This window comes from Lagopus leucura, unplaced genomic scaffold (genome assembly GCF_019238085.1).
Source record: "Lagopus leucura isolate 7727_CA_CO unplaced genomic scaffold, USGS_WTPT01 Super-Scaffold_100030, whole genome shotgun sequence".
Classification (NCBI taxonomy): Eukaryota; Metazoa; Chordata; class Aves; order Galliformes; family Phasianidae; genus Lagopus; species Lagopus leucura.
Genome location: NW_024962281.1, coordinates 6,519,930 through 7,096,645, shown reverse-complemented (window position 1 = coordinate 7,096,645; position 576,716 = coordinate 6,519,930). Strand labels below are relative to the sequence as shown.

The window sequence follows — 576,716 nt, the reverse complement described above, 5'->3', positions numbered from 1 at the left end:
CAGCTGCACAGACTGAGATGCTGAAAGAGTGACAAGTATTTCTAAAAGCTGCTTTGACAACTCATGCTGGAGTTTTCCTTTAAGTTACAATCATTTTTCTGAAGTAGTAAAATTGGTGCCTGAAGGATCTGAAAATGAAGAAATAAAGTTGTGTAAAGTTTGTAGGATCTTACAATGCTCATCGAGCATCAGTTATGTATATAATGCCCTGTCTTACACCTGCCAAGCTTGCCTCAAGACCCAACTGCTGTGCCATGGCACAGTGACTTATTAGTAAAGCTACTGATCTACTTCTGGTGACTGCAAGGCAGCAAACAGGAGTCAGCCCTGACATTATCAGGACCTTCCCAGGAACTGCATTGGGATTGCCTGTTACCATGTCTGCTCGAAACACTACTTGTTATTAAGAGGGATTGCTGTCACTGTCATCAGTATTTTGAAGTTTGATTATTGAGCCATGGCCATGTTGATGGATGCAGGGAAGGACAGGACAGTCCCGTCCATTCCCCACAGCCCAGCACTTAGCACGCATCGTATGAGTGAGAAAAAGGACCGGCTCTGCTCAGGACGTCACTGTCCCACCGTTGTATGTGTGCATTGTGATCAGCTTTGATAGATGAGATGTTCAAGCCTAGTAACATCTCAGACTCAGTAAAGGTGTAGGAGATATTGGGACATATGCTAAAAAAGCCTGGAGCACCTTCACTCTCCTGCCTTGCTGCAAGAAGCAGCACTTTTCTGAGGCTGCACTGTTACCTCCCCAAAGCAGGAAGCACTCACCTGCTGCACTCCATCCTGGCATTAGCCTGAAGGCTCAGCCAAACCCTTGAAATTTGTTTTCACTTGTCTAGAGAAGTGATTTCTTGCCTGAATAATTCAGTTGCTCTCAGCTTTATCAACTGGACATCAGACTATTATTGTTTCATTTGGAGGGCAGCAAATCATTCCATTCAGAAGTGGAAATCATTTGTGAATTGTCAACTGGATGAGCACTGGGACGCCACGGCAGATCTTCAACCCTGCCCAGCTGCTGGCAGTTGTGCACTGGCACTTTGGCATCACCCAGCTCACTGCCTCTCACCAGTGGGCCAAGGTCCTTTAATTTTGGCTCTTCCCAAGCCTGCGAAAATTCCTTCTTTTCCTGGCCAATCAACAAAGGCTCACTGAGATTTATGGCTTTGATGAGTGAAATTTTCAGCCTTGAATCTTCAGACTGACGCTTTAAATACATTATAGAGATTATCAGCAATGTATCAAGGTGTCTTTGTAGGATGGTATAAACTTCTACTGCACTACTTATTGCCATAAACCATACTTCCAGGTTTTTATTTATATGCGCATTAGCTCAATATGATTGGATCTGTAGCCAGCCCTGGGGATTGGAGTAATTTATATATATCAATAAAGGTCTCCAGCCAGCCACTGGGTGCTCTAAGGGGAACAGTAGTTCCATTTAAAACATTAGGAACTGGAGAAATTGAAAATAACTCTCTATTTAGAGGCCAAGAAGTAAGACAGCAGGCAACAGAGGTCCCAGCACAGCAAGGCTATACTAAAGAGATTGTTAAAATGTCATTTCACTTACATATAAGCCACTGGAAAAAAAAAAAAAAAAAAAAAATTAACCCATTCTCTTCCATACTCGCTACAAATAAAGGCTTGAAAAGAAAACATATTCTTCAAACCTCGGGTGTTTTAAATAACCCCAGAGGATATGACCATAAAACTTTGAGCAACACATTCAAAGAATTCAGGGAACTTTACTTGCAAAATTAGTTTAAAAAAGGCAGAAAATCTCATTACCTTTGCATTTGTTAATGTTAAAGCTGTAATGTAAAAGCAGCAAAAAATCCTTCAGAGGTTGGCTTTTACTAGGCACAAAAAGCCTACAGGAAGAAGTGTCATCTTGTCTACGTAAAATAACCAAACTCAACGTTATTCAATTTTAATGTTAAAGTGTCTTTGACTGCTCTTTTCATTTAACAAGCAAGGAAAGCCTCGCAGGAGCATCCAGCACAGATCTGCTGAGGTTTACCTTCCTCCACAGCTCCTAAGTTTCCTATGCTTCATGGATCAACTTGGCTGGTAGTCCAGGTGAGTGTTTATACAGTAAAAATTTCATCTTACAGTGAGCTTTAATGACCTGTGACTGAAAATCAGCTTGATCAATTTCCCATTTTATTTCATTTTATTTCAATTTTGTTTAGCTTTCCGCAAAAGATAACTAGCAGGTCAGAAGGAGGAAAGGGCAGAAACTGGCATAAAAAGAGAAAAGGAGTATGCGAAGCTACACAAGAAAAATAAGCTTTCTGTAGTCTGAACTATGGAACCACTTCATTTGTATATCAGAATGTAAAAGCATGTGGGATTGGTAGAAGCATTTTCTAAGACAGGGCCTTCCCCGGTTGCACTGCTCTCTATTTAATTCACTTTCAACCAGGAACGCAATAGGAAATGGTGAGCTCCTTCTAGCTGTCCCAGCTCCTCTGTCCCTTCTGCTTTGCAGGAGTGAAGTGCCTGTGTTTCTTTTTGCTTCCTCAAAGTTTTTCTAAGTGCCTGAAACACCAACATGCTGGGCTGAACTCCTAACTCCTGCAAAGAGAGCCAGCTGGGTTTTCTTTTTCTGTTATTTGCTTAACCTGAAGAACAAAAAAAAAAGAAAAGAAAAGAAAAAAACCAGCACAGTGCTAAACTGGGGAGTAGTCATTTCTAAGCAAACATTGCATGACCGATGTAACCACATCGAAGAGCAAGCGAGCCTTCCCAAATCCCATCACGCCCCCACACCCCAAGAGGGAAAAAAAAAATTGCTTAATGCGTAACAATGCCATTGTGTGTGTGAGAATTGCTGCCTGGAAGGAAGTGTCCCCACAAGAGTCCTCTCGTGCAGCTCGCTGGGCTTTGAACGCTCCTGCTGTCCTTGTGCCACAGCCAAGCTAAATCCATTTCTATTCAAAACTCAGATACTGCCCCGCTGTTCCAGGTTTTGTTTTGTTTTTTAAAGGTTTGTTTCTTACATAGGGTGTTTATTTGCATTGGATTAATTTGCAGTCCATGAGGCTTGGCTTTTCCGAGGATATTGCTTTCTCCTCTGGGGAGGTGGTGTGGGCTGTTGGAAAGAGCCATTGGGAGAGACAGTGGAGACCTGAATGGTGGTTTGGAGCAGGTCGTGCCCTGCAGCCTCTCTTCCTGTCCTTCTATGAAACCGCCCACTCTCCTGCTTTCATGCATGACTTCATTGCTCCCACTGAAGGAGTGGTTGCTAATTAATGCCGTGACAGTGCCCTATTTAATTTCTCTGAGAACTGAGCCTGACCTGATACTTAGATCTTATGGTAGGCCTTGTGCCCTGGAGAAAAGTCATCCTAGGACACATAGGTGGGAGAAAAACATGAGGTGTTGTAGCAGAATTAAAGACATCAGGACCAGATGTTAGAGTGAGAGGACAAAGGTGAAGGAAGAATGCACAGTTAGCTGATGGACAATACTTGCACCCACCGCTGATAGGAATTAGCTTTCTCAGATAGGGAAAATGGAGCTAATGCTTGTAGAGAAGGTGTTATTGCACTGGCCTTGATAATCGCTGCTTTTCATGGTCCCAGTACAGCTGGGGCTGCACCCTGATCCTGGCCAAACGAGTGGGTCAGATACAAGGTTCAGACTGGGAATCTTGAAAATGATTCTCTGCATTCTGCATGGCATCAATTGTCCTTTCCGCTGATAATTATGCTGTTGATGCTTCTTTTTTCTGAATAAGTGCATTAGTGTCTTCATATTCTCACTTTGCTTGGAACTGCAGGCACACCATGCTGCGATGGCCGTGTTATTCTAACATTATTAAATGTGCACTCTTCTTTTATTGGGCTTTTTAATAACATTTAAGTTGTACCCCTGGGAATTTTTGCAGAAAGGGAATGTTGGCCAGCCTAATTTGTACATGAGAATACCCTATAGGCCACAGAAACAAGATTCAGATGAATTTCACATGTGACTGTGTATATAAGTGCTTTTGGGTATAAACCCACTCAGATAAGAATGTTTGAATCCTACAAGGCTGTATCTTGTTCGTGCACATTACTGTTTAGACTTACTGCATATTTTTTTCTTTTTTAGCAAATGTGCCCCCAAGTCTTCTAACTCCGTATCTAATAGGTACTTTTCTACGCCTCTTAATGGGGCAGTGGTAGACTTGTTGCACTTACAGGGAACCCTAGTCTGCACGTCAGTCTTAAATCACTTCATTTCCAGGCTGCCAGAAACAAGCCCGTAGGGATGTCCTGGGTGTGATGTCCAAGTGTGTTTCTGGGCAGGAAATTCGTGGGTATATCATGATGTGGAAGAGAAGGCAGATGCTTGTGCTGGGCATCATGGGGACTGGCTGTTGGGGAAATCATTGCTCAGGTGTGAATGGGATCAAAGCTCTGGAGAGGAGCAGGCTGCCAGTGCCAACTGGTGTCTTTGAACACCATTCTTCCCGTGCTCTAGCTCTTGCTGTTAAAAAGCTTTTATCTATAATCAGCTGCTTGTCATCTTTCGTACTACTTCATTATCCATTTTTAAAAACCGTTTGTAATCACTTTAGAATGATAAACAAAGTCACTTTACAAGGGAGAAAACTATGCATAACCCTTTTCCTTTCCCTGGGAAAATCCTTGCTTTGACTTAAATGTTTTAATTCATCTCTGTCTTGTATAGCTAGCACATGGAGCTCCTGATAGAATGGGCTGCAGGAATTCACAGGAACATCATTTCCTTGCTGATGGCTGCTGCACTGCTGCAGGGTTATTGTTCTCATATAATACTGCATGTCTTGAAAAGTTGAGCTGTTAGAAGTGTAAGAACTGAAAATGCACAATGACAGATTCAGAATGGATGTGGATGGAAAAATATTTCTATGACAAGGCAGTGGGCAGGGACTAGGAATAGTTTGGCTTTAGGTGAGTCATTAAATATCTGCAGATGATTCTTTTCTGCTTGGTTTCTTTAGAACCAGATAAATAACTTCCTGTCCTCACCAGTATTTAGCTATTTTTACAAGAAAAGCCTATGTCTTTATCAGGAAAATTATTCATGTCTACTGATGGAAAAAAACGCATTTGAATTACAAAATCTTTGATGTTCGTGGAGCACTTTGCTCTATATCCAGCCACTAACCCAAGGGAACCAGAGCTCGCAGAGTTCCTAGAATGCAAAGAGTAGATGGTGAATGCACAAAGCAAAACGGGAGAGATTTGATCACCGTTGGAACAGCCCATGTTCAGCATGGAGGCTCTGACTCAGCAGTGGGAGGCGAGTTGCATGCTCACGTCCCTCTAAAGCCTGCAGGTTCTTCTGCAGTTCCTTTCACATAAAAGTTCATGGGAACATTCTGTTCAGTTTAATTGCACAAGTTATGGTTTTTCTCTTCTCGTGTTTCGTTTTGGCCATGAAGTGATGAACAGATCCAGAATCTCAAAGTGAAATTCATTGGAAGCCTCCACATTTCTTTGGTCTTCCTTTTAAATTCAGGAAAATCCGCAAAATGTTCCCACTTTCTCTGGAAAAAAAAAAAAACCCAACAGCTGGCTTAAGAAAAGATCTTTATCAATCCTTCCCCTGATTTCAGTGGGGAATTCCTGATGTATGCCATAGTAAACAAAGAATATTTGTGCTGACCAGGCTCAAGAACTTTGCAGTGAATCTGACCTGGGTATCTCCTTGATCACAAATGCAGAAGTGCAAGTAAGTCATGTCAATATAGACCTAAAATGGTGTTACTTCCTGGTTTCATAATGGACATTTCACACAATTTCAGTTACAGTCTCTTAAGAATTTATTTGCATCTGCACTAACCATACTGGTTGCATAAATATCTACCAGGATAAAGGAGATGCAGACTTAGGGGAGATGTGCACAGAAGAACCAACTATCAGACTGTGTTCTCTCAGTCTTTCACCTTCTAGAGTCACACCCTAGCAGTGGAGAACAAAACCACAGGTCTGAAGAGTGTATTTGTTGTGCTATATGGCATACTTGCAGTGAAAAAATGTGGTCATCCAGCACACCTCCATGATGTCTGAGAAGAGGTAAGACAGCGGTTTGCTCAGAGAGCAGTGCAGGAGCCAGTTTTATCATGGCTTGGGAAGTAGTTGCAGTGTGTCTGAGAACAGTGCTGATAAGTGAAACATATGTGAGGACAGCGGAGTACACATGTGGCCTGGTTTGCACATCGCCCTGTCATTTCCCACTTTGGGAAGATGAATGTAAGGAAGATGACAGACTTTTCAGAGACTGGAAAATTATTTTGGTGTTTTGCTATTCTGTTTTAACTCATGGTGGGGCTGGAATAGCACGGCTCAGAGAGAGTGTTTGTATCAAATGTAGCATAGTCCTAAATAAACCTGATCTCAGACACTGACGTTAGTAGCATAAGTTCTAATCTTTCTATATATAGTGACATATTGAAGAGAAAAGGTCTTGCTTGAAAACTGCTGCTGCTGCAAAATCACTGTTGCTGAGTAATATGACCCATGATATTTTATATTTACTAGAGCAGATCTATCTCATCCCTGCACCATTTGATACTGCAACAAGAGATATGTGTAATGAGTTAGTCACTGTGACTCACATAACCTCAGTCCCTATAAAGCAGCTGTGTTTCGTGCTTTCTGTCCTTTTCTTTTTCATAAAAAGAAAAAAACCAAGAACATTTCTAAGTGATTCAAGAGTAAAAGGAGGAGATGGTAGTAATCAGTTCCACCTAATGATTGATCAGTTTGTGAGGAATGCTGATCAACTCCAGATGTTGCATTCCAGCCTCAAAATGGGATCATCAATTCAGAACTCCCATCTGGCTTGTCTGACAGCAATGGCACAAGTTTTCCAAGAAACTCTAAAAAAACTGTGGCTGTTGGTAGAATATCTCTGCTCAGACCAATACATTTGCCAATAGGATGTGGTAGAGTTCCCTCTTGTGAGTTTAACTCATCTTGGTGTTGCCAAGTGACTGGTCTATTGATGCTCTATGATAGAAAACTACTATAACTTTTGGAGATATCCTTTCCTAATGCCCTAGTTTTCAATGCCAGGATTTTTTGGATGTTGCTCTCTGGATGTTCTGGAGAACTATGGGTTATACTTTGTGGTTAATATTTTAACTCACTCCCAAAATCAGATGATTTGACGCAGTCCTCTTGCCCACTTGCCAGATTTCACAGGAAGCAATAACTGCCAGCAACTCATCAGAGTTTTGCATTTGAAAACATTCTTTTTTTGCTTCCCTGTTTTTCAGAACTTTGCCACCCTTACTATCTACCCCATTCACTGCTTAAACCAACCACACTTCTGATAGTAAGGTGCCAAATTCCACCCTCATTTACCATTTCACCATTCCCAATAACTTCACCAGGACCTTCTCATGTCTTACCATTGGATCAGTCTAGCTCTGACCCAAGCACCTGTACAACAGTGGCCATTCCCATGCAGCAGTGAGTTCCCCAGGGAGGACACTTGTCTGCAGGTTTGTTATATCCTGAAACCACATGTGCTCAAGACTGAGATGAAATTCCCCTGTAAGTGAAGAGGCAGAAGAAGGCCAACCCCCTTCCCACAGCCATATGGAACTAAGGAGGGAGGCAGCCAGTGGGAACTTTGTGAAAATGCAGCGATTACATCTTCAGTGGGTCTGTCTGTGCCCCTGCAAACCAGATCTTCTACTTGCACTCTGTAACCACTAAATGACAGCTGGTCCTACCTATTAGAGTACAGAGCAGACACCATCAGGCAGCCAAGCGTTCAGGCTCAGCACTAAACCCTGAAAGAGCGAGCACCCATATCAAAACATGCTTATATATAACATGAATGGAGAAATAGGAGAAGGCAGGAGCAAAATGCAAACCTTACAGGATGTTTAGCTGCTGCCCTTGAAGGAAGGTGATTCCTTGCAGTGCAAATCCAACCGTTTGCTGGAAAACAGGGCTCGGAGGGTCTGGGGGATCACGAAAACCTACAGTAATTGGCTTGGTCGAACAAGCCCAGCTACTGCACAACCAAGGTAATTATCTAGGGGGAATTTAGCTGCCCACTGGAAAAACAGAAGCAGAGTTGGAAACCAGTTGCATCATGAATGATAATGGTGCTGACAGCTTTAAAAGCACTTGGGGACTTTTTAAAGTGCAGCAAACCCGCCTGAGAGGGGCAGGAGCTGCAGTCGTGCAGGCGGGGAGAGCTGGCATGCTGCAGGGAAATAAAGAGCTGTTGCCACGTTGGCTCCTCTGCACTTCCAGATTCTCTTTCCGCTGTGAAAACATTGTTAAGACATTGCCCAAAGGAACAGGCTGATCACAAGGCAAGGGAAGCTTGAAAACCACAGTGCTCCTCACCAAGGTATGACTGTCTGGTGGGAATTCCCAACTTCTTAAGCATCTTGTCTGCATCTAAGGACGTCTGTACGGCAAGGCAGGGGGAACAGCATTTAGACTGCAAGCGTTCACCCGTATTGGATGGGTGGTTAAGGTGCCCCTACACACTTAAACACGTTTCCTTGCTAAATTCCCTGCGGTACATTAATTTTTACTGATTGCTAATGGCTGCCTGGCTGTCTCTAAGGCAACTGGTCCAGTTATTATTAATTTCCAGGTTGGAAGAACAATAGACATCCATTTATCAAGGAGGTACAAACCAACAGCCAGTTTTTGTTGTTGTTGCAAATTGGTTTTTAACTATAAAAGTCCCACATGGATGGTGTTTTGAGTCATTTTTTTTGTCATAAAGCTTCCTAATGGAGGAAAGTTAGGACAAGAGTAACAAACTGAAATTGAAGCAGTGCTCAGGAGAAATTTCAGACTCCTTCAGTGAATGAATATGAAGTGAATGCAATTTTTCAGCTGTCACTGACCTATTTTAGACACTCTCCTTGCCAAAAAAATTCCCTAGGAAACTTCATTTGCCATAACATGGTTTTTCTGGGAGGATCAGTGAAAAAAATTAGAAGAAAAAGGTTAAATACAGGGCTTATAGAGCTGCTTTTTGCTTCATGCAGGAACAGGAAGAAGCAGAACAAACGGCTCCATCTCAGTGCTATAACCACCTCTTTTCAGCCTGATGGCCAGTGGGAAAAAAGTGACCCAAGCAAAAGTTAGCATAACTGAATTCTTATCTGACATGCACTGTCTGGTAGGGAATCCTAAAACACAGAAGCTTGGCTGGTTTTAAATGCATTCTCTTGCTTGTGTCATAATGGAAATCTGCTGTTTTTTGCAAGCTCTTGATTTCATATATTTTGGGTGACAGTGTTCACTGTCATATCTGTTTTGTGGCACCACTTATTCTCAAAGACAAGACAGCCTGGTGTGTTACAGGTGTTGTAAGAAGAACAAAGCCACGTGATGAAGTCACTCTGCAATGCTATTTTTTGACTTGGAACTGAGATCGAAAGGAACCTCTTGCAATAGAAAGAACTGTTCGGATTGAAGAGCTTCTGGTATCACAAAGTTGATGGATACGAGACAGAATACATTTGGTTATGAGTATTTAGCTATCCATAATTTACACATTTGTTTTATTGATTCTCCTCATGGTCTCATATTAACTCACATATGCGGATTAGTTTGTAGTGTGCAGATTGCATGGAGCAGCAAGATGTTTGGATAGCTGGTCTTCGTCAGGATACACCATTTAGTCGTCTCTGAGCAGTGTCTCAGTTTCATGTTTACACAGAACTTTGCAAACTTGTGGAGGCGTCATTGCTGCCGTGTGGGTGCAGGAAGCTCTGGGTGAGGCAGAGCAAAGCGACTGGGAGCAGAACGCACCTCTCTTACTTTCTGAGATTGTAACGTGTGGGGTGGTTTCCTTATCTCCTTACTTTGGAGCTGTGACGACACAGAAGACAAATGGGAGTTGGCTGGTTGTCACCTGTGGATGCCCACATGAAAGCCATAATTATCAATCTGCCTGCTTGTACTCTCACATTTTTATTATGGTTTCAAATTCAGGTAGAAATTAATAACGAATTGCTGGCTTTTTTTAATCCCTATTTTCTTTTAACATGAGACAGTCACACTAATTAAAATCTCACAATTTTTCATCTGAGAAAATTATTTCTAGACCTCTTTTTCCTTTTTATTTCAGACTACTAATTTACTTTCCCATCTGCGTTTCCTGTTCTCTGCTGTATTGTGTACATGCACTTTTGTTTATTTACTGTGAAATGGAGTTTCTTAGTAAAATGCTTTGAGGAGGAAGAATTAAGCATGTTCTGTGGGAAATTACTGTCATTAACACAGATTTACTGGAGCATTTTGAGAGCACTGAGGTTGAATTTACATATTTAACTGCGATCTCAGCCTTATTCACAAAGTTCTTCAATGCACATAACTTTGAACTGAGAGTTAACAATTTGCTTAAGTTCTGCACCAGGAGGAGACCCAGGTGAAAGTTACAGATATCAAAAAGTTTAAAATTATGGGGTATTTTAGGGTTCTTCTGAACAAAGCTGTAATGGCACAGTGAATATATTAAAGACTATTTGAAATCAATGGTGCCATTTGCATGATGTCAGTGCAAGGGTCAGTCCGGGCCCTTCCATAGCTGAGAACGTGTTTTATTACAACTAAAATAATCAGAGGATTCCAGTAGATTGAAAGTGTTAATAGATGAAAAGTGATAACGCTCAGTACACATGTTATGAATCAGCTGGTGGTGGGTGAACCCAGTATGGAAATCCAACACAGCAATGTGTTTTCCTGCATTCATTCAGCAGGGTGAATACTCCAAAGTCACTGAAAGCCAATTGCAAATTATCTGTTTGATTCTATCACTCAATTTCTGCACTATGTCAACTGAATAAGTAGTCAGCCAGGCAGGAAAAAGAAATGATACCATACAATTTATTAAACAAACAGAACACAGCACAATTCTGAGGTTTCACTATTTGATACAAATTATTCCTGAGCTGTTCATAAAGGTAAAACACTACACCACATAATTTAAACAATCTCCACTGTTCTATAAAGAATATACCTTAATAAACCAGCACACACATTGCAAATAATCTAGGAGGATGACAGAATATCCAGCAGTGCTGCTTAGGTTATTAGCACAACATCCTTATCCCCCAGTGGGTTAATTTCTTCTGTACTGGGGTTCATCCTTTTAATATCTGGGGCCAGGGGGATGAAAATTACTCCTTCCAACTAATTACCATGAGATTTTGGTTAAATTAAGCATGTCTGTCCAGGTGACATGGGCAGTTCTGTGGATATTGGGTGTTTTCCAGGATTTCTGACACATAAGCTCTTTCTTGTCCCACGATTTGTCTCCTGATTACAGTGGTAAAGGCATCCCCTCGCCTCTCTTAGCCACCATCTCCTGATGAAGCAGCCCCCCTGCAGCTTCCTAAATTCTCTGGCGTTAATCTCTCTCCTTGCCTAAAAATAAACGTCTAAGTCTAAATTCTCATGGGAAATACTGTGTTGGGAAAGGCAGGGAGTGAAATGAGCTAAATCATTCACACTATTAGCTCAAGAGGCTACTGCAGCTGGCCCAGTAAACACCAACCCAGCCAAACCTCAGCCATTTTCTTCCTCACACATGCTGTGTATAGTGAAACAAGAGTGTCTGCAGATTTATTAGCTTGTATATAACACTAAATTGATGAAAACATCCTCTAGGCAACTTCATCTACTTTTCACTTGCCATGTTCCCATGACAGTGACAACTTGTTGTGTTACAGCTGACCTGTCAGCTGCAGCTACTCCCTGTTCATCGGGGGCTGCCTGTCACTGGATGGATATGAAACGGGAAGTGAGCAGAATACAACAGGCAGTTATGCACACATTCCTTCCAAACAGCCTGCTTCAAAACCGAAAGCTGACAGTGGAGAGATTATTGTTGAACCCTCATGTACATTCATCCAATATTTAACTCGGCTCTAATGGATTAATGCTATTGCTGCAAACATTTTCACCTGGCTCTAAATAAGATTTCTTAAGCCGGCAGTCTAAATATAGCAGCTCTGGGCGTTTTCTGCTTTTGCAAATCAGTCGTGAAAGGGACATTCATTATATCCTCTTTTCCAGACAGAAAGGTGACCAGCAGAAATCCCGCGCCGTGCACCGGGTGCGTGCTCCATTGTTACTGCAGATGTGTCAATCCCCGGAAACAAAAGAATCGACACCCGTCTCGGAACGAGCTCCGTTAGTTAGCAATTCAGAATGACTTCCAAAAGCAATCCCTTAGTCTCCAATGATATCTGTCTGACAACTACTTAATCTCGGCAAGAGCTGCGTTAAACCAGCCTGTCATCATTGCTACCTCTCAGGTGTAGCTTGAAAAGCGGAGAGAAAGAGAGATCTATGAGTTTCAATCACTTAGAAGAAATTATAACTTTTTAGAAGCCTGTATGCAGATAGCATTTACCATATTGAATGGAAGATGACAGTTCCCATATAGACAGAGTGGTACAATGCAAAATGCCAGCTTCCAGGTGATTCTATCCCATCTCTGAGGCTGTCGGGAGCTATCAAATTAATGTTGAAATAATTGTCACTTGTGAATACCTGCCAGTGTAACCAAGTCAGGTATTTAAAAAAAAAAAATCCCAATTGATCAACCTCAAAAACTGTTCTGAATACTTAAAGAAAAAAGTTTTGCTGAGGTGTGACTGTTACATATTCATTTCAGCAGAAAGATACTTCCTTTTTTTTAAGAATAGAAGCAAGAATGAAAGTACTTAAGTGTCCTCATTGAAAAATGTTAATATCATCACTTGATTACTTGATGATTCCTTGGTTATTTGAATTGCAACTACTTTTATGATAAGAGAAGCAAATAAAGATTAGCTAATGCTTGAACCTCTTGCTACTGGAGACATTTGCAATAAATCTCGATGCCCTGCTCTCTCTCTGTCTCACTGCTATAAAAACTCCTACTTTGTTGAAGTTCCCTTTTATCTCTGCATATCCTTACAGGGGTTTTATTGGGGTTAATAGTTTTTGTCGGTCCTATTGCAGCAAACAGTTAAATGTTCTTGGTGTTTAACTTAATGAAGGCTGTGTCACTCCAGTCCCATTCCTGTTAACATTTTCTAATAAATGACAAAATGGAAAATTGAATTTTCTCTTCAAGGAACAGACGCAACACCATCAACACCCTGCACATTTTCTCTATGTTGCCTACCAGTGTACCTACAGGGAGGAAGAAAGGAAAGTGTCCCTGTGCTATGTGACAGCACTCCCTGCTCACACAGACATGGCAGGTTTGAATCTTTGACATTTCTTTGAACCCTCTTTTAGGGCACCAGCTTTCAGTATTCAACGAGCGCATCTTATTACACAATACATGGCAAATGATTGCACCCTCTTCCTTCAGACATGTCTCTCACCACTACGCTCTTTTCTTTCATCATTTTGCAGAGGTCTAAATGTGATGCACCCTGAGCGAGCTGCACTGGAAAGCAGCAGCCAGTGCTGAGTTCAGCAAGCAGTCTCTTCAGAGGCAGTCCGTGATGCAGGATGCTGTACCAGCACTTCGTGACTTGTGCTGGCCACCACAGGAATGCCAGGAACAGCCTAATGTTCCAGTGCACAAATACCAAACTTTGTCTGCATTTCTGCCTGCCCAAGGAAGCATGGCACTCTCAGTGATAAGCTAGCCAGATGTTCAGTCTGATTTTCATTGAGGGCAGTCAAGTTTGCTTTCCTCCTGGAAGAACCACATGGTCCTGTGCTCATTGCTCCCCAGCCCACTGATCTTTTCAGTCCTGTGTTTGGCCTCAAGATTGCCACACACATCACATCCTATGAGCCCTCGGCTGCAGGACTTGCACTGCTTTGTGACCTGGCAAGTCAGCAGGCACAGCCACATCCAGCCCACTAAAACACAATCCAGGCTGAGACTGTCAAAGGGTTCATAAGATCTTGGAGCCTCCCAGTCCCTCTGATAAAGGTTCTTCTTTCTCTCTGTACTTCATACAAGCCAGACATCTAAATTCCATTTTCTGAGCTGCTATACTGAATTCTCTATGTAAGAGTTCCCATGCTTCAAATGATATGAGCTCTACTGAAGTTAATTCTCAACCACTGAATATTTACAGTAAATTAACTCTGTCTTCCCTATCTTGTTATACCACATTAATGAGTACCTAAAATTATTTTCTCTTTTCTGATGTGCCTAAGCAATTCTTATAACCTAGGCAACTTTCTGATCTCTCATATTCTGGAGCCATTCCATATTTATACTAGCATAAATGAAATAACATTTTGATGCTTGTGCGTATATGAGCACAGACAGGGAAAGGAATATCTGCCAGCAGGGATACACAGTTAGGAAATGTATATAAAGTATATCTGCATATAATTCCCACACACTGATTCATTCACATGGCTAATACACATTGTTGGTATTTGTCAATACATGTATGTGCCCTTCTGTGCCTGTTAATGTGTAGTCTATATCCTGACAGTGAGCTACAGAGAAGAACATAAAAGGTATATTCTACATTTTCAGTTTCAGGCGATACGTCTCCATATTTTAAAGAGGATGGGCCGAGTCTTAGGAGCTCTTCCCTTGGATGCCCTACCCTACAAATTCCCTAACACTGTCACAGCAAAGGCAGCAGCTGTTTCCCCAAGCATTCGCTGAATTATTCCGGAAGATTAAAATATACATGTATATATTTATGCCGACAAGAAGGAGGGAAAGTGCAACTTCTAGTCAGTGCCTAAATTTCCTGCCTCCGAAGCCCAGCTGGAGAGCAGGAGTTATAACAGAAAACAGAGGCACAATTAGCTGGAGTTCTGTAGCTGTCTGCAGCAGTCTGCTTGCTCCTATCTCTCTATAGGTGGTCTCCCAGTTCATCAGTTCATAAATAAGTAATTTGAAATGTGTTCCTGGGGGAAATTTTCCTCCTTCTCTCCTGAACAGACTGTACTCATCAGTTTTCCTGTTCTCCAGGTACCTGGCGTTCTCATTTATAATGGCCAGAGGAACTATGCTGTTCTAATTCTTGCTTCATTACATTTCCTAATGCTTGTTTTCAGCAGCTTCACAACTCCACATTTCTTTATATATTGATAAAAAAAACTCTTTGCATATATTATTTATTGGCACTTTCATGTTAGCTTTACTGCTGATTTAAATGGAATATTTTTACATACAAAGTAAGACTGTGAAGTCGGTTTCAGGTCTGAGGTTTAGATATTTTGATTTAAATTAGGTGGGGGAAGAAAAACAATCAGCAAGAGAAATCATTGTCACTGGCCATTTCCCTCCCCTCTTCATCACACAATATCCAGACAGATAGTTAGCACATACCGGTGCTTTAGTAGAAAGGAACATTTTGTACTTCAGGGGAAAACATAGAGGCCAGATCAAAAGCTTATGGAGCCAGGTTACAAAGGTCTTTAGGTAGTCAAGGATTGAGCAGGATGTACAAAAACAACTTGGCAATAAGTGCTTAACCTTAAATGATCAGCCAAGGAAATTAGGCATCTAATTTACTTATTCCTTTTTAAAAATACCTGTAAGTAAGTGCATACTGGTAGGGGTACATGCTCCTTACACAGAACCATTGGCACATCAGAAAAAATGCACAACCGAACTGCTGTCTGACAGGATAACGATGTTAATGTAAGTGTTCATGTAAAAACAAGCAGTTTGAACCCAGGACACGTAGTTGCTTAAGGCCAGGTTAAATATTTTTGAAGTTCTGTTGAGTAAACAAAGGATATAACAACACTGACCCTCAGCACTGCTGGCTGTGGACAAGCACAAGCACTCGCATCCCATCCGGCACCTGGGTGTGCTGAGAGCTGCTGTGGCCACACACGGTACTCAGGAGGGCTCAGGGAGGAGCAGGTCACAGCATCGGTGGTGCAAAATGTCAACACCAGCACAGAAGGCACAGTGCCTCCTGCAGATACACTTTGGGGGTTTCTGAGCTCCAACTCATCTTCAGATAGTGAAGACCAAGACTTCAAGACTCAGTTGCTCACAATTGGTGAAGTCTAGATTTGCTGACCCAGTAGGGCCCTCCTCCTCCATGTTCCCATGAAAGAAACCCCTGAACTTAGTTGCATGTGTGTTACTTTAAGGAGTCTGTTTTTCATTCCTCTGAGGAACAAAAGGAAAATGTTGCAACCTTGAAAGCCACCATCAGATGGAAATGCTGCTCCCCAGGAAGTCCAGATTAGGTACTGACAGACCCTGAAGTGAAATTAGGGATACGAGCCAAGAGTGCGTCTCTATATTGCCTGGAATTACAGCAATTTTATATTGCTCTTTTTGGACTTAATCAAAGGCACCCATTGACTGCAATGGATGATCGATCAGGCTTTGCTTTTTGCCATATTACACTAATCAATGGCTCTAATATATTACATGGAACAGTTCACCAAATGACAGATTTAGAAGCATCTATCTTTTCCCTTAAGAAATTACCCTGAAAATACCTAATGAAGAAGCACTTATTATTGCTTCTAGCTAGGGCCAAATGTTGCTCTTAATTAAATCAGTGGAAATTCAGAATCGTGCCGTTGAGTTCAATAATTGGCTTGTGAATGCCAGTGATAATTTTGATTTTCCTATATTTTAGAAGCAGCTGGAAACTTACATTGAAAAGATTTATTTTATATAAGGGAACACTTACACTCAGCTCACTATTTTCTTGCAGTTCCTTGAAACGTCCATATAAACTCGATGTATTTGCTGATTGGTTGGCGGGTTGCTGGTCAGTTTATTTTTAAAGTAATATGAAAAATATTTTAACTTTTAAAAATAGAAAAGCTGTTCTGTAAACTGAAATGAGCAGCCCTAAATAGCAGGTCAGTGCTTTTCTCTAATAAAAGGCATCACCATGTAGTTAGGCAAGCAGAATTTGAGTCGAGACCTTTTTCTGCTCTATTAGACAAAAGCTGTATCACAATCAATGTAGCATTGTTAAGCCCAAGTCTTCAAGCACCTTGAATCAGGTCTTCAAATCTGATGAGCTCTGCTTAAAAAATAAAAATATTTAGAGCCCTTTTGTGCTTTTATGTACCGTTGCATAAGGATTAACTGTAGTTCTTCACCCTGCCAGCACTCGTTCTGCTCTTCCACAAAAGCAGGTGTTTACATGCCTAGAGCTCTAAGAAACATATTAACTACTTTGACAACTGTGGTCATGAATTATACAAAAATAATACTAATTAAAAACAAAAACAGGAATTGACTGTAATGTTTATTTTCCAACAATTACTAAGATTATTCAGGGAGAGGTGAAGAAGGAATACTTTGCAAACCTTCTGAAGAAATATTGTAATTAAAATAATCTTTTCATCTGGGATTTTCTTTGGGGAAAGGGAATTTTGTCACCCAACTGATAGTGGATTTCAACAGAGCCCTTAATTACTGGCTGGTTACCTGCATAGCTTAGCAGTCACAACTGGGGGTAGATGTTTCAAAAGAGCTCCCTCCCTACCCATTTAAGCACTTTCAGGGAAGTACGTGTTATTGGATTCTGTCTAAACTTCTGAAAAAATATTATTCTTAATGCTTACCGAAAAGAAAAAAGGGAAAAAAGAAAAAGGAAGTTGTTGTTTCTTCTTAAGGCTGAACTAGCAAAGAAAACAAACTTAGAGAAAAGGCTGGAAAGAAATGTTTTTTAGTGGGCTGCTTGCAAAATGAAATGAAAACACATTTCAGAGCATTTCCTTGAAAGGGATGGGGTGGGAAGAGGAGGGGGAGCAGGAGGCACAGAGGCTCCAGCAAAGCACGGATGCTTTATTCAGCAGCAGGCAGAAAGCCCTGGGAATAAAGGTCCCTTCTGCACATCTCGCTTGGGCAACTTATTTTCAAGTTTCAGGAGATCCCAAATGCCAGCAACTAAATGTGTGCAGGGAGGGAATTCAGGAGAGAGAAACAGGGAGGGGTGGAGAGAGCAGTGCGCCCCTGGCAGCTGACAAACCCTGGTGATGTCAACAGGGGCATTTGGCTGAAGCACCCTCGTGGTGCTGGCCCTGTCCTCATGGCTGTGTCCCTGTGCTCCATTTCCCAGGCAGGGAGACATGGCACAGCTTCCTTTGCTCCAGGAGCGCCTCATCTCAAGTCTTCCTCAAGAAAGGAAATGAGTCAATTTGCATTTTCCTACTGAAGCAGGGAGGAATGTTCCTCCTTACATTGTACTGTGCACTCAGGTTTGCCCCAGGCCTGCTTGTGGGCTAGAACAGCTCTGAAAACACCTGTATCCTTCCCATTTAAATGCACTCTTCAGACAAACCTTTTTGGTGGCTTTCAAAAGAGACAGACTAATATTTTTCCATGTATTTCTCTAAGTGATTGCTGAAGACAGAAATTAACCACTTGATTCCCACCTGATTCACACATATTGCCTTTCCATGGATTGCTCTTTCATCTGTAAATGCTTCCCTTTAGGTGAGGCTTTGGCTCAGTGGATTTCTCCATAGGGAAAAAAAAAGGGAAAAAAAGGCAACAACAACAAAACACATCTGGAAATACACTGTAAGTCAGGCATCTCTCACATAACTGAATGAAAGATTCTAGGGGACATTTCTATTGAGAAAGATTGGCACGTTCCTTATTAGAAAATTCAAGATCCATTAAGCCATCCTCCCCAATGGATTTATTTTCTCTGTTGAAAACATCCTGAATATTTATTACAGTGAGGAAAGCGACCCTTCAAAAATGGTTCAAGGCAGTTTGTATTCATGCAGGTCTTTTCCCTGATGAAAAGGTTGAAGCCATCAGTGGACATGGATCCAAATTTTATCCCACATGAGTCTGAGTGCCTCCGTCCCACGCTGCGTGGAAAAGCAGCCTTTCTGGCTATAACTAATTGCTCACACAAAAAAATAATACCTGGATGAGAGTAAAACCAGCAGACACTTTTTAAAGGACCTGAGCTTAAACATCAGCAACTGCATTAATAAAGGTTGCCCACAGAAGCTGAGTTCCCTGCTGGGACAGATCACTGCCTTTACCTGAGCCTGGGAGACTCCTTCACTCCTCTGGGATCCAGTTTCCCCGTCTTGTAAAAATGTGAGGCTTAACCCTCCAGAACAAGCAGCAGGGGCTCCTGAAGCAGCATCACTCAACTATGGACAGTATGGTGAATAATATTATTTATAAGCTTGGACTTCATTGCACGATGTGTGTACACAATTGTGCATATGCACATGTGGTTACCTTGGTGACAGCTTTATTCTGATATGAAGTTGCCATAAGAAAACGCCATTGGGGATTGACAGGAATAAGGCCAAAAGACAAATGAGTTCCCATCAGTATCAGCAAGTGATAGCCTGATGCCAAGTTATATAACAGGGGTGAAAAGTCAGTGTTCCTTTCCCTTGTCTGTTTGGTAAAACACAAATGTCCCAAAGCCTTCCCTCTCCCACCCTATTTTAAAGCAGTTTCGTTAAGGATGTAGTGAGGACTTTTCCAATGTCTTCACTGATTTCCCACTCTTTCTCCTAAGCGATGATTTCATGTGTAACTGGCAGGAGATGAAATTTCAACAGATTGAATCCCTCTCTCTCCCCTCTCCATGCGCATACACACACATTCCTTCAGTCCCCAGATAGAAACCGTAATTCCCCTATATAAAAATGGGGGAAAAACATCTTTTTTTTTTCCTCCTTTTCAAATGTATAACATAGTTGTGAAGGCTAATTATAAAATAATGTTTATACCTTGGAGACCAAGACGGGAGGTTACGAAAATGCTTTAAAAGTCCCAGTGCAGCAATAGAAGAATTTCATTAACTGAAACAAAGCAGAGCTGGTGAAAGTTTGAAAAACAAAGTATGCAAAACATTAAAAAAACAAAGCCAAATCTATTTACTGGTCTGGTATATATCAAACTTTCAAGGTTCCCAATGATTCCTTCACATTCCTAAGTGAAAAATGCAATTAAAAGGTTGATTTCTTGTTCCAGAAATCTTGGCTTTGAAATGCACAATGGGTTTTTCCTTTCAAGCCGCGAGGAAGCGCGGTGCTGACTGCTTTCCAAAGGGCTTCAGATGATCGCATCCCACCCAGCACCCTGCAGGATAAGGCTCTGTGTAAGCAGATGCAGCAGCAGCTCCTCCAGGAGATAATGCACTAACGCAGGCTCAGGGTGCGCGCGCTGCGGAGCCAATCCCATCCCCTGCGTATAACAAGTTTGCCCTGTGTGATTGTCTGACAGACCCGGCGACAAGGAGATGAACCCTGACAGATGTAGTCTTTATCACGGAGTAAAATAGGCTCACAGCAGTGTCCCGCCAACATGAATGTCACATTTTATGAATTGCCATATTGCATGCTGCAGTGAGCACTGCCTGCCTGCGCTTTGGGCAGGCACTAACAGCACGGTTCTCCCCCCTCACAGCCTCAGCTCGCTGCCTCCAAATGTAGCAAAGAGCAGAACCGGCAGCAGCTGCTTTGCCATGAACTCGCTGCCCTCAAGGTTCAGAAATAATGGGAATATAATTTAAAAAAAAAGAGAGGAGTTAGATCATTGTGGTTTACCGTGCTGGGATTCCTAGCGGGGTGAAGCAGTGACCCTGGCCTTGTGCTGGGAACATAGAACAGGAGTTGTGTGACCACGCAGAGCAGCACCTAGGGTCAGCATGGCCCCTCGGATGGGCAGGATCCCACCTCAGTCCTCCAAAGGATGGCTCTGGCAGTGCCACCGCCAACAGCCGCCAGCACTGGGATGCCACTCTGCTGACAGAAAATGAAGCCTGACTGCAGGCAATCAGTTGTGCTGACTCAACCCAGACAGGCACTGCTCCATCATGTACATAAGATCTGTACGTGGGATCAAACTGCCAGGGAGGACACCGGCAACGTTATGAGTGCTAACCCACCTTCCTCATCCCTTTTGGAGTCTTCTTCAGTTGTGTCTAACTCAGTCAGGCCAAAACTGCAAATGCAGTATGAGCAGAGGCTAAATCAAGCAGGAAAGAAGGGGGGTTGTTAAGGTTCATTCAAACTAGGTGAGCATTATTGTGCTGTCAAATGAGGCAAAAATCTCAGCAGGGTGGAAGCCTGGATTTGTGTACATTTCCACACAAACAATTCGGATGTGTTATGTTTGAAGTGGAAATAATAGTCTAGGAAAGATCTGAAAAATTAACAACGGTTATATACCTAAAAGGCAGAAAGAAGGAACTCAGCCTATGGTCTCCTGGGGCTGGAGACACCAGTTTCTCCTGCAACTCCTACAGTGTTCCCCCCCCCATCATGAGCAGGCACTGAGCACCAGCCTGGCTCATGGTACTGCACTATGGATGGTGGTCCTTCTGCGCAGCTCTTTGCAGACACCCTGCTGGCTGCTCACATCCTCAGCACTAGCTGCCATGGAGACATCCATGCTTACATTGTGGGCAATATTATTGCCCTTTGCTTGGGAAATGGCCAGGATGTAGACAAGGGGATGGTCCTTAGAAGCACCTGCTTGTAAGCCCGGCAGACTAAATAGAGGCATATAAAACACTACCAAACCTTCAGAAGTTATTCATTTTTATTTCTTTTCTTCTTTATATTCTTCTTTAAATTTCTGGAAATGTGCTTTTCAACTTAAGCATTTATTGAGGCAAATGAAACTACTGCCAGGTTATGAACTAAGGTAAGATCCTGACCTCTGGACCACTGGAGAGCTCTTCCTTTCCTCCTGTATCCCCACCTCTCCCTGCAGCTCTTGGCTGGATCCATTCATAGTAAGGCAGTGCTGGGTTTGGTGAGGCCTGACACTATTCATTTTGAGGGGTCTACCCTTTGCAGATAAACAGAGCTTTCGTGAGACTACTTTTCTGCCTGTTAAATTACCCTTTCTGCCTCAAAGGGAGGAAATCTAGTTTTTGAGATCCCTAGACTCAGACTCCAGCAGCTTGCAGGAGGGTTGTGCTTAGTGCCCTGCACTCTCAGTCCTCCTACTTGCCCACAAACCTCTCAGTTCCCCATCTGTAAAATAGGGAAAACAGCACTTTCTTAAGTCCCAGAGGAGCTATGAAGGTGAAAAGCACTGAAGACTGCCTGGCATTCAGATGCTTTGCAGCTGGAGTATCGCAGATAGTTACGGCGTGGTAATACAAATGCAATTATATATGTGTGTATACACATACACACACTCTAAAAGTGTTTGAGAGCATAAATTTGGTTTGAAATCTTGCCCTTGCCTTTAGGGTCTCTAACTACTGATTCCACCTAAAAATAAGCATTAGAAAAAGATGTCAGATCCCAAGCCAAGCCAGCGCAAAAGTATTTAACTTCTTGCATATCAGAGAATGCATTTCATTTTGGCTCTCAAAGGACAGTCTTTCTGACAAACGTATCAAACTGCTTCCGCCTGCTGATCACAAGGGGCAGGTCGGCCCGTTAACGCGGCGCGCTGCGCATCCAAGCAACTGGCACAGCCCTTTAATGAAAGCCAACCAGCAATGGTTCAAAAACTCAGCCATAAAAGTGGCTCTGATTTTTTTGGCTGAGACTTGAGTGGGACACAATCGCGTTGTTAGTTCTTAGTATCACCTGCAGAAGAAGTTTTGCACTGAGAAAGCAGGTTGGGTGTTCACAGAAGCACATTATTTTTTGTACTTTTTTTCTGATGATGGAATAGGATTTCACAGAACTTGATAAATATTTATTTGAAAAATTCTTTTTTTTAATGAGGAAATTCAAAGTTTGCTAGGGAGGGACTTTCCTGGGATTTCAATTAATCCCACTTACAAAGTTAAAAACAGGCCCTTTGCAAAGAGCAGCCCAACAGCTCAAGACAGCCACAAAGCTCCCAGCACCTTCTGCTGTCAGCATCTGATAAAAAAAAACTCTGGGGATAATAAAATGCAAAGCAAATTGAAAAAAATGTTGTTTCTAACACCAAAAGGACTGTTTCGTTCCTCATGCTCTTAATACTTTTGTCTGGGATTGTTTGAACAACCATTTGGGGCTATTTGTATTTTATTGAAGCCACTCGACCTTTCCCAAGTCTTAAAAGAGTTCTGCTCTCTATTTCCAAAGAGAGTGCATAGATGGTGGCAATGGCAGTGCCACGGAGCCTCACAGTGAGGCACTTCATTGAAAATGTGAATAAAATTGCTTACATGATCATCTTTTTGTGGGATCCGTGTCACACAGATGAGGAGAATTCCCTTCTTGAGCAAACTTGCTTTTCCTTCTTTTTAAGCAGTTTACAGCAGATGTACATACAGGTAACATCATTAAAAACATTACTCTGTGTAATTTGCCCCTGCCTTCCCGAGAGCAGCATTGGCCCTCATTTGCCTTTTTTGATTATATTTGTTAGCTCACTCTGTAGTTTTCCCCTCTGGTAGAAAATGGAAAAGCAGAGAGATGTAAGAGAATTGTCCTTTGGAGAACATGGCTCTGCAGTTATGGCTCCTCTGAGGGCTTGCATGGAGTCCTATAAAACTTGCCATAGTTGCACAGGCTACTGGAAATGTTACTTACAGGCACAAATAACGTGAACTGAATCCACTGAGAGCAAGTTATTCCTTCTTTCCCCTCTTTTCACTTCAAGAAAATAAGGTGAAGAAGAAACAAAAATAACAATGAAGAGAATAAAAATTAGGATGAAATAGAAGATCCTCTAAAAGAAACTTCTTTCTGCTCCAGTTTGACAGAGCCATTCGTTTGGACCAGACTGGGAGCCTGGGCCTGCTGACTCTGGAGGAGCGGGAAGCTCCTCTCTGAGGAAGTATTTTCCAGGGAAACACTTAGGGCTTCTGCACATAGTTTATATCATGCTGAGACAGGGGATCCCTGTTATAGCCACCTGCTCTGTAACTAACTTGCAGTCCCCCTGCTAATTAAAAGCTTTTGCTTCAGATCCGCCCAATGAGCTGTTCCCAGGCTGGCACGAGTGTGAGAGAGCGTTTGATTTCTCTGCAGAGGGAGCACATTTATGTGGTGTGGGGCTTTGTCTGCTAGAAGAGAAGTCACCAGAGAAATAAAGGATGGATGACTGAGAGCCGCCATCAACAGGTTTGGCATCGGCTCGCTCTGCCTCTGCTCCTGCTCCCACTGCCCAAGGACATTTCACTGTCCCCACATCCCAGCCTTGAATTCTGCACCACATCCAACCCAGACGACAGCACAACCAGGGCTTGAAGCCTGCCCCATGCCTGATCATTTGCTGATAATTCCTATTTAGTTTAAATCAACATACTGATTGTATCAGCCATAAAGCTTTATGGAGGTTAGTTTATTCCCCCCTTCAAATGGACTGTTCTTCTCTGTCATAAAGTTAATTTTATAGTCTTTGTTCATTTTCCTAATCTGCAAATTACATCCTCCTGTACTCTGATTACTTACTATTGGAAAAACAGACCTTCTATATTTCCCCTCTGCTTCTAGTTTAAATATTCTTTACATTATCTTGATGACCTTAATCTCTTTTTTCCCCCCATTGGCCTTTCAAGGAAGCAGCAAGCGTACCAGCAACACGAAGTGTGTCAGCCAGAAAAAACAAACTCAGCTTCTGCTCTCTGCTCAGTCCGTCAGAATCCCCTCTTTTTTTTTTTCCTTTTTTTTTTTTTTTTTTTTTTTTTTTTTTTTTTTTTTTTTTTTTTTTTCTTTTTCCCCTTTCCTCTCCTTCTTCCTCTGACAGCAAAGATTTGGGGAAAGAAATGGAACTGTAGCAGGAAGGATGTTGTGTCCCTGTAGAAATCCTTCATTTCCTATTACGAAGGAAGGCAGTTTAATATACTGGGAAACAAGGTATTAACATGCCAGAAACTGGCCACTGAATATTGCAATGAGCAGGTCATTTCCCATTTCAAGTTACCTTCATTTTGCAAGGTGTGTTGATGCACGTGCTCATGTTACTACTTCAAATGGCCACAACCCAGCAGCAGCACATGCAGCACTAGGAATGAGGAACATCTGATGGGAATTCACATAGAGTCATGGGTTTGAAGGGACCTCTGGAGATCATGTAGTCCAACCCTCTGCTAAAGCTGGGCACTGCTGAAAAGAGCTTGGCACCATCTTCTTGACATCCACCCTTCAGATACTTATAAGCACTGATAAGATCTCACTGTCTTCTCTTCTCCAAGTTGAACAGTCCCAAGTCCCTTAGCCTTTCCTTGTACAGGAGATACTCCATGCCCCTCATCATCTTTGTGGTCCTCCAGCAGTTCCCCGTCTTTCTTTCTTGAACTGGGGAGCCCAGAATTTAACACGGTATTCCAGATGTGGCCTCATCAGGGTAGAGTAGAGAGGGAGGATCACCTCTCTCAGCCTTCTGCCTTTGCTCTTCTTGATGCACACAGCCAATCTGTTGTCCACCAGGACACCCACGTCCTTCTCTGCAGAGCTCCTTTCCAGCAGGTCAGCCTTTAGCCTGCATTCACCCCTGGGCACCACCTAAGACCTGCCCAAACTTCAAAAATTGGGCACAAGTATGTTTCAGATTGCTCCATGTCCTAATGCTACATCTGTTCACCGCCTGAGCATTCCTAAAACAGATTCTGAGCTCTGAAACCATACCAGCAAGCCTGGAGAAGGAATCCCCAAGGAAAGAAAACTAATAGATGGCATGCTGCTGTATGCAAGGCAAAAAGGTTATGTAAGAGGGAATGAGAGATCTGCCAGCCCACCTGAGCATATAAGAGTGGTTCCTTCCTCAAGCCCTGGTTTTCCCTCACTGTGTGATATTCTCCACTTGTGGTTTTCAACCTTGTTCTCATTACAAATCCCTAAAAATAAAGTAGGACAGGGCTGCATGTAAGCTGACTTGTTGTAGACTTTTTTTTCTTCAATTTCCTTTGCAAATCCCTTGGAAAGATGCTGTGAATTCCATGGGATTCAACAGACCAGGCTTTGAACATCACAATACAACTCCCACCCTCTGTATTAAACATGGATACTCTTTATAGGCTACAAATTGTGGAAAAGGAGCTGCTGCATCTCTTACTGTCAAAGCAGAGCACCCTGGATGGAGCATGTCCTGTGAAGCTCCAAATACTCTAACAAATGTTTTCCTTTGATGGAGACTCACACCTTTGCAGATGGAACTTACTGGAACCTGACCTTTCTAACCACAGCTCCCAGCCAGAGGGATTGCCCTGGATGAGGCCAGTCCAGTCCATAGTAACACACAGCAGCCCTCTCCAGTCTGGTGAGAAGCCCCTGGAGAATGTGAGGGCCAGAAACAACACACCTGCTAGGTGAGAATTTACCTGTGCTTCACTGCTGTCTTCTTTCACTCTCACCCAACTCCTACTGCAGCTCTGCCCATCTCCCTCCAGCTGCATTGCCCAAGGCCATCTCTGCTCTTCTGTCCTCCATGCTCCTACAGCCTCTCCCCCTTGGGCTCATTTCTCTCCCTCTTCTATAATCCCCTCCATTCTCTCCTCTATCCTATTCTTCTCCCATCTTCTCTTCTTTTTCCAGTTCCATTCAGTTTCTTTTCACTTTGGATCCCTCTCTTTCTTCCTACTCTCTTGTGCACCACTCCCCCCCTCCTTTGCTGCCTTCTCTTTGCCAGCGTAATACATTGAGAGCTGCCATTCACCATCCTCATTTGCCATGCAGACGGCAGGACTGCTCATGTGGCCCTCACTTGCAAACAGCAGCTCCAGCCGGAAAAATGAGACACCAATCAATTCTAGCAGCCAACTTTCTGTTTAAAAACCTTACATTATTTCATATTAAAGACTGGCAGTTTATGTCTGCCTGCAAACCGCCCGGTGCCAGGAACGTATTTATAGAAGGACTTATGGAAGGAAGGGTTTGTAGTTTTTTTTCCCCCTAGTAAACACAGAGATAGGGGGATTGTTTCATTTCAAATGCATGTGCAAATTCTCCAGGGCGCAGCTCGAGGCCAGAGCAGGAACGGGTCTTTATTTGTAAGCTGTTACTCTTGGCAAGTCTGCAAAATGTTTTCCCCCAAATGCATTTTACTCTCATAATTACCGCACGGTGGGTTTATATCAAATCCCTATAACTTCAGCTGTGTGACACAACCTATTGAAACCCAGCCGGAGCCCGTGGGCACGTTCGGGGTGCCGGGGTGCCGCTGCGGGCTGCGCGCCGGCTCCGGGGCCGTTCCTGGGCTGCCAGCGCCATCTAGCCGGCCCGCGGAGCCGCCGGCTGCCCGAAAGCCTCCCTCGCACCTCACAGGCCGAGGTTTGACCTTCCTGCCCGCTAAAATCGCCAAGCAGGGCGTCTCCAAAAGGCTGAATCCGGAGCTAGAGCGCATCGCCCCACTCCATCCCCCCGGCACTTCCATCGTGCCACGCAGGAAGGGCCGCTCGTTGCCCCTCCGCCCCTCTTCCAGCGGCTCTGCTCCAGTGGCCGTGGCCTTGGCAGAGCTGCTTGGATGCAGAGACAGGTTTCACGCTGTGTCTCTTTTCCCCCCAGCCCCTCCCCCCTTCCCGAGTGGCTACAGGCACACAGGAGCCACCAGATTGGTCGGTGCTACGGGGCCATCTGGTTCGGTAGTTTGTTGTGACAAATGCCCGGTGCACGCTGCAGAAAAGGGAAGGGCAAGAAATGTCACAGGAGGCATTTATTCAAAGAATAAAACCAGCTTGCATTTGCACATTTTGCTTGACCACCACCATCCAGCAGATGAGCTGTGTCCTCTGTAAGGGCAAGGCAATGAAGCGACCTGCAAATGGCTCTGTAGCAGGGTTTGTTGTGACAGGACAAGGGGAAATGGTTTCAAACTAAAAGAGGGAAGATTTAGATCAAATATAAGGAAAGGGGTTTTTACAATAAAAGTAGTGAGGCAGTGGCACAGGTTGCCCAGAGAACTGGTGGTGCCTCATCCCTGCAGACAGCCAAGGTCAGGCTGGCGGTGCTCTGAGCACCTGATGGAGCTGTGGGTGTCCCTGTTCAGTGCAGGGAAGTTGCATCAGATGGCCTTTAAGAGTCTCTTCCAACTCAAATGATTCTATGATTCTATGAAATAGTTTCAAACATGAGCAGAGCCATTCCTCACTGCAGACAGCTAAGTTGTCATTTAGTAGGGTGAGTGTTGGATTGGGCCCAGAGTGCACTCAACTGAGTATTTCATCATCCTTCTGCAGACAAATGCGGTAGGGAATAACGCAGGGGAGACGGAAGGTTTCACTGAAAGAAATTTCAGGTCTCCCCAGGTTGCGGAGACTTGTCAGCTTTCAGGAGAGCCACAAAAATTCAGTTCATTATTTCAATTACTGAATTGCCATTTTCTAAAGGCTCACCTCTAAAATTAGTTACATTTAAAAACAAAACAAAACAAAACAAAACACCTACGAAGCAATTCATCAAGTAATGCTATCCCTTTCATGCCCCAGCCCTCCCTGGCACTCATACCAAGATGGGAGGCGGTACCTCAGAGATCCAGTTTGTCCCAGGATTCTGTGTGGTTTCAGGAGAAAAGCCGACATGGTGGCTGCTCCTCTCACTGGGTACTTGGCAGAAGAACGCCCCAGAACCACAGAGAGCAGGGCTCCCATCCACAGATGAGAACACTGCTCTCCTCGTGCACCAGTGCCCTGGGGACTGCTTAAGCGCTGCAGTGAAAGGGCTGCGGAAGTGCCTTTGACAGATGTCCATGTTTCCCCACTGCCTTTCTTGTCTCATGACTACAACAAGGTCTTAACAGAGTAGTAGAGCAAGTTAACTGTTCTGACCTCTCCTGCTTCAGGCAGCATTTAGCAGCTGGGCCATTTCCAAGCTGGATTTTGCTGCTAAAGGAAAGTGAATCTAACACACTTTCTTGAGCCATCCCTCACCTGAAATGAAAGCAATCTGGGCTCAGCTGATGTGGCTGATACCATTCCCAGGGTCACTAACAGAACACTGAGGTGGAACGTATAGAATATCTACTCTGCTTGATTCCAATATAAACCAGGTCACTAACCAGTGCAGATCATAGCCTGGAGAATGGAACAGGACATTTCACCACTGCTTGTCATACTGGAGATACGACGTCTCTTACACCTCACAGCTGCAATTTATGCTGACTTGTGTGCACATAGCTAATAACCAACATGAAAAGTCCTTTCCAAAGTTGATCTTGACCCTTGGAAACTAAAGTTCTTGCAGCAATGAAATCTGTGTTTGTGCTCTCCCACCTCCTTGAAGAGCCTCCTTGTCTGCAGGACAAAGTCCTCTGAAGTCCATCATCAGCCTTGGAAACAAAGCACGCTCACTGTTTCTTTCCTGAGATGCACGCTGACCTCTTCTCTCATGTAAGAGAAAACTTTCACACTTTAACTTCTCTGTGTTTCTTAACACTTGGAAAACCAAACCAGTCAACACCTCTGGAGTCAGGATGCTTGGCTGAGGCCACGCTGCATCCACTGCTGTATATTTCTACTTCCCAGCATTTCCCAGGATACTCCACAAGCCACGTGGTTAGAATGTAATAAAGCTAAGTGGGAAGGGATTCCCTTGCACATCGCAGAGGACTGCTTTGTTGGAGGGGCAGATGGAGATGCTCCGACTCTCCTGTGTTGCGGTGGGGCTTTGTGGCAGGATCAGGGAGCTGCCATCTGCACGCACACCCACACACACACACGGTGTGCACACAAGGAGCTGAATATTGATTCCTGAAAAGCATTGCATCACTTCTGCTTTTCCCATTGCCCCATGAAGCCTGAACCCTAGATCCTAGAACAGCAGCCATTACCAGCATTTCTTCTCAAAGTGAAAGCAGAAAAGAAACTCTAGAGAAGGTATTTCTGGGTTCCACATTTACAGTATCTAGGTGACTTAGTTTGCACATAAAATACCACCTTTTTCATTACAAATTAAACCTGAGATCCGAAAGTGACGCTGTGTTCTTTTCATTGCCACCAGGAATAAAGACTGCAACTGCAGCTCTGCTAGTTGTTCTGTTAATTGTAGCAAATTAATTTGCTTGTATTTATTTATCACTTTACTATCAAAAGTGCACTCAGACCAATGCAGTGCACCAATAAAGGCAGCCTTCGCTCTGCGAACTTGGCAGCTTTGTTTTCGTGTGCACAAGTGCTTCTTCTACTGAACCTACAGGGAAAGCAAAGGAGGGCAGAGCTGATCCAGCACGAACCAAGGCAAGAGCTGCCCTGTGCCAGGAGAGGATCTGATTGTGAAAGACAGCAATGTCTGGGAAGGTGTTGGTTTTTATAAAGTATTTTATATGCTGTAGTGCCATGATTTTACGTGGGCAGAAGATAGAATTATAAGTAACCTTTAGTCAAGTGAGCTTCTTCCTCTTACTGTAATTGTGCAAGCCCTGCTAGATGAAGTCAGATGAAGAGTATACAAAGCCAGTTAATAAAATAATGACACGTGGTTGTGTGCAATGTGACTGGCAATTGTACACTACACAGGAGCATTAGTGGTCACTGCACTTGATAACTCACTGTGACACCTCTTATTTTCCCCCATGTAGGAAGAAAGAAAACAGAATAATATACTTCTCCATGGCTCCCCATATTTTACAGAAAGCTTGTCATTAAAGAAATGTAATTTTCTACTCCATTCTTGACAGACGGTTCTTTTGCATAAAATATTCTCTTGTGCTCTGCCCCTTCCTCCCTACAGCTCAGCTCCCAGAAGACACTGATCCCCTTTAGAACAACCTCTGCAGGAACAAGGCTCTCCAGTTCACCTAAAATTCAGGGATACCAAGTCTGACAGCTCCACGCACTGAACTCCTGCTCTAAAATGCCCTCTGCTTTTCAGCTTCCCAGTGGCTAAACTCTTCATTGAGAAGTTCTGATTGTTTGCATAGTAGGAAACAGTCAGGATCTGGCAGGTAGAACATTTATGTAGATCTCTTTCCACTATAACGTAGGTGTATATGTATACAGGCATAAAGGCTCATGGATCAACATTTCATCATGTATAATACCAAAGAAATCATTCATCTACTTACAGTAAGAACTATTCTCAAAAAAAAGCTGGTCTTTTTATACTGGTTGGAATATTTTGCATACAATGCCCTTAATAAAAAAGTCACTATTTTCACCAAAACCAAAATTTGTCCTTAATAACTGTTACCCTGATAAACATATTCCATTTTCCTTGGCATTCCCTCAATCTGTCTCTCCTGGTAATGCCACTAAGTATTTGATCAGAGAATTTCAAAGTATTTTAAAATCAGTTTTCTAAACACACTCTTTTCCTATAAATTCTACTAAAAGGAAAGAAAAAAGAGAGAGAGAGAGAGAGAGAGAAACTGTAAAAAGAATTCTGGAAAAGGACTGATGATTTTTTCCTTTTAATGTGTTGCAGATAAATATTTTTAAAGAGGTAGAGTACGAAATAGGTATAAATCCAGCACCTTAAAACAGACAAAATACATCTCTCTATATTGTTTTCTTAAAATGGCTTCTTTAGTTTTGACGAGCTCTCTGTGTGCTTGTGTCTGGAGAAAGCATGATTTGTTAGGACTTTTCAGATCACCTCTCATTTCAGATGCTATTGCATCTTACAATGCCAAGGCTTAGTTCAATTATGGAAGCTGAGAAAACACAATCACATTCGTACAATATTTGTGTTTATTTTAGTGCACATTATAGGTGTGCACGTAGAAGAACGTTCCCTGGAAAATGTATTCCTATAATACACAACTGTGTAATCTACTATATATAAAGTAACGCTTACTCATGGATAATTGCATATAGGAATGATAGAGGCAAAAACCTTCATCTCTGTGCAATACTGTTAGTGAAGGCTTTGCAAATGAAAGTTCAATATAGCCACCCTGCTGGAGCACAGCACACGTCTTATTGCACTGGTGGCTCTTGCAAGGAAGGAATGAAAGTCTCATTCTTTCATAAGAAGGCCGCATGGAATTGAGGATTGTATGGTTCTGGGGAGACTTACTGTATAATATCAGAAATTGCTAGACATTTGAAGACAGAAATGTCTTTCTCCTTTGAGCATTGCATCCTAAGTGCCAGCCAGAAATGATTTATACGTGCTCATCCTTATTATGGGCTACACGTAATGAGGGTATGATAGAAATCGTATCTGCATAGATTCAGGCAGTTCCAAGAGATCTGCTGCCAGTTTTGTTTGACAAGACACTCAATCAAGTGGAGAGGTTCAAAATATTTCAGAAGGAACCTTCTGCATTTTTAAGGCCCAATATTTGTATTCACTTAACAGAAATCCTAAATGAGAGCAACATGAGCGTATATTCATCCTAAGTTGCATTCTCCAAAGAGGAAAATATTTTGAGCTTGTCTACCAGCATTTTAAAATAAACACTTTATTCATTTCATCATTTCAATATGGTCCAACACATTCCTGTTTCTTTTTCTCTCCCTTGAAAGAATGTGAAACAGTATAATAAATACTGTCCTGGAAAATGGATCTTGGGACATATTTTATACATTATTCTATTAAATGGGCAAAGGGTGTTCCGTTATACTACTTAATGCCTCTACATCTCTCTACAAATCCTACCTGATCTTTGAAGTGCAGGTCATTTTCCGAAGAAGCAGATGCATGAAGAAGAAAAGAGCACTTGAGAGAGTTTTATACAGAGAAAAATTCTGGTGATGGGAATTGACATTCCTCAGAGTGCCTCACAATTTCCATGGAATGTTCCACTGCTCCCACTGAGGCCCAGTTTCTCCCAAATTGAGCAATCCCATCCCAGTCAATAAAACTACTCATGTGAGTGAAGCTTCACAGGCTTCTGGAGGACAAAACGAGAGGGCAGTTCTTGTCCTAAAAAGACAAAAGCAACTCAGCCTGAGGGCTCGGTTTTACTGTCTCTCATAGTGTTAAACCTCCCCCCACCCACCGCCCCATGTCTTGAAAATCTGCGGACACAAATCACTACGCTGCACATAGAAAAGCTCATGCTCCAAAACAAGTTCATGCAGCACAAAGTGCCTCGAGTGCAGGCCATGAGGCTGCGCCATTGCAAAGTGCTGGGAAGCAAAACATTTGCTCTTCCAGCACTTACTGCACCGACAGCTTGATAAAATGGTTCAAGGCGTAATGTTCAAACAGAGAGAGAAAAAAAATTAAACATGTAATAATAAAGTTAAATGTAACTGTTTTAAAGTATAATTCTTTGGAGAGCTCAGTTTTATGTTGGGCCGACATTTGAAGTAGCACTAGTCGTTATTAACGGGAAGCACAGATAGAGGAGATTTAAATCACTGAAGTAATAAAATCTGAACGAGGTCTAGCACCTTGAAAGGCTCTTGGAGAGAAGATTGCATACAAATGCAATTAAAACGATGCTTATAAAATACTAAGATGTTAATTGGGTTTAGTCCCAGAAGCCCCAGCAGTACAGTATGTCAGAAGTTAGCTGGTTTGAAGTTTAAAAAGAGTGGTTTAATTTGTACACCTTGTCCTAATTACGAAGCTTTCTGCAGCCTGTGTATCGGCATGGTTTATTGTAGCTTAGAGCTTTGTAAAACAAACACACACCAGTTAATTGGGTTATTGCAATGGAAAATTGGGCTGCAGAACTGAAACCTTCCTCGCTCGTGTTTTTTTACAGCTTGTAATGAACGCTCCAGCAATGTCAGGATAGACTGATTTGTAAGGTGTGCAGTTTACAACTTGGTTATACCGCTGCTCTGAAAAATAGGTGATACAGTGAAAACAAAGACTAGCACGATATAATGTTGCTGAGCTGGTGGGTTGAAGCCCCAGCTGGCTTATTTATATCTTTCAATCCCCCCAAATACTCCAACAGGTCTGAACTCTGCATTCCCACATTTGGGAAAGGACTGTAATATGCAAGGAGAGAATACCCTAGTTGTTCAAGGAGCCCGTGGAGGCTGGGAGCACCTGCTGGGGGTCCTGTGAGGTCGTGTGTTTTTTCTCATAATCGGTAAATAAATACTTAGAATAAGAACAGAGTAGAACCAAAAAAAAAAAAAAAAAAAGGCAGGATGGGAGATGTTACTGTACACAGTATTGGAACAGGTTGCCCAGGGAAGTGGTGGAGTCGCAGTCTGTGGAGCTGTTCAAGAAAAGTGTTGATGTGGCACTGAGGGACACGGACAGTGGGCATGGGGGGGGTGGGCTGATGGTTGGAATGGGTGATCTTAGCAGTCTTTTCCATCCTAAATGATTCTGTGATTCTAAGTCCTGTTCAGGACCACTCTAAGAGTTCATTTGTGCCTTTCAGGTGATTCTCATTTCTTTGTGTGAAGGAACACTTTGCGAAAGCAAATCTCGCCTCTTCCCTCTTGTCTGGCTTCAGACTTCATGGAGTTGCGGTCTCGGAGCACACTCTGGCAAAGTCCCTGTCTAGGTTGTGAAAGCTCCTGCGTGTGGCTTGTTTTTTTGTGAAACAGGCACTGAGCCTGATAGCATGACCCTCACATCTTCCTCCCTGCTATGGCTCTGTCAAATCCCAAGGACTGTGAGCCCACAAATGCTGCAGAGTATGATGTGACAAGTTGGCATGACTGAGAAGTTCCTCAATGGGGAAACTTACTCCAGAAAAAGTATTTTCTCCCTCACCTTCCTGGGACAGTGCACATTTCAGTCATTTTATGAGAGGCTTCTATTGAGAAGCAGTGAGTTGCCCAGTGTGTGTGGGTTTGGAGCTGTGCATTGTGGTGCAAGCCAGGATGTAAGAGAGGTAATACAGTGTGTGACCAGTCCTACGTTCAGCAGCCTACAGAACATAGGAAGGAGCATTCCTTTGCACACCAATCATTTGTATGATTTGTATGATTATGGGAACAGTCGGTCAGTTAAGTACTAACAGACCACTTCAGTTAGTCTTCAGATAAAAAATAAGTTGCTGAGAATGAGGAATGATCATGCAATCAGAAACGCTAACTTGTTTGCATTTAAGGTGCATGATTAGCATCAACAGATCACATACCTATACCTATCTGTATCAATAAATCACAATCTATCTTCTGCAGCCTTAACATACATCAGATACTTAGAAATGTGTAATAGGATGCACCTATGTAGATTAACTTCTAGTACATATGGGGAATTGATATTTTTTCTCCATCGTTCCCACTGATAATATGTGATAAAAATCAGTGTGATCCCTGCTTGCCCCTGTCCACCTGCCCCAGTGAACAACAGATCCACACAGCTAAATATCACTTCCCTTAAAGGTTTAGAAAGTCCTGCATTTTCCAGTCATGAGCAGTTGCCACCCCAATTGCCGCATTTACTGGCTTCTTAAGAGACGTCAGGGCATAATCTCACCTCATTGAGGAGAGGATTTACATACATACTTGCCATTAGCATTTATAGGCAATACACATATAACTCAGCCCAACACAGAGTGAAAATATAATTATCATAACCATTGCCACATTGCACCAGGCTTGGGCCATTCTGAGGCAAAGGTCTAATTAGCTCTAAGCTGCAGAAGATTTGCATGTAGTAGTTTCTTTTTGACTTACTGCTCAATGCCTGGTCTGAATATTCAAAGTATTGTTTCTTATTAAAGTAATTTCTTCATGGCCCACTGTGTCATGTCAAAACTCCCCTATCTTAGTGAGTTTTTATAAAGGTACTTTAAGAGCATTAAGGTATGTTTTTAGCCTGTTCTGTTGATCCTTCTGTTCTTGCTTCACAGTTTTTAAATGCAAAAGACCAATTCTGCAGTAGTAGGTTTTATTTTTTATTTACCAGAATTTGCCAGTAGTGAAGTTATATAACACTAAAAGGAGAGTTACATGCACTGTTTTCAAATAAATGCTTTTTGTGTGTGCTCAATTCACTTTAAAAGTTTCTGATCTTTTCAAAAGTGGTAACTCAGGTCCGTACCACATGCATCTGCCATCTTTCATTGGGTGCAATTGGCAATCAACATATTTCGTTCCCAGACTCCTCTTGTACTTCAGAAGCTCACCTACATTGAGAACAATCACACTTGGCTTCCTATGCAAAGATGAGACAGATGTACCACTAGGACACAATTAAGATTTTAGAAAGAGTGAATGAAGCTCAAGAGGGTCTTATTTCTCTTTACTGAGATGAGAAACGTATCCCACCTTATCTTAGGGACCTAGCAGATGCACCTAGAATCCCCTTTATGGAGTATTGATTTTAGGATGATAGATCCATAACGGTCCAGAGGTGAAAGGCCCTGTCTGTAGGAGCACATTTCACAGAATCATTTCTTTTAAAGGATTGCTGAGAGACAAGTGACTGTAAACTTGTTTGGTTTTTTTTTTTTTACAGCAGGCCAATTCCCAAGGTCCTTCTTTAGTTTCATTCTCCTCCATAGAATAGAGGGTTTTTAGAGGGTTTTTGGATATAGGATGAATAAGAAATAATGAGTCAGATCCTCAAGGCTTGGACCTTCCTCTGCTTAGAGTCAGAATGCAACAGCCTGTATTCAGCAGCTCAGCTCAAGTGGGCTGCATATTATGCTGAGTGCTCCCAGGCCACTTGAACTCTGAAGTGCTCCTCCAATCTCAAATACATTCATTGGCTCAAGAGCCTGCAAACAAGGTAAACTCCTGGGTTTGATGTTGGGTTGTTTGGCACTCCTGAGGGTTTCTCTTTGCATGGGAGATGAGTTGGTAATAAGGAAAGCACCTGCCAAAAGGAGGATCCCACTCCATCCCACTTCAGTCTACATCTACAGCCATAAACCTCTGCCATCCCCTGCCTGGTGGATCTGTTCGTCACATCATCACTGGGCAGCCAGGCAGCTGCTGGACATACAAAATAATTTTTTGGCTGGAGCAGCCACTTTAATCAACTCACTCTGTGGAGAAATAATTTGTAGTTCTGATCCAAAGGGGAATTTTTACATATGGTAGGAGTCAGTCTGCTTGTTGGGTGCAGCTCAGAGCTCAGAGCTGTACAGTGCAGCATAAAAACTCACACTTAGGTTGTCAAGTCTGGGGTAGGAAAAAGGAGGGAGGTGCTAAATATGATGTGATCTGTGTGTGCATGCACTAACTGTCGCATTATTTAAGGATTTCAGGTAAGATACAAATGGATGAAGAAAAATTTATATAAAGGTACCAGGAATCAACCAGGTATTCATACAGTGGATCTTTAACTCTGTTTCATTCTACTTTTTTAAGTGTTCTCAAAGTACATTTTTGTGGTACTGTTCCAAGGAAAACCCTGATCAAAATATGGCTTCTTTATCATTCTGTACCACTCTGACATCCAAATACAAACATCACTGAATTTCATCTCTACATTTATATGAAATCCTTGACCAACAGTTCTTCTCTTCTGGAACTGCAACAGCTTGACAGGGATGATGTGCTATATTCCCTTTCTCTATAGTCACCCCGGGGGTGTGCAAGACCTGTGGAAATGGGATCCACTTGAGAGAGTGGGAGATGATGAAAACCACTATTCTAAATATATTGCTGGCTACATGTGGAACATGCTTATTTTACTAAAAACAAGGAACTCCAAAGAACAGTTCTCACTGTAGAACCCAAGAAAACTGAGACATGCCTAGTGCACGCTCCCTGGGCATGGACCCATCTCTGGAGAGGAAGGAAGGAAATCACCATCTCCCTTTCCTTCTGGGAGTGCTGGCGGACTCCATGGCACGAGCGATATAACTAGCTAATCGGAGCTCACAGAAGAATCCCCCTGCACTGGCCCCAGTGCCATTTCCATTGACATCTGACTCCTTCAGAAAGGCATCGCAAGCCTGCTTTGTTCCTCTCGCTGCTCTGGTAGAAGGAGATAAGTGACACACTCCAACTTGCCGAGGGCTTTGGGAAAGTCATCTTGCTGGGGGAACTGTAGGAGAAATCTCCCTGGGAATAGCGGCTTATATTTAACCTCCCCTAGATCATGTCAATGTGAATCTGGAGAGAACAGGTCTTTCATTTTTCTTCCTCAGTAAGCTACCATATGTACCTCATCCCCCACTTAGACTATGAGATTGATGGCTAAATTGCTTAACCCTGGTGTTTTTAATTAATTAGGTCTACTTCATAGAAGGTTTAATACAGTAGTTTAATTTAGACTTTGCTCGGTGCATGATATAAAATCCAGATTTATTACTATTTTTTATCAATTTTTATTTTCATATGACTCAGTCACTCATATAAAAAGACTACTATATGTTATAGACTTTAAAAAGTGATTCCCTGTAGATATTGTAAAGTATAAGGTCTATTATATGACAGGAGTGTGTTTATTGCTAAGATTTGGTGCATTGTTCAGGAACCCATTGAAAGATGGTATACTAAAAGGATATTTTATACTGTGAAAATGTAAGGTAAAGTACCGATTCTTTTTAAATATCATGTTACAGTGCTTTTACATAATACCAAAGGGTATGAGATAACTGCTGCTTTAGGAAACTCAACACAAAAAGAAAAATACTTAGAAGCTTTAAAGAATAAAAAAGACACAACAATTTGTTGATATCTGTTTCATAAAAGACCTGCAGAGCTGTAATCTGGTGAAATCCACTGCTACTCTTGGTTAACGAGCAATTTGTTAGTTAACAGATGTTGTTATTAACGTGAGAGGTACCTGGTTTATAACAGCAATACTTAATCATGGTGCAGGGTGGCATAAGAGCCAGCGCAGTGGCACAGTGGCAATAGTAAGTACTGCCATGTGGTAGCACAAGGTGAAAGAGTCACATCTGTATGCTGGTGCAAGCATTTGTGCTCAGATGTGAGCAATTCTGGTTGCAGTCTGCAAAATTCCAGCAAAAGTGACTTTAAAAGAATCTGTTCTACTCAGTTGTGTAAATCTGGTCACAAGCACATAAAAAGTAAAAAATATCTTGAGGTACTGATGTGAACCCAGAATCGAGGTCGTATAAATTCCTTACCTAGACAACAGACAAACTGATATGACCACTTCTGTGATGTGACACGACTCTGCCAGGGACGTTCAGAAAGTCTGAGGATGTTTTTCTTTTACAGGGCACTCACTTCCCAGAGCCTGGTTTTCAGGTAACTGCTTTTGCTATTGAGCTTCTCCAGTTACATCCATGGTGCAAAGAGAAGAACTTGTTCACAGGCAGCAGCTTGTCATCCTTAAAGCCCTCATAATACACACTGCCTGGTCCAGAGCTTGAGCTCTCATCCAGGTTTAACTCACAGTCTTTTAGCTATTAAAGTTACTTCAAGGTAAGGAACCAACATCTTTATTCTCTTCCTTGAATTTTGGTCCAAACATCCTAGGCAGTTTGTTTCTTTTCTGAGGAAAATACACCAGGATATTGCTTTAACTTTTCTCCCCCCCCCCCGCCCACCTCCCCCGAATGCTAAAGAAATACAAGGGCACTGAGGTCTCTTACTAGGAAAAAACAAAACAGAGGGGAGTGAAGACACTGGGGAGCTCATACAAAGCCCTTCCTGTCCAGCTGTAATCATGCCTGCTGAAAGCATGATAACATGAAGTCTCTCAGGGCATGCCACAAGCAAAACCAAATAAATTCAAACAGCAAAGCAAACAAGAACCTTATAAATGTAGTTGTGACTTTCCAGGTGAAGATTAAGGAACAGAAAATCTGAGGTTTTTTACACTAATTTTAATTCCTTTGGGGTGCATTCCCACTCTAAAACACAAGCAGTGACCATACTATATAGGAAAACAATGTCTTGACATTGTGCCCGTAAGCCCAGATATAAAATACTACCTAGGAAAACCCTAGGAAAGGAAATCAGGGCATTTCATGTCACTGCATTTGACATCATGAAGGGAGAAAATAGGAAGAGAGGATCTAGCCCCCCTTGCTGCCCTTTATTTCCAGTTCACCAGACAGTTGTCCTTCCTGTGAGTATTATCTGTCTGACCTGAGCAGACCTTCAGCCAGATAACCTTCATCCTTGAGTCAGTCACTGCACAGGCTGTGCTAAAAGCAATGGCAGTTTAATGCAAGTTATTGATAAGCTGAAGATATCAGAGCCAGTGTTACACCCCGCAGCACTTCCGTAGCAGCTGCACAAAAGGCAAGAAGGACTTGGAGAAGAGCAGTAGCTCAGTACAGCATCCTGGATTCCTCAAGGGAAAACAGCATAGGTGCCCAATGGTCAGTCCCTTCTCTAAAGGCAGTGGGTGTTAAGGATGTGAAAAAGCTCCAGATCTTCAGGTGAGCAGCCCCCTCTGTAAAGCAAGAAGAGTGGGGACAGAAGTGGGGGATCTGTTTCCAACTCTTCCCTAGTAGTGTCAGCTCAAAGCAGGACTCATAGATTTCTCATGTTAACACATGCATGGCAGCTGACAATAAAGGCCCAATCAATAATTTGTAGTTTGAATAAAAGCTCCTTTAGAAGAAACAAGCACAGGTTAAAGGTAAGTTTGCAGCACAGATTCAAATCAACATATTGACTCAGCTTTACAGATCCCCAGCCCAAAATGAATTCCACACAATAACTAAGCAGTTGCCTTCCAGAGGTGTTAAGCCTATTTGTGTTTTGTTTGTTTTGGAACGGCCAATAAAACAGCTTCAGATGATGTCAAACAGTGCTTAGGTCCATACAGAGACAGCTGCTCAGATAAATACTCAAATCCCAAACCATGTTCTGTTTTATAAGACATCACAAGCTCTTTGCAAATCCACTTGATACATAGCTGTGAGCTAATGCAACTTCCTCACATCTGCCAGACCACTTTGGGCAGGTCAGAAGGCAGTAAGCTTGCTCACCAGTTCGAGCTTCTGCTGTTGCTTCTTTTCTCCTAGAAAAATTACAGAACCTTATCATATCTTTCTGAATAGTAGCTTCAGTGTGACATCAGAGTCCCTGCGATCAGAAGCTGCCACTACTTCTTGCAGCATGAAGTGGTAGCTAATCGTAAGCATGTAGAAAGGCTAAGAGGACAACCTAACCTGCCTGAAGGCACTTCCCATCATTTGACTTAAGAAAATTGCCAGGAAATTCTCTCACACAGTTATTTCTCTACAGTTTGTCTTTTTCTCTATTGTTTCCTTTGACCTGTAATTAAAATCTCTGAGACTTGAATTTTGCCTTCAGCCTTTTGTTTTCAGACAAACATGTACTGCACTATGGGTATAATACAAGAAAAACACCGTAGAGACTCTGCAGAGAGAATCATTCCAGTGCCTGAGGGATGAGAGAATGGCTCCAGTCCTTACCACTGTTACACTGGTATTAGTTAGGAGTAATTCCATAAAAGCCAAGGAAATCTCTAGAGCTAAATGCTGAAGGTAGTCTGTAGTCCTACATTCAGATCCAGTGACCACATGCAAAACTGAGAAATTAAGAAACTCTTACCAACCCTGTATGCCAAGCAAAACAAAGCAAGTGCTTTGGAGTCTGGACACTTTACTTTTTAAATCCTGAGTTCCCAGTTAAACCAATCACTGGCAGACACAGTGAGGGGGACATATCCTGGTCTTCCATCTATCTCCGCTGTGGATAAGAAGAAGAGAGGGAGGGCAAGGAGCAGATGCTGAATGGGTGCTGTGTTTCAGACAGCTAGACAGGGCTGAGCAAAGCTGATGTTCCAACTACAGCAATATTCTGCCGGGCACAGAAGAAAAGCTTCCAGCAGAGTTGGAGGAAAAATATCTGTGGGTTCACAATATGTGCTCACTGCAAATGCTTGATTGTAACACAGCAACCTTAGACCTTCCTGAGAAGTCAAAGCTACAGTTCTGGGCATGACTTTCACTGTTTTCTTCTGGAGTGATCTATGTTGCAGGTTAGGGAAGATGGTTGGTTAATGGAGTTTTATACAGGTTCATGTCTCTGCCTTCTCTTCGGGTGGCTTGAACAAATGCTTTAAAAAGTAAAGAAGCAGCAGAGAGGAAAAAGTAAAAGACCAGGGTATCCTTTGTCCAAAGTAGTCTCTGTTCTATGACTTATCCAAAGTATGGATCAGAACTGGTAGGATTCCTCAGAGTTTCTGAAAACCAACACAGCTACTTCCTTCTGAAATGTTGAAACTTTCAGAGAAGGTGAAAATTAAGGCTGATTTTTTGATGGCAATAATAGTTTCTTCAATGCAATATTATCATTTTCTTTTAATAAAGAGGACAGAAGGGATAACATGGCCAACACCAATCAAACCATTTACAATGGCCAAAAGAGATGGAGCTGAGGCCTTCAGGTACTACAAAGAAACCAAGTAGGGTAAGGAGAAAGATGACAAGATGTTGGATACAAGTGCAAAATTATTTCCTTTCCATTCGACATAACAATAGACCTACAGCTGACCTTGAAACTTCCAAAAGGTGCCCTTGTATTGAGGCCTGGAAACAGTAGAAACAGCAGAGGGCTTCTGATCTCTAGGAACTTCACTCACTCACTGAACTTTTGAGCTGTCATTTCCAATAAACTTGGCTGCAGATGAACCAGAACTTTTTTTTTTTTTTTTAAAGGAAAACTATTCATAGTTTGAAAAAAGAATTGTGGGGATTTTTTCCTTTGTCATTCCATTTGACGTCCAAAAAAACTACAATATCCTTGTAGAGTAGAAAGAGAAATAGATGGAAGAGGAAAAGAGTAAGAATAATGCTACAATGAAACCACAAGCAATAGAAGAGGAAATGTTAAAGACCCCAAACCCAAAGAGAAAAATCAAGCTATGAGCATGTCTTTAAAGCAAGTGAGACCCAAATGTGCTTAGGGAAATTAAGTGATTCCCTATAGGAGCTACTTTCTCATTTTAAAATGGGATGATAATGATTAGCAACCAACATATTAAACGAATATCTTTCTACAATCTAAAGTTTTAACTCATCTGTACCAGACTTGACTCCTAAACCTGAACAGTTCAGGAAGGTGACCTGAGATGACAGCAGAGGATGACATACTATTGACTACAGTGAGGAAGCAGGAGGAACAATTGTGCCTATCAATTATTGAACAGAGAGAATGGAAGGACCCAGTGAATAACTAATACATGGAAGCTTCCACCTCTGTGCTCCAAGCAGGCTTTAGTAGCCTAGATTTATAATATAATGAAGCTTTAATATAGATAAATTTAGGGATAACATGATCAAATGGTTTCTCTTTAATTAAATAGTCATTAAAAACTTGTTTGCTGTCAATCTGCTGTAAAGCAATGTAATGTTTGGAGTACTAGGCAAATGTTCCCCACATCATTCTGAACAAGGAACATAGAATTAGGCAGTAATTACACTGAGGACTAAATCCCTGAGTCATTGAAAAGCTCCACAAAATACCTGGTGGCACTGCTAATGCAGCCAGTTAAGAAAATCTCAGCTGATGAATGGGAAGAGAAACAGTACAGCAATAAATTCTTCTGTCTACACTGCAGTCAATAGATTTGTCTTGTACCACATTCCAGCTGGGTGTTTTTCACCTTGTACAGAGAATCAATGTAAAATTTAGGCTACATTAAAGTTTGCATATGCCAAAGCTTTCCAATGCCTCCTGAATATTTCCTAACCATTCCCACACGTTCTGAACATCCTTTTTCATTTTCTAGCTGAGAAGGATTGCAATTTTTAACTTGTTCCGATCCTGCTCCCACTTCCCATCATTTTGTGCCTGCTTTGCATCTTGTCTATTGACCTTTCTGATGTAGCAGAGATTTACAAGCAGAACTACCTTGCTGAGGCCCTTTAGGTCCCAGAAATAGAAAGAACCTTGCCAGAGGTAGATGCGTGCATGAAATGAGATAGCATATTGTACATCTGATAAAGCTTGACTTAGCTGTCTGAAAATCATTACCTGTGTCTATTTCTGAAACAGATATTGATCAAAAAAGTGCATGCTTCTTACTGGCTCTCAAAAAACAAAGTTTTAGCCAGATATGATCTGAACTGACGTGTCTACCAAAGTGGTGCTTTGCTACAAGAAAGAGAAGGAAAAAAAGCTCCCTGAAATGATCTATCATAAAATAGAATAAACAGCAAATGGCAACAAATCTATTTTCTTTCACTCCTAGAACTACTTTTAGGGTTAGAGGTAGAATTTGCCTAATGATCTTTCTAATGAGCAAAGACATTCAGGCCTACAGCTGAAACATGCTTCATTATGACGGGATTAAGCCAGGGCAAAGCCACTGACTGCAGTGGTGTCACCTCAGCTTTCAGCCGCTGCACCCAGCAGTCCCTGGGCAGCAGCAGAGCTGCAGCAGTTGCCCTGGCTGCCACAGAGCCAAACATGAATCTCAGGTCCCATTTGGTTGGGAAGGGGAAGTTTTATTTTACAAGTCTGCCATGGTTGGCAGTGGTTGTTTTTAGAAAGGCTGCTGATGTTTGTATCCATCTTAGATTTGCCAAAAATAATGGCTTTAGCATGGGAAGGACCAGACCTGGTGCTAATTTGTTTTACGGAAGGCTTTTTAGCACATAATTTTGAACCAGAACTCAATAAGAATTGGAAAACGAAGAACAAGTCACGCCAGAAGATTGGAGATCAGAGGTTTTGCCTCTGGAACATCCCTGGTTACTAACAACACAGAGAGTTCCCTTCAGCATTATTAGATCAAATGCCAAAGCTGCCACCACTAACCTGCAAGGTGCTCAGCACTTCCCACTGCCTTTACAGTCGCTGGGGAGATGGCAGCTACAGGATCATGCCCTGCCATGGCCCCTTCAGCTCCTGCACAAGGAGCAGAGGTCCTCAGTCACACCACAAACACTGCCAAAGCTTGAGCACAGGCAGACTGGTGTGAGGCTGTTGCCATACGGCTGCCTCACCGAACAGTTGGGATTTTAATAGGCTAGATATTGTCCCGGCGTTTGGTATTCATTGATAATAATAGAGATTATGTTTACTTAATGTATTTGCTATTTAGGCAGATGATTCATGTTAAGCCATAGGCATTCAGTGGCAAACATCATTAGTTCAAATTGTATGAGAGAAAGGCCCGGGAAGAGGAGGCACAATCTGGCCTCTATCACAAACAGCTGTGCTTCTAAATCACCATTCTCGGGTTGTTTCCTGTAGTTGTTGGTATATACTGTACACTGAAAATTAGGCCTCAAAAACACTTATTAAAAATTTATACAGCTTATGACAGGCTCTTTCAGAAACATAACCCTTAACTAATTCATGTTCACTTACCCTGCAGTTTTCTATTTATAATACTTTACAATTTCTGTGTATTTGTACTATAAATTATTCAATGACATGAAGGTTTTTATTTTGATGAGAGAATTTTTGATGAATTTGACAGAGTAATTACTTCAAATCCTGTTCTGGATCGCTATGAAAATATTTAATTTTATTTACTCCAATAAATAATTAAAATGTGAGAGTAGCAAGCGTAGTCACAGTGCCTCATAGCCTGTGACTTCTGTTTGCTTCTCCCTAATTAAAATAGCAATGTTTATGTGTGTACTGATTTAAAATAATAATAAATTACCAGCTGGGGAGGGACATCTAAAGGAGGAGGGAGATTCTTGTAGCTACAAGCGCAGTCTTAAGGATAGGAAGAAACTGTTCCTGAGTTCCTTTCTCTAACTGAGAAAGTGCTGTTAGATGAAGGCACTCAGGATGGAATCTCGACAAGGTGAATGTTACCCAAGTGAAGATTATTCTTTTTGCAGATTCGAAGTTTAAAAAAGGGCCATTTTTCAACATGCTCCCAGGTGGATTCAGCAAATATTTTAAGCATATGTTTATCTTGAACCTGTGAGCAGCAGTTTCACATATTTCAAGAACATTCATGCTCACATTTCAATTAAAGTATGTATTGAAGTGTTGTTCTGGCAGCAGCCTAAGTCAATGATTAAATCAATGATTAAATTACATGTTGTGATTTGTGCTACATTGTCTCCTAATTCCCTGTGATTTAATCCAAAAACAAATACTCTTTGTCCCACTGAAGAAAGCACAAGTTGCAATGGTTGCTGGTTTGTAGGCCGTGGTCCTCTATTTCCTCCACAGTATTTCCATAGGGTCAAACCTATTTCTAAGTCTTATATGCAGTTTTACTGCTTACACATCACAGAGCTCAAAGACAGCAGAACTGTATGTATAAAAAGCAAAAGAAAAGCTCAAATCCTCAGACCCTCTTGATTGTTTTATAGGTCACAAACAGGCACATATTAAAAGTTTCTAATTACATTGAAGCCATCAAGCATGCAACTGCAGAGTCATTATCATATACTAACAGGTTAATTACCTCATTAGCTGGCTTTTTTGACATTAAAACTTGCTCATTATTGCCAGTAGTGATCTGGTTACCTATAGGTTGGCAATTGAAAAAAATTGTCATTTCTTGACAAAATGACTATCTGTATTTCACAGGAACAGAGTGAAGAGGGGAGGAGACATTGGTTAAATAGCTGCAAGCAAAAGCAGAAATATTTTGCTTAGAAATAGTTTAGGAAATAGACTATTTTCATGACTAAAAGAGGTAAATTGCAGCTGATCCTGGCTGGCAGTGCAGGACAGAGCTCATTGGTGCCTCCGTCACTGGTAAAAATTCAGTCCTGGTCAGCAGACTATGGCTGAAATCAGTGCCATCCATTGGCTTTTTACCAGAGTACATGCAAGCTGAGCAGGTGAGATCTCAGTCCAGTTCCCCCAGGACAGGTGCTCCTATCCCCCAAATACACTGACAGATCTGAAAAGAACGGCACACTGGGTGGTGTACTTACAGTACACTGTGGGAGGGGATGGGATCTGGATATTACCGTGCTTGTGAACTCAGCAGCCAAGACTTCGGGACCTGCCACCACCCCCAGTTACTTCATTACCTCAGTGGGCTCTATCCATGTAACCCAGGCACAAAGTGCCCCCTCCTGCACCCCAAGCACCTTTCACTGACACGGTTTGCAGGCTGAGCATCACATGAGGACATTTTAATGTCCAGCACAGGACATGAGAAGCTACACAGAGCTCCGGTCACAGTGCTGCACCACGGGGACTCACATCCAGCTCCCATATATAGATCAGCTGCTCTTTCTGTCTCTCGCAGCAATGACACACACACAAACACTGTGATTCCATCGTGAGCTCTGATGTGACTAGAAGTCATGGCTGGTAATAAATCCTTGCTGCTAGTACCTGGTTGGATTGCATGTCGGTGGGTTAATCCAATAGCAAACCCTAATAACATGACTTCCAGCTTGCTGCAAAAGCAATTTCTGTGCAATGTGCCATATTCCAATGGCAGTGCCTCAAGTCGCAGTGAGTAACACATTCTGTCACTGGCTGTTGTAAACACTCGGGCTGCTCGGCGTGCACTGTGCACAATTCGTCTGAGCAGAGACCTAAAATCTTACACCTGCCTGTTCCACTCAGTATCAAGCCTAAATAAAGCCTCAATGGCAGAAGCAAGCAGGGAACACAAACCAGTTGTGACTGGTGCTCACAGCCAAATGCTTAGGAGAAGGAGACATGGGTTTGGGGTTTGGCTTTTGCTTTTTGTGGAGATAGTGGGAGAAGCAGAGAGGGGAAGGTCTGGCCCTGGAGAGGCACTAACTACTGGCTAAGAACTCCCTGGGAATGGGAGAGGGGAAATCAAAGCCCGTTCTCCCAGTGCTGGGGAAATCCCAGTACTGCCTTGGCTACGGGTTTAGGTACAAGAAGACTTGGAGCTGAAGGAGGTCTGGGAGCTAAAAGGGGCACAGCGAGCCTCTCCACCCTTCTATTCCTGGCTACTATTGGTTTGTTTGTAATCTCAGGAGACTCTTGTCGGCCCAAATGGTCTCACAATAGAAGCCAGAAGTTAATTTAAGGTAATGCAGCTGGTAAATAAGCATCTTCATTCTGAGGGTGATAGTATCAAAGGAGAATGCAACACAATGCACCTTTTATGTTAACATTTTTCTTGCATTCATTCAAAGACCTGAGTTTATAGGATGCCAACCTTCATGACCTGTGAAACAGTGCTTGGCATCTGGTTTTCTCTTCATCTTTCCCCTTTCTTTCAGGGGGGTTGGACTCGATGATCTCTGAAGGTCCCTTCCAGCCCCTACAGTTCTGTGATTCTGTGATTCTTTTTCCTATTTTTATCTAACACTGAAGATTTCATTTTTCGTTTTTAATGGAGCAATTGTTATTGACTTCCTGGTGCCTATGTTCACAGGGTAGGAAAATAACAAAATAAAATCTACTGAACCTAAAAATAAAGAACCCTAAAAGCCCATGTAAAGGAGGGCTTTAATTTGGGCAGCCTACTGCATGTTAGGACACTTGATACAGTTTGGGGCCTGTCTATATCCCACAGAGCAAGTGACCTGGGGCAAAGTGCCTACTCGTCCCACCACTGTTCTGGAGCAAGGGATGCAATGCACACATTGTAGAGCTCATCCACAGATGTCTAAGTTCTCCAAGACCAAATTCCAGTAAGAATTAGCCAGAGCTTAAAGACTTGCTTTGAAACTTAAAAAAATAATGATGCTTGAAAATCACTGATTTTAATAAACGCTCCTCAGCTTCAAGCCCTGTGTAGGATGTTCCAAAACCCATATCAATAAAACCCTGCCTGCAACAATCCCAAAAACTAATTTATATTTGTAATCGCTCAGAGCTGCATTTAAGCATATTCTCCCCTTTTCTGGTATATTATTACTATTTACAAATCATTAAATGTTGGCTGCAAAGTATCCAGACGTCACCCTACTTCAACCCAAGGCCCTCAGTGTTCCTCTCTGAGAATAAGGGCATTAACTACACCAGCACACAAACGCTGCTGGAGGTTTACCACTAAAACAGTAAAGCAAATTTTAAATTGTGTTAAAACGGGGAAGAAAAATCCTTTCTCCACAATCTTCTTGGGTGGGAAGCTACATCAGTCATGCCATAAGGACAGGAGGAGCAAGCAGATTTTATTGGAAAATAAAGATGTGAGTAAATCTACTATGATGAATATAAAATGCCTCTTTTGGTTTTAATTAGGAGTCACCTTTCTAGGTGACCAGGAATGAAACTTTTCTTTTAAGGGAACCACTTTGTACTTGACTTTTCACACAGAAAAGCATATGGCAGAAAATCAGGAAGTGGGGATTAAGGTACATTTTAACGGGCGGCATGTTCAGCCAGATGGCCTCCTCCCTGTTCCTCAAGTTCTGTACACTTTTTCACCTTCCAGAGTTATTTTGCTTGAATTCTTTCTCTCAAATAAAAAAAAAAAAAAATCACTCCGTATTTTATGGTATTTTAACGCATACTTTTTAGTCCATCTCACACACTTCCCAAAGCACAGGATTTTTAAACACCAGTCATGGCATAAAGGTAAGGAGATCCTTTCTGGCTTTGAGGGCAGCAGCACCTTGGGACTTGGAGCTCTTCCCAGTGCTTTCCCAGTGCCTATCTCTCCCAGCCAGAGCTACAGCAGCACCAGCACCACGCTGCCCCGTGCTACAGCAGCAAAGGAGGTCAGTCCACCATTAATGGCCTCCAGTGCAGCAGAACACAGAAGGTTCTCCTGCCCACTTGAAAAACGCAGGTATTCCCGTGCTCCAGTCACCGCAGGTGGCACTAGCAAATGATCAGGAAAACAAAGACAAGAAAAAAAGCCATTGTATGTTGATGGGGGGGAAGACAATGACAATTAGATCTGTTTGGATGCCCTTAAGAAAGCACAGTTCATAAGAATGCCATGTCAGAACACTTAAAGATTATTCCATTTTAAAGCCAAGAACTGAGCAGGGAATTAAATGTCCTACAAAACTGAATTAACAGAGGTGAAATTAATTGTCAACAGAGAGGATTTCTGAGTAAAACTTGGGAAATGGACGAAAAAAAAGAGCACAGGTTTGGTGGTCCAGTTTGGAAAGTTCTCTAATGAGTCACCTGGCTGGAGTATGAACTGTGCTATTGGTGCCAATAGACAGAACACCTCTGTAGCCTGCAGCAGTCCTCCAGGCACAGCAAGGAATGAAAGAGAAGCACCCACATCCAGTAATGTACATACAACAGCTATAGTTACATTTAGCTACGTCTGTGTACACACACGCAGGTATATATAGACATGAAAAAAATATAAAGCAAGCAAGCAATCCTATTTTAAAAGAAATACACTATTTTTATGGCATACAGAGAATGGTAATGATGATTACACTTCCTCGGTGGAAGCCTTCATGAATACAATGTAAATTGCATGACACAAATGCAGAAATAAGGCTTCAAAATTCTGACAAATAACTGCTGGAGAGATTTGGATGAAACACTGAGGAGAGAACAGTGGGGAGCTTCCCGAGGCTGGAGCTGGACAGTGTGTAATGAGCAAAATTCATTATCTTAAACTTTTGGCTATGATGTGTAATTGTTAACCTCTGCAGTTGGTTCAAGGCTCCTTTCAGTAAAATATATGGGTTGCCATCAAAGCTGATTTGGATTAGGAGGCAAGCATGTGCCCTCACTTTTAGGTTATATTAATACACCAAAATCAATAACATGCCATAGCTTTCAGAACTAGTAATAAAACACCCTAAAATATTCCCAGAATACTTCTATAAATTATTTGCTCAATGTACTTATGTTAAAAAGGTTGTCAGTTACAGTGCTCTGAAAGACTCTAAAATTACAAGTCATCGTACTTGTATTTGATAAACCCCCTGCTGTTTTGGGTCAGAGAGGGCTCCAGAATGGGGAGAAAAAAATCATTATTTTCCCTAATAAATAAATTACTTGCCTATATTTCATGTATCACTAAAGCCTGCCAGTATTGAGGGCTTAAATAATAAATAGCAAATAGCTCCATTCATTTATTAATAATAATGCATCTTTTCTTCCTCTTACCATATTTGCAGGCAATGGATTGAACAGTAGCCAGGTGGAAGGACAAATAGTTGGGCCACTGGGAACATTTAAAATTTTCCAGTTTAAGGTGAACATGTCAGCAGTGACAGCCCTTTTAGCTTTGTCAGTGGCGTGGTGCCTGGGCTCTGAACTGTCTGTGCGGGAGCCTTTGGGCTTCCAAACTGTAAAACACCTTGGAAACCTCATTAGCTAATGGAGTTCGCACATGTGAGTATTTCTCAAATAGAAACCCATTTTCAATTAGTCATCATGATACCTGTTCAATCCTGTTCAACAAAGCCTGGAGGTACCTCACTGCCCTTGGCAGGTTAAATGTTCACAGGACACTAGTGGAACAGCCGCATCCTTCTGTACAGGTGGGAAACAAAGATGCTGGACAGGAAAGGTGGCATGAAACAGGGGGGCTGATTCAGATACACAGCTCTCTTACAGTCAGCTAATCAAAGATATATGTTTTATTTGTTGACTTCCTTTCTGATCTAATTCACAACTATTTTTATCTGATGATTTTTAACAGCCATTCCCCTTATGGCGCTTTGATTTAAAGAAAAACAGAACACGAACAGTTTGCCAGAGAGGTTCAGGTTTCTCAAGCTCTGCAACCTCCAGAAAAATATCTCCCTCCCATAAGCAGGGTATTGCAGCTGAGTGCCTATGCAGGCAGTGGCACCAATGTGAATAGAAGTCTGAAGGAACCAAAGATCTTAACATCACCAGCAGCCTTGGGGTAGAAGGAGAGGTGGATGAGTATGGATTTCAGTGCCATGCCCTAATCCAGCATCTCCCAGGGAGAGCTGTGAGAACACGGACACATGCAAAGAGATGACCACGTCCACCACATCCTTTCCTCCAGGGAAAGAAAGAGAGTCGGAACCTCAGTGTTCATGCAGGTCATGGCATCATCACGTCTAGTAAATGAACTTCTTTCTTCATCTAAACACCCAGTGGGAGCAGATGGGATCTAAGGAGCCTCATATTAGCTAGAAGTCACCTCTGCCCCTCACCCGGAGGGCTAACCTCTTTCAGTGGTCAGAAGGAAAGCACTCTGCATTCTCTCAAGCAACCCAAATTCCTTTTTGACAAAATAAAAAGCCAAGAAAAGAGAAAAATTGCATTGCCTCCTACCACACATATCAGACATGCATATGAGAGACAGCGTAGAAAGCTGGAAAGCGTACCGAAAGCGTTTCAGCCTGTCCCCATTAAGCAGAACAAGTATGGTGGCACTCAGTCAGGGTGCAGAGCCTTCAAGAGCATGCCCTGCTCCCCTCCAAAGGAATTTAATCACGCAGTCAGCTACACGAACTTCACTTCCAACTACCTACAGAGTGCAGGTTCATTTTTAAAGCAGACTGTTTCTTACAGCCTTACCCACTGTGAAGTGCAGCTATGTTTTTCTACGAGATTTAGCTACAGGGCAAAAGACTTCAAGCATCTAAAAATACAAATGAAAGGTCTGGCATGATACTGCTGACCCAGTCTAATAAGATCCTTGCTAGCCGCATGAGTTGGGTCACATCCTACCTCTTCTTTCCTTATGCCCACAGCACCACTGGCTCTTTTCTTGACCAGGGTAAATTGTTTCTTTTCTTCTGGCTATTCCTTAAGCTACCCTAGGCACCAAGCAAGGAAAGTAAACACATGGCAAAGGCACAATAGGCAGAATGGACTTGATCTTTGTTTAAAGCACGAGGTCAGCTCCTTGCTGTGAGCAGATTTTCCTCTTTGGAAACAGGTTCATGTTTATGTTTCAAGTTCCAGCACCATGCTCTGGATTTTCAACATGTGCAGCACATCTGCTCCAGCCCAGATTTATGAACAAATCTGCATATAATTGTGCTGGGCAAGGGTGTTGTTGTTGTTGTGTTCCCCCCTGCACCCACCCTTTAAATAAAATGGCTTTGTCCAGGGCTGTATAAACCCCTGATTCCAAGCCATATAATTTTATGGACAGGAAAAAAAAGTTCTTTTGTATTGCACCTGAGCTCATTAAAACCCCCAAATTCCATAATTTTACACTACCATGTGCTGCATATTGTATTTAGTACCTAGCAGAGTAATTGCTTACAGTCCTCAGAGTGCGTGCACATAAGGTGGAGAAATGATGGAACAGGTGGGACAGCCACCCTGTGCTTGGTAAGCACAGGTTTACACCCCTGCACAGCTGATGTAGAGCTGTGTGGATGAACAGTTCAAAAGCCTGGATTACAGCGTTTTGTTAGCCCTGAAATGGATGCCAAGTCCCGGACGTCAGCTTCCAGTGAACACAATGGCTTCTGTAACGGACCAGAGAAAACAAATAAGCATGTGGGGTGCAGAATGGAAAAAGGGAGAAGCCGAGGATAAGCGGGTCAAGGTGAAAGATCCAAGATGCCAGAGGAATGGTTGACTTAAACAAGCTCACCAGACATCCCAAGGGAAAATAAAACCGGAAAGTTTAAGAGAAAGTGAACAGCCCGAGAACTCTTCTGTGGCAACATTCAAGGTTTCCTAACTTGGCCTGGAACAAAACCAAAACCTTTTATGCATCCTCACAAAGGGAATGATGTCAAAACAGCTGTTTCTAAATCAAAAAGGGTTTTCACACTCCTCGTCTCTGGGAGCAAAGACAGTGAAGCTGCATTTGTCACTGTGCGCTGAATGAAAGAGGATATTCTGGGGTGGGAAGAGGAGAGGAAGGTTCAAGTAGATTTATGGTGTGGTCACAACATACTTTATTTTGGGTGACTCTACTTTTTACAGGCTAAATTATCCTCAACTGACATTAAACGCTTGTTTGAGTGCTGAATTAGGATCCCACTGCAAACGTCTTTGTTCAGTGCTCCTAAGGGGCACATGCCAGAGACATTTATCTCTGTCCATGAACTACCCAGCCCAATGTTTCAGGGTGGATTTAGGAAGAATGAAAGAGAAGTTTTTTCAAGTTATCCATGCAGGACTTGCTCAAGGGCACATAGAGACACTGTAGCACAACGGTTGAGCTTAACCAAGGCTCACAAGTCCCATCCAAGTGCTCCAATCCCTAGACTTGTATCAGAGTTACTGATAAATTCTCAGTGGTTTCCTTGTGCCTGGAACCACCATAAGCACGCCCTGCTAGAGCTTCTCCTAAGTCTTACCTGCAGACATTCAGTTAGTTAAGGTTAGGAAGCCAGGACAGAGAACTTGTGTCTGCACAAAGAATCTGTGAACAAGGGCCGACTGAAAGGGCACGTGCAGGTGTATTCCTACACAGGCAGTGGGTCCAGATAAATTTTTCTCACTAGCCTGGTTTCCTATGGAAACAAACAAACAACAACAACAACAAAAAAAAAAAAAAACAAAGCAAAAATCTCCCAAAAATCACTGAAAGGAACAAGGAGGTTTTGCAATAGGCAGAGAAGACTAATATTTTGGTAACAGCAAAACAGAAACATAAAAGTTGCACATCTCTGTGCTCAGCCCTAAATGGTGGGAAAGGTGGAAGGCTCTAACCTCGGCATTAGGAAACTTTTGACATTTAGAGTTACAGAAATCTCCTAGCAAGGAACAACTCGTTTCCCTGTTTGGTTGGTGGCTTTTTTTTTAAAGTATTTTTTTTAAGGCTTTTTATTATTATTATTTTTTTTTTTAACTGCAGTCCCTCTTCATTTAAAACATATAATGAATGCAAACAGTCATGAGTCTGTAAATACTGGCTTCGAGTTCACTAGAGCTTTGTTGAGATATTCCTTCTAGGTAACAAGTCTGTGGCTCATTAGTCTCTCATTAGCAAGATAGAAATAAAGATGCAAAAGAAAAAAAAAAACCTCTCTCCAAAGATATTGTTGCAGTCTAATTGCCTGCAAGGAATTCTTAATAATGTTTACTAATGCCTTTTCAGCATTGCCAATTTTATAATGTTCCAGATGTGACGTTGTTGTTCCCTGCTGTGATATTACTAAGTCTGCTAAGGCACCTACAGCACTAAGTTTGGAAAGATTTTAGCCCCATCTTATGTCACTGACATGAAACAACATCCATTGGGGCTCTCCAGAATCACATTTGTATTTCTGAAAAAACTAATCAGAAGAACTGTCTGATCTGCTGCTTATACAGACCTAAGGAAATTCAACCACAACACTCAGTCTGGAACCAAGAGCTTTGCCATGGACATCAGCAATGCTGTCTGTTACAGAAAGTTCAGCAATGTTTGCTTTCCTTTTTTTTGATTTTTAATAATTGTTTTAGATTCTGTGGCATTGATTGTGCAGCGAAATCTTTTTGTTTGGGATATGACCTCATGTTGTAAGCAGTATTTGGAAAATAAGACAAGCAGATGTTAGCAAGGATCTGTAAGGAAGACTCACGGTATCAACACTGTGTCCATACATGGAGTCCTCAGCTCAGGAGAAACATGGATCTGCTGGAGAGCAACCAGAGGAGGGCCCCAAAAATGATCCAAAGGATGGAACATCTGCCCTAGAGGAAAGGCTGAGAGAGATGCACAGCCTGGAGAACAGAAGGTTCTGGGGAGACCTGAGAGTGGCCCTTCAGTATCTAGGGGGAAGCTGTAAGAAAGAAGGGGACAGACTCTTTAGCAAGGTCTGTTGTGATGGGACAAGAGGAAATGGTTTCAAACTAAAAGAGGGGAGATTTAGGGGGGATGTAAGAAAGAAGTTTTTTACTGTAAGGGTGAGGAGGCACTGGAAATAATCACCCAGAGAGGTGGTGTGTGCCCCATTCCTGGAGACGTTCGAGGACCAGGCTCCGAGCACCTGGAATTGGACTAGAAGGCCTTTAAAAGTCACTTCCAACTCAAACAATCCTATGATTTTGTGATTGTGTTATATGAATGCTTTATGGCCAAGTTAAGAGAACAAAGCAGGCAGCAAGCTTATGAAACAACAGAGCTTTTACTCTCATTGCTCTGAAGCTTTTTGATATTCTGGAAACAAGTCAGCTCTCTCTGAATCAGATTTGCCTCTCATTACAGAATATGTAAATAAACAGGTCTTTTTAGCCAATTTTACTGAGGAAAAATAGCTTGTGAGATCATCATGATTCTATCTGTCATTTTTCCCATTGAACAACTTGTTTATCTGCTAACGTTCAAGGAACGTCTGGATGTTGTGTTGAGGGATGATATGGTTTAGTGAGAACTATCGGTGATAGGTGGGTGGTTGGACTGGATGATCTTGTAGGTCTTTTCCAACCTTGGTGTTTCTGTGATTCTGTGTGATTCTGTAATCCTCCTCTAGCCAAACTGTAAAAGAGGTGGAATCTCCACTGGGAAAGTTTCTGTTGGACAGAGAACCCAGCCGTGACATCCATGAGATAGCAAGCTTTCTTTTTGCTGCACACCGTGTATCAGGTTGTTGTTTTGTTTGTTGGTTTTCCACATGGTCCAGTTTGCTTATCTTCTCAGGATGGAGAGTGCCTGAGTTCTTCATGTCATATTAGGCATAATCTGCGCGGCCACAACTGCAGCCGTCTCCCTTTAACATGGACATGTCTGCATCTTCCACACAGGCAAGTGGTCTGACTGCTGCCACAGCCCTCCCCCACACAGGTCCCATCCTTCACGTCTACCTGCACACACTGGAACTGTAATTCAGCTGTCAGAATGAACCAGATGAGCCACGCTTTTCAGAATCCTGCAGGGAATGGGTAGACAGGATCATTTCACAGAACAGGATTAGCAAGGAAATATGCAGTTATTGCAGCAGATCGAAGGGAGATGGAAACATGCTGCTTTGGGGCAGTGACCAGCACCTGTGTACCAGACTCAGCTTTAGCTGAAACAGCGATTATGACCTCAGGGTCAATTAAAGGGCTGCGTTTGTAGAGTGAGGGAGAGAGGAGGAGTCATATCACAGATCTATGGTACAAAAACCTAAATGGTCAGCAAGAAAAATTTGCTCTCTGAGTTCCTGTCCAATTTTTTTTTTTTTTTTAATATAGGGGTATTGTGACTCTGCTTAATGCAGTTAATGATTGCAAAACTAATTTATTTTCCTAAAATTTACCACCCTGCTCCTGAAATGATGGATTTGTCAATTAATGGAGTTCCTTATAGCTGTCAGGAATGGGGCAATGCCGTCCCCAGAGGCACCCTGCACTCTGCTCACTTCCCAGATCTGGAGAGGAGGATGCACTGCAGTCTGGCCACCTTGGGTCATGATGTTAAAGAGCTCTTGCTTCCAACTCTAAAGGTCCCCAGTTCATTTTCCCAGTGTGTCAGCCAAGACGGTGGTCCTCACATTTGCACTCTTCTAATAGTTCCAAGCTTACATCACATTTCCCTTTATTTACTCTTTTTCCATGTTATATATATATATCCTTAGCCTTAATCACTGTTCAGCCAAGGGTTCTTCTAGCAGACCCAAATCTAGCAATCACTGGAGCCAATAGCAGTCTTTCTACTGACTCCAGCGGACTCAGGATCATAAAGTCCTGAACCCACAAACATCTGCAAGACCTGGAGGCATTCCAGCATGGATTCAAATTGGACATCAGCCACTCGGGCCCATCTTAATTCATAAATCAACATACCCAACTGACTTTCTCTTCTCTGGATCCCCTCCAATTTGTTAATACGTTTCTGTTAACGAGGTGCTTAGAACTAAGCACAATATCCCCAGTGCAGTCACATGAGAGCTGTTACATTCCTACTTCATAATGTTATGTCTCCACATATCCCGGCCAAAATTGCACTGACTTCACTAGCTACCATGTTTTGTTGCAGCCTTAAAACCCTCATCCTGTCACTCTCATTCACCAATTGCTGTGTTTTGCTCCGCAGGTAACCGTGGCAAAGTCAGCAGGACTCCTTGCACTGTACTGGCAGTGCAAGCAAGGAGAGCAGAAACTGGTCCCAGAGAAAGAATTCCAATCTAAATTTCTTAACTGATAAACTCAGACAGCAGAATAATTGTAACAATGCCATCCTGCTGCTTTCCTGAGCAATAATCTATTTTCCTCATTGGGATAAATGACTTGACCATCAGTCTCTCGGTTTATCCATTTGGGAACAGGATTATTGCTTCATAAACTGTACAACGCGCTCCTATTACTGTTTAATTGCACTGGGCAGAAAAAGGGGGGAAAAAGATTTTGCAATTTCTAACAGAAATCTCCCAGAAGCACTCCCTTTCGTGTTACTTTCCTCAATAGTTAAGGCAGCAAACTGCATTCCAATCCAAAATTTTCCTCTGAACAAAGAGCATAATTTTTCTTTCTAAACTTCTTCCAGTGCAGATCCTCCTTCCAGGACACCACTCCTTCCCTGCAGCTGGAGCTCAGTGCTCCTTGCCACCTCCGCAGTGAGATTACCCTGAGATTACTCTGGCTTCTAGAAAAACATTTTCTCTGAACTCTCAGCTCTATATTCTGGCCTGAGTCTACATCCCGATTCCCTATCGCTGACAGCAGAAGCTGACCTTGAACTTCTTTATTCTTTCCAACCATTTTGTTTGGTTTGCTGCCTGCAAGCTCTTCCACGCAGTGTCTGCCTGCCGCACACATGCAGCACCTGAGGCCTCTGGGGTGCTCAAGGAACTGAGGCTCTGCCATCTCCCGAAGAGTTGGATCTGAGGGGGGGGAAGAGCTTTCAGTCTCTCATTCTCAAACAGTGCAGCACCCACTTCTGTCTCCAGCGCTGATCTCCACACTTTCACAATGCTGCAAAGTCAAGTTCAAGGAAGCTCAGTTTTGTTATTTGAGAAACGACTGCTAGCAGGAGAGAGTCCTGGTTCTCAATTATCTAACATTGATACTTGTTTCACTTCAGGAAAATTTAGCAAATTTCTCTCTGATTTCAGATGTCAGTTAAAGTGTTTTCATCAGACTGCTTCTAAGGAAAATCACCTTTTCAGCAAACATGAGAACATTCACTAGCCAAAACCTTCAGCAGGGTTTGTGCCTTTTGCAGATTTTTCCTAGTGAAAACCTAACAAAGAAAGAAAATGATCAAGGAGTTTTTGATGACCGTTTTCTCTTAGAAACACCACATTCAGGTTTCAAAAAGTGACCCTGAAAAAGTCTGAAAACTTCTACCAGAAGACACTTCTTCAGATTTTGATGACCATCAATTTTATATGAAATACAAAACAAATAAAAACAAAATTAAGGAACTTTTCTGAGTGTTATAAAAAGAAACTGGTAGAAAGTAGTGTTTCAAAAGAGCTTTATTTTGTTCTCTGCAGGAGAAAGCCTAGGAACTCCCTGGCTTTACTGTATCCCAGACACAAATCTGAAAAAGCTGCAAGCCAACTTCTCCCTTAAGCACCGCCATGTGTTCTCCCACACTGCTCCACCCTTTTGTGCCAAAAACCTGTCCAATTACCTATCCTCTGGTAAACCTTATCATTTACTTGTGCTTAGAGCTTACAGATTGTTCCCACTGCTTCCTATTTATTGAGCAGCCGGCTGACCTTTCTGCTAAACTCTGTGTATCCCAATGCAGTAAGTTATTTCCAAACCACACCTGCCTCGTTCGGCCAATTCATCTATCACTGCACCGTGGCACATGGACTGTGAGCTCTCTGGAGCTGGACCGGACTCCTACAGCACCTGCCCAGGGAGCTGCTGTCTCCATAGGCTGCAGCTTTAGCTGGGATTCCAGGTGCACTTGTAATACTGATAAAAAGAAATAAGTTGCCAAGTAAACGGGGAGAATTTGTGGCAACACAAAACTTTAGTAGAGCAACTCATGTTCTCATTTTCAAAGCTGGCAGTGTATTTCCAAAGAATATTAAGCTGTTATCACAATGGAAGGGGAAATATTTGGAACCGGCAATTAATTCTTGGCAAGCATTGATTTTAACACACTACTACACCTGGCTGTTTGGGGGAGAAGACCTCTCTGAAAGGAGGTGCTGTATGGGGACAGGGATGGCTGCATTGCTGCTTCTGGGTGACAGCCCCCCGTGCGTGCTGTAGCTGCAGGGATCGCCACGTGTTTCAGCTCCCTGTGACATCAAAGCTCACAGGTAGGATGTCCAGCCCATACCAGTGTTTTTACAGGGGATTAGGGAAGAGGGAGATAGAGACGGCAGCAGGTCAGATTAAAGGCCAAGGCATCAGCCATGCTTTCTTCTACAGACGAGCGAGAGTCTGGCTGGAGATCTCAGATCCGATGCTGTTCTCCTCTCTGCAGTTTCTGGGACATGCACTCCAGCCTCCTGCACAACTTTGCAGTTTCCAAGGAGACCGCATGCTGCTCACCCCACACCTCGCCGCGATGACCGTGTGACTTCACTCGGTCAGGGAGACCATAAAACACGGCAGCCAAAACGATAGCGCCGCAGCTTGACTCACTGCGATATTAGTGAATCCTAGAGGACATATGAACCTAATGATGGGTTGTTCGGTTTGCTTTTTCATTAGGGCTGTTATGATGAGACCTAGACATGGTGTCACTGCTTGGAGACAGCCTAAAGAAAAAAAAGGGCACAGAACTGCAAGCTTCAAAGAACCGATTCCAATAATCATGTTACTCGGTTTCCTGAAGGAAGATAAATATAAGAAGTCAATTTCATAATTGTAACAGTATAAAAATACACTCAAAATTCAACATTTATAACTTCAACTAAGTTCATGTTGGGATCAAAGATCAGAAATTGGATACATTCCGAAAAGTATGAACTGCATCAATGAGGTTGTTCGGCTCAGTGTCAGGAGATGTGAATCTGGTGCCTTGCTTAGTTGCAGACTTCCTGGAGGATGTTGGAAAACTCATATTGTACATAAATTGTGTAAGGTTTTTTGTAAGGCAATACTCATCTTCACCCGAAAATTAGGCTCAGTAAATGATTTTTCAGACCCCAGTCCATCAGGGAACATCAACGTGTTAAATTCTGTTTAGGGACCAATTAGGAATCAGATATACCAGGATGACACTGTGTCAGAACATCTCACTGTTTCTGTGACTGTAGACTGTCTCTTACATAGGCATACCAGAGAAAATCTCACTGTAATTGAATGAAAATAAGAACTTTAAAGTAATTACGAAGCACACATAGTAATGTGGCAAAGAGCTAGATAGTAGAACTTAGTGTTGAAGGAAGTCCTAATTTAAGACCATAAGAGAAGAAAGCAGAAATAAGACACAAACAGCCAGATTGCTCAAATGTAACAGCTAGCCAGCTGATAAGGAGTGCTGTGCAATTGGCAGCCTTCCTGTTTTTTCATTCCATTGAATCGATCGTAGCTATAGCAAGTAAAGGAACAAATGATGCTGCGCACTGCAAGTGAAATCTAAAGCTGGTTAGAAATTAAAATTTCAAAATTTCTTGTCAAAATATTTATCTAAAAAGGAAAGCAGTCTTTCCCATATGCCAACCCTCCCAAAGATTGTCCAAAATACGCTTGAAAAAAAATCTGAACACCAAATAAGTGTTTGTATACATATTTTAGTGGAATTGACATCTTGTCTCTCAGACTCCATTACTCAATTAGGAAGGCAATGCCAATGGATTTATGCAGCAGAAACCACAACTGAACAAAGGGACAAGGAATAGCTTTTGCTTGTTCAGACAGTCTCCATCCAATAAGGGCCAACTGAACATTTACATTCATTCATCACATGTCTGCTGCTCTCCTGCCATTCAGGTTTTGTCTACACACATTATAATATAATGAATTTTCAGGTCATCTCGCTCCTGCCTTGTGCAGTTTGATTGTGTTCCTCTTCTCACTAAGATCTCCCAGTCTTTGTCAAAATCATTTTTATGATGCCTACAAAGCAGGGCTGCCTTATAGACAGGTTGATAAGCTACTTTTAGCTTATATGGACATGTGGCTATTGCCCAGCACACTTTGACATGTCCTAGCCCAAGAGACAAAATGGGAGGAGCAAGGGGCAGAAGTTTGGCAGAATTCCTATATATCTGCCTGACAAAAGTAGCCAGTAAGTGTATCTAATCCTCTGAGTGATTTTCCAGTTGGCCTGAATTGCTAATGTAGAACTACTGGTGTATTGATTGACTAAATAAGCAAAAATCTCAATTTTGGAATGAATGTGATTGCAAGAGGCAGATCCCAAGTGCCTCCACTGGGCGAGAGTCATTTGCTCCTTCACAGCTGTTCTGAGGACTTGTGCAAGCACTAACCCTAAATGAACACTTCTCCCACAAGTTCAGTCCTGCCTGGCTTTTAGTCTAAATCATTTCAAAATGTTGATTATTGGACAACCACAACAACTCACAATGGAGAGACAGCTGAGCAAAGCAAGTCTGCAACGATCCCTGCAATATCCCTTAGCTGTCCTTGTAAAGGAGGTGGTTACAATGAGATCTTGAGGGAAAACTGTACTTCCAGCGTAAATAAATACAGAGCTGTAGAGAAAACATGGCAAAGTGAGTCATCTGCAATAATGCAAAAACTAGCCTGGAAAAATGCCTCCAAAATATTAATTTATTCCTTCTGTCTGAAAGGATCCACTCTGAAAACCTGCATCCTCCTCTGAAAGTAATGAAGAGGAAAATCCACTTCACTCTTCTGCCATTAAGGAAATGGTTAATGGGTTCAGCAAAAGGTGGCAGTCTGAATCCTGAGGAGCTCTGTTTATTTGTTAGTGACGGACACAAACCTCTCGATTTGTTGGATGAATTGTTTTTTGAAGATAAAATACTTTTCTTTCCACTCTTTTAAATGTTGCTCCAGGAGTACAGATTACCCAAAAAATGTGCTGGATGCATCAGAAATTGCAGCCCCAGGAAAACAGCCCTTGATAGAGCAGATTTTCTCTCTTACTGCTAAGTTTCCCACGCTTCTCAGCCAGATTCTGCTGGCCACAGCTCAGAGCCTGACTCTCGCTGTGAAAGTGCCGGAAGCTGGTTCATCTTTACAGCTTACAGACCCTGGATGTTTGAGCTGCAAGGCTTGGAGTGGGTGTCAGAGGACAGAGACGTGATGCAGAACAGCCCCCTCTATAAGGGCAGGTACTTTAAGGCCTCCAACCTCCTGGCACATTGGTTACATCACATCCAGTAATATGTTAATCCCTGTCATGCCTATGTGAAGAGAGAGGTCCCAGAAACCTCATGGCCCAGGTGGGAAATGAGCACAAGGTTGCAATGAAGAAAACAGAATAGTGAGGTTTTCAGGTCCCAGACTGTATCTAGTTCCCTCTTTTGTAAATCCTCCTGCTGCTCCTCTTCCACCCACAAAAAGGACAATGCTACATGAAGGCTTATGTTCAACAGGCTTTATTCATAGGCGTCTCTCTGCTTATGGCAACCAGAGGTAGAACCCAATATACTGTGTTAGATGTTAGCTCACACTGGATCTGGAATAAGTTGCAGACTTGCGGAAGACACAATGTGTCTTTTACAGCTCTTGCAGACACACCTGAAGCAGGCAAAGGAGCATGCTTGAGTGCCCACCAGCCAGGCGGTCAGCCCTTGCGATCCTTGCCCCAGGCTCTCTCTTTCTGAGCCAGTAATAAATGCACAGTTTTAAATCTTGACTTCTCTACTTGTGAACTGCATCTCTGCCTACTCAGTAGAGCCATGTGAAAGGTATTGCTTTACTAATAACTTGCAAATTAGTCCGGGCTTTCTTAATGCTATCTGCATAAGGCAACAATGTCTAGAGGCCTTATCATGGAGTCAGAAGCCCACTGTGTACAGAAGACATAAAACCCTATAAACAGCAGTACAACGGAACAAACACTGGCACATCTACAGATGCAGTAGTGGATACCATATTAACCTCAAGTTTTTCTTAAGCCTCTCACATTGCATTCAAAATATTCTGCAAAATCCCACTTCCCATCCTGACCCTATAGCAAGAGAGAACACGGAAATAAGAGACAGCAGGAAATTCCACTCAAATTCCAGCTGCAATCATTTCTGTGAACAAATGGGACAAAACGCAGCAGAGATCACAGTGGATAAATAGCATGCACCCAAAGAGGCAGCTGGTAAAGAATAATCTCTGGAATAGAGTGTGGGTTATACATGGAGGTAGAAATAGACAGCTCTGATCCTTGCCTTATAGATTGCACATCAATATTAGTTCAGAATTGACTTTATATAAATAAGCTAATGCTGGTAAAGGTGTCTGGATGAATTTTTTGTTCTCAGTGACAGTTGGGTATAACTTCACTACCCACTTCTAGTGGGAGGAGAGACTGGAATTCATTCAAAGGCTTTTTTCATCATTACTGTAGATCTTACTGTTATAGTTACCGGTAAGAATGCAACCCACATACGTTTCTTGAACAAAGAAGAGGAAGTATCACTGTTTTGCTTAACATCTTCACTGGGACTCTCTTGGGTCATGAAGCTGTCCTGAAAAAACTTAGCCTTCTCCAAAAGTGGAAAAAGTAAGTCCAGAAGCTTGAAATCAGTGCCAGCAGAAGATGTGTATCTTCTAATCTCATTAGAAGCCTGGTTTAACTCAGTGGATTGCTTTCTGATATTTTAAAATCGGGCTTACAAATATTTAACTTTTGTTGGTGAGCAAGGCAGGCAAGGGTTGCACAACCTTTGGAAGAATGTCAGCATAGTGGTGTTATGTATTTTAAGAAGACCCCATATTTAAGTCAACACATGGGGAATGGTACAAATTGTGCAAATGGTGCAAAAATGGTGCAAAAACACACAGGCAGGTCTGAAAGGGAAGAACCATCCTGACTGCACTGGAGACAACAGAGACCCTCTTTCCAACTTGTCCAAGGCTGTTCCTACTGAAGGTAATGGAATCACCACTACCCCATGGTCTAACTCTGCAGAAAAGCATACTTTTCCATTTGGCTGGGGATGTTGCCAGGTCTTCTTCTGCCCTTTCCATTTGCAAGGTCCCTTCCCAAGGGACCTTCCAAACAATACAAAAAAAAAGGAGTCAACATCACTCTGACAAGTTGTCTCCTGCTACTATGCCAATAAAAATGATCTTCCTTACAACACACCTCTCTGAATCTGACATCTGTCCTAAATCTCAAGTCATACATACCATTCTTCCATTAACATGAGTCATCCTACAGACGTCCTTTTGCTACTCTTAGAGTCATGTCAGAAAGAATCATTGACTTACTGTCAGCAGATTCAGCCTACCATGTTAATGGTGTCTGTAGAGCCCTTTTCTCTGATCATCTTGTTCTTACATCCCCAAAATGGCTAGAAAATACTCGCTGAGCTGTAGAATGTCAGGAACAAGGAGGGAATTGCCTGTCCCACACTGCTACTCCGCCTGGAACATAAAGGGTATTTTGCCAAATTTTGGACTTCTGTACCACGAGGCAGAGCAAATAAATAGCTTCTTCTCAGGAATCCAGAAAACCTGAAGCTGGTATAGATTAGCTGGTACTGGTAATGTTCTTGAAATTTTCATGAAATATAATTCTTTCTCTACAGAGGCTATGGGCATCTTACATACAGGATTGTAGGACTGTTCCTACCATGTCTTGACTCCAGCCATGTCTTGACATGCCCAACACAAGAAGTAGCTGTCTAGAACCTTAGGAAGAATTCAGACATGGCAAAAGAGGAGCCCTGGCTCAAGAATAGCTGACAGTGAGTTGCAGGAGGGAGGTCAGCTCTGTGCCAACTGGGAAGGATGAAGAATAACTACTCTCTTGCTCACCACAGCTCCTCTTTGCTCAAGACACAATGACCCCTTGCAGCCCCATCCAAAATGCAAAGGCATACAGCTTGGGCAATCCCCGAGGCTGACTGCATGCATGCAAACACAGCTCAGTGCTTCGGGATATGCCCTCATCTGACATCAGCCAGGTGAAGGAATAACATGTCAGGGAGGTTCAGGTGAACCAGTTCATTTCATTCCATCACAACGTGGACAGCAGGCTGCCTCAAACAGTCCCATCTCTGAGACAGACAACCACCTTGGCTATAATTAAAGCTAATTATTCAGAGGCACCCTGTTCATGTAGCATTGCTCAGAAGCTCCCTGCATGAGCATGTAGGCAGCAGGGCTGTTTTTCTTCATAAAAACTTATGAAGAACGCTGTGCAGATTAACAGCTTTAATGACAAAAATTACCGCTTACAACACTGACTTCAAATCAAAGAACAATATCTGCAGACAGATATTTTCATGGTTTTCATAACAATTCATTATAGGTGGCACCAAGGGATTACATTTTTATTTCCCTTGTGTCATTTCTCTCAGACTCAGGTTCATTTCTCTTAATGAGGCAGTGGAAGATAAAGGGCAGTGAAGGCTCCTCCAATGCCTCTGCAGAGTGTGAGGAGTTTAGGGGCAAAGTGATAACTGATCCTCTAAAGGAAGAGGGAGGGCTTCGAAGGGGAGGGGGAGAAGGAGAGTGATGGGGTGGGATGCTCTCTGCCATAATGAACTAAAATTAAGACATAAATTCTCCTACCTTTGTTCCAACCAGATCTAAGGAAAGGAATTCAGCTTTTTAATGAAGAATGGATCAGTGGCAAAATTATTAGCTAATTAATTGTAAAGGAAAAGGAAAGAAATATGAAAAAAATCTTTGCCTGACAGTACAGGACCAAAAGTTCTTCTCTTATGCTCTCACAATTGGAAGGAAGACCATGGAAGCTTTTACTCAGAAAGCAAGTCCCTTCTTCATATGTGGTTTGGGACAGCAAGGCACATGTCAAAGCTAGAAAGAAAAAGGATTAAATAGAGCTCAAAGTGGGATCCAGGTTCCTCTGGTATAACCAGGCTTATTATGGCTGAGAAGATGATCTCTGTAGAACTAGATGGAAACTCTCCTGTGAAATAGCTTTCTGTTGGAAAATAATGTGGAGACAGCACAAAAGGGTTCCTGGGAGTGGGGTCTGTTGGCACAGCCTCAAGAGACCAGGCAGCTGGCTTTTTTCTAAAACCAAAAACATCAGCCCAAGTGCTTCAAAGCCTTCTGAGAACAAAACAAACCGAGGACTGGCATTTCCAATCTATGGAAAGCCTTCTCATGCCTGGGTTCTCTTCCAGCATTTGTTCCAGCAATTTCAGTTTGTGTGAGTCGGGCATTCTGCGTTTCAGCAAGGTCTGCCCTCCAGTTAGGTCCTCAGGACTTCCAGCATTTGTGGCTTGAAGAGGCAAAAAAAAAAGGGAACCCAAAGTTTCCTCTATGGTGGATGACACTGGCATCTGACACAGACAAATTCCTATTTGGAGTTTCCCAATGTAGAACATGAATTTGGGCCTATCAAGAAAACCTCTACTGAAGGGAATTGCTTTCTTTGGGTTAATTCTAATTTGGATCCTTCTTTTGTCTGCCAATGCTTTCCTGAAAACCAACATTCTAAGCACTGTTGGAGTTGGGCAAAAGCCTGGAAGCCTGGATGGGTAAATATATCTGATGAGAGACAGGAGACAAAGGGGCTAGACAGGGGAAAAGAGAAACCAAGAATAAATTAGATACTGTTAGTGGCATTCATATGTCTTTGGCTGTGGTGAAGTCAATCTTGCAAAAGAAATAAGTATTTTTATGATAGTCCTTTTCCCTTTACTTACTCTTGGCTCCCGATTTTTTACCCACTCTAAATGATGAAGGAGTGGCCTTACTTTTGAGATGGGTGGACTGGACTGAAATGGACCCTTACTTTATGGAATAAATATCTATGTAGTATTTAACCCACATCCTTTCTGCTTCTTTCAGATGATGAGGACTTCTTCATGCCTTGGCAAGGGACCCATGTCACACAAAGAAGAGTTTCACACTTGTCTTGGAGCTCTGTGCCAGCACCATGGAGCACAAGCTTGTAGGTTGGGAGACATGGGGCTAAGTGGCTTTGAAGGCTTCTTCCTGTCCTGTCTCCAATGAGTCAGACTCCAAGAAAGTAGAAAATCAACCTTCAAAAAAAATTAAAAAATTAATGCATATGGTTATATATATCTATATCTCAAAGGGGTAATTCTTTGCCTTCTGCTTCCCATATTTTTCAGTCTTTTCACTTGAAATCAACAGGGCTTGAATCAACTCTCTCATTTAATGAAGGCTGAGCTTCTTGTGGACTCGCATGACAGCAGGAGGTGCTGCTTGCTGAAAAGCCTAGAATAGTGAGACTTTGATAATATCACGAGAGTTGGTAACATGGGCAGAAGACTTTGAATAAAGCTGTCTGACCTCCTTGGCCCAAATGCTTTTACAGCCAAGCAAAACAATTTCTCTGGACTCTAATGAATAGACTTCTGTCATTGTTCATCATAATAATGCCCAGATCCTGGCAAGATTACCTAGATGCTACCACAATCCTGCTAATAAGTGAAGATTAAAAAACACACACTTGAGGAAAAGGAAAGGTAGAATTTGGATCTTTTGCCCCAGTCTCTTCCCAAAGGAAAGCAAGATAATAAATGACTTCTGACTGTGATATATGACAAAGAGCCTTACCACATCAGTTTGCTACAGCAAAATTCAGCCAGCTCACTCAGTTTTGTCCATAAAAATAATGTTCTATTCAGTGTCAGAGGCCTGATAAATGGAGGGGACCATATTGAAGACATCTAGTGATACACTTTTTTTTTTTTTTTTCCTTTCAGGGGGAAACAGCTGGAGACAGAAAAAAGATTAATTATTTTTTATGAAACAAGCATTTTCTCAAGCAGCAAAACTTCCTCATAGTACTACAGAAAAATATGACTCCCCTAGTATGTGTTACTTCCTCTCCATTTTCATCTAGAGATTTCTGTTTTTTTGGCAGAGTCCAATACAAGATATTTTACCCACAGGCAAAACCAAGTTGCTTAAGAGAGCAAAGTGTGACTGAGCAGACAAGAAAGAATGAAAAAATAATAATAAAATCAGGTGGGCTGACTGACAACTTTTTCCTGGAAGAGAGCACGCATGATTATCTCTGCTGTCCCTCTCCAACCAAACTGCTGCCTCTTGGCTGTGGAAGATTCTGAAGGCTAATTATCACAGGGTACGTGGTCAGAGCTTGTGTTTAAAACATGGATGGAGTTTTTGCTTCAGAATTTGGTCCTTCGCTGATGGAAGCAGTCAGATCTAAGGATGGCAGCCCAGCCTAAGGCAGGGGCTTTGGAACTAGATGATCTTTAAGGTCCGTTCCAAACTAAGCCATTGTATGATTCTGTGATCTGGTTTATGCCTAACTACTGCTTGCACTGATAACATAAAGGGACTGCTGCATTTAGAAGTATGAACAACATGTATTAGGTGGGTAAAATTCTTCACCAGTCTCTTCTTGTAGTCTGTAGCCTTAAAAACAGGGGAAGAGACCTTGGTATATGCAATGAACAAAGCAGAGGTAAGACCATCTGATTAGCAGAGCTTTTCAGGTAGAGCATAACGAGATCTGGGCAAATTCCAGCACAGGATGTATTTAGGTACTCATGCAAGAAATGTGTTTGTACTGCACCCATTGTTATTAATTCCTGCTTACCTCATTCACACACCAGAAGTAGCTGGTGTGCAAGCTGCACGCATTCAGAAAGCCCAATATATGTTTTATTTAAAAAAATGAAAATAAAATCTTACTTCTGCGATCAAGTTGCCATCAGCTCAGCTACCACCTGAGCTAAAAAAGCCTTGGTTTTAAGATGAGAGGCTCTCTCTTCCCACTGGATTAGATTTCAGTGGGAGCTAGGCCAGGAAATTGCTTTTATTTATATTCTCCACCCCTGGCAAAGTCAATGGCCTCATTAATTCACTGATGGGCCAGCACCAGGATGGAAACTAGAGATGCAGCAGGGAAGATTGCCAGAGGAATTGCCGTTTTTCTCCTCTCCCCAGCCTTCACCTTGCTCCCACTCTCAGCTCACCTCCAGCTCCCTCCTGCCAGCCCTCAGAGCTCATGCCATCACCTTCTCCCTTCACCTGGATGCCCACCCTTCTTGGAGACAGAAGAAAGAATACTGCCCCTAAATTCCAACGTGCACATCTGCTAGCAGGAAAGGGAAAGAGCTGAAGCTAGCTCACTGCTTCTGAAATCAGTTCCAAGTAAACCTTCACCTTGTTAAATATGCAATAAAATTGTAATACAGCCTATATAAAAGCATGACAGTGACTATGATGAATCCAGGGCCCAGTGCCCCCCTCTCAGACCACAGCCTAGATTCCTGCTGATCCCCTATTGGAGCAGCTGTTAACTTCTCACATCTTTTCAACATATCTTTTTATTTAAAAGGCATTTCTGATCATGGGCTTTACTACTGTGGCTGGCTTTGCTTTGACTTTTATTTTCCATATAATCAGTCTTGCAGTAGAGGCACCATTAACCAGTAAAACAATTTTTACTGTCAATAACATTATTGCTTAAAGTGAGCACGACAAGAATTTGTTAACTAGTGGGCAGTAAATTTAGTCTTCTAATAGGTTCATCCTTTATTAGGTATTTATTTCAGAAGGTTAAACCATAATTAGATTGCATTAGGAAGCTGAAGAAGAAAGCAAGGGAGATTCCAGCCTGTGAGTTTGTTTTATTTGCTCCTCAGATGTCCAAAGAAATTCTCGCTACAATCTGTATTCCTCCAGATAGGGGGTTGCACAACTAAACAGCTCCAATGTTTCTGCCAGGAGTTTGCATTTGTCTTTCCTGTACAAAAGTTATTGCCAAGCTGTAATCTTTCCCTGAAATACAGCGTGTGGAGCCAACGCTGAACCCAATTTACTGTGGCAGATGAATATAGCCAAGGTGGTGGTCTGAATGTTTGGCCTAAAGGCACAATCCAATTTTCAACTGTTTCAAAGCTATTATGTCAAAGGCTGTTTGCATAAACATAACAATAGCAGGGATCGCAGGCAGAGACAGGAGAGGGAAAGCCTGCCCTCTCGTGTCCTCTGCCTGCATGTGCCTGGGAGGAGATGCTCAGCCTCCCGAGTTAGACGGGTGCTTAGGACGGAAAGAAAGAATGAGTCAGAATTACCAGAGAAGAGAGGGTGTGTGTGCGTGGGTTTGGGTACCCAGAGCCTATCTATGCTCGTGTCTGCAGGTGGTGAAGTTGTTTGTGCACGGAGAGAGGCACCATTTGGCTGCATGGAGCACACACGTATACGCGCACGTCCTTCTAGCTGCAGGCACAGAGGTTTTTCACACGCACACGTATCCATGCTGCCGAGATGCTTATTTAAAAAAAAAGAAAAAAAAAGAGCCAATGATGGAAACAGGAGAATGTTAATGACTTTTTAAACTTTTCTCAAGCTTGAAAAACAGATGTGATTATTCAATTCATTACAAGAAAAATGTCTTGCAGCAGCGTGCATGTGATGAGCTGACTGATGATGTGGGAACCTATGAGAAAGCTGTTTCCCTTATTAGAACTGGAGGGTTTTCAAGTCGATGTTCTATTTCTCTTTCCAGTTATGCACATGCATACATGCTCTTTCAAATACTAAGACTCTGGACTAAACCTTCAAATCCATAATGAACAAAAGCACAGCACCAGACCCACAGGCTCTGTTACCTGCACAGCTTTGCACACAGACTGCACCTTTCCCGACATTTACTTCGTTCAGCCAATATTTGGACTCAGGCCAAATATTATAGACTGGGCCCAAACTGAGGCTCATCTCTAACTTAAAAGATGGGAAGAGGATACTCTTATCAGCTTTCTGGAGGGTAACCGGAGCAGGAAAATCATTAAATGACAGAAGCTGCCAAAAATAAACATCCTCTGCTTTTAAAATCTTCCTTATATAGAACCATCAAGCACGGGGCTTATTAAGACATCTGGCAAATTATTTTTTCTGATGGAGAGAATTCTCAAGGCCTCAACCGCAGAACAATTGAGGATTTCAGAGCACAACAGATTTGCAGCATTAACATCACATCCCACGGCCATTTCTAAGCATCTGAGTTGACTGGAGCCCAGTAGCTAAGCTGGGGTTGAAGCCAACATGGAAAGAAACGAGCCACGGAGCCACTCCAACAGAGCAACGTCCTCCTCACCCCATGGCTGAACCCTTCTCAAAGCCAGCAGTGGGAAGAGATGGTTGTGTGAGGACAGCTGTGTGTGACAGATACTGAATAACCTGGCTTTGAAATTCAATTTCTTCCTGATCTCAAGTGTTCGGAGATTTAAGACTGAGAAAAGAAATTTCACAATGCTCCAAAGTTTAACTTTGGCACTGACTACTGTTGGAAACATATCGAATCATAGGATCCTTAGAGTTGGAAAAGACCTTCAAAGGTCATCTGGTCCAACACCCGTGCAATGCACAGGGACAGGCACAGCTTCATCAGGATGCTCAGAGCCCATTCCAGCCTGGACCACATGTGTGACCTGGACATATCTATACATGTTTGTAAGGCACGGCCTAGAAACCCATTTCAATTTTAGCAGGATAGCAAGGTGTCTCATGGAAACAGATCCTTTGCTATCAAAATATCAGCAATCTTAATAAAGGTATGAAAGTTATTATAACTCTTTCAAACAGGGGGGAAAAAAAACAATTTATCCAGTCTAAGCCAATAGCTAATGACTGTTGGAGCAAGCACGCAGTCAGCCTTGCCCTAGGAAGCAACTTGCCTTGTATGCATTATGTCAGAAATAAGAAAACAGTTGTTTTTCTTTGTAAGTAAAAGCACATCATACATTTCATCATATAATTCTTTACAGAATTAAGGTGGGATTTACTCTGTAAGTCTTGCCTTGTGATTAGCAGGCAGACAGGCTTACTGAGATCAACAAAATACTGGTTCAATACAGCAAGGTGTCCCCAGGGTTTTCCTTGCCTGTGAAATGGGATGACAGCTGAGATAATTACGTTTTTCACAGGACATTGTGATGATTAATTAGTTACAGAAGGAGCACAGCACACAGAAATTAAGTAGATATTTTTATGTGATGAAAAGTATGTTTATATTTATGTAAACACTGCCTGGCACTCATAGGGGAGAGCAGCAACTTTCTGAGCTATGCTCTGAGTTGTCTCCCTGGAGAGGCTCCTGACTGGAGCCAGCCCACACACCTCTCCTTCCACCTAAACCACTGATGACTGCTGTTCACACACACAGAGCTAAGCCCCAACCCAGGCTCTCAGCAACGAGGGGTGCTGAGAGTCACAGGGCGGGTGCTAAAAAGGAAGACGTGACGCTGTGTTTGCCCAGCTCAGTAGCAAAACCCAGTCTCCCAAATCCCAGTCTGGTGCTTCTCCCACAAAAGCATCTGCCTTCCAGGGAAGGGCTGCTGGAGCAGAAGGAACTGAGATGCACTGAAGTGGCAGTGGGAACAGCTGAAAAAGACAGCTGAGAAGTGGTTTAATGAAGACCAGCTTTGTTAGATATTTTTCTGCATCGTGTTGCTTTAAAGCTGTATTCCTGTTTACATGTTTCAGTCGCTGCTTTGTCCTTGGCTTTCCTGGGCCTGCTGTTAGATCCTCTTGTGGGGACCAGGATGTTTGGAATTGCTGTTCTGTTGCTGTGATTCGGATGTTAGAAGCTGCTTAGGCATAAACAAACCCCACAGCCTTCAGAGGCACTGCCTGAAAAGGGCTGTGACCAAAAAAGACATCGTGAAGGGCCATCCTCAGCATCACCATGGCACATTGGCTGCACCAACTTCAAACAGGGCATGTGCATATCTTCAGAGTCATTCTCTGAAAAGATACGAGCTAATCTGCAGACAAATTTCTTTGCCTTGCTGAATAAGGAAATGTCATGCATTGGCGTTTTGCTGAATTGCAGAGTGATTGAACACAAGGAAACAAGAAGCAACTGACTGCAACAGAGACAATATTAGGAGTTGTACGTTGTAAGGATGACATGTTGTATCAGAGCTCCACATGACTGAGAACCTAAGGTCAGGCTCTTGCTCTCACCCAAACCCTTTGGACAGTAGTTCAACTCAGGGGACACTAGAGAAAGCAGAACCAAAAGGATGTGGGTAAAGCCACAGAACCAGGACATCTGTGTAGTCAGCAGCTCTTCTGCAGTTTGCTTCACAGCTGCTGCAGTTGCTTCACGCTACATCTTTAACAGGCCTGTTCTTAAGGACCTAACATGTAGTTTTCCGAAGCAAGACTATGTCTAGACAGGAGGAACCAGGAATATCATTGCTCCCTTATCTGTGGCCCCACTCCAGGCTCACTCCCATGCCCTGACTTTCAAGTGCTCGGGCCAAGCAGGAGTGAAGGCAAAGCAAGAGGATCCTGACCCAGACAGTGGAAGAAGCAGGCCCCCAAAAGCACCGTGGCCAGCACCAGATCAGGTTAACAATCATAGAAACTCTGGAACAGAGAACGGGAAAATTAGTAGCAACCCAAGGATCCAGCAATTCATTATTTAAACCACTATAAAATAGAGTAACACCTGCCAATGAAGTGCAGACACTGCAGCATCCTGTGTGAAACCAGCAAGCCTTAGCTTTGTATCACACCAATATTGCAAAGCTTCCTTAATGTTTGGGAAATGTTTTGAGATCCTGTGATGAAAGATGATATTGCACAGCAAAGTAACATTGTTCATTACTGCTAGAATTAAGCCTGCATGCTGACAGCAAAGTAGATGCCATGAAAAATGTCAAAGGCTGGAAAAAAACCTGCAAACTTCAAGATGCATAAAGGGAACAGCCTGCTTCTTCCCATCCCCCCACTCAGATATAATAACTTTCCCTAGCTCTGTGGCTCTCACAAAGCTAATGCTGTGTTCGGTTGCTGGAGCCTTTACAGATGCAATGCATTAGCAAAGCCTGCCAGCCAGCATCCTGTTTTTCCAATCACTCTTCTGAAACTCCTCCACTTTTCTCAGAGGTTTTATCAGAAAGATGTTCCTCTGAAACATTTCAGCGAGGGGATCTGACAGCTCTTCAAACACCAGCTGAAGTTCATTTGTTTTCCACTGCTTCCTGTTTTTACAAGTTCATTAGTGTTTCACCAAGATAGAGGAAAGATTAGAAACTTTCACCAGCCACACTGAATTCCTGACTTACAAATTCATGGGATACTGGCTGAACCTCTACAGTATGTATATGAATACACACAGAAACCCATGTGTCCATGTGCACACACATACACTTGATACATACGCATGCATGCACCAAAATCATTGGCAGATGGATGTTTAGAAATCCCTAAGACTCTCTGCACACATCAAAGTATGCATGTAGCTGTGATGCACATAAGCACACACATCAACACACGTACATAGGAAAAGCAAAGGCCCCATTGTGGGCAGCCTGACACTGAGCCTTTTTTTAGTGGAATTTCTGAGGCCAACAAAGTAAATAAGCACCTAAAGCATCTCAGCTGTGCTCCATGGGTCAGGGCTGCTCACAGGACAAGCAGGAGGGAGAGTATGCACAGATGCATTCCTGAGCACTCACAGGGGCTGAGTGTTAGAGAGCAATGAAGAAGGCACTGTGTGTGCTCAAGCATCCAGGCTTTCAGCATTATCTGTCTGGTGCATTAATATGCTAATTGTAAGAGAAGAAACACGGAACTAATTCCATGTATCATTCATGTAAGAGCATCTAGGCAGCAGTGAGATAGGGTTGTATCAAAACAGACATAATCACATTACTTTTGATGTATTCTAGAGCAGTAGTACACAGTATGTTCTCCTATTTAAATAGGTTAACGGGCTGTTTAGTTACAACAGCAGCAAGAAAATTGAAATCCATTTCTAATTTTCACGCAGACGCTGCTTTCTCTTATGTCCCTGAAATGTAGTTGTAAACTTCCTATAAATCACAGTCCTGAGGAAAACAGCAAGCAGCAAGGTAAACGTATGTACTAATCTGAAAATTGTCCATTTCCAAAATGATAAAAGAGCATTCTGCTATTAACAAGGATTTAACAGTTGGGAATTAACCTGTCCATTTTCTGTTCCTTTTTAAAATAATTTTTCTTCAAATCTGTAATTGATTGATTCAGAAATTACAATAAAAAATGACAAAGGAAAGCATGTCTGCTTCGGTCTAGTGATTTTAAACAAGCCTGATGTGTCAGCCAACAGAAAGTGCTGTTGATATAGTCATTAAAGGCACTGGGTACCTTACTGTACTTTTGTATTAAACAGAACTTGTACGATCTGGAAGCTGGAGTTTTCTAGCTGACTGCTAAGAAAAACTCAAATAACATTTTTTAAGTGGGTTGGCAGTGATTTACAGCCAAATGTTTACGATAGAGTCAAAAAGCTTTCTGTTTTGTTTGCTTTTGTTGCAGGTCAACTTCGATGATTTCAGGACTCTGTCACACAAATCAGACTGGCCTCACTTTAGAATGGTTCCCTGGATGACCAAAATATCAAATTCCTTTAAAATTGTCCTGAGCCCTTCACACCACAGAGCCATTATTAACTTATTGCCAGAGACTATAAAATAGAGTATTGCTTGGTTTACACATTGTGTTTGCTGTTTTGTCTTTTAAGTGAAATAAAGCAACTGCTCCACATCTGACCCCTTGGAACCATTTGCCATTCGATGCTGTTATTGAAAGTATTAATTACTTTTAAGACTAAGAGCACTGTATTATTTAAAATCAATTTTAACAAACTTTACTACAGCGTTTGGTATCTTTGTATTTTCTCCAAAGTCCTTTGGCCTGCCAAACAGAGCTGGAAACATAATCAGGTGTTTTCATGCTATTTTCATTACTGCTCTTGCCCTAGTTGAACAAGCCCTGCTGCACGAATACTTTATTTGATGTGTTTCACCTTCACCTCCATGGTTTTTCTGAGATTACCACAAAAAGACACGAGAGAAGAAGTTTTAAGTAAATTAGTGAAGGTTTCTTTGGCTTTGGGAACGAGAAGTTCAAGCAATCTGCAAATGTTCAGATCACCGATTTCATAATGAAAAGTAACCACTTACATCGGTGAGAGGCTTTTTCTTCCTGACATCACTGAAAATGTTATCCTGACAGCATGGCCATTCACATAGCAAGCAGACTAACAGCTTTGGCACAACACAAGCCATGTGAGGCTGCTGATGTTTTGGTTGGTCACTTGTTCTGGAGAAAAAAGGAGAAGGCCTATCCTGCAAAGAAAATAAATTCTTCTACCTGCTGTCTTTGTTCAGCTCCAGCCAGAGTGTTTTATTATTCATGACCTATATAACACAAATAACACATTAGATGCTACACAGACAGGTGGAAAAGAAACTAAGTCTGCAGCTCAGGCTCAGCATTTACCTCTTCCTGGCTTTATAGTAAGTCCCTTACAGAAACAGTGGGTTCCCCATCAACACAAAAAATAGGACATGCTGCCTTTTGCAGAGTGTACCGGTGTGCTCACTAAGAAGGGGAGGGGGGGAAAAAAAAAGCCGTCAGCATTGAAGTAGGAGATCAAAATCCATTCTAAAGTCAGGGTAAGACAAAACTCATCTTGGTAGTCTCATGTGTTCATTAACTGTTGTAAATACATCATATTCACCATCATATTCACCTTCCCTCTTCAGTCTCACAGCCCTTAAGAATTAAATGTCACCTCAGGGCTTGTGTCCATGAATTCAAGTAAAACAAGTGTAAGCATGGGGAAAAGGGAGGGAGAATTGTAGGACTATCAGTGGTAGCACAAAAGTTAGCATATTTGGACTTGATTTCTATTGTTTCCCTTTGAAAATCCACAGATATTTGATCTTGAGTATTATGAGGGTGTAAATTACCTTTCGGAAGGAACGAGATCTAACGATGTGCTTGTCTGAGGGGAAGCACAGGGACACAGGAGAAGCCACCTGGGAACAGTGCACAGCATGACTTCAAAGAAATAAGCCAAGAGCTCAGAGTAGGAAAATTCATCAGGCAACTTGGCCAAGTCAGTGGAAGGCAGTGGAAAGAGATGAGAGAATGGAGACAAGCTTCGGCAGATCTTCCTTCTTCATTGTTTTTCTGTTGCTCCTGACCCCTCCACCTCCTTTCTCCCCAAGCTGCCAAGGCAAGGTGAAACCGTCTGGTGTCTGCAGCCCAATTTTTCCCCTCCTCTCAACACCATCTGGGAAACGACACTCCTAATGGAATTTCCAGATGTTTGTGTCATTCTGGCTTTTGTGTCAGTCTTCATTTTCTTTTTCAGTTCAGATCTCTGCCATGACATTTCATGCACATCAAAACTTCACGCTGCACAGCAAAGCACAGGAATCTTATGTAGATAAAAGCATGCAGCAGGTATGGATGGGTGAGCTTTTGCCATCGGTGTTCACACAAATAGAACTATTTCACAGCTATCCACAGATGTGAGAAGCTATCTCTGGGGTGTATCACCCCATTTTCCAACAGGCTTGAGTACTGTTCAGCTTTCAGTGCACACTTCACTTATCAATACTTGCATGGTCAGCCATTGCTTGATCAGTCTTGCAATACAGACAAACATTTCAGGCACCAGAAAGAAGTTTTCTCCAAGTTGATCAACTTGTTCTCCTATTAGGTCACCCCACCTATGACTTCCATGCTGTTGTCAAAGTTACTCCATGAAGTTGCAGCAGCACAGAGATCCTCCTTGAGCCTCCACCCGCTGAGCTTGAGCTGTTTCATCAGAGCCCCTACATGACTGTAATTAAATATACTGTGTTTAAAATTAATGACTGCAAATCTACGTCCTCAAACTGATGAAAGTTTACTGGAAGTGTCACTCAAGAGCACTGAGCCCTGAACAGGCTTGCTTTGCACGGCAGCTATTTGATGCCCTCATCGTTCTTGTTTTCAAGGTATTGCCAAAATAGCTTGGCAATTAGTTTGATGTAGAGAATGCCTTTGAAAAGCTTACTTGGAGACTGTCCTAGGACGCCTAAATATCTTGGGCATGAATTTTACTAAAAGAGAGCAACATTGTAACTTTATTCTGACCTTTTAAGAAAGCAAATGAGAAATAGGAGAAATAAGAAAGCAAACGGCTATTCTAAGCAAGTATCAGCACTGCTCTAGCAAAGATTGGACTATATAGCAAAGGAGTGCAAAATAAAGGAGGACAAGTACTTAAGTATTTAAAACACAGTAGCTGTTTCAAACTCCTGAACCACAAGCACCTTATCTGTAGTTCAGAGCAATCCACTTTGCATCCAGGTTGCACAAAGGCACTTTAATATAAAGGAACACCCTCTCTGGAAGCTAACATGGAACAGTTACAGTGCTTTAAACACACTCCCAAAATTACTCCATACTAACTTCCTGCTCCATTAAGCCCTGAGAGCTGAACTTTCTGCTCCTGATTTTCCCTGTGAAGCTGTGCATAACTCAGGATGGTGGGAGCGTGTGTCTTAGAGAACAGGGGTCAGGGCTGGAGAATCTATTCAATTGTTTTCCCACTTAAATAACAAAAAAAGAAGTGTTCCCTTAGAATCCTAGCCAAGGAAGAAAGTAACTTGGCAATCTCAGACTTCTGAGTTCTTTTACTAGAAAGATTTATATTTTGCTCACCACAGATATACAGAGCAGACACAGCATACTGCATATTTGAGAGGCTGCCTGTGCTCCTTGTAGCAGAAGTTTTTGGCAGCTTTTCTAATGTAAGGTTGAGAAAATACACAATTCTGGGGGCAACCTGGCCACTGTAAAAGCTAAAACTAGCTTTTAATTAGGTAAGCTATAGATTCAGACATTCATGATTTTAGGCCAGAAGGTACAACTGATCACCCCATCCACAGGCTACAGGGCTTCTCAACTAAATTAAATTCCATATCAAGTCTAACAGCTGCAGTTGAATTCAAATATCTTTTTAGAAAGACATCCAACTGCAATAGAAAAGTTTCCAGTAATGGAGATCACACCACATCATATATCTGTTCAGGATTTCTTGGACAACCTCACTGCACGTGTGATGGTCAACCTCCATAGAGCCAGTCAGAAACATTCAGAAGGCCTAAAATGTGCTGTTCCCATGCAGGAGTTGCTGCAGCCCGTGCTTCCTAAGACGTGAACGTGCTGTTGGATGGGAGGTCTCACCTACCTAAAAGCTCTGGACAACTGCAGGCAGTTTTCAGATTTAAAAAAAAAAAAAAAATTGGGGTACATTGGTTTTTCCTACCTTGCAGCAGACACTAGGAAGACAGGGAGAGAAGCAAACCATATCCTAATCATAGCTCCTAGCACTTTTAAAAGGACATTAACTTACTTGTAAATGGCATCTTGGAGGCAACCTGAGTGAAGTCAGGTAAAAGCATAAAGACAAAGAAAACCTTTGCCACAGTGACAGAGTTCTGACAAAGCCCACAGACCACTTTTTTTTTCAGCTGTTTTGCTGACAAAGCATCTCATCGGCAGTGGGCAGAGAATACCCTACAGTTTCCTCCTTCCTGCCCCAGCACACAGGGCCCTCAGCTGTGGGCAGACCTTTACTCAAAGGAGACAAAGTTAACCCTTTCTCTGCTGACCTTTTGGGCTAATTTACCCTTGGTTTTTGGGCACATAGAAAGTGTCGTACAGACTTGCAAGGAGTCAATTGAAAGCAGGTTGAAAAATGCTGTTCCTGGAGGCTACAGTGCTTGTAGCAATAAATTTTACAAGTTAAGGTGCACTTGTGTGTGCTGTAGATTACTGAAAGGAGGGAACTTCAGTTGCATGACCAGAATTTAATTTGTTTTGCACTTCGTCATGCCAAATGTTAGTGCCTCTCCTGAGACTTCATGTTCTGCCTTGAGAGGAAGAACCTAATTAGAACTGAGTTTTACCTGCTGCATGTAGTTACTCAGAAGTTTGACTGGGTAACAACCACAAGGTCTTCCAAGATGCACAAAACTTCTGATTTTAGGATGGAAGTTTTCTGGCAGAGTCTAGCATCCACTTCCCAAAATGCAGGTATTTTTCAGGTATCTCCATCTGGTCAGGGAGGTCACTGAGGATGTCTGTCCTCAAGATGTTTTGTTCAGAGAGGGGGGTTTCCTCTTCACCCTGTATTGGCATAAATCTGCTTTCCATAGGAATTGTTCTCAGCTTCCAGTGATAGCAGAATACAACTCAGTTGGATTTTAAAAAGATGAGTGCACTGAATATGTACCTTGGCTCTTGCAACACAATTGCACATCCCCTGTCCCTTCATGTTTTGGCTGCATGCAGCCCAACAAAGCTTTGTGGATCATTTGTACTGGATTTTTAGAGCACCACTGATAATTACCAGGCTGCACGAGCTTTAGCTTGCATTAAACAGTAGCATACATAACTTAACTATGGAAAATGGGTAATTACATTGCCCTACCCTGTGGAATGACTATGCTTTGACCTAATGCAATGAGAACCCTCTCTGGGTTGCTGTATACTTCAGAATAAAGCAGTACTAGGAATACAGACAGAAGAACATGCATTTTTTTTTTCTCTCTTTTTATCCTGTGTTTAGAAACAGAATTTTACAGGCCAACCAGCCAGCTGGTGCGACATCCATTATTTACTCCTGTTGGACTGGGAATCTCATCAAGACCTAGCACTGGTGACCTGACACTGGCAGAACAGAGTGGAGGCAAGAAAGATGCTCCCCAATGTCCCCAGCAGCCGTTCCTGCTGTCTCAGCCAGATGAAGAGCACCGCATGTTGCTCTTGTTGGAAAGTAAGAAAAAAGAAAATCTATTTATTTATTTATCAAGCAACATCTTAGAAGATTCATTCGCTGCTCAGTGGGCCTGATTTTCTATTGCTAACTTGTATTTTCTTAAACTCATGTTGCACCTTTTTTTGTGAAAACATTTTTATTTCAGAAAATGAAGCAGTGTATTGTTCTCACAGAACAGAGATGTCCAAATCCTGCACTGGGATAAGAGCCTTTCTACTTTTAGCTTAAAAGTCATCTCCATCCCAGAAACACCTCTCCCCAAATACCTGACATACACATCCCAGCCTGCTAGGACTTACTGGGATGTTTGCCATTGATGTGACTGAGCTTCCGCTGCTAGAGCACAAATTGCACAGCCTTCAAGGAGAAGTTATATGAAGGAAAAGTAAAGGTGGTATTGAAAAGTTACTACTCCATAGAACACTGTTGTTTACTTCCTGTAGTTTTCTTGTTTTACTCCAAGGTACTGCTGTCTCTGCAGGCCAGAGACTTTTGGGGAGGGAGAAGCAAAGCCAATGACAGAACCATAGGATCACAGAACTGTGAAATCATAGAATCGTGGAGTCATGGGTTGGGCTGGAAGGGATATTAAAGATCATCTGGTTCCAACTAGTCAAAAAACCAGCAGCCAGATGCAAAACTGATGAACCAAAAACCAGATCAGATTTCCTAAAAAGCAGAATTTTAATTTAGCTGTAGGATTACCCTGAGAAGGGAGGGAAATTCAGCCTCTACTCAAAACCTTTTCATTCACCCTGTGGTCCTCAAACCTGGCTGGGTCCTGTGGGATCCTTGAAGTTAACAGCCAAATTTCCACTATCCAGATATTAAATTCAAAATATAGCTGCTTGCAACTCTGCTAAAAAAAAAATAAAAATGGAGAGGTTTGTGTTTCCAAAAATATTTAAAACTTTCTGATTTAAGGAGAAAATTGTAAGAAGCAGAAAACACAAACTGCAGCAGGTAACAAACATATGAAACCAATGAAGTCCAGAGTAAATATTCTCTTTTTTTACCCTAAATATTCCACTTACCAGCCCCTGCTCTGTAAAGGTTTTCTTGCAGAATGTGTCATTTGTGACCAGCTTTGGGTGTTTAAAACATTTATAGGGAGAGAAAGACAGATTGATGCCTTTAGTGCAGCCTGCACTCATCAGGTCTAAAGACAGGTCAGGGAGATGACAGGACTACTAAGCTTAAGGTGACGGACTTGGCGCCATGCTACATTTAAGCCGAGACTGAGAGTCCAGAATTCCTGGACATCATAAAGAATCTATTATCATTGTGGTCACTTTCAGCAACGCTGGTTTCATTACCATCTGTCTTCATCCACCGATGCTTAGGGAATAAATATTAAATATGGAACTTTTCCTGGATTCAAGTCACAGAAGGCAGAAGGTGATGCAGTTCCCTAGTAATGCGATCTCAGAACACCTTTGAGTAGGTGGAGGAAGATAAAGAAATCAGATAAGATCATTAGCTCTGTCGAGTTGAAAATAAGGGTTCAGTTTTCAGTTGAGCAATAATTCTCTTTTCAAGGTGGGCAATATTCAAGCAATCATCCCTAGAAAATTGGTCATTACCACTGGCTAATAACCGATTTGTTAGTTAATAGCCCAAGGTGAAACCAAGGGCACTAAATGCTCTGACAAACCACCACTGACTGCAGTATTAACAGATTTCAAGGGCATCATTGCTATTATAAACCATGTTCATTGATTTATAACAACACTAATATGTTTTATAAAAGAGCAGTGCAGTGTTCTGGAAAAATTAATCATTCCTTGCTAACCCACAGCTGACTGTCCACCGCTCTCAGTCCTGTAGTAAACTGGATACCTTCAAATTTTGTTCTGCTTACATTCAGGAGCACAAGATACAGACTGGAGGAAGGGAGGGAGAGGAAGGAGTCTTCTCCAGAGAAGGGAGTAGTATATCCTTGTCATCCTGGCAATGAGATACAGATGGCTGCCCAGTCTCCACCATCCACAACTGTGTATTTTTCTGTGTTCTACCTGCTACTCACACCCCCACAGCCCATTTCTTCCATGCTACCCCAGGAGCCATTCAGAGACAGAGTCTCCTTCTGAAAATCTTTCACACTTATCCCCTAAATGCAAGACAGACCAGAGGTGCAAATCCACATTCGTGCAACAGATTATTCTGTTCTGTGAATGATAAGCCCAGTACTCACAAGCTCACAGTCAACATCATTTCTAATGTAATTCCATCCCACCTGACCTTCCAGAAAGGCACTGAAACTAAACTGCATTATTTTGCTGCTGGAGCATGCTAGAAGTGCATGAGTGGATGTAACTGGAGCTCACCCGATGGGTTCTACCTTGTTTAGTCACTGTAACTCTGGTACATCACCTAATCCACAGATTCTGCAACTGGTGGCAGTAGATATCAAAAGCTAATGAGATCAGAGCAAAGCCCAAGCACACCCAGCAACACACGGCTAACTGGCTGGAAAAACATGTAGCTTCTGCTTGATCTGTGTTGCAGTTCCCCTCGGCAATACCCTTCTCCATTTCACCCCAGGGGACCAACATACATATATGACCCTGGTCATCACGTGGAAGGAATCTACAGAACTGGGCAAATGTCCTGAGGATAGTCCATTAAGGCTGTGTGCACCTGACTTTTGTCACCAAGGTGAGACACTCAAAAAACCCTCACAATTTGCAGAAGTTTTAAGCTCTGGATTTGCATTACCACCTGGCACAGCAATAATGCTACATTTTGGGCCATGCTCAGCTGAATCCTGACAAAACTCAGTCCTAAAGAAAACAAAACAAATTTATTAACCCTCCTGCCAAGAAGCAGAGTTTTCCTCACTGTGGTCATGCTTGATATGAAGCAGTCAGCTCACACAAAAAAACTTCAAGCAGCGCTATCCCTGATTAAGAAGGACACCAAAAGTTCACTCACCCCTTCTGTCAGTAAATCTGTTATTTCTGCCACTAGTGTCCACCAAGCCTGAAGGAGCCTCCATGTCTTCAAGGGCACAAGGCTGCTCATGCAAGCTTTCCCGAGCTGTAGCATGAAAGCCTCAAGGAGAAAAACTTGCAGGAGAATTCTCTCAACTTCCAGATGGTCAGGAAAACTCCTGTGATCTCCAGTCAAGTAGCATTCTTCTAAGTAGCTAAACTGCTTGAAGCCCCATTAGAACTGGAGCTGAAATGCCCAGCTCCTCAGAGATGCTTAAATATTCTTGATCTAATATTTCAGTTGGAATTTGGTGCCTACATACCTCTGAGTTCTGGAGCAAAATCTCCAAGCAAAGAAAGACTTTATAATCTCAGACTGCTGTTTCCCAAAGCAAATTTGAATCCAAACCAAGCTGTGCCAAAAGAGACAGATAGATGAGTTAGAGCTACTATATGTACATACCTGCCTGTATATAGATTAATCATAATAAGGATCCAGTGTGGACATTTCAACCCAGTAATTTTAATGGAAATGAGGCTCTAAATCTGTATTATCGCACCAAGAAAAATGGAGCTATTTTCACATCTCAGTTGCCTAATGGACTAGACACACATTTTCCTCTGTCTTGGGGAATGAGCTGTAAGTGACAGGCTCTCCCCAGGTTGTTAATGATGCTTTCTTCTATTGGCTGCCCCATGACAGCCTGCTGGGTACGGCTGCTATAAGAAGCGTCACTTTATCCCCTGAAGCACTTGTGTGCCGTGTTTGTGTGTGCAGCTGCACTACTGCGTGCCACATGCACACCTTGGTGACCAGCTCCTGCTTCTTCTGACATGAAAACGTACAGTGGGCTGGAATGTCTGCTAAGCACAGAAATGAACGTTTACTTCAAGCCATAGATTAGGCTCCTGACTTTAGTGGAGGTGAAGTCTTTCACACAGGAAGCCTTTTGATCTCATAGCAAGGACTGAGCAGAACCTGAGTCAGACTTTGGGGATCTGCCATAATTTTTCCAGGCAAGGAAATGTGTTTCCATGTCTTGCATGGTCTCGCTCTGCGATTCGTTATAAGGCTGGTCCTGCCCAACAGATCCAATGAAGACTTGTCAACTACAATAAAATTTCTTCAACAAGTTAGGAAGAACAATTGGAAACATAAATTCGTGCTGTTGATCCAGCACCTCAGCAAACATTTGCTGCTTTCTTTATTTTTTTTTCTGTCTTTCCCACAGAATGTTAAAAAAAAAGAAAGAAAGAAAAATGACAAAGAATTAGCTGTACATTTGTGGTTTATTGGTTTTCCTAGAATTTATTGCAATGCCAGAAATTAATTTATGAATAATAGCAAGCATGGGATCACAATGAACTTCATGCGAAGAAAAAAAACACCTAAAGAATGTTCTAGTTGGCAAGAAAAAGCCCGTGTGTCAAATTGAATGCCAAAAAAGGAGGGTAAATCTCACATACCAGCTTTGGAATTCATTAGGGGTTTGTAAATTATGAGACAATGTTACATTGTCTTCCCAAACATTTTTTCCCATTTACTGCTCTGTGTGCCTAAGCTCACAGTGTCCTGGAATTTTATTGCTTTATGGACACTGATACGCAGAGATTTAAGAAAATGTCACCTTCTTTTTTTTTTTTTTTTCCCAAGAGTTGTTCTTCCCTTTTCTTTGAATGGAGATTGCTGTGTGTTACTCATTCCCGTGTCTCTTTGACAAGGATCACTGCTTATGTTTATCATAAAAAGATGCTCTCTATTACTGTCATATGGTTCCAGGATTTGTTATTATAATGCTGCAGAGTCCGGAAATGGCACAAAACAAAGGCCAGTTTTATTTGGCATATTTGTGAGAGTCTTTCATTGCCAAGCTCCTTATTTGCTTCAATACAAGCATCTCTAAAGTCTAAAATAGAAGAACTCATTTTGCACAGGGAAATAATAAAGGGGCAATTCTCATGTAGGAAAAAGCAGGGGAAACATCATAGAAGACACATACAAGAAGTTAAAATTGTGTCTAGCAGTTCACCTTAGCATTATATGACCAGATACATCAGGTTGTGTAGGTTTCACAGCTGATTAAATCCCACAGGCACCAGTAGGCAGGTTTCTCCATCATCAAGGATGCTTTATGACTGGCATCCTCAGCAGAGCTCAACACCAGCAGGCAGGGACTGCCCTAACCAGCCCAGAACAGCTTAGAGATAAACCAGCAAAACCCCAGGGAGCTGAACTTGAAGTCATGTGCAGAAGTCATGAGAGGACTTTGCAGCTGTATGGGCTTTCCACCATCCCACAGCCAGAACTATACCACGTGCCAAGAGATCCTAAGCGAATAGGGGATGCAGCCTCCTTCACTTTTCCTTCAACCTAGTACATTTCTCCCCAGGGAAAATTCTCCCATTGATGTGTGGTTACAGAAGGACTGGAAGCTGTCAGTGTGTTGCACAATACTGTACTCGAGAAAAACTTGGGAAAGATGCAAGAATTTGCAGAGTGGTGGTGTCTGAATTCTAAAGCAATGATGAAGGAACAGCTGGCTGGTTTGATAGATTCAACTGCTGGGTCCTTCACTGACAAATATCAACTCTAATTTCATCTCATCAGGACACTTAATACGGCACAGGTGCAGGATTGACATAAGACCTTTTTGTACCATAGATTATCTATCCATGAAATGAATATAATAATGCTTACCTGCCCCACTTGCATGTTATGACAGTTAGTCAGCCACTGTTTATAAGGATCTTTACTATCCCAACTTGGAATTACAATCTATTTGTTACAACTGAGCTTCCTCAAGTATTTCCAGGTTGGTTACAGGCCAGTAGATGCAATATAAATATTAATTTAAAGGTCACACTGGACCCAATCAGCAAGAAAAATCAGATAGCAGTATCTTGGCCACATGGATGTCAATATAAAAAAGCATTTGCAGCTCTTGGATAAAGTCAGAATTGCTCAAAACAAAAGAATGTGATGCAGAAAATCAACATTTTTAAGCTGTTTTTAGTTACTAATTTGGATGAAACTAAAAGCCTCCAAAGTTTCTGTTGCAATATTCCTCATTTAAACGGTGTAAAAATGTTTTTCATCACAAAGGTTAAAATGTTTTTAAACTGTAGTTACATTTCATTCATTTACTGTAAGAAATTACACTGAAATTGAAATGAGGTATTTTGGCCTCTTGAAATTAAAGGCTCTTTTCATATTAAATTGAAGCACTTCAGTCTTACTAACATGAATTTTGAAATATATTCCCATGAAACACTGATGAAATTGGTTCAATTGTAAGTATTTTTCAGTTTTGTTACATGGATATTTTCCACTGTATTAATTCTACTGCATTTTCCACACAGGAATATCTTGCATAGTGAAATTGATGGAAATTCTGGAAATGGAAATTTTTCTGCTTTTAGAAGAGGAAGAAATGCCCAGCAATGGTGATAATCCTTAACTTGAGAGATCATTACATTCAGTGGAACAGCAAAATTTGCACTAGAGAGCAAACCAGAAAAGTCATGAATTTTTGCAGAAATCTAACAGCAACTTCCAACAACAGTTGCACAGAAGGCAGAAACTCCCTTACTGCAAAGCCACCTCAAGGAGGGTGCCCATCAAATACAGATTTCTCGACCGCCTCTGCAAAGTCTTCCAAGCACAGCAAAGCACTGACTACCAGGTGAAAGACAGCTAGACTCCAAGCTCCACAAGGGCTGTGCTAGAGATTTCAGCTCATGAATCAAAATTAGGTTTCACAGCCTTGCAGTCGGTGAATCCTGCAGCAGCTCTGCGGATGGCTGCTCTGAAAACCAGGGGTGCTAATGAACAGAGAGCACAGTTAAGACTTCCTACATTAGAAGTAAATGACAGAGGTGGTTTATCTTATTGTTTCCAATGGGTGCACTTGACAGGAGTTCAACTGGAGCGAAGAAGTAAAAGAAAAAAAGAAAAATGTTAGGTCTAGACCAAAATAATGATGACTGAGAATCACAGCACTTCCCTTTCAAGTATCTCCAAAGAATCTGTCATCTTAAACAGGGATACGTCTCCTCTGAAATTGAATGGCAGCTATATAGGTGGCTGTAGATATAAATGCTAGCTGTAAGGTCACTGGAGTATAAAAAACACATTGAGAGGGTGTTTTCATTATACATTTGCTTTTGTCTTCCTGTGTCAGGTTAGTATTGCAGTTGCTCTGTTGTGTATTAGCCATGACTTTTATTGATTTGTGTTTTTTCTACTGTAAACGCTCCTGGTCAGGGGCTGTCATCATTTCTCAGCACAACTATGTTCTATAGAGTACTTAGCATTAAATACATCAATAAAAATGGTGAAGCCCCCAGAGGATACAGGTGTGCAGTGCTGAGCACGTCCCTGACACATCTCACCTCGGGATCCGCAAAATAAGTATTCAGAAAGGAATTCAGAAAGAATCTTTGCTGCATGTTCCCTTCTGAACGTGTCTGGTCCTCTGTACAACATGGACAGGCACTGGAATTCAGGAAAAATGAGTCAGGCACTACATGATTTTATCAGCTTCCTTTTAATCTGCAGGTCTAAGAATCAGAAGTTGTTGGGTTTTTTGTGGTGGGGGTGGATGGGTTTTCTGTTTTGTTTTGTCTTCTAGATATAGAGACAGAGACAGAGAAGCAGAGACAGAGAGAAAGAAAAAGAAGTAGAGATAGAGGTAGAGGTAGGGGTAGAGGTAGAGGTAGAGGTAGACATAGACGTAGATGCAGATGTAGACGTAGTTGTAGATGCAGATGCAGATGTAGATGTAGATGTAGATGTAGATGTAGATGTAGATGTAGAGGTAGAGGTAGAGGTAGAGGTAGAGGTAGATGTAGACATAGAGGTAGATGTAGAGGTTGATGTAGAGGTTGATGTAGAGGTTGATGTAGATAGAGGCAAAGGCAGAGGCAGAAACAGAGAAGTTTCTAAAATCTCAGGACTCCTGAGAACAATTTTTAAGAAAATGCATCCATTAGAACAAGACTGTTGCTAGCATAATGGAAGACAGCAACGATCTGTTCAGGGCTTCCCTCGTGAAATCCTTGGAGAAACTTTTCATCTTTACTGCTTCCTCATGACCCAGTTCAGGATTTTCACTGTTACTCTCCTGGGGCCTTTACGCCATTGCTTCTTGTCTAATTCAGGTCCTGAGTCAGCAAGATACTTCAATCTCTGCCTGGTAGCCCCGCTAGCTGCACTGGGATTACTCCCATGTTTAAAAGTAATATCTTGCCAAATTGAAATAACATGCCCTACTTAAAATCACATAAGCTGGAATCTGCTGGGCCCAGACCCCAAAACCATCAGGTGTCTCTACATCACGATTATCTAAGATCACTCATACAATCAACCAGAACCCGAGAGTCTTATATCACTGGCTGGATGCAAGAAATATACATATTTAATTCTATCACTTTTCAATTTCGGGTCCTTGGGGTACAGGAGATGACAACATTTCTCTGCCAGAAAGAAAAGGTCTTAACTGCTTTTAATTTAAGCGATGTCAATCCAGTTATTTGTTAGAGTGATGGAAGGGTAATGGAGCAATCCTGTTTTACCCAGATGAATTTCCCATGACAAATGATACTGGCTCATCATCTGTGGTCATGATGGAATTCCAGTATTTTCCTTGCTCTGAAGCATGGATAGGGCTGTAAAGAGCTCTTGTTTTCCTTGGGACATTTGTTTCCAATTTTGCAAACACTGAGAATAGGGTTATTTTTGTAATGCTGTTATGAAAGCCTGGCATTTTCTTCTTCATGTTGGAGTTAATTATAAATCATCGGAGCTGCACTGCCCACAACAAAGTTCTCAGACCCAGAAACTGAATCATTGCTGATCACCGCTCTCCCACCCCTGCTCTCTCTCTCCCTGTCAGTTACCCTTTGAGGAAGGGAGGGGGCGTTATTTTAAGATGTTTTTATTGGCTTCGAAATACGAAGTGTCGGTTCCAAGGTCTTTTTTTCCCAGAGCAAGATAAACTCCTTTGGGCCATACATCATGGGGCTTTCGCGTAACTTGACAGGACCTCACATTTAAATGCCTTTGCAATACCATATCTGATGACTTATGGGATGACTGTAGTTTTTCAGGAGATGTATCATCAAAAGCCCCTTTCAGTAGCATTGGGCTTAGTCCCAGGTTTGCTTAACACTTTCAATAGCAACTTTTCATCCTCTTTTTTTTTTCATACATACAAACGCACTCATGCACATATAATATCATACCAGGCTGTTCTGTTTGCTTGAGGTGGGGGCTCATTGTTGTGTTGTTGTTGTTGTAAATTAGCTTAAATCTTAAGTGAATTTTACTGTCGTTTTAGGCTCAAGCATGTTCTTTAAAGCAGATTAAGTCTGAAAATTCAGGTCAGAGGATCACATCAAGTTCTGTTACAGGAAATTTGTTAAAGCTCCCCTCCCACTAACCTACTTAGTGTCAGGTCTGATTTGAAAGTAGAGCACTTATAAGTGTAAAGAGTTTAATCAGGTTTCCTATTTTTATTAGAAAATATGAAAATCCAGCTTCTCTTTAAAATAAACTGCTCAGTTTTTATTTGGGTCTTGGTAAAGGCATTTGTGTTTGTTCCTAAGGATGAGTGCTTTGGCAGAAGCTGCTTGCTGCAGACCTGTGAAAGGAGATTGTCTCTGGAAACAAAATAATCATATTTAACTTAATTGGGCCCTCGTTCAGCAAAGCACTTAAGCACAAGTATAAATCTAATCTTACTCAAGACAAGACTTATACAAGCACTTCAACCTGAAGTGCTTAATTTCCAGTGGAGTCAATGGAGCATTCCAAAATCATGACTCAGGTCCTAGAATCGTCAGACTGGCATGACATTTAAGGGAAAAAAATAACAGTAAAAAAAAAGCACAACTGGATGTTGTTTTTCCCTGTTGCTGTCACTACAGTAGCTAGCAATTTTCTTAAAAATAAAGCTCTTTTGCTCAATCTTAAGAGCATGCTTAAATTCAAGGTCTTTTTTTTTTTTTTCTGAATTAGAGACACAAAGCGTTATGTCAATTGACTGCAGTGTAATCTCCCCTCAAAGGAAGATCTTCCCAAGGCCTGAGCAATACACATCATCAGAAGATGAATGCTGTGGTATAAAGAGATGTTTGTAGAAGACTTCCCTGGAGGTGGGGTCAGAGACCAGGACCATTACATGGAGGTTACTGTTTAGCAATCCCCAGTGGTGACAGGGAAAAAAAACACAACCTCTCATGTTTAGGCTGATGTGGATAGTGGCTGGGAATAATTTACAAATCCTGTCAGTACCTCCTTTGAAATTAAAAGGAATCAATGTTGAATGCAAATACCAGTGTAAAATGCACTGCTGTAAATGGTGCATTAAGTTCCCTTCCATTTAAATGAAGAGCTTTGTGTTCACAGGGAGCAAAGGCTGAAAAGGCACAGTTGCAGGTATACTGGTGCTAGAAAATACCTTCTGGGAAATGAGCCTGTTGGCTTACATACATTTTTATTAAGTAAATAATATATTCAGTGTTAAATTGGTTTTTGGCATAATATTCAGAATTCTATTGCTGGCCATACAGTGACATGTTCATTTACCAGCAGGCATATTAGCCTTAATTCTACTATTCAGCTGGCTTAGTTATTCCTATTTAAAGACTCAAACTCATAACAATAAGCCTGCAGTTGTACTAATGTCTTTTCCTCACTTTTCCACGAGCCTAAGACATTGAATATTTCAGGCGACACCAATTTTCTGTTTGCATCTGGGGTAAATCAGCTTGATTCCAGAGAAAACAAAAAGCAATGGCAAGTCCTTCTAGCTGAGAATCCGGCCCACAGTGCTGCTAACTTCTCTATAGAGGCTAATGGGGAAAATGCCTGTCATTTTGCGGCTTCTTTCTCTCCACAAACACATTTAAGACAAGTTTGGTCAATTATCCCCATGTCTCCTATATCCATTTAGTGTAATTCCGATTAAGTGCAGTTCCACCTACAGCACTAATGGGAGAAATACTGATCAACCACAGGTCCCTCTTTGCTATATTTAGCTAACGTAAACGCTTGTGATTCCAGTGCATTGCCAGGGGAATGAGATCGTTATAGACGATAGCATTTCCATTTGACTTCCCAGGAGGATAGACCAGCATGGGTGAAATCCAGAAACCTACTTTAACAGAAGTACAAATAATAATAGACGTAAGTGACTGTAGGCTCTGCAGTCACAACATCCCAGAAGTCAGGCAGCTGAGCTGAAATAACACTAAACCAGGCATAAGAAAGCTTGGTTCTACTTTTCTCACTATCCTGTTGTGTGACCCAGAGCAAGCCACTTCATCACTTTGAAGATCTCTTCCTTATTTCTTCCCTTCTTTGTTGTTTGTAGCAAGAACTACCTGATGTTTCAACCATGTAAAAACCTTGGTCATAGTACTTGACTTGGCTTCACTTTGAGTTTTGCTGGGGATTATATGTGTTTTGACCTCTGCGTGTATGAGCACAAGTCACAGGCAAGAACTTGCTCTGCTGTGCAGAGAAGTGTGAGCTGATGTGCCCTGCACTCACACCACAAGCAGAAGCAAACCATTATTTGTGATATCCAAGTTCATTAGGTCTGCCAAGTAGCAGGGTTCTGCCATAAGTGCAAATAAACATGAGCTCTAGCAACAGTCAGCTAAATGCTTACAGCTAGGGATATTTAGAAAGCTTTGTGGAGGCCAGCAGTCAGGCACATATGCACATCCGGCTCCAAAAACGTTTTTTTTATTGGGCAGGAAAAGGATGTAACAGATAAGCATGCAAAATCAAGCCAGTAGGCAGGAGGGAAAGAGATAAGGAATCAGGACACTAGAAGGAATGCAATGAAACTGTTTTCAAAATTTGTCCCCATATCTGTGCACCAGTTGGAGGTCTGGGCAGTCTGTTCACAAATCCCAGGAACCTCCATATTCATTCTACTGCTGAGCCTGGAGAGGAGAAATGGGGAAGTGTGGCAATAAAGATACCAACCTAAGTAAATTTGCTGCTTTCTTATCACATTGAACACAAACAATATGATTCTCAAGAATCATGCACGTGCACAGTCACGCATCCTTAGGCACATGCTCTCTCTCCTTCACTCCTACCCTCCCTCTCACATAGCAATTATCCCCACTACATGCTCATTCACTCCGATGCCATCACAACGTTTCCTAATTCAGAGTGAGCACAGCGCTAGACCAGAAATCACCATATGGAGGAAGTCAAACAACTTTGGACAATATGTTGCTGCTGCTTAATCTCTCTTAAGTTAGATCTTCTGCCAAGCAACTAAAGAACAGGATCATTAACAGACAGCATAGAGGGTGGGCAAGACAACCATGAAGTCATAAACAACTTGTTAGAGGAGCAGAGCAACTAACAAAGCTTTATTTTCCACATCTCCTCAGCCCCCACCATGACCTCTCATCTCCCCTCTTGCCTCCCGCCCTATGCAGTAATGTTAGCAGTTGCCTCCTCCATTCCAACTAGCCAAGTGAGAGGCACCCTGAGCCATGGGTGTCACACAGCTCTTCTTATGGCCAGAGGTTGGCCATTACATGTGAAGATCATCCAGCTGACTGCTGCTTTTCTGAGTGAATAAGATGAGCTGTAACTGCAGTTCTCAGTGGGGGCACAAATTTGAGTCTTTTTTCTCTACCCAGCTGCTGATTTTCCGGAAGATTTAGGAATTTAGTATCTCCCGGCTTAAATACACTTGAAATTGGCCAACTGTCTCAAAAACTGCTGGAAACAAAAGGACAGACAAACAGAATGGCTGTACAAGGAGCATTTCCTCAGGACATCAGTCTCAGAGGAGGGCTGGAAGGGACATCAGAGATCACCTGAGCTGTCTTCCTGCCCCAAGGCAAGAGTAGCTCTACCTACAAACCATCTTGACAGATGTTTGTGTGCCTTGTATCAGGCACTGCACACTTGCTTGGGAGCGTGCCCAGGAGATGAGAAAACTGGCTATCTTCAAACAACCTGGCAAGCCCTTCTATGATCTTGACACAGCATTTCTCAGTACCTGAAAACCTGAGAACGTCTGCTTTCCACACAGGAAGAGCAGAGCTAAGTTGTTTCAAATTCTGGCATCCATATTTTAACCTTATGTGGATGTCTACTCTGTGGTCAGGATGGCTCATAAGTAGAATAGAAATAACTTTACATCCTCTAATCCCTTTTGGCAAGGTGGTTCATTGCAGAGCAATGTCCCTTGCCCCAAATGTACAGCAAGAGCAGCTGTGGTTTGAACTACTTCTTCCATTTCATCTACACATGTTGGCCTCAAATCAGTTGAACACACAGCAAGGCCAATTCCTGTAATGGCCAACAAAGAGCCTCTTAAGAGCTTTCTCCTGCCAGGACAGTAGGAGACAGAAGTTACAGCCAGAGGAAAGGAGGTTTGACTGGGCTGTCCCTAGGCTGGTACGTGGTTTTAAGCACACGCAAGGCAGACCACACATGAAATGGCTCTGACCCACCAGACAGAAGTGACACTGGGATTGGAGAAATGGGAGGAAGAGCTTCAAATCCTCCTTTTCCAGTTTACTGATTTGCCTTTTATATTTTCTGTTCTTTTGCTCCCTGCATTACATCTCAGTCCCTTTCAGTTTCTGACAATTACAGAGAGGAGTTCAGCCAGGACAAAGTGGTGACCTCTCTTTTTTTCACAGGCTGCTGTGCGACTACAGGTCCAAATCCAGTCACATGCTGGGTTAGTTAGGAATCCATTTCAGTCCTGAAATCCTCATTATACACATAGGTCAGTCTGTCGTCAAAAAGTGACCTGCATAACATGAGTAACTCAGTACGTGTCAGAAATATTCCTGACCTTATTAAAGAATCTCCGTGCTCAGAAAAGAGGCTTTCACTCATCAATCACCATTTTATTCACGCACGATAACAGCCTCATTAAATCATACGAGAGTTGCAGGAGATTTTATATGCTAATTTAATACCAACGTAACCAATTACACAAACTTCACATAATATTTTTAAATAATCAAGTGGGTATTCAATTAGCATGCAGTGTCCATTTATTAAAATCTCAATTAATTGCTTGTTTAAGACTTGTGCGGTGATCAAACTGTGCCAAACCTAAATAAACCCACCAGGAGAAGCCACGGCCCTGAGACAGCGGCACTGCCCAACACATTAGCAGGAGAGATGCCACCATTCTGCGGGAGCCCTGTGACACTGCCTCCTCCCCTACACGATGGCATGTCCCCTGGCACCGAATGTCACTGCCTCATTTGATGGAGAATCAAGTAGCAAAGGCTCAAAGACTACAAAAGCTTTGGCTCGGATTTCACTTCAGCTGTCTCAGATCAGACTCGCTGGGTAGATACATTGCCAAAAGCAGTTTTCCAAGTTGCCAGCCATCAGCAGAAACACAGTAATCGACTCTGTTGGCATCACTGATGAAGATGTGCCTCACAAGCAGAGGCACACAGTAGGCAGCTTGACCATGTGCTGTGAAACAGATCTCTGAGGAATCCTCCAGCTCTGGACTGGAAACTCCTGGGGCAATTTAAGGGATTCCCTTGTTTTGTGCCCCATTGGAAACTTCTGCCCCCAAGCAGAGAATGTGTTTCTCATCCAAAGAATGGCAACAAGGCTTGTGAGTGGCTTGGAGAATATGCCCTAGAGGAGCGACAGAAGGAACTGGGGCTGTTTTGTCTGGGGAAAAGGAGGCTGAGGGGAAACGTTATTGCTCTGTTGCAATATCTGAAAGGTGCCTACATCGAGAGCAGGATTGGTCTCTTCTCACTGGTGACAGGTGACAGGATGAGGGGAAATGACCTCAAGTTGCACTAAGGGAAGTTTAGGTTGGATATCAGGAAAAACTTCTCTACAGAAAGGGTTGTTAAGCAGTGGAATAGGCTCCCCAGGGAGGTGGTTGAGTCACCATCCCTGGATATGCTTAAAAACCATCTGGATGTGGTGCTCAGGAACATGATTTAGCAGGGGGTTAGTTAGGGCAGTATGGTCAGGTTGTGGTTGGACTCAATGATTTTAAGGTCTTTTCCATGAGTACTTCTATGATTCTATGATTCTATGATCTGCAGACCTATGTAAAGCAGGAGCTAAAGGGATGGCTTTGGGCTTTATGAAGAACCCTCATATGGCCACCTGGCCATGGGGAAGCTCTGTTTGCCTGTGTTGATCACGTACCACAAATGCACAGTCTCTGAGTTTTACAAATAAGGGTTCCTGCTGTACTTCAGCAGTACAGATCCTCTGTACTGTCACTGTCCTAACACTTTCAGCTCCCACACAAAGGGATTGCAAATGCTCAACAAACAACCTTCCAAGAACGTTAAAACTACTTTTGTCCTCTCAGCTGAGAAGAGGTATTTATGCATTTCCTTATGAAAAATAATTATGTGCATTACTTCCAGCAGAGCAATTGAAAAATCCACTTTATATACACAAAATTTCCCCACACTGAGAGCTCCTTTCTCACCTGTGAAAACAGAGCAGGGATCGCATGTGCAAGCGGTTGTACTTACAAGTGGCACAGCTGTGTTCTGAGAAGCCGGGTGGAAAATTTAGCCTGTAGCAATTTTGCATTTTTCACAGGATTTATTATGAGCTCTCCAACAGTTTTACCCTATGGTCTCCTGGGATTGTGTCACAGTTGGTTTTCATTTAATGGTGTTAATCAAGAAGTAACTGTGAAACTGATGTTTGTCACCGCTGCAGCTAGACCATTCACCTGACAGCAAAAGGAATTCATATTCAGAGGAAGAGGGAAAAAAATGACTACCCATTAGGTGGGTTATGTTGGGACCTCCTCCTTTCTTCCACAGCAAATTCCTTGGCAGCATTAACTACAATAAAATAAACCAGCGTTCAGAGGAAACGATTGCTCCGCTGAGCCTTGCAGCGATGCAAGCCCCGATCTCATCTGCTCCGCTTCTTCCGTGCTGTAGTGCAATCGTCCCACTAGATGTCAGGGCCGAGCACGCAGCGATCAAACGAGCCCCCGCTCTCCGACCAGCCCGTGCTGCGCAACTCCGGCTGCTCTTCATCGCCTCGGCGCCGAGAGGCTGCCCGGAGTATGAAGCGTTCTGCATGCTGCTGGGGAAAGGCAAGCAAGCAGGGAGCCTTCCTGGGAGCTGCCCTGCCTTCCTTAATCTGTAGAGATTTGTGTGCTTAATTGGCTTAGTGGAAGAAAGCAGAGTTAAAAGTGAGCTTGGAAGGTGACCGTGTGTTACCTGCGAGGTTATTGAGAGTGCAGCTCTGCAGCAGCTTAAAGCAGATCTAAAAGGGGAGGGAGAAAATGCTCCTGGAAAAAGCATACACTTGTCATGATGAGATAAGGCCTCGTGTTTGGCCTCTGTACTCTGCCACACAGAGCAGCATGTGACCTGGGACACGCTGGAACTGCTGTGTTGTGTATCAGACCCCCAGACAGGAAAAGGAGCCCACTCATCACTGCATCCCAGATACATGCATACAGTTTGGGGTCAGGGATAGGTGTGTCTGTCTGAGGACATGAGCTTCTCTTTAAAACAGAGGCAGAGCCACCCTGACCGGTTAGGCTCGCTTTTCTCTGGATTTCTGACAAATGCTTTGAATTCAAAAGGTCAGATGAGCAGTGGCACCTCACACCGCAGAGCCAAGGGTCAGCCCTCAGCTGCTTCTCTCACTCACGCCTGGCTGCCCAGGCTCGCTCCATCTCCCACAGCTGACATCTACACTCCTTGCAGTGCAGAGACGTGGAATCGGCTCAAATAGAGAGGAACAGCACAGGGACATCAGAAATGTGCTGATGGATATCAGCCCTTTACTTAAGTCGTGGCTGTAACTCCTATGTGAGAGAGTGAGTTTTTCAGCAAGGGCAACAGCTTTGAAGGCCCAGCTTCAGAGGAAGAACAGAGAGGCTGTATTACTTTCCTCTACAGATACCGTAGTAAACAGCTGAATTCTTGCAAAAGGTACTTGTTGTCTTTTGTATACTCTTGTAAGACAGAAGCAAGAAGAGATGCAGTGCTTAAAAGGCAGATATACTTCTAAAAAGGGACACCCCCTTCCCTGCAGCAGCCACTTCTGATGGGCTGCATTTAGCACCAGCAAGAACCCACCATGTTTTAACTTTCCACTTCCAAGAAAGAATCATGTCCCTCTGATCATTTTGATGCTTCTTCCATTAGTAAGTGTGAAAGAGCCTCTAGCAACCCTCTTTGTGTACTGGCAACCCTAGGGAGTCTGTGATGACTCTCAGCAGAAGGAAATGGATTGTCAGCTGCCAGAGCAGGGAGCAGAAGCATCCCAGACAAGAGAAAGATAGGTTTTTAACAAGAAAACAAATACAAGCATGTTTGCAAATGTAGGGGGTAATCAAAATAGGAAAGTCATAAGGTGAACAACTGAGTCAAACATATTTCTCATGCTGAAGATCTTTGTCATGATTCCTATTTCTATCTTGGCACAAGAAAAGTTGCCCACTGGCCTCCCTCCTGCACAAGCCTATTCAGCTCACTAAAACAGCAGAAAGTTAACACTGCCTAAAGAGAAGAGCCATTAGCTTCTGCTAAGTTGATCTCTGAGCCACCAGCAAGTGTGGGGGAGCGAACAAGCAGAGGCTGTGCAAGTCTCAGCACAGACCAGCTTAGGCTATTGTGAAACCTTGCCTCAAGAGATCCTTACTTTTCCAACAAACCTGTCTCCAGTGCTAGGAAGGCAAGACCAGCCCTCTTGCATCACACAGGTTTAGATCAGTTCAAGATGACTGTGGAACCACTCCCTGTGTGTAACTAACTGCTTTTCTGTGGTTGCCAGAGTCAATCATGAAGCTCAGTGTAATTTGGTTCAAGAGCTGTACAAACACACAACCCAACCGCACCGGGAGCGCGGCAGCACCTTGCATCCAAGCAGAGCTTCTAGCACAGCAAAGGCTTTATCTGCGAACCAAACTGGGTATAAACAAAGAAATGAAGGCGGTTAACCCACATGTCAAGGAAGAGGAACAAAGGAATCCAACTTAGGCAGTTTGTTTTTCAAAACAGTTGGCATTTGTGTCGTTACACAACAGGGTTTGAGGCACAGAATTGTTGAAAGAGGGAACCTTGCACCAAACTGCTCAGATGAGCCTTCAGCATCGGCAACATCTACTGCAAAAAACCATATTCCTTTAAACATATTTTTACTGTTAATTTGTGAAAAAAAGGTTTTCTTCCTTCTCTGTATCCCTCTCTCAGTATTTCTTATCTGGACACTGAGGAAACAAAAATAATGATAATGTCTCCATCATCATTTTAGTTAAAAATTTTAAAAAGAATAATTGTGAGGATTTATAAGAAACAAAAACAATCCTTTCAAATTGTCCGAAGCGAAGGTCTGAAGGGGTTTTGTTGTTTTTTTTTCTTTTCCACAGAAATATTTGTATGAGATGATGCAATATAATGTACAATAAGCCTTTCAGAAATCAGAATTAGGCTTGAATCTCACCTATACTGGCATAAATAAGGAATAATAACCAGCATGCACTGGCCATAATAATAACTAATGCACCTGGCATTCACCCTGTCATGAAGTATAGAGATTTTGTCTAATACTGAAACAAAACAGCATCGTTGTTAATTAATCTTATTTGATGTTATAATAAAACTGATCTTTTTTCAGATGATTTTTTTATGTATCAGTGAAGGATTATAGTCAGAGCAGGATCTTATTTATAGTTTCCAATAACTTACACTAAAATGTAAAACAGTACTTACAGATATCAGCTGCAATATCTGTCTGAATACCAAAGACAGTTATAAGGACCAACACTATTACAGTGCATAGGAAATGAATCTGGAATGATGAGACCCTTCAGATAAATTATCACATGGCATTTTAAAATTACCTTCATATCTCTTTTTTGGATCATCTTAATCATTTTGTCATCTCCACTGGGTAACAAGGACTACTGAAAAGGTGGTTTGTGGGATCACATGGCCTTTCCTCAGAAAACCTCTACAAACCCTGAGTTTCTTTATCCTTTAACCTTCTCTTATTGCAATAATTCCTGCACTGCAAACACCCGCACTGTTTTCATACTCATTACTGATAGCTGTGTAAAACAAGAGATGCCAATGACACACCCCCATAATCACTATTTGAAGAGCTAAGCCATTTTTTCTCCCTAACAAATCACATTTCTAAAAAAAAAAAAAATTTAAGTAGAGGGATAGATAGATAAGATTGTGGAAGAAGAGCAAACAAAACAGTGTTGTATTGCTAGTGATTTGCAAATAGAGGATTGCTTTGATCTGCCTCTTAGAAACTGAAATTTAGGCATTGGCAAAAGTAGCAGACAGGTTTTTCAATAGGCAAAGTTACTACTCCTGTCTAAAGTCAAGGCTATGGTGTTACACCTAGATTTCACCCTGCTGGAAAAGATGAGAAGGTTGACATAGAATCATAGAATCTTTGAGTTGGAAGGGACCTTTAAAGGGCGTTTGGTCCAACTACCCTGCAATGAACAGGGACACCCACAGCTCCATCAGGTGCTCAGAGGCCCTCAAGCCTGACCTTGGGTGACAGGGCACCCATCACTTCTCTGTGCAACCTGTGTCAGTGCCTCACCACCCTTATTGTAAAAAATTTCTTCCTTACATCTAATCTAAATCTCCCTTCTTTTAGTTTGAGACCATTTCCCCTAGTCCCATCACAACAGACTTTGCTAAAGAGTCTGTCCTCTTTTCTTACAGCCCCCCTTTAGATACTGAAGGTTACTCTCAGGTGTCCTCAGAGCCTTCTCTTCTCCAGGCTGCCCAGCCCCAGCTCTCAGCCTGTCCTTGTAGGGAAGATGTTCCATCCTTTGGATCATTTTTGTGGCCCTCCTCTGGATGCACACTATCAGGTCCACTTCTCTCCTGCGCTGCCAACTTCACATCTGATTGTAGAACTACAGGTGAGGTCTTACCAGTGCAGAGCAGAGGGACAGGATCAACTCCCTTGCCCTGCTGGCCCTCTTTGTTTGATGCAGCCTAGGATACAGCTGGATTTCTGGGCACATTGCTGGCTCATGTCCAGCTGCCACCCACCAGTACCCTGGAAATCCTTTTCAGCAGGGCTGTGCCTTACATCCCCCAGCTTGTACTCATAGCAGGGGTTGTCATGATCCCTTTTTTTGTTATCCGCAAAGTATTCAAGTTACAGCCATAGTGGACGGCCATATGGATGAATGAAATCAATATTTTTCTGTTATTCACAAGCAAAGCTTTAAGTTATACTACAAAGATGTACTACACCACGTGCCTGGCCCAGGGAAGAGTAAGCAATACTTTTCCTTCTATTCATCTCAGACTGTGACGTACATGTGGGATCTGACCACCCCATTGCTTTGATTGGCTCAGGCTTGCAGAGCCAGCTGAAGCTGAACTTGAAATAGCTGGAGCACATGCACATTATACATTGTTCTTTCAAAAGATGCACTCTGAGCCTCATCTTTGCTCCATAATAGTAGCCTCACTGGGTTTTGGTTAAGCCAACCTCCAAAACTTTTACAAATGTAAATATCATAGGATTGAAAATCGTAATTATTGACATTCTTCATCAGTTACAGTAATTGAACAACAAGCTCAGCAGGCCTCCCATAAATGCTTTAATGGCTTATTATGACTCCAGGCTACCAATCTATCTCTTTCTCCCCATACTTCAGTCATTTTTATGTTTGCAGCTCACATATAATCACTTTTTTTTTTCTTGTTACAGTGTCTTTCTTTAAACAAGCCAACAGGAGCATGCTGTAAATGAGATATAACATCACAGCATGGCCATCCTAAGAACACATATTCAATAAATATGTAAATCAGTTCAAGTGCATTTCTCCTTATGTGGGAGAAGGTATGGGAGTATGGTCAGGTATCACTGTAATTACCTTCTCAATGGAAAACAGTAACACTCTAAGGAACCAAAGAAAAAGAGAAAGAAAGTAACTAAAATTAACCTTTTTTTTTTTACCTTAAAAATTAGGAATTTCTTACGCCTTTGGTCACACTCAGTGCACAAGAACCTCACCCTCAAAGTGCAACAGACTGGAGTGGATATAGTGTGAATTACACACACATCGAGTACAGTGAACATGAAGTATCTTCATGTTTCAGAAAACCCTGTAAGTCCTGAACAGCCCCACTGACCTCAAGACTGCCCTCTGTGGAGGAGCAAATACTTGGAGATCTTTGCTAATGTCCGTTTCTCCATTAACAGGTCAGATTCTACTATCTACCAGTTGGCTGCAGTTATAAGGACAGAGTTCGTGCCCCAGAGTTTAATGGAGGCCTCAAATGAATGCAGAACACCAGCAGCATGATGTGAGCAGCAGAATACTTGCTAGTACTGCTACGGAGAAACAAATTGGGCCTGATCCTACTTTCAGATACACCGCTGTAAATCCAGAGAGCTCCACACAGTTACATGGAATTAATCCCCATTTTATTAGAGTAAATGAGCTAACTGCTGACAAATCATCTACCAAGCTGCCACTCAGAAGATTAATTCTCCTTGATATTTAAATAAATGCCTAATAAGTATTACCATCAGCACATGAGGAACTGAGGGCAGTGTAGCAGACAGTTGACAGTCTTCTATTGGCTGTATGGAGACAAGGAAGCTGCTGGTGGAGACCAAGCTGCAAGGAGACACCTCCAGCTCATGTGGCTCTGCTCAATAGGTGCTGTATAATTGTAGAACCAGGTTTTCCCTGCCCACTGCCTCCATCTCCCCCTTTATATCGCCTAGAAAAACTATCATTTATTTGGTGTAACAGGACTGGGAACTCAGGTTTGTCTCTGACCCTCCAAACTGTAATCTACTAAAAAACCAAACAGTAAGATCCCATGTTGAAGGTGACAGAGGCCTTTATTCCTGAAAATCTCTCAGCAGAGACACATGGATTTGAGCACATCATTTTCAGCAATTAATACCAGAGATACACCAAGTCTATAAGCCAGCATAAACCAGCCTACTAAAGGAAACAGCCCTTCCTTCCCCTCACTGCTATCCCACACTTCTCTTTACTCTCTCTACTAATCTCTGCCTTGTGCCAACACGAGTGGCCCCGCAGTGAACCAGATCAGGGAACTCATCCAGGTTAAAACTAACCTGGGGAAAAGGAAATTGTTTAGTTTAAACCTGGCAGAGTTCCCTGGCCTGGTTCACTGCACAGCCATGTGTGTGCTGGTGCCAGCATAGGGAAAGGAGTGGCTCTGGGCCAGGAAGGAGGAGGCAGAGGAATGGGAATGGTTGGTCTCCCTCTGGAAGAAGTCGTTGCAGAGCTGCCTTATGCCAGCTTGAAGTGTTTTCAGAAATGCGGCACATTTTTAAAATCTCTCTCTCTTCAAGGAATTTTTGCCTTCAGAGGACAAATTCTTCCCAGGATATCCCAGCCTGAGCCATCTGTGGAGCACTGCTTCTCTCTCTCCCCCACCAGCCCAATATACTGGCACGGAATTAAAGCTCTGAGAAACATGAAAGCGACAGGCCTGGGGATTTTGTGACAAATGCAGAAATGCTTTTATTTGTCAAGCCATTAGCAAAGGGGCACAGCTGGTTTGAGAGCCTTGACCTCATGCCAAGTATGCTCAGGCCTGCTGAAGGTTGCACGCCTGAATCATTCTCACTCTGGCAACTTCCACCAAGAGCCATTCTGAGTCTCTGCTGCATGGACTCAGAGCAACACAGCTGACTCCAAGAAGTCGTGAGGAAGATCACTGTGTATAACCTGAACCATAGGTGTTTGCTAAAACGTGGCTTCAGCACTTCTCTGAACAGCTGGGCTCCAGCATTCAGCTGCATTTGCCTGACACAAAGAAGGCCTGCCAGGCATGAGCCAGCTCCTGCGGGTCCAGGCAGGGCTGCTCTGTGCTGTGTGACGGCTGCCTGCGGTGCTGGGAAGCCTAGCGCAGGAGCTGGGGAGTGGCTCTGGACAGCAACAGCCTGGACCATGCCCAGGCTCAGTGGTGGCCATGAAGCTGGAAGCAAAAGCTGCAGTCCTGAATTTGGAAGAAGAAAACATGAAGCTTCAGCTTTCTCATCTCAGGACTGGAAATGGGGGAAGAGAGGAACAAGGAGCAATACTGAGGCTGGGAGAAGGAAGAAAAGAGAAGGAAGAAGTTGGTAAATCCAGAGGTGAGCAGTAAGTGACAACCAGTAGCATTGTAGCACTGTTTCAGGATGCCATATATATGGTGGCTTGTTTTGCTAAACAGCCTAGGAGAGCTAGATAAAATCCAAAACAAACACTCACATCTGATAGCATAGGCTGAGTGTACCAGAGACAAAGGCAAGATTGATATGAATCATTCAGGGTTACTGGCTTTGCACTCTGCTGATTGGTGTTCAAATCTCACAGTACAGAGCTCCAGACACTGTTAACAGCTAAGCCCAAAGCATTTCATTTTAACTAATCGTCCAAAGTTCAGAACTGATCTCAAAAGCCTTGGTCAGCAAATCTGTCTAGAAATGTCATGTGATTTGGCCTCCACTGGATTCCCAGAAATCTGTGGGCTGGAAATGCCATGAAGATTAGGCAAAAGAGAAATCTTTCTTTTCGTTTATCTAGACGTATTTGTCTCTGCTCAGCAGAGCAAATACATTTGCTTTCCTTTTTTGCCCATCAGTTTTTGGTTACTGCTGCCAATTTTCAGCTGCTTCAAAGCCTGGACAATTCTTTCCTCTCTTCTGCATCATGGTATGTTTGCTGCGAGTACTGGCAAATCTCTCACCACCCTGATTCCTTGAAAAGAAACCATCACTTTATGTGTTTTGGAGGTTGGCTCCAGTGCCATAGCAATCCAAATAGAACAACTGTCAAGAATGGAGCTGCCTGCTAAAAACAATCACTTCTAATTCTACATAGTTTCCACTCTCTGACCTTTGGTTCGATTCTGCCACTTTCACTCATGATATGAGCTTTTCTTACCTCCAGGATTTGTACTTCCATAGTACTTCATGGTTGGGATGAGGGCTAAGCACTTTGCAGAGCATGCATACACAGTGAGAGACAACTTCCACCACTTCTGCTTTAACCAGCCCTAGACACACAGGTTGTTTCATGACTTAAGAAAGCAAGAAATGTCCTCTTCTCACTTAGTTTTGCGAGTATGAGAACCCAGCTGTATTACACTAACCTGCCTACCCAGCGTATATCAGTGTTCCCTCTTTAGACCAGCTGATGGAGCAGACTTACGTGAATCTGCTTTAATTTGCCTCCTGTAATATCATCTGTATCAGTTTATCCCTTCTTGTATTCATCCATCAAGCCACCCACCCACCAGATGTTGCTTGAATTCAGGACCACCTGTGGGACTTTTCTTTGGCAGAATGGCTGGGCAGTAACCTCTGGTATGGTAGATGATGATAGGAACAGCAGTAACTTCCACCAGCACGGCTGGGTCTGTCCAAAGCTGTGTAAACTTTGACTATCTAAATCCAGCTAGTCAAAAATAGGCTTTTAGGTTTTTCAGGGTTTTAGGCCTTGTCAAGCTTCATGTCCCAGCATTTCCTTTTCCAAAACAGAGCTAACACTTTTCAAAGGGCAATTCGAATAAAGAGCATTAACACTGTTAGCAACACGTTAGCAGTGAGCTAACACAGAAAAGGCAGGCAAAGGTGAAACATGCAGATGCCCGCACAAAGATCAAAGACCAAGCAGAACTCTCAAGCAGCCTAAACAAGTAACATTACCAAACTCTCCCTCAGCTTCTCTACAGCTCCTTTAAGATCTCTGGATAAGCGAAATACTCTTTACAGCTACAGGTGAGCGATGTTGTAAAATAATGACCATGTCAATTGAACACTAGGTTTTTCCCCCACACGCAGTAACTCATGTATTTGCAACTGTCAGTCAATGCACTGCGATTGTGCAGCTCAAGCAGGAATGCCAAGGAAGAGATATCTGCAAGAGATGTGACTGCATTCTTATACATTGACACAGATTCTACTCTGGGACTGGAAGGGGAAATGAGCATATTTTCAAGGACATCTTCCAAACAAAATAATGAACTAAAACTCAATACAGAGAAAACACAGGAAAATAGAACTACCTGGGAAGGTTTTCCAAGCTGTCAGCTAACTTTGCCTAACTAATCAAGGAGAGAGTAGATGAAAATAAATGAAACAAATTTATGAAATGTCCCAAGCTTGATATTTATGAGGCATATTCAGATGGAAGGTTATAAACCCCTTGTGAGGAAGGGGATTTGGTTCTATAGCAGGACAATCAAGACAGGCAAAATCCATGTAAAGTGAGAATTACAGTGTTCACTACCAGGAAGAGATGCAGAGACCCTGGTACCTGTGCCTATCTGGAGTTGTGGGTATTGTTCAAGCCCTCTTGATGGAGACCAGAAAAGACCAGACCAGAAAGACGTCCCTTGTTTCCAAGGGATGCTCAATCAGACCAACAGTAGAAAAGAACAGAGACTGGAAGGAATATCAACCACCCCAAGAAAAACACATCTGGAGCACACTCAAGGACTCAAGGGCAACTGAAATTCCAGAGCCTTTGTTAGAGTTTGTTTGAAAGTGCCTACTAAAAGAGCAGGAGACATTTAGTGGGAACTGGCTTTTTCACGGCAGTATTCACTCATTATTTTGTCAAGGATTATTTCCTTTTATTCAGAAAATGAGAAGAGATCTAAGAAAAATGTTGTTGAAAAGAAAAAAAATGTTATTGAAATATTTTCCACTGGGAAAAAAAAGAAAAAGGAACTGTGCCATTTGCCTGCTAGCAGTCAGGCTGCTCACCCAGCCCACCCTGACTAACCCTTGATATCTCACCTGATGCCTCTTCCTCCCTGCTGCAGCCTGACCTCCCAGAACACTGCAACTCGACCCCCTGCCTGAGAGCATAGGATGAACAACCTGGTCTTTCCAGTTTGCCCAGCTCCCCAGGTATCTTGGCACAATTTCACTGACACAGGCCTCACTGGTAGAGGAACTCAACTGGAAAAACTTGAGATGGTTGAGGTCAGAAGCAAGCATGTCAGCAAAGCTGAGCTGAAAGAAATCTTGCACAATGTCTGTGAGCTCCATGCCAGGAAGCAGCTAGTCTTAGTCTTAATACTCATCCAGTTTATTAGCATCAAATTGATATAGAAATACAAAAAAAAAAAAAAAAAAAAAAAAAAAAAAAGCAGCTTGCTGTCATTCCTACACAACAATTGGCTTCTGTATATCCATATCCCCTCTTGTCCTTGTAATGGTGGATCCCCCATCTCACTTGCACCTAAACGCCATTGCCTCCAGCAAGGGTGTTTCTTCCACACAAGGGACAATATTGCTGGATTGCCTTTAGCTATGAAAACCCAGCACTCAGCTGGGTCTGCAAAGCCCCTGTAACTGAAATTCATCCCATCACCCTCTCAAGTGCAGCTGGTGTGTTTCACAAGAGCCAGACTGAGTTGATCCCATTCTCTGGAAAGGACGCACAAGTATTGTTGCTCAGCAATGGGTGTGCTGGTAAGAAATTCCAGCTATGCCATGATTTCAGCAGGCATGTTTTACTCTGCAGTAAAACTGAATTCAGTTGGCTACAGCCAAGCCCTCTGTGGGCTCCCAGTGACAGGAGACAATCCACAGTGCTGGCTGCACCGGGCACTTGCCTGCTGTCATGGCACATTCACCTCCTTTGCTTCGAGGAGTGTAAGTGGGCACTGCAGTCATGTTCAGCATGTACCTTTTCTTTCTGATTCCAAAAAACAGCTGTACTGAACTTCAAGTAAAACCAGCCTGTACAGTAGTCTGGCTCTGAGTATATGTAGATACTGAAATGATAAATAAGGGTTCTGATCAGGAGGTGCTGAAATCCTGCAGTGGGACACATTCTCTGGCTTGGAAACAGAAAAACTCATACTTTCTAGTTACCAGGCTGGCATACAGTCATATACTTTGTTGTAAGGAATATAAACAGTGACATAGTAAAAAGCAGCATTTGCAAAGTTACTGCTACCCTGAAGCTCCAGCTCACGTTCCCACACAAGAACACACCATTTCTCCTCACAGCCCGGGGATTTCTTCTCTGTGCACTCCACACACTCAGTGAGACATAACAAAAAGTTCTTCATCACATGCTTAAAGACTTGGGCCAGATTTTTGGTCCTTTCTGTGTGTGTATGTGGGATGTTATCCCTCTGATTAAGGACTTTGCTGACTCAGACCAAGATTTTCACCTGGAAATACACACAGCATTTTAATTTTTTTTTAATTATTGTCCACATTTTAAAAAATAAACATAATGTTTATGTCAGCAAACTACCTTTAAACTCTGCTAAGATCAAAAAGGACTGTAACTGCCTTCTTATGCTCATAGCAGCTATGGAAACCCTACAAATAATTAGTATCTTGCAGCTTCAGACAATGTAGCAACCTTCCCCAGCTACCTCCTACCAGAATCATTCATTCAGACCCTTTTGTATGCTGACAAGACTTTCGCCATACAACTCTATGCATGTTAAAGCTAAGTGGACAAACAATTAGCAGGGGTTCAAGTTTGATTTAATGAAAACTACTTCTAGGGGGAAAAGCCTTTTCATAGCTTCTGAACAGTTGTATGCACAGATGAATTTTGGTTATTGTTTGAGCCTATTCCCAACAAGAAAAAGAGAAAGGAACAGACAGACAGAGTTAAGTAAACTCTGCACTGTAGCCCATGCCTCAGCTGCTTCAGCTAAAGAAGGGAACCAAAGAGCCCCTGTACTGCCCAAAGCTGTGGATTCTCTCCAGCACCATATGGCTTAATTCAGTTCATGGAGCGCTGAAAAGATTCCAACACTGTTCTTTGCAACACAACTGCAGCCCTTTCAACTGGCTAGTCACAGCCTCCGGGCTCTTATGATTTTGTTTTCTTTATTACTTTGCTGTGAGTGAGACAAATTGTTCTTCGTCAAGTCACTTGTGTTCTCTACATGACACACAGTGAAGCCAAACTGACCCATTCACAACCCCCCTGGCAGCTCTCCAGCCTAACTGCAGGTACAGCAGCAGAGATGAAGACCATCGCAGCAGCTCCGTTACTCCTACCTGACACTTCATATCCACAGCACCCATCTGGGCTTGGAGTCAAGCAGTTTTTCCCACTGAAATTGCCTCCAAGTCTTCACACCAAGATCAGAATTTTAGGAAATGAAACCAAGTATAATAATAATTCTATTCATTAGAGCTAAGGCTTGTAATGGTACTTAGCCATGAAAAGATGCAGCCAGTGGGATTTTCAAATTGCCTAAGTAGATTACACATCTAATTCCCATTGACAGCCAATGGGAATTAGGTCCCAAACTCCCTTAGGTACTTTTATAAATCCTATTAGGTGTCTGTCTGCATCCTTGTATGCTTAAATACCTTTGTAAACCAAAGCAATAATGTGCTCTTGTGCTCCTTAGGCCATGTTTCAGGGTTCTGATATGGCAGCTCAGGTAACAGAATGAAGTCAGTTATTCTCTCTTGTTTTGTGGATCTCAAGACTTGAGGTAGGAAACTACTAATTCAGAGATTCTTAGCTACCTGTGGACATTCTGAAGTTAGAACAGTTGGTATGTCTTCAGAGGTTGCTCAGTAGTGCTGACTCGTTCCTGCTGGAGCAACTCTTAGAATCAGCTGCCCACCCCCTCATGCTGCAGGAGCACATCAGAGAGCCAGAAAGCTCAACTCTTGTGGCACTGAATCAAAACACTCAAAAGTTCTTCCTCTTTATTTTATGCTGCCATAAACATAGACAGATGGGATTATAACGAAGCCGCAGCTGATGTGAGTTTTGCTGTGGCCATGTGTGCTTCTGGGTGAGGTGTACATGAAATCTGTGCAGAGTTCTAATCAGACTAAGCTGATTCCCTAGAATAACCTTGCTGCAGTTTTTAGAAGACCACAGCCATGGCTATTCTAAGTCTCTGAGAATGCATCCTTTACTGAAATGGCTTCATCACAATGTGAAAGTAAGCAGACCAAAGTGAAACAAACCTCCACCTTCACTGGAAGACAGCAGTGTAATAACAGCACCAGTCAAACCCCCCCAAAAAAGCTAGAGCAGTGGTGCTGACTATTTAGAACATAATTAACTAAACTTTACATGACATTCAGATGTTTCTTGGCTCAAATAGCAGTCTGTTCTCCTGTTGAATTCTAGGGATTTTGCAAACAATGAAAAATATTTGCTTCATGGCAGCCTTGCACACTGTGTTCTTGCCATGCTGAATCATTCTACCCATGAAGACAAATGCTCCAAAGTGTTAGAGAAACAATGTTTCTAGACAGATTTAAGAGTGCTGAAGATTCACCATCAATACAAAGCAAATATTGAGGGCTCTTATGAATAAGTTTTACAGTTCAAAGATGGGATTCTCAACTCCCCAGAGGGATTCTTCAAAGAATGTGGACTTTTTATTTTGTTGAGATAGTATTGCTGATACAATTGCTGTAAATGCTAATGTTCTTTGGCTCTAATTACATCAAGAAGTGAAGAACAGTCTTGAGAATGGACTTCATCTTGCCAGGCCCAGTGGATCACCACATTTTCCATTTGCACTCCCAGCTGTAGACTGAGATCAAAGCACACATGTGATGTTTCCGAACAGTCACGTTTTGGACACAGGAGTTAAATCCAGCACCCTGCTCATACCCACTCACAAAATATAAACAAAACGGTGCTGAAAGCACTTCTCTCCAGCTCCCTGTTCTGAGGGGATGGTACAGACTTGGTTGTTGATGCCTGATCCTTGATGGCTGTTGCTTGACTGATACTTCCTGATAACTCTCATCTTGAGATTAGGCTCAGACTCGTCAGAGTGACAGTATAAATGGCTGCACTACATTTTCCCCTGAACATTTGAATAAGAAGTTGGTTGCTTGGCAGCCCAGAGAATCCTCCAAGCCCAAATCGCCAGCTTGCAAAGTGAAAGACAGACAGATAATGAAAAAACCTTGGTTGAAACAATGGAAGTGAAAAGGAAAGGAAAAAAAAAAAAAAAAGGAGCAGCTTAGTCCCCGTGATATTTTTCCTTTTAGTGATGTGGAAGAGCAGATGTCTGTGTGTACACTTCCACCTAGTGCGTGTGCAATGAGTACACAGTGGTGGAACTGGATTTCCATGTACCTGAGGGAAAATGCATTCTGAATTTTCAGGAAAAGTAGATATTTAGGTATTCAATTTATTCTATAAAAGCTATGTAAAAGGCACCTCGGCAGATCTATGAAAACAGACAGACACAATAGAGAACTTGCTGGCTGGTAAAAGCAACAAAGGTTTCAAATTTGTCCATAGAAACAAAATGGATTTATGAAACACTAACACATAATATCCCTGTTCTTAAAAACATCCACCAGTTACTGTTGCCCATGTTTAGCAAACAACAGTTGCAGCGTTTCAGTTTCAGAAAGATGTTTTTTGTTGCAATAACAAGTATGCGCGCAGGTACATTCTAAAACCAGCTGCTTAAATGCCATTAGTGAAGCTGACCTTCATTTTTTAAACAGAAAAATAAAAATGACCCCAAGTGGATCTTTCTCTAAGAAGGCTTTACTTATTGTTGTAACTGTGGCAGTGTTGAACTCAAAAGGATGGAAACCAAAAAGTACACAGATTGTGCAAAGGATAATATAGTCTCAAAAGGAGAGAGAAGGCACCTAGAAAATACTGGCAAGGAAGGATACTCCCTAAGCAGCAGCTGCGCTCCAGACACCTCCTCTCTCAAAATGGAAGACTGCCTTAGAGTTCACAAGCTTCTGCTTCTTACTTAATGGAGTTTTGACTGGGACGCCGAGAACTGTACCATTTTACACAACCTTTTTAGCATTAAATAGCTCCTATTGCAAGTATCATAAAAATATCACCAAATACAACAACATTCTTCATTTTTACCAAATACAAACTGCCATTGAAAAAGTCAGGTCAGATTTTCCTCAGAAGGGTTTGAGAAATTCTCTTGAATGGCATTTGCCTGTGCTCCAGAACAGCTGAGTGGCTCAGCATTTCTAACCATCCAGTTGAGGAGCCAAGCAGGTTTGCAGGGAAGTACACGTCACTTATAGAAGGTACTCAATGGCAAAAAGCTAAATAGTTTTTGAAAGATCTGATTACTGAACGCTTCCTTTTTATTGGCCGTGTGCTTTCTCCATGGTTGGATTCATTGGATGTGCAACAATAATTGAGTTCCATCCCATGAGTGAAGTCCATTTGGTGGCTTAAGTGCAGTCACTTGTCAGGATGGATTTTTCCACAAATGTACATTTTTCAAGTTTGCATGTCTTTTGTCAATACCTCAGCTCTCCAAGGGACAGCATGTCAACTTTCTGCACTCCTACATTTGACTGGTACTGAAAATCCGTCTGCTATGGTTCTCTGAAGTCCGTTTGATGGGGAAAGCTTTTTGACAACCCTGCCTCACTGGAGCTCTTACCTCTGTTTTTGTTTTGTGGGTTTTTTTGGTGTTTTTTTTCCCTCTTCCCAATAGCTGAGTCTCTTTTACTCCAGCTAGCAGCATTCATACTCTTTTTTGCTGTTTCTGTCTTCCATACTGGCAAACAGTTCCCAAATTGATGAAACCTAGCGAACAAGAATCTCAGAGCTGAAGGACTTCTAATATTTTCTCTCTGAACTCAGCTTTCAGCCCTCATCCAAAAAAAAGGAATTAAGTTCATAACACAGGGGGAGCCCATAAATAAAGCCACACCAATGGGAACAAGAAGGGAATTGAAACTGTTGCAAATGAAGAAAGCAGTAGAACGGTGCGGAGTTAGCCAGGACACTGCACTATGGTCTTGTGCAACACACTTTTTTTACTGGGTGGTACAGCATGCAAGGCAAGATTTTCAATCCATCTGGCAGTGATTCCAAGAGGAGACAGGCAGTTGGAAATGAGTCTCCCTTCATTCCCAGAGCTATCTTCAAGATTAGAGAATAAGTAGATGATAGTTCATTTTCTTTTTCAGGATCTAAGAACTGAAGGACCGAGTCACAGTAAAATCAATATTGAATGAACTGTCAAGAATCTCACTAAAGAACTTTGGAACTGGAAATGATTGATGCGTTTAATTCACGGTATTTTACCTGACGGCAGCCAGGACCAAACAGTCATGAGAAAGAAGAGGCTGTAGTAAATGTCTGTGGGATAAGGTTACCCAAAGTTGCAAGAGAACATCCACTCCAATCCTGGTGGATCAAGTCTGGTTCTTGTAAACATTGCTTGAAAAATTTGCTGTTAATTTACAGCAATTTTTTCCATCTGACAACCCCCTCAACCTAGACAACAAAACTCATCAGTTCCACATTTTAAACTGATTTTGTTCTTTCAACTTACCTTTTAATTCATTAAAATCTCTGTAGATTTTTTTGCTGCTGATTGTGCTTGTGGTTTGCTTTTAAAAAATGCTAATAGTCAACAGCAGCTTTTAAAGCCTTATTTCTGTAAAACAACATGAAACAAAACAACCACATTTCAAGCAGCAAACTGAAATTGAAAAGATGAAGGAAGCCTTGGAGAAAAAGTTGCAAATACACCATTTTCTTCCTCTGAGAGAAGTTACTCAGTTAGGAACCCTTCATTACAGGGCTTATTTTCCTGTGATATATATAAAAGCATGAAATATAAATGATGTATACAAATGAAAGAAGCTCATTAAACTGCCTTTTTCAAAAATATTTTTTTACATAGAAAACATTTTTTTTAGCATAGAAAAATCAGCAGTTCTTTGTTTCATTCTCTCATTTGAAGACAAACTCATGAAGCATTGCCACGGCACTTTTAATTTCCAGCAAAATAAAAAATTGACTAATTTTTGGCTCTTAGAACATCATTTTATTTTCACATCTTTCTTTTTTTCTTTTTTCTTTTTCTTTTTTCTTTCTTTCTTTTTTTTTTTTTTTTTTTTTTTGGTAGTTTGCATCCATGACAGCGTGTACAATGTGTATGCATGACCTCTGAGACAACAGGCTGCAATCGGCCATCTTCTACTGGCCTATCAAACGCCAGCTGCCCTGGACCATGGCTTGGAGGCCATTTTGATTTGCCGTCTCCTTTACTTGTTCAGGGCTATTTGGCAGCGTCAAGGGGGAAAAATGACAGCTCTGCCCCCTGATGTTTCATATCTGATGGAAAACTATAGTAGGGCTTTGAAAAGACACGTAAGACTTTTATGATATTGTGACTATATGTGAGTAGACAGACCAGAAAGAAATAAGGCTTTTGGTGAGCAATGAAGGAAGTTTGTTTTGTGCCTTTTGTTGGATTTCTGTGAGTTTAAGAATGAATGAATTCACTCAGAAGCAGGAAAATCAGTCACAGTGCTTTCCAAGGGGATTCCTAGATATCTAATTGAATTCCTGCTGCAGCCTTACCAAAAACAGGAGCATTAATATGGTATATCTCTACAGAGCTATGCATTTTTACAAAACATATAATTTCATATCCTTAAGTCTGCCATCCCTCTATCTAATTCCTTTGAGATTGGCTGTTGAGCCCCACAGTAACACAGAGGGACTGGGGGATACAAATACAGACAGCAAGATCTCATAAACTTTGTATTCTTAGGAAATCAGGCAAACAAGACTTCTCCAGCTTGGGATCTGGCATAAAGCTGTGTGCCTTGGACTATGGTCAAGCTGACAACATAACAAATGGGAACATTTACTGGTTGCAGGATACCAAGAATTCTGACCTCACTAGTCTGGCATGTGCTTCTGGTTCAGCCCTGTTCTGCTACCAGTTTTCTAACTCTGGCCACTGTCACAGGAATTTTGGAACTTGAAATGCAGAATGCTGCTAACCAAGACAAACCTGTCAAGGGCTGACTGTTACAAAAAGCAGACAGCCTGTCCTTTTCTCCTCCGTCTGTACAGTTTAAATGCTAGAGTGAGCTGGATTTTTGTCAGTGGACAAAAAGAACTTGCTGGAACAGCTGTATAACAGCAAACACCAGCAGCAATCCAGGGTAAGATTCGTAGCGTGTACTAAAACTAAAACCATAGACTGAGGAACCTGGTGAAAAGTTTCTGTAAGAAAATAAAAGTGACTCCCATGATGGAAGAGAACCATCATAGGACCAGTTCTCAAAAACAAACTCCTAAATTGCAAAGTACCATGGCCAATTAAAGCAGGATTTAGGGGCACAACAGAAATATCTGTAACATCATGACATCGGTCAGAGCATTATTTCCCCACAATTCATACTTCCAACAGGGAGAACACATTTTCAAAAATATGGCTCCAAAACCTCCCCAAGAAAAATAACAGATAATGGCACATCATCATCAGGAAGGAAAGCTCAGAACATCCAATATCAGCCATAAGTTCTCAATCCCCAAGCCCCACATTTTCTTCCTAGTTTGGAACCACACCAATTGCTAATCTGAGAGAAAATGAGAAATCAAAAAACCCCAAGTCACTCCATTCAGAAGTAGAACAAGAAAAGGCTGCTTCCTCGGAGACATTTGTATCTCAATTTCTTGGTTTAATAATTAAACTGTAGTATTTTGGCATCAGGAATTCACCTCTTTCTGGACATCACAGAATCCACAAGAAAGACTCAGAAGAATTTACTGCTTATCAGACAAAGGAGAACACTGGAGAAGAGAACCTTGACCTTAAATGCTTGCTATTAAGGGTTAGCTCAGCTTGCATTCCTTCCTCAGGAGCAGCAGTGATAAGGCCTTCCCTACTCTGTCATCTGTTTTCAAGAAACTTGTAAGAATTTTGCATAAAAATGTAATTCTCCTTGAGAACTAACCATCTCTGCCTCATCCAAGTGAAAGGCTCAACTGTTTCAAAAGACTATGAGGAAACAGAGTGAAATCCATGTACCCATGGCATGAAATCAACATTATTTTTTTTTTCTTCAGGCTAGAAAATAAGGCAATTCTAGGGCTGAACTCAGACTGACACTAACATTCCATACAGCCTCCTGCAGGGACTTTCTGCAGAGAAATGCCAGTGTTATCCTGGCAGAAGAAGCTGCCAGCGTGGCACTTTTCCTTCCTTTCTTCTGAGACAAGTCCTACATTCACCTTGCGCTCCCACGTCCACAAGCATAAAAAGAGCAGCTGTACTCATGGTTTTCAAAGCTTAAAACAGGATCATTTTCACTACTCAGAAAACTCTGAAGAAGTTTGCTACCTACCATGCTATATTCCATTATAGTGAATCAGGTCCTGGACATGGAAGTGCAGTTAGTAAATGTGTGTACCACATCAGAGTAAGCAGAAGGAGGACAATTTTAGAAGGAATGCAGTTGGAATAGCATATATAAGTACCATATTCTCCTTTTTACTCTTGCCACACTTTTCACAGGGGGAAATTACTGCCAAAATCCCATTTCTACCTGCACAGTGAGACTCTTCATTTCAATTGAGTGTGATAAACGCTCAGGCACTGAGTGGGAGAAGCTTCACAGGCATGAAAGTGACTGGAGGATTTTGCCATTTTTTACCAGAGGCAGAAACACTGTAACAGCTTACCTAGTGACCTTCTGTTTGTAACACAGTGCATTTGTGCATATGGGACGTGTTACACAAAGGCAAAACTGGATTTGGAGAAGCTGCAGTTGTTCAGAGAAGCCTGGTACACAAAGCAGCCTACAAACACAGAATGTTATTTCAACATTCCTTCTGCCCTACTGACTAATTCTTAAAACAAACATACTTCACGGAATTCAGAATTCAGATGTGTAAGTGGGCAAAAAGTGGATCTTTATGAAATCATGAAAATAAATACTGCTTTAAACGAGAAGTTTGTCTCTGCCACTGCCTCCCTTACCCCAACATTTTATTTTTTTTTTTTACATTCCTTTTTTTCCCTCACTTTAATAGTAAATTAATCACTGACTTGGGCATTTCTCTGCAAAGCATTAATATGGTTGAAATTAACAGCAGTATTGCTCTCCGGGCATTTGGAACATGCGAGACTTCTTGTGCACCAAATGGCCCATATTAACTTTTGGAATAGCCAGGTGCAAACCTCTACTGCAGTGTTCAAATTATTTCAATTTCTCTAACTGCTTCTCCTGTAATTGATGGCTCAAATTATAATAAAGTACATTTCCTCCACATGATATATGTTACAAGTACTACCTGCTATACTGAATATTGCATTGATTTGAAACTGCATTACCCTCTATGTATACCGATCAGATCTTTCTTTTAAAGGAACTACTTATGCACCAGAAAGTGTCTTCACATCATTCAGAAATTATACATATGCTCATGCACTTTGTCAGTAGCTGACAGAATGGGGATGGCAGAATTACTGTCAGTCATGTTGCATTCAATCTTACATAAAGACCTGCTTTTTACTATACCCTAAAATTGACAATAAATGCCAGTCTTCTCTCCTTGCCCCATTACTGCATCCAGACATAGCTTGTAATGCTTAAAAGATCTGCACCTTCATCTTAACTGCCTTTAAATTCTAGCTTCATTCTCTTTTTCTTCTGCATGTACTGTTATTCTCCTATCTGCAACTAAAATACCTTTTTTCCCCTTTTCCCTGAAGTGTATTAGAGCAGGTTGTAATTTTTCTCGTGGAAACAAAGATTTGTAAAACACAAACACACAAATATACCATATCCTGATGGTTTACTGACTCATAACTGTTTCAGTCCAATTGTCATTTCTGATGGGAAGGGAAGAAGGGGCAGTATGATTTGGGGACACGTGCGCCTTCAGGCATGGCTGGAGTCTGGACCTGATGGCTGCCTCCTGCAGCCCATAATAAGTCAGCAGGTCTATTCACTTAGAACTCTGTGAACTCCTTATGTCTGCTCAAGTAAAACACTGCACTGAAAATAACATCAATTTCATTGCACCACTGCAGAACCTGAGAACTTGCAGTTTACCAGAAATAGATTTAGAAATTTGCTTTTGATCCAACATGGAATGAAGCCAAATTTAAAAATAACAAAATTTCTAGAAAATCAGAAACATCGTGCTTTTGAAAGCTCCAGTTGTAACACTTTATTTCTTCTTTAAACTGAGATTATAAATGTATTTTCATAATCCTGGAGATCGACATCCTTACTTTATTTATAGAAACAATGAAGGGCAGACAAGTCCTCACCCAGCTTGCTTTTCCTGGTGTTACAATATGAAATCAAGGATATGTGTCCTCCCACTCAATGATGGAAGAGAGCACAGCAGCGGGGACAGCAAAACTGATGCTGTGTTCAGATAGACAACAACCACAGACAAATGATGGGTGTGCTGCAGATTACAGTACCAGCTCAGTGTTCAGCAGTGCTCAAAAAAGCAGACTGTGTTTAGAACTGTTATAAAGTGAACCAAGAAAAAAAAACATAAAACAAAACTTGTCTGTTTGCATCTACAATACTATATACAGTGCTGATTCCTCTTCTTCCATTTCAGAAAAGATTAAGCAGAATCATGAAGCTACGGCACAATTCCTGAACAAGGAGAAAATATGTATACTGCAAAGTCTTCGGCGCAGTGAAAAAAACTGTGTAGTAAGAAATCCAAAGATCTCAAAATTCAGAGCTGACAAGGAAAGGAGTAGCAGGAAATTATTATACACTATTTCCCACGACATTTGTACTAGTAATACTTTAAAGCAGACAATTTAAAACACCCAAAAAGAAGTGTTTTCCAGCACTACACACAATAGTTCAATGTAGAATACATCACCATGAGGCATGTTGTGTAAGCCAATCTAAAGGGATTCAAAAAGCAACCAGGTAAATTTATAAAAGCAAGTCCTAAACAAAAGCTGTAAGATCAGTACTCCAGAACCAAGACACCAAACCACAGAAAACTGAAAGTAAGAAAGATATATCTTGGGAGTAATCCATCCACATTCACCAGTTCCTGCATTATTCATATAAACATATAGTACTTACTGTTAGTGACTTGATAATCCATTCAAGATGTTCTTATATTCAATTAGATTTCCCAGAGCTTTCACTGAGGTGTTCAGAAGACAGAAGGTGTGAAAGCACCTATGTAAAAAGAGATAGAAGAATGTCAGAAAACAGGCAGGTGATCAGCTGCTTAGCTTTCCTGATCAGTTCAAAGAGCTACCAACTATCTAAAGAGGTGACTGTTACTTGACCTGTAAGCTGCAATCCATCTTTTTCATGTGGTCACCTTAACCAGTTAAACTAAAAGGCAAATGCTTATAGGGTTGCTTAGATAAAGTTTACATATAAATATTGTAGTTAGGAAAAAAAAAAAACCACAAAAGGAAGAAATAGATATCAAGAATATAAAAAATAAATTATGGACTAACCATGATACCCAGGCACTCTGCTTTGTCCTATGACTTGCCAACAGAATTAGCCAACAAATTTCCACTTCTCTTGAGAAGAAAATGCTTCCTCATGTGTGTTCATTCAAAATTCACATTGAAAACAAGTTGATGGAGAAAGAAAGTGAATGTATGAAAAGAAATCATCTCGGAACCCTCATCATAATGTCACTTATCTGACTTCACTCCTTTATTTCCATGCAAGGAGCTGCAATGCCTGTTCACTGCCCCACATAGGCAGTATTTAAAGATGGTCTTCAGTGCTTGGTGAAAACTCTCTACCAGGTGGAACCAGGGCACTATGTTAAATCAACAAATATTCCTGAGGAAGCTTTAATGTACATGATTCTCCCTTGGGTTTCTGTCAGTTCCTGGTCTTTCTGGATCAGAGCATCCCAGGTTACTGTGCACGCTGTGCTCAGATGGCCTGTGCTGCTTCAGCCAGTGCACATGCCTCACCCTCCTGTCTGCTTTCCTGTCTTGTTCCTCTTCTGGAAATCCTCTCGCAGGCCTTCAGGTGAACCTGGCAAGTTCACCTCAAACTCAGGAAAGGCGGAGACCAGTAAAGAAACACTTGTGAAGACAGAATGCTACTTAGTAATGAGCTCCTTACGTCCATCAGGCGTGACTTTTACGCCTGTGTATTGCGGTTTAACCGCACTTCGTACAGACCTTTCACACCCTCGGACCCCACGTGGCAGCGAGGCGACCGCTGCCCACAGCTTCGGTGCTGCGGCGGTGTGAGGGCGGGGCGGGGCTGCGCTGCGGCTGCTCCGCCAGCCAAACAGGGCACAAAAGCTCGGTTCCACCGCGCTGTATGAAGTGTTTCCTGGGGTCTCGGGGACCGGCAAGGCGAAGGGAGGTGACGCGAGGTGAAGGGACAGCGCCACGCTCCTGTGGGAAGAGCCGTGCACTACGACTCCCGGCAGACCCCGCGCGCACAGGCGCAGCTCCGCGCCCAGACGGCGCGCGGCTCCCGGCAGGCTTTGCGGGGCCGCTCGGCTTCCCCAACCCGCCCCGCCGACCGACAGACTACATTTCCCAGCAGGCGGTGCAGGACCCTCCATTTCCGGGAGCGGTGCCGCGTCCCTCGGTTGGCAGAGGCGGCGGCTGCCCGGAGCGGGCCCGGCTCGGCGGCGCGGCGGCTGCCCGGAGCGCGGCGTGCGGAGCCTCCTGGGGTCGGCGGCAGAGTGTGGCGAGACCGCGGAGGTCTCCGGACGATCGGCGCCATGCTTAACATGTGGAAAGTGCGGGAGCTGGTGGACAAGGCGTGAGTACGGCGGGGGCCGGGCGTGCTGGGCGGGGGGCCGGGGCGGCTCGGTCTCATCCCCTCAGCCGGGCCCGCTCTCCCCCCCTGCTTCCCCTCGCAACATGGCCGCTGCCCCTCCCCCTGCTGAGGCGGCCGCCTCGCACCCGTTCCGTGCCCGGCCGACTCCTGCCCTCGGGCCCGGTGCCGTCTGCCCGCCTCTTGGCGAGGCCTGGCTGCTCTGCTGGGCAGAGGCGGCTTCCAGCCAGCCTCTGGCCTTCCCGTTATGGCAGGCTGCCTTCCCGGCCCTGCCGGGCTCCTCGGGGCCTTCGCGCTCCCGGCGAGCTACGTTTCCCCTTTAGGTGCTCCCCTTTATCTGTCGAGGTCTGTGGGCTGCGTGCCTCTTTGAGCTGTGAGCCCTCAGTGTCAGCGTGGCACGGGGAAGGATGGGACAGGTCGAGGGAGGTGTGAGAGGAACCACCTGTATGGCATGGAGTACTTCCAAAGCTGCCACGTTCACAAATCCTTTTCCTCCTTCCTGATGCCTGGGCCCTGCTGCAGTTGCCGTTGATTCATGAGCACCCCTGGGTCTCTTAGGAGGTGAAGTGTGATAGAGGAGCAAAATGCACCATCCCAGACATTACGTTTTTTAGTAATTCAGATATTTGCAATGTTTACTCCCTGGAGGTTACTGTGCTCACGGTGTTGCTGTGAGGTTATTGCTGTGTTTTGCTGTCACTCCTCAAATTCTTCCATGAGGGAGAAAAAATTGCTGTAGTGGGGAGAACATAATGAAGATCACATTTTGCCTCCTGAAATAATATTTCTTTAGGGGGAGACTAGGAGTGCTTTTCCATTCTATGTCCATCCAATTGTTAACTTCTTGTAGGATTTATTTGCTGAAGTTCTGTAGATGATTACGTGCTGGATGAGTCTGTGTGTTTTAATTGTGTCTGGGCCTACAGGTCTAACAGCAAATCTTTCAAAATCAATTCTTTCTAACTTCAGAAAACATCTAAACAGTTCTTAACTGTCTTGCGTTATATGGGGTAACCCGTAGAGGCTCATCTTGAGTTCTAGGACTGAAAATAATGCTTCCAGGGAACGTTGAGATTTGCGTATGTACCTCAGTTTGTCTAATAGTAGCATTGTGACACTGTCACTGTGTTAAAACTGTTTACTTTCAAGAGTATTTTGTAAGTTATTGAGCCCAACAGTGCATCACAATCTTTGCTGGAAAATACGCTGGATTTCTAAACTAAGCATAAGAAATGAATATTTCAAATAATCAAAATGTTTGTTGAGTAAACCTCAATTTCAGGGAATAACGTGGTCCAAATAAAGAAGATTGTGTGTTTAGAAAGAGAGGGGGTGAAGCGTAGTGCCTGGAGAGTGAATGGTGTTTAGAGATGTCAAAATCAATAGTCTCATTGTGTGTGGTGTGGATTTGTCATAATGTCTTCTGTCTTAAGGCAAAATTACAATCATGAACTTACAAAGTTCTCTACAAAGGCGGCTAAGGGATGTTAGCACATCAGTAACTGCAGATTTTGAGTCAGGATTGTACTGGACTTGAACTAGAATGTTTTTCTTTAAAAACAGTATGATTTATTGGGTTTTTGTAAACATGCAAGAAGACTGGAATGTTGCTACTTCAAACTTTAACTTCTTTGTGATTCCTGTTACCTTTACATATCGGTTCTACATTCTGCTGATGCTTATCATCTTAGTATTTCAATTTGCTTATCCGTCTCTTAGCTTTATTTGGGCCTTAGGTGGCTGAGGGCTCTCCTGGATCACAGACATGTCATGGTGAAGGACCTGTATGAAATGTTTTTCAGGGTTTGAAAGTTCAGTAAGCTGCAATACATAGTTAACCTGCTATTAATTTTGTCAGCCTACTTCAACAAAAATGTTTAAAATGTAACGTAAGCTATTAGATTTAAAATGGCCTATGATGTGACAAAGAGCTTTGTGTTTTGCTCCCATTTGCTAACGTTGCTGTTCTTAGTTTTTAATTTAAATCTACACCTTCAGTATTGTGTACCTCATTCAGTTGTGATCAAATGGTAATAACTCATTTCTATTTGGGATTTTTGAAGACCTTTGGGTCTTAAACCGCATCACTAATAACGCTTCTCTGTGTCTAGTAAAATTTTCTTGTCCTAAGTTTTATTTTGCAGTTTCTGATTTAATGCCAAACGCTTTCTGCTCTCCAGTTTTTGCCAGGTACTGCGTGCAGCAGTGAGTGCAGGAACTCTTCAGATGTGTGGAATAAGACTGAGTTTCTGACTGGTTAGCTTGCAGTTTAGATGGTGTAGATCTAAACTTTATTTTTTCTGATGGAATAAGTTCTGTTTCACATTTATTATGTGAATAATTTAACTCTAGAAGGCAGCTTTTCACTTTTTTGAAATGTTCACTTGTATGGTTTCTTTCCTCTGAGTAGGTCAAAGCTGAATTGGAAAGTAATCTGTACAAATGCAGCCCTCCATGATCAGCTTGTTCCTTCTGCAACTGTAAACTTGGTTCAAATGACACGTTTCTGGTGGCTCGGTAAAAGTCCAGGGTGGTGCTTGAAGTAAAATTAGTGAGTGAGCTGGCATTTCTGAGTCACTGCTGAAGTAATGTGATAGGCTTTTTGTTGAATTCTGTGTTGCCACAGACTTAGGTTATGTTTGCGGAAGAAACATGCAGCCATCACAGGCCAGGCACTGTGTGCAAAAAGGCAGCCAGTTCTTCTGACCTGGAGAGCTGCATACCAACATCTTAATATGACAGAGTGCAGAAGCACACATACTTCACATAGCTGGTAGGAGTGTGAGCTCTAAGAACATTCTGCAGCTGAGAAGTGTGCTGGTCATCTGCTGTGCCTCTGCTCTGTTGCATTATGGGTTTTGCAGCTTTGTCTTTGAATGGCTGATAACAGCAGTCCTGGATGTTCTGCAGCTCTTATAGCAGTGAGTTCGCGTTACTCCGTTCCTGCTCTGAAGTAACTCTGCAGTTGTGATGCAGCTTGGATGTAAGCATTACATAGAAACTGTGTGTGAGCTGCATGAAGCGTAGCATCTGCAAGCTGACCAGTACTGCGTAGAAGCAGATTACACTTGAATCGTCCAATTTCTACTGGTATGAATGCATCAGTGTTTTGAAAATCCAACCAGCAAAGGCCCAACCAGGTGTCTCCGTACTGTCAGTAAACAGCTGCACGGGCAAAAGGAGTTGCAATTCTACTTCTGGAGTCCTGGTTGTTGAAATCTAGAGTATTATGCAACTTGGCAACTTCCTTTTTTAATCTTGTTAGACAAGTATGTTTTGTGCTTTGTGTTCCTTGTAAAATTTCTGGGGGAATTTTACAAAGAAAACTCCATGGCGTTTTCAAAAGAAAGCAAGGAATATTCAGAAACCTTTTCAAAGTGGTTTTTAAGTGGGCTGGAGCAGGAACATTGGCTTGGTTTTGTAGCCAGGTGAAAAATAGACCATCATTTCTTTGGCTTTTTAAATTCCCTTTTCCTAAAGCAAGATCTTCTGATTCTTATTCTCCTGAAAGGCTGCTGTACACTGCTAAAGTAGCACAAAATTCTTTTACTTAAGGCAGAGGACAGCATTAAAGCATATACAATTAGCTAAGATAGTTGGTCCTTTCATAAAAGTAATTCCTCTATGAGGTGTGATTGTAACTTAATGTTTTTGCCAGCTGGTTTCTGTCACAAACATGTAGGTCACGGTGAGTTTAGGTTGTTGTTTGTGTTAAGATGTGATGATTTTGTAGCAACTTTGTTGGAAACTATTACCTTTCTTAGCTTTTGTGATCTGTTAAACACTTGACCTTAGAATGTGGGAGCTCACTTTAAGCACATACCACACATGGGAAGGTGAGAAACCATCTAAATAGTAACAGGATTAAGAGGATAGGTCTGCATAATCCAAATGCTCGCTTGAATTTAAGATGGGTGAGAATGTTGTCACTGAGTTTTTGAGCTCCTAGGATGCATATGGAAGAGGAGAGCCTGTGCATTTCTTGTCAGCATTAGGAACGGGACAGCTGCCATCCCCCTAACTTTTATTTTTTTTTCTTTCTGTCTCCCTCTTCTAGTTCAGTTGTTTGTCCCCATAGCCAAGTCCAAGCTGCTTTGCTGGTACTTCTCTTGGCCACACCTTGTTATGACTGAGCAGGAATGTACTGGCACTCCCTCACCTTGTGGAGTGAAGTGTTACAAAGCTGTGCTTTCATACATTTTGCAAGCTTGACAAATTGCCCAAGTATAGTAATATTTTTAAATGGAGAACAAACTGTCTTGCTTAGAACTTTTAGAACTGATTATAGTGCTTGTACAAATGCTGAGTGCTCGAAGCATTTATACCCATGAGAATTTATTTGTGGAGTTAGGCGTTAAGGTCCTCTGTAATTTGTTCTGATTTTGCATTAGAAACCCTTCCTCCTTGAATGGGTGTAAGTGGAAAGGGAAGAGCTGGAGGAGCTGCTGTTATCAGCTCCAGTACAGCTGTCTAGGAGAGAACTTCTAGTTAATGAACAGCATGTTTTCCTTACAGCTTCTAATTGTACAAGCTGTAAAGAGAATGGTAAAATCTTGGTAAAATAGGGTGAATGATTGCTTTGATATTCATTGCAGTTTCTAGCTCTTGTAGCCTGAAGCGGTGCATGCAAATGAGACATTGTGCTTCAGCTGAGAAGTAGAGGTTTTTGGATTAATCCTGCTTCACAAATAAGAAAACTGCAAGAATAGTTGTGGCAGACTAACTTGCAATGGGTTGATAGTGGTTACAGCTCTAGATTTGCTGACTCCCAGTCTTTTATTGTTTCCTGCTAGCTCACGTAATGTCTGCATTATACTTACTAATATGGTAAATACATACCAGTAACTTGCATTGCAATTACAGTCTTACAGTTAGCTGTCAGTTGCTTATTGCTTATAGTGTGCTCAAGTTTGACTGAGCTACAGGATCCTTCTTGTTACTAAGCTGGAGAGGGTTTAAATCTTCTCACCTAACTACTTTATTTTTCAACGTGCCTGTAATTGTTCTTGTTTACTGGTCATTTTCTTGTGGTACATGGATTCATCCTTTTAGACTATTGAGCTCTTCTGTAATGAAGTGGTTCTTTGCTGGTTTAGTAGTAGCCAGTATGATGGTAAATGATCTGTCATCTGATATATCCAGTGAAAGGGTAAATAACTGTCTAATGCTAGTCCATTGGTATCTGACCTTCCCATAAACTCCCTTGCTCTAGTTCCAGGATCATTTAATTTTCTCTATATTTAAGATTTATTTTGGTTTGCATAAGCAAGATCTTCAGAGCAATGAGCATTTTCATTGTTTCATGTAAGGGACAGTTAACCCTCGCTGCATGAGTTGTCCTCCTATTGCTGCTTAAGAGATCTCCTGCTGGTAACTGCTTTAAGAACAGCATTTTGTGTCATTATTACAAGAAGGTGATTATTATCTCCAGTCCTACAAGGACTTGTCCTCTGCCCAGTTAGCAGAAGATGAGTGTGAGAGAATAGTCTTAAGAACACAAAGCAAAGCTGTATTTTCACGTTATCTGGCTCTGCAGCAGTGTGGCCGTGTCTGTCAACCTGTTGTCATAGCACTTGGTTCCTAGGGCTTTCCTCCTTCTTTTAAAAACTTAGAAAAAGCATTACAGTGAATTTTTTTTTTTTCTTTTCCTTTTTAATTCAGCAATAAAAATAGTTGTAGTCTTTGGGGCATGTACTTTAGTATTGGTGATAAGCATCTCTGAAAGTATCATGCTCTGTTATCTCATGTGCATAGATATATCATTCTCCTGTTTGAATATTCAGTTAGTGGAATAATCAAAAGTAAGCAAATAGTACAAGCTGTAGTTTATGTTAAGAGTCAGTGTAAAATAATTACAACCAATTTCATCTTAAAGTGATGCTTTTGTTACTGCTCATTCAAATGTATTGTTACCCTTCTATGCCCCGTGGAAGGTAACAGCAGTGTGTTCTGTACTAGCAAAGGTGATGGCCTTCTGTATTTTCAGGGAATCTAAATGGGGTGTGTGTTCAAGAACTTGTATCTATTTGAAGTAGTTTTAAAACATAGTTTTGCATTGCCTTGCCAGAGCTAAAACTAGGTCTCTGCTTTCTTGGTAAGTAAATGAAACTGGTCAAAGCAAGTCTGACCTACATCACTGCCACTGAGTCAAATGGATCAAGGTGCTCGGCTCAGTTCTGTGCTAATATTTTGATTATCTGTATATTTCTTAATCAGGGTATAATTACTTTCAAAGCACATTGAAAATGTGGATGAGTTGTTGAAGCATGAGTGAGGCATCACGTTGTAGGTTGGCAGTTTAGAACACAAAAATGTGGAAATGCGACTGAGTCTCCTCTTGTCTTTGCCCTGAAGTCTCACACTATCACACTATATCACACTATAGCAAATTATGGAAACAGAGTTGAAGCCACAAAATCTTAGGTTGTAGTTTCACAGAGTAAATGTGGGCTGAGGTTTCACAGCCTTCTGTCTGCCACAGGCTGCTGGCACTTGCATACTTTCTGCTTGATCAGAGAGTACCTCTCAGGCTAACCAGTTGTTTCTGCCAATTTAATTCCCCACTGGATCAGTTCCCTGGTATAGTTAATTCTGTGGTTGCACAAATGTACTGGCATAAAGGAAGGAATTTTGATAAGAATGGCTGGGGATAAAGGGGAGAGGGGGGAGAGTATGAGTTTAAGTACTTGAGCTGCACTGAGAGGATGCAATTTCACAGACAGTTTGAGGAGCTCTTGGTGATAGTTCCTACTGAAGGAGAACGCCCCACTCTTATACCTGGCCATTTGTAGTCTGTGCATTCCTTAATGCTGCCTCTGCTAGTTCAGTATTTGCTTGTGCTAGCTTGCTGATATGGCTTAAAAACAAACAGAAACCAGCCACCGCCTTTTGTGGTTAACATTCAATTTGGCAGTGTGCTGCATAAGCAGCTGCTTATGGCACTGCAAGCCCTTGTGTTGATAGGGGAAAGGACAGGAAGATAGGGTGGGACTTTTTTTCTGGTAATGCACATAACTCAGTTTGGAAAGTGCACTGTTAGTGGTTTGTTGCTTGCAAAGCTTCTGTAAAAGATGACAAATTTAAGTTCTCAGTTGACATTTGTTAAGGTTGCTCCTCTTTTTTGGATATCAGGCTCCTGAACTAACATTCCCATGTTCATATCACTGTTATGCAAGGGGATGTGAATTACCAGGCAGGGTTTTGCTCTCAGGTCCCAAATCAGTAACAGAGGATATAAATTGAAATAGACAGCTGTCTTGTGTGGTCTGATTTTGAATGATTCCAGCTGGAAATGCTCTTGGGATGTGACAGCTATGCAGATCTTCATGTGAGAAAGATGCCTTCTTTTCAAGTTAAAAGTGTAGCTAATGATATGTGAAGTACTGGTGGCATGTATTTCAGTTATTACAGAGTGGTAAGAGCGGTTATTTGAAATAAATTGCACCTTTTGGATGTGCTTGATTTGCCATTTAAAATCAGACAAGCATCTTTAGGGTGTATTTGTGCATTTTAACATAACTACCACACAGTGTTTTATACTCTTCCCTCCCTCCAGATAGTGTCCTATCCTAAATGTTTAAACACTGCACGCCTAATAGATATTACCTGAGTCGTTTGGGATACAATTAGAAATATTAGTTGTATTCAGCTTGCGTAATGAGACGGACCTGCATTTTCTGAATCTCTTGTAATAGTAATGAGACCCATTGGGAGTTAGGGAGCATGGTTTTTGTTTGCTTGGTCCTGACTCATAACAATAACTGTTTTTCTTGTTGGTTGGTCACCAATCCCTCATGTGATATAGAAGTAGTCTCTATACATACAACCTATTCGGTATTCCCTCAAGATGAAACTTTATAGTGTAGAACTGCATCCCTTTGTGATCCTTGGGATGGATTTTGGGCTCAATGACATTCACTTGAAGATTTCTGTAGATCCATTTTGAATGTAAAGAGAACAGACTTCTGATAACATTTCATTGGAGTTGCTCTAGATAGATGCTTGCTTCTGAAAAATAAATTCTTGTTAACACACCTATCTGTGAATAGAGGTGGTACCTTGGTGATTGCTGTCTCTTTTAATTATTCCTCATTTGGTGATTAGTGAGTTATTTTAGCTGTTCCTTCACTTAAAGAGAGGTGGGGAGAAGCCCTCTCTTCGGAGGTGATTACTGTAAAAGTGAATTATCACAGCAGTCTCTTTTTGCCAAATAGATGTTTGTGTTCCTTGGGACAGCTTGGAAACTTAGTGCTAATAGACTGCTAATTAGAAAGTAGATTCTCTTAGCCTTTAAACTGCCAGTGTCAGGTTTTTTGTTAATTACAAACTGTAATCTACTTTTGTAACTGCCTACACAAGATCATAAAATTCTGGTAATCTTACTGTTAGTGAGTTGAATGAATTGCTCCTCAATTGAACTACAGTGAAATTGGTTTGTTCTAAGTACTTTGTTTTATTTGAGATTATCACTTATATGTGGACAGGAAGTAAAAACTGGGGCTCCAAGGCAAGTGAAACAGCTCTTCTTACCTTTTTAGGACGTAAGAGTTACTTGATCTCCTGGAGGAACCAGTTTAATAAATGATACCTATGAAAGGAGAGGAAGCATCGTTATCATCCCAAATAAACGTGGCTTGGCATTTTGAAAGTTAATTTGTATGCAATCTGCCAGACTCATTCCAGAAAAAGAACACTTGGTTTGTCTAAAAATGCCTGCTGGTGAACTTGTGGGATCTCAGTTTGCCAAGATACCTTTTTTATGTAATGGGAGATAGCAGTTTGAAAAATACAATGGATGTTAATGCTGTAATTCTGATACCTTAACACTTCACTTACTCTGAATGGTGCATTCTTGTTGCTTGTGCCATTTCATTTTGGGTATTCTGCTGTGAATAGCTGTAGAAGGGCACTCAGCTGTTAATTATTAACCACTGATTCCTTATAGGTTAAGTTACTTTGTCCAGATGCTTAAAGCAATAGCATAAGGATTTCTGGGTTGTTACCTGCCTTCATGGGAAACTGACAAAAGAAAATAGGTGCTAAGCTAATTTAATCTATTTAGGATTGTGTTGACTTTTCTTATTCTTGATAGATTTACTGCAGGAAAGGAATATGGTCATTCAAATGCATTAAAGGAGGGACAATCTGAAGCAGGAAAAGATGAGATTTTTAACAAGTGGCTGCTGTATAGTAAACAAAGCTAAGTTGTTCTGCCGTTCGTAGGGACATCATTTAAATTTAAGCTTTTTGCAAATGTATTTATTTTTTACCAGTGTGTGTTTGAAACATTGATGCTTGCTTTCCTGGTGCATTTTTTTTTTTCCTTGCAGTAATAATTCTGGTGCAGTTGAGAGTAAAACCTGACAGAATAAGAGATAATGTGCACAGACTAACACACGTATTCAATTCCTATACAGAGAAAACACTTTTTTAGCGTGAGGGTGGCTGAATACTGGATGGAGCAGAAATACTGGGGTGGCTGCTGATTGCCTGAACCAGATGTCACCAAAACTTTCTTATGATTACACTAAAAAACAACAGGAGATGCCAACAGACTTTAGAGAACCTCAAGCTGATGAAGAGAAAAATATTTTTTTATGGGTCTGTGGTAAGAGGAGTGCGTGTGATATGAATGGTTTCAGTCTTCTGAACTCATTACAAGACGGATGCATATGGTGGTGAACCTTGACTCTTTTGCTTCCGGAAATTTTTGGGTAAGTCTCCTTGCCAGTGTCCCCTTTTAAATCTGTGTGGGTAACAAGGCTGTGCTGTAGGTTGAGCACCAAATAACACACGAAGGGCTGAATGAATGAGCACTGTGCTGAGGGAAACTTTTTCAGACCATGTTAACAAACTGTGTCAACTAGTCCAAATACCTGTGAAACTGGAACTCGGGGCTGAAGGATTGAGGTCAGAGCAAGAGTAGGAGGGGTAAGAGAGCTGTATTGCTTTATGTTCTCCCACCAAATGTGGGTGTTGGAGAGGCAACGTGGACAGGAAAAGTGATAACAGTGGGTGATGTGTGGGTTGGATACGTGTTACAGCCTGTGTTACACTGAGAACGATGCTTATTTAGATGATTGGTGATTTAGTTTTATCAACCAACTAACCAGGAAGACAAAAGTAGTGAAATGTGACTTGATCCTGAGGTGTGCATTGGTTGTGGCTCAAGATATTCCTTTGAGAACTGCTTTGTAATAATAAAAATAATTTAAAGCTAAAAGTCTTTGTGAGCAACAGAAGCATAAGAAACTTTTTTCAAAATGAAATCCTTGCAGGTGATAGGGAGATGATAAAATAGTTTATTGGGGTTTAAAGCAAAAAGATTATTGCTTCTCAGAAACACTGAAAAAGAAACAATATTGTTAAAGGGAAGGATTAAGGAAATAAAGAAAATCAGAAATGTTTCAGGAAGCTGAAGTGTTGTCTGCTCAAGGGGAGAAGCAAAGTGCAGAGCTGCTGATCATTACCACATAAAACACAGAGCAGTGTGAACAAGAGTGAATAACCGTTTGCAGAAGGTGTATATCCTGCATCAGAGGAAGCAAGAAGTCTTTAGGACTATTGGATGCTGAAAGAGGACTTGGAGGAAGGTGAAAGCATAGCAGGAGAGCTCCATGATTTTTGTGCCTCTAGCTTTAAACTGTTGGAGCACAACAGTGTATTCTGTGGAGTTAGCACTGCATGTTTGCTCTACTGTTTTACACTCTCAGGAATTAGAATGCTGGACAGGCCTGTCCTTGTATGGCTCTGTTAAAGTAGGAAGTACTCCCTGGGAGACTGAAGGCTTTATTTCCACTTTAATTTTTAAGATGTTGAATTTCTTATTTTTAAGTGTTAGCAAGGTGACCTGGAGGGAAAGGCTTTGGTTTGTAACTCCCTTTCCTAGCCAAAGGGTAGGAAAACATCACTAGGTAGATAGTGATGGAGAGGCCGAAACACAAGTTTTAGTGGCTTTGATTACATTCCTGTTTATGGTTCTGTGTAATGCAGTGCAGAAAAAAGTTCTGAGACTGAATGGAATATGTCTGGATTGTACTTAAGGATGACATCATTCTTAAATAGTCTGATAAATGTAATGGTTTGTTGTGGACTGGATTTCAGTATCAGATAGGAAAGGAAACACTGCGAATGCCTTAGAGCTGTTGAGTATAGCAGTTACTGCAGGGCTCCATGGAAAAATTCTTGCTTTCAGCATGAAGCAGTAAATAAACAGTAGGCTGTAAGGACCCAATTTTGAGAAGAGAAGCTGATCAACTTTCCTATAGTGATATCTACATTCGGTTTCTGGTTTTATTTCATTTTCATTTAAAAAAAATAAGGCTGAAAAGAGATATTGAGAGGCTTTTTTTATGAACATCAGCAACTGTGAAATTAATTCTGGACTATTTAGAAATAAGATGAATCACATTACAATTTACTCATCTTAGAAAAACAAAGATGTTGGTTTCATTTGTTTCTAAACTGTTACTGAATATCTCCTGCATAGCAAGTTCCTCTGAAAGACATGTGAGCAATGAGCCTGTAGTTGGATAACTTTGCGTAAACTGTTGCCACCTCCTTTTCTTCTCCCACTCCAAAAAGTGCAGTGCAGCTTCTATCTCTGTCTTAAGACATTTTCTAGGACATGAGGCTGTACTAAAGCAGCAGTTGCAGGTGTTTTGTTTAGTTGCTTCACATGCTGCTTAGATGTATCATCTAGATACATACAGATTCTGAGATGCATTTCTCAGGCTTCCATAGGTAATATGATTGATAGCTGACTACGTTGCGGATGAAGTGTGAAGCTGTACTCAATCAGCTTTGTAGCTGAAGGCAGTGGGAGCTGCAAACTTAATCTGGCCTGCTTTGAGAAAAGCTTTTAACAGGTGCTCACTGTTGGTTTGGAGGAGTTATTGGGGGTCACCTTTATCCCACTCAGAATGCTTGCAGATGAAGTTTCGTGTTGTGACGTCCAGGAGTACGCGTGTTGCTGCATTTCCAAAGTGATTATGTAGTAGCAGCAAACGATCTGTTTGTGATAAAAGCTTCAATGTCATTGTTTAAAATTTAATCATCCCTCTCCTAGTGGAACAGCTAGCTTGTGTTTAGAGTAATGCTTGGAATTAGAGCAAGGTTTTGATGGTGCATAGCCTGCAATGAAGGGGATAGCTGAAACTGCAAGGATCATTAAGCATGGTCCGGTTGAGGAGAGTTGGTTTTGACACTACTGAAACGTGTATTATTGTGTATGTATTGTTCTGTCCACACCAAGTATTCTGCCAACTGACATATTCAAATCATAATTAATTCTTTGAACTAAGAAATCTTGCATTGTTTGTAAGTTGGTGTGAATGGCAATAGCAAATAGTTGTGCACCATTCGTAGGTGCATAACTTCAGGCACTATTCACTGCTTTTCAGAGTAAAAATGGTTTTAATTGTAACGATTCAGCTATTGTACTTCGTGTGCATAGCTGCAAGTTTTCCTTGGCCAGTTTGGTAACTGTAAGCTAACAACTGTTGTGTGCTCCTTATGGTGTCAGAAAACTGTGCAAGTAGTGAATCAGCAGTTACAGAGACCTCAGGGTTGCACAAGCTGTAGTGTTAAGGAGGGCTTGTCAAAGAAGATGTAACTTTGGGGGGATTGTGTTAAAGCAGTACTGGCACAACTCTCTGGATACACTGAAAGCTAGAAGTTTTTGGAAGTAGGAGACAAACTTGTTGTGCAATGACCTCTACTTATGACATTCACTGGCAAAATGTCTTAAGAAGTTACTGATAAAGTTTTTACTTATTTTATTCCCCATCCTCCTCTTCCATCCAAAGACCACTGAATTTTGCTGGTGCCAGGAAGTCTGAGATACAAAGAAGTCAAGGTTGCATAGTTTCTGAGTTGACTGTCTCCTCTTGAGTGCAACTACAACTGGCTTATTGTCGGAGAACTTCTGCCACCTTTTATTTGTGAGTAAGGTTAAGACCTGGCTGCTCTTGTAGATGCTGCTCTCACAGCAGTAACATTTTATGCAACAATCATTAAAGCTCACAGGCTGCAGTAATTTGGAGGCTCTGTGGCTGCCAAGGATTTCTATGCGCACTAAAATAGTTGAGCTGTGAGCTTGGAAATGTTATCTTAATGCTTTGTGCTTACATGGAGGGCAGTAGCATTAGGTATTGTGCTCAGGAGTCTTATGCAATGTGTTGGAGACACCTAAAAGGATCTCTTAATTTTCAGGGAAAGTTTCTCTTGAAGCTATATGAATGTAAATACAAGAAAATGCCATGGATTGGAAGGTGTAAATTAGGTTGAAGTCTGATTGTTTTATTCTTTCTCAGAGAAAAACAGCTTTTTAGTTTTGTGTTGTAATTAAATCTAGCCATGTTCACTGGGGTTTACTTTTTGTACTGCTCTTTTCCTCGTGTAAGAAGCACTGACTCTACAGAAAATCAATCATAAACACTTCTCTTGCTCTTTGTGCTACTCAGTGAAACATTTTTTCACAACTCCTGTTAGCTGGTTGGATCACCTCTATGAAAACATTAAAGATGCAGCACCTGACTGAAAATGAGTTGTGATTTCTGCTGTGTCTTGAAGGAGGAAGGCTGATCTGACTGGATTCTGTAAAGCAATGCAGTTGACTTTAAAATATTCTTATAACTGTTGCAGATTGCTTGTTGCAGAGGAAAAATCTGAAGTGTGGGAAGAAGACTGGATGTGTAAGTGAGCAAAAATAACTGTAGCTGTGCAGTAATGAATCGCATGTGGAAATATGTTTAGTTCTGCAGTTACACAAAGTTATCCAAGTTCTGTCATTCCACTTTTTTTTTTTTTTTTTTTTTTTCTCTATGGCTGCTATTTTTTAAGTATAGTATACTGAACTTTGGAAATCCATGGTAATAGAGCCTATGAAGCAGGCTTAAATCTGATATGCCAGGTGTGTGCTCAGAGGAGTGCAAGGACACAGGAACTTGTAATCCTTGCAAAGGATGTGTTGCCTGTCTCAATGAAAAAATGTTTGTGTTAGCAAGTAACTCTCCTACCAAAGTGTCAAATGTTGCCTCAGAGGCAGCTCTTTTCACTTGTTTGTGGAATTGGTTTTCATGCTGAAGATGAATCTCATTTGTCATAAGAATGATGTAGATGTAATTTTACTCTAATATCAACGAAGATTTAAACTGAATACTAATACTGAAACACCGTGGTATTATTTCCACTGTAAGGTTAAAGGAAGTGTTTTGATTAATTTTAACTTTTTAATGAAGGTGTTTGAATGGAGTAGTACATAAAATGAAAGCACTGAGAGTTTTAAAATGTAACTGCAGAAATGTGCACTTGAAGATGTGTCATTGATGAAGACTAGAGAATGGAGAATGTGATGGATTGGGTGTTTGGAACTAAAATCCTGTGAAGAATGGAGAAATGCAGGAATAGAGCTGGTCTGTAGATGAAAAAATACTGTATGTAGAGGTGGTACAAGACCAAGGTTGGTGGTATTGTCATGTCAGAATCCTCACCAATTGGAGGAGTAACACACACTGCTGCTCTGTAGTTGTTGACAAATTACAGTATCTAAAGCAGCTGTGTATCTGATGGTGTAAACCACAAAGGGGTGATTTCAGAGAAAAATGCAGAAGTATTAACACACCACTGCAGGGAATCTGTAGTGGAGAGATGAAGTCAGCCTTAAATTAAAGAGCGGTAGTGTTCATTCCTTGCACAAGTGTGCTTGAAAACTACCATGTAATTGGTTGCTTCTTCTTTCCTAACATCTGTAAAAGCTACTCCAGCAATAGCATAGCAATTACAGAAAACATGAAGAATATAGCAAGCTGCAATTGGTAACTTCTACAGAAGGCTTCAGCTATGTTGTGGTGGTTTCTGTAAATGATAAAGCTTCCAAGTGCTCTAGCAGCATTCAGTTTGATTCTTATGTCACTGTCTTTTTTGAAGGGGTATTTGTGAGGTGGATTTGGGTATCTTGTTTACTCGGTAGTCTTTTGTGATTAGCAGTTGTAAGGCACAGGAAATAGCTTTATAGTTCCTTCCTCCCTCAAGTCGTTATTCATTTGTGGCCATCAGGATGTTTTTCTTGGCTTATCTCTTTCTGTGCAGTTTGCCTTGCACATCTGCCACATAAATTATGAAACTCAACTTGAAAAGCTGGAAATGTATTTCAGATCCTACTGCAATGAAGATGGTGGTGTTGGTCGAAAACAGCATAATTGCTGCTTGCATGGAAGGTCTGTAATAATATCCAGTATTCATGTAACAAATTGTCTGGTGCCGTATTTGTAACGCTTCTAAGGAGTGGTTTAAAAATAAGAAACTTAAATGGTCAAGTATCATCTTGTGTTGAGCTGTTACCTTTGTGCAACCTGAGGCATTTCAGCAGATGGGTACCCATCTGTTTCTGCACTGAATGTGGACTTCTGGCTTCGTCTTTGAGATCCATATGTTTCATCTGTAAGGCTCTAAATCTAAGCTGCATGTTTTATAACAAAAGTGACATTACTGACAGGAGCAAAATGAAAATGCATTAAGTTCATTGCATGTTTTTTTGTTTGTCTTAGCCAAGCAAAGACAGAGGTGCTGGCTCAGATTGAATATCCAAGTTCACACTATTTTTATTCAGAGGGCACATCTCTCATCTCCCCTCCTCATCTGGGGAGGAATAATTCCATGCACCAGTACAGGTTGGGGGATGAGCTGCTGGAGGGGAGCTCTGCGGAGAGGGACCTGGGTGTCCTGGTGGACGACAGGTTGGCCATGAGCCAGCAGTGTGCCCTTGTGGACAAAAAGGCCAATGGCTTACTGGGGTGCATTAAAAAGAGCGTGGCCAGCAGGTCGAGGGAGGTGATCCTCCCCCTCTGCTCTGCCCTGGTAAGACCTCATCTGGAGCACTGTGTCCAGTTCTGGGCTCCCCAGTACAAAAAAGACAGGGATCTCTTGGAAAGAGTCCAGTGGAGGGCCACGAAGATGGTGAAGGGCCTGGAGCATCTCCCCTATGAGGAAAGGCTGAGTGAACTGGGTCTGTTCAGCCTTGAGAAAAGAAGGCTGAGAGGGGACCTGATCCAGGTCTATAAATATCTAAGGTGTGGGGGGCAGAATGGCGAGGCCGGACTGTTTTCAGTGGTGAGTGGAGACAGGACAAGGGGAAACGGCTGGAAACTGCAGCATAGGAAGTTCTGCACAAATGTGAGCAAGAACTTCTTTACAGTGAGGTGACGGAGCACTGGAACAGGCTGCCCAGGGAGGTGGTGGAGTCTCCTTCTCTGGAGATGTTCAAGACCTGCCTGGATGCCGACCTGTGCGACCTGCTGTAGGGAACCTGCTTTGGCAGGAGGTTGGACTCGATGATCTCTGGAGGTCCCTTCCAACCCCTACAATTCTGTGATTCTGTGATAGTGTCTTTTTCCTGAATAACCTGTTACTAACACTAGGTGCATGAATCCCTGAATGACTGTTATATTTGGGAAAAGAAACTTGAAAGTTGTGTTTGGATCAGCAGTCCAGTGTAATCCCTCAGAGACTGAAGGAAGAGGTGCCAGCAGAACTGCATGAGCAGAGCTGCCCTTTCCTGGGCTGTTCCCTGCTGGAGCCCTGAGCGGGTTGGGAGGCATTACTGTGAGGATCACAATCCTTTCTTAATATTATCAATTCAGATGTCCCTCTGAAAGTATTTCATGCTCAGATGGATAAATGTTCAATGATTTTTTTTTTTTTTTAACTAATAAATAAAAATGCTTCTGGAAACCAGTGAACATTTTAATAGCAAGATTCTAGCATTTGGGCATGGGGATGGCAACCTTCCTCTGAGGAGCTGCATAGCTATTCATGTTACTGTGAGCTCTCGGTAGCTGAGATTAACTTCCTGACATACATTAAGACAGGAGCATTGAATAGGAAGGTAACATTTCAACGTTCTCAAGGCTTTTCATCTCTTTCTACTCCTGCTGCATTGGAACCTTTTAATGTAGATACTAAAAATAGGTCAGATGGATGACGCAGAGGATGAGTGATGGGAATAAGAAAGTTCCCTTGCCTCCAGAGGCTGCCTCATAATGCCTTGCCTCTGTGGATGGGGGTCTTCTCGATAACAAAGTATTGGGAAACATCACTGGTACCTGCCTTACCACTTCACCAAATGTTCAGTGTTCATTCATGTATTTTATGGTGCATCAATTCATTCTTTTATAATAATAATAATAAAAAAATGTGTATGCTACCATCCCAAACATGTTTTCAGCCTCTGTATTGCTCTTTTCTGAAAACATTTGAAAATCTCTTTGGATAGTATCCCCGAAACAAGCACCATAGGATAGATGAATAGCTCAGGGGCCCTTTTCTAGTCTTGTGGAAGACTGCTAGTTTTGCAGCTGCAAATAGAACAGACAAGCTGGCAGTTTAGGTGTTGCAGAACGCAAAACTGGCACTTGAGCTGTAGGAGCAGTGTTTCAGCTCAGCCTCAGATCTAAGTTACTGCTGCCTTTGTCCAGAGGTTTTCCTGTTGAGATTGCCACTGTGCTGGTAGCAAGCTATCCATGTGAGAAAGCACTCGTTTTTGTGTACTACACCAGAAAATCCATTGCAGTGCTGAGACAGAGAAGCACAATGACTACATGGCCAGCTGTGTATGTTCTTTCGTAACTGCACTCAAAGCAAACTTTCCATATTGTAATTCAAGGATTTCTCAACTAGTTATTTTTCAGATGCCATCCTTTTTTGGTTGGACCATGCAGTCTAGTTATTTTTAAAATCAATAGAGCTGATAAAACATGATGGTACTGAATTTTGGGATGCAGACTTCCAAAATGGTTACTGTAAAAATTCCTCCTTTTCTATGTCACCAAGTGAGGTGGTGAGATTTTTTTTCTGAGTCAGTGACGGCTGTGCTGTCATGGAGCAATGTGAAGTGTGCTGTGCTTTTACTTACTGTATAAGTTACTGGAGATATGCAGAAGACTTCCTAAAAATAAAGAAGCTGCTAACAAAATTACAGAAATAATGAGATTTAAGTGTTTTTGTACAAGGCTGCCTATTATAAGGATAATGCTGCTAAACACCTAGTTACCTAGAAGATAAAATTGTGATGTTTATTTTGCTATTGGAATAACACAAGGTTAAAGCATTCTTTCTTGCAGGATTTATTTACTGTACGAGGTATTACAGTACTGCACGGCTTCTGCTGCCCTGCATTCATGCAGATCCTTGCCTATAAGAGACATTTTCTTTAGAAGATACACTTCCTTTGGTATTGCTGTTTGTTTGAACGGCAGTAAAATACAGTTTCAACTGTATGTATGATAGTCATGTGTGCAATACATTATTCCCCCCCCCGCATCTTGTCTTTAAACAGATATTTTCAGAATAGTCTCATTGGAAACTGTTAATGGTGGTAAAATGTAGAAAGTTTCTCATCTCAGCTTTTAGTATTTTAGTGTTCCCAGCTGCAAAATTAAAAAAAGGAAAACAGAAGGTGCATAATCCAGTGATGTCCTTGGAGTAATAGTTAAAGGCATAATATTATGCACATAGGAGTTCCATGTATACGTGATATTGTAATTGGTTTGAAATATACATTGGAAAAAAAAAATTTAACTATGTAACCAGGTTTTTCATTCCTTCTGCTGGCTCACTCAGCACAGTGGGCAGCTTCCCAGAGGTTTGAGAAGTGTTTCTAATTAGGCTTACCCTGTCCAATGCAATACCTTTATCATCACTATAAAGAAACTGTTGTAATATATCCTCTCTGTGACTTCTGTTTATTTTAGTTTTCGCTAAATTAGACATGGCATTTCACAAATCTTCTGTGAATCCTATGTCCAGAATGGTGCTTGTGTCCTCAGTGACACCACCCACATCAATAGCAGCTCTAATCCTAACGGCGCTTTTATGGAGCGGTCTGAGTCGTGCCCCAGGGCACAGTCAGAGCTTTTAAGTTTGAGGCAGAAACACTGCCTAAGATCTGTTAGTCTTTGTGATTCCTTAATATGTGCTAACGCAAGTTTCATTCTAAACGGTGGTGTATAATTCCTTGCTACACTTACTATGTGAGTACCTTCTTTTCTCATAGCACTTGTTGTTTTCTCTATTGCAAGTTTCCTGTGCAAATGCTGTTTAAAGGTTGCAGTGTATTAAGGACTACCTGAGCATTGAGTATAATGTATTATATATAACGTGGCACTTGAAGCTCTGAAATGCTGAGAGATGCAGCTATCTGCTCCTATCCTGATGAACGTGCTTGTCTTAGAAGTGTGTTTTCTCCAGAAGAACATTGCTCCCAAAATCTAACAGTAAGCTGTCTTAATGAGCTGTCATTTCATGCAGGGCAATGAGGGATCAATGCCCCTGACCATGGAAAAAATCCAGAAGGTATGGGCAATGCTGTATGGAGTTCTTTAGGGAAGGTTGTGGGCACTGAACTTGGTACCCTCACTAACGCTGCTACATCTGAGCTCCCAACCAAATTGAATGGAGTGAGCAAAGACAAAAATGGTTGCACCTTTCTTTAGCAGGTTTGCTGGAAGTGTGTATATATCACTGTTAAAGTCTTTATTGTTAGTTCAAGGGTTAACATTAGGGCTTGGTGGCTCATTTTAGAGTGGAGGTTAACTGAGGAAATAAATTTTTCTCTGTGCATAACCTTTCATGATTGAACTCTTCCCCACTCCTGGAACTTCTTCCACTTCTTTGGTTCAGAGCCTCATATTTCCCCAGCAGTGTTTCCAGAGTGTTCCTTGTTCAAGGGGTATGATATAGAAAGGTTTTGTTTTTTCCAGTGCAGAAGCAGCAATGGTTGTAGGATAACTGTTTCAGGCACAACAAAACTGTATGTGATGTTTCCAGTTGTAAGCTGTGACTAGGAATGCCACATTTGTATGGTACTTCATAAGCAATGGTTATCTATCAGATAGCTGAGCTGAGCAGTTGCAGCAGATGAATCTGCAGAGAAAGCCACGTGGTCCAAAACCTTGCTGGAGCAAACTTTTAATTCATACCATAGTGCTGTTGTGTTACTGAGAGCAGAATACACCTCTTGCTCACTAATGTTGTCTTACTGAGCATTTGTACTTTGGTTCTTGCATTCCTATGTAAGGCGTGGACCCAGCAGAGTTGCCAGGCCACATCGTGGGTTACTTTTTCCTGTCATTGATATGGGAAGACAGCCTTCTTTACAGACTGCCTTTTGTATGTCATCCTGTGGGATGCTCCTGCAGTCTGTGAGGCTGTATGTACAGGTAGGCCATCCACAAGCTGTATTTCCTTTACAGAGTATTGCTCAGAGGGAAATCTCAGACCTGTAGGATTTTTCTTTCCTTAGGGCTGAAATCTGAAGTGCTTTTCAGATCCTTGAAAGTAGCAGGGCTGAAGTGACAGATAGTTAATATGTCCTTTTTTTTTTTTTTTTTTTTTTTAATGGACCTTATTCATTTTTCTTTTTTCTTTGATTTTACTTTATTTTTTAATGGAACTTGGTAGGGAGGATAAACAGGCAAATGAGAAGAACATCAACTAGATATTATCCTGCCTCAAATTGTGCATTTAAAGCAGAAAAATGGCTCACTGCTCACATCCCTCTACTCTCTCTTTTTTTTATTTTTTTTACTTTGTTTTTTAGACCACTGCAGCATCCAGATGACATCCTTATCTTAATTTACAAATATCACTACATAGCTTAGAAAAGAACTTGGAGTTACTTAATAAGCTCCTGGATCCTTTGAGAAATTTTTCTTTGGAAGGCGCAGGCAAAAACTTGGGCAAAGTATTTTTGGGATGTTTTATCAATGGTACATCTGTTCAGTCTCAGAGTGTGTTAACATACAGCCTATAAAATGCATGGAAAACTTCTAACTGTATTTGCTTTTTTTTTTTTTTTTTTTTTTAAATAAGTGATGTCTCATTGTCTGCAGTCAGAGATAATAAAAAATTTATAGCTATTACCCACTTGCTTTTCACTGTCGATGTGCATTTATTCATGTGGAGAACCTGACTCTCAGATATGGGTACCTACTCAGTGTTGCTGTAACTGGTAGCTGTAAGCACTTCAAGTTGAGTGTTCTCATGTGAGAAATGTAGGAGCGAATCTTTTGCTTGCCATTCCTGTGCTCGTTGTGTCACAGAGGTGTGGTGGTGCTCTTCTGGCTTTACTGAGCTGCTTTTTAAAGAAGAGGCAGTGGTGAAATAATTTGTAGTGGGTACAGGAAAGAAAATAATAATCTGACATCAGTCTGTGATTTTAATAGACTTAAAATTGTAGCATGCAAGCAGAAAGGAATGCAACAGCTTGTGGTGTTGATGTCAACCCATCTATTTATTTTATATCTATACATTTTTAAGGTAACTTTCAAAATACACTTCATGTGTTCACAGTGTGTGTGCCTTAAAAGTTCCTGGAAAGGTGCTTGTTGCAGGGTTCCAATTGTGCAGGGCTTCAATGAACAGCTGTGTGTAAATCGGGCTGTACTCCTGTAGGGTGTGTTGAACACTGCCTCTAGGATGCTGTCAGTCCCGACCCATGGACCTCCGTTTGTTTGCAGGGCAGGCTGTGTCCATGGGATCCGGCTCGACTCCCTGGAAGCCACCCAGTATAAACTAATCAGAGAGCCCCCCCTGGTGTCGTAGAGTGTCCTCGGATATTAAATTTATATCAATCGCAGGAAGTCTTGGCAATCAAGCTAGTCACTTTTTCCCTTCACATCTGGATGTAAATTTTTTGTTGTTGTTGCAGAGGTCACAGGAATCATGGGTAGGGCATGGAACGAGGGCCATAGAAAACATGGGAAAGGAAGAATAAAACTGTATTTCCACCTTTTTAGAAGTGGTTATTTTTAAGTGACCTGGAACGATGCCAAACTACACAACTTTTATTTTTGAAGTTTACATTTGTTGCTGAATTAAGTGTGGCTTAACGATGCTTTGTTTTGGAACGCTTTGTGCCATTACATCTCATCCTGACATTTATCAAAGAGATTTCTCCTAGTTGCTCTGAACAATAACTTCACTGCAGGATTGATTTAGAAATAAGTGGTTTTTTTTTTCCCAGTTTAGTCAGCTTTAAGTGCACTTTTTTAATTGTTACCTAAGTTTCCCCTGGTTCCCTTCCCCCCCCCCCCCCCCCCTCCCCCCCTTCCATACCTTATGCTGCCGTTCCTTTACAGTTTGCATCTCTTCATGCATTTTCCAATCTTAAATATTGTACTCTAACAAATGAAGGAAATGCTTAACTTTATGCTCTCCCACCCACCCCCAGCTCCTCATCACATCTCAAACAAGTGCTTAAGGAGGGTTATAAAAACAAACACAACCTTTCCATTCAACTGCCTGGCTTGCCTTGCTCAGGACAAGGGAGCCAGTGTGCTGAAAGCAGCACAGCTCTGGAGCCTCTAGCTTTGCCTTGTGGCTTTCTTGTTTGTTTTGGGTTGTTTTTTCAAGTTCCATGCATCTGGGAAATAAAAGTTGTATTAGTTTGCATTTGTATATATGGCAAAGAAAAATGTCAAAAAAGGAGCTTGAGATGCATTTAGTGTAAATGAATTTGTAAAACCTTAATTGCTGTTGTTCATACCTACTGCTGTGTTCCTGTAGGCTTTTTTTTAATATAGATGGGTTTTGTGAGCTTGCTGATTATTTATTCAGTCATGTAACTTATTTCTCTTTAGACACAAAGTTGAATAAAATCATCCATCAGAATCTGACAGCAGGAATTCTCATGCTGAGAATCCAAGCTTAAGTCCAGGAATCTTATTCTGTTTTAACAATTACCTTCTGTGTGCCCTTTGGGACTTAAGGGGATCTCATTCTTGTTTCTGCTCCCTGTCCCAAGATTTTTGCTATCTTTATGCCAAGTAAAACTAAACGTGCTAACTCCTACATGGACGGAGGAATAACTACTGAGCATCTTGATTTATTTTTTTCCTGGTCCTTTCAAGCTTGGGGTGGGAGGGCTGGGAGGGAGGTGTTAAGCAATGGTCACCACCTCATTCTATTGTATTACATTGTATGACAGTATCAATTTGTCCTTTTTACAGTTCAGCTAATTTGACTTGATTGGACGATGTGTATATTGAAGTCATCTTGCAGGACTGGCTTCTGACACCAACTGCACAATGAGCTTTAACTAAATTTTCCAACTTGTCTTCAATTTGTGTGCATATGTAACTTGTAAGTTATTTTGGATACGCTGCAAAGAATGCAAGGACAACACGGTGCTAGGTTTCCTTTTGGAAACCACCTATCAACAATTGTAGTACAGCTTTTATGGGAAAAATACTTTTTTCCAAGTTCCGTTTTTCTGTGCACTCTCATAGATGTTGCTTGAATTCCTTGTAATCTTTGCATTGCTGTAATTGTAAAACAGCTTTTCTTCTTCTTGTTTTCTCTTGAATAAATTTTAGATGGAAAACAGACCCTCTAGTGACTCTCATCTCTATTGTGGTCTTCCATTGGAGTGTTGTTTTGGGGCTTGGTTCCTGGCTTTTTGTTTACCATCACCTGTTTGGTGTTGATACTTGGAGTTTCTCGTAGCACTCATCATTCGTAAAACCTGCTGCTGATTGAGTTGTAAAGCTTCTTGTGTATCAACACATGGTACAGAGCTCTAAGCAAACCATATCTAGTCAGGGAAGTTATCACCTTTGACTGTAGTGGTTCAGTTTGGATTTTAATTTGACCAAAAGCCATTTTTATTGGACTGAATCCAGCTCTAACGCAATCCATAGTTTCTCATCTATATTCTTGAAGACTAATGGAATAGTAAAATCTTAAAGGTAACATAAATGTGTTGTATAGTGTCCTCAGGATAACTTCTGCACTGAAGATGTTTTTTCCCACCCTGTAGAGGTATCTCATTAAGGTACCCACTAGTGTCATTATTAAGTTTTCATGTGTTTCTCAGTTTCGATGGTAATCTTTGTGTGTGTTAATTTTTTTTCCTTTGCAGCACCAATGTGGTTATGAATTATTCAGAAATAGAGTCTAAGGTTCGAGAAGCAACCAATGATGATCCATGGGGACCTTCAGGGCAACTCATGGGAGAGATTGCCAAGTAAGTGATAATTTGAGGCAGTGATGAAGAAAGGCGCATTTTATAGCGGAATGTGAAATTTGCTGTTAAATCAACTCTGGTAATGCTGACTGATAATACTGAAGGGATGCTGTAAATAAATTCCTCTTTTAAACACAATCATTTTTTTTTAAATGTGTTATCTTACAATGTACTGGAAACTGTCAAGCAGAAAACATAGTCAAATTATTTTTGAAACACTTGATTTTATGTACGGAACCTCAGTTTGTTCAGTGGGTCTGACTTTGCTGGAGTGTTTATTTTCAAACTGATTTTCTGTGACTTTTGAAATAGAACGGAACTGGTCAAATTCTTTTTGAACTGTTTTCTGCCAAATTTAGTTTGGAAGTTACGTGTTTGACTAGTTGCTGTAGTTATCAGGGTATTTTCCTTTATGAAAAGCATTATTCTACTGCCTTAGATTTGTAGATTAATTTCTTTCTTTTGTAGTCCTACAATGTAAATTACTTCTGTATGACTAAGAAGCAGTGATAGCTTTTTCCCTTGCAACGCTGTCAAACTCGGATGGCTTTAGATCAAGCCTGCCATCTACTGTCAGTGCTGAGACTTAACAAGCTATTTCTGCAAGCCACTGAGAATAACATTTCTTTACTCCTTTTGTTTAATTTTTTAGGGCAACATTTATGTATGAACAGTTTCCAGAACTTATGAACATGCTTTGGACTCGCATGCTGAAAGACAATAAAAAGAACTGGAGGAGAGTTTATAAGGTGTGTATTAACATGAACTAGAATTATTCAGGATTTTGTTTGGCTTACAAAGGATGTAAGTGTAACATTGTGATTTAGTGTGATTAAGCAGATATCACTCTGCTAGAAACCTGTAATTTCTTTACTAACTCTCTGCTTAATAAATCTATTATTGCAGTCAAAGATGTCTTTCAAAGGAAAAGTAAATATCTGCTTTTAGAAAAGCTACTTCATGAGTGTAATGTTGTAATTGCATTTTGCTGATGTTCAAGCATTGGAGTAATATTCGCATTTTTAATCTAACCAATGGAATTGTTACTGTGGTACAAGAGAAGCAGATGATAAATTATTATGCTATCAAGACAATGTTCTTAAAGGAATTCAAAAATATCTGAAATAAGATTAAATTGCAATTTAATTTTATGACAGTTCACAATTCAGTAAATTGTGGTTTTGCTTTGAGTGGAGGCAGTTTTGTTACAGATCTTGTTGTATGAGGGTATGCCCTACTTGCATTTTGGAAACAGAACTGAAAATCATTTGCATTTTTCTTGTCTTTGGCTAATTAGCGTGATACGGAAACTTTTTGCTTAAGAATATCATGCTGCACTTAAAGTGGTGTTCAGTGTTCACTGAATTATGCAAATATAACCTCATTTTTATAGAACTGATGTATTAAACTAGCTTATATTTTGTTGATGCCTGGTTGGAACAAGACAATTAATTCTAAGGCATAGTTTGTGCTTTTCACAGGTGCTTGATGTTTTGTATTCATAGTAATTGTTTTCCCTGAAGTACAATATAAATTAATATTTAATGCTATCACACATAACTACTTAATGTTATAAAGGCTGCTTGGAATTGCTTATCAGGTTTGGATAAGTTGAAATATAATGATAGTTTTTAGCTGTTAAAGGTACTACTTCAGAGTGTTTTTTCTTCCCCAGATAGAAATCCTAAACTTAAAAAAAAAAAACCTGCAATTAAAGTAATTCTTCATTCATTTCATAACTTGCTCAAGTTTGTCCTGAAATGCAGTTTTGAATATCCATTGCATCCAGTGTAAGGCTTCTTACATTTCTGTAGGAGTTACTTTTGGAAGCTGTGACTGAGAAGCAGAAGAAAATGTTTCATTTTGCAGAGTTACTTTTTTCTTTTAAATTTCTTTGTGTATTTTAAAACAAGCAGTCGCTGATGAAGGCAATTACTTGTGATTTGGTAACATTAAATTATAGTTTAACAAATGCAGTTTTGATATCTTGAAGAGCAAAAAGTATGTGTTTGGGGGAGGGAGAGGGAGAAGAGGGAGAAGATGGATGTTGGCTTTTTGCTTTTGTTTTTTCTCTGTAGGTGAACCCATATGTTAAGCAGTTATATAGAAGGGGAAGATCTTATTATTAAGTAGTTTTGATGGGGGCAGTTTTGGATTTCATTTTTTTTGTTTTGGGGTTTTTTTTAATTGAGCTTTTGTTCATGCAATCATAAGGTGCTTTGTATTTTTATAGTCTTTGCTGCTCCTAGCTTACCTCATAAGGAACGGATCAGAGCGTGTTGTTACAAGTGCCAGAGAACACATTTATGATTTGCGATCCCTGGAAAATTACCACTTTGTAGGTGAGCAATAGAAAAATCTTATAAGCAAATTAAAACAGTAGTTGGAGTTGTCAGTCACCTGAACCAGCTTAGAAGCTTCCCCAGTCTAATTAGAATGTGACTGTTGCCAGTTGTGTGAAGAGTGCAGAATCCAAGACGTGGGACCCTAGAGTATTAATTAGTGAAGACAAGAACTTGCAGAAAAGACTGGCTAATAACAACAGAACCAACACAACATGAGTGTTCGGGTTTTTATTAAAATATGCACTAGAGACTGGTCCCCTGTGGTGTCCGTAAAGGAATAGCTTTAATCATATGGGAAGAAAAGGTTAGAGCTCCAAAACACACACATCTGTTTGAAGCTAGGGCTTTTTCCTCCCACCAAATAATATTTACAGTGCAAAGGCAGCAAGGCCAGTGTGTGTTTTGAATGTGAAAAAGGCTGGGAAAGGAGCATGTTTAGCTTGTAGTACATCCTAACTGAAAGCACTTCTTCAAAAATTGAGTTTTGCAAATAAGAGTGAGTTTCTGCAATTAAAGTTGCAAAAACTGGACCAAAAAGACCGAGCAAAAAGGCTTATGTTCTGGAGGGTTAAAATATTTCGTGGAAAATACAATTTCTATTTATAACACTGGTCTTTTCAATGTTTTGGCAGCAGTTAAACATTTTCTAAACACACCATTCAGTGAACTGTCAGTTATGTAAGGCTGAGCATTTGTGTTGAAGCAATATTTGGTCCCCTTAAAGCAGAAGCAGCAGACCTTGGTATCCTTAAGATCTTTCACTTCAGTTACTTTAATTGTAACTTAAATTTTCTTGATAGTTTGTGAAGTTCACTATCACTGCCTCTAGTTTATTTTCTTTTCTCATTTCTTCCCCCTCTCTTTCACACTCCCTTTCCTGCATTACCTACATAGATGAAAATGGCAAGGACCAGGGTATAAATATACGCCAGAAGGTGAAAGAAATGGTTGAATTTGCACAAGATGATGATCGACTTCGGGAAGAAAGGAAGAAAGCAAAGAAGAACAAAGACAAATACATTGGTGTTTCTTCGGACAGTGTAGGAGGGTTTCGATATAGTAAGTATTAACCAGTTTTTGCTGGTCAAGAGTTGACAATCTAGACTTTTAACTTGCCTAAGATAAGCAGGGAAAAAGCCCAGATAATTACTGAGGAATTTCTAAGATGCTCTTTTAGATGACAAAGAAAAAACATTCTTTAACTGTCAGTGTTTTTACTATTATTAAATAAACCTTGCACTTCTTTCCCCCACATTTAATTTCTTCAAAACCTATTTTCCTTTGGCAGATTCTTCAGTTTTTTTAGTGAGTTTTCATGTAAATAAGTTAACTAAAAACCTACAAGCAGCATTGATGCACTGGCTTAGCCAAAACTTAGCTATTTTCTTTTCACCTTTAGATGGAGTCTCACTGAGAAATGAATGCTGCTGTAGCAATAGGGAAGTCAGAATTTCTTACTGTAATAAAAAAAAAAAAGTGATACTTTCTGTCTCTCATAGGACAAGAATACTGTTCAACTACTTTCTGCCAACCTACTTTAGAACCATTGTTTAACTGGAATTAGGGCTTTCAGGACGGTACCACTGTTTTGGTGAAACAATGGAGGTACTACATACCATTAGACTTGTTAATTCCCCAAGTAATTCTGTTTAGACGTTTGAGAGCTATCTGGGTTATCTATGTGGATTCTGATGTCTGTCAGATCTGACTTCACATATGTGCACCACGTATATTGGAGAGCTTATATATCAGGAGTTTATCAAGTCACTGTCTCAGTGTTTATAAAACTTTGCTTGATTAGTAGTGTTGGGCCCATGTGCTTTTCAGGGGAAGACTCCCAGAGGTAAGACACAATTTGCTTTATGCAGACCTATTAAGCTTATATAAGATTTTGGCTGTAGAAGATGAAATACCATCAACTTGTTTGTTTTTTTTGTTTTTTTTAGAGAGTACATTCTTCTTTCTGACAAGCTTGATCAGATAAAGGCACACAACTGGCACACTGTTTTTTGTACCTAGTCCAAGTGTGCAGCTTCCTTCTTACTCCCCAGTCCCTGCCATAAAGCATAGCAGGGATCTGAGCTTGAACCTGCTTTTTATGTATGACGTGTCCCAGCATGTCATCCATTATTTAGCTGTCAGTCTTAAAATGTTTATCGTATTTTCTTTGGCATGGGTAGATTCTTGGGTTCTTTTATTAAGGGACGAGTCCCCATGTCACAACGATACAAGCCTTTGGTCTATTAAAATCAGTGACTTCTTTGAGAGAAGTGTTAGGTATATGATATGTATGAGTAGGAACTGTACATGACCTATACTTCAACTGCTACTCTTTAGTGCTCTGCATTTCTCTACTATTTTTGACAGATTACTTCCCTGTGTTGCTCTGTTCTTCCTTTTCCTTGTATGCAGAGCAGATGGAAATCTCTATCTCCATGGCAGGATGTCTTTATTATATTCTTACAGGCTGTTGCTACTAGCCTGGAACTCTGCTGGTTCTCTCTTTAAGAAATACTTATGAGTCACTGCATCTGTACTTTGAGTACATGCTCCTCTATCTATTCTCTCTGTGCTTTTCTTTTGACTTGCTCTGAACAGAGTCGTGATTCCGTCTATGTATGCTGGGTAGAAGACTTTTTTTTCCCATATATTCTGAAGATTTAATTCAAGTTTTTGAGTTTAAAGGACTGTCTCCTTTTGTCGTTTATTCCATTGTTATGGTAGAGGATTTTTAATTTTCCTCTCATCTGTTGAGTAAAGTCCTTAATCTTCCTAGCTGCACAAAACAAGTTTTCTTTCCCAGGTCAGACTTTAACCTAAAAAAAAAAAAAAAAAAAAAAATCAAGTTACTTAAATAGAAAATGCTTGTATTTTCATAATTCTGCTTAGTTCTTTTTGTCCTGAAAATGCTGAGTTCTAAGTTCTTTTATCTTTATTTTAAAATTCCTATTTCACAAGGAAGTCTTTTAATGGAACCCACTTTAAAATGCTTGGGAGCCTGACACAAGCTGAAATAAGGCCATTTCACTCTCCTGCAAAATTTAAGTTGTACTGCTGTTTCTTACAATTTCTCCTTCTCCAGTGATAGAGATCCCACTGAGTATCTGGCTGATTTCTGTCAGGCACTCAACTTTGAACAAACTTGTCTGTCCTTTATGGATCTAAACAAAATATGATTGGAGACGTGCATTTATTTCCTTGATAAGAAAAATGTATTCTCTGGTGTATCGTGTTATTGGACAGATAGATCTCAAATTCTACACCTTGTAGAGCTGAAATCCATCATTTTCTTTTTATTAAAAATGGCTTAATTGAATACATCTTGAACATGACCCAAGCTACAATTTAATTTGTATGTTAACCTGAAGTAATGAATTTTTCACCGTTCTTCCTTTCTTCTCTTCAGTCTTACTCAGCATTAGCAGTCAAAGTCACATTTTTCAGTAGTATTAAAAAAAAAAAAACCAACTCTTTTCTGTGTGTGATGGTTCCAAATAAAAACTGTCAGCTATCTTTAAGATCTCACTATGGAGGTCTCGATTACTTGAATAGAAAGGGACAAATTTTCTAAGTGTTCAGTAAAGACCAGGGTACTCCATGGCTGAGGAAAAAGCGAGTTGCTTTACAGTCTCTTTTTCATCTTTCTGAAAGGAGGTTTTATTTAAATGATGAGCATAGAAAGAACAAAGTTACTGTGCATTTCTCACTTGTCTTTAAATAGTTTGGTACAATGCTTTTATCTGTTCTTGAATTTCAGCGTATAAAAACCTTTGATTTACCTCTGTGAACACACAGGTTGGCTCAGGATGAAATATCATGCATTAAGTGTCTGTTATAGAACTAGCATGTCCCATTTCTGATAAGCTGCTTATCCAGCCAGGGTTGGTTGTACCACTTGGGGTTCTCCAGCAGAATCTAATAGTATCCTGATGTGCTGCATAGTATGTTAAGATTGTGTGGTTGGCATAAACAAAAGTCTTTGATTCTGCATTTCTGCCACTTAATGATGTGTATTACATATTGTGCACTGCTGTAGAAGTGTTAATTCAGCATTACAGGAGCTTTCAGTTTGCTTTGAAATTGTGTAAGCTTTATGTCTGTAGAGGGGAGAAACTTGAGAACAATTTGAAAGAGACCACAGGCATTCATTTGCTGTTACCTTTAGTGTTTTTGTCTTAATGCCTTACACAGGTGAAAGATATGATCCTGAGCCCAAGTCAAAATGGGATGAAGACTGGGATAAAAAATCTTCTTTTCCGTTCAGTGATAAGTTGGGTGAGCTAAGCGACAAAATCGGAAGCACAATCGATGACACCATCAGCAAATTTCGAAGGAAAGACAGAGAGGACTCTCCAGAAAGATGCAGGTACTAGAGCTGTTTTAACATTAATTTATTCTGTGAAATTGCTGTTACAAAGCACTTTGACACTACTGATTATTAGCTACAGTCTGCTGCCATTCTTTGTGTGGATATGTGTTTACGGTCAGTACCTGCCTCTCTTACGCAGCTTAGCCTCAGGGAATAATGTAGCTCTGTTCATAGTTAACTGCTCTTGGCTGCCTTCCACTATAGCCCCCAGCTTAGATGGCTGCTGGCAGTGCAGGGAATTTGGCTGAAGTTCCTAAGCTTTTGCTTGTCTCAGCGTTTCAGTGGTCTTCCTTGTGCCAGTGTACCTGAAGTTGCTGTTTAATGCTACAGTTATGCCAAATGCTGAAGTGTTAAAGAAGAGGGAGATCCAAGATTGCTTTAGTCTATCTTGACACCATGCTGCTTCACTTCTTCATCTGAGGAAGAAGGTGGTACAGGTGACTGACTTCTGCACATCAAAAAAAAAAATTGAGCTTCCTCAAGAAACTTGTATTTTTTATGTATGGCAATTAATTATTTTGAAGTAAGGAAGAAATCCTACTCTGCTTTGCCCCGTAGAACTTTAAAAACATCACTTTTCAACATGTGCATCAACTTTTATTATTCAGAGATCACGTTCACACTTAAGAGTTTGAAATTGCTCAAGAGGAGGTATTGAAGTATACTGAAATTGTACTTTTTGGGAAACAGCTTAAAATTCAAATTTGCACTGAGATCTGATGAGCATTTCTTAGAGGAACATGTTCAAAAACATCCATGCATTTGGTATGTTTATATATGTGTTCATGTATGTTTGTGAATGGACATGTATATGTTACAACATCCACGATACTGGAGCAATTCCATAGGAAAATGAAAATAATGGTAGCATTTCCAAGAAAAAGGCAGCGTGGCCTTGTTGCTAGGACATGAATAAATCATGAACTGGTATTCGTTGCACACATCTGAGTTTTCTCTTAGAACTTGCTGTCGAAAGACTACAAAGAAGACGGGATCAGAAGAAAAGTAAACAATTCCAAACTTAACAATGATACATTGCTGTGTGCTTTTCTGTACTTTCAAAATGTCTGTGCAGCTCACTGTCCACAGTTCATGTAGAAAATGTGCAATAAGTAGTTTTATCTTCTGCTTCATTTCTGATGGCTCCTGAACTCATAGTTGTGCTGAGATAAAGCCTTGCACCTTACAGTATTTCACAGTCCTTCATACAGCCTGATCTTTCTAAAAAGGCAGTTATTTTGGTAATACTTGATATATATCTGTATCACGCATTATAGTCATCTTTTGTTTTGGTTAATAGTGTTTCTTTTCATTTCTCTTTTGATCTTGTAGCCCTTGTCCCTTCTTATTTGCTGTTCTTCCATTTTGTAATAAATGTTAGGTTAGTATTTGTTCTCTTCTGCAATAGTAAATGCAAGATTTGAAATAAAAGGGGAATTGGGGGGGGCCTAAACAAACAAGGAAGATTTTGGTAGGTAGTTACAGTTTTTCTTATCGTAAATGGGAGGTTAGGCTGCAGCAATATGGCTTCTGAAACAATGCCTAAAATGTTCATCTTCTCTTGACACAGTGATTAGAGAATATGAAAATCATGACATTTTATCAGTGTGCCAAAATGAAGAAATTTCTTCCTACAGAAAGCATCGAAAGATCTAAGGAGATAGAACTTACAGGTTATAAATTGTCTGTACTTGGAGATATTATAAATACAAACTTCAGAATACGTTTTATACTAACTGAATGCTGTATTTGTATGAATTTAAATAATTAAGCTTAATAAAAACATGAAATTTTAATAATCATGTGACTTAACTCTCAACAACGCAGTATTGTACTGTAAAGGCTTCATGAAATCCATATGCTTGTTTCTCTCCTTTTAGCAAATTATTAAAAACAAAAAGCTTCCAGAAAAACTTCCTAGTTGATGTAGTAGCAGGCTACAATTACTAACATGGCATTAAGGTGCCATTTCACTAGGAAGAGTGGCTAAATGGTGATAGTTGTTCATCTGGCAAATCTGCTGTTATGTGTTCTCTTGTTTCGAGTTTAATAGCTTTATAAATCATTTTCTGTAGCATTGTAAAGCCAATAAAGGTCTTGAAGCACAGAAAATAAATCTGACTTGTGCATCTTCAGAACGTTTGATGGAAGCCAGATGATACAATCTTTACCTCCTGTATGCATAGCAGAAGTACTTGGCCTAACTTCTGGATTTCTGACTGCTAGCAAAGCTGGTATTTTCCAGGGAAGAAAAAGAAAAAATGCTCAAAGTAACCAAGAAGTTAACTTGTGATATATCTGCCTAGAGTTTGTAGTAGCTTACAGTGAAATAGCAGTTCACACAACTAAGTACAGAGAAACCTACTCTGCATTTTTATGTATTGCTGTGGAAGAATCTTTTTTCTCCAGAAATATATCCCTTTGGAATTAGAGAAGACCATAAACAATATCCCACAGGAATAGGAAAAACTTCACTTCTCTCTTAGTTTTGATTTATTCACTTAAGACCAAAGAACTAATAAATTGCTGCCCTGATTCTAGCCTTGTATGCGTTTTATTTTACTAAATTACCTGCAGATAGGCATTGTTTCAGAAGATCCATTAGGTTTTTTTGTAGGAATTTTTGTGCTTTATCAATCCTTGCTTCTCTGGTGTTCAGAAAGGTTGCTGCAGGCAGCAGGACGGGAAGGAAGGGAAACATCAGTGCTGCTTTGACAGGAGGCAGCAGCGATGTTTAAAGGCGACTTTTGTTACTGTTTGTAGTAGGTTCTATTCGCGTGGTCTCGGGCAGTTGGTAACTATTTCTATTGCCTTAAGGACTGTTCAAAGAAAGCAAAAACGTATACTAATCTCAAGGCAAAGAGAACACGTATCCATAGTTTAGTTTCTGGAAGTTACAGCCACATATTTCCTTTCTAGATCTCTTAATTATTTAGTACAGCGCAAGCTGTAACTTCTATTTTTTTTAAGTTAATTCTGCAGTTCTCAGATGAAGCACTGTTATTTTACTATTCTGAGCACGGTAAATACACTTTAAGGGAACATTAATCTGTAATGTCTGATTGCTGTTAATGTGATGGTTAAGGAAAGACTTAAACCAGATCTCCTGAGACAGTTCTGAAAAGGTACAGGTTGTCATAGAAAATTGGGTATTGTAATGTTTGTCCTGCATTCTGGCATGCATGTTTAATTTCTTTTTTCAAAAGCTTTTAGGCATTTATTTTGCTGTAGATCGTTAAGACTCACTCTTCTCGTTCTTATATTGATTGGACTTTGATTATCAGTTACTTCCTCAACCCACAGTGTATGCATAGACTAGGCAGGCTCCATAGTGAAGACAAGAATTGCATTGCAGCAGGCTTTGAGACTTAATTGTGATTGTCCTGACCTTAGTATTTCAACACGTTTAAAAGGAACTTTTGTCTTAAAGGCCTCAGAGGAGTGTGTATGATGTAGGGTGCTAACATGAGCATCAGTCTTCTCTGTGCTTGTATTAAATCCTGATGCCATAAATAAGAGTGTGGTTAGGAGTCCCATTGTATTCATTTTGTACATAGTTAATGTACGTGCAGGAATCCCAAACTGGAACAGTAGTCTGTTGTTTCAAGTCAGTGTTAAAATTGGAAGTGTAAGTTTAGGTGACAACATTAGAGCTCAGTTGTTTGTTAAGGTTGGCTCAAGCAAATGTCAGCAGTCACTGGGCCTGGAGCTGTGAGTTCAAGAACTTTTCTTTAAAAAAAAATAGTACACTGAGCATTTGCACTCACTAACGGTAATGAATTGAGCCATCATCCCTAGTGGTGTGTAGGTAGTTTGTGTAGAAGAAATGAAACACATGCAGTGTGTTCCAAAAAGCCTGCTATTGTTAACAGAGAACAAAGGCTACCCTCCAGAGTATATTTCAGTTACTGTCATATTCGTACTGACAAAGGGACATCATTTCTTAAATTTTAGTTTTAATATTCTAATGCATTATTAAAATATAAAACCTTTCCACTTTCAAATACCTTGCTAAGGGAATTACTATTTCAAAATACTCTTCAATATATTTAAGCTTTTTCTACAGTAATTTTCAGTGTTATGTACAAATCTTGCTTTGATGATAACAGGCAACATGACTATTAGCGGAGGTGAAATTAGGTTGCTTGTGAAATGCTTAAAGTGTAAGAGTAGAAAATTTAAGAATAAAAAATATTGCACAGTGACATCTAAAAAGTGTTCACTTAAAATGCTGATGCTTTTATTCTTTTACATTTTGAGAACAAATGTGTTTTCCTGTGGAAAATGAATAGCATCACTGCATTGCATACTTATGTAAAAAGTTTTTCCACAAACATCCTGAAGAAAATATTTATCTAGAAAGGGAACTGAGTTGAAATAGGAATGGTGCTCTTCAAATCTGAAAGTTAGTACCTGTATCTTGTTCACTGCTTGCTGGCTCTTGGTCTAAGTGAAGAGCAGATTTGCCAGCTAAACTTCTTGTTGCTGACTCGTTATACAGTGTGTGGAGGAGTTCCCATCAGAAGGTGATTAAGCACACTGGATTTAAACACTGATTTCCTGTTAACCTCTGTGTTGGACTTGCAGCTAACATTTAACAAGATAACTTGCTTCTCTTCATCTTTTGTGTACTATAGGTGTGGTGCTATACTTATGATGTGTTATTTAAGGCTGAAACTAGCTTTCTCAAATGTAGGAAGTAGCAGTATTTCATTATGAACCATCACTACAAGGATCTGCAGTAATCAAAACTGTTGTGACCTACGCCAAATTGTCTGCTTAACTAACTGGGTAGTCCATCATGAATGATATTTACCAATTTCATTCTTCCAGTGACAGCGATGAGGAAAAATCAAGAAGAAGTAAATCTCCCAAAGCTGAATTTAAGAATGAAGAGGAGACTGTGACAACCAAACATATTCATATTACACAGGCTACAGAAATTATCACCAGCAGACACAAACGTTCAGCAAATCCTTCAAAAACCATTGACTTAGGAGCAGCAGCGCATTATACGGGTGATAAAGCAAGCCCAGAACAGAATGCTGCATCTCATGCTGGGCAACCTACAGCAAAGGTGAGACAAGGAAAGAGCACAGTAGAATATCAATTTAGAAAACTTTCTCTAAACTCTGGGGCAATTTCTACTTTAAGAAAAGAGTTTTTATTATGGTATTCAGGGGAACTGTTCTATTAAAAGTGAGTATGAGTGATTTTGAAAGGCAGTGAAGCTAGCTGTTCAGTATTGGTCTGAAATTTAGCTAAATTTTAGCAATTGAATTTAAAGACAAACCTGCTATCTCTAGAAAGCACTCATCCTAAATGACTTCAAGTAGTTTTCCTTTTTGTGATGTTGGTTGGTTTTGGAATAGACAAACAGCTGCACTTCAAACTGTATTTCACACACAAAAACTTATAACTACACAGCTTTTAGGCTTTTCTGTAAGTTACTGTAGGCAATATAACTCTTTAAACAAGGTCATTTTGAATTGCTTGTGTGAGCACAGTTGTTGTCTTTTCTAAACTGGCCTGATCTTAAGCTTGTCTTAATTTCAGATCCATCGCAGTAACTTCCACAGAAGTTCTCCTTACGTTCATCAGGCAGACCTTAGTTTTCCATATGTATATATAAAGATAACTGTAGGAATTTTTAAAGGAACTTGTGGTGAGGTGTAATTTTTTGTCCTACTTAAATTTCCTTCTTTATGAAGACTTTTAATTATTATGGAACCGTTAAAATGTAACTTTCTCTCTTAATGCAGGTCAATGTGAAAGGAGTTCTGCAAATTTCACTCTTCCTGTTTTCATAAAGGAAGACGTCTTTTCCTTGAACGAATGATGCATCTGTCCAGTTCTGTTTTAAAAGTGGTAGTGACACAAAAGATTAATTGCATTTCTTTTTCAGGCTTTTGTATCCTCTGGCAGCAAATCATCAAATGACCTGGTTGATCTGTTGTTTGATGGAGCGAGCCAGCCAGTCGCAACAGGTTAGTGTGCTTTTATGGTTTAATCATCTTAATGCATATTCTGATGAACCAATTCTGAGGATAAATTTGTTTGATGTTCCAAAGATAGAGAAGAGTAGATAAACTAAAACTCAGAAAACTTCGAGCTGCTTAGAATCTTCTACAGAAAGGTATTGTGTGTGTTATTGTATGGGGTTAATAAAAGAAGCACAAAGATTAATCACCACATCAGTCAACCTTTGATTTAGAGGGTTGTTGTTGTTTTTTTAAATATTAACTATTTTGATTATAGCTAGCTTAGAATAGAGAAGGGAATTTCATGCATTTGTAGTCTCACAGCACAGCTGTGTTAACTGCGTGCAAATTTCTTGTTTAAAGATCAATTTGAATAGAGAATTAAGTGTGAGTGTGTACTTTTTCACAGATAAAAATGTTTTTTGCAACTTTCTTCCATCACAAATAAGGAACTAGTATTATTAGATATGAGATCAGTCATATTATTTGTAGAAGAGTGTGTGTATTGGCACCATAGATACTCAGCTCCTGCCTTCACTTTAAAGAAAACCTAAAAATCATAGAATCGCTAAGGTTGAAAAAGACCTTCAAGATCATCGAGTCCAACTGTCTACTTAAGTAGCCACCAATATTTCCCCACCATGTCCCTTAGTGCCACTTCTAAATGTTTCTTGAACACCTCTGGGGATGGTGACTCAAACACTTCCCCGGGCAGCCGCTTCCAGCACCTCTTTCAGACAAGAGTCTTCATTCCAAACATGGCAGTCCAGTGGCTGGAGTCCCATATGTGGCAATTTGACTGCATTCACACACACGTAAAGACTACTTCAGTTCTGTCTTGAATTATGTCACTTCTGGGTACACTGTAGTGGGAACCCATGTGATACATCACACTAGGTATTATAATGTCTGAGAAAAGGCTGTGTTATGAGCACCCTATGCAACAGAATTCCTTTCATCACTAGGATACCAAAATGACACCTCTGTAGGAATTTAATAGAATATGTATCAAAATTCTATAGGAGAGGAGGGAAACTGTCACAGTAATCTACATCTCAGCATTGGGAATGATTTATTTTGCATTATTCTCTTTATTTAGTTAACTTCATATGCAGAGGTGTTCATGTATGTAGGATATAGCACAGCTCTGGAATTTTAATATCCTGGACTCCAACCACTACCCCTAATCAGTACTTGAGAAGCTTCAATACTTGGCTATTATGGCCTGTGTCCTCTTGACTGGAAAAAGGCTGAAGCATTTTTTGTTTTACTTTTTGTTTAAATACATATATATATATATCTGTGTTAAGAATAAAAATGTTCAGTTCAATTTGAGCTTTCCTATATTTCAAATAGACATAAAGTGCTTCTGTTTCACAGAATATTCAAATCCTTCATCAGTTTGGCTCTTCACTGTAGCAAATCCTTTTTTTTTTTTTTTTTTTCCAGCCCTCCCCTCTCCTCTGTTTTTTCCTTTTCTCCACAGCAGCATTTAGAAATAGTATTGAGAAGAGGCGTATTGCCAGTTGGTTCTGCTAAACAACCTCTTTCCTGACCTGGAAAGGGTTCATTTCTAGTGACAGATCTCACATGGGAATCTTTAAGCTCACGTTGGGAAGATTAGCACTGTCCTTCACGTGCAGGTCACTTGTTATGACCACTGCTCCTTGCAGCACAGGGTGTGGGAACATTCCCAGTGTTGAGCAAGAGATGGAGAAAGGACCGCATGTAGCCTTTGATCTGTCCTGTGAAGAAGTTGGCAGGAAAGTTGTATGAATTCAGTGAACTCAGAATTTGTTTATCTATGTGTGGAGATGTGGAAGAAAGTTGGTGAGGCTTAAGGTCTTACACATTACTAAAGCAGCACAACTTGTACGTAAGGGCAGGTGGGTGGTTGCTGTAAAGGAGTAGGCTGTTTGGGATGTAGAATACACAGACTTGCTGGAAGTAATTCTTCAGGTGTTACTGGAGACTAGGTTCTTTAATCTTAGCCAGTGTTATCTTTAGAGAGCTAATGCATTCAGCTTAAGCTTTTCAACCTTTCTCCAGAACTCTTTCATTTTCAAATAGGCAACAGAGGTGGAAAAAAAGCTGACTGAGAACATTATCAAGTTATTTGGGGTTAGAATATGTTTTTTAAAAATCAAATAACTGCATTTTTGACAGACAACCCAAGGATAATAGGCATAGCATGTGAGCTTGTTTTTCTGTTTTAGGATGCAATCTAGAAGAATTCGGGAGTACAGTATTGCTACTCATTCTGCTTATAAGCCTTCCAACCATTCCCTGTGTCTGTCTTACAGAGTTCAGAATGTGGTGGGGAAGAAAGAATTGAGGATGTACATTGCAGTAGACAGAGTAAACATCAAAACATTTCTGTGTATAAAATGCTTATTGCATCACTTCAGGGTTTGTGGTGAAGAATTGTTTTTTTAGCTTAGTGGAATCTTTTCCCTTTTGAAGCGGCGGTAAAATGATTTTAGTAGTCTATATTTCTGAAAATTCAGAGAGACCATCCTTGCAATACCTTCTGTGGTTCTCATGTTTTATACCATATGTTACACACCCTGCAAGAAAAGATATTTCCCCCTGGAAGAACAGTTGCCTTCTTAGCAATGTCTACAATAAAATAACATTAAAAAGAAATACAAGTGTGCATGTATTAGAAAGTGAATGGTTCCTTTTATTACTGCTAGCCATTTATTAAAAAGGAGATGGTTCTAGTTTAATTAACCCAGTTGAGAGTAGCAGATGGGGCAGAATGTCTTGCAGCGATAAGACAATTCAGAAATGGCACCAGATGTTGGAAGCTGTCCCTGGTGGTGTTAGAGTGCAGCACAGATGTTCCAGTCCCACCTGGCTAGTTTCTAAGCACTGCAGGCTAAGCAGCTGTGATGTAACCTATATAATGTACGCATAACACTAAAAGCAAAATAATGGAACTGCTGCAGCTCCTTCTAAGGGCAGGTCTGTTTAGAGGTGAAATCTTTGAGGACAAACAAAAAAGGTCAGTCTCAGCTTTCTCAGGTCAGTGGAATAGCTAGCTAAAAGTAATAGCAAGGATAAGTGACAGATTCATTTAAAACTATTTCTGGTTTATTTAAAAAAAAAAAAAGCTTTCTCTTATATAAAAAATGGAAGATTTAAGAATAATAATAATATCTTTTCTATACCTTGCCTGTATATTTTTTTTAGTGACGAAATGTCCCTGTTGTACATTCAGAAGTTAATAATTTAGATGTCTACTTGGAAATCTTAATGTTCATGCTGCAGAAGGAAAGCAAACAAAGAAAAGCAAGAAAAAACATAAATGCAGGCCATGTCCTTGAAATTTCAATTCAAGTTCACTGCAAAATCATTCATGCTTTAAGTAACACAAAAACTAAGCACAAGTTATTTAATTTTTCATAGTAGGCATAATAAACTTCTTTACAGTGAGAATATCTGGCTTCTATATAAAAAAATTCTAAAGTTTTAATTTCATAAACTGCAAGCTGGCCATATCCCTCACTATCTGAATACTTTCTAACATTTTTATTCTCTCTCAATTTATTTTTAGTAGTAGTAAAAACTTGGATCCTAAGAAAACAGAACTGCAAAATCTGCAGTGCAGTTAGAAATAATCCAGTTTGCTGTTGCTCAGGCTTGTGTAAATATGGTATGGTGATGAAAAAGAAAACCACTGTGGACTTACTTAGCACAATCAATAAATTCATCTTGCCAAATGCAGAATGGCTTTTCATAAATTCTGCATGCAATTATTGCAATGGATCTTTGCACAATCCTGTAACAGCACTTGTCTCCCTTCTGTTTCTAGATGCATCAACTGACCCATTTGGAGGATTTGCTGATTTTAGTTCAGCTGCTGCTTCAGCAAGTTTCCCGTCATCGCAAGGTAGGATTAATTTACAGATTGAAATGCTGTTAAAGTGGAGAAAGGGTGGAAGAGGTGCCACGTGGCATCTCTCATTGAAAGTCATTTCCTTTTTCAAGGCAAATTTTGTTTATTGAGCTGGACCACAAGCATTGGTATTGTGTAAGGAAGAGACTCATTGTCTAACACAGTTTTTGTCTCGTGGGCCTGAAACTTTAATAAACTTTATTTCGAGAAAATGTTGGTTCCAAATATATCACTTTTTATTTTAAAACATATGCTTAAAACTTAGATTCTAACTCCAAATCTAATTTTGAAATTGACTGAAACAAAAAGTGATTTAGTAAATCCTGAAACAAACAAGTGTGGGTCTAAATGCTGGCTGAAGAGCATTCATTAAGCAACTTAGAAGTGGGTTTAATAGTGGGCAAAAAGCTGTTTTAACTGGTATTCTACAATGATGAATGCTTTGGTATGACAGCATCTGTGTTTCCAAAACGGTTGGGAAATAGGCTGTAGTGATAAGACTATTCAGATTATTAATCACTGGGATCTTCCCAGTGCCTTGTGTAAGGTTACTCAACTATTTGCATTAAGTTGGTTTTCTTAATACTTTGACTAACAGCTTGCAAGCAATATGTACACACTGGTTCTCATATGTTTAGATTGGTTCTCAGAACTTTAAAGATGGGAGCAGGGCAGTAAATTAAATGGGTAAGTTGGAAAAAAAAAAAAGATAAAATTGTGTTAATTGGAAAATAGGAACCCACCTGTGCTAGAAAATGACAGCCTCAGCCCCCACTTATCTTCTGTGATTAAAAATAAAAATTGTAGTTGTTTAAACAGAGAATCATGCTGACATTGTTGGATGGCATAATGTAGGAATTCTAAGGCACAAGCTGTTTACAATCTGCAGTGCATTATGGGTTACTAGTGGAAAGATTAGCACGTTGAAGGGGAATTCAGCCAAGGTATGTCCCTCATATACAGTATGTCACTGACTGTTGCCTATATGCATTTCAGGAATGAAGCTGACTGGCACTTTTCTTCTAGCTTGACTAAATAATATTGTAATTTCACTTCCCTTTTAAGAAAAATCTACTTAAAAAAAATCTAGATTTGAAGTCAGACATAAACAAGTCCTTGCCAACCAGGAGAACAACATGTTAATAATGCTCATTAGCACACCACTCAGATTTGCCCTTGTCTGGCAGCATGGGCCACAGTTTAGAGCTTTCATATGCCCAGGCAGTTGGCTCAGTGCATGTGCGTTCTGCATGCAAGCGTACAGGTTACTATGTACACACAGCCACTGTCTGAAAAACAACGTGGACAGAATTTCACTTAAAATTTGGACTGGAAAAATAATGCTAAGAAGCCACCTCAAAGAATCAACTTTGTTTTGGCAACCTACAGTATTATCCAGACGGAACAATGATGCACGTGAATACAGAGGAAAAGGACTTGCTGCTGTTTGTGAAGTTAACTTGGGCAGCAGTGGTGCTTGTACCTGGGTGTTCTCAGTGAGGATGTAACAGTCCAGAATGTGGAGAGATCAGCAGATCTACCTGTGACACACTTTTAGGCACTGTGATTGTCTTTTTTTTTTCTGTTGCTGTGTCAGGAAGACTGTATTGGACATAAGCATTAGTTGGTACACCTTTAGTTTACTTAGTAGGAAAGAACTGCTGTAATTTTTAACAAGCTTTCTCAGTCAAAACCAAGTTGTTTGGCAAACACAAAGCTGCCTACTATGCAAATAATCTGTGTGTTAATACAACCTAAATTGATACAATCCTTTATCTGCGTTAATGTGATTAATCTATTCCAATCACCGTTATGCAAGGGACAAGGAGGCCTGTAAAATGATTAATCATTCCTGAACAGCGTAAGCCCCTCTAGAAATCCTTTCCTTCTTGATTAATCATCTTTGAAGCCCTACTGAAGGGGCAAACCCTCATACGTTTTACCCCTGTTTCCATTATTGGTGCTCAGTGCACAGATCTGAACATAGATAAGTAAATGCTGAGTGTGCTTCTTCTATCAGGAATATTTAAAGTAGGTTTTAATTTTTAATATGTAATACTAATTGAAATATTCTAATATAGTCCCTGTTTGTGAGGGAGATCAAAGCAAATGTTCTAAGAAGGCCCTAAGCTAATGAACATCAGTGCATTAAATGCACTAATATTGTTGGCAGTACTTAGATTTTGTGAACCGATTTAGACTCCTACTATTCTTTATTTGCTGGTAAATATAAAAATAATTGAAGGCTGAACGTGCATGCATGTTGATAATCTTTTATATTGTATGTAAATGTTCATGCTGTTAAATTTTTAGTAATAGAATGCAGTTAAAATTGCTGTGGGTGTCTGTTACTGAACTGGACATCATGTAGTTTGGAAGCAGAAACTGCCGCTAGATTCATCAACCCCAGCTTTTATGTGTCTGAATCTTTATTAGCTTGTCTAAAGAAATTCAAAGGATGATTTAACTGTTCATTAGAACTTGGTTCACTTCACATGGCAATGACATTGTGTGTCTCTTAGCTCAAGTACCACAAGTGTACCAGTGATATAATCAAAAAGCTGACCTGTACAATGGCCCAAACATGGAACAAGATTCACGATGTAGTAATGAAAGCAGCTTAAATGACATTGTGTTTTTAGCATCTCCTGTATGTATTTATTTTAATCTCTTCTTTTGCTATTACTGTTGTGAAGTAACCCTTTTCTGGTTAATAGAAAAACATGTTTTTAAGGAAGAGAACATCTACTTTATTTGACTCAAGGGTTATATGCTCTCAGATTGCAGGTTTCTGCCTGTGGACCTCTGTGATTCTGAAATAGGTATCCTTGCAGTTGTGTATAAACAGCTTGTAAGGCATTCTACAGCTCTCTTTGTCTCACTGCTAATTGCTGTGTTTTGTTTTAAACACTTGTCTGCAAAAACCCTCTTATATTGAAATGAAACAAACTTCAGTCGTGACCTGTGAGTTCAGCAAAACTTCTTCTGAAGGGTATATTAGATCCAAGATTGAATTTCTGCTTCGTGCCAAGGAAAATATGAAAAACTTGATATGTTTTACATGAGCACCTCATAGGATGGAAAGAAATAATTCCTGATCACCTCAAATAAGTCTCTAATAACCTGTTTACAAAGGGTTTTTTATTTATTTCTCTCAGCATTTTTTTATGCAAAGGGTTACTGATTGTATATATACAGATCTTGAAGTAGCTGGTTTTGCATTCTATCATGACAGAATTTCTTTCAAGTGGCTGACTTCTGGTAATGGTTCTCTCACCAAATAATACAACTCTGAGCTAAAAAATCAAGTTTTAGGTGTTGTTTTTACTAGAGACTCCAATCTACCCTTAAGTTATCTTTGTATTTCAGCTAAAGGTAATCTGTCCCTGTTTGTCTTGTATCCACAGGTGACATGTTATCAAACATCCTTCTTTCTGTGTATGGATGTTTCATATTTCCTTTGCTACCTTGTTAAAATTGTTGGAATATTCATGAGAGAGAATGATGTCCAGATGGAGGTTCTACCTGCAGATGTTAATCTGGACGGACACAGATCAGCTCTCATTTGTTTCAGTTCATGGAGTATGGCATTTGTTTAGTGCCATCTTTTAAGTCTTCTACCTTTCTTCTTTCCATCTTTCACTTGCACTTTTCCCTTCCCCTCAGGTACAACAAGTGGAAATGGAGACTTTGGTGACTGGAGTGCCTTCAACCAAGCTTCTCCTTGTCCCAGTGCTTCATCTGGTGAGCTCTTCAGCAGTGCAGCACAGCAGCCAGCTATGGAGCTCTTCAGTGTCTCACAGCCAGCTTCTGGCCAGCCTCCAGCTGCTTCAAATTCTACAGATCTTTTTGATTTGATGGGACCCTCTCAGACAACCATGACCTCTTCACAAAGTATGAATTTCTCTATGATGAGCTCCAATGCTGTGGGCGTCAGTTTACCCATGTCGAGGTCACAGGTATGCTGCCTTTTGTACAGTTGCTAAATGAGGTTTCTCAGTCTTTTGCCTCTCCTTAATCACAATGTTGAAACTGGATCCATTCCACTCTTGAAATCCATACCTAGTCGCTCAGATGTTGTGACCAGCATTACATCAGAATATTTTGTCTGAAAATGACAAAATGTCCTGTAAAGAAAAGGTGCTGGAAGTTCTTGAAAGGCCTCTTTTTATAAGCTGGTCTTCCCTTAGATGATCTCCATTGTTCTATGAAGTGTTGCTGCTTTGTTGGGGAAGAAGAGGTTGATGACATTTTAAACCTTAAAGCCATCATCCACTGGATGTTACAGGTTTCCAGCCTCAGGTATGTGGAGGTGACGACTAGTCTGTTTTCCCAAAACCCAGAGCTGCCTGCTTATGTGGAAGTCACTGATTTTTTTTTTTGGAAACCGTAACAGGTCAACTTGATATTGGGAATTAAAAATCAGTACGTCTGAGTTCAAAACTTGACTATAGATGTTCAATACTGCATAGTTATGTGATCTTGATACTATTTTAACCTATTCCAATGATGTAAAAGCAAACGGCAGTGATGCTTTGGAAGAGCTGAAGTTCATAGAATAATCTCATTGGCTTTTTGTTGTGTTCTGTGGAAATGTAAACACTTGCTGTTTAGTCCTGAAGCCTATTAGTAGTATTGTTTCCAGTGTATGCCAACAAACTTTTTTTTTTCATAGCCCCTGCAGAGTGTGAACACTATGATGCCGAAGCCTAATTCTCTTTATAATGCAAGCACAGAGGTGGTACCGAAGAGTGCAAGCAAAACTCTACCTTCAACTTGGTCAGATCCCAGTGTAAATATCAGTTTGGACAATTTAGTACCTGGGATGCAGCCTTCCAAACCCCAGCAGCCATCACTTAATACCATGATGCAGCAACAAAGTGAGTTTTTGTTGATGCTCTGTCTTGCTTTCATGCTTTCTCTGGGTGTTTAGTAAACTGTCCTTGAGATGAAGTATTTTGCTAATTACTGTTTTCCTGTGTTCAGCCACATATGTTTTCTTAAACTATTGTAATGCTGCTGACACGAGTGGTATTATCTGAACAGAGGTTGACAAGATTGACAAGACTGGTAACTGCATATCTTTACAGTAAATTTTGCACTGTTGCCATATCTTCATTTCAGGCTTCCTGAACTGCTAGAAGTTCTCTAAAATTCACATAGTAGTATTTTATAGCAATGCATGCTATTTAAAAGTTACTTGTAAATGTTTTCTGAGTCATCATATAGAGAATGTGGAAATGAGTGCAGTAGCTATATTTTGGCTATCGTATCTTTCTTTGTTCACAGTGCATCACATCTTTATTCTCACACAAGTTACTTAAAATAAACAAACACTTTCAAACAGACTCTGATTATTTTTGCATCCTTTTCTCTTTTTGCAGATATGCAACAGCCTATGAATGTCATGACTCAAAACTTTGCAGCTGTGAACCTCAATCCTCAACCTAACATGATGCCTGTTCGACCCCAGACAAGCCCAGTGATGGGAGGCTCCATTCCTGTGGGCATGGGAATGTCCAGTGTGATGCCAGGTACGATGGGGATGACTTCCATGGGACCCATGCCTATGTTGAACCAGGGAACGATGGGAATGAACATGAACATGGGAGTGCCAGCTACAGGAATGGGTTTGATGGGCACAATAGGAATGGGAATAACCAATATCTCTATGACCTCTATGACTCCTGGGACTGTACAACCCAAGCAAGATGCCTTTGCAAATTTTGCCAATTTTAGCAAATAAAGATTGTAAAAATAAATAAAAATAAATGAGCAGTCTGAATGAAGGATTTTTAGCTGTACAAATATAGCTGGGAAGGGATGGAAAACACAGATCAATACATCTTTTTTTTTTTTTTTCTTTATCAGTTCAAGTATCTACATAAAGAACCAAAAGCTATTTTCTAAATGTTGAAATAACTAGTATTCAAATTCTGGAGAGATGAAAGGTTCTTCTAAGGAATGTATTAAATGATTTTGCAAAATAATTTGTATTGAGAACCATCAAAGCCTTTCCTAGGTAGAAGAACCAGTTTTAACTGTGGGACTTGATGGAAGACTGGAATGGGGGTTGAGTAAAAATGATTGAATCTAATTTTATACTTTTCTTTTTCTTGAAGAGCTTGACTTTCTTTTTCCCCTCTCCCTGATCACTTTGTCATGATTGGATTCATTCCTTTTACTACCACTCTTAAGTCCACAGTTGAAGTCACTGAAGTACAATAATCAGTTTTTTATAAGAATATATATTTTTGTCCAAAAATGGCCTACATATGTGATTATGGCTAATTCAAAGGGACCTGGAATGTACATACACTTTTGTTAATGTTCCAGCCACGCTGCTGTATTACTCAAATTTTTATTGTAAAAGTCGTCTCTCAGCAATTTGGTGATCACCAGATTTTTGGGGCATTACGTGCCACCATTGTTATAACTGATATCCATTGCAAGCCTGGGAGAGGATTTGACTGAGACTGCTGGAAGGTTTCCTTTTACAAAACTCCAGAAAATGCACTTTCTTGCAGTTCTTTTACAGTGGAAGTTAGCATCATTTATTCTACCAGTATCCCTATGGAACCCCTGGTTTACAGTGTCAGCAGCAGTCAAAAGGCAAAAATGTTAATTTTTTGCATCATTACAAAAAATAACAAGATGAATTACACTGTTGAGTAAATCTATAACCCCATCTAATCCAACAGCATTTGATCTTAGCTTTCATATAAATCACATTTAGTGATTCTTTTGTGTAAATATGGCATTAGCAACTGTGGAAGCCAATAGAAGAATAAAATATATATATTAATAAAGGAAACCTGTAGCAGTCAAAGATTTTACTGATTTACTGAAAACAAAAGAATGAATTATGGTTTGTTTTTTTTTTCCTTGTCTAAATCTGCATCTGAGTTCACATGAATCATGATTCTAGAATGTGGAATACAAAGATATTGTTATATTCACAAGCTGGGAATATTGGTAAGAATAAGCACTATACTGTAGGTATGAAATTTATTTCCTCCCTTTTCTTACGTTGAATTTCTTTTTTATTATTAAGTTGATAAAACTTTGTTTCCATTGTATTCATAATGTTCTGTTATACATAACATTAAAATGTTCATTAAAATCAATGTTGGGCTGCTTTTCTTTTCATTCCATTTGACATTTATGAGAGCATTTGGGAAAAAAAAATAATTTTAATTTGGGCAAAGTAATTTTTATAAATAATTTAAAATTGTTTAATGACTTCTTATCTGAAGCCTTTCCTATCTGGCTCTACTGTTAGGAATTAAAAATGAAGCAGGCAAGATATCCTGACCCGCTCCAGCCTTGCTAATGCTCCATCTACAACATTTCTAATTAGGCAGAAATTCATGTACTTCAGCTAAGTGGTAATGAAAAGTGATTCATTTGCTGAATAAGAGATGAGAGTGAGTGTAATTAGCTGACTGCGGTTTTTAATCTTTCAACAATTCAATGTGTTTAAATTAGTTTCAAAGAATAGGAGCTTTCAAGTGTTGTTACATCAAAGTAATCAAGGCAGGCTTTAACGGCTGAGTGGGAGAGAGTGCTCTGGTTCCTCTTCTGAAACCTTCAGACTTCTTTGGAATAACTGCCCTCAAAACCTCGTGCTGACAGATGGGAAGGTTCAGACTGGTTCAATATATGCAAAATAGTGGTGGGAAGAAAGGCAGCTCTGGAGGGTAAATGGGTGACAAGGAGAATTAAGCCTATAGTTGGTGTTGCTGCCTTTAGAAGGCTTTCTGGTGACTTGGGCAAACCTGTTCATTATGCTGTCCTCTTAAGGTAAGCTTAGCTGGTTAAATAGTAGCCATTGAGTTTAAAGATCATGTTGTTGTTTACATTGCTCAGATCTCTTTGAGGAACTGATGATTTAGCATCTAATTGAGTGGTGAATTGTAACTAAACATTTATCAGAGTAACGCTGTTGGAAAAGGCTTGGTCAGTCCAGAGTGGATCTTTGGGTTTGTCAAAGATCCCTTAGTGGTACGTGGGCTTACAGACCAGTTGTAGCACTGAACTGATTCACTGCCCAAACCATGCATCATTCTTTCTGTGGGTTGATGTTTTAATTGTGAACAGGGCTGTATGGAGTGTGAGAAGTTCCTTCATTGACTGCTGATTTCTGCAGGTAGATGGGAGGGAATTCCTATAAACCAAAATATACATCAGAGAGGATGGTGTGATAAGATCTCTTTGGAACATAAGTCATGTGCACACTGATGCAACTGCTACCTGCAGTGATGAGAGCCTTTTTCACGGAGTTTCCTCCTGTTCTCTCCTTTACTTAAAGTGAAGGACATAAAGTGTAGGTTATTGTGCTTAGCAGAATATGGCTTACATTTTAGAGACAGAATATTAAATGGATTGTGAGTGTTAAGCAAAATGTATTGACCACGTTTAAGATGGATATCATAAAATATCAATATTTCAGGTGTGAGGAAAAATAGCATATTAAGAATTGAAAACAAATTACCTTTCCAGGTGTAAAATACAAATGAGCTGCTGTGTGCATGGTGATAGTTTGACAATTCATCAGCTCCTCCCCAGAATAACTAGAGTATAATCTAAGCCATGCTCCTATGTTCTTGTTAAAGCTAGGTCCAGCTATAACTGCAAACTGTCCAAAAGCCTAGTGTGTATGCAGCATGTGGCTGCATGGTGTGCTGCCATATCAGCATGGATTTAGCTTTGCCACGCTGGCCATTGGCCAGATCTGACATCCTTGCTTTTCCCCCCAGACCAGCCACAAGTCATGGCAGTGTGCAGAGTGCTCCAGGTTGAAGGACAAACTGTAGGCAGTCTTGAAAGTGCTGTGACTGCTGGCAGTGTAGCAGCATGGCCTTTGCACACCAAACTGAAAAGCAGCAATCTATAACTGGAGTTTAGAGCCTACAGGGGAAAAAAGAGAGGGGATAGACTGTATTCTGTAGTAAGAGGTGAACTTTAGAAGCTACAGAGTGCAGAGGTGGTAGACTTAGGAAAATTGTAGTCAAAATAAGTGAAATCCTTTCTAAAAGTTGTCTGTACATCAGGAAATTTGGAGCCATTCCCTGTGTAGTTTTTTCAATCCTTTCTTAAAAAATAAAATCTTAATATGTACAAAGGAGTAATAAACTGCAGCACAGGTGCAGGTTCAGGGATAACTAGAGCATCCACTGTGTTCTACAAAAGGAATTATATTCAAAACAGCTAAACAAGGGTATTTATAGCAGCATCTGTTTCAGCTATATCTGTCAGCTAAGAACAGTCTGACACTGCTTAAGGGAGGTGGGGGAGGGATTTATCAATGAAGTGTTTACATAATGCAGGCAGGCATTGTATACTCAAGGTGATGCCAACTCTAACAGGATAACAAATATCTAAAGACACTTTTATTCTCTGAGGCCTTTGCTCCAGGAGTCACTCTACAAAATTGCCTCTGTGTTCCTCTGTGCGTGGCTGTAAACACTTTTATGGCGTATGACATTTTATAGTATCTTCACTTGGTTCCGATTAAAGCTTTTCATGGAGATGTAATTTTTCTCCCCCACCCTTCAGGTATTCAAAGCCACCACTCACTAAAAGTCACAACTGTTTCAGGCAAACCCACAGGGTTTGACTGCACATTGAAAATCTTTGTTTTAAGCAAAATATTTGCCTGCTAAGGAAACTTTCAGTCAGAAATGTCAGCACGCTGAAAAATCACTTGATGTACTGTTCTGGGCACTGGCTGACAGATTTGACTGGCAAAAAGAATGAGAGAACTGGAAACCAGATACTGAATACCTGCCTCCAGTTATTCCAGCCAGGGAGCTCTGCCTGCAGCAGGAGAGTTGTCCTCTTCTTCCTGTACTGGTAATTGAAGCACAGCTCTTTCTTGAGGACAAAGCAGCACTGTGTGCTGCTCCTAGGAGGCTGGGGCTGTGTGGTGATGGAACATGTGGCTCTGCAGCTTGTTCACATCAGCCAGAAGCACACAATCACTGTGAATGTTTTCCAAAGCACTCAGATTTGGAGCTGATGTTCCCTAACATTTTAGATGGCTCTGTGGGAGAGCTCCTGGGCTGGTGGGAGAGAGGATGACTATTGTAGCTGCACTTCTAAGATGTGCCTTATGGGAGCTGCTTGTAGAGCTCCAGGGAAAGAAAGGCAGAAACAAGTTGTAAAGACAACGTGGTGAGCCCTGCAAATATTGTGATACAAAACGGGGGCCTGTGGAATTTGAAATTCAGTCTGCATGGCTTGGGCTGGTTACAACTTTACCTAGCTGGGATCTACAGAAGTTTGGTCCTCGTCAGGTACAGCAGCCTTTAAAATACGTAAGGATAAGCAGTAAAAGGAAATCTGCTGAGTGTAGCAAATGAAGCAGGGAGCAAACCTCAGTGTATCCCTGTATGTCTGCAGCTGGGATTTCTTTACATGGCATAAGCCAACTCTCTCTGTCTTCAGTGCTCCATGTGTACGGTGCAGCTCAGCCCTGAGTTTCAAAACTGTCTTCACTGTTCACAAATTTACAGATTTTTCTTCTTTTTAAATCATGTGCCATACGGTACTAGTTCACTAATTAACTGGCTCTTTAACAGAGCTACAATTACTTTGTTTCATGGGAAGGAAAAGAATGCATTCCAAGACAGAGCTACTTTCGACATCTGGGAACCTCCTAACAGCTGGCTATCTAATGAATATGCATCTGCTTAAGAGGCTGTAGTCCATTAATAAACCAATAGATATAAAACAGAAACAATCTTTGTCAGCTTCAAATGAGATTGGATGCAATGTGCTGTGAAGTGTCACTGTCACGCTGAATCGAGCTGGGGAGGTTAACAGTGGCTGTTTGGTATGGGTGGCTCTGTGGCACTGCGTCCTGCTGCGAGGGGGGAGGGCTGGAACCTCAGTGCTTTGTGGCTGCTTTCTGCTGCCTTCTGCATCCTTCTTTCTCCTGGTACCAGTTGAGTGTGAGGCAATGTTGCCTGTGATATGCAAGTCCAGCTAGCGTTTGGTTTCACAAGGAGGATGTAGGTGTTGTTTTTTCCTACCCAAATGATTCGCTATGTGAGGAAATCCATGCATGTGAAGAAATGACTGAGGAGAAGGCACAGGGATGTGATAGAAATGCACTTATTTGTGAACCGGGGCTTTGTAAGGGGACTGAGGACAGCCTGAGAGCTGTGTTGTACAACAGGATTGTGGTAGGTGAAATAGTCACTCCTAAAAACCATGACAGTGACCCTATTTGACTGCATAAACATCTGAGCTCTTAAGGGTTTTATCTGTGCTTGTTCCAAAATATGTAGCATCGTGTGTTATCCCAACCTGTAGCAGCATTTCTTATTTTTGTACAAGTCCTATCCTGTGACATTTCCTCCTTTAAAATGTGGATTTAGCATTATTTTAAGCATCCAAATCCTTCATGCATCAGTGTCTAATCCAGCCCAGACTGGTCAGATACCTTCTCTTGCCAATGGATGATTATGCAGAACAGCAGCCACCTGAAGCATCAGTAATTATTTTTTACGGGAAAACATTAAGGAGGTAGAATTGTTCTTAGAAAAGTTACAATTTCACTTTAAGTCAGAGTGGTGGTAAAACTTAAAGCCAACTGTTAAATAACCTGTTTGCAGATGCCCTGGGATGGAGGCGTGTGCATCTTTTGTTTTGGGAACTGCGATAGTTTCCTTGCTTAGAAAAATGTGAAGGTACAATTCCACTGCCTGTAGAAGTGGAAAAGCCAAGAAGTTTGGGCTGGTTTTGCCCAGGTTGTGTTGCAGGTTATGAAGGTAATTATTCTTCAAGCATCCATGTCCCATCTTCCACTTCCCTTTCCTCCTTGCCTGTACCACCCATCCTGCTGCATGTGGGCAGGGAGTTTGGCAGCTGATGGCTGCTCCTCTGGAGGTCACTGAGAACTCGTGCTAGATTGATAGCATCTTTAGGCAGGCTAGTCTAGTCCAGGGTTTGGTTCTGTTGTTTTTTCTTATTTCCTATAGATGAAAGACTTCTCCTTCCCTAACACCTTGTCAAAATGTACTCCTTGCCCTGCTCTAGCAAAGATGTGAATCCAACCAGCAAAGCTCTGGTTCTCCTGAGGATTGGCTCCACGTCCATTTGGAGCACAGCAGGTGGGTCACTGATTAGCAGCACACCTTCCCCCTCCCAGGAGCTCTGCCTTTCACCCCAGAATTAGCAGCAATGAGATGTAATGGCTTTATCTTTCCGAGATGGACAAAAGAGCAAACCGTGATGGAGGGCTGTCCTTTTAAATACTTCTCAAGGTCATTTAGAAGCTTTTATCAATCAGAAAGCTAAATTCATACAAAAAAAGCATCCGTAATGAACCAAGCATATCTTGAACCTTATCCCTTCAGCTGAATACAAATTATCTAGGAAGGTACGTTCCCTGAGTTCAGCATCCCCGTGAACATTTTGAAAGTAAGTACAGAAGCTGCTGTTGTGGGTTGCCATCTATCAATTTCTTGTCTTTTCTTCCTTCTCTTCTGTAATTGATTTATTAATTGTAGCATCTTAATGATCTATTTAAAATAAATAAACCATTTACACCATTTCAAAGGTATTTTGTGATATTCAGCTGATATTAAAATAGCACTAGCCTTATGTGCTTTTTCAGCAAGTGACCTAATTAGTTAATAAAGTAATTGAATATTAAAAAGGATGTTGCAACTGATTAAAATTTAAGAGCCTTCAGAACATTATTAAAGCTATAAATCATACATCACTGTTTTAATTTGCATAGCTACAGAATTACTAATGGTCCCACATGCATAAGCTACTTGGCAATTAGTCTTTTAACAAACTGTTGGTAATACTGAAATTACCAAAATCTTTCCCCATTTCTGACTTGCAAACAAACCCAGGATGAGGGAATGCTAAGGGTTAAGCTCCTAAAGGACAGGAAATTGGGTTCCTTCACAGGTCTCTCCACAGCAGCCTCTGTTCACCCGTTGTCTCTCACCCTTCTGGGCAGAAGACTGCATCCCCCCCAAGTCCCACCGAGGTGTGAAGAGGTGAGGAAGAAGCGTCTGTCTCTCAGCCTACACCACCCTGGGTGATTTTTTTTTCCAGCCCAGTTCGATGTGTGTGAATTTCTTGACCCGGTGATGGAAGTTCTGTATTCCTGTCTCAATACATGGAAGTGTCACAGTGATGTCACCCTTTTTCATCACCTGGATTCCAAGCACTGATGGGAGCAAGCAAAGAGCTCTGGCCCATGGATACTGTCTTTGGGCAGCAGGAAGAGCCAAACCACTGGCTTGCCACCTTCCAGTCTCTGTGCTGGGGCTTGCAGCCTCAGGGAAACCTCAAGCACCTGCAAACAACACAGGGTTCGGAGAAACATCGCTGATGGGGAGCTGTGTGCCTGGCCCACTGAACATGGGGCAGGAGGTAAGGAGGAGGATGAGGGGGAAGCAGGAAGTGCCATCTGGACTAAAAGATGCTCGGTGAATCCATCTCTGATTTCCCACCTTTTCCTTTGATACAGGCTGTGCCATCCTCCCTGGGAGCTGAGGCTTTGTCTCGCCCCCTCACAGCAAGATAAGGACAGTGCTCTGTGGCTCCTGCTCTGCTCCCCTGTTCCTTCCCATGCACACTCCCTGCAGGCACACTGCTGGTGCGAGCTGATATCATCACGTAAGGCGCAGCTCCTTTTCCTCGGGTGAAAAGCAGACCTCACAGAACAGCATTTCCCTGCAAAACAATGTCATTTCCACCAAGTCAGCAGAAGCCTTGATGTAGTTTTAGCTACTGAAGTGCACTGACTGCTCCATTCCTTCTAAGAAAATTCCTTCTGGGTGCTGCAGAACTTTTCAGGAGCTCCTTTGAAGCTATTACTTGAGGTCAGGGTCTGCAGCCTCTTGCAGTATCTCCCTGTCAGCCCGTAGCACTCCCTGAAAGCCCTTACACTGGATATCGTGACAAATAGCAGCTCTTTGTTCATTAGTTTACACTGCAAAATAGAAACGAGGCCAGGGATGGCTCTCAGCAAGTGCTGCACGCTAACACTGATGTTTGCTGTGTCTCATGAGGTTGGAGACAGTACAACCCGCTTTTTCAAGGGTCTGTGTTTTTAATTAAAACAGCAAGCTGAGGAGTGGGCAGCTTCAAAGCATCCTGGTTGGAGGAGGAATGACAAGAATGCAGGTGTTTCTAAAATAAATTAATAACTACCTGCTATCTTACAGGTATAAAGCTGTCATTGCCTGATGGAGGTGGTTTAGCAAACGTGCATCATAAACACCAAGCTGGGGGGCAAAGGGGTGCTGGAGAAGACTGAGGTTTGTGCCCATTTGCACTATTTGGCTGAATTTAGAGCTGTTTAAGTCCTAGTTTGCCACCCTGGTTCCACCCAGTTCACTTCAGTGCTGTGACCTGGTAGCACCCCACCCCAACCACAGCTTCTAAACCAGCAGCACAGGCATTACAGCAGCTAATAGCAGAGGCATGAAGCGTATCCCTCCAGCATTGTTTGAGCTCATTTACCCCAGGTTTGAGCTGGAGTGAAGACAAACAAGGTGTGTGGTGCAGGGAGGTCTTGCTGAGAGTCCCCATCTTCCCTCTACTTCCCACTGTTCTCATTTTGGAGCCTCTAAGCAACTAAAATTCTTTCAGTTCTTTCAGTTGTTTCTTCCACCTTTTTGAGAACTTGGTGATACTGCCCAACATTCACCCATGCTTCCCAAAGAACCACCACAGCGCCCTTCTTCCAGCAGAGAAGTGTAAAATCACTCACTTCCTCCTTTCTGGCTCACTCTGGTTCACTCAGATAACAGGCACAGCTCTCTACTCTGCTCTTTCTGCCCCTTGCTGTGCAATGTCCTGTTTGCCATCCTTCCTGCTGCTACATCAGTCCAATAGCATCAGATTTTCCACTCCAACCCCCACATCCTTTTCCTGATCGCTGTGCTGCGCGCTTGTTCCACTGACCACACTGATGTGATGGACCCTTGTGCTTGAGCTGGTCCCCAGCAGGGCAGAGCAGAAGAGGGGCTGGTTCCCTTCAAGCCTCTGCTGCAGCTGTGTGTGACCACACCACGACAGCGCCCACAGGCTCAAAGAATACTATTTCAGTATTTTCCACACCACGTCACTTCCACGTGAACTGCACAGATGTGGTGGGCTCTCCTTATCCAGAGATATTCAAAACCCAGGAGGATGCTTAACTGAGTACTATATTGCAGGATCCTGCTCTCAGTGGGGGGGGCTGGACTGGGGGAGCCTCAGAGATCCCTTCCAACCACTGTATTCTGCAATATAGGATTCCAGCCTGTAAATCAGCACAGCATCGTTTGAGTTGGAAAGGACATTAAAGGAGATGTGTTCCAACTCCTCTGCAATGAACAGGGCCACCCACAGCTCCATCAGTGCTCAGAGTTTCTCCAGACTGACCGTGGCTGTCTGCAGGTATGGGGCACCACCGCCTCCCTGGGCAACTTGTGCCACTGCCTCACCACCCTCCTTGTAAATCCAACCTAAATCTCAGCTCGCAGTGGGATCTCCTCCCCCCCATCCTCCCAACCCCTCGGGATCTCGGCGGCCGCGGGATTCCCCTTCCCTTGCTGCCACCTCGCGGCTGCAGCGGGCGGGGAGCGGCGGGGTGAGCGCATGAGATGCGGTCCCAACCTCCAACAGCTTCAGTATCGCCAGAGAAGCTCCAGCAGTTCACAGGTTTCAAAAACAAACTGACATCAGAACTGTGGTGAGATGAATGTGCTACACAGAATACCTGGACAGCAGCTAAACTCAGAACTGGAATTTCTAACAACAACTGCTGCACTTAAACCAACTGATGTGACTCCGGTTAGGGAGGTATTAGAGCACGTGCTTCACAACCTGCAGGAACATCAAACAACTCATGTCCTTTGCACTTGTCAATTAAACAGACAGAGCTGTAATCTAAAAGAGCAAGCAAGAATCCACTGCCACTCTGACTGCAGTGACATCGGAGAGATACCAGACACATGGCAGAAAGGGCATGCTCCTGGTGCAGAACTACACTTTAAAATGCAAATGAAAGTCAATGGGTACAGACCTCTGTGAATTTGCTGCTGTCTGATCCTTCTCATTACATGCATCCTCCTACTGCTGCTGGTAGCTTTAAACTGCAGATTTTGTATTCTTTAAGCAGTTGGCAGGTTGATTCCTTTAGTAAACACCTGAATTCCACAACAGATTTCTTATCACCTCTAGCAACCTGCACCCATATATTTAGCACCTGTGATCCAAACACACCAGCACCGTTTACTATGGGACCAATCAGCTTCCTGGCAGTCAGAAGCTGTCTCTACTCACACTGCATGGCAGCTCAGGAACTCTCCAGTTCCTGGAAAACCCTCTCCTGGTGGCACAGTGGAAGATACATCCTATGTAGCAGCACTTGGAGTGATCAGGATGGTACTTACATTCTTCAGTGTGAAGTTCGCTTCCTTTCTGCATCTCTAAAAGACAGGTATGGTGATGTTAATTTGTGGCCAAATATGCTTTTGAACACAAAGACAACTGCTTCCCTCAGATCATACACTGGATAAAAGCACTAGCAGTTGGAACTTGTGGCCCCTACATCCACGTGCCTGTCCTAAGCACTGTCATAAGCATATTAGAGAGAGCACAAAAAGCAAGCTTTGAAGCCAACTGTTAAATGGATATTGTTTATTGCAGTGTAGTCTTAGCACTTTTAAATATAAACATTTATATCTGAAAGCAGAATATTGCAAATTTGGTATTATTCAATATGTTCATAGCAGCATCAGCTTCCTAAGAAACAAAATAGGAAGACGGAGAAGGAATTACAAACAAGTTACACCCTTATTTATCAGTTTGACCCAAACATGGTACTGCAGTGTGAAACAGATATTGAAGTCACCTTAAAAACACAAGTAGTTCCAGGACTGAAGTGCGTCATTACACCTGATGTCTGGCACACCTCCCATGTACCGAGACACAAGGCTAACAGTCGAGTGCCTGAAGAGGGCAGATGATTTGTGTGTATCTGCATTACCTGACATATTATAGTTTTAATAACAATACTTAGCACTTGTGTAGCGCTCACTGCTCCCCCAGATACTGGTGAGACAGGCAAGGATGCTCTCAGATGGATTACAGCTGTGGAGCATATAGGAAAGTGACATGCCAAGGCCATTCAGTGAGTGAGTGGCAGTAGTGAGGTTGGAATTTGTCAGCACCTGACTTCCAACCCCGTATGGGTCTGGTAGGTCGTGCTGCCCCTTTGTGTTTCACTGGGGAAGCTTTGTAACTGACTAATTGCTTGCAAGTCCCAGTCCATGCAGCGATATTGGATGCATGCACCATTTGGAAAGAGGTCAATACAACTGCTCCTCTCATAATGCCCATTTTAGTGTTAAAGAAATGGAGCACTGCTCTCATTTTCTCATCTCAGGATGATCTGTCAGGCAGAAGGTACAATGACACAGCTGCACTTTGCTCTGAAGCAGTGCAAATCAGAAGCAATCACTAAAGGAGCAGGAGCAGCTTTCATTTCTTGCCTGAGAGAGAGCACTGATCTTTTGAGAGGAAAAAAAAAGATGGATATGTTTTTACACAAACTGATCAAACTACTTTTCATTCTAAACGAATACAAGACTGACTGAAAGTCTCAGGTGTACTAATTTTCTTCAGCTAAGTCATCCAAGTGTACACTGTGAAGGTAGCAGCTAATAAAACAGTTATCCAGGAACATCAGAAGCCATTTTCCTTCCCTGACAGGCCTCCACTTCTCCCAGCTAAGAGCAGGAGCACTTACAGTGACATCTGAAAGGACGTGTAAACATCATGAGACAAGCCAGCTCTGATATTCCCCTGAATACTGAAGCAGTCCTTCCTCCCGCGCCCCCAGAAAGCTAACGAGGAAAACCAAGCCTCCTGCCAGCCCTGCCTCAGAAGAGGAAATCTCCTTAGTTGTTTGTTCTCCCACTGGGTTTTCTCTGCACATTTTTAGAGGCAGGATCAGTTATAAGGGATGGAGCCTTGCAGAGACCCTTGGGGCATGGTTCAACGAATGGAGGCTGCACTACAGAATCACCTCTGCACACTCACTGCTTTGTGTGTAAAACACAAGGTAACACAGGACAGCACACCTCTAGGAGAACCGCTGTACAGACGTCTTGTGGGAGACAGTAACACCAAGAAAGCTGCACCCTGCCAGCATTGTGGACACCTGATTGCTACAAACTGGAACTGCTCTTCTAGAAACTTTCACTGTAAAGTTAAGATTGTTTATATTCAAGTTGGCAAGCAGACTCGTGTCCCTTTGAGCTCTGTTTGTGATTGTGCCTAAGTCACTTTGGATTTTGGACTGTTTATGCCCATCTCCCATCAGGCATGGAAATGCTGGGAGAACCAGCTTGGAAATAACTACCTCACTCTACGAAGATCATCTTCCTGCACTAGAAGGGAAGGATTATTTATCTTCTCTTGTTCCTACAGTGGCTTCATACATTTCCATTTGCGCATCTTCATAGTATACTTCAGAAAAGAGGTTTCTGGTCTGTAATGCCTTAATCACAATAATATAACCTTTAGTCACTGTTATCAGTCAGTATCACGTAATTCCATAAATCCTGTAATCTCTTAATTTTCAAATATCATTTCTAGTAAGCACTAACAAGGCAGTCTTATAATTGCTATAGTACAAGCTTCCAATTTTTAAGCCAATGCCAAGAGGTGAAAGCATGAACTGAAATAGTTCTGGGCTGCAGAAGACACAATCTAGCATTTCTTCTTTACACTTGGCGATGCAGGCAGAAAACAGCTCTATATCAACTCACAGTATTTTGCAGTTATGATTTGAGGCAGCCACAAACACATAACTCAACAGCTTCCCAGGAAAGCGTGTGCCTGGTTGAAGCAATCACTGCACCACTGCTACTGCTGCTGCTTCGCCTCTGAGGGCTGCGCCTTGCAATTGCATCCAGCCACACAGCCTTCAGTTTAAACTGCTGCTTATAGTTCTGCTCTGTCTAATCAAAGACTGAAAGTTTACCTGCAATTATACATCTTCAGATACTTAAGTTTGCTGGCCCATCTGTTTTCCCATTTTCTTTCAAGATCAGATGAAATAATTCTTTGTACCGATTTCATTTCAGTCAGTGCCACTGGGCAACAGAAAGGGTACTGTGGGCAGCATGTTGGACACAACACTAAATTCAGCAAAAATCAGACATCTTTTATATCTGCTGCCTTTTTTTTTTCTTGAGAATTTCTTCATCCACTGCAATTGATGGGCAATCCCAGCTGCATCCTGCTGAGACCTGCTTCCAAACAGTGCCCAGGGCAAAGCTGCATCAGAAACAAACAATCCAGTAGCTGAAGGAGAAAAGCAATCAAAAACCACCATGTGCTGCCTATTTCAGTAACATCATGCTAGCGCCTGACTCTAGATCAGAAAAACTTTCAGGCAATGAGCAAGCCAGACTAGTCAGGTGAGGGACTAAAAGCTGTGCTTTCTACAAGTTCCTTTCTAACGCTGCCCTTATCCATTCTGTTTCCACCCCGTACTTCCCAAGTGTTTGATAAAAATGAAGCACCTGAGTAAAAGGTTCCCAAGAAAGAACAATTCACAACTACAGGCTGACACTGCGGTGCTCAGCCTGGTTCTCACTGTTTTCCTCACTTCCCAACAGCGCATAAAGGATTTGTCCTGTGGTGCCATGAAAATCTCACTCAGACTGTGTGAAAAGGACTTCAGAATTATACCACCATTCAAAAAACAACCAACAAAACAGCCCTTCTTAAAGGTCTCATGTGACTTCATTCCCTACGGAACTATGCTGGCAATAGAAAGGCACATGGTGGCACTGAGAAATATCTGTGACACCCAGTTTAATTCTAAGACTATTGCTTTAAGTCACATGTTCTGCAACATATACCTGCAGCTGGCACTGCAACGTTGCACAAGTTTCACATCTGCTATTTCAGGAATTATCCTAAAATCATCTCCAGTGATCACAGCACTTCTTCAAAGGCAGGTCAATAAACATTGCTCCTTGCAATCATTTGGTACCTCACAATAAATAGGCTTTAAGAATCAGTGCTTACCAACAGGCTGAAAAACATCCCAGAAACACCAGGCAGAATGCAGCCAGGAGGTGACCCCCCCCAGGGATCTTTACATTTGTCTCAAAACCTGTTGACCTTTACTTTGCGTCTCAGGGCTGCCTGCTGCTCCTGCTCTCATTCTCTAGTGCAGTAACTTCAGATATCTATGCTCACACCTTCTTTGTGACACTACAGCAAAAGAGGAATGCAGGAGGTGCCAGCTGCTGAATGAAGAACCCAGATCTGCGCTGTGTCTGGAAAAGGTAAAAACACAGAAAGAAACAACCAGAAACAGCAACCAAAATAACAAAGTGGTTTTGGTTTGTTCAATTTACATGAATACTTCAGTGAGGTAGAAAACTTCACTTCGGAATCGCATTCAATTTTATTTAAAGACAAACTTTATCTGAAGTATTAAACATGCAAGTGACAACACGTACAGCATCACTTGCTAAGTCATAATCAAATACTGTGTTTGAGTGAGACAAAGTTCATCAAACAGCACTTAGATCATGGGCCTTAAAATGATACGCTGTCAGAAAAAGCAGGGAACAGGAAGACTAGGAGAAAGGCAGAGCCTGCATTTAAGAAGCAGCTTGGAAATAATAAGGAGTGGGTAAGAATTAGGAAATAAAGGAAGAACACCACACAAACCATTACAGCTAAAGTGTAAGAGAAACTTGATTAATCAAGTTCAGAGATAAGAAAGCAATGAGAAAAGAGGAAGAACAGTTTAATGATGAGGTAGAGGAAAAAGAAATAAAACGGCATCGATCTTAACCAGGTTTGTGGACTGAGATGATGACTGTGGAAGAACAGGTCAGCAATATAAAAATCAAGGCACCAATGCAAGTGTGAGCACCAGCATTTCTCATAGAATCTACAAACAGAAACACACAGATGTGAAGCAACAAACACCTGTAAGATTCCAGAAAAAAACCTTTTATGAAAGGAAACACTGAGACTTGTTGTAGTAAGTGAAGTAAGTAAAGTGTCAGTGGCATGGAAAGAGAGCACTGAAGTTGAAAGAACACTCAAGGCAGCTGTATCTTATTTAATGTGTAAGAAAGGATATAGAGAAGGATTTAAAGAAAGAAACAGGCAGACAAAGAGAAATACAGATATGAGGTTAGAAAAATAAACCACAAGAATTGAATGGAAGATCTGACACACAGGCCTGAGAGTGGAGATACAACACCCCTTGGTCAAGTATGAGAGAAAAGGGAGTGTCACACCAGCAGCCTCTGGCACATGTGAATGGAAGAGGCACATACAGTCAGCCCACAAAGCTGAAACAGAAACAAACCAGTCGGAAATTGGAGGAGAAAAAAGAAACACCACTGAAAACAAAATAAAGAAAAATAGTAATTTGCAATGGAAGTTGCTGAGGACTCAGGAGCAGAAAGAAGTTCCTTGTTTCAAGCTTCATATGCTTGCAGTCATTTGTGAGAATTCTGTTCAGCTGGCAAGTGCAAGGAAAGGCAACCAGGAAAGGTTTAGAAAGAGCCACCAAGGGTAAAGAGATGAACAATGTTCTGAAAGCAAAGTTAGAAAGGAGCATCCTGAGGAGAAAAACTACTGAAAGAAGGAAACTGTACGAGGGAACTGTACTGTACGAGGGAACAGCGGCCCACATCAACACAAACAACAGCACAAGGGGAGGCAAGAACCTCCAAGGGACGAATCTGCTCAGTGCTGAGCTCATAGTAGGGAGGAATTACAGCACTGAAGTTATGTGTAATAAAAAATAGTAAATATTCTTTTTTTCTTAACTCCGTGAAATTGGTTTTTGCCTCCACAGTACTTCTCAATCTGAGGTACTTTTGTCCCAGTCTGAAGTCAGATTTGCTTCTCAGTGGCTGTGCTGATCAGTCATCCAACCCCACCTCAATCTGAAACGCTGACATAAAAGTTTCAGGCTCCCCCAGAGGCTCAAAGCTGCTCTGTGTGCCCAGGAGCTCCTGCTAAATGAGTTCTGTAATTCACCCAAGCACCAGATGTACTCCTAATGACAAGCAAGCAATATGCTGCATTTGTTGCAATAGAAACATGTCATTCAAGAGGACACTTGCTCAGTCTGAGGACTTAAGACCTCAGTATGCAACACAAGACCTGCTATAAAGCACTAGAAAGCTGTTTCACCTGTTGTCCTGGCAATTTCACATCCTCACACCAGAGCTGCTACGAAGCATAAGGTAGTTGCTATGAAAATGGGATCAGCAGCATGAAATCTAGCGTCCTCTGCCATCCAAGAGAACAGACTAAGTAATTTAACAGCATTACTTACCCTCAAACTTTTATACATAGCTCTCAGAAAGCAGTTTATATATGCAGAAGCCTGGCCTGATCTGTCACAGCTTAAGAACACTAAAATAAAATGACCAATGAACTGAGTTTGACTTTTATACAGATAGAAAAGAATTGTGACAATTTGTGCTCCACGAGAACAGCTGGAGACAGAGCACCTCTAGTTTCAACAGAGGGAACTTAAAGTCACTTACATACAGCACGACGTGCTCAGCATGAACACTTGTATCTGAGAAGGAAAACTGCATCTTTGCAGATACTGCTATTGCTACAAGAACCAAATGGGTGAAAGAGAAAAGCACAGTTTTCCATATGCATCCACAGCATTCAGAGATATTCCCCAAATGTGGAGGTCCCTACATCAGCTCCATTAGCTGCTTGCTGGTGACACATGGTGAAAGCATGGCACTGCAAATAAGAGCATAAGCTCTGACATTGAAAAAAGATTAAATCCTGGCAATCGTTAACAGAAAAAGAACAGTCTTCAACTGAGACAAGAGGTTTTCTATCGCACGTAGCATTGCAGAGCTAACGATGGAGCCATCAATAGCATGTCACCCCCCCTTTTCACACATTATTTAATCTGACTGTCAGAATTACATCTGGAAGAGAAAACATCCGTGTAACAATGGCAGATAAACGGTTGGTTTTGGAACATGTGAAATCAGGGATTCCTCAGAACATGCAAAATATCACTTGTGATTTGTTTTGGGTGGAGATCTCACCTTCAGCTCTGTAATCATAAGTCACAGTTCGCTCCTATATCTGACTGCACAAACATTCTCAGCCAACCTTCCTGACGTAGCTGTTTACATTTTAAGAAGCAGAGGGCTCTGTGCTCGTCTCCCTCATCTCACAAAGCAAAACCGTGCTGCTGACCTCACCCTGAGACCCCCAGCAGAGACTGAAGGAGGCTGCTTTGGCAGTAAGCTCAGGATACTCCAGTTAGAACTACTTCCCCTACCTGGTTACGGCAGTGGGAAACCTGTCACAGTACCACATTCACAAGAATGCTAAATAGGAATGAGAGCTACCACAGCAATTCATGCTATCAAATAAATACAGTGACGAAGGCTCATCCAAGTCAATGAGCTAAATGGACAAGCAAGACGTTCTCTCCTCGAATAAAAATCTGGTTTATGTGACGTGTGAACACCTGTTGATAATCCACTTTGGGCCTCCTTTTCCTCCGTGCCTGGCTTCTTGTGTGGGTACCAGCAGCAGCAGCACCCCCTGTGTGAGCAGTCCCGCTGCCCACATCAGCTTCACCTCTGACAGCCAGATGCAAACTGTCTTCTGGCACCTTCTTTTCTCCACCTCTGCCCAAGCGTTTCTGCTTCTCATGCTCATCTTCTTCTCTCCCTCGTCCCGATCCAACTTTCCATCCAGGCGTCTGAGAGTCATTTGTCAGGGCTAGCTCCCCTGATACAGCCTTTGAGTCAGCTCCCTTCTTCACAGAGGCATCCTGCAGCTTGAGTCTGTCAAACAGCTGTAAAGGAACATTTCTGTATGTGACCATTCAGAAAACAAGGAAAGCCTCTTGTTCTGCATTTCTGTATGGTATTTGAGTACACGGTCCCAAACCAGTTCTCATAATACTCAATGAATGAAGAATCTTTACCAGAAATAAATACCAGGCTTTGTTGCCAAAGTCAAGCTGTGACATAAGGTAAATAGATCTCCTGTAGGTACATAAGCATATTTACACAATAATTAAGGAATGTGGGAGCAATACTGATGTGCAGTAGCATTTAACCATGGTCAGGTACAACAGAAAGCTACTAAGTCACTCTGTTAGCTCACTTTCCCCAAATCTCTTGCAATGCTGTTAACTAGAGAGATTTCCATCCTTGTGTCCCCAGTTGGGACACATACCCTCATGATAAGGAGCCTCAAACAGCAAGGAATGCATGCTGAAACATTCTTTGTGCTCCCGAAAACAAACTGAAGAAGGCCACTTCTGGGAGGTGAGCAGACCAAGAACAACAGGAAAATAATTAAAGCTACAGCAGCAGATCCAAAGCACTGCATGAGCTCATTAATCCAAGAATACATGATACAGAATCTGGAAAAGGGACTGCTTTTACTCTGGCAGCACCAAGCTTTTATGAAATACTGACAAATGAAAAGGATTCTTGTCTATTAGAGGTGGTCACTTCCTAGCAACAGGACGGGTAGTGAGAGCTGGCTAAAATTAACAATGACAACTTGATTATCTTAAACTAATTTTTTTTTAAAGAAGGGCGGGATCTATAAGAAAAGAGACTTAAATGGTAGGAATTTAAAAGCAAATTCTGTGCAATGGAACCATTTAAAATTTTTGTGATGCTCCTGTGATGTTCAGAAGGCCCCAAGCTATGCCACTGAATAGACACAGCCCTGTCACACTTTTTTTCCTTCACTGTTCAGAAGTTCACGTATCATTTTTTCAGTTTTCAACTTCACAAACGTGTTTGCAGCTGGATCCTAGGGTTTTGCTTTGCAGCAGCATGAAGAATTTTGGGCTTCACAGTAGCTAGGCTAGAAGTCCAGGAGACAAGACAGACACACTGCTGGCTGGAAAAACTGTCACTCCACAAACATTAGTACCAGTTAGGCAATCACTTGGTGGAACAAATGAGGACTGCATCAATCATGGGTGCAGAAAGAGCTTTTGTACCAAACTAGCTAGGGCATAAAATGCCAGATTTATGCTGGATTTACACTAGCTATCAGAGGGCAGAAAATGTGGTAGTGTAAAGCAGACAGTATAGAACAAACCAGTCAAGAACCAGGGACTGAGCTTATTGGAGATCAGCATATTGTACTAAGCAGTGACAGCAATTACGATCTGACACTGGAAATTCTACAAGAGAACATCAGTAACTCTGAACTACAGCCAAACTACTTTCAGAAGTTCAGAAAACTTAACTTTTCAGTTCAAGTCATTTTAGAGTCACCTGTAATAAAAGGAGGTAAAACATTTCAACTGTAAGTTGTAAGTTTTCCAGTCAACGCTCCTCTTCCACTACACTGAACAGTGAGATACTCAGAACATTAGAATGGCAGAGGGTTACCTACCCGGGTTAGTGAGAGCTGAGGTTCTGCATAGAAAGCTTTGCCCAGAACTGGCTTCCTGTATGTCTCATCCACATCTGTCAGGGCCTAGAAGAACATTAAAGAGATGGAAAGCACAAAATTAAAAAAACCCACAGAGACTCCAGGCCAGCTTTGTCTCATAGCATTATGAAATGGTATTCTAACTGAGAGAAAATCCACCCTAGGAACAAGATGTGCTTTGGACATGGCTTTGTGTCATCTGAGTTCTACCGAGGTATAAAAGTAACAGCAAAGCCCAACACTCATCCCATATTACTTACAAAATCTTTCTGAGCCATGCTTGCAAATTCCTTGGTTTTTTTTTCCACCTATTTCCAAGCTTTTCACAGCCCTAGGCTCACAAATAGTTCTTTCACAGCCACTGTCTCTAAGATGTACACATGGTAGAAGAATGGAAAGCTTTTTCACCAATGTGCAAAAGCAACTTATCAGTGAAAAACATCAGAGAAATCTTCAGAAGCTCCTGATATTCCTCATATTCCACCTTCCTGGGTTCTTACATAAAACCTTTGAGGCACTTGGGTACTCTTCAACATCTCTCCATCCCTACCTGAGACCTATTGAGCAGCTGGGGGTCAGCCAGACACCAACCCGACACCAAGCACCACTGAAGCTGAAACCCAGCACTCAATGCCAAGGCATACAAGATTTAGGGACCACAATACCACATCTATAAACACAATTTGCTTACAACTGTTGCAAATTTCAAGTTTTCAGCGTTGCAGCTATAAATGAAGGGCTTGGAATGGTAATTACCATATTCCAGAACTTGTCAAATGCAACCAAGAAGCCTGTGCAGACTCCACGGAGCCCCTTGAAAGTGCGGATATGAACATTGATTTTTACACCATCTCGGACACAGCGGTGGAGCTCCCCCAGTGGGCTGCCTTCATGCACTAAAACACAAAGAGAACATGGTTGGTGTTCAACAAAATGCATTCCTAATAAATGTACAGAGAAATTATTTGCTTTACAGTGGAAGCGCAGCAGGTCTTGGTACAAAACAATTCCTCTAGAATGAAGAGTATTTAAGTCCTCCTGCAGCTTTTCATATGAACAAAAATATCTCAACCAGAGATGATCCTTCTCCTTGCATTTTAGGGGCTGCAAACTCAAGGCTTGACTGCACATCAGGAAAGGTATACACTGCAAACCTCAAATGTTACCGTATGGCAGCTGATGAGCAGAGGCTGGCTGCATGGAACAGCTCCCCATGAATTAACCTGAATCATTTCTTTTTTTTTATTTTGAGATCCAGTGCCTTCTTTCCATATCCACTGCCAGGACAGCTGGAGAAAACTGCCTTCACACCAATACAAGCTGCCTCCTCTACTCCTAGCTTTGATTTGAGGGCAAGCAGAGACTTTCTCCAACCTAACTGACAACAAACCATGCTCTGAAGCACAGGTGACACAGTCACTACACCAGACTGATGTTTTTAACCACACAGCACATTTTCAAACCAACCCTGAGAACTCACAGGATCCTTTCAGTTCTTTCAGACTGCCAGTTCAGATCCCTGTTTCTTTTTCAGAAGAACCTTAAAAATATTCAGGTATTGTGTCTTAGCAAGTGCTGTCTCATCTGATAAGCATGAATATAAAATATACATTCTTAATGCAGACGTGAGCTGCTTGCTGGGCCACCCTACAGTTAATTTTTACGCTGTTTTTCTTTTTTCCTTCTGTTTCAGTCACAGTATTCCAACCTCAGCCATCATATAAAGCCACTGAAACAATATTTAAAGCCGATCCTTCTGGGAATCCTAAACACAACGAGATTTGGGCTCATAAAGCACCTGCAGCAAGGCATTCGTTATGCTTTGGCACCCACACAAGAAAAAACTTCTGCTTCAGGCATTCACAACCGAACGTTTTGAGCTTTGCATAAAGAACGGCGTGGAGGTCACAGCGCTGAGATGCTCTGACCGCGATAATCCCGCAGTATTTATAATAAAACACCAAAAACCGCTCGGACTCCCACACACAGCCCCAAGCCCCAGGCCCCGCACGCCTTACGCGGCATCCTGGTCAGGACGTTACGCGGCGCCCTCCTGCGCCGTGCCGTGCCGCCGCCCGCCGCGTCCTGCTCGGGGCCCGCGTTCACCATCAGGCTGCGGAGGCGCTGGATGCGCTCGGGGTCCGAGGCCGGAGGACCGCGGCGGGCGGAGCGCCCGGCGGAAGGGCCGCGGCGGGCGGAGGGACCCCGGCGGCCGCGCGGGCGGAGCAGGCCGCGCTGGAAGCTCTCGTACTCGGCGAGGTTGTTGAAGCAGGGCGCGGAGGGGAAGGGGAGCGGCGTGTCGGCGGAGTACAGCGCCAGCAGAGGGTCGAAGCGGCTGGAGCTCACGTCCAGGCGGCTGGGGCTGGGGGAGCGCTCGGCCCCGGGCCGCCGGCGGGGGTGCCGCTGCTCCGCGCCGCCCGCAGCCCCCTCGTCCTCCTCCATGCCGGGCTGCGGGCGGCAGCGCCGCCCGCCGATAGGGGGCGCAGCCGCACCGTCCGCAGAGCCCCGCGGGGCGCGGGAACCGAGCGGGGAGGGGCGGCGCATGGAGCCGCCCATGGGCGGGCGTCGCGCAGCCGGGCGGTGCGAGGCCGACGGCCGCCAGCCACGCTGCGGCAATCGGTGACCCCGCCGTACAGCCGCAGCGTCGGGCGGTGCTGCTCGGAGCCCGTGCAGCAGGCGAGCGGCACAACCTTCCTTTCAGTCCATTAAATCCTATGCAGCTCAGAAACAGTTCTGAAAGGAAAGGCGGTGCTGTGGTACCGTCGTTGTGTGTTTTTACTGTAACAGACTCCATTGCCTTTTAATTAATATTTTGTAACTGGCTCACGGAAGTGTAATGCTTCCTGCTACAGCAGTAGAGCTGACACAGTTACCACCGACACAAAGGTCCACTTCTTCAGTGCAGTCACGTCCTGTACGAAACTGCACATGAGAACACCATGTACTTGAAGTCCATTAAGCACACAAGTTTTTTTTTCTCCTCCCAGCGTTTAAATTAACAAAAGTGGAAGGCTGTGGCTGTGAAGCCGATTCATAGCTTGTTTCCAGTGTCTCCCACCCATACGATGTTTACTTACTGCATGTTGTAAGGATGAGTTAAATGGAATAAACCTGATACCTCTGCTCAGACACACAGTGTGCATGCGTAAGGAGACAAAGCACAGCATGTGTCAGACTATGAGATTAAAAACCTACATAATACTGTATTGATACTGGCATAATGCTGGCAGCACAGAGGCAAACCCAGCTGGGCACAGCCTTGAGTGTGTCTATGTGTGCATATCACATCCCCTGTCATGCAGCAGCCCCTGGAAAAACTGAACAATACAATACCTACATGAGACGTGACCATGGCTGCAATATCTTCTCATCTCTACTCAGCCTGCAAAACCCAAATATTGCCACTTCTGGAGCGGTTGCTCTACAGGCAGTGTCTGAAATGAGGTACCAGGCAGGAACATGGTGTGTAAGACTGAAGAAAATTACATTTCTGATTTTAAAAATACACATGAAAAAACCCCAAGCCACCACTGAAACCGCTCTGATACTGCAGCAAAATGATTCATACAGAATCGTCTCTCACACTCCCTCATATCCTCTTCCCAGAAATTGTATGTGCTATTCTACCAATTAAGAATATATATATTATTCTTATTGTTCAGCATTAATTTCTCAGAATTAGGGTACATCATGGAGCTTCCTGTCCCAGTACTGTAACTGCACAGACTAACCATTCATTCGCAGAAAAAGGAAGAAAGTGCAAGTAGTATTTCAAAACACAGCAAAATCCCTGTTTATGGGCTTGTTTTTCATTTACTAAGATCTGCACATTGCCTTAAATGTAGAAGTTCTTGTAAGAAGAAAAGCAGGAAAGCAGATAAACCAACTCAGCTCAGCACTTACCTGATTTTGTCAGTGCTATTTGATCCTTTTTCCATTTCTATGGGTGGTCCCAACTGTGGGTTCTCCCTTAACAGCTTGCTAACCAGATTATGGTTCTAGCACCATGTTTCTGAAACCAGTATGGTTAAAAGCAGTAATATCATTCTTATAGAAATACAGGTATAATGATATAACAAGCATTTGTACTGAAATAGGTTATTTTCCTCAAATTCCATTTCTCCTGGGGCAAGTCCCTTTACGTTAGCAGGAATGTTTCTGCTCTGAGACGCTGCGTGATTTGTTTCAATAGATTAATTAATAGTTAAACAGTGATGAACTTCAGCAACAACTCACTCCCCCCTTCCCAGTGTACACAGCAGTCATGACTGCTGCATTTGTATCTACCCAGGAAAACCAGAGAACAGCAACACAAGTTCTTGTCAGCGTAATCTTTACAGGAACATTCACACTTTGCTGCATTTGCCCCTCCATTTCAGGTAGTGGAAAGATGACTTCCCAGGCTACAGAAGATGAGAGCACGATGTCTATTTATGCCCTAACAGAATTAAAGTCTGCACAGTTTCAGTACTCTCAGACTATCTGAAAACTTCACTAATTATTACTAATGAGAAAGTCCAAATAATAAATACAGAAGGAAGAGATAACTGGTTTTTATTAGTTTAAAAAGTATAAAAATCCTGTACATTTGACAAAAGCATTTGAAATCAGTCATAGGAAACTGCTGGGGTACTTCATTGCTACTCTGTAAGGATCCATCATTAGGAAGTTGAAGAGTTTTGTCACTAATGTCGCAGGGGCCTTGAAATTTAATACTAGATGTCACCTGAAGCATTCTGATCTGTGTCTGAACTGAAAGTAAAAAAATAATGACTTTTCCCTCTGCCCTTTACTACTCAATATGCAAGTTTTTTTGTCAGCTGTCAGTTCAGTAAAACATCCCATGATTTATGCACTACAGAAATACATAACATTTCTACACACTTTTTCTGCATGTATGTACAAGTAGCAGTCAATCAAGACGAGTTCTTAACATTTTAAATACAGCATGGCTTAAGGCTTCCCCCATGGGTCTATCTTTATATCAGACAACAAAACAGCATCTCATTTCCAGGCAACTTTACAGTGCTAAAAGCAGTGTAAATGTTAGAGACATTTCACAGGTTAAAATCTGCCAGTGAAAACCCATACTTTCCCAGTTGCCAACAACTCAAGCAGAGCAGAACGAGCTGCCAGTTCCATCATCAGAGATATCAGCTATCCTCAGCCAGAATCTCAGGATAGTCCTCCCAGAACTGTTCTCCAATAATGTCACAGTGCAGGGGAACAACTTTAGTCCTGGTCCGGGTCACTTCCACTTCCTTTTCCTCTGATTCCTTTGGCAGTTTAATTTTCTTAGTCATTACCTCGTTCACCTGGAAATACAGCCGACACATTAGCAGACATATAAGACTTCAGAGGGGATACATGAATGGACAAAGAATAAGAGCTACAGTAAAAGTAGCCATCAAGCCTATAGCATACTATAGGATTTGAACACAGAAACTTCGAGTCTGTTCTGTTTGACAGCTGACACACGAATAGTTGAAACTGTGCATCATCATCACGTAGCTTGAGGAAGTTACCTCAAACTCCACACAACTGACTGCAAGTATCCTTGAATAAAGCACAGCATTTAACTCAGAACCACTTGAAGTAAATGGGAAACCTCAGAAATGTCCAAAATCAGTAACAAAAAATAAAGTATAAGGATCAAGTGAAATGTATTCGCAGGTGAGAGCTTCTACTTGTTCTAATTATTTCAAATGAAGTCATAGAAGTCACTGGCTAAAATGGAACAAACAACAAAACACAAAAGAAAACAACCAACAGACAAGCAGATTAATTCTTTAAATTTATACAGACACACACATATGTAGGAGTCAAAAGACTGAACAAATTAAAGAGAACTCTTAGCATGGACTGATTGGGTTCTGATCACACGAAACATCCATATAACTAACTAAGTATAGCCTTCTGTGGTAGAAAGATTGAAGGCCATCAACATTTACAGTTTCCTGGGACTGACTTCATACAGAACTGGTATTTCTTGCACTAATTCTGCATCCATTATGCAGAATGATGAAAATCTCCTTGAATGAAAATTATCCTTACAAGGAATTCATTAAGAGCTGCAATCTGTAGTGTATGTTCCTTTACATAAGAAAAGGGTACTACATATACTGCCAGCTGAGTTACTGAATGTGTTATTGAATGCCTCTGACTCCTTTGCAGTGGAAACTGACAACAGTTACTAAAGTGTGCTTTTTTTCAAGAAGCAGATATTCCTAAATTCTCAAAGCTGCTATGCTTGTAGATGTGGTTATTTAAAAACACCTTCAAAACAGTCACCTTTCACCACATCACATGGCAAGTTTGGTTAGTTTAATATCTCTAAAAATAAACATCCACAGAGCACTACTCCCATTTGGTGATCACTCAGACTAGCTTTCTGGCCACAGTGTAGCTATTTAAAACAAGAACATGAAGCAAGTGGTAGTAAAGTTTTTACCTTCTGCCATATCAAGACAGTTCCTTTTCTATACATCAAAGGTTCATTGTTGTAGTTGATGTTGAATTCAGAAAATAAAATTTCATTCTTATCTCCAGCCAAAGTTCCCTACAAGAAAATGAAAGCAAGTACTCTTATAGAAAAAGACAGAAACAAACCAGCAAGGTTACAAGCCAACTGAATCTGCAGAGCAGAAGATGGGTAAGTACAGGAATAATGGCACTTAACGAGGTTTTTCATCTTTGAATTACAAGGTGTTTTTCCCCAACACAGGAGTTATGTTCACCTGCTAAAGGGGGATATAAAAAACAGAGGGTTTTTTCAAGTCCATCTTACGTTTTCAAGATAAATAGAAAGTCAACAGAAACCAAGAGAAAAACTGAAATGATCACCTGAAATCTGCACAATGAGACAATAATAGAAGAGGGATTGGGAGCCCGTACTAATTGAATCCTCTCATTTCATTTCTTGCTTACAGACACCAATGTTTACATGATGTTTTCAAAATTTCTGAACTCACTAAATAAGAAATTAAAATACTGGTAAATTTCCAGTTAAAATGTATTATTTGCTGATCAATATTATCATCTTTACAATTCAAGAAGTTGTTGAATCTGCACCCACGAATTATTATAGTAGGAACAGAAAAGTCAGCCAGGGCTGCTGAGCAGGCAAGGAACAACTTGGCAGACCAGATGATTTTGTTTGTACCCAGAACATAATCTTGAGAGATTCTTACCTGGAGTCTGTCCTGTGCTTGCACTGGTGTCAAACCACTCCGCTGCACAAGCATCCAAAACACTGTGTTATAAAGGTTATTGATATGGCCTACAGAAGGAAAAAAAAGAGTATATTTACCATATCTGACTGAATACTCAAAAAAATAAAGAGCAATTTAATTCTCAGAGTCACAACAAAAAACTTCAGAGAATAAATAATATCATTTGGTAGAAAAGATACAGTCTTTGTGATCCATTTTTAAATGCACTGCATACTGCGATAATTAGAAGACAGATTAATTTTACATCTGAAAAGGAAGAGCAGGGGGAGAAGGGAGTTTTTTGTATGACCTTAGTTACCTCAGTTTGAACAGCAAGGGCTACCTACATGTTAATGGAGACCCAGAATGAAACCAAACACTCTCTTTCAGTGTGGTATATGCAGCCCTTTTAACCTCTACCGCTTTCCTGCATTTCAGAACATTTTCATTTAAGATTACTTTGGTTAAAGAAACCCAAGAATATGAAACAATCACAACCAAATTCTATTAATATTTCCTGTGCTGAATTCACACCCAGCATGCAGCAAATTCAGTCATCATCTAAATATTCAGAATTCTAGCTGACACGCATCCAGACAAATCCCACTACAATACAAACACTTCCTATTTAAAAAAATACCACCCCACCTGCTGTTCCTTAACTGACAAGTTCTGTATACAAACACAATGGCAATAAGGACATTTCTAGTCAGAGAGGATGAGAACTCAACTGTTCCATTTTCTGGAAATGCTTACAATCTGCTTGTCTCCAGCTGAGGTAGTCCTTTAAGTTTTGGTTGCTGGGATACAGCACAATTCGTCCATCAAATCCCGGTGGGTACAGAAGTTGCTGGTCCTTAAAGTAATCCTTCCAATAGAAAACGTAACTTGAGGCAAACTGGGAGACCACGTGAGTCATGAACTTACTTGTAAACACAAAACAAAGGGAAAGGAAAGGCATACATCAATATGACAATAGGCACTATAACCACGATGTATCAATAGCAGTAATTCTGGTGGACATTATGACATTATTTCTTATATAACAGTCCAACAGTTCAATGGCATAATCTTTTATAAATCAAGTACATCAGTTTGGAAAGCAAAACACCTTGCTAAAGGAAGCCCTGTTTTACCAAAACTACCTAAAGCTCCACATCACTAAACGCTACAGAAACACTGCTGGTAGAATTCTCACTAAGAACCAGAACTAGCTGTAGTGTGTATCTCCAAATACAGCCCAGCCTGTAGCCTCTGTGTACAGAAAAGGCAAACCTAGAGATGAGGGCCAAGGCACAGGCTTAGACACAAGCTCACTTTCATACCAAAGCAGGTGTTACCTTGCTCTTCTTTTAAACCATTTGCTCTTCCTTTTGAAAACAAAACTGTATTCATCGCTCTGTCCATAAGCAATAGCAATATCCTCCAACTCCTGCATCACTGTCTGGGCACACTTGGTCATCAGATGAAGAGCACGGTCATCATTTGGCTTTTTGAACTCATGTTGCTCAGCAAACCTTCAAGGAAAAAATGGTAGAATAAGAATCCTGTATAAGGTCGCTTGGAAATGTGAACTGATTCATTTTCATTGTATTTAGTTTTTACAAATATTGATTTACAATATTCAGCCAATACTAACAGAATTCCTTACAGGTGTGAAGAACAGTAACAAAAAGTCAGTTTTACATAAGAGCTGATCCAAAAGCAATGCCTCCTATGTTGGTCCATGATGTCAGAGGCAGATGTTGGTGGAATGGCAGCAGTGGCTGAACCATGCCACCAATACTGCGTTACATTTTGTTGCCATGTGACAGATGGCAGCAGAGGGGCAGTCTGACATGGAAGGGCACATGAAGCAAAGGTACAGAACAATATTCCTCCAGGTGGAAAAAAAGGCACCCACCGACATTCGTCACCTGCTGAATGTTTATGGAGGCCAAACTACTGAGTTTTAGCACCGTGACAGTGGCTCAGCTCTGCTGGTGCCGATTCAAACAAGTGTGGCATGCAGGCTCTTATTCATTGCTGGCAAAAATGCATAGTTCATGGTGGTGACTGCATTGAAAAATAGTGTTTTGTAGCTGAGAATTTTCGCTATTAAACAGTGCTGTTGTGCTCTTTTTATTTGTTGTAGTCAAAGAAATAAGTCAGAAGCATTGTTTACAAAGTAACCTGCATACATTGCAGAAAACCTTTTCCTCATCAAGTCTCACCCTAACCCATCATTCTTATTTCACTTGGATTCAGATAATGATAAATACCATTTCCTATAATGCCATTTTCTCCTAGGGCACCTCAGTCCCATCAAGACAACACTACCAATAAATACATCAAAACTTGGTAGCTTTACTGAAATCAGACTCGAGCAAATCAGAGATCAAAGCCCCAGCCACAAGATTAATCCTGAAGAAAGGTGAATGCTGACCCCAAGCACAAACACTCTCCCTCTACACAGGCTGCAATCCCCCCCTCCCTCCCCACAGGTACACCGTGTCCCTGTCACAGCCGCACTTGTTAAGCAGGACGTGACTCTTACAGCCAGACACCCTCCCCCATACCAGGTCCAGGCCGTGGCCGCGTTGCTGTAGCAACCACCCGGCAACAAGCTGCCCGCCCATTGGCTGCCCACCCGGCCTTCACCTGTGGAAATTGCGGCCGTCCAGCCGGACCACTATCCAGCAGTTGGGCAGACACGTGTCGTCCGTCTCAAAGTCCCGCACGTACTCGAACTTGCTTTTCGCCATGGAGAAGCGACCGCGCACACAGCCCGCCCCGCGACCCGCCGAGATGGCCGCCACTGCCGCCCGCAGGCAGCCCAGCATGGCCAGAGCGGAGGCGGAAGTGCAGCGCGGCACCCACAGAGACGGCGCAGCAGTGAGCCCTTCTAGGCGCCTAGGAGGACTTCTCTATGGATCTTGGATGCCGGTCTCCATGGCGACCGCATGGTGCGTTGGTGGGAGGGGCCGAGGGGAGCGTTGCGCTCTCGTTGGTGACTGCGGCGCGAGGGCGCTGCGAGCGTTGGGGACCAACCGCAGGCGGCAAACGGCAGCGGCGTCATGGAGCGGGGCGGGGGCGACTGCCACGGCCGGGATTCTGACCTCGATCTCTGCTCTCAGGGTCCCTCAGGCGGTCAGGAGGCCCAGGCGCCCCTCCAAGAGACGCGCGTTAAAGCCAAGGAGCTGCAGCAGGAGGATGGAGGCTTCCCCGCCCGTCTTGAGGGCAGCAAGGAAGCCGGAGGGGAGCTCAGGTGCTCCCCAGCTCCGTGGGGGGGAAAAGAGAAGGCAAAAGAGGATCGAGAAAAGCGCGGCGGAGAAGAGCAGGAAGACGTGGAGGTGGTGGAGATCAGAGGAGGCGTGAAGGAACCCCGTCCCGGAGCGAGGGCGGATGGGGACGAGGACGGTGCTGCAGTCAGGGCCTCGCGCGGGCTCGCACACGCCGGCGGTGATGGCGGTGGGGCGCAGGCCGGTGAGGGGCTGGGGGTCCTCCCTGAGGACCTGAAGATCCCCCTGGTGCTTCGCCCTTTGCCGCCTGGTGCCCGTATACAGGTCCAAGGCCCCCTGCTGCCAAAGCTGATCCAGGTGTCAAAGGGGCCCGTGAGCCAAGTGCCTCTTAAAATGCAGACCCTGCTGGAGCCTTCCGTAAAAATTGAAACTAAAAACGTTCCCCTCACAGTACTGCCCTCCGATTCAGGTATTATGTTAAGAAGCCAAGTTAGCAGGGTTTTCATAAGGGACACGCAGCTGACGGGTTATCGGTAGTGGAAAGACAGCGCTAGAGAGCTAGCCCTCTGGATACATTGTATTTTGTAAAACCATCTAATTCAGCCTAGAGTGTGAGGTACAGGAGCACTGAGTTCTCCATTGCCATATCGGAATCAATACAGTGCTTGCTCCCTGCCTCTACTGATCCCCTTTATAAATGTTTAGAACCACACTGAATTTTGATTGCAAGTTGCAGTTTATGTGTCTACTTGATTTTTAAAATGGAGAGTTCATACACCTCTCCAGGACAATTTGGGCATGTTAAGTGGTGAACATTTTGTAGTATCTGTGTTAGATGCTTAATTGTTCTGGAAAGAAAAGGGCTTTTAAAATTTATGGGTTTTTAGGCTTTTAAAATTCATGACTTTAAGTTCTAAAGATAAGAAGACCTTCTCCCTTTATTGATAGTATGGAACAGTTCATTTCTAAGCCTTTTGCTGAGGGATCAGCTGTGAGGGTTCTGGCTGTTCATTATGTCACCAGTTCAATCCAAACACAGTCTGTGTTTACAAAGATGTAAAGCTAGGTGTCATGTAACGGTCAGTTGATAAAACAGATTCCTCCAGCAAATGCCTGTCCATATCTGAGGGGAAAAAAACCCATCTAGGAACCCAGCACAGCAATAGCCTCAGCAGAGAAGCCAGAGGCTGCTCAGTAGTGGGACTGAAGTGCCATATCAGTGCTAGGCCTTGCCTGTGCATCGTTAGGGCTTTTGGATACACAGTTCTGGGGGAGGTGACAAATTTGCAGTGATATGGTCTATGCCATACTGAGTTCAATTCATAAACAAGTTACAGGAAACAGTCTAGCCAAGTGAAATCCAAACTCTCTTAGCAGTCACATGTGTTACATATTTTTAAAAAGAGAATAAACAACAAAAGCCATGCACATGATTCCTTATACAGTGGTTCGGTGGAAGTTAGTAGAGCCTTAATTATTTTTCTAAGAATTGCTCTCCGCATGTGCAATGAATTTTGTGTATTCTGGAGATGTAGAGATTCTATTGACTGTCACTGAAAAGCCTTTTGATGTAATCTGCACTGCGTCTATTGCCTGGAAGATGATCTTTCCTCATTTTGTTGCATAGGTATGCCAGATACTCCATTCAGCAAGGACAAAACTGGCCACGTAAAGCGTCCAATGAATGCATTTATGGTGTGGGCTAGGATTCACCGACCTGCCCTAGCTAAAGCCAACCCCAATGCCAATAATGCTGAAATCAGTGTTCAGCTGGGGTTGGAGTGGAGCAAACTGACTGAAGAGCAGAAACAGCCCTATTATGATGAAGCTCGGAAAATAAAACAAAGGCACAGAGAGGAATTTCCTGGTAAACGTATTGATTTACCTCAGTGTTTTAGTAGGGCAGGATTCACAGGAGAAAAAAAAATACAAACACAAAAAGGTTTTCTTTCATTAGGGCAAAGAGAAGAGTTAGAAAACATGACACAAATTTCAAGCACTCAGTCCTTCTATCAGCTTTCCAGTGCTTGTGAAAACATATTCATTTCTTAGCATTCAAAAATTATGTGCATCCTTTAGAGCATCTGATGTTTCCTACATTCCCAGACCACCACAGCTCTTCTGGCTGCATGCAGAGTTTATTGTGAACGTTGCTCCAAAATCCCTAACAAATTTGTTTATCCACAACACTGCAGTTCAGTTAATAGGATAGTAACAAAACATAAGAATTTGCAACACTCTTTTTGAAAGCTGTTAAGATATCAGGTGTCACAATCCTTTGTGATGTCATAATCCTGCTAACCCACAACTATGGCTAGACGAGACCTGATGTCACAAATAAGCAAAAGACGAAGTGCAGTGCTCTTTCTCTCTCTCTCCCCTGGGCTGCTCAGTGTAAATTCACAGTTTATTTAAAGTCTGCTAGTGTTTAGTTAATGTTATATGTCAGAGGCAAACATATTTTGTATTGCCAAACTCTATATGGGATTCCTATTGGATCATATTTTCCATTGTCTCTTGCATTATGTGAAATTTGTGGGGTTAAAGAAAAAATCAGAAAAGACCTACATTTTGAATACAGTCATGATTTCCTTCAGGACTGGAAAGCCAGCGTGTGTCATGTTCTCCTTAGCATGCTTTCTGGAGCTGTGCCGTGTCCCTCCCTACCCTGCTGTATTTCTTTGTCTCACTAACAGTTACAGTTCAGTAACACAAACACAGTGCCCAAACGTGTCCATTTTCTTTCCACCTCTGATAAAACACCCCATTTACTCGCTCACTGACAGAAAGGCAGTTTTGCTATTGAAGCATTTTGAGAATTCTTTGACATTTTTTCTGATTTTTTCTTGAGGTATAAGGTTAAAAAAAAAAAAAAAGAGAGAGAGAGAGGGAGAGAAAAGAAAAAGAAACAGAGACACCATCCTATAAATGGTATATCTGCATTTTTTCATCTCTGACAGGTTGGGTTTATCAACCACGACCAGGCAAGAGGAAGCGTTATCCACTGGCTGTCTCTGCTGTATTTTCCAGCACTACCCAGAATATCATCACTACAAATCCAGTTGCTGTTTATCCCTTTTCATCACCTGCATTTCCTGCTGCCATGCACAGTATTCAGAAAAATATTGGACATCCAGTCTGTGAGTTGCAGTAGTGAATGATTTTAAAAATCAGGAATTTACCTGTAGTAGCAGAAGTTATACCTCTAGTAGTGTAGGCATATTTAAAAAACAATGTCTCAGTCTGCATGGACACTTCTATTTCTTTCGATTCTCCTCTGCACTGCACCTCTGCCTCCTAGTCTCTACCTACTGCTTCCTCACACTTAGCTGCTCTTTAATTCTGTCCCCCTCTTCATCCTCCACAGATGCTGCTACTGTCTTTGTAGTTCCTAGTGCCTCCTGGGTCTCTCTGGCTGTCTGTTATTCAACACTTGCCTCCTGAAGAGCTATAATCATTTCATTTCCCTGTTCTGCCTCCCTCACCCATATCTTTGCACCGCAGATCTAACTGCACCAGCATTCAAACCTGCTCTATTAAGCCTGGAAAGTTTTATTAGCTAATTACCTCCATCCAATGTTAGTGTTCTTTGCTAGCGAAGCAGCACTATTCTAGGGCTCAGCAATTTGTGCTGCACACAAGGAGGCAGAATTGTCTGCAACGTGATTAGAAATGAAGTTAGAAGAGTGTTGGTAAGGTGTGATATTAAAAGTCACTAAATCTGGAAAAGGAATTTTTCTCTTGCATGTTTTCCATCAGTTACTTGGGTGTTTTGTGCACCTCTGGAATAGCTCTATGCATCGCTGTTACCAACTTGCATAGTCTAGAAATGCATTGAATGTTGCACCTAACCTGGAAAGATCTTCCTTTTTTATTAAATATTTCAACAGTGAAATGGAGTTTATTATGAGAACCCATGTGCAAATATAAATATCTAACCTGCAGTTTCTGATGTTTTGTGGTGAAAGAGCTCTGGCTCCATCAGTGCCCGGACAGTGGATCACAACAGCTTAGGTTCAGGCACTGGACTTCAGTGAGACAAGAAAACAAAATGCCTGTTAATGCTGTATGGTAATATTTGGAGACATAGAAGAGAGCACTTGGGGTACTTTGTTCTGGCAAAGTTTCTGAAGTAGATATGTGATCATTTCTCAAATTGCTCTATAAATTTGACAGAATTGTTTAGTTTCTTACCCCAGTGTATCTTATAATGTTGTAGTGTCCTCAGATGCTAGTGTGTTTAATTCCAGGGTTTACTATCCTATTGAGCTTGAAATCACTCTCAAACACAAATGGTAAAATCTGGAGGCATTTGGGATTCATTGACTCAGCATTTAGATGCTTAGACTAGCTAGTGGTTTTTGGGAACACTAATGTAAAGTGTTTTGGAATCTTACTGTGTAAAGGCAGTCTTTAACATGAAGTATAATTTGAAAGTGTACATCTGCAAAATGTTTTAAAGTGAAACTGGCCAGTGGAAGTGTTTGTAGGTGAAACAAATAAGAAAACATATCAAGAGCTGTTCTGTAATTGTTACTTCTGCTCTTCACTTCTGCTTTGGCACCATGCAGATTTATGAAGAATTTGGCTCATGCCATCTCAGCTATTAGACCTGGGATGTCTTCTGATCTTCAGGCACTAAATGGTAGTTCATTTTTCATTCACCCTTGTTTTTGTTCTGTTCTGTTGAAGGAAGATTAAACACATGTACTCCAAAACCATGCCAGACACACATAGGCCAATTGGCACGTGACTTGAGTTGCAGGGAAGCGATGCTATGAAATGTTTTGGAGCAAATGGTTCTGGCTCCAGATGTGGTTTGCTATGTTACTGTTTATGAAATCTCTTCCTTTACCCGTGTCTGATAAATAATTGCTCTCTTTCCTAAAGGTGAAGCTCCTTCTGCCAGCCGGCTGCCAGCTTCTTCTATTCAACGTCCAAGTCCAATTAATCTTTTCCGACCTGCTATTGCAAGCACCACTCCAGTAGCAGTTCCAGCTCCAACCCTGCCTCTGCGCCCTGTAATTGCATCACAGCACTTTGCTGAGCCTACTCAGAGAGAAGCTCGTGATGTATCATCTGGATCCTATTGCTTTCTGAAGAGATCAACACCAGTTGTTGTTGATCTCTCCAGTAGAAGTTCAAGTGCCACATCAAACACTAGTGACAGATTTTCTGTCCCTAATAGCGAGTTTCCAAAGGATTTGTCAGGGATTTCTGCTTATCCTAGAGGTGTACTTCTTCCCCAGGTCACACCTCTTCCTCATTCGCATCTCTGTGAGAGTCCTCCCATTGGGCAGGCAGCCAGTCTGTATGGAGTACCTCCTCAGTTTTCATTTTATCACCCCTACTTTGTTCCTGGACCTCACTATATCCCCTCAAGGTAATGCAACCCTTCATTTCAATCCCATTTAGATTAAGTGCTAAAAGGCTTTAACTTTCAGAAAGCAGATGGAGCATTCAATTCTTGAGACAAGAACACAGTGCCCGAAAGGAAGGGTGCTCTTCTCTTCCCATGACTTCTGTGTGCTGGGACCTGCTTTCCTGAGGCTGCTTGTAATATATGCATAGTTACTGAAGGCTCTGTGGTATGATTTTAATAATTGCCATTCCCAAGCCCACAGTAAATAGAAGTACCTTCTCTCTACTTCGTGCTCCTAAGTGCAGTTAGATGCACTACATCTGATCTCTATGGAAAAGTATTAGGTAAATGTATTTTCAAAATGATCAGATGCAATTAAGTAGTTTGTGTGAGATGTCTCCCAGCTACTTGTATGATTGTAGCTGTCATAACTACCAATATTTCTGAAATCTGGTCCTGTGGGAAATGTCTTCAGAAATATTACATCACCAGTAATTACTAGTTCATCCTTGGCAGCCTCTGGGTAGTAAATCAGAGATCACCTAATCAAAGTATTTACAAACTAACACATGTAATACCCTGTGAGTATTTCTTACACTTTTCTATACCGTTCTCAGTATGTACATTAATGTACTGCAGGCTTACTTGATTCTGAAATCATGACATTCCATGACATTAATTAATACTTTAAAACAATGGGGTTTTGATTGTTTTTAATGTCCTGCCTGTGTTTACTATGAAGGGATGCATATGCAATCCTTGCTAATATAGAGTCTGTGTATGACTCTTCTTACGAAACCAGTGTTTAAATAAGACATGGCTCTAAAGTATGTGTACTTTGATGGTTTCATCTAAACTAACTTAGACTAACATTCTGATTCTCTCAGTTGGATGGAAGTCCAGCTATCTGAAGGACTACTTTCAATCTCTTTCTTTGCAGCACGTGCCCATTCAGCCGTCCCCCTTTTGGCTGCGGGAATTTCTCCAGCTCAGTGCCTGAATGCTTTGGCTTCTATGGAGATGGCTACCAAAAGCAGGAGATGAAGTTTTCACCTCTGTACAGAGATTACTCTTTCAGGGGACACCCAGGGGGAAGAATACGTGAAGACTCACGTGTCTGCACAGACCTCGAAGAAGTGACCTATCACAGCAGCCACAGTGAGGAGGGTTGTATTAGTATTAGCCCCATATCACAGCTAGACACTGGAGCACTTGAGAATGATTTGCCAGCCACCCCACCTTCTCCTTCCAGCATCCAGCTAGTCAATGTGACTGACAGCGAGGACGAAGAAGAAAAAAAGGTGTTGCAAGAGCTGTGATGTTTAAACCAATTGATAATCTAAGAAATTGTTACAGAAGAGGAAATAAATATTTTCGTCACTACCGTCTTCAGAGAATGTGTTCAATGGGAAACCCATGTACCCTGAGCAACCCGTGCATGTCAGTTTGAGGACTCTAATGAACTGCTTATACTTTGAGAGGTCACATACAGGTTTGGGAATGCCTAAAAGCTTTCTGAAGTTTCACCTGGTTCGTCAGGGCATTGCTTGGACTCTGGCTTAGGAAAGCACTTACACTCAACTCAACTCAAGATATTTGACAACATTTGACAAAGATATTTTCCTGAGGAGAGATATATTTAAGCACATCCTTTTATTGCTCCTCTGAATTAGAATACTGCCTTTTATTGTTTACAGATGTTCTAATGGTATTTTCCATTTTTTTTTAGGTGTTACTTTAGGAATTTTAGCAATAATTCTGGCTGCAGTAAAATAGCCAAGAATGATTCTGCAGTGCTTTTTGTTGTTACTTTCATGAGACAGTTTTGTTTAATTTGGTTAATTTTTACTGTACTCTGCGTTTGTAGTACGAATGTTATATAATGCACTGATAATATAGATCAGTTTGAGTCACATCTTAGTCTGTAACCAGTTCCATTAAGGAAAACGGATTGCCCAGAAGGTAGGTGGATGTGTGGTAGAACCTAGAGAGGGGAAAATGGATGGGATCCAGTCCTGTGACTGACATTAGTGGACTGTGAGTTGATCTCTGAGTGTCGTTATTACTCTAAAGAATTCTCCAGAGAATTCCAAATTCTCTGAGGAATATCAAAGGCTTTTAATAGAGAGGGTGTCTGTGCTGAACTCAGAGTGAGGAAATTCAAAAATTTTTGGCCCAAATATGTAAATAATGTTACAAACGTTTATGTTTCTGTATTGCGAAAAGGAGGTCGTTTCTGTCCAGGAATTCTGTTATCTTTCTGTTGTTACAGTTGAATAAACTCACCTGAGTAATGTTCCCCTAGTTTTTCATTTTAACATGAACATCAAACTGATTTCAGTGTCGGTTGTATCCTGTGTTTTACTGTGAAGCCAGAACTGTGTGTGAGCTTCAGAGGGGTGAGGCATTCAGCATCTGCTGTGCTGGGTCCACCTGCTAATGAGACCTCATTGTTCATTTAGGAAAACACAGTATCATATCCTCCATGGAAATCTTCTCTGTTTAATACCACAAAGACAATAAGAAGAGAAGACTGAAGCTTAATATATCCTGAATTTCTTAATTGGAAACAAAATGTAAGACTGATTTTTCCTGCCTTTCCTGTTAGAGCTGAAGGCCTGTATCAGACATTCAGGATCTGTGTCTGCAGATACAGCATTAGACCCAGCTCTCTCTGCTGTTTACCTTAATCCAGACTAAAAATCACCTTGCGTGCTTCAGAGTTTGAAAAATATCAGATGAAGATATTCTAAAGATATTTGGGGCTGTGAGCAACCTGGTCTAGTGGGAGGTGTCCCTGCCTATAGCAGGGGATTGGAAATAGATGGTGTTAAAGGTCCCTTCCAATCCAAACTAGTCTACGATTCCAAAGTTTGTTTTCTCTTGCTGCTGTAACAACTTTTAGTAGTCTGCTTCTCATTGTGGTCACTGCCTGTGGCTACACTTTTGCAGAGATTCCTTTCCTCTCCAGGGTTATTGGACATTTTTATGGGCTGGGGTCATTAGAAGTCCTTATGTCATTAAACCTGTTCCCCTTCTTATGGGCATTTGCTACTTTGGTACAAATACTATTGGAGAAGTTTAAAGTCAGCGTGGAGAAAACTGCAGTGCTTTAATATACAAATATAGTCAGAAGGATGCAGCATGTCAGCATATACTGATCTGTGCACTTCTTTGTAGGAATTAAGCAAAATTAGCAGCAGTGGCCCACCCTTAAATAGAAAAAAAAGGAAAGAGCACTTTGACAGTATTTCAGTAACAGCACATTGGGACAAGCCCTTGTGTGGTACCTGATCATCTTACAGTGCTTCTCCCTCTTTGGCAGGGCAGCTGCTCTAAGGCTCTCCCAAGTATTCCTGCTATCCTGCTCGGATGGTGGAAAAACAAAGCTAATCAGAAGATCTTTGCTCAGCCAAAGCTGTTCCCAACTCTTAAGGCCTGAAATAATGAAGTTACATCACCGGTTCCCTTCACCGATTCACAGCCTTCCTCCTTTGATCATTTCAAGTGATCTGAAAGAGGAAAAATGTTCTGAAAAAAAGGAAGATTTCACATGCCACTCAAGTTAGCCAAGATGTTTACCATTGGCACATCAGAAATGCTGAGGTTACACGTGACAGCATGTCATCCACATTCACTCACTACGATTTTTCGGTAACACTTTCTCCAATTTCAAGAGGCTTTCGATGGCGGTTCATGATCAGCCTTCCTTATTTCTGAACAGAGAGTTCAAACGAAATTTTACGGAGCTCTCAGTTTGATACACACCCGAATCATTCCCTGTGTAAGTCTGTTTCCCTAACAGGCTTCTCTCTGAATCTGTCTTTCTATGAGCTTAACTCTTAGTATATTTCTAAATTACAACAAATGGAATGGGAGAAACATCACCTTTTGCCCTGCAGCCAACCTGAAGAGTTAAACCACCTTGCATAGTGCAAAGCTAGTGCAGAAACCCCGCTGCAAAAGCGTGCTCAGCAGCTCTGGCCAGGGGAAATGGAAATCATTTCCAAACCTACAGAATGACTGCACCCCCCACCCTGTGTGCTGCGTAGGAGCTGCTGCTAATAGGTACATCCTTGCCTTGGTCACAGGAGATGTCACGGACAGATAAGGCACCAGAGAACAGACTGCCACATTCCCAGCTGATACTTCTAACCAGGCAATTGGGACTGTGGGGGAAATGAGTCTGTGCAATTCCCAGATAACAGAAAGCTTGATCTCGCTCTGTGAATCAAGCAAACAACCCATTAAGAGCTTTTTGAAGAAGTGGGTCCAGGGCAGGATCTGAGTCATGCTGTGCCAGAGGCAGGTAGCATTGCAGCATCTGAGCACAGCTAATAAGGCTGGGATACCCTGCAGCTTTCCATGCAACAATGCCTGAGCAGTGTAAGCGATACAACATATAAATATAGATTAAACTATTTATAACGATAGCACAGTATGTGGTTATATTTTTATAGGGGGACTTACTGCTGATTATAAATTAAGAGATCAATTCTCACATTACTAAATCCAGAGATAAAAATATCACTATACAGCAAATGCAAATGCTGCATATACTTTATTTTTATGACACTTGAATTATAACCAAAATCACAAGCAGCTAAGCAGCAGTTATTGGCCCAACTATTGCAGCAATTTTAAGATACATTCTTTTTATTTCATTTTATGCTTTTTTGAGCTGATCTTTTTGAGAAATAGGTGGAACAGCCCCGTGAAAATTTGTCATACTGGGAAGATCTGTGATCCTTCAGTGCAAGTGTAGGTATTCCTCATCAAATATTATTTTTCTCTGGGCAGAAATATCATTCAGGGATGAAAGCAGAATAGCTGTCTAAATTTGGGTTACATTTTTACTTCTTTGTAATGAAAGCATTGGCAGTAGTGCCATTGTTTTCTTCTCTATTACAGGCAGCTACAAATTAATGGGAGAGTTCACAGAAAGCTCTGGGTTTCCTTTCAAGATACTCGAGGGGATTCAAAGAGCTGATTTGGTCCCTGGATTTCCACCCTGAGAAACTGTGAATTATTTGTGCAAAGGACATTTGTGACCTGTTTGTGGTGAGTATGAGGCCATTTATGGCACAGCATTTCCTGTGGGCACAATGATAGGAGTCAGCAAAGATCTTCAGTTAAAGAAAGCCCAGTGGTTTTCAATAGTATATATAAGCCACTGGACCAGAGGCAAAATCTATTACTATTATTCTTAATTGTAAATGCATTATTCATTTCCTTTTGGCCTTGTTTACCAGTTTGCTCTGCAATGTAGCCAGGTGCGGATTCTCCCTGTTGGTTATGCTGGTTTTCCTTCCTGGTGGTTCACTGACACAGACACATGAAGCACAGAGATGAATGGAAAGGGTGTTGTGGATAACGCAGACCAATGGCTGAAGCATAACGCAATGACCAACAGGCAGTGCTTTTTCGTGTTGTTCAGAGCCAAGCCCACAAAAAATGCAATCATCCTCCCTCACAGCCTCGTTGGTGTAACTGCACCTTGAGATGGCAGTGACTGTGCTGTTAACCAGCTCACGCTCTGCCAGGCTGCCAGCACCTTTCTCACTGATATCCCTGTGCCAGTGTCACCGAGCCTGGGTCAATGCTGCCCAGCAATGGGCTTATCCTCATGGCGGAGAGCTGGCAAAGGGATGGTGCAGGGAGTCAGCCCATGGGTCAGCCCTGAAGGGTGCAGAAGAAGCCAGGGATACTCGCTTGGGAGCTTCACAGAATGAGCAGGGGCCATGAACTGTGTGTGCTCCTTCCACAGCCCCTTTGTCCGCCTTAAGGGGAGAGGAGCTGTGAATCCGGTTTTGCTTCTGCAAAACCAGCATAAAATCACAGCTGCCCTCAGCTGCCCACTGAGATAAGGAATTTAGGATGCTTTAGGCAGCATGGGTTCAGTCATGAAGAGTTTGGTTGGGTTATGTAATAAAGAATCAATATCATAGCCCAGCTCCTTTGGGAGCTGCTTGAAGGCGATGCGCCTGCTTCCTTCCAGCACGTCCTCCCTTCTTGCTGCCTTTGCGACGGCTTTCTGTGCTGACAAAGGAGGGGAGGAGGGAGGGACAGGAGAGTCTTTGCATGAAAGCAGCCCGAGCTCCCACCGAGTACCCGGGGCTGGAGTGGGGAGAGGAAGAAACGGGCAGGAGCTGTAGGGCGGTGTTGCGGGTGGGAGGAGAAAGCCGGACCGGGAGCTTCTATATATGAGGGGTGCGGTGGCGAGCCGAGTCCAGCCTGGAGCCATGCGGGGCCGGGGGCTGCTCTGCGGCATCGCCCTCTCGCTGCTGCTGCAGCCGCCGCGCAGTGAGTGCGGGGACATCGGGATGGGGACCGGCGGGGCGGGGGGCACGAGTGCGTTCTGCTGCATGAGCCTCGGGGAGGATGGGCTTGGAATGGCAGGGTATCTATCTCCTCCTGCTCCCCTCCTCCCAGCTTCTCGTTCTCTATCTTGGTGCTGAGCCGTTCGCCTCCTGTTCCCTATCCCCAGGCGCAGAGGCTGGTGGCACAGAGCCGCAGCCCGCCGTGCTGGTGCTGAGCTGGGACGCGCTGCGGAGCCCCGGCGGAGAGCAGGTGGGTCGGGTGCGGTGCTGCTGGGCTGGGCGCCCCGTTCTACGCCGAGCTACTGCGGAGCGCTGCCAGGTGGAGGGATGAGGCCGCGGTTCCTGTGTGTGAGCTCCCACGGTGCGCGCTGTGTGTTCTAAGCTGAGCTCTGCGATGAGGCTGAGGCCGGCTGCGGTCAGGGAGCCGCTGCATCCCTCCCGAAGGCAGGGGAACGCTGGCTATCTGCTCTCGGCAGGCTGCTCCTTTACACGTGCATCCTCGCTGCCCTGCACTGAGGCTTCCGATCGCGTCACAGAATCACAGAATCACAGAATTGCAGGGGTTGGAAGGGACCTCCAGAGATCATCGAGTCCAACCCCCCTGCCAAAGCAGGTTCCCTACAGCAGGTCGCACAGGTAGGCATCCAGGCAGGTCTTGAACATCTCCAGAGAAGGAGACTCCACCACCTCCCTGGGCAGCCTGTTCCAGTGCTCCAGTGCGTCTCTCTGACCTACTTTAAAGCTTTGCTTTCACTGTACTGAGATGGATCACAGCTGCGAGGGTGTTTCCCTTAAAAATATATAAATAAACCCCACACAAATAAACAAAACCCAACGACAATACCAAAAAAACAAACAAACAAACAAACAAACAAAAAAAAAAAAAAAAAAAAAAAAAAACCAAACAAGTCACTCCAAAGCTCAGGTGCAGATCGTAGTGACAGAATGTTTTGGGTTAGAAGGGACCTTCCAAGCTTACCTACTCCAACCCAGCAGACCCAGCTGCTCAAAGCCCCATGCAGTCTGAGCACTCCCATGGATGGGGCATTCACAGCTCTTTCAGCCCACCTGTGTCTTGTGCCCTGTGTGAGTACAGACATTTCTCCACTTCTCTTTGCTCTCAGTGGTCTGTCTGCAGCCGTTCTGAGAACTGCTGGGATGTTGGACTTGAATGTCAACCACAAACCAACCACAGTTTCCTAGCATCTGTGCTGCTGATATCATGAAGGTATCAAATAATGAAAGGGGAAAATCCAGATGAGGTTGCTTAAACTGTGAACCAGAAGAAGGAAAGCTACAGCATTTTTGTAAAGAAAATTATGGCAGCTCCCTGTAGCTGTTGTTATTCTGGGCTTAATGTCCTTTCCATATGATAGGAATTTCTATAACTCCATTGTGCTGTATAAGGAAAAAAGCTGCAATGGCTCCCTCATGCTCTTAATTCTCTAAAAAATGTTCTTGCAACATAGGCTAGAAGTTTTGTTTCTCTCTGTTATTGATAGTGATACAAATACATCTGGACAGCATTTGCCTTTACATAAAGTTGCTGTGTCTCAGGGGTCTTACTTGGTTTGTTTCAAGCAGATTCCTGTTGGCTCCCAAACCCATGTTAGCAAAGCTTATGTAAAGCTGGGATAGTTCTGTTACGTGGCAATTAATGGACTCTGAAGCTGAGTGAAGGAAAGCATTATTAGTAATAATGATGAAGAGACGTTACAGTCACAGAGACGCTCAAATCCCCCAGTGATGGGTGAGGCAACATCTTCTGCAACTGCTTACATAAAAAACAGCAGACCCACTCTGTGGTGGACTGAGTGTGTAATTTAGTGGACTAAAACTCAGCCCCTTGGCATTATCCTTTGTTGTATGCATTAAGGTATTTAGTCGTTCTGCATCACCTGATGGAAAATGAAGGACAGATGAACAAAACCCGGAGTATGAGTGGGGAGCTGATGAAAGGAGAAGCTTGTAACCTGGAGCTGACAGAGTGATGCCCAAACATACCTCAGGGCTGACAGCCTTTTAACAGAGCATCCTACTCAGCCTTGCTTTATGTTGCTTTCGGTTGATCTGTTCTGCAGAATCCCCTCTGACACTCAATAAGGAAATACATTGGTTGACTGCTTCTCACTGGTTTTCATAGTTGGTTTTTTTGTTTTGGTTTTTTTTTTTTTTTTTTGGCACACAGTTTAGGTGAATTGAGAAGTCTGTTCTTATCAGATGGCTTATTCATGCATTTCCTTTGAGAGGAAAAGCTCATTCAGAAACCTGACTTCAGCTAGCCCTGCTTTGACAGGGAGGTAAACCATAAAGAAATCCAGAGGCCTCCACTTTGGGCTTCTGGCAAACATATTCTATCCTTGAATTATTTAATTAATATTTTTAACACTGCTTTTGCTGTCTGCACTGCTCCTTTCTATCAGCTCTAGCAACGGTGTTAACTTATCCAGCTGTCCTGCATCCTAGCTCAGGGCTGTGCTTTGGGCTATTTGTGGATTGCAGACTGGGGCTGTGGCTGCTGTGCTTGAACTCCCAGGAAAGCTGCTGCCATGGTTTCTGCAGCCTGGGACTCACACAAGAGCAGCTGTGAAATAATGTCCCCCAGACCTCTAGGAATCTGAAGACATCTACAGGATCCTGTTGCCTGCGTCTTCCTGGCATTTCTAGGGTGAAAGGAATTTTGTGTAAATCTCTGAAAGAGGCGTGATTCCTCTTGTCCTGAAATAGGCTTCTAAAAAAAGCTTTTTTCAGCTGGGACAACAAAGGAAGCTTTGGTTAACTTGCTCATCTGTTCGATGCGTAAACCTCAGGGGCAAATTGAGATGTCCCATGATACAGACCTGACCATGGTGTGCCCACAAATGGGCTCAGTGCACACCAAGCACTCCAGCACCAGGACTCACTGCCACATCTGAGCCCATCCCTCCCCACAGGAGACTGGGGACACTGGCTCAGATGCAGCACCCTAACAGCACAGCCATGCTGCTTGCCGGATCTGTGTTAGCGTGGCTGTGCTGTGGGGATGCAGCAGTGCATCTGAAGCCATTGCTTCTCCTCTCCGGCAATGAAGGTTACAGCCTTCCCCTGTGGAAGAAGGCAAGGAGTGCTTTAAGGTCAGCTGCAATATCTAGGGGAACAATTTGTTTTTCTGGATGTGTTCATAGTGGTGATGATTCATGAGTAACAGGCGCTGTCTTTTGTATGCAGCATCCACTCCAAGCTGAAGTTCGGATACAGGCAGAAGGCCAGGAGCTCATCTTGGACTTAAAGAAAAATGGGTAAGTGTGCTTTGCTCTGCAGTTTGACTTGTGCTCACTAAAGCAATGAATAAGGATTACAGTGAAGTCAACAGGAAAACCTCCACCGACTGAACAGGATTTGTATAAAGGCAGGATGAGGAAGTACTTTTTTGGATGTCAAGGTTATCCCAGGTCTGAGTCCTCACTGGTGTTAACTGGGCAGTGTTCACTTCAAGAAAGCTGTCAGTAAAAAGCAGACTGTGACCTGGTCTGCAGTCTGAAAACTTACATTTGTATCATAGTTCTTGCATTCACCAGAAGATGTTGCTGATGCAGAGTGCACTGTTTACCAAATGACTCACTGTGCCTCTAATGCTGTGATAAGAAGAGATGCTGCTTTTTCTTTCCTAGGACAAATGATCTGATAGTTTTTATTCCATTAGTGCCCTTCGTGCTGAAGCACACTGAAAATATGCTTTTGCATTAACTGAAATGCAGCCTCCTCTTGGGCACGATCCAGCAACCATGTGAAAGTGTAGGGCATGATGTGTATGGAATCCAGCTGGCACTACAGGAGGGGAAGTTAAGTTGAAGGACCCTTGTCTGGAGGCTTTGCCCCATGTCTCTGGATTAGTTTCCAGTGGTGGAACAGCAGCTGGATATTTAGCTGCTATAAGCTTGTTGTTAAGCAGTCCACTTGTACTGTTAGTGTGTTAATTTTAAATTGATCTGAAGAGTTATCTATAGAAACACAACCCAGTGTATGTCTACTAGAACTAGCAGAGGGAATGTTTACCTTCAAATAATAACCCTTCCTTCCTATATTTTAAATGTGTTGCATGGACATCCCAGGCACAGAGCTTAGGGGCTCAGCTTTCCCCCTGAAATATCAGAGGATCTTTTCATGTCTGACAACGGTACGTGGTCCTAAATTATATTTGGGGTGTCCTACAGGAAAACCAGATTTTTCTTGGCACTGTGTGCAGCACAGACTGATAGCTGATGCAAGGAATGTGTATCCTACTGGGTGCTTTTGGTAATAGAAGCTTCTGGTATAAAGCTACTGGGAATTTCAGAGCTGCAAAACCTGGACATGTTTCCCATTCAGTCGTACACCTGTGTAGAACCATACAGAACAAGCCATCAGTTATCTGTACTTTGGCATCTCTCAGCTGGGAAAATAGAAGTGATTAAAGAGCAGGCAGCATAAGCACTGCCAGTTTGGTCCTGTGTAAAGCAGGGAAAATATCTGTTGCAGGTGGCAGTTTCAGCAGTGAGCTGAACCTGGAGGCAATGAGCCTGTGGGGGTTTCCTCCTGGTGAGAGGCTGTTGGTTTTAACATTTGGCACTAACTGCAAAGGTGAATTCCCTTCTGGCGTGGAAGAAGTGGGGTTCCTTCCAGAATTATGTCACTGTGCTGGTGACAAAACAGCCAGGTGCCTGGTGGGAGCAGGGCTGGACTATTTCCAGTGCAGGCAGACTTGTTGCTGGTGTTGGTAAACACAATGATAAGAATAAAAGGCTTCCATTGTGTTTATTTCCTGAGATGTGTTTTCATTCATTGAGATGTGTATACACAGACTGAAGTGCACACACGCTTCCACTGCAGGATCAATCCCTTTACAAGGGCTGCAGAAATAGGGCAAGCGGTTTGGAGCTCTTATATTCTGTGGAGAATACGAATGATTCACGGAGAGCAGCACTTCATGTGGGAGACTTTCCAGTTCTCAAGTCCTTGTTCAGGAGATGTGATGGCACCATCCCAAAATGAAGGTCTGTGAGCATGATTAGGCTCTGAGAGCCGCCGCTTCCCAGACTTGAGGGGGTGCAGAAGTAGTTCAGGGACTCTCAGTCTGAAAGAGAAATGATGAGGCAGAAGAGCATGAAGTGCATGGGAGCCCCGTGGATGCTGTCATCATTAGCATCTATAGAGCACTTATATGGGAAGTGGAGGAATGTCACTCCTCACTGCAGTCCATGGGGTCCAGCATGGAGCTGCTCCCGGCACCCAGAGCTCACACTGGGATGCTGAGTGATGACAGAACAGGGATTTCTTCCCTAAAGGGTCTGTCAGGCATCCGGGCAATGCAAGAGAAGCTGCCATTCTCTACTGGGGTCCATCCCTTTGGAGCAGTCTGAAACCTGGCTGCTCTGGTTTTGTGTTCCTTTGACAGTGAGTGTAACAAGTGCATGGAAGTTACTTGGGACTTTGTGAGTCAAGAAGATCCCCAGAGTTCTGGGTCATTTCACTGATCCCTGTAGAGGGGCTCCGGAAAGCTGGTAGGTTAGCTTGCATGCTTGCTTGTTAATCAGTCCTTATGGAGAGATGAAGGTGATGAAAATGATCTTGCTTTGGAAAAGTGAGAGAAAAAGCCATACAGATAAATCTTTTGTTTGTATGTTTGTTTGTAGGGACGCAGTAACTTTCAGTGAAACAGGCTGCTGTTTCCAATATGTGGAAGAAACGGTCACATTAAGATTGTGATTTCATATTCAATACAAGAAGGACATGGTGTTCATCTGCAGGGTGCAACACAGAAATTATTGCATATACTTCTTCAAAACTGAGCACAGAACTGAGTTTTGAAAGACCACCACACCGTCTGGGTCTGGGCTTCATATATCTAAGAATACAATCATTGCATTAGCAGTTAACGTAATGTTGCATTATTTCCTGTTTGGGCACTTATTACAAAGAAGGAACCACGCCGCAGTTCTAAGTAGAGGTCACAAAACCATGTCATGTTTCTGAGGAACAACAAAAGTATATCCCCTGAACGACTCACGCTTCTCTTAAGTGACCCAAAGCCACGTCCTGCAGCTGCAGGACTGGAAAGCTCAAAGCTGCACAAACAACAAATATATGGAAAGATGCCTATAAAACAGCTTTAAAGTTGGCTGGGGATTGGGAGCGAAGGAATCTGAGTTGCAAACATTGGATGAGAAGTGACTTAAAGGCATTTTTTTAATAAAAAGCAGCTTTGAGTCAAGCGTGGAGGGGATGCTGAGAGTCTTGAGTGTGTGGTAAAGCTGCCTGGTGTGAACCTTTTCTTCCTGGCCAAGGGATGATCTGATATTTGTGCAGCAGAAACTTGCGTGAATTTTTTTCTCACCTAAATACCATAGAAATATGGAACACAGCTGTGTGTTGGCTGCTGCTCTCCTGCAGCATCCGTGGTTGTGGGGGGCAGAGCCTGTGGGGGGCAGAGCCTGTGTGGGGCTGGTGGAGATGTGCAGAGTTTGCATGAGGACAGAGCAAAGAAAGCCCAGAGCTCATCTGATGAGGGCTCTGAAGCAATCCAGTGGTTATTTGCTGGATCTGATAAGGAGCAGTATCACTTCCAAGCTCTTCTGACCCCATCCAGGTAGCTGATGATTGCTCCAGACCTGGTTGATGCCCTCAGCAGTCTGGTAATGGCTTTGTATGTCACTTGTGTGTCACTGTTTCCTGCTTGTTCTCATTTCCAGGGCCTCCCTTCCCAACCGAGCGAGGAAGAGGGGAGGCTGCTGCCCACTCCCAAGCAGGAAGGATATATGAGATTATTCCACTGATGGGCTACACACTGTCAGTGTCTAATAGGTTTCCTGCATGGGGGGTTAAGGGTTATGTGAGAGAGGGAAATAGAGTTTATCCTGCTCTGCTGTCTCTTGGAGTCATCAGAAAAAGAGTGGTGGGACGTGGGAAGCTGTCACTGCTTTTCAGCCTTCTGATTCTCCTGGGATATTCAGTGATTTCTGTGCAGTGTATGGAGGAAGAGGAAATTGAATCCTTTAACTTTTCTCTCTGAATCATTATCAGCTAATTTTCTATTTATTTTATTTCCTTTTTCCTCTCCAGACAAGTTTTATAGTTCCCACTGGGGGTTATGTGGCAAATTTTGCTTAGGTCCTGTAACGTGAGTTACACAGCGAGTGTCAGATGATGCAGATGACAAAAGGGGATCGAAAGTGCTTTAGTAGCTTGTGGTGTTCTCCAAAACCTTGCAAATAGGTGGTTTAGTTCTACTTCAAGGGCTGGGAATCTACTTATTCCCTTCCAAGCTGCTGCCGTTTGCACAATAAACATGATCTCAGATATATCAGCATAGCTCCTGAGGGAGGGAGCTTAAGAGCTCTATGATTTTTCTGGATGAGATTTACTGACACAAAGAGAAAGCTTTTGGAGTTCAGTGGTTTAACAGTGCCAGTTTTTGGCTAAAGAATTCCAGGGAGGTGAAATCCCTGATTTTTCATTAGTGATGGATACAGACTCTTTGCATTGTCAGGGGTGACATTTTGGAGGTGTTTGTGATGGGGTCACTCTCAGGTTCTCACAATAAATCCTGACTTGAGGGAATGTTTGAAGGGCTGGGAAGTGAGGAATCTAATTTCCTCTCTTACCCTACTTGGATCCTGCTGAAAGGCAATGGAGTGGGGCCACAAATCATAGATGGAAATCTGATGTCTCAGCTTTCTTGGGAGAACCAATTCCCTCCACCTCCAGATGCTGGCAGCCAAGCTGGACAGATTTATGGTGATTTGAGGAAATGGACAGGGAAAAAAGATGTCAGAAGAATTGGTGTTACTTACAAGAGCTTCCTGGACTTTTCTTTTTTCTTTTTTTTTTTTTCTTTTTTCTCCCATGTACTGTTTTGGAGAGCACTGGGGTGCTGCCTGCTGAGGTGGTAGGGTTCTTCCCCAGACTCTCTGCCATTGCCTCACGTGTGAGGTGCCTGGCCTCCCTGGTGCTGTGTATTGGTGTGGTGAAAGGGAGATGCTCTGATCAAGAACATCAGCTGTAGGTGGCCGTGTGCAGAGCAGGGTTTTGTTTCAAACAATGATATCATTGACAGCCGGGAGTGGGTCCAATGCTGCTCCACGCCAGTCAACAGCAGAAAGTCTCGAGCCATCTGTATGCTATGGCAGCGAGCCACTCGTGCTTCGTTTGGCTTCCCTGCTTGGATTGGAGCTGTGTCCCAGAGCATTCTGTGGAGCAGATCCTTCCAAGACACAGGCCCTTCCACCCGGAGTGCTGCACCCGAGCTGGATCTGGGGCAGTGACTGATGTTGCCAGAGGTCAGTTGCTATGGGAGGTGCAATGGTTGCCCTTGGGCACCCTGAGAGCTCCAGCAATCCGTGTGGCTGCAGTTGCTATCACAGCTATGCTCTGCCTGCTTTCCAAAATCTGCTTCTCCTCTGAGTTCATCAATTCCTCGTGCTGATAACCCCACTAATGACCAACTCCATGCTTTATGATGTGTGCTAGTGGTCTGCCAGCTGTGCGAACGTCTCTGAGGCCTTTACATGATGTTATTTTCACATTCAAGATTTACAGGCATTCAGTTTTATCTACAGCTGTTGCAGAGGTGGACTGTGTAACAGGAAAGAAAAACCTAATCATGCTGTATTTTTCTATACTTTTCTCCTCTGTCAAGGATCTAAGTTCTGTGCTCCTATGAAAGCAGTGAGTTGGGTCTGTCAGCATTCAGAGAACTGAGCTTCCCTGGAAACCTGGCAGTGACTGTCCCAGAATGATGATAGATAAAAGCCACTGCTAAGGTTTTGGGTGACAACATCTCACTGATGTCCCCTGTTTACCCAACTTGTACATATGAAGAAGAGGAATGAGCTGGACTGGTGCGCTGTGAGACGTGAAGGATTCTTTTCTATTTGGTTATGCTTTGGTGGTAAATTTGATGCTCTCTGAGGAAGTGAGCTGGGCTGGGAGTGGACTTTCACAGGCTGTGAGGTTTAGTCGACCCCTGAGGATATTGCAAGATGTCCTGTTGTCTTTCCTCTTTCCTCACCACCCTCCTCCCTGCAATGCCCTGCTGTGCTGGAGCCACAGGGCTCTCCTGTTACAACAGGGAAAGGCCTTCAGAACATAAGATGGCACTAATCAGCTGGAGGGGCCACATTCCCAGCACAGCAAATAAATACCTCTAAAAATGCAAGCATCCCCCCCATGTCTCTAAAATTGAAGGTAGGAAGAGATGTGCACATGGCGTGTGCTATATGCCTTTATTCCGTGCCCAAAAAGCCTGGTGCTGAGTGGGAAGTAGAGGGATAAATAAGTTGTGGCCATCAAGATTCAAAGCATGGGGAATTTTATGGTGCTGGAAAAGAGAAAAACTAGCTATTCATAGTGCATGCTTTCCAAGAATAAAGGAGCAGGAGGCAAACACAGGCATGCTTGTTTGGGATTTAAATAAATAGGCTGTGCAAGCCCCAGCTACTGGAAGAAATCTACAGGCTGTAGATTCTGGCTGTAGCAGCACAAAGCAGATTCACATTGGTTTCATGTCTGCTCTGAAGATGACAGTCTCTTACACAGACCAGATACCTGCCAGAACTCATTGCTCAAGGCAATTTCCTGCCAGTTAATGCAATCTGTTGATTAAACATTTGTTTCTTGCAGCCTCATGCTGAGCAAGCTACTGCAATCAGGGAGATGAAGGGAGTTCTTTCTTGTGGGATGGCACTTCAGGGCTTATCTTTAGTTTACAGATTGAGATAGCTGGAAAGCAGTAATTCAGCCTTCTGGATCACTGACAAGATCTAGTGATGGGAATTAGCACATCAGAAAGAAACCAAATGAGCCTTCCTGGGCTACAGTGGCCTTTGGAAGTAGAGGTAAAAGCTGTTGAATTCTTGACACTAAATGCTGTCGAGTAAAATGAAGGCACATGATGGCACACAGATCTGTCTGACACGAGGCTGCTGAGCAAGTGTGCTGCATAGATGGGGCACGCTGTAGGGTTCTTCTCCAGTTTTTTGGAAATGAGGCTATTGTTTAAAGGAAAGGAAAAACTTTTAAAGCTGTGTTATACTGCTGCTGAGATAGACACAGGATGTGACCTTCTTGCTTTGGCCCAGATTTTGACTTACTGTACTTTTTTACATCACTGTTTAGAAAATGCAGATGTTTAAAAAAAGAGGGAAGGCTGTTTCCTCTGGAATCAGGTCAAAATACTTACTATTCAGTGCATAGGAGCGCCTTTTATAGGCTTTTGGCTTGATCTTGGGCTGAAGACAGGGACAATATTGTCTGTACAAGGATGACATGATCAAATTTAAATGGGGGAATCAGCAGTTTCCTAGGACAAAGATGTGAACTGGCCTCTGGGCAGAAGTTGCAACACAGAAGCAGATTGGTTTATAATTGTGTTCAGATTTGGGCACTGGAGAGTCAGAGTCTGACACACACCAATGCCCAGATGTGTCCTGAGCTGGCTTCAGTGTGCTCAACCTAATTCCATTACACGTGGGCATAACTTAGCAGCACAAAGGAAACCACACAGTGCCTTGTATCATTCAGGGACTTTTTTTTTTCTTCTTTTCCTCATGTAACTGCAGAGACCTGTTTGCACCAGGCTACACTGAGACTCACTACAGCCAGACAGGACAAGCACGGACCATTCCTCTGGCCCACACTGTGAGTGCTGAAACCTGCAGCTGAAGGGGAGGGTGGTCTGGCTTTCTGACCTGGGGTGTTCCAGCAAGAAAGCATCTCCATCATCAAAAAATTGGTAAAAACAGCTTAGTGTATTGCCTGTACTCTGGTGTGAGAGAGCCAAGGTCAGCCCCCAGGATTGTCTCCCTCTCTGGGTGCTGGGGATTAATTAATTTCTCCTGCTGCTCATCCCCTTGCTTTTAATTCTCCCACTAGGTGCTTCATGCTGGGAAGAACCCAGCCCGAGTAAGTTGGCTCTGCTTGAGTAACAACCCTATGAATTACTGCTCTCACGCTGCCTTTGGCTGATTTAGCAGCAGTGAGCACGCAGTGGCACAAAGATGTGCATTGGTTACAACATAAAAAACAGAAGACAAAATCCCCATGAGATCATTTTTATTGCTGCTGCCCCAGGGCAAGGGGGAGGGCCATGGTAGATACATTGGCATTCATGCCCCAACTCCTCCTGGTCCCTACTAGAGGCTGCCTTTGTTCTGCGGATGAGGACTTGCTGCTGTCCATGCTGTCACACATCTTTGAGGGCCTGACCCAGGGCCAGCTGCCACCAGCAGGCAGCTCCACTTACCAGCAGCTCCGGGTCAGGCTTCCTGCTGCAGCTATTCGAGGTGCATCCTTGGGGATTTAATTGAGATAAATGCCACGTGCAGCAGAAAGAAAGCAATTACAGGAGTATTGGCTGTACTCAGCTGGGACTTATTGATGTCTAAATGTAATGCATGTCAACCATGAATTGGATTGCCAACCTTTGCCCCTCTGCCTTGCAGGAGCACTGCTTTTACCACGGAGTGGTGCGGGGCAGAAAGCACTCCAGCGTGACGCTCAGTTCATGCCAAGGGCTGCGGTAAGTGCTGGGGCAGATCTGCTGCCCAGGGTCTTTCTGGTCAGATGGGCCTGTTCTTAAATTCTACCCCACCAGAAGTCCTGGGTGTCAGAGGAAAAGCTGAAATATGGGGAACACTGATGACCACAGCTTCCTATACAGCTCCTAGATTGCTTCCCCCTCTGCACTGGCAACATTAATCCATACATCAAATAACTCCAACATGGGATACCTGTTCCATTAAGTGACCTAGGACCGTGTCCCTTATGGAGGCAGGGACAGGGCTTGCCATGCTGCAGAAACCAGTTCCTTCTCCCAGCCTCTGACAGCTGGATGGTTTTCATGTTCTGGGGGCAGCCTTCAGATCTGAGTTTCCTCCCATCAGCCCCATTTCCTCTCCTCACTCCCTGCTTTCTCCCTGGGTGGTGCAGGGTTGTGAGTTATGCCTCTAAAACCTTTGCTGTGGTAGTAATGGAGTCTCTGGCAGAAAAAGGCAGTCTGTATGTGTTCATTTACACCAGCTTGGGGTCTGTTTCCTAAATACCACATGCACTTTATTGATATTAGCGGTCATCTGCCCTCGAGAGCTGTGGGACTTGGCCCAGCCAGGAAACAGCCTTCGCCAAAGCAAATCCCAGAAATCTTAAGTGGATTTACAGCAGGCCAGAGAGCCCATGGAGATAAACAAGGCAGTGCAGCCACCTGTGGTCTGCAATAAATAATTGAAAATCAGACACAGGTGTGTTCTTCTGCCAGCCTGCATGTTTCCCAGCTCTCCCTTCCAAGATCAAGGAACACAGCTTTCCAATGCATGTACAGTTTTCTGCACCCATCAGGCCACTGTCTGGGGGTGTTAGGTGCTCTGAAGCCCCCCCAGATCCAGCACAGAATCTGTCCCTGTGCAGGAGATGTGACAGCATCCCAGCACGAGGTGTTATTATGCTGACTGCATATTACTGTGATTTCAGAGGGGCTCTGAGTTGATTTGTGGCTTAGGCTTTTTGGGAGCAACTGGTGGAAAAATGGGGCAAAGGATAACAACAGCTTCCTGCTTTCCTTGAAGCCACGTGGCTGCACTCACTCCTGTAGCCATGAGATGGAAAAAAAACCAGGCATATGAGCTGTGCCCCTGGGAAAGCACTTTGAATATGATCCTGGCTCACAGGGAAAGCACTTTGGATTATTTATTACTCCTTTTGTAACAGTTTTTGTCAGGCACTCTCTCCTTTGAGGGTGAAGCAGGGTTTCTTTGCAAAGGGGTGCTGTGTGGGGTGGTGGCATGGGATGGGCAGACAGCTGGAGAGGATAGGACTGTGTGAAGACATGGGCTGTTTGGGGGACAGAGACTTGTGGTGCCCAAAAATGGCATTTGCTGTAAGGGAAAAAAAAAAACATTATTAATTGTTAGATGAAATAAAATGGGAGAATATCTGTTTTGTTGTGGCATCCATTACTTGTCCACATCAGTGCTTTTTTTCTTATACAATAAAACAGAGAGGGAAATGAAAGGGAGACAAGAGGAAAATCTGCAAAATGATGGAGACAAAAATGCTGTTTCTTCTATTGACAAAAAAGCTTTTCATGTTTTCAAGCTAGTTTTGTTGCAGGCAATTTTTTTTTTGATCCACTGAAGGAAAAGCTATACTTAAAAAAAATAAAAAGTAATAATAACACAAAAATCAGGCCTTGTTGCAGCATGTGCACCAATAACCCTTTAACTGATTGTGAGAGCCCGTTTGAACAGATTATATGAAAACCAATGGATCACTACCTTCTGAACTCAAAATATTCCCATCCTTCTGAATAAGTGACCAGCCTGGCATGGAGAAATGCCTCACCAGGACCAGCCAGGAATGCAGCAGCAGGATTTGACTCTATTTGCTGCAGTAGTAACTGGATTTCCTTCTCACTGCTTCCATTCCAACAGAGGCCTTATTGTACTGAGAAGCAATTGCAGCTATGTCCTGGAGCCACTTCCTGACAACCCAGACCTGCACCAGATCTACAGGCTGGATGATCTGAGGATGCCAGTAGGAGCCTGTGGCCACCAGGACTCCATGGCCACAGCCAGGAATTGGCTTGGGGACTTTGCAGCTGGGGTGAAATTCCCCAACCACAGGGTGAGGAGGGCTTCGAGCATCTCCCAGCTCACTGCTGTAACTCAGTCACACCTTGAGGACCCTGTGTGATGGGGAGGGGTGAATGGCTGGTGAAAAATAGCCTGTAAGTATGTTTTATAAGAGTTTCTTGGGGAATGTTGGGGAAATAACTTGTATTGCTGCTGCAGGTGAGGCGGGAAGCTCTGCAGACTACGAAGTATGTGGAGCTGCTGCTTGTGGCTGACTATGCAGAGGTAAGGAAGGGGGTCCTGTGCCCATCACTTCTGTCCCCTCTGCTGCCTCCATTGGCCCGCCTTGACCAGCAGAGATACAGGCTATGACAGGGATGAAGGAGTAGGTTTGGGACAATTCTTGTCTCCCAGGGTACCAGTGATCCAGAGTAGAAAGATCCCACATCTCTATGGACATTTGGGAACTCCTTCACAATCCTTCATTGAGGATAGGAGGGATGGCCTTCAGCCTTGGGTCACCTGGGTGTTTCCAGGAGAGATGTGCATCCATATTTAATCTCTGGGGAAGATAACTAAGATTATCATCTGCTTTGAGATCTTGTCATGTATATAAAAAAAAATGACATTTTCAGGGCTCCAGATGATCAAATCGGGCTGGAAGAGGCCCAGTGAATTCAGCAGTCCCTCCCTGTCTCCTGAGTGGATTGCATGCCAGATGTACTTACTGACAGTAAAACCTCACAAAGGAACATCGGTCATTTAATCTCCAGCACAGACTGGACTCAGGCTGATCCTATTCATAATTTACAACTTGAAGCTCCAGCAGTGAAAGCCATGTAGTGCTCTGTGCTATAATTTATTCTGAACAAAAGTGGAGACAAAATCTGTTTTGATCTCCTCTTTTAGGCAGCAGGATGATAGGGAGACTGAGAGAACATGTTACACCCAGGAACTGCCATATGTTGTTCACCATTTTGTTATGTGAGCTGCAGTAAACACCCTCACAGTGTAGCTACACTTCACTGCTTCCCTTGCTAGGAGAAAAATCCCAGCTTTTGCAGTCTGTTTAATAGAAACCTAAATATTTTGCAAATCCTTGAATCAAAACACTGCTTGCAAAATTAACTCATTATCAGGTAGTTTAATAGGCAAATTTGTTCTTTTTGGCTGTTACCATGTATTGTAAATGACAAATTTCCTGTTACTTGCATTTGGATTGCTCCACTAAGTTCCTACCACCCCTGGAAAACTACCCCTGCAGTGGGATGCCAGGGGTGAATTCTGAAGATACATTTGCAGGTGGGCTTACAGTCAAATGTACAGCAAAGAAAGGCTTTTGAGCATCAGTTGGTAGTTACCCTCTTATTCCCACATGCTTAAACACATTTCAGCTCTTTCTAGTTGTCGTTGTGCCACCTGACAGGGACATGTTTGTTTTGTTCAGGTTCAGAAACATCATTTCAACATTGAAGCAACAAGGCTTAAATTAGTGGAGGCTGCTAATTACGTGGATAAGGTGAGATCTGGTGAGCATGAACTTGGGGAAATCAAAACCCATATTGTGCATTATGAGAATTAATCGTGAGGGGGAATATTGTCTTCTTGGGAGAGAGAATAATGCTTTGGCAGCACTCCCCAGTGGCTCAGGGGGAGATCATTTTTCAAGTAATTCTCTTGTTGGACATCAGGGGTGGGGTGAGATCTCCATTCCTCACCTTGGAGTCAGCGTGAGCATCTCTGTATTTTAATGCATCTCTGTATTAACTATGTTATCTAAATACAGAGGTTGACAAGGAGCTAAGGTCCCTTCTTTCTCTTCAGCTCTTCAGCTCTCTTCTCTTGTAGAAAGCCTCACAAACAGAGCAGGAGGGAGCCTTCAGAGCTCATCTTTGCAGTGGTACCCAGTGCTGTTGAAGTAAACATTACAGCTTTTCAGATCTGCTCCCTTCATGCTGCCTTCAACTCCTTCCTCCTCCCCCTTCCTACCCTGCCCAGGAAGACTTGTCCTATTTGTACTTGACGTGGGCAGCAGATTACTTCCTTCCTTTTTTCAGGGATTTTGACATATCTCAAGATTAACACGATGTTGGTCTCCAGTCTTTGTGTTTTTCTAGATTATATCTCTTTCATTCATTAAAAAATGCATCTCTAGTCCAATCCAGTTTAGTTTAGTGGGTGGTGCACTTTTCTCTTTGCAAATTGTGATGCATTTCCAGAGAGGACATCATCTCTGGATGTGTGTTTCGCTAGTAGCATTTATCAGTGCTTACACACAAGGTCTAAAATGCAATAAAATAGATCAGTAGTGCTCATTTTGTTTTTTCTTTTCCCTCCTATACCTATCAGTTTTACAGGTCCCTGAATATCCGGATTGCCTTGGTGGGGCTGGAGATCTGGAGTAATGGGAACAAATGTGATTGCACTGAGAATCCTTACTCCACCCTGAAGTCCTTCCTGGCCTGGAGCAGCAAGGAGCGGGTGTACAGAAAGCATGATAATGCCCAACTAATCACGTAGGTTTATTTCACCTGAAATAAGCTGTTTCTGAAAGTGTGTTGAGTGGGTGGGAAAGCAATATTTGAGGTTATTATTTTTTTTTCTAAGACTCAGAATGGAAAATTTAATGCTCAACTAACATTAAGCTTTGGCATGCGGAGCAATTTCAAGAAAATCTGAACCATAAACAAGATCTGTAAGCACTTTGTAGAAGCTGTCCATCCCTACTTCACCCTGCTGAGATACAGGGAACACAATGGTAGGAGCTGGCTGGGGATCTTGCCTCACCCTGCTGATCTCATTACAGCCAGCAGTAGCTATGGCCAGCAATGCAAATGCCATCAGAAGAAAAGTCTGCAGCAACTCTCAGACCTCCCTGCCTCTCCCATGCTAATTTATCCTTCAGAAAATAATGTTGAATCAAGCAGTAGACTTAAGGTAAATTAGATATTCCCAACTAGTACCAAACTAAGAATCCAGAAATATTATTTTCTGTACCTACTGCAAAGCTCAATCGAGGAAACTTTCTTCCACTAAACAATTATACGAAAAAAAAAGATTGGCTAATTGGTCCATAAAGCAAAGTATCAGTCCATGAAAATTAGGTCCTAAAGCTTTGTAGGTCTATTGTAATGTTCTGTGCTTGAAGGTGGTACTAAAGAAAATATATTCAACTGACATGTACATTGTACAAAGCTTGGGGCTGCAGGATGCTTTTTTTCTCTGCCTTGCCTTCAAGTGCCTCGGTGCCATTTTGTGGTCTTTCTGGGTTGATTTTAGGGGTGTGCCCTTCCAAGGTACCACAGTAGGTTTGGCTCCTGTGATGTCCATGTGCTCAGATTTCCAGTCAGGAGGAGTAAACATGGTAAGTTATTGCTAATGCCTGATGTGATGTTTCTTGTCAGCAGTAAATACAAACAATAGATGCCTCCTAAAGTCCAGGAAGAAATAGGCAGCAATACCTTCAGTAGATGTCTTCCATACGTAACAGTGAGAAGTGCCTCTCACCCCATTGATCCAGAGGTACAAGGAACAGGCACAAGTGACATGCTGACCTGCCTCTTTGATCTTGCACAGGACCACTCTGATAATGCCATTGGTGTTGCTGCTACTATCGCCCATGAGATGGGCCACAATTTTGGCATGAATCATGACTCATCTGGCTGCTGTACCACCCGTGCAGAGGAAGGAGGCTGCATCATGGCTTCTGCCACTGGGTGAGTCCCATGGCCTTGCTGGGGGATGCGGAGAGTTTGGTGAGAGCTAAAAATTCAGAGTGAAGTGGACCTGTTGCTAAGTCCTATAGCCAGTGTGTTTATAGAGATAATAACTGCTGAGCAAACACTAGTTCATGTATCAGTTGTAATTTGCAAAATTACCATTGAATTTATTCCTGTATGAGATTGGGCTTAAGTATTGGAGCAGCATGTGGAGCTCTAAGCTGTTACAGAGGCAAATTTTCCTATCTTCTGTCCTAAGAGATGGTCTCAGGGCCTCTCTAATCCCTTATCTCTGAGTTTGTGCTTCCCACCGTGTCCTACCAAATGATCTATCACCCAAAGCACATTCAATACACTTACACACACATATCCTTCTCCACAACCTGAGCTGGCTATTGCCAGCAAGCACAGAGAAATGAGGGGTGACCAGAACATGTTGGGGTGTGTCACCATGGTGTTTCATTTATGTGCTGCACAGAAAATATAAAGATAGTTGATAGGTTTTTTTAAAGCATCTCCCAGAAAAGATAATTTTGTCTTTTATAACACGATGAAGAAAAGAAATACGATTCCTTCAGGAGAGAACTGATCTTATTAAAAGGCACTGTGACGGAGTTATACTTCAAACTCAGGAGACATGAAAACAGATCCATTGCTTGTTGTCATCAGCATACGGCTTGGTTTCAGTGAGCCATGGAAAGCCATTGAAAGGGAGGGAATAGATCTTCTTTGGAGAAAAGGGAAGTGGGTCATTTTGGAAACCCACAGGAATTCCAGAGCTCATTCTGGATGAGGAACCACGACAGCTTCTGTATTTCAGTCACGTAAAAATGCTAGCCAAAGCCATTCACTTAAAGCCATGTTCCTTATTTCCCCAAGTCTTCCTCTTTGGCAGTTTTAAACAAAATTGTCTCAATTAAATGCCTTTTTTTAATGTGAGCTATTTCCTCCAAATATGGAAAAATGTTCAGATGAACATTGAAAGCACACTGGCATATAGCAGCTATTCAGTGCAACACATATGCATACATGCATGGTCATGAATAGAATGCGTAGATTCAAGCATAGTTGCAAAGAAGTTCATAATCCATGCAAGAGAACATGTTCAAGTCCTTTGCAATGAGCAGCGGAAACAAAAAAGGAAACATTATTTTCAGCAGCTAATTTCACGAGTGGTTATTCATGGTCCAAGTGCTGATTCTCAAACTTTAGAGCAGAGGTGTGAGCCATGACTTCAGTGCTGAGCAGGTAAGGAGTGCTGTCCTTGTCAGCAAGGGCAAGGTGAAGTCTAACTCAACATGATTTTTTTTTTTCCCACCACGAAAGATGGTTTTTTAAAGGCCATTCCTTTACTAGGCTGTCTTGTGGTGCAATCTCACCTCATTTCCAAATGAAACCCAAGTGGATCTCAATTTGAACAGGCACACAAAACCGCCATCCACTTTCATACAGTTGCATAGATTTAAAAGGAGTGGTGTTCTCTGGCACTGTTAGGACTGGTATGTGATCACTTTTGGTGCTCTGAACCATTGTCTGGATCTGACATGATGTTTTTCTGCACTGTGTTCATATTCAGGCACCCATTCCCCAGAGTGTTCAACCAGTGCAACAGGAGAGAGCTGGAGAAGTATCTGCACTCAGGTGGAGGGATGTGCCTTTCCAACATGCCAGATACCAAGAGAATGTATGGAGGGAGGAAATGTGGAAATGGCTACTTGGAAGAAGGGGAGGAGTGTGACTGTGGAGAGGTGGAGGTAACAGTTGTTCTCATTGACCTGTTTGGATTTTAGTGAGACACAATGATTTTATTATATACTTTGCAAATGCAATTATGTGATATGTAAACAGCTTTTGTTTGTGCAGGAGATAAGCTTTTCTGCTCTGCATGTAAATGTATATGCAATGTAAATCAAGACAGTAAAGTATTGTATCTAAATCTGTATTGCACAGCATAATGTATCCCGGAACTCAGGGGTGGTACAATCTGTGCTAAAACAGAGGTGATGGAAAGTTCATTAAAAAAAAAAGTGATCTTGCAGATCACATTTTCATGTGTGTAGGCAAAGTGCACTTCACCTATAGCTTCATTCTCTGTAAAGATGGGCTTCTCTCTTCTCATAGAATTGCAGTTTGCTTCCCCATATCCATACTTTGACTAGCAAGTCAAAGGGGAGCTGCAGCCCAGATTCAGCAGAGGTAACGATCTCAGCCTATAGTACCAATCCATCCAGCAGAGAACATTAATATGCAGTAGTATAATCCAGCAAATGCTGAGTTTCAAGAATATACTGTGGAAGAAAGGCTGATCCTCTGAATATTATTTATCTTGTGTGAGAACAGATTAGTGTCACCATCAGGCTTTGATGCTCTGATGAATTCTTGTCCTGAATTTGCCTTGTGAACAAACCATTCTGCATCCTGCTTTTTTCCAGGAATGCAATAATCCCTGTTGCAATGCCAACAACTGCTCCCTGAAGCTGGGTGCTCAATGTGCCCACGGCAGCTGCTGTCATGAGTGCAAGGTGGGCTTGTTGAATTTTCCTAAAATCTTTGCAGGCATTTGCACAGCAGTGTGTGTAAATCTGGTCTGTGGTCCCAAGGCTGTAAATGCCCTGCAGGACAGGGCAGACATTAGGGATCACACAGTGCTTCTGTATCACTGGAGCTTGTGAAAAACAGGTTTTGATTTAGGAGCCAAAGACCTTAAGGTTTGACCTCAGATTCTCTAGAATGAACATAGGCAAATATTTCTCTTCAGTTTATTTAATGTTTGCATATGTATTGCATGCTTTTAGTGACCTATCCTAAGCAGGTGAAAAAACAATTTCCAGGAATCCATTTGGACTCTCACTTCTTTCACAAGAGACTTCAATAAACCTCCTAGATGTAATTGTGTATGTCTTTCCATCTGTGTGCATGGTAAACTCATAGCAGCTGGAGACAGAAGTTGCATGTTAGGAAAATGTCTCCAGCAGTGATGACAGACACTGAAACATACTTCCCAAACAGGGAGGATTTTTAGGATAGATTACATAAATAAGTCAGAAATGGTTTAGGTGAATCAGATTCTACCCCTGTGTAGAGAGAGGTGAATCAATGTCCTTTTGAAATCTGACAACCTAATTTTCTCTGCATGCTCTTGTCCTTACCTGGGAAAGGGATATGGTCACTAATTTAATTGTACACAGCTCACTCGGTTAATGAAGTTAGAGTTATTTGGATCACTGCAGACCTCAGAAAACCTAACATAAGGTGGAGAAGGGATGAATACAGTGGGATTTTTTTTTTTTTAATCTACAAAGAGACATTGTGCAGACATGAAATCATCAATAAGCCAAGCCACAATTCCATTTTTTCCCCCCTTTGTATTATTTTAGCTGATGTCTCCAGGAACTCTCTGCAGGGAAAAGTCAGGACTATGTGACCTCCCAGAGTACTGCACTGGGCAGTCACCGTTCTGCCCCTCCAACTCCTACCAAATTGATGGGACTTCCTGTGAAGGAGGAAAGGCATATTGCTATAATGGCATGTGTCTGACATACAAAGACCAGTGCTTGCAGCTGTGGGGGCCAGGTAAGGACATGACTTGCAGTGTATTGTATTGTTTTTGGAACATACAATATTATACAATATCCTGCTGTTATGCACTCTGTGTATGGCAGTAGTATCTTGCATCTATATTCTCAGTGACAAAACCTGAGGAGGTTTTTCTTCTGCCTTACTCACTTGGAGGAGGGAACACAAATTTCCCATGCTCAAACCATGTCAGATAAATGACAAGGGAGTGGTTGGCACAGGGTGAGGTGGCTGCCAGGTCCCACAGGAATCAGCTACGTGAGTCTCTCTCATGCAGGAGCATGGCCAGCACCAGACACCTGCTTTGAGAAAGTCAATGCTGCTGGAGATGTCTACGGGAACTGTGGGAAGGACGTCTACGGCAACTACAGGAAGTGTGAGAAAAGGTAGAAAGCATGGCAGCCGGGAGTTGCTGTCTGGAGAAGATGTTTTTATATGTTACAGAATTATGGGCCAGTAGACTAAAATGAGCCTGCTTTGGTTTCCATCCCTCTCTCACACCTGGGGAACCAGCTGTTTCCTACTAGGATGGACTGGAAGCATTAACTTGAGCATTTTTCCCTACCTTTTGCATTTTAAAATAGATACTTTTTCAAGATACAGGAAAGTAGGATTTTCAATTCTTTAAGCTGAAATGTAGCTTTCTAACATGCTCTGTGATTTTGCTGAAGCTGGCCTATCTCCAGAGACAGTGGGTAGATACCAACAGCACCCATCAAACAATAGTGCTTGAGCTGGCTTTTGGAAGGTGCTTGCTCTTTTGCCATTGAGCAATGCCTCACACTTTAATTCACATGCAAAGCTGAAGCCTGCAAAACATTCATCTAACCAGAAATAATCACTTAGCCTTTCCTTTGAAATCAGAGATGCTAAATGTGGGAAGATCCAGTGCCAGAGCTCTGCTTCCAAACCTGTGCTGCCCAATGCCGTGCCCATAGACACAACTATCTCCCTGCAGAGGACGAAGGTGAGATGCCGAGGGACTCACGTGTACAGATCTGAGAATGAAGAAAAGGAGATGCTGGACCCTGCCTTGGTGCTGACAGGAACAAAATGTGGCAGCCATCATGTAGGTACAGTTCCTGCTTGCAATCGTTTGTGGCATTTCACGGTATTATTAAGGTGCTCATTTTTTTGTTGTCTAATGTCTTTCCAGGGGATTTTTATGTTTGTCAGAAATTAATTTCTTAGGAGTTTCTGAGTAGTGGAAGGTATACACCAAAGGTCAAACCTTAAGGCTTTCCTAGATGAAGCCTGAGGCCAAAGCAAAATCCAGAGGTTGCTAGCTGGCTGAGATTGTTTCAATTAGAAATCAAGACATTCAACAGCTTCACAGGTTTGGCCACATCTATGTTGCAAGTTACTGGCTTCTGAGCTCCTCTACCTCTCTCTGATATGTGTTAGCTGGGTTATAGGGTTGTGGTTGAAAGTTTGCTTAGGCAGTCATTTGGTGTGTAACTTGATGCGCTTATATTGAGTTTTGGGATTCTTTCTCTGCAGGTTTGCTTTGAGGGACGCTGTCAGAACACATCCATCATCTTTGAGTCTGAAAGCTGTAGTGAGAAGTGCAATGGCAATGGGGTAGGTACCTCCTTTTTGTCTCTGTTCCAGCCTGAAGCAGGATGGGCTGCCATTCATCTGTGGATGGTTGTTTGGCTCAGTTCTGATACCATCCCTAGGTTTGATCTGGCCTTCTGCTCCTTAATTATTAGTTTGCACCTACATTTTGTGATTGCATTTTCTGGTCTAATCTTCACGGTCCAGTTTAGATTTAATTTAAAATAAATTAGGAAAAAAACAATCAGGCTTAGGGAAAAGCATAGTAAAAAGTCTTATTTGGAACAGTTTATTCCACACTTTGCTCTGCTGTTCCCCACAGAATGGAAAGAAAAGGCTGATGAGAAAAATTTTAGAGCTTCTGCTAGTGTTTCTAGCACAAAACATCATCACCTCTCCATTGGTCCATTTAGGCAAGGAAGTGGTAAACATGCAGCATTGTGTTCCTTGAGTAGCTCAGGAGGTCCCAGGATGTGCCTGACAAAGAGCAGGACTCACCCCACCGTCACTCCCTGTCTGCTCCCTCTTATATGGTCCTTAAGGTTATAGGAAGCAAATAGTAGTTGTTGCACAGAATCAAACACTGCACTGAGTCTCTGAGTATTCCTGCTCCAGGTCTGCAACAACAACAAGAACTGTCACTGCAACCCGGGATGGGCTCCCCCATTTTGCAACAAGCGTGGGGACGGAGGAAGCTTGGACAGTGGCCCTCCATCACCAGAAGGTGAGTGGGACCAACACTGTGGTGGCAATTCAGAAAGACTTGGGATAGACTGGGAACAGAGGATTTCCCATTTAATTTACTGTATGTTCTTGCCTTTCAGGCTCTTCAGCAGTAGTGATAGCTCTGGCCATCCTAGCTTCCATTCTTCTTTTCATTGGAATCATGCTTTTGTTCTATTATCTGAAGTGCTGGAACAAATTTGTCATTTGTTCTCTAAAGAAGGCTCCACAGATCAGGTAAATAGCCAGTGCTGTGCTTTGTCTGCTTTTACCCACCCACAGAGCAGAAATCACAGTGGTTGCAAAGAATATAACTGTTACTTTGCTGTAGTCAGTATTTACTTCTCATTCTTTGAAATATAGTAAAATACAAGAAGAAAGGAGAAAACACATCCAGTAAATAACTTTTTTTGCTTTGTCTCATTTTTAGCGATGCCTCTGGAAATGGCCATGCAAACCCTGCCTTCAAATTGAGAACCCCCCAACAGCAGAGGAAGGTAGGGGCAATGTCACTTCCAGCTCCCCAGAAGAGCTGCAGCTGACTTGCAGAGTGGGATGTGGTTCCCTCTCACACTGCATTTGAGAGGTGGTTTTTCCAAAGGATGAGGATATCAGACAGATGTGCACCACAGCTGAAAGTCAGTGGGAGCTGAGTGTAGCATGTATTTCCAAACATATCCTACAGGGAGAGAGGTGGCTGCATGTCTGTCCTGGTGGATCTTCTCTTGTCACATCCCCTCTTTCAAAACTTGCAGAAATTGCAAGCTGTGGAGTGATTTGCAAGCATTATTTATAGTGCTAATACCTCTGTTACTCTATTCTCTTGATTCCTCTTCCTGCTTCACAATTCAAAGTTGTCCAAGTACATGTAATCAGCACCTACTAGACATATATAACATACAGCTGTTGCAGTCAGTATTTCCTGCTATGTGGCTCAAAGGTCTTGTGCAGACTCTCAAAATTGTAGCAGAGAGTGAAGAGGTTGTTTTGAAGCAGGCATAATCTAATTTCTGGAATTTGTGGGTCTTCTGCACAGGTGATTGGCGTCCCTGAAATCCCCTCAAAACCTCCTCCCCAACCAGCTCCTTGCCTCCAAATTAACATGCAGCAGCAGTCTGCCTTCACCAGCTACAGCTATGGTACGGGAAGTCCCGCAGGACCGGTGCATCCAGCACTGGCAAAGGATGTGCCCCGGCGGACACCCCCAAGCAGGCCAGCACCTCCAGCTCCCAGATCCCCCCCCTCTCAGGTATGAAGCTGTGTTGCTGTTCTGCAGGTGTGGTTTGGTGGGAGGGTTGGTTTGAGTGAAGCGTTTTTAACCAGATGGTGTTGGTGGGATGTGGTTATCAGTGGTTCTTCTAGCTTTGTCATGGAGCCAGAAATTATTGCACTGGGTGCTTAGCATGCACAATTGCTTGTTGTTCATTTCTCTTTCTGACCAACACCTGGAGTCAGGTAGTCTGGATCATGAAGTAGTATGTGCCTTACCAAGGTCAGGAAGCAAGGAGCCGTGCAGGTTTTTCATTAGGATAGCATAGCATAGCATATTTCTGTTTACCATTTGCATGCATTTTATTGCCTGGAAAGAAGCCCTGTGGAGATGATCAAACAGTGATAACTCTGAGGCTCAGTACCAAGTACAGGATCTCTATTCCTTCAGATAATCCTCAGGGTATATTGCATTTGGCCACTGCCTTGAGAGCCTTGTGCAAATAAATGATGTTTCTTCATTTCAAATCAGCATAAACTGGCATTTAAACTATTCACAATTATTTATGTCTTCTTTTTTTTTTTTTTTTTTTGGAGGGGGGGTGGTCAGTATCAGCAACAAATAAATTTTGTTTCACACAAAAGACATAGAACACATTTAGGTTTTTATTTTTTATTTTTATGGAGCAAAAATGGGATCATTAGTATGTTGCATGGGAAACAAAAGGATTAACTCAGACTGATCCTGTCTTATGTGAGCATCTCAGCCACAAGGTTACATTGAGGTGTTTAAGGCAATAGGGTATTGGTTTACTTTTCTTGCTATAAGTTTTATTCTAAAATTAATAAAGATTCCACATCACTGTGGAAAAACTGCAAATCACTCAGACTGACTTAAACCCATCTTACCAAAACATTTCCTTCCTAGCTTTACTAGGATAGGGCCTGCAAAGAGGGGCCTCAGCTACAGGGAAAGCAGGAGGCTGGCTCCATGGCAGCCTCTCTAAAGGATATAGAAGAAAATGAAGCCAAAATTATTTTAGTGAATGAGATTTGTTTCTAGCTCCATTGTTCCTATGAGCAGCCAGCACTTCGAGAGGAAAGAAAACTAAAACAAAAGCAGGAAGCTGACTCTAATCAATAAGGAATAGATATCCTTCCCAGCTGCTTGTTGACAAGTTCCTCACCGTCTCCATTGTGTTCCTTCTCCAAAGCATCCAGTCTCTTGATATCAGATCTACGCGATGGGACACTTGTCCTAGGGTTTTGAAAGGCAACCTTCTCATTTTTGGATTGGAAAAGAGCCACGAGATCCAGAAGATAGAGAGGAAGTCATTAATTTCACTGTTAGCTAGTGTCAGTGTCCTTCCTAGACATTTACAGTATCTACCAGACTTGCTCACTTACCATTCCTATAAGAGCTCTTTGGATCTGGTGCTCAGCGGGGTTTTTGCCTGCCTCATCCCTCCTGCAGTCCTTGGAGAGCAGTGGATCCCCAAGCATTGGCTGATACAGCCACTGAGCATCATGTTTATACATTGTCTGAGGAGACGGCAAGGTTTTTGGGTGCCCTCCAAGTTGTGAGCACAGCTGTGTTTATTAAATCAACACCTGTAAGCCAGAGACTTAGCATAGAAACTAAGCAACAACAGGCAGACAGCTCTTATGTGGGTAACTTCTCCCCAGGGTATATTTTATGCTGAAATTCATTAGACAAATGGAAAATATAATGCTTAGAGTATCCTATTAGGGACAGCTGCGTGCACAAACAAAACAATAACACTGCAGGTGGAGGTGGGCTGCATGTTTGTGTATGGGCACACATGTGCATGCACATACAGTTTACAGTCACTGTATGACAGTGCCTCCCATGCAATCTGTTAGGTCCTTCCTGCTTTGCATTGTACAGCCATTAGATTGTGCTGTTTCTGGGGTGAGGCCCAAAGCAGAAGCCTCACGGTGGGCAGCTGTGTACACAGCCTGCAGTCTCTGACTTCCCAAAAATTAAAAACAGGTCAGAAATACTTGCGGCCACATTCAGAGGCCCAGGCCATGTGAAATGAATGTGAAAACGTTATCTCTGCTTTCAGGTTGGATATCTCTCCAGTCTGACAACTCAAAACTGTCTTTTTCTTGTGCAGGACATTTCAAGGCCCCGGCCGCCCCAAAGAGCTTTGCCAGCCAACCCAGTCCCAAGCAGGTGCAGAGCACGGCCTGGGGACAGCCCTGCCATCCCACTGCCTCCTGCTCGGCCCAGGATCCCAGGACAACTCCAGCCTGTGGCAGAGGTGGGCACCGATGGGGAGCAGCAGAGCTATTTGGAGAGTAATCTTGTGCAGCTGTGGTGGATGGCAATGGAAGGGCTGCTGGGTTGGTGGGCTTTGCTGCATAGGCCTCTGTTGTCTCCTGTTCCCTGTTAAGCATTTACTGGTCAAACAATGCACCTGGTCCTAATTCTGCAGCAAAACTGACTAACCCTCAATGGAATCAGGCTGTAAGAACTGTTCAGTGCAGGTGCTGTAAACAGCCATGCCATGGTCTGGAATAACTGATTCACTTCTCCACGTCCCTGGGCACTTCCTCAGGTTAAGCCTTCTTTTGAGTGGGGCAGAGAGAGTGACACAGAAAGGTAAGTGAAGAGCAGCAACCCAGGGAGATCCAGACAAGGCTTGAGGACCCCAGAAAGGATCAGAAACCTTCTCCAGCCTCTCCGATATGTTTTCCCTCTGGAACATTTCCCAAAATAAAGACAACAAATAAGAGTCTTTGAGCAGCTTAATTAAGCTTCCTGCAAACTGAACTCTCTAGCAAAAAATACCTCCACTCCACACATCACAGGTGCTACCTGCAGCATACTTGAAGCTAGATGTCAAAGTGCAAATCCTGCATGAACATCATCATGCTATAGGCAGAAAGTAGCAGTTTCCTCTGCGACTCTTTAGGGTGAATGTGCAGTGTGAGTGAGAACAGCCTTCCCCTGGCCTGCTGTTGCATTAGAAAAGGTACTGAGCAGGATTTTCTCTTTCATCTGTGCTCACTCCTCTCTCTCTTACCTCTTTTCCATCTCATTCAGAACACTGGTGCTAGGACAGCTGGAGCAGCAAACATGCTGAGAAGAGGACAGCCAGGCTCCAGTGCACACCCATGAATGTGATGGCTCTGATCTTCAAGAAGGACTGGATGGCCTTCATCATCCAGAAAATTTTTCATTGGCCATTAGGTTTTTTTCCACTTAGCCTTATCTGTTTCCTATGTGACTCAAGAGGCTGCAGGCAGACTTGGCAGGAGTGCACCCAAGAAGCGAGCCGGTACATGCCAAGCTGAAACCTTCTCTCTGTGCTAATAGCCTTTTCTTTATAAGGACAATTTGTTTATGTGGTATTTATATGTTATTGTGCAATATTCAATGCAGGGATGGGGCAATGTGGGCTTCATGTATTTTTTTAGCAGTTATTTAAGTATTTCCAGGGGGTGCAGGTGTTGGCCTTGATGGCCTTTCATCGATTAATTAGCCCTATTGGCTTCCTCAGCCATCCAGGCAGCTGCAGGAGCAATCAGTGGTGCTATAGAGAAACAGCTATCTCTTGGGAGACCAAGAGGCAGCTGCTGATAATTTTCTTCAGTTCATTCACAGTTTACAGCAGCCAGCAAGGTGGGCCACAACAGAGAGCAAACCATGGAAATATTTCTGGTTGAAGTCACTCTGGATTTTGGTTAACTTTCATAGAAAATATGAATTATTTTCTCCGTAAAACTTTCTTCATCAAGCATTGTGCAACCTTTCAGTCCTCCAGCACTCCTTGCCTTGGTGCTGTAGGACCAACACGATCTGTGTGTTCTCTGTGTCACTGGGACACAGCTGAGGTACGACAGGGACTCTCTCCCCCAAGACATGGAGCTGTAGTGGCCAGCAACAGCCAGTACTGAACCCTCTTCCCCACCACATGGTACCACAGAAAATCGATTGCACTTTTGTGTGCATCCCTTCAGTCTGTGCTGAGCAGTAATTCAGCACAAGCTGACTACTCTTCATACCAGTAAGAAACCTGCTCTCATGTTGACCAGGTGGTAGTACAGCAGAAATAGTAATGACACATGGTGCTTTTGTAGGACAGCTTTGCTTACTCCAGGTTTTTTTCTTAAGGACTTGGATGGAGAGAGCTGTGTGCACTTTAAGCAGCTGATTGATAGTTCTGACCCTCAGAACCCTCCCTTGTGAGCTTGATTTTTTTTAATTTTTTTTCTCCTGGTGGTTTGAGCTTTTTTTACATTTTTTTTTTTTCTTTTTCCTAAGGATTTTAAAATAATACCTTTTTTAATGCTATTTTTTAAAATTATTATTTCCCTTTATTATTTCCTCCTGGGAGAACACAGGGAATTCTGGAGCTGTATACAACAATAACACTGTGTTATGTCTGATATTTTATGGACAGCTCCTCGAACAGTGTAATTGGTGCTGCACATAAAAAATTGTATCGTTGGCTTAAAGAAAAATATTTTTGTTCTGGTTGTGTTTCCCTAAGTACTACTATTTAGGAAAAACAAAAACAATGTCTAAACCTGAGCACTCATTACGCTACACACAGAAGTATAGCTATAGGATGACTGAAACCACACCAGTTTTTGCAACTTTACTACCTCTTTCTTCACAAGGAAGAAGTATACGGGGTCTGTCTTGAATTACTAGTTAATTATCCATTATCTTGATCATTTTAGACCTTTTCTTATCTTCTGTGTGTCTGGAAAAAAAAAAAAAAAACCATAAATTACTCCTCTCTGAAATAAGGAATGACGAGCAAAACACTGCCTTTCTAATGGTGATATATGTATATTCTTTTTCTATAGATGGGGTATTTTGCATATAAACAACCCTCCAATTTTGTTATTTTACTGCTCATAGGCAGGGGCCTAGACATCTAATTTGCAGTAACCTGGGTACAAATGGTGCTCACAGTACTACAGGTTCAAACACAGGAACTCTTATGTCTGCATAAGAGCCTGTGATCTTTATTAAATAACCACCAAAAAGAATGTTTTCAGTGCATTTCATGTGAGCATGGGTTCAAGCTTTTAAAATAATGTCCCCAGACACAAAGCTAATAGAAATCCCAATGGAACCCTTTGCTACTGGTATCTCATAAATACATTCTGGAGATCTTCAGTCTTTCTAAATTTTCACGTGTGCACCAGATGAGTGCATGATAATGGGAACTGCAGGAGGAGTAAAAGCTGCTAAAATATGGTATTTTTTAAAAGGCAATGTTACTTGGAAGAATGCATACAAAAATACATCTCACTTTCTTCTATGTCCACATACTAAAGGTTTACAGCAACGTTCTCTGTGCATCTATGCAAATACTTGAAGAATGCCACTCATTGTGCCTTTTGCCTAGTTTTTAATAAACTGGTCAGGTTGTCTTTAACAAGTGTTCTGTCGTTGTGATATTTCACTACACCAGTTCAGCCTTTCTCAATGTGCCTTTTGTGCAGAGGGGGCAGGATTTCTGGAGGAACTGTCTTCCTTAAATGTAGTCCAGGCACTGGGAAGGATGAGACCTGTTTGCAATGTATTTATAAAACGTGTAAAGCATTATATCAACTAGGACGCCAAAGTTAAAGCAGCAAGTGAATTACTAGGATTATTTCCTGCAAAACCAAACGAGGGCGCTGGTTTCCTTCTGCAAAATCAGCGAAGTCATTAAAATCTTTCAGATCCACCTTCAAGGGTTTTTAGAAAAAGCCTTTATTTCCTTTTCCACATTCAAGAAAAAAAAAAGAAAAAAAAAAGAAAAAAAAGGTACTGAAATGTTATAAAAATAGGAGACTGCATCGTCTTCCCTACCCTAACATCAAGTCATGTTTATTCAATAATATCCCAACAACATAAAACTGGATCTGCACAGGTACATGCCATGGTTCAGGGTAAGTAAATCTGGACCAAGTAAGCTTGGCACAGCTGGGTCAGGCTTTGCTGTGCCCAAATGGGCTCCCATCCTTGCATCCCCACCCATGATCCAAATGCAAGGGAATTCTGAAGGTGTGCTGCAAGGTCACACACGACACCTGCTAAGAAAAACATCTTTAAAACATTCACCTGCTTCAGGCTGAAAGCATTGTCATCAATTACCAAGGAGTGTTACAGAAATTGTTAGTTCTCCTGATGGGGGTTTACCCTGCTGAAGCTTTCAAGCCTGAGCAGGGGCTGCCCCTTGCTTGCTTGTGTGAGGTCTGGATCGGGCATAGTGGCTTCACTTACAGCAACACTGCAGCTTGGGCACTGCAGTTTCTAATGGGAAAAAAAAAAAAAGTTGCAGAAAACTAATTAACATTGTGCTGCTGGGAAACTCCTGTACCTCACAAACAAAAGTGTAAAATGATTTATCTGCCACAATCCCATATAAACACTTTATGGCTTGGGTCCTGATGCTTCTTCCAAAATTCACCATATTTTACCAGTATTCTTCATCCAAAATTGCAGAATAATTAAATGTGGATGAGCAGAATGTGAACAGCAGTCCTCATTTTTTGCCTTTGTTTGAGATATTGTTCTGTACTTTAGAGTTCATGCAAGTGCCTAGAAAGGAAAAACAAAAACAGTAATCAGTGAATCAGTCAAGGCCTATAAATGAATACACTGATGATATCTCTACCCAGGGGTAGGAGTACAGAGTAAACACTAGCCCTGCCAACAATAAGAGATGGCAAGGGGCATCAAAGAGGGTCTTTGTCCCAGGAGTACCTCATTTCAAGAAGATTTTCAGAGACACTATACATTAAAGCCCAGTGACAATTTGACATGCTCTGTGCTGCCACCCCATGCCAAAGATCCAGTGCAAGCCCAGTGAAAGACTTGGCTTAACTCTGCCGAGCTTTGGATAGACACTGTTGATTTTAATTTTTTGTCTTTCCTTAAATTGCTCAACAGCACGTGGAATTCTGGCATCAACCTACTCAGATTAGTTTTATGCCCCACCTCCAAACCCTCAAATGTAACATGCTAAGCATCATAAATACTTTTGGTTTATCCTCTGGAGCAATGCTGGAGTTGTCCACTTCTATCAGGATGTTCTTGTCATCTCGGGTGACTGGCGCCTCCTGTTCATTCTGGAGGACCTGTGGCATATTCCCTAAATTGACGTCCATGTCTTTGAAGGCATGGAGTAAAAACACTCCCAAAATGATGGTTAGGAAGCCACAAACTGTCCCAATGATATCCACTACAGTCATGGCCACCCATTCTTTAAAGAGAATGATGGAAGTTGTGATGACGATGGTGGTGAACAGAACGTAGTAGATGGGAAACACCAAAGAGGTGTTAAAAATGTCTAGAGACTTATTGAGGTAGTTAATTTGTGTAGTGATGGATGCTACCAGCGTGATGACCAGGATCCACGTCAGTGGGTGCTGCAGCACAGGCTGGCCAGCAAAGAAGCCCTTGATGGCAATACCCAGGCCCTTGACTGAGGACACAGAGAAGGCCCCGATAACGGAGCAGATGGTGAGGTAGATGAGGATGTTGCTCCGGCCGTAGCGAGGTGCGAGGTACAAGATGAGGAGGAAGCAGACAGCCAAAAGGACTGCAGCATAAGCAAGAAAACCTGGAAGGGGAAAGAAACAAAGAAACAACAACTCAAACATGAGTTGGCATGGGGGCCAGAGCAGTACTACTGCCCAACTCCAAACACAACCTCCTGCGTACCTGGTTCTTTCAGCTTAAATAACATTTCATCCAGAGTGGTGACCTCCTCTTCCTCTGGTGCATGTATCACCATCATGGTGCTGCCCACGAGGCTCAGCATGCAGCCCAGCTTTCCCAGCAGGTTGAGCCGCTCTCCCAGCAAATACGAAGACAGGATGGCACTGCATGGGACAGAAAAACAACGGCTGCTGCTACTTTGAAATCCTTTAAAGAGGAAGCAGCATCTAAAACGATGTAGAGCACATGATACGAGGACACCAATTTGGAATACATTTGCAGGATTCCTGCATGTTCCTACACATTCATGCTGCATCTGCTGACAACTGAACTTGCAGAGTTGGAGCTCTGAAGACCACAGCTCATGTACCAGCAAGGTGAAAAAGCGCCAAATGTGTCAGCACATCCCAGCAGACATTTCTAAGGTTTTCTAATTCACTCATGAGCTGTTGGGCATTATGAAACCTTTAGCGCCTGGAGAATTGAATTCAAGGGCTACTGCAATAGAGAGGAACAAAAAAACAACAACCAAACACAAAACTGCTACATTAATTTTAACTTAATCATCAGAAATATTAAGCCCCAGAGAAATTTGAGTATAATAGGGCTGTAAAAACGTCTGAAAAAAAAGAAAATAAAGAGTTGTTTTCCATGACATTGAAACAATCCGAGACAGCACAGCAATCTCCATTTGCTTATACATTTCCCAGAAACAGAACTTCCATAGAACCTTCAGTGCCCAGAGCCTTTTTAGCACAAGGCAAAAATAAAGACAAAGTTAAATCAAATGTAGCATTTCTGATGTATTTAGGCTTTTTTAGTGCTGTTTATTATTGAAAAAAATATCCTTTTACTGGCTGAAGAGTGAAGGCAATGGAAGAAGTCACGCTGCTAATTGCAGTAATTTAACATGAATTGTACACAGCTGCTATTCACAGCCACCTGCAGCATTTTAAGGGCACAGCACTTAATTCAGTGTTTTCTGGGTGATACCCCCGAAACACAGCAACAGTTGGGGTATTTTTAGAAAACGTTCTTTCCTCACATTCACATTACTCCAAGTATTCCAGTCTTATAGACAAACAGGTGAACAGATCAGCCCAGCTGCAAACCCCAGGCACACACATCACCTTATGAGCACGCTGAGGGCCCCCAGAGGTGTGACAATGGTCGCAGGAGCAAAGGCATAGGCCGCAAAGTTGGCAGCTTCTCCTCCACCCACTGAATAAACAGAGGAAAAACAAACACTGGCGAATTACAATGTGCTTTTTGTGCTTTCTCTTACAAGCTTGCAAACTAGAGATTGGGTTTTACGAAAGGGCCTTCACGCTGCTTCTAAATAGGGCCAGATGGAGGGAAAGTCTCCATAGCACAAACTTATGCAGGCAAAGAGGCCGAGGGTGCCAAACTGGGCCACAGCTGACTCCCATCAGCTTACTAAATCACCAATCCAGGCCCACAGCTGCAGTGCATCTGGGTCATTACTGGGTGGTTGGAGCCCCGGAGTGCTGGGAGGGCACAGGCTGCTCCTCAGCTATAAATTGTCTGTGGGTATGCTGCTGTGGGCTGTACAGCAGGAGCTTAAGGAGTAGAGTGAGGTGGGGGTACTCCTTGTTGCTGCTGCTCCAGGGAAGACAGCTCTGAAAACTTTTCCTGTGGAATCTGCTACTCTCTGTGTAACTCTAGTTTGGAAAGGTGTTATATTGTTTTGCATATGAAGAAGGTTTGGAGGGTTGCTCTAAGGGAAAAAAAACTTTCCTTTAAGAAAGGAGCTGCTACCAACAGCTTGTTATCACTCTTGCTGCAGCAGTGACCTTTCCAGATCTCCTGAGGTGCACATAGGAGGCTGTTTGCCCTGTGCCTGGTACAGCTGGCTGCCCTATTCAGTTTTGTCGTTGTGTGCTTTTTGATTAAGCAAAATTGAGCTGCTGAGTACTACCAGCCCTCCAGGAGGGCTGCAGCAGGATGGTGGGGGAGGTGTACAGCTCACTTGCCTCCTCAGGCCTTGAGAGGAGCAGGGAACTAAACTTTGAGGCTTTGAGCAACTGATGCTGGACTTGTTCATACCTGGTTCAAGCGGCACCAGGAAATGCTGCAAACCCAGGGCAATAGCTTCTACTTACTCGTTAACAAGCCAGCCCACCAGAGCCAGTCCTTCAGGTAGCCGTGGCCTCCATCTCCTGGGAAAGCAAAGCAGGCAGGAGTTAACGATGAGAGGAGACAAATGGCCTTCTGAAAAGGAATAAGCCACACTGAGAAGAGCGTGGCAAAGAAAATGGCTTGGAAGGACAGAAAGTGCAAACATAGGAGTTATGTAGGCTCAAGGCATGAGCAGAAAGTGACAGCTATCGGCAGACAATGTAAATGCAATAAAAGCAGCTGCTTAATCTTCATGGAATGGCATGCACTGCCCCAAAGCAGCAGATTATTGGGATGGACTGTAGTGGTGCTCCTTACTGATTCATCATGGTGATCGTGCCTCTGAAGCCACCAGTGGATGCCTGTGCTGAGGTTCTGGGGGCTGGATGTGCTTTGGCTTGGATGTCCCTCCCCAGGTGACCCTGGGGCAGAGGGTGGTGGTGGCTTATGCCCTGCTGGATGCCTCTATGCAGAGACTGTTTCCATGGAGCTGCTGTGCTGGACCTTGCATCCCCATTGGAACTCTATGAAGAACGACGTGTTGGCATTAAGGTAAGGGAATTTTTTTTTTATAGCTATGGTTGCGTTGTGTGAGCCAGTGGTATATTAGTTGGTGTTGCTGTATTGTGTACTGGTGAGGGCTCTAGGTGCCCTGGAGTTATCCATATGTTATCTGCTGCTTTGCATGTTGCTTTGTGACTTAAGGTCTCGGTCTGAACCACAAGCTGTTCTATGGCAGGAGCTTGGACATGGTGACTTTGTGAGGGTACTGGGTTGGAGAGACTGATAGCAGGAGCTGATGGTAATGGTCTATGCACTGCTAGAACTGTGTTATAGAAAGTTGATGTGTGCACATAGGAGGGCTGAAATACTGTAATACTGTGAGTAAGAGAAGGGGGAGAGGCAGGAGAAGGAGCAATGAAGGTGTGCATAAGAAGAGTTCAGGAGGTACAGAATTCTTTTTTCTGCTATAATTCAACTTCTGGTTCCTTAACAAGTGATGAAGTTTAAATGTTATGCTCTGGTGTTCCTTAGAAATTATAAAATTGCTGGTTTGTTTGCCTGTAGCTTTTTTCTTGTAGAACTTTTCTTGTTGTGACTTTTTTGTCATCAATTCCCGGTAAAACATCCTCAAGTAGGAAGGAGTTTGCTCTTGTTTAACTAGATTGGCTCTGAAATGTAAGATGATGTTGGGAGTTCCACAGCTGAAACAACACTGATATTTCATGGTACAAATCCAATGCTGAAAATCAAACCTATGTGAGTTCACCATTGCAAAGGGGACAGCTTAATGTATGGGGTGGGGATAGGAGACATATTGTTGGCTTAGCTCACCTGCTGCTTATAAGACACCTTGCCTTTTCATGCCTTTGTGTCCCTGCATGGAGATGGGGATATTGAATTCCTTTGTAAATGACTTAAGAGCACTTCCTAGACCACAGGTAGGAAGTAGTAGTATTTTAATTATCATCATTTTGTCAGTAGTTATGTAAGTAGGTCACCCGCCAGGTAGGACTTAGGCTGCTGCTGGAGCAAATGCTTGCAGTGTTGATGGGCTGTGCCCAATTGCACAGTGCAACTCAGCTCAGGCACGTTCCTCTACCATCCCTATCCATAAACACACACCTCACCCCAGGACCTCAGCACTAAAAGAAAGTTATCAGCCAACGCATTGTTGAGCAACATGCTTTGGATGTATCACTTCTAAAAACCACGGCAGGGCTCACGTAAATCGCAGGGGTGCAGATGTGCATAAATAAATGACTTTTGCTAATGTGGTTCAAGCGTATGGGGATGTGTCCTTGTTTCAGGGATTTGGTGGCAAAGATGTCTGATGTATCAGTGTGAGCGGGGGGAGGCATGAAATTGAACTATCTTGCTCCAGGCTGTGGCATGGGGATGACTTTCACCTTTGTGCAATGGGGCCCATTTCACAAATGGTCTGCTGATTAAAGGCTGGCATGTGTACACCAAGGTGTTGCCCTACACAAAACCTTACCTGCCCTGGTGCCTCCCTTCTCCGCCAGCCGGAGTAGCCCCTTCTTCTTGAGGATGATGCTGCTGCCAATGAGGAAACTGGAGAAGACAGCCAAGCCCAGACCAATGTAGAATCCATAGTTACTTTCCAGCTGTGTTACCCAGGAGGTATCCCCAGTCCCATTGTCATGGCCAGGGTCAGCCAGATCAGCACCTCTGACCACCTGGCACACAACTCGATGGGAAAGGCATGAAATGAAGAGCAGAGACCCTGTGAGAACATGGAGATACAGCAACTATTAATGTGGCTGTCAAGAGTGCCATTCAATGCTGTAATCAGTCTCTCATACTCAGGACACCTCTGCACTTACATGGAAGCAGGAGGATGTCTGGTGATTGGTTTCTGGGATGCAGCTCAAGCAGCTCGTTGACACACTGTGCCTGCAGAGCCCTTTGCAGTGAACTGGAAGACCACAAGGACCACTATAATTAATCTGAATTTCCAACCATCTGTGCTAGAATCTCTCCACCAAACTCCAGTATTATGAGGTTGAACTATACCTTGCCAGTGTCCAGTATTGATCCAAAGGCTTTGGTGCTTTACAGCCACCTAATCCTCACATCTTCCTGTTGCCTGCAGCTCACTGCTTTGAGTTTAATGTGGAGCAGTGCCAGTATTTTGTAACTGTGAATCTGTCCCAGCTCCGTGTACTGAGCGGGGCCACATGATTGCTAATAAGAGGACAACAGGTTTGTCCCAGATTAAAGGTCCCTCTCTGTATTGGTTTTATTACCCCTATTTATGGACAGTTGTGTGCTCATGAGTCACAGAATATCCCAAGCTGGAAGGCACCCATAAGGACCATCATGTCCAACTCCTGGCTCTGCGGAGGACCACCCAAGAATCAGACTGAATGTCTGAGAGCGGTGGCATCAAGTCCTGCTAGTGTGGAAGGGCTGAACACAGGCATGGCTCTCTGATGCCCACACAAAAAGCACCAAATCTTGGAGTATCTTGCTTGGGGTGTGTGTGGCTGTGTGGGTGGGAAAATTGCCGAGCTACCCCACCCAGCACATCTTCCTATTGCGATCAGACTGGGAGTGTAGCATGGACAGTGTGACTGTGCTCTGCTGGAACAAAGCACCCGGCGGGAGTGTCGTATATAAATCTGTCTCTAGTAAATGACAAGCTTTCTGCTTCAAATCATGTTGGAAATATGAATGGAACAATTACCCCTCTGCAGGCTGATGTTCTGTGGCTCACAGCTCTCCAAGAGTTGGGTCCCACCTTATTCTTCCCCTAAGAAACTGCCTTAAATCTTCTGCAGCCTCCACCCATCCCCTGCACATACAGCTGAGGGTTTGGATCCAAATTAGATCCATCTTTTTTTCTAATGGAAAAAAAAAAAATCCAATGTTTTTTCTAAAGATTCTTTAAGAGATTTTTTTTTTTTCTCTCTAATGGAAAAATAACCTTCACTGTGTAACTGTTTTCCAGGGTACTGGGGGGCATTTTCATAGAGTCACAGGATTGTTTGAGTAAGAAGGGGCCTTTAAGGCCATCTGGTCTCATTCCACTGCACTGAACAGGGACACCCACAGCTCCACCAGGTGCTCCGTGCCCCTCCAGCCTGACCTTGGCTGCAGGGATGGAGTACCACCACCTCCTTGGGCAACCTGTGCCAGTGCCTCACCACCCTTATCGCAGAAACTTCTTCCTTATATGCAATCTATATCTCCTCTCTTTTATTTTGGAGCCATTTCTGTTTGTCTGCAGACCATGCTCAAGAGTCTGTCCCCTTCCTTCTTACAGCCCCTTACACTGAAAGGCTGAGTTCCTTTACCTAGGCAAGGTGGATGCATCCAGCTCTCCAGGGAGCAAGCAGGAAGGCAGTGGGGTGAGGCAGCTAACTACCGGCTAACAACCACCTGTGAAACCAACCAGTGACAAAGATCAGCCCCGGCTTTGGGGCACCCCCTGCCTCCCACTGCTTGGAACCCTGCTCCCCCCAGCCCGGGCTGCACCCACCGTTGCCGCAGCTGCCGTTGGTCTCCAGCGGCTCCATCATCATCCTCTCAGTCCTCCGTGGTGCACTCAGTGGCTCGGTGCTGGCTGCAGGCACACCTGCCCGGGCGGCTCCTCCTCCGTCGCTGCGCTGCGCGCCTCGCGCTGCCCTGGGGGTTGGGGCTGCTCCCTGTGGTGTAGCAAGGAAGGGGTTCAGAAGGCGTCCCCTCAAATGTGAGCTTTGGTGTTTGTTGTTCCCTGCTTAGCGTTACGGCTGTGTTCAGATGCAAAGGGCAAATCGTGGGGCTGAGGAATGAGTTGTAGCACAAGGAAGGTTGATGTATCTCAATGGAGATTTCGAGTGCGAGCAGGGATTTCCTCAGTCGTGTACTTGTTGCACAGAGGCACGTTCCCTAATCGCTTTTCCGGCCTTCGAATCAGAGAGGGAGAGGCTGGGCTCCAGCACGAGCGCAAAGCAAATATCAGCAGAGGACGGGTGTGCAGAGGACACGTGCTGTGCTACAGAGGGCAGAGGTGCAGGGCACGGTTTCACCTGCAGCTGCAGTTGAAGACTTTGCTGCCTCCAGCCACTAAAGAAAATAACTAAAATGTAAGATCTGCAGGGCTTAATGCTTCAAAATTTGATTTTTGATTTTTTTTTTTTTCCTCTCACCATGAAATACACTGCCTGTACATTGCTACAGAAGTTGTCCTTACACCATCAAGCTGCGACGTTGCCAGCACCGTGTGCATCTTTGCACTGATTGTATCTCTGTACAACTCTGCTCTCCAGCAAATGTCATGTTTGAGTGCTTTGGGAGTCATCTTGACTTTAATTGGGCCAGTTCATCAGCCACACTCAGAGGCTGGGAAAGGCTGTGCTGGCCAGATCCCATGTCCTGCCCTCCATCACAGGAACATCTGATAGCTGTCCAAATGGTGTGGCAATGGTTTCTGGTGTAGGAAATTAAAGGTTCGTGATTCATCAGTGATAACTATGCTGCCAAACCAGAGGTGATGACATGGTGGAAAGCAAAAGACACTTTGGATCACAGCTTTACCTTCTCTTGGTGGCCTGACTTCCTAAATGAAGAGTTGACTGCATTTGGCATCTTCACTCCCAAATGTTTTTGACCCCATGGGCCGATTTTGCCAGGTTTGGGAAGGGGTGAGATCTCCAAGAGAAGTTCTTCTGAGCTTTGGGAAGAGAGGAGATGCGGAGGGGGGTGAGGATCCAGAAGGAGAGAATGCAGTAGTGCAAGTTCATTGATAGACATCAGGAGGGAGCATGTGGAGTTTTCGCCACTATGAGAAAAGCTTCACTTAGATGTTGCAATCAGCTGTGGTACATGTGTGTCACATCTTTCTAGTATAGGAGCAGTGGAGATGTTGTATGTAAAATCACTAAGTCACAGGAGTTGCATTTAATGGATTTAGCAAGGCTGCATATGGCAATACGGGAGTTAAAAGCCAGGAAGGCTTGGCAAAGAATTGCCTGCAACTCTTAGTCAAGGGCAAGTTCAGACTGATAACGATAAAGCAGGGATGCAACCAGTGCCTCTGTTATTGGTTCATATCCTTGTTTTAATGGTAGGGCTGTAATTAGGGGAATTCAGCTCCAAGTTGTGAGCTCAGTGGTTGATACTCACATCAGGTGCTTCCTTAAAAATAAGGTCCAGCTCATCAGAAATGAGGGAGTCTGCTATAGTGGCTCATCTTGTAGCAATGTGGTTCCTCCTGAAATACTGGTTTCCCAAGCCAAAAGACTTGACTGCAGTCCAGAGGATAAAGCAAGACAGCTTTGCATGCAAATGATATCTTTAGCAACATCAAAAGGCTTTTCTTTCTACTCCACTTCTCTTCTTCTTTATAGGACTGGAAAAAAATGGTGGAAAAATAGTTGTTACCCATCCTGTGTATTGCTACAATGGTGGAAGCATCCTACTAGCAGCTGATGTCTGCCCTTGGGTGTCTGCTAGGCCTTGTCCTTGTGGGAACTTCGAGAACAGGGCTGCAATATTCAACCATGGCTCAGTGTAGTTTGAGATTTACTGCTTTGAAGGGAGATAAATCCTCTTTCTGACAGTGACCTGGTGGTGTAGGGGCAAAAGGAAATGCCTGGTGTTCAGGTGATTGCAGCACAGCAGCGTAAAAGCTTGTAGGACTGGATGTGGTTGAGCAGACAGCTTTTAGCTCAAGTTCTCTCTCCAGGTAACCCTGCCTGCAGTGGCTGGGGCTGTCATTTCACACTGCAGGAGTTCAGATGACACCAGCTTGGAGTTCCCAGTCTGTCACACCTACAACGGGTTCCCACTCTTGTGCTGCCCTCCCAGTGCCAGAGTGAGTATCTGTAGTTCTGCTGAAGAGCAGCTGAGCTGTGCAGGTTCATAAGGCCATAATAAGCACGTCCTGCTTCACTTGTGGGGTTATTTTCTCTATCCAGATCAGTATAATCATCTGGGTCCCTGAGCCCCCATAAACTACAGATGGTGGCAGAAGAGAGGTGGTGGGTTGGTGATGGATAGGGTGGATGTTCTGTGGGCAACGGAAGCCCTAAAGCTTCAGATCAGCAGCACGTGCTGTGAGGTGAAGTGACATACAGGCAGCAGAGTGTTTGTTTATAGAGCTCTTAACTGCTGGGTGTTTGCATCAGAGCTCTACATGAAGCAAAACTAGATTCAAAAGGTGCTGCTGGCTTGCAGGAGTTACAGCAAGGGTCTCTGCTACAGCTGAAACTGTGAAGCAATCATTCATGAACTGTTACTCTCAGTGGCAGAGTGCCATTAATCTGAGGACATAAAGATACTTAGATACACAAGAAAGAAGGATGTAGGTCTGTGGTTTTGGTAATGATCTGCTAGGGTTGGTTATCCAATAGTCAGACTCTCAGAGCTGGATGCTCAGTGCAAGGGGTGGCTCCAGGCTCCAGCACCCAGCAGCTCTTGGGGCTTTTAATAGGAACCAAAGAATGGCTGCAAATGGAAATCTGGAAGAAAATAGCAAGGGCTGTCTCCTGGGATGAAAAGTCCCTGTGAAGCTGGTAGGGTTGTGGTAGTGAGATGAGCTCATTTAGCTTTGTTTTGACTAGGGCCTGTCAAATGCTATTACAGATAGTTCTATAATTTCCCCCCCGTTCCCTTCCACAAGTTTTCAAATGAAAGTTTGTGGCAGAATTATGTTTCCCTCAAAGACCAACTTTCTGATAGGGAAATTTGTTGGTCTGTTTTGCTGTTGGCCATGAAGTTTCAGTTTCCTTTGTAGTTTTTGACAAAATCTTGACATTTTTTTAGCAACAAAATGCTGCCATCATCCCTCTTAGTGTTCTCCTTTTGCCAGGTGTGATCAGAGTCTCTCCTCAAATAACAGTTACTACAAATGACAGTGACACCATGAGATAAAGTTTGCCCATTTCATGAATGAGCCCAATTTTTATTTCTCTTCATCACAAAAGTCATCCCACATTTGTTGCACACACTGTTGTTGCTGTGTTACGGGACATATCACCATGTACCAGATGCTTTACTCTTGCAGAAGCATTTCTAATGGATATGGAAGCTTCTGTTAGCTGAATTTTAGAACAACAGCAAAAAATAATACAAAACCAAAATATCATCTTCAGCTGCATAGCAAATATGGATCAAAAATTTAACACTGTATCAGACCACGAGCGTAAATATACCTCACCATAAATAAAACTCATTGTACAAAATAACTCAAGCAGCTTTTCATACAAATATGGTACATTTGACAAGAGCTTTTGAGAATATTTTCTTTTTTTTACACCTTCAATTATTTTTTCTTTTGTTCTCAAACACACACAAACCTACTGGACTGGAGTAACGCAGGAGAAAAAAGACTAACGTTCAGTGCTAGTAAGTGCTGCTGGAGTTTAAAAGAAAAACCACTGAAGTGCTAAGTTTGAACAAGTTTGCTTCTCCTTTCTATTAGATCTCTGAGAATCAAGTGTAGCATCATCCAAGAAAGGCATTTGCACTGCCAATAGTCACATTTCAAATGTTAAAGCTGGAGGGAACGTTACAATCATCTAGTCTGACTTTGCTCATTACACAGACCATCCTTTTCCCTCTCTCTAACTTCTGTATCAAGTCAGCAACTTGTCTCTGAAGTAGGCATTCCAAGCGATGGTTGGTAATCCCCAAGGAGTTACAACTACTTCAGAGTAATTGGGAAAACGTAGGTTAAAAAAAGGTATGCCCATAGTCAGTTGACTTAAATTATCCATATAGGGGTCCATGTTTCCCTAGGAAAAAATAATGTGGGCTGTGCAGATTGAATTAGAGCATATCTGCAAGGAAGACATCCAAAATTGGCAGAAAGTTTTCCAGTGTGGAGGATATGCCCGACCCCTTGGCAATCTGTTGTTTAGCTCTACTTTCTCCCCTATTTTCACTAATAATTATGACATTAAAAAAAAATGAAGAGAAAAATTCTGCTTCACTAGGTTCTTTGAAGACATAAGTCTGAACTTTTCTTTTATAGATTCAAAGGGAGGGGAGGGAGGGGATTAGAAAACAAGCTAAAGACTATTTGAATCAGGTAGCTTCTTAACATAATAATAATAAGCAGGTAGATTCTTAACATAAGGACAATAACATCAAATCTCAGAAAGTGAGGAGCATATGGTTATTCCTAGCTGATCTCATACTACTTGAGCAACAAGGCAAAAACATCTACAGTTAGAAACACTTTACATTTTGTTCATGCACTTTGGACATCTTGCTCAAAATGTGTCATCCCTCAGAACTGGAAGGAGTTTGTTACTGACAGCAAATCTGAGGGCAAAAAAAAAAAATACATTTCTTCTACCTTTTCATTCAAGTACACCCAGCTGTGTTTTGCAGGTTTGTGGGTTTTTTTGTTTTGTTTTGTTTTGTTTTCTCAGAGAATTAAGCCAAAGCTGCAGCAAAAGAATGCCATGATAGACATGTTTAGGTAAAAAATCTCCTGTCTCACTGCAAACCTAAACAAGAGACTTATATTCAACTTAGGATATCCTGTTCTGTCTGCTAGCTGTGAGTGACTGGGCTGTGTGGCATAGCTCATCCTTCTGTGTTCTTGCTCTTGCTGGTTTCTGTCAGGGCTCCAACATCCCATAACATATCAGACATCGTAGAACATTCAATTTGTGCTGTGCTCAGAGATGGCTCTGAGAGCCGCTCAGGGATCTGTGCCACTTCATCAGCAACACTTTCATACCAAAATAACAAGCACTTGCTATTTAGGTCAGGAAAATAGGATCTTGGTCGGATCTATCTTCCTCGTATCTTGTTTTTCACAAAAAATAAAGTGCTCAATTCTCCTCTTCCTTTTAAAAATATATATCTGTAAACTCCCTCAATTCAGTAGTTTCAGCAGTGTAAGGTGTTGGAACACAATGGAAAACCAGAACTGGCATCAATAGTGGAGAAAGTAAATAGAGAGCAGGAGTCCTTTGGTATTGTTGGGTCTTGGATGCTCTTGTGCTGCTCTTCTTCACAGTGTGAGGGAAACAACTTGCTTCCAGAAGCTGGATCCTTCCCTGGCACCCAAAGGGTTCAGCCCAATCTCCTGAGATGCCATTTGACTTTCAGATTACTGTGCTGCACTGTTTTCTCCCAGAGGTTCAAGCATTTGTCTCAGCGATTAAAGAAGACTCAAGGTGTAAAGATGTTCAGCTCTTCCATGTGTGGATTATTCGTTGATCATGAGGGAGTGAGTGTGTGGGAGAACAAATGCATCCCACACAGCAAGATCTCCTTTAGCACTAATACAGTGCTTGCTGTTGTTTTCTAAGACAATGCATTCCAGCTGGGACATTCCTACTAATTAATGATGTATTTCTTTTGAGAGAATAAGGGCCCAGGCTCTGCCTTTTCAACATCTGTAGGAGCATGCAGGTTACAAGGCATGATGGAATTTGCACGAAAATAACATCTATTACCAAATCTGTCTATTTAAACAGTAGTTATCTGCTGTGTCCTGGCTAAAGCTGAGAAATAAAAATATTGCCAGTGGTGACATTAGCATAATTTCCTCCTGGAGCATGTGGTTTGATCTTGTTTAGCTTCAGGCACAACGTTTTGTGTCACTGTGGTGACAGCACCAAGAGGAAAGGGAAAACCACAAGTTTTGAATATCTCCTTGAAGTCCCTACTGAATTTGTTCCCAGTATCTAATACATCCATAGATATTAGATGAGCTGAATAGGAGTAGGAAACAGACTCTGGTGTTCCCTCAGAAGGCTTTCGAGCCTGGAAATTGCTGTTTTCATTATGCTTATCCTATGTTTTACCTTTTCTAAAGAATCGTATCATTTCTGTGTGATGGGAAGTTTACTAAGCCTTGCTGATGGACACCATTCTCTTAAAAAATAAATAAATAAAAATTGGTTGCTGTGACTATCTAAAACAAGGGAAAATAGCATGCCAGAACATACAAAAATTACACATCCCAGCTCTCATCCTTGGCTGAATATCAAAGGTCACACATGGTCAAGGTAAATACAACTGCCTCCTGTCAGGAACAGTGTCTGTTTCCACTCAAGTTAGCATGTGCAAAAGCATATTCACATGAATCCAATGCAACCTCTTCCATGGTCCATAAGAAATTTTGTTTACTTCATTGAAGGTGTGTCTTCAAGGGAGAACCCTTTGAAATAAAATAAGTGGACATCCCAATAGCAGTGGAAAAAAAGCCAAAACAGGCCTTTTTTGATTCCCCCAGCTCTCTGAAATGCTGAGGAGTTATTTGGCAGCTACATCATTGCTATTTTGAAACCCAAGTGCCAGATGCTAGGAAGGCCAACAACTTGGCAGAGAGCAGGAAGCAATCCAGCACAACCAGCCCAGCACAGCTCCTCTGCACTACTCCTTCCTCAGGCTGCTGCCGTAGGTGAAATCCTGCTTTCATCCCTTCTTCCCCAAAAAGAAGTCAGGGTCTGTCTTGTGGTGGCACGTGTCATGGGTGGGGTTGATTTTCCCCATTGCTTTTGCAGTGGGAGTGGGCTCCCGGCGCAGTAGCAACACGCAGCTCTTCTGACAGGATCCCCCACCTTTGGGGCTGCAATATGGCTTCAGATTTTTGTGTTTGGCTGGATGAATCACAGGGAAAACCAGATTTCATGGAAGAAAAGCACATTTCACCCTCCCACCCCCACCCACTCCCAAGTCCAAAAGCTACAAGTAAAATTGGTCACAGGGATGGAACAGAAGAACATGCACTCAACAGGGCCAGATGGGAAGATAAGTCCTTGTAGTGAGCATACCCAGTCTTACTTTGTTGCCAGGTCTCACGCCATCAAGTTCATCCTCCCAGTCATCCTGGGCTCAGTCTCTTCTCCCTTCCCAAAGCACAAAGGGTTAGTGTCACACTAGCAGGTGGTGGCCAGTGACTGGTGGATGGGAGGCTGGAAGCAGCGCACATGCTCCACTGTGGAACTGTCTGTTTCCACCGACTTCATGTACTTGTTCAGGATGGCAAAAATCTCATTGTTCAGAATCTGATACTTCCTTATCCTGTCAGCCATCTTTTTCAAGGGCTGGAGTGATGGTGAGAAAGAAAAACAGAGAGTATTATGTCATTTGACCAGCCAGAAAGTATCAGTACATTTGCCCTGCTGCTGAGAAACCTCTGCTAATACAAAGCACGTGCTACAGTTCCACTTAGCAGTTTCCAGAGACTGGTGACTCACTTCATTATAGGATTTGGTGACTCAAGACAGAATTAACAAGGTTAGTGTGTGGTTCTATGTTAATCGATCTAGAGTCTGGACTCCCAGCTGCTTATTGATAAAGCCACAGAGATCAGAGAATGGTTGATGGAAATACCAGCTTCTCTGCTACAGCTTCCTAACCCCAGGAAGAAAGGAAAAGCTTTGGGAGACGAAAGATTTGATTGTCAAGCCAATTAAAATCCTGGCCTATCTGCTGAGACTGCAGGTGGAAATCTCACAGCAAGCATATCCAGCTTGAATAAGATCAATGCCTGGAAAGTTTGTTATTTATGAGTTTGAACAAGGCAAGTCGGAAAACAGAGATGTGTGCTAGTTCAGGTCTTTTGGAGCCTTACCCTTCAACTTACCACGTTTTTAATGATTTCATCCTTCCCGTCCTGCCTCTGCACCTTCAGCAGGTGGTAGCAGAAGTCAAATAGGTCAAAGCGTCGTTGTTGCCCAAGGAGAACAATGATAGAACAACCTGCCCAGTTCAGACCATCTCCAAAGCACTGCCTAGAATGGGGACAAGGTGATGGGATGAAGAGATATCAGGATGGAGTTAGGTAAATGCTGTCCTAACATGAGACCAGGAACTTTTCTTGGTGGGGGAAATTGGTCCTATTGATGGAAAGTGGGTATGTAATTAGAGAAAAAAAATGATCTTAGGACAGAACCAGGCTATGCATGGTGCATCACAGGGTACAATGGATGAGGACTTTGCCTCCAACCTGGACTTAGGCTACCCATTTCTTTCTGCAGGGCACCTTGGACATTTCTCTGTACTCCTCTTTCCCTTCTCCCCTTTTCCCAGTCGTTCAGATGGGAAGCTTTGGGGGCATCTCTTTAGATCTACATCCAACAAAGTCCTGTCCTCAGGTACCCATGTTCTCTCTCTACCTCTGTGCTGGCTGTGGCTATTGCTGCAGCTAAGGGCCCATGAGCTAATAGCAGAGCTGGGTACTGGACACTCACTCTGCAGTGAACTCATTGGTGCCCACAGGGATGCAGTACACAAACTGCATGGCACTCCAGAGCCGGTGGAACTCCACACACTCGTCCACGTGCATGACCCCATTTGTTGGGGGTGGTCCACGCCAGATTGGGTCCTGCAGGTAGCTCCGAATTCGTGTCAGGATGACCTCGAACATGGACAAGCCGCAGCACAGCCGCTCCTTGGTCAGCAAGTCACCTTCTCGAGCAATGGCTATTTGCTGAAGAGGAGGAGAACCAAAGAAACAAGTGACAATGTAATACAGGTGTACGTTCTGGGTGGACTTCACAATTCCTGGTCTCCCTGGCATATCCCGTGAAAGGTCCAACCTTACCTCTGATGGCTGCTCCCGTGGCACTCCCCACCAAAGAATGCTCAACCCAGAAGACTTAATATTGTGCTCAATTATATTTCACCAAACTGAGTATCTTTTGAAATAACTATATGCATCAGAAAACAAAAGCTGAAGGCAAAAGTTCTGACCAGAAATACTGATCCTTAATTCTGCTAGCATGCTATTCTGTTACACCAGCACTACTAAGCATTGCCAGGCTTAATTTCATGATTTGTGCAGATTATGAAAATGAATCAGGAGAGAAAACAGGCATTTTGCTTCCCAGGGCATTGCCATCATCTCTTTAAAATGTAGATAGGCTATGAACTTGATTTCCTATGTAGTTGTTAAAAAGCTCTGAGATAGATGAGAAGCCATTGGAACCTTAATACTGGAAAATCTGCAGTTTCTAAGAAAGACAAGTATACATTTTCCAGCTGAGAAACTTTCCATGTGCAGAGAATTTCTGTGACATCCCCTCTCAAATTTACATGAACAAATCTGGAGGGAGTGGCTCCACTGGATGGAGTTGATTTGGCTTTTGCACCAGAGGAAGCTGAAGAGAGAACTGACTTAATTTCAGCTCCATTGCTGCTCCAGAGGAAAAAAAAACCAACAAGGGTACTTAAATAAACACTGACCCTAGTGAGCTTCCTGCCTTCATCCTCTGGGCTGAGCTGGGCTGCGTGCACGGAGCCTGTCTGCTCCACTCCTTGCCATTTCCAGCAGTATTACTGCCTTCTTGAAGTGCTGCCAAAAATAACTGGGGAGATGAGAGCCAAGTGCTGTCAGAGTTGTGCCACGGTGACAGGAGGCTCACCCCATTACCTGGGTGATGGCCACATCCTGCTGTCCCCGCAGGCAGAGTCTTTTACCACCTCACCACTTCAGCAGTGGCACTTACCAACCTTCTGCCTATCTTAGAGGGCTTCCTGGAACCCTAGGTCATTTTTAAGTTCTGCTCCATTTCCAGCAGTCCACCTAACGCCTGTGAGAAAAAATGTCATCCTGACCAGAATTACAGCAGAGTCTCAGAGCACCTGAATTTAGCTCAGTTTATTTGGATATTCTTTATTCTGCACTAAAAAAATAAAAATCTGAACGTGCATATACATCCCCTTTCCTGACTACTGGTTCACATTGGCACTGACCTAAAGCCTTTTTAGTTTGGTAGTACAGAAATGAAAGCATTACAACTCCTGCTTTCAACACAATTCCAAGGGCATTTTGGGAACTTCAGAGCAATTAATGTTCAACTAATAGCAAATATCAAGGGAACACTGTATTGCTGCCCAGAGGGCAGATTGGGGCTGGGATCCCTAGATTTGTTGAATTCAGGAATGATGTCACCCAAGTTTCACAGCACACTTGCACATATTTGCTTAGCAAGTAAGGGTTTATTTTATCCAGTGTGTTTTTTATAGCTAAAGGCAGTAGATACAACTTAATGTCTCTTCATCTGCATCAAACTCTTATTGGTAAAGATTAGTGTCTGCACACAGAAGTCTATGATGGAAAAATGGAAACACAGCAAGAGTAAAGCCTCTCAATGTGTAAATTAAGTGTTAGCATTACTGTTTGCTAAGAAATAGCAATAGAACTGGTATTTTTGACAAAACTAGTTCCACAGTCTTAGCATGAAGAAGTATTAATCTAGATAAGGATGCACCCGTTTTCTAAAAAAACATGGTGCCACTCACGTTCACAGACAGAATTTGGTTTTAAAATTCATCCCTATGAATCATGACAGAGTCGTGACAATAGCTGTGACAGAGCACGACTATTACTTGGCAGATATTTAACATGGTGAAGGCAGCTGGACAACTATTAGTCCTGTGGCCAAAGCTGCCTAGAGTCTGAGGTCCCACTGACGTCTATGACCAGGAGAGGATGGGTGATTGAGGATAGATTGCCATGGGAAGACACTGTGCTGACTCAACTATTCCCTCTGTTCTCAAAAGAAAAAAGCTCCCATTACTTTCAAAGGAAAAAAAAAGTCCATTGACAACGCACGTGTGAAAGTCCCTTGCTAAATATCTACTCAGCATTAAAAGGGAAAGGATTCCTTTAACAATCTGCTGTGATTCCCTAGTTCTGTATCAATCACCTACCAAACAGCTGTTGGTGGATTTCCAGTGTACAGTATGCACTCCCTGACAGATTTCCTGGCACTGCACTAACTCAGTTATGCCATACCTCTTTCACAGCCTGTTAATGAGCAAACTTGCAAGAACCACACCTGAACACTGCTGGGAAGCAATTCCCTCTAACTTCAGCAGCTGTGGCTCAGACCCTTTACAGCAAGTGGTTATGAGAACTGCATAAGACCACTTTTTGGGAGGGGCATCCAGCAGCCAACTTCTGCACCAATTCTGGACAATTGCTCTAAGGTGTTTCTGTGTTCTGCAGGAAAAAACCAACATCGCCTGTGTCCAAAACTGCATTTCCAGGAGCAAGCTAGAAGCTATGGAGGCGCCTACTGAATGTCATTTTTGTGTTCATTTATACCTCAGAAAAGATCTGGTACTCAACTGTACCTGTGTGGTGAATGTGGGAACAGTGTGCAGAACAGTTAATTCAGGACATAAAATACCTTTTGTTTTCATCATTGTAACTACGGCAAGAATAAGCAACGAGTGGACTCTTATAGCAGATTTCAATGATGGTTTTGCATGAAAAGAAGGAGAGATAGAAAGACCAACACAAAGACACAAAAACACAGAGGTGAATTCTTTTTCTCGAGTGTCTCCTTTGAAAGGAAGCCAATGGGAAGTGAGAGGAGTGTCTACAAAGTCAGACAAAGCTCACAGTTTTCAATCCAATTTCTTTGTTTCATATGATTTCCAGTGAAGCAAAGTTTCAAATCCTCGATCCATCAGAAAAACATGGAAGAAAGCTGTGTAACTTTCTGCCTGCCATAGATCTGTCACCTCATACAACTGAGTATTTGTTCCATTCCCTCAGCAGTAGATTACAGAAAAAAGGGTGTTGATTTCTTTAACACTTTCAATGATTTTTATCCTATTAAATCCACTAAGTAGATAGTGGACATTTGGCTACTGATATCAATAGAACTCAATTCTGCCCATTGCATTGATTAAATCTGAGATATTTTTAGCAGTACTCAATTTCTGCAGAAAATAGATATGTTTTTTTCAAGCTGAGACCCCACCTCAATATGACACTTAAATGGAGGTGTAATTTTAAGCATGTGCTGAAGCTCTAAGCATGTGCTAGGAGGGAAACCATTCTCAGATGTACTCCTTGACAGGGATGAGCTTAAAAATATACCACCAGGCAGTCCTAAAACAGGATCCCCAAAAGTGATGGCAATGAATTAAGACAGGGACAGGCCTACGATGTTTCCCCTGGAACCACCCCAACAATTATCCTTTTTCTTTTTTTTTTAATGGAGAGCAAAGAGGTTTTCAAGGCTGTTTGTGTTCAGAGCTGGCTTATGCTACAACTGCCTGCCAGCTCTCCAGACTGGAGGCAGCAATGCACTCTGGACCCACTCACAAATTTCCCTTTGATGCGTCTGCTAGGGCAAGGATTCTGACTTTTTTTGTCTGATTGGCATTTTAGAAAAAAATAAATAAAAATAAAGGATCACCTTCCCAGGGCTGAACAGGGCAACTGGGACTGCTATGAATTTTCAACAGCCATCCCTTTCAATGAAATCCTTACCTGCGGAGTGCCCAGCCTCTCTATTAGGGGAACGAGGTGAAGTGGGGCATACTTGGCTTCGAGACGCTTCATGCGCACCTCCAAGCGTTCTCCTTCTGTCAAGCGAGCAGCAAACAGTGAAATGAGAGGAGGAAGTGGAGACCCGCAATTTCCGCTGAGTTTGCTCAGAGCTGCCCCCCAGCAACCATCCAATGAGCCTTTGGATCAGAGAGCCAAACCGACAGCAAATGAGGGGACTGGTGATGCAGAGAAGGGTGGGATGTGCAATTGCAGTCTCAGCAGCAGCTTAACCAAACATGTTCAGAAGCATGTCCCTGTTCCTGATCGCTCCTGTTGAGATGGACATTTCATGCTGTCATTCTCCAAAGAGGCTGCAAAATGCCTTTGAAGACTTAAGGGAACCCCCAGGCTATCTAAGGTTCCAGCCTGTAATTGGGCTACAGAAGATGCTCTGTTAGCATTTGTTTCCACCTTACTTTTGGCTGTATGCATTTATCTATTTAGAGGGGGAAGCAGGGCCAGAACTAATCCTCAGTTGAAATGGGAGAGAAACGGCTCTTGGAAGTGACCTCTGAATCTGTTCACTGCTGCCCTCTGAGCTTCTTACCTTTGATGTAGACCCTGGGCAAAATATTTTGGAAGGGAGCAGCATGCAGCAAATCACAAACTTCTTCCTGGGACTGAGGCAGGAAGAAAGAAAGATAAAGTAAGTTAAAAAATACCTATAGGGCGTGACTGTTTGGCTCAGGGGTCTGTGCAACCCTACGACAACCCAATCACATCTACAGCACCTGGTCAAATCTAACCCAGCTCAGTAATAAATCCAATAGTTTGTATCTAGATGGACTAAAACTGGAAGAAACAGCTCTCAGCTTAAGTCAGGAAGTTTCTATAACCCAAATAATTTACCTCATGCCTACACAAGGCCAGAACTTCATATGTTTTTTGTTTCATTTTCTTGCCCACTTATTAATACTGTGAATGAAAGGGGATAAAGGCCATGGAAATTTCAGTTCTGTCTTACCCTGATGACTTCCTGCTGTTATTTTTCACTGAGTGTGCCCAGGTGGAAGTTACCCTTTGGCTTAGTTACTCTGGGATGTGTACATGTTAAATATACTGTTATAAATAGATGCATGATACATTGGCCTGAAATTATTTGGTTGTACGGTGCTCATGGCCAGTGCTATCAGACCAAAATCCCAGTGGTCGAGGCACCAGGAAGAATAATACAGAAGTGCAGAGAGTAATAACATCATGAGATGCCACCTGAGAGGATGCATGCCAATGCACTAGAGAAAAAATAATCCCAAACATAGATGCACAAGGAGAAACCTAGAAATAGAAAGGTGGAGACTGAGGAGCGATGGCTGACAATACATCGTATACAAGTCTGCAATGGGAAACAGCAGCAAGGAAAACCAAAGCTGTTCAACACAGAGGCACTGCGTAACAACATGGCAATAGTTTGCTCCTGCAAAACTCTCGTTCTAGGACATGCTTGCAGTTCTGAGCTTACCAGAGAGATTTAGACACACTTGAGAGGAGGTCATGACAGAGCAGCAAAAGATTTTCAGGGCAGATGGAATGACTCAGCTGGATCTGGTTGGGGTGCATGGGTAGGTACCCCTTCTCCCAGCCCCAGGGCAGAGGACGGAGTAGCATGGAGCTGCAGGAGGCTGCACTGGTGCCATGGATGCTGGCATGAGAGTGAGTTTGTGGGAGTGCAGTTTGTGACACAGTGCTGGAGGGACAGGAACAGCCCATGGCCCCTCCATGGGCATGATGCTGATGCTACCACAGTGTGCATATCATTTTTGTTATTCTGTTTGCAATCGTTTTTGTTATTCTGTTTGCAAAGGACTCTTCCTTCCTAGATCAATGTAGTTTCAGTGCTCTTTCCGTCTGATAAAAGAGAGCACTTTCTCATTTGCAGACTGCATACACCTGGTATCTGTTCTGAAATCAATCATGGGAGACCTTCTCCCTAAGGCCCATTACCTGAGAGTAAGAATTCTTAGAATTTTAGTCCCAAGCAACACTTCATTCTGCAAATTTAAACAATAAAAAGGGGGGCAGACTGGAGCAGACTTCTAATCTTCACTAGAGCAGCTTCTGCCAACAAATACCACCAGCTCAGATTAGGCTGACAGCTATGAAGATAACTGTGCCATAAAAGTAATTGCTCCTTCTGCAGAGGGAGGGAAAATCTTGTTATGCAATGGCTCTAAGCATATGACAGCCTTCCAGCAAGTGAGAACCAGTGGCTGCTACATGCAAAACTCCTTTATATTCTGAATCAATTTCTGTGTAGAAAACTGACATCTTTGGTTAGCATGGAAGGTGGGCAGATGTGGACTTGGATGGGCAGTCTTTCTAAAAAGAACCTCAATGTCTCACTGTCTCCTTTATTTTCTGCTGTTCTAGGATGTTATTATATTGCCAATGCACAGCTCCAGAGACAGGAGGAACATTTTTGCAGTCAAATAGGGATTTCTAAAAGAAACCACCATGTGTCCCTTAAGTATCCATTTAGAAGATGGAACATAAAAGGCAAATGCAGTCCATCTAGCATAAAATTCAGCACAGAACAGCAGAGAGCAGTGACAAAGCCACAAAAGAAACATAAACTGCCAGGATACTGTCTGGTCATTCTATTAGATAAAATCCAACTGCTAGGTGATATTTATCTCTGTTTGTTAAGTCTTATGCAACTGCTGCTCACCACCAAATATGTTTGATATACCATATAAGGAACTAGAAGTCTCTCTACTAGGGTTATTTGCAGACATTTTCAGTTTTCCCTGTGTTCTGTAGTTGAGTAAACTTGGAATCTTCAAACTTTCTTCTGGTTTTACTCTGAACAAAATTTTATGGGTTTGCTTGTCCCATGTGTGCTCAAGAAGGCTTGCTGAAAAAAATTCTGAAAGATCTGACATAACCCTGCCAAAACCATTATGACATGAAACATGCATCTTAATGCAAAACTGAATTGTTGTTGCAACTCTCATTTGGCTCTAACATGTTGCATTCAGCCACAGATAGCCTTTGCCCCATACCAGCCCACTCAGGTTAGAATTGGCATCACATGAGCTAAGAGGCTGAGAGACCTGTGCATGCAAAGGTGCTTGTGCGAGGGCTAATATCACGTCATCACTCTAAATAAGTTTTTAGTGAAGATTAAGTCATAGGAAATATAATCTCTTCTGAGATTTCCTTCCTTTCGTATTGCTTTACCTTACTATCATTAGAACCAACCAGTTTTTCCATTGCACTACCACTACAAGAGAGCATTAGAAAAAATAACAATCCCTGCCCCAAAGAGCTTACAATCTACAAATAAGCCCCAGTTGATTTTTATTTCTGAGACAGACAAACATGGGATAGCTTTGGGTTCAAGAATTAAATCTAGATCTTCCAGTATTCAGATTCTCCTTGAGCAATGCCAGATGTCAGTGACCCAGCACCAATGTATATCATCCCCACAGACCCCAGCAGCAGAACCCTAGGGAGACCCTGGGTACACGATAAGCTGGAAAATTTCCTCAACTCATCCACTGGAGAACCTATTTCCACTCAAACTCTTGAGCTGGCAATTTTAAGTGGGATCTGCTGGTGCAGGGTGTGTTGCCTTACCAAAGCCTGCTCAATAAGGAGGCAGAAGAGAATGGCATTGCCCACTTCTCTGAGGCTCTGGAACACATCAGTCTTCAGCTCTGCATACTCAATGATGTCCTTCAGTTGGTGGTGGAAAAACTCCAGGATTCCTTAAAAGACAAGGGAAAGCAGTCAGAAAAAGTGAGTGCAAAAGCATCCTTCAGTGGTGTGGATTAAAAGGCAGTCAGGGCCTGGTGCTTCCTTTATCATGAACTGCAAAAACTACTAAATGGATAGATAGGGATAGGCATTGGGCAGAACCAGCACGCAGTGTGTCATCCTGCTTTCGCTGACCCATGAGAAATAGGGAGTAATTCCTGTGAAGTCCTTGGATTTCCTCATCGGAGAAAAAAGAGATTCAAGACTGCTATGGATGTCTTTGTGCTGGTTCATTTATAACAGTCAGTTTTCACATCCAGCCGAGTTGCAGACTGCAGTCATACGGTAAAAAATCTTTCCATCAAAGTAGAGCTTTAGAAAAAGTAATAGTGAAGCCACTGTAACAAAAGCTTAAAAATCCTGAAAACAAAACCTTAACAACCAGCAGACATACCCTTATCAATCATCTGTGTGTTCAAAGTGAAATCTGTAACAGGAAAGTTGTGTCACAGGGAGCACCAGCACAGTGGATGCTCATCCTTATTTAACTGAGTAAATGCTGTGCAGGGATTTGGATGAGCTCTTGCACAAACCATGACACATCTCACTGTAGCACCCACCTGGAGAGCCATATTCGTGTCTTGGCAAGCGGCATATCTTGGGCATGACTTCTATCAGAGTCTTCACATACTGCAGGATGGTGCCTTGCAGCTGTAAGAGACAAAGAAGGGTTAAACTGGAAGGATGGCTTCTTCTGGCCTTGGTTTTAAACAGAACAGACTGGGGACGGGTCCCTGTCTGACAACAAAGGGTGAAACTTTAGTTGGAGTCTAAGACCTTGCTTCCTTTGGATTTCACCCAAATAGTCCAGCCCAAGTGCATGGAGTTTTACAGCTTCCTCCTGAATAATAAATAATGGTTGCATGGATTTTCTATTTCAATATACAGCTCATTGTGTTTGCATTATTTGCAGCTGAAATCCAAACAAGGCTCCATCGTAGATCCAGCTGGACTTGTGTTCCTAACCCAAAAAGCATTTCATTGGAGCTGCTAAAGGAGTCATTCCACAGCACAGGAAATGGTCTTTCCACCTGAGGAATGATTCTTGACACTGAAAGTTTAAAAAAATTAAAAATATATACACATAGAACAAGTTCCTGCAGATTGGATGTTTTGAACTAATATGGAGAAAAATGTATTTCTTAGTTAAAAATGCTTGCTGTCATTTGGAGTTATATAAATACATCTTGTAGACATATTACATGGGATTATGTGATAAACATAATTTAGCCAAATGCAAGATCTCTGTCTTCTCACTGAATGCTGTCTGATCTCATACAACAGCTACGGTGCTTTCAACTGAGTGACACAAATTACATCTTCAACAGCTACAATGCTTTACAGCAGAGAAGCTGGGTATATGCTTAAGATTCAGGTCTACATTGCTTTGCTAGATAAGTTCAAAATCAAATCACTGCAGCCAAAACAGAATTTAAATATTTATAATGAATTGAAGTCTTCTCTTTGGTGAAGCAGTTTTGGGTAGAAAAGCATGACCTGAAAAATGATAAATTTTTGCACGCTCCCTCCTGCCTTGTTAATGTTCTCTATTGTTGGTGCCCTTAGGGAGCACTTCCCTGTGGACATCACATCTCTCTTTTGAGAGCAGTACAAAGCAGATGGAGCTACTGGCTTCAGCATATCTGATGGAAAGGGACGTATGGCTTGAATTCTTAAGAGCTCACATGTAACAGAAATTTCTTTGCAAACTCTTTTTCATCAGTTTTGTGTCCTCCTCCTTAGCAACAGCAAAACTAGACCATGAATACAAGTGTTGCAGTGTGGATAAAGAGACACAGAAGTGCCTAGGTTTCAACAACCCAAACCAAAACCTGAAGGCCAGGCTGACCTTCCAATTCATGCCTCTCAAAGCATCAAGATTTCTCTGCTGCCAGTGTCAGGCTCAGCATTACCAGGCTCTTGACGATCTTCAACAGCTCTTCCATGACCACGGCAATCCCCTGATAGCCAAGCAGCCTGCAGATTGTCTTGAAATGAGGTGGCCCCACAAAGTTGCGGTAGGAGCTATAGATGTGACTGTAGGCAATGTTGAGAGGCTGAGAAAATAGAAGCACAGTGACAGTTAGGAACATTTACAGGACTTGTAAGTAATTCTCTTATCGTATTACTGTGTTCCATCACTTGAAATCATTTTGAAGGAAAGCAGGAGAAATAATGATTCCTGTAAGAAATTTTTTACAATACTTCTTGAGGTACAAAAATATTGCTCTCCCTTCTGTGTAGTCAAATGCAATCTACTCTGAAAAAATTGTCATGTCACAAGGTTTATTACCCTGCTCCATAGCCAACACCACTTTCATTTCCAAGATAATTTGCTCTTCTATGTATTTGCAGTCAAGGATTTCAGTTCACTGGCCCTTTGCCACTTCAAACCCAAATTGTTCTCCACCAAAACTGAAAGCTTTATACATGAATAACAGGGTAGAATTTTTCCTATTGGCATTTGCTTCAAATGAGTAAGAAACAGTAAGAAAAGTAGGAACTAGAGCATCTGAGACTAAGACCAGTTGGAAGAGACACAGAAATGACCCTTTCTGCATCCTGTACAGCCCTACATACTGATACTTGAGACATTTACATGTGACTGAGCCCAAAGGGAAGAACCTGACCCTTGCCTAGAGAGCATACCTGGGGCTCTGGCCACTAGTAAATTGTTAGCAGCACAAAATGGAAGGCAACTTCCAGGAGCATATTTTATCAATATAATGTTGGAAATATGGGAATTACTGCAGTTTTTTGGCACTAGAGCATTTTTTTGATTCAATTGGTGTAAGAAGAAGAGAAGTAGGGGAATTAATTCACTTGTATGAAAGGCAAAAGAAACCAAAAATCAAAAAGAAAACTGATTTTAGCTGAGACACCGCATGTTCAGCTTGGCATCTGTAAGAGAAGTGCTGGCACCGTGACTCAGCCCCACAGAGAAGGGCTGCAGCCTCCCCCAGGAGATCTACACAGCTCCAGTACACAGCACTGAGTCTTAGAAAGGCTCTGGCACATAGTGCCGCTTCCAGCAAAACACAGATGAAATCCCTGGCTCAGAGCTGCTAAAAGATCTGAAGACTAATGAAACAAATTAAGTTACATCCAAATGTGCTGTGCAAGGCGTGCTGCATCCTTCCACAGCAACCACAGACTCAGCTCTGCAGGAATTCCCTTCCATGCCAGCACCAGGGACAGACTCCGGCCAGGGCACCTGAGAGACCACCACACTGAGAGCTTAAGGTGAAAGGCAGCAAGCACTGAAGTAGCAGATGAGGACAAAATGGTGGATCCTCAGCTCCTTCTGCACCTAGCAGTTGCAGTACAGCCAGTTGTGCTCGAAGGCTTCACTCATCCTCTCCCTCTGACTCACTTCCACAAACCTAATAAGTTAGGAAGTGAAGTCATTTGCTAGGAACCAGAATAGTGTTTTCTTTTGCTCTCAGATACAGAATTTCTGCTGACTGATGTACTGATAGCTCTTGTGGACTTGACAGTTGCTTTAATCAGTGAATTAATTGTTCTGTTAGAACCCTACTGCCCTGATCCATCAATGTTATCACCTCCTATGATTGCTAGGTACTCCTCTAAAAAGCTAGCAGGAAAAAAAGTTGGAGAGCCCCCTGCTTCTCTTAAAACTTCACCGTTGGCCCTGATAGACAGAGAAACCCTTCACCACTCTTCTGTGCATCAGTACTGTTATATACACAAAGCCAACCTTGTAGTCTCTGTAGTGCGTTCATTCACAACGTGCATGAACTTTCTCCTCCATCAAAACTAAGCAATAGGCCTCTGAATAGTAAGGGTCAGAGTGAAATAATTTTGGGGAGATAGAATTGGTCGCATTTTCCTGGAACGGGGCTGACATTTTGCTGCACAGGCAGACAATCTCTTAGTGCAGCCTCCTGCCTTGCAGCAAAACACAATGCTGCCACAGTGCAGCTTTGAAGCTGTCTTTTCCTTCGAGTGGGGGTCCCAGCAATAAGACTGATTAGGAGAAGATACATTTTAGGCTGTGCATGGGCTGCAGATGAGGAGAGTGATTCATCCCCTCCTGTCTGCAAGATAAGGTAGGCTCATCAAGCTCTCTGCACAGCGCATTAGCAGCAGGCTTGCATCTAATAATAATACCCTGTGAGCAATTAAGATATACCTCCATTTAAGGGCGAGATACACAACTTAGTTTAAAGACTGTAGGATGTAAAATATGACACCAGGGTGTATTTTAAGACAAACCAGCTGAACACACAAGCTGGCTGTGTGGCACGCTCACTCCTCCACATTGTGTGGCCACTGCCACCCCCCAGGAGCAGGAGCAGAGCCCCTCTCCTGCAGGCCCACAGGAGGCTTTACTGTTCACAGGAGCAACAGCCACTGAACACATAGTAGAGGTTTTCCCTGCCTTTGGTTTAGGGTCGGACGGGCAGGTTTTGGGGCTGAGAGGCTGGGTGTGCAGGCAGGTTGGGATCTGTGGCAGTGGCACAACCAAAGATTAGTCCTGACTATCAGCCTGACTTCAGTGCCACAGTTGAGATGGTGTCTAAGAAAGTACAAAGCAATTCTAAGACTTTTATGGAAAGTAAACAGAATCAGAGAGTCATTTGAGTTGGAAGGGTCCTTTAAAGGCTACGTAGCCCAACTCTGCTGCACTGAACAGGAACATCTACAGCTCAGTTAGGTGCTCAGAGCCCAGATCAGCCTGACCTTGAATATTTCCTGTGATGCAGCAACCTGTTCCAGTGCTTCATTAAAATACATATGCCCTATGTGTGATGCAGAAATCATACAATGCAGTAGGCACTTTTATATACTGTATATAAATAATATCTCTGTCTATTCCATGCCTTAGCATAATGCCTTGCTATACTGACTGTAATTTTATATATACACACACACGTACATACCTACACAGACTGCTATAATGTATAAAGAGCCACAGCAGGAGGGGTAGCACAGCCCCCACAGCCTGTTGCAATGGATCAGCAGCCCCCACTGCCAACACCACCTGCAGCATCCACAGCTCCTTCACACCTCAGTGCTGCTGCTGCAGACGTGGCAGCAGTAAATAGAGTGGTTCCATCCCACTCACACAGCATGGCTATTTATACAGCTGCCAGCAGCATGCCTTGCCCTTCAGGTTACATCTGCTCTCATGCTTGCTAAAAATGGGTGGGCAAAGTCAGCTGTGAGAGGGAAGTTGTGATTTTCAGTGAGTCTGACGTGACCCTGGGTCCAGCAGTGCCAAGAGAAAACAGAAACACCCTTGAAAGTACATAAATTAAACCCAATCTAAAGCATTTACAGAGCTAAGAAGTGGTTAGCAAGCAGTAAGAAGTGGGTTGCTGTTGATTTACAGCTCCTTTGTAGGAAAATTGGCAACCTGCTGCATTTTCTAAGTGGCTGAGTGACAGAATTGCTCAGTTTCTGCTGACCACTCAAACACATTCATGGTGTGCATCCCAGAGGGTGGAGTGGCAGGCAAGGACAGCCAGGGCTACTGGCAGATGTTATTTGGGTAGAAGGGAACAAAGGTGCTGGAGCAGACCCAGCACTGACACAGTTTTGGTGTTTTCTTGTCCACAAAAAAGACAATTTCTAGCTCGCCACCAGTGTAAACTGGTGCTGACTTGACTTTGGTAATGCCAGCAGCACTGAAAACTTTGCTACAGTTCTTTCAGAGCTCATGGCATTGATCACTGCATGGAGAAGAGTTAGCAGGATGCAGCTATTCCTGTTTTCTGTGCTTTCCTCTGTTCCTTATGTGCGAACAACTGAAATTTAATTTTGAAACAACTGTGAACACCACTAACTCAACAACCCATCTGCAGAAGAAAAGCAATACTCCCATGAAGTATTATCACATGGTGACACCTTTCTGAGCACAGATTTGTATCTTCAGCTCTCTCCCTGCCGGCAAGGATGTACTTTCTTCACAGCATGGGAGCAGCTAAGAGCTCTCCATTCCCTTGCTCCTGCAAGGAGGACTGAGAGATGTAAAAAGGCTGGAGGCCGCCTGGGAGCACTTTCATTTCCATCCCTACCTATAATTATTTTCATCTTTGCTCCCCATTTTCAGCTCCCTGGCAGCTGCAGCCCACTCAGAAACTGAAGGAAATACGGCAGGACTTGGAAGATAAACACACACAGAACTGCAAAGTGTCAATCAAAAGCAACAGTCACACGTACTGCCTGGGCTTGTAACAGCCTCGCCTAATCTGGTTTGCATCATCTCCTCACTAATGACATTTTGAAGATTTATGAAATACTGCAGGCACCTTCCCAGCAAGAACGTGGAACTAATAACTCCATAGCCAGAACTGAAATTTACTTTGGGAAAGTTCCTCTCTTGAATACATTTTGGCTTCACAGAGCAGCAAGTCATTTCTTCAGAGCCTCTCCTTACCAGTCCTGCTGCCACATCTGTCCCTTCCTGTCAGCTCTTGGCTATGGGCTCGGGCTGCTCTCTCAATGGCTTTGCCTCTCCTTCCTTCCCTGGGTATTCAGAGAAAACCCAGTTCCTGCTCCTATCACACAGCTTGGAGATAAATTAAAAAGCAAATGGACATTGCCTCAGTATCAGGGACGAAAATCTACCACTCACTGGCTTTAAACAGCAGTTTAAACGTGCAAGAAATCATAGCAATAAAGACAAAACCTCTGAGCGCTAAGCTATCAATAGGCCAGGATGCTGGATTTCACACCATATACCAGTATGGCTCTAACTCCAGACTCTTCTGGAGGCAGTAGCTCTGGAGCAGGGTAGCAGTGTTGCTGCAGGGCTGCAGATAGAGATGGAAAAAAAACCCAGAAAAACAAACTAGAAAACAAAACAAAACTGGTTTGCTCATTGTGCCTCGGAGACACACTTCTCCCAGGCAAAAAGCTTTTAGGGACAACATTCCCAAATCATTTGAAGATGCCTGCCCATCCTTTCCTACTGGTTGCTATGGTGAGAGATGACGGAGCCCAAGATGGGTATAATACGAGGCAGCGTGCGGAGCAGGGATTTAGCAGAGCAGGAGGGATGCAGCAGTGAGAAGAGGGGAAGGTGCTGCGCTGCTCTCCTGCACTGAGGGGCTGCTGCAGAGCTGCTGGGGAGGTAAGCCGCTTCCTGTGGCTCTGGGAGGGCTTAGAGATGGATGCATGTGCTTTTCTGCTCTGTAGGAAGGGTTACAGTGGTTGTTAAGATGAGCTGCTTCTTGGGAGAATTAAGGGAAAGTTAGTTCTCTTAAGGGAGAGGGGAGGAAAAGAAGAAAAAAAGAAATGAGATCGATTGCATGCAGCTTCTGCTTGGAGTGCCCAGGTGGTTGGGGGAAGAGAGCCCTGCAACAAGGCTCAGAGGGCACTCTGGTGTCCTAAGATGTACCAGCTGTTGTGGCTGTTGTTAATCAGGGATGTGTTACTGAGTAGTCTTTTATTAGGGGGAGAGCTTTGTCATTCATACACTTGTAATCCCTTAAAGAATTACAATATTATATCACATAATTGTAATATAATATTGAATATAGTATTTCAGCAATTTTCAGATCTCACAGTTACTATCCTAATATTACAGTGTGAGATGCTGTGGTAACAGAAATACTTTATTGTTTATTAATCAACACATTAAATATGGAAAATTCAGCAACAGCTTAAACAACTATTGAATCTTTATGCAGCTTTTCCGTATGACATTTAGTTATAAAAATTAATCTTCAGGAAATTCTACCAGGCAAGCCTAATTATCAGCTTATGTTAATCAAACTTGCAGTATCCTTTCCATTCAATGGGAATGTAAAGCAAAAGTGCTAAAAAAGCTTCCTGTATAGACAACCAGTCACAAAGAAGAGATTTTTCAAAATCTAGCTGGACCATAATGTACACCCTATGTCCTACATGTTTGGTTGTTGTTTTTTTCTTTCAAGAAGCAGTAATCTCAGTAACAGTAAAAAAAAAGCAGTAATTTCAATAACAGTAGTCTGGGCACCAAGCAGGTTTCATCTTTGGTAATTTTAATCACCTAAGATCGAGCATCTAATCTAAGCTCATTAGGCATAGCCCTTCTGCAGCCAGTGGAAAGAGCTCCCTCCTAGGCTGTGGGCAGCTCAGTTCCCACAGTCGCTTTCTTTTTGCCTCTGTAAAGGGGAATATGACATTTTCTACATTCAAGGAAGTGAAGCTGTGGTGACTGAGGGAAAAGATGGTAACAACTAAGAGTGTGGAAATCATGGAAGCAGCAGTATTAGAAATGAAACTCTTGAGTGCAGCAGGTGCCTCAACAGATTGAGTTTCATTTCCACAAACTCCCCTAAGCGTAGGAGTCTAGGGTGAAAAGGGCAGGTTTTGAAGCAGTCAGCTGAGTAACTCAGCTTCTGAAAGTTTGCTGAAGACCCTGAAGACAACTGCGATGAAGTTTTCTGTCTGCTAGAGAGCACCTGCAGTGCTTAACAGTTCGAAAAATGCAGTATTTTTTAGTGTCAACCACTGGCAAAACACTTAAAAGAGATTGCAGGGACAATTGTGACTTATCCAAAATGCAGCGTGTTTTAGTAATTACTTTTACAAAAGGCACAGAGAGTTCACCTGAACGCCTACACAGGCCCAGTCTAAGGGCCAGTAATACCTGTGGAAAGCCTTCACTGATGTCAGTGGCCTTTAGGACTGCACATGCATTGGGGAACTCAGCCTCTCGCTGGTTCTGGTTTCAGGGACATGATGAACATCGACGTGCACAACATCACCTACACCAGTGCCACAGTCTCCTGGACCACCACCAGTCCCTGTCCGGAGAACTACTACCACGTCATGTACCGCCCCAACTGGAACAGCGTCTTTGCCGGCTATTTGCGCCAAAACTTCCACCGTGAGGAGCGAGTTCCCCACTCCCTCAGCTCCATCATCCTCCATCGCCTCACGCCCTCCACCATCTATGTCCTCTGCATCATGTGCAAGAACTCCTACCCCTCCAGCAACCACTGCACCACGTTTCACACGCTGGACCAAAACCCCCTACTTTTCAGCGGCTCTAAGCACGAGCCCACCACCTCCATGTGGATGGTGAGCAGCCTGTTGCTGCTCTGCTTTATAGCTCTCTTAGTCTACGGCTGCCTGCAGTTCTGGGCTGCACAGTGCTGTGGGCCTTCCAGGCCAAAGCAACATGATGCCAGCCCTGAAGAAGTGGGTGAAGGCAGCAGCTCGCTGGATGGTCCTCTGAGTGATGGACTGAAAGAAGAGCTTCTGGAAGTGCCCATGACCACCGTGCTCATGAGGAGCTCTAGTTTCATGAGGGAGAGTCCGTATAGTTCCCCACGCTGCTTCTTCCCCTATAAGAATAGTGATGATAAGACAGCCATCTTGCCGCAGCACGGCCTTCAGTGAGAGCAAAATAAAGAGAGGCACTGCTTGGCAGTCTGGTTCATGCTGCTCTTTCCCAGCTCTTCCCAGTTTGTGTATGCACAGGGGCTGTTTCTCCCAGGGTAAAACATGAGGTAGGAACATTATCTGCAGGGAGAAAAGCTTTTTCAAGTGACAAAAATATTATCATTCACTGAGGGGTTTTTAAAAGGAAACAAAGTAAGCTTTCTGGGAATGGCCACGCTAGGCTGAATGTAGTGTCACTATCTAATCTGCATCAGTGCTGTAGATCACATCAGTCATCAACCAGCATGCACAAGAAATAAACTCCACTCCAATACTTTCATGCCTGAGTGATCCTCCACTAGCATCACACCCCAAGCCCTCATAACACTTGTATAAACAGTCACCATGGCCTGACAAAAGAGCTTTTTGTCAGTGTTAAGTAGTTTACATTTGCACTCCAGCATTTTAGTAACTCCTGTTCTGAACTAGAAATGGGATTCCTGCGCAGCACCTTTCTCAGGGGGCAGCACCGAACTGGAACTCCAGCTAGCTCTCCTCTCTCTGTGTTTAGATGGATATGACTTGGTCTACGAACGACCAGCAAGCAAAGAGTGGTGTCAGCACCCCCTCACACAGGCATGTTATGGAGAAGAATATGGGAGAGCAATAGCAAAAAGCACACTGAAGCTGCTTCTTGCATGGCTTTTTTGTTTCACATGACAATGTGATGCTGTACATTCGCACTCGTCACACTGTTATCGAACAAAATATTGCATTTGTTTCTTCCTAAATAAAGGATTCCAGCATCCACCCCTGCTGGCTGCCATGGCTCATTTACTGACCTTGGACCCATAGAGGTAATATGGTTGAACATTGGCTGGTTTGTCCCGCTGGGGTTCCTGTGTAAAGGGGATTGCTGTCCTCACAAACCTGCAGCAGGCACAGGAGATAGGGAGGGAAATGGTCAGCTGTGGGCAGTGCAGACATCACGCGGTCCAAGAGGAACTGTGGTTGCAGACTAATTAGCAAGTCATCATCTAAGCTACACGTGCAAAATCCTGCCCCAACCTATTGGTGATATAAAACATATCAACTTAACATATTACAGAGGTTTTGGTTTTTTTGGAGGCAGGCAAGAAACCCACATCTGAGCAGGGACCACAGTTCTGCTGACAAGTCACAACACTCTAGACTGAACTACCTCAGTTGTTCGTAATCTCTGTCCAACTTTGTTTGAATGTGTTACTAGAGCTTCCAAGACCAAGGGGAGCTGGTAGACTTTAACTCTCAGTGCTGCACATCATAGGGAACAAAAACTTCCCTGCAATGCATGTGAATTTTATGTGGCAGGTTCGAAATTCTGGAAAGAAATGTAAGGTATCCAGGTGCTCTGGTTTTCCTCCTCACCTGTTGGTGGATCCATTGTAGCAGTAGTTGGGTAGAAAGTCAAAGTTGAGCTCCCAAAAGACATGGAGGGTGATGCGCCCATAGGGTGCAGAGACATTGTGGTTGGCTTCCCGGAACATGGCATCAAAGCTATCCAAAGTCATGTGCTTGCACAGCAACCTGTGAGTCAGGCGATTTATTTCCAAGAGCCACTCCAGCTCCTGCAGCACACAAAGCAGCAGCAGATGACATGTGTTACCAAGATGACAATAGAAACTGTTGGTTCAGTTGCCAAGGGATGATATTATATCCACACCCACACAGAGAACTTCCCAGGTGAGGATGTAACAAATGTTAAATACAATGATTTCACTCAGTGACTGAGGCCAACTGCACTTCTACTCAAGGGGGTCCTGGTCCACTATCTCCTAAACCTGCAGGCAGCAAAATTAATTTGTTCCCCACTGAGTGCTGGCTGGCTTTCACATCAGAATCCTTCAGAGGTGGAAACTGGTAATTTTACACTACTTGACTCTGATACTTCTGTAAAGTATCAAAGGCAGAAAATCCTGCACAAACGATCTCAGCTACCTGTATTCAACAGGGGGAATTACAGTCAGGATTTCCTACTGTCAAATCACTGGACTCTGTTCTATGAGCTCCACAAAATTTAAATACTGACTGTCACCTTATGATTTACTCAAATAGTTCACAGTCTAATAATAATGCAATTAAGGCTTCATAAGTAGAAACAGTAGAGATTCAGTGTCATAAAGGAAAATACATGGTTGGCTGAACCTTACTGTAGGTGGGACAACTAGCAGAAGATCGCTGACTCTGTATTCATAGCAGTGTATTATTCTCTCAATTCATACTCTCAGTAATAGTTCTTACCACTATGGATGTCAGGTCCTCACTCTCAAAGCGGCTAATGGCCTGGTCTAATGATTTGTACATTGCTGCTGAGATACGCTGGGTTATGAGCCTGTTCAGGTCAATTGACCTGCCCAGCAACTGGGAAAAGAAGAAAAGATAGGTGTATGTTACATTCAGATTAGGGAAGGTTGGTAGTAAGCCCTCTATTGGGTTCACCACTACTTGGGAATAAAGTTGGAAATATGGAGTGTAACTCATTAATTCCCTCAACCCAATGTCCTGAGTGCAGTGAGACAGAAACACATTCAATTCTTCTCATTCCAGCACTGGTTTCAATTGAGCCCAGCACTAGGATGCCAGCTGCCCACTAAAGAATAATAGATTAAGAGCTATGAATAATACTTGCTTGCAGTGTACCTGGACATGCCTTTGCTTGAGCAGTGTCTCATAGCGGTTTGATGGTGGGTATGGAATGATCACCCCATAATTCTTGCATTCAGCCCGGAAACGTTTGTCCAGCAAAACACTGAAACAGGCAACTAACATCAGGAAAACGCAAACACACACAATCATCTTCTCTCTGGATCTGTTCCAGAGCTATATTCATCCTTCTTTTCATCTTGGTCTGAATGCCAACAAATGTCCACTTGCTTTGCTTTCATTTCTAAGTCACAAAGCAGCAGTCGTCACCTGGTGACTTCCATGCTGCTACCACTCTTGGCTTTTATGGCTAAAACATCCAAAAATATAAAAGACTGTACTGAAAGATATCACTAGTACCAAGTAGTGGGGTGGTCTCCTTTTCTAAGACCAATTGTGATCTAGAAACAAAACTCCTCGCAGAGTTAGACTAAGACTTGTGCACATTTGGAGACATGAGAGGAGATTAGAGTTCATCTGTATTCTTTAAATTGTTAAAAGGAAATGTCACAAAGGGCTTATATCCTCATCAGGGAGCAGGTAACTCTGCAGAAGTCCTGCAGTCTGAGGTACGACCTATGACTGTATATCAATTTGGCCATTTTAAGTCTTGATGCTCTACTAGGGTGAGGACAAGTGAATATCCCTGCTTCCTATAGCTGGGAGGCTTCCAGTACTCATCTGCCTGGTACACAATCAAAAGTCAAGCAAGGACATGTCTTCAGTAGGATTGATCTGCTCTGCTGCTGCTCCAGAAAATGGTACTCAGACAGCTACATAGGATATCAATCATTTGTACTTCACTGTTCACCATGTCCGCTTGCCACCATTAATTTATTTTCCCTATCTGCACTGGTCTGACATGGATACTAAGCTTGGTGAGACAAGGATAATCTTTTGTTTTGTCTACCTGCAGTGGCTACTCCCTGAGGGGTACCTTTTGGTTAACAGCAATATCATCACTCAGCAGCAGCAGTCGGGTTCTCCTACCTGCCAGCCATTGCTTTATAATAGGCAAAGATCTGATCTGCCAGCTTGTACACAAACTGATCAAAGCATAAATTCACCTGGGGGAGAAAAAAAAAAGTCACAAAGATGTCACCAGTGCAAAGTGGCTCCTTCCTACTCTTGCAAGATTGGTATAACTCAATACAGAGCTTATAGTTTCTGCCTGTTCTTACAGATCCCAGTCTCCCCACACCCAGTCATCCTTTGCTCTCAGAGATCTCCAGGTTGTCATTTTCCTCTGATGTCTCATAACCCTCTGCCCATCAGACAGACTCTTCCAGGCTCACAGTGTCTGACAGCATTTGGCTTCCACTGGTCCCACAGTACTGCTAAGTTGAAGTCCTTAATCAACAGAGCATGTAAGCTCTCTGAATATTTTGATCTTCTGAAAATCTCTCAGAATATATTCAGAATATCAGAATATATATTTTTCAGGGTACGCCTATTATTGATTCACTGAACTGCTGGGCTGGGCTGACAAACAGGACAGTGTGACCCCTGCTGTGCTCTTTCTATACAATAAAGAGGAACTTACTTCAGCTTCAATTTCATCGTACAGGAACTGCTTTTTGAACTTGGTCAAGGCATAGTACGCGCTGTCATTATAGAGGTCCAAGGGGTACAGTACATATCTGAGGACAAGAAGACATCATATCTTCAATTAACCTTGGAGATATCAGCATAAAGAGCAGCCACTCAGTGCAAGAACTGGCATTTTTCTGTCTTTCACTCCTTTTACCTCCATTCACTCCAGACCCTCAAGTTCCCCCATCTCACTCCTTGTATGATTTGCTGGAAGCAGCAAGAACAGATCTGGGTGTGTGCTGTGTCTTATTCAATCAATGCCATCTCCTTCTCTGCCCTATAAAAAATGTTGTCTTGCCTTCACTCCAGAGTGCCTTGCCAATGGTTATAAAATGGAAAAGAAAGCTTCCTTAATGAGGAAGATAATATGAATATAATTATACTTGCATTACAGCAATTTCTGATCATTTATCAGATGTACAAAAGAAGTGCTTAAAGTTCTTTATCCAGGGTTCATGTCCCTTTGGTTGCACATGCTGTTTGACTGCTGTATGCAGACGACTACCACCAAGTTGAGTGGATATTCTAATGCAGCAATTCCCAACTGCTGGTTTATGATGGAGGATCAAGTTTCACTGTCAAGAAGCAGCTAGTGCGCATCTGCTAATGAGTTATTCATACATTACACACTCATGCAGCAGCAAGTCAAAAAACATGTTTGTTTTTTTTTTTTCACCCTTGTCAAAGAGATAGTTCATCCCCAGCCTACTCTTCACCAAATCAAAATCTCAAGCCCCACTGAAGGCACAACCCACCACAGCCCATCATCTCTTACTCCATCATGGAGGGTTCTTTGGTTTCCAGAATATGGTCCGTGAGGATCCAGGGCATGGACATTTCAATGGGGAACTGGATGCGGCGGCCCATCGTCAGCTCCAGGAAGAACTCCCGGAACCAGAGCTGGGAAAGGTCACAGCACTGCTGCAGCGCTTCTGCAACACAGAGAGATCCCCCAGTGGGAAGACTCAGAAGTCATCCTAGGATGGAAAGAAAACTCCACTCCTAGAAACTAAACTACCACTAATGGCTCTTCTGCTATTGCTGACTCATTCCCGTTCTCATAATGATTACTACCTAGAAGCACGCCTGCATCAGCCAAAAGTAGAACATTTGGGAAAAAGCAAAGAAAATCTTTTGTGCAAATCAATGAGGAGCAAAACTATACATAAACCTTTGCCTGTCCAAGAATGTGAGAGTTGGAGTCAAGTCTCCCCCTGCCATAGTTTCACTCACCACTGATGTTGAGAAGGTGGGTGAAGAAGAACGACTGCTTGTGGAACTCCTCGATGGCCAAGACTATCGGCCCATCCAAGCTGCTCCTCAGAGTCTTCTTGGAGCCACTCTTGTCTGCTATGAGGGACTCCAGCATGGTCCGCACCATGTAGAGCTTAGGAAGGAAGTTAACAGTCACTACTCTCCTGTGAGATACCACTGCACGCAAACATGATGCTCTGCAGCAAAAATTAACACTTCTGCTTCTACTTCGGCTTACGCTCTACTTTCTGCACCCTTTGGGCCACCATCATTCTGAGATAGAAATAATCACACCCATAACAAGTGAGACGTGGGGAACTATACAACAAGCTAGGCATCAAAGAAATGTTTAACATGTAACATGAGGGTAAAGACATTACTGGATAGCCCATGGAAAGAGCTGCTAACCCACAGAATGGAAGATTCCTACATGACTGTAGGACCATTAATTCCATAGAAATAGAGATTTACATACCTGTGTACTTGATGGTCCTACTGCTCGTCGTGGGACTTTAATATCAAATCCACCCTTGGGGTCCTTTTCACCTCTCAGGCAAGGATCATTTGGTGGCTCTCGACCTCCTTCCCAGTCACAGATTGTCTTTCGAATTGCTTGAAGAACACTGGGATGGGTAGGGAGAGGGAAATTAGTGCTTAACTTGATTTTACTGCAAGGCAAAAACACTCACAGCTATGAACATTAGCAGGGGAAGTATATGGAGTGGGGAGTTACACTGTTGTCTGTAGGGGAGTCATGTCCAAAAGTGGACTATGGAAAGAGTTGCTGGCCAAGGTATGTTGACTGACTGTATAATATTAAGCTGTGTACAGGACTACACATTTACATAGTACACCTGTACTATATACTACACAAATAAATACATTGGCTTTGTATTACATTCAAGAAAGACCAACCTGATCAGGACATTCTTCTTCTTCCTTACTGCCTGCCTGAGGGGCTCTCGCAGCGTCACCTGGGCAAAGTCCTGCAAAGCTGCATAGATAGTGTTGCGGATGGCTTGGTTAAAGACACTCTCCATCCGGCCCATCAACACTTGTAGACCTTTGATCATGGCAATTACCTGAAACAAAAATTAAAAACAGATGTACTTCCTATTTTTTCTTTTGTATGGAGAGGTCCATAAACATTAAGATAATTTGATAATAAATTCTATTCAAGTAACTTAAGTACAGCAAATAGGTGGCTTATTTTTTTTTTTCTGTGTTATATGCTGGGGAGAGCATTTCCACCACCAGTTTCTTGCAAATGGCCCCTGTCCCTTGGCAGGATTTGTTTTCATTCTTGATTTCTTGCTATCTTTAATAACACCCAACCCTGGAAAACTGCACATGTTCCAAATGTCCTTTGTGCCTGATAGGAAAACAGCCCTTGCTGGCTCTTAGTCACTCTTTTTTATGCAAAAATCAAAACTTCAAAATGCAGAAAAATTGATCTCCAAGCCACTCTCTCTGCCATGGCAGTAAGGAGAGCAAGGCAGTAGATGGCACCTACCTCCACAAAGGCAAACTTCTCTTCGCTGGTATAGTTGTACCGGGTAGCTCGTTCATACTCTTCTGCTGTTCCTGGACAGTCCTTGTTGCAGAACTTATCGGTGGGATGAACCAGCTTCCAAGAGTACTGGAAAATGGAAACAGATACTGTCAACATTGCAGTGAGTGAGAAGCAAGCCTGGAGACTGAAGAGAGCTCTATGCCAGAGAAACAGTCCCTGGACATCAGAACACTTGCTTGACACAACTTTGGGTGCAGAATGTATACTTTTTCCTGGCTTGAACATCACTGTATTAAATATTGTTTTTGTTTATTTGATGATTTGCCAGTTATATTGGGCTTTTGACATCTATGGGCTTTCTATGGTCATTTAAATTAGTTTTACTTGCTCAAGATCCAGACCTGTCATGCACCCTTCCATACTTAATGTGGACACCCCAGAACGTGTGAAGGGCAGTGCAGCTCTTGGGAGGGATGAACAAGTTCTCTTTCTCTATTTGTTGTAGAGAAGTTCAGGGTGATCAGCTGTCTGATTTTAATATGTTAGTTAAAGGCTTAAAGTAAGGTGGCATGCAAACAGCCTCATCATTTCACAATCTGTACCGCATAGCCTGCTAACAAGTTGACACTCACTTACAAAGAGGAGGACATTACACACTGATGCACTCACCACTTCCATGACATGGGCACTCCACTTGGACAGCAGCTGCAGTCCCCGTAAAGCGAGGTCAAAGAGCTCCCGGTACTCTTCATCGGACTTCTGGCTGTCCAGCCCTGAGCCAGTGACCACCTGGAGGAGATCACATCGTGTCAGGGCCAGAGTCAGCAACTTGCTGCAGCTTCGGTTGAGTCAAACAGCAGCAGCAGATCTCCCTCTCAAATCCCAGCTGAAATGAATTCCCCATGATCTTATGATCAAGATAAAACTGGGCTGTGCATGTTTTCTCCCTTGAGAAAAGGAGTGTAACTTGGCAGGACTCTTACTACCCAGGCAGTCAATTTATTTCCTACAGAAAAATGAGTTTGACCCGTAACCTCAAAGCAAATAACTGACCTTTTCATTCCACTTTCCCATTTCTCTGTGGTAGTCTAATACCACTGAACTCCTCTAGCCTTTACTGACATAAAGTTCAAATAAGCATATACAAATGCCAAAACAAAAGGGCTGAGAATTCTAACAATTCACTGAACTAACAGTGATCAATGAGGATCACGCAATTGCAAAAAACAGTCAGAATTGCATCAGAAAAGGCTCTGACATTCAGTAATGAACAGAGAACAGTGAATTTCCCTCAGAGCTCTAATGGCTCTGTGCAACAAAAAAGACCCATCTGCAAGACATGGGTGTTCTGCCACCCACAGCTGATGATAAACAATTAGTTGCAAAAATATTTCTACTCCTTATTTCAACTAAGCTCTGGCCAAAAAGTGATAGCTTTCAGAGTAGGTCTCCCAGTGCACAATTTTGCACCCACAGGGACCTTTCATAACTCATTTTCTTTTATTGCTGGATCGAGCAGCAGCTTGTTCCATTTGTGTCCTTTCACCCATCTCACTCTATGTCTTGGCAGACCATGCTAATGCCACATTTGTCCTCTCCCAGCCTTGTCTGTCTAATGAACTCAATTAAAGCGACTGCCCCTGAGCTTACCTCACTGTTGCTGTAGCGAGCGAGCTCAGAAATGAAGCGAATGTGGTCATCTCGGATCTGGACCATCTGCTCACAGATGTTGTACTGCGGACTTATGCTGCTCTGAGTGCACGTCCACCTGAGCAAAAAAGCAACGGCTTCAAGAAGAGGACACGGGGCTCAGCTCAGACACCCCAGGAACAAAGCTCGTACTCAGCTGCTCTCTTCATCTCAGTGTGCCCAAGACATGCCACCTTCAGGGCAAATGTCAGCTTTTTGTGCTTCCCTCTCACATTTAGGGCATATGATGAATTTCAGAGGTGGTCTCAGAGGTATGACAGGATGCTTGCTCCGCATTTCTACCAGAACATCTCTGCTCCATCCACTCTGGAGGCTGCACTCCATTATGAGTTACTTAACTCTCATATGCAGAGGAGACTACTTCCCTGGCTGCTGTCAGGCAAGCTCTCAGGGAAGAACAAATTGCAGAGCTCCATCATCATTTGCATCCTTTCTGCTAAATATAAGGATAATCATTCTTTTAGAGGACATCTTTCTGAGTCTGAAGCTGGGTCATGCCTCTGCTGCAAGGAAATACCCTGCAAGGAGCCAGCAGCAAAATATCCCTTCTGCTCTACTTGGTTCTGGGTTATATTGACAGCTCACTGAAAAACTCTGAGTGTTTACAATGAGCAGGATATGATCAAATGAACTAGATTTCATCTGCACTGAGCCACATGTACCGTGTAACAGTGCAATGTGCTCTTAAAAGGAAGACAGTTCTCCCCTTCCAGTGGCACAGTCATATGAAGAAGTGGTCACAATAAGCCTGAATCAAGTCTAATTTAACATCTAATTTTTCCCAGATCCTTATTGCCTACAGACATAGAAACAGAATGGCTCCATTAGACTGATTTGAACAAACAAACATGTTTCCATCATTACAATGGTTTTAGATGGGTTTTTTTTCCCCACTAAATAACCGGCCATCTTAAGATAGTCTTCTTCTCCAGTATAGACTGGCTATACAAAAGGGAAGTGAGCACCCTGCTTCTGACATGGACATAGACACAAAAACCTATTCCCACCGTTAACTGTAGGCACCTGTTGCCAATCTTTGTGGTGCTGGAAGGTGTTGGAAGTGCTGGACCATGTCACCCCTCGTTAATCCAGCCTCCCACATTCCCATCACTCCACTCTTACCCGTTTCAATGTCCTGTGTTCCCCACTGGACAATTGGCAGGCTAGCAGGAATTGCCAGGGCTGCCCCAGCCCTTCCTGCTACATACAATTTAGTCCACAGTGCAGAAACAAAAGGCCATGCAGGAAAAACACCAATTAAATCTATTTTCATGGAGACACGGAGGGAAAGAAAGTGACAAAAACAATATTAGTAAGAAATGGGGAATATATGGAACCAACTTGGCAGTTAATGCTGGAAGCCCCATGCAATTTGCTGAGAAAGCAAGTGAGTGAAGAAACATCAGTTAGTAAGGTGCAGCACAGAGACCTGGTAGACAGATTTTGAGACAGACATTAAATTGTGCACAGGTAAACAGCCCATGAGCTACGTCGGTTTTGAGATGAGAAAATGAAATGCTGCTGACACATTTTGTTGAAATGTGCTCTCTGAACGGTTTGGGATAAAAAGGTGTATATTTTTAGATAATCTTCCTTTTCAAATTTAAATTTTTGAAAATATTTTTTAAATTCACATTTTGTAGAATTTTTATTTATTTATTTTTTTTGATTGCCATTTTGCTTGGGAAATTCTTCCATGTTACTCTCATTTTTCTCATGCACCTTTCAACCAGCCTTCAGGGGGGCAGGGAGGGTGCTCCTGGGGCAGCTAGGCAGTGAGCAGAAAGCAGGACCCTCCATAGGGAAGGGGAAAGCAAACAGGCAGCCTATAGTCTAGATCCTGTCCCGACAGCTGTTCAGCTAGACTGCTGCTCAGTGACAGTGGAGAAATCTGACTTCTGCATGACCTGGTCCCATGGGTAAATGGTCACTCAGTGGTAAAAGCCAGTCTGCAATCAGTGATTACAGCAAACACAGCTCAGACGGGCTTTGCTTATGTGCAGTGGTAAATGCTATTCCTAGGATGTCCAAACCCATTGGTGATTCTCCTAATAATAATTGAGCACCGTGCAAAGCTACAGAGACAACTGGGGCTTGGACACAAGTGGTGGAATCTGAAGCAACACCTGCAAATCCTCCTGATGGCCCTGAACCTGTGCTGTGACGCTGTGCTGCAGATCCCACGCCACAGTGACTGAGTACTCCTGGAAAGACTCAATTTCTGTCTTTTTTTTCCAGCAATATTCATTCATTTGTAATGCATCTGACCCACTCTTTTTCACTTCATTCCTGCTGCCTTTCTGCAGTGCCTGAGCTAGAAGGCACAGTGCCTGGCTACTGCACAGATAGACCCAGCTGTGTTCATGCTCTGAAGGATTTTGTCCTTGGGATGGAAAACGTGGATTAAAATCTCTCCAGAGCAGGGACACGCTGCTCGCACTCACACAGCTCCGGGCGCACACGTCCCAAGCACTCAGCGGCCACCCCAGAACTGCGCACCATGCCTGCTCACCCGCCTGCACACACGGGAATGGCTCCATGGAGCTGGCGAGGAGATGTCTTCCCATGCAGGGACACACAGGTACACACGTGCACACAGAGTCAGGCACGCTGGGTGTGCAGCCCCCGGGGACACACACACAGGTACCTGTGCACAGACCTCACGCACGCCGAGGAGGGAGATGCAGCTCCCACAGCTTTCAGGACACACACAGAAGCCAAGAGACATTATGGCAGGCACTCACTTGGATTTGTTCTCCTCATAGTGAGCACTGGTCTTAATGTATCTGGCCAGTTCTATCTGCATATCGCCGAATAAAGGAACCACCTGCAGCTGCTGGAAAAGAAAACAAAAGATGGTTGAAACGCAGCAGAGAGTCCCTAAGGTGATGCAAGGGATGAGGAAGTGGCATTCTGCAGCTTTGAAGCTCCAGGCTGTTCAAACCTGGATGTGGGATCTTTTCACACTTAGGAACTGACTGAAAACTATCACAGAGGGTTTGGGCCACTGTGAGTGCTTTGGAGCCATGGGCTTGCCATTACTGGCTTGGTTATTGCCAGAATGCTGTAACCAGCATAAGCTGTGAGAGAAAAGGGTCATTTTACACCACTAGGAGAGAAGCATATTTCTCACAGGGGCTTACTTCCTCCCACCATAAACCTCAGGGAGAACAGAGGGATAAAAGCTGGCACATTGGTATCTTGGCAGCACGGCAGGGAGGGGAGGTGTAGGCTGCTCTGCGCTGCTGGAGATGTGGCCTCTTTCTCCAGGGAACTCAGATTTTACTTTGGCACTGTGGTTGTTAGTGATGTGTCTTACAGATTCTCCACAAAAAGAAAAACACAGTCATTGTCTGCTTGCATTTCAACACAGCTCTACTCCCCCTGTACATTTCAGGAGGATTTTGATGGGAAATAAATTCTAAGTGCACTGAACATGTCTGAAGCTCACAGAGGCCTCCCCTAGGCTAAGCTTTCAGATGCAAGCAAAATTCAATCGAGAGCTTCCTACAGCTCTTCAATAAAAACTGAAGCTTCAGCTTCACCTAGAAGAAGTCTAGCCCCAAAAATCAAAGAATAAGGTGGCAAATTCACTGTCTTATTATCACACGCTACTTTTCTGAGGCTAGCTTGCGTGGAGGATGTGCAATGCTGTCATCAGGAATTCCCAGTGGCACTTTCCTAAGCAGTTTAAATGAAAGGGTTGTTCCTTTTCGCTACTCAAATTCCTGTCAATCCACTAAAAATTTAATCAGAAGGCAGTAAGCAGATGTAGTAAGAGGAGCAGTTGGCTTTTCTTAGTGAGATCTGATAGTCTGGAGTGGTACTTAACTCATTGGGTGAGACCACAGCAGATGTTGGAGAAGAGCTCACAGAAAAAAGCTGGAAAGGAAAAAGTTATTCCATGCAGTGGAAGATACTGTACTAGTCCATTTCTCTAATGGACCACAACCTTTTTCAATGAATCACGGATGTGCTCAAGTGCAGCAAGATGACCAAACAATACAGATTATGCTGAAGACTTGGTTTAAACTGAGGCAAAGATTCAGTCAAACTAGCAAAAGTGAACTCAGAAAAAAAACTCAGAAAACTCCAAGAGATGTCATGATAAATCTCTTTTGCAAAGCTGCAGTCCTCAGCCATCTCCCTGGTGACTGGGAAGTATTCAGCCACCCCATTATCTCCCCCGTCTGTGAGGTTGTGGTTTCTGTAGTTCCCTATGGGCAGTGTTTGAGTCTTGCTGTTTCTGGGAGATGACACAAATATGGGTAAACAGCTCCTCACTCACTTGAGGTGAGGATGCAGCAGCAGGTACATCAGCCTTCCATGAAACCAGCCATCCAGGCTCACCAACACACCTGTCCCTTGCCAGACCCCAACGTGAGCTGACCTGCCCCAAACCTGGAAAGTCTCCAAGACTCAACCTGTGCACAGAACCAAAGGGCAGGAGAAGTCATCTCACCCTGCCAGTGCCCAGGAGATGCTTGTAGTGTGCTGAGCTCAAGCAAACCGTGTAATCAGGCAAAGACAATGCAAAGTCAGCCCTATTCTCCACATGTCAATGACAGCTTGCATACACACATTTGGGGAGGAAGCAGACAGGGTTACCCCAAATGTTTCTTGTGCTGAGCAGCCTGTGGCAATGCTTTCCTCCATATGGTCTGGGGAACAGCCCAGGGCTGAATCCAGCTGCACGTGGAGAAGGGGCAGAAGGAGGCTGCACAGCTGCTTCCCACCAAGCCTTCGGAGTGCCCAGCTCTTGCAGACCTTTCCCCAAAAACCTGATCCCAGATAAAACAAAAAGGACTCATCAAACCACCAAATCTCAGCCCCCTGAGGAGCTCTCTGAACACCTGCAGACTCCAACCAATACAAGCTCCCCAAGTAGCTTTTTGTCTTTTACAAGGAACAGCTTATATACCAGGTGAGACTGCCAATGGTATGTTGGCTGGCCAGCTATGTCCCTTGTCCCTCAACATGCCAGCTCAGCAGTGAGGTGAGGGACAGGGCAAACCCACTAAAAAATCATGGTGCTCTTCAGGAGACTGCAGCCCAGCCTGAAAACTGTGCCAAGCTAGATGTGGATATTGTCCTGGCATACTTTTCCCTTGTCCACAAAACAGACCTTCCTTGTGCCATTCCCATCCTTCAACCCTTGACAGAAGGGCCATCATCTCCCATTTCTCTCATGCTGTGCCTCTGTGCCTATTCACATTCATGACAATCCCACTCCTCATCCTTCTGTCTCGATAATTCCTTGATCCTTTAGGGTTTTTTTTTTTTTTTGTAACTATAAATTACTCCCGTGTTTTTTTGTTGGTAGCATCTGCAATGATATAGATTGGTAGTTCATTGGTCTCCAGTCTCACCCAGACGGGTCACTGACCTTGAAGAATTTGTCTATTTTGCTAAGGTTGATTCTCTTCTTGGCATCCAGTTTGTAGATGTTGCTGACATTCCCATCCATAAGATACAGACCAAACCCCATCACCTGAAGAAGACAGAAAGGCAAAGTCTCATTAACTTAATAAGTCAAAGGCAATTCTTGTTTGCTTAGCAAACCCTCTTCAGGATCCTGTGCCACCTGGAACTCACGGAGAAAACGGTATAAAATGTGCACGTTTGCAAGGAATGTGTGTGGTAGGTAGAATACACATTATGGAATGCTTCTGTTTTCTGTGCAAAAATGCATGGTTCTCAATTGTTCCTCCTCTCTCACAAATAAAGACAATCCCAAATTCTTCTCCACTCATATTTTAGGCAAGCATTTGCTCCCAGAAAATTGAAAACATCTAAAATATTCCCCTGAATTGATTTTTTCTCCTTAATTCAGTGCAAATCATTATAGATATTAAACCTACCCACATTACCCTTCAAAGAATCTAAGCTGACTCACTGTAATCACTGTAATAACTGACTTACAATAAGGACAAACATACTAACTAAGCAAGCTGTGTGCCCATAAAATATTGGCTCTTCAGAAAAGGGATGCATGTAAACCCAAAGGAGAAAAAAATAAAGAAAATGAAGAGAAGCATTGTCTTGGAAGGGAATTTCACTTTACTAAATAGAAAGTGGAACTACCGAAACGCCCAGCTCTGTAAGTACAGCCAAACCTCACCTTTAAAAGCATATGCTTCTCACTGGGTGTGAGATACATCTTGTTTTCATAGTAATCCACACAGATGTTGACAATATCAGCCAGCAATTCCTCATAGCCAGGGATAACCTCTAGTTGTTGGTGCAGACACTGAAACAGCAACAAGGGACACTTTATCCACATGGACAGAGGAAGAGCAGGAACGTTTCCAGAGGTGGGAGCATACTTGAAAGATTAAGAAGATAATGAGGTTTCCTAAAACCCCGTCTGCACTTTTCTTGAGTTACAGATAGAAGATTGACCTCATGGTACCACCTATAAAGAAACACCTTCTGTAGGAGAGCTCTCCTTTTCAGATTGATGACAGCAGCCAAGCATCAGACAGTGAGATGAAAAAAAGAGTTTGCACAGGAGCATACCTTCTGACTGTCTCTTGTCTCTGTGCAATATTTTATCTAATTAGCAGAATCTATAGACCCTGTGGAGTGCGGAGATCCCTTGTGTCTGATCTGCAATCCCTGCGCAGCTGCAGAGACAGACTGGATGGATTTCTGGAGAAAAATAGGGGCAAGGTTTATGGTAGAAAGCCTCCTGAGAGCTCTTCTTGCATCTTTTAGAGCTTTATCCTTGTCTTGACATGAAGAGAACTCCTAAGCTACCCAGGATAACCCCATGGAGAGAATTATTACTAGACTTATGCAGCCTGACCCAGACACCAACAATCATCAGAAATGACCCAACGAAAAAGGCAGATATTGTTGCAGTCCAGCCTGAAGCACCTGAAGCATGGAAGGATCAACTGGTTCAGAGGAACGGGACTTGCCTGTGTGATGCGGTTGTGATTTGCCAGGAACATAGAAAGGTTCTGGGACTCCTGGATGGACTGGGGGTCTGCCATCTTCCGCAGAAACTGGGCAGCTCTGAATGAGAGAAATTCACCATCACCATGACCTGTTGCCCAGCGCCAGGCTTTCACCACCCATCCTCCTCACTTCACTTGCAGCTGCAGAGCAGCAACATCAGAGCTCGCCTTGAGCAGAGCTTTTCCCTTTCCTCATTTTACCAACAGGGAACTGAAACACACAGGAGCTCGGTCTTTTTCTCACAAAGAGACCACAACAGCACAGATAACCACCCTCCAACCCCCCTGTATCTGCCTGATCCCACTGTGGGAAATGTCCACTGCCAGACCAGGCACAGGCTCAGCCCTGCTCTTCCTGCTTCTTGCCCCTCACCTTTTGTAGGCTGAGTGGTCATTTTTGACACTGCACTTCATGTTCTTCAGCTCATCTAGGACAGCAAACATGTTGATGAACTTGCCCAAGGTGAGGAGGTAGGCCTCAGAGACAAAGTCCTTCCTCCGCTCCGCGTGGCACAGGCGCTTCACCTCACTGCAGAACCGCTCAATAGCCTTGCGCTGGAAGGCGGTGGGACAGGGTCAGCACATGCAAACCACCACCCCTACAGCCACCATCCCCTTCCTTCTCCTGGTGGGATGGCAGCTCCAGGGTCTCGCTCTGTTGTCACCATGAAATGATGCAGCATTACAGACCCCTATAATAAATGTCCTCCATGCTGGAGGGAGGAGGAAGGAGGAGCCTTCAATCCTCTGCCCAGCCTGCCCAGAGAGAAGCATGATCTGTCAAATCATGCTTTGGCTCTTTAGGTGGAGCATTAAGATATCATGAGACATAAAACCCAAAGACAGTAGTGAAACCCAGTTGCAGCCAGGTGTAAACACAAGCAATGACATGGGAAGCTCCCTTCAGCCCACAGCAGCTCTGTTTGCTTTGTGGTCACTGCTCTGCTGGGATTTGAGTGCGTTATTTTCTCATGCATCTCAAACGTAGCAACTGTTAGCTTTGGTGTTTGACACCAAAGTACAGGGCCAGGTAAAATGGCCAGAATGAATGCACCAGCTGCACCCTCAGCTCTTTTTGGCTTTGCTTCAGATGGAGGAACAGCAGAGTGATCTATGCTGGCCCTACTGAAGAACCCCAAACCAAAGACATTATTTTTGTCAACTTCTTTGACTGCTTACCTGAAAGTACATGAACTTCATAAGCTTGGTGACTTCTGGCTCCAGAACTTCTACTGTCTTCTCATAAATCTCCACTCGGTTTGGCTGTTCATTACATTTCACCTGCAAAGACAAATGATGATTGTCAGCATTAATACTTCTGACACAGCTGTGGTCTTGCAACAGCCACTGCCTTTCTGCTTGTTTCACACTGAGCACTGTCCCCATTTGAGGACAATGGAGTGACCAAAGAAGGAGATTTTTTTCAAGGCAAAAGGTGATGTCAGAAGGGGCTATTTCTCCAATATGAAATTTTCTCCATGTGTTATAAAAAGGCACAATCCTGACTCTGAGAAACAAAATTTTCTAATGCACTTCTCGGGAGAATATATAAAATACAGAGTCTGGATTACCCACACGATGTGGGAATGTTTCATCATGGATTTATTGAAGATTTTGTGTTGCAAAGTCCCTTGTACACACAAGGCACCATGCCGTGGCTCTGCTCTAGTTCTGCTGGGATAATTTTTGTTCTGTTGAAGAACCATTAAAAATCCCTGGGCTTGGATGTGGCTAGCAGCAATGAAGTGAGTTCACCTATATCAGTCCTAGGAAGCCACATTTAAGGAAAGATGTATCCAGTTGTCACCCACCTCATTTCTAAATGATGACGTGGAGTCATCACCAAACTTTCAGGAAAATCCCTGGCTGCCCTACAAAATGCATTTCACTGCTGTTATTCTTTGTCAGGGAATGGATTCCAAAGGCCTTCCTAGGGTGTATTTTGTTTATAGTTGTTGCTGACACAAAGTTGTGATGGAGCTCACAGCTCTGGTACAAATTTAGCAGCCCAGCAGTCGATCTACAGTGCGTGAGGGGGACAAATCAGCAAGCTTTACATGTGGGCAGCTGCCAGAGTCACTACAAAACAGCCCTCAGCCTCTGTTCAGCAAAGAAGGACTGGGGAGAGCAGCCACCCCACAGGTTTCATGCCCTGTCAGGTGGTATGAAAATCACAGGAGCAGTAGGGATGGGAGGACACTAAACTCCAAAACGGAAGATGATCCATAGTACTCAAACCCTGCCCAAGTTCACAACTCATATCTTGTCTTGCCAACAACTCAGCCATGGCCTGCCTTCTGCTAGCATGACCAGCAAAGGCAAGAGCAGCACAGCAGCAAATATAAATGGGAGATAAACAAAAATCTAATCAGCATCAGCAGTCTCCCCATGGCTGGGTCTCATCAGACCATCAGCAGAATATAACCCGCGGGAACTGAGATTTGACCTTTCCTGGGGAATTGCTAACACAGGCAATGCCAGCCATGCAGAAATATTTTTTCCAAGCTCCATGGAAGCCCTGCAAACCCTTTAATCAGTAGGGTTAATGCAAGTGTGCTACATCTGCCTGCAGTGTTGTCAGCCTGCATTTCTGAAGTGATGAAGTGAGCTCTCACGTGGCAGAAGACAAGCTTTGTGTTGGAATCTGAATCACAGCTCAGTGGGCCATGTGGGCAATCTTACTCATGCTTGTAGGTGTTTGAAGGATGGAACCAACAAAATTCAGGTTGGAGAAGGACTGAAAAACATTTGAAACAGAACTTGCAGTAGAAGGGGAGAATGATTAAGCCTGGGATGTTCAGGTACATCAACAGCAAAATAGGACATTTGGTTGTGTCCTGACAAGGAAGCAGATATTCACTCCAGAAATGCTTCCGATATAGCAAAGAGCTCCTTCACGCACCCTCACACAACATCAATCCTTCTGGGGTTCCCCTTGGAATAGAAAGGGCCCCCACATCCAGGTACCAGTTGGTGACGTGGAAACCTGCCCCAGTTGCCCACTGCTTCATGCAAGGCAGGGACAGCCCAGGTCTGCCATGTCTCAAGAGCACCTGCTGCTCTCACGTGGTGCTGGCCATATTGCTTCTTTATGCAATCACAGAATCATTAAGGTTTGAAAAGACCACTATGATCGTCTAGTCCAACTGTCAGTGCATCACCACCATGCACACTAAGCATGTGCCACATCTCCATTTTTGGACACCTCCAGGGACAGTGACTCCACTACCTCCCTGCCTTTGCCTGACACTGAGTGTGTCCTTCACCCCTGCTGGCCCTGCAGGGGTAAAGTGACCTCAAGCATGACTTCTGAGAGAGCAGAGGAAAGGCTCCTGAAACTAGAAAATATATATATAGCTGAGAGGTACTGTTAAGAGATGTCAGGGATGGAGCTGCTGTATCTTCTATACATGACGGTGCAGAGCAGAGTCCTTTCCTAGGGCAGCAGTAGGGTGTGCTTCTTCTGGAGTGGCTACTTGCTGCAGGGATTAGTGGTTGAGACTTTGATGGGGAGAGGAAGGCAATTTGAAGAGTCTACGGTTTCTGTTTTCAACCATTCTACCCCCTTCAGTCTTTGCTTTTTTTTGGCCTCCACCCCAAACTGACCACATTGAAGATAAAACCATACGTACCTGGGGAATGGCTCTTGAGCAGCTCCTCCACGTGTACAGCATCACGGCATACTCATGGCCTTCTTCCAGCATTTCATTCTGAAACACAGAGAGGTGTTGTTGGGGCAAGGCACACGCTGTGGTGTGGCATTGCTGGGCAGTGCCTGGGAACTCACCATGCTGGAGTGCACTGTTGCCTGCTCGATGTACCTGGCGATTCCAGTCACAAAGGCATTTCTGTCTTCAAAGTTTGTGTCAAAATTAGCCTATGGGTGAAATGGAGATGAGGATTAAAATATGCACAAGCTAGATGTTTGCTCACCTGATGCCATGCACTGTCAAGTTGTTTTAGAAGTATAGGCAAGAAAACTCCCAGCAGGCACAGGAAGAAGCAGGAGGGCTCTTGGGACATAGGGGTCAACCCATAATGAATTGGAGGTGCTGGAAATCACTGCATCTCTAGGGATAAACTATACACATATATAGACATATACAGTTTGCAGTGTATCTGAATCCCACATGTTCATTAGAGGAAACCCTGCAGATGATGGATGTGAAGATGTGGCCATTGAGACTGACAAAGCCTTCTAAAATCAAGCCAATCCAGTGGTGATCAGTTACACACAACTGCAGCCACACCAGTGAGCAAACCTGTAGCAAGTATACGAAAGACTTCAGTCTTCTAACTCAGAGAAAGTTGCAACCTCATTAATTTCCATTTGTGTCCTGGATGCTAGGGGAAGACCACATCCTGTCAGCAGGAATTGCAAAGGATAAACATAGAAATAGCAGGGAAAGAGATGTCTGGGAAACATAAATGTGAAAGTCAGCACTCAGCGCTTAGTGCTAGTGCTGCTCTCGCAAGCTGATGCTTTGGGAGAAACAGCTGTGAAACCTGAGCTACTGCTTTGCATGTAGACGTGGCAGTAAGAAAGTGCAAAGCAAGGCAGGAGGTGAAAGCATAGCTCCTCTGCCTCATTCACATGCTTTGGGCTTGGGCAATTTCCTCTGCGAAGGCACACTGATGCTATCTCCTGCAAGGCAGAGCACACACAGGTCCCAAGTGCACAGAGCGATGTCATCAGCAGCGCACTGACTGTGTTCACCTCAATAACTGACTTCCTGAGCAGCTGAGCTGGGAGCACAGAGCTGTGGCCTTAGAGCTGCTTTTCTTCATGCCTCTATGACCCTAATGTGATTAACGTAACAGCAAACCTCAGGCTGCAAGTGCATTTTTGAGTAGCAGGGAGAGTGCTAACCCCAAAGCAGGTATGATGAGGAACCAGGCTTGGCCAATTCCGTGAATACCTCCAGATCCAGTTTTGTCATGGTTTCAATGAGGTTTACACGCCCAGCGGAGGGCACACGCTTATGGCCATGAAGCACAAGTGAAGCTGTGCCATTGGTCAGGACCCTGAGCCTCTCATGAGCCACAGGCCAGCAAAGACTAAAAATTAATTTGTGAAGATAGATGTTAAAATGTTACTAAGATTTTCCAGAGAGAGCTGAAACTTGAACAGCCCAGAAATGCCTTTGGGTCTGATAACCCCAAGGGATACCAATGCTAGTGAACAAGCCCGCAGTCTGACCTGCTGAAAGAGATACTGTAACTCCAGCACCATGCACACGCAGCACAGCAATCACCGTAAGGTTGCATTTATGCATGACCACAGTAAGGCGTGCAGACAGGAGTGGCAGGATGGAGAAAGTAACCCAGTGTTATATTTAATCCTGGGAGTGTGCTATAGGACAGGGTGTGGTGGGCAAGCAGTCGTGGCATCCCGCTGTGGGTCCAAAAGCAGTGCTTTGAGCCTTCTCTTGGGCCCATGCCAGACTTGGGCAGGACAGCTGCAGATGAATCCGTGGTCACTTGAGGCAGAGCAGTGGTTATCACAGAATTGTAGACTCGTTTGATGTGGAAGGGACCCTTAAAGGCCACCTGGTCCAACTCCTCTGCAATGAACAGGGACACCCGCAGCTCCATCAGGTGCTCATAGTACCTACACCCTGACCATGGGTATCTCCAGGGAGGGGGAACCCCCATCTCTCTGGTCAACTTGTGCCAGTGCCTCACCACCCTGCTGCCTGCCCTCCCTGCAGCTCCAGCTGCATGCACAGCATGGGACAGACAAATTCAGGCTGAACTCTGATTCTGACCTACTTAGACACATGCACTTAGCATTTAAAGGAAGTGCAGAAATACACACATAATAAAACACTGCTGAGAACCTCCTGTTGTTATCACGAATCTCAATCTCTGGCTTCTTATCCATTCGTACACTCTGGTCCTCATTTTTAACTTCCCTATGACTTGCCCAGTGTTAAGAACCCTTTTCCCAATCTCTGACAGCAAAGCTGTGGCTCGATCTGTTCTGAACATTTCCTCTAACACTCTGACTGGAAGCACTTTCTCCTCCTTCTCCCAGTACCACGTGCCCCTGTGCTGTGCAGAACAGCCTCTGTGCCCTGTGGGTCTGGAAGCTGTGGGTACCTGGTACATAATGGAGGAAGGAGGTGGCTCGATGCATGGCTGCTGGTCCGGCAGCGGCAGCTCCTCCAGCAGGTCCACATTGGACAGGGCATCCTCCAGCGTGACGTGGGTCGTCATGGTGCCAGCTGTTCAGTTTCCACACTAGATCTAAAGAAAAAAAGAGAGTGACAAAAAGCAGCCAGAAAACTGAGTGGGAGAGCACCAAAGGACTAAACTGGAACCAGGCCTGCCTTGCAATGCAGGGGACACAATCCTAGTTTATCTTGTTTTCCTTTTCTTGTGTATTTAACCTATATCTCTGTGTCATCTCCCTTTCCACAATTCAATAACAGAGCAGGAATGCAGAATCAGAGGAACACAGCCACCCACCCAACTCCTTCTGTGCTCAGCTCTGTGCAGAACAGCTGGGTGCTGCGGTGCAGCCTGAGCAGCCTGAAGTGAAAGCGTGAGATGCAAAGCGGTGCTTTCAAAAATGTCTCTCGAAGCAGTGCAATGAGAAAAGCATGAGCAGAGCTGACACTCACATGGTGCCCTCCCTACATGAGGAGGCACTGGAAACTGTAAACAACAAAGCAATTTTTGCAGGTGAACTGGAAAGGATCAGGTTCTGGACGGCTTAGGCAGTGAAAAAAAAGAGGTGGTTAAAAAAAGTATTTATTTGCTTTTACAGTGCAGTGCGTCCCCTGGTCAGGCCCTGCTTGCCCTGGAGCTGCCACCAGCTGTGTTGTGAGATGGTGCCAGCTGCATACAATACAAAAAACAAAGGGAAATGTTTCTGAAAGAGCTCACTGCTGCTTACCTCTGTGCTCAGCCAAGTCAGCAGGAAACACAGGCCAAAAAAGAGTCCCTGATCTCTTTTGCTCTTCACCTTTGCAGTGAATGCCTCACCATGGACAGACCCTGCTGTCCTTCAGGCTGAGCACTTGTATAACCACAACCACAGGGCTCCTCTAGTTAATGCCTAATCCCTGTGCAATGGCTGTGCTGACCTGGAGTGTGTCTCCTAGAAAAAACTCAGTTGCACTTAAACATTTGAAAGGAGAGAAATGGCTTTAAATGTTGACGTGTCGCTGGATTAGCAGATCATTCCCCTTTCAAAAACTGTGTGTTTTTTTTTTTTCAGTTGGACCCAATTAGTTTCAAATGTGAACTGAATTTATCACTTTAATCTGCAAGACAGTAGAGCTCTGTTAGCAAAGTTTTCATGAGGATACTCCCGGGTTTCAATAGGAACACCCTACAACCTTTGAATTAGCTCAGGCAAGTGGGCTGAGCTCTTCAATGCCTTGTTACAGAGCACATCTCCCAGTCCTTTAATCATCTCTTTGGCTTTTCTCTAAGCTTGATCCCATTTTCCAATTTTGCAGCTTTTTTGGTGAGGTGCAGACAGCATAGCAGGACACGGTGCTCCAGCACTGTCTGCACAAACACCAGTCACAAAAGCAGCACAGTGTACCTTCTCATGCACCGCCACATCAGCTCCTTTGGTCACAACAGCAGTCCTACAGGCACTCCTGCTCAGCTGATTATCTGCCTCAATTCCCTTAGGTCCATTTTTTTTGCTGTTTGTTTTTTTAATTGAGTCACTGCTTCCCAGACTATAAGTTTGTTTTTCATTTCCAGCACTGGGAACATGGAAGGACAATGGCTTTGGGTTGTCCATAGATACACACACGCGTACACACTCAGTAAGAAATGCGGCCCAAAGGGATGGATGCATGCAGACCTGAGTGGCTTCATGCTGGGTGAGGGCAGGGATAAGCTGTGCCTCTCATTGCTGCTGCCTGCAGCAGGAGCTCTGAGAGCACAGAGGGGTCTGGAAAAACCCGTGTCATCTCCACAAATGCCTCCCCAAGGCAGTGGGAAGTTTTTCGGGTTGTAGCAGGAGATCTGGTTCCCAACTCAGCATCTCAGACCCAAGTGCAGAGTACTGCACAAACCTGCAGGAAGACAACGGCCCTGCACTCAAACGCAGGAAGGGAGGAGGCAGCAGTGTGGAAATAATGAACAGAAAAGGAAGCATCGAGCAAAGCAAGCAAACAGCCATGAGCACAGCCTGCCCCGTGCTTAGCTGTGCAAGAAAGAGGATCCAGGTGACAAAACTGCACAAATGTTCTGGTTTTAACAGATGAATCTTCATTGTAACATCCCCGTGAACCCAATTTCAATTGTATGCTTTCTTCAGCAGAACGGCAGAGCCAAAGCAGATGAAGGGGCACGGTGCGGGTTGTGAGCGGTGCCTGCGGTGTATCGGCAGCGCTTCCTGTGCCAGCGCACATCGCTGCTCGGGGTGGAGCACAGCGTGCCCCACACAGGGCTTTTTTGCTGCCCCATGCCCGTGTGCAGACGGGTGAGGCTTTCCTCCTCGCACAGGAAACATATCCTGCCTGCGTGAAGCCAGGCTGCTAGAAGCTGCCTCTCTAAAGTATTTTGTTCTGTATATCCAGCCACTGGAGCTCCGCCAGCCCATGCATTTTTGGTGGAACTGCGCCCTGCAGGAGCCAGCCCCATCCTAGGGAAACCCTGGGGCCATGAGGCTGATACTACTAACGCTAATGAGCACTCTGCTGCCCACACTCTGCCTGTCCTCTGCAGAAAACTTCCTCCTCCTACTGCCACGGTGATGTTCAGTGCTCCCCAGCCCATGTGCCAAAGGACTGCAGCCCCAGGTCCCCCACCCCAAAGCTGAAATGCAGGTAAATCTGTTAGGAGAACAGAGGGCTGGATTTAACAGTCTGGAGGAAGGCTTCAGGAAGGAGCAACCATGGACATCCCAGATGGCTGAGTTTGTCATTGCAGCCCAGTCCTACCTTTCCTATCTGTGCAATATCATCATCTTCACAGCAAGAGGAACAAAGGAGACTTCACTATCAAGGCAGCTTGGGGGAACAAAGGAAGACTTTTGAAAGTGGGGCCATAATGAGTATGTTGCATTCATGTGCGCTTGGCTTCACAGCTGCACAGCTGAGAGCTGTGGGGAAGTGGAAGGGCTGCTTCAGGTGCTCAGCACTCCTGCTCCCACAGCAGACATTCACACTGGAGCTGCAGGAGCTGCCAATCACAGGAGAGGCAGCAACAATTGCTCTGTAGACTGCCAGTCATTTGAGATCCAAGCCCTGCAAGCCTGGGGTGAGTTGCTGCAAAATGACTGTTGCTGGAGAGGTGGTGACATGGAGGAAAAGGAGGAAAACACCTCCCAGAGGATCTGGTGCTGCTTCTGCTGTGTAACCTGGGAAAGCCACGTTAACTTATTGTGCCTTGTGATAAAAGTTTCACCTTTTACTCAAAAAAATCATTTAACTCATGGTCAGAAACCACCCTGGCCCAGCAAACACCCCAGCAGGCAAACATCCTGGATACATAGCACCACATTTCTGGTGCCCATGGCTTCATTGCAAGAGAAGGGTGTATACATGCTGCTGGACAGCAATGGATTTTGGTAAAGCAGAGTGGATTCCACAGTGCAAAAGGATTGTTATACTGTTGCCCCAGAAGAACAGGATTAACATCCCCTATGTTGTAGGATGCATATCATCAGCAGTCTCCTCACATACTGTAAGATTTACTTGGAATTGCAACCACCACAGTCAGGAGGTTCTTTGCATGAGCAAATCAACACAGCCAGGATGAGCAGAGCTGGGCTGCTGCCCTCCACAGCCACAGCCATTAATAACCCTGAAATTACCTATCCTGACAAAAAAAGGAAGCCAAACTGCACCCACTCCTGAAGCAGTCTGCATTTGCATTCTAAATTTGCTGCCATCCCACTAAGGCTGAGCTCCAGATATCTGAGCATCTCTGTCTGAGCAACATCGTTATTTTGGAATTTATTTCGTATAGAATAACTTCATTTATCTCTGGCCAAGGAAAAAGGCTGCTATAGGAAGCTGCATTTCCAATATAGCAGAGAAGTGTAAAGCAAGTTTGTGAGCAAGATCCTTTGCTGACAGTCAAAGCACTTATTGGGAGATAATATCATACAGAACAGTGTTGTTAGTAGTTGAATAATTAGAAATGTTCCAAAAGTGATCTTCCTCTTTACGTGCAAAGACAGTAATTGTTTGTTAATAAAATTATTGTGATATCACGATATTGAGCTTTGCTCAAGACCTGAGTAAGAAAATGGAAGGCTTTTCCATATTCCTCAGGCTTCACTAATAGCAATTAGCTGTACAGAGAAAAGGAGAAAGGAATTATCCTTTGTAGGGAACTGCCCTAGAATAACACGCAGTGACAGACACCAACACAGCAGGCAGTCTCTGCTGGCAGTGACCAACCCCTGGCAACAACTGCCACCGTGCAAAGCAAGGCTGTGGGGCAGGAGAGGTGCAGGGCAGGAGGGTTGCTGGGGTGCAGCCCATCTTAATTGCAGGAAATGGCTGTGATCTGAGGCCAAGGCCAGAACCCCCGCGGAAAGCGGCAGATGGCAAAGAGGCCAAGCTCTGCTGCTGGCAGCGTCCCTAACGGCACACAAACCGGCCCCTTCCCCAAATCAGACAACGGCAGGGTTCCAGCACGTGTCCCTTTTCCGCCCCAGTCCCCCCCCAAGCTCTGCAACCCACGGAGATTTCCTGCCGCGTTCCCTGCTCAACTAGGATGCGGGTGGCACTGGCACTGTGTTTCCAACAGCATCCTCCGCCGCGAAGTTCAATAGAAAGAGATGCATCTCGCTCGCAGGCGGCCCCGCGCACGGGAAGGGCCGCTTTGCTCATCATTTTGCCATCACCCCACACCCGGCGCTGACCCTCAGCCCGCACCTTCGGCCGCCTGCTCACCCCCCCAACCAACATCCCTCCGGCCCCATTGCTCCCGCGGAGCATCGCCGCCCCCCGGCTGCCATTGCCGCTCGCAGCGGGGCCTGCAGCGCCCGCCGGGCCCGGGGCTCGGCTTTATGCCCCTCCCTCGGTGCAAGGATGGAGATAGAAGGAGATCTGTGCTATTTTCCTATTTTTTGCTATTTTCCTATTTTTTGCTATTTTGCGATTCTCCCCTCCCTCCCATCCCCTCCTCCTCTTCCAGCTCCTCGCAATAAACGCTGCAGGTAGCCCTGAGCATTATGGGATACATTCTGCACATCGCGGCCCCACCGGGCCGCCCGCCCTGCCCCTACCCGGAGAGGCAGCACCTGCCCGGCGGGGGCACCCCTACCCCGCTGTTCCCCCCGGAGGATTACCGGGGAGCGCAGCCCCAGGCCGCGAAGGGCTGAGGCCGCGCAGCCCCCGCGCAGCAGCGCCCAGCCCCGTGCCGCTCACCTGGCGCTGGATTCGGGGCTCGGGGAGGCGATGCTCGGATGCTCCGCGCCGCCCGCACAAAGAGAAGGAAATGGCTGCAGCAAGTGCACTTCCGCGGCTCTCCGCCGGCCTCTCCGCGCGGCGGTGCTGGTGGTGGCGGCGGCGGGGGGAGAGCCCCGGCCCCCGCCGCGGGAAGGGCTGGAGCCGTGCGCTCCTCCTCCGGGGGATGCGTGGGGCCGCATCCCCGCCCCTCCGCCGGGGATGGCCCAGAGCGGGGCGCAGGAAGGCTACCGCATCCCCCCCGGGAGCCCCGGCGCTGGGGGAGTGCGGTGGGGGCCCCAGACGGGCAGAGCCCGGCCGGGATTCGTCGTTCGCGCTGCTGCGGGGCTTCGGGTTGCAGCCTCTCCGCTCCTCCTGGAGCTGTACCGCCGTTACGTTTTACCTACCGTGTTCTTGACAGCCTGCTGTGTAGCGTGCTTGTGAAACCTGAGCTGGAAGGGACCTAAAGCAGGAGGCAATCAGTGCCTTGGCTTGCAGCTCCGAGCCTTGTCTGAGTCAGCTCTGCATCCGAAAGATCTTCCTTTCGGCGTTTTGGGCATATGGCATTTCTTCACTGACAAGTTTCCTGTCCTTCTGCTCATGCTGCTTTCTAAAGCTCTTCGGATCCAGCGTGAAATCCAAACTGGATCTCTTACAGCCTCCAGAGCAGCAGCTCCCCGTGGTCATTGATGCAAGCCCTTCGCGGGGCTTTGGTCATTTCAGGCAGTGCTCCCAGCTCCTGCTGCTGCCTCTAGAAAGACACTGATGGGTACCCAAGGACCACTGACGGTCTTAAAATATAAGTATATAATGTCTAGATAAATTTCCTTAGCTCCCTTGGCAGTGTGCCTTTCCTGAGCACCATTCTCTGCTCACAGTGGGCTGCCACTTGCCCCTTGGATCACAGCCCTCCTGGGGCTGAGTTTGCTCTGGACTCAGGCTCTCCATGTTGGCTGACTCTGCAGGGGAGTCTGGACACCAGGTCTACCCTATAGCTCTGCTGCTGTCAGCTGAATGGATACAGTGGGCTGAAGGTACTGGGATCCACAAGCTGCAGAAGGAGAAAGACAGTCTGAGGAACAGTCTTTGTGTTAATAGACAGACCCACACCTAGAAAATTCTGTTAATAGCATCTCTGGGAGCAAACCCTTCTCCTTCCCCTGTGTTGCACTTTTCTCTCACTTGTAACTCAAATATTTCGTAGCCATCGTTCCCCTTTCTACTATTTATTGTTGTCAGAAAAATTCAGTAAGTGAGCATTATTATTGCAGGTCCAAGAGATCTAACATCTAATGTTGCTCCGAGACTGGGAGAAACAAAGTCAGTCCAACAAAACCATGGCAGTAAAAATTGTTGTTGTTTCTTTTTTTAATATTGTTTAACCTTGCTTCCATTATCAGCCAGGTTCAGGCTGATGGGAATTCCACAAGTGTTGTGATACTATATTAATTTTCTACTCCGTGCTTTCTTAGATCATTGAATAATGAATGAGCTTCCTTGCATTCATCTTGTAGGTCACTGCTGGATGGAAGCACTGGCAGTGAGGGGCAGGCCCCACAGCACTGCAGGTATCTACATGGTGTATAGATTTACCGCCGTGCATTTGTCACATTATGGCACTGTCCTTTTCAGATTCTTGAAGTCTCTCATAAATACTAGTGGGGAAATACCTTTGGGAGAACTTGGATATTATTAACCCTGTTTTAGAAGGACCCGAAGAAGTTAAAGCCATAACACCTGACATTTAGACTTGGAAATCTGTGTGTCCATATGGTAAACTACCCAATATGCTGAGATTATGGATACTTCCTAACCCCATGAACCCAGCATGTCAAGTAACCCCAGAACACAGCCAGAGCTCTGGGGAATGGAGATATTTCAGAAAGCCAGCTTGCTTCTTGGTGGGAAGGATGAAAAAGGGCAGGCTGTTCAATTATAAAAGCACACGAGTGGTTTTTGCATTGATGCTAATGTATAGTGAAAACCACAGATGGGACAAAGTAATTCTATTGTCTGTAAAAATACATATTGTGTACATAGAAATACAGCTAATGAAGACCAAACATATGACAATGATATTTTGTGCAGTGCACCCGAGCTAATAAATATTACATGTATCTCATCAAACATAAATATAATCTCAGAAATATTTCCTAAAAGAGCAATAGTGCTGCTACCCAATAGCAGCTTCTTCAGTCTCATCAGATCCCTGGTTGCTCCCAAAGAGCCAGAAGCTTGGCTTTGTGAGCACGCAGATAGCCCTGCCCCAGGCTGAGTGCCTCTGCTCAGGGAAAAGCCATTCCAGGGTGCCCTGCAGTGGTTCGGATCGTGTGAGTGGAGCAGGGGAGAAATGGGGTTACAGCCAGCTGGCCTCGCACTTAGCTGTAAGCGTGCCGTTCAACACGTGTCGGGCTGCTGGAAACTTCACTGCCCAAATGCCAAATTTAGCACCGCGGGGACGTGACAACAGGCTAACTTGGACTGAAAGGATGAGAGCGAGAAACTTAGCTTAACTTCACCATAGGCAAAAATTTAAAGATGTTTTATAGATGCTCATTTTCCACATATTGGTTCAGACTGCTAAGAGATTTCTGTGGAAGTCCTGGCTTGAAGGTGGCACTCTGACCTCATGCTTTGGATTGACATCTTCTGGTCCGTATGTTAGGATTCACCTTGCTTGGGAGAGTCACTCTGGATGGTATTAGTAGGAGCAAAACACAGTAAATAATGTGGAAATAAAGCAAAGTTGGAAGATCTATATGGCAGGAACTATGTCTTGCCTGTACATATAAGCCTGAAAGGATTCTGACTCCTAAAGTGACTCTAGAACCATGGATCTGAAAAACACCACAAATTCAACCTCCTTCTATGAAGAAATAGTTTGACACAGGATATGTGAGATCATGGGATTACAGTATTTCCTTGTTCCATTTTTGTTGGCAAACATCTTTGAACTTGACTTCTGTAACAACAGAAGGAATTGCTGCTAGAAATTTCAACCTCAAAGTTTCTGTAAACTGCTGTCACATAACGTTTACCCATGTCCTAGCTTGCCCAAACACAGAAACATCAAAAACACATCTCACATACATGCACATATCATCTGTGAGTCCCTTTTGCTTCTCTAGTTCTTGTTAATGCTTAGCAGAAAGTCCTGATCCCATGTACAAATGCTGCAGGACACTAACACCCACATTTCTGGTTCGGAGGTCAGTCATGTCAAATTAGTGTCTGTCCTGCAGTGGAGATGTGGATGTTAACTGAAGTACCAACAGATGGATATTGCTCATACCTTCTTCTGCTCCCACCACATGGATCTCCTGGAGCATCAAGGCAGTCTGTTTGCATAAGACTTTCTTTCTTTGATCACTCCCTAGAAGATTCACCAGTTTGTTTGCAGAAGAGATGGAAGAGTCTTTTCTTGTGATGATTCAGTTACTCTTTGAAGTAAAACTTCTCATTAGCACTAGTGCACTGATCACACACTCTGCATGTTTCCTCCTCATGGCACACTCTTTTGGGAATAGGTGTCTCTGCCTCTCCCTGACATGGGATCCTCTCTGCTCCTGGACTGGAGGCACACAATGCTCTGCCCTGCCATGTCCTCCATGCTCAGATAGAGGAAGTTGGTGGAGGTTATTTATTTGTCTTCTGGTTTAGAAAGATTGAAGAAAAAAATCAACAGAAACTTTCAGATTTGAGTTTTTGCCCCCCAGAACATCTAGATGTGCATCAGAGTCCCATTTTCCCACTCACTGTAGAAATTTGAGAGAATATCAAGACTTTATAACACATTGCTTTCCTCTTCTGCACTTACAAACTGCAGATACCTCTTCATCTTTTAGGGTATCAGAATCCTGTTTCCGTTAAGCCACAGTTTCAGAGGAAGTCATATAAAGGGAGAACAAAACCACCTTAAAATGTCAGCATCAGAAATGCAGTCACTAAATCCAGGCTGTTCCTTTGTACCCCAGGCTTATTCCTGTTCAGAGCTTTCAGGTCCAGCCCACTCTGAATTAGAGAGCCATGGAAGTCTAAGTGTTCCTCCTTAGTCAAAGATAGGTTTTTTTTTCCCAGGGGAGACATTCATTTGGGAATTTGCAGACATGGAACATCAATGCCAGATCTCCTCGTTCTGAGGCTGCATCTTCATGAGAATTACACTTGCTGTGTTACATGTTGCAGGAATTTCTGCTTATTTGCTGGTTCTGCTTGTAAGATGCAAACAACATTCTTGGCCAAGCCAAACCTCATGTCTGCCTGTGTTCTGGAAGACCTGGGAATATCTCGTCTGTCTGGAAGTACGGGCCTCTGCCCTCTGCTTCTCCTCAGGCATACAGTAAGTTTCTGTGGTGGAAGGATTCACATTAATGCTCTGTGTGGGGAGAATCCAGCTGTCTGCCCTATCAGGACTTTCTTAGCTTCATGTAGCATCCAGTGCCATGATTACAGATCAAACTCAGAGATTTCACTCAGCTGATAAAGCAGAAGAGAAAAGGACGGGCGGTCTTCTTTCCTCTGAGTGAAATGGAGAGAGAGAGAATATTAATGTCAGTTTGGGAGGTATGGTGAGTTTAGTAAGGAGAACCTTGTGAAAAAAGCGAGTTTTAACAAAAACAAAATCCGTTCTTATAGAGAAAATGCCAACAGAAGAATGATGCTCCTTCTGCACTCTGATTCTTCTCTACTAACAGGGAATTTTCCCCAGAGGATGCTAAGTACTTTGTAATGGGCAGGCTGTCATTTTTACCATCCACGTTAAAGCTGAGCACCACTGATTCGTAGCTTTCTTAGGAAGCAAAATGCTGAATTAACTTGAATTAGGTGCACTGTATAGACTGTTCAGTGATGTCAATGCATTCTATAGAAACAGCAGCTTAAATAAAAGGCAAAGACCATAAGGTTTAATTCATCTTGCTAACACAGATAATAGCTACAAAGTGCCTCATCTCCAGCACTGTATCTTGTATTAGCATGCGAGGTGTAAACTCTCTCCTAAACGCCAAAGAAGAGAGAGCTCTTTTTGGGAAGCAGTGCTTGCCCAGTCAAATACTAACCATGCTCCAGCAGTGGCTCATCACCTCATAAATAGACTTGGAGGCCAACTTGGGCTTGTAGAGCCGAAACCCTGCATTGATTTCTTCCACCACTTCTCCATTGGTGCGATTCTCATAGGGCATTTTGCCTTCGCTGAAGACCTCCCACATCAGCACTCCTAAAGCAAACAAATGGGAACAATTACAAAAACACAAATAACATGCTCAGCAGGCCCACACCCTCCTTCCACCCGCTCATCTGCGCAGCTCAGTGTTGGTGTCTGTTACTTGAAAAAGCATTTTTGCTTAGATTTGAAGCATACCTCAAAAAAATCAGGGCCTAACACAGCTGTACAGTGCAATCATGGTGGAATTCAAAGGACTGCAGCACACATTTTCTCTTTTCCTAAACACTCATATAACTTCCTATGATTACTGTTCAGAGCAGTGCAGAAACTTATGCTTATCCAGTGCAGTAGATGATATGCAAAGACAAAACCACTGTGGACACTGGCCAGAGTTGGCCATCATATCAGAAAAGGTCTGCAGATAAAGTGAATACAAGTTCTGGTTTTATTACTAGGTTTGCTTTCTTTGGTCATCCGGTGTTAAACTGTGTTCACAATGTAAAGAAAGGAGAGACAGACTGATCTGACATGGAGTTGCATAACACTGCAGTCAGCTTTGCTAAAGAATTCTTGCTTTCTAGCTTCTAATTCTTCAAAGAGGGAGGTGCAGTGAGATTGCAGTCCCTTGCCATTGATATTGGCTCTGATGAACACCCAGCAGTTGTACTGCCCCACAGTGCGCAGATTCCCAGCAGTAGGAATTTCTCCCACCCATTTTGTTTTCTTGGGTACAGCAGGACTTCAGGCCTGGCAGAAGGGATGAATGCATGGCAGAAAGCGGAGCAGAATGCTTCTCACAGTCATGAGACCATGACACGACAGAGGAATCCTCTTATGCAAACCCCACTGGAGGGGCAGATAGTGAGTCTGACAGATGTACTGCATTGGTGCCTGCAGATTTCATGGAGGGCTGACTGATGCACACACAGCTCACAGCTATTTCACTCAGCCCTGACACTGTTGTGAGCCAACTCCACTCAGCTTGGCTGGGCTATAAAATGGAGTATACTTTTTGGAGGCATTTAGCTCTTACAGGGGCCCTAAATGTGAAATGCCACTCAGGCAGTTCCTGATTTGTGAAGCAGATGAGCAGTCTTAGCGAGGTATCATCTCGTCCCATGTCACTGCCACTTTGCTGCGAGGTGTCAGATCTGGATGTGCTGGCAGTGTTACACCTTGTTGTTATGAGGGAAGTGCTGACAGCCTCCTCCATGTGCCGGGGACATGAAGAGGACACAGAAGAGGGATAGTGCTTTGGAGGCATCTCTGGGTTGGGTTCTCAAAGGAGCTCCCACCACGCTGCTCATAACCCACCCCAGGGATGCATCACTTCACCCAGCATCAACCACACAGCTTCTAGGAAGGGCAGAGGGGAGCAGAGAGCTCACAAGTACAGACTAGCCAAGGGTGCAATCCTACATTATTTACTGAGAGGCACAGAGTTGAGTGGCACCCCGTTGACTGTGTGCTGTGCTCCGCACACTGTACCGATTCATTCTGCACTGCCACTATTTGTGTTAGCTGGAGGTGGGCCAGGCACATCAGTTGGCCAGATCAACAGGCCAGGGAATAGCCTTTGTTATCTGCAGTGCCAGTGGCTGTGGGGAAAAAAACATACAGCAGCTTTCTTATCTATGAGGATCCAGAAAGGAGATTGAAGAACAGATGCAAATCATAAAACAATGCATTGGGGAGTGGGAAATTAGATGAGAAAAGGTCAGCACTGAAATAATATTTTCAAATCAACAAAAAGCAAACAGAGTCAGCAAAAACAAACTCTGAGAGGCAGAGGTTTAGAATGAAGCTTCAGTGCTTTGGACTGGTGATCAGAGAGATGAAATGCCTAAATGTCTGTATTTCCTTTTTCTTAGAAACCTTCTGACTCTTCTACATTTTCTTGGTTATTTATTCAGTTGCATCATAAGATAGAGATTGTTCCTTGGTACTGTATCACACTGTACAGGTACAATACATTATATTGGCATATCTATTATATTGGCATATATCTGAGCTGATATTTCTTCTCTTTTTTTTTTTTTTCTTTTGTTTTGTTTTGTTTTGTTTTGTTTTGTTTTGTTTCATTCTGATGAAGGTTTCTTACCAAATGACCAAACATCTGATTTGGTGCTGTAGTTACTGTAGGAGAAAACCTCTGGGGCAGACCATTTAACTGGAAACTTGGTCCCCGTGGAGCTGGTATACTGATCATCAAGAACAATCCTGGAAAAGGAAAAGAAGGGAGCATTCTGAGCAACCCCAGTACCTCACCACAGCCTCATGTCTGCATCCCCTATGGCATTACCTTGACATCCCAAAGTCAGACACTTTGACCACATGAGATTCCCCCACCAGGCAGTTCCTAGCAGCCTACAAAAACAGAAAAGGTAGAAGGTCAGTCCTGAAAGACTATCACTGCCACTTTATTGCTTTTATCCTGTTTTACACAGTGCTCCAAAATAGGAGAATCAGAGTGATATCCTACTGTACAAAGAAAGCAAGAACTTTCAGTCCTAATGTTTTCTGTGCATTTTACAGCCAGTGTGCTTCTCTTGCCAGCAAAGCCTTCAGCCATTAGTCTGATGCATACCTTTGCTGCCCAGAAAGAGCAGAGAAAGACTGAAATATCCACAGCTGCCTACAGTCCTGTAGTAATATGGCAGCAGTGCACAAGGCAGCTTACTGACCACTGCAATTAAAACTATTTTATCAGCAATGCATGTTGTTTATGCCTATGTAAGAACAGGTCTTTTTGGTATCTTTGCTGTTTTGGACATGAAAAGTGGTGAGATTCTGTGAGCTGTGGGAAGTAAAATAGTCCACTGAAACAAAGAGATGAAATTTATGTTCTTGCTTCTTCTCTCCCAGACACAACAAAGGGAAACGGATTTATCAGTGTTCCAGAGGATGCTTTTTCTTTCTAAAGCTTTAGTGCTGCTTCTGCAAAAAGAGGAGATATTGTTCCTCTGCCAGTGGGTAGGCAGGAGGAGTGTGAAAGCTGAAATTAATGAAGAGAGAAAGTCCAGTTGGAGTGGGGAAATCTGTATGGAGGCAACGTACCAGGTCTCTGTGGATGACAGAATTTTGTTCCAGATAAGCCATTCCTTCGCACACATCTAGGCACATTCCCAGGAGGGTTTCCTTTGAAAAACTGCCCCGCTGGCTCCTGAGGTAGTCAGACAAGCAGCCATGCTCCATGAACTCGAACACCAGGCATATGGGAGTGTTCTCAAAGCACACTCCATAAAGCTGAACTAGTTTGGGGTGAGACAGCTTCCTGGGGGACAAGAAGAGGAGGTGGAGAAAGAGGTTGAAGTCTGCTCAGTCCTTTCTGCCCTTACAGAAATTATGCTTACAGAAAATGACCAGTTTTTTCACCCTGTTTCACCTGTTGCATTGTTCTTTCTGCAAAGACCAACTATGAACACAGAAAAGAGAAAATATGCAGATGAGGCCTAACTTCAAGGTGCTTAGCATTGAGTATATCTCATTTCAGTGGTAATCAAAAGACATTCCTGCATTCCAAATCATCCAATCAAACAACAAAAAAAATTGTTTCTTCCTACTTTGAAGAGAGAGAGATGTAAAAAAATGCAAACAAAGGCAATGATATCAGATACAAGTATTGTCAGCTGTACAAACAAAAACAAACAAAAAAGCAGGCAAGCTTTTAAAATAAAACTTCCCTCAAATTTTGAGATGTCTTAATCTAATTATTTCTGACACTTGTCTCTCCAAAATGCTCTAGGAATGAACCCTGCCTTCTAGAGAAGAAGAAATCTAGAAAACAGTTCTGGATATTGACAGACTTACAACCATAGGAATTCACCTACACTTTGAACTGTGTTCCCTTATAACCCCCAGAGCTCACAGGTCTCTCTATACTGTTTAGCTAGATAGCAAATAATGCAAAATTCATATTCCTGAACATTATCACAACACTTTGTCTCAGCCTACTGAGTACAGGGTCTGATTTTTGTGTGAATCTACTGCTTACATCAAGACCTTAGCCTCCTCGATGAAATCCTCTTCAGACATCGCTCCTTCACGAATGGTCTTTATGGCAACTTTTGTCTTCTCCAGCCAGTAGCCAAGGTAAACCACCCCAAACTGACCACTGCCTATTTCCTGCACACTGGTGAGCTCAGAGGGATTAATAACCAATTTTCCTGTTGATTGTAAGAGAAAGAGTAAAAATCTATCAGAAAAACGTCAAAGAAAAAGCTTTTGTGGGTTAAATATTAAGACAGGACACTAAGTAAGAGTTTCTGACTCTGACTTAAATCATCTGTGTGACTTTTGGTGGCTCATTTACTACTCCATGCTGCAGTTCATGCACCAGAATAAGAATAACAGCATTCCCATTTTTTCCTCTATTTCTTTTGTCTATCCAGCTCTTCAGGGAGGATTGTCTCTAACACATGTACATATTACTATGCACAACATGTTTCCCAGTTCTCTTGATGCTTCTGACAATTACAACAGTGTTTGGAATGGTGCAATGTAAAGATCTGAAGAAAACTATTATACTGATGGTCACATGAGAATTCTTCATTCTCCATGGATATATTCATGTTCACCCAGATAACCAAGGAGGTGTGTGATTCCCACATGGTGAAGAGAGTAACTCCATACCATAGCTCAGCCCTGCGGTGATTGGGGCCTTTTTCTTCCAAGAAGACACTGCGTACCGCAAACGAGTAACAAGACCTGAATAACAGAAGGAAAGATGGGTTCCAGTTATTGTCACCGTTATGGGAAGTGTGGCTGTTCTTCTCCCCAGAAGTGAGTCAGGATACTTGCAGCGCATTTACTGTACTGAGTTCTCAGCTCCACTTGAGGGCAGCTGAATCTCTATTCAGTGTGATTTCCTGCCTGCCAAGGAAGCCAATTCTGATCAGTTTCAGCTTATTTGTCATTCTTGCTCTGTCAGCAAGTGCGAGTCTATATTAACTGATGAAATTCCAAATTATACATTTATATTTTTGAAGCCCACGATTTCCCTTGGTACTCCGAGCTGTAGTCTTTGATGACTCCCATGTTTGGCTGTGGATGTTGGCCATGCCCCTGACTTTGTGTCGAATCAAGGCCCAGGGATATGCCACCTCCAGGGCAAGAAGGCACTGCAGTTTATCTCAAGCAAGTAGCCCGTCTAGCAGTTGCTGACACACTCCCATGGACTCCTGAGAATGAAAGGGCTCTCTATTGTTTGTCTGTATGACATCTGCATTAGTCATACTCAGAAGGATCACCAGAATGAAGAAGTTGGAAGCTTAGCCAAGATGGTCATTTTACAGACATTCTAGTGCCAGGGTAACATTTCAGTGTAAGGATGGAGGGATTGAGAGCCTTCCTTCCTTGAGAACAGTCACCTGGCTACATGGTGAAACAGCAACTTGCCTAGCTGGTGTCAGCATTCACTTACCTCCTGCATTGTGCTGGTGGTAGTTGATGAGTTCAGGGATGCAGTCAAAGATGTGTTTTTCTGCCAAATAGTATCTCTTGGGAAAGTCAGTTGTCTCATTGATGTGGTAATGTTTTATTACAGGGTTGTTATCCGTACTGAAAAAGATGAAGTTTTCTTTGAGAAAAACTAGGTTACAGCAAAAAGATAGGAATTTGGGGTATAGGTGGAAGAGAAGAGAGCAAAGAAATGGGACAGCCTTCCTTACAGTGAATGGGTGAGGAGAGAGGAGCGAGCTGCAATTGCTAGTGAAAACTGTACTTCTATGTTTTCCCTCTCACTGGTAGATAGTCTCAACTCTAGAAAGGCTGAGGTTTCGCAATAAGAACAGGTTGAGTACTATGTTACTCTGCCTCTTTATGAAACAAAACTTTCTGCCCCATGACAGAAACTCTTTCACTGGTCCTGTGTTGTCCACTTTGGATGAGTGCAGCACATAGCCTGTGTTGATCCTACGGGCACTTCAGCTGGGGAGGAAATTTCAACAAAATTACAAGCCTGGCGATGTCTTAGGGACTATATATAGGCACTTATTTAGATGCAGGGTGAAGTGGAGCCTTTAATATGCTTTGCTTTGCGAATGGCAGCTGACTCTTCTGCCTTTTTTGGAAGCATTTTTCTGTATCGTTTTAATGAGCCTTCTGCTCTATCTTCATGATGCCAAAACAACTACAGAGATTACTCTCTCATAGAAGCCATTTCATTGATGTAATTGATGTGAAAAGCTGCTGAGCTCAGCTGTACCTCAGTGCTTTGGTGAAAACAGAGACTGTGTACATGCCAGGCTGCCTCGAATCTCTCACCATGAAGGCACCTTCTCTACCCTGTAACAAGATCAGAGGAGAGAGAACTGGTTAGAGACATCACAGAAAAAGAAGCAGGCCAGGGGCAAAGCTCTGCTCATTTCAGCCCCGTCTTCTGCTCATGAGGATTTGCTAAAAATGTTGGAAAAAATGGAGCTCTCAGCCACTCCATGCTCTTCCTTGGTGTATGCCCAGGGACTGCAGGTACACCCAGCTGATCTCTCTTGGGTACCATGTATTTTTAGCTTGATTTCCTGAGGAAATGGGACTTATGCAATCATGTTGAATATGTGTGGGTGTAGGCACACATGAATGCACGTCTCTGTTCCTCTAAGCTTCTCCTCTAGAAATTTTGATTGCTTTCAACCTTATCTGAGAGAACACTGGTGATCTTAATTTCAGACAAGTTCAACAAAAATGGGCAGCTGAGTGGAAAGGCAAACCCCGCTGAGTGCCCTCCACAGAGAGCAGTTACAGGATGAAGGTGCTACTTATTCAACACCAAAGAATCCCTATGAGAGCATATGAGAGATAATTTACCAATGTACCAGAAATAGAAAAAGCTTGGACAAGATCCTCTATGCAGGTACACCAGCCAACCAATGTCTAAATATAATTGCTTAGGAAAGCAGGCTACCTCCACTCAGGCATTCACAGAACAATTTCCCTTTCTAATTTTTCACTGTAATTGTTTTCTACTCATCTGAACGCTAAAATGTTCCATAGGCCTGCAGGGTCAAACACTAATGAATCAGATAGCAGGGGAGAAGATTTAACGTAACAGTTTGGATGCAATGTGCTGTGCTGACTCTACATTGATAATAGAAACCATAATTTTTTTATGTTTGAAGATAAAGATACTTTTATATCTGACACTTCAAATGCTTGATTATTTTTGCTTTGCTTTACCTGATGGAGTCCCTCCACTTATATGTGCCCAATCTTCTTTTCTACATTTAAAAAAAAAACAACAGACTTCCTTCGTTTCAACACTGCTAATATTGACAGCAAACATGCAGCAACCTGTGACTGTCTTTTGTCTGACAAAGCTGGAAGGAGCTTTATCAGCTTTACCAGACAAATCCCATCTGCGGCACGTGGTGTAAGGCTAAGCCCCAAGTGCAGCCTGTCTCAGCCTCCTGCTGGCACAGGTAGAGGAGAGTTGGGGGTAGCATCCTGCTGAGCTGCTTTCAGAACCATTCTTCCCTCTCACATGGGAGCAAGGCTGGCTGGAGACCACTCATGTGCTTGGCTGCGTGTTTGGAAGGAGCTGTAAGGGATGGAAAATTCTGAAGCAGAAATGTCTGCAGCCAAACAGGGGTAGCAGCCACAGAAAAGCTGTGATGGAAGGACCAGAAGGAAAAATAAGTTCACTCAATCCTGCATGGTTAGTAGGAGTTCATAGGAGATAAGAGATTATTTTAAACCGCATAAAAATAAGCTCCTATTTTCATAAAGACTGTCATTCAGCATTTTATTTGGTTCTCCTGTTAGTGTAAGAGCTGACACTGTAAAAACTAACATTGTGTTTGTGTGGAAAATTTGAACAAGTGTACTCTTTTTATTCGCATGACAATCTTCACTGGAAAACTCTGTCTCTACTGAAAGATTAGAGACGCACGCACATAACACACAGCTAAGCATAACACCAACCCATACTTTTGGCTTTCACCCAAAATACCACAGCACAAGATTAGTTCGATTTTCAGAGAACTACTGGCATTCGCAGGCCTCCAGCAGAGTCATGATGAGCTACAATCTGAGTTTTCAGCCAACTCTGTTCTGAAAAGGCATTTTCCATCATCTCACTGCCCTGGATGAGGGTGGCACAGCTCACTGCCTGCCCCTGGCTGCTGTGGTGTCAGGGGCTGCTGGTGCCTGGATCCCTACCAGCCCCGTGCCATGCATGGCCCAGGGATAGCAGCACAGCAGGGACCTGGCACTCAGTTTGCCCTTGCACAAAGCAGCACTCATGGTCTGCTCCTCAGTTCTCATTTATTAATTATGATTGCCCATCTGACCTGAATGTAAACACCGGCTTACCTCATCCCTGAGGAGCATTTCTGCTTTGCTTCTGCTGATGTTCTTATTGTACCATCTGAAAACAGCAAAACACTGCGTGTCAGCATTTCTAGGCTGTTAAAGTTCCTGCTGAAAAGGCTCTGCACTGAGAGTCTCTAATACAAGCGACAGCATAGCGTGGGGTGGGGACCTTTGAGATTTGCAGCTTCTGTAACAAATCCAGCATTTAGAGGTACAACAAAAACACAGGCACAACTTACTCATATATTTGCAGGTTATCGGGTGATTTTTCCACCAGGTAGCTACTTGGCACATAGCCTTCATGCCTGTGAAAATGTGACACAGCACGTGTGAGCTACAGACAGGATTTTCTCTGCACCCGTGGAAGTTAGCCCTGAGACATTTGTTGGCCAGATGTCTTGTTCTTTGCATGATAGAAATGCTGGGTTTTATGTATTTTGTAGGGTGCCTGGGTGTTGAAAACAACTATATCCTCCCCAGCCCAGATAAACAAGGAGAACTGAGGAGAAATAATGCACAGCCTCCATCACTGTTCATATTGAGGATCCTATAGTTTGATTTTTTTTGGTGTTAGTTATCCCCGCGGAGTGCATTCTAGTTTCCTTAAGTTTTTCCCCATAGGTTTGACAGCAAGTATCGGCCTGAGCTGAGGATTGCTGTTTAAAAAATCAACTTTGGGTCCTTTTTCTTCAGCTGCCTAGATACAAGCAGCTCCAAGGGAAGGATCCTTCCATCTCACTTTCTTCTATGTATCAGAAGATACTTCGCAAAAGTGGTACTAGAGGCCAGATAAATGCTAGTGGATGAGCAGACTGGACTTAGAAAGGATTTGTAAATTTGATGTTGAAAAGGGATTTACCCGTTCTTATCTTGAATCAGCCACCAATGTTCCTCAGAGCTGTCAATCACATGATATTCCTCATTGTACTGTAATGTCAGCTCCTGCGGGTTCTGGGCTTCATAGTCGTATATGGCCACGACTAAGGTTTCCTTTGTGTTTAGCAGTGATTTCTGCACCAATTAGGAAAAAGGCTCATCACATTCATGTTCATAAATGTCAATGGCATGCTCTCTGAAATGATATTCCCCTGACAACACTGGTGTGCTCTGTACTCAGTTCTTTTAGGCTTAAGGCAGAATTAACCCTGTCTGATCCGATTTTCACAGATGTTTCCTAAACTCCCATTAAAAGATACCAGTGATAAAATCTTCTTGCTCTTCTTAGATGGACCTAACAACATCACAGCTCCTCACTTCTTATTATGACTTTTTCCATCCACAAGTGGGTTTGGAAAACTGCTCATTCTGCTTCTCTTCACAGCAGCTTTTGCAGATATAAAAGCTTTTCTCATATCCACCCCCTTTTCCAGTTTCCCTTTCTACAGAATGAAAAAAAAAACACACCACCTTTGAAGCTTTCCTCACCATTGGAAAGCTACTTGTAACACAGCCATCTTTGAAGGACTTAATCTAGTGCAGTGGATTACTGCTGATTATTTATAACTTATGGGGAAAGAAAAAAAAAGAAAAGGGAAGAGAAAAGCCCAGGGAATATTATCATAGTTGATATTCTAGGTCACTGCTCCATGACGAACATTACTGAACTTATTTCCACCTCTGCTAGTTAAACATACAGGACACTAAGGACAGTGTTGCATGCCTTGCTGCACTCACCCAGTTATCTTCAGGAGTTGGAGGAAGAGGCTTCTTCGAGGCTGAAATGAAATCAAGAAAGCTAATTTGAATCAGAAATAGACAAACCCTACAGAAATAGAATAGCTAGCTTTGGTTGTTTAGAGTAAGATGTGCCAACAGCTGCACCTGCTAGCACGGGTTTGAAACTGATGTGCAGACTGCATAAGGAATCACAGAAATGCAAGGGGGAAAAAAGTCTTGAGTGTAAAATGTTTGACTTCCCTATCTGCCAGCACTTACATCACCATTGATACTACAGAGGAAATGTGGGAAGGACAAAATAGGACACGTGGGAAGGAGTGCAGATATCTTAAAAAGTTGTTGTTAAGGCTTGTTGAAAGACCACAGCTGATCAAGTTATTGGGTTTCAGTTTCACTCCTCAGACAGAACAAAGCATTCTACAGAGGAAAATATTAATTCAAAACAAAGAGTAACGTGTAGTAAAAAATAAGCCAAAACAAGGAATGTTCAAAGAAGACAGCAGCATGTCTCTTGATCAAAATGTAACATGGTATACTTTCATGTTCTGCACAAGATAGATTTAATCTTTTACTTTTTCTAGGAATAAATATTTTCAGGGTCAAGAGGCTCTTAAAGAAATCTCATACCAGTTTTGGTGGGGTCATACTCTATACAGCCAACTGCCATCTTCTCTGTCTGAGCACAGCATCGCCACTTGCCATCTATCCAGAAATCTGGATGATACTTTGAGACCAAACTGTTATTGTTCCTGGTTTCTGGAAAGTGTTACAGTAAGAGAAGAAAGGAGGAAAAAGTGGATTTGTTTTTATTGACATAATCTCCGCAAAATACATGGAACTGAACAGAAATAATCTGCACTAAAGAATCTTCTTATTTTTTCTCAAACCCATTATTCTATGTGAATATTATCAGCCTGATCCTTTTCTCTCTTCAAACTGTTAAACACCAAAACCACAGAAAGAAGGTTTCAAAAACAGAAAGAAAACCTGATACAACCAGGTACTGATGATTCTCATAGTGAACTGCATCTCTGCAGTATGTATGTACATAGGACACCAACTCTGCTCGGTGTTCAGAAGGAGCTGTACCAGTTGGGATTCACCAGCTCTAAATATGTTTGTATGTGTAGATGTCAGCTGTGAATCTCTGTGTGAGCAGTCAAAGGTCCTTTGGTTTGAAACTATTTGCCCTAATAATTTTCTTAAAAAGACAAAGAAAAAAAAACCAACACAAAACAAACAGACAAAACTATCCTGGCCTGTTTCTGTTTGATCAATTCAAATAAAATTGTTGTTGACCACTCAGATTGTCTCAACATGCTGAACTAGAAGAGATGGTAAACAAGGAACTCAGAACAGCTACAGCCTAGAAGGGGAATAACTGATTGTAAGACCAAGTGCATGAACTTAATAATAACTCAAACAGGCTTAAAGTTTTCAAAATGAACTAAACAGCAGCTCACGTTACAAAGCAGGAGAAAGCTATGAGGGAATCAGGGTGCAATTTTCATGTAACTAAAGAATCTGTTCCTTCTGCACGCAGCGGTTAGTTATTGTACCTTCACTTCAGAATCATTGTAATGAACCACAGAACAATTCAAGAGGTGAACAGGAAATGAAAGCTACCCACAAAAATGTTTCTTAATAATCATGATTCTCTAAGAAGGTTGTCATCTAAACAAAGTAGCTATTAATCAGTGTTGAGAAATCTACCCAGAAAATATTGTAACTTGGATTACATGTCCAAGTTTTTCAAAGCTTTTGAAAACACACCCACAACATTTGCAAATGTATTTGTTTCCATAGCTGCGTTCCCAATGACCACTTTGCATGTTTAGACGTAAGAAATCAACTCCTCTTGCATGTTTTCTTGGCATTTTAGCTTTTGAGAAAAATGACCAGGAATAACAAACTTCAACAATTAAGTGGGCCCAGGGGTTCTGTTACCTTCCTTCAGCGTAAAGACCCATCTCTGCCGGCTCTCACGGTTGGGTGCGAACACGTAGAGGATGTAGTTATCATGGACAATCTGGAAAGGGGAATGAAGATGGGAGCCAGCCATTAGAAACAATCCTGGGCATGGTGGAACCTCGGAAAGAAACAAGCAGCAACCCCCATGTCAACTACGTAAATCCATACAAAACAGTGCAGTGAACACATGGAGTACATAGGGCCTGTTCAGAGGCATCCCATAACCTCAGTGCCTTTTACTTACCTAAGATTGAGTACAAAACTTGATCAAGAAAGAATTCTAGATGGGTAATTTTTTATTTTTATTTTTAAATCAGTTTTTTGTTGATAAGAAATGCCAGTAAAACCAATGGAGATGTTGCAACTTTGTTGTGCACAGAAGCCAGCCCACTACATGCAGCTGTAGCCTATTCTTCTGAAGCACCTCCGGGGAAATGACATCTGTTTCTCAGCAGTTTCTTTTAAGACATCTTCACTTAACATCTAAGAGCCAAATTAGCTTTTCTAGTCAGTATAAATCCCAAGCAATGCCCTGGGGATTCACTGTACTACTATCACTCTAAAGTATTTGCTATCTTTCACTAGGATTATGGTGGGGAAATAAGAAACTAGAGCAGATGAGCAACAAGCAGTCAGGATGCTGGTTTCACAAACTTGTCCTTAGTGATGAACAAAATGATGGAAGAGAAATACAGAACATTCGTGAAGTTTCAGACTAGAGAGTGAAATCATCACAGGAATAAAAATGACTCAGAATCTTAATCAGATGACTATATTTGGGACTAAAATGTGATGTAACACATAATCTAAGTTTGTTTTCCAATATTTATCTCAAGAATTTAAATCCAAATGAGACCTGGACTCTTTGATGCACAAACACTTTGAAAAAACTTCAACCAGTGTCTTTGAACAGAGATTTCTAGAAGACAGTATCTGTTTTTTTCAAAGCTTAAAGCAGTGTAGATGAGGCAACATTAATGATTGTTTAAATGACAGGAAGCATTTGCTATCTCCTGGCCTGATGCCCCTGCAGGCACACGCAGACAGCTATGTGACTCAGTTGCTTTGCAGTCTACAGAGAGATAAATTATAACCTCTGTTTAAAGAAAAAATAAAAACAAGGGGGGAATAATTCCCACTCATTTAAAGACACTCTTCTTGATGTTACAGTTGTGTCTGTAGAATGTTTTGACAATTTAAGATGGATTTTGAAATGCATAGCAAGCAGATCTCCAGAAAACATAGCCATGAGCATGCACAACTGCACAAAATCCTCCCTTCAGCTACTCTGCAAGGGGCTGACCTGCCAGAGGAGCCACACTGAGACAATGAAGGGACGTTGGTGCTTCCTCTGGAGGTTTACAGCCAGGTGCAGTTGAGATGCTTCAGACAAAATGGACAATATCGTTTAACAAAACACTGCAGAGTTGACTCTGGGATAAAATTCAGATGGAACACAAGCAGAATTCCCCTGACCTTGGCAGAACACTGTCCAACACAACAAAGCCTCTGCCACCACCTCACCAGTACCGGCACTACCCGCACTTTATTTTCTTCTTCCTGTAGAACTGGAGATGTGGAGATGTAGATGGAAATTCAGACCCAGAATTAGCAGATCTGAACATTTATTCCTTCTCCCATCCATGCTTACCCAGGAAAGCTGCATTATAATTTGGGAAGGGAGGAAAGAGCAGTTGAGGTTCCCCCCTCAAGCCTTCCCCAGTTAGGCAGATCCCAACCAGCCCTGGCTACGAGCTGTGCTGTCATGCTATCAGCAGCTGTTTGCAGCATAAAACAGCACCTTCTGGTGCTCCTAAAGACCCATAGACAAGGCTGTAACACTCGGATTGTTTCAAGTCATCTGTGAACAGACTGTCCTGTATTCGTGGAAATTCATACGCCGTAATTATATATATACGTCATGAAAAATAGTGTCACCAATGAGATAAAATTCTGATTACTGAGTCTTTGAGTCCTTAGTTCTCTTCAAACCTCTCTGCTTTTTCTCCACTTGATAATATTCATCTCAGTGTTGACTTCATTAAGGATTGCAATGTACAGGAGCATTTTAGTGAAAGACAGAAAGAAGTTCTATCATTTATCAGTATATCCAACAGACAGACTCACCTGGAAGGGATATTTATATTGACAGGGGATGATGATGTCACTTTTCACAATTTCTACACATTTAATCCTGGAAAGTTCCACAGAACCCTTCAAAGTCCTTTTTTTCTAAAAGACAGATAGAAGCACTTGGTTAAGGTCAGTGATTGTGCATTATGTACGTAATGAGACAAGACTGAGATGTCCACAGGAGATTTCTAAGTTTGATAGAGATGAACCAGATGATATAGTAGGTGTAAGTACAAGGAATTATTCTCATATATGTCACCTCTATGTACGTGGCACATAAACACCTGCACACAGATATATTTCAGCTCAGCACATGGATTCTTAGAGAGCCAGTCAGAACTTTGGGTTGAAATTCAGGTTTTATTTCTTCCTTCCAACAAAATTAGATCTCTTTTTAACCAAAAAAGAACTACTTTCACGAAACTTGTGGTTTGTTAACACTCTTGTTTCATAGAGAAAACCTATAAAACAATATACTTTATTAAAAGAAAACTTCGGGGTACTTCAATTTTCAAAACGGAGCATTGTCTAAAATATAATATTTTTACTGCCTGTATTTGCTAAGAAAAAAAACACATCTCTGTTTTTGGTCTTTCTAGGTTTTTAGCTTAAGGAAAATAACAGGAAATTTTAAAATAAATAATACACCGAAAAACTTGCCTACAAGACTACTTGTCTGTCAGCTTCTGCTGTGTGATTATTCATTAGATGCCAGATAGCCAGATAACAGAATAGCCAGTCAGGGGAGGGTAAGAACAGAATGGACACCCCGTATCCCAGCTGCTCTCGGCATGCCTTATTTCCCACTGAAGCACTGCCTGTAGCTCACAGATAGTAGCAATCAGCTCCAGCAAGAGAGATGGACAAGGAAGATGCCAGCAGAAGCTATCAGATGCTTGCTATCTGGTGCACGCTTCTGAGGGATTCATTACAAGTGTGTTTGCTCCTCGGAGACAAACCAGTTTCCTATTTTGTTTCATTTTCAGTAGGGATGAAACATTAACATTCTCCCACAGATCTGCCACCCAAAGAACACTGCAAAAATTATTTTTACAAGAGCTTCATACTTTGCCCTTATATACCTGGACCTGAGGAAAGAGAGGGAAGTTATTACAGCGTGGTCTCACATTGTTCCTGCCGGACTTTGTTGGTGTATATATCTCTTGTATGTGCTGGCAGCTCAGCCAGCACCTCTGGGTTTGCTGCCAAGTCTGTCTCTTGTATTTGTCATTTGCCTATATAGCTCTGTGGGGTGGAATGGGATTTTTTTAATCAATAAACTCAAGGCTGTAAGACAGCTCTAAATTTAAAAATCAATTGACTAGCAAGAGCACTGCCAAATCTTAGAAAGCTTCCCTGCACTGCATTTTCTTTCATTCTTGTCTGTTCAGTTCTTTCTTCCAGATTTGGTTTCCTCTATCTCTTCTCCACAACCTCCTCTATCATTTGTTCTACCCCTGGGACTTCCACTCTGCCACGAGAAACAAAGCCATTTATTTCCTACAAAACCCTTCAATTTTGTTAATGCTGAGCTCTCTTTTAGCTGATTATTGTGAAGACCCAGGGTTTAACCACACATGAGGCTTTCGGAGTTGATGGTGCCTGTTGCAGTCACAGTCTCTACTCTTTCGCTGTAGAGATTTTGTTGACACATTTCCATTCTCCAGTGAAAGACAGGGCCCAGCCTTCTTGAGGAGCTTTATGCAGTTGTCCTGCAACTCCACCTCCTGAGCTCTTTCTAGTTGTGTAATTTCAGCAAAAAGCCCCCATCACCTCAAGTTAAAGCACATCAGGCTGTGTGCCACAGTTGCTGTATTGCCTAGCAGGTCCTCCACAGATGGGACTTTGCTGACAGAAAGCAATTATAGTCCTGAAGCAGCACAAACTGTAGAAATTACCATTCACGAAACCAGGCATTACCCAGCAGCGAGCCTAGGAACTAACCATACCCCTAGTTTTGTGATGCCTGACTGCTTTAATCTAACAAAAGCAACTGAACCATTTGGAAGGGAGGAAAGAGAAAAGACCTCTTAAAAATGGTCTCCAAAACCTCAGAGACTTGTTTCTAAGAGGGCCAGACTAAACATACTGAGAGATCTCTGTTTGTAGTTTTCAGTCTGCCCAGAGTATAATTAAATAGATGTTTTGGTTGGTTGGTCAGAAAAACCATCAGTTGTCTTGCTGAGTAATGTGTGTGGAAAGATAATCCAGGCACACTGCTGTCCCAAGAGGAAAAGCACAGTGTGTGCAGATCAGTATGTCCTGCTTTATTGCTTTCAAGCCATTATTTGCAATACGGGAAGGGGAAGCTAACAGCACCAAATGGAGCTGAGTGCATCACAAACTCAGTGCATTATGGTGTTCAACTCTGGTGTTTCACCTCCTCTTGCCTCACAGCTCCAGCAGTTTTAGAAATGATTGCAATGGTTTCTATTTCCTTAGGTACTGGTAGTACTAGCTTTGGAAGAAGTAGGTGGGAATTTCCGTACTAGAACTATTCTGTAGTAATTTCCACCTGCACAGTCCTACCCTACAGCGCAGAAGAGGACTCTTACAGTGCTCGTTTAATGGAAGAGCCACCTTGCTTTTTACCACGTGCTCAGCCTACACAGCCCCCAGCACTGCAACTCAACCAGCACATGCAACTCAACCAGTGGCCCACTAATCCTTTCCCGTCAGCTCACGTCCTGCTGGGTCCAGCCAGCCCTTTGTCAGACAAACATGGGAAGAAGCAGGGCCACGGGAGGGCAACGAGTCAGCAGTGAACCCAGCGCTGTGCACGACTGTGCTTCCTGACTGCGGTTCTGTACTCATTGCTTCACAAACGTCTCAGATTTTGTGAGATATGGGGCTGTACAGTCAGGGGAATGTGCTGCTTTCTGGTTAACGCTTTGCTGTTGCTATTCATGGTCCTGATTCATCAGATGTGCTGAACCAAAGAATCACAAATCTTGGTGGATGCTTAAAGCTTTTGCTAAATGCCACCTTATTTATCAAAGGGAATTGGCAGTAAAAACTGTCAACAGTGCAAGACCAGAGGGAAGGGAGGGAGGCCAAATGGCAGGAAGAGATGTGGTGGGCAAAGCTTCACCTCCACAGCTAAAGAGAGAGAAGGCAGAACCTTGAGCAGGCAGAAAGACATTGTGCTGCATTTCACAAAGCTGACAGAGCTCAAAAGTTGTATATGAACTTGCCTCTTTTATTTTTGGGGTGTAAGGAAAAAAAGTGAGCAATTGGGGTTCATTTGGCCCCAAACTCTTGATCAGTGCTCACTTCCCACAGCTCTAGTGTTTGCTTTCCCCTTTCCACATTTCTCTCTACTTCATCCCCATCGCCTGCCACATCCCTACCTCAGCTATGCCTGCTGGTCCCCCTGCCTGGCCAGGAACCTCTGAAAGGAGCAGGTTTCCCTGCAGCACCTCTGAGCCCCTATGTACATGAGACCCTCCTCTACCACAGGCTCAGCCCATGGCTCTGTGCTCACCCACTGCTCCCCCCTGAAGGCCCAGCTGCAGTTGGACACTTTCCTTCAGTAGGTGGAAAGGGGAAGGAAGCTCATAGCTGCAGTGGAGAGAGGTAGGAAATTCCAGTCCTCCGCAAGCAAAACCGCAGAAACATTTCCATCAGTAAAAGCATTTAATGGCCCTCTCTGCAGTGCCAGCTTTGCAAGTCTCTGGGCTGATTTACATTCCCTGCTTTCATTTGTCAGCTTGAATAGAAGGAAACATTCTTAATTAACCATCTTGGTGATGAAGTAGATGAGGGGTCTTTACCTTGCCCCAGTCTTCTTGTGCCTTATCACCAGCTCCCCATCTCTCTTCCCAGTGAATAGCCTGGATAGAGGTAGGAGTAAGAAGAATTTCTTACTCTGTGAAAACGTAGTGGTGAAACAAAACAATATTTATATTATTGTTATTGTTTTTAATGGCACATACAGTCCTCCAAACATAGGCAAGATTAAAACCTCAGAAGATGGATAGGTCAAAATGGGTTGAAAGGGCACAAGCTGTTTTCTGGGAGCAGAGGCAATGCAGGCCTCTGGGTCAGCGCTTGAATGAAGGTAGAACTTCATGTGTACCTTTTCTGTAGAGCTTTTTCGTGAAAACCAATTAACCTTCCAAAAGTTGGAAATACAAGTGCTCAGCTGGCATCTGTGTTGCTCTTCTTTGGCTGACAATGCGTTGCACTTTTTCTTTTTTTTTAAATTTCAAAATAATTGAAAAGAAATATTTAAAGTTGAAGAGGCTCAAAAAGGCAAAATAATATCTGACTTTGCATGGTCAGATCATTCCAGATATGCTTTCTTAGCTTCCAGTAAAACATTTGAGGCTACTTTTATAGTTTTACCCAGACCAGTTGATACTGACCAGTCTTGGAGACAGGCCACTTGGTTCATGGGTCTGTTGTGATTGAAGATCACACTTTTACATTCTCATGATCTTAAATTAAGCTCTAGAAATAATACAGGAGCATATGTATGCCTGGCTTGCTCTGTTTTCTCTGTTCTTAACTGTAAGAAATATTCACCATAGCCACACATTTTATGGAGGATATGAGTACATGATTTTCAGGGCAAGATGCAACATTACCGTTCAACCACTGGTAGGAAATAAGTGGGTCAATGTACAGACCACTTCACTGAACCTGCCTGTCTATTTGCAGGCAGATTTACATCAAAGTGAAGCAGAATCATTGTGAACGATCTATCTCTTAGGAATGGAGAACTCAGTTTGTTGAAGGCTGGTGAACATCTCCTTTTTTAATTAGTGACAAATCACTATTTTCCAGCTCTGATTCTCTTCAGGCCTTGTTGAGCTGCTACAGTATAATTTCTTGATTTGCTGAGATGATCAGATTTTGTTTGTGCCTATGCTGTTGCAGAGTATCCAGTTTACTCAGTAACTTATAGTTCTCTCATAAGCACGCGTTGGCTCTAAGAGCAATGGAGAAGAACATAGAAAATAGTAACGAGGAACATCATGAAATTGGATTGTTAACAGCAATTCTCTTATAGAGTATTTTTCCACTGACCAAAAGATTTGTGCTTGAACTTGAACCTCCTTGAAACCTGTGCTGATACAATTAATTTCTGTCCCTTATCTTATCAGATCCCTTATCTATACATTGGGGCATGTGTTCTTTTTATCATTAACATCAAGGATATAAAGAACTGTTGATTGCTGGATTTACAGAAATCTTGCTGAACTCTGACATTGTTCAGTATTTTGAATTCTCATTCTTAGAAGGAACACCAATGGACTGAAGTTTTATTGGAAGTTAAACAATTTTCAAATGAATTTTGAAAACTAACTTGGGCAATTTGAATGTTAAAAGAAAGTTGTAAGGGATTTTGCGTTGCCTGCCAATACAAAGTACTCTAAAGGAAAAGCAATTGTTAGTACTGGGGTTTTCTGTAGATCTCTGACTGTTGTGTTGTGCTGTAATAACACAAGATACTCTGTTATATTTAATATTTCAGTTCCTAAATGTAATGGCTTAATGCATATATCTATATCTACAAGCAGGACACAACTATTCTGTCCTGCTACTTTAATTAAAAAGTGTGTATATATGTATATATATATACATCTTGTTTCACAGCTGTTTTTACATCTAAAGATAGAGAGGTCTTCTAGTGTTGGGCTCAACCTGCCCCAGAGTGCATTGAATTGTGTTAACAACAAAATTAACTGCATCTGGTGCTTAAGATGCGTCCATGGATTTAAGCAGTGTGACTAGGAGGGCTGCGTCTGCTTTGCTTGTCTGTATTCTGTGGTTGCTCTTGCATGTAACTTTAGCAGCTGCAGTCAGGAACTTCTTCCTGCTTTGCTGCTCTTCCAGGAACCTGCAAAGATCTCCTTGTTTGCAGCCTCACCTACAGTGCAGGGCTTGGGCACAGACCTTGCTGAGGATGCTGAATCACAGCTGGCTCCTATGTCAGTAAGTAAATATTTCATCTGCTAGTGAGACGACATGGTGCTGCTTAATGGTTGTGCTGTATGCTGTTAGTACACATTGTTTGCATGCTATCAGCTCACTCATCACTCATTGTCACTCCCAGAAACTAATTTCAGCATCAAACATTGTTTACAGAGGTAATAGAACAGTTTACAGTCGAAGTCTGCTTCATGCAAACAATTGCAGTTTGTTTTCACTTTACTTGGATAAATTCTCAGTTTCCCTCAGAATAACTGCTACAGAAAAATTACTCCTCCCATTCTTTTTAAGTCCTATAGGCTAAATGTGGTCTTGGTATTTCCAATAAAATCATTTTAAACCACAGAAATCTTAAAACTTCTTGAAACAGGCAGAAAAGTCAGTAGAGCTCAGAAGACCTGGCCTGCAGCCAGTTAGGAGCAGGCTGTTGTGCTGTCCCGTAGTCCAGGCTTCTTAAGGTGCCTGGCTTTCAGAATTATGTGACCCTAAACCTGGAAGAGACGCAGAGGGAGATTAAAACTGTAGTCCTGCTACAAGTGCTCATTTTCATGGGCTAAGTGAATTTAAGGTTCAAATACATAGGTTGGATGGAAAAGCACGCTTGGGCGTTAGATTGTTTTTCTTTGGGCCCCCATTTGCAAGGCCCCAGTGTTTTCACTAAATTTGTATTTCAGTACCAGCCAAAGCCACTTCCAGCAGTCATATTGCTGTCCTGTCTGAGATGATTATCAAGGCATGTGTCCCTACTGTTGGCACAAGCAGTTTGAGTAGAAAATCAATATCATTGTTAAGGAAACAGAAAAGATTCTTGGTTTTTGAACCAGCTTCTTAGTATAACAAAAATGAGTCTTTTATGTTACAGAAAAGCATATGGATCAATTACTAAATATTACCAAATTTTACCAAAACTAATCTTGACTTGCAAAGGTGGGAGGAGTGGATAGCAGCGAATGAAGGGTTCAACGATAGGAGGAAGCTAAGTTAGATCTATTAAATGTCGTCACTTTTTCATTAAAAAATGTATAATTCTTAAAGGATGAAATTCGGTCAGAAAGGGTAAAAGAGCATAAAGCAATAGGAAGGCATTGCATCAACATTCTCACAGTGCTGATTACGATATAAAGAAAAGGCAGGCACTGGAAACAAAAATGGCAACAGTAAAAGTCTAATAAAAGATTTAAAAATCTCACTGTAGCATATTCATATTAAGAATTTCTTTTTAAAGATGAAAAAAGAGAACAAATGTTGGATTTTTTTTTTTTAAATTTTTTTTTTTTTTTTTTTTTTTTTTTTCAGCATCTCTATTGAAAGAAAGATTAGAGCTTCATGATTTATGGAAGTTGGGAGTACATGACATTTCCCAGGGAACACTGCTCAGAATTAATTTGGAAAGAAAATCTTGGAATATTGAAGAGTAATAAATACCTAAGGAAAGACCTAGTAGGAGCAGAACAGAGTGTGCAAAGACGGTGGTAGTAGAAAATACTTATAATCAAAACTCGGGAAGACAAAACGAGTTAATAAAAAAGTAGGTTTTTTCCTTATGAGATTCTAACACAGTTTTGTGGGCTTAGTAAGGATGTAGAGAGCAGACCTAGAACAAATTGCATTTTGCTTAAAGCAGAAGCACAGTATTCCCACCCAGAATCACGCTGCAGAAGAAAGTGTGAGAGACAGCTCTGATAGACAGAAATTTTGTAAATATCTAAAAGTAATAATTGGTAAAATATTCTGGAACAAGTGACAGACCAAAGCTGTGAAAACTTTACCTCTATGTTTCAAGCAGCGGCTAGCCAAAGCCACTGCTGACTTGTTTTAGTGTTGGTTATACAGTCCTGCTCTGAATATTGATCTAATGTTGGCATCTGCCTTACCCTGAGCACAAAGACTGATACTAAATTAAGATGGGCCCCCCAGCCAGTTTTCCAGTGATTGTGATTCTTACAATAGAAATTAGGATTATTGTGGCAATCAATATTAACTTAATCATTCCTTAACTCCTGTAATGCAATTAGGGTTATTTAAAAATCCATTTATATTCATAGAGATGCTAAAGGATTTCAAATTATTACACAGGTTTGCACCTTGTCTCCATCTTATTTAAGGTTATATTGATTTTTTTTTTTTAAATGTAAAATAATAATTAAAGCAGTTGTGATGTAGGTAGATGCCATGCCTGATTACTTTGTGAGTGATATTAATAATAAATTAGTTTGAGATACACATTGGAAGGCAGCTGGCATTGCAAATGCTGGCAAGCAAATAGGGTTTGTTAATAAATACACAGTAAGTTATGAAGAATCATCTATGCACTGGTATGTATATTTATGGGAAGTTATCTTCAAAAACATCTTTAAATTCACTAAATATGAGGACTATAATTTTGTCTGAAGTATCTAGAATATGCAAAGCGATGTCTTATATTGAACGGTAAGAAATGGTATGGACAGCCATTGGAATTAACAAGAAGGAACACCAAAACCAAGATCTTCAGAAGCAAACTCCTACTGTGTTTACATTAGTCTCAGTGAGGAAAACAAGCCTTTCCAGGGGAAGATGGGTAGGGCAGGATCTGTGTAATCAAGGTAAAATGGAGTTCCAGGGTGAGAAATGAAGAGATGTTGTGTTACTGTGAGTAGCTGGACTCCTGCAAGTAACACAAAGCGTAGACAATGCAACAGAAGCAGATAAAGCATTTTTAGATCCCGATAAAAGGTTTTTCAGGCAGGTTTATTCATTTGTTCTCCTGGAATGATAGACAGAAAGGAACTTCCTGGATGCACTGAAGGTGTCATCATTATGTCTGAATATCAAAGATTTGAATGACAGAGCCCAGGACAAGGCTGACTTTTGCTATGTGACTGCTTGAGCATCTGACCAGTGTTGGAAGAACAGTACTGATATATAGGCAGAGGGAACTCAGTCCTTAAAAATAACCACATGCCTGAACTTCCCAGGTGTTGGAAGCAACTTTGCCAGCTCTGAAATACTTCTCAATATCTGCAGAGGACAAGGCACTAAGAAGATTTCAAAGAGGGAAAACTGTGGCACAGGGACTTTTTTTGCATTGTTGGTACAGTAAGGCAACAGCACTCTCCACGTTACCAGGCAAACCCAAGAGGAGCAGCTCTGATCCATGTGCTGTGTCTCTGGGACCCTGAGAGTATCACATAAATGTGTGTGCTATAGGTTACTCTGGTGAGGATCAAACCCTCTGAAATAGTTAAAATCCTATCTCTATGTGTTCATTCACTTGCATGCTCAGTAACTATAAAAGCAGTCCCCAGAAATGAAAAATTTTTGCCCATGTAATTGATTTGCATGTTGCAATAAAGGCACTTCTGATGTATTTTAGCAGACGGGGGCTGAATACATGTGCCTGTTATCAGGGCTTAGCTTTATGTTAAGACAGCCTTGCATTGTGCTCCGGATAACGAATTCCAGAACACACAGCTTCTTATTGTTGTCAGTTATTGGGGGCTCATTCTCCTAATGAGACATGTAAATATCTTTCATTAACAGCGATTGTATGCGTGGCTCTGAGGAAAACAGTGCCTTCTGTTTAGCTGTGTGCTGCTGTGACAGAAAATGCCATTACAGCTATTGCAAAAATTTGCCTTTATTATGTTGGATGTCTTGGCAGCTTTTGATATCATTTCCTAAATAGTCTCTGTACCTCTTAACCTGACCTGGTTATTTCTTCGCTTTGGACTGCTACAGTAAGCTATGTATCCTTTTATATTCACGATGTCTGAATCCAGAGAAAGGGACGGGTTGTTAAACCCCTTAAATACAGACAAAACGTGTAACTGTACTTAACATGTAAGGATATGCCTTACTTTAAGTCGCATCATTGAAACCACTGGGATTTCTTAAATTGTTTAGTAACTTGCTAATTGTTTTACCTGAATTTATGTATAGGCTGCGGTCACTGACAGAATAGGGGATACAGTATAGTACTGAACTCTTGAGTACAGTAAGGGGTTCTTAAAGAAACTCTGAAATCTCTGGCAGATCCACAGAGATTTCCCTGGAGAAAAAAAAAGTACTTTAAAAGCCCAGGCAGAAGCTGGTCCCATCTATCCATTGCAGCACACATGCCTGAGGATACTCTCCATCTCTATGGCAAGCAGGCAGAGACAAGCTAGCACCCATTAAGCTTTGCCTTCTGTATATCCAGAGCAAAGGGACCTCAAGCAAACTGCCAGTTTCCAATAGTCCACAGTCTGTCTTACTCCCACCAATTACTGGAGAGTCTATATGGAGCAGACCTAAACCTGTGCTGGAGATTTAGCACTGCAGACCACTGATTTTCTTACATGCTCCTTGGTCCTGGTTGGCTCATCAGAATGGACATTATTCATGTGTCAGGCAGGTACTGTAATTGTCCTCTCATGGGCTGTGGAATCCTCTCTGGGGCTTTCACTCTGTTCTTAGCATGGGACAAGAGGATGCTGGGAGAGTCTGCCCTAAGTTTGCCTCCAGAACAACCATGACCTCCCAGCATGGAAGCCTGACCAGGATGTTCTAATTTTTGGCTGAAAAGACTGAGAGTTTATTGTGGGAGTATGTCACAGGACAAAGTCTTTTCTACACATTCAATACAAAGTCCTTCTATTTGTGTAGTGACCTGATTTTTGACAATTTTTTTCAGCAAAAAGTTACTGCTTTGTGGAAAATAATCTCTGTAATTACATATATGCATATGGTCATTCACAGAATCATAGTACCACAGAATGGTTTAGGTCTTTAGGTAAAGGCCATCCAGTTCTAACCCCGCTCCCTTGGGCAGGGACGCTTCACACCAGGGCCCCATTCAACATGGCCTTGAACAACACCAGAAATGGGGAACCCACAGCTTCTTTGGGCAGCAGCATCAGGGCCTCTCTACTCTATGAAGAAAGATTTTCTTCCTAATATCTAACCTAAGTCTCCCCTCTCTTAAAACTGTTTTCTCCCAGCCTGTATGTAGGCACACACATATACACAAAGGTAGGTCAGCTGTCACTTGGTGTGCAATCGGATTTTGCATTTGTCATGTAACAGAATGCCTTTTAAAATCTTCTATATGTTTATTTCATCAGCATTTTAAGATGTTCTCGAGTTGCCTAATTGACCTTTAGGAAGATTTGGGGACAAAATTTCCAAAGGTAATCATGTAGCACATGAAATCTGTGCCCAGCTGAAAGTTTCTGAATCAGATTTTCCAACTGATCTAAGTCTCTAAAGATGCAAACACTCAGCTAGTGTGAGTTTGCAAAAGTATCTAAGCAAAATATGTGTTGAGTCCTCCTCAAATCCTTCAAGACTCACCAAGCACCAGTGAAAACTAGGGGTGGAAACTTCTCAAAGTGCCTACAGCAGAATTACTTTTGAAATGCTTTTGAAAATTTTAACTAGGCTAGAATAGAACAGTTATAATAGAATTTAAAATCTTAATGCCAACTGAAAGACAGTTTGAGTAGCAGTCAAGTAGAGTCTCATAAAATAAAAGCAAGAAAAGTATCTTGTGCACACTTGAGAGAAATAACTTGAAAATAAGAATGTTATTTAACTTTTGAAGCTGGTATCCATTATACTTTGCTTTTTGTTGGGTTCAGTTTTAACTTAATTTTCTTTGTCTAAGTGATGTGAGATGGTCTGAAGGTGCCAATACTGGATAGCAAGGCAACAAGATCCCCATTAATGGTCTGTGCACAGTAATAGTGCCTGAACTTTATGGATTAACAGCATGTTATGTGACTGTTGGAAAACAAGCAATATTATATACAACCATACTGACGCTCAGCAAACATCCAGCTAAACAGGACGGGGAAATAATTCTCACTTCACTAGAACACTTAGCATAATAGGGTGCACACTGACTTCTGAATTTCTTCTTTTTTTAGTGAATCAGGGAAATGCAAGCCTGAGGAAACGGTGCTGAATCTGAGCATGTATCTTGTCATCACATCCCTTTTGCTGTTAACTCAAACCTAGGCCTGTTAAGCACGGCAGCTGAATTTATTTTGAAATGTAAGATTGAGGCTCATGTAGCTGTTACAGGCAGTGATTTTAACAGCCTGTGCTAAATTCCTGCAACAGAATTAGACACTTTCTATGAAGTCACAATGTAGTCTTATTCTTCCATTTGCACCAAATGCCCACTGACCAGAAGCTCTGAAGAGCCCATGTGACCACTCTACAATTTTCAGCAAGTGGTGCTGTAACAGAAACCAGAAATGTTACTAAAATATAAGAAAGAGTTCATCCTTCCCTTCATTACTCTAATATTAGAGGAAAAAATGGCTGACATACCCCATGGCGATGTTCATAGTAAGCCAGCTTAGATTTGGTTAAGACAAAGAAGCGCACTTTAAAGTTGGAGGGCGAAGTCCTTCTCTTCTGCTGGGATTTTTTGATCAGCTGCTCTTCCAGGAGCACACAGTTATTCATGACTGGGCAAAGAATGGTCCTCTCCCGGGACATGAGGTGCCTGCCCTACACGCTGAGCACTCGTCCCAGAAAGAGACACAAGGAGGAAGACAGTTGAGAGTTTTGCTTTTTTCTGAAAAAAAAAAAAAAAAAGTATTCAAAAGGCAGCGTAGGTGCTTTAAGCTTTATCTTTCCATCTACAGCAAAGCTTCCTTTCTGCCAAACCATAACCACATCCTCTCATAAAACGAATAGCACATGCTGAAGCGAACTCTAGGGCAAATGTTATGGAAAAAATAACATTTGAGGGACATTCAATAAATGTGAATCAATGATTAGGGATGAATTAGAAGAGTGTGACATGATGAAGCATCTGTCTCTTCTAGTAAACACAGTTATAAATGCACATGCAGAGCATAGATATATAGTATGAATGACTCTCTGGTCCTTTTAGAAGTAGTTTGTGCATCCATACTTTTTTGAAGGAATAGTGCCTTTCCATTCAGACTATGTAATCACTATGTTGTGTTTGAGGGATGTCATAAAAAGTGTTTTAAGTAAATTTTCTATGTAAAGTGAACATTCGTATTGCACAAGCAAAGGCAAAAGGCAGCAACTGAATGTACAAGCTAAGAGAAAAATGATAACCAGGATTTACTTGTACAAGGATTGCTTAATATTTGTAGTCTTTAGACATTTAAATTGAAAACAAATGGTTAAAATAACAGAAAATTAATTATCATTGGTTACTATTCACTGATTACTGACTGCTTCAAGTGCTCTGTCTGGTGGCTGGGTATCCCAGGAAGAACAGGCATGATGTTCCTCTGTGGATGCTTTGAGATCACTGTAATGAGCAGTGAAGTGAGCACGAACATCAAAGCCAGTGTAACTGGTTTCCTCAGAATTCAGGGTACCATTCAGCTCACTCTACACCAAACTAAATAATAGAATTACTAAAGGAAAAGTAATGTGCACCTGATGCATTCAGTATGACAGCACTGATATGTTTTAAAAGAAATGCAATTCATTTTCTTCTGCCTTTCCATATTTAATATCTTCTGTACGTATATTTTTGTCAATGATGCATAATTGTAGTGTTGATTCCACTGAGCATTGGAGTAGTAGGACTGGGTGGTATGTGAAGAATATACAAGACAAATATTTTCATCAATTATGTATTTTTGAAAACTATTCTGGTCTAAATCATTTACTACTGTGACTTTTGACATTGGTGTAGTGTTAGGGCATAAGTAGAGACCTTCCTAAATTTGATGTATCTGTAGAACTCTGCAAAATTGAGAGATGATACTCCATTTAACGTGTGGGGGAAAAAAATCTGAATAAATATCCAAATTGCAGGCTCTGTTTAATTTGAGATTTTATAAGGCAGCTCATGAAACTGCAGTTCTGAATATAATGTTCTGGTTATTCCTCTCAAAAACCAAACTGAAACAGCCAAACCCCCAAACCAAGCAGGTAAGCTACTGCTTCCTTGCTATTTTATGTTATATTGAGCCTTTCTTCAGGCAGAATATTCCAGAGATCCTCAGAAGTTCCTCATCTTTTAAAATGCTAGTTGAGAAATGATATTTACCATAAAAATACAATTAAATATAGCATCTAATGCACTGATCTGACTTGCTCCTGGCCATGCTGTACTGTGGAATAGAAATGGAGAGGAACAGTAGCTACTGCATGGCTCACACCTACATATACCTCCTGGTGGTCTCAGCATAGGTCACAGCATAGTTGAAACATCTCATACAAATCTAGTGAAACGGTTTTGTTTCCTGGTAGTGACTGAGTTACAAGGAAGTCTTTTGGTTGAACAAGAAAGATGACACAAGTCTGTGATCTCCCAAAAAAATGTCACTGCTGCCAAAGGGGATTTCATAACTATTTGTAGAGTAGGATTAATACCAGGGCCCAATTTCCCAATCTTCTAGGAAACAATGCAAATGTATATTAAAAATAAAAATCAAAAATCAGCTTTCTGTGAGTTTTCTAAAATTGCACTCTATATAAACAGCAGCCATGCAGATCTCATTTACATGCTTGCATCTCTAAAGCATAGGGTTACTTTTGTGTGCGCATCCATTTCCTTATCTGTAAGCATTTGCTTGTTGGAACTATGCTTAGAGATCCATTCTCATAACTGTTAAAGAAGAACATGGGCTGTAAAGTGCCCTCACACACTGTAAGACTTCATTCTTGCCAGTCTTGTTGACTTCTGTGTAGCAAGAACTTTCTGGAAAGTCTTCAGAGCTTGTGCTGCAGGGGTTTGCAGTTGGAGATTTACATGTATTTTCAAAACAGTGGATATAAATAGAAAGTCAAGGCTGTGATTCTGCAGCTCTGCAGAAGTGAAGCCTCCAGGGCAGCAAAGAAGTGGAGAAGCCAACAAGGTGGCCTCAGTGGAGCAACAGTACTGAGGGCAAGAGGATGTGGAGGGAGAAGAGATTCAGCAGGGCTGGCAAGTAGTGGGGGGAGTCATTCTTTAAATGCAGTGGCAGCGACTTGATTTCTTCATGAGATAAGAAATGAGATCACAGAGGGGTATGAAGGAGGGAGTGATTTGATCAAATGTTCAGATAGCAGGATTTGGCAATTGCATTTCATGTGGTCTGAGCGTGGTGTGATGTGTTGGTCTGATGGGAAACTGACACAGTGCTGCAGGTCGGACAGAGAGAGCATCGAGGCCCAGATGAGATTTGGCTCTATGCAGATCAACTGGACAGGCTGAGCTGTGGAAGAGAAGTTGTGGATCTGATACAAACATATAGGAAGAAAGAAACAGGTTGCTGTAAGAAAAAAATCATTAACTTTGCCCTGGAGAGATAGAGGATCTGGTAGTTGTGTCAGAATTTGCAGGTTTCAGCAGGTGAGATTAGCCATACTGAATTCCAGATGAGGATGGGTCAGTAAATTGAAGAGAAGGAAACAAGTAAACATAAGCAGATTTGGATGCTACTATAGTTGATTTCACTGAGAGCTGCTGTTTGTTTTGCAAATTTAATGGCCTTAAGTTGAACCAGGGGGAGATTCGAGTTGGATATTGGGAGAAATTTCTCCAATGAAAGAGCGGTGAGGTTTTGGAACAGGCTGCCCATGGAGCTGGAGGAGTCACCATCCCTGGAGATGTTCAAGAAAAGAGTTGATGTCTCACTGAGCAACATCATCTGGAGTTGTCACAGGCAAGGGCTGATGGTTGGATTGGGTGATCTTGGTGGTCTTTCCAACTCTTCACTGATATGGGTTAGAATGTAGGAGCTGGGGTATTTTTGTATCCACTCTCGCCACAGATCTACACCTTCCTGTTCCTTTTTCAGTTCAGTCCCCAAACCCATGTGTAGTAAACATGCATATCTTTAAGTGTAGCAAGCCAAAATCCAAATAAGAATGTACTTTAATGATTTTAAGGCTGGGTTGACATGTATGTACAAAAATGTACAGTCTAATAACTGTATTTGTTTAATTACACCTTTATGAGTGAGTAACCTGCGTATGTATATTTGAAGTGTATTTAATTCCAAAGATTGTTAAATGAACAATTTAAATTGTTCAATTTTACAATGAAAAATTTTCATTTTTAAATGAAATTCTCTGTTTCTTTCAATACATAAAGTGTAGATGCAAATCAAATGTTGTCATCCTTCTATTAGGAGGATGACATCCTGACTAGCAGGACATGATTCTTTTTAAGACAAGACTCAGCCATTGAGGAGCTTCAAGACCCTCCCACAGTGGTGCAAAAGAATAGTTAGGTAGAAATACCCTACTTGTCTAGAATCAAAATTGTTTCAGAGCTGGAAGAAGTGCAGACAAGTCTGTAGACTCAAGATGCAAACCAGACAGCTTCCTGAAAGGCCTCTGAAGGGTCAGCTGGAACGTCATGCTAACACTGGTATTTCATTGCTGGAACCTGATGTTGTAAGTTGGTGCAGGAGTACACCAACTGTATGGGTATGCTCCTTTTGTTCAAAGATTTTTGCAACATAGTATATTGTATGTCTCAGAAATTTTGTATACGTAATGGAAAGGAATTAAGTAGAACTGCCCAAAGTATCTTAAAACCACTGTAAGTATATATTCCTCAAGATGAGGAGACAGCTTAATTAATTTTTTAATTATCTTCTCTGCTTAGGTTTTTTTAATAGATTCTGCTGACATGTATCCTTTCGCACATTTAATTCATATGCAAGAAAAGAGAAAAATGCAAATTTTTTCAGATTTAAGTTTGATCTGCTATGTGCATCAAATTCTCTCTGCTTTGTAAATTGATGTTACAAGTGAGGGGTAGAACTAAGTGATCTTAAGGGTCCCTTCCAGCCCAAACCATTCTGTGATTCTGTGAAGTTATCCTTATCAACTGTGACTTCAGCGACCTCTTTTTGATTTCTTTTAATCACCTTTGTCCATCCCTTGCTACCTCCTGCAAAATGCTTGATTTCTGCTCTGAAACAGGTTATTTTAGGGATTGGATTTTTCTTAGGGGATTTACCCAGATTATGCAGTTCACACTTTTATTACTGTAGTCTGTGGAAATCTCCCCACCCGCACATCCTGCTGTGATACCAGTGCTTATGCCCTGAAGACAGCAGAGAAATTTATGAAGTTAAATATAGATAGTTTTTGGTTTTGTAAAAAAAAAAAGAAGAAAAAAAAACCAGACCGGAAAACAGCAACTACATCTTCACTCTCAGAAGACAACCTGTACACTTCTACCTCTCAGGTAATATCCAGGTCAGATTTTCTATCTGGGTGCCAGCTCTTACTTTTCACCAGCTGTTCATTACAGTGATTATTATTCAATTTCCAGGCTTCCAGAATTCATTCTGTTTTCCTATTTAGCTTTTTTAGAGAGTGTGAGAAACTCTGTTTAAGTTACTCAGCTGGTTTGCATCTTTGGCAATTCATTATTCCACCAACAAAGATGTCTCCATTAGACTCACAGAACAAACCAGAAAGCTGCCGAAAAACAAGGAAAGGATTAGAATAGAAAGAATTGGTCTTTATAAGCCAGATGCATCTAGCTTTCTTCTTGATCTTACAACTGCACCTTTGAATGTGCTCACACTGCTCCCAGTGACCAAGAGAGCTGCTCTGTTGGAACTCGAGTAGGATTCCTCTGTGAGCCGTTTGTGAGCCCTAGGAAAGTAGAGCCTTGTTCTGAGCATCTGCTAGGAGGATACAGTGAATTATCCATGATTTGAATGCCTGAAGCAAATCACTCATAGGTTTGCTGATATTCCCAGGAACATAGGGAACACATTTTAAACCACTGAACTTGCACAGGGATTGTACTTGTTCTATGATATAAGTACAAAATAATCCTTTGCTCAGCTGTTCTCACCTAGGCAAAAATACAGAAGGGAAAATATACTTGCATGGGGTTGTATCTAAACTGGAAATTTGCTCTAAGTCATTCTGTTAGTGCCTGCCTAACAAGGTTGCTGTCCCTTACTATTTGCTTCTGAAGACAAAGGCATGACTTACAGTGCTGGAAAATCTGCAGTGCTTCAAATCCTGCATTTTGTTCTGGCAGCATGGCCTGCAGGCAGCTACCCAGGATGCTGATGGCTGGGTAAGGAGTACTTCTCCATGCCATACAGACACAGTTTTGGAGACAGTTTCATTTACAAGTTAGAATAGGCAGTCATCACAGACTTCTGACTGTGTGAAGACCCCACATTAATGCCTGGCTTAATAATCAGGTAGGGGATCTGCTTCCAGAAATAATAGACTATGAACACAGGAAAGAGTGCTGGCTGATTCCAATAAAATATGCCTGGATTTTGAACCATGAACAAGTAGTGAGGTGTCTATTTCATGACTAAAAAACTGTTCAGGCTGTGCTGAGGTCTTCATCTACTCAGATACCAGTAGTCACAGATTGTATAGCAAAGAGCAGTTCAACTCTCGTGTACTGAAGAATGGTGTGTCCCAGTTTTTATATGAGGGGAAACACAAAGCTTCTCTCCTACGTTTGTAAGCGTACAACTAGGCTGAAGCTGATATTTTGGTCTGAGGAATAAGAAAGAAAATGCAGCATAGCACTGCATTTCAAATTCATTAATTCCCACAGCCACAGCAGGAGATGGGAATTAACCACAGCAGATGGAGACATAAAGTGTAAGACCCCTCACCCCCAACAGGCTCCTTTTCTCTTCCCCTCCTCCCAGGTATGTCCTGCAATGAAGCCTTCAACAGTCATCAAAAAAGGAAGTTCCTGAGCTTGTTGCTTAACCAGGCTGTAAGATGAAACAACCTAAACAAAGCAAGAGGCTGCAACTCTGTCTTATATTGAAATTCCCTTTCAGGCTACTTAGGAAAAGAAAAAAAAAAAAACAACAAACAACAAACCAAATTTAATTTATCTACTATTTAGGCTGCAGTGACAATCAAAAATTGCAGAAATATGTTCCATCGTAGAAGGGAGCAGAGCTATGTGAAAATGGGGTTTGTATTTACTGTGGTTGTACACCTCCTGAATTCTGCTATGTCCTGCTATGTTCTGCTAAATCCTGCTATGATAACAGTGTACAGCTGTACACACTTGCCGAATTAAGGGAACATAATGATAATGAAACATGGCAATTTGTCTGAAATTAGTTATGAATAAAACTAAAATAAATGAAACTAAAGCAATAAATTAAGATCTTCTGTCTTTGTGGCAGAGAACACTGTTTAAGTGACTCCCCATCTGCTGAACTGGTGAATGAACTGATGGGTTCATTCCAACAATTTGCAGATGCTGTAGTTATTGAGCTGTATTATCAGTGGTGGACTTGTCTTGGACAGTGACCTTATTTCAGACAACAGCAGAAATGCAGTAGAAAGCAAATTTGAGAGTGCTATGTGTGACACTCGCCTTCATTCTCAGTCTCTCATTTGGAACCACTGCAGAGAAAATGTTAACAGCTCCCCATATGCTGGGAAGGGTCATCCAAGAGCCTTCTGAGAATCAGTCATGCTACCAAAAATGAAAATGAAAACCCTTTTTCTTCTTTCATTTGTTGGCCACTACGTGCAAACTGGGAAAATGACTCAAGATCACACAGACCATGTGAAAAACAAGTGCTTGGCTCCCTACTACCTTCTACCCTTTGAAGTCACAGCATTTAGAGCTGTACTGTGTGGTTCACAGAGTGCAAACCAGCTGATAATCGAGCTCAGCTCCTGGTATAAGAATGTGAAATCACAGTCTGGAAAGTCCAACAAAACCAAAGACTTGTTAATGCCTCCTACTAGATTGGTTTTCTCATGCTACTCTGGAGGTGGTGCTTTTAATTCCTTGTCTGTGGGGTTTGGAGTTGCAATAGTTTGCTTTGCAAACCAACGCCTGTCAGTGATCCTACAAAGCAGTGACAGGAAAAGGCTGTACAGCCAGAAGTCAGGGCTGGAGGAGCAGTGAAGGAAGAAAGCAGAGCAGAACCCGATGGAAGGTGAGGGAATGAGAGCTCCTCTTTTCAAATCAGCAGCTGTCTAATTGCAGCATGGAACCATGCCCTTGCCATTATCAGAAAACCATGTTCTCAGTTCCATATTTTTATATCTGTGTGTTAAGATCTGTATCTCCATCTTGGAGCTCTTTCTCTTCTTCAAAATGATTACTTGTATGCACTGAAGTAATATTTGGAAACAACTGGCTGATTGTGTGTGATTTTTTGCTCCAGACTGTTGGCCTCTTACCTGACTGGATCACAAATTGATTAAAGAAGTTATGGGATAATGAATTTGGATTTTAAGAATGAAAATTAAAGGTCTCTTAAATGTCCTATTGATCCCAAAGGACCTTGTGTCTTAATATGAGGAGTTTGAATGACTGGTTCATGTTGAACAGCAAAATCATGGCATGAGAGACTACCAGGGACCCAGCTCAAACTTTACATGCAGAGGATCCCTTCAGTCTATGGAGTTCCATAACCATGGTAGGGAAGTAGTGAATAGTAGCAATTTTTTAAACATCATTCCTCAACTTTTTTGAGTGTGTCTTGATTGAAAAACAAAACAAAAAGCATATAATATTTATTTTGAAATCAAATAACTTTTTGTTCTCTCCAGTTTTCTTTAAGGTGGCTCTTACAAATGTCTTAGCATAACTCTTATGTTTCAAAGGGATGGTTTTCACAGGTACAGTGCTGAAATGCTGAAAACAGAAAGCAATGTGGCCAAACCACATCAAGCTATTATGTTTTTTCTGCATTGTGTTGCACAACATGGCTGACCATTAGGTTATTTGCACACAAAGAATAAGAGCTTTCTGTACACCCAACCTCCTGAGGCTGAACAGAATGTTCAAAGCTTATACTACTCAGTGCCTGTTCCATTTCAATCGTTATGGATGTGTTTCTGAAGAAAACACTCTGTCAATTCACATCTTGGGGCACCAGAAGATCCTTCATGTAAGGACTTTTGTCTCACTCTTTAAATAGAATTATTGGTTCCATGGGCAGAAAATGTGAAGATATTGCTTCTGTTATCAAAAAGCATCAGATCCAGCAGTCTATAGATTATTGACAAATACAGATTCCACTCAAATTAACTTGTCACTTTTCCCTAAACCGAAATTGTAGGCAACTAATGAATGGCAAGAATATTCTTCTTTGGGCAATGTGCATGAAGTGATGCCTAGTTACATGAAAAAGAGAAATCCTTGAGTCTATATTTGAAAATATGACAGGCTATATCTGTACATACATACATGCGGATAAATACTAAACTACAACTACACTGATGGCATCAATCCGTGTGATTAGAGAGAAAAAATAGGGATAAACCTTTAATAAAGACCAAGTAACAAACTGATATTTTACTAAGAAATGAGCTAACGGCTGAAGTCATCAGCAATATGTTTTTAAATGTGTAAATACTGTACAGCAATGCTAAAGCACATCAATCCTTGGAATGCCTCTTTGGATGTCAGGGGTTTGCACTCATTTTCAGTGCTACCTCAACTGTAGAGTGTTTTGTTTTTGTTTTTTAATTTGGATTATTTATTTAACTGTTTAGGTATTCATTATTAAAACATTTCCTCCTCCCCAAAATGATCCCAAATAGCAATTCTGCACATGATAGGGCATGTAGACAGGGGTTCTCTTGCCGGATGAGGGATGTTACTGCCATCTGCTGAGGAAAAAAGAAATCAGAGCACAAATGCCCCATTGCCACACCAGTGGCCATCTGCAGAGATGCTGCCAGCCAGCCCAGATTCCCATGGCAATGTGGAGTACATAAATCCTCTATTTTTTTTCTTGAACTTTGCCTGAAACAAAAATGGAAGAAAAACAAGAAGTCCCAGCAGTTTGTTGCAGACTTTGTGCATCCAGGCTGGGTGTGTTCAGCTATAGAAAGGATGCTAACACTTCCCAGGGCAATGCTTTCATTTTGTGACCAGAATAACACCCAAGTCTCTGCTGCATCATTCAATGGTTAAAGCATTGGGATCACACTGACAGGCTCCTCGGGGTCTGGCACCGAGCTCACCAGAGTTTAGGAAGAGTCTGGATGATGCTCTCAGACATACGGACTGATTTTTAGGTGGTTCCATGCAGAGCCAGCAGCTGCACGCGATGAATCCCTTCGAACTCGGGATGTTCTATGATTATATGAAAGCAGTCCTGGCTTTCCAGTTGGAATACTAAACACTAAACATGCAGAAGTAAGTCTCGCGGAGGGTCTGATGCCTACAAAAGCCAGATCGCCCGTTCCCATCTCTGCCTCCGCCGGAAGACCCGTGCTGGGACCCCTGCTGAGATCCCGGCTCAGAGCCCCGCCGCGCCACTCCCAGCCGCAAGGGGGCACCATTCCCCAACGCCCCCGCCGCGATGCGAACCCTGCTCCGCACCGCCTCCCGAATGAGCCCTGGCTGTGAGTGGAGCAAGCTTCTGACTGGCGTTGAGGAGAGCCAATCAGAGCCTGTCACCCTGCTTGAGTTGCGAGCCAATGGGAGGAAGGAGGAAGAAGAGCTGCTCGCCGGAAGTCAGGTGTTGGCGGTTGCAGCGGAGCGCGGCGGGCAGGTGGGCAGGTGAGGGGGTGCTTTGTGTGCGCCCTGTGTGCGCCCTGTGTGCGCGGCCGGCTCCTTGGCCAGCTGCCGCCGGGCTCCTGCCGAGCGCGGCCTCCGCCTTTGTTTCTCTTCAGCAGCGGCCCGGCGAGCCCCGCCGTGCGGCTTTTGGGCCTTCTCGGAGCCCGGCCGTAGCGGTGGGCCGGGCCTTCCTTCTTGTGCCTCTTCACTGGCAGGTCTGGTTTGGGAAGCGCTGTGTATTTCAGTAGAAAGCTAACGTGGATTTATTGGAGAGTTTACTATTCTGTGCACGCTGAAGTAGCTCCTGTCTTGTGTGTTTTCTTATAGCTAGCTGTATGCTGCTTTCTACGTGCTACAAAGTTGTCACATAAGTTATTTAATGTACGTTTCTTTGGTATTTGCTAGATATTTTCATCTGCAAAAATGGGTGAACCTCAGCAAGTGAGTGCCCTTCCTCCACCTCCAATGCAATATATAAAAGAATATACTGATGAAAACATACGTAAAGGTCTGGCACCGAAGCCACCTCCACCTGTGAAAGACAGTTACATGATGTTTGGTAATCAGTTCCAGTGTGATGACTTAATTATCCGACCCTTGGAAAGCCAGGGTATTGAACGGCTGCATCCGATGCAGTTTGATCACAAAAAGGAATTAAGGAAACTTAACATGTCTATCTTGGTCAACTTTTTGGATCTCTTGGATATCTTGATAAGGAGTCCAGGGAGTATAAAGCGAGAAGAGAAACTGGAGGACCTGAAACTGCTGTTTGTTCATGTGCATCATCTTATAAATGAGTACCGTCCCCACCAAGCTAGGGAGACCCTGAGAGTCATGATGGAAGTGCAGAAACGTCAGCGTCTGGAAACTGCAGAGCGATTTCAGAAGCATTTAGAGAGAGTTGTGGAGATGATTCAGAACTGCCTGGCATCATTGCCTGATGATCTCCCTCATTCAGAGGGAGGACTGGGAGTGAAAACAGAACCAATGGACGCTGATGATGGCAACAGCTGCATTGGACAGAGTGAGAAGCAGAGAGAACGTTCTGGCTGCAAGAGAGATCAGGTTTTAGACAAAGATGCAGCTATGTGTAGCATTATTGATGAAATGACATGAAGGAAGTATTTATTATGTTAGCATACAATACAGAGGCCAGATGGCTTGTGAGGGTATGTGCTGTATTTTGTTTTTCTGTTGTGCCAGCAGTTGAAACATTCGCACCTACTGTGGGGTGGGTGTGAGCAGCTGTGGGTATTTAATATTTTGTATGGGCTATATGTGTATTGGTAAAAACAACAACGTATGCTTTGTCCTGTGTGGATGCTGTTAAAGTTAGCTTTTTTTTGTAGAACGTTGTTTTGTCACTTACAGCTTTCTGGGACATGCTTCGTCTTGTAAATGCCTTACGCTGTGGAAGCAGAGCATCTGACTGAGTGAAATTGAAGCTGACAGTTCCTGGATTTCAAATAAATGTTAGTTTACATTTGAAATGAGTCTTTTCAGTTACACTATATTAAAAATTAAATCAATATTAAATCTGAGAAATCCATTCCTGTCTAACTTTGTAGTAATGTAACAGTGTTAAAGAGTACTTAAGAATTGTTTTGTTATGTATGTATTGTGATGTAACTTGTCTTGTTTAGATTTGTGAAGTTGTGGTTCTCTACAGCTAAGTTGATTAAATGGATAATTAGCTTTTATACTAACTGAGAACTCTCAAGTTAGAAAGACTCCTGAAGTCTGTAAAATGGAAGCTAAATCAGTCATGTTTAAAGAGAACTGCAGTTGGATCAAGCTTATGGCAAGTGGAAAAGAGTGATTTGATAATGGTTTCTTTACCCAGCTCCTCCTGTCTGTAGCATGTATGTTTTCCAAACTAGATGTAGCACCTTAAAAGAAAAAAAGCTTAACTTTGTGGATGAGGGAACTTAGTGAAACTATTTTTAACACTCATTATGCAAACGATATATGAGATCATTCAGCTGTTTTCAGGCATGCAGATTTATTTAAATGAGCAGGTAGATCTTAACTGTTGGGTGGTGGGATTGAGATCAGTGTAGCTAAAGATGAGCTGAAGGAAACGGGTGACTCACAGCAGGAACTAATCTGCTATTTCAAGTACGTGTGATGTAAGTGATAGTAAAGAGAAAACATGTTTTTTCAGAAACGTTTATAAGTAACTTCATGAAGTTAAAACTTTTGACCTCTATGCAGCTCCCACTCTTTCCTTCTCCCTGAACTATCTGAACAGTTGTTTTCCAGTAACTAAAACTACTGTGGGTCAGCTGAATTAATTGGGTGTCTGCTTTGCAAATGCTCCTCAAGTGGAAGATAGGAAGAAACAGCTTTAGTGTGTTGTGGATAAGAGATCATGCGTGTGGAGTTACTTTGCCACAGATGTTCGAACTCTGCCATTCAATGCTATAGATGCCCAAGGTCTTTCTTTGGTTGTTTTTGGTTTTTTTTTCTTTCACTTTTTATGTTTCTAATGAAGTTGAAGGCCCAAGTGCTGTACTTCCAACTACAGGCTGGGTTCTAACAGTAACCAGTAGTCATAATTAACTTCTGGTGAAAGCAATGAAGTAATTGGGGATCGCGTCGTTTAAAATCGTAAGACTGCTTTCAACTTTCCAAGAAGTTTCAGCAATAATTTTCTCTATATTCTTTGGGGTCTGTCTTTAAGGCAAACCCTGAGATAAGTACCTGCAGGAGACCGCGGTACTTTCTGAGTTTTTCTTCAGCCAAAATGGCAACTCGCTTTTGTCACATCAATACAATGATGGCTCTCTTTTTTTCCTTTTAAAAATTTGCTCTTGATTTAAAAAAAAAAAAAACAAAGCAAAAAACCAATAATTCAACTGTAGCTGCAGTGAAGGCAGTGGGTGATGTATGCCTTGTATGGGAGCTGCATTTCAGATTGTGTAGGATATGAGTCACTGACTTCAAAGTGAGGCTATGGATGTTGTCTCTTCTAATTAGCCGACTCGTGATGATGAGGTCTTTCTTAACCTCAAAAAAAGAAAAAAAACAAAACTTCTGATGTTGCTGTTGGATGTGATGATGATACTTGAAGTATTCTATTCCTGTGAAATGTTAATGTATGAAGTGAATTGGATTATAAATGCCTTACAGAACTCAGTAGGATAAAGGTAATGTTGTATGTTAAGAAGAGTGAACAAAATGCTGCTTTAAAACAACAACAAGCTGGTTCTTTTATAACACCAAGTGAGCTCGGGGATAAGTGCAGTTGTTTGAAACAGGGAAGGCAAGTGTGTTGTCAGTGAGCAAAAAGGGGAAGTTTTGATTATTCAGAGGGAGGAAAAACAAAGCTAAACTCTGTTGTTGCAGTGCAGTCCCAGGATACTGCTGTTAATGGTCAGCATGATGTCTGTAAAAGCTGCCTGCAGTGTCCTGTCTCCCCAGAAGCAGGAGCAGCAGAGAGGAAGTGTGTTCTTGTTCAGTCATAAATCTGCACGCACAGGTTGCCCTTTCTCCCTCTTCCATCCTTTTCCAGCAGATATGTTGCTGGTGTAGCTCTGCCACTTGGCTGCATTTATTTGTTAGTTCTAAAAAGTCATTCCTTGCAACTTAATTTGTCTGTATAAAAGGCAGATCATCTGTTTCAGCAGAGAACGTGAATTTCCTATGGATCACATTTGATCACAGCTGCAGTTCTAGTCCGAATGATGTTAAAAGACTCCATGTTCTCACTCAGGGCAACCCAAAGTGGCCAGAAAAACCACTTTTTAAGTAACACATTTCTCCTAATGACCACTGTTGCCACCCAGCTTCTCAGATGGCTTCTGTGCTGTGTGTTACTCGGTATGGTAAAAGCTCAGAATCGTGCTGAACTTCTAAGAGCTGAGTGACGAGAGGCTGCAGCTCTGTTTAGTCTACTCCTGAGAAGTGGAAGCTTCCAGTATTCCTGCTGTAAAGGATATCACGTTTGTTTAAAGTAGCAAAGTTAGAAGCAGAATTTAGGATTAGATGCTGGTTTAATAATTCCTAAGACCCTCTTACATTGCTGAATGATTTCTGTTTACTGGTCTGCTACACTTATGTAATCTCTTCTGGGTGTGGGAACCCATCTTGAGGCAATGGATTATTGGTGGTGACAGCTTGGTGGTACTAACAGTTTAACCTGCTATAAGCAAGTAGATCTGGGGGGAAAAAAGAGAAGTAGATTTCTGAAGTGCTGCTGAGTATTTTAACCTTATAGTCAAACCACAGTCAGCAAGCATTCAGCTGCATGCGTTCTCAGCAGCAGCAGCTTCAGTGACTAACAGACTAACCACAGGAAAGGCAATCCTGATCAAACCAAAGGGCATCATCCTGTTTGAAGCTGACGTGCTAGTACTGAGAAGTAAAACCAGCAGTTTATGAAAACGATAGTTTATTTTGAATGTAGGTGCATAAAGAGTGAATAAGAACATTCCTCATCCTCAGCCACGATGTCTTCTCATTACTTCCTGGACTGGATCCTTCTGATCTGGCTTACAGGTAACTCAGTGGGTGTGAAAAATAGCTGGAAGCAGATGGAAGGGAGGTAATGTGCATCAGTGCTTCTGGGGGCTGCAGAGAGATTCTGGGTTACGGTGGTAAGAGTGGTTGCATTGCACAGCAATTGCTGTTTTGCATATTCAGTAAAACTTTATCACAGTATTCTGACGATCATATCTCCCTTTTAAAGCAGAGCTATTGATACAGGCAGATGGACGTGAAACATTTGGTAGGATATGTTCAACAGACAAAAAAGAGACTACAGATACTTCTAGTTTTTTCTAAAGCCTTTTATGATGAAATTCATTTAGAGTTTCCTTTTTGTATTAAATAAAATGCATTATTGTCAGGGATTAGTTCCTGGTACGTTACTGTGGCAAAATCTTTGCATAAGACTTATTTATAATTATTATAGCATAGTTTAGGAAAAACATGGCTGAGATGAAATTGGGCAGGACTGCTTTTTCCCAAGGAACAATGGCAATGAAGCCAGACGCTGCTTGGGATCCATTGGCACAAGTTGAGCTACCTGCTGAGGGCAGCACCCTTGCCAGTGATATGCAGGGACTTTGATTAGAGATGATTAGCTGCTAGACTATTTCCTACTTCCATCCTTGCCACAGTGAATTCTATCCCTGAAATGTTAATGTGGGTAAATCAACATCTTTGCACTTTGGATCCCATGCTGTGGGAACTGAATGGGTTAGAAGCTTGGGAAGAATGAGGGGGGATTTTAAGCTAGGGAAAAAAAGAAGATACAGAAGTTTTTAGGAAAGCTCTGGAAGATCTGTTCTGATAGGCACAGCCCAAATCCTTTCTTAGCGAAAGAAAAAAGGAAATGCACAGCTATAATGCTGGTGAAAACTGCCTTTCAGTGGCTTTTTACTGAAAGTGAGGAAGGGTTTCCCACTATAGTTTTAATGAAAAATGATGCCTTTCTGTTCTCCCATGCCTGGTTTGGATTAAATCTAAGCTAAGAGAAAAACCAAGACCCATTGACCTGGATGTGGCTGAAGAGAAGTCACAGAGCTGTGCAGGTCCAAACTCCATTCTCTCTTCACCTTTTTGCCTGCTGCACGCGACCTTTTAATGTTTGTGTTTCTGTCCACAGGCCCTACAGTGTCAGGACTGCTGGTGAAGGGAGAGGTTGGTCAGAACATCACCGTGCCCTGCTTTTACACGGTTAGGACAGAACATGACATCACCTCAGTGTGCTGGGGCCGCGATGCCTGCCCCCCTTCCAAATGTTCTCGCCCCATTATCTGGACAGATGGGAGGAAGGTGACAGAGGGGTACCACATAAAGTATGTGCTGAAAGGGAACCTGCTGAAGGGCGACGTGTCCCTCACCATCCTGAATGCCCAGGAAACAGACAGTGGGACGTATTGCTGCCGTGTGGAGATCCCGGGGTGGTTCAACGACAAGACAACCAACCTCCAGGTGGTGGTTGAGAGAGGTGAGTGCTGTCGCAGTGACTCTGCTGCTCCGTCTGGAGTTTGAAGCTTGTGGAGGAAGCGATTTCTGTCATCATCCATAGAATCAGTCTTTAGCATCTGGCAGACCTGCCATTAGTTGGGTGAAAGCTAATCTGCCTTTGAGAATGTTGTAATCACTGCAGTAATAGCAATAAAAAAGCAAACAACGAAGGCAGTGGTGCTTTGTTTAATGGTATGCAGTGCTACTGAGTTTCCTTGGAAGCACTATTTATAGAAATGAAGAATGAGGGCACTGTAGGGTATCTGAAGTGCCGTACTTGCAGCTGTATCACAAAGATAATGTTTCATCTTTTTCTGCTGGGTTTCAGGGTAAAGCCCAGGGATACGCAAACAGCACTGACAATTTTTCTTTAAGGAAACTCTTCTTTTGGTTTTAGTTCATCTCTACTTGTGAAAAAAAAACGTGATAACATAAGGAACAATTGTCTCACAGGTGTGTGCCTGGTTTGAGCACGCTTTTATAGAAACGTTTTCTCTTTTTTCACTGCGTGGATGGACATTAATTATAATGCCTGTTGTTTGTTTCTCTAACACCAGCTAGGGTCTCTACTGCAACTCCTCTCACTCACACCTCTCCACCGACCTCAGGTAACTTTTTTCCAAGTATTAATGGCAATAGCATATTTTAGCTGCATTGCAAATGGACATCTTAAAAAAGAAACAAAATGACAGATGATAGAAATATCTTGGCTAAAATTTACTGAACCTGCCATAGGACTTGAGATCTGAACTTGGCCTGTAAATTCTACCTCATATTATTTAGAGGCTTAGCAGAAGGAGCTTGTATGTTGTTCCCAGGTGTTGGGCTTAACTAGATGCTTCATTGGTGCTTCAAGTGTTGTTTTCCCTGTGGCTGTTTCAGGATATGTTTTCTCTGTGGTATAAAGTCTCACCTTGTCATCCAGAAGTGCATCCCGTGAACAATAAAACACATGGTTTTAGGATCTGTGTGTGTGCTCACTATTTAATCAAAGCACTTGTTGGTTAAGGTAAAGTAACAAAGAACTGTGTTGCTGGGTTGGTTCAAACATATATCTAGTTCAGGATCCCATCTCCATTAGCTGTCAACTGCAGAAAATTGAGGAGGAATATAGAAACAGCAGAAATGTTATGATACAACATATTGTATCATAAGTATTCTTTTACCCTGCTGTTGCCTGTGTCTCAGAGGTTGCCCACATCCCCTGCAGTCTATGCATAGTCTCAAGTGAGGCCCATCACTGTGATGGAATATCCTTTCCTTACTCAGCTTTGTTCCACTGTGTGCATCTATAGATGTCTGTCATATACCCACTCAGCTTCTTTTTTTAAATCTGAAAAAGCCAACATTAATATCCAGTACTCACAGCAGAGTTCGTAGTTAATGACAGCTTAATGGCAGGATTTTGAAAGAAAAATCAGGGATGCTATTTTATCTATCCCTCAATCTCAAACGTTACCAGTTGAGCAACACTAAAATGTTACAACACTTGCATTTCCTTCTTGGAAGAAGAAGTGAAAATGTTCTCAAACCATTTCTATTCTTGTTGCAAATGATATGGCTTCCAGTCTCAGCTCTCATGGGTTTTCTTAACCATGTGACATCCTCCTTAGCTGCCGGGGAGCAATTTTTTGAGAATACAAGTTAATTTCTGCATGGGGACACTTAAAAAGATGGGTGGCTGTGTTCCTCTGATGTAGGGATGTTCCAGCATCTGTCTTGAAAAAGAGGACAGTGAAGCAGGTGATCCTCACTCTTCAAAATGCAGCTTATGACATAAAGTTAACCATTTATAACATGAAAGGAGCCACCCTGGGAGGGTTTTGTATCATCTGACAGCACACAGAGAAACTGTGACGGATGATGCGGATAACAAAGCAGTTTGTAGCTCTATTTTAAATATTGAAAACTGCTCTGGGAAATTACCTCAAAATCCACTGCATGCTCTATGCAAATGTATCACACTTCAGTCAGCTGTTTATTGTATAGCTGTGATCTGGGACTTCAAAAGTACAGCTTGCTATCTGCAATTCTACACCAATTCATCTTCCAAGGCCCTGAGCTGCTGTTTATCAATTTTCATCAAATAATCTAGTTTTACATCCACTGCCTCCTCTGATCTATGATAGGGATCCAGAGCCCAACTCCATCTTTTTAGGCTCCGTGTTGAGATAATAGCAGGTGTTTCCTGGAAGGATTTCAAAGCTCTGAAAAGGGCACTGGAGGGATTTTGCAATGCCTTTGGATGGCACAACATCTTTATAATATACACAGCAAAAACTCCAGACAGAGGTACTTAGTTTCAATGGTCTCAGGTCAGTAGCATACATTCTTTGTCCAAGCAGAATGGTTTCCTGTGAGAGTGATATGTTGGTTTGTCTTGCTTTTGCTCAGCTCCTGGGAGTGCCAGTGAAGCGTCCTTTACTGTCAGAACGTGGCCACCAGTTTCTCTTTCAGAAGCTCCTGAGACTGTAAGCATCACTGTTGTGCTATACTGAGATGATGTGCTTAGACATCGGAAGTTACCGGGTGATTCCTGCAGTTAAATTACAGCATTTTGTTTTGATTGCAAAATAACAGATATTTTCTTACAGTCTGCATATTTAATGCTTACAAAAGAATGCTTATGGGGTCATTATGAAAGGGAGAAAGCAAACTGCTTTGCTTGCAAAAACTGTTTCCTTCCTACTAAAGAGGGAAGACCTTTAGCAGCATCTGTATTGCCTTTCAGGCCTCTGGTTCCTACTCAAGCATCTCAGACTACCCAGAAGTAACCTCCAGCCTGCAGGTACCGGCAGGACATGGGGAAGGGTCAAAAATGGACCACATGACAGCACAGGGATCTACCTGCCACACGTGTGTACGGGGTTCAAGCTCACAGCCCTATCTGCCCTGAGTCCTCCAGCTCATGCTGTGTGTTAATGGGCAGTAGCATCATCTTAATTTTTGTCAGGAAGGCAAGACAGCCAAGCTACCATTTGGGAAGCTCTGATGTTATGTCCTGCAAGGTAGTATGTATGTGGGCATTCATATTGCTGCACGTGCAGAAAGTCAGGGACTGCACTACCTTTCAGCATCTTCCCAGCTCTTAGGGAGTGGTTGGATACCTATCGGCTGGCTTCCATAAGTTGTGTTGAAAGGTGAAGGCATGTTCACATCCTGGGATAAAGCTTCACATAACTACTGAGTAAGCTGGCAAGAAAGGGAGGCAGAGGGAAAACAGCAGGGGATATTTAATCTTATGATTAAATAAAGATATTCACCAAACAGTATTAAATGTTAGGCTTCTTCCTTGGGCTGAAAGGAACCAGGAACAAACGTGAACAAATGGGACTGGTCATAACCTCAGGTTCTTTGACAGTGTTAAGGAGTAATATATTTAACAGCAGGGCTCACACAAGTGTTGTGAATTCTTGAAACTAGTATCTCAAGTTGGGCTCTTGCTCCCAAGTGCATTTTAATTGCAGCTTTACAAAATGCACAAATGTCCTCTGGGTCCTGCATAGGATTTATGCTCTGAGTTCCACTGACATGAATTTGTTTTGTGTTTGACAGAATTCATCCATATCAACTCACAGTCAGCAGTATTCAGAAAAGAGTGTTTACCTCAGAACTGGATTGTGCGTGGGGTTTCTGCTCATCCTCGGTTTGGGTCTGTTCCTAGGTAGACGTAAGTACCTCTCAGAGGCAGTTATTCAGGTGTGGGTTGGGTACATTGAATCACAGCTGTGACTTTGCCACACGTGTCTCCTGTGCCATGAAAGTGAGCTTATGTCCACCCTACCTGGAGCTGGTGAGGAGACGTGGTACAAACCCACGTCCCCTGCGCTGCTCCTTTCCTCGTGGGCACTGCCTGTGTTGTCCCTGACCTTCTTAATGATAAGGAAGGAGGCCCTGGTTTCATGTCACTATACCCAACGTTTTTCATGTGCCAGACTTTCTCCTTAAATGCTCTTGGTCAGATGAAACCACATGAATTTAACTTCATGGAACTTATGGGGATTTCCTATACTGAAAACCTCGGCTTAAAGTTCCCTAATTTCGTTTCCTGCACATTTTTTATTTTTATTTTTTTTTGGCTAAACCTGTAACTTTACTTATTTAGGATGGTTTAAAGAACAATGTTTATTTTTCTTTATTTTCATTCTGGATCATCCTTAGGATATTTACGCAATATGAAGAAACTGAGTAAGTCTGCAAGGTAAGTATTCTATTTCTGCTTCAGCTAATAGGACAAACTAGTCCCACGGGGAGTTGCTGTGATTCCTGCTAGATGCATGATGACTGTACATACTCTGATTTTCTTTTTAATCTCAAATTAATAAGAAACATTGCAAAAGAAATTAATAAATCCTGCTGCTCATCCTTAGTTTATAAACAAAAAATGAGTCTAACTGTCAATTCAGTGCATTAGGGAGCAGGGAAAATTCAAGTGTGGGTTGTCTCATAAATGGAAAAATGATTCATTATCAGTTGTATTTAAATAAGTGTTTTTGCATATTTTACAATTTTTCCAGTGAGCTGGTTCATTTAACAGTCTGCTCTTTTGTGTTTCTATTGTCTGTTGTTTAACAGCCTTGTTTTTACTCATGTGTGCAGCTCTGTTGCATTTTGGAGACCAGAACGTGCTGGGAACCAAAGTGCCTTGGAAGTTGAGATCCACGCAGAGGAAAACATTTACACAATACACTAAGGACTGTATGCATGCTTTCCTTTGTCATCTCTGGGACTTTAAATATTTTCCAAAATGTTAGCTGCTCCCTCTGCAGTGTGCCTGGACTACTAAAGCATCACTCATATTATTCTAATAAAGCAAATAAAAGCTACAATGCTAATTAAAAACTTTTATCAGCTTGTTCCAGGAACAGAAACCCTACTGGCTTGAATGGAAATTTCCAGATTCCATTTATCAAACCATAAGGAAAGTTACCACATACAAGGGAGAATGGCTTTAAACTAAAAGAGGGGAGATTTGGGTGAGATGTTAGGAAGAAATTCTTTACTCAGAGAGAGGCCATCACATGCAGAGCTGTGGGTGCCCCTTTCCTGGAGATGCTCAGAGCCAGGTGGGATGGGGCAGCCTGAGCTGGTGAGGGGGTTGGGACTGGATGGACTTTAAAGTCCCCCTCCAACCTAAAATATTCATTGATACAGTCTGCTTCAATTCTCTCTAACTTTCAGAAAAAGAAAGGGGCAGGATGACTATTCAATCACGAAAGGAAAACCATCCAAAAGGAAGACCACAGTCTTAAAATTTGTCTCTATTATGTAATATATCCTCTGCTACAAAACAAACAGTCATCTGAGGGGGGAAGAAACCTCATAGCTGCTTTGGCACAGACAACAGATGGAAAACCTTGGTAGTAATCGTATGTCAAAATACCTTTCATTAATTTTTTCTTGAAGTTGGGCATGCCCATTCTGGAAAACAGCTGTGTGTTAATTCCTGCCTACCCATGGTTAAAGCTGGAGGGGCTGCTGGTGCTCACCCCCTCATGGGGGTATTGTTGGAGCTTACAGAATACTCACAGCTTGCTTTCAGAGAAGTGTGACTAAGTGCATTTTCCTCTGCAAAACGCATCACTTTCTTGCTGCGGCTTTCTCCTTGGGCCCTTGTTTGCCCTGAGATGTTCTTAGGGTGGAAAATTTCCTTTCCAGGTCTCTAAAGCAACCAAGTAAACAGAACTACTCTGTAGTTTTCTGCTCTTTCAGGCGGGAGAGCGACCAGCTCTCACCAAGTATTACTGGGTGCAAATTACACCCTGCAGCTCAGCCCACGCACCAACATGCAATACCTAAAGCACACATTGCTGTCATAAAGGGCAGCAGGCTTAGAGCTAATGTTGTCATTAAGATTATTTTCAAAGGAGCCGTGCATACAACAAAGCTACGTCAACCATTAAGGCATAAAGGAACAATAATAGAGTCAGTAGATGTTAACAGCTGAGACACTTGGTCATGGTCTGGTTGTGCTGTTATGGGGAGCTGAGGTCAGTGGAGCAGCTACACCTCCTGTCCTCAATTGGCAACCAGCTCTGCTGCTTGCTTTCTTCATGTCATCTGCTGCCTTGTATAAGAAGATACTGAGACTAGAGTGGTTCTGTTAGTTTGAGATTTGTATAACCAAGATGTTATAATCGCAATATAATCAAAAGAGTAAGGCAAAAGCAAACAAGGATCGCAAAAGAGAATAAGTAGAAGAGCTTACCCTTGGGTTGAGCTCACTAGAAGATACCAAAAGAGGAGGATCTCCAGAAGAGATCCTTCCCCTCTGGTAGCCAGCTCTTAAATAGGTCCAGGAGGGGTGGAGCCTGGCTCCACCCCTTCCGGCAGCACAGGTGAATTGCCTTCAGCTGTGCTCCTCTGGCTGACTCAAGGCTCACCTCAGGTGATTAATCAGAGGTTCAGGCCGTGACTCAGCAGTTCCCATACAGAGATTGTATTTATTTGTTTGACTATTAGCAATAACTACTAATCTAGCATCAGTAGTAGCCCCTCTGTAGACATTGCTTTCTGTCTGGTTGGTTGACAGGTCACTGCTGTGGGCTACAGCCCATAGCCAGAGCTGGAGGAAGTCTGACCTGATTTCTGAACCAGAGCTCAGAAAATATCTTCAGCAATTTCTGCTTCCTGAAGCTTTTGCCAAATAAATAATCTTCACAGGGATTCAGACAAGAAGTGAGGGGTTTCCAAAACCATCTGATTCCAACCATTTGTACTTTTAAGGAGTCTGAGGTCTGCTGATAATGAAAGGTACTTGCCCATTAGGAGTTTTTTCCTTGGTATTACAGGCAAATTGAGACTTATTTTTGTATCAGAGAGTTTTGATGGAAAATAATGTCCACTCATGTCAGTGCATCTTAGAATAGGTATTTCAAAATGATCCCCAGAGTTTTACAGGTGGCATTTGAGCCTATTCACCCATTAAGAGGTTTTCCAACTGCACACAGCTGACAGCCTACTGAGCTAACAAGCTGCAGAGCAGTCTGTCCTTACTTTTCTGCCTGCAAGAAGCCACTAGATAGCAGTATAGATACAGAAAGCAAGGCATGTTTTTCTGGTTCTTCCCAGCATACTTGAATCTGATGGATTCTGGATGGCCTTTTTCAATGCCCAGTCTTGGTAAGGAAGCAAAGCTGAATGATGCCATGCTTCTCTCTTCCTTCCCTAGTTGTTTAGAACAGGCTGGCTAATCCTGATTTGAGAAACTTCATTGAAATTAGTAGCTGGATAAAGACCCAAATTAGTGTCCCAGGTGGGATTCAGCTGCTCCTTGCATTGGCATTAGCTGAGCATTGGCTCATGATCACTGTGTGATGGTGATAGGAGAGGAAGGAGGAGCTAGGACCTGCTGTAGAGGAAAAGTATCTGGGATATTGAACACGTTAGGCTTCATCAGATCTTCACAGAACAGCTGGAGCTGCTCGTACTTGGCATTGTATGAGTTGTACCTGGTAGAACACTGCCAGTCAGGTATTTTACTGATTGCTGGCTAAAGTGCCTTATGGTATTGACAATAGGATACTATTGTTGTGTCTATTCCTACTGATTGCTGTTATGCTACACTGAAGCATCCCTTCAGAATAAACTCAGAAGAGTTCTTTGAGATTCGTGCTCCTTGAATCTGCCACTGAACTGTCTATTGCAGCATTGGATGGCTATCTGCTGGTGAAAGAAGAAAGGCATTCTGGCTTAGCTGCAATCTAGTCTACTGGGGATTTACTTCTTGCCATGAATAACATGGTGTTGTGAAGGATGAGGATGTCAACAGGTCTGCAAACATAGGAATCATTCTCTCGTGCTATGTTGGGAGTGGGGATGGTATCGAAAAGTTCATCTCTTTCCAACCTTCCTGTGCCACTCAAGATTTTGTAGACCTGTATCTCTTCCAGGCTGACTTGATATGGACCATTCACTTATTCCAACTGTGGAAGCTCTTCCTTTTTTTTTTTTCACCATTCTTTTTGGCCTTCCTCAAACTGTTCTTGGTTCTAATATATGCTTTTTTTTAAGTAGAGGGAACTAGAACTAATGATGGGATACAAAGTAGAACTTGTGTAGAGGTGTAATGATGTCTTCTGATTTGTTCTCTTTTCAATGAATAGATAGCTTATTAATAGAGAATATGGAATTTAATAATAATTGCTAAAATATGCCTTCCCCCTTCCCCCCAACCCCCCAAGTGTTACCAAGCCTAGAGGTAATATTTTCATGGTACTGTGCCTGATGAGGCCTAAATCCCATATTGAGGGGTAGAGTCTGTTCAAAGCCCATCATTTTATTATTTGAGCTTAGAATTGTTTTCTCCATTTGCACTGCATTACATTTACTTGCACAGAATTTTGTCTATCTACAATTTGCGTTTGCAATGAGGAAACAAGAAAAGTCAAAGCATAGCTTCAGCTGACAGTGATCAGTGTGGTGTCAGTCAATAAAAAAGGCTTTTTAAAGTATGTCAATGGCAAGAGGAAGTCTAAGGAAAACACTGGGCTGGTAGTTGATGCAGATCATCACCTAACAAGTAAGGATGAGGAAAATATGAAGCAGAAAAAAGACACAGAGGGGTCGTGAAGCAGAAAGCAGAATCAAGAGCAAAGAAGGGATTAGGAAATCTTTAGCACAGGTGAAGATTAAGCCAAATGCTTAAGACTGTAAGAGCACAGAGCTTTTTCTTGCTGCTCAGTACCACGTAACAGTAATCAATCTTAAGAATTCACAGAAAGGAAAAAAAAGAAAAACCCACAACAATTTTGAACTGTGATGGTAATACCACGCTCTGTGTCTTGGAAAGGGAGAGGGACCTATCCGGAAAACAGAAGCAATTGCGGTATGTAAAATCTGGAAATGGAGAAACGAAACTTCAGTTGGGCTCACTCAGCATCTTTAATGGTAGCTATAAGGTCTGGTTTTCTCTCCTTCCGCTCACTGACCTTGGGTCGCCGTCAGCCAAAATGTCCCATTTTGTGCTGTTTCGCTGGATTGTGATGCAGACCTTTATAGGTGAGTCTTCGCCTGCTTGACTGGGGGATTGCTCAGAGAACAAAAATTTTAATGGCAGCACTTGTTTTACCCATATAAGTGTGCATCACAGGGAAAAAGGATGTAACTGTATACAGAACTTCAAAAAATATTTTTAAATTGTAGAGTTAACTTACAGAGTTAGTTAACAACTCAAGATGTTATTTTAATTTTAAAAACGTATCTAGTTTCTTCTATCTATATGCTTTGTTAGTTTGCTCTGTCCCCCAAATTATCTAATTTATTTACTGCTGCTAAACATGTATTGCCAGCTTTGTTTCTCTGTCTGCATCTCCTCCACAACCCAAGGCAGACACAGCCCAAGCCAGGGAGTTGAAATATTGATTGCATAATGAACTTATATACATGATAAAGACAATATTTTCCTAAACGCTGAGGACTGTCTGCTGCTTTGAACATTGTCACAGGAATCATAGAATCACTAAGGTTGGAAAAGAGCACTAAGATCATCTAGTCCAACCATGAAGAAAAGCACGGCTGGAGATTACTCTCCTTCTAAATGCAAATGTTGAGAGTTTGCCCATCTAAAATCTGGATTCTCAAAGAAATAGCTGTAATTTCTGCATGCACATTTAGGCATCAGTGATGCAATTTCCAAATTGCTGAATGAATTAAATGAATCTCAGTGAATGAAGCTGAATGAATTGGCACATGAAGCATGTCTTCACCCACTTCCAGTGAGGCACGAGCTCCTAGTGAGAGTTGTGCTTGTAAATCACTCCAACATTTCAGGAAATGCTGCCTTAGATGATTAAATATTAAACCGACTAACCTCTACTAGGATGAAATATCCAAGATAATAATGACAGCAATTGCACTGTCCTTAATTCACTTTAAAAAGTAGTGGAAAGATTTTGGTAGGTGGTGGAATGCACTGAGGTGTCTGCTGTGCAAGTGGCGCAGTGATGTAGCCTGGGAATTCCATAATATTTTTGCTCTTCTGTCAGACTCAGCAGAAGAAATAGGAGGTCTCTTTCCTTGCCATACGTTTATCCTCAGCATAAATTGGAGGGACTGGTATCCATTTGCTCTTGTTTTCAAAAACTTTTTTTATGCAGAGCTACTGCAGGATGAGAATGACTTTTTGTTACTGCCTTCTCTTCAACCCAGCTCTGCACTGAGAAAGGCCTGTACTTTCAGGCTCAAGATTAAATATTTCTTTCTGGTGTACAGGATGTTTTCTTTGAAGCCTCATTACTGCAAAAGTTTTAAGGAGAAATAAAAAATAAGATTGATATGGAGAAGATATCAATTGTCTTATGCAAAAAAAAAAAAAAAAAAAAAAAAAAGGAGAAGCTATCCCTGAAACAGATCAAGGAAAAAACTTATTTTTTCAGCCAGCTGTCTTGCGTGTTTTTGTCCATCCAATGGCCAGTCTACATAAGATAAAACCATTACAACAGCAATTACACTGCTTAATCTATCACTGAGGGTTGTTCCAAGAGAATCTGTACATAAATATGTGTATATGCATATGATTTAAACAATTATGAATACCTTCCTGTATTGGAATATGTAATAAATATCTGGAGTGCATTTCTCTCTCACTTGGATTAAAGATTCAGAGTGACAAAGCTCACAGACTTCAGTGGGCTTCAGGCACAGCTGATGCTCAGAGTGCCTTGGGTCAAGACTGGTTGGCTGGGCAGGTCATTGCCATGGACAGAAACAACCTAGGGTGTCAGGATGAAACCGTGTCAGGAAATTCTTTCTTAATTTCAAAAGTATTTAAATTCAATCCTGTTTGCTATTTCTTCTGGAAAATGTGTCTGTGAAAGAGTCTGCAGCTGAGAAAGAAATTACATGGTCCTTGCTAAGAGGTTCATTGTGTTGAAGAAAGATGGTTGTGGTATTGAAGCTTTCCCTGCTAACCTGCAGTGCAGGCAGATGTTAAGAACATTAGTGTCACATAAATTAAAAGAGGACTTGAAACTGCAAAAAAATATAACTTCCTAGCACCAGTACTTGTGGGAAACTGCCCTGCAGACATTCTGGTGCCTTGTGTCTTCCCTCTTCTTCATTTCTTTCTTTCTTTCTTTTCTTTTTTTTTTTTAAATAAGCAGAGACTCGAGCTTATTAAAAAGAGAAGAGCAGGCAGAATTTCATTTGTTGAAGAGTTGCTTAATGAAGCTACTTATGCATTGTACAAGACTGGGATGAAACAAGAGTAGAAGATATGTCCGTTCATCCTCAAACTGCAGTGATGTCACCTGCAGGAATAGTTCAAGCTGGTCTTGGTTTTACATACATCATTGTTGGGGTTGATTTGAAAATATATGTTAAACTGCTCCAGTGGCTTACCTCATGGTTCTCTACTTTCAAGGCCTATCAGATGAATTATTTTGTTCTCTTGTCACCAAAAGAGTCTGTTTTCTCTGCTCTGCTGTAACAAGACAAATGAACTTACTTGTTTCCAAGCAGTAAAACAAGCAGCCATTTTACAAAGCTTTATGCTGTAGTCAGAAATTCTCTCTTTTTTTTTCCCTTCTTTTTTTCCTTCATTTGTTTCACTGCTGAAACTTCTGCCCTTCATGCCATACTGCATGTTGTTTTTGTCTGCTCCTACTCTTTTAGCATTTGGAGCAGTGGAAACCTGAACCAGTCAACTTATCCTGCCAATGGGATAAGCGATAATGAAGCTGAAATGTCATCCGAATAACAAGTCATGGGGCAGCCTGCCACAGACTAAAGCCTCACCTGGGGAATAGTCCATTAAAGAAAAAACGAGAGACATGGACACAATTGGCAGCATCTCTGTTTGCTATCTGGGAGTCACGCCAAAAAGAAAAGACATTTAAACAGCTGGCAGAATAGAAATGTTTGGCAAACCAGTGTCAGAGCTGGTGATAACAGCAGCACTTCTCTAAGTCCTCTTTGGGGTAAGGAAACAGACCATAAGTTATCAGATCTGTGGGGTGATCCTCTTGCTGCAGCAGAGGACCAGATCTGGATGCTCCCCACGTCCCTCAGTTCTTTCTCTACTGTATGTAAATGATAACATGGGGAAAAGTCAGCAAGGCAGGAGGAGCAACGAAGACAGAATGAACGTAAACCATAGGAGATTTATCACCATATGTAAACTTTTATTTTAGTGTAGTGTCTCTCATGAGAAAGAAATACCTTGCAGGGCAATCTGGAAATTACATGGAAAGTTAAGAGGGAATAATAACAAAGGTTCAAACCAGATGCTAAGGTGGGTACTGGCTGTAAAGCCAAAGAAGAGCTGGTCATCAGGAGCAAAAACACAATTAAAATCTGCATCTGTTGTTTTTAACACTGGTTTAACAATAGCTGTTAAAGCTGCTGTGAACACAGGTCTGCAGGTAACTGAGAGTTGGTGGGGTTTGCTCAGGGACTGAGAGAGCTTAATAACAACAGATTCCCATAGGCAGATCGCACCACTCTGCCAACTTAATTAGGACCTAATTTCATGCAAGAGTAGGTAATTTGGCCCCTACTATTGAGTCTGTCACGGAAAGGCAGCCGTGACAGAACTTTTTGTTCAAAGGAGGTGATAGTGAACTGAGAACACCAGTTGAGTTTCAAACCAGGTTTCTGAACAACTTTCAAAGAATCTCTGAGAACAGGCAGTGGGATGGGAGCCTGAGTCCCAAATTGCATTTGCACACATGCTATTTGTGTTTGGGTCATCAGCAATAGTCTTGAGCTTTTGTCACCATGCACACGTTTACTCTCAGTTCTTTCTTCCTTAACAGTGCACACCGCATCAGAAACCGTTGTTCGAGGAATGATGGGACAACCTGTCACACTGCCTTGCTCCTACCGGGTGGCACGAGAGAAGGACATCTCTGACATGTGCTGGGGCAGAGGCCCGTGCCCAAACTCCAAGTGTAACAACAAACTTCTGCACACCACTGGGAACAGGGTGACGTTCAGAACATCGCAGCGGTACAACCTGCAGGGCTACGTTTCCTACGGAGATGTGTCTCTGACAATTCAGGAGCTGAAGGCAGAAGATGCGGGTACATACTGCTGCCGCGTGGAGATCCCAGGCTGGTTCAATGACATCAAGCAGAACATTCAGCTGGTGGTGCTCAGAGGTGAGTTCTGGGGTCTTCTCTGGACTTTTGAGCCATAAAAGATTCTGGTTCTTTTGTTTCTGTGTGTGTGTGAAGGAGTAACTTCTTGCAGCCTAGAAAGAAATCAAACCCACAAATCTGGGCTTTGCTCTTCCTCAGGCTTGGTTTCTGCTAATTAGGCAGTAAATTTAAACAGCAACTCTCCTTACTTAAGTCACAGTATTTAAGTAGGTAGATGATTTTTGGTGAATTATCATTTGGCTTTCCTCAAAGAATGCTCTGATTCAGCTTAACTCTTGGTTACAATCTTTCTGTACAGCAACCTCAGTGAAGAAAAAACCTAAGAAAAATGGTTCAAAATCCACAAAACGTCTCAGAAAAACAACTTTTGCACCCCAAACAACCTCTGATCTTCAAGGAACAGAGCAGACTGCTGTCTTCCTGGCAACTGCTGTCCCCCCAGCAGCTTCTGCAACCACTGAGTCTCCGAGAGTAACAACTGCTTTTTTCCCCCCAATATTTGATCAGACAGCAAGTGGCACTTCTCTAGAAAAAGTGGGGTCAACCAGTGCTCTCCCAGATTTTTCAGCCAGTTTTCAAGCAGTTGATGTGAGGACTGACGGTGATGGCATCTCCTACTCGACAGAGTTAATCCTTCTTCCCGAAGGTACCAAAGTAACCAGCACCAATTCTTTACTTGTCTGTGTAACAGAGATAGTGTGTGTTAGCCCAAATCAGGCATCATAAAGATTCTCAGGGACAGATAACTAAGTGTAGCTTGAAAGGTTTATCTGAAACATTTGAATATGCATATAGGTAGTATGTTTTAGAATCACAGAATCATAACAGTTGGAAGAGATCCTAAAGGACCATCTGATCTGCCTCCCCTGCAATGAACAGGGACACCCACAGCTCCATCAGTGCTCAGAGCCCCTCCAGCCTGACCTTGGCTGTCTGCAGGGATGGGGCACCACCACCTCTCTCACAGGGCAACCTGTGCCAGTGTCTCACTGCCCTTATCAAAATGGACGTGCAAGTCAGATGTTGTGGCTGGTGCCACAGCAGAGAGAATGATTAGAATAGGTGACTGAGCCTGTCTTCAGAGGAATGTTAACAGGCTGAAGAAGTAAGGTGATAGAAAGGGTGGATGGTGCCCTATTTTCATTTGGTGGAGGTGCACTGTTAGCCATGTCCAGACAGAACCTCGTCTGTTTTTGTTAGTTAATTTCTCACAAGTGTTTGCCAGACAGATTGGGTTAGCTGGGTGTTTGGTTCCTGCTGAGCAGGCTCTCATTTAAGTTTCTCTTCTGCCTTTGCCTGATTTCCCCAGCAACAACCCTGCAAGAGCCAACCATACTTCAGACACCGAAGTCAACCCTCGGTCCTTCAGGTACGGGGAGGAGGACCAACAGTTGCTCTACCAAGTGGGCTGTGGTTTGCTGCCAGAAAGTCTAATTTTGACCTATGGGACATGTGTGCCAGAGTGAGATATGTACTTTGTGTACTTGTATATTTGGGGGTATTCCTGCTAAACTGCTCTTCCTTCCTTTTTATTTTTGGGAAGAGTAGTGAGGAGAGAAATTGAAAAAAAGTGAGGGAGGAATGGGTGTTGGGAAAAAAAGGATGAAGGCAAAATGAAAATGCATGTCTCGAGAGAGGGCATGGGATGGGAGCTGAATTCCCAAATTCCATTTGCGCAGCTTTTATCTGTGCTTAGGCCATCCGCAACAGACCTCAGCTTCTGTCATCACACATTTAGACACACTTGGTCACATAACCCAAGTGTGTGGCTCCTAAAAGTCAATGCAGAATCAAAAAGTTTTATGGATGATGTGCCTTGTGAGCAGCCCACAGCAGTTGGCTGGGGCTCAAGAATGGAGCCCTCCAGCAGCGGCAAGGAGCCAACATCCGTGAACTCCTGGCTGTTGCCCACCCTGCCCTGAGCCATAAGCTGCCATAGGCTGCAAGGAAGTCCCTTGGGCCACAGCAGTGAGCTCTGCAGGCTGTGCTGCTTCTTTTGTGTTGCACAGGCAGAGACCTGAAGCTGAGGCTGCCAAAATTTCTCATTCCTGTTCCTTTGTTCTTCCTCAGCAATGAACACTGCATCAGAAACTGTTGTTCGAGGAATGATGGGACAACCTGTCACACTGCCTTGCTCCTACCGGGTGGCACGAGAGAAGGACATCTCTGACATGTGCTGGGGCAGAGGCCCGTGCCCAAACTCCAAGTGTAACAACAAACTTCTGCACACCACTGGGAACAGGGTGACGTTCAGAACATCGCAGCGGTACAACCTGCAGGGCTACGTTTCCTACGGAGATGTGTCTCTGTCAATTCAGGAGCTGAAGGCAGAAGATGCGGGCACATACTGCTGCCGCGTGGAGATCCCGGGCTGGTTCAATGACATCAAGCAGAACATTCAGCTGGTGGTGCTCAGAGGTGAGTTCTGGGGTTTTATACACCGGGGAGAAACCCAACACTGCAGGAGAGGTGAAAACCCAGTTGTGTCTGTCTGGCTGTTTGGTTTTGATAAAAGGTGTTTTTATCGATGTAAGCAGTTTTCATTGGAGGGCTGAAACCAGTTGCCCATTTGAATCAAAGTCATTGAGCACCTTTGATGAGAAAATCATTACTTGAATTATCTTTCCTTTCAAATGAAATGTTTAATTTTTCATTTCACAACTATATTTGTGGATTTAAATGAAGTTGGAATCATCAGAAGAACCCTTGGAATTGGAATTAAATCCAATTTTTCATTTGGTATTCATCGAATACTAAAGACTGGTTTGATTTTACTAATTTTACCCAGGTACAGAAATTTTGTCTTAGGTTTTCAAATTACTTTTCCCTTATTTGACCAAGCTGCATGTTAAAAATAAAGATATTGCAAAGCCAAGAAGAGGCTGAAAAGCATTGAGAAGCACAGGGAAAAGATGGTAGCCACCAGCCTTACTGCAGAAAGAGCAATTATTCTTCTGTCTTTACAGGAGGTTGTTCTGGAGTGCAATTGATGCTGGTGTACACAGAGCTCTAGATATGCCTGTTGTAAGCAATGTATCGGGAGAGTGGGGCAAAAATGCTGCAATCGCATGGCTATCTCCTAGTCTGAAGGCAAAAGTTCTTAAAAAATAAAGGACTGGTTGAAAGAACTGATGAGAAACTTGTGGCTGAAAATCAAACTTTTTATCTAGAATGACTGAGGGTCTCAGTGTCTTTACTTTTAGGAGGACATTGGAGAGCAATAATGTTCTGCACATTTAGGAGATTTGCAATTCAAGGTTCCAGTCCTTCCATTCTGTGAAAGGGCCAGAGAGGGAATGTTTGAAACCTGCAAAAAATAAAAATAAAATAAAAAATCAAACCCAGAGCACTGGAAATTGCTCACCTGAGGCTTGTTTTCTGCTGATTAGACAACTATTCAAAAGAATTCTTTCGCCTTCAATCACAATTTTCAATCACAATGATCACAATAAATGGATCATTTTCATTAATTAGGTTAACTGACTTTCCTCAAGGTGAGTTGTGAATGCTGAGGTCCACCTTTCCTTTTGGTTAATTTTTCTACACAGCACCTCCAGTGATGACAACCACGGGAAAACCTCTCACTTCCCCCAACCATTTTGGAACAACTTTTGCTGCCCAAGAAACTCCTGATCTTCTAGCAACCACATGGGCTGCTGTCCCCTCAGCAGGGCCTACAACCACCTGGTCACCCCCAACTTTTGATAAGACAACAAGTGATAACTTTCTGGAAGAAGTGGTGACTACCAGTGCTCCCCCAGATTTTTCAACCGATTTCCAAACAAGTGATGTGTGGACTGAGGGTGAAAGTGTGTTCTGCTCAACACAGCCGGTCTCTCCTCCCAGAGGTACAAAAATAACCAACAAAAATGCTTTCTTTTGTATGTGTAACAGAGGTTTTTCATGTTAAGATGACTCAGGCATCATAGCAACTTTCCAAAGACAAATAATTAATTGTAGCTTGGAAGGTTTCTCTGAGATGCTTATGGGTATGCCTGTAGATATTATGTTCAAGGAAATGGAGGTCACATGTTGTGACTGATGCCAAACCATGGAGAATGGTCAAGAGAACAAGGGATTGTCTTTTCCTTTAGAGCAGTTTTAGCAGGCTGGAAAAATTAGGTGATAGAAACCCCATCAAGTACAATAGAAATAAATGCAAAATTTACACCTGGGTTGGGAGACTCACTGATGCCTGCACTACTCCATTTCTTTATTTGGGAAAGCCTGTTGAAATGCTCCACTGAAAAGGTCTTTTACTCAGATTAGCTGCAGACATGAGAATGGTGGTTCAGTTTTGTCTCTTAGCAGATGCAGAACTGCAAGAGCAATTCTGAACACCATATGAATAACCCCCTAAGCAGTGATCTTTATGAGCAGTGGCTCTTATTTTGTTTCAGTGACTTCTGAATTCCCAAGTATACTTTTGACTGCAGATGGAACTGAAGAGGCCTCTTTTCTCTGGACAGATGATGTGCCAACTGTAGGTGAGCACAATAACGCTGGAAGGTCAGATGTTGCATGTTCAGAGAAATGATGAAGTTATCATAAACAGAAGTATTGACTGTTCTTAAGAGTGTACCAAACATGTACCAATAGCTATTTGTTGCATGTGTCAGTGAGGAGGGTTTGAGGTACAGAGAGTAGTTGTCTGAAATCAGGATGAAACAACAGGTAACAGCATGTTTTCAAGGCCTCCAAAGGAAGCAGGGTTTGAGTCACTTGAGTCTTGGGTCTGAAGTAAAAACTTCTCTTTGTCACCATCCAAACTGAATTGTCAGATATCTCACCTGTCATTATTGTGAATCCACTGAGCTTTCTGTTTCAAACACGCCCTGAATGTCATCACTGAACAGATTCTGCCAGATGTGGCTGCAGGCTCAGCTCTCCCATGCCCATTGTGTGCTCCTGGTGATGATGGAAAGCAGCAGGCAATTACCACAACCATCAGTCAGTCCTTCAAAAGAAAAGGAGCTGGGGTACAAAATCGTGACAGACCTGAGAAATGAACAAACTCTCATGAAGTTTGCACTTCGTGGCTGCTAGTCAAGTACAAACAAAAACCAGACTGTTGTTCAGGTGTCAGAACGTGTCCATCAGACACCTGGAAGTGATGACTTTAAAAATGGAAAACTAAAATTCAAGGATGGTGTCATATCTGGCTGTTAGGAGAGGCCACTGCTCACTGCTCACACAGTATTTGGGTTTTTGCAGATCTCCTTTTGATAGGTCTAGAGACTTGCAGCAGAAACAGTTTAGGAAACCATTCCTTGAATGCCCGTGGAGGCTCATGAAAGAGGCTTAACTGATCTCTTGAGCATATGTGAGCATTTCTTGCACTACTCTGCTTCTCATCTTTTTTATATAATTCTGGGTAATGCCCATGTTCTGTTGTTGTAAATAGGGAGTCTTGGAAAGAGGCTTACCTCTGGGATTCAGGAGGAAACCGTGGGCTGGAAAGAGCTGTCACTAAATGAGTAAGAGCAGGCAATGTACCATGCTATGTGAATCATGCAAGCTCCCACCCCTGCAAAAACTTGTCATGCTATTTCCAACAACAAAACTGCCACGTGTCTGCAAATGCTGCAGCATAGTTAAACACAGTATCTTAATTAAAAACAACAACAACAACAAAAAACAACAAAAACATGTTCTTGCATGGGTATCATTTTACTGTAATGTTTCAGAGGTATTGAGAATCTACCTGAGAATTGAAAACAAGGTGGATGGTGCCCAGTTTGTGTTCGGTGAAGCTGTGCTATAAGCCAAGTCCAGACAGAACCTCGTCTGTTTTTGTTAGTTAATTTCTCACAAGCGTTTGCCAGACAGATTGGGTTAGCTGGGTGTTTGGTTCCTGCTGAGCAGGCTCTCATTTAAGTTTCTCTTCTGTCTTTGCCTGATTTCCCCAGCAACAGCCCTGCCAGAGCCAACCACATTTCAAACACCGAAGTCAACCCTCGGTCCTTCAGGTACGGAGAGGAGGCACCAATAGTTGCTCCACCAAGCAGGTTGTGGTTCGCTGCCAGAAAATCTAATTTTGACCTATGGGACATGTGTGCCAGAGTGAGATATCCTGTATTTGTTACTCACCAGAATCTACTTTCTACTCAAATGGAAATTTCTGTTGCTAAAATTGCATGCATGTGAGCTACCTGTGTCCTGTCCATGTCTTTGATAACATTCAAACACGTGCTTTGGTAGATGGAAACAAAGCAGCTCAGCTGTCATAGGTAAGCTGATCTGAACTGAGATATCTGGGGGAGATAGGAGAGTTATCTACTGGAGGAAAAGAAAAAAAGCATGCAAATTTGTTCTAGTGGGGTTACTTGTGACTGCCTGATCAGCCCTGCTGCCGGGTGACATTCTGTGAGCCTCATGCATGCAGTGTTTCCTTCACCTGTGGTTTGGGACACTATAAGTGTGCTACATGTACGTGCCCTGTCAAGTGACTCATCTGGTCCCCAGTGCATTTGCTAATACAGAGGCCCCATGGTTGTTCCCTTGTCAGACCCTTGGAAGCACTTCTCATCAGAGTCTTTCTATACATTAGGGTATGACCCAATGCACAGAACCTCTCCTGTCCTGAGATAAGCTGCTGCTTCAGTTTGCTTAGCTAAGACACTCTTCTGTCTTTGGGATGCTGATCAGCATTGGTGCCTCCTATGAGGGATCAAGAGCTTCAAATACTTAAATGCTTCAGTATTTTATAGCATGAGATCATGATGAGCACAGGCCATGTTCAGGTTAATGTTTCGGTGGCTTTAAGTTCACCAGCCAAAATCAAGACAGTAGGATCAGAGGACAGCAGCCTATAAGTTTGCTGCGAGATTTCTTGAGCATTCGTTTAGTTCATTCCTATGCCCAAGGCTAAGAAAACCAGAACAACTGAATTATTTTTAATAAGCTAAGATTAAAAAAAAAGAGAAAGAAAGAAAGGAGACACACCAAAGCATCATCTTGATAGAGCTACCTTAGATCTGTGGTAAGTTATCTTAATGTTAAGGTATTTCCTGTGGTTTCCAGCTAAAGCAACCACACATAGCTCTGACCACAGAAAAGCAGAGGCAGCTCCTCCAGTTAAACTTGTGCCTTGCTAACTACCTGTGCTCTCTGCCATATTTTGTCATGCTTATGGAAGTAAAAATTCTCTTGCGAGAGACAAATTTCTTCCATCCTGCTTCATAGGCTGTCCCTTGGAAGCCTCTTATTTCCTTGATGAAGGCTGACACTTGCTGATGGTTGCCTGTATACAGTTTGTGGCTGAAAGAGATTGTAAACTTCTGGTTTTGAGGTGCTACATTTCTCTTACTTGGGGCCAGACTTCGCACAGTAGCCCTCCCACCCTCAGAGGACTGTGCCATTGATAATTTATTTCTCTTCTGTTTCCAGGGACTACACTGAGTTCAGCCAGCAATACAGAGAAAGCTGGGATGAAACTTTCTGTAAGTTTCACGAGTGTTTGACTAACAAGAAGCCAGGCCAGCAGGATGGGCTGGTGATTTTTCAATGCATTGATGCCATACAGATGATCTTTGCAAAACAGTAGCCTGGACTTTTGTGCAGAAGCTCAGGAACCACCTATTCACCTTCTGCTGATCCTGTGGGTTGTGTTAAAACCTGCAGCAATCCCATCTGGTTCGGGCACTTCAAAAAATTCCTCATCCCTCCAACACCTCTGCATGAGGTGCTGTCCTCTGGGTGAGAGCAGGCAAGAGGCCCCTTCAGGAGGTTGTTGCATTTCCCTGTCTCTAGCTTAGAGAAAGATGAAGGTGACTAAGCTCCTATAGACTTACTGAGTTCATGTTTAATGGGATGCATTTAGGCTTAAATGCTTCAGAGCATTCAGAGTTTATTAAATATTTAACAGGCAGTTCATGCTGTTTATCATGATCAACCTGATGTGTCTTCTTCTGGCAAGCTGAGCAGAGTGTTGCAAACTCAGCCTCATGCAGATATTACAGAGCTCTTAGCCTGGAGCTCACTTCTGCATGGATACCTCTGACGCAGAAATGCTTTCAAAGACTTCTTAACTTTTTTCTTCTCTTTTCCAGTTTCGCATCTCCACCATTCTCACCGTATCTCTCATAGGGATATCCATTATTTTAATGTTGATACTCTTATCGTTACTTTGGAAGCGTAAGTACCACTTAAGCACTTTTATTTTTTAATGTTTCCAATGGTGGCCTAATGCAGATATCCTTCTGTATCTCTGATGAATCCTCTGGTAGATCTGCCATGGACTGTGTAACAGCACTCAGTTCATTTTATGGAGCTGCTGTCCATAGCCCAGGACTGTGTCACCATGGGGATGAGGTGGGGATGCAACAGGAAGAAACCTGTGCAAAGAACCCATCGCTTGTCAAGTTCTGTTTCTCACTGAGGGCTCTTATTCTTAGTAATGTGGTCCTATAGTTCCTTGGAATTGCTCCTGGTGAACACTGATGTAGCTTAGAAAGAGATCCTTTCTTTCCTGCTTAGCTCACAGAAATGTTGCAGCTTGGTGTCTTTGCTTCTGAACTCATTTGACTAATTTGATAGAATGGTAGATTTCTTTTTTGTCATTGTAACAATATGATTTTGCTTCTAGGAAGACACACAAGGAAATTTATTATGAAAAGGTAATCCGTTTTATAATTTTCTATTAAAAGTTCCAACATATTTTTTCTAGAAACAGAAATTATTTGCCACTAATTGTAACAGGTACAGTACTGGTCTGTGAGGCTGATAATGTAAATTTTCAGACAACTTCACCCCAGAAAATCAAACAGTGGTTCCTGGAAACTTCCCATATGTAGTACTGAACAGATACCCAGAGCACTGGGGAAGGTTAGCAGCCGACACTGGGACACAGTGACCCCACCTTAAGAAAATTCCTTGCCTGCATTATTCTTTGACCAAATGGAATCATAGAATGGTATGGGGAGGGGCCTTAACGATCATCCCTGCCACAGACAGGGTAAATCCTAGTGCATGAGCCTGGTGAGGCTGGTTTAAATCAAGGAAGATGTAAACAGTGGGAAAAAAAGGAGGTTTTTTTTTTCTCATTTGCTCATCTTGGCTCAGAAAGGGATCAGAGATTTACAAACAGTCCTCCATGAAGTAGCAGTCCATTCCAGTAGAGAAAAAAAAAAACAAAACAAAAAAGGGCCCAGGAGGGGCACAGTGCAGCAGCATGGTAAACCAAACCTTCCACCAGTGCATAAATCTTGCAGCCCTCATGGGGTCACTGCACCCGGTCACATCCTCCTTGAGTCACACAGAAGTATAGCAGGTGACCACTGAGGTAATCATTTTGAAACAGATGTGGAATATTTAGGTATGATGAATCACCCAGGGCACATATTCCTAATAAGCTCATGTTTTCTGGCTTGACTTGAACACAGGACTTTTTCTAACCAAATAGGGCTGTCAATTGGAGTATCACCCTTTGCCAGTACCAATACTTTTTAAATAGTAGATTGTCTCCCAGTGCATACTACACCTAAGATGTGAGGGCTGGGGGCCAAGGAAAGGCTCCTTTCTGAACCCCATAGTGTTTATCTGGCACCTGTCACTATAAGATCTGAGCAGGCCTTTCCTAATTGTTAGAATGATGCGTGCAAGGTAAATACTTCATAGTGTAAATAAGTAGACCTTTTGCCATTGAAATCAATGGACTCAGTAGCTTCTGGTCTCTGTTTCAAGGGGAATGTGCCAACGTTGCAAATAAGAAAGGTTGCTCTAAAGCATCAAAGTACTTTTGCCCCATACATACTGATCTGTGCTTATCACTATAGCCTTAGACCAGCTGAAGACCTTGAAAAAGTTTTCAGTGGCTCTGAAGGAGAAAACAACCTTTTTGTTCTGTGAAGACCTCCTGCATCATCAGTGGATGGCCTGGAATAAAGCACAGCTGCACTGCAAATAGAAAGGACCTGTTTCAAGCTGCATCGAGAGACATTTGTGAGCCCTTAAAATATCAGTGGGTGTAAACCAAAGGCCAAAGCTTCAACTATAAAAATTTAAAATCTTTGTGCAAATTTTGCCATCTCACCTTTAAAGCGCACTGTATAAAGAAGCTTCTTTTAGAGTATGCATTATTCAGTAGCATTTCTGGGATCTGTGTTCTTGTTAATACCAAATTAAATGTTTTTCTCTGAGTTTTACTAATGCTTTTCCTTGAATACAACTCAGACTTTGGGGAACAGAAGAAATATCAGTGAATGCTTCTTAACTTTGAAGTGCAAAGAAATATACAAACCAGCAAATACAAAGTTTCTTATTGCTTTTATATAATCAAGGGAAAAATTAAGCCACAGGAATGCCTTAAGAATAAATAAAGATGTAGATCACTTCAGGGGTTCTAGTGCTGCCCTTGATTCAGCATGTTCGAGTGACCCTTGGAGGCTATGCTAATAAACTTTGTAATCTACCACTAGAAATTGCATTTTTTATGCCACGTCCTAGAGCACTTAAGCAGGAGTTAGTTATTCCCCAGGTGCTGAAATGACTGGTGTGCTATCTCAGCTCTCCAAAGAAGTGCTGCAGCATTTCCAGAGATGGAAAATGACCCAGAAGTCCAACCCCATAACATTCCCCACCACTCATTGGTAAATCCCTGTCTCCTCCAGCAGCGTGCATAGGGGATCTCCACTCATTTGAATACATTTGCCTTTTTGTCCTCATCATGACAAGCTGCAAAATGGTGTTTCAGCTGGGATGAGATTTAGCCTCTAAAATATAGCTTGTGTTGATGGTCTTGCCTGGCAGGGTCAGTGCAGAGAGGCTGGCTATGGGGTCTTGCTTGGAGGAGGGGTCGTCTGTGGGATGCATCGTTCATCTGTATCACTGAAGTCCTCAGCAGCTCTGTGGGATCAGCACAGGAAATGGTTCAAACCCATTACCTCCATTGCCTGCAGTTGTCAGTCCCTGCTACAGCAACTTCAGGAAAGGAGGCCTTGAGCTGAGAGCATGTGATGGAAGCATCATTTGAGCAAAATGTGGCAGGCCTGGACTTCCCCTCCAGTCACACTTGAGGCTGCGGTGAGAATTTTATCTCCACAGCATATCTTCCCAGCCCACATGGGGCTGCATGAGGTCTGTGGAGGCAGAAGAGGTTCCTCTGTGGGCTCCTGCTCAGTCTTGCCTGGGTTCAAGACCCTGCTGAGTATACTGGTCCTGCATTGCTGGACCATGCAGTTTTTATGCTTTCCTTTATGAGAACACAACCAAAATAGCTGGCTTTGTTTTATTTTTTTTTCTTCCAATTAGCAGGACTGGGCCAATCTATTTGCAGGTATTAATTAGCTCTGCACTGAAGACTTCTGCAGAGCAGGGTTGGCTGCTGGTCTGGAAGGTCCTGCTTTGGGGAGATGTGGAAGGGCAGAAGAAATACGAGCTAAGAAAGTGTGTTTGATCCTCCAAACATAAAGCACTGAAGCCAAGAAAACCCTTTTGTGAGCATCCTCAAACAAATAAAAGCTGTAAGGTCCTTCAGTGACTGGTGCTTGGGGATGGGAAAACTTGGAGAAAAGCAGCCCTGCAGTTGCTGTAGGGCTTGTGCTGTTGTTTTGTAGGGTACTTGTTGTGGTGCTTGCTGTGCTTGCCAATGCAAGCCTCCCTCCTTCATCAAAATGGTGAATTAAATTGTGTGAAGTGGATCTGATGTGAAGAGATCATGACTGAACCACTCAATTAGTGTGGAGCAGGTACAGAAAAGCAGTTAAAAAGGACTGATCTGAGTATTTTGGGACATGAGATTGGCTAGTGGAAAAAAACGAACAAAAAACAAACAACTGGAAGAAACAATGAGAAACAGAGGTGGACACTGAGTTACAAGTACAAATCCTCTAAAGAGAATTCCAAGGAAAGAATTAAGTATCATTCTGAGATTAATGAGACCTCTCTTAATAGACTTTACTGGAGCTGACTGCTCTGATGGTCCCTCTCCATCTCAGCAGAATGTTCCATTATGTCTCAGGGTTTGTTTCTCAGCGTTAATGTGCTTTTCTAGGCATTTTTTAAGGTTAATATAAATAAATCTCTGGGTTCCAAAGGTGGATTCTAATTGGAGCTTAAGAAGGAGCAAGCAGAAGAGAAGAATGCAGCTGAGCACATAGGAAATTAGAAATAAGAATAAATAGCATCATGGGACTTGGGGAAAGTGCAGAGATAACTGTGCCATGTGAGATGAATGCACGAAAAAGTGGAAAATTTTAGTCTGATGGAAAGAGGATTTGGGACGTGCTGCTGCAGACATGGCAGCAGATGGCAAAGTTGAGCTGCAGAGAAACAGCTGAACTAATGTAAAGGGGCTGTGGAAGTGATGTACTGAGATTAAGGAGGGGGGGGTTCCTGCAGGGAATACTTTGGTGGGAAGGATCATTTCCTGCCCTTTGGCAACGTCAGCTTAAGGGTTCTCACTGGTTTGAAGCTGAGGGTGCAGGAGAGATGCAACCTGGAGTGGGCAAAAAGCATTGGGAAGACTGGGGAGGAAGATATTGAGAAAGACTCCTTAGCAGTCTGTTGGGATACGACAGAGGGAAATAGTTTCAAATATTGAAACCAGGGGAGATTTAGATTGGTTATAAGGAAAAATTTCTTACAGTAAAGACAGTGAGGCAGTGGCACAGGTTGCTAGAAGGTGGTGCTCCATCCCTGCAGACAGCTAAAGTCAGGCTGAAGGGCTTTGAGCACCTGGTGGAGCTGTGGGTGTTCCTGTTCAGTGCAGGGGGGTCGGAGCAGTTGGCCTTTAAGAGTCCTTTCCACCTCGGGTGATTCTGTTATTCTGGTATCAGCTTTAATATTTGAGATGCTGACCCTTCTCCAAGGGGAAGGAAATCCACCCCTTCCCCAAATGGAAGCCTTATTTTCTTTCTTAGAAGAAGTTGCATGTTCTGCTGCAACTTTTTTTGAATCAAGAAAAGGTGTTTTATTTATTTTGTATTTTACTTTTTAAACATGTAGAAAAAGGGGAGAAAGATCAATCATCCAAACCAGGTGTGTGGGAACTGTTGAGTCACGGGCTGAACCACTGATTGAGCAGCTGGGAAAGGACCTGGTCAGCCCTGGGAGCACAGGTGAAGGCAATTTAGTGCCACCAGAAGGGTTGGAGCCTGGCTGCACCTCTCTTAGACCTTATTTAAGGGCTGACTGCCAGCGGGGAAAGATCTTTTTCTGCAGATCCCTTCTTGGTGAAGCTTTCCCCTGTGAATCTGGAATCTTCTGTTGTAGGTGAGCAATCTTCTTCCCTTCCTTTCCTTTGTAGCACCTTTCTGTTGTGCCAGTCCTTCCATCATCGCACCTTTGTTGTAACGCCTTTCCTATTGTATTGATCTAATAGCTGCGGCAGGGAACAATCTGTAATTATGTAATCTGAAACAAAAAGAGTGGAGGCCTGGCTCCTCTTCAGTCCTCAAGTCTTGAATACTCAGACTTACATATTATGAAGATTCATGGCTTCAAATTTACTCTCAACTACTGGAGTGAGTGTCATTCTTAACTAAGTCATCCAGTAGTTATACACACCACAAAATCATCTGCATGTTTAATGTAGAGCAAAGAATTTCTATGGAGAAATCTATAGCTTTTAATTCAGTGATGAATCATTTATGGGATTTTGGATTATTCACTTTGCACCGAATTGAGTTGTCTCTTTCACAAAGACCACCCCCCCAACACGCTCTGTGTCACAGACTGAGCCTCGTGGTGATGTATGTTGCTGGGATGAATTATTTATTGGATGTTTTAAATCACTTGTTTGGTGGTGAACTAAGTCAGTTAATTTTAAATCTGTTCATATCCATTCTTAAGTGCACAAAATGATTTTACGTACACAATATTCATTTCTCTTTCTTCTTTCCTTTTGTGTACAGTAACGAATTATCCATGAGGTTTGGGGTTGAGCTAGTTTTGGATGTGATCAAACTTTCCTTTGAGGGAGGCAGTGACCTGTCCTGGGGGTTTGCCCCACCTGTTCTTGGGCCTGGTGTGCAGCAGGTGTGTGCACGAGCCTATCAACTCTCAGCTGCATCCTATTTCAAGAACACGGGGAAGGGATCACTATTTCTTAGCTTGTAGTGCACAAGATGCAGTTCTCTCAATCCTCAAGAAGTTCAGCAGTGAACTTCTCAATGGATTTTAGTACTGAGAGCAGGGAAATTCCCATAGATTTCTGTGATCAAACACTGATTTTATTTTTTCTCTTGACCTGCAAGGCTCAGCGGATAATGGGGACGGCTCTTTCCTAGGGCTTTCCTGTGAGCTCTGCTTCAAGGGCAAGGGAAAATCAGCCTCTTCACTGACTGGTGAGTTGATGCTGCTTTTGAATTTTACTTGGTGTTTTATGCCCTTGGTCCATTATCTAATGAAGATTATGATGAGGTAATTATGGAAATACACAAATTGCAACCTCATGAATACCAAAGAAATTCATGATGATCCATGCTAAAAGAATGCATAAAAATGCAAATCATTTGTAAATGGGTAGTAGTAAATCTTGTTAATATTAACAACGTGGAGCTTTTAATTGCATCAGCCCTCTGAGGAGAGTTTTTAAGACTTTATCCTGTGAACTGTGTACCACGAGGTCAAAGGGAGCTCTTACATGGCTCTGTTTGGTGTGTAGTTACCCTTGGCTCCTTCCATAGCTGAGAGAGGGGGAAGGACACTGGTCCAGAACATGATGCAGCCCTCCCAAGAGGAAGTGAAGCCTGCCCTGTGGTGGGGAGAGCTCCTGAACTCAGTAGGGCATTGTTAATTGTGTGCAACAACCTGGAATCATGCCATAGAGACTTACAGTGTAGTGTGACTTTGTCTATAAAGTTAGGTTAAATAGCATTGCTGGATGGATGCGTCCCAGGACTAACTCTGGACCCCAAATATCATTGATATGAGCATCTCTATGGGCCTCCGTGGCATCTGTATCACAGCACAGAATCTGGTAGAGATGGGGAGCGTGATCTCCATGCCTGTGTCTGAGATTCAACTGTGGCACCAGCAAAGCACTCAGGAAGGATGACTGCAAAGGCCACAGCTGAGTGAGCTGGAGATGTGGGTAGGGGGTGACTCAGTGCCTCTGCTTTCCCCTGAAGCACTTCTGCTGTGGTTGCTCCCTTCAGAAGGGCTTTGTGAGGAGCAAACCCCCTCCAGTGCTGAGGAGAGAAGTAGCAGGATTGCTAAGCTTGATGAGAGGTGCCCAAATGAATGTATGGGTTATGAAGCCTAGGGAGGTCCTGTGACAGCAAAATATTGACAAATTTTACAGTAGCTGAGTGTTCAGTAGAGTTCATGTTCGATTTCATCAGCTCATTTTTCTATCTTCTCTAGTTCATTCATTTCCTGTCATTAGCTGAGTTATTCCTTGAAATAATTTTATTATACAAAGATACTAGATAGTGCATTCAGACATGGTGCCTGCAGCTTCACAAATCCTGATGGAAGAGAGAGGAATATTCCAAGAGAAAATGTCATGATTTATTGCTTATAAACAGCTCTCTGGGTCTTATTATCTTTTCTGTGTAGAAGCCTGGAGATCTAGATCGAGCTTTATAATTCACATCAAAATTCATTGTATCACATGTCTCCTGTAAAGCCATGTTTTTTTGAATGATACGGCAAACCCTATTAAATAGGTACTCATTAAACTCCAACACCTTATAAATTCTTCCTGAGTTTTGTTGACAGTACACATCAAACACAAAGCATTAAGTGCTTTTCATTTTCCTGGTAGTGTGCAATCATAATGCATTACATGACAAAATAATGTGTTTACATGACAGATTTAGTGCTTGATCTGCTGCATGAAATGCTTCTGAGCACCAGAAGATAAGAGAAAAATGTAACATTATACTTCCAAGTGTATATTAATTCTTAACTAATAATAAATTACACCAGGATGCTGATGGAAACAGATGAGAGAGCCACACGCACATGGGAGGAATTCATGAGGATCAGTGACATGGCAATGAATACTAAATGCAGACATCATAACTGGAGCTAAAATGAAGCATTTCTGCATCAGCAAGAGAGCTCCTAGTGCCTGTGGGCTCTGTGTGTTTTTCTTCTTTTGCATCTTGAAAGCCCATACTGGATTTCAGCAAAGTTCCTGTTAGTCTTACCATCACTGGTCCCTCCCACCTGAAATGGTGGCTCTGAGCATGCAGCTTCTCACCCTCTCAAAGCATTTGGTGCCAAAAGTTCATTTCTTTTCCTTTTGAAAATTCTAAGGAAATTATTTTATCTTTTTAATGTTTTCTTCCAATTTTTCATCATAATTTGGCCATAGTGCTACTGGTCCACTGCCAGCCCTTTCCCTCCTCAAAACTGTACCGTAATTCACAATTTAGCAGGCATTCAGCACCGACAGATAACTGTCATGATGTTGAATTTGGAATTTCAAGAGTGATATTCAGCCACTTCATGAGTTTGGAGTAGGAGGGTAGTTGTGTCTATTAATCTTTAAAAAGAACCCAAATCTGTGTGTTTTATTGCAAGTGGGAGCTAAGGCAGAATTGGTATGTGGGAAAACAATGCTATAATAATGACATACAATCAAAGGGAGGATAATAAACCTGCTAGTTCTCTGTATTTGCTGGGGGAGTTTGCTGGGGAGCAGGAGCTGAGGCTTGCTTTAACTACAGACAGCTTTCTCCTTTCTGTTTTTATGGCTTTCTCAATCACTTTGCTCATCTGCTGCTGGAGGCTTTTATTTGCTGATAAGGGCTGTTAACCAGTTGGAAAGTCAGACCAATAAAGTTATGTAAAATGCAGCCAGCAGCTTTTGGCAGGAAACAGGCATGGTGCTGGCAGTGAGGGAGGAGATGAGAGGGCTCCTTCCCCTCCTGTTGCAAAGGGGAAATGTCCTGGGGAGGAGGGGACCAGTTGCAGTGTAGCAGTGATTGACACGTGCATAGTCTCTGTTCCTTGGCCTTGGCTGGTGCTGATGGAACAATGAGTTTCTTTTCCTTATTCTGTTCCTCCATTTCCAGAGAAATTTCTACAGGCTTCTTTCATGGGGAAAGGAGTAACAGATGCTGGTTTGCAATGGGAGGGGGCTCGGGCAGCCTTGCCACAGTGCAGTGCTGTGAGCTGCAGCTCTTAGCAAGGCAATGACCAGCTGAACTCCAGGAAGACTTGGAGATAAATAAGTGCTTCCTTCAAAGTGACTTTGTATTACCTTTCCTTGCCCAGATGCAACAATAATAGAAATGGAAAAAGTACCTGATTTTCAACAGTTTACCTTTGAGCAGACCTCAGAGTTGTGTCCTTGCAAGCCTGGATGTAGGCAGTTGTGTTACAGCAATAGCATTTATTTCTACCTTAAAACTTTCTAGAAGCATAGAATTAAATCTGTGTGGGCTTCCCAGTGTGTCTGTAGGTGCTGAAAAAGTCACAGGCCTTACTGAGAATTCAGATTTTGTTGTTTATAACCTGTGTCTGGCATTGTGATCTTATTTCATGGCATTTTGCCTCTGAGATGGTATTTCTAACCTCTAGAGCTCTGCGTATGATGCTAATGAAAAATTCAAGAGGAGAGCACTAAGAGTTTGAGTTCTGAAAGGAATGCTTGGTATGGAAAGCTGGAGTGTAGGGCTGAATGTGCCTTTTTGTTCTGTACCTTATTGTTCACCCCACGCAACTCCACACGCTTGGGGCAGAGTGACTGGGAAGTTGCACAGAGGAAAAGGAGCTGGGGGTGTTCATGAACGTGAGGCAGCAGTGGGTTGGGTGGCCAAGAAGACCAATGGCCACCATTGGAATGGATGCCAATGGTCTTCTTGGCTTATGTCAGAAATAGTGCAGCCAGCAGGCTGTCCCTCTGTGAGGCTGCACTTCTGGTGCTGTGTTCAGTTCTGGCCCCTCACTACATGAAAGACATTAGGCCCTGGAGTGTGTCCAGAAAAGGACAGCAGAGCTAGGAGGGATTTGGTCTTGTCTCTTGTCCTAGGAGCTGGGGATTGTCTTCAGAACCTGTGTTTCTCACCAGCTGCTTGGAGATCTCAGTTACTGGGATATGGCAGCTCCTAGTATTCAAACATCAGTTTCAAATCTCACCTCCATTTGGTCATCGGTTGAGAAATGATCAGCATCAGATTTGACAGAACTGTTTCAGTTTCTCTTTTCTCTTCCAGAATCCTTTTGTCCTGAAACAAATCTGAGAAATTCTGTAGCATCTTCTTGTAAAGCCTCATCTCTTTCAGATCGCATATGGTAGAAAGGTATCTCCCTACCTACTGCGCTGCTCTTACTCCAGAGAAATTTTTATTTACCCAGTAAGAAATATGAAGTCAAAACTGATTATTTGGTGTGGAAATCATCTACTCTGATGCTACAAAAGGTGAACTTTGTGTGAATCTTGGCTCATGGTAGAAAAGTCCAGCTTTGATGCTTTTTTTTCCTTCCTTGTTTCTTTCCTGAAAGTGGTATGAGCTTGAGGAACAGAGATGCTCATGAAGCTGTTTTGTGATAGGTGGTCCAGCTCCTGCAGGAGAGCAAAGTAAGGCATTTGCTGCGAAAGCTCAAAGGAGTTTTGCCCTGGTGTTTGCTATGGGTGTGCTCTATACCTACTTGCTTATGTGTTCTGAGTTGCTCCCCAAACTGCTGTCGCATTCTCTAGCAGCCTGGATTTTGGGTGTCATGTATAGAGATGAGGTAGTAGGGAGCAGCTGCTGCAAAAACCCACTGGCTGCTGCTGTCCTACCTGCCGTGCTTGCTGTGCTCACACACTGTCAGATTTCCTTGGTTCTTTCATAATATGGACAACCACTTTCCAAACAGTGGTCTCATAACTCTGTATAACATTAGAGTTGAAAGCAATGATTAATAAAAACATATGTGAACCTCACTTTTGCTCTGGTATGAATCCTTTCAGAAAGAGTATAGCCAGCGAGTCTGCCCATGTGCAATGATGCATGCAATGGGGTCCTTTCTGTAGCCTCTGTAGGAAAGATTTGAGATCTCTTCAGCTGATATTACATTTTTCTGATGGAGACTCATTAAAAATTGATCTTTTTTTTTTTTTTTTTTTAGCAGGCTCCACTACTTTCCTGCTGGGGCTATTTATGTAGGAGTAGACTTAAACATCTCCTATTTACTCATAAATTATATTGACCTGGTAAAAATCCATGCCATTTTCAGCAAAATCTGTTCTGTTTGGAAATAAGGCATAAATCTCCTGACTTCAGAAAGCTTTTCTAAGATGTCCTCACCTGCTGCACCACTGTGGCCAAGGCAAGCTAGAAGCTAAGCCTCTTCCTCACCCACGCTACCAAGTTCTATTAGTGTTGTTTTTTCCCCAGGTGCTAGAAATTTGTGCTTCTTGGCAGTTCTACCTGTAGGCTAATGAAATCCGTAGTCTTTATGACTTGGCAGCTTTCCTCCTGCTGCACCATCTTTAAATTTCTCCAAGATCCAGAAGTGAGACTCAATTGAGAGACTCCTCCATCTCCACAGAAATTGGGATAATGCAAAGAAAGATGTTGGGTCCCACTGGTGGCAAGGAGATGGGAAGTTCAGGCAGAAAGAAGAATCTGGTAAAAAAGACAACCCTGCCTCTGGACCCCACCCCACCTTGTTTTGCATTTTCTATTCAGTAGCCCTTTGACCAAATATATGTGGCTTTTGGACCACAAAATGTCTCTTTCCTCCCTCTCTGTGTGAATGATTTAGCAAGTAGCTTATACTCATGTAAACTCTCCACCTGTTTTGCTTAAGAAAACTGCAGGTGATCATCCCTCTGGTTCAGCTTTGGCGGGATCACTTCCAAACTAATCCCTTGCCCAGGCTCTTCACTCTGGGATCTGGACCTGTGCCCACAGCTGAGCACGTTTCCTCAGCCCCAGAAATCACCATGCCTAAATTTCAGACGCAGAAGGTACTTTCATCCAGCCCTGAGTGTACTCACACTGGATTAAGTGAGCGACTTGATGAACTGATTAAAGTTTTATCATTCTTAGAGCACGCAGCAGTCTTTTGGGAAGAATCTTGGATCAGAAATCCACCCCTGTCCTCACTAATCAGTGTATTATTCTCTCATTATTTTGTATCGATTCATTTCCATTTCATGCTGGTCACCAGTGTGTGTCTGATATTGCACTACATTATTTAGCTGCCTCCTGACTCTCTTTCAGTGTTCAGTGGCATCTGTTAGCATGGTTGACCCTTCCCTGTCAGATATCATCTAATGATGGCTTCTTTGTTTTCCCATTAATAACACTGACATCTTATTAGTCCATTAGCTGGTCATACTCTGCCTCCAAATGGCATATGATGGCATACTCTTTGCCATCCACAGTTAACTCTTCAGTGCCTTCTCTTTTCTTTCCATGCCCTCCATGTTGAACCTGAATTCCTACTTGTGAATTCTAGCCATTATTTTTGGTGGTCCCAGAGACCACCAAACCCCAGATACTTGTCTCTAGGAATGTGGGAGCAAATCAGCAAGTGATATGCTTCTCTCTGGGCATGACCCACTTTTTTTTTTTTTTTTTTTTTTTTTTTTTTGCACCACTTTTTTTTTTTTTTTTTTTTTTTTTTTTTGCTGCATCTCATTAGTTGTGATGGCTTTTAATATTTTAGAATGCCAGAGAACGTGTGTCAACCCCACCAGTGAAGAAGCCTTCCCTCAGTGTTCCTAGGCTGCTAAAAGCAGCATTGCAAAGGACTGCAGAGCACTTCTGTTTAGCTTCACATGGACTCATAACAGCTGGGCTGGGTCATCCACTGGGCAAAGCAGCATAGCATCACAGCCCCTCTCCTAAGGCTTCTTTCTCAATCTCAGCTGCATCCCTTCAGGTTGTCTCTCATCTGAAACACGTGGCAGATGCAAAGCAAGTCTCTTGGGGTTTCTCTTTGTTTTCCATTGCTGGGCTGCCTGAACAGCAGCAGCAAAACCTCTGGCTATACCTTCTTATTGATACCTACCATCAATAGGAAGTCCTGTGAATTCCCTGTTATTGTAGATATCCCTCTCACTTCCTCTGGTTTCACAATAACAGTAAGAAAAGACAACTGGGCTGTGCTGTGTCACACACTTGCTCAGCCAGACTCCCATCTCATGTTTTGAGGATATGGCAATATCTTAACTGCAGGATTTGAGAAGTCTGCTGATGCCAACAACTGTCCTGCTCTGTGGCCAGATAGAAATGATTCAGCTGTTGGAGAGTCATCAGAGAGGGCTTAAGAGAGGCTTGGCTGCTGGAAGTGACTATTGCTGAGAAACACTTCCCTGTGACTGATGCAGAAGTCTTGCAGATAATCCACTATGGTCTTTCAGAAACACCAGGAATCTCAAAATGTTAATTCCTCTTTTATTTTCCAGCTCATCAAACAATTGAGTCCCAGATTTATGGGATCCCTAACCAGAATGGAAATTAGGCCATGTTGTCAAAAATGGCAGTTTCTGCCTCCCCTGTTCAGAACTTGTCTTCCCTTCATGTTTAAAGGGTTGTGCCCCATGGAAATGCAGCAGGCAGTTATGCACCATGCCTGCCCTTCCAGTTCTTGTCCAGTGGGCTGTGGGTGACATTTGGAGAATGCCTGTCCCTGCTGTGGTCAAATGAGCTTTGTCTCAGTTCTCCTGCAAGAAGAGTGAGATGTTGAATGTCCATCCTTCTGGAAATGAACAGGGATGTGAGAACTCCACTGTGTCAGCTCAAGGCCTCTCATTGCTTTATTTCTGATTTGACTGCATCCAGATCACTGCAGCAGTTTCTTATGGTGCCTTTCTCCACCCAGCACCAATCCTTCTCCCATGTCAGACAGTCATCTGAAATACTGGCAGGCTTTTAATTTTTTGATAAGCAAAGTTGATCTTTAAAATGTCCCGTGGCCTCTTGCTTTTCTAAAACTTAAATTACTTTGTGCTTCTCCTATTTTTCAACCAGGTTTTTTTTTTTTTCCAGTTTTTTTTTTTTTTTTTTAAATATGAATTTAAAATACAACACTGGCACCAGAGCTGAGCCAGCATCCTGGGTTTGTCTCGCCAGTGGCACAGTCAAGGGGCAGAAGTTGTCCTCTTCCTCTTGCTTGCTCCTGTGTGGTCAAACTGGAAACATCCCCAGTCGTTAATTCAGATATTGCCTCTGATAGAAAATCTATCAGGCTAATGGAAGATGTTCCCTTGGTTAATTACTTTCCCGGTTTGAAAAAAAAAAAAAAAAAATTTAAAATGACTCCCCATAGCTTGAATTGATTCAGTTTCAGCCTCCAACCACTGGGTCTTATTCTGCTCCTGTATCTACTAGATTAAAGAGCTCTCTCTTAATAGAAAACCATGTGGATACTTCAGTGACCTCTTAGCCTTCTCGCAGGGAAATGAAATGAATGGAAGTTCTTTGGACTCTTGCTGCAAGGCAAGTGTTCCTGATGAGGGTCAGGACAGTCCAACAGGGTCTCGGTCAGAGATCACTAAGAAGAAAATATTTATGTTCTTGGCCCACTTTCTGGAAACTCAAAATAGATTAATTGTGAGAAGTGTTAAGGAGCACTCAGGAATTTGTCTTCCATTCAGGTTGGGCACTTAAATAGATTTCCTCTCTCGTCTCTTCATGATTCAAATTAAGAAAGAGCTAATGGAAAAATTAATCAGGTGCTATTTCATCCATTTCCTTCATGGAAAGGCAGGTGAACGTTAAACTACATTAAATATTACTTTCTTATGAGTAAATTGAGATTCCACACAAATACAGTTAATTAAAGATTGAGGCCATCCAATTACATGAATATATACAAGAAGGCTGATTTGAATATGGATGCTACAAAAGTGGAGGGGGGAAGAAGGAAATCTGTCAATGCCACTAAAAACCCATTTAAACAGATTAGTGCTGTGCTTCATATTTAACTTAATAAAGGCATTTACTGTTAATGAAGTGATGTGCTGGAAAATAGGAGTAAATGATTAAAAAGGGAAGTTCTTGAGGTGTAGCATTTGGCAGGAGTGGAGGGAGGAAAAATGTGTGGCACCGGGAGCATGTGATAGGAAGGCTGTGCTAGGACCTGGAGAGGTGTCTCAGTCCCTTTTTGGCCTCTTTGGATTCCTCTTCCTGCTCTTCCCCATGTTGCTGTCTGTGCTGCTAACGAGCCCTGATGTTGGTACTGATCTGTAGGCCCACAAATGAGTATAAATGAAAAGTGCTTTTCTTTGTTCAAAATATCAATGCCGGTGGCTAGATTAATAACAAGTTGCTCATGGGAATAGAGGCCTGTTGAATTAAGGTCTAGCCCTTAGGTCCTATGAGGTTTGGGATATTCCTGCATTGCACTAGCATGGCTGAGTGAATTGCAAGGTTTTAGTGACCTCCATGCAAGGACAAGAAGTGCTTCCTTCTGCCTAAAGCTGTTTTCTGCAAAAAATAAGATACAGTTTTTGGACATAGAAGAATGAAGGCATTGTCATTTCAGAAACTATATTCAGAACTTACATTTACAAGTTTTTTTTCATTTGTTATAAAATAATGATAGGATGAATTCAGTTTCTCTGTTCCCCTCTGGAAGTGACCTTCTCTTGGGAACGGGCTGCTGAAGCACTTAATGTCTAGATGTTCGCAAAAACTACCTGCAGAACAAACTGCACCAAGAAAATGGAAAGTCATTATTTGGGTTTTGTGGCTGCTTTACCTTCATTGCCCTTTCAGATTAGGTGAAGGAACACCAGGGTACCACTCCTTCATATCTCAGTTGCAGAGCTGACAGTTCAGTCTGTTGTGGGGGCAGGGAAATTAAGTTTGGCTCTACCTTTTCTTCTATGCTAAGGGGACAGAATCTTGCCTTTGTGGGCATAAATCACTTCTAATTAGGGAAGGTTAGGAGGAACCCTGTCTGGATCTGGGCAATCCAGCAGTTGACTGCTGAGGTTTTGTACAGAGCTTGGTGTTACGCACATGTTTAGACCATGTCACACTCAGGATAGAGGAGGATGTAAGATGTTTGTTCTCATTTCAAGTGTGCAGGTACCATCTCTGCCAGGGAAGGAAAAACATCTGTGAAAGCAAAGGCTGGATCTTCTGTTTTTTATCGTGCAGAACAGAATAGGAGTCCAGAGCAGCAATATGAAAATGCTTCAAGTGATGGAAAAAAAGGAGACAGGATAGAGCAGTGCATTGGAAGTGTGCTGTGTGTCTGGCCATTAGGTGACACTCTCCTGCCATGTTTCCACTAGCCAGGGTTGCAGTGGAGAGAAAAGCATTTGGTAAAGTTTGTGTGAAGTACTCTGGGCAGACACTCATATTTTGGGGAAGCCAACTGTAAACGTTTCCTCATATTAAGGTTTAGTTCACATGGGGACTTTACAATTTTATTTGTTTTTTCCGATCCAGCACTTTCCACTTCATCCAACTCCTGATTAATGTGGTTCTTCACTTTAATGCAATTGAAAATTCAGGAATTCAATACCTTGAATTCAGAACAATAATTACCAGTATATTTTGCTCAATTTAGATCTACTCAAGTTTGTGTTATGAGATTCAGTCATCAGCTCCAGGGTATAACTATGTAATTTTTGTGGAGGGTGTCATTTCCGTGCCATGGAAGGTAAAGGAGTCTGAGAAAAGAAGAGGAATAAAAAGCAGAGGGACAATCAGAGCATTTTTCTAATATTTCTGGCTGCATCACTGGCCTGTCTAATGCCTTTGGTCAAAATGAAGCTTCTGAAAGCAGTGCAGAATAACAACAAAGTCAGAGAGACTAGTTTGCCATGTTTGGCAGCAGAATCTGAGTAAGTGTGTCTGCATCACGTACTTTGTTGCTCTCTTCTACAACAGTGACAAAAGATGAATGCATGCTTGGCCATCCCTTGGAAGTGATTTCTCAGATTACATCCACATCATAATAATTCATTGGGAAGATGGCTGACATGAGAAAAGCAACAGCACTATTTTTTTCAGGACCACTTGAAGGATTTATGGCAAACTTTTATCTTAATTCCAGGGAAATAACCAGGTTAGTACTAATCAATCTCTATGTTTTAAACTAAAAATAAATAGAGCTGTGTGGGCTGCAGTCATGGAACATGCCAAGAGCAGTGCATGCCCTTGCTGTATACCACCAGCGTTCATCCTCCTGCTCCCAGTGCTTCCCCCCATGAGGAACCAGCATGGGATGGGATTCACACTTGCTCCAGCCTGGCTGGTATTCCTGAGTTTGCATACATGTTTTCAGAGAAAAATCAGTGTTGCAGATATGCTCCACTAATCTGTAATGGCTTTGGTGTTGGTTTTTCATTCCATTGGTATATTTGTATTTACTTTTTTGCTGCACTTTAGGTGTGGTTTTTGTTTTGTTTTGTTTTCTGTCTTCCTTTCTGCATCTGTGTGAAGTAGGCAAGATAGTATTCTGTTTGAATTGCTTCTGGGGAAGGTATATTTAAAGCCACACACATACTGGAAAGGCATGTTAAAGACTTAAAGGACCATGGTAGGGATGATCATAGGGACTTAGATGTATACTCTGAGTCCTTCAGTATGCAAAAGGATGCCATCGTTTGGCACTTCTGACCCTTGAAGGAAAAAGGGGAAAGGGGGAAGAAAGAAAGGAAAAGGGGGAAGAAAGTGTGTTTGAAGTCCTTTTGTTTGTTTGTTTGGAATGCTAATGGAACACTTTCTAGGTACAAGTTGATAGAAACAAGCTGGAGGAGGCTATTGGCAGCACTACCACTACCTGTCAAACAGTGGATCTTGTGATAAAAGAAAGGACTTGAGGACTTCTTGGATTCCTTTCCTACTCTATGATTCTGACCTGATCTCATGCGTACGGGAAAGTGAGTTTGCTTTATTGACCTCAAGGAATTCATAAGGACTTGTGTCTGTTGGGCTCTGTTTTTGTAAAACTGAACTTGACTGGTGGCTAGACAAAGTTTGTGTCCTGCCTTGTGGTGATCCCTGTTGGTAGTCTGCCAGCAGCATGGTTCTGCTCACCTTAGTTGTAGCATGGGCTGAAGTGAGGTTATCAAACCTGGGGAAATTTATGGCTTTGGAGTACTTATTCCTGTTGCAAAAAGATTTTAAATAGTAAGGTTAATGTCTCACAAAGTTGCATGGTTTTTGATTTTTTTTTTTTTCTGGTCCATTGAAATATTTGATAATTTTCATAATGCAAACTAAATACGTTTCACCACGCTGCTGCTGAAGTGGTTGAAGTGCTTCATCTTGACATTTTCAGTGTAGAAAAGAGATGTCGCTGAAATGTTTCTGGGGTAATTTGTGTTTTTCTTTAATGAAAAGTCATTAGAGAGCAAATGTCCACAGAAGGTCTGAAATGAAGTGTGTCCTTAATGAAAGGGCATTTCTCTGATAGAAGATGTCTTATGGAAGCTTCCTTCAGAGATCAGCTGGCTGTAGCCTCAGGGCAGGTGGACCTGCAGCAGGTCTGTGACTCAGTGCTGGAGCTGGGGTGAACACCATGGACTGTTTCCTGGTGGAACTCTAGTGTCTTAGTATCCACGGATTCCAGCATTCATCTCTGTGATCCTGTCTTGTTGCAAAGCCCGGAGTTAGAAATGGGCATTTATTTGTATGTGTGTAAAACTGGTCTGTTTGGGGTCTTATGTGACTGCTTTGTGCCTGTTCATTGCTGCCAATGACCATAGAGCACAATGCTGATTGTCCATTAATTACCTGTCAATTTGCTGAAAGCATAACAAAGATGTTTTCATGTAAGTCTATTTTTTTCATATTGGGAAGATAACACCAGCAAATTGACATTGAATTGAAAAAGAGGTTCAAGGCAGTAGCACCAAAGGCAATCACTACTTCTGTGGAAATAAGAGGGCAGAAGTTGCAGCCCTACAGGCCAGTAAGGGAAGGGATGGTTGGGTCTCCATCGTGACCATTCTCTGGTTGGATTGGTAAGGAAGAGCCTGATGGAGAAAAGCCGCCTGAGATTTAAGGAACAGTGTAAAAAGCAGATGAGGTCAGTGGCTGTCCTCAACAAGCAGGGGGCTGCTAGTGGGTAAGAGTGGGGGAACGTTTGCTTACTGTAACTTGTTTTCACTCCATTGTAAAATTATTCAGAAGTGATGGTCTTTGCTGTATCACTTTCCCCATAGCAATGCAGATTCCCACATTTGAACAGCACTGATCTTGCTACTTTTGCAAAGGGTGATTCTGTGAAAGTCAGATCTGAACATGGTCCAAACAAAAATGCCTGCTCGATGCTCAGCCTGCAGCCCCAGATCCCTGAGCCTTTTGTTTCTCTGCTGCAGGTGGCACTATGGTGCCTTTTCTTTTACCCATCCCAAATCTGAAGAGATGAGTTATTTGCCATGGTCCAAAGGGCAGCAGAAAAGCCTGACCAAATTTAACTAAACCAGAAGGGCACAAAAAGGATTTTCAACTAAACGTGAGTGACTTGCTTGCCCTGCCCATCCCTTCTCAATTACAGAGAGCAAATAACTTTCATGTAATGGCCATGGGGGAAGAGGCATGGAGAGGAATCAGAAAATTCTTTCTGTTAAAACTGATTTTCAGGTGGAGCTCCAACACTGTTTGCACAAACAGAATGTGTGCTTGGCTGGCTGAAGGCCTCACAGCTGCCCTGGCAGCTGACACTAAGCAGTAGCTGTTTGTTGCTCTGTGCTGGGGACCTTCCTGCATTTAATGCAACTCTTTGCATCCTGGCTTGGAGGGGCAGATCTCCACAGCCACAGTCTCCCATAATACGTGTCATCAGGTTTGCCCTAACTTCCCTAAAGATGTAATGAAAGTTGGGCATCCAGTGGCAGGGGCACTTGATCTAATGTGTGATGTAGTGGCTGGCAACTGTCCACAGCACGGGATTGGATCTAGATGGTCTTTGAGGTCCCTTAAAACCAAGGTCATTCTGTGATTCTGTGGCAGTGCTCCCTCTCTTCCAGCCTTATGTGCTGGAGGCAAGATGCAGATCCTCAGGACCTATCATGTGCTTGATGTCTATGGGATGACCAAGATCAGATTCTCCTGGCAGAACCAGGGCAGCCCATTGGAAAAATGTTTCATTTCTTAACATCCAGATAAAGCTTTCTTTTCTATTGTGGACTGTGTTGGGGCAGTGGGAGGGAGGACACATTAGCAGAGCAGATGTAATTATCAAGCAATATTCAGGCAGGAGGGAGGTGGTGGGAGATCTTCCTACGTGACGAGTAAGCCAGCAAGGAATGCTGTGTTTGGGGCTGGTTTTACCTGCCCCAAATTGTTTATCAAATCACAAACCATTCAGAGAAGAACAATAAAACTTGGAGGCTTAAATGTGAGGGGCTGAAGAAGCTACAGTACTTGTTTGCTGTTTTTTCTTTTGTCCAAGAGAAGTTTAAGAGGTGACCCACTCACAGCCTGTAAGTAACAACAGCAAGCAGAAAAGTTTTTTAATCTGAGGGAGAGAGTATAAGTAAATTTCAAAGGCTGTAAATAGAAACTAGATAAATCCAAATGGGACCTGGACAGGTGGCAGAAGGGTACAAGTGAGATGTGCTTCTCACCTGTGTGTGCAGCACCATGTGCACTAATCTAAAAAGCCCATAAAAACCTTCCTGCAGTTTCTGTGCAGAACAGGAAGAGTAAACACAGAGGAAAAGTATATGGATTGAGTTGATGGAAATTTACTTTTGACTGATTGAAACGGAGGTGACATAAAGCAGATGGAATTTTTTCTCACTACTGCTAGCTTAAGAAAATGAAGTCTTTCATGATGATCCAATTTTTCTATTAATTTTCATATAAAGAACACAAAATATTGTGGCTGTGAAAGAGCTGAATATGAAGCAGAAATAAAATATGTACATAAAATGGGATAACTGACAGGTTTAATTCATTTTCAATTTATATGTGAATATAGACACAATTCCCCCTTGCATAAGCCAAACATCTAGCCACAGAAAGCAGAAAGGCAAAGTGATGTGCAGCACTTGAGCAAGAGAACCAGTGGTGGAGGGGTAGCAGCAGGCAGGGCCTGTTGGATGGCTTGATGGGATCTGTACCTCCTTCATGTCTGTCCCTGCAGCCGGCATCGCACTTGCTCAGAAGCTGACAAGCACAGATTTTTGGTCTTTTTGTGCAATCTCCAGCACTTTCTTCATCAGCATCTCAGATGCTCCACTAGCACCTAGAAATCATCAAGGTGATGAAATTGATTGTAATGACCCTGCGACAGAAGGCAACGGGAAGGCAGAGCTGGTGTGACCAGTGCATGGCTATTTCCTAACAGCTCCAGTCTCTCTGCTTGTCTTTGGAGGCTATTTCAAGATTGATCTCAGTTGCACCAGGCTCAGAGCAGATGCTGTGTGACTTCAGGCACACTGGTGCCATGAAGCCACTGTAACCACTCTGCCATGCGTGCATTCACCCAAAGGCTTTGATATGCTTAAAAAAATATAGAGGAAAAAGAAATGGAGTGGGGGGAGGAAGAGGGTCTCATGATGTCTGGCTGTGCCAACGCTGCCTTCTTAATTACTGGTGTAATCAGGTCATGCAGCTTGCCAGCACCTCAGTGTGGGACCTCCTGCTCATGCTGGGCTGTGTCTCTGCCAAGGCTTATTGGGAATCTGCATAGCTGCACAATACAGTGAACCTCATTAGGAATGAGACCAGCTCTCCAGAAAGGATAAGTTCTGATGAGTGGGTCTTTTCTCTTCTGCTTGAGCTACAGTGAGGGCTCCTTGAATTAATTTAATAGAAGCAGTGACAAAACAGCTCTGCACTCTCCTTCCCCAAATAGATGTTTGGAAGGATTCTGCTGTCCTACGCTGTGTTTCTCAGCAAAAATCTGCTGATGTTTAGTAGCTGCCGCCAGCAGTCCCTCCATCCATAACCTCCATAGGAAATCCTCATGGCTTCCTAGGAACACTAACACTTCCAGGAGCTAAAGGATTTGGGGAATTTTCCTTTGGTTTTCCAGGAATTTTTGAGTGGGAATTCATAGAACACTTCTCAACAGCTCCTTGGGCTTGAATCTGCCTGGGAATTTCCTTTCTGGGCGACTTCCTGGGGCCCTCTAGGCAATTTCCAGTTACAGTTTAGTCCTACAGATGCTTTTCAGGTTTTCTATTCGTGACTCTGTGGGCCATTTTCTCTCAGCCTTTCAACTTCTGCTTCCCAGGAATACTGCAGTTGTTTTTTTGTGACTTCTCCCCATGCTTTCTGCAAACTATCCTGCTTTTTTTTTTTTTTTTTTTTTCTCTAAAAATTTTTCTTTTTTGGAATTCCCTCCCCCCCCCCCCCCCCTTTTTTTTTTTCTTCTTAGAATTCATCTCTTGTTTTCTAGGAACTTGGCACATTCTAGACATTTTCTCACAGCTTTCTAAGAATTCATATGGTGCTTTCCAGATGCATGTCTAGGAATTCACACCAAGCCTGCTAGGAATTCCTCATTGCTTTCTAGGAATTTTCCTGCTGCATTTAAGGATTTATCAGTTGCTCTCTAGGAATCCAGGTGGTGCTTTCTAGAAATTTCCCCATTCCTTCGTAGACGTTTTCCTACAATCCAGAATATCACTGGCTGCTTTTGAGAATGTCACCTGCTGCTGTCTAGGCTCTTTCCTGCTACATCTCAGGAATTTTCTCCGCTGCCTCAATTCACTTCACTGGTTAAAAATAAAAAAAATAAAAAAATTCAGTGAGTTTCACTACTGTGTCCTCACAGTGCTAATGATGTCTGGATATCAGCACATATGACCAGCTGACACAGACCAACGAGGCTGGGAAATGGTGTGGAGAGAAGGAAAGTCTTTGGTCTGTACTGAACTCAAACAGCTTGCAGCCAGTGATCCTTTCCTGTCTCTGAGCAGCAGCATATGGATGCTACGCAGCAGCCACTGCTCTTCTCTCTTGCTCCTGCTTTGAGGGTCTTTCCTGAGTCTGCTCCATTCAAGGGGACATCATGGCTTGAAGTTTCACCAGGGGGCGTTCAGGTTGGATGTTAGGAAAAACTTCTTCTCTGAAAGGGTTGTCAGACATTGGAGGGCATGGTTCAGTGGGCATGGTGGTGATGGGTTGACAGTTGGACTAGATGATCTTAGTGGTGTTTCCAACCATAACAATTCTATGATTTTATGAACTCCCATAGCATGCAGCCTGCTGAAGCGGCAAAACAGCATTAACAGATCAAACAGTAAATGGACTATATTTCTTTGCAAGAGACATAATCTCATTTCTTTTCCCTGCAATACTCTACCTGGACGTTCCCTTTACAGTATCATCACAACAGTTTGTAAAGAATGAACCTGTCTCCAGTTGTAATTGAACAGCTATATTGTACCTGGGGACTGAGAATAAGAGCATTTGCCTAGTTCTGTGTTTTTAAAACACAGAACTGTGTTTTGGTTTTTTTTTCCAGCAGAGTAACACTTAAAGGAGTCCTGCAATTAGCATTGCTAATGTTCCAGGGTGGTAACAGCCATGCACAATGCAGCCTCTCTGGCACAGCGCTGATGAATTGTTAAGAAGAGGAACTGATTCACTTTGCTAAATTAGAACTGATGCCACAGGCACTATGGATGTTAGCATCCATGTAATTATGCAAAATATTTGTACTTTTATCTACGTTAAGCATGGTACAAGTGTACAAGACACAGAGGCTGTCAGAAAAACACCCACAACTTACCCCAAAGAGAAGTTTCTTATCTCCTTGGTTCCCAACATAAAAGAAAGGTGCAGCGGCAGGATCCACGTTCCGTAAAGGTAAATCTACTTTCCATAGCATATCATCAGGCATAAAGTAGAGCAGGGCATAGGGTTTTCTGCTTATTAATGGGCAGAACTGGCTTGTTGTGCTGGGAGCAGTGCTCCTTCTATTGTAGTGTGAATTATGCGGTCCAGGGAGAGCAGGAGCTCCTTGAAGCAAGATGTGAAGGTAACCGTGAAGCCTGAGCAGGGAGGTGGGAAAATAAAATACGACCCATATAATTGATGTAAGAGGTGACAGGCACAACTAACAGTCCCTTCCTTCAGATCTCTTGCTAAAGTGGTGTTTATTTTTTAGTGTACCTTTTCCATTTGTGGTGAAGAACTGAACACTGCAAGTCTGGAGTACCATTAGATTCAAAATTGTCCCCAGCTGTGGGGAAAAAAACTTTAATAGTTTAAATACTAAGCCATCCCACATGTTCAGAGCTGCCAAAAGAAATGTAGAAACAAGGCAAAACATATGATTTCATTTTTCAGCTGTTTAAAGCTTTAATCCAAATTTAATTACTTTTGGGGTATGGGGGTGGTGGTGGGGGTGTTATTACAGAACACTGAAGCTTCAGCACTTCCCTGTTTGAAAGTGACTTCTCAAATAAGAGTTTCTTAGGAAGGGTTTCAAGGTCAGTCACAGTTATTTTTAACCAAAAAGAAAGCTGTTGAAAAAAGACTCTGATCAACAAAACTCTCGTGTTTTCACTTGGGTTTCATAGATCCATTTTAGAAGACTTTGTTACTTTTTCCAGCTCGTCGTTTATCTGAGAAGCTTCAGTCCTATCCTCCAGTAGATACATGACCTCTATATGTTAAAACTTTTTTGGGTAGCAACTCCATTCATAGAAGAAGCACCTTCTTTCACTAAGCTACATCTTGATCTGTCCAATACAAGCAGAAAAACCCCACAGTCCTGGGAAAGATGCTGTTTGTTTGTGCATTGTACTTGAGAATTCATGGGTATTTCGTCAGTATTAACATGGTTCTAGAAGTCAATACCAGTCAGTACCTGTGTCCCCACAAGTTGTTGACTGAACTGGGGCTGAAGTCCCTGGTTTAAGGTGCTCTGCTGTAGCATGTTCCTTCAGGTGAATTAACAATTATTATTTTAAACATAACCAAGATTGGTAGGTGGCTGTGATTGCTTGGCAATGAGCTTTAGCTCCTGTAAGTCTTACCATCATAGGCAGGTTCTTTTAAAATGTCTTCCAAGTTGTTTATAATTCTTTGCCCATCATATATCTATGATGGGGTGAAATGTTTTGTTAGTCATGAAGTCAGTTCTAAATTCCAGAGGATTACTGAGGAAGAAGCAATTTGTAGGTGATCACAAAACAATAGCTTCTCTAGGCTGTATTTTTACAGCTTTCCCCATTAGGAGTTTGCCTCTTTCAATTGGGAGTCTGGATACGTAGGAAAAAGGCTTTCTGTGTCTCCTATATGGATTTGGGTCAGTGCAAGAGAAGCAATGAAAGTCAGCTGAGGAATAGTTGATGTACATGGGAGGTATTTGATTTGTATTGACTATCATGAGTAGCGTGAGCTTGAATGTGTGATTCAGATGGGAGGCTGCCAAACTTCTGTGCCAACGTCTCAGTGGCAACAAGGAAAAAGAAAGGAGGGGAGAATACCACAGAGAACAAGCTCTGGAAATAATCCTTCACAGTGTGACTTTCTAAATTGTTAGACAAAGAGGGAGCAACTAATTGAAGCATTGTTTTCCTAACAGAAGCTCACATTTTGCTCTCAGTTACATGTCAGCAACTACACCGCAGTAATTGGAATAACACCTACGGCAGTTCAGGTACCATGGTGATGAGCGCTAATAGAGAGACTGGTTAGATAAAGCAGGATGCGCAGACGACAGATTGGTTCTGATAAACGTGTTTTAAAAGTCGAAAGGATGTTCACTTGTGGTTTTCTTCTGAACCAGACACTAAAAAAGTTAGCATTATCAGGTTTTCTTCTGAACCAGACACTAAAGACGTTAGCTCTACAAGACTTCTACCCAGAGAGATGTTCATTTGCAGGAATACTGTTTTCTGTACTAGCGCTTCAAAGATCCAACTTCTGTTTTCTTTGACATCAACAGAGCTTTTACAGGTGTGAATTGCAATCTTGGTTACATAAGCTCATTTATTATGGGAAGGGTAGTCAATATACACTTCTATCACATCTGCTCCATTGTAATTTTCCAATGAATACTTTCAAAGATGTACAGGACATAAGCTTTCAGATTAGCATCCAGGTGCCATTAGTCTAATTCTAAAACACAGCTAGAAAATCTGCAGGTAAACCTAGCTCTGTGCATGTTTCAGTGCTGTGAGTATTTGCTGAAGATTTGCTCCCCAGGCACACACTTCAGAGGACAGAAATTGATTTTAAAAATTCCCTTTTATGTTTTTCCCAGCTAACGTTTAATGAGAATAAAAAAAAAAAACCACTATTCTTAACTTTTTTTTTCTTAAGATATCTAGAAGCAGCTATTAGTAAGTTTAATCATTTAAACTTCTGATTTTTCTATGACAAGTACAAGTTGATACAGACTTTATTGTCTGAACTTTATTTCAGATACCTGGAGAGTTAAATTACTGTATCTTGAGGGGAGCTGGGCTGATGTGCCCAGAGCAAAAGCCTAGCTGGTTTAGATGCAGAAAAAGCAGCAACTGCTTCTTACACATAATCTGCTCAGAGGGAACCTTGCACTGAGGATCTGTGGGAATCTCTCTAGGCAGTTTAAAGAGAGATCATTTGGATCTTCTTCTCAGGTGCCAACTGAAAAGGGGGAGCTCAGCCACCCAGGTCAGCAGCTTTACCCCCCCCCGCTCCTCTCCTTCCTGCCCTAAGAGCTGGCATCTCCCACTTTGTGCTTATTCAGTAAGATGTGCACCAGCTGATGTATCTCTTGATTTAATGAAGTGCTGTATCTTTCACTAACAGATTACAGATCAGTGTCTACAAAACTGAGGCTGGGAAGAGCATTTCTTGCAGTTACTTCTAAGTCCTGACCGAGTTGCTTGGCCGTAACCTGACCTGGTGCTAACCCAGTACTAAAACACAACAGCGTGTTGAATTGTGGTGAGCTTCAACCAGTTTCATTCAGAAACCTCCAGAGGAGGAGGTAATGAAATGTTATGTCTTCATACAGCTGAACAGTGTATCAAAGCTTCACTCAGTGCAGAGGTACTGACACTCACCCAGAAAATGGAAGCGTTGACCTATACATAAAAGATGCATGCTTGGATTTTTAGAAATCAAAGTTTATGAGAGCAATTATGCTTTTTATTTTTATTTTTGTTTTTGTAGGGAATAGGCTTAAAGTCACTGCCTGGTGGTTTCTGTTGACAACTAAAATTATATGGTCTGTCAGCTCTCCTTCTTACAGGTGAAGGTGAACATCTGCGTTATGAGGATTTCTGCTTTTTATAATTGTTTTGGGTAAATGTAGGTTTCTTTTCTCCTGGTCAGTTATCACATTTCAGAACAAGTTCCAACAGGACTTTTCCTTCAGGACACCAGTATAAAAGCCGTAGAATTAGACGTAGTAGAAAAGAGATTGTCTCTTCATAAAGGTCCCAAAGCTCATTCGATACAAGACTGCAGCAAAAGATAACTGCTACAGGCTACTTGCCACGTGGGCTTTGTTTCATTTCTTCTCTTCCTCAACCTCTGTGATTTTTTTCTGAACGTTTTAAGCAAGCAGGTTCTGCATTACATGATGCTCAGGTGTGCTGCAAACAGAAGGGGGCTGCACTCACCCCTGCAAAATGGCTCTAAATGTGTATTTCTCTTAGCATCATAGATACTTGAGTAGATCTTGGAAGGGATTCTGTGTTTGGGTTATCTGAATCTTCTTCGTGCTACTTTAGAGAATTATTATTATTAGCAGTATTAGAGAATATTTTTAAAGAAATCCTAGAATAGAGCTGCAGATAGAAGTACTAAGTGGAATTGTTCTAAGCACCCTGGCCTCATGCAACAGTCTCAAACTCAGTCTTCCTCAAATAGTTTGCACTGTGTAATTTTATCACAGAACTGAAATTTCACAGACTTGGCCCAAGTTCCATGTTGCATCTATTAGCCAGGAGTAACAGCACTATGCTGAATACTAATGCTTCCCCCTGAAAGGAAACTTCTCCAAGCCTGAGCCAGCTAAAGGATACTTCAATAAACAGAGGAAGAGGTATCAGCACAGCCAACTGAGTCGTTTCATAGTCCTGAAAAGAGAGGCTCAACTCTTTTGTCCTGTTAACTATGCATCAAGTGTTAATTCTTTTTAAACTAAAGATTTAAATTTAAAAAAAGATTAAAATTTAAATTAACTCTAGTAACTCTAAACTCTTGGACTGGAGCTAAGTTGGATACCTAAGTTTCAGTATGGATATTAGGAACAATTTATTCTCCGAAGGAATAGTGATGCATTGACACAGGCTGACCAGGAAGGTGGTGCAGTCATTGTTCCTGGAGGTGATCCAGAACCATGGAGGTGGGACACTGAGGGTCATGGCCAGTGGGCATGGTGGGGTGGGTTAGAGTTGGACCTTGGTGTTCTTAGTGGTCATTAAATTCATGTTACTTGCTTTCCTTACCATTTCGCTGGTCAGCTTCTTGCACCTCTGAGGAATTGGACCTGATGTCTCCAGAATCCAATATACGGATTTTCAAATTGACATTTCCAAAATTTCTAGCCAAGCCTGTAGCCTGAGATTTGACTGAATCTGTGTCTCCTTGCATGAGGAGGAATTGTTCCTGGTCCCCAGGAGACTTGGTTCTCCATTTCCCCACCTCTGTGGGACCAACTGCCAAAGTGGCTGTGAGCTCAGGTGGCATAGTTAGCTTTACATGGAGCATCTGCACATAAGGGATGTTTCAATCTGCTTTAACCCCTCACCTTGAGTGTAATCAGCCTTCTCATCTTGAGGGAGATGAGTCACAACATCAGGTTCTTTCAGTGCCAGCTCTCTCTCCTGGAAGACTGGGACTTTGTCCATCCCATTTTCCACAACGACTGTAATCCTAACAGCGTTTATTCAAGCATGGCCCCATTACAATTAGAGCCAAGGGCTTTAGACATCCAAATGATGCCGTTGGCAGAGCTTATGCTCCAACAGTGAACTGCCAGCACCTCCTTTATGATTTCTGCAGCCTTTTCCCAACCAATAATTGAACTGCCTTAGTGGTCTTGTATCTAAGTGGAAGAAAAGGCTTTTTCCAGCCTCACCTCTGACTTTCATAGGCTTCCACTGTTCCTTCAGCATGCCTTGTCTATGGGTTTTTAAATACCTTCATGATTGAACAGCCCTTCTTTTTCTTTTGAAGCTTTTAAGCCCTCAGTCCAGGCACAACAATATGCTATCTGAATGCTGGGTGAAGTCCTGAGCAGCAGCTCCAAAGCCAGAATAGAAAAGCTTTAATTCCTCTGGAAAGTCCTCTCTGTGCAGCATGTCACAAATCCCTCTCCAAATCCATCTCCTGCCGAGGAACAGAAAACCCATCCTGTTCCTGCAGGAGCTGCTCTCAGCCTCAGGTGGAGACTTCAGAAGCAAATGTCACGCTTTAAAACCTAAGTGCTCCCAGCACAGCCCAGCCTTGGCACTTTTGGCTCAAGAAATATGATTTCATCACTAATTCTTTCAGCTATCTTACTGCTTGCCCTTCCTCTTTGAAGGGATTTTTGCTCAGGTTGCCAGCATCCTAAGGCTTAAATTGAAATAATATTTCCTAGAAAATGTGTGTTAAAGCAAGTTGTTAGTAATCTAATGCAGGCAGGCCTTTTCCCTGTCCCAACAAGCCCTTAATGCCTGTTAGTTGCCTTTTTGTCATACTCATTGTAGCTCCCAGTTCCCATTAATCAGCACTGAGGAGCAGGTCATAGGTAGAGATGATGCTTGGGAGGCATTCACCTGCTCTCTGCCCAGCAAGGACTTTCTGCTGTTTTGGTGGAAGATGACTGAATTTCCCATGCTATGCTTCAGATTTTCTGTGTTTAGTGTAAGAAACATAGTGAATGAGGAAGGCCAGGGCAGTTATCACTAGAGCGCTGCAGCCACGTTCAATTTCTCACGCATGTGCTGAATTCCAACAGTGAGGAATCTTGAGGAGCAGGGAAAAATCCAAGGTGAGAAATCACCGCCTGATGAATTTTGCTTTTCAGCAAGTATCACTTGGAATTGGCCACTTTTCCAATTGTTAACAACCATGTATTTTACAAGAGAGTCACATACAACCATCTCAACACAGAACAGACCCGAATGGGCTGGGGCAGTGTAAGGGTCACTCTGTGGGCAGATCCTGTAGGGAGCATGTTCTAGTCCACATTCGGCCCAAATCATGCAGGCAAAGAGCAATTCCATCTGGATATACCATAGTGTTTCTGGATTTGTACTCCAGGCATTGCCATGTTGGCTTTTACCTATTTGGTTCAGCATTAGATGCCCACCTACCTGTGCTCCTGTGGTTGGCTGGAAGTGGTCTGATGGGTAGTATGGGACTTCTTGGGTGAGATGGACTCTGCGATTGCTAATTATCCATTTATTTGGGATGACAGGAGGCGTATTTGACATTTCTGATCTCTTTTTAGTCTTTCCTACAGCAAGGAAAAAGACTGCATTACAGCTGTCAGCCTGCTGTCTGCTATATGATGGGCTGGTGTGGGCAATGTACTCCTCACCTAATTGTTTTTGATACAGTGAGATGAAAGCACGTGAAGACAGGTCCTTCTTTAATATGCAATTAGGGGTCATTTTATATGAGCCATGCAATGTTAATGGAATTTAGCAGCTTTTAAGTGTTTTCTAATTACAAATAATTCATTGTAACTTATTGAATGCCTTTGCTTATGCCTGCCGTCTGCATTCCTGCACCTTTTAATGCTTATCTTAAAGTCCTCCTTGCAGTCTTCATGTAAAGTAGGGATGACAATATTCTTCTGAGGGCAGCAGCAGAGGATCCCAGGGCTCATTAACCCATCCTTGGAGCAAAGCTTTCCCCTCTACCACAGCAAAGCTCTTCCCCTAGCGATTTGGGAGGGGTAAGCCCCTTCCAAAAGGGGAAGCCTGGAGAGCACAAAGAGCTTCAGCCAAAGAGAGCTGGACCTGGCATTGAGTGATGACGTGTAATATTGCAGTGGGGTGAAAGGGTATTAGTACTTCAGGATGCAGTTTGCTAGGAATTAAGGTTTTTGTCTTAAACTTCTTAGGGTGCAATTCATCACCTGCGCTGTGCAACATCTGAACACACAGTGCTCCCATCACACCCTTGCCCTGGGCAGGGCTGCACCACCTGTTCCTGTTTCCTTTGCCTGCTAAACCGTTCATTGCAAATAAGTTAATAAATAATTCATGACATGCTGCATTCTGTGCTTCAAAGTTCATTGTGTAGGTGGTGGGCTGTGGGTTTTCTTGGAAGCAGCAGGCTTCTCTCCATTCTTTTCTCTTTGTTCATTGTGTGTGTGTGTGCAGAGCTCAAACAGCATTCAGAACCTAAGGTTTTGCTATCACTGTATTTCTGATAGCTTCTGTATAGCAGATTAAAGTCATTTTCAAATTTGGTTATTATGGTTCAGAGCAGTTATGTTGGAAAGAAAATAATCTTTTGAGATTGGGGTTTACTGAAATGCCCAAATGCTTGTGGAAGGTGCTAGAACTGACAGAAAAAAAAATAACGTATCAGTCTGAAATGGGCTTCCCCAACCCCATGCAAGCATGAGTTATGCACACACCCTTCCTAAGCAGGCACTTACTATTGCTAGGCCTGCTGATGCTGGAAAGTAATGAAAAGTTATTCAGGCTCTCATCCTGCGTTTAGCCGTCGGCTGCTGCTGGGATGGCACACTATGTCAGGTTGTGTTTGGGGAAAGGGCAAGCACCTATTTCAAGGCCCATTGCCAGCTCTAACACTGCTTACTACAGCCCTGGGGCCTCATTTTTTCCCCATCAGAGCACTTGGAGCCCATGCACATATGTCACATGGGCCACCGTGGTGTCACAGCCTTACCTTGCTCCTCCTAGGAAACTTCTTGCTCTGTAGCACTCCACATTTTCTTGACTGCATCCGTGATAGAGCATCATTTTTTGACACGTGCATATACAGTTTCTTGCCTCTTATTAAATTTCATTAGACGTCCCCAGTCTGGTAAAGCAGATCTAAGAGCCGTGTTCAACATGTCAGAGCCCACCTCAGTTAAGCAGAGCATCCTAAGGCTGACTTGGAGCATTCAGCTGCTAAGCTCACCTTGTAGGAAGAGTTTAGGGAAGCAAAGCAAATTTATTGTTTGAAAGCAGCACTGAGGTCTGTCAGTCTACTTGGGGCTTACGCTGGCACAGGTTGCTTGCCCAGAGAGGTGGTTGGTGCCCCATCTCTGGAGACATTCAAGGTCAGGCTGGGCAGGGTTCTGAGCACCTGATGGAGCTGTGGTGTCCTGGTTCACTGCAGGGGGATTGGCCTAGATGGCCGCTAAAGGTCCATTCCAACTCAAATGCTTCTATGATTCTGTGCTGTCATGGACAATACCTGTGGTTACAGCCAGGCATGGGCACTGGGCTGTTGAGGAGGGTGTGGAGGAAACAGCAGCCACCAGAGGAGTCTACCCCCCCAGCAGCAGCAGTAGCAAACGGAGCCAAATGGGGTTACCTGAGAGATTTAAGTGCTGTTTTGTGCTTTCCCCATCCCCCGTACAGCCACTGAACAGTGCCAAGCAGAGAGAGGGTCCATACATTCCTCAGCGAAGAGGCAGTGGTGTGGCTGCTTGTGATGTTTCTTTTGAGGCTGCAAGCGAAGCCCAAAAGTGGTGGGAAAAATGCCCCAGTAGGTGTGAAGGGAAAAACAGCCCAGCTGGTGTTACACAAGCTTGGTTGTATGGTGATGTGGAGTATTGAGAGGCTGTTCACACACCCCGACATTAAAAAGTGCAGATCATATCAGTAATGTTTATTACAGTTGCCCGATAGCATGAATCAAATATTTGAAGATTGTTTCCACTGCTTTGGACTATAGATTGACTGCAGAAGAAAGCCAGGGTTGAGCTGCCGGCCACACTTCTTGCTTTTTCTCTATTAAATGAGGCCGTATAATTTTCCTGTGGGATACATTTGGCACTGGAGCTATTTAGGTCTGATCCTTCATCACTAAATTCAAGAGGATTTTTTCTGTTCAGTTCGAGGATGGAAGAATCAAGGTCACAGCACTGGAGAAAACCTGTTAAAATAAGTACTTCTCATTGCTGGTTTCTGTTCATAAAAATAAAAATAATCACCCTGATTTAATAACTGAACTTCAGCAGCAGCAACTTGGCTGCACTGGATGGACTGAGATGGGAAATACAAAAACTCAGCTGCACATAAAATGTTAAAATTGATGTTGTTACCATTTTACAGAGGATAGAATGTGTTAATTTGCTCACAGTCATTCTTTTCTGCTTTTGTAGTTGTTTTTTTTTTTAATTCATCTTTTCTGTTACTGAGGAGGAAAAAAAAAAAAACCACCACCAACAACAAAAAACCACAATGCATTTCCTGTAGGATAGAAAGGGAGAATGGGGAAATACTTCTTAAAAGCTGCATGGCAAAAAATCTGGGAAAAAGTTGCATTTTGACAATTACTGAGGGAGTGGATTTTGCTGCTCGTAGGGCTGAATTCTGTAAGTAGTTCCTGCTTAAATCACAGCACCTTTACCGACAGCTGAGGAGAGTTTGTTGATCCCAAGGAAGGATGCAACCACTGCCTGCCCTGGCACAGCACTGCATCACCTGCTGCTGCTGGGAAGTCTCTGGCAGTGTGGTGCTTAAATGGGGTTAACTTCTGAATTATTTTGCTGTCAGTTTGTCAGACATTGCAAACTCAGGCCAAGAATGGCAGCTGAAATTCAGCTAAAAGATGTTTGTGAGGTTTTTTTGTTCTTCTTCTAATAAACTGCAAACAGTCCAAAACCCGCAGAGCAAGAGAAGGGCTGTGCATGTTCACCAAACATTCCAGAGTGAACTCATTTGCAACCTGGTAAAAATTGGCTCCTACAAACTGGTGAACACAGAGCCCTACAGCCTGGACCCTGGCAATGTCTCAGCTGTGATAACCAGGCTCATGCTCCTTGCTCTTGGAAGGCATGCACATCTTTTCAGCTGGATTGAATTCTTGCTATTTGTTCAGCTAATGAGCCCCAATCAATGCTCTCATTTACCGACAAAATCCAGGCTGAACAACTTCGTATTTAAAACCCAGCTCCTGCAAAATGTGCTCACAAGTGATTGCATGGCAAGTGCAGAGTCTCCCATGAGCATCTGATTAGTTATCCAATTAAAATAAAACTGATGGATTGTTAAAGCAGCACACTGGTCCACAGTGCTGTGGGTTTTGTGTTTTTTTTATTGTTCTTTTGCAGACAGAGTTGAGCTTATGCTCCTTGTACTGTGTGTAGGCAGGGGCTTGATCCTGGGTGGATGCACCTGTCTACTACTCAAGATGGTAACTCAACTTTCCCCATCATTTCTACCTCTAAAGCATTTTTTTGGGGAATGAAAACATCCAGGGACTTGAGGCTGTGAGACAGATCACTGCTATGACCCAGCCTGGCACATCATTGACTAAGATCACCAAGTCCAACCACCAACACACTCTCACCATGCCCACTAAACCACGTCTCCACATCACATCGACCCTTTTCCTGAAAACCTCCAGGGATGGTAATTCCAGCACTTCCATGTGCAGCCTGTTCCAATGCATTTCTTCTTTCAGAGAAAGATTTTTCCTGGTAATATCCAAGATGAGCCTTCCCTGAAGCAACTTAAGGCCTACAGATATATATATAGACCCGTACAGGCATACAAATGCCTGAGGTCTAATTCATATTTGTCATGCTCAAGCAAACAAAAAGACTCAACAGCTCTTTCCTTCTTAACAATCATTATTTTATTAATATATTTTACAAGATTGCAGTTGAAATCATTTAAATACAAATTGTTTTTTATACAGAAAGTGTAATAAAGTTAAAATAGTTCCTTGTGTAATTCATAGCATTATTGCAATGCTTACAAAATTTTGCATAGAGTGTGCAAGGATTGATGTTATTTGATACAAAAAAGCTTTATATTTTCCCACACAACCACACACATACATAAATTAAAAAGAAAAAAGCCAAACCAATCTGAATTTCCTAATGAGAACTGTGATAAGACTTTAGAATTTGTTTGTTCTGTTTACAATATCAAGATCATTGGTGGTTATCAGAGTAGAGGTCAGACAAGGTATTTAACCATCACAGATGAGAACTGCCATTATCACAGGGGTCGTGCCTTTATGCTGCTGCTGTGGTTGAATGGGGTTTCGCTTCAGCACTGAATGGTGTTCTGCTGTTGGGTTTAATTATGTGGAGTTTGGATTTGTTGGGTTACCATCAACAACTCTGTTAGTGTTCATGTACAAAGAAACTAAGTAAATAAGGGGCAGGCAAAAAATAAAATGAAATAGAATGGATCTGAGTCAGATCCAGCAGGTCAACCCCTTCCCTGCACCCGAAGTACTGCACAGTGCAGATCCAGAACAAGTTCTGGCTCATGGCTCAGGAATAGCTCTGATCTAGGGAGAAATCTGGGTGGGAATGTTATCATGGAGCCCTTCTTCCATAAATGTAAGGTGTGATGAGTGCTCAGTTCTGCTTTCAGAAGGTCAGGCTTTGTTACTCCTAACTCTGAAAACCCCAGAAAGGAAATCCTGCAGACAGCGCAGCCCCAACCCAGTTCATGGAAACAGCAGAGCTCCAGTGCCCCCCTGGCCTCAGTGCAGCTGCTGCCTCTGGAGTGAACAAAGAATTCCTAGTGCAGCAACCAATAACCACCACCATGACTGCAGCCACACATCACCTTTAAAATCATTAGCACTGCTGCTGTGTTTTGCTATCTGGTACATCAAGAACAGCACTGACAGTAAGTGCATGAGGCTAGGAAGACCCAGGTGAGGCCCAAAGCAGCAGGCTCTTCCTCCCTGGGTACATGGAACAACCCTAGAAGGAATGCAGTCAGAGTGCTGGGGTGTGTGTGGTGCTTGCAGCTCAGAGTGGGAGAAATAACAGCAACATTCTTTCAACTATAATCCAGCCTTCAATAGAAATAGAGCCACCCACAATTAATTATTCTTCTGCTCCACAGCGCGAGCCTGCTTGACGATGTTTCAAGGACTCTGTTATGAGGAAATCTTTGAAACAAGAAAGAAGCTGCATTGCTTTAGAAAGGGATGATGCATTGAGCTGTATGAGGCTTCAGGAAGCTTTATCTCCTATCAGCAGTTAAGCCTTTCTAACGGGGGATAATGTGAAAGTACGATGCAACTTCAAATTCTTGCTCCATGCAGAGATGCACACAAACTGTTCTTTGCAGTGGGCCTATTCTTGCCCATGGTAGAGCTGTTAGAAAGGGTGAGGTTGCATTTGGGCTGGACCTGGTGAAAGGTTGGCAGTGTCTTTTTTAATCTGAGAAAACAAAGACCTTTTTACTAAGGTCACACATTGTTACTCAAAGCATTTGGGAACAGAGAGAAAAATAAACCTAAGGGTTTTGCACAAATTTCTTTCTGACATTTACTGTCAGAAAGCTCAGGCCAACTGAATGACAGATATACACAACTGTATATTGCTCCACAGTGGAGACATCCTTCCTACTTTTTAACACTGGTTAAACCAAACAAACACTCTGTCTATGGAGATGGTGGCCTCAAAGGAAATCTGGCTGACCCCTGAGCCAGGAGCCCACTGCCACCCACCCAGCCCCCAGCTCCAGCTGTGGCATGGCAATGAGCTGCACCAAGGTGAGGCTTTTCCTGGACGTGACACCAGGGCTGACTTTCCTGCAGAAATTAACATCTTTAGCAAATCAGCAAGTTAAGGGACTGACTTAGTTGCATCTCTGATTTAATGTGACTTGGATGGGAAATCTCAGCAATTCACTATGATCACACTTTCTTCGTTGCTCAGGATATAAATCCCACAGTTTTAAATATTCATCTTTTCCTGTATAAAGAAGTGTGTCCCTTTGCATGTGGGCACGATGCAATTCAGGTGGCAGGACAAGAGTTTTAAATGATACAGCCTTGGGGCTCTCTGTGCATAACCATGTGCTTCTCAAGCACAGTAAATTTAAAAGCTTTCTAAACACAAGCCACTCACTATAATTTCCATGCGAGCCCCAAGCCATTGTGGTTATTGTGGATGGAAACAACACCTTGGCCATCTCAAGCAGCCCAAGCTGTAAGTGCTTCCATTGAAGTAATTCCACTGTGCACCAGGGAAGATCAAACATAATTGCTACCATATTTAGTGAAATGGACGTTATTAATTTAATGTATAACAGTGTAAACAGACAAAGAAGTTTGCTGCATTACCATGATTAAGGTGATGTCTCTAGCCATTTCTTCCCTCTCCCTCCTGTCCGCCTTCCATAATGCACTCTTCTGAATAATCTCATCAGAGCCACATCAGTGTTCAGCTCTGCTTCAGCCCAGCTGTAGACTTGGCTGCATCAGCTGTGAAAACATTGCAGCTGTTGTGCAGAATTTACCTAAAAGGCCTAAATTTCACCTTAGTGCTGCTGCCCCATGCTTGTTGATTTGGGTCTTTGGAGGTGTGAGGTGGCACTGGGGGCTGCAGGCCCCCCCAATGCAGAAATACTGCCACTGAAATACTACACAGCAATTTCAGAGCTGATGAAAAAGCTTACAATGGGGAAAATGGAAATGTTACAGTGATTGCATTCCTCAACAAGAAGGGCAATGAGAATGAAGGCGCTGCTGTGTTTGTTTGAGGAGCACCAATTCCTGATTGCCAGAGCTTGACAGGAGCGCTCCCTGCATTTGTTCAGGTGAGTCCTGGATGATGACATTTGTAAATTTAAAATGCCAGACATTAAAAAAAACAACAACAAAGAAAGACAACAAAACCCATCAGCCAAACAGAACAGCCCCAGATTTTCTTGGTTTTATGCCATGCTCTTTACAATAAAATCATTTCAGCACAGTTTCTCTTCTTCACTGAGCAGGGTGACTGTGAATTCCAAGGACTGAAGACCTGGATGTTTTCACGGGAGCATCCTGCTATTGTTGGTGCTATTGGTGCTATTGTTGGTTGTAAGGCTGGTTGCTATTGGTGTGTCCTACCAGCATCCTCATCTGCTGATGCTCGAGTGCACAGCCAGCAACCAACATTTCCTCAGTTGAATTACACCTTTAGCCCAGGACGATCTCTCTTAACGTTTTGGTTATTTTCTCATGTTTCTCTTTCCAGGTAACCTTACCTTCTGCACACACCTAAAGAATTCCAGGTTATTTTCACTCCTCTCCATGAAGGAAATTAAAGGCTTCCTGCTGCTGTATGCTCTCACATGCATCTATGTGATAAACCTGTGTTTTTCCTGCCCAGTTCCAAAAAGCACCATTAAAGTTAATGCATTTCAGGTGTGAGGGCAACCAGAGAAAGGATTAATTTCTGTAATCTTTGGTCTTTTCTCATTGTCTTTTGCAATGTGAAAATTAAAGCCATAACTGCAAATAAAGAAAATATGTCTTTTGTTGTAAACAAGTGCAGCTAACCACTTATATATGTGTGTGTGCATGTATGCTATGACAACAAAAGTTAATCTCTTCTAAGACCACCTGTCACTGCAAACTAGGTATGATGCAAACTGACCAGGTTATTCACAGGTTTCCATAGGAATCTCTGCTCAGCCTTCAAGTAGTTTCTAGAGGGGGGGGTTCTTGATTCAGATATTGTTTTGCTGTACTGCAGGTGGGACTGCTAGGTGAATGCCTTAAGCTTTTTTCTTTGTGCATTGTGATACTTGTGATTAAATGAGGGAAAAAAAAAAAACAACAAACTCTTAAAATCCAGGTGTTTGACAGCATGTAACTGAGAGAAACAAATACACATCACTTCATTTTCTAAACATGTATACCTACAGAGGTCACACACCTATTTTCACAGTTACTGGCCTCCCCTTTTCAATGACTTCCTTTCATTTTAACATATCTTTGTACTCTACAGCCACCCATTTCACTGACTACCAGGTAACACCCTTCAAAAAAGTTTAAAAGTCAACCAAAGCAAAGGTACGTGGAGAACACATGTGGTTGTACCATTGGTATTAGGATCTCTGCTTTTGCTAATAGCAAAATCTTTTTACTTTATGCCCGCCCTCCCAACTTTTTACAGCAGAAGGGTCATACATGACATATGCATAAGGTACTGGTGTACAGCTAAACACTGACAGTCAGTACTGAAGTGTGGCATTGAAAGCAAATTTAACAAGGTCCCAAAACCCTGTAAAGTTAAGAGCTACAACACATAAAAGCATTTATCTTTATCTGGTTGCCTAAGGGACATTGACACTAGTATCACAGTCTCTTGATTAGCATTTCAATGTTTGCAATGCACATAGCTGCAATGCAGGACCCCACATGGTGCAGTCAGTTCAGCTCCACAGCTACCACAGCTGCTGGCACTGTTTCCTCTGGCATTAGTGCCCTGAATTCTCACCCATCAGGCTCCTGCCTTAGCTCAGGCCACGAAGACATTGGCATCTCTTCCATTGGGCTCAGCATGAACAAATTCACCACCCACCCCAGCCTTGCCTTAGTGCTAAGAGGTAAAACTAAACTCTGATTTGAGATAAATGCCATCTCCCCTCATAGCAAATGCTCAATTGAACTAAACTGCAGGCCCAATTCATACAGAAATACACAAACCCTTAATTGTTTTTGGCATTTATCAACAGCAGGTAGAGTGTATGTACAGGGATGTTGTGACTTACTTTGCACTCAGGGAAAACCAACCCATACAGGTAAAGCAATTGTGAGTGGTTTCTGAACAAGGCAGGAGGAAAACCGAACCTTAATCATCTGCCTCTCCCAGCAGGTGAGTTAGTCACACCACAACTGTCCCCAGAGAACAAACTATGAGCTGTGAGGTGGCTGGATGTGACTGCACGCTGCTTTTTAAACAAAAATGCAATCTTTCCCCTGGACTCTCATAGATGCAATCCTGCTTGCCTTGGTTTGCCACTCACTGAACAGTAGAGGATTACTCACATGGCCAACTCAAGACCAAGCAGCATCATCTGAACTGTGGTCTTAAAACTGAAGTGAGGGTCAAATGTTTTTCAAGTCTCTGCATGGGTTCAGTCTCCATGCACAGAGAAAATCATTTTACACTTTTAAAAATGGAGACAAAATGGTAGAATATATTGAACTCCTTTATCTAGACATAATTAAGGTACCCATTGTTCACTTTCTGCAGAAAACAGTAGCGGCACAGAGGTGTAAGGCTGTTCTCTAACAGCTCCCCCACAGACATTCATACCAAAATTAATGTTCTTAAGCAATCTCATGGTCTTCCCAAGTTATGAGGGTGCTCATCTCATCCAAGACCGCAGTGGAAAAGACCATCAGATCAAAGTGAAATTGCTGCAGAGCAGCCCAAGGGTATTTGGGATGAGGACTGACCACCGGGCACTGGGGGTCAGAGTAAAGGATTTGGACACAGTATCCCCCCTGGGCCACTCCTTGTGCTCAGCCCCATGCTACCAACTGGCACTGGTACCTTCAAGGAAGGAAAGTTAACCCAACTTGTTTTCTGTACAGGATGTACCTCCTGCAGCATGCATCTTCACAACCACTCATGTGCTTGCAAACATGGGATTTGTTTATGAATTGGGCCATGCTTGATACAATGCCTGTGACCAGTATTAAATGAAACAGGGAAAAAAATCTATAGAAAATGTAGGACTATGAATGGGACTTCACTTGTGATCCCAGAGGTAACATACACAGTATTTTGCTATATTTAACGTGGTAAAAAAAACAACAGTTGTCACTCTCGGTGCCCCTACAGTCTTAATACATTTCATTAATATCTGTTTTAAGTTGCACAACCATTTCCCAAGACACCCTCCTGTCCCTCCCCCCAAATAAACTAGTTTTTATAACAAGATAAATATGATGTGCTTCTCCTTGCTGAGTGCATTGACTTAAGGCATAGGCACAATTCCCCTCTTTGAACAGAGATGGTATAGTCCTGTGTCCCAATACAATTGTTATCCTGGGTGACCCTTTGCATTCGAACATTGACTCAAGATAATAATTACAGGAATAATTCATTAACAAATACTTTGAATTTGTTCATTAATCTGAAAGCATCAGAGATATATATGTAGATAACTCAATCCTCTTTCAGAAATAAATTTTATGGGAGCGTTGCTTTGTTGGGAAGCAACATCCAATCAAAATGCCATGGATATCTTCCCATTGAGTCCAGCCAGTTTGGGATCAGGCTAGAATCAATCATTTAAGAACATCAAACCCTGGTACTTTTCAGACCACATGAAAACATGTGGAAATATGTTCCAAAGGAAAGGGCTAAATTATTTCTACAAATTACCGTCAGTGACATTGTATCTTGAAAATTGCTTGAAGAATACCAGCTTTGCTCAGATACCGCTAGGAATGGGCACAGATCTGCCATGTTTGCACATGAGGCAATATTTTCAGTAGCATCTCAGTGGTGTAGAAACCTTGCTGTCCTCATGAGATTTACTGTGACTTGAACCCTTTTGCACTAATTAGTACATTGGTTTTTAAACGATTCTTACATGCATGTGGATGCAGTTATGGGTCAAAATTAAAAGATCTGGGCTCATTTCAGTTTTTTTTTTTTTTTTTTCCTCAAAAGTTAATCACTGGTAACATCACCAGATCAGATTTGTGGTTTATCCTGCCTTCAAGTAACTCCTTGACTTCAGTAAGAAAAACAGACCTGTGAAGAGATCTGACCACAGAGATTCTGGGGCTGGAATTCTAGAGGAACCAGCATCCAAAGCCTTCACTTCACAGTAATCTGAATTTGTCAGAATCTTTCTAGAGTCTTAAAAAAATATTTCATTGTCAGCGTCTCTGACTTTTGCAACCTCCACAAAATGTATGTGATCTTGGACTGCGTGTCCCGAACAGAAAGAGGACAAAAATCCTAACATAGCATAGATATTATACATCAAATCCAGATAAACCCATAGAAACACAGAAATTCAACAGGTGATTTTCTTTGTTTCTATAGGTGCTGGTGGGTAAGTTCCAAATCTTACACCTTCTCAGGTATGTTAGATCACTTCAAAATTAAAGGTGGTAATAGAGGTTGCGTAGGGTAATCCAGGACACCTGTTAACTAAACTGGTTCAAGGTTTTTCTCTTCTAGTCCAATTTTCATAACTTTTTTCCCTATCAAGAACAAATACAATGCTAATTTTGTTAGCAGAGATGACTTCAGGTTGGGGTTAGAGCTGAGTGTGACATTTGAATAGCACAAGGCATTCATTACAGGTACAGGCAAGAATCAGAGTCCTTCAGAAAGTAATTCAGCAAGATTAGGACTTCTCTATTGGCAAAGTGCAACCCATCTCTCCCAGCAAGGAGCCATGCTTCAGGTGAAAATTAAAGAGTGCAGTTTAACCCCAAGTGTCTTGGATCACTCTAGGCAAGCAGTAGAGCACATCTGGCTGTTCTGTTTTCCTCATGCCACTGATACAGTGGTGCAAAAATAATCAGAGACGCTACTCTTCTTTTAGTATGTTGGTGGGTCTACATTGGTTCCGGGCTCAGCAATCCCACTACTCTTAGAACATGGTCAAAAACAAGGGGTGATCATTAGACTGTACTATTACAGAAGGGTCCAGGGGAGCATCAAGCCCAATTCAGTAGATTGTACCAGTAAATTTTGGTGTGGGAAAGAGAAATGCTACACAAATGTAACAGGGTCACCCTGGGATTCCTTGTACTGAAACATCATTTTACACAGAGGATATATATAATTTTATATATATATATATTTTTATATATATATTCACACACACGCGCGCACACAAAAAAAGTCTTTGATAGGCTTTCTGTGTTCTAGTAAAAATAGTTGGCAGCTGCAACCTAGGAGACCAGAATTGGCTTTTGTGCTGCCTGCGATGCCCCACTGCAAATTGTCTCTCAAAGGCAGACGCTTGTATTTATCTGGCAGGTGGAACTAGTGCCTGCCTGAGACAGAAATAACCTCCCATTGGGGCACACACAGAGCTCGTAGATTTTTTGCCTGGACCCTGCAGAAGAGGAAGATCCTTGAGGCAAGTTAGGTAGTTTGATTTTTGCAGAATTCAATGTTATCTGAAGTCGGAGGAGGGGAGAAAGAAAAAAGGAGAAAGGATTAGTGAAGAGCTGTTATTTTTGATCTTGCGTTTAAGGCGGCCTCTTCTGGACAACTGAGCTGCTACAAAAACTGGGCAGCCAAGTGTGTGAAGCTGGGGAAAGGCTGACATCCATGTCTGTGAGTTTACCACGAGACTGGTTCCACTCTTTCTGTTTGTTTATGTTTCCTTGGCTTATAACTTCCTGGGACACCAGCGTGTGTCCTGCAGCACCCAAGAGTGTGATGGCAGTGCCCTCATTGCTTGGTGAGCAGCACGTTTGGATCACCTCCATGCAGTGATGACCCCTCTCCTTTGTTGGGACTTCTGGCGCTCTGCTCTCATTTCTAGTCATGTTTGAAGACTCACAGCACTCATTTTTATCTGTGCTTTATGTGTACACGTAACACCTTTATGTGTATTATTATTATGTATATTAAAAATTTCTTAAAAGCCATAACAGATCTAAATTTCTTCTTATAAAACTGAACATAAAGGGAAATTTTATAACATGACCGAGAAGAGCATGCTAAGATAACCTGGTGGAGACGTGGTTGCCCCAGCTCATTGCAGGGGAGTTCGACCAGACGGATTTTAAGAGCTCCTTCCAACTCAAATGACTATTCTATAGTCATTCTATAGGATTCTATAGCCTACAGCCCAGAATATTACAGGGCAACTGACACTTATCTTGTGATTACAGTAAAGATCACTTCTGTTTTAGTATCCAGCCATCTAATTGCCTGAAAGAGCAAAATTAGCATTAAAAAACATGAAGGCAACTGCTTGCAGTCATGAAATGCCTTGAATTTCAATTGCAGTATATTAGTTAAGAGTTTTATTGCTATTTTTGTTTTACTTTGTTTTGTTTTAAACTCCTTGCCAGGGGGATCTGGAATATCTTAAAATGCAAATGTTTAGAAATAACAGAAATCGCAATAAGAATCTCAATCTGTGAATCACTGAGGACACTAAGATAGGAAAACAGCAGGCCGTACCAGATCTCATATCCTATGGGGAGCCTCCAATGAGGCTCTCCTTGCGTTCCCATCATCCACATCCTTCAGTGTCTTCCACAGTTGTGGCAGAAGGAGGGGATGAGAACGGATGTGCACACTCTCCTGAGACACCAGAAGAGGTTTAACTCAACACCTCTTTTACTTCTGTTCTCTTATCAGCTTTAGTTATTCTCTCTTTCCCTTTAGAAGTTTTCCCATTGCAACACCCTGTGTCTCCTAATGTTCACATTCTTTCCAAAATGAAAACATCAGCTATAAAAGCTTTTCGGATCAATACGGGTGAATTAAGCTCTTCTCATAGAAAATATGTATGATAAAAGACTTAATTATGTTGGACACGTAAATCCTGCTTTAAAGTGACAAGGAAACAAAGAATTTAGGAGCGCTGTGTACTTTACTGCTGTATAAATTTGCCTGAACCACAGATGCTATTATCCGAGCACTTTAAAAATAATGAATTAGCCTTCTCCACAGAGTGAGCCTTGTTTGCATATGATGTGTTCAATCACTGCTAGCAGAACCTGTGCTAGGAAGGCTTCACCAGTGCTTTTAGAACAGAATCATGGTCCTGCGACTTAAAACTTGTTTTTCAAGTACTAAGTGAACGGGAAAGTTATAAATCTGCAGAGATCTGTACCTTGGTTTGTGTTTGCCAGAGAGCTTGACGCTCTTTGCTTACCTCTCCATCTTTGGATTCCAGCCTGAGCTCTGTCCTGCACGTGGCTTTCAAGCTGCCGGCCTCAGCGTTGATCTCGATGCCCTTTGGAGCCTCCATCACCAGTGCGCGTGTGGGCGACTCCAGTCTGCAAGAGAAAAGGGTCTTACTGAGCCTGGTGTGCTGATGATTCACGTGTAACCTTGGACTGTGGTCTTGAACAGTCTGAGTGCACACTGCAAGGCAGCCTGGCACCACCTGAGTTCAGATTTACAGCTGGTTCAGCCAGCAGAAAGAAACTACCTGCAACTATAGAATCATTAAGGATGGAACAAACCTCTAAGATCACCTACTCCAACCCCAACTCACTCCCCCCATGCCCACTAACCCACATCCCTCAACGTGACATCCTCCTTCTTCCTGAAAACCTCCAGGGACGGTGACTCCACCACCTCCCTGGGCAGCCTGTACTCAAATCTTTCCTAATATCCAACTGTATGTGGTAAAGAGTCTACAAATCCAATCTGCCAGCATTTCACATCAGCTTTGCTGAGCTGTAAATGCTGTAACGAGAAGTGAGGTGCAATAAAGCTTCCACCGTGATTAACTCCCTCATGCAATAGCTCAGATTTGTAACTAATGAATACTAACGGAGCACATTAGCAAAGCAGGATAGCTACACAGAAAGCGCAAGCACTTTTCTTCCTCAAAGCACTGCTAAGCAGGAGTAAATTCATTCTGATGCCCTGTAACATGAAGTATTTAAAGGTTTAATGACATAAGAAAATGAACAAAAGAAAAAGATGGAAATCCCCCAAGTTCCAGGTCTCCAGTGCTGTGCTCTCTTTGTAGCACTCACAGCAGCAGCCTCCCAGTGCTTTGACCCCTCCTAACTGTGGTTATGTGAGGGAGACCCGACAACCCCATTACAGCTCTGGCTAACACAGCCAAACATTTTATTTCAGGCAATTGAGGTTAATGCTTTAAGAACTGGAAGTGCAAGGTTCAGTCTTTCTGTCTGATTATTCATTCATAGGTCCTGTATTGTACTTGTCCCTTCTCTTCTTTATAAAACAGACTCTCATTACTTTCTGTATTGAAAATAACAATAAAGAACCATTTCTCCCTCTTTGGCAATTCCTCCCTATTGACTTTATCACAGCTAACTTTCTTTACCATCAGCAAATCTCAACTGTGATCTCACCAGCTGAAGCCAGAAGGACAACTTGAACAAAAGATCCTCTGTTTGGGGTGCTTTGGGCAGTGACCATAGTGACAAAACCAAAGCACGAGGATGCACACACCCACCCAGATCTCCTGGGCATCTTTTAGGACTTGACTGTATTACTGAAGCAGTACTTTAGCTGTTTCTCTTCTCCTCATATAGAATCATTTGTGTAAGTCAGTGTATTCTTAAATGGACTCCTGCTGGTACTAAGAAAACATTACAAGAGACTGAGGGAGTTTGGTCGTATTTATTGCAGCCAACAGTTCAATAAAGCAGAGGCACAGCTCCGTGTGGCACTTTCCAAGTTATGACCCTCCCTCTTGCAGGTGTCTTCAAGTTGTTGGATTTCAAACACCTTTCTCTTAAGAGCTCAAACTCGCTCATGATTTCCTGGCTGACTCAACTCAATCTAAATCTCAGAGAAGTGAGGCACAGACTGAGCACAGCCTCATGGTTCCCATCCTCTGCACAACCATCCTGAGCTGCTTTTTGTTTGCTCTCCAGAGGGAAGTTACCTCCCACATAAACCTTCTTCTGATCCCTCTGCTGGTGTCAGCCCGTGGCTGTTCCCTGCGCAAGGAACCAAAGGTTAAGGTGGCTGCTGCTACTTGTTTTTCTTTTACTTTTTCCTGATTGAATCGCAGATGGCATGGTGGAGAAAAAGCCTGCAAAGAATGATTGACGTTAAATTGTGTTACCTCATATAAGAACCTCTCTAACCTTCCAATTGCAATAACTGCCTTTCTAGTATCTGTTAGAATTCCTTTCTGGTAAAAATAGTCAGAGCACAAAGCCCCAGTGCTCTGGCACATGCATTCTGGTGGCTTTCATTATGGTGGGTGAACGTACTGCTTGCCCCACATTTTCACTGGGGATTTCTGCCATTCACAGCTCTCACCTTTGGTGGCACAGCCCCCAGTGCTAAGGACCTTCCACACGCACTCAGCCCCAGGATCTGGGCTGTAGGATGTGGGCACACGTTGTGTCCCACTGCTGCTGCTCCAGAATCCTCCAGAGGAGGAACAGATCTGGGGCCAGGAAAGTCTTAAGTCACTGTGGCTACGTTGACTAGAGGACATGCCCAATCCCCAAAACAACTGAGCTAATCTGAGGATAAAATAATTCCTGAGAGCCACGGCCAGGTGGCTCTTCAGCTCTATCTCAGTGGCTTCAATTTCTTTCACGCCTTGGCTGTCTCAAAACTTTTGTTCATCTGTTAATCTTGTAACTCTTCTGGCCAAGAACAAATAAACTTTCTAAGTGCAAAACACTGATCAGGGACCACAGTGCAAGTAAACTCAGATACAGCAACAGCATTCGATTGCTGCCCTTTATGAGAGCAGTCTCCCACTCCCACACCAATGCTGTACTGGAAAGATCTAAGGAACAGGGAATTAACAAATAGCTTCCCATGCTGGGGGATCATGGAATCATAGAATCTTAGAAACGTCTGAGTTGGAAGAGATTCTTAAAGGTCATCCAGTCTAACCCTCCTGCAATGAACAGGAGGGGACATTCTACTTCCAGAACCTTCCTTATGCACACAAGTCCTTGTAACATCAAACTTAGCTAAATTCCTGCTTTGAATAAGCAAACAAGCATCAAGAACTTTGTTAGACAACACTGCCCCCCAGTTTTATTCTCTTTTCGTATCTAACAAAGGGCACAAGTTGTCCTCCATCCTCCAACCAGTGGAATCCTACAGGCAGGAGAACAGTATCTTCAAAATATTGATGAAGTCCATGCAATTTTATACATATCCTAATCCCTCTTGCACCATGGAGGTCCTTCTCGAGCATCTCCTGATAGCCCATGGTGTAACATGGCACCAGCACATAGCACTGGGGTTCTGCTCTTTGCAGAACCACGTGTCTTTCTTAAGATTAGCTGAGCCAAATCTAATTCTTTTTCTCCTAAATTACTGGCTCAGGCAGTTGCAATCTTGCTGACATGCTGAATTAACCAAACCCCATCCCTTTAATGCTAAAAGTATCATTTTGAAGCCCAGAGCTTTTTTTTTTTTTTTTTTTTTTTTTTTTTTTTTTTTTTTTTAAGAACTTTAAATTAACAGCAACAGGCAGCTCTTCCAGCGATAAGAATCGCATGCTTGCAGCTCGTGTAGTATTTGTACTGTGAGTTCAGAATTTTATTCTTCTCACTCTTCTACCCCTGTTTGACAGCAGTAGCTCCTGTCTGCATGGGACAGTTGCCCCAGTTTATGCTACTGAAAGCAAGGACAAAAAGGTTCTGATAAAATTGTCTTTGGCATTAGAGTAGAAGGGCATATGAACGCAAGGGGCTTAATTTGATTATTTTCTGTTTCCTGAATGAATCCCTGAAACATCTGTCTTCAAATCATGAGCTGAAAAATCCATGCAAAGCCCCAGAAAGGAGTTGAGAAGTTTATGCTCTAGGAGCTTTGAGAAATGTTTACCAAATACTTTCATTTGAAGCAAGCATTTAAGAGACACTGTGCTTTTAAACTTAATTCTGCCTTCCAGAGCAGAACCAATTTGAAGACTAATAATGAAAGAAAATGATTTAGCGATGAACAGATAATTTGTTCAAAATCAACATTTGTTTTTCACTAGGATACTCTGCAGCTTTCAGCAGATTCACATCTCCTGGCTGGGTGTAAGCCCGTACTTACAGCCGTAGGCTGCAAAGGTGCATGAATATAGATTGTTTCATTATTTGCTCCTGCTCTTGAATTTCCATCCCACCAATTGGCTCATAAGCTCTTTCTTACTGACCACAGGCACTGCTTATTTTTGCTCCACTGTCTTGAGGACCTCTCTGACAGAGCTTTGCAAGTAGAGGAGGTTCTCTGCTATGCAGAGTTACACCTATTTCCAAACCTGATGAATTCACAACTGAGATAAAATGATTCTGCTACTGCCAAAAATTTGCTCCTGTCCTACCTACAACCTCTTGTCTGGGTGATGACCATGGAAACCTTTCTTATAGCTCCCAGGTCGCCAAGCGAGCCAAAATTTTTCAAAGAATGCAAGTAATGGGATTTTCACAACTACTGAAGAAGCCTGTGATCCACTTAGTACACCAGGTGTTGGGTACTTCTGAAAATCCCATTGAGTACCTAAATACCATAGCAAATCTGACCCTTAATCGTACTTAGTTCTGCAACAGAGGTAATTGCACTTCCGAGCTCCACAGGGAGAATGGAAAGGTAAATAGATGAGGGTTGTGAAGCAGTTACATACTGTAATAACTGAGGTCAGGTAAGTACCATAGCTAAAGATGGATGGCAAATAGATAACTGATGTTCCCAAAACTCCAGAAGCTCTTACCTTCATCAAAAATACCGTTCCTCCCACTGAGCACTCAGCCTGCACAGCAATGTGCAAGGCAATGAATGCAAAGGAAGCCTTTTGCCAGCTCACCATGCTTAATGGACAGTGCTAAATGTGTCTCTTAAGCCCTTTCACTCAAACCTACCACCAAAGCACTCTGATGTTAAAGAGCTGTAATGGCATATGTGCATCCCACAGTGAAGCCCCCTCCTGCTACTGCTGGAACATCCTGTGTTCCTGGGAGCAATCTAGACAGTAAAACTTTTGGTGCCATTCCTCCTTGGTTTTGAAAACTTGAGGAATAATGGGAAGGAGGTCAGCACCTGGGTCTGCACTGCGGTTCCAGTGAAATTCATTGGGAAGATCATTACTTACCCAGACTTCTAGTTTTCATTTCCTTCACCATAAACAGTCGCATTAATCACCCCAGCAGCATGGATTATAGTTCCTTCTTCTCCCCTTCCTCAACCCCCTGTTGAATAATCCATCTTTTGCCTTACTATTGGCAATGGATTTTGGAATTTGGGGAGAAAAGGATATACCAGATGTCAGGGCAGTACCACCAGCAGCTAAGGGCTGCTGATGTGCTTCCAATAAAATTGATATCATTTCCTTAAAATAATAAAGGTCTTTGTGAAAAATTCCTGGGGAAAATACTCGCCAGAGTTCAGCACCAGCGCAAACAAGACTTGCCATGCAATGGTAAAATACAAGGAATGGCCTTGAGTTTCAGAAGTTCTTGTTCTCAACATGAGATTTTTCTGCATTAGGCACAAACTTCATCTGCAGTGTGGAAATGGAAAGAGAAGTTTGCTCTCAGGAGGTGAGGAGCATATGATGCAGCAGTGTGGTAACATGAGCTAATTTAATTTTGCTTAGAAACCTCTGGACTGAGAATAGAGCATGTATTACTGCAGCTGTAGCCCATTATTTCTAATGACTCTAATTATTTCTTACGGTATCCATCTGACCAGCTATAAGATTTCACATTGAGCATAAAATTAGCCAATGTTACCACTGTGCCTGCTTACATCTCATACAATTGGTAAATTATGCTAGCAAGTAAATGTAGAGCTCCATCAATTTGCTGGTAATGAACCAGTATCTCAGGTTGAAATTTGCTTTCAGTTTTAAGCCTCTTGTTCCAATGAAATCAATGGGATCACCCATTCCCAGTGACTTGTACTTCTGACTCCATTATTTGTGTTACCTTACATAAATCTATTTATAGAATAAAACAATAATTTACTACTCACTAATTGGAAGGTAATTAGCTTTTACTGAAGAGCAAAGAAACTGTGCTTAATTTCCATTTCCAGAATGCTTTTAAACTTTTTTTTAACTGCCTTACATGTGCTCAGAGCGGAGCAGACAGTTTGGGAGGAGGAACAAGGACTGGGACTCATCTGGTCAAAACCTTAGCTGAAGTTCAGCCAAATTCTTGCAATCTTACAACGAGCAAAAGGCTCTGTTATGAGCAATCCCCATCTGCCCTACATTTCTTTCCTACTGTAAGGAACTGCTATTTCAGGAGAACAAAATGAGCTAAGATATGGCAATGGCAATGACACAGAGCTTAAGGTAAAAACAGGAAAAAAGCAAAAAAAAAGAAAAAAAAAAAAAAAAAGCCCAAATAATAAAAAAAAAGAGACCTGGCCTTGGAATGAGAGTTTAAAATAAAAACAGTCAAACCAAATCTTTCTCTCTCATTCCTAATCAAGATACCAAAATTTTGAGTAAATCTGTTGTCACGTATGGCACAGCACAAAAGCAGCAAGCACTCCGAAAGCTTACAGAAGATATCATCACTAATAATAAGATATGTATCCCCGTTATTTATTCCCCAGCATTGACATAAACCTTGTTTGCAATTACATTTTAATGAAGCACTCCAATTACTGTTTGAACGAGGACATCTGATTACAGTCTCAATCAACATAAATAAATCTTCCTTATGAAAGGTTTCCAGGATATTTTCTACAGCAACATTAATTACAGAAGTAAACAAGGATATATGATTATCACAGCACCCAATTGTAAATCCTGGCTATAGCTGTAAATATTCCTTAGTTTGACAGCCTGCATCATGATACAGATTCCAGAGTCTATGCTGCCAATCTGTTAAATGACAATTTCAATGCAGCCATACTCTGAAATGGATTTTTATAGCCACATCTAATTCCTAATAAGATCTAGATTCTTTGAGCTATCACCCACAAACTATGGTTAATTCCTAAGGAAAATCCAATTAAATCTGTCAGAGACCTGACAGGATCAGAGGTCTAGTGATGCTTTATTGGAAATTACAGTTTTCTAATTGAGCCAGAGGTAATTCTGGTTCAAATGGCAAGGAGGGTAACAACTTCACTTCTCTGTATTTGGACAACAGAGATGCTAAAGAGATTTTGTACAGAGCTGAGTGAAGAGAGAAAAAGAATGGGTAAAATAATGTGAATTACCCTTATGTATAAATTATGGATGAAAATTAGTATTTCCTTAGATTATGATGCTAGATGAACAGTCCTGCTTGGGATCTGCAGGTGCTGCATTCCCTGATGAATGAATGTGTGTGGGGAACAATCCTCCCCTTTTGCCAACCTACATCTATCAGTTCTGACCATTTCCCTCTGCTGTAACAAGAGCAGTTTGAAACCATTATAAGACAGTTCAAAGCCAGCATTAGGAAGATGCTTAGCTAATGTTGAAAGATTCAAATGAGTCCAGATAAATGAGATAAATGAGAAACTGGAGGAGTCTGAAGGTGTGGCTCACAGGAGCCCACTGCTGTATATTCAGAGCACTGAAAGCAATAAAACCAGAAAAACGTGGAGAAGTCAAAATACAGTTGTGAATTCTTTGTGAATATTTATCAGGCTAATGCATGGGAATTGCTGAAGGGGATGAAGGAGCTGTAGTTACGTCAGTTACCCTGTTTTTTTCTCTTTTTTTAAGTAATCTCTAGAATGGTATACAGAAAGAAAAACGTAGCATTTAGAGGACAAAAAGAGAGATCAAATGGAAAAAAATCAAATTACTCTAGAGAGAAAGATGTAGTGTGTAATACTATTGAGATCTGGTTTCATCATGAACTGGAGAAGTGGTGAAGGGTAGAGACTGTCAAAGAACAAAAGTACGAGATTAATGTTTTACGAAGTAGAGGTATGGCTGAGAAAATTAAAATCATCTGGATAATTAAAAAATGCTGTTGCTTATAAATGAAGGAAATTATCATAGAAATTGGGAGACAGTCAAAAACGATGTGTGGTAAATACAGAAGCAGTTTAAGATGATGATGATGAGGTTCTTTTTTAAGGGCCAGGGAAGGGACTGAGGGATGCAAAATGAATTGTGCCTATTTTAGTGATGACGGCAGCGATGCTCTCCTCACCCGGTGGGCTGTGAGCAGATTGGTCTCGCTCCGAATCCCCACTGTGCCTGACAGACATGAGCAGAGAGCTGTCTGCAGGATTCCCTCCGTCCTGCCGTGCTCAATCTTTCAGCCTTAATTGATGAGCTCTGACATCCAGAGATGTTACGGGGCCAAGTGGTGGGAAACTGCCGCAAAACCAGGACAACGGCAGAATCACAGAATCAAAGAGGTTGGAAAAGACCACTGAGATCAACAAGTCCAACCTCAACCCACCCCCACATCTCCACAGTTCTGGAACACCTCCAGGAATTTCATTTAACCACTTTTTCAGAGAAGAAATTCTTCCAAAAGAAGGAATGGCCAGGGCCGCATCCAAAGCAGCACAGTCCCATGGGTGCTGATGCCAGAGGCACAGTGCCAGTTTCTCAAGGGAGAGGAGTTACCAGTTGGGAGCACAGGAGTGATTAATAAAATCACAGCAGTTGTAGGTGGGATTGAGGAGATTGAGCCAGACTACAGCTCTATTTATTAATATAATTAATGCCAGGAATCAACCATAGGAGATACCATGAGATTAAAAAAAAGCAGAGAATGTGCTTTGGTTAGAGGAAAGGCAAGGGATGAATGTCTTTTCTTCTGGAACGATAAAAGAGGGATAGTAAATGACATTACCACTGGTAGTTCCTTCACGGAGGCTTGTTAACTGCATTGTGTTAACTGTACGCAGTTTCTCTGTGCTCCCAGCAGGAGCAAGGGACAGTCTCAGGAGCTAGATGTGCCCCAGCTACCATGTAAAGCACCATCTTCTGTGTGTTGGCTATACCTTATTTTACTGCAGTAAGTTACATAAGAAAACAAATTGAAACAAAACAAATTCCTCCTCCTGTTGGGTGCATTAATGAGAACACTCATTTCACACATGGAGAAAAATAATTACTTTTTATGTTACTGTAATTGCCTAAACCAGAAATGCATTTTCCAGAAACAAAGGTTGGGCTGGTGTAAGTTTCTAATTACAGGTTGAAAGCTTCTAATTAAATGGCATTAATTGGAAGAAACCTTTTCAGCTAGAATTACAGAAGAGGCTGGTAAGATCGGGTATTATCTTGATGCACTGTTACCAAGCCAGGAGTGAAATAAAGAAATAGAAACAGCATGGTAGCTCCTCAAGCCACTGGCATAGCTTGCTGCCTAGTAGCAGCGTGTGCAGAGGCAAACTAGCCTCAGACCTCCCATCTGTAGCAGTGAGGTGAGCAACACAGTGTCAACCCCGTCCTAACACCCTACAGGGTTACAGTAAGTTGGCCTGGTCAATGTGAACGGGCACAAGCATTGCAATAGCTTTTGGAGCACATCACAGAATTTATGTTGGCTTCTGGATGATTGCAGGAAGACAAATGCCACCAGAGCTGGTGTAAAATTAGAAAATCCAACGGAAAGATGGGACTTGTGTCAGATAAAACTCGCTAGGTTGACGCATTAAGTATTTATTAACCTAACATACACAGTGCTCCACTTCAGGGTGACTTTCACATGCAGTGAAGGCAGCAAAATATCACAAAGAATCAATCTGGACCAACTCCCCACTACTTTACTTTGAATGCTTGCTCTTTTGTCCAACTTCAGAAGACTGAAGAAGCAATTGTTTGTTTTTTAATCTCATTTTTTTTTTTTTCCCAGGGTGTTGCATAATCCCCCTGGAGCAGACCTGCATGTGGTCACTGGCAGAGAAATCACTTTCTCATGATAATCCAAAGTACGTAGATGATACTGGCAGGGGTGCAGTGCTATGCAAATACTGCAGTCATTATCATCAGTGGTTTGCAAGAATTCCTCTACATCAGAACTGCTTTATGAAAGGTGGCTGCAGACTTCCATTAAAAATTATTTTTTAAGTCTCTCTGTCATGGGATTTCTACTTGCCTCTTGGTCAGACATAATGGAAAGTGTCAGACAGATTAAAATCTCACGTGGACAGTGAACAGGCTCAGATTACTGCAGTGCTTTCTGCAGTGATTTACTTTTTCACTGCCTTGATGATTTATTCTGTTCCTTATAAGAAGATTGGACTTCATAGTAACTTACAATGAAGAAATATGGAGATACCAAAAGTAGGAAGGATTTGAAACAGTAGAATACCTGCTGGAAAAAAGGTAAGTCTGTATGCATCACATACTTGGTGGTGGTATCCCTTGAAAGCATGTAGTGAATACTGTAAGTGGATTTGAAGAGCTTATTTAGCATGACAAATTGGCTACAACCTGGTGGCTATTTCTGAAAATGCATTCATAGACCTTCCGACACTGATACTCCTATGGTATATCCATTCACTGTACAGTCAATTTATAATGATTCCACCAAATTAAATCTTTATTAACAATCTTATTGACTCTGGCTTTGACTTTCAGTCCCCCCTTTAATTAACTGCAGTAATGAGACAAGCAATATCCAATGTAACAAGTGACCAAACATTTTGTTTTAAACCTGCATTTTATTCCAAGCAACTTGACAAAAAATGAAGGCTGAATTGCTATTTGCTAAATGTCAATTTTCACACTCTGCCGAACCCTTTCTGAAGCTTGTCAACCACAAATCTGTAGTCATTTTCCCCCCTCTGATCAGAGCCATATAGAGCACGTAGCAGGTTTTTTGTTTTTATGCAGAAGTACCATTTGCTGTCCTCTGTATACTTCATAAAATGGCAAACAGGCATAATTGTACATCTAAAGGGATGATATGCCAAAGTTGTAGCCTCTTTTACAATTTACACCAGGAATACAGTTTTATGTCTGGGTGCATAAGGTCTCAGCAATGACCCAAAACTCCTCATATTACTTCACAGGAATAGTGAACCATCCAGCTTTCTAGTGCGCTGGGCTTCTGCTCAAAAGCTAGGGAGCTATTTCACCCTTCGTGAGTCCCAGCAGATGGTTCATTCTCAGGCTTGCTCCTTGATTAGAGGTGCTCCTCATATCTGCAGCAGAAATTCCATGCCTTGCTGTCTGACAGACACAAAGCAGCCCCACAGTCACGAGCATCCACACCCTTCCCTCTACAGGCAACCATGACCATGCATAGACACAGGACTCGGCTCTATTGAAAAGAAATAACTATTTCTGGCTTAATGCTATTGCAAACCAGTTCACCCAACTTCTCACATGCTGTTATTTGATAAAGTTAGGGAAGCAAAGTGACAGAATAAACTGTCTAGGTCAGGATACTGAGTAATGTGGATTAATGGGTATGAGGGGGATGGCAAAACAGTTGGACTTGATGATCTTTGTGGTCTTTTCTAACCTTAAATCTATCATGTATACCACCACTGAAAAGGACAATAACCTAAAAGTTAGTTGCTTATTCCTGTATCAAAACTAGCTAATCTGACAGCTGTCTTTGAGAAAAACAGAATTTTTCATGAGTACCCACTGATCTGTGATTGCTCTTCACATTATAGCACTGATTCACAACCTGTTTTGATAATTTGGAAATTTTTCCTCTGTACAATCTATAACATCCAACAGAGAATACAAATACATGAAAAATGAACACACTTTCTCAGGAGGAGTGCCAAGAAAAAGTCAAGATTTCTGAGGACAGAGAATGAGAGCAGGGACCAGCACTTGGTGGGGCCAGTTTCTGAGCTGCTACTGGAGTTAGCAGGGCAGTGGGAGGGACAGGATTTTTGAAATAGTTTTTCCTCCCAGTTCTTTGAAAATCTTCAAGTCATTTGAGATTTACAGCTCATTTCTTGTTTTCAAAGAAAAATAGGTTGGGAAATGGTGCAGAGAAGAAAACAAAGAGATTGTGGAGGTGGGTGGAGAGGAGAATGAACTACAGATAGAAAGAGATCAGGCAATTAAAAAAGCCAACTTGCTGTAAAAGAGAGTACAGAGATGTTCCAAAGGGACTACTTTAATTCTGAGAATAGGATGTTTTGCAAATTCTAAGGGTCAATTTATCTTCAGCTAAAAATGAAACTGATTTCTGTTTATCTTTTGCATATAATCACTCCTGAATATAACACGCATTTCAAGGTACAGTCTGGCAATTTTTCAAGAGATATGCAGGACAGTGTCTTTCTTAACTGGGAGACAGGTTGAACCTAATGGCAGCAATTCAGTTGCTGACTAGATGATCTTAGCAGTCTTCCATCATTAGTGATTCTATGATTTCCAATGAGAAACAACACCCCTGCCCTTCTCCATCTGTAACACGTGGACACTGGGAAATACAAAGCAATGCTGCTTTGGGTGCACATCTCAAGAAACAGCAATCCTCGCTCTTGACTCTTCCTCTGCCAGCATCCATGCTGTAAATTACTGATCCTTGCTGCAGAACAGAGCTCAAAGAAATCAGTCTTCTTGCTTCTTGGCTCAACACAGCAAAAAGAGAAAGCGTTCAACATTTCTTGAATTCCATGAAGCTCCTTCAATCCTTTCTTGGGCAAGTCCACATTTTCACACTCATAACCTCTCTTGTATGACTTTTTTTTTTTCTTTCAAGTAACAGAGAGAATCACAGATGCTAACAGAGCAGGTCAAGCAGAGATTAAATGAAACTGATTAATAAAAATGAACTCAGCACCCCTCAGTGTCATAATCTCTTCCTAGAAGAAGTTTTTAGCAGGGAATTTCATTTCCTTCTATTTTGTTTCTGAAAAAGAGAGGCAGGTAGGAGGACTGGCTTTGTGGTTGAAGCACTGGAGTTCAATTTCTATTCCTGTGATGAACTGCCTTTGCGACCCTAGGCGAGCACATTCAGAGCTCCCTGGGGTTACTGCAGTATAAGAGCAGTGGGGATGGCTCAGCACAGCCCAGGAGTAACTCACCCTCCTCCCCAAAACAGCAAAGTTGTACAGGCAACTCCTTGCCGCTGATTTCTCCTAGTGCCCAAGACAACTCATTTGAAAACATTCTCAAGAAAACTGCCAATTCCACTGCAGAGCACGGCCCTAAGCCACTACCTCCACCAGGAGCTTCACCAGATGGTCTCAGTGGTGGGAATGGCCCCAGGTACAGAGACATAACCTGACTGACTTCCTAAGAACTGCCTTTAAAAGAAGTCAATAGAGTTTCCTTGGAAACATAACAAGGGAAAGGCAATTGGATTCCAAACCTTAAAAACAACTTGAATTCTTTTGTCTGGCCCAAAAATACCCAGAATAAATGTGCAAAAGAAAAAATAAATCATGGTCATTTAACCACTGTCAAAAACAACAATCAAAGCTGTAAGGTGCAGGGTTTTGTTTTCTTCTCTCCAGAATTCTTTGTTTCTTCTCAATTGCCTGCACTCTCATGGTACCTCTCAGCAGTCAAATTAACACTATATATTGATTGCATGCTTGGTAGGCAGCAGGAGAGAAAACAAACCAGGCAAGAACTTAATATCTGTTTGAGTTCCTTGAGCACATGTGGAATATGGACAGCCTTTCATGGTGGCCACCACTCTGCAAAAGCTTTTCTAGTGAAATTACCACTGTTGCTTCCATGGGTGTCAGTAAGCAAACGCTGCCAGGAAGAAGATAGGGTGCTTATATCCTTCCATGCAGAAGATATGATAGATGTCTTCTACCACCTGGGAGCGTCACTCCGACAATTTTCCAAATGTTACTTGCTTCCCATAGACAAAGAAATTTCACCTGCTGAAGTTAGCACAAACTGCATCCCTCACACTGGAACACGCATGATTCAACCTTCCATTCAACACCCCTATATATCAGCAGGCAGTATCATTAATTCCTGCTCCAGAATACTGAATCCAGTCCTCATGTGACAGCCCCAAAGAAATGAGGACTTCTGAGTCCCCTCCATACACCATAGGGAGAAGCCAACCTCCCAAACCAAATCAGTTCCACAGCCCACTTGCTACCATTAGCCAGGGTAACTGCTGGGATAGAATACTGAAATGAGTCAACTACCTGTTTGGACACTAAATATCAAGGCTGCAGAACAGAGCTCAAAGAAATCTGATACAGATATAGAGAGAAACACAGATACTGAACTGCTGAGTCAAGGAAGGAACTGGTCAGAAAATAGCAGGGAGGGTGATAACTGAGATTTTCTATCTTGTGTTTCAAGAAGGAATGCGTGACATCTGCAGTTATTCACATACTATAGTATGGGCAGTCTGAGGGGCAGCGCTGACTGGGGCCCATCACAGGTTGGGGAATTGCTATGGGTTGGTGCCAACTTCACATATTTGGAGAGCTTCCCAAAAATGACAGACAAGTGAAATGTTTCCTCTGCTCAGTTTTAGTGTCAACTCTGGCAGAAATTCCCATTGCTGACTGCCTGTGGAGGGTCACAAATTCCTTTACATAATAAGCCTTTCACAAAGATATTTGAAATATTTAAAATAATTGGGCCATTAGATAAGAGTGAAGATTTACAAATATGTTTACACACCTGCTGGCTGGTATTTAAAACTGATGTAGCATCTTCCTTCACTCAATGCACATGAACTGCACATAATTATATCTTCACATAGTATTTGCTACTCAACTTTCTGGCCAAAGTGATTTTCATTCTGATGTAATTTACATATGTTCTGATTTTCAGTTGATCCTGTGTGGAGCCTGGAATTGGACTCAATGATCCTTATGTGTTCCTTCCAACTCAAGATGTTCTATACCACATCAGTGGTCAAGGGGAAGGAACCTACATAACCCCCAGACTCAATCAGCTCCAGCAATGGGGCACCAAGGCTCCATCACACAATTCTTTCAATACAAGGGAGAAGGAAACAGTTTTTTTTCCTACAAAACTTGGCCACTGCTAAAGAATTACCCTGCTATCCCTCAGATATTAAGCTCATCACAGTCCTTCCCTCCTTGCACTCCCACAGTTCTCACTTTTTTCCTGTTTATTATTGTAGAGTAAGCCACCAGGTATAACAACATTTACTGTCAGCCTAAATACAAGCATTGGAAATTTTCAGTTTACCAGTAAGAGAAGTACCCAGTACCAGAGATGCATCCCTGGGGACCCTGCAGGGTCTGGCAGCATGCAGTTCCCCATCGGGTTTGCAGAAGAAAAACTTGGGGCAGGTTTCATCCAGTGCTAGAGATACTGACTACTCTCAGTATGTTCCCATAGATGACAGTACATGGAATATCTATCTCCTATAAAGGATATCCTTTTATAAGGCAATCACATCCTAACAGTCATGCTGCTTTAACTGTACTGCTCTACTTAGAGTTATAATGTGGGGAGAACTTAAAAAGACATAACTGGACAGGCCTGTTTTAATTGTTCCCACCAGACCTGTGCTCCATGACCTCAGACATCTACAGAGCCATAAATAGGAGCTTTGATTGCTGTTCCCATAGTGACTGACAGGAAGAATACACTGGAGGCTGGACTGGAACTGCTTCAAGCAGGCAAGCAGCTACTGGAAATTATTAAGTTCAGAAGCTCGGGGGACACTAATGTCAATGCAGGCCAGTCAACCTGGAAGATAAACACTGCTGGGCACTATGGAAAAGACTGTTATATTTGCGTTCTGCTAAGAAAGTGGAGTTAGCTGCACTACAGGCATTTGGCTTGGCAAATGAGCCCCCTTCTGAGGGGAATTTACTGGTCCTTTCTACTGCTGGAGATGACAAGGCTACTGGTTGTGACTGCTGTGCTGCGCACATTTACTGCCGAGGAACAGCCACCAGCCTTCCAGCTCAGCTGCACTACTGAGGCATTCTGTACCCAGTGCTGCCAAAGGCTTTGTGTGGAAATGGCACACTTCTGGCATACTGCTCTGAAAGGGTGAAGCCCTGGTGGATGCACTCAGAAACGCAGTTTGTCCTGCAGCTCTGACACCCAGCTCTTGCTCTCACTGTGATTTGTGCCATGAATACAGAAATAGAATTCTAAAAGCTCTACACTCTCGTATTTCAATATTTAAAAAATGGTATTTTCTGCAAAAAAAGGCACAGACGCATACAGAGTATGTATAAAAGAAGTTCAGGAATATTTATATTAGCTGAGCACACAGCAGGAAAAGTATAGTGGTTCTAATGGCAAAGCTGCCAATATATCTCCAAGTGCTGTGCTCACTGCCTGTCCACAGACTGCTGGGCTCTGAGCTATATGCAGCTGCATCAGCTCGCTGGCCATTGGGGGCTGGTACATCACTGAAGGAGGGAATTTCCATCTGGCCAAATCCGGCATTGCCCATAGATCACTCCAAGTTATAAGCCTATAAAGCCAAACAGCCTCAGCATCTCCATTAATGTATTAAGATTTGACACTGGAAATATGGTTCACTTCTGGAGTTGTTCTAGCATGCAAGATAAAGCTACAGTTATTCAGCTAGATAGTGATGCTGAACCTATTTTGTCTATACACCTTGTATACTACCCGAATTCTCCAGTTTATATACTTTAAGCTCTTCAGAAACCACTACTGCTGAAACTTTAATGTCAAAATAAACCAGATAAGCCCATAAAGAATAAGTACAAGGTATCACTTCTCACTTTCTACTCCTCTTTGTGACTTATGCACATAGTTCTCTAAAAATAAAATGAACAACCAAAAGAAACCAATGCTTTGAAAATGATGTGATCTCTAAACAGAAGGAGCTCAGTGACGTGGCCCAAGGAGACACTTTTCCATTCTCATGCAATGACTGATAATCCATACCATGGCCTAGACTACAAAAGCCACTACAGGAACAGATACATTTTGCTTCACACAGAAACACAGAACTAGCATCCAGATAGACAAAAGCTTCCTCAAAGAGGTGATTATGAAAGCAACGCCTTTTGGTATTGCCCAGACATCTGGACGTACTGCAGCCCCCAGAGAAACACTTTTAATAGAATCAAAGAAGCTGGAAAAGACCTCTGAAGTCACCAGGTTCAATCCCTACCCATCCCATGATGCCAGCTGTGTCCCTCAGTGTCACATCCCCACAGTTCTCAAACATCTCCAGGGACAGTGACTCCCCAGCCTCCCTGGGCAGCCTGTGTCAATGCATCATCACTCTTTCAACAGTTAAGAAACTGTTCTTAATTTCCAATCTGAACATCCCTTGGCAATAATACGTAGCAGAGAACTTTTGCCTGCAGAATTCCCATTGCACTGACACTCCTTCCCCTTTCACAGCATATCAGTTCACAAAGTATGATGCAGCATCATTGAAAATGTCTATGTATTTATTAGAGGTTACAGCATAAAAATATGCAGGCACCTTGAAATGTATTTCAGACTGCGACAGCAGGCAGAGTGACTGAATGCATGTCAGGGGTTTATGATGAACTCTGAAGCATCTTCATTTCATAGGAAATATCCTTTTATATAGGCATCTTTTATTGCTTGATTTATTCTTTCTATCTGTAACTAACCTCTAGACTCAAAGATTTAGCCTCCTGGTGTGATGTTGCTTGAATGCATGAATCTGAAGCTCTGCAAAACACTCTGACAAAGTCATTGTTTGGTCCTCTCCCACTGTTCAGAACAGTGCCAACAGAGAGAGATCGAACTGAACTAAGAACCCATTAAATTGAGATATTTAGTGGGAGTGTAGGTGCATCACTACTTCGTGACCTACATGGATACTTAAAGGAAAAGTATTGCTTGCAGGATGCAGTCCTAACACCAAACCCGCACAGGTGGTCCCACATTACCAAAGTTTCTGTACTTTTAAAAACAATTAGGGAATAAAGCCAATGCTTGCATTATGGTATATACCCAACAGTTTGGATCTGGGGAGCAGGGAAAACACAGTGCTGGAACCTGCACAGCACACTCGGGACTGGCTTTCTCATTCTGCTCCCCACACAGTTCCTCCTGACCCACAGGAACAAGAATTGATCATCTGGTAGGGAGCATTTGGAGGGCTTAGGCAGGCAGCTTAGCTCTGGTACCCACATCTCTAGTTATTTAGAGGTATATAAACCAGACAAAAGCACAGGTGATCCTTCCGGAAGCACTCGGGTTTCCAAAAGGAAATTCTTCAGGTTTACATAAAAGCTGCCATCTTTTCAAGAGAGATCCTCAGCTGATTCAAGTATGATAGACTGCTTTCTTAAGACGACCTTTATTTGCAACATGAATTTATTACAAACCATCGCACATGCACACATTTTTCACTCAATCACATCTCGTGGATCATAAGAGAATTTCATTTCATGAACCTTAGGAAGCAATTACAATCTTTAACCTCTGGCACTGCATGAGAAGATACTGCGCGTTTTCTATCAAAATGAACGGTTCTAATAACCTTCCATTAATATCGATTAAATTTAAGACACCAAGCTCTCAAAAAAAAAAAAGTGTCATTTTACTTTACTTCTATCTTTTAAAATGTTAGTACTCAAGGAAGTGGACAGGACACGACATTGTTATCACTGTCACACAGTTCAGCACTAGCAGCATGAACTCTGTCTTGCTTTCTACCCTTATTAAATATAAGGAGATTTTCTCTGAGTTCACTGGCAGGGAACATCTCCTTACAGCAGCACATCCACTCATTATCCAGCCTTCTCAGCTGTTCTCAAATGCACGAGGAAGCCATTTTCCTCTGTTTTACAATCTCTTCTATGATCCTTGATGGTGTAAGTTCGGGGGGTTTTCGATCGATTCCCCAGTGCTGTTTTATAACATGTCCTCAGTCAGTCTCTTCCCATGCCCATCCTTAATGATGTGAAACCAGAGGAAGAGAATGTGTTTTAGTATTGTGAAATGCAAGAGAGATCCCATGAACCAAGGTCAATTCAACATGACAGAATTGCAGCTGAGATGCAGAAGTTTCAGCTGGTGAAATAGCTGCTGGGTCCATGCAGCCTGACCCCCATTTGTGTCAGTTGAACCCAGGGGAAAAAAAGCTCCTCTCTTTCCACAGCCACTGCCCACGCTCTGAGAAATGTGTTCCTCCCTACTGGAGAACTGAGCTGTGTTTCTGAAAGTGTTTTTCAGGCTCTCTCAGAGACACTCACCTGCTTTTTGGCTCTTATTGGTCATAATCACATTTCTGCTCCTCATTTAATGCACACACCCAAAGCAACACACAGCACTGTGGAACACACTGTTTATAATTTTGACTTTTTCTATCCAAAGACACCAAGTCCTTGTGCAGCTGGAGTGAGACACTGCACTATTTTACTTGCCAGCAAAGCCATATTCATATATTGTTTTATATATTTAGAGCAGCCACATCAGCTGATGGAATAAATAGCGACTGCCATTTTGCCTTCTATCTTTTACACAATGCTTTCAAATACTTGGCATCTAAGAACTGTTGCTTTTTCTCAGCTGCTCACACCGATCCCAACCGAGCTGGGAACTGTCAGCTTCAGAAGCGTCAGCAGAATCTGGGAATCATACAGCCTGAGAGCTTGCTCAAGATGGGCCAACTGGCCACCAAGACTAGCTTTGTAAAGGATTCTGTTTTCTGAGCTGAATCTGCACACATTTCCAATTCCAGCCCATGGGAGTTGCCATGGTTTGCGTAAGTAGCAAAACAGTGGCCTTCAGTGCAACACACCTTATGAATTGCAACGATGATATGGCAGTGACTTCTGACAGCACCCTGCAGAAAGCAAACCAAGCCCCCTTCTTGGTCTGGTACTGTTCTGCTGCATAAGGGACACAGGTTTGACTGTTGAGTCACATCTAGAGATGGGTTCTCATGACATCAAACACCATTTGAAAGCAAGGAGTATGTGATCTCAGCGATGTCATTTGAAAGGAAACTATTATTCAGACTGCCAGAGGTGCCACATAAGCATATGGGATAAAGCTAGACTGCAACATAAAGGATGGATTTATATAAAACATAAGGAGCAGGGCAGCAGCAGCACCACACTTACCAAGGATAAAATCAAGATGTGAAGTAACAACACAGCCACCCTTCTCGGCCTAGAGAAAACAGCTCTATTCCACATGACACAAATTTGGACTAAAGATCCTCTAGGCACAGTGAATATTTATGACTTCTCTTAATAAGATACAAAGCACTGCTTTCAAAAGCAAGAATCTCATTATGGTTAGAAATACATTTTTCTTCTCTTTAATATGGCTATACAACCACTATCAATTCCTGTCTAAAGTACAATTAATGCTTTTGTGAAAGTGTCCTTTTTAACCAGGATGGACTTGTACAGCTCAAAGCACCTCACTCACACTCCATAATAACTATGATTGCCTCGATACAGCTGAGCTCAGGCACGAGCAGTAAGCAAAAGGGAACAAAACCCTGAGGAACTTCTCACTTGTGTAGGAAAGCACCTGAACTGCCCTTCCCTATTTTGTTCAGGTTAATAAGAAATCTGTATTAAGCACTCAGGTTTGAGGTTCACAACCACAGCAGCCAAACCCTGGCTGCGATTCCCATGCTGGGCTCATGGTGCTGCAGGCACTGATATACAAAGCCTTGGCAGGGAGACTGCCCTTAAAGACGAGGACTGAGCACTGAGTGCAGTACTTATATGCAGCCTACTTTGCCCTTCACTTCAGGTTTTAGAAATGCAAGATACACAGCTGGAGGGAAAGACATAAATATTAAAGAAAGCCAGATAATATTCTACTGAAATGCAAACATGGTGTTCAGTGGATTGAATTCCTCCCATTTCTTTAAGGTAAGAACTACATTTCAAGGAAAATCTGAGATATTCAGCCATTTTGAACATGAATACATCCTAAATATCACACAATTTTCAAAGGAGTTAAACATAGGATCAGGAGCACGGGTCGGTAAGGTGCCTCCCTTTGCGTCTTCTCTACTTCTGCATTTCATGTTCACTATCCTTGGTACAAACAGCTCTTTTTCAAGCGCAAATGCTACAATAAACCAACAGTTACTGAGACTCTCACAAAGCATTACCAATTACAGAAACACAGAATCATTGGAGTAGGAGGGGACCCTTAAAGACCACCTGATCCAACTCCCCTGCACTGAATCCAACAGCTCCACCAGCTGCTCAGAGCCCCACTAGCCTGACTTGGCTGTCTGCAGGGATGGGACATCTCTATGCACAACCTGTTCCAAATGTCTCATCTCACAGCAGACACCATCTCTCAGCTACCCCACAAGGATAGAGCTGAGAAGGCTCTGCTGCAAGGAAAGTGTTGCCCGACTTGCAGTGAAACAAATGCTGGCCTGCCAGCTCTTCTCTCTGGACAGTTGTCTAATGATTGCTTTTAGGATGCTTAGGGCTGCTGTTTGTCAATAACCTGCAGATCCCATTACAGTCAACACCACAGAAACGGTCCTTAGAGCCCACAGACCTGGTGCTCCTCCTAGGCACAAGCAATAAGTTATGCCACTCCTGAACATGGTAGCTCTGCTTAATCATTAACAAAATATAAACATCTGTGTTGTAGTGGCCAGGGGTTGTTTTTATTATTTTCTCTTCCAAAACACATCACCTCAGGGAGCAGACTGAACTACCAGACAGATACATCATGTTAGTCAGATGCCACCACATCCTTTTAATCAGGGCACCATCGATATTTTGTATTATGTGAATAACTAATTAGTTTCTCAACTTATTTCCACAGATGTCATCGCAAAAATCTATCTGAGGAATGTCATCTGCACTTGAGGGAAGGACAAGCATTGTAATTAAGTATTAAGCCATTTCACCAGTATGAATCTGCCACGAAGTGTGAAATGGCTATTATTCACATTTTAAGACCTCGCATTTATTAGCATCTATTTTCTACCCAAGGTTAGCAGCATGCTGCACAGTGTTAAAAAAAGCAAAAAACAGTTTACATTTTTGTTATTCAAATGGATGCCTGTGTCTGTCTGACTGTACACAGATTGCTAGCATCAATTGGGCTTCTCTCAGGTCCCAGAGGACTTCTGGCCTGCACACCTTTGTGAGCAGCATTGGAAGGGATGCTCTGATTATGGAACAAGTGATATTCAGCTGCTGAAATGTAATGACAACCACAGGTGCAACACACCTTGGCAGGACACTGATCCTGTGTACACAAAAGATATTCAGCCTGAGATAACAAGCAGGATTGATGATTAATACCTCCCAGAAAAAGATTTTGTTTGCATTAGGAAACACTTGCAGAATAAATGCAGACAGCAAATAATGATCCAGCCTGTACTGTTGTATGCAGGGGGCAGCAGAAAATTCCCTGGTCTAACTAGAGAAAGGCAATGAGCACACACTTGCTATTTTGCTGCTCAATTATATACATAAGGAGAGGAATCCTGTGCATCCTCCAGCCAGAAATGAGAGATTTCCACTGCTCTCTACCTTATACACCATGCCATTTGGCAGCAGTTTAATTTAGAAATCTGCCCCTTCCTGCCCTATTCTCACACTTCTACTTTCAGTTATGGGCCATGTAGCTCTGGAAGATGCTCCTGCATCCACAGACCTGCACTTACACACTGGTGCATCCAAAAAGAGCCCCATAGCTGACCACAGACTGTTCAATCACAAATTCCAGCTACTTTCTTTTGTAGTTTGAGCCTATCTCATTTTTTACTCCAGCAATTTAAACACCCTTATGCCAAACTCACCTTCCCACTAAGATGGCCTTCACTGTCCACCAGCCCTTCTTGAAAAGCATCTGCCTGTCAGTGGGCAGCTCCTGTTAGCAGCACAGTGAGCAGGGCCATGCCATGATTTATACAGCTGGGATAAGTCAGCAAAGCTCTGTCAGTGCCTCTGTCATTTGCCAGGTGTGTGCCTGATTATCTGATCCATATCTAGGCACCACCTGCTAAAAATAGGGAAGGAAAGAACACTAAGAGCTAAATCCCATATCTTGTGCTGGGAGGGAAAGAGTGATAGTCATTAAGAGCAGATATGATGTAGCAATAAGAGGGAGCAGCAAGACTCCTCTGCAACAGTTCTATTTTAACACAAGGAAAACACCTGCAATCATCTGCCTCCTTAACTCCAAGCCTTCTATCAAATGCATTGTATGAAGTGCTCAATATATCATCCATAAGAAGCCTCATGGAAAGACTCCCTTTGACCTGGGGCTGTGGTTTGTCTGCTCTAACAGACAAATGGCCAGCAGCAAGAAGGCATGTCAACAGCAGGAAAGGCCACAGCAAACAGCTGTGAAGCAATCACGAGTTCTGCTCTGAGGAAGTCACATTCAACATCAAGTGCTTCAAGAAATGTTACCTGTCATGAGAAAATCGTCAGATCACATGTGGAATCCTAGATTAGCACATCAGGAGTGACAAGAACTTCTGCCTTTCAAACAAACCTCACAAGGGCCCACTCAAACTAGCTTGAAGTTTAGAAACTAGGAACCTCTCCTCTCATTCCAGCTGTATACACAAAGGAAGGCACTGGCTTGGTGAGGACAATTCTAGAAATCCTGCCCTCTTAAATCACTATTACATTTTGTTACAAAACATGGAAAGTAAAACCCACCTCAAGGCAAAAGCATGTTGTTTTGAAGCTGGTAAAATTCTACCAGAATTATTACATTTGCACCAGTAAAACAAAGAGAAGAACAGCTACTGTAATGCTACAACATGATGGCAACTACAGCAACAATAGCAGTGGAACAGCCCTAGGCTGCAGCAACTAAGAACAAGCCCAAATGCAACAACCACGGATGCAGAAACAGAGGAAGAAAAACTGCTTACCTTCAGCAGGCCTCAAGTAGGCAGGGACCTCCAGCAAAACCCCCTTATCTCCACTGCCAGCCCTTAAATGGGGTCTGGTAAGGGATGAATCCTGGCTCCACCCCTTCCAATCACTCAGGAGCACTGCATGCACCTGAGCTCCCCTGGGCTGGCCCTGCCTTCCTACCAGGTGCTCAATCACTGCTTCAGGCCGTGATTCAGCATTTCTACTACAGCACCCTTACCAGCTAATCAATCTGAAAACAACACTACTAGTTGCAAAGCTAAATTGACCGTTTTTTCCTTGCTGCCACCTTGAAGGAATTCCCAGTGTTTGCTAAAAGCTAAACTATGTTTCAATGTGACATGCTACTCTTCATAAATGACATCCATTTCCCACCAAATACTTCCTCTTTCATACAACTGATTTTTTGTGTTTTCTCTACTTTTTGTTCCTTTGATCTTTGTGAACATAATGGTTTTTAGACAGAAACATTATTTGTGTTTGTTCTTATTGAAAATATCTCTGCTGCTTTGTGAAGCACAGCTGAGAGAAGCCTTAATTCGATAAGAATTATTATTTCACAGAAAGAGTGCTGTTGCATTAGCTAAGCACTGTATTTAAATTGCTTTTTGGTACAATGGGTCTCACTTGGACTATTTGGATAGTTCAATACTGTACACGGTAAGGTAGAATTGCACTAATAAAATCAAACTACAAGTGCATTTCATCTGTTATTGGGTACTTTCAGTGCTTCGTAATTAACTTTGGTCAAAAATTACCCCTTTAAGCCCAAGAGATTAATTCTCCCTTAACTATATTTGTGTATAACAGGAAAAACAATCATGCCTTGGTTTCCCAGCCTTGGATGAGCAGTTTAGGGCATTTTTTAACCTACAATAACTGTGGATGAATTCCAGGTCTGTGATTGCCGCTTACAAAGTGAATTTCACGCTGATTTCTTTTTATTTAACTCCAGGAACATAAACACCCTAAACTAGGGTTTCAGCAACATGCTTGCAGTGCCTGGCCTAGCAGTCTGGTTATGAGGGAGATCCCTATGCTAGGTCTGAACAAGGCAGTTTGGGTTGAGGAAGCTGCCCCAACAACAAGCCCACAGACAGGTGCTCTTGTACAGCGCCTGTTCAACATGCACCCTTCCTGCATGTAGTAGTTTAACATCCTTTTGATACTTTTTTTTTTTTTTTACATTGGACCACTCACTTTTTAGTTATGCTTCCACCTCCAATTATTTCCCTTCACTGCCACTCATCAGCTGGTCTAGCCCTTATCCCTCTCCTTGAAGAATGTCTCAATAGCAGTGAAGGCACTGATCTTGTGATTGTCAGACAGTTTTTGTTACTCTTCTTAACATATATTGCCCTCTTGAAAGGAGACAAATGAGGAAGCCTGGTGATTTCTGTCAGAGTCAAGGAGAGGCTCTCAAGTAAAGCTCTTACCAAGTTCCTTGGGCTCTATTAAAACAATCCAGTGACAAAAGACCATCTGCAGTCAACCTCTATATACAGGCAATCACAAGGATAGCAACTTGCATTACAAGGACTCAATTACTACAAATATTTAATGTCCCAAAAAAAATCTCATAATTCCTCTCTCTGAACTATTTTGGGATGATGCTCAGCAGGAATAAAATTCAATTAGTCCAAGAATTTGAAATTTTTTTTTTTTTTTTTGCTTTTCTTTTTACTGCTTTTGATTAGCTTACAACCCAATTAGCAAAAATTTAGGAGTCTAAAATTACTTTCACAGAATTATGGAATTGTTTGAGTTTGACCCTTAAAGGCCATCTGGTCGAACCGCCCTGCAATGAACAGGGACCACTACAGCTCCATCAGATGTTCAGAGCCCATCCAGCCTGATCTTGAATGTCTCCAGAATAGAGCATTTATCTATTTACCTACCTGGGCAACCTGTGCAGTGCTTCATCACTCTCACTGTAAAAAAACCTTATATCCAATCTAAATTTCCCCTTTTGCCTTGAAACCATTTCCCTCTGACCTATAACTCTGCTAAAGAATCTGTTCCTTTTCAAAAGTAAATACAGGAAAATATTCACTAATGCATATTAAGTAGTTTTTCATATATTTCTACTCTTATGTCACGACTAAAGAAAACTCTAGATCACACAAAGAAAACATGGATCACTAATAACACCCACCTCTGCATTAAACCAGGCATTTATGAGCTCTGCTGCTCCTAATACAACTGATATTGGGCTCTGTAGGATTCTTTTTTTGGGATACATGAGCCTTTCTGTTGCATGGAGGTTGCTGAAAACCTGAGAAGTCTCAGCAGCAAAGTCAGACCTGGGTCAAAGAAGTGCCAAACCAATTCTTGCAGCCCAACTACTATCTTATGAGCTTAGCATGTAAGAAAAATCTATGCACATACTGCCACCTAATTTTTCTCCATCTAAACTGCTCCAGACAGAAAGGTACATAGAGAAAAGGGCCATACAGGGCTTGCTGGTGCGCCAGGAGGACGGTTACCTTGTCTGTCCCCAGGAAGTTGACCAGCTTGTAGAGAAGCCACTAATAAATGAAGTAGGCTATACGAACTGAAGGTCATTCATCAGCTAAACAGGGACAGAAAGTCTATTGAGAATGTACGTGACATCGCTCAGAGCGTATCAGTCTTTGTGATGTCTGCACATGACTGAAGGCCTGTGGGATGGAGAAGAAAAAGAAAGGAAGAAGCAGAAATGACTGGCACAGTGGCATGCTGCCTGTGTTGAAGGGAAAATCAGTCTGTCTGTTAAACAGAGGAAGAAGAAAAAGGAGACATACAGATGGTCTGGCTCCCAGTGGTGACAGAAGCAGTTGGTCTCCTCTCCTTCTGTTTGTGACAGTTGTTGTCACCTTATTTTGAAGTCTCCTAAAGAAGAGGTGGGAGTCACTAAGCTACTGAAAAAAGCAAATGGATGAAAATGGATTGTGTAACTAATCTTAACCATTTGGTCTAGGAGCAGTGATAGAGGCTGGCGGCACTGGTGACAGCCCACAACAGCTGATGGTGCACCACTCTCCCAGAAACTGCAGCCTAAGAAGGAAAGAAAGGTTTCCACTGTTTGTTACAGAAAAAAAGGTCTTTGTGAGTCAAGCCAGCTACTGAGTACATGCTTGTACCAGCTCTGGACCCACAGTCTGCCATCTCACTTGGGCCCATTTTACCACAGCATCTTTTGAACCAGACTTAAGGATACCTTATGCACACACAATGCTACCAAAATAGGAAGGTACAAAAGGATGTCCCCCCAGAATAAGGCTCCTTCCCCTATGAAATCTGTGCTGCTCCCAAAACACACTATTTCACCTACGAATGCTCCAATAAACTTTTGTATGTGTAGGGAGAGAAGGATGGCTCTTGATTTAGGGAGGAGTAAAGGATTTGATCTCAGGAAACTTTACTTTCTCTGCAAAGCGCTACCCACATCTCTTTTCCTGTCAGGGTGGCAGAAAAAAAACCATTTACTTTTGCAAAGATAAAATTTTCAGAAGTGTATGAAATGCTTTAGAACCCTTTTGGACTTTTTTCAAAATAAATCCTACTTACTTTCCCTTAAAAAAGGCAAAAAAAAAAAATAAAAAAATCCGTTTTTTAAATGAGTTTTTTTAAGGATTTTTTTTCAAACAGTCTACTAATTTCAAAGAAAGCCAGATCTCCAGCAGCTCCTTACAAGAGCAAGTAAAATTACAAGAATTTAAAGCAGATCAAATATCAACTCCTTGCATGGATACCACCATAATTTGTTTCAATTTCATTTTGCTTAATTCTCTATGGAACAGAAGCATGCTCAATCAGATTAAGGCTACTTTGATTGACATCTGCCCCCTTTAATGTTACACCTTACATTTCTTCAGATGAAAGTTCCCTCCCACATTTAGAAAAGTCCAAAGCAAGTAAAAACTTGGACCTAAATCACTACCAGTAACAGGACCTGATTGCCTAAGTTATTTAGATGCTAATGGACATTTTAACCATGATTGTGATTTTTTTTTTCCTGCTGGAAATCTCTGCTGAGATGGGCTGTACCAACAAGCCCTTGTCATCCACATGTCATCACAACCCATGAGTGCTCTGCAGACCCTGGACCTGCCCCAGCAGCTGTGTGGCAAATTGTGCAAGGACCCCATTTCTTCTGTTCTAAAAGAATGCAAATTGAGACTGAAAAAAGCACAAGGTGGTGTTAATGTCACCAATCACAGAACAAACTTTAACCATGAACTGACTCACACCACTGCTGCACTTTTGGTCTGACAGGTGATCCTCAGAGTGCAGAATGGGACAATAAGAGTATTCCTGGAGAGAAACTGAAGGACAGTGATAGGCACAAAAGAAGGCAGCCTGGATGCTGCTCACCACTCATGGTGATCTAGGCTGGGCCATCGCTTCTCCCAGTATCAAAGCAGAGAGAGCTAACGAGAGCTTGTTTCCCATCTCACAACACAATTTGAGCTGTCCAGAGATTGCTTCACCCCTAGTATGCTCCAGGAAAGCAGTATTTGCAACCCAAGATCTAAGGACAAGATGACATGCAGATTTTTTTTCCCCCTCTTTTTCTCTCTTTTTCTAAGCAAGAAATATTAGAACACTATTAGAAACCCCCTACAGCCCTTTCGGTCAGAAGATTTCAGATTAGGCCATATCTTTCCAGAGACCAATCATCCAAACTAACACATAGAGACTTTAACATTCTTTTTAAAATACATTGCCCAGCATTAGATCAATTAGATTTTGGGAAAACTAGTTCTCCTCATACCTGCTGTCAGCAAGTGGTGACTGCAAGGTTCAGCAGTGACATGCATGCACAGCTAGAATTGGTATAGATTAGGGAGGGTTTGCATTTCTGCAAGACAGACAATGCTGGAGAGCATTATCATTGTGCTGTTACACCCTGTGACTCAGCACAGACTCCAGTACCTCCCTGCACACCCAGGAGAAAGATTTTTCTCTTTCTTTCCAAAGGCTGAGCCCAAAATAAGCAGTGTGTTACACAGGAGAAATGGTTCTCTCATCACTCACAGTTGCCTTTAGCTCTGTCATATTAGACATAAACATGGAAGATCCCTCTCTTCCATGGCATCCCCTTGGTGATGCCATCCAAAGCAAAGCCCCAAGTTCCTGTGCAAAAGCAGAAATGATGCCCAGCAAGGCACCACTGAGTTACCGTTAAACCATATTCCAAAGTTTACCTTAGTTCCTTGAAGGGGTCTGCCCTGACATTGGGAGTTTCTATAGATTTAGGGAACACTGTGCCTTCTGCTCCTGAAATCACAAAACAAAACAGAAGACAAATTGTAAACATTATAAGCTGTTATCAGGGGAGTGATTGTCAAATCATACCTAGGTGCAATTTTAATCTGACCCCATTTCCCCATTGCCTGACCCCATTTCTCTCTCACACACACCCCTTCTGTCCCCAGGAAAAGCTAAATCCTTATCATCTGAAATTGATTGTCTCGACTACAATTGGGATTTGCCTGTAAGCTGCACTTCAGGCTGTAAAATTTGTGTCCTGAATATGGGAGGTGTTTGCTGACCCAGCTGATGCAGGGAGCTTGGAACAGATACCTCTTTAATAACCAATGCAGCTACATCTCTCACTAATGAACCTGGATGCATGTCATGAAATTATTTCTTTTGCTGGGCTCTGAGAAATAATCAAAGGAAAACCAAATTTTGGCTCAATTACTGCAGGCATCTCTCAGGTCAGGCTGTGCTCTTGTCATTTCTGCAACAGGTCCACGAATGAGCCACGCTGTGTCTCTTTAGAAAAATGTGCTCTCCAAATTTCATTTCTAAGCCAAAGAGAGCCCATAAAATAAGCTTTTCCACTAATTGTTCTAATTTTAAAAAGGGCATCTAATCAGAATTGTTCCTTCCACTAAATGTTCTTACATCATTGCATGCCAACCAATGGACACTGCATGAACACAAATCTTCACCTTTCTCCTGCATTTATTTAGTGACAATGACCCAACCACCTCAACTTTTTCTTCAGTTCTCCAAAATGTTATGGCTTTCTGTTCTGTGAACATGAATCATTCATGTTTTCCAGACTTTCTACTGCTCTTTTCTGAACCCATTCCCCTTCTAAAACATTCTGTTTGAGACCTCACCACTGGACACAGCTGTCCCCAGGGGGTGTCACCAACCCTCCATGCTGCATTATGCCACTTATCGTTCTCATTGAAACATTCAGTGCTAGCACATCAGTGAATGATATAGTCTTACCCATGGCAATAAACAAGAAATTCATGTTCCTGTTGTCCTGAACATAGCTGCCTGCCCAGGGAACAAATCTGACCTACATTCCTACACCCAGACCTTACATGCATTTACACTGTGACCAACTAGCCATTCATTATCTGCGTTCCTCACACCAATTTCAGTGTCTGCACGCAAACTGTACCAGTGGCATTTTTTAATGTCCTAATTTTTTTTTCTTTGATAAAGCTTCTGATGCCAGCTACAGACCCTGATGGGATCATTTAGATATGTTTGAGATTGTTTTTAATACGTCCTATTAAAATTGTTACCTATGAGCACATTGGAAGACGATGCAAAATGTAAACACAACACCTTTTTGTAACTACTGTTGTAAGGGAGAAACACTCATGGCTTTGATGTGAGTACACTGTCTTTGCACTGAGATAGATTAATGAAGCCATCCCTATGAGTTAACAGAAAAAAACGGAATGAAAATAATCACTCTCAACGTCCGTAAAACAAAAAAACAACTCCTTTTTAACCTAGAGAAAAACAAAGTAATCTCAAAAATGACAAAAGCAGTCTAAAGTCTGAAGCTTTATACTTGGGAATTGAAATTGATTCCATGGCCCAATATAGATATTTAGCTCTTAAGTTAACTATAAGCCTTCATCGTTACAAGTTGTCAGAAGCAGGTGCAGCTTGCCAACCATGAAGGTTATTATTATCTGATCTGTCCTCTCTCAACAGTTTCCAAACAATTTAAGACTCTGCTTATCCACACAATTGCCTTGGTTATTAGCCTTCCAATGAAACTTATTGAAAGATGTAGCCTGCACCCACTGCATAATAAAATAATGATTTTTGAGGTGAGGAAGATGAGAAAGTGCTGTGCGAGAGGTGCAGGGAGATATTCTACCACTTTCCCCACTTGCATTGCTCAACAGGTGACTTTGTTTATGCCAGTAATTTTCATTCATTTTTACACACTAAGTGTGAGATCTGCAAGTAACCAGAACACCTGCAGGATGAGGAGAACTGGCATACTTCTAATGACCTGGAATATTCCAGTCTTTCATTATCTCTTTGAACATAGAAAGCAACTCTGGAAACTAAGCCAGTGGAGACTCCAGTGCAGTTATTTCAAGAAGACTGAAAATGAAAAAGGCTTCCTCTCCTTTCACCCATCCCCTGGTTTTCCTTTCCCTTCACACAGTCCTTAAACCCGCTTCTTCTGTGTTCATCATTCCCAAATCCGTGGAAGAGTCCCCCTATCACTGGGAACAGAAACGAGACTTCCAAACCTTTCCGCTTCACTCCTTCAATACGAATTAGAAATGAATGCCACCTGCCTTGACAGCATCAATTCTTATTATTCCCTCTTAAGCACAGGACATCTCCCACAGGGCTGCCTGTCCCTGTCACCGTGTAGGACAGCAGCCACAAGGGATGCTGAGGAGCCAGGGTTACACCATCCCTCCCTCGGCTCTGGCTGTCATCAGCTGAGGGTCTCTGAGGGCTGGCTGTCATCCAGCCACCAGAGAGACACTGGTAAACGTTTCTCACCTCTGTTTTTCAACCTCATCATGATTTTACTGTCCATAGTTCTCTACCAGGGGGCCCGCAGTTGGACTAAATGCTCTGGAGAAGTCCATCCTTTGTTTCACCTTGCAGCCTGATGATTTCATTGGACGCTGATCCTGCCCTGGACTGTGAGAAATAGTAAATAACCATTCTCCATTCTTTTTTGTGCTATCTGAAATATTATAAATTTGGAAACGTGCCCAATTCCACCACTTTTCTATTTTCCATGAAAAGCCTTGGTCACTGCCTCCCCCTGTGCCTCCATACGGTGATAAACATTTGGAAAAATTCAACTACACTGGACATTTGTGCCAAAGTCTGGCTCTCAACCACTACAGAAGTCCCCAGCCAGGCAGTGACAGCATCAGTGTTGGACTGCGTTGAAAGTGAAATCTTTAGGCTGGAGGAAGTGACCTCATTTAAAATTTTTACTAATGGCCTTGGCACAAAAAGAAGGAAAGTTTGAGAGAAATATGCTGTTGACATGGAATTAGGCTGTCCTGGCTCTGCAGAGGACTGGGCTGTCATGGTGAAATGAATGAGTAGCCTTAGGGAGTAGAAGGGAGAGGGTGAAATTTAAAAATAGGAATCTAAGGTCATGTGCTTAGAGAGAAATGAGGATTTCTGCTCCACGCTGGATGCTCCCTGAATGGGAACGTCCCACAAAGAGGCCATGGGGTACTCATGATTCATAGCAGTAGGACAGGGCCAAATGAAAGGCAAGCATGTCATTAAACTGAATGAGAAGAGGCAAGACTAACAGAAACATGGGAACAAGAAAAGACTGGCATTATTTTAAGAATAACCAGTGAATCCTTGAATTGAATTTAATGTAGCCTCCAGCTCATCCTCACTCGAGGATCATGTGCAGACAGAAAACACTGTCTGATTGCAGGAACTGAAAAAGCCTGCCCTACAAAAGAAGGCTAGGAAGACTAGGTTTTTTAGTATAACAGCACGATGGTGAAGGAAGGATATGAATGCTGTGTATAAACACATTAGGAGGATAAATAACACAAAGGAAAAAGAACTACTGGCTATAGGCCAAAGTTGTCATGAGAGCAAATAGCAGTAAACTGGTTCCAAATACATTTGGGAAGAAAAAAACAGTTTTTTTTCTTTTCTTTTCTTTTTTTTTTCTTTTTTTTTGGGTGGGGGGCAACAGAGGAGTGAAAACAGGAACAACTTTTCCCTTACAGTGGATGGGACAGACAACCTAACAGACTCGACAAACTCATGACTGCAAGGTGTGGGGAACAGGATTTGCAAGACCAGAAGGTGCTTTGCTATCCTGCATTCCCACAGGCTTATTTTCATTACTACCTACCCTAGGAATGCTGGGTTTTGGCAAACAGTACTAATGCACAGCTCCAACAATGGAAGACTTAGCTGCTGCAATCTCCCTTCTCAAGCAAAGATACTCTATCCGTCTTCTCCTTTTGCAAAACATAAAAGAAAAGTAAATTAAATTTACTATTGTGTAATACAGCTTCTGCTTCCTGAATTATCCTTTATTAAAACATTTGCTATCCAACATGAAAAATGCATAGTATAAAATTTCCATTTCATTGCCAAGTATTGAAAATATTTTTTGCCTTCCGAGACTTGCTGCTGCTAAGGGCAGCTCACCTGCAAACAGCCAAAGACATTTAGAAGAAAACAATCATATAATTTGTACTTAAACATACTGTATCATACATCCCTAGGCAATAAACTATTCCTTCTCACAGTATTATATCAGAGTGACTCCTTTTAAAAGCCATACCTACTTGATTCCCTCTTCTGACACTCTCTAATTTACCACCAATAAATGTTCATAAACAGTTTGACTGAAAAATCCATACAGCCATTTCAGCTTTATTTGAAGTTCCATTTAATGTCCCTCAAAAATGATTTCATCAATGTGTTTCCATTAGCTGGTTCTCTGCCCAATAACTTAATTCCACACAATCAGTCAGGAACTTACAAAGCATATGACAGCATCTACCTAAAATGTTCTGAATCACCATGAAGATTCACTCAGTGAATGCTTTCCCCTCCCACCCTCCCTCATACATAAACTGAGGGGGAACTTCATGTGAGAGCAAAAAACAAGAACCTTAAGCAAGGAAACATTCAGTATTCGATCTCAGTGATTATTTTTGCTTCCCTCCCTCCCTCCCTTCCTCCCTTCCTTTTTTTCTCTTTTAGAATTGAAACAAAGAGAACTGGAGAACAGGTCTGCCAAATAAGACCTTGCAATTTCTTCGGTACTTCAGGTATCTTAGAAGCCAACTGGATGTGGATCCAGGACATAAGCCTGGTTGCAGTTTGCAAGTGAGTTGCTGGAGTTACAACCACCTTCTTGATCTCCTCTTGCCTCTCTCTCCCTTGCTCTATGCCCTTTTGGCAATCACCTTGCTTTATAATATGAATCCAAAATACATGAAATCAGACTGTGTTTTTTATCAAGTTTTAGATTGAAACAAAGCAGAAGCATCGTGTTCAGTATCTCTATGCTGGTCTGCCAGTCTCCTGTTGAAGAGGGTCTTTGAAATGTTAGCTGTCTTCATCCCTATTTGGAATTAGCCAATCAATCTCCTGAGCTTTGTGACAAAAGACTGGCAGATTACAAACACACCACCAAGGCAGAGGCTCTGTAGTGTGACCTCGGCAATGGCTGGATGCCAGTAACTCTGTAGGACAGAGAGGGATTTCAGAGGCCCCAAGAAAGATGCAAAATCTCAACTGGAACATGCAACTTTCTTAACCAGCAACATATCCAGCAAGACAAAAGAGGGAATCAACAGTTCAACTTTCCTAACTGCTTCTTGTTTTTCCTGTGCCCTGCAAAATCATCTGAGCTGCATGACTCTGTCCTGGCACCATCCCTAGTGCAAAGGCAAGGGCCCATCCTGCTCCCCTGAGATACAACTGGGCTCCAGTCCCTGTGATGAGATCCTGATCACATACTGCTCCCTCTGCACAAAACTGTTGCTCTAGACTTCCACTGCTCTCAGCTGCAACAGGGAGAAGAGCTCAGACACAGCGCAACAACAGGTATTTTTGGACTAGTGATTGATGCTCCTGCTGTAGTAGGAGTAGGTGGGTAGGGTAGGTGGCAATCAGCTGAACAGCACTTGGGGTGAACAGAACACAGAGGGTGAAAAATCAAGTTTCTACTCAAGTGGAAATGTACTTGGTGAGCTATTCCCCACTTTCCTATTTTTACTTTTTCTACACAACAGATTATTTCCCCAGTTTGTGCATTCTTTAAATAATAATGCCACATCCACAGTACATTTTTAGAGTTGTATACCACTGCTTTATAATGAAATTGGGAGCTCAGAGCCATGTGCCAGACTCGGTGATTAGGTTGGCTTAAGTGTATCTTCTCCTTAGAACACTGCCTTAACATAGCACTGTGCAAATGTGGGGAGAAGGAAAAGGATTTGCTTTGATTTTTTTTTTCTAGCTAAGGTCAATAGACAATGTATTGTGTGCTGATGATCACCAGAAACTACTTCTATTTCCACAGTTATTGATCAGGACACATTCAGCAATTTGTACATGAAAATACTCATCTGATGAGGTTCTATCCTCTGCAGATCTCATTGGGGTAATATGTGACAGTCTCAGAAAGGTGTCTGGGCAAACAGGCATCCAGGAAGTAAATCCAATCCAATACAGGCAGAAATGATTTGCGACCACTTCTTTTAATTCCTAGCTTTAAAAGCCTTATTCATCTCTAATTTACGTTTTTAAATGGATGAACATAGTAATTGCTGTTGCTCCCCTTGAATCCCATCAAATCTGAAATCAATGAGGTCTATTTCAGGGCCCAACAATAATAGCACGGCTAGGTTAACCCACCGCGCTGAACAAAAGCCATAAAGTTTCGTTCCTATTTCTTTCTGCTATTGGATAAAAATGGTTGACTGCAATGGTCTGTCTGCATACCTTTGTGCCAAAGTGTTGAGGGGTTGTTCAAGGACAATCTGTGTAATGAGTGGTGTACACTATCAACAGAGGTGTTTTTAATAAAGATGCAACATAAATTATTTAGAATCTGATAGCAAATATATTTTCTCTCTTTCACTATCTGTAACTAAGAATATCCCAGGACTTTGGGATTTGGACTTGGCACCAGATATGCACATGGGGAATGAGTCAACCTTAAGCATTGGGTCAGGCCAGAAGGGAACTTCTTGTGCCTCCAACACCAACAGCTTCATGGGATGGAGGAGAAACAGTTCTCTGACTCATAGTGCTGACAAATACATGGATCCCGCTTTTAAGCTAGGCAACGTGCAAGCAATAGGATGAGCTGCAAGATCTCAAATGAGCACACAGGTCTTTACTGATGTGTGTGACTGTAGACACATGTTGAACTTGCAGCCTAGCTTCAGTGGTTGAGCCCCTGACAAACATAAACAATAACAGAAAAGAACAGGAGGGCTTGTATCCAAACTGAGAAAAGACATACGAAGAAAAAGTTGCTACAACCTCTGCTGACCTCTGGATATTTCCATCTGATCTAGTTTTGTGGTCGTTCAATACTTTTTCTGCAGGTCAACAACAGCAAAGTCATCACTGAGCTCCTTTGAAGCTGTTCTTGGCATTCTTGTGTAAATTTGCAAAGAAATTCAGGACAGCACCTGAAGTGGGAATACCCAGTGGAAATTTATCAAGGAGAATGTTCTTTTGGCTTCAGACAGATCAGGTTGTGAAGGCTGGAGAAGGCACTCAGGAAATAAAACATAAATCTGCCACACTTTTAAATTTGATTTTGGTGTTTGGTGAGCGTACAGTATGTTTCTTTCATAATCCTTGTGACATTTAATCAATATTAATCTGATGGTGGATGATTCTTCTTCTTCCTTAAACAGGATTAAGGAAACGCAATCTGAAAGCACGTTTCAGCCTGGACTGGAAGCCTATACACTTTACATAAATGCTATCCTTTTTGCCTGGAATGTACTTTGAAGCAAAAGCAAACAGAAAAAAAAAAACGTATTGCTATTTCTTCCTCCTGACACACATTGTTCTCACCAACAAAAGACAAGTCTACTATCTGGATAAGTGGGTTTTGAAAAAGAAGGGCAATGTTATTTGAATTCACTGTTGAAAGGAATAGACAACAGTGTCTAAATAGACCTATTGCCCTGAAGGCAGCACAGCGATCAGAAGCATTCGGTCAAGACCAGCACTCCTGTTCAAGCTCTGGTCATTCTAATTTCTTGCCTAATATGATAGGAGACTTTTTTTCCACCTGAAACGCTGGGGAAAAAGCAATCCAGTTCAACCACATCCACTTTTTTTTTTTTTTTTTTTAATGTATGATTTCTGAATTGTTACTCTGTTACTGCTGATTACACATTAAATCGCTTTTTCATGCCTGTTAGTTTGACATGGCAATAGCACAATTCCTAACTGAGACAAAAAAAAAAAAAAAAAAAGTCTTGTGGCTTTAATCGCTGTCAGGAAACATTTTTTCCCCTGCTGCTCACGTTTGCTAAACACGATTTTTCTTCCAGTACCACAGATATGCAACGAGATGGGATGAGACTCCAATGCCATGAATGAAGGCTGCAGACAGTGGAGGCTGCTTCCAGCCGTGCCGGTGCCAATGCTCAAATCTTTCATCTGCATTTGTCAGCACCTTTCCCCAGTTTTCTCATTCTATTCTCTGTTCCTTTTCTGCAGGACCAATGACTACATGACAGCTTGGCAATTGCTCCAGGACTGTATTAGTACTACCGCTTAATTACCTATAGAGAGTGAACAGCCAATGTTCACAACTACTTCCTGAAGAAGTTCAAGCATCTTCAGCAAAAGGTCAAATGCCTGTCCAAGCCTTGTGAGCAGCACAGCTAACGTGGTCATGGCACGCCTGTTTCTCTTGCCAGGAGCACAGAAGGGAGCTTGGAGCAACTGCTACATCCAGGTGTCTCTGAAGCAGCCTGAGCAAGCGGGAACTCATTTGCAACTGGAGGAACTGGGAAAGGCATCTGACACAGTGCTGATGGTCCAGTGTTTGCTTCCAGAAGCACAGCACGGAGCCACAGCCGTGCTTTGGCTGCACCAAGCCCTCATGGAGTCAGCTGCAAGATGCAACTTTTCAGCTGCTTTTGCACAGGAAAAAGATCGCGGTAAAAAATACTTATATTTGCTAGAAATGAGTATTGTAGCAACATTTCTCCCTTGAAGAAACTACCTACAGACCTATAGAAAGGATACGTTTTTTTGGGAAAATGTAGAAGATCTAGACACAAAGATTGAAGCTTGCCATCTATCTCCAGGCACGGAGTTGCAGCAGACACACTGGTGAGGCCAGAAAGCTCTATTTCCTCTTTGGCTCTGTTCAGATTTCAACACTTGGCTACAACAGTTACTCAGTCTGCCATAAACAAATCAGCAAAATACCATTTTGAAATCATAATGGCTGCTGTAAAGGGCACTGTGCATGTTCTGACCCATAAATAATCACTTTGGAAGAAGGGTGCAGGAAGCAAAAATGGGTGGTGAGTTGTTATATTTCTAGCTTACACCACACTCCAAAATGACTGGAACCAGTCAAATGGCTTTGCAGATTATTTTCATGAAATACTTTTTTCATGATTTTCATGAACTACTCTTGAACTCATTAGAGTTACTCTGCTGTAAATATTGCAGCAAACATAAGCTGGAAAGAATATACCACAAAGCTACAAAAATTGTAATATTGAGGAAATGTGAACAGAGTTCTCTAACCAGGCTGGTCTTGCAACAGCAGTTCTGCAGGATTCCTCTTTTCCTCCCTTCAAGCTAATTCAAGGCTTTCTACAGATGTTTGTGTACGTGAAGCTTTTGAGACAGCTGGGCAAGTTTGCACAGACAAATCAGTTCACCACACTCATATTTAAGTGCTGTTTTTCTCCCATTTAAAGCAAAAGTGCTGCAAACGCTATTAAAAAAATCCTTCCATGAGTACTAAAACTCAGTGCTTATGAATAAAAGGTGCAGCTACTGGTTGGTTACTTGAAGGGAGGGCATGAAAGGTGTTGGCAAGCTCTATGGTTCCAAGATCAAAGGTATCTTGTAGCCAGCCATTGTACTGGAGAGGGCTGCAATATGTGGGGCAAGTGGGTCACATATTTGTGGAGGAGCTCCTGCAGTCCTTACACTGGGGGACAAAAAGTACCCTCCTCAAGTTGGGGTTTTCCACGTAACCAAACTGTTATTATTGCATGATTTTACAAGAAAAAATTTAGTGAGAATCACATTTACCAAGCACCCAGTGTGGGAATCATTCGGGGAGCAATCCTTGCCTTCATCTGTTGGAGGTAAGGGATCTTGTGGTTTTGTGATTGCTCCTACCCTTATCACAAGGAAGAAAGATCATCTTAAGAATGGTTAAAAAGTGTGGTTGATGTGTAACAAGGCAGCCTGCAGGAACGCATCTTTGCTGTTTTTAGCTCAGCTCATTGCAATGCATGTGGATTCCCTACGAAGCTTAGCCAAAAAGAAAAAAAAGAAAAAAAAAGGTTTATAAATCCATCATAAATATTAAACAGCAGAGTATACTGGCAAGTTTCCCTGAAAACAAACTTCAAGAAATAATCTCCAAAAAAGATGCCATGGCCCTTGGGAGAACCGACACTGGCATGCCATCAGATGTTGTCTCATAAGGCTAAATTAAGCATCTGACCAGATTTTAATTTCTGTAAAAACTTGTGCTAATTTAAATTGCTTTAGATTTAATTAAAAATGCTTTTGTATAGAGATAATAATGTAACCCTGTTAATTAGTATCAAGTGGCATCTAGAGGGCATATTTAAAAATTAATCTGGAGAATAAATAGAGCCAATTAACAGTCAGAATAATGCTTTATGATTGCCCTTTGTTTATAAATGCAGTAATATTCAACATGCTTATTAAATAAATTTAGTAATTAATAAATATTAAAGTTAATTTTAATGCTCTTTGGTTAAAGAAGTATTTCTTCTGAACCATTTCTCAATCCATTTGAACATGTTTCAATTCTTATGGGGGGAGGAGGCGGGAAGGGGAATTGCTGTATGACAAACCACAGAGAAATTCAATTAGAAGCAGCTCATTCATCTCCCACAGTGCTGACCATATGGGTTTATGAGCCCACAGGGGATACTGACTAAGGCATGAGTTTGTGTCTACTTGTTCCTTGCCAAAGCAGGCACCACCAGGGCTGTCCCAGGGGAAGAGTGGCAGCAGATTCTGCCTTCAAGATCTGAACACTGCAAAAGCAAAGAATTGTGGTTCAGAGAGATGAGGAATGCTCTGAGTTCTATTGTAGTATCATTTAAAAATGATGACGTGCTCAAATTCTGCAGGATGGAGGACTGTAAAAGCAGGCGGTGCTAGAAGTGATCATGTGTTGCCATCCTCTCCCCTGACAAGCGTGGAGGTGACGGCTGGGCAATCGCATGAACCCACAGATGAGCTTAGAAGAAAAAGGGCAGGCCAGATTTGGCAGAAGATTCAGTTTCTACATGACTTTTTACAGGCAATCATGAGCTCCTTCTGAGTCAGCTGGGCCAAGGCAGCTGCTGGGCTTTGAGCAGAGCAATGGGACCTTGGGCTGGTTCTGGAAGAGCTCATGTAGATGTCATGAGAGCTGACCACAGTGGTAGGGCTCAGAGATGTCCCTGTCCTCAAACAGAAGTTCCCATTATCTTCCAGTCTCACCTATGATGGCAAATTTGAAGGGATCCACTAAACCAAATACAATCACTGAAGTAGTTCCATCTGCATCATGCACACAAAGAGAATCAGCTCTGTCTTTCTGTATTGTTTAGTGGTTAAAAATCAGAAATAACACCTTCCTGCCTGCCCCTTCCCCCCAAAAACCAAACAACAACAACAAACAACAACAAAACCCAACCAGAAATAAAAGGCACTTTCATTTGGTTATTTGCATCCACACTGTGCAATTTTTGAAGCCTCATCAAATGCAACATATGTCCTACTTGTATCTGCTTGTTATCTAAATGCTGTATATTCCTCCCTTTTTCGATGCCTTGTTAATGATGAAAAACCCTTTAGCTACTCAGTGCAGAGTCCATTTCAAAAAAACAAAGCTCCTCTTCTGTTATGTCAAGGCTTCAGCATTACTTTGTAGAACAAACTTTCAGAATCCACTTTGAAGAGCACACAAAGAAAACAGTAATTATTGTTAACAAGATTAAAAGCTAGCCACAGGTCCAATAACTGATGCTGTAACCTCTGCAAGATGACTTTCATGCCAGATTGCAGACACACGCTTCCCTCTGTAACAAGTACGTGTTCAGCCATAACAAGAACAAGTCGAGACTATTTACATAGTGTAGATAGGTGTCAGCAGACACGTACCGGCAGCACCTGAGATCCCAAACACCAGAGAAATGATCAAAGGAATTTGTCTGTGTACTACAAGTTGGACTAGCCTCAAGTGCAGACAAAAGCACTGGAAGAAATATGAACATATGGTATAACACTTCCCAGCATGGCAAACAGCCATGGCAACCACTTTTGGAGATATAATTAGATTGGGGAAGCAAAGCTGGAGAAAAACAAAGCCAAGCATGAACTCTGAAAGCATTTCAGCTCAAGGTCGTTGAAATATTTGCCGTGTAACATCATCTGTGATAGCATTCTACCTTTTCTTTTCTGATTGCTCTGCAATGCCAAATAAACCCTGAGAAACACAGTTGAAAATAATAAAAATGAAAGTGCACTACGGCGGTTAGTAATACTTCTGATGCTGTTTATTCTGGAGACTAAAACAAGGCAGGAACTCAAAATAACTATCAAAAATAATTGCTGCTTTCTCCAGAGCAGAAAGCAAATAAAAGCAATGTTTTTACAGGTACGTAATCTGGAAAGGAGTATACTTGTGACTTGTAAACAAAAGTTCCGTATTTTTTCAAAGAACCAATGACATAAGTCTTTCTCATTTAAGATCACTGCTCTGAATTCATCTGCCCTGCACAAAGACTGCATGATTTGGGAGTTCAGAAGGGCACCGTGTGAAGGGGATTTGTGGTACATGTGCGTTGTGACAAACACTCCCCAGCTCTGAAACAACACCACATGAATTTGGAATGATCTTTTTCAAAGTTTTCTACTGAAAAAGATGCTGCAAATTTTTTCAACCTTTATCCCATGAAGCTCAGCTAACTCGGGTATACCTGATGACTAAACTGGCCCACTGTGTACCAACAGTGACTTGCAATTTGAAAGGGCTACAGCTGCCCTTTCTAGAAACAGGAAACCATCTGGAACAGCACACCACCAACCAGTGAAAAAAATAAGGGTTGGATATGACATTTTATTCATGATACCCAGACTCTGCAGCCCTCATTTTAAGCTCCTTTCTATATACATAGGGTTCAGTGCAGGGGAATTGGACTAGATGAACCTCAAAGGGCCATCCCAACTCAAATGATTCTCTGATTAACTAACAATACACCATCTAATACAGAGTAAATAACAATAATTAAAAATACTATATATCATTCTAATCTCCTTCATTGATCCTTCTGTTTTCAGGAACTTACTAGAGAAGTAAGGAGGCTGTAGCACTGATAACACAGGTTTCTCCTCCCATGCAGGAGACATTTAAGCATATCCCTGAGCATAGCTGGAGATGGCTCAGAGATGAACAACATGGTCTTACATCTGGGTAAGAAAAGCTTAAGCAATATGAAGGGCAGCAAAGTATTCAGATAATGCATACAGGATCTTAACTCATGTTGACTTTTCTGCTGCAGGTCTCCTCCTTACTGTTTGCTTTAGGATGAAGGAGAAGCTGCTGATGAGCGGGAGATTAAAAATACAAAACATTCCCTCTTCACAGAGATACTGGTTGCAGCCATGGAAGCATTGGTACAGCGAACCCACACTGTCCCAGGCCCAAGAGATAAAGTCATCTACTTTCCAAAGCTGGTCTATATGTTGTGCAAGTTAAGAAACTCCTCAGATAGAAACTGCTGGCCCTAATGTGTCTGGGAAAGATTCAAAGCAATAAAGACAGTGAACAGCTTGTATCCAATAGATGCCTTCCACAAGCATGAAGGAAAGTCAGGCAAAATGATTCCAAAATTTGAAGAGGTATATATTAAAAAAGTGATTTAGTGAGTAATCTCTTACCTAAAACTCTCAATCTCTCTGCTCCAACTACCACTTCGTTGTCATCTGCAGAAAACAGCAATTTTCCAGAGAGGGTTTTCACCTCAAATTTTTGGCTGTGTGCTTCCACTGCTTGGGGACCTAGAGAGAAGAGACTTAGTATAAGCTTTGAGTGAAAGTGGAAGAAAACCAAGTAGCAGTCTCCATACATTTAATAACCCCATTTGCTGAGATGACTCTAATAGCTCTGCAGACACAACCTGCATCTAATACAACAAGAAGCAATGCCTGTGCTTTACAGAGGGTGACCACTCCATAGGAAAGGGCACCCAAATAACCTTTAACTATTTCTACTTATGATGTTGTTTAATGCTTACGTATGCCTTAAATTGCCATTAAGCTTGGCATAGTTGAGAAATTTCTACCAAAAGACAGAACCACAAATAACAGTGATTGCACCCAGCTACACTTGGAGAGCAGTGGTTCACCTCTCTTGGATCGGTGCTGCACTGTAAGAGATTCTCGCTTTTGTGCCTGCTAAATATGATACTGCTGTCATGCATAGTCCAATGAAAAAAACCAAGCATAACACAAAACACAAAGAAACAACAGCCAGAAGCAAAACTATAAGAGTGCTTTGCTTTAAAGCTGCAGTTTAAGCTTGGTCCCACCCCCCAGTATGATCCACCCTGGGACCATTGCCCTCCTGGCCCTGCAGAAGAATGAGCCATGAAGGGAATGGAACTGAGCCATGTGTAGGCTGAACGAACAGCATGGTCGCCCACATCTCAGAAAGTTTTTAGACGAGCAAAACTTTCCCTCTGAGCTCTTATTTTAATTTCACTGCTTCTCCTGCAGGCTGCTGCACGGTGCAGTGCTGAGAGCCTCTAGGCAAAGTGTGCTGTTGTGGAACCTGATAAACATCAGCTGCCCAAACAGCAATTCTGTGCAGATCTGTAGCTCAAACACTACAAAGAGCAGACCCTCTGTTACCTGACCTCAGCTAAGCTTCACACAAATTGCCATCTTAAGGCTGCACACAGCCCAGAACAAATCCCAGCCTCCCTGCAACGTGCTACTATGCAAGAAAGTGACAGCACTTAGCTTTAGTCCTGCTACCTTCCTGATGAGTCTCATTTCTCCAAAGTGAGTACTTTCTTAAAGGCAGTTTCTAACCCCCACCTGTACCCAGTGTTTGCCTGTGTTAGCATCACAGCACACAGACTCATATGCACCGTTTGGACTACAGAAAAGTGAGACCCTTGTATATCCGAGTCTGCAGAAACACTTGAAGAACCTGCAGCCATCCTGAGAAAATAAAATACTTTTGAGTTTTAAATTTGATTTATATCTCACCATTTAACTGCCTGCATATTCATCAGTGCAGCACGTGCTATGTGGGACCACATTTTCCCTCCACTTGTGAACCAAAGCTGTTCCAAGTGTAGAAATGCTCTCAGTGCAGGACATCACAACAGGGACATCACACTGACTGCGTCCTTCCAAATTCTCCTGAAAAGGAGGTGCTTAGGGGAACCACATTCCCTCTTGTAAGTATATGCAGAACCAACAAACTAAACAAGTTCTGAACGTGAGAATCTGTGAGTTTGGGGTTGAATTTATTCCCTTCCTCCAGGCAGTTTTCATGCATGACACATAAACCACTGCTTTCTGAAGTGGCATATTTAATTATTTAATACTGTGACTAGAAGCCAAACTGTTATTTAAGCAAACCAAACAACTCAGCCTCATGCAGAAACAGCATGTTTATGGATTACTGGCTCTGCCATGCAGCAATACTTCTCCCAGTCCCTAGATAAATCTCAATAAATAAATATCTATCCTATATCATATATACATATTAGTATTTCCAACTCTTTTAACCCAAACTACACATGCATCTATTCAAAGGCTGCTGTGCACTGGGGACTTATGAAACACCCATTTATCCATCAAACACACTAATGTTTGGGAGAATCAGTGTTCTTCATCTGAAAGAGGCATAAAAAGCAATAAATTGCCCAGGGTTCAAAACCAGCCACAGTCAATCAGCAGCGTTCCCAAGATCTTAGGTAAGCTAAAAGAGTCTCAGGAAAATCCTGCGCCTGCCAGGACAGAGATGTCAGCCTGCATATGTTCTTCTTGACCCCAGAGTTGTACAGCTAACCTTTCTGTCTCTGGATTGGCTTTCAAATGAAAACGATGGTCTGCTTCGTTATCAGACAGCACCAGCCAGCTGCCTGTCTCCAGCACTGCTTTCATGTCTCTACCTTTGTTTCTACAAAGCAGAGCAAAGTTTCCATTTGTTCTTCACTAAGACACCTGGGCTCCCCTCCGGCGAGCTGTGTGAAGCCAGTGCAGCATCCCACAACACACCTGCTTTCATCTCTCTATAACAACTCCATGCAGCCTTTCCCCCTCCTTACCTGTTACTAGGCGAGTGAGGACTTTTGTCTTCTCATTGAGGATGTTCACTGTAACATTTCTAGCAGACTGGAAGTATAGTGGGTTGCCCTGGAACGAGACCACAAGAGCAAGTATGTGAGATGGGGACAGCTGCATGGCAAGGGACGGGGTGAGGTGCAGGTTCAGCTGCTTTTGCCCTTATGTTGATCTGTGCCTGTCTCATCATTGCACAGTACTGATGTAACTCAGAATAGAAATGAGCTTAACTGAATGTGGCAGCCAAAGGTGCCCAGAGACAGGCAAATTTCCTTTCCCACTGCTTTCCACACTGCACACAAGCATACTGGTGCAAGGGGAGTTTTCTGAGACTCCTTATATTTGTGTTAGTTCCTGATCATGAAATCATGGAATCATTAAGGTCATAAAAGACCTCTAAGATCCTCTAGTCCAACTGTCTACCCACCAATACTGCTCACTAATTCATGTCCCTAAGCACCAAATCTCCCTGCTTCTCCATGTTTATTGTCCAAGATAAAGCCACAGCCCACACCTCTGTTTGGCTCAGAAAACATCCCAAAGACTACCCATGTTTTAGGGATAGTCAGCTTTACTGCCAGTATGTGCCACCCAGCTTTCTATCTTAAGTTGTGCAGGTGATGCTAGATCTGACCTGAAGTTTGTGGTATTTTGGGAGGCTGGTTACAGCAGTGCATTTCAGAGTCAAACCTGCAATACTGCACATAGCCTCAGATGACTCCAACACTATGTACATGCATGGACATGTGTTTTTGTGCCCAGGGAGCTGTGAATGAGAAAACCTTGCTAACATGCACTAAGTGCTTTTGGTCCCAGAGCATTTATGAGCCATCCAGCAATTAGAACCACGACCATGGAGACTGGGATGCTTCAGACCAGACCCATCCCGTCAGGTCTGGGGAAAGAATCATAGAAACATTAAGGCTGGAAAAGATCTAAGATCAACAAATCAACCATCAACTCATCCCCTCTGTGCCCACTAAATGCAACAAGACATGAAGCCTATCCCTCACTTGACTCCTCACTTGACCGCACCAATTTCTGCCTATTTTTCACATTTACGCTTTAAATGCACCTCTGGGAAAGGATCTAGAGCAGCTGTTAACACACTGGAGTCATGCAGCTACCTGGCACCATCCGACTCAGGTATTTCTCCCACAGAATGAAGCCAGAGGAAACCCACAGTGAAAACCATCTGGCTCCTTCTGTGTGCAAACACATCCAAGACACCTGGGAATCTGTGTTTCCTCCAGGCAGCCCCAGTCCTCATGGCTAGATTTTCTAGGGCTATTAGCCACCTAGGGCACTAACATGGGGTGAGTCCAACCTAAATCAGCCACAAGTCTAACGTGTGAGGTAGAAATTCACTGCCAGCACTTCTTTGTAATGTCTAAAGCAGGCAGCTGAATAAACTCATTAATCAGCTAAGCCAGAGGATTAGTAGAGGGGGTGCAGCAGCAAGAAAAACAGCAAGGAAATGAAAATTCTGTGCCTGTGCACTTCTTACACTGTGCTTTCTTCTCAATGTTTCAGAATCTTTCCATTAGGAATGAACATTCAGGACAGGGTGTGTAGGTCAGGCATGTTCTCCTTGCTTCTCAAATTTATAAGGAATATAATTAATATTTGTATAGATGTTTTCTGGATCACGGCAAAACAATTAGGCTGTTTGCATATAAAGCTTAATAGGAGCACAGGGATGAACTCTTTGGAATCATGCACCAGAGCTTCAGTTGCTCTGCAGAGGCAAAGATTTCCCTGCAGCAGTGAAAATAAAACTATAAAACTCACCCCAAAGAATGCTACACGTGCACAAATATTCATGACAATTTCATCAAGATCATCTGGCCCAACTCCCCTGCAATGAGCAGGGACAAATACAGCTAGCAATGACTGCTAAAGATTTTGCTCTTTTTTTAATTCACTTTGGGTTCTTCTAACCAAGCACCTGGGAATTAATGTTGATGACTATTATATGGTTAATGGCAGAGTAAAAAAGATGGCTTCACTTGAAGAACCGCTTCCTCTGACATTAATTCTCTGCAACCCTGACCACTGAACCTAATTTGAACACCACTAGAAACAGCAGTTTACCGCTACGTTTTCATTTTGCATGTATAGATGAAAGGTATTTTAAAGACAAATAGCTACAACATACATAATCTGGAGTCACAGATGGGACTGCAATCACTATGAACACTTCCGTAGCACAGAAAGGTCACGTTTTTGACTTGCACCATTTGACTTTTTTATGGAGTTAAGCAAGTAGATAAAGTGTTTTGAAAAGGCCAGGAAACCTCCTAGGCCAAATTAAGGCAGAAAAAATCATTCAAACCCCAGGACTGGTTAACTTTAAAACTCTGCTACTGATCTGCATAACAAGAGATTCACTACAGAAGCACTACTATACAAGTCAAGTGTAGCAGAAAAAAGGCTGCCCCAAAGAAGGCTTACAAGATGAGCTAAGAGCTAATGAAGACTTAAAATACATAACCAGAACCTGAAATGTTCATCCCAGCACAGTCATCTCATTCACTGCTTCAGATTCATGCAGCTTTTGAAAAAACGGAATTTCTCTAATGGAAGAGTTGTATTTTTATTGGTCTGCAGAGAAGGACCATTTCAAGTATTTAATGCAATGCCTGCTCTCATTTCCATAATTCTTCTTCCATTAAGAAATGAAAATAGATGAAAAAGAAAAACAAAAAAACATTTCCTTTTGCTGAAAATCGTGGAGATTTAGTGTCCATCATCTTCTGCTTACAAAGGTAACAACATGACATATTTTACATACTGAACTCTTGAAAATTTTCCCATTGCAAGCTTAACAACGATGCCAGCTTCCTTCAATCACACACACAGAAATTAATAGACTAAAGCATTAATTCAGTCTTAAAGTGGCTAGAAATCATGACTGAAAAGGGGAAACCTTCCAATTCTCTTAGCATTTCATGTTATTGTGACATGAAGTTAAGCTTTCTGGTGCACTTCAGCAAATGAAAATCTAGATCAATAAGGCATCGTAGAATCATAAAATCCTGAAGGTGGGAAAAGACTGCTGAGCCCATCTAGTCCAACTGTCAACCCAGCACCACCATGCTCACTACCCCATGGCCCCCAGTGCCTGTAAAGGACCAACAAAAACCACATTCTGACTTTCTGGGGTGTGCTTGGTATGTGTGCTGAAATCACAGACTTTTCAGACCTAAAGTTAGAATACGAGCATGCAATAAATAGCCATGACTGTAATAATAACACTACAAATACATACCACATATACAAGATACACCACATTTCTGAAGTATAGTGGGCAATAATCCAGGTCAGAACCTTTCTAGATAAATAATACCAAAGAAATTACACATATGTTACTCTTGGACATGATGCAAAGAAAACTGAAATGAACTGAAAACTGGATGTAATGCTCTTTTGAGTTTAGAAAAATAGAAAAAAGAATCTTCTTCTTTCGTCTATCAGTACATCTAAAAGCGGTTCCACTCAGTTCTTCAGGAAAGCATATTTTTGATGAAATAAATCTAGTATTTCAGATCACACAACAATCCCACATATTTCCCTGCCTGCATGCTATCTGATGTACTGAGAAATCTTTTTCTGTCATTTGCTCTTCACTTCTATCACAAATACTATGCTAAGGTTTCCCTGCCCCTCTCTTAAGCACTGCTCCTAGTCCAGGTGCTGGGATTAACATGCTCTTCATACTTGGATTTGGTTGTTGAAACTTTAATCTCCTTACAATGGCCATCTATGAACTTCACTGCTGAAGACTTAGCAGAGCTATAGCTCATGTTCAAGGCATCTTGTGGCACTGCACTGAACCACAGTCTCTCATTTAACTGCCTGTGCAACTCGCAGACCGAATTAGCAGCCACTCCTTTCTGACACCATTTTACATTGCAGGTTCTTTCAATGCTCGCTTGGATCATTCTGTTGGTGAAACAGAGCTGCTGACATTGATGGGAATAGCATACATTCTTTTCTTTCTTCAGGTTTGCTTATTTGCTTATGACATGTTTCAAGCTTTCTCCTTGCAAGATACTGATCCTGCACTGGGTTACGATTCCATTCACAGAACCATACATTCATTAAGATTGGAAAAGACCACCAAGGTCATTAAGTCCAACCACCAACCCATTACCCATGCCCACTAACCATGTCCCTCAGTTTCTGGGCACAGGTGAGGCTGGGATCCTTTGAGGACTATTTCTCCATTTCCAGCCTACCACAAACCTAATGTTTACCTTTGCAGGAAATCTTAGGTAGCAAACACTCATCATTCTGCCTATTACATCAACACTTCTTCAACAGCAGACTCAATCTTAACACAAATGTTTGCATACAGAAAAGAAGCAGCCACACCTATTTCATAGATTAAAATGTGGAGCATACACTGCAGAATGAAGGATTTGAATAGTTCAAAAAATACGTCAAAACAGTGTAGCTTGCTTAACCACTAAGCAGGGAGGTATTCAGTAAAACACAGAAGACTGCAAAAGGTATCAATTGATTGCTAGGCTAAACACATGGCAAACAAGCCCTAACAGCTCACTGGGTGTTTTTCTCTGGCTCACTTCTGGAAGAGATGCTAAAATTGCATAGATCAGAGACCAAAAGAGAAAAAACACTCTGGCAACCCTTATTTGCAGCTGAAGCAATCCCAGCTAGTGCAGTCTTTAAGGAAATTCAATAACAGATATTTTAGGAATTATTCAAAATATGTGGAAATCTTTTTAAATTTTAACAGGCAATTTACAAATAATGCATCACAATCAATGTCCTTCTATCTTGGGTGGTTAAAAGCAATAGCTTTGATTTGATCTTATGGATTCAAAGAGTCTGCACAGTAATTGCACATGAAGCTTGTGGAAATAATGAAAATGTTGAATTTCCCGCTGGCTTGAAAAACGTAATGAGAAAAAATAAAATATTAAAGCTTCATCCAAGTTGGAGAGGAACAGTCTGGAGATGCCACTCAGAGCTCCGTTTTCTCAGTGACATACAGAAGAACCTCTCTGCTCTGTATGTAGCCAGGCTGTCAGAGGGCAAAACCACCTTTTCTGGAGACCAACCAGGCAGCCTGCAATGAGAGCAGAAGCATTCCTTCACCTGGCTGAGAGCCACAAACAGCCCCTCCAGTTCTCTGTACCCTTGAGTGCTGTTTTGAAGAGCTGCTGATAACGTATTTGCAGGGGCTATAACAAATGCATTCCTTTTATGATGTCCAAATAGTCCTACTATTACTGCTACATGTAATAACTACTAATAACAGAGCTAACAGCAGTGATACATACCCCTCTGGATTGTGTTTCCTTGGGTAGGGACAACACAGAGCGCCTCGTTAAAGGAGAGGGGGTTGAGTCCCGAGGAGGAAAAAAAAAAACATTGCAGCTTCTTCTTGTAGGGGGTAAAATTGCAGCTTCTTCTTGTAAACTAGTTGCAAACATCTCTCCTGAACGAAACCTTGGATGAGCAGTGATTTAATCTGCTTCCAAACAGTGCATCCAAATAGACCAAATCAGTGTCATACAGTGGTGCTGCAGACATTAAATTTCCCCCCAAGAGTCTGGTTATTTTAAGATACTCGACAAATGTTTGTATAATGCTTAATCTCTTCTCTTAAAAGATCATTGGGAAATCCTGACAGCAATTCCTTGTAAAGACTGGGATAGAGGAAACAGATTGGAATAACCGAGATGTAGCTTGTCTGGGCTGAGCACACAAAAAGATAAACAGCTTCACCCAGAACTTACCTTCAATCAGATAAGGGCACATTTGCTGGCAGATAGTATAAGTCTGCCTTGCCTTCTGCTTTGGCTCTACTTGCTTTGTTACTGGACAGAAAGCAGCAGAGAATTACAAAATCACAGCGTAGCTCAGGTTGGAAAAGACCACTAAGACCATGTAGTCCAACTGCGGACCCATCCCTACCACATCCCCCATCTGTGTCCTTCAGTGCCAAATCTCCATGTTTCCTGAGAACCTTGAGTTTACAATGAGTTACAATGACCCCACCATTTCCCTGGGCAGCTTGTTCCTGCTAGAAATCTCCATTTTTTGGTTCATTTCAAACTTCAATTCCAAGATGACTGTTGATACGGACAAGATTAAATTAGTGTCACTGATCCACTTTTGTATGTTCCAATATGACTACACATCCAGCAGAGGAAAACACCATCGAAACTCTCATTGAAGGCCATTAAATGCAGCTTTCTAACCACAAGATGCCCAGAACGCTCTACGAGCACAGATCAAACAAAGCACTCCTGAACCTGACCCCAAACATGCACTGCATTCCCCCATTTCTGCCTTGGAGCATGCCTTGAAAAGCTCAGGGGGACCCCAAAAAATGGAGGAGTGAGGAAACAATCAGGTAAAGAAACCTTCTGAATTCCCAAGAGATGCTGCTGAACAAGAACTGGCACCTCCACGAATCACAGCAAACCTCACCAGAACATCGTACAGACATTGCTCACTTGAAAAACAGAGCACTGGGCAGCATCTGCCTTTGGTTGTGTCAACCAAGACAAGAAGACAGACTTGGGAGTATCCAACAGGACCCTAAGGTTCCACTTAGCAGCAGCCCAGCTTTCATCTGCATCAACTGAGACCCTGCACTTCATGCCAAATTGCAAATCAGCCACCACTGTTTCTATTTAAGTTGCCATACAAAAGAAAACCAACAGATCCTCCTTCTGCTTCTGATAGAGCTCCTCACAATAAGAACAGGATTTGTCCAAGAGCCTTCTGGAGCAAAAATTTAAGTCACGTAGCTAAATCCCCAGGTGCTAGATTGAAAACATCCTTTAATATTATTTGAACATACTTTTTGTTGTTTAATCATCGAGTCTCTGCTGATCTTGACTTTGTCCTTCAAATGGCTGAGTAAAATGTTCATGTAACTAAATCCCTTTTTTTAGTAAAACTTCTGATTTGACAGTGTAAGCTTTTCATAACAGAATGAAAGCAAACTGTGGATGGAATTGATAACAAACGGATTAAAATGAAAGCTACAAAATGCCCCTGTATGTGTTATGTTTCTTTCTAAAGACAACTTCTTTAAGCAAGGAGGCAATGGGTTCAGTGCAGAGGTAACAAAATGTGGTCTGGACCCTCTTGTTCCTAGAAATAAACTCTTTCCACAAGTGTCACACACCCAAGTCATGTAGCCTGGATCAGTGACAGAGCTGACACAGCCTTGACCTGCAGTTGGCATTCAGGGACACAGGTCTAGAAAGTCATGGGCTGACTCAACATGCTGTATTCTAACCTCTGATATTTTTTAATTATTCAAATGCTTAAAGCAAAGTATTCAAGTCCCTTCTTTGCAAACAAAGTATGGTCACGTTTGCAGAAAGATACACTGTGAAGCTCGGAAAAGTAAAAGCACTGTGTTCCCACCCAATGTGACACATTTTAACAGCGTATGTACTACACATGTTAGAGTTCTATGTCCAATACTACAAAGCCCCCTCTTTTATGGCACTTCTTAAAGTTTGTTTTAATGATGAAAGGAACAAAAGATAAATTTCCCACTGCTGCATTAAAGCAATTACATCTCTGACTCTTCTTTTAAAGTGCAAAGAAGGCAGGTCTGTGATGTGAGATCTAAATGACTAGATTCTGCTTTTGGATGGCTACCCAAAGGGTTTTTTTCGTCCTTCAAAGTGATTTATTTTTGGCAGTCCAGGGGTTCCTCTCTTTAGAAGAAATCCTGTAACGATCTCATGCAACAACAGCGCTTAGAGTGCATGGCTGCTTCTGCAGGATGCTTAATCAGCTGCTGTGCAGCTGACAGTTGTCTGAAAACTACATTGAACCATGTCTGCTGACATTAAAAACAATATCGAAAAGATCCCCAAGGGATTACATCTGCATCAACTTCTTTGTTATCCTTTTTTTTTTTTTTTACTTTGCTGGCTCATAATACAAAGAAAAATGCAGACAGGATGACAATAAATAGCCACATACATAAAACTGTGAGCACTGGAATTCTGTTCTGTGTCTGTAGGGGTGGGAAATCTGGATTTGTAACATCTGAAGGTTGCTGCACTTCTACAAATCTTTCTGCATTGGCAAGGTCTCAGATGAGCACTACCTGCCTGGGATGGGACCTGAAAGAATTGGATACAGTGCAGAAATCCTCCAGCCAGCCATTCCCAGACAACATCCGAGGAGAAGAGAACAGTACAGATTATACAGTGACCAAACAGTTCCAAAAATGCTTCAAGCATTTTATGTTATATTGGAGGGGATCAAAGGTGCTCAGAGGGTTAACTGCATTGCAAGGAAGCAGCTCTTCCTCATTCAGACTAAGCAAGATGAGAGCGATTGTAATGCTCTGAAACAGGATAGCAGCACATTAATCACCACTGGAAATTAACTGGGCATTCGTTATTGCAATTTATTTAAATCTTTCTTCAGAGAGACCTAACCACAGTGGCTGCTCATATCAGACCAAGAGGGAGCTCATACCAACCCAATCCTGCACGCAGGAGGTATGGTAGCAGCACGACTATAGCTCTGTGTGCAGGTACAGCCTATTTCTGCCTCGGGCTGTCCTAGCTATGGTCAGACTCCAGTGGTGACAAATCTCCTGCTGATACACTGTATGCATGCACTGGGCAATAGGAGGGAGGGAGGGAACTGAAGAGAGCTCTGCTGAGGTTCAAAATACTCTAAATCACCCAGCTCTATAGCTACCACAACGCTCGTAACTTTTACTCCAGACAAGTGTGCAGATCTCTGTTCATGTGTTTTCATTTTTATGGCCTTTCTGGTATGCCTGCTGCCTGCCTTAGACATCTTTTAAAACTACTGGTAAATCATACCTCACAATGTATATATGCTTTTTAAAGACAATATTACAATTATACAGAACAAGTGGTTTCTGATTTATTTTCTGTTACTATCAACATTACTTGGACCATAGCACAACTAGAAACCATCAGAATCTCAGTCAGTCACTGCGCTGAATATATATATATGTACACTTTTCAGAGTACCTGTTGTTACTACAAAGAAGGGAATGATAATATTTTCCAAAAGCCTGATTCATCAGAGACACCTGGGTTCTGCAATGCTTGCAGCACTTTTGAAGCACTGTTACTGCACTGCATAATGCCAATATATAGAGATATTTTTCTCCTGTAAGTTGACTAACATGGCTACCCCTAAGCATTGATAGTACAAAGGGAAATGTTTTCAAACTAAAAGAGGAGAGATTTAGGAAGAAGTTTTTTTACGATACAGGTGGTAAGGCACTGGCACAGGTTGCTCAGAGAGGTGGTAGGGCTCCATCTCTGCAGACCCAAGGTCAGGCTGGAGGGGCTCTGAACACCTGGGGAAGCTGTGCGTGTCTCTGTTCAGTGCAGGGGGGTTGGAACAGATGGGTTTCAGTGGATCCTTCCAATTCAAAACAATTCTGTGATTCCTTTGAAATCGAACTTTCCTTTGTGTTGGGTCATAGATCACTTCTGGTATTAAGGTTATAGATGGCCACGCCAAATTAGGTATGCACGCACAACACAAAACGCAGACAAAATCCTCACAGAGGCCCCTGATGTTACCAAAATTCAGCTGCTGCTAATAAGAGTGGAATACACTTCCATCTGTCTGGACTGGGAAAAAGAATTCATGAGGCTCTGATTCATCTGCAGCCATATGCTGATATGCAGAAAATACTCATGGACACACAGACATATGCGAGGTAGCCAGCACCAGAAATCAAATCAATCACAGATCACAGCATGTGATTTGCCTAATTATGAGTAGCACCTCACATTTTTTATCGACGCAAAAAGTGCTTTGTGAATGAGCAGATGGCATTGCTATGGGATGGCACCGTCCTCAGCATTTGCAGATGCAGAGCATTTACACAGCATGCTGAAAAAATGACACAACACAAGCTGCTTCCTGGGAAAAAAGATTCAAATTGAACAAGTGTCACCAAACAAAATACACGTATTTATTGATGTTCTGAACTTATCTGATCCAGCCTCTCTCCTCAAATCAAATACACACTCGCAGGCCAGGGAGTGATGCTATCTACACATCATTAAAGTCTCTTAGATAGAACTGTCACGTGTGCTGTCTAGCATAGAAAAGCAGAGATGGAGACCAACTTGAGTCTAGTTCCAACCCGCAAACAATTTAAATCCACACAAGCAGAATCAATAGGAAGAAGCCCTGCAGAGAAAGCAATTACACGGCAAAAGCAACTATATTACAGCCCGGTTACGGCTGGAAGGCAGGATGCAGAAGGCCATCCTCGCTGCTGTGATTACCCAGTGGAGCTCTCTCCAACACATCTGGTCTGTGAAGCGACAAGGGTCAGCCCAGACACGTTCCTGCAATCAGAACATTTCTGCTTCTGGACTGCTGTTACAATTATAGGGTTCTTCATGATGAGACCTGTCCTCCAGGTTTGCCATGTGCCAGGGGCAAACGTTGATCTGTGTGTTGGGAAATCGGTTTGAAGGGCTCAGTGTGCTCTGCTTTTCAATTGTGTTGTGGGTGTACTAATCACATTTCTAAGAACTGCAATTATTTATTAATTGGACACCATGCATTTGCTACCTTACAGGACACAAAGAAAGATCATGTGACCATTCCTGAGGATAGAAAACTGAGATTTCTATTCAAATTCTTGTTTTTTTTTCTTGTTTTTTTTTTTTTTTTTCTCTGGTTTTTTTCTCTGGTTTTTCTGTTTTTTTTTTTCTATCTTTTTTTTCCCCCCCCCCCCCCCCTTCCCCCAAGCAGTTCCAGGCACACACTCTGGTGTGACAGATTTGAAGCAGCTACAAAATGATTGATGAAAAACATATTTTGGCCTTGTTGTGGGAATGCTTTCTATACAAATACACTGAGTTAACTCTGTAGGGGCATACGTGGGAAAGCAGGACACAAAGAATGGCTGGGCCCATGAGCATGCCTCTGATAGAAAAGTAATTTCATCTGCTTTAATTATGATGCGGGGTTACTGCGTTGCACACATATTTGCACAGGTTGGTTTTGAATTTCTTTTTTTCTCACCACTTTGTTTCTGAAATGATGGATACTTTGCTTTCAGAAGGATGTTTTGCCTGTCTGCATGACCAGACAGAGACATCCCTGCAGAAATAAACACTGGCGCCCAAACCATGACCTGCAGTGTGGTAACATCCATGTGTGAGTTGTTGTCAGACAGGAGGGAGAACTGCAAATTTCTGTCCCAGGAGATGAAGAACATGAAGCAGGCAGGGCAGCACTAGACCTGAAGAAAGAAAATGGCAGATGCAGCTAAGTAAATGACATGACATGGAACTGAAATGGAGGGAAGATGCTAAATCATGCTGAATGCTGCTTCACAGAACATGTGCACGTACAGAGATAACGTGACAGCAGATGTCTGACCAGTGGGACCCTGCATGAGCAGTAACAGGAAGCTCTGTGGTGAGATTTGACTGCATCTTGCAGCTGCCATTCAATAGACACTCTTGGGTATCAACTTCAAGGCTAAGAGAGCAGAAGAACGCACGGTATTGCTGATGAGCAAAAATACATCCTCAACCAACAGCCCTGGGGGCCAGGGAGTGGTACTTCAGTAGAAGTCAGGCTCTCAGAAAGAGCAACAGATGCTTTTTCCATGCCTGGAAGAAGACAAGAATGTTGTTTGGGGAAATGGTGAATAATGGCAAATGCAGCCAGAGAGATGAGGATGTGTGAAGGTAAAATAGAGCACAGGAGACACATAAAAGCCCAGAGCCAGCATTACTCTTTGGGCAATCAGCAGGGTGGCTCAGTCCGACTGGTTGTTGCCACAGAAGACATCTGCCTCCTGATTTTTTTATTCCTGAAGTTCTTTCAAAACTCTGCAGGAACAAAATGGATCAGTGAAGACATCCAGTCAGTGGCTCCCACCAGGAATAGGTGCAAGGAGGGTCCTGACTGCCTGCTCCTCTTCCTCCTACTTGAACTAAGCTACGTTTCCCAGAATGTTGCATAATAGATAATGCTGCAGAGAAATAGAAAGCCTGCTGCCCTCTCAGCTGTGCACAACATCAAGGTTTATCTTTTATAAATAACAATTGGGATCCGAAGGAAATGCACACATAGCAGAAGTCACTTTACAGCAGCAGCTGGGGATTTCAGGAATGCAGCAGCATTGCAGATCCAATACTTATTACATGGTCTTTATGAAAATAGTGAAGGATGTCCTCCTAAAGCAATAGGGATAGGCTGTGAACACTGAGCCATAGGAAGCAGAAGAGGAAACGTGTTTAGGTTCATCCCATTAATGACAGCCATGGCTCTCTGGAAATGAAGTCACCAAACAACCTAAGGTTAATCTTGACCTCTAACAGCAATTTGCGTGCATTTTGATTATAGGCTATTTGGCCATTCCCTGTGTGCCTTCACCTGTGTGAACAACACATCAGTTCATCTGCTTCAAGGAAAATATCAATTGCTCTAAGGCAATGAACAGCTACGTCTACTTTGTACTTCTAGCCTGCAAAATATACCTAGAAAAGTAAAAAATTTAAGAAAATTTTTTTCTTGCTCTTCAAAACGTGCCCAAACATAAGAACAACCGTTTTTTTTGGCTAAAGAACTGTAAAGCGTGCTGGACAAGCAAGCCTCATTCTGTTGGAGAAATGACATCTGCATCTCTTCTCCCTGAGTCAACCTGATTGTAATTTTATTTGTTTTCCTGCTTTTAAATATTAATGTCTTACAAAGCTTCTCATTAGAAAAACACATCTTACTCTTCAGCTGTACTGCCTTGGGCTACAGTCCTGTCACATCTAATCCAAGAGGAAGGCTCAGCTTGTATTAGTTCTTGGAAAAGACTTCCTAGGCGCTGTGAAGAGTGATATGGATGATTTGGTGAACAGCATGCTTCTCTCTAAAGCAGTCACCACCCATTCACGGTGCCATGGGCACTTTTTTTGGCAGCTGCTGTTGGTTTCTCAGCACAGAAGCAGAACTCATGCATTAATTGCCTTTATTCCCTAAATGCCCCGTGACAAATTCCCATGCCTAAGTCAGGAGAGAGACGGTGGAAAGATATCATGTTTTGCTCCATAGGAAAATGACCTAGAAATGCAGTATCAGGCAGTAGTAGGAAAGAAGAGCCTAAGTCATAAAAGCTACTTTCTTTGCATAGTTGTGGAGTACAGATGAAGAATACAGAAGTGTCCAATATTGATACTACACAAATCCTGGCATACATTTACTCATCACTTTCATGAACAGAGACTTACAAATCCAATTTTCCATTGCAACACTTGGAATAAACTTTAAACAAAACCTTCCCTTGTAGACCATAACAAAGAACTTTCCAAATGAGGACATCTTCACCCTTAAATTACTGTAGCTTTCATGCCAGCATCTCAGCATCTTGAAGGGCAATGCTGCTGTATTCCATTCACTCCCTTCCAGAACTGCTCTGCTTCCCTTGCTAGTATGCTAGTTGCTCTCATAGCTCCAGCGGGGAAACAAATGCAAAGCTGCATGACATCTCACGTCCAATTACACTGTTTAACCATATCAGAAATATCTGCCAGCTCTCACACTTGAGGCACGTGATCCATTGAAATGAATGTCCACATGGATACAGGGCTCATCACACAACTCCTGTAGGAGCACATGAGCAAGCCACTTTGCTCACCCTCATCCCTATTGCTTGTCCACTCTACCTGTTGACAGCACAAAGCCCTTTGGGAGGGACTGCCTTTGTGCTTGCATAGTGTCAGGCAGAATGAACTCCCACCAGTGGCTTCACTGCCATACACATGCAGAACCTGTAGAAATCACAGGGCATGATCCAGGAAAAAAGCCTATGTACGCTCACCTTTCTGCATGTGAATAGCCACATCAACATCAATAAAGTAATCAATGTCTGTGAAGGATTATAATAATTAATTATCTGGTATAATTACATAATATATACCTGGTATAATTAAATATCTGGTTAGACTGAATACCAAATCAAGGATTTACTGACGCACCTGAATGCCTGTCTCTGTGACTAGATTTAAAGCCTCTTTTATCACATATGTATTAGCATCCTGCACCCCAACAGTGTGCCACTAACACCAGCATGGGATTATCCTTTGCTGAAAGATATTGGACAAGGGGAGCAGGCAGGCAGGCACAGCCCCAGACAAATAAAGACTGAAAATAGAGATGTCCAACCAGGAAGATGTTAGCAGCCAAAGAAATCTCACTTACTTTCAAAAGATAAAGTTCAGTTTTCCCAGAGCCTCAACCAATTTGTCCTAAAAGAAGAGGAGCAAATTCAGCATTGCTCTTGTTTTACCCTGAGCTCCTTCTCCAAATCCAACATCTGTCATCTAGAAGCAGAACAATCAGAGAAACTCTTATTACTGGCAAAGGAGCTGGTAAATGAAACCTGGAAGGTCTGATTTTTGCTTCCTGTTGCAAATCAAAGAGCAGCCAACTGAACTGCCTGTAAAACCTGTTGTTGTGCCTGCACTTGCTAATGACAGCACAGCTTGTCTTGTCAAGTAACACTTGCCTTATGAAATACATAACTTTGCTTCTGAAATAGTTCTGACAGCAGAAGATTTGCAGAAGTGTTTGCTGTCCTGTGGTAAGAGGACATGAATCTCTGCTTTGAGGGTTCTTGGAAACATCAGAAAACACCTCACTGTTTCTTTACAATTGGATCTCACTATTTGCCTTTTAGTGCTTTCTGAATCATTCTGTCTCTACCTTCTATCTATGCTGTATGAAGTTTTATTCCTTTTTGACTTTTCAGTGTTAAGAAGTTGCTTATATACTTTGGGATTTTCAAAGCAGCCAGGATCCCGACTGTCAGCAGCGATGTCTAGACAATGGAAATCCTTACGCTCAAAGCTTTTGCCCACAAGAGAGAGAAATGCAGCAGTACACAACTGCACCCCTTTCCCTGAGCAATTTCAGGTGCTTTGGAAAGCTTACTTCCTTCTCAGCCTATTGCTTGTTAAGGTGAAATTTGGATCATGTTTTGGACTGAAAATTCAAGACTACTGTACAAATGCCTCCAATCCCATGGGTTGGCTCAGGTTGCTTGTGGTCAAATACCAGTGTAGCTTCCCTATTAACAGTAATGTCTGTTTAGTAAGAACAGGAGGCAACAAAACACCAGATCAGTAGGTGAGATTGATGTATGTCACGTTCAACCCCAAGTAATCTTTTTTTTTCTAATATTAAAAACAGAAAAATAAGGATGGTGTACAGCTCCTACAGGTATGCATGCCTGTAGGAATAATGAGAGTCCATAATAAATGGCTAATTAAGAAAAATGAGCTTCATACAACCTTCCAAGCTCATTCAGAGGTAGCACACAAGTTGGAGGTGCTGAACCTAAGCTGAAATAAGAGACACCAAAACTGTTGTGCATGTTGGAGGACAGGAAGAAACTGCCTGCCAAATTCATTCAGCTCAGCCATTTTTTCTTTCAACTTTAAAATCAATAAATCCATGTCTTTTCCTTTTCCTCATGGAGGAATAAACTAAATCAAATGCTCATTCTCCTCTCGGTTCTAGTGCCTGCACTCTTTTCTCAAGGATCACGACTCAGCAAAAACACAGCATTAGCTGATTTGCAATATTTCTGTGGGTATACAGCCCTAACACAACTCAGTCCTGCTGTCAAACTCTTCAGAGCTGAAATGCTCTGGGATCATGGTAAAAATGCAATGCAAAAGCTCTGAGAGCACGGAGCATCCAGCCTTAACCTCGCAGCTCACTTTGAGCTGTGGTGCACATCGCTTGTTTTTATGACCACTGAGTTCAGCTGCAAATGTCTGAAATGAAAAGGGAAAAGGAATCAGATCAGAACAGCAAAACAAACACAATCTGAACATCTCCCCACATTTCATACAACCGACTCAAGCGGAGAAATTTCATCTATCAAAGGAAAAAAAAAGTCATTCAAACTCTGAGATTATTTGGGAAATTCTCACTCTCTGTGTTTGGCTTTGGGGCTGCAACAACTTAATGGCCTAAACTGCCCATCTAGGGGACAAAAACCACAGACTGCAAGTGCTTATCCCGTCTTATGCCCATGCGAGCACAGATATTTCTGTAAGGACCACATCGGGTTTTTGAGACACAAAATCCCCACTGAAGTTAGGACCAGAAGGTACAAAAGCATTGTGCCCGTGGTTAGTTTAGAGGTATGCCCATGATGAAAATAGAGACAAAAGCCAAAGTAGGTAGCCCACTTGGCACAGCCGATTGACTTTAATAGGTGTTGATTACACTGCTCATATTGCATGAAATTAAAAAGCTTACAAATGTTATGAGCCATTACCCTTCCATTTAAAAGAGCTTATGACATGTTAGAAACATTTAATGAATTCCGTTTCAAAATGCCACGGGCAGCCTCCACGAGATTTCTGTTTTGAAACAGAAGTTGTAGAGCTATTTCAAAAACTTAGTTTACTTCAGAGCTTCCCCTCTCTTTCTTCTGTGGGCTACACAGAGACATTTGGCAGCTGGCGGGATGCTCAGCTGCACGTTGTGCTCTCGGTGTGCAGCACATAACAGCAGCTCGTTAGACAAACGACGGGAAACACACAAAGCAAGATGTAATTCTGGTGTGATTGGAAGTACTCCTTCTGCCAGCCTGCAAAATTTCCTTCTAAATTCAAAGCTAAGAAACTTCTGGCCAATATTACTGTGAAGCTAGGGAGATGTTTTCACAGTTGCTGTAAAATTTGCTTAAACTTCCACCTTTTTAGCACACTGAAAATATCACAGTAACTGCCCCCAGAGCTCCGGGGCAACCAAAGTTCAACCTGAAGTAGGATTTCTGGATTTTATTGCTTGAGAATGAAATTTATTAAGAGGAAAGCATATCAGGTTTATAAATCCCACTGGATGCTCACAGCCTACTGCCATACAGAGAGTCAAATCTGCTTCAAGTGGTGATGGCAACAGTGTCTGTGCATCAGGTGAGGGTGCTTCTGCCAAAGCGATGCCTTTTCTAACTTGCTCAACTGCTTCTGTTTATTTTTATTGCTTTGTCCCTAAAAGAAGAGCCCCCCACCTTGCTCCTGCTTACAGGACAAGAGGGAATGGCCTCAAGTTGCACAAGAGGAGGTTGAGGTTGGATATTAGGAAACATTTCTTCTCAGAAAGAGCAGTGATGCAGTGGCACAAGCTGCCCAGGGAGGTGGTGAGGTCACCATCCCTGGAGGTGGCACTGAGGGATGTGGTTCAGTGGGAATGATGGAGGTGGTGGGACTTGGTGATCTGAGAGGTCTTCTCCAACCTTAACGAATCTAAACTTCTGTGGATGGGCAAGCAAGATTCAGGCTTGAGTCTTGAACAAAGGCATTTGTTCCAAAATCATACTGGCACACGTTCTAACAACAAGGTATTTGGAGCTTTGCCACAGGGAATAAACAGGGAGAATAAGGGGTGGCCAGGCAGGGTCGTATAGCTTCCTTTTGTTGGCTGCGCCATCACTTGCAGCATCATCTTTTTTTTAACTACCAAGGCTTTTAAAAAATGTTTTAGCATCTGCTGCCAAAAATCAACTGAGAGAAACAGAAAGCTTTGAAGATGTAATTAAAGGAAGCATGCTGCTTCAGAAGCTGACATCGGATAGTGTGAGTTTTGCCTACCTGAAACAGTGCCATCATCCCTGAAGCCACAATGGCAACTGAACTGTCCCTGGGACCATCATCCCCATGGGCTCATTCTATCATCATGTGCATGAGATTGTTCTCATCTCTGAAAGGTTGGTCGCTAAGGGAATAGCAAACACCAGGAGGGATGATGGCAGGGATGCAGTGTGCAGGGGCTGCTAAGTGACAGCCACACAGTGAGACAAACTTCATTTCCACCCTGTGATGGCTTCAGTGAGCACACTGAAATCCTTAAGCACTCTGCTGGACCAAATCATCAGGAACTAATTCAATACCCTCTTACTGTTCCATAAACTCTGACAAAGGAGAAGAAAAGGCATAATTCTATCCCCTTCCTCAAAAGCAGCCTTCTTTCATGCTATCTACCTGAGTCTTTGCAGAAAGCAAGATTTCTACCACACAGTTTGAGCTTCTTACAGGGCTGCAATTATCTTGCCATCTGCACTGCCTCACCTCATGGGTGAATGTTGCTTTTTAATCCAAATTAGTATGTTGCACTGTTTATAAATATGTACTTATGGCTGTGAGGTGGGTATGCCCCCAGAGAGGGCACATGTCATTGTAAAGCCCAAATACATGGTTTATTGTTTTTTTTGTGTGTATTTTTAGCTTTGGGGCAGGTAGACCTGCAGAGCAAATAATACAGAAAAAATACCTGCATTACAGAGCTGCTTCCGTGCTTTCAATTTATACTACTCTTCCTCCAGATTTGAACGTAGTGAGACAAGTGCATTGGCAAAATAATTATTTATCAGTCTTAAAAGCTTCCTTCAAAATTTCTATCATTCAAATACTGGCTGGGGAAAATGAAAAGCACAGACAAGCATATTTGATGTACTCGCCAGTCTAGCTTTTATGCTGATGAGAACTTACTAAACACCAGTAAAGGGAATAGCAGTTATCAGCCCTAATTCACAACTGTGAAATTTTTAGGCCAAGCAGATGCCCTTGCAGAATCCCAGCCAAGAGCTGTGACAGGCCAGACCTCCCACTGCAGGCACCAGATATTTCCTTTGGCTTCAGATGCTATGTGCAAGCACTCAGTTCTCAGAGACATGGTCCTAAGGTGTGTCCCACAGTGAGCGTGCCTGGGTCTTCTGACATCACCCAAGGAAAAGATCAGTAGGCACTGCACTGTACTTTGCCCCGGGCTAAGAAAACTCAAGCCTGGGTGTAAATATTTGCAAACTGAGGTTTATTTGTCCTATTGGTGCGCTCAAAATGAACACTGAAAAGGGCCAAAGTGCCTAATCCTATCACAGCAATGTCCTTCTCAGCCTCCTAAAGCTGAGATTATCAACTTATTGGTTGTCACAGAGTTCCTGAGGAAGTAATTCACTTGATTTTACAGTATAATCTCAGCACGTGAGTTTATGTCTGTTGTTACCAGAATGCAAAACACAGACAGCCTGCTCTCTGTCTCAACCTTTTTAAATTACTCACAGACCTGAAAGTCCTCAAAGAGGCAAGCTTCAAACAACACAATTGCTCTAAAAAAAGCTAAATCTCCACTTACAGTAGGCTTCAAGGACTCTGCTCATTAGCAGCTTTTCTGAACAGAGGCAGGAAAATTTCCATGTTGAGAGTTCAATTCAGACGAACGCAATGAAGACTGCAGACCACTAAACTGTTGACACTGCTTTCCAGCACATAAAATTAACAATTTGTGCTGCTACGTGCAACTTTCAGTCAAAGTTTGTCTGATTTATAAGCAAGCAGATGGTTCACACGATAGTCCACAATAAATTACAACAGTTAGAAAGACAGCTACATTTTGAGATTGACAGTGCAGCTGAGCTACAGATGGGTTTATAGATGACCTGTCCAATTTTTCATAATCTCCATAATTTATGTGCTAGTAAAGAAATGCGAGGATTCCTAATGCACCTTCTTGACTAAGTACAAATCACTTTTATTTACACAGGCAATACTTCATGGTCCAGTTAACTTCCTAATTAAAGACAGCAAGATGCTCATGTTCCATGCAAGTGGCATGGAAAACACCGTTTAGTTTGCAATATGTTCAGCTGGGAGTTTAAGATGCTCTGATTGCTCCAGGAGAAATGAATGCATCTATCTCATTTCTCTAAAACAAGACTACAAGGGTGCAAACACAGCTACCACCAGTTGCTATTCATCACTCTCCAGAAAAAACTGAGGCTCATGCAATAACAAGGTTATGTTTATTTGCAGGCTCTCACATTTACGAATGGGTCCTAATCCAGGAGGAATTACAAACCAAGTGTTACTGAGCCAGGGCACGGGAAACAACAGGAGCAGAGACTCTTCCTACATTAAGGGAGAAGTATTTGGGGGTCATTCTCGAATAGGTAAGGGAAAAGGTGAGTGAGCCTGAAAGGTTACTGCTGAGACAGGAGGTGGCAGCTTTTAGAAGTCAGTTCAGGTCTGTGGTTTTATTGGCCATATCTCTCACATGGGACTGAATGACTTCCACACAATCCTTCTGCTAATATCTTTGAAGGGTAGGCCAAAAGAATACCTCTGTTAGTACCATAAATTGCATGCCACAGTACCACAAATTCATTCTTCCTGGCTGTAATTTCATTTGCAATGTGCTGTCTTCCAAAAAAGAGTGCAGCTAAAGGCAACCACATATCCCAGAAGGTGATCAAGGGGGACAGTACCTGCTGCACAAATCACAGAAAGCAGAGGTTCCCAGATAGCCACAGTCCTTTAGGATGACACTTCAGGGCTTTTCTTTCTGCCTAAACCTCCTGTCTAAAACCTCTTTTCTTCCTGCCTAAACCTGCCTAAACTTCCTGTCTTCCCTTCCTGCTAAATTAGTTTGAAAAAGAAATCCATTTGAAGTGGAAATCCAAAACTATCTATAAGCCGGAATGCACAGCTCCTAGGAAAGCATCCCTGGGACTTAGAAATGCAGGAGAGGCACCAGTGACAAATTCAGGTTCTTATTAACTGTCAGTCACAAAGCACGACTCCTCCCTGCATTTCCATGCAGCGCCATGGTGCTCATGGGGCCCCTCCATCTACTGCACAGAACAATACCAAAGCTGGCATTTTTTATTCTGATAATTATTCAAAATAAGCAGTGTCCGAAAGGCTTTCGAGCTTTAAATAAAATCATAATCTATTACTGTGCATAACTCTTAGGCTGTTTAAGCAGGCAGAAAACACTGCATGCCAGCTTATTTCTTGGATATTCTTTACCGTGATTTGTCATATTGCTTCTCTTCCACTGTGCATGTTTAAAGCCACATTATGCATTTCCAAAAACCCAGGGAATACTGCTATGGAATTAGTATGGATATTCATCTGTATCAATGCTGAGTTTGGCACTTATTTTAGCAATACTCATCAAGCTGAGGAACTGCTTTAATGCTTCCTTCCAACAGAATAATGGCTCATACTAACATGCTTTAAACAAATATTGCTTCAGGTAATCAATAATGTTTTTAAATAACCTGTAAGTGTCATTCCTTGAATGCAGCCCTTTGATTTGCTTACAAGAAGCCAAGTTCTCTCACAGCACAAGAAAGCCTAAGTTGATTGAAATCAACAGGATTGTTCCTGTGATTCCCAGTTCATTAATAATTCCAGCATCACTATGAGCAACCTGATATTCAGCACAGGCTTCTCCAGTTTAACTCCACTAAGAAGTCAGAAACTATACACGTGGTTTATGCAACTAAATAGTTAACACAGCCTCCAGGATTCATTGACTGAAGTGAGCAGAGAGGCTCTGACTTGCTTGGCTGTAGATCAGCTCTTCCTGGCTTTCCTGCACAACTGCAAAAAGAAGGCTAATCCTGGAGGATGGATACAGCAAGGAGCACACACAGAGGTCTTACCGTATGTTTTCTCTTTCTTGCATTCATTAAGCTGTCAGTGGTGAGGAAACTCGTTTCATTATCTCAAGAAGGAGACACAGACTGTCCCCCCACCTTATTAAAATGTAAATCAGTATAATGGTACATTTAAACAGTAAACTCCCCGTAGCAAGAAAGGGTTCTTAGTTCTCTCAGTAATCAAGTACTATTTTCAGCAATCTAACTGAAGGAAAAGAAATGTATGTAGTAATTCTTCAGTCTATTTATCAGACTAAGTGCTGCACGTTTTCCACACACTTTACATTACGAAATGTATGACACATAAGGTTTTATGGGTCTCTTTTAATTCAGGAATGAAAACAGTTATAGATATGAACATTTTCTCATTAACTTTTCTTCCTAAATGATTACGCTTGTTGAAATCAATTCCTAGCCATCTTACAGAGGTTACAACCTTCAATAATTAAATTGGATATGGTATTGGATGTTACGTTGATTATGCTACAAATTCCAATTTCTACAAGACCACTGAAATGCTGAGATAAAAGGCTGTTAACTTTATTTAATTAGCTATCTGCCATTGTTATCAGAATGGAAGGTTGGTATCTGACTCAACGCTTCAGATGAGGAAACAAGCTAGATGACATCTTCTTAGAAGGATTCTGGAATGGATATGTAATCTTTTTGGTTATTTTACAGCTACTCAGGACAAACAGGATTGCATTAAAAACAAGAAAAGGCATTGACAGTCAGTGAAATGCTACCATGAAAATGCTATTTCAATCACACTTGGATTCTTCCTCATTTTCAGTTGTTAACATCCTTGCCACTTTTGTCAAGCAGTCTCACGGAGCAGTGCTGAATTTTAAGCACATATAATTTTGAAGCACAACATGAAATACGACTGAGCACATAGTACGGGTTTACTGCACCAGCTAACAGATCAGGCCCTTCTGCTAAGGCATCAGCTCATTCCTGTCGGCAGAGAAGGTTCAACTAGTTAAATGTGAGCTGGAATTCACAACTGCCTGCTATCCCTATACCTCAGGTCTTTCAGTTGAGGGCTGCTTATGATTTATCCTGAAGGGAGACACAAAGGCCATGCAAAATCTCAGAGGTCCTTGGAGAATTTTAACTGTGTCTTACATCAACTAAATCCACAGGTACCGACCTTGCAGCCACCCAGAGGATGCTGTATCTTGACAGAGTACCCGAGAGACACCCCGTCTCTCTCCCCAAATTATGTTTGTATAGAATGGCCAAAGTAATTTATCCAGTAATGATACCACTCTGCCACTTCAAGGTTTCTTACAGCTCAGACTGCAGAAACGTGATTATTCCTTTCCCAGCAACTTACTGGTCTTGACCGGATTTCTTTGGCGTAGAGAGGTTTCAAGAATTCTGAATCTCCTTCCAGCTTCAGACCCTTATCTGTGATTCTCAGGTTCCCCATTCCATCCTAGAACACATACAAAACAAAACATCCCCATTAGTTACAATTACTAAATCCATCAGGCTGCCAATAACTGATTTCTGTTTCCTACTGAGGAGAACATGCAAAACACTGGGAGGCACTAGAGAATGCAGTTACTCGTGTTATCCTTTTAGCCCCGTTTCTGTGAAAAAAAATCCATTCAGAGCAATTTGCAATGCCCCCCAGTAAACCATTTATACAGATGAAAGATGCTCTTTTAAGCCAGTCATCTCCACTCAGAGACGCAGCGATGCTCTGCGCTAACAGGAAACTGTTCACTGCAATATCCACTGTGTGTCTGTAAATTAACCTACCTTCTCATTCATGACAAATCCACATAAAGAACACGTGATTAATTTTACTGAACTCCATATAGATCTGTGATTATTTTCACTGAAGTGACAAAGTAGGTTTTGGCTATGTAGGAGTACTGCAATAAATGGAGTATAGAACATGCACCCCCATATTTGGGGAAATCTCTGCAAAAAACAGACTCTTTGGTGTGTTTTCCTTAAGGCTCATGACAAAAGGATGCGTTGATTACCACATCTTTCTTGTGCTTTCAACAATGTAAAAACAATACACAGCTCTATCAAAACATACATTTCTGCAAATATGTGCTCTTGGAGAAGCAACTATATGTACAAGAAGAATACCTTCCCAATGGACTGCTTTTCTGCCATGGGCTAAATCCTGACTTTTCTTTCCAAGATGACCAGCTTGGGGTTGGAGTCTTCCCAGTGCTCCTTGCACAGCCTGAGCATATCCCAGAAGTCTGAACCTCCATATCCAAATATCTGAGTCTTCTCCTAGTCTGAGTCAGTCTCCTGCACTCAAGTAACTATTGCAAAGTTCCAGAGGTCAGGTCTGAAGTGACTGATGTAACATGCATCTCTCTCTACTTATCTGGATTTCGCATTTGGGTTACCAGCCCTCTCCCCACTGCTTCCTGTACTGTGATGGGAATCTTCTTGATAAATGGGGCAAGGAGCTGGCTGCAGGTCTCCAGCAGATGACTACAAATAGTCCATTTTCGTTTGAAATTGTTTAGTTATGTGTGTCCAAGATGTAATAAAGCATATGACAAACCATAATAGCAAAAAAAATACACGTCAAAATTTTGTATGAGTTTTTCATACAGTTTTTATTCAATAAGACAGGTATATTGGCTCGTGAGTAGAATGGGGCCCAACTAAAAATATTTCTCCTTTAGCTTGTGAGAGAAAGACACAACTTTTAATAAGATGTGGGATTTACATTCATTTAGACTCCAGTTGTATAGAAAGTTGTGTGTTTAAGAAATGATGTTTGGGGGAACTGCAAAAGATAGATGTATAACCAAAAGCACTTCAAATGCAAAGAAAGGTAAGGGGAGGGGAGAGAGGAGTGACAGGGAGAGTGAGAAGGGAGAGGGAGAGGAAGAGGAAGAAGGTGAGGGAGATGGAGAGCGAAAGGGAAAGGGAAAGGGAGAGGAAGAAGGCGAGGGTGAGGGAGAGGAATTCAATTGTGGCCTGCAAAGATCAAGTCCAACTGCCTGACCACTTCAGAACTAAGCAAAAGTTAAATCCCATTATTAAGGATATTATCCAAATGTCTTGAACACTGATAAGCATGGAACATCCACCACTCAAAGACACAGCATGGCTCAGCAGGGATGCTGGTCACTCACCAGGGATTCCCCTGTTCCCACAAGTGTCAGTCCGGAGGGTGTTCCCTGCCAAGCAATGACCACTTTCCTCATAACATGACTCATGAACAAAGGGTTCAGGAGTGCTGGCTGATGGACTGACTGCTGTCACATCATTCTGAAACGAAAGGTGTAAGCAAACTTTAAATGGAGACATACGCTGAAAATGCTATTGACTGCTGAAGGAGGGGGAGTGAGAGATGGATTGTAAAGTGCCAGTTGCTACATTTCCTGCCCCAGCTGTAAAATACTGGCTTATGGATTCCGGGTTGGTGATGGCACAGAAGGGGGTTCATTTATCTCAAGCAAAAGTATGAAGAAAATGAGTGAAATATGATTATGTGCCAAAGAGCCAAGATTAAATTTTGATAGTGGTATGCTTTGCGATTTGAGCGAGCAGGAATTATTACTGCTATCTGCAGACCCTCACGTGTTTTGCTCTGCTAAAAAAATCTAAAAAGTCTTTCCCCAAATAGACATTTCAGCGAGATTACAAGCCCTGAAGGCTTTCATGCTGCAGGATGTTCTCCAGTGTCACATGGGTAGGTGTCACATCTAGCTGCAGGAATGACCATCTCCACAGCTACCAATCCTGACTATTCCCAGGGCTCACTGCTGAGCTGATGTAAAGCAATACTCCACCAGTAACTTGGACTGATGGCACTTGTCAAATCACCACTGAAGCTGTGGTAAACCATCAAGTTCAGAGGATCACAACTATATCCTTAGTCATAACACAAATCAAATATTCCACTTTCCTCTTGAGTGTTTCTCTTCCTTTCTCCCCTTCACCTCCTGTTTCCAAGTATTCCCTAGTGGGATTACTTATATTTACAAAACACACATATGGGCCATATAACTCACAGTTAGCTGGTCTTATACATCCAATAAGACACATCAGGTCTATGAGACAATGTTCAACAAGCAGAACTTCAAGAACACATTTGATTCATATTGTACAGGAAGGCATGTGCTCTCAAAAATACAAAACCATGGGGTCAGAGTAAAGAAAGCACTTCCCCATGTTATTCTTCTCAGCCTCGGACACTGTCATTCTGACCCCACTCACCAGATGTTACCTCCTTCCCTCCATGGTGTTTGGGGTCAGGACACAAAGCTCAGCACTGACACTGACCATCACTACCCCCCTATTGTTCATGCCTCTTCTGATTGAAAATGACAGCTTTTTGTAGTGACATTCTGGGACAGCAGTCAAAAAAAAAAACACACAAAGGTTATAAACAGATTCTGAAGCGAGCAGGTATTCCTAATTTCTAACAATATAATCATTATTAAATCGTATTCCCTTATTACCTTCTGTTAGAAAATATTCTGCATCTTGATACAAAGGTAGATACAGATATATTTGAAAGAAATCACTGCGTGAAAGAACACCCTGCATGTGTTGTTTTGGGTAAAGCATCTTCCTCCTCCCTATAGTATATGGCTTAATAGAAACTAAATGTCACACTCTGCTACAGTGAATATATATATAGCACCAGTGCTATGAAATTTCATGGACCTTGACCTATAAAACAGAGCAGGAAACCGGCCGGAGTGACAGAGACCATGATTTTTTTATTAAACACTGTGTCATGATTGCTATATATCCTTATCTGCCACTATGTTGCTTGTGAATAAGAAAAAAAAACATGCAGTATTGATTATTGGGTACGCTGATGTCCGACAATCACTGTTTCTCCCCTCTTTATTAGCAGACTCCTCAACAGAGAATGAATGACTTCAGTGTGCAGGCACAAACCAGCTTTGTGGGAGCTCCCAGGCTAACTGCTGGAAAACAGCAGGTACAGAGTCAGGAACTTTCCATTACCTCCTGCTTTGAATTATTCAGTTTTTTGGTAGAGCAGGGAGATAACTTCCACATTACTTTTATTGCCTCAGCCACCTCTCTTTTTATACAATGCCTTGTAATGGGCAGGCATAAAAATTTATATGCTATCACCAACTGCTCCCTGTTAAAATGGGACAGCAATGGTAAAATCCCAAATAACATAAATGTCATTTTGGTATTGCTGAATGACAGAGGACTTTCTTTTTTATTAGCTTGAGAGGCAGCTCAGTTTAACAACCAATTACAATGGATAGTGCTGGTGTCAGGGGAAGAGCCCAGCACTGCTGTTACCTGAAGGCTGAGGCTCCTTTACCTCGAGGTCAGCCCTGGGGCTATATGCACAGGCAAAGCCTGGCTTTTTTGTTTGGTTTTCCTTTGTAACAGCTGTGGGTTACTTTCTACTTTGTTTTTAACTATCGGTCGGTAGCAGGGAAGTTCAGTTGGCAGAGTAAGAAAAAGCAGCCAACCTGACCAGAGATGTAATTACTGCAGTGAATACCTGCAAGCTGCACCAATCTGGGCTGCTGTGGGGGATTTTCAGAAGTGTCTGCCACCTATGGTAGCTCTACTACGTAAGGCTGGGCTCATGCCACAGCTAACCTAGAGCATGGGCTGGCTGCAGCCTTTGTGCCATGATGCTCTGTTCTTTACAAACCATACATTCAGCCTCACACTGCTCTGCACTTCCTCAGGTATTTCTGAATATAGAAGGGAAATGTGCAGTTTACTGTTCTATTGCTCTTTTCCTAAGGATTTTCTAGGGACACCAGTGATGGCAAACACTATGAGCTCCAGCTGCTTGCTGGCCACCACCAGCCCAGTGCGTGTCAGTGCTGTGGGCTGCTTGGTGAAAAAGCAGTTATCCTCATGCTTTTTCCTGCACCTCTATCCTGTACCAGTTTTCTGCAGCAAGGTTTGTCTCTGCATGGCAGGTAAGGATTTGCTTCTTTTAGTGGGAATAAACTGAAGTTATGTATGGTAACATCCTGCGGGAGAGAATTATCTTTGGAGACTGCTCATGTCAGATGGCTGCAACACCTGATTATTGTTGCTTGTATTATTGATTGCTGCACTCTGCATCGCTTCCAGATATGTGCAAGTTATTACACAGCTCAATACATTCGAAGTTAGGGAGGAAAAAAACAGCAAATGCAGGTGACCTGTTTTACCTTACCTTCCTCAGAAGATTTCTGTGCTCTCCTACCTTTATATTAACATTACTTTTTCCAGTTTTCCCAGACTTAAGGAAGGTCTGCAGAGATGCACTTTGCTGTCAGCTCTTCACAACCTCAAACACCTACTGACTCGAACAGCATCTGCTCTCACTCCTCATTTTCTTCACTTGATTAGTCATTTTTGTAAAGACACCACTCTCTAGCTGAGCATCAGCACAGTCATTTTCCCATAGAAGCCAAGAATGCCTAAAAACCCACCAGTGGGCTCAGTTCTGGAAAGTTAGGACTGGTTACACAGCATGGTCCTGAACAGTTAAACTCCAAAATAAGGTGTGTGACAGCTTTGTCCTGAAGCTTTGCTTTGAGACCTTGCCTACCAGCTCATGTAGGCAGCAGAGAAACAGGGGGACAATTGCCTGCTCCTGCTGGATTGCTGATACAAGCCAGGATGCCATGTACAAAGGAGAAAACTGCCTGCAGACCATTACGGTGATGTAAAATTCAGCCCAAACCAAGCCAACACAAAGCTCAGAGCCCTTCTTTCCAAGTGGAAACTCTTAGTTTTGTTAGTCGCTCTGTATGACTACACACTAAGAGGCAGAAGATGCCTCCAGCTTACTCTGAAAGGGAATATGTGACAGATTAACATGTAATTAACAAGGAAGGCATCCATCTATCCACGTAGCTCAGTGTCACAATAACCAACTTGTCCCTGCATTATACAGAGGAAAAAATGACACAGCTTGGTAGCTAGAAATGTGAGCAGGAGTCCTCAAGGGACACAACCTCACTGCACATTGCCTGGATGCCTACCTGTGCGACCTGGTGTAGGGAACCTGCTTTGGCAGGGGGGTTGGACTCGATGATCTCTGGAGGTGCCTTCCAACCCCTACAATTCTGTGATTCTGTGGTTCTGCACATCACAGTGGCATCAGGGACACTTGCCATGTGCACGGTCCCACAGCATCTTTCTCCCCTGTCAGTTCCTTTCACACTGACAAAGTGCTCAACAAAGCCAGTGCTATTTATTACGAAGATTTCTTCAAGAGGTGTGTGCAGTTCTCATTAAAAAAAAGAAAAAGAAAAAAAAGCATTCAGTGGAATGCATTTCTTCAGTGGAAGAAAAGTCTTAAGGAGCAGAAAGAACAAGTTGCAGCTGGTCAAAGGGACTAAAGCCCAGCCCCTGAAACAACTCCAGACTTGGGCTGGAACCATTTCTAAACAAATCATTCAGCCAGTGCTTGAAGAAAGCTTAGCTCAGGATTTACTGCATATTGCTGGAACTGCTTTGGGCAGGAAGTATTTCTTTTCAAAGGGAACTCCAAGTGAGTTTACTCAAAACATGACGATGTGTAGCACAATAAAAAAAACCAACCAGGACTTCTGTGAAGTAAACCACTCAATTTGAGAGAACATTTTTGCAGTAAAAAGGATTAGCAGACCTTCTGAGAAAATGATTATGAATCCCAATGTTGTTACTACAACACAGCCATCACTTGCAAAATTCCTCTTGGGACAATAAATTCCCTTTGCATTGACACAGCAGGAAGAATTCATATTGGCCCTTCATGGCTCTCAACTCCCTGCCATGGATCACCTTCATACTGAATCATTTTAAAATGAACCTGTTCTCTTGAGCATTTTTTGTTTCTTTGCTCCAACAAATACCAATGTTTCACATCTTAAAGTCAACACATATTCCAAATGCGTCCCTTGAATTCTGTCTTTTTCAGTGTAGCTCATTACCATAATTATGCTAATTAGAAGGGAATAGTCCCATCCTGTGGAAATTCGTGCTCACTCAGAAGTGGAATAAAAGAAATTTCTTGTCATAGGAACAAGAGCTCTTTTCATAATGCAGCAATAATAAAATCTGCACATAAACTCACTGCAGAGCTGGAGGGGTTGCAGAAGCAGGCTTTATACATTATGGTCTAATACTCCTGAATTACAATAATCTGTCAGTCACCAAATGAACGAAAGAATCAACACTTCTTTTTCTAAACTATCAAGATCTTGGACAAAATATCCTCTGTAGTGTAAGTCTTTCAAATTGTAACAAGGGTCAAATGAACTCACTTGTCTTTATATTGTTGGAAGAAGCTTCCAGGGAGGAGGAGGATATTTTTTTCTTCCTTTCTTTATTTCAGTGAATCTCTCTTGAGGTTTCTACTTACACTGTGGAGTAAGGTGTATGACTAATCCAGTGTTCAGCAGCTCCCACTGACCAGCACTGAAGCTGGCAGATTAAGGTCTGAGTGTGAAAAAGAAAGTAACAGCTCTCAGAGTTTCTGGAGGTGAGCCCTTGAAAATGAGGCCAATTATTGGGTCATTTTTGTCCGATGTGAATGTGCCAAAACAACTCAGAGGCACTAATTAGAGCACAATATCAGATCTGCTCAAGGAAATAAAGCTCACACAAGCACACTGTGGATCCAAACCGCTGCCCAAGGCCCACGCCAACATCTAGCTTCCCGAAATACAGAGAGAGGCAGAGCAGGGCTGGAGTTGTTCCTGCAGTCCCATCTATTAGCACATTTGACAGCCCCATCTCAGCAGACTGATTTACAGGCTGTGAGGACACCCGGAGGAGGTGCCTCCTGCACTGACCTTCTCAACAACCACTGCACCTGCACGATGTACTTGCTGCTATGGCAACATCCGGAGGTAGGATAATCATGATGCGAATCCATGTTTTCTGCTGCTTCATTTCCCCTCCACAACTACTGTTTCTGCTGCTTCCAAAAGCCAGGAGAAAACAGTATGGATGGAGAGGAATATTTTCAGCGCGCCACAATTAATCACGTCTGAGCGTGGATTCGGTTAACATTAGGCACTTAATGATGAGCCTGCACTTGGAACATAATTGCCCCGGGCTACCTCTGCATTTTAGGGAAAGAAAATGGCAATTCAGCTCTTCTAGCACCCAGATTGCTCTATGCCAGCTGTTCTGGAGCTCCTCCAAGAGGCATATTTTCTAGAAGCCTTTGGATAACTGGGGTGGACCTAAAGCTCAGTGCAATAGGATTAAAACAGACAATAAATAGGCTACCAAGCAAAACAATAAACAGATATGAAATAAAATACACTTCCAAAACATGTTCCCAACTATACTGATGTAGAGTCACTTCAGGGATTGTCCTCATGATTATTGTTTTTTAATCAAGTCTCAGATTTTCAGGGAGAGACAAATTCAATTTATTTGAACAGATAGGTAAAAAGAAATTTGCTTTAAAATAAAATTCACTGTGTTAAGAATCGATAGTCCTCTTGTTAAGAAGCTGCCTTCAAGACTAAGGAACCAGAACAGAATTTTTAAAGCTGTATTTGTCACAAAAATATATGATTTAGCTCTTTCACTATCAGAATATAGCGAGAAATAATTTAAACTGTCTTCCAGTCTTATCAACAGTGCGTATGACGTTGTTAGTGGGGAGGCTCTGGGGACAGCAAAGAAATGAAAGAAATGAAAGCTCATCTCACAAAGAGGCAGAAATAAGTATAAATAAGTATATTGCTTCTACTGCTTTTTGAACAAATGGCACCCAATAACTATTCATAGAGGGAAACACATGGGTACAGTTAAGGTCCCTCATCTTTCTCAATGGTGGGCAAAGGATGAGATCAGATCTTCAATTTGAAGCCACTGCTAAGCTGAAGTTTAGTGATTCATCATCACTTAACTCCTCCCAAAATTCCCACCTCCAGTGTATTTAGCACGAGTACAGACACAAAGCTGCTAACACACCTAATACGTGAGCCTTCAGAAGAAAGAAAACAGCTTACAGAGTGAAGGAATAAGCAATGTGCTGTCAGCAACCCCAGTCCAGCAGCGCCCTGCCCTGCAGGATGATGCTTCCTCACATAACTGACCAAAATTACCCTTATGGCCATTTGTACTTGTTGAGCTGTGAAGCCACTGGAAAATATTAAGACTGTTCTACTGCTTGTCGAGACAAAAAAAAATAGTCATCTTATTTTTATAAGCTGAACCCACGTGTAGGCTTTTTAAAATTTCACATTATTTATCGAGTGGGGCTCACTGAGTCATGGGGGACTTCTGCCGATGCCAAGAGATTCTCTTGGAAGTCAGGAGTGTGGTATTATGCGCTCAAAATAGCTGAGAATGACATGCAAAAATATACAACTGCCACCCACTCTGGTTGCAAACTACAACAAAGACAGACGCAGCCCCTTTTTCCAACACTTTTTGAAACAGAGAGTTTTAAAGTCACTGGAAAGTGGTTTTTTTTTCTCAGCAGGTTTTTGCTTTTAGAGAGCACAGCTCCGTGTGGCATTTCATTACAGAAATACTCCTTATTTGGGGACGTTTGTGTTTATTCCTCTTCCTGCTCTTTTCTAATATGACGCCAGCAGGAGCAAATTGGGTGACTCACAGCCTGCATTCTTATTCATTTATCTGCTATATGCAACCTTACTGCAGCTAATTTATAATAGTAATTATTATTACTATTATTATTTTACCAGCACTAAAATCATCCAAATAATGATTTTTTTTTTTCACAAGAAATACTGCCTCAGACCCGGATTTCCTCTCTCATGAACCACTTCTGGACTTCTGCTGGGCCATGTGCATTTTGGAGAGGATCTGCTGGGCATATTTTTGCAGTGACACCGATGTCTGCTCCCTCCAGCATGACAAAATGAGCAAGAGAGAGCAGCACGCCACACTGTAAATGTAAAAGCAATGTATTCTCCAGTGATCGTCAGTGAGGTTTGGCAGAGGCCTTTGGCATCTGGTTCTGCACCATGGGGAATCTTTCAAAGAAAATAAAGGAACGAGCTGCAGAGCTGGGCTCTGAGGCAGCCAGAGGCACCCTGTGGCTCTCCATCACGGCCCAGGCAGGGCTTGGAGAGAATCTCAGGCTTTCCTTACAGTTTTTTGGCCACTTTGGCAGCTGGTGCTTGTCATTGCCAGGATAAGAGTTCCCTTTCCAAAAGAAGAACCTGCGGGATAATGACACATAATTGCTAAGCACATTTGCTTAGGAACCTAAAGTGCTCCAGAAGGAATTTCTTTCCCTTAAGAGAACACAAAACGTAGAGCATCCAGAACCCATGCTGCCCCATGCTGTGAGATTTCAGCAGTGAGGATTCATAGAAGCACAGAATCTCCAAGGCTGGAAAAGTCGTCTACGATCATCCAGTCCAACTGTCCACTTATGACCAATACTGCCCACTGACCCATGTCCCTAAGTATCATATCTCCACAGTTCTTGAAAAACTCCAGGAACAGCAGGCTGGAAGCTCTGCACCACTGCCATCTCCTCCCCTCTCCATCCACCTCAATCCTAAACAAGACTTCTCACTGCTGTTGTGGCATATTTGGTAACTTCATGAAATTTAATCTAAAAATACTCAGGGACATAGGAGAAAATACATTTTTCCTGGGCTACAGATAAGAATGTGGTTTCAGGGAGCTTAAAGAGCTCAATGGGACATTTTGGTGACTGCTGGAAATTTAGAACCTTATGATAAATTTGGGATATTAATAGAATACTGCCAGAAGCAATATCTTATTGACAAAACTGCTAGAAAGTTCCAAAGGTAATAAACAAGGAATTGAGATGGATTACTGGTGAAATGCTTTTGAATACGTCACTCCTTGTCAGCTGTCAGATACACTGTGAAGTCCTCATGTATGTGGGTAAAACATCGTGCCCAGGAAAATCTTTCTTCACTGGAACTGTCAGTGAGAGTTACATCGAAGAGTGGCCAGTAATCTTACTACTGAGGACGTGTTATTAATATCAATGTTGTAATTTATTACTCTAATTCATTATTTCAAGTTTGCGTTTATCGACACAATAAGAAATGCACAGTACACTGTTATAGTTATGAGTAAGTATAATGGATATTATCTAATGAGGTTTATAAAAAAAAAGAAAGCAACTTATTTTCTTTGAATTAATAAAAAAACAAGCCTTAAAGACTTCAGCAATCTTGGCAATCAGTGCAATACATGGCATAGTTCTAGGAAATCCTCAGACAATATTCTTACCATGGGGAAGGGGAACAGCTCCTGAGAAGATGCTCCTAAGTGAAGTTTGCTGCTTAATGGAACAGCTTGTAAACCATGAAATGTTTGCAGAAATTTCTCACTTTAATAGTAGAAGTCTTTGTAACTTAAAGAAGACCTTATTTAAGAACAAACTTGAAAAGATCTGCTTGGGAGCTGAAAATCCTTTATATATCTTAAGCATAGTTGGAGTTATTCTGGGTAGAATTTTAATTTATGTGAATGCTGAAAGAACTAAAGGAATATCTAAACAGGCAGACGCAGCCAAAGGAAAACAAACATTAAAACACTAATTATACAGGCACAGGGAGCAAGGACTGTTTCTGTCATGAAAAAAAAGAAAAAGAAAAAGAAAATTGAGATTCAGCTGCAAACTTGTTAACAACCTCTGTTTTCAAAGCTTGCTGATGTTTGGAGGGCCAGAACTTCAGTGGAAGTATTGAAATTTGCAACAAAGGTATGGAAAGCATATATAATCTGCCTCTGGCTCAAACCCATCCATCCTTCAGCATTCCTCTGACCTCAACATTTTCTTTTTGCTCCAGATTGGTCACCTCTTTTCACTCCTCTGCAGCTCTACAGTGCTGCAATACAGGTGCATCACTGACATATCTACCATAAGATCATGCAGTCACTTTGTTAAAGTCCCATTAAAGGTGCTTTTTTTTTTTAATCCTTCTCAATAGCTATGATAGGGTAAGAAAATTTCTGTAATTTACGATAATAACAGCTTCGCATATTAAACATCAGACAAAGTATTCCTGGAGAAGAGAGAGAATGTAACATCGGTACATAGAGAAAATAGCAGGGTATAAAATTCTTAATAGTCATTAATTTGTCTCTTCCGAGACAGCTCCCTGAACGACATATAGGTGAGTGAAAGGAAATGCATTAATTATTGCAGAGTTTAGCTCAGAGCCCATCATTGGGCATCAGCCATTGGTGGGGCCATGCAGCTGATAGCGCTTTGCAGTGACCTCGAGGCTCTCTGCACAAAACCACACCACGTGGTGCAGATTTCCCTATATGAGCCTTCAGCTCTTTCATTCATCACCTTTTCATTACATGCCTTTCTTTCCCAGCGAAACTTTATGTTATTTAAGAAGTCCTTTGAAGGATAAAGGCAGCCCTGTGGAATAAACAGATCAGGTCAGTGGGCGCACAGAACTTCACAGGGATCTTGCATCGGTTTCTCATTTTCACTGTATGAACTAAACTTCACTTTGCTCTATCATTAGAAGTAATTGTTTTGCATGCAAAGCAGCTAATTTTTAATGATTTGTCTTTCTGCTGAATTGTATCTTTTTTTTTTTTTTTTTTTTCTAAAGAATTTCCTGGTAGAATAAGGCAGAGATTCCTAAATTACTGAAAAATACATATTTATCTAATCGTTGGATAATGCAAACAACTTATTTATATATCTGCTTTTTAAGTTCTCATCTGGCTACTGACTTTGTACATTACTAGTGTCTTGATAAGGTCACTGTAAATGTTTCAGAAGGGGTTATTTAAACTTGTAAGCTCTCCATGCTTTGGCTCCTGTCATCTTTGGGACTGTGTTCAAATATTGAAGGTCAATTTCCAAGAAACGTCTTATCTGCCCCTATAATCACTCAAGGAATTTCAGCATAAAACTGCCTTTCATTTTCTGAACAAACAGAAGATATTTGGCAATCAAGTTTTCTTTCAGCTGATAAATTCAGACCCCCAACTCGCTGTTCAAGAGCAACACATTCAAGTATTCACCTCCACAATAACCTGACACTGCCTGTACACGGCACTGCTCAACTGCACTGTCTTCTCTGTGTTGTCTGAAGTTTTGATGAAAGAGGCTCTGCACATGAGTTCAACTGGTTCACTAACATGAATTCCAACAACACGAATTCCAATTGCTGTAACTCAAACTCCTGTTTATTGCTTTCCATTTTGTAGATAACAAAAGCCTGTGCCATAGTAATAGAGGTAATATCTTTAAATTGCTTAGCCATGAAACATCAACAGCTGTTCTGGATTATCTACAGAATCTCTTTTGGTTGGAATAACCAGAGAGATGAATGCTATTAACTCAAGTTAATTAATGTTCCTATTTATTCTAGCATGGGTATTCTGTAGATGCTTGCTCAGCAAAACAACCAGGTCTGTTCCTAATTGTGGTTCGTTATGGGCTGATCCATTAACTGTTTTGTATCTTCCCAAGAATGCATGTTCATTAAGTCAAGTTAATTGCTATTCAATTACCTTCAGTTTTAATATGTCCCTAAACTCTACTGCAAAGAGACCTCCTAGAGATTTCATATATTTCAAGTGTTAACTAAGCCATACCTCATGTTGTTGTTGGCTGATTCTATCTAGTTTTGAAACAACAACTTCCATTTATGCTTAAATTGTTTCTTATTTGGATTTTTTCAAATCTCCTGTATGGGTAATTGTAGCGATAAAATTTCTTCCTTGCAATTGCATTATGGTAATTATTATTACTGTAATGGCCAGAGATGTTTCCTGCAACCATTTATTCATATAATCTCTTTGTGTAGCTAGAAAGGGTGGCGTATCTTTGACCTGATTATCTCAGAATGAAACTCTTATGATAACAGATATTCTGTAAATTTCAGGGCTTTTCTTAATTTCTTAATTTCCAGATTCTTTTCTCTAGAAATTTCAAGAAGTTACATTATCATTCAATATGGTTTGATCTTTTGACTTCCACTAATGGCCAAAGCTTTTCACAAACTAGAGCAATTCTGATAAACAATAGCATGGAACAATTGACAAAGACCTCAGAAAGCCATCACAGCAAGAAACTAAAGCTTTTTAATAGCAAAGCTCACCAAAGAATGAGCAAGGCTGGCATCCCTCTACCACACTGAAATGTATTTAAAAGAATTGAAGTGATCGATATCTTTGCAGCACCCAAAGAGAAGACAGAACTTATGGCAACGGCCTTAGGGCACAAATTCTTAAAGATAAGAACAAATGCACAGCTAATTTTTTATTTTAACATAATACAACCACTAAGTGCAAGAAAAGAAAAATAGCTGGAGCTAAGACTGAAGACAAAGCTGTAGCAATAAATGTTTTTGAAACCACTGAATTTCATTTGCATATTTTTACTCAATATATCCTCCTGAACTAACAGGGCCTTTCTTGGACAAGGGAAGAATAATTAGGAACACCTAGAGTTGTTATATCAAACACTCTAGAATTTCTTCTGAAGTGGGCTGAGGCAGCTACGTATCTGACAACCTCCTCATGAAAATCTCTTTGCCCCACAGGAGAATTTAATCATGCTATAAACCAAAGCAAAGATATTGCAAGCACCCATTTCCTCCTAATATTCTTTTATCTGCATCAAGAGAAGACATTTGCATATTTTGCAAGCTTTTTTCTTTAGTCCTCTGAATCAAATGAAACTGTTTTTTGGCAGCTGGCAGAGCTCCCAGTCCTGGTACCTGTCCATCTGATAAGGATCCTTGTTTTGGTCCACTCAGTACTATTGGGAAATAGGCAGAGGGCATTATCATCCCTGAACACACTTCTGTGTAGCAATGGTTGCCTGATGGGCATATTTCAAAACGGACCATACCCCTACATTTACTGTGCTCCTCTTGCTAGTTCATTATTGCACAATGAAAACACTGCAGCTCCAGGGGTTGGAGAAGTCCTGATGTGAAGGGCTGGAGCAGGTTCATGTTTTACCCCTTCCACCTACTGCCTTCCCACTGCCACTGAGCTTCAATATCCCTACCCGTCAATACAATTCTCCCTCTGCCTCCTTACTGGCAACAAATTCTGGCACTTCCAGTGCCAAACAGAACGGACAAACCAATGAGCAGCCACACCAGGGCTGTGCTGAGCTGCATGGCATATGGTTAACACTCCTGAAGCAGCCAACATACAGTCGCAACTTGCACTGAATTTCACACAAGTCTTCTGTCCGAATCAGTGCTTGCCAACATCTAATATCAGCATAACTGAAGGGAAAAATCTCTTGGTTATACAAAACCATTGACCAACATGTCCGCTCCTTGACAATACCTGGGGAAGAAAGAAGGTACCACCACACAGTTATTGGGGAAAGAATTCCCAATGACTTCCCCCAGGTGAGGCACTGGGGGTTGCTTCAACACCACAGACTCAGTTATCTTGTGGTTTACAGAACCATCAGCAAATCAGGAGCTAGAGACAAATTTACGAAATTATACAGGTGCTTTCAGCTAAAATTCAAATCATTGGTTTATATGACCTTTCTTAAAACAATATATTTCTTATTAGTGTGAAAATACATTCAAAGATGATGAGAGACTTCTTACTTCAAATGTGAAGGCTGCAAACAAAGTCCAAAGGATATAGATTTTCTAGAACATGCTAGCATCCATCACCTGAAGATCAGGCCCCTATAAAGAGGCTGAGCTTGGTCAGGTAAAAGTAGAAGGACCACAAACCACGATCATAAAATCTTAGAATCACAGAATTCTAGAATGACCTGTGTTAGAAGGACCTCAAAGATGATCTGCTTCCAACCCTCCTGTCTTGGGCAGGGCTGTAAATCACTCAATTGGGCACCAGCTCAGGCTGCTCAGGGCCCCATTCAACCTGGCCTTGAAAGCCTCCAAGGATGGAGCATCCACAGCTTCTCTGGGCAGCCCAAATCAATGAATTGAAATGAACCGAAATGACTGATTTGAAAAATCGATATATCTCACTATATGAAGCAAGACCCCACTGTAAATTTCCTTGTATTTCTCTTCCAGGACTGCTCTGCTCACATGTTCCAATTACACGTCCTCTTGTTGATATCTCACAGTACAGTTGTAGGATAATTTATTCATAAGCATTTCTGAAAACATTGTACATTTCCAAACAAAGTCATGCATGCTGTTGATTCATTTCCCACAAATTAGAAAGCTTCATCTTCATCCCTCTCTCCCAGTTTTCACTTTCAGCATTTTAATTGTTTCTTCCTTCATTGCTAGATCAATATCAATCATCGTCCTCAGTTACCAGAAATTGCATCTTCCTGAAAATTATGTTAAATTTAGTTGCTAATGAAAACTGTTTACACTGTTTAACCACAGAAATGAAACCTCTATTACAAACCATAAAAACTGTTAGTTGTAACAAGAAGCTTTAATTTCTACCTCAATCTCCTTTTTACCATCTGCTGCCCTAGAAGACCTATCCCAGAAAACATGAACTAAAGAAACAAACAAACAATAAAAGGGATAATTGCTAACTTTACTTCACAACACAACAAACATTAAAACAATTAAAATAGTGCCATTAACTATTACGCTGAAAATTATGTTATAAAGCAAACTAGTCCATGTATGCCAGCACATGTCAATATTCCTTCTCTCCAGACATCCTCCCAAAAAAACAACCAGACATCCAGTACAGACATAAATAAAAATGGCTCTTGGCACCTAATGCTTGCCATCTTCCCAGACGGAGTAAGACAAAAAACCCTCATCCATTAAGATAAATACCACAAACACACTCTGTCATAGAAGTAGGTGATAACTCTTGAGTCTTATTAGGAATGGCTGAGGGAACTGGGATTGTTTTGTCTGGAGAAGAGGAGGTACAGGGGAGATTGTACAGCCCTCTGCTACTGCCTGAAAGGAGGCTGCGGCGAGGTGATGGACGGCCTCTTCTCCCTCATGACTAGTGATAAGATGAGGGAGAATGGCCTCAAGTTGTGCCAGGGGAGGTTCATGTTGGATGTTAGGAAAAATGTCTTTTCTAAAAGAGTTATTGGGTGTTGGAATGGGCTGCCCAGAGTGGCGGTTGAGTCACCCTCCCTGCAGGCGTTCAAGAAATGTTTAGATGTACTGAGGGATGTGGTTTAGTGGGGGAATATTGGTGGTAGATGGATGATTGGACTGGATGATCCTGGAGGTCTTTTCCAACTTTGATGACTCTATGATTCTTTTATCCAAAGCTCTGTGCAGTTCATTAGATATATTACGATACATTTATAAAACATTTCTGTTTAAATATTAATACTTAAATAATATTTACTCTAGCTACTCCCTCAGAACCAGTTACGTGAAACACTGAGACTGCACCTCTGTCCATCAGTCAGAGTTTTTCTCATGGGTTGCCATGTGTCTTCACACAATTACAGACACAACTATGTTCTGGGAATGCTGGATCAGCGAGCTTCAGTCTCTCCGTATGGTGGGATGGAGACAGCTGGAGGCAGTAGACAGTAGGCTTCAGAATAACAACTATTGTCAGGATACATCAAAAAAAATCCCGTCTCCTCTTAGGAACTCTTATTCACACAAAAGCCTTGGCTTCCTTTATAAACTCAAAATCTAAATAGTGCATGGGGAAGGAAAGGAGAAGGCTAAAATAACCACAAAACTCTTAACAGAATGTTTTATTTACTTTCTGTGTTGCAGAACCCAAGTGAACTTAGAGACTCATCTCTCCTTTTTATTGGGCCTAGATGAGATACAATCAGATCAGGTAAAACACTCTGCATTGTGTTTTACTTCTTAACAGCTGAAAATCTTTATTTTCTGCTTTTTCCTGATCTGTCCCCAAAGAACACTCAACACATCCTCATCAGGGTTACAGTACGAACAAAACTGTTTCATTTGTGCCTTGCACATCAGTCATGTCCCAAGGAAGCCCGAGAAAAATCAGAAAAACAGAGCCACACTACGCTGCTGCTAAAAAAGTGCCATGAAGTAAGGAGCTAATGAGCCCATTTGAGCAATAATGTGGTAATGTGGTTTACGCCATCTGGAATGCAGAATGAGCTTCTAGTTCACTCCGTTTTCTCTGAGTCTCACCCTCCTCCTGCCACATCTATACACACAGCTATACCTTCAGTGCCTGAAGTAAATTCAGTGACTTCCACAGACACATCCATGGATTGGAATATAATTATATATAAAAATTATTATTTTTTCCTCTATTGTACATAAATAAATCTCTCATTCCTTTCAGAATCTGGACAACTTAGTCAGGAGGTGCAGCCCACCTCTTGAGTCAGCTAATTTGCTACTCTGGCTATCCTGTTCACCTTCATTTAATGAATACATGTTCCTTTGATTAAATTAACATTTTTGTCTACCTAATTCGCCTGAGATGCCTGTGCTGAACCAATCTATAAGTGACTTCATTACTGTTCATAGGTCCATGTTTGGTACCCATCACTGACAGCTCAACAGGTGAAGGATTAGGAGAACATTAACTCTGCCTTTTTGGCTTTTCAGAGCAATTGTTGCACTTTTAGCACAGCCAATCCCAGCTTTCAATCGACCTGGCAGGACAGTGACAGATGTTTTAATCATGTGGCTTCATTCATTAGTGCTCACTCGCCTGGTTAGCCAGTCTGTGGTTCTGACAGACAGTTGAAACAAAAAATAATTAAGCCTAACCAGCTTAATTACCTTTTTACATTCATCCCTTATCTGGTACAGTTCAGGAGTAATGACAAATTGAAAATATAAATAAAAAACAGTTTATCCAGATCAATGAGCTAATAAGTATGCTCACCAGAATATGCATCATCACTTGTCTAAGAACATAAGCGAATTTGCTTAATAGACATTGACTACATTACATTGACTAATGAAATCATACAGGAGCTAACGAATCTATTTAATTGGGTCAGGAGCTGCTACTAGAAAAAAGTTAGTGAAACCAACTTGCTAATACAGTCTGCAGAGACAGAGAAGTCCCTTGAAGACAACTCAGTAGACCCTATCAAAAACTGGGACTACTGGTTATTAGCACAGTGAAATCATGCTGCTTCTTTCCCGATATGCTTCTCTTGAAAACAATTCCCATTGTCTTCCACGATAATAAATAAATCATTCTGAATAAGAAATAACAACACAAAATTTTATAATACAGTAAAATTATAAATAAATCATAATAGAAAATAAGAAAAAATCATTTTAAAAAATCTAAAACACCAACTAACTGTCCACATGTCAGTAAACCTGCTTGGATGACTTTTACTGGACTCAGAACCCACCTAGAGTGGGGTTAAACATGTAGCTGAAGTTACGTGTTTAAGAGGATGTGTCAGTAAGGCTGGAGCTCGAATCTGCAGCAAATCTTTGAAGTCTGCACTCTATGCTTGGTGTTTTAGTCTTTGGAAAGTCTGTGCCAGTGAAATTGCTACAGAACAGTATTTATCTCAGACACTGACTGCTTTGGGCTTTGTTTTCACCCACTTTCTTCTTTTGCTATCCGTGACCCTAAAGTCTTGAGCCATTAAATGTCATCCCCTCAACAGAAGGATTTCTTCCTCTCACCTCCTCGAGAAGCCATTCAAAACATTCACAGATGCTGATGTTAGTTTATGTGTTGCCTTACAGGAAATCCAACATCTGGATGGGTGTCAGAGAGCACTTCTGAGGGTTTGCATTAAAGGTCCAGTTGACTTTTTTCCTGTGTTACCATGGAGCATTTTCTTCCTTTTTTTCTTTTCAATTCTCAGTAGTTGAGTTGACATGAGAGAGAACCAAGGCAAGAAAGGTTGGGCTGCCTTTTTCCAAGATCTTCCTTGAATACACCAACACAGGAAGCAGCACAGGGAAGTGGGGTGGAGCCATGCCCACAGACACCCCACTGAAACGTTCACCTGCCTGCAGCACATGTGAACCCCATCTCAACGTGCGAGAAACCTCGCGATAGGAAAGCATGATCACATGGCTTCCTTGACACCATTTATCCTGACTACTGAAGAACCCATAAATACTTTTTTTCTATTAATGATTTTATAAAGCTCTAGATAAATAATGAATATTAGTACGTGTATTTTACCTAGCTTGTTCTTAGCTTTTCAAGCAGACTTTTTTTTTCCTTCTCAAAATATCCTTTTGAGACCATTTGGGGTTTGTTTTCATTTTCAGGCTCTGCTGAACTAAGCATTTTATTCAGAGAAAATAACAGGTTTGAAAGAAAGACTCTGGGAAACTTAAACATAAGAGATGCTTATTTGCGGACAACTGACTTAACTGAACTGAAAACCCCAGTCTAAATCCTGAAAATCATAAATGCCAGCCAGCTAGGAAAGAATAATAACCACTCATCAATACAGACGCACTCTGCATACAACAGAGCGCCTGGATTATAATATTCATATAACTATTCTCAGTTTGCTTCTCCTGAGCTCTCAAATTACAATGGGCAGCAACACGTTTCATTTCCCAGTGCTGAGAATTGGTTCAAACTGAACGGACAGGCTCCTTACAAGCTGGTAATTTTCTTCCATCGTCAGGTGAGCACTATTTACTTTGGAGTCAATATACAAGGAAGCTCATATAGGATATTCCTAGTGGCATAAATGGCCAACAGTGGCCATATCTGCCATTTTCAATAGAGCCTGTTTAACTCAGGCTGCCAGCTCACACTTCATATATCTCAATCTTCAAATCTTTGAAATTACAGAATCTGTGTGATCAAAATAAAGTCTCGGGCAAAAAAAGCTCTCTGAAATTCAAAGCAGCCTGGATCAGGATTTGGCTTTTCTGCTTGACCATAACCAAATAGCCCAAAGTCTGTAAAGAATTGGTGAAAAGATAGATCTGAAAATTTCAGACCATTTGAAATAAAAACCTCAGCATCACAAATCGACCTGAAAGTACAGAGCTGAGAGAACATGGGCATTTTAGCGACAGCTGTGAAACTTCAGCTTACAAATCAGCATCAGGTGATGCTATTTTATATTTTCTTATGCTCTTCTCTGCACCTGGGTAAGGGATAAGATACCTACAGTCCAAATAACTTGGACAGATTTTTGCCCTTGCTTTAAAATCACATTTTGCTCTCTGTACTCCTGCCCTTTCAAATTTGGGCCCGGATTACCTTCATAAAACATGAATCATCTAAACTGTAGGTGCACAACCTCAGGGAGGTGTTCAGGTTAATGCTATAGCCAACAAAAATAGAAAGCAGTCACCAGAGGGTGATTTATCCTACCCAAGTCAGATGCCTACTGTGGGATGTGCTAAAAGCACCCTCTCTTTGGGTACCTGAAGTTTGGCAAAGGAAAATTCCCATCGGTCTAACATTTTTCATTCTCAAAAAACTAAGCCAACAACCCATTCAGTCAGCAGCATTTGCAGCAGTGCATTTTCTGTTTGTACTCCTAATTCTTCTTTATTATGTTTTTAAACTTAGTCTAAGATACGCTTAGAGAGCTTTTTTGCAGTTTGATTCCCTCAAGATTTCTTAAAATCACAGCCCAAAGAGATATTAATAGATTTTAATTAAATTCATTATTCTGTTAATTGAAAATTATGTGAGGTAATCTAGAACTTTGTCATTGATCTCAGTGGGAATTCGGCTGAACTTTTTCTGGACAGACAAGATGACAGGTAATGAGGTGTCTGGCTAAGGCTGACTGTAGGCTTATGGGCTGCATTTGCAGGTAGTAAGATCCTGTAACTACTGGATAATACACCACATATATTTTGTTGGGCAATGGAGTGTTCTCCAAAGTCTAATGAAATCACTCAGCAGTTTCAGTGAGATTTTATGCAAATTTCTCAAGACAAAATATGGATGTTACACTGAAATTGGGGAAAACCTTTATTAAATACTCCCTGATGTAGATGTAAATGCTAAAACTATCTGAAAAGATGAGACTCGAGCATCAGTCACCATGAAGAGAAAAATCAATTTTGTATAAAAAGTAGCTCTATTCATCTTAGTTGTGCAACAGAAGAAATTAATTACATCACTACATATTGCAAAAGGGTTGTTTTTATCATGTTTCATTTGGCAAGCCAGGCCACAGGAAAGAGACAAAGTTACTGAATGAGATGGAAAGGAAAAAAAGGAGGAACAGCTGCACAATAAGAAAAAAAAAGGGAGACAAGGAGCTACTAATGGCATACTCAACGAGCGGTCAGGAAAGCAAGAGAAGACAAATCACTAAATGGTCAGAGAAGTCAAGGAAAGAGATCGATATAATATATAGTGTGGGGCACAAGGCAGGAAGAAACGTGATGTATAATGAAGGCAAGCATCATTAGAGAACTGGGTCAGGACTGTACACTGTTTGCTCTGCACTGGCAACACAGAGGGATTTTGGCTGCTGGTGGGACACTGCTGAGCCAGCACAGCCAAAGCCCGACCCAGAACACGGCCCTGATAGTCAGTCTGGAGCTGCCTGTGGCCAGCAGAGCCCAGCTTGAGCTCATGGCACTGCTGCTCCAGCCCAGCTTGGCCGAAGGATATTTACTGCAACACAGACCAGGAAAAACAAGGAATAGTAACCCAGAGGTGTCCAGACAGCCCCGCTCATCCATGAAGGCTGCAGGACTTCTGTATGCTCTTGGCATAGGCTGGGGACCACCCCTGCCATCTGCTTTTGCCAACACCTCCTGAGGTGAGGTATGGCTGGGACAAGAAGGGCATCACAGCTGAGGAAGGCTGAAGGGGCACTGGAAGCCTTTAGGGAGGGTAGAAGTTTGTCACAGCTGGTGAAACCCAGCAAAGCACCCTGATTACTTCAGCTTGGAGAAAGCAAACTTGCTGTCTGGGTGATGTTATCAGCTATCCTGGCAGGGAAGTACCTTTTCTTGAGGAATACAACAGATTTAGTTTTTGTGCGTTTGGGCCACATGCCTGCTCCTGAGTCAAGAAGCTGAGAAATGTGGACATAGTCCAATATTGCAGACCTAAAAATAACCAAACCTGTCATCCTTCCCAAGAAGCAGCATCCAAACAATGCCATCATTTAAATATTATAGGATAGACATCGGGATGTACCGGCCCTACTGGAGCTTGCTCAGCTGCCCTTCCTTGTGGTAATATTGGGGAAAACAAGGCACTCCATCAAACAGCATGGGATAAAATAACATTGAATAAAGTCAATGTTATCCTCATTCAAACATGTCCATGAAGAATAGAAAGTAAAAATGAATACATTCTCACATGATTATGTTTTCTAGGAAGAGTGAACTTATAGCTTGAATATCACATGCACTGCTGCAAATACACTATTGCCACTGCATTTAATGTAGCTTTCCTTTGCACTCATGCTCCTTCTCAACGTCTTACAAAAATCATGACACTATACTCCTCTTTCTCCAATGGCCTTTCCCAGAATATCCCTGAAATTCCTAATAGAGCAGAGCACTCCAGCACATCCTATTTCTGGTGGTGTCACCCTACAGAATAGTCAGCCTTATTATGCGTTTACTGCTGGTAAGTAACTGAGCTTGAGACCAACAGCACATCTCCACGTGTGCTGAAGCGCAGCCTGTATCAACACTACTATCGGAAATCAGATGCTAATAAAGAACTACAGTAATATTTTGTCTGTTCTGTGACACTGATATTCATTTTTCCTGGCATCACAGCCTCTCTTCTACAGTCTGAGTAAAAGTAGTATCCCTCTGCCACAGGGCAAAAGCTTTCCTTCTACACTTCTTTAATGTATGGCAGTACAGCGACAAAAGTGAAAATGAGAAGGCACTTTGTAGAAGTGACTATCCATAAAGTTAATGTTTCAAACTCTTTAATATGGAGTAAGTAAGTGAAGTTTTGCATCCAGAGTTTATTAAATAAGAAGAGTTGGGTCTTACCGGTGCTATCACAACCCCGAGGTCACTGCAAGACTATAGTCTATACTTTTAAATTACTTTCTTTTTTTTCTTTCTTCCTTATTCGTGGACAGCTAGATGTGCATGGCTACATAGAAAATAAAAATGATGGCCTGACAGAGCTCTCTGAAAAGCACATCCTGATATTTCACTATCCACACTGAAACAGGGAAGAACCGTATCTCACGTCATTTGCAGACTCAGTTTAATCTGCCAAAACTCCCATTAGTAATTACTTTCATTATTATCCCTGTCCCCCAAAGGCTATTAACTTTATCAAGTAATTGATAGTTCTGACTGTCCCCTCTCAAATGTTGCAGTCTGAGAGAAAATCAGATGGGAAGCCTAAGTGCTGGACGTTTTAATTTAGATAAATCCAAGTCTCTATGTGCAATAAAGGCTTTGGCATGCAAGCAAGTCAGCACAGGAAAAGGGATTGGTGAGGGTCTACCAGACCATTTACCATATTTCCATCTCGTGGTAAAAGATGGGTAACTCTAAAGAGTATTATGCAGCAAAACAGAGTTCATCAAACGTAAGTTACTCCGGATTTGCAAAATCTCAGTTCAGCCATAAGCATATTTACCTAGAATTAGACTTGCTGGGCTAAATTTTGTCACGTGTCTTAAGAAAGAAAAATTCCTGAGCCACATAAAAGGAGCAGCACTGCATTAGATTGCAATTCTTGCTTCTACGCAACTTTATGAACAAACGTCTCCCTTCCTTCCTGGCTAAAACAAAAAATTTCTCATAGTTATCATAAAATAGCCCAGAGTATTTAACAGTTATCGATCTCCACCGGCATGTTTAATTTCCCTCATTTATTGAGCTGCTGGACAATGTTTACATGTTCTCAGTTCTCACTGAGCTGAACTCTACTTTCTAATGCTGCTCCTAAGTTCCCGTACTTATAAAAGTAAATGCTTTCAGTTACTTTCATTACAAGCACATTGGAGTCACTAAACAATTTAGAACCTCATGCATTCATCTCTCCGGGTCTGAAAGTTACCATCTTCAGCTTCAGTCACTTCATTTCACCCTGAATTGTAGACTCAAAGTTTGCAGGTTGCATTCAGCACCTATCTACGCTTTTGTCCTCCCCAGCGGTAGTCAGAGAGATCAGGCAATTAGTGTGACTAACGAACAATTCCTCCACATGATGATGGGTTGTATAATAAAGTCTCACATTTTTTTAAACTGAATAACAACTCTCGTGTAATTTGCATGGCAGAGAGAAATGCTTAAAAATAATGACCACGTATATAATAGGACAAAGGCCCACATTCAAGCTCTTATCATCTGTTTTAGCTAATACTCAGAAAGATGATTAAGATGGAATATTTAGGAAAAAAATAAAAATGTGCACAAGATGTGCTATGATTTCTCATTTCTGCCTCAGTGATTTAAGATCACACCAAAAGATGAGGACTAATTAAAAGTGATACATTTTCTTGCTTGGTTTTTAGCATTATAAGCTCATCAAACCTGGCAAAAAATTTCCAAAAGGCCAGAAAAAATTGGAAATCGATTCATCAAAGAAACAATAACCAGTCACTAATTGACTTCTGATTCCATATTCACCCTACATTCATCCATGTGCTCCCACATTAAGCAAAAACTGTGTATCAGATTCACTTTACCACAGTTTCCCTCTCCTTGGGGATGGCGCACAAAAGCACACCAAGGAAAAGCCACCGTAAATCTATGGGATACTGATACTATACCAACCTAAACAACATGTTCTCCTTTGCCATAGAATCACAGAACAGCCTGGGTTGGAAGGGACAAAGTTTTTTTAAGGATTTCACGACAAAATTGCTATGAACTGTACACAGCACAACACCCTATGCACGGATGGCTCTGTGGGGGCTGAGTACAGCCCAGCATCTCAGCTGTGCTCTGGTGGAGAGTAACCCACAACCCTAAGCAAAGCCCAACCACAATTCAGCCTGTGCCATGATTTCAAAAGGCAAATCCATGTTCGGCTGTGCGCTGTGTATAGGGGAGATGGGACAAACTCAGTTCTACAGATGTGAGAACAATTTGCTCTTTTTTTATATTGAATGTTCTTGGCATTGTTTTGACAAGATGTTCTGAACCTGCCTGTGGGCTGCCCGTGAGACAAGCCCTAGTTAGCATTCAAATGACTGTTTCTGAGTGTCACTTGGGACTGTTTTGCCAGAACCACTTTTTGCTCATTAGGGTGATTTGAGCTGCTGCAACAGTTGAGGGGAAGCTCAATGAACTTCTTTCCAGTAACAGAACTCGGCTGGAGTGTAACCTTCAGTCTCAAGCACTGCCCAGCCTGTGGGCTGCACAATCTCCAGCACTTTCACAAAAAAAGAAAAAATCCCTATTTCAAACTCTTCAACCACTTTCTATTGTTTTTTTCCTCCACACTGCACTCTCTCACTGTTACTTTCCTTATACTCTGGAAGCCATTTGGAATTGATGAAAACAAAAAAAAAAACCCAACATGTGCTTTTATAAAGAAATACCATACTTCAACTTTGAATTCCTCATTCTCTAAGAGAGAGCTGGTAAGGAGCTGTTATGACTTCAGCATGGCCGCTCTCATAGCTCAGCACTGTGATGAGGGGCAATATTTCACGCTGGCATCCCACAACGGCTCATGCATATATAGCGAATTAGAAAGGCAATGACATATTTATACTACAATTAAAAACATGCTTAGCATTCCCTCAAGCCACCTCCCTTCCTGATTATTTCTTGCTAAAGGTGCATTAATCTGCTGCAGCAGCTCACCACAATAAAGACAACAGTTGTTCCCTCATCTGAAGTTTAATATTGAGTGTGAAAACCGATTCCAGATTTCCATAACCTTGAAATGTCACCACACATGGATGATACTTCTGCTTAAGCGCAGAGCGCTCTTTCAAACAGCCCCTTTAGAAGTCCTCACACACAACCACAGCTCCATGCTTTTTGGCAGTAACACATTTCACTGCCAAGTGTGCGAATCCATTTGCTGCAGGAATGCGATAAACAAAACGTGAACGTGTAATCATGCAGCTGGGAGGAAAAAAAATACATGGGGCAGGAAAAAAGAAAGCTGGAACAAGAAGGAACCAACAAGACAAAGTAATTTCATGCTAACCTTATCACTATGCTAAAATATATACATATATACATACATGGAAAATGAGTTCTGCTGCTCCGCAGCAAGGCCATTTCAACTCACATCTGAACCACACAACCACTCAGAACTCTGCTGAAGCCACACATCTTACCACACGGAGCACCCACTACAGACCAAGGACCAAATATCTGTGAAACTGCAATTTGCAGCAAGTATAAATCATGCTTTTGGAAAAAGAAACAAGAACTTATCTTGGCTTCTGCAGCTTTTCTGCACTGAAATCCTAACAATCGCCAAAGCCGTATTATGGTTCTAGACCAACGCATGGTAATGTGCTGCATCACTTTGCAGCTGGTTTCTGTGTACAGCCACTGCTATTATCTTTTGCTGAGCTACAGTAGCTCAGCTGACATTGGGTGCCAACAGAACCCGCTCAGTGACAGCTCAGCTAGTGATCTGTGCTGCAAATCGTTCAGACTGGTTGGAGCTTATCGAAATCCGTCTTCTCCAGAACAGCCTCCAAAACGTGACTAATAGGCTGATTGTCCTCCAACAATATCTATCTTGGTTCCTGCTGTAAAATAATCAATTACACTAAATGGAATTATTTATACGGAATACAAAAGTAGTTTGGCTTGGGTGGAAGTAATATGCTTATCAGATGGATTAAGATCTAATAGGCTTTTCTCTCTGAAAGTAAAGCTGTTCCTGATAGTCTATCAAACCTCTTATGTAAATTACATTGCTCTTAACAATGTAAATTAGATAAAAGAAATATATTTTGTTTATAGACCTCAAGTAACAAGATTTTTAATTTATTTTAAAGCTGTGCCAATAGAGTCAACAACCATATTAATGAAGTGAACTTGCCCTAGCTTATTCCTAGTAATGAAACAAAATTGAACCCTGCAGAGTTTTTGTTAATATGGCGACTCCAAGAAAATAAAATATTTACGTCTTTGGTCTAGGCAAATTAATAAACAGTTCCTCTGTCACAGGAAAAAGAAGGCAACAGCTTCCTTAATGCATGCCTCTGCTGGAGTATCTTCTCAAGGGTGAGGTTTGAAGGTAAGGGCTGCAGGGAAGGGAGCAGAAAGAGCGGGTGATCCTTTAAGCCACCTTGGTAAACACTACCACCAATTAAGGATGTCAAAGGTAGCTCCTGTATGGGTACTGCACAGATAACTGATGAAATGTAATTCCATAAAGTTAGGAATAAAGTTAAGAACATTTACTCCAATTTCCAGTGGTCGTTCTCCTCTTCCTACAGCCTTCCTTCAGGAAGACAGTAGAGGAGCACTTCCACTGCAGCTGAAAAAAGGGGAGATGTGTCTTTGGGGATATATTACAAGCACTAAAGGCACTCTTCATAATACCTTGATTACTCACAAGACTAACATAGGAATATATTTGCATTTAGCATACGCATAGATTTATATTTAACAATGGGAATGGTACCTTAATAAAGCCAAACATTGGATCTGCATAGATCTGAAGCATAGAATGAGAGAGATTTGTAGATTCATTTTCAAAATTTGGGTAATACAGCACAAATGCAGCTTGGCTCTGTATGCCTGTGTCACAGCTCTGGACTAATTAATTACACTTGGCCCAGAGCTTGGCTAAACAAAAAATAACAACGCATGCTAAACCAAGTCTTAAATATTTCTCAAAAACCCAGATGATTTCCTTTATGAGATGCAACTAAGCATTTCTGCCAAAAGAGAACAAAGAATTTATGATGCCATTCAGAACCTAGTAACTACTGCTCTTACCTGAGAAACACAGGAAGGAAAAATAAATAAATCCCTGGCTTGATTATGATTCACTGCGTGCATCAGTGCTCTGTATCATGGGACCAGAGTATCCTTTTATCTGTGTTATTCTTCAGGACAGACTGAATAATGACAAGTGGAGTGCTGAGCTGGAGTTCACTCGCAGATTGGTTAACATTGTTTTGTCCCCAGAGCAACTCTCATCAGCTCTTATCACGAGCCTCCCAGAATTGTTTGAAAGTTACAGGCGGCACATTGAGAAAATTGATTTCCCTGTCCACCTCCTAGTATTGCCCAAATTTGGTTACCCTTATTCACGTGAAGCAATTCAACCACCTTTCATGAAGTGATGCTGCGTTTTTGCCTAGCTTACCAAAACCAGCAATGTATAATTCCTAGGGACTTAAGCAGGGTGCATTTCCCATTAGATGCACAGATGTAATTTTATATTATATTTAAGCACATTTGGTTGTTGTTGACTCTTCATTTGCTTGCAACAATGAAGATCTTTGCTCACTACTGAACTACAGCATTAGGACAAAGCCCAGGCTCATAGCTGCTGCTCCCCCTGCTGAAGGACACACCTTGGCACCTATAGTGCCATTGAACGATCCCATTCCCCACTTGTGGTGAGATGCATTAGGGATATTTTTATGCCTCAGGAAATTCAACGTTCTTGTATTTTCAAAGAATGTAGATTTTCTGAGCTCACTATCAGAATTAGGAAACATAGACATGAATCAGGTTCTGTTTCACTCTTTCATGTCTACCCTGAGATTTCGGCTCTATAAATGAATCAAATAGAAATGATACAATCTGAAGTAGTTTGTGCAATGGACTGACCAGACACATAAATTAAGGGGGAAAGTTTTTGGATAAAAAGACTTTCTAGCTCAAAGCAAAGGCTGATGTAGCCTTTAATACTTTCTACAATGAATATAAGCTGTATGATCAAACTGTATGCATGAAGAGCAACTGCCATGAGTTTTTAAGTTCACATGCTGTTTTTAATCACATTTAGCAGAAAACTTCTCAGTGATTTCATTTACTTTCTGCTTCGGTGGAGACTTTAGTGCACAGCAAACAAAAACAAACATACAGTTTGAGCCTTGCACTTGCTCTCAAACTTCCAGCTTTTTTTTTTTTTTTCCCAACCTCACACCATCATCTGAGGGAACTGCCTCAAACAGTGGAGTTGAGGCAGTCCCTGGAGGCATTTGAGAACCATGGAGATGTGGCACTGAGGGATGTGGTCATTTGGGATGGGCTGGGTTGGACCTGGTGATCTTAGAGGGTTTTTCCAACCTTTATGATTCTCTGAAAACTATTCATGGCCTCAATGAGAAATGCTTTCCACCCTTCTGAGTAGTGTCAGTCCTGGGACTTGTTTGGAGCTTCTGTTTATAGCTGCTCCTAGTTGTTCTAAGTCTCAAGAAAGTTCTGCATAGAAGCTTTTCCATTTCAAAGCACTCCACCCAGATTCAGGTGTATGGGTAAATGTGCAATAGCAAATCACAGGGCAATCACTACATTGAGCATATGGTTGAAAACCAGCAAATTTCAATTACTCCTGTGAAGTGATGCTGTGGCCAGATGTGCTGCACTGCACAAAGCCATGGCTGTGAACATTGCCACCCTCGCCCATTCCTCCAGCCATCCCACAGAGGGAGTGGTGTACCCAGCCAGTCCTCAACCCCATGCTGTCAAAGGAATCTACAGTTTGAAAATCTGCTATTAAAAACATTTAAGCCAGTTTGGATCTCTGCAACGGAGCTGAGAGAAGGAATTATTTGCGCCTTTACGCCAGCAGATCTGAGGCAAACAAGAAATCTTCAAAGGCAGAGCCTCTCCTAAAGCAGCTCAGCACTCCTGACCTGTGCTGAAGCCTCCCTAGGACTGGTCACCTCACTGATCAAAGTCGCACATCAGCCCAAGGTCTGTGATACACCCAGCTGGGCCAACACTATCAAATAATTCAGTGCTCAGTTTTTACTTTCCCTGAGTTTAAAGATGTGTGTGTGTGTTTAATGTATAAGCTGGAGGCAGTCTTATTAAATAAAATTTACAGTACTTTACTGAGAACAAGGGAAAAACATTGAGGCTGCAGACCTCTGCAGCACGGATGCTGAACAGATGTTTTCAATGTCTATTTGCATTTTGAACTGAAATTAAAGGGCACAAATCTCAATAGATTTAAGATCTCTGCCAACAAATTGTGAATACTAACAAATGGCACCTAATGATCCATCAAGACAGGCGGTTTTTCTAAGTCTTTTTTGGAGGGGAAGTAAAGATTTAACTAACAGAATGAAATAAAAGACAGAGAAGTGAAAAAATATCAAGTAATAAAATCAAGAACTTAAAACAGGATCTTAAACCCGAACTACAAAGCTTGACAGCTATGCAGAAGTCTGACAGCAGAGATAGGGTTTAATATTCTCTTATATGAGGGAGCTTTGAATCTCATTTAATTTTATCAGATTTAGAATCATTTGCTAGGGGCCAGACAGCCAACTAGTGTAAATCAGTTGAGCTCCATTAACTTCTACGGAATTACAGTTTCCAATTTACATCAGCTGAGAACCTTGCTGTTATGCTACTATTATTAGCTGCTATTTATAATGCAATCGTACCTACAGCCGTCATCTCCAAGATGTGGCTCAACAGGCTCTCTGACATTGCCTGCAGATATTGGAAGACTGCTCCTCTACCCCACGTTACCCAGAACAGTACGGCTGAATCCTGCACTACTTCCTCCATATTCTACCGTAAGGATCAGTCAGGCTGGAAACTACAAGTTAATATGAAATCTGTGCCTAGTTTTGCTATTATGTATAGATATATATCTAAACATAATAATTTCAGATCCAATAATGAGAATACAAACAATAATGCACGTTATTATACAACTGGTCTGTCTTTCAAATAATCTCATGATGGCAGGATTATGAAGAGGGGAAAAAAAGACCAGAGGAACAATGAGAGGTTACACAGCAGGCCAGCCATAGAGCTGAAGGGTGAAGGGCAACCAGCACCACCAGTATGCCGACTGGCTCCTTGTTTCCCAGGGAGGGAAAACTCATCGGCCAAATTCGAAGCTGTGCAGGGTGAAAGCAGAGACCCAAGTCTTTCAGCCCATGCAGTGAAAAGAGGCAGCTCTAAGCTTAGAATTCCTGAGCCTTATGAGTTCTTGAAGTTGATGCCTGGGGAACATTCACACTAAAGAAATGTAGGACTCAACTAATGGGTCAAATTAGGCAGCTAGCTGTCCTCCACAGCAATGTTCCTTCAAGGACCTTTCACTGCAGAAGACAAGTGATTTACCTTGTGAAGGACTGCAATGCTCCCTTTTGGCTATTTAGCAGATATTAAGGAACTTCCTTCCTTGAAATCAGACATTGGAACAGGCTGATAACAGAAATAGCTCCTCATGGACATCTTGGGAACGCACACACATTTTGATGCCTCCTTGTTTCTCAGTATTCATTTATTATAGATGTACATCCTACTCTGGCACTGTCCAAGGAAGGAACCATCTGTGCACACAATGCTAACCAGTCACAGTCCTTCACATTGTGTAGGGGATATTTTTCCCCTGACTCTGCAGGGTATGCAGAAACAAAGAAGGATATGTGACTGGATGTGTGTTTGGTCCACTTCCTTTGTTCACTGCTTGACATTCTCACAAAACCAAGAAGAGCTTTCTCTCGCATCACCTAGATTCCTGCAGATCCTGTTTCTTGCTCAGATTTGTCTCCTATTTCTGCAACACGCTGTGAATGTAGACCCTCATCATAAAGTTGAAATCCCCCTCAGAGATGAACCAGGCTTTTCTCTGCAGTTTGGTACTGCTTGTTCCCCACATCCAGGCAGTGTGGGAGGATGGAGACCGAGATGCACAGATTTGCTAGGACCAGGAGGAGGTAGGCACAGAAGAGGCACCAAAGGAACTATCACTCCCATTAGCAAACGGAGCACGAGGCTTGCAATCTCACGGCATGATCAAAACTTTGCAGCATTTTTAATCAAAGCAGCCTGTGTTCATTCCCTGGTTAGCTCCAGTTTTGAAGCTGAACTTCCCTTAAGTTCAAGGGCTCAGGAAAAGAAATCTGGCTCAGAGCTTTCTCTTTTTTTTCACTTATGAACTCCTACTCACTAGGCTTCAATCTCACAAAGTGTTTAAGCTTATGCAAAGTCTCTCTGAAGCAAACGGGACTGTTCACACGCCTGAAGTGCAGTCCTTTGCTGGATCAGGGTGGCAGCTCACTCCTTGTCAGTCTTTCCGAGCTCCACGCATTCTGTTCAAACATTTTCTAAGGTACACGGGTTAGTGTTAAATATAGAAAGTCCTCTGTTCAGTTTTGCTTTCCAAGGCTGACACGCTGCTGAGCTGTGCAGCAGTGCTGAGCCCAGATCTGCAGAGCACAGGGCTGCTGCTGCTCACCACGATGGAGGCTGCTTGGAGGAAGGCACAAGGCGATTCATCTCTGAACTCACGACTGCTAAAAGAAAGTTTTCTGGTAGGGACCAATAACTGGTACTTGCTTACAGCAAATATCACATGAGAACATCTTATTCTGCTCCTGTCAATAAGTCGGCCAACTACAAATCCTGAGCTGTTTGCTGCTTTTTTTGCTGCTCTCTAGGAGCATGATTGAGAGCTCTGTATAGACTGATCAAGCAACCCATTAATATTTCACAGCTAGGCTCGGGTTGACTGGCAGTAATTATTCCACAGATTACTTTTTCATTTGAAGTGCAGCTGGTCATCCATTACTTTCTCCACAGCTTTGAAGGTCCAATAATTCCAATTATTTTTATCAACTGGAGACAGGTAAAGTAGCTCTGTAGAAATCTGCCCTGGTCTAGGCACTGAGTGGGTAGGTGACTGGAAGCTCACCACCCTTACGTATTCACTTGTGAGAGCCAAGATATTGGTGCACAGTGACAAACTCCCTGATTTTCTAGTCTCAAACAGAGTGTTTATTCTATTTGTAATAACCTGTAGCTTGGCCTGTCCTTAAGCTGGTAGCTGCTCAGCTCTCCTGTCTGCTACCTTACCATGGATGGACAGGACTGGTTTCCTTTCACACAGAAGCTAGCCAAGTTTATTACAGCAGTTGTACAGGGCCTGCAGGGCTACAATGGCCAATCTTGTTCCTAAAGGCCATGCAATGTTCCCCTAAACTAGTTGTCTCATCAGTCATGTAACAGTCTGGGCAGGACCATGCGTTTTGAGTTTTTGGAGAGCTATGTGTGGCTGAATGGACACAAGAGTGACCATCTCACACCGAGGGTGGCTCCTGAATCCAGAGTTTGAAATGAAGGATGGCTTTCACAAAGCATAGCCTATGTCGTCCAAAACAAAGAAAGACTTTCAAGCTCTCCCACATATCTTGCCAGCTTTCTCTTCACGTACAGCTCCATAGCATATGCTAGAGAGCTTGAAACCTGCAGCAGACTGAAAGCTGAAAGTCATACCAGCAGAAAGGGTTCACCAGAAAATTGGCAATCAGATCTGGTCTGCAAGTATGCATTTAACATTGGAAACATTAGCTGTATTGAACCTGACTGCTGATGAGTTATTCTTCCTTGCCTGACTGGAAGGTCATAAACATCCCAGATATTAATGGTCTGGTGGAAGTCAAGGCTCCATGAGGATGAACTGTTCTCTCCCCATTTCTCATCCACAGAGAACTTTCTGCACCACTTGTTCAGCAAGCGGGCACTTTGAATAATGTGGGAAAATGCCACTTATCTATTCATTGGGTTCCTCCGACTCACTGCTGCAGTACTGCCAAATTTGCTTCAGGATGGAATTTTATTCCATACCTATTTTTCTTAATCTAAAGGTCTGTTTAAGAGATCTGTTCTACAAAATGATACTGCTGGTGCTCACTGCTCTGCTCTAAGAGCAGGCACGTTTATTCATCCCTTTGGTGGGAGTGAGACTGCTTCTCTTTGACTCAGTGGGAGGGAAACTTCAGCAAATTTTTCATGCCATTGCTTGAACGTGTGCATTACAGTAGCTTCTGTTATGCTAGGACCAGGATAATAAGATTAACAAAGTGAGGCTGTAGGGCTCTTCCTCTTCCCATTTTTCTCATTAAGTTCTTTCTTCTCCCCAATGCCACCCACAAGTGACAGAATGTGTGTGCTAAGTCCACACTTCTCTATATCTCTGTGTTCTTCTACATACTTCTCACCATGTAACTCCATGCTGCACTAGACACAAGCAGTGAGACTTCAGAGAGGAGTGAATCCCACAGGCAGATTCGGAGAAGTACATCTGGAATCTTCTCCAAAGACTGCATTGCAGTTCCAACCTCAAACCTACACTACTGAAGATGCCTGGGACTGCTCATACACTGCCGTGATGTGAGAGCCTGAATTCTCCTACACAGCATCAGGTGAAGAAATACTTTCCTGAAGTGTGGAGGCATTTTCAAGCAGCAAATCCCAGCTTTTTGTGGGCAGGTACAGCACTTTCATGAATGCTGAACTGGATTTCCCACCTTAGTTGGAAGGCTGAAGACCCACTTTGCCCAGTGGAGGTGTGAAATAAATGAGTCTTAGCTGGAAGCCAGGCTGTCTTAAGCAAGGCACCCGAGATTGTACCGGCACAATGCATTCATTTAAAACACTTGCTATAAGAAGTGCCCTTATTTCAGCTCACTGAGTATGAAATACATGCATAACATTCAGTAAAGTTACAAGAAGATAATTTTATTGCCTATAACATCCCGTCTTACTGAGTCCCCTAAGGCACACTCCATAATCCACCAAGCACAGGAGTATCCCAGCGGGTATGTCGACATCGCTATGTGAAAAAAGAGCAAGAGAGAGTGCTGGGATCAGCTGGGAGCATTCCACCCTACCATGCTCAGCTGTGCTGCACCCTCCTGGGCAGCATGCACCAGCACCTGCTTTATCCTGAGCTGCAGGCTCTCCGTGGCCCCACCTGCCCCAAGAGATGCTTTCCAGACACAGCCACAGGCTGAGCTCCCAAGCTTGCTGTCTGGAGGAGCAACAGGTTCTGTATTGGGCATCTGCTCATCCAAATGACCTCCTGGTTCTATCTGGGAAGCTAGAGCAATTAAATATTTAACATATTGAACGAGAGCACTCCCAGCTAAGAGGAATAGCAATTAAAGGCCTGCTGACTCATCACGTATCAAATGGAAGCGATTCAGTAGGGAACAGAAAATATTCTGAAGGAGTCAGATGTTGGCAGTGTGCTAGGCTAGGAATTCCTATCAATGACATCCCAAACAAGCTGAGGACAATGTTTGCTTAAAATCCCCACTGGGGAGCTGTATTGACAAGAGAAAAAAAGGCAGAAGGAAAATGGGTATTTTGCAGTTTGTAAAGAACACATCCCTCTATTCTACAATAAAGATGACAGAAGATGGCAGTGTTACAGTCCTAGGCACATGCAACTTCTCTGTACGCAGCAATTTAATATTCTGGAAAACATGCTTTTTCAGCTATCTCTGCAAGCTTACTCACTTCTATGTGCATACATCAGATACATATGAGAGTATTATTATGGGGCCAATTTCTGCCCAGTGTCTGCAGGAAAAGGCATCGTGCTGCTTGCTGGCCCTGAATCAATGCTTTGACTGTGAAGGAAGATGTGCCCAAGTCTGATCACAGATACTGGACCTTAAGGTCACATCTGATTTCACTTGAACAGAAGACTGTGTAATCGCTGACTTAGCATAATGACAACACTTGAAGAGAAATGCTAGAATGCACATCTAAGCTCCAATAAACTCACAGATGAGTCTAATGAAAGTAAAAATGAAGCTGCAGGCATTATTATCCACATGAACACAGCTGCTGTGAGCGCACGGGTTCTGTAAATATCAAGGCTATCTGAAGTGACAGGGAACTTTCTGTGTTTTATTGCCAGGAGACATTGAAAGTCAAAGAAATGGGCAAGTTCCTGTAACTGATGATGCTGAACAGGTTGATATTCTTGATACTCTTACAGACAAGCACATAGAAATGCTCCCTGGTCAACAGCAGGGCAAGCAGCAGCACAAGACTGAGTCCAAATCTTTCCAGTTACTACATGGATACCAATCTTTTTGCTGCAAAACTGTGCTTGAAAGCAATTAAATGCGTAAGTCAGAACAGGACTGGTGACGTACAGTTTACCAGCCATTCCTTTGGGAAATTGTCCCTCATGTCGCCACATGGTTTACTTCCCCAAACGTCATAGCAGAAGAGAAATTCACTTTCTCACTGCAATATCAGCTGTATGATTTACAAACCACATGGGCCAGCCAAAGCTGCTGTTTGCTCTCTGCTCCAAAATGTCCCTCCACTTCCTTTTCCATAAACCCTCCTGGTGGCTGGTAAATATCCCCACACAATTATCTACCTGAAGAAGTAGCCACAAGAGCAAGGTCACACAAGGGAGCCCATGTCTCTCAGTTCAGGTGTACATTTTTAATTTTGGCTAACCTTAAAGTGCCCCTTAAGCACATACCACTTCAGCCCTAAAATACATAATCATTAACGATTTAAAGCAGAAAGGAATTTAAGTGAGTTAGATATCCTGTAATGGGCCTTTTGACTAGGGCCATTAGGAACATTTTGGTTCAGTTCAGACATAATTTATCATCCTGAGTGGAATTCACCTGAAAGGCAGGCAGCTTCATCTGCTCCTGCAGGTCTTTTCCATAGGAAAAAAAAGAAGAAAATAATGGAAAGGAAAAAAAAAAAAAAAAAAAAAAAGAAGAAAAAAAAAAGAAATCCATTCAGCTTTTCTGCTTTCCTATACAGCTTAAGGTTATGAATGCCAGACAGCTTCCAGTTAGGCATTTACTGCTGTCTTTAATAGCCAAAACCTATCAAAAATCCCCTGAGGCTAAATACAGAGGAGAGAGCAAAAAGTAATCATTTTATACTGCAATCCTAGCTAGGAAAAACCTGCTGAAAGGAAGGCTAAGGTGCTGCAGGCTGGTCTCCCTCCCCCTCCTAACTCACCAGTTAATTACGGCAATGCAGCCTGTAGGCACCTGGGTCACCTGCAGCAGCAGCCAGGCTCACCGGGACCCCAGGACTAATGCACTTCTGGATAGCAACAGTAAATTAAGGAAAGGGCACAGTTTAGCTATTAAACGGCAACACAGGCATAAATGAGACATTTCAGCATATAGATGTGATTCTTAGGCCGATGTCAACTCATAGGGATGCTCTAGTTATTCCGTTCAATAGAAAGCCTGACAGCCTTCATAAGCATGGCTCATTCTTATATGGGGAACTTGTAAAAATGCTGATGCATTATGCTGTTGTATATAAACATGAAAAATAGCAAAGGTAAGCCAGAAAAGGTTTAAGTCTTTCAGAATGTAATAGAAAAAATATCCAGCCATCTTTCTGAATGATTAGAGAAAATTACATCTCTATCAAAGAATGTGAAAAGCTGCAAGGATGGACACATTCCTGCTTCATTCAGGAGCACCATTTCTGCAAATTCACAGTAACTTTGTTGCTCTCAAGTCTTAAGTGTTTTTTCCTAGCAGATGAGCACAGAAAGGGAATTAAATATAAAAGACATCTGAAATACAAAAATGCTACATTCTCACTTGACACCACAAACAGACACGTATGACCTCTCTCCACTCATCATATTTTACTAATGTCCATGCCACCACATTTCTTCATTACAGCACACAGCCTATCCTGGGACTTTACAGCCAGGGAAAGTACTGCACTGAAGCAGGAAGGCTCACCCCCTTGATTATACCAAGATGCTGCACGATGCCTAACTTGGCATGGCTGTGTATGATTTTTAATGGAACTATGGTCAAGAAAAACAGGAACTTATAAAGAACAACTCCATCAGACCTCCTGTTTGTTTTTCTAGAGAGCATTGCTGGACGGCGAGGAAGAGAACGTGCACTCTGACACTATGGCTGATCAAAAACTTCTAAAAATTCTAATTTACTCATTAAAACTCAGTGGAGACAACTGTGATCAGATTCCTTCTCCACAGGATAAAAAAGGGGGTGCAGAAAAATAAATTGAGTAAGGGACCACAGTAATAAAGCACACACCACATCCCTTGAGACCACCCCCATGGCACAGAGACGATGATGGGGTACTGCCACATGACTGCAGCTGGAATGCAATTGCAAATACTCTGCTCCCATTTTATTTTTTTTTTTTAATCATTTTTAGGGATTTTCACAGGGTGCAGGCAGCTCTAGTAACTGATTAGAGTTTATTGCTAGGACAATTCATAGGGCTCCTATAAGCCAGGAGGAGTCATGCTGGGAGATCTGCTTTCTGCTCTAAATATAGCAGCACAAGAAATGAAATCCAAGTGGCAGATTTCAGTGGGATTTCCCAGGGAGAAATGCACTGCACACATGGCTCATTAGAGACCTTTAAAACAGAAACAAGAACTACAGATTGCACCAATGCAATCCCTTCCCTGTGCTGTTACTGAAAACACTTTGGATGAATGGTGGTCATTTCCCCATCATGAATCTCATCATCTCTCTATGCTTTCAGTATGTATTTCAGACAGCTCATCCAATATGAACATCAGTGATAACTGTCTGAGCTGCAAACTCAGCCATTCAACTTCACGTTTCTTATTGAATGGACTCATTTTAAGAAGAGGAAAAGGAAGAAAAGCCAAGTAACAACAGACCTGTTTACTATCACTTACTGGGATGCACGAAGATCTGGTCCCCAGTTATAGACTCCTGTGATGTCTTCCAGAGCTGGGCAGCTGTTTCAGAGCAGAGATCTCTAGCTCTTTTCAGCCACCTTTGTGTACAGAGCTCTCTTGACCCCTTTTCTGTGTTCTGCAATGCATAAATTCCCACCATGTCCACCTATTTGTTTTAAACTGACATACCTAACAGGGGAGTGAAATCCATTTAACATGTCAATCTGTAGACTATCACTAACCTAAAGCAGCAACAACAACAACCACCAACAGCAAACCAGCCGGGGTTACACTTCTCTTTCCAATTGCCCAGATACTGTCTATATTTCAAAGTTTACAACTCTCCTTTGCAGCCTGCCTCCGGAGCCACACACTGCCACTGATTCCCCTCTCATTTATACCTGTGTAACCCAGAAGCAATGCCACAGACTGATAGCCCTGTATGAGGAGAGCTGAGTCATCCATCAAGTGCCTGGCTACTCCGTATTTATTTAGCATTGTCTGCAGGCAACAGGGAATTAACCAACTTCCCAGCTCCAGGCTCAGACCTCACCTGCAGAACAGACCTTCCTCAAAGTGTGAAACTCTTCCCTCATACAGAATGCTCCTGTAGTACAGACCTGTAATGCCTTCCATTCTGGTGACTTTCTTATCCGGATGTGGAACACAGCCATGGTGCTGCTCCTATGGGCTCCCAACATCACCTACAACAAAGGTTTCATTGTGGCCTCAGGCTCCCTGTACAGAGCACTGTTATCTCAACCCTGAACTCCTAACAGCTCCTCACTCTCATTTAAAGGAACAAAAGGACTGACTAGGCAAACTACTGCAGAAAAACTTCTATTAGAGGAAAGGTGCAATGGCAAGAAATGCAGCTCCGCTGGGAAGAAGAAAGAAATTAAACATCTGCTTTCTAACACACAGGATTTTTCTTGTGCAATTTATGACAGTGAATCATTTACTATACTAGCAAAGACAAATACCTTTGGTCAATAGGTTCTGACAAGTAACTTCAAATAAAGATGAAATTTGCTCTATAATCTACACTTACTGCTGGTGAACTGAATCACCCTTCCTTCCAGACAATGCAGTTTTCTGTAAAATCACAGCAGAATTGTTAAGATCCACCTAATCTTCCTCTAGCCCAGCCATTTGCTGCTCAGCCTGGCGTTCCTCCCCTTCACAAAACTCAAGGCTTTGCTGAAAACATAACAAACTCATGTGATGACATGCCTCCATAAATAAGACCTTCATTCCACAGTAGTTCATGTGCACAAATATGTAATTAGCAGGAATTCCTTTTCTAACATGCACGAGAAGTAAATATTGTAAAAGGCATTTGATTTCTTAGTTTCCCAGAATGAAGAGCTTCAATGCCTTGTTTGGAAGGACGAAGTATTTGTTATCAGAAACAATGCCACCTTACTAAATAACCTCAATCAAAATCAGCACCTACACACAGCTATATGGCTCGCACCTACATGAAATACATTACAGGGCCCAGCATACGTAACTAAAACACCCTTTTTTTCCCCCCAGAATAAAGAGTTGCTGTTTGTCAACATGTTTGCTTGCTAAGAAACATCAGAGGAAGATCCCATGTTTTCATGTACTTAACTGCAGTTGCAACTTGGAAAATTATGACAACTCTACAGATGACCAACTATGATGTTTCCATTTCTGACTCGTGTAGCTCTAAGAGGTCACTACAAAAAATTTCAGAGACATTTTATGTGTTTTACTGTATATTAACAAGAACTTGTGTGATACATGGCGCTAATGAACAACATGAGAACACAGGATAGCAGAATGCTTTTCAACATTCATACCTTCGGCATGGAGAACAGACAGCAGAAAATGGACATATCTGCTGCTGCAACATATACTCTAATTTCTGTCATGCCTGTTTTCAGATCTGTGATAGAAGAAGGGATTTCAATAGAGCAGAGGGTGCAAGCAGAGTGACTGTGCTGCCAGAAGAGGCATGAAAACACTGAGAGAAGTAATTAGGCAGAATGCACGATTCGAGTGCCACACACTCAGTGTCTGAGACAGCGCCTCATGCAATCTCTTGCTTGCCTTAGGCACAGTGTGCACTGGGGTCACTGGGGCAATGCAGCAATGTGGAGCACTGGGCATCCTCAGAAATCCCACTCTGATGTTGACACCAACTGCAGGACTACAAACGTATTGTGAAGAGGAAGATCACCTTCCTTCAAAAAGAATGCATGGTGCCCATGGGCTTTTCAAAAACACACCACAAGCTTGGCTTTTGAGTAATTAAATTGAATCTTAGCTGGTTAAACCAAAGTGAGGAACGCTTCACTGGGTTCCTCAGTCACCTTCACCGCACAAGGATAAAATAATTTTGAGACCCTGTGCGTAGGAGGAATCTTTTTTTTTTTCTTTATCCTGTGGTGGGGCAGAAACTCTAAAGACTTCCATTATAAGCAATTACTGGAGACGTGGAGGCTTCTCTGAGGTTAAGCCGCCCTTCATTTTCTCAAGAGAAGCCTTTAATTAAATGCAAATAATCACAAATTTCATATAGCAGATTGCCATAATTTCACTATTAGTTACTGGATCTCATTTAAAAATAGGAAAGAGGTGGGCAATAGTGATGCGTGGATGAGAAGTAATGAGAACTCAAGGGGTCAAAGCTGAATTACCTGTGCAAATCTATTCCTCTTCTATAAATCTGTCTGCAACCATATCATTTCAGTGTTAAAAGGTTGTCCTTCATGCAAGTGCACTGGAGTGTAGTCCCATAGAAACTTGGGCCTCAATACAAATAATTACCTCACTCCATCTTACCACTGACCACAGCGGCGAAGGCAGGATGGGTAATGGGGAAGATGTAATTGAAGTGGAAATGACCAGAACTAAAATGTAAGCTGTGATGAATTCAAATGGTATATTCAAACTCATCTCCATAGCAAAGCTCTGGAAGAACAGGCACATAGAATGGCAGCATCCAGCAGTGAGTACTTCAAAGACGTTTATCAAATCAGGAATGGGAATATATAGCAGAAAAGATGCATCCAAGAACAGAAGAGATAACACAGTGTCTGCAGAGAGAAGAGAGAAGCTGCAGTCCATAAAATCACAGGTTTGTAATTTTGTCCACAGAACTGTTAAGGCTTTAGAACATGTTCTCAACACTGTGTAAGGTAAATCATAAAACCGTTTGAGTTGGAAGGGCCCCTTAAAGGCCGTATGGTTGAACTCCCCTGCACTGCACAGGGATGCCCACAGCTCCATCAGTGCTCAGAGCCCCTCCAGCCTGACCTTGGGTATCTGCAGGGATGGGGCACCACCACCTCTTTGAGCAACCTGTGCCACTGCCTCACCACCCACTCACCACTGCAAAAAAACCTTCTTGTATCCAATCTAAATTTCCCCTTTTTTAAATGGGGTAGATGCATGCAAATGTAGGGAGTATATGCTACTTTTTTCTTACTCCCCTTCTTTGGTTTAGTCAAACAGAAACACATCACAGCCAGCCACAGAATCATAGAATGGCTTAGGCTGGAAGGGACCTTAAAGATCATCAAGCTCCAACCCCCTGCTCTGGGCAGGGCTGCCAACCACTAGATCAGGTTGCCCAGGGCTCCATCCAACCAGCAGCAGTAAGCCTGCAAACTGGAGCTCCTTGCAAAGAGCCTGAGTTTCTGCTGCTACGTGCTTTGCAGTGGTGACAGAGCCACCTCCAGCCCCATTCCACAGACTGTGCAACACCAAACAATAAGAATTTAAGCAGCAACTTTCTGAAAAGCTGATGGCTTTCCAGTTCCAGGCCAAGCTGGAAAAGGCGTGGAGGCTCCACCAAGCAGCTCTTCTGCCTGAAGCAATCACCGAGAAGAGGTGCTTCAGAAGAATTCTATTTTTGTTAGAGATGGCTGTTCGGTTTTCAAAGCTGAGAAGGTCACTGCTCTCTGACATGCAGAGAGTTCAGGAGTGTTGTCAGGAAGCTCAGAAATTAAAAAAGAAGCAAAAACAAAAACAAAAACACACAGAACTAGGGAAGGAGGGGTGGAGAACCTACTACATGGATCAGCCCGGTACGTTACTTCTGTGTGGCTTCCCAAATTAAATCATTTCTCCTAATGTACTGTGAGAATATGGGGAGGGATCAGATTGTGAGCTATTCAAAGACCTAGCTGATTATCAGCATTTTAGCAGCGAGCTTGTTTTTGTTCTTCCTCGCATTTATAATAATACCTTTTACGTGCTCTCTAAGAGACAAATCTTCTGCTTCAGAACCACTAGGCTGAAGATCTTTTGTTGGCGCTGAGAAGAATGCTAATGTGAAATATCTTGTTTCTTCAGATGAAAGAGAAGCTGAGAACAATCCCCTGCGGAGGGAGGTGGCAGAAGTGGGATCTGGGATCGAGAGTTTACGACTCACCTCCCTGCACAGCCCACTGTACCCACACCACTTGCTGGGTCCTGTAGGGACCGATGGCATTGCAGCCATAAACCCAAGATACGAGATATTCGTGTCTCCTGAATACATACATCTCTTCAGAGGTTTTCGATATGATACGTGGCTTAAAAACAATAGAGAAGAGAGAGCCGAAAGCTCGTATACTGAGATGGAAGCACAATTGCATGAGCCTCAGTTCTTCATGAAAGCCAAACCACCAAAATATTTGAGGGAAAAGGGCTACCTACCTCCATAACAGGCTGTATGCTGCAGCCTGCCTCGTGCAATAGACGAAGAATAAAAACAAAGAATTACCTGATGATTGCTACTTAGCACATACCATTTGGTTTAGAGGTACTGATGGAAGGCTCGCCATCTTTTTCGCTTCCATGATATATCTGTAAGCAAACCCGATGTCATGGCACCAGAAGAACTCAGAGGTTTAGCAGAGAGTACAGACAGTGAGGAAAAAATATGGGCTCCTTTCATTACTGTGTGCTAACAGGAAGATGAAGGCTTTACGTGCTTGTGCTGGCTGAGAGGATACACTATTAAGACAATAAAACTGACATATTGTCAGAGACTGAGTTTTCAAAGGTGCAGCACTGGAAGAAATCGATGCATTGTAACTTAGCAAGTGATCAGGACCAGAAGCCTAACACTGTGGTGATGCAACAGCACAGGAACCAACCTTGCAACAACATCTTGCAATATCCTATCAGAACTGTTTTATTCTGAACTCCAAAAGAGTGAAGCTGAAATAGCAGAATATATATCTTTAAAGGATATACAATCCCAATTGCTTTTAATGCAGAAACAGAAACTTTAGGTCTCTGAAAATAGAATAAGAAAAGCAGAACATTATTTTTTAAATTTGAGAAGAAGGGAATTTGAATTTGGGGTACAAAACCACAACTAAAAAGCATTATCATTAATAACGGATCCACTGTAGACAATGTCAACATTTTCACTGCATCCCACAGGGGTAAGGATTTAACCTTCTTCAGATTTGAACCTTCTTCATTTAACAGTACAGTCACTCACAGCATTGCTGGTTCTGTCAGATCCCTACAAGATTAACATCTTTATATCAGAAGATGCAGACCATGTGAATGAGAATAGAAAGGAGAGACACAAAGCTCTAGGGTAATGAGGGCGGTTTAGAAACAATTACTTGTTTTATAAAAGGAGGAACATGAATTAAGGTGGAAAAGTGCACAATTCTGTTCGTGCAAAGGAGACTGAGGGGAAAAAAAAAACAGTCACCCTTTCCTCAGTAAGGATATAGCAAAATTAATTCTAATTCTAAACAATTTAGCTGACCAATTAGAGCTGCACTACAAAGCAGAAGCTGAGAAGCAAAGCAGATTTATTTCCCATGTTGGCTTTAGAATTGCACCTAAAAAGACCCCAGAGAAATCATGAAAAGGGAACATAAACTGCACAGTCATTATATTCTGAAGCAATTTTTAATTAAAAAAATTAGAACAAAGTCTGTTCCTTTAAATCATTAATAAAAGAATCCAGCCTATTAAGCAGATGAGCTTTCTTAACTCTAATCCATCTTTACTGCTGTGTTATTACCCAACTGTTTTCCTGTAATTAAAATGTGGCAGGTAGTTTACACACAAGAGGGAGTAATTGTATCGGAAATAACTGTTCATAACCAAACTTTAAAAGCATATTTTTCGTATAAACTTCTAATAAAGAAAGCAAGATAGTAATATTTAGCACTTTTGCTACCTACAACAGCATTTTGTCTCTAAATTGTTAGCATTTTATTCAGCAATGTGAAAATACACCCCTCAAACTACAAAGATGGCCTATCAGTCATTTGTTCCTACTCAATTAAAATATTAAAAAATACAACCAAACCTTATACTAAAGGATCCCAAACTGTGTGGCTCTGGAAAGAGAATTTGAATGCGCTGTAGGAACCCCTGTGAACTCAGTCAGATCAGGACAGGAAGAGAAGGTCCCCTTCTCTCTGCATCCCAAGGGAGATGGAGTGAGCCAGGTCATTGCCTTCCCATATCTTTGAGGCATTGCCTCCAAGGTACGTGCTCAGGTGGCATAAGCATTGTGTGTGTTTGCTCAGACCTGAGTTTGGAGGAAGCTTTTGCTCTCAAACAGCCTCCTGAATACCAAAGCTGCAGAATAATTTCCTTACAAAGAAAGAGTCAAAGACTTTTCTATAGATTTTGCTTTGCATTATTCTTAGAAAGCAGTTCTCCAGGAATTTCAAACCTTGCAAGCCAACTTAGGGGAAATTACTTATTCTTACATATAGTCTGGCAGTATTTGGCAATATAGAGGACTGCAGGCTGCTGTATGCAAGCAGTTTCCGTTCCAAAGAACATACAATTCAAACTGGGTGGACAAAAACACCGTGTCAGAGCAAAGAGACCTCAGTGGTGTGACTGGCAGATGAGTAGGTGGACTGTTGCCATTTAAATATATAGCCCCAACAGATCACAGATATTCAGTGTATCGTAGGCAAGTACTCTACAGTGTGTGCTCCCCTACAGAGTCACAGGCAATCCTACTGCTAATGACTTGCATCACTGGATGCTAATGCAGTTTGACCATAAAGAGTAAGACCATTACAAGCTCTGGTTCAATCCTTGTAATTAGATTGGCACCTACAAACCTTGAGGGGCTCAGCTGAGCTCTGTAAAATACGTAGGATACAGCTCAAGCTGCCCCAGACCTGCAAGCTGAGAGGGTGAGTCACATACACAGCCCAAAGGCATTCATGTTTTTTCCCCACATCCATTATGTGTAAACCACATACTTGTACCATGCTTGTCCAAGAGCCAAATGAGCTGGAGTACCTTTACCTATACATCATCAGAAAGTTTAATGCTGGGTAACAGTTTCTACCTCAATTAGGTTAGGGCACCTTCAGCGGGCATTTGGGTTTCCAACCCAAATTGATGGCATCGGTCCAGATTCATTCTGTGGTTTGGTGTAAAAATCAAAGTAAAGTTTAGAGGTAGCAACCTCCGCAGAGCTTCCTGCAGCATAGCTCTAATGCAAATGAACTGGATAAATGGACCTGACTGTGTGAACCAGCTGTGGAACAGGCAGATGATATTTCGGGTACCCTCCAAGTCTGTTTTTCATACAGCTTGTGCCGGGTAAAATCATTTAGAACAAACCGAGGATCAAATACCACACAGGGACTGAGTGATTGCAGCATGGCACAGACCGGCTGTGACCAACTGGCCCCACGCAAACACAGCACCTCTTTGACAGCCCCACGTAAGAAGCAACAGCCACACTTAAACTTACGCCTTGAATGTTCAGATTAAAGCAAAACCAAGAATAAATTAGTTATGCCTTGCTCATTAAAAGGCACAGATTGGAAGCTTATGCTTTGATTTCACGGGAGTTTCCTCCCTGAGCATGTCACAGGGCACGCAGAGGGGAAAGGAAAGGGAGTGAAGAAAGGGAGCTCAGGGCTTGACATGGAGTGATGGGTGCTGCCCAATACGCTGTACAAACTGCATGAGGTGGTGTTTTTTTTCCTCTAAAATGGACTCGCTTCCTCCCCTCCCTTCTCCACACCCCATTATCAGCATTTAAAACACCCCCGAGTTTTCCTGAGCAGGTTTGCTGTGCTCATTAAGATACACTGAGCACTTACTGGCTTTAATGAGCACTCATTAAATTCCGGTAAGTGCCAGGACCATCCTGTGGAGCTGAACAGACTCAGGTTCTGGGAGAGATCAGGGGTTGGGAAGATACTGGAAGCATTACATTTTCCACAACAACAAAACTATAAAACTTCCCCCTCCTTTCTTCTCTTTCTTTTTTTGCTCCACAAGCACTGAGGTAACTCAGACCTGCTAAGCAGCAGCTATTGCTTACTGACTGCTCAAATCAATCCCTTGCCCCAGAAGGCCTCTCAGCTCCTCTTATCAGAACAGGAACAAATTAAAGATTTTGCGTATTTGCATCTCCTCATTTGAGAATATTCGTACGTTTGTTATTTAGAGATAAAAGTCTGCTTCTAAAAATTCACTTAGCGCAGTGATTTCCTCAGCCGCAGGGAATGGTGCAGGAGGAATTGCAGAGCAGGATCCAGAGCAGCTGGTGAGGCTGCAGCAGAGCAGCACCATGGGCTCAACGCTCATCAGGATTGCATGCCAACCATTTCCAAGGAACTGTCTGCTCTGTTCTTAATAATCTGATCAGTCACATCATTCGGTCCCAACACAGCACAGTAGCGCCATAACTGCAAGCAGTAGGAGTCTCAGATGTCTGCTGAGCTCCTACCACTCTTACAGAGGGGTCTTTACCAATTCCAGCTTGGAACAACGAAACCTGGTTGTACTTTGCAGGTCCATCTTGGAGGAAGACATCTCCTTCTACCAAAATGCATCTCCACGTCTCTTCTCTGCAGTTCTTGCCCCAAAAACTGGGAGTTGTGCTTGGACAGGTAAATGCCTTGAATTCTTGTCACCAATATGCAAAAAAATCCATTTAGTAACAGATCTTTTTCCAGAGATGACCAGAATGAGACATTTCGCCTTGACTGAACACAATCTTTTGTGCTATGGCACACATCTCATAATTGCTCTACATTCATACAGTCGTAGAATGACTTAAGTTGGAGGGGATCTTTATGATTGGCTCTTCTAAGTCCCCTGCCATGGGCAAGGTTGCCAATCATGAGAGCAGGCTGCCTAGGTCCCCATCCAACCTGACCTTGAATTTTTATTTTACAGACTAACACAATTCAAGACCAAGGAGACAAGGTGCACACCTCCTACGTGCCCTGTTCTTATGTTTATTTCCCACTGGCTGTGTCAGAAATATACATCCTGACCAGCATGCCCACACGAACCTATATATATCACAAAGCAGTTCTCACTGCAGTGCTACAGCATGGGTTTTCATCCCCCAAAGCTGTTCAGCACCTATTGACATGAAAACATACAAATTAGCTAAAAACAGACACAAATACACTTTACGCTGGACTAATTCCCAATGAGTCACAGAGAGTAAGTGACTATTTAAGGAAACTGAATCAGACAACAACTTGAAGATCAGGGCAGCATTGAAAAAGCCAGCATACAGGCTAGGGAGGAGAGAGCTGCTGGAAGGGAGAGGTTTTAATCTAATGACCGTATATGTCAAAATGCCATCAATTTCATAATAAATGAATAAATAACTGGTCGGGGTAATAATTAACTGCTCCAGTTTGGCTCACTCTCTCATCCACTCACAGCTTTTAGAGGATCACTGTTTTATAATTGCTTGCTCTCTAAGCATACGTGCGTCACAATGATCAGCACACCTTGACAGCAAACCAGTTAGAGAAACTAACTCAACATGTTCCCCTGCCACAGTACGTTGCCTGCTGGATACAGTAAGTCAGAGATTGTTTATTCAACTTCTCAAGGCCCATTAATGACATAATGCTAGACACAGCTGTTCAGGGCTTTGCAAGACCAAAGCAGAGAAAGAAATGCTGGAAAACTTCAAACACACTATTCGCATCAGAGCCTGGCTGGGAAAGTCCTTGAAACTGATTTGGGTGATTTTAACCTTACAGCTCTCTCATGAAGTAAATCCAGGATTAAAGCCTCAAACTTAATTTCTCCCAAAGATCCTAATGGACGTAAAATCGCTCCACCTGATCAGGGTGGCAATGACTGCTTTGAAAAAGGGGACATAAGTCATTTCATTTTCACTCTGTTTGGCCAAATTATCTTCTGAAAAGCTAGGGCCTGCCTTACATGCTAGCACTTGAAAATAGGGTGTGCTTGGCTGATCGTGTCCTGACTTTCTGGTGTGTTGAGCAAGGGAAGAAAAGTTCAGTCGGTAATGAAAGGCACCCTGTGCTGTGCCAAAAAGTCTGAGCTGAGCTAAAGTGGGCGCTCCAGGCCCAGAAGGCACCACCTATCCCTATGCAATCTGTTTCCCATTGCAGATCCACACTTTTCCATGCTCAACCCCAGCTCAAGGGAGGCAAGGATAAAATCCACCTGAATGCCACACCCAGAGAGCCACTCCAGGAATGTTTTGCCATGCAGCTCCTTGAAACACATTTTTATGTAACTTTCCTTAAGAAAAAGGCAAACCAAGTTTCATAACTGCTCAGCCATGGAGAAAAAGCAAATAAAACGTGTAAGAGGAAGGCTCAAACTCATTCCCATCCCCCAGTTAAAAATAACCTCTATTAATAATTTTAAAACACTTTATAACTGAACCTTTGGGAGGCTTTATAAAAAAAACGTTTGTGTACATATTATATAAATACAAATGCGTGTGTGTATGTACGTGTATGTGTATGTATATATATAGATAAGATCGGAGGAGGAATGTGATTCATGATGCTGAGCTGATTTCCCAGCCAGGCAGTCCTGCAGACAGCCCTAAGAGTCATTCTCCAGCAGAAAAAAAAAAAGAGGACTGTAGGATAAATTTGCTCCTCCCTGCTGCAGCAGCTACCCATGGCAATTACACCACCCCATTACTGAAGCCATACCTAAATTCATGGGCATAGAAGCCACCACCATCCCCCATCCTCTTCCCCCCATCTTTTAGGGTAACCACTAGGACTTACAATTGTGAAGTTCATGACCTTCAGAATCCAGATGGTCATAGCAAGGTTCACCAGGATTAAAATCATTAGGAGCAGCACAAAGAAATAGAGGCATCTCTTCCTCCAGCCATAAATCCCGACTTTGTATACTTGGGGCCCTTCCGAGGTCTGCATGGTGCTCCTGTGCGCGTATTGCTCCTGAGGCATCTGAAACAATCACACAAAAATAAGAACGCGGATTAAGCAGCAAGACAAATCCGATGATAAAAACTGCTAAGGGTTTGTGTCTGTGCCTCTTTGAGGTTTGTGGAGTTTTTGTTCTTCCTTTTCCTTTCAGAGTTTACCAGCTGGGCAGCACCTCCTTCAGTACCTTAGTTCTGCGTTATTTTCCTTGCTGCTCACTGTATGCAGTAACACACGGTAAGAGAATTTTATGCATTAGATGTATATATACATTTATAAATACACATAAGCACACTGTCTAAAGGTATCCTATGGAGATCATTCTCAAGTGTCTCTCCTCAACCACCCCGGGTTTTGCAAGGCTGGCACTCTAGAGCCTCGAAGGATCCGGAGGGGAAAATTCTGCATGCATTTGGTAAAAGCAGTTGAGTTCAGCAGTTTGTTTTGAAGATGCAATATTACTTCGCAGAGGCTTTAATTCAACAAAAAATCACCTCAAATAAAATCACTCCTTCCAGACAAAGAAAAAAAAGGCAAAGGGAAAAATGTCTTTCTCTCTCTTCCTTAACTGAATAAACCCGAAACATAAAGTTCTCCTAAAATAATGCCCCAAATATCTGCACGGATTTAACAAGGATGCCCTGGGAAAGCAGACATGGCGTGGCAGGACAATGCGAGAGCCAGGAGAGAGGAGAGAACGAAGGAAACTCGGGGCTGTACAGCATGGCAGCATCCCCAGGATAAGTTTGGGTTTTGCATCTTGGTCCCCAGCTTGCTGCCAGCAGTCAGGGGTCTGGCTGCCCCACTGCTTTAAATGGCATTGCAGCCAGTGGGGATGGAGGGCAGCAAATGCACTCAGGGTTGTGCTTATGGAGGCAGATTTTGCCCCACAAAAGTATTCATTGCCTTCTTGCCCTTCACTTTGGCTTGTGGAAAGTCCTTTTCACATGCTTCCCCCAGGCGTCAGTTTCTTACATCGCTTCTAATAACGTGCTGCCTGCTGAGCGTTCAGCATTTAAGACTCTAGGCAGACAAAAAAACCACCAGACACATTTCTGTGCTACCGATTCAACATCAGGGACTTCTCCCTCAGAATACCTGGCATCAATGTTAGCATTCAGTGAATTACAAAATTCACAAAACAGGAGAAAACAACGCAAGCTCCTCTCTGCGGGAGTGTGATCCATAAGGGCAGAACAAAACAATGGTAGAAACGAGATGCTCATTGACACTGACTTGTGCCTGTTTGTTTACCATTAGCCTCATGTTTTTTTCTTACTTCTAGGCAAACGTACAAACAGCATCTAATAACAGCGTGCGGTGGGCGGCAGTGCAGAGCCCATTGCAATGGAAGTGTCAATGGAAGGTGATTTTCTCCCCAGCACAGATCTTCTACTAGCAGCATTGCACTCGCCATGAAGTTAGCACTTTCTCTTTGTTGCCCCAACACTGAAGCCCACACAAACAGGAGCTGCCTAAAGATCCAGAACCATGTTTTTTTTTCTCCTTCTACACTTTGTAAACCTTTTAGCAACTTTGGGAGTGCTTAGATGTGTGTTTGCTAACACAGGTTGCTGTTATCACCCACAGTTAGGAGATCAGACACCTCTCCCTTCCTCCACCAGCTTTCATCATTGCTGAAGCGCAGCCTCAGGTGCTAAGCAAGTCAAATCAGGCTCTAAATTCTTCTCAGATGCCTGTCCTGATGTGCACACATAAAGCAAAGCTAACTAAGCAGCATGCTCAGAACAGCCATGCTCCTGCACAAAAGTGGGATCCAAAAGTAACCTTCCTGCAGAGGGCAGAGGATCCCATCTCCCTCCTTCTCCTTCAGCAGTTGCGTCCATCCCACACACTCAAAACTCATAGCAATGGCTGAAAAACAGATTTTAAAAAACAATAAACACAGTTCTCCTATCACTTTCCTCTCTGGTCTCAGAACCCTTGCAGTTTTAGGAACTTTTCCCCTTACATCCTTTGGGCAACATTCCACCAAGCACACCAAAGAGCTTGGATGTTGCACAACAGTGCTGTTGGTTTTTTTAAGGGTTCTCATCTGGTCTAAAAAACCAGACGAGATGGCCACAAACCATGCCTTACTCAGAACTCAGAGCATGTGAATATCTGCAACATTACTTAGAGAAAGCAGCCATACTCTGGGGAGGAACCAACAACTGCATGGCAGATAGGATCCTAGTGTGCCCACCTCAGTCAATTCAGCCAACTTGTACTGGAAGAGCATCGCAGAAGGAAGGTATGACATAGAATCATAGGAAAAAAACCAAGATCATCTAATCCAACCCCAACCCACCCACACCATGCCCACTGACCATGTCCTTGGTACCACATCTCCACAGCTCTCAAACACCTCCAGGGACAGTGACCCACCACCTCCCTGGGCAGCCTGTGCCAATGCATCTTTCTGAGATGAAATTTGTCCTAATATCCAACCGGAACCTCTGCTGTCTGTATTAAAGAGCAGCTTTCTATGGTGTAACGGTCCTCACCATAAAGCACTTCTGCTGTTCAGACCTATGGGGTATCTGCCCACACAGCCAAGGCTCAGGCAGACCCTGAGCTATTAACAAAGGGAGCAAAGCAAGTTGCTCACAGCAGATCCAATTTGGTCTTCACTGCTATTTTGCTCCCAGGTGCTAAGTCAGCAATTGTAAACTGGGGAGGGCTTTGCAGCACAGTGCTTGTGCCAGAAGAGAGGAGCCATGGTACAAATAGATGCACTTGGAGAAAACCAGGCCCCTACACCACTGCAATCACTCAGCTTCTGTGCGAGGGGACATCTTAAAAAACAATAAATTATGATTTCCACTACCTAAGGGAAATTATAACAACAACTACTGTACAGTCACAGATTTTATTGCCTAATATTTTAACAGGGGATCCTGGAGAGCACATATTAAATGCAGCATCTCTCTTGGAGAAAACGAATAAATTGCATCTCCAGCACTCTCAAATCATGAAACAAGTCTGACCAATAAGAAATAGCCTGAAATACTGAGCACAAAATATCTTCTTATTGCAAAACTTGTTTATTCTCCCCTTTGCTCTCTCCTTTTTTTTTTTTTTTTTTCTTTTTTTTCTTTCTTTTCTTTTTTTTCTTCCCCACAACTGCTAGAGTGGAGAAAATGCCAAATCCAACTGAGGCAAAACTTTGCAGACATCAAACGAATTTATAGGAACAGAACATAACCACAAAAAGCAACTTGGATCCACACAAGAGCCTCATTTTGAGAATTTCTCTTGTTCAAATAAAATATTTAGCTCACAGCTGCCTTAACAGTGATAGAGCAACCAAAGGACTGCAACGCGCATAGTGAACATGACCTAGTAATATGGCATAAATTTATAACAAGACAACAACATGGGAATCATAGATGGGATGCTGTTTCCATATACTCTCACACATAAACTCTCCATAAACTCTCACACAGTTACACTTGAAGCAATATACGATCTCTAGCAAGCCCTTCCCCTCACCCATGACCACCAAAAGAAAAGCTCATGTCTGTCATTCTCTAGGCAAGAGAAGAACAGATAATGGACATTGAGCGCTGAGGTGGGCTAAACAAATGTATAGAAGAGGACGGGCTGTAAGGCACCTACATAAGGAACAAGCTGCATCCACTGCCAGTAATTTGTTCTGTGGGGGACAGAGAAGTATGCTAGTCATGATTTATATTTTGACACATTCTTCTTAAACATTGTAATGATATTGGCAGCAAATTAGGCACCAGAAAAGCAGTATTACTGTGAAAGGAAAACCAGTGGTTTCATTTGCAGAGCACCCCTTCCTTTTCAATCACCGAGCTGAGAAGAAAGGCTGCTAGCTGCTTAATGGGGTAGTAGTTTTTGCAGGAAAACATTATAAATGGTCACTCAAACTCGTAACAGCCAACAACCAATGCTGAAACAAATATAGTGGAAATTGGAAGGAGAGGCACTACTTCCAAAAGTCAGAGCTGTATGCGTCTGCCTGCCATGGGAAGGCACACGTGCACCGTACTGGTGTGCCACTACTGCACATACAGCATGAGAAATGCTGCCTGCCAGATCTTCACAGTTTAGCCACAGACAGCATTACCATGACTACAAAAGCAAAGACCAGCACCCAGGTAATTTACCAAGGAATAAGTTTTTGTAGAATTCCTGTGGCATGGCTGGTGATAGGGGATGGCTGGTGATGGGCTTTCCCAACCTTAATGGTTCTATGAAAATGGTTCTATGGTGCGCAGAAAGCCTCTCACTCATACACACAACATGGATTTCCCATTCATCAGGCAAAGTGTTTAATATGCACAAGGATAAATAAACCATCTTTCCCTTGCAAACACCACAGCTGTAAGCGTTTCTTGGCCACATCAGCTTTGGAGGCTCAATGAGGGCTATAAATGAGGTGAGGCACAATGAGAGGAATCAATGATGTTTCTGAGCCGCGGAGGTTTTCTGACCAGTGCTTAAATCATCTTTGTTTAGTAATTGGATAATTTTAAGCTGAAAGAGGATGCAGTTGAGGAAGATGGCTTCTCCTTCATGAAATTTACTGCTGAAAATGTTCTAAAGCGGGGTCTGTGCAGTGGGACATACAACAGGTTTGGGGAAGGTGGCATCTATTTGCACATATTTTTTGCATTTGCATCTTTTGCACATTGATTTCTATAAATTTTATGTAGAATCCATGAGCCTTTACTTAATGGAGGCCAGGGGGCAGCTTGTCAAAATCATCAATTTTACATAAGGTGAACATAGGGCAGCCAGAGTCTGGCATTGAAAATGCATGGGTGTGTTTGCAGAGAGCTTGCTGCCTGCCTGCATATAACTGAGGTGTAACAGCTTCATCAGCAAAACAAGAGCATCCGACCCCAGGCTAAGTATGGTGATGGGATTACATTTCAAGAGATGAGAAGGATGGGTTCAGGCTCCCTTGGGCATGGACCTACATCTCCCACATCTGCCTTCAATTTGTATCCATATAACCAATATCCTCTACTGTTTCTCTCTTTGCTTTTTGAAACACAAACCTTTGCTTTGGGGCTAAATGAGAGGTTCTCTCCATCATATCACTGGAAGGCAATGTACTTGCAAGCTCTAAACGCTCTGTGGATTTCAGCCTCTTTAATTTTTCTGTCTTTTAAGTGCACACTATCCACCAGGTTCAAAAGAACAGACATTTCTGGAGTGTTACTGAGAACAAGATTTGGCATGAAGAGCGGCATTTTGAGCCTGCTATCAACAAGACATTTTGCCTCTTCATTCCCCATAAAGCTCTCTCAAGCTCAACACCCCAGGCTCATCGTTCCAGTAACATCGTGACCCAAAAGTAATTTATGACACAAATTATGTACACCGATCAGACCACCACCCAAATCTACACAAAAGGATCTAGCCCACGAAAATGGTTTCTGGCTTGCACTTTGACCTGTGAGCTCTGAGCACTGAGGAGTGGCCCTAACGATGAAATATTTGCTGGCGATGTTAAATCTTACACAGCTTTTTTCTCCCACGATGGTTTAAACCAGGCCCTCTCTAATGGCGGCTGTGCCAGAATGCTCTCCAGAACTGCAGTCCCCAAAACTGAAATCTTCACTCTGCGCTTGTCCCTCTGTATGCTGTGGGGAACAGGTTCTCCCAGCGGCTGTGAAGACCATCACTACTCAGTACGAATCTGTTAGGGGGCACAGCAATATAGAACATGGCCAGAGAGACAAAAATTGGAAGGAAATTCAGAAAAGAAGAAAATGTTCCTTAGGACTACTTTCTGTCATCAGAGCACATCACAAATAGAATTTTTCAAATATCTAGCCTGACGTTGGCAAGCGAAAGTACATCAAACTCTGCTTAGTCTGCACAGTTCACCAGTGCATATTCTGCCTGGTCCACTAGGAAATACCTCATTTTCCATTCCCACCTCCAAAATATCACTAGGAAACTGGACTCAGTCAGCACAAGGAGCTGGGGAGACCTTGGGGATTCATCTGCTGATAAAGCATCTCCAATCCCCATCCCTCAGTGCTCCAGGCTACCCCTGCCTCTAATGTCTTGAGAGCTCATGTTATTTCCCCAGTCACTGGGGCTGACAGCACTTTGACATGAATGTGTTTGAGGATAAGGGCACCACAAAAACCTCAGCTTATAACCCAGTGGCTTTGAGGAGGTGGACTGAACAAGAAGCTGAACTCAGGGCACCTCCTCTGTTCAGACACCGCTCTGCATTCACGGAGCACTTACAACAAATACTATAAACATACCAGAGCTTGCCAGAACAAAGCAAAGTAATAAGCAGCTCCATCTCTTAATAGTCTCTCCTGGACAAAAGGTGATTTCTTATTCTAAAATGCTGCAAGAGTCTGTAAGCAACATGGTTGCTATTGCTTCTGTTCTCACCAGAAGACAAATGTTTCTTCCAACTTCTAGATTTACATTAGCTCTCTTGTCTTGATTTTTATTTTTATTTTTTAATTTTTTTGGAGGATCAGAAATAAGGAGAACATGGAAAGGGAGAAAAATATCTGCAGTGAGTTCTCTTATGTATTGAGCAAGTCAGCAAAGAATGTCTTTTCCCAAATGCCCCACAATTTGCAGCAATACATTCACACTGCATGCAAACATCATCCTGGATTTTCTGCATTTGAACACCAGATCCTTTGCACTACTCTAATGATGTGAAGCAATCATAAGTCTGTGTCCATCAGTGCCAAGTTTATAAAGCACTTTCCCACCAGAGAGTCTCAAAGCAGAGTGAACAAATATAAGAACTCCACTGAACTATCCCAGCAGCAGGTGTGACTATGGGCAGCTGTGGGAACAGCACGAGGGATATCATCAATTGAGCTTGAATCAGAAAGCAAGCTACAGGAGGTGATACTTTCCAGACCTCTTCCCCAGCAGATAAAAGAGATATGGCTTGTAGGAATGTGCAAAGCAGGATCATAATATGGATTTATATGGCTGGAACCCAACTGGCATGGCACAAAGAAAGAACTGTGGGCTTCAGCACGTGCCAAGACCCAGAGTAAAGTCTCTGCAGTGATCCTGGATATATGCTGCTACAAGTTAAAACTTGTTCTTCTGCATTTTCCCTCAATATAATGTGTTTACTTTGCTCATCCATTTGTTCATTTGTAGACACATTTGCTTTCTAGTTTGCTCTTGGGAGGAACCAGAAGAAGGAGTGCACATATTAGGGTGTGCCTGGAGCTCTCCTATCTGTATAGTTGCAAGATAGTGAGACCCTCCACTTTCACTTCATTGACTTAATATACTTTATGCACAGCTGCACGTGCATGCATGCATTCCTCAATTTCTTCAAATACAAAACAAAGCTTGAATACTGACTCTGGTGGGATGCAGAAAGGACACGTCCTGCAGAGTGAGGCCCAGAAGCAGTTGCCAAGGGTAGGGAGGAAGCTGCTATCTCCTTCAAGTAAATTCAGCCCTTTCTCATAAAAAGACAAATGCGGTGGCAAGAAGATGACCCAAGCCCCTTCCATCACACAGAAAGCTTGCATTTGGGCAGACAATTTTCCCTTTAATGATCCAAATCTACTGAATCCCACCGTGTCTAGCAGAATTTGCTATGGATGTGCTCCCTCAGCACTACAGTGAGAAAGCACGTCCCACACAGATTTGGCCAATCTCACCTTGCTACTGCAAGTAGTGAATGACTATTTAATGCTCAACATGCAGTCCTGCTAGGTGCAGGAAAAGCAAACTGCAGATGTTCTCCCACGAACTCCACCAGAACTCAACTTAGTGCTGTCCCACTCTAAAATTTCATATCACAGAATCATAGAATGGCTTGGGTTAGAAGAGACCTCAAAGATCATCTAGTTCCACGCACTAGATCAGGTTGCCCAGGGCTCCATCCAGCCTGGCCTTGAACTCATTTCTTGTCGCAAAAAAACCCCAGACTACCCAACAACCAAAGACATGCATTTTCAATGTATCAAATAACGCTGCTGTGAAAATCTGAGCAAGAGGCACTGGCAGAAGCAGGGAAGTTTCCAAAGCTCCAAGCAATGAACTGCTCCCAACACCTCCATCAGCCCTGACAAACACCGTACCCAACTCCTGCCATATAAGGTGTGGATATCTCTGCCAAGGCAAGCTGAGCTTTAATGCTGCAGCTAAAAGGATGAGAGAGTGTACTGCCTAAATCTGGCAGGCTCCTAAGCAGGGAGCGCTCTTTATCATGAATGTTTCTTAAGTTATTTGGGAAAAGAAACATAAATGAAAAGAGAGTTTGCAGCCAGTAAATTAATGTTTTTTTCCTTCTAATCTGCTGTCCGTGGTTTCTGACTGTGCTGCCTGCTGCATTTTGCTAGTGCTTTATGAAACACAGGAGTAACTAACGCACAGAAATCACAAGGCAATGACTTGCTGAACCACTGCCCCTCCTCACAGCCTGTACCAGGTGACAGAGAGTTAGCAATTGCCACAGAACCCCCGGACAAATATCTTTTCAACCCACTGAACAACTATATATACATGTAACTCCATTTGTCATGACCGAGTAGCATTTCTCAATAAAATCTGACAGCAACATACGGTTTCCAGCCAACCTTCCAGTGGTTTCAGGTTATATCCACACTTCCTCCCCGAAGTGAAAAACTCAGGGATGGTTCTAGCACAGCGTTCACCCCGCCAGAGGCGCAGCACCGGAGCTGCTGTGCAGAATCACTCCTGAAGCAAAGTTAGCCAGAAACCAACACCCAGCCTCCAACTCCTCCAACCCTTCAGCAAATATGCCACAGCTCCACACTCTCCACTTTCTCTCCAAACAAAGCTCTCAAAGCAAGAAGCTATACGAGCACAAAAGCACAGTCAATGCACCCAAAAGCACAGTGGATGCTCCAGGAGGGAACGCCGCGGCTCTTACCTGTCTGTCGGTGGGAGATGACAGCCCAGAGCTGTGCTGGGAGATCGGAGGATGCCGCGCTGCTTCCCGAGCTGCACGAGGCCTGGCCTGCGCTCATGAGCTGCCCCTGTCAGATTTTCCAGCAGCAGAATTGCAGCCAAGTCCCTGCCCATGCCTGAAGAATTTCCTGAACAGCATTCCCGTTCTTTTTCTAACTGCTTTGAAACCACACTGTCTGTACTTCAATAAGGCTTTGTCAGGCCAAGTTACAGCTACTGGTCTGGCTCCAGATAGCAATTGAAAACACATGTGTTTTGCATTAAAAGCCCCCTTCTCTGTGCACACATTTATAAACAGACACCCCTTTCTGCACTCAGCCTGGGACTCTGCATGCCTTGCATTTGCAGCTCATCTGCTAAATTCTAGCCGTTTTTGTTAAAAAGAAGAAAAATGCTATGTTGGTAGGGATATATTCTCCGGGAAGAGAAAAAAGAGGCTGGGTGGGATTCCACCCCATCACGTTTTGCAGGTATCAGTGGCTATGTGTGCCCAGGTTAACAGCCAGCTCTGCCCAACCCCAGCAAGCACAGAAACACAGGAAATAAAATTCCAGTTCACCACCGCTCTCCTCTTACCTTTGCCTCTGTCTCTTCCAAAAATTGTGTGAAAAGAAAGCATATTTTTAGCATCTCTAGACTGAGTTCAGCACATCAGGACTGGATCCTAATCTTGACACATACTCCTGTATCTGCTTATACTAAAAATAATACAACTATTTTTGAGTACTTACATCCCTCTCTGCTTTTCAGCTGTCCTAACCCTTTACAAATATTTTAAGCACCTTGCATCTCTTTTCAAAGAGCTTTAACATTACCCTGGCATTGGCTTAAGGAAAAAAAAATAGAAGATACAGTCTTATACCTTTCATCAGAACGGGTCCCAGTACTTAATATCTGTAATCATTTCCAGGCAGCACCATGGGTCAAGGCAGCAAACATGAGCTCTGCAGCTCAAGGTGCCCTGTGCTCGGAAGGCGCCCGCAAAGCAGAGCTGGAGGAGATGTGGAAACACACATGGATGTCCCCCTTCTTCCACCACAGCTAAGTCCCACCAAGGATGAAACACAGCAGCAGAGTTGTCAAGGTAACAATATAGAAAAGAGACAGTTTAAAGAGAGAGAGTTGTGTTTTTCCCCTCTTAATGTTCCTTTTCAAAACCGCACACTCCACTTCTATCAGGTTATTCTGTTCTGTGATTTACAGAAGTGCAGAGTCCAGATGAAGTGTTTACAAGAGACAAATACAGATGAGATTGAAAATAACTGAGAGTCTTATGGGTGGCCTGATCCAGAGCTCCTCAAAGGCAGTAGAGAGAGCCCACTGCCTTCCATGAGCTTTGGATCAGGTCCACAGCAAGGAACCATCCATCCAGCAGGAAGGAGAGATCCGCACCCAAGAAACGCTCATCTCTTAACTCCAGCAAAGTGCCACCCACTGGCCAGCAGCATCACCCATGTGCCTTGGCAGTGTGCATGGCCAGATGCTGGCAACCTGCACTAGCACCTGAACTACACCGACTTCAGAGGGAACATACACCAAACAAGGTGCTGCTTTGCAGAACAAATGACAGTAGGAAACCACGTGACTCTTCAGCCTCAGTTTGCAAGACTAGAAGCCAAGCAAAAGGCGTGCATGCAAGCCACACATACACGAGCAGTGGCAAGAGCATTTCAAATTAAACTGCACAGCTTGTGAGCAATCCGTTTATGCCAGAACAGAAACCACAGACTGTTGGATTGCAGGTTGGGAGAGCAATCGACGCAGCTAAAAGAAAGCCTCCTAAACAGGCTACAATGGTAATGATGATATTCTTTGGCTTGGCAGCCAGCAACAGCTGAAACCACCAGTGCCTGAAACCTTTGGAGTCCTTTACTGTAAATAATTTGAAATACAAAACTATGAACAGTGGATTCACATAACTAGGTTTTCAGTTGTACAAGACAATCAGACATCTGCAGAGCTATTTGCAAGATGAGAGTAGAGCGGCCCTTGACTTCTGCCTTAAATTTCCCCATGGCCTTCGTTCAGCAAACTGATTTCATATGGTGACAGGAGGAACTTCAAGGGATCGATGTCTGTTTTAAGTTAAGCACATGCTTCAGTGCTTTGTTGACCAGAGCTTTTTATGGCAGCCTGACTCCAGCAGGACTCAGTCAGATCATTTACCACATGGCATATGGCACTCCAACCTTCATCACTTCTCTGTACGAATACGGTCTATCGGTGGTTTTCAAATCTTGCTCAGTGTGGATCTCTAAATATTTGCCAAAGGTGATGAGTACCCCTTTAATAAACTCCCGGTGAGGGATTTCTATGTCCCCTATGCAGAACTCTCTTTTTCTGTCATTTTTCAGTTTCCTGGGGAATATCCTCCCAGACATCTGTAGACCACAGGCTGCAAACTACTGCTGAAGATAACTTAATCCCTTATTAAAAATGTAAATGATCTCCTCTGTTTATGCGCTGTACTTACCAACTTCAGAATATTTATACAAGTTAGTATCATGCTGGCAGGTAGATACATGTGGAGGTGACAGCATTAATATTGCATTTTTTCCATTGGCATAATTAGTAGGCCAAGTCTATAAATATTTACATTAAATCTGTCAGGCATCACACTAACCTCACTGATAACTTAAGGGTGTCTTACTGTAAACTGCATTAATGTCTAACTATTTTGTCATCTGGTAATACATAAAATACTCCTTCGAGCTAAGCCGTTTCAACTAGGCTGTTTTTATCTCTTTCTCATTTGGGTATGGGGTTTAAAGATGCTTCAAGTATCAGAACCGTGGCTCAGGGACTGTTCTTTTTTCTATCATTGAGCTATCATTTCTGTTACTGCCGGTGCCACCAAAAATATACGAACCTTGCAAGTGTAAAAGTGAAGTTGATGTCGACATAACTATCTGCATAACTGCTATTATTTCTCAGTTCTGGCAGGGTAATGAGGGTTAAAAAATAAACTACTAGAGCTCTTTGGGAAGATAATAACAAATTAACCAGTATATTTGCAGCTGGAGTACTGCAAAGCATAGGAACTTCATTTTGTGTGGGAGATCCGCCTCAGCAGATCCATGAAGTTCAGCAACAGGAGATTTGTGAGACTTACAGTTTGCACAGCAATGTCTCCTTTTTTTTTTTTTTTTTTTGTGGGCACTGGAAGAGTGTTCCCAGAGCAGTAGCATGGCACCAAACTCCCCAGAGTTCAGGAAGCATCTGGACAACGCTCTCAGACATATGGTCTGATCTTTGGTCAGCCTTGCATGGAGCCAGGAGTTTGGCACAACGATCCCTATGGGTCCCTTCTAACTGACATTTTCTATGATTCTATGACATGCTGTTCTCTACCACACTTTTCTCCACCTTTTCATGGCAGCGGAGCCATTGGATGTTACCCAGAGCACCATATCCAGGTGCCACCAGAACCAAGCTGTTGGAGTTCTGGATACCCTGCAGCTGCCCACTGTTAGCTCCCTTGCACTAACCCCTGGGTGAGGAGGAATTACAGTAATTCATCTTAACTCCTCATTAAGCCACTCGGCATTAGGAATCTTGGTATGCAAAGAGATCAGAGTTAGACCTCAAGTGGACTGGACACACACTCAGTCACACCAATTTGCAATGCTGGCAAAAAGGGTTCAGAAAGAGGAAAGCTCCTTCTCCAGCACTTATACCTGACCTACAGTTTGCCTTCCAGCATATTCCAGATGTAGCCAAAAATTATTTAATCCTTACTGTTGACTTAGCAGTACATAACTAATTCTGTTTAACTGATAATATCTGTTTGCATACAAATCAAACCTCGTGGGATTTTCGTGCCACGCAGATTTCCAGGGGCTTGCTGAAACATTCCCAGCACCTTCCTATGAAAATCAGGGCAAAGCAAACACACAGAAAGTATTAGCACATAAATACAGGCATGTGTGTGTACCTGGAGGGAAGGAAGAAGTCAAAATGAAATTTTAAGTATCTCAAGGAGATAATTAAGCAATCCCTCGCTCACGGTTTTTCTCTAAATGACTTTTTTAATCCATTAAATCTCTTGAAATATCATAACAGAATAAATATAAACGTTCACATGTTTTTAAACTCTAAATTGAAGGAAATTACCCACATAATAGTTATCAGTTTAAACCATCCTCAGCCTCAGACGCCTGTAACAGATCTCCTGCGTATCCATGCGTACAGGGAGAAGCTGAGACTCATTTGAGCGCCATTTCCTTAAATGCAGAATTAAGGTAACTAATGGATTAGAAAGTTAACTATTTGGGGCCAGGAACAGAAGCTGTAGGAAGGCAGCTATGGGCACTTATCATGGATTTGCCCAGCTCTGAGTGTTCAGATGGGATACAGGGCAATGTGATGAGAAATGGAGAGGAGGAAGGTGATCCCCAAATTTGATTAGGTAGTGGTAGCAGTTATACAACAGGAGTGGTCAGAGAGAGAAAACCTTTGTGTGTGTGTGTGTGTGCAGCAGAGTTGCAGGTCTGATTTGATGGTAGGGAGCAAAATCTTACGGAAGAGCTGCAGCTGCGACTGAATGAAGGCACAAGGGTCATCAGGTAATCACAGACAGTGTCAAGATGGGCTCACCGGACAGGTGAAAAGGAAATGGGAGAAAATGAAAAAGCACTTGTGCGTGTGCGTGTGTCTGTTAGGAGCCTGTTGCAACTTGAGCTGGAGACTGTGCACACAACGGTGAGCTGCAAGAGCCAGACCTGCAGCCTCACCCACGTCTGTGTCTTCAGAGATAAATTTGGGCTCGTTTTTGCAAGGCAGCTCTAACAGTAGGACTCGTTATACAAAATCTTCTAATTCCCTTAAACTAAAGGCAAAGAGATGAAGAGGGCTAATGCCTTATAGCCCTGCTCTCTGAAGCAGGCATTCAGGATTCTTTGAGCATCATGTGTATGGGAAATTCCATTAGTGGCAGAGGTAACCCACTAGTAACCTTTCTTCACACAACACTGGGTTATGTAGGTGCGAGTCCTGAATTTTACCCCTTCTGCTCAGTGGGAGTCTCCAAACAGCAGTATGACAGTGATGCAAACAAACCCCCAAGTCTCAATTTCATGATCATTTTATAGGTGAGTTGAAGAATAGGTCAAGTCAGCAGTCGGTGCCACTGTGCCACTTATTATACAAGGCTCAAAAAACAACAGAAGTTCAGGTGAAGAGGCCAAGCAGGTTAGGAATTCAAGTATCGACTATGCCAGAATAACAGCAAGCTCACACATAATGTCGTAGGGGTCGATGTGTATCACCTGTACTGGGAGCAACCTACTCCTAATGGCTGTTTGCTCCTTAGGATCTGGAGCCTGCAAACTCCCTGAGCCCATCTGCAGGTTGTAGTGCACCTAATCAGAGAGCTCTGTGCCACGTTCCTTTTCCCACAGGAAGCAGAGAAATATTTACCCACCGGCCGCAGAGCTGCAGCCAGGAGCACATCCAGCTCCCCTCAGCACCACTGTAATTATTCTGATGATTTCAACCATTTGCAGGCTCTTCTCAGAAATAATTTAAGGCCAGTAGAGCTTGTTAATAGGTACAATGGGAAAGTGTTCCTTTTCATTTCTCTGGTAACATTAATGCAATTATCCTGAATCATTCTCAAACTACGTGGGCTGTAATTTCAAGGCAATATTACTATTATGGAGTCCTGTTCTTCCAGCCAGCATGTGTCATACTCCCCATCCAGAAGTTATTTATCAATAATCAGAAGGGTCTTCATTTACAAACAATAGAGCCTCTTCATTTGCAGCATGACAAGGAAGCAGAACGGGTGCTGCTGTGTGAAGGTGTACAATTTCCCTGGCTGCTCCTTTGTCTGTGAGACTGGCGTAAGAAATGCAACATATTAAAAATAACCATGAAGATTAATTTCATACAGACATAAGAGCAAATACACAGTTGACCAGACCAATAATTATTCTTCTATTACAGTCTTAATAGTACCCAAATTTATTGCTCTTATCTGAGCAGCCTCACCCTTGGCTCTTTCTGGCATGTAGCTTCTCTCTAAGCTGCAGTTAGATATATGCTCCAACAAAGGCAAACCTTCACTTTAGCCATCTATAATCATCATCTGGGAAAAAGTTTCAGTTTTTCTACCATATCTGGTTTTTTTTTGAGAATGTCTATGCCATGCTGCTTGCATAATGCAGAGAGTGCTTGATGCTCAATAGATGTCCTATTACTCATCACCAAGTTTAACACCACCAAATGTGTCCCAATTTGTCTGTACAAAACAATTCTCATAGCCAGTCTATCTTTTACAAAGCCATTAGCAGGACTCTAGCAGAACACTATGAAGGCAGGCTGTTAGCCCATAAACAACTCCGGACATTGCCACCTGTTTTAATGAGCCGTGGAAGGTCAGTCTGGATACTAAGTCTTCTGTGTGATTGCATGAGCCCCCTGAGATGGCCAGCAGCAGACTTCATATAGAATGACAGAATCATTAAGGTTGGAAAAGACCTCTGAGATCATTTGATCCAACCATCCACCCACCATCAATGCTGCCCACTAAACCATGTCTCTCTCAGTGCCACATCTTAATGCCTCCATGGACAGTGACATCACCATTTACCTGGGCAGCCTCTTCCAGCATCCAACCTCTCTTTTAGATAAGTTTTTCTTAATATTCAACCTGAACCTCCCTGGTACCACTTCATACACAATATCTGAGCCAAAGCTCATATACTATGACATTAGCCACTCACCATAAGGCAGAAACCTGCTGTACAACATCCACACTAGAACACTAAACAAGGAGATAGCAGCTCTAGTAATCCAAATCATCAGTAATCTCTGGCCAAATTTTGCAAATTCTTTCTCTTTGCTTATATCCTGCAGGAGGTGATAAGACACATACTGCTCATGACAGTATGCAGACATTTGGATGTAGCAGAGTGAAAAATTATTATTCTTGCAGATAAATAAACGCTCATACAGTCACATATTTTGAGTTTCAACAGGGAATGAGGGGGAAGTTTTAAAAAGCAAATTAATAGGAACATAAAGCTAAACTGAGACTGTGTGGAATGTGTGAGCCAGAGAGAAGAAAGAAAAAAGCAATGGTCTGAGAAATAATTGCATATTTGTCTATCAGTAATCACGCCTGACCTTAAACTCTGCCAGAGAATTCAATATGGTAGAGGCATATTTGTGAGGATATTCACTTCAAGGACCATGAAAAGGCCATTGTAGAAAAAAATCAAGACTCAGGCTTATCTACAGAAATCTAGCCAATGGGCCAGCAAGCTCAGCATCTCTGTTTCAGTTACTGGCAGGATGCCACAAAGGGTAAGAAGCCTGGGAAATCCCTTCGTCCCATAGCTATTATCTCCTAATTCTGAGAGGATTCCTTATGCCTCCCCACACCTGACCAGTTTCCTGAAGCTTGGACTTTTTTTTTTCCTTTATGGTTCAAGAGTAGACGTAAGGTCTGTGAAGTCTAAGAAAGTTGAGGAGATCATTTGCACTTTGTCTACTGCTCTTTTCCAATACCTGTTCCATTCAGCAGCTGGTAAGGCTTAGTTCTCACTCTGTGTCAGCATGGGCTGCTGCTCCTTCCAAATCTTTGGGTGACTCAAAGAATCGCTCCAAGGATGGCCTCAAAATGTTTGGAAGGCAACAGGAAGAAAAAAATGTCCTGTCCTTTCCACTACAGAGCTGAGAAACTGTTCTTGGCACCTTTTTTTATCCTAGAAGATTGTAATTAATGTCTTGGGTTACCTGTGAGCATCCTCCAACTGTGCTGCAGAAATCTTCACTGCAGAACTGAAGGAATGGAACAACTTTCACCTTTTAATGTTCACTTATATCCTGTACACAAATGACTGCTTCATTGTTTGATTCCTTCTCTTAAGTGAGCGAACACACCCTACAGTTTGGCAGCAACAGAATCTTTTTGTCTTTAGTAGGACATGAGGGAAATCTCATCTCATTCGTATATTTTGGAGTGAAATTTCATCACTGCCGTGATTAATGTTAACATCATTTCTGCCCTAAATCTTCCATTCTTTCAGGATAAAAATGCCTTGCTGGATTTCCTGATAACTGATCAATAGAATCACAAAGGGACTGAGGGCAAGGAAAGAAGCAGAGAGAGAAGCTTTGTATCTTGCTCTCAGACATCTTTTTGAGCAAAGTAGCTGTCAGAAACTTAAGAGTTGTTCCTTTTTAAAATCTGAGGGACTTTACCTGCCCATTTTTCTCTCAAAATGACAGGAGAAAGTTTGTCTGGGTGCTTCTTAAAGAGCAGCATAGTTTTCAAGCCATCCATCACTCAGAGATATATCTGCAGTGAGAGGTTATCTCTATGCAATCACTAATCGGTAATTAAAAGAGCTTACCTGATTTTGTGCCCATGTGGCCTTTTCTCATTGGCAGCAATGCCCTGCCTTTCAGTTTCTGGGGGTTAGAGGTATACTCGAGCTGGAGCAGACCTTCCCTCCACTAAGGCAAGAAATACGGAAAATGAAAAATCCCTTCTGCACAAAACCCATTTCCAAATGCAAAGATGATCTAATGAAAGGCTTAATGCTTTTGTAACTCCTCACCTTACAAAAGATCAGCATACGGAGAAATGAGTGCTGGCACTTATTCCCAATTGTGTATGAAAAAATATATATATATTTAAGTAGGATGATACTTAAGCAACGTTTAATATGTTGCTACGGTGAGGTTAAATGTGAATTCTGCAACAACAGCTCCTATCTGAGGTTGGAGGTTAAGTGTTTCTCAACATGCTGCTCCAGTAAGTGAGCATGTGCCCCTGGTATGAAAGAACAGTGCCCTGCATTCCCATCAGCGCCGCTGAGCAAAGCTTCCTCCTTTCACCCCTTCAGCTATTTATCATCATCACAGAAAATGTGAAGCAACTTCATGCCACGTTACAGAAGTCTCCATCCCTGCTGCCACACAGAGGTTAAACCAATCTCCCTGGAAGGGAACAGCCAAGCCAGGTCATTTCTGTTAGCCTAAATCATCCAGGTAGTTAGGCTTTAAAGGACGGCAGGTGGGGGAGCGTGTATGCTTGCAGGGAGCATGGAGCAGTCCCTGAATTTATGGATTTACCATCCCACCACATAAACCTTCTCCCACGGTAGGCCCCTTTTCACTTACCTATTTTTATTATTGTTCAGCTGGAATTCCACAGCAAATCTCTCAAAGGTTAACAGCCCTGTCCAGAAAATACAAGAAGCAGCCCTGCTACTGTCTATGAATTTTAATGCTCTCCATTACAACAGGTATGCTATTTTTATTCCTCATAGCAGTCTACAGTATAGTACAATAGTTTGCAGTATTTTGGTAACTGTGTAAGATATGACAGGAGGGGGCAAGGAAAGGCACAATAACAGTTGTAAGAACCTGCCTGCAAATAACAATAGAAGACCACCATAAAGACAGAAGAGGAGAGTGAGGAAATAACACTGGAGATTCAGAGGAACTCCAGCAGGGCTACTTCCATCTGCCAGCTTTAGGAACCAAGTAAATCTCTCGGTGCAGCAGGTCTGCTTCTGTTTCAGACAGATGGCGACCCTCATGTGAAATCAGTCCATCTTTCTTTGATAGGTTTCAGAAAGTCCCATTGCTGTCTTCCTAATAGAAATGACACCTTCATGCTGAAAGTTACAGGTTGTTGCAGGCAAAGGGATAGAAATACACCCACACACTTTTCTCATCTTCTGTACACTCAAGCTGTCCATGTATTTTGCAATAAGGGATGCTTGCAGGCACTGAGACATCTCTCAGACACGTGCTCTTTAAACCAATATGTTTTAGAAAAATTAAAAAAAAAAAAGCAAAAAAGCTGGCTACCAGAATTTGTTTCATTTTCTGCTAATTCATTGAACTGTGCAGTGGATGAAATCTTTAAGTGATACTTCAGCCTCCTATCTCAGCAAAGGACACCTAAGCACTTTATAAACAGATATTGTGGGCCAAAATCAGGCCCCATCAGTTGGTGGTGATGCACCGAACCCCGAACTTGCTTAAAAACTGGTATCAAGGCATTTAGTAAACCAGCCTTACTGAGGCAGAGTAACACCTGGCTCCTATCAAGGAGCACAGCATGTCTTACACCAAGGCCAGAAAGAGTTCAGCCCCATCTATTCTGAACTATTTGCATTCCTATACTTTGTCAAACCTGAAGAGTCCTTAATGATAAAATCTGTCACAACTATATGCTGGCATCTCTTTATAATTTTCTTAACTACTTCACTCTCAAGAAAACATGGTTGAAAATGCAAGAAAATTATGCTAATGATCTGCACATAATTAGATAGATTCAACAAAATCTGCTACTTGGCATGTTTGGCATCTACACACTCTTAATACTAAATTAATCTCAAAGATATCTGTATCATTTTACTGCTTTGCTGTCAAGCACCTCTGGTCTGACAGGGGTCAAATTCCATCAACTTCTTGGCAAATATTTAAAATCATTACTTTCTCCACAAAATACTTCTCTGACACTCCAGTTTTCCCTTCTGTTATTGTCAACAGAATCATAAACGGAGAAAAACTCTAAGCTCACCAAGCCCAATCATCTACCTATCCCCACCATGCCCACCAACCACGACATTCAGTGATCTATCTACCCTTTCCTTGAAATCCTCCAGGCATATGGACTCTGTAGGCTGTGGCCTGTTCTGAAAAGAAACCGATGATGGAATTGTGGGCTTCGGATCAAAGCTCAGCATTGGGAAGCTGTCTATCAAGAAAGGAAGAAGTCTTATTTTCACAGTGGAGCAAAGGTTAGGGGGGCAGGAGTAATAATATGGCCCACTGTTCCAAATGTCTTCAGCTTCTGAACTTCTGAAAATCTGCTCAAAATATTAGCTGCATTATGAAGCTAAAGGCAACAGTGAATATGCACACCTCAGCAAAAAAGACTTCTTACCTGGAGAGCACTGATGAAACTAAAGCTACTGGTAGACTCATAATCCTGACTGCTCTAATTCACCTGTTGATGAAATTTCCATCCCCTTATCCAGATTAAAAAACCCAACATCGCTAGGAGGAGGAGACAGGCAGAAATAATTGCCTGTTTTCCTATGCAAAATAGCACTTATGTTGTGGAAGTCCTATTAACTTCCATGGGAAAGCACAAAAGCTGTCACTGAAATTAGCTACGAATGCTTACATGTATAGAAAAAAGAGAAAGGATATTTGTGAAGCTTCTTTCCACTGCTATGGCAGAGCAGCCTGAAATGTCTTCAGCTCAACACGTAAGAATCTCCATTTACTACTCTGAACACACAATCTTCTTTTCTGCATGAGAAATTTTTCTTCCCTCAGAGTACTGTCCTCATTTCTAAGTCAGGAGAATTTGGAATTAATATGGCACTGCATATAAACAATGCAGAACATAACAGAGCTTCAAAATTCAGAGTCAGCCTAAGATATCAAGTTTGTTTTCTTTGCAAGTGATTGATGCCCTATAGAGATATAATGATTATATGGCACACGGAGGGGGAAAAACAGCCTTCTGAGCGATACAAGCACTTACTCGAAGCATAACCAGAACACCAAGAAAATAAATGCTTTGGAACTGCTCAAACTGAATACGACAGCATTATTATCAGCAAATTGGATGAAAATAAAACCCCTCCAATAAGAAAAGAAATTAAGAAATTTGTTATGCACTAATGCCATCTACCAGACATCAGTGGAAGTAGCAGGAAAAAAAGCCAAATGAAACAGAGAATGCAACAAAGATTAAGTAGGGTTGTGTTCATAGCCACAAGCCTTTTTTTTAGCAAGCTTTTCCTTTTTTTCCGAGTAAGGACTTCAGAGCATTTGTGGATGGAAATATTTATCATTTCTTCTAATTTGCAAGGCATCAGAAAAAAAAAAAAAAACAAACCAACACTTAAATTCCCCTTCCAAAGAACTTTGAGGCATAACTTACACTTACAAGACTTAGAATTATCATTTCTCCCAGAAGTGACCACTCTCTTATGCCAGGGAAAAAAAACAGTAAGAAAAACAATGTATTTTGCATCAAATTCCATATAATCTCATTGCTTCTTCAATCTGCCTTGGTCTTGATAGTGCAAAGACTCCTGCACAGGACTGTTTTTTTGCCTAAACCTTCTTGAGCTGCTGATCCAACCCCCATTTTTGCATTACCTTCAGATCGTTCATTAACTCCTGCCAGGAAAATTCTAGATGCAGTTTGAGTTCTTCCACTCAATCACCAGCTCTTGTCTCAGGGTTCGTTTCCTTTGGCAACATTTACAGCCTCTTGGAACATTTAAGACTGTTTGCAAAGGTTTCAGCTGGCGTTTTGGGACTTGCTTTATGTATGTTTTTACGGATTTTCAAACATGCAGCTTTCAGAACAAAGCAAAAAATCATGAAATCAGTTGGACATTAAATTCTAGTTGTGCCGTTAAGCTGTGCATAATAAAAACCAAAACAGATTTTTAAAACATAGGTATAATTTTACTGTAGAATTCCGTAACTGTGCCGAGAAATAGCAGCCATGACCCAGTCTTCAGCAAACATACTTTTCAGAACTCGAAGCTGGTATCCTTCAGTTTTCCCTTTGGATGTCCACCAGAAGTAAACAGCAGATGCCTGCTCAGTCTCAAAACAGGGAGAAATAGATGCAGCTACAAAATCTGACAGTGCAGTGCCACAGACATGGTCTCCATCTGCTCTTGTGGGCACAGGTACACACAGAAACTGGGAGCCAGAAGCAGCAGTGTTTGAAACCAGCAGAGAATGAGGTGGACTGAACCATTTTAAGAGACCAGAGAATGCTCCAATTTTAAAATCATCACTACCTATGCATATGTTATTTCAGCCACCACCTCACTTTTTCCCGTTAGTAAACTAACTCAAGTCTTGCTCAAAACACCTTAGACTTTTAGTCCCTAACATCTTTCTAGGAAAATCCTTCATCAACTGTAATAGATAGAAAGAATCCAGTTTTCCATATAAACACATTCAGACCAGTGACATTTCTTTCCATCAACTTTTTTTTTTTAATTGCTGTAAAGATGCCTTTCAGAAGTATTTACACATATCAACTAACAAAAGCACCACACAGAAATTCTGCAGTGTTTGTCTCTTCCTGATCTCCCAGAAGGACAGAAACAAGAGCTCCTCAGCCACCACATTTAGTCCATCTCTACAATGGAAAGGTTCTTACAAAAAAAGCCATTTTGAATAGCCACTGATTAAGAAATTGCAACAGTGCTGGGAGTTGCAGTTGATTCAAGGTGAGAGGAATCCCACTGAGCTGGAGGTAGTTGACAGTGCACAAAAAGGAATTTCCATGTTGTCAAAACTCTTCTGCTGTTCCTAATTCTGGCATGATTTCCTACTGACTTGTTAAGAAAAAATGAGCCCTAATCACTCTCTTCTGGTGCTCCCTTTGCTCTCTGGATGAATATTCTTCAAGTGCAAATAAAATGTTCAACAGCAGCAATTTATTTTCTGTCTCTTGCAAAAAGAACTGCAGGTAGCAAGGCTTTTGTATTGTGAGCTGGCAGCAAGCGTGCTATGGCAAAGCCTCCCTGCCAGGACTGCATTCCCCTCCTTCTCCTGTCTTTGGCCATCTGTGAGGTTAGGCTGTAAGGCACCACAAGGCCACATATGAACATGGAAGTAGTTTCCTGTGTTTTTTATCATCTCTGCTACTGTAAGTGCCTGAATGGCTTTAGGAAGATGTAGCCACACATGAAATTTGGACGTGGAGATCCAAACTCTTGTTCCTGATCACAAAAAGTAGATGCACCATATTCACAGGGAATCCCAAAAGGAGGAATATCTGCATTATTATGGTACTAGCCTATGGCTTAAACAGCCCACATCAGAAGAGCAGAGGCATACCATTACAAAAGTTTGGGTTTTTGTTGAATCTCCTCTCTCTTAGTATTTGCTGTCTCTATTTCACCTGGCTTTCCCTTCCAAGCATGCTGGCAGCAGATGGGTTAACAAGAAAATTATCTGGTGAAAAGACATTTCCAATAAATCAGTAGATAGCAAAAGGGAAAGAGTACTTGAATAATTTTTCCTTCCCACAGTTTCATTATGCTGTTGGCTTTAAGCCATTACAAGGTAAATCACCCAAGTTATGTTGCATAGCCATTTCTGAAAGGACAGTTATTTAAATCACTGTTCAAACTATACTTCTTGTTTTGAATGGAGGATCCTGTTTATTCTGCATGGCACTTTATGTCCATTTAAAAGTTTTGAAAATGAGAGCTGAAGTCAAAGCTAGAGTTATAATGTTGCTGCAAATGGCACATCATGGCGTTGGCCTCAGTGTTGTCCTCACATTCCTCTTCCCCTCCTGCATGAGGTCTGACAGTAACACCCCAGCAAACAGCCATACACCACCCTCTTTTCTTCCCTTTTGGTAACATGCACTGGAATAACGCTGGCCGAAGAGGGGATGATTATTCATATCTTCTTTACCTGGGCTTCGCTGATCTGAGCACTAGTCCTCTCTGAGTTTGCACATCCATCAGCTTAAGTATTCACTCATCAGTTACTGACTCATGGCTCCCCAACAAATGGAGACATCCAACCTACACACTGGAAAGATTCTCCCGATTCAAGTCTTCCAGAGCAAGAAAATAGCGATTGCTGGCAAAAATATTACAGTTTTGACAGAACTTGGTCTTTTCTCAGTTCAATCTGCAACCACGGTTTTAGAAGAAAGATTTCAATGCGTCTCTCCACCTTGTGATGATCTAGTGGGGCAAGTTGCAGCTTGGTGCCCTATGGGAATGACACTTGCTGCCCTGCACTGGGGAGCCACGAGTGCTGACTGCTGAAGGCTGCTCTGTCCCACAACCCAGCACCAGCATCCAGAGCCCAGAAGCAGAATTTCCCCAAGGAAACATCCTAGAAGGATTCACAGAATCATAGAATAGCTTAGGTTAAAAGGGACCTTATAAATCATTGAGCTCCAACACTGATCAGTCAGCTTTTGTTCTTCTCTAGGTATTCTTTGTCCCTCTGGTGTGCTCTCAATTCACAGTGACCTGCAAAAGTGCTTTAGAGACCACACAGCTCACCAAGACAGATATCAGAAAGATGATGAGATGGCACGAAAGACATTGTAGGAATGACACAATCTGCCCCAAGCTGTTGTAGGCTCCTGAGAGCTGCTAAATGCCTTGCTCTACCTGACATTTCTTTGTGCAATATCTGGTATCTTCACTTTGCATTCTTGAACTTTAATTAGTTTAACAACTTGCAGGGGACTTTTTAAATAATATTTTATTTAATCAACATGTTTTTCATTGTAATATTTGGTTGCAGGAAGAGAACACGCTAAGATAATGAAAAGTACTGGAGCAGCTGAAAACTTAATTAAAACACGTAAAAATTAATTATACATCTCATCATTGATTTTGTCTGGAAAAGCTGATATGGCAAACAGGAAATCAAAAGCAGGGAAGTCATGTAGAGAATCACTGATGCAAAAGTGATATATTAGCGAGAAGAAGATGTTCTTACTGAGAACAACCATTCACTCCAGGCCCACAATCCAGCACTGAGCTGAATTCCACCCGACATCACAGAATTGCCAATCAAGCATCAATAAGAAGGCTGATTAAGGTGAAGCCAGAAGAGCAGGGAATACATAATACTGCTATCATGTATAGAATTTTATGTGTGACTAGTATCACGTGGTTAATACAGTCAGCCTCGTGGGTATCTTTTTCTGCCTCTGACACACCATGAAATACCATCCCTCAGGCTGTGAGCTGGTGTCTGGTTAGGCTGCACACTGCAACAAGGGGCCACTTGGCAATGCAAAGAGATTGTAATTCACCTTAGCTGCCACACTAAGCTGGAACATGAGCACACCTGCCTTCAGTCCCTGGGGTTAGAACGGCACGGGGAGCAGAGCAGCTGAACACTAATGCTATACCCTGGCTAAATTACACACTGTCCTCTAACTTAAATAATAATTTTCTCTCCCTCTTGTCAGTTCCCAAGCTTGTTTATAAATTATAATTATATCCTATTTCAACTTGCATCAGTAGAACCAGTTAGTACATCCTTTTAATAAAGATCACAGTACAGAAGGCCAATCTGGGAGCGCCATAAATTTTATCAGGAGCTCTATCTTTGGGTAAGTTACTTAACTTCTCTGAGTCTAAAGCATGGAATGAAGAAAATATTGCTTCATCAACCTCAGCAGAAAGATTATCTAATATTATCTAATACTTATAAAGTGCTCTCATATCTTCAAGTAAAGACCACAGAAATGTAAAGAAGTACTGACCCAGATAAGGGTTAAGAGCAAAATCTTTCTCTCAGTGACAGCTTTCAAATGACCTTGTAATGTTAGGATTTCATTCTCTGTGCAAAGGAAGATCTGTCAGGTCCTGGAGCTGCGTTTTGCTATGACTGCAGACGACTTGGTATCAACAGGAAAACAAGTTTAGTCACTATCCAAATGTCAAGAGCTGCCAAATCAGCGCTTTGATGAAATGTCAGGAATACTAACTCGGTTTCGGGTCTGCACTGATTTAACACTGCACAGCCAAAAAGCAATCTGGTCACAGGAAAATAGGAAATAACCAGCAGCAGTACACAAATTATGTGCACCTCTTCACTTTGAAGTGAAGCTCAACAAGCTGAAAAATGTAACAGAACACCATACATATTGCTACTTCTGTGTTTTAAAGGCGGCTAACCTGCCTACATTTCACATTCACGAGTACAAATATTCTATTTAACAAAGCAACCTGAGTATTCAGCACTTCATCCAACCTGCCACCATGCCTCGTGCAGGAAGGCGTCTGCAAAGGTTGTGTTCCAGACACAAGGTTACCAGCAGGAATCAGAACGCAGTCCCTCACACGGATGAACACTGCAAGGCAAAAAGCACATTCCTTTTCTGCATCCAACAGTTAGTGAGTAGATGCCTGTAACAGAGCAATGCGTGTGGCTGGGAGCCTGCGCAGGATGCTCCCCTATTGCTTGTGAACAGCACAGCAGTTTGCTGTGGAAGAGCAAAGATATTTCCCAAGTGAAGTATGTTGACAAAAGCTGGCTGAGTTGTTGCCAAACTACTCTTGCAGCTGACACTACCGCCTGTACGGTCGAGGAGATACCCTGCAAAAATCCATATGCATTATCCTGTATTGACACATAAATCATTGTTTTTAACACAAAGAAGCCTTTATTTGCAAAGTGTAATCTTGGTCTCACATTTTATCACATAATTTAAGCCTAATTATTTACCCAGGACCACACACACGCTGAGAAAGTCACGCTGTGGTATTTGAAAACCCAAATAACATCCCATTGACAACATGGCAATGTTTCATTTTATAATTCAACCTGGTAAGCACTTCCACAGGAGGGAATATAAAAGTACCTCCTGCCAGGAGAGCACTGCCAGGTCTTTTACAAATACTACAGAAGTTTCCCAAGCAGGTGGCCCATCAAACTCAAATAATTGATCCATGTCAGTTAGACCTGGAAGCTCAATAGTACAGCACATCATTACAAGAAGCAACATCAGAAGAAAGTCCATGTGGTTTCCCCCGCAGCAAGCAGTTGAAAGGAAACAGAAAAGCTCTGCTTTGTGCACACTTCCCTTGAAGTCTTCAGGAAAGAGCAAATACTGATAACACAGCTACAGGCCCCTCCTCTAAGAATAACTTATTTTTCTTAAAATAAATGAATAAATAAAATAATAGCACTGCAGTATTCTCTATTTCTTTATGGGAAACAGTTCAACGAAGGAAGAAAAAAGATGATGATTTTGGCAGGTTCAAGTGGTACCACCTAAATGGCCCATTTCCCTGTAATGCAGTTTTTACATGCAGTTTTCATCATCATGGACAATGGCACGTGTCTACTGCTGGCACTGCCATGATTGCATCAGTCACAACCAGATTAACTTGGTTATATATTTTCTGTAAGCATTGAAGCCTTAGATGTCCAGCACTACGGCTCCCGTTGGACAAGCAAAGTCACTCACTAGACACACATTAGGACTTAAAAAAAAAAAAAAAAAAAAAAAAAAAAGATAAAACTGCTGTTTGAACCACTGCAAGTGCAGAAGAAAACCTTCTCTTTCAGCCACAACCAATTAATGAATTATTTATTGAATTTGGGCAGCAAAATCAGAGGAATCACAGAATTGCAGGGGTTAGAAGGGAGCTCTAGAGCTGACTGAGTCCAAACTGCCTGCTAAAGCAGTTCCCTACAGTAAGCAGTAGCCCACAGCCCGTGGCTTACAAGCAGCAATTTGTAAGACCTTCCTGCCTCCATGGCAGATCAGAAGTTACAGCAAAACAAGCAACAAGGACAAAAACTAACACTGCCTGTAGTGCAATTGCACCTATGGGCCAGGAAATGTCAGAGACCACTCCATTATAGACATATCAATACAATCTAGCAACCACAAAACATATTTCCTTTCTTACATTAAATGCCTTTGTTCTTCGGTTGTTGTTTTGTTTGTTTGTTTTAACACCTGTTTGGAAACACCATCAGCAACTCCACATACAGTACTTTCACCAATGCTTATACAAGTAAATTCCAAATACTGCCAACAGAGCAGCGAGCTAATTAGGCTGGATACTGCTTGGCCGGCAGGAGGAGGAAGATCAGAGATGCTTCTCCCTGCCAAATTTTGTGCCACTGATCCATCAGCTGGGTCACATCACCCCCTGGACATTCCTGATCCTCTCTGCTACCTAATCAGGAATTTCAGGTGCCTGTGATCCCCCCAACCCTTTGACAATATGGATAACATTAGCAAGATGAAATGACATCGAGCCTTTATTTTTCAGATAGATATAATAATACTTAGTTACTTTCAGAGAGAACTGTAAGGCCTAATTAGATAATTAACGTGAAAGTGCCTTTAAAAAGGCTTTGTATACACAAAGCACTACTGTATTATTATGTAGGCAGGCATGAGGAGCTCTAAGAAATTTTCTAGCAGGTTATTTGTTGTTCTGGAAGAAGTCTTTTTCTGCATACTGCAGTAGGATAATTATTATCATCATCGGATTCACTTCCTGTTTTGTTGCATCTGCCCATCAGGAACGCTGTTAAAATGGTACTCTGCTGTAGTGAAAATACTGCTGTCAGAAATTTAGTTACATGTTTGTTACAGGAATCATCATTATTTAGATCTATACCGTACCAGTAATTCCCAACACTTTTTATGTGCATTCCCTTGTAATGGGATTTGTTTTTTCTGAGTATGTTGAAATATTACAAGAATCCATGAACTTGAATAGCATGGCTGCACAGCTGATTTTGGCATTACCACACATCCAGGAATTTACCTCTTCTGTGCGCTGCATAAATACGATATATACAAAAGTTCATTGAGTTATGTCTGGGTCCAAGGAAAGCATGGCAATAACTGTGCCATTCTCCACTAGAAAACGCAAATTAGAAATGCTTGGTGTGATTGGTGGTACGTGGTACTGGAAGAAGTTGGCCAAATATGCTCACTTATGCTACTTGAATAATGCTGTAGTCCATACAAATCCCCTCCTATAACGCACATGAGGACAATTTCACCCTACAGCCCCAGCTTTTGGTTCCTTTCCAACCAAATTTCACAGTAAACCATGCTATGATCCTGTTCAGCTCAGGATTGGGCCACGACATCAATCATATTTCTACAGAAATATGGGCCCAGAAAAGTCAGTTTTCAGTATCTCAAACACAGACAAAACCAAAACTGCTTTTCCATTTAGAGAAATTTCTCCAGAGAGCATTTTGTGTGGCCTGCTCTGCTACAGGATAAAGAACCAACAGGTCAATCTGCCCCACCAGCATACAGAGGCTTTCACGACTGCTTCCTATCAGCAAAAGCAAGAATTATCCGAACAAATCCATTTCAGACTGATGAAACAAAAACATTGCCAGGAACTACACTCACCTCCATGCAGCCATACAGCTTCTAATAGTCCAGATGTGGGGTTTTTTTGCTTTTTTTTTTTTTTTTTTTTACTTTGAAGAAACCAATAATGCAATGTATTCCCCAAAGAAGAAATATCTATAAACCTCATTCCCTATAATAAATCTAATTTTTACGTTTGTTCATTTTGATCAGTCTCCATTATTCCATCATAAAACCGGGCAGACAATGTACATCCATCCAACTCCAATTGAGTGGAAAACCCTCCATAAGAGAACAGGAAAGAAATCTAAACAACATCAAATATTTATATCATGGGAAAACATCAAGAGATGCTTCTTCTGCAGCTTGTACTGTATATGTTTTACATGTAAATTAAGCTGAGTGGTTCCTCTTCATAGCTTCAAGCTGTTGCTAACGCTTCATAGATTTTTCAGGCAGACAAATATTGGTGAAAAATGTTTTATAACCTTCATACAGAAGATTTATGAATACACGTGAACTAGAAGTCTAATGTGCTGACACACGGCCCTGGCTCAGTCTCATTATAGAGTAATTTGTACCCCTAGTTTAATTGCTGTTGTTTAAATGTAAATCATCCCATCCTTCCATGCAGCTCTGCCAAATTTGATTTCAGACTTGAACATACCAGTTCTTCCAGAGTTTGTGTGGCTTACACCAAAACTAGCATTAGCTTACAGTAAAAGCACTGCAGCTTTGGAAGAGAGTTCTAAACACCCTGTTCTGCACTCTTTTCCCAATGCAAATTGGCAATGCTTCTTCCCAACCCGGCTCTAATTATAAAAATAATCTGTTTGTTATTTTTAGATGCTTAAGCATGTTGCTTCAAATCAGCCCTTGTATTGCTCTTACCCAAACGACAGGGAAACGCTAGTACATGACATGAGGTGAACTGCAGTACCTCCAGCAGCTGGCAAATCTCATGTCAGCCATTCACTGAGATTTCCAAACAGTATTACAATAAATTAATGCTTGGGATGGAAGCTGGCCAATGCAGTTAGAACATGATACTTAAGCTATGACATTTTCTATTAGCAAAAAAACGTATGCCAATACTGCTACGTATTGTGCATGCAGCAAGAGACAATGCAATGGACAGCCACTTAGTGAAACCACAGACCTGGATTGGAGCAGATGGCAAAATCTTGCATTTTTCTTACCTGCTTTCCACCCCAAATCTCCGGCTCACTATAAAAGGAAACTGAATTGATTCAAGTCATATATTCAGCAGCAATTAGCAAAACCATCACCCTACTGGATATTTTGTAAGCTCACATACTACTGAAAACTGTACAGCGTTTTCAAAAGAAGTTACACACATTTTTAGAGGGCAGATCCACGGTGGCCTAAATACAACTGCAGGCTCAGAAAGACCTTGTGAACTACAAACTATCAGAAAGTAGGAGCATATGGCTTGGGAAGGATTGCTTCATCCATCCTGTTTACTGCTCGTATTTCAGCATCCATTATCAGTGACAGCCAAAGAAAAAAGGTTTTGGATGTGAGCCTGATTGGTGTGAAGGTTCTTATGCATTTCATATCTCAGGACCTCCAGGAATAACCCTTTCATGAGAGAATCAAGTTGAAAGGTGCTGTATATGGCCAAATGGCAGCCAGTCCTGGGCAGAGCTCAGCCCAGCCAACCTGCACGTCTGTGTCATGGGTCTGAGAAAGAGACATTTGTCTGCAAAACATTTTCAAAAATCCTAACAGGGAAGAGGGAGAAGATCCTTTAACCTTGACCTGTAAATCCGCATCTGCTTTATGAGATGCACGCTTAAGGCTCATTAACACGTCTTATGACAAAGCCATACTTAAGCATCTTACTGAATTCACATGGATTTATTGAAGCAACTCAATAATTTATGCAACAAAAGTCTAAAAGCATGAACTTTTCTTGTTTAACCTAAAGGCATCAGCTTTGGCTGACAGCTATTGAAGTCTTTTATGGCTCAGACATGAGGGAAGGAAAAAGTCGTGCTCACTGTGCTGTACCTGATAGGTACATGCTGTCTCTTTCCTTACAACTTCAACCAGGAAACGACCTCCACTTGTGTTTGGTACAGTCACATTTACAAAAAACTATACACAGGGAACACCGTCCTTTTCACAGCCAGCTATACAGCCCAGCTGGGATATTTTTTTCCCTCTTGAGGTTGCAGTTCTCCATGGTTTACCCTGCAGCAGCTCAGACCTAATACAGATCAGACTTGCTGGGTTTCCTTTGGAAGATCCTGCACTGGAAAGAGCAGTGCCATCACTGCAGTGCAGAACGTACTGCAGCACACACGGATTATGTTGTGCTTGCTTTAAGACATCTTCAGAAAACAAAACATTTCAAATGGACTTCTGGCAGATGTATGTCCAAATTCTGAAAGGGGGACAGAGAAGCCTTGAAAAGCAACAAGTAGAACTTGGCCTATTTGATTTCTTTATCACATTCGTTCTCCATTATGCAGTGTATGATGCTTGCAGTCCTAGCACCTCACAGTGTGCACTGGGACAGGGAGCAGAACCATGGCATGCAGATGCTGTGCTGAGGATACCGGCGTGGTTCAAATGAGGATGTGGGACAGCTGAAGGGCAGCTTCCTGCAGTGCCTTGAGCACCTCTCATCAGCACATTCAATTAGAAGATCTTCCATTTCAGAATTCTGCTGATAAAATGAAATTTGCTGGAGGAAGGAGGAAAGAAGATATCCTATAGTAAAGGGTATAGTTGAGGTGCTGACCCCAGAGCATTGACTTCTTTGTCATTTTATGTTCTTTTTTTGAGCAGGGAAGGTTGAACTTTGTAATACAATACAGGAAAGAACAGCAGTATCTGCTGAGCTGGATTCTGTTTGGAGTTCAATGGGACTGCAATGATCTGCACTCACTGGACACCCACAACCCATGGTTTCCATAACCTACTAGAATTTAAACCATTAAAGCAGCAAATGACCTTCTACCAAAACAGCCTAATCAAAACTACACAAATTAATTTTAATTTTAAATTTAATTAATTCCCTCTTCCCAAATCCCTGTGACCTCTGTGGTCTGAGCACCACAGTGAAGCACAGTCCAAGGGAAGAACTGTAGTCTATTACTGCAGAAAAAATGCTTCAGCCCCTTCTTGCCAGCACCAGCATTATCTCCATGCTGAGTATGTCACCCTACCTGCAATCAATGCTTAAAACATTTGAAAACAGGACTGTCACAGCCTGTGAAACACACAGGATCTAATGTCTGCAGAAGTACAAAAGCACTGTCTCCAGAGCACTTAACGTAATGACAAGGCATGTGAGAAGGGAACATTTTTCTCCATGCTGCCAGTTACATCGGCTCCGCTGGTGGAGCATTTCTATCCCAGCATCACACACACAGCCCCTCTTTGCCTCTGTAGTCCCAAGAGCCGTGAGTCCCCAGTTCTCACTTCATTCATTACCAGAGTGATCATGCTAATTAACCTAAACTGCACAGGGAAATTTCAACTGTAGGCAATGAATTCTGCTGAAGGATCAGGGCATCTCTCAAAGAAGGGTCTATATGTGGCAAAGGATTTCACTTCCCAGCTTTTGTTTTAATAACTTGAAATTAGCAAAACCAATCATGCAACCAAGTGGCACTCTCCTTAATTAAGGAAGTCAATTTAGAATCAATAAAAGGGCAATTAATCTGTTGACGGCGGTGGCTATGAGTTATGCTGACAGCCTCAAAGAGGTGACCGTGACCATCAACACTTCACCCAAGGCATGAAGGTTTCCATGTGCTGATCTATCAGTTTATGACAGACACACTATTAGAAAATGCACTCATAACTGTCAGAGAACACTGAGTGAGAACTGAAATGAAAAGCGTTTTCCTTCTGTAAAATTATTGCAGTTCACCTTGTTCTTGCTTTGCATTCTCTTAGAGGTTCAAAACCTGGCTGATAAAGGGATTCCATGGCATGCAGCTGAGGTGCACACATTCCGGATAACAGGCAAGCATAGAATCATAAAGGCTGGAGAAGACCACCAAGGTCGTCCAGTCCAACCATCAACCCATGCCCACCAACCACAGCCTTCAGTGCCACATCCACACTTTTCTTGAAAACCTCTGTGGATTGAAGACCCCATGATTCTTTCATGTGCCTCCCTGCCTCCTGTCAAGCCTCGTACCACAGTGCAGCAGGGGATGCCGGCCCATAGAACAGCAGCAGTGTGCAGCAGTGTGCAGCAGGAGCCAGCAGCACGTGCAGCAGCCCTTCATTTTCTAAGGGTTTGCTGACAGGTCTCTGGCAGGTTTTAGAAAAGAGGAGCATTGAATTTAGCACAGTCCCTCTGTCCAGGACAGCCTTTTCCTTTCAGTTTCCTGTGAAGATCAGGTAGTACAAGTTTGTCAAGGGGAAAAAGGAGGATAGGAGATGGTATAGACCTCCTGCCTCACTCCCTCACACATACCTGGGCACAGATTGCTGTGCCACAAGGAGATTTATGTTATCAGTGATACGCACAGATTGGCACCAAGAGGAATAACTTGGCTTGCTTAGGACCAGACTTCAGCAGCCCGTGAGACAGCTCAGCACTGCGGAGGGCAAACGCAATGAAATTCAGTAGAAGAGCAGAGCTGGCTTTATGGCATGATTCCCTCCCCAAAGACAATCCCTCTGACTTCACTGCCACTTCATTACTTACAGAAGAAGGGGCTACCAGAGCATGCTATAATACCACACTCTGAGCCCTTGTAAAAGTATTATGTTAGAGAATCTGTTAAGCCAGACCCAGCGTAAGCAGGGGTGCAACTAAGCTGCCATCCAGGGGTGGTATAAGAAGCTTATCTGCATTATTCAGTACTACAATCCACTGACAACTGCAACAGTCACTACAAGAAACGTCTTACTTCTTCCACCATATCCCCATGCATCTGTAGCTATTTACAACACCCATCAGTCCCCAGTATGGGTATTTTTTCCAACTCACAGCCCAGGAAATGGGATGACTGACCTCTACCCATGCCTGTGAGCTCTGACCGGATGTCTTTTCAGTTCTATTCTCTCCCTGGTCTGGGGCAGTGGGCTGGTTTTTCCTCTCCCCAAAACTATCGCTCATCTTTTTGGTACCTCCCTTTGCCTTTATGCTATCACCAATCCCCAACCTCATGAATTTTAAGTCAGGCATTTCACCTCCACTGGCAGAGCTCTCCGATGTGAGCTGACTAGCAGACATTAAATTGTTAGTCCAATGCTCCCTTCAAAATGCGCTCAGAGCAAATGCTAATAGAAGCACATCTCCAGAACTCCTACCAGCGTTTGTCTTGATCTTCCATTACCCATCTGTCAAAACCCAGGTGTCAGTTATGAGTTTAAATGAAAATTCAGAGGCACCGGTTATTTTCCAAAAAAACTTTTGCCTTTCAGGCCTCCATTGGAAGAAGTGGGCTGTGCTTGCCAAGTCCCAGTGTTTGAAGTGCTGGCAAGAGATGCAAATGGGCACAATATGAACAGGGAACACTCAGGCAATTTCAGGCAATTCATAAATACCTGCGGGCAAATAAATCACAGCCCCAGAGGCGAGCACATAAAGTTTGCTCTGCAGCTCATGGCTTGGTGGCACCCAGATGTGATGGAGGATCCTGGTGAGAGCCCTCACTCCTCCTCCAAAACTCCCTGCTCTCTCCAGAGGCCCCAACTCCATGGATCTGATGCACTGTCTGAAAAACTGACATATGAATTTAGCCCCGTAGACAGCTCTGAATAGCAAGCAGTCTCAACAGGAAATTCAGACCCAATAAACCCTCTGCAAGGACCAGGCAGACCTTAGTGGAAAAGCAACCTTTGCTCAAGTGACTGGCAAGCACAAAACATCAATCACAGCCTGGCACCAAGTTAACTTTGCCAAGAGTTTGTATTCCTGCTGCAGACTGTCACTCCAGTCATACATTTCCAACATTTGCAGCGTGTTTTCTGATTGTTTTCAATGGCTTGTTTCAATCTGAATATCACACATATACTGAAAATCACATAGAACACAGTCTACATCTTTCTGGTAATTTTTGAGTACTGACAAATGTCACAGTGTGTCTTCCAGAAGGCTGAAGTAGGACTGATGCTTTAGCAGTCTGCTGGACTCAGAACACCTTGACTTTTCTTACAGGCATAATTTTTACAGCAAAACATTGCCTACAGATTACTATTTCTCATGCTCTGTTTTGAATAAAACTTACACCTGTACCAAGGTAAATAGTTCATGGCCACCGCATCCCAGCTGTACATTGAAACTGGTCAGTTTTACAGTTAACTAGCATGTTCCTGCAAAGAAATCATTTCCTAGCTCCATTATTTGCAATCAGCTGGCCACTCCGTGCTTCAGGGATTGATTCTGATACCCTGAAAAAATGCACCTGAAATGATACCCTGAAAAAGTGTACCAGACGCTTAGCAGCTCAGCCCTGCCTTGTCCTTAACCCCATGGTCCCATTCGTAGCACCTATCTGTGTCCCTATCCACTTTCCCTTGGCTTAACCTTCATCTTGCCCGAACGTTTCAATCAGATTTAAAAGCCAACCTGGGAGTTGTTCTTAAACAATCTAAGCATACAAAAATAAAAAAGGAGTCATCTTACAGGTAGCACTGTGCATATTCAACAGGTCCCTCGGAAATCTGACTCATTCCTTGTGCCAATCTCTGAAACCAGACCTAATAAATCATGGCACGGCTAGAAGCCAAGCAATACATCTTTCTCAGTGGATGGCAGAATACAAATGCAATAATTCATCCCGATTATGTTGTTTGATTACCGAGACTTAGAAAAGGCTCAACAGAATGTAACTTTTAATTATGCCACTTTATGGCAGTTCATCGAGAAGGCAGAAACTCAGGGCTGTGCAAATGCTTGCCTCATTCCTGATAAAGCCTGAAACATGTTTTGGTGCCTTCCATAGCCTCTGGGCATAGTCTGTATTCATTCTTGCAGATCTCACTGTTGATTTGCTATATTTTGCTACTGTTACCCTGGCAACCCTATGCTACACAATGATCCATTTTCTTTGTTTCTCTTTTAACTGAGAAAAAAATAGTAATTAGGTACTTCTAAATAAACAACACCTGGTACCTAATGAAAACCCATGTGAAGGGTAATATGGTTGCCATTGTGCAAATTATGGTTGACCAAGAGTTGCAAAAAAATGCATGCCAGAAGCACTGCATTTCCTTTGCATACCTTATGCTGAACATAACTGCATGTTTCTCTCTGGGAAATCCTTGACATAAACGTGGTGGCATAATGCTGAAGGAATAAGGTGGAATTTGAATATACTGTGGATATTTAACTATGCTTGCTGTGTGTAACTGCGGGCAGAAATGCTCCAAAATGGGTGGAATGGGTGTTGGTTGCTTGCTATTTTGAAAACTATATTGAAGACTAATTAATCTATTTATGCAGACCTAGTGAGGTAACTTCACACAGGCAGTAATGTGCATCGGTGCAGTTCAGTGAAACAAGTTGCTTTTAACTTGCCCATCTCCTAAAACTATTTAGCAGCATCCATCACAGAAGAAAAGCATGAAGAGCACAAGACATCTCATGTGTAGAGTAATATGAAGCCTTGCGTTCCTACAGCCATAGCAACAGGAATATTGCGGGCCTCTCAGCCTAATTCTGTTTCCCATTCCCTTTTTGATCTTTTCTCCCACAGACCCTGGTGAACATTTGCACGGGTAAGACCATGGAATAAGAAGGGCAGTGCACATTGTATAGATCGTCCTGAGTTTGCTTATGGAGGGACAACGCAAAAAGTGAGAAAAATCATGAAGGCAATGCTGAGAAGACACATTCTAGAGATGCTGCACAGAGAAAAGCAAAAGGATTTCAGAAAACCTTGCAGATGGAGGAGTGAGAAGTGACAACACTGCTATAAGCCTGTGGGACACAGGGCGGCAGCGGAGCTGTCAACATTAATGGGAGGAGGAGGAGGCTGGAAGGATTTTGAAGGATAGATAAAGGGCTCAGTTTTAGAGCTGCTGGGCTTCAGTTGTCAACAGGACATCCAGGATCTGCTGAGGAAAAGCGAATGGCAAGAGAGATATCTATGAACCATCAGCTCTGGATGGCAATTATAGCCTCCATGCCATGAGCTGCTGTCAGCCCCTTTCCTGCTGCATGGGTGAAAGCTCCTGAATACTTGCCATTTTCTACCCAATTTCCAAGAAGAAATTACATTCAAGTGGAAATTGAGCAGTTTAGCTTCCAGAAGGCAAGATTTACCCAGGCTGTGCAGCCTCTGCACCCCAGCACACCTCCCACAGCCTGGAGCCACACATTGAACCTGCAGGTCCCACACAGCCAACCCCGCTTCCAGGTTTCAGTCCACCAGGCCCAGAAGCCAGCTGTCAAATTGGACAGATGCATACTTAAGAAGTGTTTTTAGGCAGTCACTCCATGCACAGTAATTTGAAAGAGCAAGCTGATCAGTGTCATGGTGAAATCCGCCAACATTCCAGGTTTCCTGGGACAGTTTTCCTTCCAGGGCAATCTGAAGCGTATCACTTTATTTAACATTGATTTACAAGGACCATATTATGTTGTTAACATTTTCGAAATGTGATTAATCCTGTTTTTGCCTGTTCTGTCTCAAAATGGCCAGCACTCATGCCAAAGAGGAAAAAAACAAAATGATTTATTTATACGTGTAACTTCCCACCAAGATACAAAACATAGCCAGCAGACCAAACCCCCCACATTTGGTCTGCCCACACGGCTTCATCCAAACCCAGCATAGTTATTGCAGGATTTTGCAGCAGATCTTATTTTCAATTCTCTACTTTACTGGCTGCCAAAACGCCAGAGGCAACCATCAGCCAGTGCCCATACCAAGTTCTGTATCTGCTTGTGCATCACGTTTCCCCCGGGCCATTGCAATACAGCAGAACCATGTGATGCCTTTATTAGAGCTGCAGTGAATACGTTGCTTTGGGCTGCTTTCACATTGCGCAGCAGAGTTAGGAGAAAGCCACAGTCCTTCAAATCAAACATCCAGTCACCATTCCAGTGATTGAAGAGCCCTTTTTATTCCATGTATGATTTGCCCTTAAAGTTTTAAGAGCTAATTTCACGTATCTCCTCGATTCCAAAACTTTAGAAGGATTTAAAAGCAAACATTTTTTCCTCCGGGTCTGTGAATGGATATGTGAAACACGTACCATTAACTCTGTCTCAAGACAAAGGGTGCTACCTTGAGGTGTAACAGCGCATGCTGTCCAACATCCTACACCTGGCAGCCCTGATGCCTCCATCGCCAGGGGACTCCGCCTGCCCCACTCCCCCAGCCCAGCACCCTGCTCCCACCAACATCACAGGCTCAGATGTGCAGCCTGATCAGCATGGAAAGGGGAATATTCCATCTCTGAAATACTTTTCTACCTGCAGAGGTGAAACGGACCCTATGAAATATCTTTGCAAGGAAACCAGGAGAAGGAATGTGTACACAGGGCTTCCAAAATAGTTTAAATGCCCCACTACTAAGCTTTCCTCCAGAAATCCTTGCCTCAATCACTTTTCAAACAAATCTGTGTCAGATAAGCCATGCTTGAGAAGAAGCCCAGACTGCTTCATGTCTTCTCCCCTTGTGAGCACACAGCCCTCCTGTTTGCAGTTACATCAAAAAGAATCACCTTCCTTCCCAAGTTCTCCCTTTCTTCCAAGGAAAGGAATGCACCTGGGACATGTGTTTCACAATATTCCTCAAGGGCTTCTCAGAAAGATTTTGCCATAGTCTGATGCAGGGATTCTTCCAGGGACGATTGGTACACAAAATCAAACCAATTCCTCTGAAGTACAAAACAAGCAAACAACCCCAACATGTAACTGTGGGATAGCAGGTACAGATTTTAGATGGATGTCAGATTTCAAAGCAAAGCTTAATAGCATTTACTGTTCAAAAGCAATCCTGTCTTATTATGATTTTTAGTATATTTCTCAGACTTGTCATTATGTACTTCTGATTTACAGTATTAACGCCAAGCAACTGTGTTGCCTTTATTCTTTCCTGCAGGGATACGTGAGAATATTCTTTAGAGAGAGCATCACACTGGGCTAAGGTTAAAAAACAATCAAGACATGTAGCAAGCTCCAAGGTGCCTTCCCCTATCTCTGAAATATAAATGATTCCCTGGCATAAGAGATTCTGAAACACACAGCCATAAAGTCAAAGCTCTGCTAAGCAAATAACAAATAAAAGTGGAAGCTCTCTTTCCAAAGGCTCTGAATCACGCTGACAGCTACGGTGCGTGTGAAGCTGAAATATTTCCCAAAAAGCCGAAAGCTGTCAATGGAAAGCAGCGAAGTACCGGCCAATTCCGACGTTCTGATTATAATTCACACAGAAATACACATTGCGGGGACAGAACTACAACTTAGAAAAACTGCAGTATGTGTTTCTTGGAGACTTTTATATCCAGGTGCTAACAGCTGAGAGTCTTCCACTTTCATGCCATCGACAAACAGTTTCTAACAGGTACCACCTAAATATTACCCAGAATATCAGGGAATTGCCTCCTGCCTCCTGAAAGCAAATGCCACCACTGAACATAACCAGACAAAACACACCACCTCCCTTTGCTTTAAAAAATTTGGTCTGTTGACAATTAAAGAATAAGTCAGCATTTGCAGAAATCACTCAAGTCGGATGCTTATCACTATGAAATCAATACTTGTGTTTCAGGACTCAAAATGAGACCACGAGACTCATTTTTCTCTGATAGGAAAATTTCTACTTTGCCAAAAGTGAGACACAGTAATTTAAAAAAGCCCAGCTGGACAAACCAGCTCTTAAAGACTCAGCAAAGCACAGCATGTCAGCATACCTGCATAGAACAGATGCTGGTGATAAAAGCTAGTCTTGTGAAAACATCTCCGTTCATGGATCAAGCACATTAATTTGTATTTTCTGTGCAGATGCAAATTCCTCTGTCCACCAACAAGGCGCACAGGGAACAGTCAGAGGAATGTGGGAAACTTCAGCACCTGTGCTCCAAGGAAGCACGCTTCCCTGCCTGCCTGACAGCTAAAGGAAAGGCAGGCAGCAGAGAACACTCACCCAGCAGGTTACTGTGCAAAGCCACCTGTTTCAAAAGCAACCTACGAGGAGACCAGAGGGGCAAGGCTCAAATTCTTATAGATAAGGACAGGCATGGTTTAGTGCAGATCAGCCGCATCTCCACACAAAGCAGCAGGAAGGAGTTTGTAGTCCTCAGGTTATCAGTCTGCAACCTGAAGAAACACGGATTTCTTCAAGTCTCCAAAATTTCTAAGGGGAGCAGCAATAGGCAAGCTGGGTTCTTGCACTGTCCTGGTCACAAGTGACACGAGCTGGAATTCACACCATGCCTGGTGTGCATGTGGTGGGCACAAACCCAGGGATATCACCTGGGAAACCCACTAAAGAGCAGAAATGTTGAAGTGACTGGCCATTGGCCAGGCAGCAATCACTAACACATGGGAAGAACAAATACACTTCCATGTCTTTTCTAAACCTTGGTTTCTATTAGTTCAACCTATGTCACTGCAATTGTCTTTTCCCCTTTTTTTCTTTTTTTCTTTTTTTTTTTCCCCTAGACATACAAGCCTTCTTGATGGTGAAATACTTGCCAGGAGACATAAAGAAGTAATGTCAAAGGCCTGACACATAGCATGAAAGACAATATGCCAGACCTTTCCTAAATTCTGAAGCACAGCCCACAGGGCATGTCCAACAATCTTTCTTCTTACTTCAGATTCCACAAGCAGTTTTTAATCACCATGAATTTGACTCCTCCTCATTTTTTTTTTCCTTCTTTTTTTTCAAGAGACTGAGAACAGAAGCAGCATTATACTGTATATTTCATAAATCAAGCTGAAGCTGTATAGCCACATCTCTGCTAAAAGTGTATACATGAGATTATGCAGATCATTAGACAGCTAACTTTAAGTGCTGTATCATGCTGAAATGCCCATTAATCTGTGCCACAAAGGAAATGCTCCATAGTAAATAGCGATCAACCTGATTTGCCTCATGGAATCCCACAAAATTTCCAAAGAAAGTGCAGACCAGAGGATTTTATTTAACTCCTGGCAGAAGCTTTACTCCATGCTTTCTGTAGTCCTCTACAAGCAGCATCACCTGCTGGAAGGACAGGCACAAGAGGCTGAAAGGCACTTTCAGCACAACACAAACATGGCACAATGTCTGTTAACATTCCATAAGTAACCATTTATCAAGCCAATCATAAGATCTGGCAAGTTTTATATTAAAAGTGTCAGAATGAAATAGGAAATATCTTGAATGAATTAAAAACAAAACCAAACAAAAAAACACCAACAAATCAAAACCACCCTATCTGCAAAAGTAGCCCTTATAACCATGCGCAGCCCAAACAGACTAAGAACGTACAGACACCAACTTCCTTTGTCACTGGCAGTTATAATAAAACTTGATTATATTGCACAGGTAATTAATTTTATAACTAACTCTAAATTCAAATTTGCTTTCCTATCTTCTACATGTGAAAGAGCTTTGGGAACCACTGTTGAAAACAGGCTTTAAAATAAAAGTTCCAGGCGCCCAAAATACCACTGGAAGCCACCAAAATCTTCAGAAGGCAGGAAGACCTTTCTCTATCTGAGTAATCTTACAGCAGATTGATCTTTTTAATTCCATTTCCAAACAGAGTAATGTTTTGTGATGTAGTCTTATTAGACCTTATCAAAACAGCACAAGGAACATTTTTTTCTCAACTGTTGATAGCCGAGAAGTATTAAAATAATTGGGTGTGAACTGGTTTGCTACAAAGTCAGAGATGATGCAGAACAAAACTGTCCTAACATATGATTTGTGGTTGAAATAAAACAAAATCTGTGCAGGAAAAAAAAAAAAAAACAAAAAACAAAAAAAACACCAAAAAAAGTCTGTCATTGGCACAGGAAGATTAATAAAAAAACAATTACAAGGCTGAGTACATTAAGCTCAGTGCAGTCATTCCTGACAGAAGTCCTACTGTTGGTAATTGCACATATTTAGTCTTGTAATTGTTAAAAATATCACACTGCAAATATTTGATGTATTTGAGATTCTGTTTCTGAAAAGCCGTGGAAAATTCCCAACAGAAAACTCACGTTTTGTTTTAACATGAGTTCCTGTAATATTTTATTCTTTGCTGCTTGCTCTTCAACTATTTATTGCTTCTAGATCAAAGATCTATTTTGCAGTGAAAACAACTTCCAAATCACTGCTCATATGCTCCTTTACCACAAGAAATGTAAGAGAGCAACTGAACCCCATTCTTCTCCCTCAGCTCCCTGAGGACTCTAGAGCAGCACATGTTACACAGAAAAATGAGTTGTCTGCTAAGACTTGGGTTCGGTGCGCTGCTGAACCAGACGCTGCTTGTTCTTCCTTCCCTCCAACACAGAACTCAGCATCAATACACTGCAGTCCTAAAGCAGGAAGAAGTTACTGTCCTTGCTCAGCGCTTCCACAAACTAGTTTTACCAGGCTCCAACACGAATCAGTTACTCAGGGGAATGAATGATAGTCGACAGGACCTCCCATAACTAATTTTCCATTCCTCTTAGGTAGACTGTGAACGTATCTAATCACAGTTCTCAAATAACTATGTTCCTTGGTAAGAATTTTGAAAGTTGTACATATTTATAAATCTTCAGAGAAGTTGTCACGAAAAATTTACCGCACTACATCTAACTTTACAAACTTGACCTTTTTGGTGTCTGATGATGTGAGAAGTTCCTCATAGAATGTTGCTTACTTGTCTAAGCTTGCATTGAAAATCTTCCCTAAGCTACCAATCCATTTAACACAGTGATGTTCTTCACACAACCCTTCCAGATCCCTTGCCCAGCTTTATTGGATGAAGCCTGGATGAAGCAGATAGGTCCCAACTCATGGCCCTTAGCCCAACAAGCCCAACACTCATCACCCACATCCTAAGAATTAGGTCAGAAAGGTCAAACCTTACAACTACGCTACAAAAACCTCTGCCGCACAAACATTCCCAAGCACAAGAGGAACGCAAACAAGAATATACTTTAAGGCTGGCAATTTGCTTGCCGTTCTACATGAGGCCTTCCCTCCCGTTCTGGAAGGTGTGTGAGGCACAGGGCTCTGCTTCTGCTCTCCTGTGGCCTCATTAGCAGAGAACTCGTAAGCGGAGCAGCTGAGCGGCGTCCCAGATTTCCACACGCCAACTCTGACATTTATAAAGCACTTTCTGTCGTGACAGCATCAAAAACTCAGCATCCTTTCAAATCTCATAATAACTCTCAAACACCCCCAGCACAAGGTTGGAAACAAAACAAAAAAACAAAAAAACAAAAAAACAAACAAACAAAAAAAATTGAAAATGATAAAATTCTATTCTATTCTATTAGATAAAACTGGAGGAATTGTGGGATTCCCCCTACTCCAGTCTTCCTTCAAGTTCTGTACTTGGCTCTTGGAAAACACGAATCACACTGCCTCCTGGACGTCACTTATTTGCAATCACTGCAGTCCTTCCCATCAGCTCTTCCACCAGCAACTTTCTCTGTCACTTGAGGCTCTTATTTTATTTTGGGCTCTCAATCATCTATTCCTATGATTATATTTAAATGCCAATGGAAAACAACTCTACTTTGCATGTTAGAGCATCACCCTCCAGACAGGCTTAGCAGAAGTTGCGTCAGGACTTGTAGTCCAAATTACTTTGTCTGAGTTGTATAAAAGGATTGCTTTGTTTTATGGATTTTGCCATAAAAACTATTGATCAAAACAATGTTTCTCATGTGCTTGTAACAGCAAATTGTATAAAAGTTACCTGTGCAGACAGCCTCTTCAGCTGGTATGTATTCATATGTGTAGAATTCTTACAATGCTCTTCATTTACAATTAGCTATTAAATTATTGTACCTCATATTATGGCATTCTCCCTTCCTCACAACTGCACTCTTCTATCATCTGTGGTGTGCTGGGACTCTCCTTGCTGCCTCACATCCAGGGATGAACCTTCTGGTGCTACCTCTACACCAACAGCATCAGTAATCATTGGGGGCACCTTGTACTTCACATCATTATTAATCCAGAACGACAGCACTGAGCTTTACCTATTTTTGCTCTGACTTCAGAGCAAAGAACTTGGCCAGTACGTGCATTAAGAAACACAGGCTGCATGCTGAAGGCTGCAGTTATGCTTGACCAAAGCAAGGGCATTACCATCTCAGCTCACAATGTGTGCAGCGGGGCACGGAAGATGCTGAAGGAAATGCTAACAGCAGCCGTAAGGCAGTCAGTTCCCTCAAAAGCTTCCTCCTAACTTCTATAGCTTTGTTGCTATACTAGTATTAAGTTCCTTGATTTTGTAACACCAGATGCTCTTTTAATCTATATTAATGCTCAGCTTTCCTCGATTCTGGTTAACTTAGGCTCGAGCAATCTTCTCCAGTTTATCTATTTGTGATACTGCAGAAAATAAAAAAGACAGCTGAATATTTGAAACAGGCTATGATTCTTCTGTCTTATTTTAAGGACTCTATTGATAGCTCCTAGCTTGGTATGCATGACAGAATCCCTGATGTACACATTAATCAAAGCAAAACAATAACAGGAACATATATAAGGACAAAAGGAATGACTTGAAGCTGCTGGGTTGGAAGTTACCATTCAGTTTTGTTAGCTATTTCTCACTGGAATCCAGTTATATGTATTTTCCTTTAGTTGATTCATGGTCCTTGGCTTTTTTCTCTCCTTGTTTATTCCAAGCATAAAACAGCTATTACATTCAAGCTGTTCAAAAAACATACAATTGAGAACATTTCAACAATAAACAATGCTTGCAGATGTACTCTATAGAAACCATAACCAAAAAACCAAAGACTAACTCTTCAACACAAAGAAATCACAGACAAAATAGGCAGGAAACAATTTAAAAAACAATAAACCACAAACCACCATTTCCAACATGCTTAATAGCATTCAGGCTTTATAAAAAGTAATCATCATCAACTGTGAGAACAGACTTTTAATTAGCAAACTGATGCACTCTAAAGAACAGAGAACCACATTACATTGTTTTCAGAGTCTCAGGTGTGCTTATATGACTAAAATGAAATCTTTCATTCATTTCTAAGCTGGGCCACTGCATGCAGCATAAAATACAAGTTCTTGTTTACATAGCTAAATTGTGATTAATGTGCGCCATATGGAAGCATGGGCCGGCCCCAGCAAACGGTTCTTTCTCTGCAGAAACACATAATGGGTTTGTGAAACAGGCAACCTGGCTCTTGGTAGGGAACAGCACAGAAGATTACAGAAGAACATCCACCAATGGGCTGGCGGGTTTTAAAATAGCAACACGGGCAATTAGAAGAAATACAACATAAAACTTTAACTAGGCAAAATGATTTTGCAAGCAGTGCTTATGAATGCAGTAGATAATCAGGACAGGTACTTAGGACATGGGGATTATGTGTGGTTTTTCATTAATACAATGAAGGCAGGCGATACTTCATCTAGCAAATTTTGAAACGAAACTGAAAGATTAAGCTAGCGTGTTAATCTGTATCAGAAATGCACAGGAACATATAATTAATGCATTCTCCAGGCTGCTCATGGCATGACAGAGAATGCCAGCAAGCAGATCACTAGCTTGTGTAATCTAGCACAGCTCCAGGTAGCAACAGCAACACATAGCAGCTGAAATCACTCTCCCCACTGCCCCAGATTTAAACAGCTTCCACATTAACACATTCTTACTGCATGTCTTGGCATACAGCTGGCACAGTTAATGGTAAAGGGCAGTTAAGGGCATTCCCAAGAGGCAGTACTGTCATTTAGCATTGTGAGGAGAGCAATACCATCTGTATTCTAAGTAGTATCTGCACTTTTGCTCTGTTATCACCTATGTTGGCCTTGATGCTGGAGCAGATGCAAATTTCTGGACTCCTACTAAGCCTCACTAATTCGAAATAAATGATGTAGAAACATGATTGAAAGGGCAGAATAAAATCTGTACCTATGGTGAGTACTGCAGAGAAGAAACTTGTTCCAGTGTAATTAGCTGAAATAGATCTTTTTTTTTTTCCCCCAGACTTAATTGACATAGGAGAGATCCTGAAGTTGTCATTTTCTCTCAAGCTCTCAGATCAGAGAAACACGAGTGGTACTGCCTTCTGTGTCACCTCCACATACAATGCAAGCATAGCGTGCA

The 576,716-nt window shown here is 42.4% G+C and overlaps 13 protein-coding genes and 2 long non-coding RNA genes across 26 annotated transcripts in view; 9 read left to right on the top strand and 6 right to left on the bottom strand.

The window, feature by feature from the left end:
- The first annotated feature begins 120,173 nt into the window (after window positions 1–120,173).
- CLINT1 (clathrin interactor 1) lies at window positions 120,174–168,059 on the top strand. The gene is made up of 12 exons (XM_042881659.1): window positions 120,174–120,299; window positions 144,232–144,336; window positions 144,989–145,085; window positions 146,570–146,678; window positions 147,576–147,740; window positions 150,873–151,047; window positions 155,884–156,127; window positions 156,956–157,037; window positions 160,849–160,926; window positions 164,599–164,891; window positions 165,608–165,812; window positions 166,317–168,059. Exons 1-12 carry the CDS (start codon window positions 120,259–120,261, stop codon window positions 166,676–166,678), a joined length of 1,956 nt encoding a protein of 651 aa, XP_042737593.1. The 5' UTR covers window positions 120,174–120,258; the 3' UTR covers window positions 166,679–168,059.
- A 9,518-nt stretch (window positions 168,060–177,577) lies between these two features.
- On the bottom strand, window positions 177,578–188,847 carry LSM11 (LSM11, U7 small nuclear RNA associated). Its single transcript, XM_042881508.1, has 4 exons — window positions 188,424–188,847; window positions 187,162–187,301; window positions 186,367–186,450; window positions 177,578–184,795 (listed from the first exon to the last, which is right to left on the bottom strand). The coding sequence occupies exons 1-4, from the start codon at window positions 188,845–188,847 to the stop codon at window positions 184,391–184,393; spliced, it is 1,053 nt and encodes a 350-aa protein (XP_042737442.1). The 3' UTR covers window positions 177,578–184,390.
- Window positions 188,848–190,942: 2,095 nt separating this feature from the next.
- Window positions 190,943–196,435, bottom strand: THG1L (tRNA-histidine guanylyltransferase 1 like). Of its 3 annotated transcripts, XM_042881597.1 has the most exons (6): window positions 196,257–196,435; window positions 194,957–195,133; window positions 194,373–194,542; window positions 193,596–193,684; window positions 192,857–192,964; window positions 190,943–191,720 (listed from the first exon to the last, which is right to left on the bottom strand). In XM_042881597.1, exons 1-6 carry the CDS (start codon window positions 196,358–196,360, stop codon window positions 191,559–191,561), a joined length of 810 nt encoding a protein of 269 aa, XP_042737531.1. In that variant the 5' UTR covers window positions 196,361–196,435; the 3' UTR covers window positions 190,943–191,558. The 3 variants fall into 3 exon arrangements, with proteins under 3 accessions (XP_042737531.1, XP_042737532.1, XP_042737533.1); XM_042881598.1 differs by lacking the exon at window positions 196,257–196,435 and having other exon boundaries at window positions 194,373–194,538; window positions 194,957–195,034; XM_042881599.1 differs by lacking the exon at window positions 196,257–196,435 and having other exon boundaries at window positions 194,373–194,452; window positions 194,962–195,023.
- A 237-nt stretch (window positions 196,436–196,672) lies between these two features.
- On the top strand, window positions 196,673–203,531 carry SOX30 (SRY-box transcription factor 30). The gene is made up of 5 exons (XM_042881689.1): window positions 196,673–197,306; window positions 198,465–198,704; window positions 199,798–199,977; window positions 201,728–202,220; window positions 203,140–203,531. The coding sequence occupies exons 1-5, from the start codon at window positions 196,673–196,675 to the stop codon at window positions 203,516–203,518; spliced, it is 1,926 nt and encodes a 641-aa protein (XP_042737623.1). The 3' UTR covers window positions 203,519–203,531.
- Window positions 203,532–208,441: 4,910 nt separating this feature from the next.
- ADAM19 (ADAM metallopeptidase domain 19) lies at window positions 208,442–237,172 on the top strand. Its single transcript, XM_042881808.1, has 23 exons — window positions 208,442–208,550; window positions 208,687–208,769; window positions 211,727–211,797; window positions 219,094–219,172; window positions 219,976–220,052; window positions 221,959–222,151; window positions 222,319–222,384; window positions 223,547–223,618; window positions 224,449–224,615; window positions 225,379–225,463; window positions 225,676–225,815; window positions 227,395–227,572; window positions 228,251–228,340; window positions 229,196–229,391; window positions 229,672–229,780; window positions 230,259–230,463; window positions 230,895–230,975; window positions 231,567–231,675; window positions 231,776–231,911; window positions 232,105–232,171; window positions 232,711–232,923; window positions 235,025–235,171; window positions 235,957–237,172. The coding sequence occupies exons 1-23, from the start codon at window positions 208,442–208,444 to the stop codon at window positions 236,029–236,031; spliced, it is 2,748 nt and encodes a 915-aa protein (XP_042737742.1). The 3' UTR covers window positions 236,032–237,172.
- Window positions 237,173–238,644: 1,472 nt separating this feature from the next.
- NIPAL4 (NIPA like domain containing 4) lies at window positions 238,645–247,105 on the bottom strand. The gene is made up of 7 exons (XM_042881596.1): window positions 246,725–247,105; window positions 244,718–244,966; window positions 242,703–242,759; window positions 241,710–241,800; window positions 240,583–240,743; window positions 239,898–240,481; window positions 238,645–239,457 (listed from the first exon to the last, which is right to left on the bottom strand). Exons 1-7 carry the CDS (start codon window positions 246,765–246,767, stop codon window positions 239,446–239,448), a joined length of 1,197 nt encoding a protein of 398 aa, XP_042737530.1. The 5' UTR covers window positions 246,768–247,105; the 3' UTR covers window positions 238,645–239,445.
- A 6,760-nt stretch (window positions 247,106–253,865) lies between these two features.
- On the bottom strand, window positions 253,866–299,770 carry CYFIP2 (cytoplasmic FMR1 interacting protein 2). 3 transcript variants are annotated; one of them, XM_042881518.1, is made up of 31 exons: window positions 299,650–299,770; window positions 294,398–294,544; window positions 292,083–292,172; window positions 291,928–292,005; window positions 289,475–289,576; window positions 288,669–288,850; window positions 288,257–288,353; window positions 287,455–287,583; window positions 286,720–286,824; window positions 284,078–284,169; window positions 281,274–281,391; window positions 280,293–280,412; window positions 279,624–279,749; window positions 279,026–279,192; window positions 278,586–278,733; window positions 278,090–278,243; window positions 277,632–277,788; window positions 276,807–276,903; window positions 276,254–276,330; window positions 275,261–275,369; window positions 274,862–274,981; window positions 273,989–274,188; window positions 273,424–273,511; window positions 265,156–265,299; window positions 263,803–263,893; window positions 263,063–263,193; window positions 260,034–260,106; window positions 259,427–259,521; window positions 255,387–255,625; window positions 254,780–254,927; window positions 253,866–254,237 (listed from the first exon to the last, which is right to left on the bottom strand). In XM_042881518.1, exons 2-31 carry the CDS (start codon window positions 294,512–294,514, stop codon window positions 254,070–254,072), a joined length of 3,762 nt encoding a protein of 1,253 aa, XP_042737452.1. In that variant the 5' UTR covers window positions 294,515–294,544; window positions 299,650–299,770; the 3' UTR covers window positions 253,866–254,069. The 3 variants fall into 3 exon arrangements, with proteins under 3 accessions (XP_042737452.1, XP_042737451.1, XP_042737453.1); XM_042881517.1 differs by lacking the exon at window positions 299,650–299,770 and adding an exon at window positions 295,197–295,284; XM_042881519.1 differs by lacking the exon at window positions 299,650–299,770 and adding an exon at window positions 295,197–295,284 and having other exon boundaries at window positions 284,078–284,166.
- On the top strand, window positions 270,320–272,800 carry FNDC9 (fibronectin type III domain containing 9). Its single transcript, XM_042881520.1, has 2 exons — window positions 270,320–270,341; window positions 271,930–272,800. Exon 2 carries the CDS (start codon window positions 271,934–271,936, stop codon window positions 272,597–272,599), a length of 666 nt encoding a protein of 221 aa, XP_042737454.1. The 5' UTR covers window positions 270,320–270,341; window positions 271,930–271,933; the 3' UTR covers window positions 272,600–272,800.
- A 1,961-nt stretch (window positions 299,771–301,731) lies between the features above and the next one.
- Window positions 301,732–331,324, bottom strand: ITK (IL2 inducible T cell kinase). Its single transcript, XM_042881549.1, has 17 exons — window positions 331,154–331,324; window positions 318,914–319,018; window positions 316,763–316,844; window positions 315,443–315,571; window positions 314,813–314,853; window positions 313,998–314,149; window positions 313,378–313,443; window positions 313,139–313,193; window positions 311,037–311,116; window positions 310,254–310,390; window positions 309,464–309,538; window positions 308,826–308,997; window positions 307,889–308,105; window positions 307,134–307,198; window positions 306,933–307,051; window positions 304,725–304,882; window positions 301,732–304,185 (listed from the first exon to the last, which is right to left on the bottom strand). The coding sequence occupies exons 1-17, from the start codon at window positions 331,322–331,324 to the stop codon at window positions 304,114–304,116; spliced, it is 1,896 nt and encodes a 631-aa protein (XP_042737483.1). The 3' UTR covers window positions 301,732–304,113.
- A 9,894-nt stretch (window positions 331,325–341,218) lies between these two features.
- MED7 (mediator complex subunit 7) lies at window positions 341,219–342,846 on the top strand. 3 transcript variants are annotated; one of them, XM_042881695.1, is made up of 2 exons: window positions 341,219–341,292; window positions 341,703–342,846. In XM_042881695.1, exon 2 carries the CDS (start codon window positions 341,721–341,723, stop codon window positions 342,411–342,413), a length of 693 nt encoding a protein of 230 aa, XP_042737629.1. In that variant the 5' UTR covers window positions 341,219–341,292; window positions 341,703–341,720; the 3' UTR covers window positions 342,414–342,846. The 3 variants fall into 3 exon arrangements, with proteins under 3 accessions (XP_042737629.1, XP_042737628.1, XP_042737630.1); XM_042881694.1 differs by having other exon boundaries at window positions 341,238–341,300; XM_042881696.1 differs by lacking the exon at window positions 341,219–341,292 and adding an exon at window positions 341,415–341,512.
- Window positions 342,847–345,505: 2,659 nt separating this feature from the next.
- On the top strand, window positions 345,506–352,099 carry LOC122185681 (hepatitis A virus cellular receptor 1 homolog). 3 transcript variants are annotated; one of them, XM_042881690.1, is made up of 8 exons: window positions 345,506–345,797; window positions 346,909–347,253; window positions 347,831–347,881; window positions 349,668–349,744; window positions 350,005–350,061; window positions 350,829–350,943; window positions 351,435–351,474; window positions 351,873–352,099. In XM_042881690.1, exons 1-8 carry the CDS (start codon window positions 345,749–345,751, stop codon window positions 351,964–351,966), a joined length of 828 nt encoding a protein of 275 aa, XP_042737624.1. In that variant the 5' UTR covers window positions 345,506–345,748; the 3' UTR covers window positions 351,967–352,099. The 3 variants fall into 3 exon arrangements, with proteins under 3 accessions (XP_042737624.1, XP_042737626.1, XP_042737627.1); XM_042881692.1 differs by lacking the exon at window positions 347,831–347,881; XM_042881693.1 differs by lacking the exon at window positions 350,005–350,061.
- Window positions 352,100–356,173: 4,074 nt separating this feature from the next.
- Window positions 356,174–370,787, top strand: LOC122185712 (T-cell immunoglobulin and mucin domain-containing protein 4-like). The gene is made up of 12 exons (XM_042881756.1): window positions 356,174–356,273; window positions 360,029–360,373; window positions 360,672–361,019; window positions 361,683–361,742; window positions 362,444–362,791; window positions 363,922–364,221; window positions 364,774–364,860; window positions 366,283–366,342; window positions 367,763–367,815; window positions 368,425–368,509; window positions 368,961–368,991; window positions 370,150–370,787. Exons 1-12 carry the CDS (start codon window positions 356,225–356,227, stop codon window positions 370,220–370,222), a joined length of 1,839 nt encoding a protein of 612 aa, XP_042737690.1. The 5' UTR covers window positions 356,174–356,224; the 3' UTR covers window positions 370,223–370,787.
- A 2,676-nt stretch (window positions 370,788–373,463) lies between these two features.
- LOC122185720 lies at window positions 373,464–376,333 on the top strand. Its single transcript, XR_006180960.1, has 3 exons — window positions 373,464–373,585; window positions 374,569–374,658; window positions 376,247–376,333. It is a non-coding gene; the product is annotated as an uncharacterized LOC122185720 (long non-coding RNA).
- A 30,481-nt stretch (window positions 376,334–406,814) lies between these two features.
- SGCD (sarcoglycan delta) overlaps window positions 406,815–576,716 on the bottom strand; it is a 309,952-nt gene continuing 140,050 nt past the window's right edge. For 3 of the 4 annotated variants that reach the window (XM_042881464.1, XM_042881463.1, XM_042881466.1), the window contains exons 3-9: window positions 530,528–530,713; window positions 480,505–480,606; window positions 457,663–457,750; window positions 455,258–455,377; window positions 441,529–441,601; window positions 412,884–413,007; window positions 406,815–411,165 (exon numbers count right to left, since the gene is read on the bottom strand). In XM_042881464.1, coding sequence (XP_042737398.1) covers window positions 410,992–411,165; window positions 412,884–413,007; window positions 441,529–441,601; window positions 455,258–455,377; window positions 457,663–457,750; window positions 480,505–480,606; window positions 530,528–530,713 — 867 coding nt within the window. In that variant the 3' untranslated portion in view covers window positions 406,815–410,991. Of the gene's footprint in view, window positions 411,166–412,883; window positions 413,008–441,528; window positions 441,602–455,257; window positions 455,378–457,662; window positions 457,751–480,504; window positions 480,607–530,527; window positions 530,714–539,582; window positions 539,683–576,716 lie in introns of those variants that run through there. The other variant, XM_042881467.1, reaches the window with a different exon arrangement.
- LOC122185558 lies at window positions 422,565–436,424 on the top strand. Its single transcript, XR_006180917.1, has 3 exons — window positions 422,565–422,921; window positions 432,015–432,210; window positions 434,262–436,424. It is a non-coding gene; the product is annotated as an uncharacterized LOC122185558 (long non-coding RNA).

What these genes read in the sequence shown, in the direction of transcription:
- CLINT1 (XM_042881659.1), top strand. Translation starts at nt 120,259, where the DNA reads ATGCTTAACATGTGGAAAGTGCGGGAGCTGGTGGACAAGGC. An exon ending in CTCATGGGAGAGATTGCCAA is followed by an intron (nt 144,337 to 144,988) that starts GTAAGTGATAAT and finishes TTAATTTTTTAG; the next exon opens with GGCAACATTTATGTATGAAC. An exon ending in GAGCCAGCCAGTCGCAACAG is followed by an intron (nt 157,038 to 160,848) that starts GTTAGTGTGCTT and finishes TTCTGTTTCTAG; the next exon opens with ATGCATCAACTGACCCATTT.
- LSM11 (XM_042881508.1), bottom strand. Translation starts at nt 188,847, where the DNA reads ATGGAGGAGGACGAGGGGGCTGCGGGCGGCGCGGAGCAGCGGCACCCC. An exon ending in CGTCCTGACCAGGATGCCGC is followed by an intron (nt 187,302 to 188,423) that starts GTAAGGCGTGCG and finishes TTTGTGTTTTAG; the next exon opens with TGCATGAAGGCAGCCCACTG. An exon ending in TTGACAAGTTCTGGAATATG is followed by an intron (nt 186,451 to 187,161) that starts GTAATTACCATT and finishes ATGTTCTTCTAG; the next exon opens with GCCCTGACAGATGTGGATGA.
- THG1L (XM_042881597.1), bottom strand. Translation starts at nt 196,360, where the DNA reads ATGGCGAAAAGCAAGTTCGAGTACGTGCGGGACTTTGAGACGGACGAC. An exon ending in GACGGCCGCAATTTCCACAG is followed by an intron (nt 195,134 to 196,256) that starts GTGAAGGCCGGG and finishes TTTTCCTTGAAG; the next exon opens with GTTTGCTGAGCAACATGAGT. An exon ending in TGGTTTAAAAGAAGAGCAAG is followed by an intron (nt 194,543 to 194,956) that starts GTAACACCTGCT and finishes TGTGTTTACAAG; the next exon opens with TAAGTTCATGACTCACGTGG.
- SOX30 (XM_042881689.1), top strand. Translation starts at nt 196,673, where the DNA reads ATGGAGCGGGGCGGGGGCGACTGCCACGGCCGGGATTCTGACCTCGAT. An exon ending in AGTACTGCCCTCCGATTCAG is followed by an intron (nt 197,307 to 198,464) that starts GTATTATGTTAA and finishes TTTGTTGCATAG; the next exon opens with GTATGCCAGATACTCCATTC. An exon ending in AAATATTGGACATCCAGTCT is followed by an intron (nt 199,978 to 201,727) that starts GTGAGTTGCAGT and finishes TCTTTCCTAAAG; the next exon opens with GTGAAGCTCCTTCTGCCAGC.
- ADAM19 (XM_042881808.1), top strand. Translation starts at nt 208,442, where the DNA reads ATGCGGGGCCGGGGGCTGCTCTGCGGCATCGCCCTCTCGCTGCTGCTG. An exon ending in CAAAATGTGGCAGCCATCAT is followed by an intron (nt 230,464 to 230,894) that starts GTAGGTACAGTT and finishes CTTTCTCTGCAG; the next exon opens with GTTTGCTTTGAGGGACGCTG. An exon ending in AACTCCAGCCTGTGGCAGAG is followed by an intron (nt 235,172 to 235,956) that starts GTGGGCACCGAT and finishes CATCTCATTCAG; the next exon opens with AACACTGGTGCTAGGACAGC.
- NIPAL4 (XM_042881596.1), bottom strand. Translation starts at nt 246,767, where the DNA reads ATGATGATGGAGCCGCTGGAGACCAACGGCAGCTGCGGCAACG. An exon ending in GAAGGGAGGCACCAGGGCAG is followed by an intron (nt 242,760 to 244,717) that starts GTAAGGTTTTGT and finishes TTGCTTTCCCAG; the next exon opens with GAGATGGAGGCCACGGCTAC. An exon ending in ATTTAAGCTGAAAGAACCAG is followed by an intron (nt 240,482 to 240,582) that starts GTACGCAGGAGG and finishes TTCCCCTTCCAG; the next exon opens with GTTTTCTTGCTTATGCTGCA.
- FNDC9 (XM_042881520.1), top strand. Translation starts at nt 271,934, where the DNA reads ATGATGAACATCGACGTGCACAACATCACCTACACCAGTGCCACAGTC.
- CYFIP2 (XM_042881518.1), bottom strand. Translation starts at nt 294,514, where the DNA reads ATGACGACCCACGTCACGCTGGAGGATGCCCTGTCCAATGTGGACCTG. An exon ending in CCACCTTCTCAACATCAGTG is followed by an intron (nt 277,789 to 278,089) that starts GTGAGTGAAACT and finishes TCTGTGTTGCAG; the next exon opens with AAGCGCTGCAGCAGTGCTGT. An exon ending in ACACGAATATGGCTCTCCAG is followed by an intron (nt 263,194 to 263,802) that starts GTGGGTGCTACA and finishes TTGTCTTTTAAG; the next exon opens with GAATCCTGGAGTTTTTCCAC.
- ITK (XM_042881549.1), bottom strand. Translation starts at nt 331,324, where the DNA reads ATGTCCCGGGAGAGGACCATTCTTTGCCCAGTCATGAATAACTGTGTG. An exon ending in GAGGAGGCTAAGGTCTTGAT is followed by an intron (nt 308,106 to 308,825) that starts GTAAGCAGTAGA and finishes CTTGTCCCCCAG; the next exon opens with GAAGCTGTCTCACCCCAAAC. An exon ending in CTGTCATCCACAGAGACCTG is followed by an intron (nt 307,199 to 307,888) that starts GTACGTTGCCTC and finishes CTGTTTTTGTAG; the next exon opens with GCTGCTAGGAACTGCCTGGT.
- MED7 (XM_042881695.1), top strand. Translation starts at nt 341,721, where the DNA reads ATGGGTGAACCTCAGCAAGTGAGTGCCCTTCCTCCACCTCCAATGCAA.
- LOC122185681 (XM_042881690.1), top strand. Translation starts at nt 345,749, where the DNA reads ATGTCTTCTCATTACTTCCTGGACTGGATCCTTCTGATCTGGCTTACA. An exon ending in CCAGGTGGTGGTTGAGAGAG is followed by an intron (nt 347,254 to 347,830) that starts GTGAGTGCTGTC and finishes CTCTAACACCAG; the next exon opens with CTAGGGTCTCTACTGCAACT. An exon ending in AAGTAACCTCCAGCCTGCAG is followed by an intron (nt 350,062 to 350,828) that starts GTACCGGCAGGA and finishes TGTGTTTGACAG; the next exon opens with AATTCATCCATATCAACTCA.
- LOC122185712 (XM_042881756.1), top strand. Translation starts at nt 356,225, where the DNA reads ATGTCCCATTTTGTGCTGTTTCGCTGGATTGTGATGCAGACCTTTATA. An exon ending in GTTAATCCTTCTTCCCGAAG is followed by an intron (nt 361,020 to 361,682) that starts GTACCAAAGTAA and finishes TGATTTCCCCAG; the next exon opens with CAACAACCCTGCAAGAGCCA. An exon ending in GTCAACCCTCGGTCCTTCAG is followed by an intron (nt 361,743 to 362,443) that starts GTACGGGGAGGA and finishes GTTCTTCCTCAG; the next exon opens with CAATGAACACTGCATCAGAA.